At 40.1% G+C, this 495,340-nt stretch overlaps 6 protein-coding genes, 1 non-coding gene and 2 pseudogenes across 19 annotated transcripts; 4 read left to right on the top strand and 5 right to left on the bottom strand.

Annotated features, from left to right (window-relative positions):
• The first annotated feature begins 65,632 nt into the window (after nucleotides 1–65,632).
• On the top strand, nucleotides 65,633–82,071 carry OCIAD2 (OCIA domain containing 2). Of its 5 annotated transcripts, XM_042984569.1 has the most exons (9): nucleotides 65,710–65,788; nucleotides 66,379–66,574; nucleotides 68,145–68,272; nucleotides 72,193–72,279; nucleotides 72,572–72,668; nucleotides 74,325–74,378; nucleotides 77,645–77,692; nucleotides 78,860–78,977; nucleotides 80,775–82,069. In XM_042984569.1, exons 3-9 carry the CDS (start codon nucleotides 68,207–68,209, stop codon nucleotides 80,854–80,856), a joined length of 552 nt encoding a protein of 183 aa, XP_042840503.1. In that variant the 5' UTR covers nucleotides 65,710–65,788; nucleotides 66,379–66,574; nucleotides 68,145–68,206; the 3' UTR covers nucleotides 80,857–82,069. The 5 variants fall into 5 exon arrangements, with proteins under 5 accessions (XP_042840507.1, XP_042840504.1, XP_042840503.1 ...); XM_042984570.1 differs by lacking the exon at nucleotides 66,379–66,574 and having other exon boundaries at nucleotides 65,702–65,788; nucleotides 80,775–82,068; XM_042984571.1 differs by lacking the exon at nucleotides 72,193–72,279 and having other exon boundaries at nucleotides 80,775–82,063.
• Nucleotides 82,072–88,777: 6,706 nt separating this feature from the next.
• OCIAD1 (OCIA domain containing 1) lies at nucleotides 88,778–116,159 on the bottom strand. 5 transcript variants are annotated; one of them, XM_007075902.3, is made up of 9 exons: nucleotides 115,916–116,159; nucleotides 114,606–114,668; nucleotides 114,122–114,202; nucleotides 105,640–105,693; nucleotides 98,619–98,666; nucleotides 97,503–97,638; nucleotides 96,310–96,485; nucleotides 92,027–92,179; nucleotides 88,778–89,324 (listed from the first exon to the last, which is right to left on the bottom strand). In XM_007075902.3, the coding sequence occupies exons 2-9, from the start codon at nucleotides 114,661–114,663 to the stop codon at nucleotides 89,287–89,289; spliced, it is 744 nt and encodes a 247-aa protein (XP_007075964.1). In that variant the 5' UTR covers nucleotides 114,664–114,668; nucleotides 115,916–116,159; the 3' UTR covers nucleotides 88,778–89,286. The 5 variants fall into 5 exon arrangements, 4 of the variants coding, with proteins under 4 accessions (XP_007075964.1, XP_015390237.1, XP_042840501.1 ...); XM_015534751.2 differs by lacking the exon at nucleotides 115,916–116,159 and adding an exon at nucleotides 115,726–115,877; XM_042984567.1 differs by lacking the exon at nucleotides 115,916–116,159 and adding an exon at nucleotides 115,704–115,723.
• LOC102965556 (40S ribosomal protein S21) lies at nucleotides 115,791–124,897 on the top strand. Its single transcript, XM_015534767.2, has 2 exons — nucleotides 115,791–115,863; nucleotides 124,605–124,897. The coding sequence occupies exon 2, from the start codon at nucleotides 124,627–124,629 to the stop codon at nucleotides 124,876–124,878; it is 252 nt and encodes an 83-aa protein (XP_015390253.1). The 5' UTR covers nucleotides 115,791–115,863; nucleotides 124,605–124,626; the 3' UTR covers nucleotides 124,879–124,897.
• A 29,929-nt stretch (nucleotides 124,898–154,826) lies between these two features.
• On the top strand, nucleotides 154,827–420,245 carry FRYL (FRY like transcription coactivator). Of its 5 annotated transcripts, none has more exons than XM_042984565.1 (64): nucleotides 154,827–154,903; nucleotides 191,857–192,035; nucleotides 272,459–272,658; nucleotides 284,991–285,044; nucleotides 288,307–288,446; nucleotides 289,356–289,452; nucleotides 300,802–300,881; nucleotides 301,453–301,533; nucleotides 303,550–303,718; nucleotides 304,016–304,108; nucleotides 308,270–308,368; nucleotides 309,339–309,440; nucleotides 312,387–312,431; nucleotides 314,815–314,918; nucleotides 315,114–315,222; nucleotides 316,974–317,060; nucleotides 319,630–319,801; nucleotides 320,255–320,387; nucleotides 323,064–323,171; nucleotides 326,146–326,383; nucleotides 327,506–327,691; nucleotides 327,955–328,041; nucleotides 329,160–329,428; nucleotides 332,451–332,646; nucleotides 333,473–333,597; nucleotides 336,090–336,147; nucleotides 338,426–338,517; nucleotides 342,504–342,676; nucleotides 344,713–344,873; nucleotides 345,396–345,506; nucleotides 346,305–346,459; nucleotides 346,743–346,842; nucleotides 348,304–348,472; nucleotides 354,152–354,411; nucleotides 354,773–354,913; nucleotides 357,702–357,870; nucleotides 360,614–360,698; nucleotides 361,243–361,355; nucleotides 362,353–362,503; nucleotides 363,167–363,270; nucleotides 364,448–364,633; nucleotides 365,965–366,169; nucleotides 367,653–367,774; nucleotides 368,526–368,716; nucleotides 370,034–370,128; nucleotides 371,191–371,798; nucleotides 372,141–372,238; nucleotides 377,126–377,296; nucleotides 379,998–380,138; nucleotides 381,350–381,547; nucleotides 385,534–385,695; nucleotides 385,827–385,901; nucleotides 386,231–386,407; nucleotides 390,264–390,467; nucleotides 393,787–393,954; nucleotides 400,384–400,634; nucleotides 403,694–403,937; nucleotides 405,681–405,830; nucleotides 406,606–406,704; nucleotides 413,122–413,190; nucleotides 415,802–415,819; nucleotides 416,551–416,661; nucleotides 417,741–417,931; nucleotides 418,256–420,245. In XM_042984565.1, exons 3-64 carry the CDS (start codon nucleotides 272,539–272,541, stop codon nucleotides 418,512–418,514), a joined length of 9,129 nt encoding a protein of 3,042 aa, XP_042840499.1. In that variant the 5' UTR covers nucleotides 154,827–154,903; nucleotides 191,857–192,035; nucleotides 272,459–272,538; the 3' UTR covers nucleotides 418,515–420,245. The 5 variants fall into 5 exon arrangements, with proteins under 5 accessions (XP_042840499.1, XP_042840495.1, XP_042840496.1 ...); XM_042984561.1 differs by lacking the exons at nucleotides 154,827–154,903; nucleotides 415,802–415,819 and adding exons at nucleotides 191,661–191,696; nucleotides 221,946–222,077; XM_042984562.1 differs by lacking the exons at nucleotides 154,827–154,903; nucleotides 415,802–415,819 and adding exons at nucleotides 191,661–191,696; nucleotides 221,946–222,077 and having other exon boundaries at nucleotides 403,730–403,937.
• Nucleotides 203,553–206,080, bottom strand: LOC122238043 (annotated as a pseudogene).
• Nucleotides 384,288–384,401, bottom strand: LOC122238272. The gene has a single exon (XR_006217217.1). It is a non-coding gene; the product is annotated as a small nucleolar RNA SNORA67 (small nucleolar RNA).
• Nucleotides 407,323–407,435, top strand: LOC122238237 (annotated as a pseudogene).
• A 3,078-nt stretch (nucleotides 420,246–423,323) lies between the features above and the next one.
• Nucleotides 423,324–427,856, bottom strand: ZAR1 (zygote arrest 1). The gene is made up of 4 exons (XM_042982743.1): nucleotides 426,888–427,856; nucleotides 425,187–425,279; nucleotides 424,823–424,897; nucleotides 423,324–423,572 (listed from the first exon to the last, which is right to left on the bottom strand). The coding sequence occupies exons 1-4, from the start codon at nucleotides 427,854–427,856 to the stop codon at nucleotides 423,429–423,431; spliced, it is 1,281 nt and encodes a 426-aa protein (XP_042838677.1). The 3' UTR covers nucleotides 423,324–423,428.
• A 1,207-nt stretch (nucleotides 427,857–429,063) lies between these two features.
• On the bottom strand, nucleotides 429,064–434,780 carry SLC10A4 (solute carrier family 10 member 4). Its single transcript, XM_015534754.2, has 3 exons — nucleotides 434,184–434,780; nucleotides 433,208–433,418; nucleotides 429,064–429,757 (listed from the first exon to the last, which is right to left on the bottom strand). The coding sequence occupies exons 1-3, from the start codon at nucleotides 434,777–434,779 to the stop codon at nucleotides 429,245–429,247; spliced, it is 1,320 nt and encodes a 439-aa protein (XP_015390240.2). The 5' UTR covers nucleotide 434,780; the 3' UTR covers nucleotides 429,064–429,244.
• Between the last annotated feature and the right edge of the window lie 60,560 nt (nucleotides 434,781–495,340).

A 495,340-nucleotide genomic window follows, 5' to 3' on the forward strand; every position in this document is an offset into this window, starting at 1 on the left:
TAAGATCCAGCTGCATGTATGGCCTTCCCATAGTTTGCTTGTTCAATGCGTCCATGGAACCTGCTAGACAATAAATCCTCCCATTTGCCCAAGCCAGCATGATTCAGGTTTCTGTCACTTGAAAACACAATAATCTTGACTAGCTCATATTCAAACAAAATACCTTTTTGTAATTGCAACGGAGCTTTCTCATTGTGCACGCTAGTTTCCTGGGGAGAGGTTAGGGAGTGATGGATAGGGGATACAAAGTTTCTTTTCGGGGTGATGAAAATGTTCCAGAACTGGGGGTGGGGGGTGGGGGGGGTGATGGTTGCACAACTCTACGAATACACAGAAAGCCATGGAATCATATATTTTAAATAGGGGAATTTTAGGGTATGTGAACTGTATCTCAATAAAGTTGTTTTTAAAAACCAGTATAACTTGTAGAATTTCATTCTGTGCCTATCAAATAGTTAGCAATGGATTCTCGTTATATCTACCTGGAGCCAGTTTATACTCACTCACTCTTACACCTGTAAGATTACGATCATCCCCACAGGACACAAGGCAGGTTGTGTTCCTGCAACAGCAGAGCGGGAAGTGCCCCTTCTCAGAGACCAGCAGAAACAATTACTGTGGCCTGGGACACGGGGGTTTCTCGAAGAGTTGAAAGGAAATCAGTCATGTTGGCCAAAGTAAAGAAGATCTGCTTGAGTGAACATTTTCAATACAGTAAAAATACAATGAGAAAGTCGTGAGAAATAATGAGTTCACAATGCAATATAAGCATTAGGTTTTCTTTCAATGAAACTTATCATCAAGAGCACTATTTTAGCACAGGTCACAAAGAAGACTTACTTAGGAGACAGGCCTGGAAAGTCAAGAATACATTTTATACATTAAAAAAATGTTTTTTGATGTTTATTTATGTTTTGAGGGGGGGGGGGGGACAGGGTGCGAGCGGGGGAGGGGCAGAGAGAGAAGGAGACATAGAATCTGAAGCAGGCTCCAGGCTCTGCGCTGTCAGCACAGAGCCTGACGCGGGGCTTGAACTCATGGAACAAGAGATCATGACCTGAGCCGAAGTCGGACACTCAACCGACTGAGCCACCCAGGCGCCCCATTTTATACATTTTTACTTATTCATTCTAGCATTTCCTGGAAGCCCTCTGTGTGGGAGGGGATGTCGTCATCCCCGAGTGCACAGAGGGCATCGAGACATAGTCCCACAAGGGAGGAGCTCATGGTCCAGTGGTCGAGTGGAATTGCTCAAGTACTAACAGCCCAGGGTGGAAAGTGCTGCAAATCCTCACAGGACGGAGTAGGCCTGCAGGCCCTTGGAGGCATGGCTGTTAGAGTCTATTTACTTGTAGCATAATGTGATGCTCATTTCCATGCCTGAGCCTCCATTTGCCCACCTACAAAGGTGAGCTCCCTTGGAAGACTGTGACCCAAAATAATAAATTTCCAGAAAGAGTTACCTAGTATTAGTATTGTCCAATTTGGATATCATATATTCATCCAATAAATATTTGTTGAACATCTATTGAGCCGTGCTTCTCAAACTGGAATAAACAACAGGGCTGAGCAGCAGTGTATCAGAGAATATGGAGACTCGGCAATTCAATATCACATGTCTTTCATGACATGTAAGCATTTCATCACATTTTTATGTTAAAATAGATGTGGATGTACTACAGAGAAGGATGCAGAATGCTTATGAAGTTTCAGGATAGAGCACTTGAGGCTCATAGTAGATTTCTTTGTCGTGTGTCTTTGCTGGAGGAGAATTTGCTCCAGAATTTGCTGGAGGAGGAAGGAGGTTTGTCCATTCTTTTTCTGCCATTAACTGAACACCAGTTGTTAAATAAGCATCTCAGGAGATGCAAAATAACATCCCTGCAAGAGTATGCAACCTGAGCTGAAACAAAATACTTGAGCAAATGAATCAAATAGAAATCCATAGGTGTGTCTTTTGAGAAGTGTAAGAGATCGCTTCTGTGTCTATGAAATCACTTCCTAGTAGACTCCTACACGACAGAACTATGAAAAAAACAATTCAGGGGCCCCACTAGAGAAACTTCAAGGAGAAAATGAAGTTCAAACAGGTAGCTCATTAAGGAAACAGATTTAAGTAGAGAAAAGAAATCGTCCTCCTCAGAGCAAAATCTCACATTGCTAGGGTAATCAAGGCAGATGGGCTTGCAGGTAGGAAGGGGATTCCAAAAGGCAGGGATTGGGAGAAGCCCATTCCAGATCAGCAGAATGACATCTAGAAAAGGGACAAAGTCAGGAAAAGCAAACTTGTATATGGAATTCAGGGAGTGATCAGTAGATCTAAAACAGAAGTTTCACCAAGCATGCCAGCACAGTCTAACGAAGAAACCTTGAACCCAAAGACGAAGAATGTGAAATGTACCTGCCACTGAACACAGGCTCAAATGAAATTTGCTGACTTGCGTGAAAAGGACTAGACAGATGTGATAATGTACTCCACTGCTCCCTGGCAAGTTAAAACAAGTTCAGGACCAGAATCAACCTGAAATAGTTCCAGTTTGTTGTAGATTCTAGGTCTGGAGTTCTTTCTTGTCCAGCAAGAAAGTGGGACGCAGGGCTAAAAATGCGAGAGAGGCTAATGTCCGGGGGAAGACAAGAGCCCCGAGTAAGGGTTCTTGCTCCATTTTTATTAGGATCAGAAGGCTTACAAACATGGTGATGGCTGTGCACAAAGAGACAATGAAATCGGGAACATTAAGTCATGGGCGTCAGGGAAAGGGGGTTTTGAAGATATGTGGTGTTAGGGGTTTGGGTCAATACAAAACAAAATAGGGCAGAAGGTTGTTTAGAGCAGATGTGAGGCACCACCTCTGTTTACCTAAACTGGCCTAGGGGACAAGAAAGAGAGCATGCTACCTCAGGGTCAACAGGGCACCTATCTTTTGCTAATTAGCTCCACTCTGGGCAACTGTCTATAGCCCTATTTACCTGTTTACCTAATTTGGTCCTTCCTTCCTGGGAAAGCAGCTTTCTTCTATAGTACTAAGTTGGGGAGGGGGGGCATTTCCACCCTGAATACCTAATCTTGTTTACCTCATATACCTACTGGACATATACCTTGTCCTACTGGGGCCTTTACCCCACCTTACCTAATCTTATTTACCTAATCTTGTTTACCCAAACTTGGGTGTGAACATCCTATGGCTTTCTAATTCTTTATGCCTTAGTAACCCATTGGTGCAGGCTCAGGGAATTCCTAAACTTATTCCTCACACCAGTTAGCTCCCTCCTCCTTTTCTCTCATCTCCTGTCTATTTTCTCCCATTCTAACACACACAAAGAAAATATTTTGCAACACTGCCCACACCATTAGCTTCATCATACACAGTTATGTCCAGGAGTAGCCCCGATGGCTCATCCAGAGGAAGAATAGCTTGTGCTGGTGGATAAAGGGGGAAAGAGTTGGGCTTGCTCAGTTTGGGGTGAATGTTACCCATGTAAATTTGTCATTTTTACATCTTCATAGTTTCTAGATTGTCCACTCACCTTGGGAAGGAACTCTATCTTGATTAATGTAGTTCCCTGTGTCTTGGCACATGGTGTGGAGGTTTGAAGGAATCAATAAATAGCACCATTTTTCCCCACCCAATACCTAAACCAACTGAGAAATACAAAGGAAACAAGCAGATGGAGATTTTTTTTTAATTTTTTTTTAACGTTTATTTATTTTTGAGACAGAGAGAGACAGAGCATGAACAGGGGAGGAGCAGAGAGAGAGGGAGACACAGAATCTGAAACAGGCTCCAGGCTCTGAGCTGTCAGCACAGAGCCCGACGTGGGGCTCGAACTCACAGACTGTGAGATCATGACCTGAGCCGAAGTCGGATGCTTAACCGACTGAGCCACCCAGGCGCCCCCAAGCAGATGGAGATTTAAAAATTAACGGCTTAATTACAGGTAAAAAGCTGAATGGGAGCATGTGGTTTAGATTGGCAACAACCCTAGATGTCTTAATAACAATGAAAGAAGTAGGCAGACTCACCCACACAGCTACAAAGCACCCTAGGAAACCACAGGTCTCCACCCACCGGGCAAACCCTTCATTGGGTGGCCAGTTGCAGAACAGAGCACCTGCTTTCTGCAGATTGATTCCAGAGAGAAAGGGAGGAGGAAGGACTGAGCATTGTATGTTAGGAACTCCTTCCCAAATCAATAGCACCTTGGAGACATTTGAGCAGGATGCATGAGAAGCAAGATGTGTTGCCTATTAGGTGTCCTGAGGGGCCAAGAAGTCCCTCCCCCAATATGTGGCATTATGAACCATGTGTGCACTGGATTGCCTATGTGATGGGGAACTTACCAAGGTCAACTTGAAATAAGAGGTCCATTGAACAGAGGTGCTCAGTTATTCTAGCTGATCCTCTCTGGTGATGGAAGCTTCAGTGCACCTTCTTGTCCTCAGGAAAATAATCTGATCATATGATATACATTGTCCAGGTGGCGTTGGAGGAGGGCAAAGGGTGCATCAGAAGGAATGAACCCCAGCACTGCAACTCCCAGAGATCTCTAGAGTGCAAAGCAGGTTGCTGGAGAGAGATGAAATGAATTTGCACAATGAGCCCAGGACCTTCTGGGAGAGAATAAATCAAGGATCCAACATTTTGGATATTTCAGAATAAATTCTGAAATCCAACATTGCTTTCAGAAATCCAAAGCCTTTGTATCCAAAATCTATAAAGAACTTATCAAACTCAACACCCAAAAAACAAGCCAGTTAAGAAATGGGCAGAAGACATGAATAGACACTCCTCCGGAGAAGATATCCAGATGGCTAACAGACACATGAAAAGATGCTTAACATGACTCATCTTCAGGGAGATACAAACCAAAACCATGATGAGCTACCACCTCACACCTGTCAGTATGGCTTAAATTAACAACTCAAGAAAGAACAGGTGTTGGCAAGGATGCAGAGAAAGGGGAACGCTCTTGCACTGTTGGTGGAAATGCAAACTGGTGCAGCCACTCTGGAGAACAGTATGGAGATTCCTCAAAAAAACTGAAACCAGAACTACCCTACAATCCAATAATTGCACTATTAGGTATTTACCCAAAGGATACAAAGACATAGATTCAAAGGGTTGCACCCACCCCAATGTTTATAGCAGCACTGTCAACAATAGCCAAACTATGGAGCCCAAACGTCCATTGACTGATGAATGGATAAAGAAGATGCAGTATATATATAAAAGGAATATTACTCAGCCATCAAAAATAATGAAATATTGCCATTTGCAATGACACGGATGGAGCTAGAATGTACTACGCTAAACGAAATAAGTCAATCAGAGGAAGACAAATCCCATATGATTTTACTCATATGTGGAATTGAAGAAACGAAACAGATGATTATAATGGGAAGGTGAGGGGAGAAGAGAGGGAAACAAACCACATGAGATTCTTAACAATAGAGAACAAACGGAGCTGATGGAGGGAGGTGGGTGGGAGATGGACTAGATGGGTGATGGGGATTAAGGAGGACACATGTTGGGATGAGCACTGGGTGTTGTTTGTAAGTGATGAATCACTGAATTCTCATCCTCAAACCAATATTGCACTATATGTTAACTAACTAAAATTTAAATTTAAAAAAAAGAAAGAAGAAATCTGAAGATTTGCAAACTGGCTGGGTGAGGTGGAAATAGCATCAATCTTTCTAAGAGACAATACAATTTGGGAATGCAAAGCCGATTAAAGCAAAAGACTTTTATCTTTTATTTATTTTCAAAACAACATTTTCCCCTAGAAGTTTCATTATTTTTCAACAATACAAAAGAAAGTCTAATGAGACAATGATGTTTTGCTAGTACTGCTAATACTATATATGTATATATTTATTATTTATATATATATATAAAACATTCATTGGACAATATAAGTCACTAGTAATCACCATGGAACTGAGCTATAAGTAAATTGTGTACTATAACAGAAGAATCTAGAATATTAAGATTGTGACTAAAGCAAATGTTTAGACCACTTATTATAACCAAAATGTTCAAGCTTAGTAGCACACAAATAAGAAATGATCCCCCTAATTATAAATAATTACTGCAAGTTCATTTTTGAGAAAAAGGTCTGATTTGTTCTCTGCTTAGAAACAGCTCAGTGTATGTGTATTTATGTACATCAAGTTCACAGAGTTTTTGAGTTATAAAGGATCTTAGAAATCATCTAGTTATTTAGTTCAGCGGATACCCAAGTACTCTCACTTTACAGACGAGTAAAGTCACTTTACAGATGAATCAAGGTCAAGTTGTTTCAGGGACAAAACCAGACCAGTCTCTTATTTCCTAGCCTATACCTTAAAATGTGTATTTAAAAATATTTCCTATTTCTGAATTTTCTCTACTTTAGCATGACTTTCCATCTACCTGATCTAAATTAAAGCAGTTTTCTGCACAGACAGGAACCGCAGAACAGAATCAGGAAGTGACACAAAGCTGTCCACACACCGCGGCACTTCCTGGGAACAGAAGTAATTACAGTAAGGTGTGGAGATTTCCAGTGGACCCAGTGACCCCTGCAAAGGGCCCCAGCAATGTGCTCTCATGGGCATACGTTTACATACAATTTGCAAAGATAAACTTTTTTTTTAAATTTTTTTAACGTTTATTTATTTTTGAGACAGAGAGAGACAGAGCATGAACGGGGGAGGGGCAGAGAGAGAGGGAGACACAGAATCCGAAGCAGGCTCCAGGCTCTGAGCCATCAGCCCAGAGCCCGACGCGGGGCTCCAACTCACGGACCGCGAGATCATGACCTGAGCTGAAGTCGGACACTTAACCGACTGAGCCACCCAGGCGTCCCAAAGATAAACTATTTTAACCACAGTTGGTGCAGACAGCCCACTGTCCCTTTCCACTCCAACTTCCTGTCTGTCACATTTCCCTGCTGCAAGGGTATTAGAGCATCTGCAAGAAATTTTGGGATCCCGCTAAGGAGGAATTGAGTGGGGAATATGTCGTGTCACTTGCAATTTGGAAAGTGTTTTGGAAAGTTTCAGTAAAATGAGTAAGACACAACAGATATCATTGGACTTCTTATTTATTAAAGAACCAGAAGAAAAAAACTGTCTAGCTTTATTGAGGTGTAATTGACAGATAAAACTCCATAAATTTAAGGTATACAGTGTGATGGATTGATGTATGTAGATGTTGTGAAATGACTGCCCCAATAAATAAAGTTACTTAACATATCCCTCACCTCACATAGTTTTTCTTTTGAAAGAAAATTCAGATTAAAAACTTAGAAGAATATGAAACAAAAGTGGTTACTATGAAGAATGAAATCAATGGAAATTAGTCTGACATTGAGAAGCAAACTTGTGACAAAAAATTCTTTTCAGATCATACCAAAAGCAGTAATGCATCAAGAGGAAAAGGTAAATTTCAAATAGAAGTAATATATAGGTTTTCAGATCGTTTAACAATCCCACGAATGAAGAGGAAAAGAAGCATATGTAAATTGGAAAGATATTTAAATTTCTTGCTAACTTGTCATGAAAGAGTGGCATCTGAAAAGATCAGAAGTCACAGTATACTCCCAAAAGGAAAGGCAGAGGATCTGAGGTGGGCTCTATGCTGACAGCAAAGAATTGGACACCGGGCTCGAATTCACGAACTGTGAAATCACGACCCGAGCCGAAATCAGATGCTTAATTGACTGAGCCATACAGGCGCCCGCAACAGTATTTTAAATTAGACACTGCACTGGGGTGCCTGGGCGGCTCAGTCGATTGAGTATCCAAATTCGGCTCAGGTCATGAACTCGTGAATTCACGCCCCATGCCAGGCTCTGTGCTGACAGCTCGGAGCCTGGAGCCTGCTTCAGATTCTGTGTCTCCCTCTCTCTCTGCCCCTCCCTCGCTTGTGCTCTCTCTCTCTCTCAAAAATAAATAACCATTTTTAAATTTTTAGATTAGACACTGTACAAGAAAGCTAGAAAATTTCCTGAAATCATATAGCAGATATATGAATAACATACTTCCCCAGATTTGACCACAAACCTCAATGTATACATGACATTACAAATGAATTGTGAAGCTGAGGAAAATTCTTCTCAACTGTCAGTAGTAAACAAATGTCATTGAGCCATGATGGAAGAAAATGTGAACTATCTTTCTACTCTCACATAGAAAATATTACAAAATCATTTTTTATGAAGAGACAAATAATTGTTTACATGTCGGGGAAAAGTGTTAAGAGAGGTGTGTGAGACATAATTAATAAAAAAAAATACTTTCTTTTTCTGGATTGTGTGATGTTTGTAGTAGTTGTCCACTTTTTGAGACTTGTAACTTGTGATCATTTCTCATCTTGTGATCATTACTAACTTGTGATCATTACTCTCTTCCGTATCTGATTTTGTATTTGTAATTTTGGATTCTTTCATCTTGAAGAGGGTCCCTCAAATTGAATGAGCTACAGGTCTCACAAAACAAGGACCTGGACCTGGATTTAAATTTAAATGGCAATGGGGCACCTGGGTGGCTCAGTCAGTTAAGGGCCTTAGTTAGCTCAGGTCATGATCTCTTGGGTTCAAGCCCCGCATTCGGCTCTGTGCTGACAGCTCAGAGCCTGGAGCCTGCTTCAGATTCTGTGTCTCCCTCTCTCTCTGTGCCCCTTCCCCACTCATGCTCTGTCTCTCTCTCTCTCTGTCCCAAAAATAAAAACATTACAAAATTTTTTTAATAAAACAAATTTTAATGGCAATGTATTTTCTTAATAGGAAGAAATGAGGGCCTCTTTTTGCAACCTTTGGGGAGCCCTCAGAAGCCCAACCCCGCGGTCCAGGGACTGTAAGTTGGACTGGGCCTTGACCAGCAGGTGGCAGTGAGGGAGAGCAATTCCAAATAACCTCAGCTGCCATCAAAAATAGCTGAAAGGTAACAGGTTATTTTTTGCATACTGCCTGGTACCAGATGTTTCCACTTTGGTGCTTCGGAGTATTTTAGAGGAAGAATTTTTAAGAAAGATATGAAGCATAAATATAGCCTTCCTAACCAGTTAAAATATACCAAAACAATAATATATTTAATAGCATGTGGACCCCCCTCCCCCTGCTGTGTTATAATTATTTTGTTATACCACGATGAGCACTGTGCTTCAGAGTTTTACTATACCCCGACCAGTTTCTCCTAAAAGGTGTCTTCTTCCTCATTACCCTGCAGGAGAAGCCGCTGTTTTTCCACTTAAGAACGGCCTCTTCTAATCTGGAAAAGCAAATACTAATTTACAGCTTCTGTTACACGCAAAGCTAAGAGAACTTCATGTTGATGAAAAACAGCCAAAGCAACCATAGCAGCAGCATAGGCTGGCAGCAGGTGGAAAGACTGTGGTCAGTTGAACCCCAGGGTTCTTTCCAGCGCTGACACCCCAGATCCTTAGCATAACAATTAACAGTCGCAGGAAAATACTTCCATGGGGCTGGCTCCGTGCCAGGCATTGTTCCAGGTCACTCACAGTGTTTATTCAGTTTAAATAATGCTCCAACAATCCTATCAGGTGGTCCTGTTATTACTCTTGTTTTCAGATGAGGAAACGGGGCCACAGTGAGGTTAAATATGTTGCCTTCTGCCACACGCCACGCAGGAAGGGGTAGGGCTGTGCTCTGAGCCTAGACAGGCTGCTTCACGAATTGAGGCACTTCAGCCACCTGCTACTGTCTCTGCTATAAATCCGGTCCTATTCGTATCCCTTCCAAAGAGAATGTCATTGTAAAATAGTCAGCAGGACATCCCCCTAAAACAGTAATATTGCCATATTCCCGTCTCTTACCAATGCTACAGAGGACGCTGCTGCTCAGTCTCATCCCCCCCCCCCCCCCCATGCTCAGAAACCTGCATCGCCCAGAAGTGGGAGAGAGGGAACTCTACTTGCCTCCCGTCTCTTCTGCAGTGACTGTCCCCGCCAGCTGCCAGCTCTGGCTGCAACTCCACACGGCATCTCCCTGGGATTTCTCCCCATGCTGTGCTCCGCTCCGGTTATCCGGAGTCTCTGCTCTCCTAGCTGCGCACCGCTGATAGACTAGGCGGGTCCCACCTTGCCCGCCGCCTCATCACCCACTCACCCCCCGCTCCCGGACCCGGCTTCGGCCCATCCACTCCTGGGAAGCTGAAATTCCTGAGGTTCCCGAGAACCTTCAATCAGCCCAAACCGGGACCTGCCTCTTCCCTCGGCTCGTGTAACCTGTCTCCCTCCGGGCCTCCTCCCACCGCCCTGCCCTCCCCTCCTTAGCCCTGAGTGCTGATTCCTCCTCTGCCTTTTCTTCTCTTCACTTTTCTCTCCACCCCTCTCCCTGCCCCTCTCATCCTTCTAACCTCACTGCCACATGCAGACTGGAGGTGTCTAACCCTTCCTGGTTCCAGCGGCTCTCCTTTGCTCCCGTCTCTTATTTCCTGCGGCCCCTCCTACATGTCTCTTTAGATGTGTCCCCTGCAAGGGCCCCAATATTATCTTCTGCCCACCAACTGCATTCCTTCTCTCATACCCTGTTTCAGCTAATGGCCTCGTCCCTCACTCAAGCTGGAGATCCCAGCCCCATCTTGCCTCCCTTCCTTTCCCTCAAATCCTGCCCCATTCCACCGCCCGACCGGCCACCCTATCCCTTCCCACCCCCACCCCCACTCCCATCTCCCTGAAATAGACACTGCCAGCAGAGTCACTCTCCTACTCGAAGATCTTTGGTGGCTTCTCACTGAGGACCGTGTATGTTCCTCAGTATGTCATTTAGGGACGGCTGCAGGCTGGTTCCTGCTCTGGCTCCAGGGCCAGCTCTGTTCCCTCACTGGACACCCTCTGTGTCAGCCACACGTGGGCACTTAGCCACACAGCTGGCAAAGAATATAACTGTGGGTCGATATCTAACTGGGGTCAATATCGAACTCCATCGCTTCTAGTTACATGACTTTCAAACTATTATTTCATCTTTCTGTGCCTCAGTTTCTTCATCTACAAAATGGCCGTGATGATCCTTTTCTCACAAGGATGGCTACTCGCTGAACAAGTATTTCTAGAGTATCTCCTACATACCAAATGTTACATTCAGAACGCAATAAACATTAGTTCGTTCTCTCTATACCTACGTCCTCTTTACTTTTGTTAATGCAGCACTTTCTACATGAGCAGGAACCCCCCTCCACCATCCTCCAAGGCCAGTCCAATAGTTGTTTGTGACATTGGGACATTCACTGAGGGCTGAGCCTTGCCTTGAGGGCTGGGGGAATACGTGGAACCAGCGTTACACAGTGGGTCTTGTTGGTTTTCTGGTGGGTTCTTTCTCCCTATCGACTGGGAGCTTTTTTGAAAGCAGGAAGGATGCTCTATGTATCTGCATCTGATGCATCTAAATATGTACGTCAATATATTCAGGAGGAAAAAATTACAGTGTTACCTGGTGTTACCAAGACTTTATGACTCTTAGCATGATTCTCTGGAAATTAACTCTCAGTATACTCATGTTAAAGTGTCTCCAACATTTTCAGACTGCCTTTCATATTGTGCCAAATAACTTCCTGCCTTGATATAATAAAGCCTTCTTAATATGACATATGAAGGACTAGAGAAAATAGGCTTTGATTGAACTGGGTTTGGATTTTCTATTTTTTGTATTAGAAAACAGCTCTTGGTGAGTTAGAAAATAGGTCATTGTTAATGTGTATTATTTTCAATAAATAGTTTTGAATTAATGATGTTTAACTATACTTGTTTCTGCTAGTATTGGACACATTTCTGTTACTGAGGCTTTTTGGTTGTTGTTTTTTGTCTGTCTCTCCTACTGGAATGTACATGTTCAAAAATGTCTATCTTGTTCATTGCTGTATCCCCAGAATCTAAAGCAGTGCTTAATAATATCTGTTGACCAGACGATGAATAATGAATGCATATTCTATTTTAATTTTTAATAGAATATAAATTATTAAAATGTAAAATATGTGCGCCAACATATTTAAGAAATTCATTGAGTTATAACCAGAGTGATCCAATATTTGTAGATCTCTCCATTTGTATGACCTATTAACACCTGAAGATCTCATGTCTTAATGTCTAGTCGAGTTTCCAATCCATATCCTACAGCCAAACCTTTTCCACACTCCTTGGGAGTCAAATTCCAAGTCATTTCTTTCCTCCTTTGAATACACTCTTGTTTCTTTCCTTACTTGAAAGTTTAGGCCATCTCTGTTGTGATCTGCTCAACTTCCTTCTTTTCTACTCCAAAGTTAACTCATCATCAACTTGACTTATGATCTGCTTTCCATGCCTCCCACTGTTTCACCTCTGTACACTTCCTTGTTTCCTAGAATTCTCTTTCCCACTCCATGTGCCTGAATCCTGCTCATTCTTCACTACTTACCTCGGAAACCGTTGTCTCCATGAAGCCTTCTGGGACCTCTCCATCTAGAAGTAACCCACCCCTCATCTGACTTTCCACAGCACTTTATGTACCTTTTCTTTAGGGCATCCTAACAAAAGTAAGACCTACTTTGCGCAGAGCATTGCAGGTGTTGGGAAGGTTAACAGAACATGGCTCCAGGCTGTGAGGAGTTTACTATCTAGGAGTGCAATGCAGTCCAATGAACAACTACGAAGCATTATCATCAAGAATATTTTAGATAGCTTTGAAGAATACAAGCTACCTAAAGCAGGTCTTTGGTTTTCTCAACTTTATATTCCACAGAGCACCTCGTATGGTGTCGTGCACTGAGCAAATGCCTGTTTCTAGGTTATTTAAGAAAATTCTGGCTTTCTGCAAAAAAGGGCTTGCCTGCCCTTCATACAACATTGTCCAGACAGGAAGTTCCCCACCATCACTCCCAGAATAAGGTAAGATTTCCTATGATCAGTCAGCAGACCCAGATGAGAAAGCCATGTGCTAAAAAAAGGGATTGTTCCTTTTTTTTTTTTTTTTTTTTTTTTTAAATAAGCCTGGAAGGAATGGGGACTGGAGCAGAAAAGGGGAAAAAGGTGAAGGATGTGATCGTTAAGATGTGCTAAGAAGACCTGAAGACCTTCCAGCAGGCAGATGGTTATTTTCCATAAGAAAAAAGAGGGAAATAAGGAAGGGAGGAGACAGAGAGAGAGAGAGACAGAGACAGAGACAGAGACAGAGAGGGAGAGGGAGAGGGAAAGAGGAAGCAGGAGGGGGCATGGGAGGGAGAGGGTAGGAGAAGGAAGGGAAAGGAAAGGAAGAGAGGAAAAGAGCCACCTTTCTGGGAAGAATGTGTTGTTATGCCCGTCAGAAGCTAATGAGAAGGTTTTGGGTTTTTTAAATAATTTTTTAAGTTCATTTATTTATTGAGAGAGAGTGAGGGAGGAGTAGAGAGAGAGGGAGAGAGAGAGGATCCCAAACAGGCGCCACTGTCAGCACAGATCTCGCGACCCTGAGATCATGATCTGAGCAGAAACCAAGGGCCTTTTAACCTCTTAACCAAATGAGCCACCCAGGAACCCGGAGGTTTTTTTTTTTTTTTCTTTTTAATAAGAAAGATAAATGTTTTTCAAAAACGCTTTCTTAATGTATGCTATAGCATGATTGAAACTTGAAAACATTATACTAAGTGAAAGAAGCCAGTCACAATAGGCCACACATTATATGATTCTATGGGTATGAAATATCCAATATAGGCAAATCCAGAGAGACAGGAAGTAGATTAGCAGTTGGGGGGAAGGGGAGGAAGGGGGGAGTAACTGCTAAAGGGGTATGGGGGGGGGGTTGGGGGATGGTGAAAACGTTTTCGAATGAGTATTCTTGGTTGTGTTATTTTGTGACTATACCAAAAACAATAACAACAACAAAAAACACATCACTGAGCTGTACATTTTAAGAGGGTGGATTTTTTTGGTATGTAAAGTATATCTCAATACAACTGTGCTTTTTAAGTAACTATCTTTGACAGTAAAAACTTTAATATCCAGGCAAAGGGACTCTCTCCACCACCCCCCACACCCTCGAAGGCCTTCACCACCTTTCCCTTTATCAAACCCTAAACAGCAGGAATTATCTAGCCAGTTGTAATGCTAATACTTTAAAATTAGGGAGACATTTTTCTTTCCCCTTGAGAAACCATCCTTAAAGTCTGTAGAGACTCATTCACAAGTCTGTTCGTTTTTAACGGAGCTATTTATTGATCTGTTTTGTAAGAATACAAAAATTTGTGGGGCATCTGGGTGGCTCAGTCAGTTTAAGCATCTGACTGCGGCTCAGGTTATGATCTCGCGGTCCGTGAGTTGGAGCCCCTGCGTTGAGCTCTGTGCTGACGGCTCAGAGCCTGGAGCCTACTTCGGATTCTGTGTCTCCCTCTCTCTCTGCCCCTCCCCTGTTCACACTTTCTCTCTCTCTCTCAAAAATAAATAAACATTAAAAAAAAAAAAAGAGTTGGTGTGTGTGCACAGGAGGCATGACCTCCAGCCTTAGCTGGGCTGGGCTGGTCCCCTAGGTGAGCAATTACCCCTGGAGAAAAAAGACTTAGGACACTTCCTTCTAGCTACCTCCCCTCCCCACATTTCTCTGTAAAAGGATCTTAACATTTGCCTTCCCCCACAAAAAAAAGCCTAGCCTGATAATCTGGGATTCCTCCAGCCCCACAAGTTTTCCCCATGTTGCTCCCTGCTGCCTAAAATCCCTTTAACTGGAATCGTGCTCTTCACGCACAATTAAGATAAAAAGCTCAATACTGCAAACTTGTCATGCCACAGGTCACGGACCAGCCACCATCACTCAGACGGCACAGGAGGTAGCTCAGTGACCATGAACCATCATCTTCCTCTAACCTCTGGTCCTTATCCAGTGTTTCCCAAATCCCACGTGTCATCTTCAGGATGCTGGCTTATCCACCTGTTCTCTTATTTAAATTTTTTTTAAACGTTTTATTTATTTTTTGAGACAGGGAGAGACAGAGCATGAACAGGGGAGGGTCAGAGAGAGGGAGACACAGAATCCGAAACAGGCTCCAGGCTCTGAGATGTCAGCCCAGAGCCCGACGCAGGGCTCGAACTCACGGACCGTGAGATCATGACCTGAGCCCAAGTCGGCCGCTTAACCGACTGAGCCCCCCAGGCGCCCCTAATTTTTCTTCTTAAAACAACTCACGCTTCTTCTTAGTAAGTGTATTTTAAGAGAAGATTTTATATTAGACGCTAGTTTTAAATCACGGTTGAATGTAAATATTAACATTTTCCATGTCCGTGTACCTAGGGGGTCATGTAAGGACCATTTAATAATGCAGAGTGGCAGGGGGGCCACGAACGAGCAGCAGAGCTCCTTCGATTCTTACCACCTGAGTGTCCACCCTGCCCAGCCCACCTAAAATCATCCTGTGCACGGCCACACAGTGCACTCACTTAACCATATTTTGGAAACTCTGCGGCTGCCTGTGCTCATGCATTTGCTAATCTAATCTGACTAAAACACAAATTTGATGTTATTTTCCTGCTCAAAAATATTCAATGCCCACTGCCCCATATTGCCTATAACAGGAAAGCCAAACTGCTTAGCTCTTTGATTCTGGCATTCAGTGCCTCTCTGATGTGACCACAGCCTGCCTTTAATGTACTCATCTAATGGGTATTTATTTACTAAACACATAAGTGTGTCCTTCCAGCTTTATCTTCCACTCCTGTCTTTAGTGGATAAAAAGTGCTACTTTAACATATCTTAGACCCCAGCCATGCTTAAACCCCAGAACATGGCCTTCTCCTTCCCATCTTTGTTCCTTTGCTCATACTATTCCATCCCTCCCTAGTACAGTGCTGCTACCACCAGCCATCTCCATCTATCAAAATAATACACAGCTTCGGGACTCAACTCAAATGCTCTCTCATTCATGAGGCCACCCCATGTCCTTCGGGACCACAAATAGTCTCTCCCTCCTCTTCTTTCCCACAGCCTTTGACCATCCACAGGGTGTTAAAATACATCATAGTTACATTCAAGCTAGACGTCACTCCCTTACAAAATGCTTACGTTCCTGACAGCAATCTTGCCTGACTGATCCTCCCCTCCCCTCCCCTCCCCTCCCCAGTGTCTTGTCCAATCACTTGCATCATTAAATACTGTTTCTTGGAATCAATCTCACATGCAAACTGTCCCCTACCTATTCCATAGTGTCTCAAGTCTAAAAATACAAATTAGCCCTAGCACATATATAGACTGAGTTGTCATTTGTCCAGAGATATCTGTATTAAAATTTTTCCCACACTTTGGACCTGCTTTGCAAGCTATTCCATTGTGTTCCATTGGCTTGCACTTCGGGGTCTGGGTGGAATGTTTCAACAGGCAAGGAAAAGAAGCTGTGGGGAATTGAAAGATCCATAAATCTTACCTGTGCCAACAAGTTGCAACTAGCACTCCACATAATAGATGCCAAGAGGGAGAGTCCCTTGTGAGTCAGCCATGGTGCCCATGAAAACAAGGGAAAAAACATTTCCAGATGCTTGGCCATCAGGAAACAGCACCGTCATCCCCTCTTAATTTCTAATATAGCTGGAAAGGCCATAAAGTGCTTTGCAAATTTATTTCTTGGGCTTTCAGCCATGTTAAACTTTTACCCTTTGTATTTTCCCTTCTCAGTTAAAAACTATAAAATTCAGCTCTAATGAGGCCTCAGTAAAGTGGCATGACATTTATTCAGAACTTCTTAAATGTGCACCTGCCTCACAGTGGGGGGGGGGGGGGAGGGAATCCAAAAATTCATGGGAAAAACAATATAAGCAAAACCACCATCCCTTTTTAAGGTGATGAACTCTTGAAATTGAATAAACTCTTGAAATTGAATCTTTGAATCTCCAGGTGGGACACCAGGGAGTTTCATTTCCCCTTAGAATTCTTTTGCTTTGATTTCTACTGCCACCCCAGTCCCCATGGCTTCCAATGTCTGCTTGCTCCACCTTTAAGAACCTGTTTTGTGCATATCCAAGGAACATTTCCTTACCCCTTAGCACAGCCGAGACAGGACAGAATTTTGAGGAAGACCTTACAAAATGCCAAAGGTCAAACAAGGGAAGTAAGTACAAAAGCATAAGAAACAGTCTAGCTCAGTGGTTCTCAAACAGGCTTCCCCAGGGGACATTTGACAATGTCTGGAGACATTTTTTTTATGTCACACCCAGGGAGGTGTTATTGCTATCCAGTGGGTAGAGCATTCGATTTCTTCCTGCTTTCAGTACCTACAAGTATGATTCTGCTAACTCTCCTACAAAGCCCACAACAGCCCCCTGCAACAAAGAATTATCCAGTCCAAAAACCCAGTAGTGATGAAACTGGGAATCCCTGGTCACAGGTTAGGAACCAGGAGAAAGAAGAGGTCCCAGCCCTTTGGAATCAGAGGATAGCTATCTCAGATGGCAATGACAATAAGATAGGGTTGGGACTCAGACAGAAAGTGGCCACATGGACGGCGTCATGTAAAGACATCCTTCTCAAAGTCTCTCCGTAATCATCTTGACATCTCAGTGATCATGTTCAAGAGAAAGAAAGACCCTGGGACACCTGGATGGCTCAGTCAGTTAAGCATCTGACTTCGGCTCAGGTCATGATCTCAGGGTTCCTGTGTTCCAGGTTCGAGCCTCACATCGGGCTCTCTGCTGTCAGCACAGAGTCTGCTTCAGATCCTCTGCCCCCCTCTCTCTCTGCCCCTTCTCTCTCTCTCTCTCTCAAAAATAAATAAACATTAAAAACACAAAAGAAAGAAAGATCCCCATTCTGTTACCCCCTTACACTTCTCTCACCCAATTCTGGGATCAAGGTCTCTTGCCTAGTTGATGACACAATGAATTATCTTACCCTTTAGGCATGACCTCACTCCTTATCACATGACTGGATTTACCTATGTCCAACAGTATAAACATACATTATGCAAAACAATTATCATCACCTTGACATAACACCAATGCTCCATATATGGCCCTCAAGCATATCATTCAGGCACAAGTAACATCCAACATGAACAGTTCTAGGAACTAAGGAAGAGTACCCCAAATATTATCATGGGTTGGAAGTCATTCAAGTCTTGGTGCCAAGCCCTGGGCTAGGTCCTGGATAGAGCACACTGAGCAAGACAGATTTAGATGAGGGGGGAGCAGCCAAGATGGCGGAAGAGCACGGGAGTTTTTATGTGTCTTGCATCCATGAAATACAGCCAGATCAACACTAAACCATCCTGCACACCTAGAAAACTTACTTGAGGATTAACACAACAATCTGCACAACCTGAACCACAGAATTCAGCAGGTACGCAGTGCAGAGAGGTGAACTTGGGGAGCAAGAAGCCACAGAGGGCAGGGAGCTGTTTTTGCTTGCAGAGGACAGAGATCGGGAGGGAGTGGGGGGAGAAGCACCCCTTCCAAAAGCAGCTGGAGAGAAAGTGGAAAAGTGGAACAGCCACAGGGACTGAACTAAAAAGGAAGAAAGGAGAGGGTTTAAATTCCATTAAGACTCTATAAACAGGGGGAATGCAGAGTCTAAAACTCCTCAGCTCAATACCTGGCAGTGCTCTGGTGAGAAGAGCAAATCCCCAGGAGCAGAGTGAAGTCCGGGGATCTTCGGGCCACACAGGGAGAGATGGTTCCCCTGCTAGGAGGTCACCTGGTAGAGGCTGTGTGGCCCCCCACAGGCAAAACCCCCAGTGGACCCAGGTGAACAACCACATTCTGGAACAAGGTTGTTGTGGGTGAAGTGTGGTGCTGGATATGTGTTGTGATTTTCCATAATCCTTGAAATGCTTCTACTGCATGATTGCATGAACTTTCTCTGGGATGGGGTGGCACCCAACTGCAGTCTCTGGGCATTGGCAGCAGCACAGTCCTGTGAATGTTCCTGGGTGTGGCCGGCACCCAGCCATTGCTCAGTGAGACCCTCCTCCAGAGGATCTGAGCAGGTCAAAGCTGCAGTCCCTCAGAAATAAGGGGTCGAGAAAAATAGCTGCATCTGAGATAAAATGCAGGAGGGAGATGCTGCCTGGGACTTGGTCACAGACAGTGTAAAAGCAGGGAGTGGACAGAAGCCAAAGACAAAGGACAGGCACGCAATTGCTGATCGGGGAGAATAGAGTTCGGATACTAGAGACTGAGTAGCTGGGAGACGCCATTTTCACCGCTCCCAAGCATACACATACGCACCTAAAAGTGCCACAACAATCCACCCCCTAAGCTAAGCAGCCATCTAGTGGAGAATAGAGCCATTACACTAAGCCCTGCCCAACTGGGTCAACCTCACTCTTCAGGAACACAAATCTCTCTGCCTGCATAGTTTATGGACTATAAAGCACTTCATAGTTTGACTTTCAGGAGAAAATGAAGTAATTTCAATTGTATTTCAGTCTGTTCATTGGTCCATCTATTGAATTTTCTTTTTTTTCTCTTTTTCATTTCTTTTCTTTTTCTTCAATACAGAAAGAGAAACCTTTATTTTCAATTTTTATTAAAAATATTTTTCCTTAATTTTTTTCTACTATATTTTTTACTTTTGTGCAAATTTTTTCAAATTCTATTTTACTTCCATCATTTCATTTTATTCTTTTTCAGTGTATTCATTTTTTCAAATTTTCAAACATTTTTTTTTCTTTCCCCTTTTTTCTCTAATCTGTCAAGCCCCTTTCAATACCCGGACCAAAACACACCTAGGATCTAGCATCATTTATTTGATTTGTGTGTGTGTGTGTGTGTGTGTGTGTGTGTGTGTGTGTGTTGTTTTTAATTTTTTAATTTTAATTTTTTTAATTTTAATATTTTTTTACCTCATTAATTCCTTTTTTCCTTTCAACATGACAAAATTAAAGAATTCATCCCAAAAGAAAGAGCAGGAAAAAATGACAGCCAGGGACTTAACCAACACAGATACAAGCAAGATGCCTGAACCAGAATTTAGAATCACGATAACAAGAATACTAGCTGGAGTCAAAAATAGATTATAATCCTTTTCTGTAGAGATAAGAGAAGAAAAAGCTGGTCAGGATAAAATTAAAAAATGCCATAACTGAGCTGCAATCTCAAATGGATGCCACGGTGGCAAGGATGGATAAGGCAGAGCAGAGAATCATTGATATAGAGAACAAACTTATGGAAAATAATGAAGCAGAAAAAGAGGGGGAGATTAAGGCAAAAGAGCACAATTTAAGAATTAGAGAAATCAGTGACTCATTAAAAAAGAACAACATCAAAATCACAAGGGTCCCAGGAGAGGAAGAGGGAGAAATAGGGGTAGAAGTGTTATGTGAGCAAATCATAGCAGAAAACTTTCCTAACCTGGGGAGAGACACAGACATCAAAATCCTGGAAGCACAGAGGATTCCCATTGGATTCAACAAAAACTGACCACCAACAAGGCATATCATAGTCAAATCCACAAAATACTCAGGCAAGGAGTATTGCTTTCATGAAAGCAACAAGGGGGGAAAAAAAAGTCCTTAACCTACAAGGGAAGACAGATCAGGTTTGCAGCAGACTTATCCCAGAAACTTGGCAGGCCAGAAAGGAGTGGCAGGATATAGTCAAAGTACTGAATCAGAAAAATATGCAGCCAAGAATTCTTTATCTAGCAAGGTTGTCATTCAAAATAGAAGGAGAGATTAAAAGTTTCCCAGACAAGCAAAAATTAAAGGAGTTCATGACCACTAAACCAGTCCTGCAGGAAATTTTAGGGGAGAAAAGATGATAATAAATAAATAAACAAACAAGCAAACAAATACGAAAAGCATCAAAGACTAGAAAGGACCAGAGAACACTACCAGAAACTCCAACTCTACAAGCAACATAATGGCAATAAATTCATATCTTTCAGTACTCACTTTAAACGTCAATGGACTAAATGCCCCAATCAAAAGACATAGGGTAGGGCGCTTGGGTGGCTCAGTCGGTTAAGCGGCCGACTTCGGCTCAGGTCATGATCTCGTGGTCCGTGAGTTCAAGTCCCGCGTCAGGCTCTGTGCTCACAGCTCAGAGCCTGGAGCCTGTTTCGGATTCTGTGTCTCCCTCTCTCTGACCCTCCCCAGTTCATGCTCTGTCTCTCTTGTCTCAAAAATAAATAAACGTTTAAAAAAATAACATTTTTAAAAAAAGACGTAGGGTAACAGAATGGATAAGAAAACAAGATCCATTTATATGCTGTTTACAAGATACCCACTTTAGACCTAAAGACACCTTCAGATTGAAAGTAAGGGGATGGAAAACCATCTATCATGCTAATTGTCAACAAAAGACAGCCAGTGTAGCCATACTTATATCTGAAAATCTAGACTTTAAAATAAAGATAAAATAAAACAAGAGATGAAGATGGGAATTATATCATAATTAAGGGGTCTATCCACCAAGAAGACCTAACAATTGTAAACATTTATGCTCCAAATGTGGAAAGCACCCAAATATATAAATCAATTAATCACAAACATACAGAAACTCATTAATAATACCATAATAGTAGGGGACTTCAACACCCCACTTACAACAATGGACAGATCATATAATCAGAAAACCAACAAGGAAACAATGGCTTTGAATGACACACTGGAACAGATGGACTTAACAGATATATTCAGAACATTTCATCCTAAAGCAGCATAATATACATTCTTCTCCAGTGCACATGGAACATTCTCCAGAATAGACCACATACTGGGACACAAATCAGTCCTCAACAAGTACAAAAAGATCAAGATCATACCATCCATATTTTCAGACCACAACCCTATGAAACTCAAAATCAACCACAAGAAAAAATTTGGAAAGGTAACAGATACTTGGAGACTGAGGAACATCCTACTAAAGAATGAATGGGTTAACCAAGAAGTTAAAGAGGAAATTAAAAAGTACATGGAAGCCAATGAAAATGATAACACCGCAACCCAAAACCTCTGGGATGCAGCAAAGGCGGTCATAAGAGGAAAGTATATAGCAATCCAGGCCTTCCTAAAGAAGGAAGAAAGGTCTCAGATACACAACCTAACCTTACACCTTATGGAGCTGGAAAAAGAACAGCAAATAAAACCCAAAACCAGCAGAATACAGGAAATAATAAAGATTAGAGCAGAAATTAATGCTACTGAAACCAAAAAACAAAACAAACAAACAAACAAAAAACAAACCAAAACAGTAGAACAGATCAATGAAACCAGAAGCTGGTTCTTAGAAAGAATTCACAAAATTGATAAACCACTAACCAGTTTGATCAAAAAGAAAAAGGAAAGGACCCAAATAAATAAAACCAAGAATGAAAGAGGAGAGATCACAACCAACACAGCAGAAATACAAACAATAATAAGAGAATATTATGAGCAATTATATGCCAATAAAATGGGCAATCCGGAAGAAATGGACAAATTCCTAGAAACTACACACTACCAAAACTGAAACAGAAAGAAATAGAAAATTTGAACAGACCCAAAACCAGCAAAGAAATCGAATTAGTAATCAAAAAATCTCCCAAAAAACAAGAGACCATGGCCAGATGGCTTTCCAGGGGGAATTCTACCAAACATTTAAAGAGGAGTTAACACCTATTCTCTTGAAGCTGTCCCCAAAAATAGAAATGGAAGGAAAACTCCCAAACTCTTTCTATGAAGCCAGCATTACCTTGAATCCAAAACCAGACAAAGACCCCACTAAAAAGGAGAACTGCAGACCAATTTCCCTGAAGAACATGGATGCAAAAATCCTCAACAGATATTAGTCAACCAGATCCAACAATACATTAAAAAAATTATTCACCACGACCAAGTGGGATTTATACCTGGGATGCAGGGCTGGTTTAATATCTGCAAAACAATTAATGTGATTCATCACATCAATAAAAGAAAGGACAAGAACCATATGATCCTCTCAATAGATGCAGAGAAAGCATTTGACAAAATACAGCACCCTTTCTTGATAAAAAAAAAACTCTCAAGAAAGTAGGGACAGAAGGAGCATACCTCAAGATCATAAAAGCCATACATGAAAGACACAATGCTAATATCATCTTCAATGCAGAAAAACTGAGAGCTTTCCCCCTAAGGTCAGGAACAAGACAGGGATGTCCACCCTTGCCACTGTTATTCAACATAGTGTCGGAAGTTTTAGCCTCTGCAATCAGACAACACAAAGAAATAAAAGGCATCCAAATCGGCCAGGAGGAGGTCAAACTTTCACTCTTTGCAGATGACATGATACTCTATATAGAAAACCCAAAAGATTCCACCAAAAAACTGTTAGAACTGATTCATGAATTCAGCAAAGTTGCAGGATATAAAATCAATGCACAGAAGTCGGTTGCATTCCTATACACCAACAATGAAGCAACAGAAAGAGAAATCAAGGAATTGATCCCATTTACAGTTGCACCAAAAACCATAAAATATCGAGGAATAAATCTAACCAAAGAGGTGAAAAATCTATACACTGAAAACTATAGAAAGCTTATGAAAGAAATTGAAGAAGACACAATAAAATGGAAAAAGATTCCATGCTCCTGGATAGGAAGAACAAATATTGTTAAAATGTCAATATTACCCAAAGCAATCTACATATACAATGCAATCCCTATCAAAATAACACCAACATTCTTCACAGAGCTAGAACAAAAATTCTAAAATTTGTATAGAACCAGAAAAGACCCCGAATAGCCGAAGCAATCTTGAAAAAGAAAACCAAAGCAGAAGGCATCACAATCCCTGACTTCAGGCTGTATTACAAAGCTGTCATCATGAAGACAGTATGGTACTGGCACAAGAACAGACACTCATATCAGTGGAACAGAATAGAGAACCCAGAAATGGACCCACAAACGTATGGCCAACTAATCTTTGACAAAGCAGGAAAGAGTACCCAATGGAATAAAGACAGTCTCTTCAGCAAGTGGTGCCGGGAAGACTGGACAGTGACATGCAGAAGAATGAACCTGGACCACTTTCTTACAGCATACACAAAAATAAACTCAAAATGGTTGAAAGATCTAAATGTCAGTCAGGAAGACATCAAAATCCTCGAGGAGAAAGCAGGCAAAAACCTCTTTGATCTTGGCCGCACCAACTTCTTACTCAACATGTCTCCAGAGGCAAGGGAAACAAACGCAAAAATGAACTATTGGGACCTCATCAAAATAAAAAGCTTCTGCACAGAGAAGGAAACAATCAGCAAAACTAAAAGGCAACCGACAAAACGGGACAAGATATTTGCAAATGACATATCAGATAAAGGGTTAGTATCCAAAATCTGTAAAGAACTTACGAAACTCAACACCAAAAAAAAAAAAATAATAATAATAATAATCCAGTGAAGAAATGGGCAAAATAGACACTTCTCCAAAGAAGACATCAAGATGGCACACAGACACATGAAAAATGCTCAACATCACTCATCATCAGGAAAATAAAATCAAAATCACACCTGTCAGAATGGCTAACATTAACAACTCAGGCAACAAATGATAGATGTTGATGAGGATGCAGAGAAAGAGGATCTCTTTTGCATTGCTGGTGGGAATGCAAGCTGGTGCGGCCACTCTGGAAAACAGTATGGAGGGTCCTCAAAAAACTAAAAATAGAACTACCCTACAACCCAGCAATCGCACTACTAGGTATTTACCCAAGGAATACAGGTGTTTCGAAGGGACACATGCACCCCCGTGTTTATAGCAGCACTATCAACAATAGCCAAAGTATGGAAAGAGCCCTAATATCCACCGATGGATGAATGGATAAAGAAGATGTGATATATATATACACACACACACACACACACACACACACACACACACACACACACACACAATGGAGTATTACTCAGCAATCCAAAGAATGAAATCTTGCCATTTGCAACTACGTGGATGGAACTAGAGGGTATTACGCTAAGTGAAACTAGTCAGTCAGAGAAAGACAAATATCATAGGACTTCACTCATATGAGGACTTTAAGACACAGAACAGATGAACATAAGGGAAGCAAAAGTCATATAAAAACAGGGAGGGGGACAAAACATAAGAGACTCTTAAATATGGAGAACAGAGGGTTACTGGAGGGGTTGTGGCTAAATGGGTAAGGGGCATTAAGGAATCTACTCCTGAAATCATTGTTGCACTATATGCTAACTAACTTGGATGTAAATTTAAAAAATAAAAGTTAATTTACAAGAAGATAGACATGGATGATAAAAATAAAGCAGTTATTGGTGATTATAGTTAACTGCGTGCCAGGCACAACGCTGTCTGGTTTATGTACATACTTTCAACTAATTATAACAATAATCCCATGAATTGGGTGCTTTAAAGTTGAGAAAATAGGGGCACCTGGGTGGCTCAGTCGGTTGTGCGTCCGACTTCAGCTCAGGTCATGATCTCACGGTTCATGTGCCTCACAGCCAGGCACAACGCTGTCTGGTTTATGTACATACTTTCAACTAATTATAACAATAATCCCATGAATTGGGTGCTTTAAAGTTGAGAAAACAGGGGCACCTGGGTGGCTCAGTCGGTTGTGCGTCCGACTTCAGCTCAGGTCATGATCTCACGGTTCGCGGGTTCAAGTCCCGCGTCAGGCTCTCTGCTGACAGCTCAGAGCCTGCAGCCTGCTTCGGATTCTGTGTCTCCCTCCCTCTCTGCCCCTCCCCTGCTCATGCTCTATCTGTCTCTGTCTCTCAACAATAAATAAATGTTATTAAAAAAAATTAAGTTGAGAAAATTGGGGCACCAGGATGGCTCAGTCAGTTAAGCATACGACTCGATTTCGACTCAGCTCATGATCTCACAGTCCTGGGATCAAGCCCCGTGTCAAGCTTCATGCCTAGCATGGAGCCTGCTTGGGATTGTCTCTCTCTCTCTCTCCCCCTATGTCTCTCCCTCTCTCAAGAAAAATTTAAAAAAAAATAATAATGAATTAAATAAAATAGGATCTGAGGGTTGGATAACTTTCCCGATAGGCATGCTTTTTTTAAGTTGTGAAGGCAAGATTCAAGCCCAAATCTGTTTGAGGCCATACTCTAAGCTCAAAACCCCCTCATGGGAGGGGAGTGTCAAGAGGCACTTTTTAGAGCACAAGCCTCCTGTCCGGGAAGCACAAATTTTACACCCCTTCCATGGCAATGACGAGAGGGGAAATGAGAGGGGTGAGCGCCCCTGACTCATGCTTCTCCTCGCTCCTCCAGAACAAACACTGGGTCCTTTGCCCTAAGCATCTCTTTTCTGCACCTGAGGTTATATCCAGAGGAAGCAATTGAAGGCCTTCTCCCACATGTATCCATATCTGCCATCCTGTGACTAGCAAGAGTATAATGCTCTTCTGGAAAAGCCAGAAGATAAGAAATGAGGACGTCTTTAAATGACGATCAGACTCAGACAAGAGTAGAAATATAGTAGAAAAATATAGAAATGAATCAGCTAGAAAATAAATTAGTTAAATGTAACCCAAAAGGGGGCTACAAAACTCCATCTTCACCAATGTTATGGAAAGGATCCAAGATAATCATCTGTGACATGCAGCATGGAGCCTGCAGGTCTGTATGCTGTTTAAACTCCAATGCTGTGCTCAGGAATGGTTAATCCTGTAATCTGGACCTAGGCACGGTGGTACAATTGTTTCTGGTAATTGGGTAAACGCTTTTTCAACCCTAGAAAAGATTGGAATTGAACACAGATGAAGAAGCAAATCAAAGCTATACATAACAGCTTTATATTCACTTTAGGAATCGGTTTTATAATCACTAAGACTATCTGCAGGTGTTATTAGAAAGTTTCGTGGGGCGCCCGGGTGGCTCAGTCGGTTAAGCGTCCAACTTCAGCGCAGGTCATAATCTCACAGTTTGTGGGTTCAAGCCCCATGTCAGGCTCTGTGCTGACAGTTCAGAGCCTGGAGCCTGCGTCAGATTCTGTGTCTCCCTCTCTCTCTGCCCCACCCCCTACTCACGCTCTGTCTCTCTCTCTCTCTCTCTCTCAAAAATAAAAAAAAATAAACATTAAAAAAATTAAGAAAAGTTTCACAAATATGGCAGATTCAAAAATCTACTGGATTATGCTTGTGGCTTCAATTTGAAAGGTGTAATGGGTTTTTGACCTGTAATTTTAAGTTGAAAAGCAAAAGAAAACTTGAAGAGATATTTAACCAGTACTGAACTACTTAAGAGAATAAAAAGATAACTACGTTTACAAATTTAATTTATTGAATGTACAAGAGTTATCCAAATGCTTAGAAAGCTTTTGCTTCCTAGGTGATAAATTTGACTTGTCAGACACTTGAAGCACTTAAGAAAATTAAGTACATTACATATATAAATAGAGTTGAAAATGTTTAAGGGAATTTAATTAAATTTGTAAGTGGGACCAATGTTTGGGGGACAGTAATCTATTCAAATTGAGTTAATCGAACATTAACCTGATCTTATTTTATTAGGTTTATAAAAAGTCTAACGAGATTTCTAAATTTAACATAACGGCTTAAGAAAATGACGGTTTAATATTTATGACTTTTAAACAGTTGGAATTTCAAATACAAAAACAAAACAAAAACCTGTAAATAGTCCTCTCCAGACAAAAAGACCACTCCCTGAACATTCAAAAACTCAGGGAACAGGGGCACCTGAGTGGCTCAGTCCACTGAGTGTCTGACTTTGGCCCAGGTCATGATCTCACCGACGGTGAGTTCAAGCCTTACATGGGGCTCTCTGCTGTCAGCACAGAACTTGCCTCAGGTCTTCGGTCTCCCTGTCTCTCTGCCCCCCACCCCCACTCTCTCTCGCAAAAATAAACATTAAAAAAAAAAATTCAGGTAACAGATCATGATGAGGAGGAGTGCTCTAGAAGGATGGGTGGTAGTGGAAATGGCCAATTCCACTCTCTTTGGATTTTTTTTTTTTTAAATCTAAATAGATTTGGCATTCCATTCCATAATATTTTTTCCATATGAAAATTATTTTCCCTAAAAACGCTCTAGGAATATTGACATTCCAATAAGAGGCATCATGCTTATCCTGTAGCTTCATACACTTCCTGGCATTCTTCTGGATCCTTCCAGGGGACAAGCACGCTTGTTGGGGAAGCAAAAGCCTAGGCTATCCGCCCAGCTGTGCTGGGGAACCTCATTCACGTGAGCGCCCCCCTAACGGGTGCTCTCTAGCTCCACCCCCCACGCCTCTAGCTCATCCCGGGGTTCTATTGCAGGAGAAATCTGTCCTCTTCCGATGACCTTGGATCATGGATCTCTGCTTAGAGCAAAAGGGGAGTTGAAAATAAGCCTCTCACGTCCCCATCCCCAGCCACTGTCTTCCAGACCTTCAGATGAGCTTGGGCTTCCCCGGCTTGCAATGGAAAACCATCTGTGCTGGTTATTAAGGCGTTGCTTCTCGGTTCCAAACCTGCCGGTTCGGAAGCGGGAATGCGGAGGCTGGACTGTACAAACGAGATTTTTCTTTTGCCTGCTTGCTCCCCTGGTTCTGCCATTAGAGGGCACTAGAGAGACTGGAAAACAACCAGCGGCCTTCTGCCCCAGGCTGGAGTGGTTTAGACTCCAGCTTTTTCCAACCTGCCTGGAAACAGCCTCATTTTACCGCCCTCGGTGGTGCCAGCACCACGGGGACATGGCTTCTAACTCAGAGATCTACATCCCAGCTCCCAGAGGCCCGTCCTCTGAATTTCTGGGTTCTGGCAACCCCCACCGCTCCCTTTTGTTCCAGCCGCCCTTGGGGGTGGGGTACTACTTCCTGTAGTTGTTCTGTGTTTAAGGCCGGTGTGCCCTGTTTGCTCCTTTAGTCCTCCCACACGATTCTCTATATTAAAGTCTCTCTGTTGTAGCAGCCAACGTGGCTTCTGTTTTCCTGCATGAATCCGGCTGTTACGTGAACTCCACTCCCTGTTGCCCATCCCGGCTGCTTCCACGAAGAGGCTCTAGACCGAGCCCTATAAGGTGCAAGAAGAGGAATCCCAGGCTCAAGAGTGCGCATGAATCTAAACTCGCGAGGGTACCACGGCCTGTTGGCACTCGGCAGACAAGCCCCAGTGGGTAGCTTGGTGCTCTGTAATTTGTTTCGGTCTCAGGGGAAGTACTTTCTGTGTATCTTTCGGGAATGAAAGCAACTGTTTCACTCAAAAAGCGATATAGTCAATGTAGAAGAATCCTGGTGAGGAAGCTTGCTACAAGTCCCGGAGCTTATATTGTCTTAACATGTCAGTCTTCGTATCTGATTTTTATAACTGGTTTGGAGTCCCCAAAATCCCATGAGGGAGGCAGGGTGAGCCTATCATCTCCAGTTTACCGGGAGGAACCTAGGGGGAGGTTCTCTTTCTTGCCATGCGCTCCCCTAGAGCGACCAGTGGCAGAATCACGTCCCTTTTATTTCTTCTCTGTTCGCTCTCCATGATATGTTTAATGCAATGGTATGGGTTTCTTTTTCTTTCTTTCTTTTTTTTTTTAATTTTTAATGTTTATTTTTGAGAGAGAGAGAGTACAAGTGGGGAAGTGATAGAGAGAGGGAGACACAGAATCCAAAGCAGGCTCCAGGCTCTGAGCTGTCAGCACAGAGCCCTAAGCGGGGCTCCAACCCATGAAGAATGAGATCATGACCTGAGCCAGAGTCGGACACTCAACCGACTGAGCCACCCAGGAGCCCCTGGGTTTACTTTTCTATTGCTGCACAACAAATACCACAAGCTCAGTAGCTTAAAACAATACCCATCTATTAGCTCAGCATGCCTGATGTGAGGAAAATTTATTTCCAAGATCCTTTTTGTCTTTGGTGGAGTCAGGCTCTTGCCATTGTGGGACTGGGGTCCCTGTTTCAGTGCTGTCAGCTGGGGGCCCCTCTCACTGCCTAGAAGCTGTCCATACTCCCTGCTACTGCTTCCTCCTCAAAACAGCAACACCACCACAACCCTTCTTGTGCTTCTGAGCTCCGACTTCCTCTCCTGCCACCAGCCTGAGAAAACTCTCCACTTTCAAAGGGTTCATGTGATCAGGTCCGGCCCACCTGGATAATCAATTGTGCGGCATAATCTAACGTAATCACAGGAGTCAAATCCACCTCATTCACAATCCTGGGATCCTGCTGGATGCGTACCCCAAAGGCAGGACATCCGGGCAGCTTCTCAGGATTCTCCCATCACAGTGTTGTCTGCGGACTCCTGCATTAGAGTAACCTGGGATACTCATTAAAACTGGAGATTCTCTGGTGACACCACAGACCCCTGAACCACTCTCTGGGGGCACTGGGTCTAGGAGTCTGGATTCACTTCTCAGATGATGCTGATGCTCACTCCGATTTGAGAATCTAGGGGCACCTGGCTGGCTAGATCGGTGGAGCATGCGACTCTTGACCTCGGGGTTGTAAGTTCAAGCCCCACGTGGGGTATGGAGATGACTTAAAAATAAAATCTTGAAAAAAAAAATTTTGAGGCTTTAAAATCTGAGCTTAGCATTTCATCAGCCTGGGATAAAATACAGCACCATATCCACTTCGCTGCAAGTGAGGGCTACGTGGGCTCTAATGAATGGTGTGCTTGAGGGGTGCTGAGCATCCAAATGCTCAGTTATGACCTGGGCGCTCATCTCCCCAGCTGCGGAGAGTGCTGGCCCAGGACCACGCCCAGCTGAGACCCTCTGCGGCCATTGCCCTCCCGGGAAGTGAAAGGAGCAGCCGTGCCCAAGGTAATGTCCTCCCTCCAGCAGCAGCCCCCTTCCAATGACTGCTCCACTGGGAGAACAAAGACCTACACCTTCCTTGCTTCAATTGGGGACATGTCACAGGGACTATCTCAGCTTTGGTCTTCCTCTGCAATTGCCTGAGGCCATTGCTGTAAGTGTGGCTCCACTTCTCTGTCCGCCCTACCCTATGCTCCTCACTTTATTTTTGAGAGAGAGAGAGAGAGAGAGAGAGAGAGAGAGAGAGAGAGAGAGAGAATGAGCAGGGAAGGGGCAGAGAGAAAGGGAGACACAAAATCCAAAGCAGGCTCCAGGCTCTGAGCTGTCAGCACACATCCTGATGCAGGGCTCGAACCCACGGACTGAGATCATGACCTGAGCCGAAGTCAAATGCCCAACCAACTGAGTCACCCAGGCACCCCTTATCTATGTTCCTCAGTTTTTCATGGGCTTTCAAGAGCACCCCTCAGGCAAGTCCTGCCCCTGAACCTCCACCTCAGAATCTGTTTCCAGAGTCTAACCTAGGTAGCCTGACATCATTTGCTTGAGATCTGTAGCTCTGCTTCACACTCCATCCCAGATCTGCCCATTTCTCTCTGTCCCAATGCTACCACTCTTATCCAAGGCACCACCTCTCTGTCTCAGTCATCTCTGTCTGCAGTCACAGCCACTAGCCATCCCTCCTCCCTCCCGCATCACATTCCATACTCCACACAGCAGCCCCACCAAATTAGAACAGCCCTTGTTACTTTGCTTGTGGTCTGTTTCCTCCATTAGAATGCAAGCTTGTGGAGGGCAGGGATTGTTTTTGGCGGTTGAACTTCTTCACCACTGTATCCCTGGCATAGAGGAGATGCCAATAAGTGCTTGTTGAGTCGATTAGTAGATTAAAGCACCAACCTCCCACAGATAACCAAAAGACACCATAAGATACCCAAGTACAACAAATTAAGATTAGAAAATGGGCTTTGTGCTTTCTTGCCCGGAATTAATGATATGAAGTCCACAAAGTTGCTTTCATATCAGGATTTTCTTCTGGAAACTTCCCTTAAACACCTAGGATTTTAGGTTACTGCTGGAAAACGTCAGAGAAAGGAAGAAACTTGGGCCTCTGAGTCACTTTGGATCCTAGTATCCAATTGTCATACCTTTTCTTTTTTATAATAGTCATATTCCAGCAAAATATGTTATAGTAGTCATATCTGAATAGGAAATCTCATTCTCTCAATGCCTAGCAAAATTAGTGGCATATTTCTTGGGTGGGTTGGAGGAATCATTTATGGATAGATCCAATAGAACACTCTTCAGGAAGACATGTGAGCCCCCTCTTACATAATTCTAGAAATTTTAACTTAGCTATTGTGGGTTTATTTAAAATGGAGTGTATCTGAATAATGTAATTTGCCAAGAACTTGAGAAATTAAAAACACTTAACTCATCTTTACTGATGACTTCCTTTTTGGAAACATGTCTGTCTCCAGTGCAGTCATTAGTCAGGAATGGGGCACACACTCTCTAAACTAGTCATTCCTGGGGCGCCTGGGTGGCTCAGTCGGTTAAGCGTCCGACTTCAGCTCAGGTCACGATCTCGCGGTCCGTGAGTTCGAGCCCCGCGTCGGGCTCTGGGCTGATGGCTCAGAGCCTGGAGCCTGCTTCCGATTCTGTGTCTCCCTCTCTCTCTCTGCCCCTCCCCCGTTCATGCTCTGTCTCTCTCTGTCTCAAAAATAAATAAAAAACCTTAAAAAAAAATTTTAAACTAGTCATTCCTGAAACAGGATTTAGGACAGGACAGTTTTGTGATACAAGTGCAATTTTGGAATGCCTATTATTAAGGAAGAAGAAAATGCTCTCTGGGTAGTCAGGATGATTCAGACTCCAAAAGTATCACATGATTTATAAGTAGTCATTTGCCAGCATTCGCTTCCTCAGGAGGGAAAAATCCTTGAGGAGATATATATATATATATATATATATATATATATATATATATATATATATATATGCAACCTATATATGTAACATAATATACAATTATGTTATTATAATTATATATGTATACATATATATACACGTAATACCTAAAAAGTACGTGAAATCACCATCAATTTAAAAGCAAAAATTTGAGATCATGAAAAATAACTAAAACCCATTTATTGACCAGGGCAATCTTATGCAAGACATAGAGAACGAAATCCTAGTGTTTGGAGGCATCCAGTGCTCACAGAGCATCTTCCTCAAGTATTACAGCAAGTTACAAAGTAATAAATAACAGAAATATACATCCTGGTATCACATGGACCTAGTTTTTCCTGCCAAGGTGCCAACATCAGATTAAAAAACAACAACAACAAAAACAAACAAAAAAAAAAAAACATTGAAATTTATTAGACCCAACACCTACGGAAGAAATTGAAAACATTTTCAGAGAATTGGCTGTATCCATGGGCTTTAACACCAAACAGTCATACAGCCCACACTCTCACACTTTCAAAGGACAATTAATTCCAGTGCAATGTATGTTGCTCTGGCAGATAAAATAGAACTACCCAATTTATTCTATAACATAACTGATAGCAAACCCTGACGTGACTAACCCCCAAAATAAAAAAATATATGAAAACAGCATTCCTTCCGGAGAGCCTTTTGGTTTTATTAGCCAAATGAAGTATGTGTGTGCCCTCTGACTCAGAAATTCACTGCTGAGCATACCTCCTGGGGACATTCCCACCCAGGCCCATGAAAAGACTTTGTAGGTCACTGCAGCATAGTAGTGGCAGGGAGCTGGGGTCTTGGGCATGCATCACTGGGAGAATGAATGGGGAAACGTGTGAGCATAACGTGGATGATTTTGCAGGAAGCAGAAGCAATGAATTGGACATATTTACAGCAGCATGGGTTGATCTTAAAAACATAGTGCTCAGTGAGAAATTCAGGAAGCAGAATAATACAACATCACTTAAAGAAAAACTATATTACACAAGGCAATAATATACATTTTTCAAAAACACAAAATAGGAAGAGATATACACAGGGGCACCTAGGTGGCTCAGTTGGTTGGGCATCTGACTCTTGGTTTCAACTCAAGTCGCGATCTCATGGTTCGCAAGTTTGAGCCTCGCATCAAGCTCTGCGCATGAAGCGTGTAGTCTGCTTGGGATGCTCTCTCTCTCTCTCTCTCTCTCTCTCTCTCTCTCTCTCTCTCCTTCTCTCTCTGCCCCTCCTCTGCTTGCACGCCCTATCTCTCTCAAAATAAAAACAAATACACTTAAAAAAATAAATGTACACATCAAAAGGGTAACTTACTGGAGACAATAGGACTGAGACATACGATAAAGAGAATACATAAATGCAGGGCTACATTCTGATTTACACAGGCCCTGGGAAATCGGGGCCTTTGGCATTTGTGGCTCCTTCTGTCCATAAAAAAATTAAAAATCACATTTTTAGGGGTGCCTGGGTGGCTCATTTAGTTAGCATCTGACTTTGGCTCAGGTCATGATCTCGCGGTTCGTGGGTTCAAGCCCTGCCTTGGGCTCTGTGCTGACAACTCAGAGCCTGGAGCCTGCTTCAGATTCTGTGTCTCCCCCTCTCTCTGCTCCTCCCCTGCTTGCACTCTGTCTCTGTCTCTCAAAAATGAATAAACGCTAAAAAAATTTTTTTAAATAAATCATATTTTTAATGACCAGCCCTAAAGCACCAGGCTTACTGTGCCCGATGATAAATTGGCTCCAGATAATGAATGACTGAATTAGAGAGGGGCCTTGTATGAACCAGGAATAATCATGTGCTACAAACTGAGGAGTATGATTCATTCAGTCCTCTGCACCTGAGGTCCAAAAACTCTTCCTTAGTGTTGGGGGCCAGGCATTGGAATTAAACTACTGACTCACTATCATTTGATTGCTCTCTAAAGTCCTAGACCTCAAGGGATCTAGAGGGAAAATTCTGTAACCAATTCACCGCATAGTCATAAGAAAAACAGCAAATTTAGAACTGAATAGACTGTGGCTACGTGGGATTTTTCCACAGGCAGCACAACAGGCCTGAACTTCTGATGATAAAGTCTAAGGCTCAGTGGCACCTTCTCTGGAATAATGAGTGAACAACGTGTTCCAGGTCAGCTGAGGGAGGGACTGGAGAGAAAGGGGTCAGTAAAATCTGCAGTGCCTTTGAAGGCTAAGGAGCAGTATTACTTACACATTGGCCTAATGCAGGAAGAGGAAAAAATGGCTGAAGCCCAGGCTCAAAAGAAAAAGAAAAACAAACAAACAAAAAAACCTTCTCAAAAAAAGTAGTTCCTTAGGTGAGAGCCCTAATGCCCTAGGATATTACTAAGGCTTAAGAAAAAAAAAAGAAGGTTCCCCAAAAAAGGACTCCATCTAGGAAATGCTGAGTTAAACAATGTCAGGCAGATTTTCTCATCGTATGATCTATCATAACTTTTACTCTACACTATAATATGAATTGTGTATCTCCAAAAGGGGGGACACAGAGATTGGGATGTCGCATCCCCCAAAGCAATTGGACAATAGAATCCTTCTGCTCTGATGGTGGACACACTGACAGCTGAGAACTCCCCAGGAAGCGTGGTCCACGTCAGGGCCTGTCCCCAGTTCAGGCAGGTGAATTCACTCACAAGAGTCTGAGCCCACAGCCTGGGCTGCGGTGGCCTGTCTGTGCTGCCTACCTCAGGGGAGCTGAACTACCCCTTGAGGGCAGGGGGCGGGTATGTCTCCCTTAGCCTCTAGATTGCCAGGATAATCCCTGGGGAGTGCTGTGACCATGCTGGGCACAAGGGCTAGGCTGCAACAGAGCTTGATTTATACTTTTGGAACATTTAGAGATGTGGCATGCAGGCTTTCATTTATACTATTGAATGAGCCCCTCAAATATTAGGGGCAGTCCAGGCCTGATGGTTTTTCTAAGAAGGATGATCCTATTGTGCCACAACAAAACTTGCCTTGCATAATCAAAATCACCATCATTCAGTCCCCCAAGATCCTTCTCCCGGGTGCCGGTCAGCCCCCAAGATGCCTGGGCAGGTCAGCTTTGAGTATGCACTGCTTCATGGACTCAGAACCATCACAGCATGTGAGTTCTGGGCCCTCCACCTCAGAAGTTCCCCTCTTTTCTCTCCCAGCCCAAGACCCTGCTTTCAGGGAAACACACACACACACACACACACACACACACACAAACACACACACACACATCCAGGGACACTCACAATACATACAGAGACATACATCTACACCGACATAAACACAAAGGCATACATACACACACACACAGACATACCTACACACGGACACACAGAGGGACACAGACATACACACACAGACACACACACAGACACACACACACAGATACAGCCAGGTTACAGTTATGAAACCTATCTTTAAGAAAAATCCAAGGTAGGGGCGCCTGGGTGGCTCAGTCGGTTAAGCGTCCGACTTCAGCTCAGGTCACGATCTCGCTGTCCGTGAGTTCGAGCCCCGCGTCGGGCTCTGTGCTGACCACTCAGAGCCTGGAGCCTGTTTCAGATTCTGTGTCTCCCTCTCTCTCTGACCCTCCCCCATTCATGCTCTGTCTCTCTCTGTCTCAAAAAATAAATAAAACGTTAAAAAAAAAATTAAAAAAAAAAAAAAAGAAAAAAAGAAAAATCCAAGGTCTAGGTTGAGCGATAACATTCGATAATTCCCAGTGGGGATCAGAATTTCCCTAAATACTCTTACCTCAGGCACTGTGCTGATTATTCTCCACATGCCCCACCGAATTCATCTGCTCTTTCCTCTTTTTTTTTTTAAATTTACTTATTTATTTTGAGAGAGAGAGAAAGAGAGCATGAGTGGGGGAGGGGCAGGGAGAGGGAGAGAGAGAATCCCAAGCAGGCTCCCCACTGTCAGCGCAGAGCCCAACACGGGGCCCGAACTCACCAACCGCGAGATCATGACCTGAGCGGAAATCGAGAGCTGGACGCTTAACCGGCTGAGCATCCAGGTGCCCCCACTGCCCTTTACTGTCATGCTCTGTGTTCCAGGGGGCTGACCCCTAGGGACTTCCCCACTGGGCTTCCTTGTCCATTCAGGCCTTCAGCTTTCGAGAAGAGTGTGTGAGGAGGGATGAGGGAAGAGAGGACACTCAAATATCAGTGCGGTGGAGGAATCCCCAGAGTGCAGCTTTCACAGAGAAGGCATATTTATATCTACACTCTGGAAAGTGCTGCATTGAGAAATGTTTCTTTGTGTCACCAGACACTGCGGGAACCACTAGACCTCTCACCCTACCCATTTATGAACGCCTGATGAAAAGAGATGGAATTATCCGGATTGAGCTTGGAACAACTCAACCTGGATTGGGTTTTTGATATTTCCTACACGCTTTTATTTTAGATTGAATAGACCAGCTTTTGGGAAATGTACTAAACATGAGGCCATGATAGGATTATGTTATTGATGCCATAGGGCCAGACCATGTTCTCCCGTACAGTTTCCCCAGTAAGAAATGATCATTTCCAATTCTTAATCATTCGTGCATAGAATAATCATCTGCAGCAAGTAGGCCAAGGACAGAAGCGAGGAAGAAGCTCCCATTTCTCTCTAGGGATGGGAGACAGTTGGTACGAAACACGAAGTGTTTAGAACCTCCGGTAGAGAGCGAGGTGCCCCCGCCTAGTGCAGGGACATCTGGGATTAGGCAGGGACACTGAGTACTTTTAGGGAAACTGAGTCTTTCTGGTCTTTCTCTGCTATATTGCACATCCCTTTCGTTATTACCAAATCTCCAGGAAACTATCCTTAAAATAGAGGCATAGGGAATGAAGCGATAGGAGTGTAAGCTGCATTCCCTTCACCTGCTCAGAGTGCAGATGATATCCTCAGTGAGTAATAGAAGAGCACCTCCACCAACAGAAAAGACCCCCTTGAGGGTCAGCCACAGACAAGGTCACAGCAGGAGGAACAGGTGGCGAGGTGTGGGACGTACATCCTGAGGATGGCTCAGAAATCACTAAGGGACAGGCTGCGAGGGACTAATCTCCAGGAACAATAATGTGAGTTACAGGAAGGAAAGATCAATTCAGATCGCTGAGAAAGAGAGACACGTTGGTAATACCTAATCCTGAGCTACTCATTCAGTTTTGGGAATTAAACTTCAAAAACATCACTCTCAATCACACATGATGGTCTTTTATCCAGCGTTCACAGAATACAATTCTTAAATAGGTGGGTGGCTGTTTAAAAATTCTGTTCCTGTATTTGAAAAATGGGACAGCTTTATACTCCCCAAAGCCAACTTGCCTGGAAACTATAAAAAGAAACAATCTTTTCAAAATGTATCTACCTAAATCTCTCGGTGCTCCTGAGACATTAAAATAATCAAATGAGATTGTACAGCACCTGATCAATGGCCTTGCTCATAATACTCCTTCCAAAGTGCATTTGGGCTTGCAGCTAATAACAGCCATGAATCACATGAACCACACAGAAGACTGGGCAAGGGGTAATTATATCAGGTAATAAAAGTGAGAAATAGCCAGCCATAAGAACTGGGAAGCTATTTTTGTACAAAGTACAGCCTAAAAGTACAGGACAGCCTAAAAGTGACATATTCAGGATGGAGCCACCTATGTAGAAGCAGCAAAAGTAGGAAAATCTGATCCGAAGTGAATGTTTCTACCACATAAAGCCACGGAGGACTTAATGCTCAAAGCCAGCCCTGGTGTGGGATGGCATCCAGGAATAGCCATGCCATGCACAGCAACTGGCTGGGTGTCCCTAACAAGTCACTTAGCCTCTCTGGCATTCGGTCTCAGCTGCAAAAGAGGAAGTTGGAACAGATACTCTCTAAATTCCTTTCTAGCTCCAAATTTCTCTTTGTAATTGATACAGAACTCATTCAACACTTGGGAGACAAAATCAACCCAGAAATTGGTGTCAGCTCTGACTTAAACAAAGCTTATGATCAGCAGTTTTGGTACTTGGTGTCCATCAAGTACGTAGATATACTTGTGAGATATAGTCCCGAAAATTCTGATTCTGTGCTTTTGAAGTGGGTATCAGGTGGTGGTATATTTCACAAATTTCTGGGATGATTCTGATATGCTCTGAAATTTGAGAACTACTCGTCTGTTAAGTCAGCAGTTATGGGAAGGCATGACGACCCGTTATAGGAAGGGGCTGAAAAGAAAAGCAATGTTTACTGAAAACTTGCTTTATGCCAATATTGACTACATGCTATCTCATTTAATCTTCTTAGCGGTCTTTGGTTCAGGAAGAAAGGACATCTTTCCTTAGGAAGAGAAACCAACCCCAGTTGAAAGTAAGGCAATAATGGGGTGCCTGGGTGGCTCAGTTGGTTGAGCGTCTGACTTCAGCTCAGGTCATGATCTCACAGTTTGTGAGTTCGAGCCCTGCATCAGGCTTTGTACTAACAGCTCAGAACCTGGAGGCTGCTTCTGTGTCTCCCTCTCTCTCTGCCCCTCCCCTTCTCATGCTCTGTCACTCCTGTCTCAAAAATAAATAAACATTAAAAACAATTTTTTTTAAAGAAAGTAAGGCAATGAAGAATCCTAGATAATCCCGATAAATTAATCCCCCTTATTGACTCTTGCCCAGTTAAATAAATGATGACGCTAATGGTATGCATTCTTTGCACAATTTCTTTCTTTTTTTTTTTTTTTGAAGTAGGGTGATAAATAAAATGAGAAATAAAGTTCATAAATTCAACATAGTTGCATAAATATAACATACTCACTTTATAAGTAAACTAATTGAAACAGCAAAAAAAAACCCCAAAAACCATCAACGAGAATTGAGACCTTCCTCGGGTACATAAAACTTGTCAAGCCATAATTTAAGTGTATATTTCATCTTGTGTATGCCAACCAACACTCTAGACAAAGATATTCTCAGCTGCAGTAGAAAATGAAGGTCTCTTAGACCTCACACTTTACACATAAACTATTTAATGATGTTTGGGTTTCTCCTCTTAGATATGCCAAGTGCAGAGGAAGACTAATAAAAAGCTTTAAACCCCAGGTTGCTAGGATACATTATCCATTTATTTTAAAGTACAAATCTCCATTCTTGCTCAGGCTGAGATGAATTATCATTACTAAGAAATCTTTAGAAATACAGTCCGTTCTCAAAGTACTTTCCCCAGAATATTTATTCAAATAGCACTGTTCTAGAAAGGCTCTATGTTCTTTATTCTTAGTAACTTGGGATGGTGTGCAGAGCATCCTATGAGTTAGCATTTGTGAGACATTTACACCCTAGTGGTAGTTCACCCACCAGAGAAGGGAAATTTATAGCCATTTTGAAACTTCAGAGTGAAAATAGAATTCGGACCTTGGAAGGGTGGGGTGAAGTGAATGGAATTTTTTCCAATATTTATTTTTAGTATCCCTTCAGATCTAAAGTCATTTTGTCCGGGAACATAAAGATTGAATTATGATTAGCTTAGTTTACTTACCAAAGTATCATGTATGATGTCTTCTATTTTAAAGTATAATTTATTTAGATAGTTTCAAATATATTACTTGGGTGTTCTTTTCAACATTCCAAATTGCTCCTACAGGTGGAGCCGTCCATTACCAAACCGAAAGAAATCCAGCACCTTCCAAATTTGCTAAAAGCAGGCCAAAATCTACAGAAGAGGAGAGAGGAAGGAAGCATTTTAGGGCGCTTACTGTATGCAGGCAGGGTACATAGGTAATCTCATAGATCATGTCAGAATCCGGGGGAGGTGGGGATTGTTGGCCCATTGTACAGGTGAGGAAGGTGGGGCTTAGAGAAGTCACTCAGCTAGTAAGTGGTAGAACTGGGATGGAACTCAGTCTACCAGACCCCACAGACTGTGCTTTCTCTCTTACATCACTCAATGACTGGGGGAAGCCATTAGCCGCCAGGGGGCTGCAGACTGTGTGTTGCCCACTACCCTCACGCACCCTAGGAGGTACGGAAATACCATTAACCTTTTTCTGCCTCCACTGCCTCAATGGCACCCATCAAAAAACTTGTGGGGGGCAAATAAAGAGGCGGGTTCTGAAGTTCACCGCTGGCTGCATCCACCCTGTAGAAGATGGAATCATGGCTGCTGCCAACGTGGAACAATTTTTTGGGGAAAGAATCAAAGTGAATGGAAAAGCTGGGAATCTTGGCGAAGGGGCTGTATACCTTGAAAGAAGCAAGAGCAAGATCACCTTAACTGCTGAAGTGACTTTTTCTAAAAAGTATTTGAAGTATCTCACCAAAAAAAAAAAAATATATATATATATATATATATACACATACATGATATATATACATATATGATATATGATATATATACATATATATGTATATATACCATGTATGTATACATATGATATATATGATATATACATATATGTATGCATATGTATATGATATATACATATATCATATACATATATATACATATATCGTATATGTACATATATCATATATATATATATATATATATATATATATAATATATGTTTGAATAATCAGCATGCTTGGCTGCATGTAGTTGCTAATAGGAAACAGAGTTACCAAATACCTTAACCACACTAACCACAATGAAGAAGGGGAGGAAGATGGGATTAAAACTTGTTTACTTGAAACGTTTTGTGTGAGTTCTTGAATAAACGTGGAAACAAAAACAGAAACGAAAAAAAATGCCATTAACCCACCATCATGCATCATTGAGTTCCTACCATGTGATTCTGATTCTGTCATGCTTTTTTTAATGTTTATTTTATTTATTTTGAGAGAGAGAGAGTGCACACACAGGAGGGGCAGAGAGAGAGAGTTCACGCACAGGAGGGGCAGAGAAAGAGAGGTTGAGAATCCCAGTCAGGCTCTGCAGCGCAGAGCCTGATGCAGGGCTTGAATTCACGAACTGTGAGATCATGACCTGAGCCAAAATCAAAAATCTGGTGCTCAACCAACTGAGCCACCCAGGAACCCCTGATTCTGTAATTCTTTAATACAAAGGGCTCATTAGTGCAGGACAGTTGCCCTGCATGAAGACAGCCCAAGAGCTCAGGGCAGTGTCTCCAAGGTAGCCCCGCTCAGCCAGGGATGAAAGCTGTCACCAGTCCAGCTCCTGCCAGCAGCTGGTGCCTTCTTGTGTCAAGAGGCATCAGGACTAGAAAATGCATAGTAATGTGGTTCCAGGAAAGTGATTCTAGTTTCCGACTCTACTATCTGAAAGTGTAACCTCACTCCTGATGTCAGGAGTGGGCCCATGACACATACCTGGCCAATCATAACCGCATTTCCCCAGGCACAATGAGTAATCCAGGAGTGGGTGATGCCTCAAATAGAGCCAGAGACTTTCCTGAGTCTGATACGTGGATAACGGGAAAGAGAAGTTCCAAGTTGGGAGGCTGTGACATTTTGGCTGCCAGCAACCATCTTCCCTATTATGAGCCTGGGGAGAAAACGTGTCTGCAAAATGAAATCAGAGATGAGAAACAGTGAGAAAACAAGAGAGTTCTGGTGGTGCCCCATCCCGGGAACAGGCACTGCTGCGTACAAGCTTATAAACTAACCCAGAACTGTCTCAGGTGTGTGAACCAATATATTCTCTTCCGCTTTTAAACCAACTGGAGTGGATTTCTGTCCCCTGGACTCGACACAGCTTTGATTAATGCATTCGGTTACCTTTCCCAGGGACTGAAATTCTCTTGGTTTACAGCCATGTCCTTGGCCTGGTTTAGTTTACAACTTCCCCCAATGAACTCCTTGAACATGAACCATATTGCCACGTATATATCCATCTCTTGAATCATTCAGCATTATAAATCATCCTGAAGAAACAGTGGCACTGTATTCCGGTTAAAATATTCAGGGATACTGATTACACAGGATAGCGATGCCATGCAATGGTGATTGATTGCCTGCGGAGGTGGCTAAATCCCAGATATGGGATGACAAATGAGGGGCCTCTGTGGGGCCAGCTGCTTCTATTTCAGTGTGGAATCTGTCCTCATGGAATTGCAGCCTTCTTATCTGGTTTCACTTTTAGGATGGCACATTTTGTAGATGCCTTTACGGAATGTGTGCTGATTACTCCCTTTCCATATGCGTTTACGCCAGGGTTCCTCGGCAGTGGCACAATTGACCTTCTGGGCCAGGGGATTCTTTGGGGAGCTGTCCTGTACACGGTATGCACGCCCTAGCTGCCAGGTGCACCTTCCTCCATTTGTGATGATCGAAAATGTGTTTGGGCATGCCAAGTATTCCCTGAGGGACAAAACTCCCCCAGTTGAGAACCACTGGTTTAGATAGATCACCAAGTTTGGACATTTGGTCTTTAAAAGATACCTTTTTTTCCAATCATTGTCCTGAAAAAGCACATGCTAGGTCACTATCTATATTTCTTTAAACTCCCAAATAATTGAGAATGTTTCTCTAGCAATGGCTAGACTTAGGCCATTATTTCAGGTGAGTTCCTGTAATGCGTTTGTACATTTAACCATGCAAACACATATGCACGGACATTTTTCAGAGTTTTCATTCTACAGTCCTCTGATTGGACTACTCCGTGTTTCCTAATTGCCTCAGTCACAATGACTGTAGTTTATAACAAAGACTTCAGTCAAGGTCTGATTCCAGCACCCAACTTTTTTCCAACACTGAACCCTTGTACCCCCGTATTTATGCCTGGGCATCTGGCATTGAAGCCAGCTCACAACATGAGCTTATTCTCTATTAAGGTTGCCAGATTTAGCAAATAAAAATGCAGGATGCCCAGTTTAATTTGAATTTCATACAAGCGATGCATAATCTTTTTAAGTGAATTTATTTATTTTGAGAGAGGGACAGTGAGTACAAGTGGAGTAGGGGAAGAGAGAGAGGGAGAGAGAATTCCAAGCAGGCTTAATGCTTTCAGCGCAATGCCCAGCTCAGGGTGTGAACCCACGAACCATGAGACCATGGCCGGAGCCAAAATCAAGAGTCCTATGCTTAATGACTGAGCCACCCAGGCGCCCCTACAATGCATAATCTTTTAGCGCAAGTATCTTCCAAATGTTGCTAAACATCATACGATACATGGGACAGCCCTGACAACAAAAAATTATATCGTTTATAAATTGCATGAAACATACCTACATTTGATCTGGGCACCTTATATCTCTACCCACTCTGTCTTCAATCTGCTGATTTGTGCTGTTTTCACTACAGTCTCTTCCCACCTACTGCTTGGAACCAGAAGCCCGTTCCTTTGTCCAGAGTTGCCCTTGATGGTAGTGTGCTTGTCAGATTCTGGGTTACTCAGGGTCCAACCAGGAAACCAGAAATCAAATGGAATTTTAATATAGAGAAGTGGCTCTACAGATGATGTAAGAGGCTTGAGAAACAGAAAATAATGAAGTAACTCACAGATTAGTAAAAGGGTAACGTTTATTCCCATCCCTAGCCTGGAGGGACAAAAGAAGGGGATGGGGTTACTGAGGCCAAGGTCTGAGGTCATCTGGCAGACCTTACCTTGGAAGAAGCCTGATGCAGCAGAAGCAGGAGACAAAAAGAGATACAATACCTGTCTCCACCTAAGGAGAAAAGGAGAGAGAAATACGCTGGCTCCTCCCTCCAGCCTATTTCCTACCAGTGCCTCCCACTGGCCAAACCCAGGCAGTAACTATCTAAGACACCTGAGAACTGCAGCCAGTCTAAAACAGTCTGAGCTCACCGACCCTGATCCTCAGGGCCCCTTCTCTTCTCAGGGGTGGGCTGTCTCTTCTAGATCCACAGAGCCCAGGAGGGGTGGAATCGTCCTGTCTCTGGGATTCAGACGAAGTCTTGGCAGCCACCGCCTCATTCACCAGTGCCCACTCCAAATCTAGTAGTGAGAAATTTTGAACTGGTTTTTAGAAAATTCTGGGGCACCTGGGTGGCTCAGTTGGTTGTGTCCGACTTTGGCTCAGGTCATGATCTCACGGTTCAGGAGTTCGAGCCTCGCATCGGGCTCTGTGCTGACAGCTCAGAGCCTGGAGCCTGCTTCTGCTTCTGTGTCTTCCTCTCTCTCTCTGCCCCTCTCCTGCTCACACTGCCTCTATCTCAAAAATAAATAAACATTTAAAAAAAAATTTTTTTAAGAAAAGTCTGATGGTGTCCACTAAGTCACCTACTGAGTTTTCCTGTGATGAGTCACACTTTTGCTGTTCTAAGTGCCATTCTTTCCAGTTCTGCTCTTCCTGCACGTTAGTCCCTACAGCTATTCACAGACGCTCTGGCTCCCCACTGTGCCAGCACCGCACCCCACCCCCCCACCTCGGAAATCAAGTGCGACCACGTGACTTGCGCTGGCCAATGAAACGCAAGCAGACGCATACATGCTGCTGCTTCTGGTTGAAGCTTTAAGAGCAGACACATAATTCACCGCTTCTTGTTTTCAGCCTTGGGGCCCCTGAGAGAGTCTGTCAGGCCAGAACACAGGCCCCGCTCTTGGTTTCCTATTGCTTCTGTAATAAATTGCCAGAAACTAATTGCCTTAAGACAATACAAATTTGTCATCTTACAGTTTTGGAAGTCAGAGTCCAAAATCAGTATCACTGGGCTTAAGTCAGAGTGTTGACAGCTGGCTCCTTCTAGAGGCTTCAGGGGAAAATCCTCTCCGTGCCTTTCATAGGGTCTAGCAGCTGCCTACACTCCTTGACTTGTGGTTCTCCCTTGCATCACTCCAGCCTCCTCCTACAACGGCCGTATCTCCTGCTATGGCCTTTGATCTGCTTGCCTCCCTCTTTTGAGGATGCTTGTGATTACACTGGGCCCACCTGGCTTATCCAAGACAATCTCCCCATCTCAGGAGCCCTAACTTCATCACATCAGCAAAGAGCCTTTTGCCATATAAGGTAACATATTCACAGGTTCTGGGGACTAGGATGTGGAGATCTTTGGAGACCGTTATTCCCTCTACCAGCGTCCTTGAGAGATTTCAGTGAGCAGAACCCCACCTGCCAAGCAGCGCTAGACACATAGTATGAGTAAAAAATAAACGTTTATGGCATTGAGTCACTAAGATTTAGGGGCTTGTCTGTTACTGGTGCACAATTTAGCCCTCATTCACATCCTGTTTCCTTTCTGTCTCTGTCTATATTTTCGCAAAATTTAAAAATAACTTAGAGTATTAAATATGGCTATTCTCTGCACAAAGTACACTTTTAAATAGTATGCCATTGGGGGGCCTGGGGGGCTTAGTTGGTTCAGTGTCCAACTCTTGATCTTGGGGTCATGAGTTCAAGCCCCGCATTGGGCTGTGTGCTGGGCGTGAGGCCTATTTAAAATAAAATAAAATAAAATAAAATAAAATAAAATAAAATAAAATAAAATAAAATAAAATAAAATAAAATAAAATAAAATAAAAAGTATACCATAAATAATCTATGAGCAAACCAAGGAGTTTGTAGTTCCTATTGTTCCCAACTTTAGATCTGCAAAGTAGACTTAAAAATAAATATTGCACGTATTCAACACCCTAACAGAAGTCTTTTCTGCATGTGAAAAATCTTCACAGCTTCCCTTTGTTGCAAAAAACCAACAGGTTAGAAATGTTGATTTACTTAGATGTTGACCTGGGTGAAAGTGAGAAAGAAAACAACTCACTGAAAGATTGCTAAACATAGTGTTGTTTTTCATAGAAGTTGGGGGAGGGAGAGGTCTGACCATGCAAAGAAAACACTGAATTTCTAAAGTATAATCCTTCTCTTAATTTCCACAATTATGTCATAGGTCATAAAAAGTAGAGTGATAAATGTCTAACAATCCTGAAAGCTGAAATGCAGAGTCTGAGCTGGGCCAGGACCCACACCACTTCATCATATGTCAGATGGACATGTGGACATGTCAGTTTCAGTCCCAAGCAGTGGTCACCAGCATTTTGGTCCTGCCCTTCTATTCAGTAAGAAGCCTTCAGTACATGCCTCCAATATGCATACTTACCAAAGTGTTATGAGCGTTACAATGAATGCACACAAAAAAGAAAATTAAAAGATCATGTAAAAGTGAAATAAATAACATTTTGAAATGCCTTGCTAATCACAATGGCATCATACTACCCTAGTTAATATTTTAGGACATGGGGCACCTGGGTGGCTCAGTCGGTTGAGTGGCCGACTTCGGCTCAGGTCATGATCTCGCAGTCTGTGGGTTCGAGCCCCGCGTCGGGCTGTGTGCTGACAGCTCAGAGCCTGGAGCCTGTTTCAGATTCTGTGTCTCCCTCTCTCTGACCCTCCCCTGTTCATGCTCTGTCTCTCTCTGTCTGAAAAATAAATAAACGTTAAAAAAATTAAAAAAAAAATATTTTAGGACACAAGATGCCCTTAAGGAAAGATTCCTCGCTAGTGATAGTAGATGCAAATCCAGTTGTAAACTTCTTGATAATTTTGAGTATTTTTGCCTGACTTTTTTTTTTTAATGTTTTTTATTTATTTTTGAGACAGAGAGAGACAGAGCATGAGCAGGGGAGGGGCAGAGAGAGAGGGAGACACAGAATCCGAAGCAGGCTCCAGGCTCCAAGCTATCAGCACAGAGCCCGACGCGGGGCTCGAACTCACGAACCATGAGACCATGACCTGAGCTGAAGTCGGACGCTTAACCGACTGAGCCACCCAGGTGCCCCTGCCTGACTTTTTTCAGATCTAATTTGACCTGCATTATTTTTACCTTTTAAATTTTCTTATGTTTATTCATTTATTTTGAGAGCGAGAGAGAGCACAAGCAGGGGAGGGACAGGGGAGAGACAGAGAGAGACAGAGAGAGAGAGAGATACAGAGGGAGAATCCAAGCAAGCACCATGCTGTCAGCACAGAGCCCAATATGGAGCCCCATCCCATGACCCCGGGATCATGACCTGAGCCAAAATCAAGGGTCAGACACTTAACCAACTGAGCTACCCAGGCGCCCCTATTTTTTATTTTTTAATGTGGATAGCCAAGCATTTGTTTTAGGAGTAAGAGTGTCTGTTTTGTCACTTTTGTTGTTTGTCTGCTTGTACTTGTGTTATTGTTTTCACTTCAATCCATGGTTCCCTTGCAGGAAATGCCTTTTAAGTCATGTGTCTATTTTATGATAGTTAATGCAGTGAAAACAAAGGGCTTTTATGGCAAAATGGTGATGCATCATACTGTGCTAAAAACAAATGCAAGAGTGAGGAAACCACCTTCGACCTTCTAGAATTCCCAGTAGTCTCTCCTCAGAGAGGCTCATTGTGATACAACCAGGACACAAGACCATCTGACGTTTGGATCAAGTGAGGCTGCCCATGTCAATCCATGTGTTTAACATTATAATGCTTCTGGGATGCATGTGTCATACTCCATACAACTATAATACAACCCCCCCATCGGTGGGGATACTTTCTAAGGCCCCAGAGGGTGCCTGAAACCACAGGCAGTACCGAACCCTATATGTACTATATTTTTCCTATACATACATACAATAAAGCTTGACTTATGAATTCATCACAATAAGAGATTAACAAGAACTAATAACAAAATAGAACAATTATAACAATATACCATAATCAAGGTTACGTGACCATGTCCTCTCTTTCTCAAAGTATTTTACCATGCTATACTCACCTTTCTTCCTGATGTGCGATGATAAAATGCCCGTGTAAAGAGATGAAGCAAGGTGAATGGCGTAGGCATTGTGACCTAGCATTAGGCTACTACTGACCTTTTGACAACGTGTCAGAAGGAAGATCATCTGCTTCCAGTCTGTGGTTGACTGTGGGTAACTGAAACCACAAAAAGCGAAAACCGCAGATAAGGGGGGAATACTGTGTAAATAATTGAAATGCAAGTATCTAAAAAGATACAATGAATTCAGGTATGTGGCAGAAGATCTATAATCTATTCAATTACCATTTTGCTATCATAAAACAAATTACAAAGAAACTGAAGCCCAAAGAGGCTGGACGACTTTCCCCTAATCCCACAGATGGCTCTTGGCAATTAGGACCAGAGACCAGATCCCCTGTGCCTCAGGCCAACATGCTTCCCATTACACCGCAAGATTACGAATGAGGAAAGTTAGCAATTTTGTGACTCAGTTAAGTCCTGCTGGCCTCCATTCAGCATAGTGCTATATGATGAGGGGGAAATACTCAGGCCAAAACAACAAGCAGAAACCAGGAGGTGACACGTTCAGCCCTCGAGATGGAAGGAGATTTTTGGCTCTTTGCAAGATATGAGGGGAAATAGTTGGTCTTTCCACTGTGTCTCCAGCCCCCAGGTACTGTTTGTCTCCCTAACAAGGATCCTTTTTTTTAATATTTATTTATTTATTTATTTATTCATTCATTCATTTATTTATTTTTGAGTGAGAGAGAGAGAGAGAGAGTGCACAAGCACGTTCCATGCTGTCAGCGCAGAGCCCAACTCGGGACTCAAATTCACGAACCGTGAGATCATGACCCCAGCCGAAACCAAGAGTTGGACGCTCAAACCACTGAGCCATCCAGGAGTCCCTCACCGACAAGGATCTTTAGATTGACTCATTAAGGTTCTCCTGGAAAGAGTTCTTTTGTGCCTCCCCTACCAGATATTCAAGGACATTGTATTCAATGTCACACTGATCATACTGCTATATATTGATTATATTCAAGGACAACGATCCAGAAAGATGTCTTGTGTGGCAATATATAAAGAATGATAAAATGTCCCTGGAAATGTAATAAGATGAAGATAATTAGATTTCCCTCCAGTAAAGTTCAATCAGGGAAGCAAGACCACTATGTGTATTGTAGGATAGATTAGTTATTATAGTGTTAGACCTCACACAATTTGGGGAGGAGTTGAGGAAGAAAAGTTTCCAAAAGTATCACAGAAAAGTCCTCACCGGCCCTGTGGCTGGTGGACAAGTCAGAGCTTGTTGATGCTTGGTGAATCCATCCGCTGGAGAGGAGCCACGAAGGAGGCTGGTGTAGAAGCATCTGGAAGGCTGTTGGCTCTTTGTGGCTTCCACCTCTGTGAGCTCACAGCAAAGCATCTCATGGTGCATCTGGAGTCACTGCTGGTCAGTAGGGCCAACAGTCGGGAAGAAGAGCTGGAGTCAGAGCAGGAAAAGCATGAACAAAATGGAACCCGCTGGGGCCTCTGCAGCTGTCCCTACCGACTTCCACTGATTTCCAAAATGTAACGGCTGCTGCTTCACTTCTGGCTCTCAAATATCATACAAATGTCCCTTGTGGCAACTGGGTCGTGACTCTGAGCCATACAAGGTATTCCTGTATCTGGGTATCTGGAAATTGCAGTTTCAATTTAGCTAAGCCGACATTGTACAAAGCCAGCACAGCTCCTCTCAGCGACAAATACTGTGTGGCTGGAAGCAGTAAGTAGTCTGATAAGCTGCTCGGGGTAACATGTGAGACACCCAAAGCTCTAGCTCCAATTACAATCCAGGATAACTGTGCCGCCTTCTAAGGATGTGAAGCTGTCTCCCTGCAGGGCTATTGCTTGGTGGGTGGAATATTCCAGTTTGGAACCAGACCGGAATCATGGAGTGAGGCAGTGGGATGCCTCTTACGACACTTCTTAGCTGCCTTTGCCTACTGTGGGTTCCGCTTCCCTAGAAATAAACCTGGAATCATTTATAGAATATAGGTTTGGAGAGAAATCTACAACAGCTCTTAAAATTATGTGGAGTGCCTGGGTGGCTTAGTCAGTTGAGCATCCGACTCTTGATTTCAGCTCAGGTAATGATCACACGGTTCGTGGGTTTGAACTCTGAGTCGGGCTCTGTGCTGATGGTGCAGAGTCTGCTCAGGATTCTCTCTCCCCACCCCACCCCGCCCCTCCCCTGCACTGTCTCTCTCTCTCTCTCAAAAGAAATACACTTAAAAAATAATAAAATAAAATAAAATAAAATAAAGTAATAAATGCACTTACTCTTTGGGCCAACAATCCCACTGCTGAGAATTTTGCCCTCACCATTTACCAACTATGTGAACTTGTATATACCTACACATGTGCAAAATTCTGCTATTGATGTATTCATTGCAGCATACGCAAAAATTAGAAACAACCATAGCATTTATCTATGGGGGCCTGGGTAAATAAAATGTGGCACAGAATTCAATGACAGAACGGTGTTTACAGTGTGCTCACTTTTATATAAGACAAAGAGGAAAATAATTACACACACTTGGATTTGCTCGTACATTCAAAGCATTGAAAGGTTGCAAGAAACTAACAGAAGTAGTGACCTATGGGGTGGGGGTAGGGTGACAAGAATGTGGTGGACAAGGACAGTGATGGGAACCAGAGTTCTCAAGGTATACCTTTGCATATAGTATGAATTTTTGAGCCATATTCGTGTTTCAGTATTTTTAAAAAATTGAAAAATTAAATTCAGGTCGCCTTCAAAGAAAGAGAAGAAAAAGAAGAAGAATTTGGAGAAGCATCAAATTATTAGCCTGCCTGGAACAGCAGATGTCTAGGTCAGGCCCTGTCTCCACTCCACCCAACCATGGGATTTGGGGAAAGCCAGGTGAACAGAATTCCACACAGCAGGTGCAGGGAGTAGTTTGGAAGGCAGGATGCTGTCGAGGTGCACAACACAGATCACAGAGAGAGCCTGAATAGATTCTACTTTGGCCCCACAACTTACAAGCTGGGCAACCTCAAGTGAGTTACCTAACTTTTCAGTGCCTTAGTTTCCTTATCTGTAAAAGGAAGTGTAATAACAATACTTAGTGTGGACGTTAGGAGGATTAAATAAGTTACCACATCTGAAGTGGTGTGTTTAGAAAAGTGCTTAGCATACAGAAAGGAATCTACAAGCCTATTTATTTATTTGCCCATTATTATCTACAAGGGTCAACTCAGGGAGAGATCTTCAGCATGAGTCTCGTGCTCTGCTTTGAACCAGGGACCAGGTGGTCTTGAATCTTCCACTGAGACTCAGTAGACAGTGATTCTTTCGCAAGCCCATAACTTGTCTGTAGAAATCCTCCTAGAAGACCCCTCCAACACATAATTTAACCATCTGATTCACTTTTCTTCCAAAGACGGCTTCAAGGAGATTTTCTTGGGTCTGGGGTGTCCTCAGCTCACAGCTCTACCTATGAGAAGTCAGCAGCATTAGGATTCCCTCCAACAGAGGACTGAGATAGCTTACCTCCGATGAAGTTCTCTGCGTCTGCCTGGAAACAGGGTTCTGCTCCTCCCAGAAAAGCCCATGAAGCAGGGAGGGGTCTCAGGCTGACTCCTACATCCTCTCCCTGGCTTATCTGAAAAAGGAGAGGATCATTTCCAAGGCCTCCTGGAGTGCTGGTGTTTGCACTCGGCACCCCATCTGGAGAAAAGGCTCGTGCAAGTGAGAGCCTCCACCTGATGGGGAATCTCTCGTCCTCTCATTAGCCCATACTAGTCCTGAACCCACAGCCAGGGTGAACCAGGGAGTTACGGCATAATTTTCTAAAGCAGTATCAAGGGCCTATCAAAAGTCAGAACCAAAAATCTGTAGAAGCACCATGCTGCCTTCACTGTGCAGTTTTTCAGAAGCATAAGGATAGAAGTGAAAAGAGGGAAAAGAGGGGCACCTGGCTGGCTCAGTCAGAAGAACATTTGACTCTTCATCTCAGCGTGTGAGTTCGAGCCCCACGTTGGGGGTGGACATGACATAAATAAATAAACTTCTAAAGAAAATAGAAGTGAGAAGACTGTATGTAGCTTCACAATGCCTGGATTTGGTTCCTGGAGTGGAGACAGAGGGACTCCTACCGCATTCAGGTTCCAATCTTTGAGAACTGTGATACAAAAGACCTTCAAGTCCCCTAGAAAAAGTGATTTCATCTCCTATTACCCTCCTGTAGTGACATTTCTGAGTCCTGCCTAGATGCCCTTCCCTAGGCTGGTGCACCACCTTCCAGCTGCTTTGAATAGCTCATGGCAGCTCGTTGTCCTGGGAACTGCCCTTGGCCAATGGGAGCCACCTACTATGGTTTGAATGTTTATGCCCCTGCCAAATTCATATGTTGAAATCCTAACCTTCAGTGCAATGGCATTAGTAAGTGGGGCCCTTGGGAGGGAATTAGGTCATGAGGGTGGAGGCATCATGAATAGGATTAGCGCTTTAGAAGAGAACGCACAGACTTCCCTGCCCCCTTTCACCACGTGAAGATACAATGAGGAGGCTGCGTCCCAGAAGAGGGCCCTCACCTGACCACGCTGGCACCCTGATCTTGGACTTCCAGCCTCCAGAACTATGACAGGTTTCTATTGTTTACAAGCCACCCACTCGGTTTTGATAGAACAGCCCAAAGGGACGAAGCCACCACCTCACCTGGCAGCCCGCTGCCAATGACTCACTGACACAAGGACACCAAAGTCCAGCCCACTTGTCCCAAAGTGGGGGACACACTCTGTACGTGCAGTTCCCCCTCCGGAGTTCCCCATGGGCCAGGCTGTACCCACTGAGGCCATGCCATTGCGTGGTTCCCTCACCTGCTCTCTTCTGCTTTCCTGTCTTGCTTTTTTTCAAGTTTTATTAACCCATTTTGCTGATGAGGAAACTGAGGCACAGAGAGGTTAAGAACTTTCCCAGAGGTCATACAGTTTGTAAGTGATGGACCCTTGACCCCAGGCTGTTTGATTTCAGACACTGGGCCACTACATTGTACTATTATACTGATGTATTTATTTACATGATTTACTTATTTATTTTGGTTATGGTGTGCCTCCTCCCACTAAAATACAAACTCCTTGAGCATATGGATGTTTGTTCTGTTCAGTTCACAGCTGTGTCCCCTATGACTTACAGAAGTCTGGGTACTTTACTAGGCCCTCAAATATTTATTAAAATCCATAGCTCCTGTGACTTCAACTCTGTCTTTCTGGATTTATGGGGAAAACAAATTATAATAAGGGTAGACTGGTTATTCGAATTTCACCCAACATCCTCAATCATGTAATAAGAACCTCTTTCTTCCCATCTTGACTCTGCTCTGTAATAAGTTGGATGTAATATATTTAAGGCACATGGTGGTGGCTTCAATATTTGGCTTCCATTTTAGAACCACAAGGACCATGCAGCTGTGTAATTGTTAATGAAGATAATAATGTCTGGCATTCTGAACGCCAGAATTTGCAATGATGTTGTCGAGGCCTTACCAGAGACAATCGAGGCTGGGAGAAGACCTATATGAATCTGGATGGAAAGTTCATGGCCAACATCATTTGTTATTACAATCTAGTACTGCTCATTGTGACTTCAGGGAACCCCCAAAATAGTACCTCATCTAATTTCTGAACTACTTGAGAAACAGACCAAAAAAAAAAAAAAAAAAAAAGACACAAGAAAATCGAAATATCATGTTTACTGCTAAGAAAGCTGATATTGCAGAATGTGTGGCTTGGATTTAAGAGCCAAATGTTTTCCTAATACTAACCCCCGAAGTAGACAGACTGACCCATGGATGACCTCAGACCTCCCAGGGCAGGGCCCTGGCCCTTTAAACCTTTGGCATGAAGGAATAGAGCAGGATACACCTTTTCTGTAGGTCCACCAGCTCCCAAGAGGACTGCAGAGGGGAGGGCTGGCTACTCTACCCAGATCCTCCTTCTAAACCCACTAGCTAGACAAGTCACTGCATCTCCCCAAGGGAAGAGTGACTGATAGTGCAGAGAGATGCCAGGAGTGTCACATGATGGCTATCCCTTCCAATGAAAGGAAACATTAAGAGCGGGAAATAACACGGACTTCGAGCCGTATTACAAAGCTGTAATCATCAAGACAGTATGGTACTGGCACAAAAGCAGACCCTCAGATCAATGGAACAGAATAGAGAACCCAGAAATGGGCCCCTAAACGTATGGCCAACTAATCTTGACAAAGCAGGAAAGAATATCCAATGGAATAAAGACAGTGTCTTCAGCAAGTGGTGCTGGGAAAACTGGACAGTGACATGCAGAAAAATGAACCTGGACCACTTTCTTACAGCATACACAAAAATAAACTCAAAATAGATGAAAGACCTAAATGTACGACAGGAAGCCATCAGAATCCTTGAGAAGAAAGCAGGCACAAACCTCTTTGATGTTGGCCTCAGCAACTTCTTACTCAACACCTCTCCAGAGGCAAGGGAAACAAAAGCAAAAATGAACTGTTGGGACCTCATCAAGATAAAAGTTTCTGCACAGCTAAGGAAACAATCAGCAAAACTAAAAGGCAACCGACAGAATGGGAGAAGATATTTGCAAATGACATATCAGATAAAGGGTTAGTATCCAAAATCCATAAAGAACTTATCAAGTTCAACGCCCAAAAAACAAATAATCCAGTGAAGAAATGGACAAAAGACTTCTCCAAAGAAGACATCAAGACGGCCAACCGACATGCGAAAAAATGCTCAACATCACTCATTATCAGGGAAATACAAATCAAAACCACAATGAGATACCACCTCACACCTGTCAGAGTGTGACAGGTGGCCTTCACAACTCAAGCAACAACAGATGCTCATGAGGATGCACAGGGTGAGGAAACGTTTTGCACTGCTGGTGAAAATGCAAACTGGTGCAGCCACTCTAGAAAACAGTATGGAGGTGCCTCAAAAAATTAAAAATAGAACTACCCTAAGACCCAGTAATTGCACTACTAGGTATTTATCTAAGGGATACAAGTATGCTGTTTTGAAGGGACACATGCACCCCAATGTTTATAGCAGCACTATCAACAATAGCCAAAGTATGGAAAGAGCCCAAATGTCCACCGATGGATGAATGGTTAAAGAAGATGTGGTATATATATACAATGGAGCATTACGCAGCAATCAAAAAGAATGAAATCTTGCCATTTGCCATGGAACTAGAGGGTGTTATGCTAAGCGAAATTAGTCAGAGAAAGACAAATATCATAGGACTTCACTCATATGAGGAATTTAAGATACAAAACATATGAACATAGAGAAGGGAAGCAAAAATAATATAAAAACAGGAAGGAGGACGAAACATAAGAGACTCTTAAATATGGAGAATACTGGAGAGGTTGTGGGAGGGGGGATGGGCTAAGTGGGTAAGGGGCATTAAGGAATCTACCCCTGAAATCTCTGTTGCACTATATGCTAACTAACTTGGATGTGAATTTAAAAAAATTAAATTAGATTAAATTTTAAAAAATAAAAAATAGAAAAGAGTGGGAAATAACATTATACCTCCAACAGTACTGTCCCATGGGCTGCCTATTCTCGAAGGAACTTCAATCACATTTCCGCCTTATGAATTTGGTGTTACAGAATATGTAATAACCTCCTATAGCTACCATGTTGCTACTTAGTTATCATTGCTGAAACTAGATTAAAATCCTAGAGTTTTGCAGCCAAAAGTGAAACTTCAAAGTTAATCTAGTCTACCGCTCTCCTGTCTAAGATATGACACTGAGGCCCAGGAAGGTGGAATATTTTGCCCTGTAACAGAAATGTAGACAGGTTACCCAGAGCCAGCACTAGAACTCATTTTTTGTCTCAATCCACAGGCTTTATCTATGCAATGGCCTGTTTTTCAAATTGTCCCTGGTGACAAGAAAGAGAGGAAAGAGAAAACCTCCACCAATAATAAGAAACAAAAATATAATATACATGTCTGTTTCACAACCAAGACTATGCAAGTGGATGAGTGAAAATGAGGTGTTCAAGAAGACAGAAGTGATTTCTCTAAATGATGGAAAATGAGGGCCTCATCAACTCTCACTGTGCCTTTCGTGATTTGATATTCCCCCACTGACATTTTTCATCTATCCAAGTCCATGGTGCTATAGTTATCTATGTCTCTCTGTTCAGGGAGACTTTGCTTTTGACTTTCATAAAATTGAAGAGAACTAGATAGATTTTTATGTGAATATACGCTCAGTATCCCAATGATGTCTGTTTTAAATTATTTATGCACAGCTCAAACCTCCTTGGTATTGTTTTTAAAAAATCCTACATTACTATGAATCATATGAGCTCCTTCTCAATGAAGGGTAAAAGAAATGAGTGCTGTCTTCAGAAACCTGAAGGAGAGGGACATCTTATTTCCAGATTCAAGATTCTTTCACTTTCTATAATGCAGTATGTATGTATTAAGGCTGTACAATGGGGCCTGATATAAAGATCATAAATCATCATGTTTGAAAATAGAAACAAAGACTGTATTCAACACCATAAGTATATATGGTATAATACTAGCAATGATTTTTTTCATTCTATATATCCATAATTACTGCTGAGGGTATCCAATTTGTTTATCTCAATGCTTAATATTAAAAGTTAATGCTGTATTTTAAATTATAGAAAGCTCCGGTAGGTACAGAAACTAGCTATGGGGAAATACCAGCTGTTTTAATATTCCTGATTGAGAACTACTCGCCCAGGTAACATTATGAGCAGCGGCCTTGAGCCATGAATTGTGGGATGGATGCACATATGGTTATGATGTCTGGGGACCCACGTGCTTCTGTGTCCTTGTGCCCCAAGTAGGCCAGGCCACTACAGAGACTGTTATATACTGCAGCACGATGGTGATTTGGTTGCTAAGGGAGTTAAAGCCTTACCTGGTGAAGTACAGGCTCTCCCAGCAAATTCAGGTCACTGTATTGTGGAAATGCACTGTGATGTCCTTTTTTATTGGAATGTATGGAAATCGTCGCAGTCAGATATCTGTAACAGAGAGACAAAGTCTACTGGCCTGGCAGTCCTGAATTGGAAAAGGTATGGCTCATGATTTTAAAGTTCACCTAGAATGAGAAAAAATGCTATTAGGCCTCACCATGGTTCACCAACCTCAAAACATTTGTTGAGGCTTTTCTTGGTGTGGTGAAAGGAAGAACTCAAAAGATGGGTCCCCAGGAATCTGAGCTCCCGTGGCTACGAACAGTATACCAGAAAACCCTAGAAACTGTGCTGATTGTAGCAGTTTATGCCAACCCAGCATCTTCTAGGGTCATGCTCCTCAGGAGCAAAACCGATAATGGTAATAATAATAGCTAACACTTCTTTAGCAATTACTTTGTGCTAGTAACTGTTTTAATGGGCTTGTATGTATCTAACTCATTTAACCTCACAATTTACTCTATGCAGTAGGTTTACTAATATAGTATTATACCTATATTACAGTTGGGAAAACTGAGGCACAGGGCAATAACGTACCTTGGCCAACATCACACAGTTACTAAATGGCAAATCGTGCCCCAGCTGCCTTGTACTTTCCCTACCCAAGTATACGTGTACTGTCTCCCTACCCAGGTACTTGTAACAAAGCAGACTTTCAACTTACTGGGTCAAGTAATAAAGATCTAATGTGAGGGGCATCTGAGTGGCTCAGTTGGTTGAGCGACTGACTTCAACTCAGGACATGGTCACATAGTTCGTGGGTTCGAGCCCTGCTCCAGGCTCAGAGCCTGGAGCCTGCTTTGGATTCTGTCTCCCTCTCTCTGCCCCTCCCCTACTCACACTCCGTGTCTCTCTCTCTCTCTCTCTCTCTCTCTCTCTCTCTCTCAAAAATAAACATTTAAAAAAAAATTAAAAATCTAATGTGAGATCTTCCAGATCAGTTCAGTTCTTCCAGATTTTATACTTTTTTTTAAATGTTTTTTTATTTTTGAAAGAGAGAGAGAGGGTGCAAGGGGGGGAGGGGAAAAGAAACAGGGAGACAGAGGATCCAAAGCAGTCTCTGTGCTGTCAGCACAGAGCCCAACGCAGGACTCGCACCCACAAACCGTGAGATCATGACCTGAGCCGAAGTCAGACGCTCAATCAACTGAGACACTCAGGTGCCCCCAGATTTTATTCCGTTACACTCACATTACTTATGCTGAAGTATTTTACTTGAAAAAAACAGGTTTTTTCAAAAAGTAATTTACATTAAATTACAGATATCATGATGTTTCACCCCTAAATACTTCAGTATGCAACTCAAAAAAATGAGGACATCTGACATAACCCAAATAAATACTTAGCAGGCCTAACACATCACAATATTCATCATCTTAATGAGTTTTAATATCATTTATGACCCAAGCCATATTCCAATTTCCATAATCGTTCCCAAAATATATTTTGTAGGTGTTAAAAACTGTACACCCTAGGCTTTAATCCAGGACCACATTGCACACATGCTTGGGTCCCTTCCATTTCTTCTCCTCTATAGCAGCCTCTGTCTTTATGGTGATGATGTGCTGAGAATCCAGGACAGAGGACCCATGGAATATCTCACCTTTGAGATTTGCCTGAAGGCTCTGTCTTAGTGTTTAGCTTGCTCCTACTTTCTCCATTTGTTATCTGCATTTCAGATACTCTTACAATACTTAGAAGGGCAAAAAAATTCTACCAAGTCTGCAGACTCTTACAGCAGCCTGGAAAGAAGTCTCTGAAGACCGAAGAGGGGAATGAGCAGAAACAAATGATGAAAGAAACATTTTTGGATTCTTTCCAGATTTGATTCATTCGAGTAATCCCCGGATGAAGGACCAGAAGTGATTGAGAGTAGAAAAAAGAACAGCTTAGCACCTTTCGTTCTGAGCAAGGACCAGGCATTGTAGGCACAAGGCAACTTTGTGAAATGGATGCCAATATGCACAGTAGGATTTGGGGTTTTTGTTTAACAAGCTTTATCATATGAGGTGCAGTTTGCTGATACAAGTTCTGACTGGAGATGCCAATCTTTCCAGAGTCAACGTGCAAAGTAGACAGGCTTGGTTGCTTAGGCAACCAACAAGTCGAGACCGATTAAGTTATAAATTCAACTTGTTGCTAACTTTCAGTCACGAAAGTCTTTTGAATCTTTGTTCCAAGACAACTCATTTGAATGTGCTTTAAATGCTCAGGAAATAGCCCTGAAAAACCTTTATTCAAGGCAGGTAAACAAACACTGTTTCCATGGTATTATTAAAATACCATAGATACTGGGGCGCCTGGGTGGCTCGGTCGGTTAAGCGTTCAACTTCACCTCAGGTCATGATCTCACTGTCTGTGAGTTCGAGCCCCGCATTGGGCTCTGTGCTGACAGCTCGGAGCCTGGAGCCTGTTTCAGATTCTGTGTCTCCCTCTCTCTCTGCCCCTCCCCTGTTCATGCTCTGTCTCTCTGTGTCTCAAAAATAAATAAACATTAAAAAAATTTAAAATAAAATAAAATAAAATACCATAGATACTTTTTAAGATGCTTCCTGCATTCCTCTACTCACCAAATATTCCATGTGCCTACTTTTGCCAGGACCAAGGTCACGTTGTAGGTATTCACCAAGGTTCAAAAAAAAGCCTTGTGTCTCAAATAAAGTTAGGTTTGTTCCAAGCCCTCATCCACTCAGGATATTGAATTTCGTGAAATTGGTCAGTACAGGATGAGAAGGTAATTCTTCCCCTGGGGTCGGGAGAGGGGATCTGGGGATCTGGCACAGTCCAGAGCATTTTAGAAGGCTCTCCGATCCCCTCTGGCCACCGTCAAAACGTTCAGTGTCGAAATCCTCATGGTGCCTTGAAAGCAGTGGTCTGGGCCCCAGATTGGGAAGCTTAGTGAGCCTCCTGCCTTAGGACATCCAGCAGCTCTCTTGCCATGAGGTCCTTCCGCAGAGCAGAGCTGTAGGAGGAAGTGAAATGCTGTCTCCACGACTCCAGGACCTGCACACCTCTGCTCCTCTGCCAGTCTCTCAGAAAGCTCAAAAATCTTCCCTCTAGATCTATCCACTTCTTCCTCCCTCGGCTGGGGTTTTCTCTACAACAAAATTCTATATACTGGTAATATTCTGGATGTCTGTTTCATGCTTTATTTATGAACTCTCCTTTTATTTCTGTAACACAAAAGACATGAACAATCCTGAAGGTAAGCACCCCCCCCCCCTTGGTGACTTTCTTGGAACAAGGAAGGGAGAATACCTACTATTTGTTGAGGCTGCTGAATCAGTACAAAACATAAATTAATATCTCAAGATGTCTGTCCAGCCATAAACGTGAAGGTGAGAAAGACAGTCCCTGTCTTCAGGGATCTTACATCTTACAATAGAGGCAAATAAAGAGGTCTTTGAAATATAGCACATAGGAGGGATCCCTGCACCAGAGGCTTGCACTGGAGGGGGGGGGGGCGGTGCACACTATGCATGACTTGGGGCAAGGGGGATATGGAAAATCTCTGTACCTTCTACTCAATTTTACTATGAATCTACAACTACTCTAAAAAAATAAAGCCTATTTTTGTAAGTAAGTCTTACCCAACCTTTATCAATTAGATTTTCAAGCCTCTCTTCTAGAACAGAATCATGCCCCGCAAGGAGATAATCTGTGTTTGGATTAACACCCTGTTGTGAATACTTTTCACCATAAAATCAGATTGCTTTTCTCCCACCCTGACTCTAGTCAGGTGGGAGGATGCCCTAGGGAGAGGCTTGGGGAAGACACAGGACACAGAGATGACAACACACTCTTGGAATGAGATCAAAATATCTGCCACAAAGGGGGCACCCGGGTGGCTCAGTCGGTTGAGTGTCAGACTTCAGCCCAGGTCATGATCTCACCCTGTAGAGTTGGAGCCCTGCATCAGGCTCTGTGCTGACAGCTCAGAGCCTGGAGCTTGTTTCAGATTCTGTGACTCCCTCTCTCTCTGCCCCCCACCCCCACACACTCTGTCTCTCTCTCTCAAAAATAAACAAACTTGAAAAAAATTTTATATATATATATATATATGTATATACACACACACACACACACACACACACACACACACACACACACACATATATAACTGCCACAAAGTATTACTGGCTTCTGCTCGACCACATAGTCTCTCTGCTATACCAGGAGCATTCTGGCTTTTTGCACTCAAAGGGCTTTGCATGTCATAGGCTATGGAAAGCAGTTCTGGAACATTCAAACACTACATTTACTTGCAGGATGTCTGTTAGCAGCATTTGTGAGTGAAAGAAAGACTGGAGACACAACCAAATCAATGTGCACTCATCTTCACATTTCAGGTTTTCTCCGTTTGGGGAAAATCGTGATCTCCAGGGACGCTTTTGCTCTTGCTGAGTCTGGCAGTCTCAACATCAAATGCAGATGAACCTAACGCGGCCAGGACTCTGGGTTGATGGCCCAAAAGCTCAAGCCGAGACCTTGGTGACATGCCTCTCCTGACAGGAGTGTCAGCTCATAAAGGGAAGCAGAACCCGTGCTCAATCTTTGTGTGACACCTCATAGAAACCCGACCGTTCTGTGCTTTTGTGAGACTTGACGTTATTTATTCCTCAGAGAACGAATGAGTGACTCACAGAATCTTGTGATTCACAGAGCCTCTCACAGAACTAGGCAGATGGCAAGGGGAGGGCTGGGGCAGGAAAAAAGATGACAGGCAGATGAGGGCTGCTCTGGTGCCTCTGATGTCATCCAACATGCCCCTCCCCCAACCCCCCTACACACACACACACACACACACACACACACACACACACACACACACCAGGAAACTTCCCTACCAGGAAGCCAACCACAGCCCCTTTTACCCAGCAGGGAAGAAGAGGTGGTTGTGAATGAGCCCGGACCTCCCTGTGGGGCTGATCTAGAGTCCCGCCTGCATTAAAATCTATCCCCACCCCTCCCACCCTCAGGAGGGCCAGCCACATGGCATTGTGCTTTCTCCCACCTGCTGTCTGCTTGCTGGGTCCCTCCCCCGCCGCCCCCCCCCCCCAGCTCCTGCCCAAGCTTCTGTCTGTACCTGTCTCCTGTTCTGTATCAGTTTATGCATCTCTTCTGCCCAGTGAGGCTACTGGGGACATAGATAATTACAAAGGTTAAGAGCATGAGTCTGGAGCTAAGCCACTAAAGGTCTGAACCCTGGATGTACCAATTCCCAGCTATGACCCTGGCCATGTTAGTTACCTTCTCTGGGCCGGATTTTTCTTGCATGTAAAGTCAGAATGAGAATACCTATTTCTCAGGTTGTTTAAAAGGCCCTGCAGGAATCTCACATTTTATGTGAATCTGATTACACATGTCATCAAATTTTATTTCCTCCTATTAACTAACTAATTAATTAACTTAAAGGCCCTGCAGCCATTTTGTGAAGGAAGAAAGGAAAAAAGGAGAAAAAGAATTGTGGGCCCCTTGAAATAAAGGAGCAGGTATTACTCATTTTTTTCATTCTGTGCCCCAATGAAATCATTTATTTGTTCCCGAGTTCACACAATGTCCCAGTTACTGAACAAAATCAGTCCCTGCCCTCAAGTAGCCCATAGTCAAGAGGTGGTAATGAATGACATCAGTAGTTGTAACACAGTGTGATGACAGTTGAGGGACAGCGGGGTGGCATCGCTCTGAAAGCACATGGCTCTAGAGCCGGGGTTCAGATTCTGGTGCTCTCACTTCCTGGCTATGTGACTGAATATGTTCCTAGCACCTCTCTTGCCTAAGGACAGTGCAGGGCTATGGAAAGAGTTCAAGCTGGAACCTGCTGTGAACATTTTGGCACTTTCTAAATCAGCCCCATTTTTCACAGCATTAGCCAACAATAATCATCTTTGTGGTCATGATCCTGAAGCTCTGTAGGATGCTGAAGCAAAGCCTAAAAAAGGACTCTGTTCAATGTTATATTCTTCTAGGGCCAAAACGATTTTATTTTATTCTAATTTTTCGGGAAATGACAAATTCTTTGTGGGAAGGATCCACATCTTTTCTCTTTTGTCTCTGAAAGTGTCTAAAACAATACGTGGGCACACCAGATTTGTCCAACAAATACTAAGTGAGGAATTTCTATAATTCCTGCACATTGCATATAGGTAATTTCTAGTTATTTAAAGCAATTAACTGAATGTTCTGATGGAGAGTAGAAATGAAGATTGGGACATGGACATTATTTTAGCAAGATGCTAAAAGCCCCTAGGGTATTTGTTGGATGTTAGACTTTGGTGTAATGGGAGGCTGTTCGGGTTTTTTGTTGTTGTTTGTTTTTTTGTTTTTTGTTTTTTGTTTTTTGTTTTTTTAACAAAATCAGTTAGAAAGCTGTTCCTTTCAGATCAGAAAATGGCAGAGGGTTATTTCTGACTTCTGGTACTACAATGTAAAAGTAACAATAGAATGCTATGCCCTTGGGGTGCCTGACTCTTGATCCCAGGGTTGTGGGTTCAAACCCTGTGTTGGATGTAGAGATTACTTAATAAAGTCTTAAAAAAAAAAAAAAAGAATGATATCCCCTTCCATCTGGAAAGGAAAAAAGGAATGGAAAGAAACTGGTAAATTGCAAAGAGTAATGTGGTCTGGGGGGAATTCTACTAGGGAGCACTGATCCTTCAAAACAACAGCATCTTGACAGACAGCCTTTGAACCCAGGCTCCTTCATTCATTCACTCGACAGCCATTTTTGAGCCTCTTTGATATCTGAGGTGCTAAATATCCAACAATGAACAAAACAGATATCATCTTCTTCAGTAGCTCGTGAAGATTACACTGAGGCAGAGCAAACAGGTTTTTTTTTTTAAAAAAAAGAAGCTCACTGGTAAGTATATAACAGAGGTACCTGGGTAGCTTAGCTGGTTAAGTGACTGACTCAGCTCAAGTCGTGATGTCACAGTCATGAGATCAAGTCCCGTGGTAGGTTCTTTCTGGAAGTGAGGAGACTGCTTGAGATTCTCTCTCTGTCTCTCTCTGTCTCTCCCCCACTCTCTCTCTCTCAAAATAAATAAATAAACTTTTTAAAAAGTATATAATAACAATTCATGATAAGCCCTATGGAAGAAAACAACGGGGCATCCTGCTTTGAAAGAGAAGGGAGACCTACTTTTGTCTGATGGGGGGTCAAGTCAGGCTTTCTGAGGAAAAGTCAGAGAAGGATGAGTATGAACGAACCAGGACAGGATTGATGGAGTGGGGACTCCAGTTAGGGAGAGGCTCCATGCCAGGCCTCAGGTGGGCAGAGCTGCGTCAACTTGAAGAAAGAAGAATAGAAAGCAGGCAGGGGTGGCTGGTAGAGGGGCTAGAGAGGGGGTGAGGACTGTGGAAAGCCAGAGGCATTAGAGACCAATCAGGATGGTAGGAAACAGTGAGAAATGATGAGGGCCTTCTACTTGACTTACAACCTGACTTCTAAGTCAACACACTCTCTGAGCCCCAGTGCTGGGCATCCCAGGGGAAGATGCTCAGCTTATAAGGATGAGGAGGTTGGGGTGAGTGATAAAGATGACAAAGGCACCGGGCAGCTTTCCCTCAGTGTCAGTGTCAGCCACTGACACTGGGAGTGGCAGGCAGCCAGAGCACAGGGACAGAGAATAATAGAAAGAGAAGGCTTGGGAGCCAGGCTGACCTGGCTTTGACTCCAAAGTCCCAGGCCTTGCACAACACCCGCCTACTCTATAAAATGAAGATGACAGTACTCGCTCTAAAGGTGGTAAAAAGGATTCCACCTGGATGGGTGAAATGAGCGAAAGAGGTCAAAAAGTACAAACTTCAGTTATAAAATAAGTAAATCATGGGCGTGTAATGTACAGCATGGTGACTACAGTTAATAATACTGCATTGCCTATTTGAAAGTTGCCGAGAGAGTAGATCTTAAAAGTTTTCATCCCAGGGGGGAAAAATGAATTGGTTTTGGTTACTGTATAGTGAGCCACGTCAACTAGACTTAGTGTGATCATTTCACAATGTACGCAAATATCTAATCATGAGGTTTTACATCTGAAATATAATGGTATATGTCAATTATATCCCCCCACCCCCCCCCCCCCCACAAAAAAAAAAGGAAGGAAGGAAGGAAGGCTCGCCTGTAAGTGCATGTGAACACCTGGCCTAGGGAGAGTGTTCGGTAGATGGTAGTTGCAGTTCTTGTTGGGATGAAAGAAGTTCTCTGAACGTCGAGGAGGTAGAACCTACCAGGTGTCTAGACTCGGGAGGGGGTGGGAGCCTCCGAGAGCAGCGTTTCAGCCGGAGCACTGGCGAGCGGGCGCTGACGTCACCGCGGAGAGAGGCGGGGGTTGGGTGCACTCGCCGTGCGAGCCGAGGGGCGGAGCGAGAGGAGGAAGGAGCGGCGCGGGCAGCTCGGGGAAGAGGCGGGGGCCCGGCGGCGGGGAGGCGGCCGAGGCGTGGGGACGGCGCCGGGAGGCGGGAGCAGTCCCGCTGCAGCTGCGGCCGCGGAAGGAGGCGGTCTGGGCTCGGCCCCGCGGGCCCCCAGGCGCGACCAGCGACGGGTCCCTACCTACGCAGGTGAGCCCGCCCCGGGTGACCGCGGGCGACAGCGGGAGGGACTGCGAGGAGCGGGAAGGGGTGGGGTGGGGGGGCGCTCCTCTGCCGCTTTACCGCCGGGGTCCTCAGGGGTGGGACATCTAGAGTCGCCCCTTCCAGCCCTTCCTCTCCTGGCTCGGGCTCCGGCCGACATCGGGCAAACGTAGGACGCTTGGGGTTGTGCAGGTGGCCTCAGGGTGTAGATCGAGGCAGAGTCCTGCGGGCTGTTTCCGGCTTCCCTCCCCCGCCGCCAGAAAGTGCGGCGACCCCCTCCGCTGTCCGTCTGAGCTAGCACCCCTCCTCGTGCTGCTGCGGGCCTCCCTCCCACTGCCCAGCTGCCAGCACCCCTGCAACCCCAAGCACTGGGGAAGCAGAGGGACCCCAAACCAGCCCCGGGCACGGTGGCGGGAGCTGCACCTGGAAGGCAGCACGCTCCCGGGAGGTTTGCTCAGATGTGGACTGATGATTCACTGGGTTTGAGGGGACCCCCAAAGCTGAGATGTGGTGTCCTTGCTTCCGGATTTGAGGCAGCGGCCCAATGCCTAAGCAAAGACTATCTAATTTGGCCTTAGGTCAGCAAAGGCTTCCTGAAGATCCTCAAGAAATAGAGTGCCCAGGGCCACTCTGACAGCTTGCCCTTTACTGCTCATCCGCCCGCGGTGGGCAGGGTCCTGAGCTGGGGTTTATGGACTCATCCCTCGTCTTCCTTCCTCATCCTTGCAATAGCCCCTCAAGCCCCTTGCTGTATCCATCACCCCCAAGTAACAGGTGAGAATGCTGAGGCACAGACACATTCAATCACTTGCCTCAAAGCACAAGGCTAGTGAGGAGTAGAGTCGGGATCTGAACTCAGGTCTCTGATTTCAAGACTTTTCACTGTAGGGTATCATCATGCTGCCTCTATAATAACATTAGATATCTGAGGTGAAGCCTGGTACAACTAAGGGTCCCCTTGGCTCATATGCCTGGCATTTTAGTAGGAAACTGAAATGTGTATGATATTTACTTTGCAGGGAAATAGAATCCAGGGCTATTGAGTGTAGTGGCCATTGTTGGGGTGAGGAGTGGGGTGGGGTCCCCCTGGACTATGCCCAACATTGCCAAATCACTTTTCTGAGCCATGTGATACTGATAATTCATTCTCTCCTTTAGAAATTCCTACCCCTCTGTATCAACTATTCCTTCTCAGTCATTTCCTTGGCCTGTTTTGTTTTGTTTTTCTTCTCTTGTTGGTATTCCCTTAGCCTCAAAGCTCACATCTTCCAATACTCTTTGTAGATCATTTTATTCATGTTTCTTGCTTTACCTATCATCTTTACGATGGCACCTCCCAAATTCATCTTTTCAGCCTATGCCTAATCTGTAACTCCAGACCCAAATTATCAAATATTCTAATTCCTGCTGGCTAGTTCCAATGTATGCACCCACAGGCACCCATATCCAACATTTCCAAACTCAGATTTATCATCTCTGTCCTTCCATGTGGTCTTGGTTCAGGTCTTTTCAGTTCCTTGGCTGGACAATATATTACCTTCCAAACTGGTCTTCCTGCCTCTGGAGCCCATCCACCCCTTGAAAGCTCAAAAATCTTAGCCTTTGGTGTCTTCAGAACTGACTGGAGAGAATAGACCTTTCTTTCTCCTTCCTTAGTACCCTGTACGTACCTGTAACGGAGCCCTTTGCCTATTGTGTAACTGCTGACTTGTCTTTCTTCCCCTTTAGACCCAGAGCTCCTTCAGCACTGATTTGTCTTATCCATCTTTGTATTCCCTGGTCTGGCACATAGTAGGCACTCCATAAATATTTGTCATACCTAGTGACCTTGTAATGAATTGAAACTTTTTTTAGGACACAATTTCTAAATTTTTTTTTTTTTAACGTTTATTTATTTTTGAGACAGAGAGAGACAGAGCATGAACAGGGGAGGGTCAGAGAGAGGGAGACACAGAATCTGAAACAGGCTCCAGGCTCTGAGCTGTCAGCACAGAGCCCAATGCGGGGCTTGAACTCACGGACCGCGAGATCATGACCTGAGCCGAAGTCGGCCGCTTAACTGACTGAGCCACCCAGGCGCCCCTAGGACACAATTTCTAAGTAGTAGCACTGTGCATAGTGCCATTTCACTACATTCTAAATCTAATCTGTCACTAGGTGAGTTAATTTGTGTGCATTGGTGGGGAAGAAGCATTAGAATGTGAGTTTCGCAGGTGGCTGGAGATGAAGACTAATGATAAAATGAAAATAAGTTTTCCAAATTGGTGAGTTGATACTAAGGGTGTTTTTAAGGTTGATTTAAACATTCAGCCACGGCATAGTGACTCCCTTCTACTTTCCTTAGACTTCACGTCAACGAATAAGCTGAGTACGCTCACCTAGAAGAGAAGCAGAGACAAAGTCATCATGGCTTCAGTGTCTACTCATGGAAATCAAGATAAAGGCCCCCATTTGCCACCACCAAGCAAGCAGGTATATTTTTTAATTTGGACGTCTGCCAACTGAAGAGGAACATCATCCAGAACCTTCCTTAGACCTCATCCTTGGCCAGTCATCTTTTTGCAGTCTGGCACTTTGTTGGATGGGCGCAGAGACAATGGAGTGGGGCAGGAAACTATTTTTCTAGCTTCCTTGAAAAGGAGCCTTTTCAGTTTTTACTTATAAAATCCTTTCTTTATTCTTCCCTGTTTAGAATCTAGCCTGACTCTTACGTAGGCTGTCAAGGACTGAAGAGGTTTCCTTTAGCAGAGCAAAAGTCTTAACTGAATCTAACAGAATGATACATCATGCCTGCTTTTACATTTTTATTACCAGGGCTGATCATACTGATCTATGCTGCTGACAGGTGTTCCTTAACCACTAAATTAGTGATCAGATTGAGAACCCTAGTGTTAACACGGGCACAATATTTCAAATTGTTCAGAAGGAATAGTATACGTTTTGGGGACACGTAAATGAAGCAAAGAGAAAGTATTGTGATGGGAAAATGGAGTTCCTGTTCTCCAGCATCAACTTTCCCAGCTAAAATGAGTTTATGAAGAGGGGTGATGTTGAAGGAGCAAAGTTTAGGAGAGGTTAACAGACAAATGACACGCAGTCACAAGGAAAAGAATTTAGACACCCGAGTTGCCTCTGTGAAATAGAGAACCATGAAACATTTATGGCTCTACAGGAAAGGGTCACCAGAACTCCTCTGTGGAGACTGTGCGGGAGCACCGGTCTTGACTGCAGGACTCACAGCAAGTGTGGTAGTCAGGGTCCCTGAGTCTGGATGCATATATATGTGTGTGTTTGGGACAAAGGAGGGAGGGAGATGTGCCCCACCCCTGCTGCACCCATAGGCAGGACCAAGGGGAGATATTTACACTGCGATAAGGAGTGCTTGCTGAGGAACTAAGGTAAGTGGAGGGTGAGAAGAGCTCCCTCTCTCACCCCGTGACTCACTCACCCTGACCACCGTCAGCCAGGTGCTGTGCTGTGGGGAGTTGTAGAGAAAGAAGACAGAGGTCACCTGCTTGAGTTGTTTATAGAACTCTGAAGGCATAGGGGCCGTGAGGTCTTCCCACCTGTCATCATGCATGTAAAGTGCTTGGCACAGTGCCTGGCCCGTGGAAAAGTACTCAAGAAACGGTGACCATCATCCACATTGTTATCTACTACAAAGAGTCCAAAAATGAATATTGGCAAAATCAGCAAGGCAAAACTCAAAAGTGAAAGAATTGCACCTCAAGAAAAACATGAAAAATCCAAGAGGTAAACGGCAGAGGTCCTACATAAATAATTCACAAACAAGGAGATACAAGTGTGACTAATATAGTAAGGAGCAAATTAAATAAAATTTGTTTTTAAAAAATGAATGAAGGGCACCTGGGTGGCTCAGTTAGTTAAGCCTCCGACTTTGGCTCAGGTCATGATCTCACGGTCCGTGAGTTCAAGCCCCACGTCGGGCTCTGTGCTGACAGCTCAGAGCCTGGAGCCTGCTTCGGATTCTGTGTCTCCCTCTCTCTCTGCCTACCCTCCGCTCATGCTCTGTCTCTTTCTCTGTCTCTCAAAAATAAACATTAAAAAAAATTTTTTTAAAAACGAATGAACCACCCAGAGGATGGAAAAAATTATTTTCAAATGCATATTTGGCAAGGGTCTATTATCCACAATATACAAAGAGCTTTTACAGCTCAACATCAAAGAGAAAAACAGCCCAATTAGAAAAACGGGCGAAGGACTTAAATAGGTATTTCTCCAAGGAATATATGTGAATGGCCAACAAGCAAATGACTAGATGACCAATGTCATTGGTCATTAGGGAAATGCAAATCAAAACCACAATGAGGTACCGTTCACAATCACTAGCATGACCATAATTTAAAACAGAAACAGTTTAGCTTATTTAGCTTAAATTAATGAAATAATTCATATTGAGAATTTTAACGTGCTAATTTGAAAAGAACAAACAAAAGAGAAAATGAGAAGTGTTGGCAAGGATGTGGAAAGGTGGGGACTCTCATACTTTGTTGGTGGGAAAACAGTTTGGCAGCTTCTCAGTAAGTTAAACATAGAATTACTGTGTGGGTCAGAAGAATTGAAAACAGGTGTTCAAACAGTTAGTAGCAGCTCTATTCACAACAGCCGAAAGGTAGAAATGACCCAAATATCTATCAGTAGATGACTGGAGAAACAAAATGTGGTATATCCATACGATGGGATGTTATTGAGCCACAAAACGGAATGAATTATTGACACGTGCTAGAACATGGATGAACGATAAAAACATCATGCAGAGGGAGAAAAGAGAGCCACAAAAAGAAACATACTGTATGACACCGCTTACATAAAACTACCCCAAATGGGCAAATCCGTACAGCCAGAAAGCAGATTAGTGATCGCCAGGGAGCCAAGGGTTGGAGGGAGCAGGAAATGAGGAGAGGCTCCTTAATGAGTATGGAATTTCCTTTGGGGGTGATGAAAAAGTTCTGGAACTAGACAGTGGTTGTGGCTGCCCAACATTGTGGATGGACTCAGTGCCGTAGATTGTCTACTTTAAAATGGTTGAAATGGTAAGTATTATGTGTGTGTTACCACAATCAAAAAGCATTGAACTACCATATAACAAAAGAGCACAGCCCAGGTTCAGTTGAGGGATTGCCCCAACATTCGAGGAGAAGGGTGTTGTGGCTGAAGAATACATAGATTCTCAAACACATTAGTTATCAGAGAAGTGCAGATAAGAATAAAATATTAACATTTATACCTATTGGACTGTCAACATTTAGAAAACTGGATAATGCCAAATATTCCAAGCTTTTGTTCTTTAACCTGCTTACAGTCCAGCTTCACTGGCCCCTAGGTGGGGTCTGTAGGCATAGAGGAATGTTCAAGACTGCTGGTGTGGGTAAGTATGATGCGGCCATTGGGGAGAGAACTCTAGCAAGACTTTGTCAAATCGGGAATACACATGCCCTGTATTTTACTTCTAAGGGTATATCTGAGAAGTATTCTCACAGGGGACTGTAAGGAGACATGCCCTGGTGAGGAAACATCCTCCAGGAAGCATCCTGGAGAATTAGCCAGCAGTTGCAACAGTGAACTAGATATGTAAGCAACATGGATGGATCTTAAAAGCATAGAGCTGAGTTGAAAACATTTTAAGGGGCGCTTGGGTGGCTCAGTCGGTTAAGCTTCCAACTTTGGCTCAGGTCACGATCCACGGTTCATGGGTTCGAGCCCCGCATCGGGCTCTGTGCCGACAGCTCAGAGCCTGGAGCCTGCTTCAGATTCTGTGTCTCCCTCTCTCTCTCTGCCCCTCCCCTGCACACCCTCTGTCTCTCTCAAAAATAAATAATAAACATTAAAAATATTTTTTAACATTTAAAGTACAATTAAATATACAAAACTTCCATTTGTATAAAAAAAGATGCATGCACCCATAACAGTGAACATTTTGCAGCAATGCATGCCAACAAATGATCGGCATTAAGCCCCCAGAACGGCAGTGATAGAGGAGAATATGAGAATAGAGAATGGAAGTAAGAGTGAGTAATATATACCCACAAAAGGGGAAGGGTGGTATATGATGGGAGTTAGTCCAGATTATAGCATATCAACACAATAAAAAGAATAGATCTAGTAAAAGTGATCATTTCAACCATGTTGGTCATCCCATCAGAAATTACGTGCAGACCACTTATGAATGTGTAAAAAAGAAACCTGTTAAGATAGAGTATGATGACAAAAAGTCGTTTGTTGGCGAGTTCTTAGCCTAAAAATGCATACAGAAGTATAAACAGATGAATTGGAATGCAGATCTATAAATAGCTAACTTGTAGTACACTGCCCTGAATGGGATCCCAGAGATGGAAACATTGTGCTTTGGGGGAAATCTCTTCTTCACCCAGGAGGCAACTGGGTCTCAAGGACACCAGGCAGGCAAAGGGAGTGAGGAGCACTGCAGGCAGGATGAGCCGCATGGACGGAAGCTGGGGGTAAGAAAGAAAATGTGGCCTCGACAGTGATTCATTGTGACCAGATATCTGCTCCATACTCGCGAGTCCATGAGTCACTCTGCTTCTGCAGCTGGGATGCTTTCCTTGCCTAAACCCACCCAGCGTTCCCAGTTGGAAGGCACTGGCTGAGACTGGTCATTACTCTGCTGGCAGCCGCACAGGACACACGCTGTGTGACCTGAGTGAAGAGACCTCCCTGCCCTCCTCTAGAGAAAACAGCAGATGCTTTTCTAATGATTTCAGTCAACTCACCACATAACTTTCCTTGCAGAGTCTATTATTTTGTCCAAAATCAAAACTGCACATCCACAGAGGAGAGATTTCAAAGATTATCCGAGAGTGTCAAGAAGAAAGCTTCTGGAAGAGAGGTAATTGAACCCCTCTTAATCTTTGCTAACACCATATTTGCTGCAATAAACTGCCCAAATATCACAGTAGAATTATGGTAATGAGTCCCTTTTGAGCAGAGACTGCATAATTCCCTGAAGAACTTTAAATATCAGTGGCTGTTTCAATTCTAAATCCATATTGAAGCCCTTTTAAGTGCAGAGGTCATACCTGATGTAGGAACACCTTCCCTCACTTAGCAAGAAGTGATACACACTTTCCTCCGTGTGACCAAGGGCGTGTGCCAAGAGTGTTATTTAGAATTTCTGGAAAGATTTGACCCTCCTACATTTCGCTAGACTAACTTTCATTGAGTTCGGAAATAATGTCAGGTTCATTGCTTCATCCCAGAGCCAAGCACAGCACTACACATATAGAAATTGCCTAGTAAATATTTGTGAAATGAGAATAAATAAATAAATAAACATTAAAATTTTTGTGATACGAGTAAAAAGTGGCAACATTCCATTAATAATAATTCTCTTACAATGTCTCTGAAATAACCTTTTCTGCTGATTCACTTCCTCTTGCTGGGCCTGTCTTATATAAGGCGAGGGTGTGAATTCATGCTGTGCATTAAGGTCTCTTCCAATTTAAAAAATTCATGATTTGTCATTTGAAAATGTCATAATAGAGCCCATAGATTTAGTCCCAGTGTTTTGCAGCATTGGGATAATTTATACTTTGAAATACACATTTTTTAATTTCTTAAATCATTCAAGTTCAATATCAATTGTTTTGGAATTGGAAGCAACACTTTAGAACTTGATATTTATTATATTTTATGATTCTTGATCATGCTCCTAGAAATTCACGAGTTTGTTTTTTGGTTTTTTTTTTTTTTTTTTTTTTACAACCTATGAATAAGTAATTTAAGTAAGCACTAGTAGATTAACATTTCAATATGACCCATTTGTCTCCCATCAGGTAGATATGAGTGGAAACATTGGTTGCTATTTGATTTTTCTCTTGCTGGGAGGAGCTGGATGTTGTTAAGTGCTCTCTGCTCTTGGAAGAAGTGTTGCGTTTTGATAGAACTAGATACCGCCTTTGCCAAACTAACTTGCCTGTTTTAAAAATCATAGCTCAGCACCGCCCATGTTTAACATGAATGTGATAATCTCATAATCTTCAGAAAATAGACATATCCAAATTGTGACATATCCAAAATATCCTCTAAGACAAGCTGGGAACGGTCCTAGATCAGGTATGCCAGAGTTTAGTGTATTGTTTTTTAACTTTTCTGTAGGATTGAAATTTTCAAGAGACAGCTAAAGGCGACTCCCAGATTCAATGGCTAAGTGTGCACTCTCACTAAGATACCTTTGTCGTCTGTGGCGCTCAGCATCTGGTGCGTGGTGGGCGGTCCCTAAAGGCGGGTGTCAGAGCTGGAGTGGCACGGGGCTAGGTTTTGTCATGGTAATGCTGTGCCTCCCGGCTGAGTGACTGGGACAGATCTCAAGAAAATTCTTCATGCGGTGCTTAATAAATACTTGTTGAATAAGTAAAATAACAAATGACTAACACCTCGTTGCCAAGGTAGATAAGAGAAGAAAACACAGGCTAATTTCCCCTGACTTCTGGGTGAGGTGCCACGTTTTAAACTAGCGATATTGAACCGGATCTTTCTTTTGCAGCTCTGCCTTTTTCTCTTGTGAGCATGCTCGCCACCCAAGGACTAGTCCACCACGGTAAGATTCAGAATCAGTTATTGTTCGACTTGAGAGCCCAGGTTTCAGTGATGCTCCTGGCAGCTTTCTGGCACTTGGCATTTGTTTTTTGGTGGAAGATTTATGTATGCAGGTTTTTGCTTATTTTCAGCCTAAGCACCCCCTCTCCTGAAGATGTCCTAATCTCCAGGAGTGGCTATATTAAGTTGCGTGGCAAAGGGAAATTAAAGTTGCAGATGAATTAAAGCTGTTCATCAGCTGACCTTAAAATAGAGAGATTATTGGGGCGCCTGGGTGGCTCAGTGCGTTAAGCATCCGACTTCGGCTCAGGTCATGATTTCGTGGTTTGTTGGTTTGAGCCCCGCATCGGACTCTGTGCTGACAGCTCAGACCTGGAGCCTGCTTCATATTCTGTGTCTCCCTCTCTCTCTCTCAAAAATAAATAAACATTAAAAAAATTTTTTAAAATAGATTTTTCTGGATTATCTAGATGGGCCCAGTGTAATCAAAGGGTCATTAAAAATGCAAGGGTGGATGAGAAGACGGAACCAGGGGGATGGCAGCACCAGAAAGGCTCAGTTCCACACTGTCTTGGCTATGAAGACGGAGGAGGGGCCCAGGAGTCTGGGATGTGGCTGGCCTCTGGAAGCTGGAAACGAGAGAAACTCTAGAACTTCCAGAAAGGAATGCGGCCCTACTACTATCTTGATTTTAGCCCAGTGCTATGGTCTGAATATATGTGTCTCCCCAAATTCACTTGTTGAACTCCTAAGGCCCAGTGTGATGGTATTAGGAAGGGGGCCTTGGGCAGGGGTGGAGCCATCGTGAAGGGATTAGTGCCCTTGTAAAAGAGATCCCACAGAGCTCCCCAGCCCCTTTCATCACATAATGATGCAACAGGAAGTCTGCAACCCCGAAGAGGGCCCTCACCCAACCATGCTGGCACCTGATCTTGGACTTCAGCCTCCAGAACTGTGAGAAATAAATTTGTTTTGTTGCTAAGCCACCCAGCCTGCTGTATTTTGGTGTAGCTGCCCAAATGGTCTGTCACCCAGTGAACCCATTTTGAGCCTCTGAGCTCCAGAACTATAAGGTAACAAATTTGTGTTGCTTTAAACCACTGAGTTTGTGGTGAGTTGTTACAGCAGCCACAGGATACTGAGGCAGCGACTTTCTCTGTGCCAGAGTCCCTGTGTCTCCCAGGGGCTCCGGGTATGGTTAGACAGATCGTTTCCCACCCAGCTGTGCTCCAAGGAGGTAAGTCACACTGAAATCCACCCGAACTCTGTCCATCACGCCATTCCTCATGACAAGAGGCTGCATGCAAGAGGCTACATCTGCCTAAGGAAGGGACCCTGTCTAATCTGAGCAACAGATCAAGAGAACTAGCAGCCGCCCAGCACCTCCCCACATAACCTCTTCCTGTCTCTTAGAGGTTTCCACTTTTCCTGTCTGTTCTCCCTTTCTTGCTCTCTTCTTTCTTCTCTCTCCATCTCACCAGAGCCTCCATAGACATTACTTGGTCCCCAGATAACAAGAAGGTACCTGACCTTGTTGAAGACCACTATACTAAACACTGCTAATTACCAGGATTTTTTTTTTTTTTTTTAAAGTAGGCTCCATGCCCAGCACAGAGTGCAATGCGGGCTTGAACTCATAAGCCTGAGATCAAGACCTGAGCTGAGATCAAGTTGGACGCCTAATCGACTGAGCCGCTCAGGTGCCCCAATTACCAGGATTTTTAAAAGAATATTTGTACCCAGCAAACATGAGGGAAAATGTTCTAGTTCCTTTTGGGGTGTCAGAGACCACATATGTCACATATCCAGGAGAATCCCATTTCACTCAATATTATTCTTGTCTTTAAAGGTGATTTGTTAAATATAATTTCATTTTTATAACTTCAAGGTAGCCTTTTTATAGAAATATATTCATCAATCAGTAACAAGCCTTCATCAGACCACTTCTGACAACAAAAAAATATGGCCATGACATCTATAGGGGTTAATGTTTTATAAATATTAAACTGCTTAAAATCTACAGTTTTCTGCATGTGTACAGATATACCTTTCCAGGTTTGTATATTAGTTTTCCATGGCTGCTATAATAAATTACCACAAATATGGTGGCTTAAAACAATACAAATTGCTTATCTCAGGGTTTCAGAGGTCAAAAGTCTAAAATGGGTCTCACTGGGCTGAAATCAAAGTGTTGGCAATGCTGCATTCCTTGGGGGAGGGGTGAGGGGGGATATGGGGCTTCCTTTCCCTTTCCAGCTTCTAGAGACCACCTACATTCTCTGGCTCATGGCCCCTTCCTCTGTCTGTGAAGCCAGCAACACTGAGGCAAGATCTTCTCATACTGCCATGATATGTCTCTGAATCTCTCTTCCATATTCAAGATGATTACATCTTTTTTTTTTTTTAATGTTTTTAATGTTTATTTCATTTTTGAGAGACAGAGCATAAGCAGGGGAGGGGCAGGGAAAGAGGAAGACACAGAATCTGAAGCAGGCCCCAGGCTCTGAGCTGTCAGCACAGAACCCAATGTGGGGCTCGAACTCACAAACCACGAGATCATGACCTGAGCCAAAGTCACCACTTAACTGACTGAGCCACCCAGGTGGCCCTCAAGATGATTGCATCTTGATTACATTGGGTCCACCCAGATAATCCAGGATGATCTTCCTATTTTAAAATTACTTGGTTAGCAACCTTAATCCCATTTTCTTCATAGTTTCCAGGGATTGGGATGTGGACATCTTTAGGAGACCATTACTCTGCCTTCCACAGGTTTTATTGTTTTCATTTTAAAATTATGATATATATACTGTGAATCTCTAAACTGAGACTTCGTGTTGAGTTACTTAAAAAGGGGAGGGGACTATGCCTAATTGCTTGGAACTAGATTGTTAGCCCCCTCTTTGCGTTGATACCATTTTTTTTTTTAATTTTATTAAGTAATCTCTACACCCCATGTGGGGGTTGAATGTAGAACGCCAAGATCTAGAGTTACATTCTGTACGGATTGTGCCAGCCAGGTGCCCCCCCTTAATATATTTAAATTAGTCTTAAATGGTCTGTTTCATGTTCTTTTTCTGTACATTAAAGCTACTAATACTTTGCTACTTGCTAAAAATGGTTGAGAGTTAAGTTCAATTAAGAATTGACTTATAACTTTTAACAAATCATCTCTTTAAGAATCTGTGTATATCAAGATTTACTTTAATGGTAAATTTAAATAAGGTATAAAATGTAATAATAACGTATTTATATATTACTTCTTAGGTTATTTAGCATCTAATCCAAGATTTGGATCATTGCCCAAAGTTGCACGTAAGTTATAGAAGTTAAAAAAACAAACCCTAAAAAGATTCATTTTTTTTTTTTTAAACAAGATGTTTATAGCAACTGGAGATATGAATGTCAGGTTAACAAACTGCCTGCGTTGACTCTCTGAAAAATCAGTCTGTTTCTTGTCACTTTGAAGTTCTTAGTTCATTCAACACTTTCTGATATAAGACTGAACAGTAGGGACTCCACCTTAGGCCTCGTTAAAGCCTGGACTCAGAGGCATGGGCACAACATACAAGAGGAGACCAAGCAGAGCCTCTGGATGATAGAGCCATTAGGGCCTGTCATTCTCTTCTTTTGGCTAGTTAGCCGGGTTTTTTCTAAATATTTTCTTTTTTTTTTTTTTTTAATTTTTTAATGTTTATTTATTTTTGAGAGAGAGAAACAGAGCATGAGTGAGGGAGGCGCAGAGAGAGAGGGAGACACAAATCTGAAGCGGGCTCCAGGCTCTGGGCTGTCAAACTCGCAAACCGCGAGATCATGACTGAGCCACCCATGCACCCCCAAGATATTTTCTATAATGGACCTACCAAATGAATAATTTTTAAAAATCAGAGACTTTCTAGTAATACGTTTCCCACAAACTTGGGGTTTCATCTTCTTCCACTCATACACAGACCCGTTATGTACAAAGAGGACGTGTTGCAGTTCAGGGTCTGAAACCTCATTCCCAGCAAGAAGAGCAGGTTGGACATTTCTCCCATAGGAGATCCCCTCTGCCTCGTGAGCTCTCTTCCCTGCAGGCAAGATGGAGTGCCGCTGCCCCTACTGTAACCCATCAAGAGAATTAAGGGCCTTTCGTGCCCCATGATTTGGAATCCACCTATGGCCACCACCCAAAGCCCACCCCTCCCTGCCTTGGGGCCTCAGGCATTTGTTTGCCACCTGGGCCTCCCACTGGCTGCCTGCCTCCTTTGCTGGCTCTATCCTGGCCCTTCCACCACCAGCTCAAAACTGAGGAGCTCAGAAAGCCTCCATTTCCCAATCCTGCTCTTTAACAGGGAGACTCATTCTCAGAGGTTTTGTTCGTTGATTTACCACGGTACTTTTCATGTAAGAATTACTACTGTTAATGTAGAAAGTTCTAGAAGATAATTAATAGAGGTGATGCTGAGCTTTTAAATTATCTTTCCTCACCTGCTTTTACAGTTGCGGGTATCTTGGGATTTGCCCTTGGAAAGGCATCATACATACGAGTGTGCCAGAGTAAATTCCATTCCGTCGAAGATCAGCTCCGTGGGGCTGGTTTTGGTCCAGGGCATAACAGGTTTGTAACTGTTTAAAAATTTTTATTAAGTTCTTAAATTTTAATTCCAGAGTAATTAATGCACAGTGTTCTATTAGTTTCAGGGGTACAATACAGTGATTCAACAGCTCCATGTATTAGCCAGTGCTCATCATGTCAAGTGTACTCTTAATCCCCTTCACCTGCTTCCCCCAGCCCCCCCACCCAGCTGCCCCCTGGTAACCATCGGACTGTTCTCTATAGTTAAGAGTCTGTTTCTTAATTTGTCTCTCTCTTTCTCTTTCTCTTTCTCTTTCTCTTTCTCTTTCTCTTTCTCTTTCTCTTAATTTGTTCCCATTTGCTCACTTGTTTCTAAAATTCCACATATGAATGAAATCATATGGCATTTGTCTTTCTGACTTATTTCACTTAGCATAATACTCTCTAGATCCATCCATGTCATTGCAACAGGTTTGTAATCTTTTTGGCTGAGGGACTGTTTTTATTTATTCATTTATTTATTATTTTTATTGGAGAAAATAAAAGAGAGCAAGCACGCGTGCAGTCAAGCTGTGGAGAGGGGCAGAGAGAGAGAAAGAGAGAATCTCAAGCAGGCTCCATGCTTAGCATGGAACCCAACGCGGGGCTTGATCCCACGACTGTGGGGCTCAAACTCAACAACCAGGAGATCATGACCTGAGGCAAAATCAAGAGTCAGATGTTTAACCAACTGAGCCACCCAGACACCCCTTTGACTGAGGGATTGTAATGAAGATAATTATAAAAAGTTAAATAAGGCCTTTTCACCACTGACAATATTAGACAATTTTTAAAACATCTCTATGTTGAAAAAAACCTCTTTAACTCTCAATTTTTGAGCTGTTGCTATTCAATAATAATTACCTGTTTCATTTGCTCAACATTGAGCACTTACTGTGTTCGAGACATCGTGCAGGTCTCTAACGAATACCTTCATCAGCAGACATGGCTTCTACGATCACGGGGTCACACCGGATTTGAACAGGTTTCTTTACGGCGGGACTTCTCAGAACCCTTCTAGGTTGGCGTGTATTGCGATTCTCATTCAGAGGTGTCAGCCTCGGGACTCTGGAGTTAAGGACATTACCCCAGTGGTTAGAGTACCCAGGTGAAAACCAGTTCTACGGCTTACAAAGCTGTGTAACCTTGGACAAGTGTCTTACCCTCTCTGATTTTCAGTTTCCTCCTCTGTAGAAAATGGTGATCAGAATTGTTTTCGTGGCATGTTACAAGGAATAGGAGTGATTATTTATGACAGTGAGGGCCCAGTAAATAGTACTTATTTCTATGATAGTATTGATAGGTTTGGTGTTAGGAACACATTTCTTTCAAGACCTTCACTTGTCACAGTGGGTTCTATTTGAAAGGCAGCATGAAACCTGTGAAAACAACATCAGACGTGAAGATCATTATTGACCTTTGTGGGGGGATGACATTTGGGGGGGGGGGTCTCAAACCAAGAAACAACTCCTGTTTTTCCTTTAAATATTAGGACTTGTGAGGGGCACCTGGGTGGCTCAGTCAGTTAAGCATCCAACTCTTTTTTGGCTCAAGTCATGATCCCAGGGTCATAGGATCGAGCCCCATGTCAGGCTCCATGCTGAGCATGGAACCTGCTTAAGACTCTCCCTCTCTGCCCCACTTTTGCACGCACACACTCTCTCTCTCAAAATAAATTAAAAAAAAAAAAATTAGGCTAGTGAACTTCCACATAGAAGACGCCTCTCAGTCACGCTGTGTTAAGACTAGATAGACCAACCAGTGACAAAGCACAGACTTCTGTTTTTGCTTCCATTCTAGGCACTGCCTGCTTACCTGTGAGGAGTGCAAAATCAAGCACGGATTACACGAGAAGGGAAGCTCTCAGCCTTCAGCTTCTTAAACTTGTCTCTATGGCTTTGGAAGTTCCTTAAACCTCTCTCTGAATTTGTACACATTTAGAATTTCAAGTGTACTTTAAAATAACATATGTATAGTGGAACAGAAACATTGTGCTTCTCTCTTTTTGACATGCTTTCTGGGGAAGATCCTCAATTGAAGTGAGCAGTATATGTTTGTCTGCGATTTGAGAACTTGTCGGGGGCATTCACACACCAAAAAAGAAATTACATTGCATTCCTTAACTTGCTTACAGCTGAGTAAAAGCGCTTCAAGTCTTCGCTGATTTGGGCCATCCATTCTTTCACTCTGCTTTTGTCCAGGGTTTTAAGATCGCGGATACAGGATGGGAGTGAATATTCAGGAACTTGGGAAGCCATGCCCCAAAGAAAACCAATGTGTATAGAGGTAGAAACACGGGACAAGAAAGACTGTGTCTTATAGGTTTGAGAAGTGCTTTCTAAAATATAGGAACCAAGATGTTTAAGTTGATAAAAAATATTTCCCTTGAAAGAGTCAGAATTTGAACCCACTGCCCTTTCAGTGACATAGATGACTTTGTGCCTCATTGGTGTGGTGAAGTTTTGGAAGAACCCATCATCTTTAGGTTACTTGTTTAGCATGCTCATGGTCAGCACTAAAGAACTGGGTTCTTAAACTTGACTTTCCAAACTGCCCCTCCTTCTCCCAAGGAACAATTTGTTTATGGGAACGATCACTTGAAGAATTAATTCACGGAATGACAAACTTTTGGGGCTATAAGGAGCTCAGAAGCAGCCAATCCAACCCCAGGAGTTGGATTCCTATTCTCCTACCAGGTTTTCTGCATGAAAAAACCAACCAACCAACCAGCCAGCTAACCTCTTGCACTGGAGACCTTGCATTTTATGGCGAGTTGTCTGAGACCTTCATAAACATTTAATTTGCATCTTCGCATTTTCTCAGGAAAATGCTTTATGTATGTGTCGCCATTTATTTACTGGTTTGTGTGTGTGTGCGTGCACACTTGTGCATACGTGTACCTGTTTGTATTAATACATCTTGAAACCATGTATAAAAAGGAAAATCTCATCAGAAGTTAATAATTGATCTGAAATATCTCATTTTAAATATCAAAAATATTTGGGAAATTTTCTTTTTACATGAACCTTAAGTGTATGACATGGAGGGTTTTGTTTTTTTTTAAGTTCATTTATTTTTGAGAGAGAGACAGAGTACAAGTGTTGGGAGGGGCAGAGAGAGTGAGAGAGACAGAGAATCAGTTAGCACAGAGGCTGACGTGGGACTTGATCTCACGAAGCTTGAGATCATGACCTGAGCTGAAATCAACAATTGGACGCTTACCCGACTGAACCACCCAGGCGTACCTGAAATGGTGTGGTTTTGACTTCATCTCCTTCATAGTATGTATCCTGGTCTTTCAGTTGATAAAGTTCTATTTCTGTAAATCAGAAGCCAACAATCCTAGCTTAGTGGATGCAGTTGAACTCCTGACTCTGGCAACGAACTAGTGGTGACTCTGTTCTCTGGGTGATTGGCAACAATTCAGAATTAGGCACATTTATTTCCTACAAGCCAGAAAATGATTTCCCAGGGATCAGAACATCTTCAGATTGCCAAGCACAGCAAGTCAGTGTTGAAATCAGTCTTGGGGTACTGGGAAAAGTTGAATCTATTGTTGAAAAGGCCCATTGTTTTTATAGCTGACGTCTTCATATTTTCTCCTGAGTCAAATTGGATTTATTGTTTGGGCTCTCTGCTTTTCCTAAGCAGGTAAGTTATTCATTGAAACAGTTCATCACAGTGATCTTTCCTTTCACGGGGTGAAAGGAAATCAATAAAGAAAAAACTGGAAGGTCATCCAAGAAATCTCAAATATTTTGCTGCTTTCTCTATTGCGTATATTAGGAAGCATGGATCGTGGGGAGAATGTTTCTTGCAGGAAGATGTGTCAAAAGAGTAGCATTTGTCTTGCAGCATTTAGAGATTACCAACACTCGTCACCAAGCTGGTCATAAGCTTATGAAAGCATTGCCTTCATGATAAAAACAGACAAAAAAGATGTACTGTATATAATGCTTATATATTTTAAAAATTCTCACTTAAGGGGCTCAGTTAAGCATGTGACTTTGGCTCAGGTAATGACCTCACGGTTCATGAGTTTGAGCCCTGCATCTGCTCTCTGCTGTCAGTGCTGAGCCCACCTTGGATCTTCTCTCTCTCTCACTGTCACTCTCTGCCCCTCACCTGTTCATGTGAGCGTGTGCATGCACATGCACACTCTCTCTCTCTCAAAAATAAACATTAAAAAAATATGTCTCACTTAAGCAAAGATATTCTCTTCCCTTGCTGTCAGAATAAATGACTTATCTATTGTCTGTTAATGTCATGAAAGTAATAACAGTTATCTTGAATGACTTGATTAAGCAATGAAAAGGTCATACAGATCATTTTCTTGTTCAACTAATGCAATCTGGTAATCAACAAAACTTTTCCACATTAGAGCTCAACTATAGAATTTGATTTCACAGACATTTGAGGTTTGCACAGGGGCACCTGCGTGACTCAGTGGGTTGAGCGCCTGTTCGTCTCAGATCATGATCTCATGGTCATGAGATCGAGCCCTGCCTCAAGATTCTCTGTCCCTCTCCCTCAACCCCTTCCCTGCTCCCTCTCTCTCTCTCTCTCACTCTCTCAAAAGACAAAACAAAACAAAAGTTTGCAGAGATTTCAGTGATTAACCCAGAGGCAGCAAAGTCCAGGACCAGATAATCGAGTGAAGCTGAACTAGTGTAGTGGTATGTTAAACCCAGTCTTTTTCCACAACACACACAAATATGTGGGCCCACTGTTGCCACATCTTCCAGCTTTTCAAAACAAATAACACAGGTTTTTATGTGAGGATTCTGGTTTTTATATGTTCATTCTTTCATATATTCAATTACTGAGCAACCCAGTCTGTGCCTAGGCACAGTCCTAGATCCTGGAAATGCAACAGTGAACACAACTGACAGAATTCTGTCTTTCTGGAGCTTGTATTCTTTTTTTTTAAATTTTTTGGGGTGCCTAGGTGGCTCAGCCGGTTGAGCATCCGACTTCAGCTCAGGTCATGATCTCATGGTCTGTGAGTTCGAGCCCTGCATCGGGCTCTGTGCTGATGGCTCAGAGCCTGGAGCCTGCTTCGAATTCTGTGTCCCTCTCTTGCTCTGCTCCTCCCCGGCTCATGCTCTGTCTCTCTCTCTCTCAAGAATAAATAAAACATTGAAAAATTTTTTTAAAAATCTTTACTTATTCTTGAGAGAGAGACAGAGTGAGAGCAGGGGAGGGGCAGAGAGAGAGGGACCCAGAAAATCTGAAGCAGGTTCCAGGCTCCGGGCTGTCAGCACAGAGCCTGATGCACGCGGCTCGAACTCACAAAACGTGAGTTCATGACCTGAGTCGAAGTCAGATGCTTAAACCGACTGAGCCACCCAGGTGCCCCAGGAGTTTCTATTATTGCTAGTTTGCGGCGTGAAATCCAGTCCAACCACCCACCGCTGTGAGAATCCTCTCCACTCTCCGGGCAGGTGAGATTCCAGGACGCACATATGTACTTCTTGGGGAAGGACACCTGCTGATCTATGGTGCCATGCTTTATACCGCCCAGCTGTGCAAAAGTGTTCGGAAAGGTCTTATGGGAGCCCAGGTTCGCCTCCCTCTCCCCTAGACTGGAAGCTCTTCCAGGATGAGAAGTATGTCTTCTTTTACTGATGTCTGAGTCTCCAGCCCCAACCCGAGTTCTTGGTCAGATATAGGGACTTCGTTTATGTTTGTCAGCCTACACCCGTAATGTCTCTGTGGCTACAAAATAGGATTCTTATTCTTCTTTCCCAGAGCGGCCTTTAAACACTGGAACACATGTTCCTCTCAGTTTCTTCAACCATTGGAGTGGGTTTCCAGCCCTGTCACATCCTGGTCTTGGGACACCTTTGGTACGTGTTGTCCTTTCTTACACCAAGACCCCAGACATGGATTGACCGGTTCAGAAAAGACCGCAATCATGGAGCTTTTCATTTCAGGCACGTGCACGGACAAGAGTGACCCTACCCTGCATGACGCTCTGTGCTCATATCCAGGCTCCGCCGCTGACTGAGTCAGCTCTGTGCCTCCATTTCTCATCTGTAAAATGGAAACATTTTAGACTGTCCTGACAGGTTGTTCATGAGGATTAAACGAGCTACTACTTATTATTTTTTTCAAGTAATTCTATGCCCAATGTGGGGCTCGAACTCACGACCCCAAGATCAAGAGTGGCATCCTCTACCCACCGAGCCAGACACATACCCCTTAAATGAGTTAATACTTACAAAATGCTTCCAATAAATAGTGCATGACTCAGAGTAACCACCAAGGGATGTCAGCTATTACTACGACTACCACGACTTTTAATTGGAGTCCAAAAGTACGTGTCACACTTTTTTGGCCTGTGCTAAGCTTTTCACATGACCTACCTTTAAGTCAAGTCTCCCCATTTTACTCTTAGGCAGCTGGTCATTCTGAACTCCAGTGTAACGCATGATATCTTTAGTTCTTTTTGATTTCATGATGCTATTATCCGTCCTTTTGAGTTTCAAATTTGTAATTCAACAGGTGAGTGTTGTGTCAGCTGCCCTGGAAAATATTCAGTTAACCCCTTTGGTTTCTTAATGTATAGTGTTCATGGTAAGTGCTCAATCTTTGTTGGCTGAATGATCGTCTTGAAGAATGTATTACAACCTTGAAGAGTAGTTTGGTTTATTAGAGAGAAGAGACGTCTCTAGATATGGTGGGACAGGAATGAGGCTAGGAAGGGAAGGTGACAAAAGGGGAAGGGTGGGAGGGAGGAATTAATAACGGTGGGGAAACAAATATCAAAAAGGAACTTCCCTTAATACCTCCCTGGTTTTGAAAATCAGGGCTGTTACCACAGGCCTGATGATTTGGAAGCCCAGAAGTGGCTTCCTTCATTAATTCGACAATAATTTTTCAGTACCTACAATATGCAAGGCAATGTGCCAGAAGAAAGGGGGGTATTTTCATACACAAGAAGTAGAGAAAAGATATATAAATAAACAGCTGTAATACAATGTGGGGTAGTGTCTGTATGAGACAGATACGAATGAAAGGCCCACTGGAATTCGGGGCAGCAATAGTTACCTTTGCTGCCCTCATAGATTGTATTACCAGCCTAATTCTTCACCTCTCCTTACATCCTTGCCTTCGGACATGGAATTTTCCATTTCTTCCCACTGCGAGTGGGGCACAGTACCTAGCTCTTGACCTTAGGTTTTGTCCACATGACTTGCTTTAGGCAGAATGTGGGGCAGAAATGAAGGTGTGCCAGTTCCAGACTTAAGCCTTACAAGCCCTGTGTGTTTCTATTTGCGTCTCTTTTTTTTTCTTTTTAACTTTTTTTTAATGTTTATTTATTTTTGACAGAGAGACAGCGCATGAGCCGGGGAGTGGCAGAGAGAGAGGGAGACACAGAATCCGAAGCAGGCTCCAGGCTCCGAGCTGTCAGCAGAGCCTGATGCGGGGCTCGAACTCACGGACTGTGAGATCGTGACCTGAGCCGAAGTTGGACGCTCAACCGACTGAGCCACCCAGGTACCCCTCTACTTGCGTCTCTGTCTTAAGGACAGGCCCGACACTAGATAGAGAGGCACAAGGCTGCACACTGATCTCCAGCTCCACAATTGCCAAAGACCCAGTCGTTATAATAACCCCCTTACTCTGTATCAGAGCAATTCGGCTTTTCTATCAAACTCTAATACAGAAACTTGGTAGCTGTAAGTGGGGTGCTGCCATAACACAAACCTAAAACGCGACATTGGTCTGGGGGACAAGAGGCAGACCATGTACTGACAGGACTTTGGGGACATGGTTAGTGAAAACTAAAAAGCCTGGATGAGGGTCCTCACAGAAGCCTAAAGAGCTCTCAAGGTGACTGTCAAGGATCACAGGAGAGGGAAACATTATTGGAAGCTGGAAGAGATTTTGAGTATGAGTCACAGAGTTTAGCAAAACTCTTACCCGTGGCGACGCGAAAAATTGAAAATGTACCTAAAACGATCTGAGACTTCTGGGCAATGTTGAGGGTGACACTTGGCTTCTTCTAGCTGTCTAAAATGAGAGAAGAGATGTAATTAATATAAAGAACAATTTATTCCAGGGGCGCCTGGGTGGTTCAGTCAGTTAAGTGTCCAACTTGGGCTCAGGTCATGATCTCGCAGTTCGTGAGTTTGAGCCGTGCTTTGGGCTCCGTCCTGACAACTCGGAGCCTGGAGCCTGCTTTGGATTCTGTGTCTCCCCCTCTCTCGCCCTGTTTATAAACATTAAAAAATAATAATAATGAAGAATATATTCCACTTCCAAATGTGATTTGTAGAAAATATAAAGGTTCGTTAAGTCTCTTCAGCCTACAAGTTTCTCATACTGAGAAATGGCTTCCAGGCAAAGACCAAATCCAGAGTGGGACAAAAGGTTTTGTTCGACACCACGTGACCGTGCTTCATAGGACATTGCAGACACACAAATGGCCCTTTAGAAGTCTTACAGGCATAACCTGTAGACCCTGTCCAAGGTTTCTAATCGCAGGGAGCCGCCCAGCATAGAAAAAGGACAGTCTCCAACAGACTTATGGATGGCTTTTGTGTAATGGAATGCATCATAAACGGATACTTCAGAACTGCACAGATTTAAAAAACTGTTATCAGTTTGGACAGGGATATATAGAGGTCTCGGGATGCTGGATTTCTATGGGGAGGAAGGCTGAAAAAATTACTCTGCTGCCAACGTGAACTACATCGCAGGGGAAGGCAGGACTGAGAGCTACGCTGAACCCCTGGGTGGGAACACCTAAGCCCTAACAAAGAACTGGCATCGTGAGCCTGCTGGACTTGTGGGAATCGCCATGGACAAGTGACTGGCATTGAGCCTCTCACTTCCCCCTTCTGAGTAGGTGTGGTGACGTGATACCCAACGGCTATTTGAGATGAACAGGGCAGGTGGCTTCTCTTCAGTTCACAGGTCTGAAGACTGAGAAAGGGTACTTCAGACACTCACCTTAGTGCCTCTTCCGCAACTGGACCTGATGAGATGCGCTCCCAGACTCTGAGCTGTTATAATGGATGTGAACTGGAGGTCCTGGGAAAGTAGTTTATTTTGCATGAGAGGGATGTCAATTGCTGTGGCCAAAGGGTGAAGAGTTGCAACACCTTCCACCCCACTGTTCTTTTAAAAATGTGACTAAGTGGGAGTCTTATGTTCCTGCCCTTTGATAGGAAGGCTTGTGAAGAAATGATGCTACAGGCCGGAGGCCAAACCAGAAATAAAAGGCAAGGCAGCTGCTGACATTCTTGCTGCACCATTCACATCAGAGCTTTAAAAGGTCAGTCTGTCCCGAAAACACCATGTTGTGAGACGTCCACAAACCCACCCACGGGATGTGACCAGGTCCTGAACCCAGACGAAAGGAGAGATGCCACGCGGCATCTGAGACACAGCCAAATCACTCCGCCGAAACCTTCCTGAATTCTGGACTCACAGAGAAAATGGAGATAATAAATGACATTTTAAAGCCACTGAGTTTGGGGACTTACAACAGCTAATTGAACATTGTGTTTCTGGTAGAACTGCAATGAGAAAGCAGAATTTAGAGACCGTAATTTCATTTTCCATTCACCTAAACCAGAAACAAATATTAAGTCAATAACGAAGTATACCAATTTTTATTCCTGTGGAGTTTGCAAATATTTCAAACACAGCCACTACTCTAAGGTGTTCTGCTCTTTACCGTCATGAGTCACAGTCACTGTATCGTTATTATTCAGAAATAGATGACTCTATTTCCTATCCCCATGAAACACCACTTACTTTAAGAGATTACAAACAATAACACCATGAAATCAATGAAGATGCATGTTCCTTTATATTTTATTTACCATACACATTAATAAGTAAATACAGCAAACACCGGAGAAAGGCTTTTTAATAATTTTTTGGATGTAAAGCTTAACACTTAAAATTATGCTTGCTCCCCCCCGCCACCCACCCCAAATCAACATGCAGCTATCATTTATTTTCATATATGCTGATCCTAGAGAATTACAGACTCTTTACAGTTTTAGAAGAGTATCCTTATCCTGTCACTTAAAACAATTTCACAAACTGCATGTGACCACGGTATGACACCATCATTCATATAGTTCCTCAAGGTGAATACAGCCATACAACATTCACATTAAAATCTGTGTTTTAAACATCATTTTAATAAGCCAAACCACAAGAACCCAGGTTCTAGTTTTAAATGTGTTTATGAAGACTGCTGCTGAGCTCAAAGCATGCAGATACTCATGACCACCTAGATGAGGCTGGATATTGAAAACTCCTTCAGTAGGTCCAATGATGCAATTTTTCACTCATCCCAAGTATCTCCATATTTGTTTACTTTGACTAGGAAAAAAGCACAAATAATTGATGATTCCAAACAGTAATAAGTAAAAGATACTATTTAAGTTTGCTATTATACTAAAAAGTGTTTCTCATTTTGAATAAATGCACATGACAGAAAGGGGCTAGCCAGACTTTTGCAAATTGAAGTTCAGACACAAATAATGGTGCACTCTATCAACAACTTGACATAAATATTTGATTCTCATAACAACCTTATTGTAAACACAGCCCCCATTTTAAGGGCGAGAAAACAGATTAGTAACTTGCCCAAGGTACAAGCCTAGTAAAGCAAATAGAACAGAAGTCAGAACACAAGTCTGTTTAGGTCCAAAGCATGCGTGCCTTTACAAGTTTGCCATACTAAGTGTGGTGTATATTATAGCACACACCAAAAAGTTACCAGGAAATAAAATATAATAACAAACATTTGAATTTTGTTTTTCACAAAACATATAGTAACAGAAATGATCAAGTCTTCAGGTTGTGGTTAATTCATTCTTTCCTCCCATGAGCTGTAATACTATACAAGAAGGAAAAAGTTTCCCCAGTCCTACATCTTACGTGAAATTACATTTTGAAACAAGCTCCTCTGTCTTCTCTTACTTTTAGCCTCTCTTCTATGTAGGGTTCATCGATGGATTACAGCTCTTCTAGTATTCATAACAATGTAAAGGAGACGTTGTCAAAGTATGGACTAGGGACCATTTCCCCAAGATTCTTTTGGGGAGTCTGTTTAAAACTATTTCATTATTATAAGAAGATATGATAGGGTTTTCTCCCCTCATATTTTGACTTTTCCCCTAAGCTTCATATCCTCATTGAGTATAAGGTAGTCTTCTAGAAGCTATATGATAATGTGATGCTATCACTGCCCTGACAACTGATTGATAATAAGCTTCTGTTTCTGAAATTTCTCAGTCTTAATTTCTGATTTAGGTGAATGTCAACAAACATATTTTAGGTGACATTTTCTGACCAGTGATGTCTCGGTCAATGTCAAACTTTCTGTCTAGACTCTAAAACAGAACATTCTATAAAAATCACCCAAACTATTTCAAAACTGTTTTCTTTTAAATTCTGTATATAAAGCATACAAACACACACACACACAGCTTTCTTTTTACAAAGAAAAAAACTGTTTCATATTAGTGTCATGTGACAGAACTTCACGACCATTCAGTCAAAACCACAAATGTCAGAATCCAGCAAATGCCAAAGATCTATTTTGTTAACCTTTATTACTAAGCCCCAACCACAACACTCCATATCTGAAACATCAGGACATGGTACTACGTTGTGCAGAAAAAGATCACAGAAATGAGAGAAATGCTACTGCCTGCCCTCGTGGAGCTTACAGTCTAAATCCTCAAATTAAAGTACCAATAAGTCTTTACATATTACAGAGTAATGGCCACTTGAATGCATAATGTTTATGCTAAAGCTTCTTTAATGATAAACATCAACAAGTATTTCTTATTACAAATAATATTTGAAAGCTGGGTTTTTTTACACTAATAACATGACAGTAATATTATCCAACATTGTTAGGAAAACAGAATTCTAAATGAAGCGACTGCTACTAATTAGAAATAAAATTGGTTCTAAGGGGCGCCTGGGTGGCTCAGTCCGTTAAACATCCAACTTTGGCTCAGGTCATGATCTCACAGCTGGTGAGTTTGAGCCCCGCGTCGGGCTCTGTGCTGACAGCTCAGAGCCTGGAGCTTGCTTCGGATTCTGTGTCTCCCTCTCTCTCTGCCCCTTCCCCACTCATGCTCTCTCTCTCAAAAATAATAAACAATTTAAAAAATTTTTAAAAATTGGTTCTAAAAGATCATAATAAAAAATACAAAAGATTTTTATGTATTTTTGCGTTCTTTGTGGTGTATGACTCTCAAGAAGGTGCCAGGGACCTCCTTCCTTCCTTCCTTCCCTTTTTTACAGTAGTAAATAGAAAACCTTGAAACAACTGACATACCCTCTAAAATTCCTCAAGAAAGACATCATGAAACTCTAACATTGAAACAGGTACAAACCCCAATTCAAAATGCCTTCTTCCATTAGGGGTAAACTTCTGTGCCAGAAAATTTACTTTGGGTAATGTACAGCAGTTCCAAAAGGAATTAAAACAAACTGTGATCTTTAAATTTGTAATTATAAAGTAAAAGTACTATTGGAAACAAAAGGTCAAACTCCTCTTTTGGAAGTGCCCTAAAAGCTGGTTTGTAAGGCAAATAACTCTTATTCCAATTTCACAAAACATATAAGAAAATCAATTTCACTACTCAATCATGATTCTCCACTTCTGCTAAAAGTGGCATTACAGCCCATTATCAACTTCAAGTCACCAGATACGGTTTTATGCAACAGATGCATCATTTAAGAAACATTATCAAGCCCCAAGGTGACTTCTGATAAGAAAAAACATTCAAATGGATTTATAATTTCTACAATGTGTTAAAACTAGTCTCATTGTCTTAAGTCATACTACCATCTGGACTTCATTATTTTCTAACACAAATGGTCTCTGGAACACCTTAGAAAAGGAAAAATTGTTAACTGATAGCTATTCTTTTTTTTAAAAAAAAGGTTATTTTGTTAATTGCTTGAGGAGTTAAATCACATATTTGTATAATTAATATTTTAAACTAATGCTATAGTTTCCAATCCTAAAGAGTAAAGTGATTCATACTAAACTATCATACCTTCTTTTTTTGGCATTCTTTCCTGCATAGGCCTGACTGAGGGGTCAGTCTTATGTGTTAAAGTTACTTCATATGACTCTCTGTTCTTATTCCTTAATTCCTCATATGTAATATTTTTTCTTTTAGGACTTTCTTCAGGGTTGGGATCAGGTCCTAAAACAACAAAGAGTTAATAAATGGCGATAAAAGGATTTGAATAAATCCAAAGCAACTACACTTTAGAAATGCTTCTTACCTACAATAAAAACAGAATAAAGTAAAATAAAGGCTCAAATTATTACCACCATCCCAAATTTTTCCCAAGATCATTACAAAACTAAAATTGACTTTCTCGTACACTGTTAAGCTTTTATTTCTAAAATTTAAAATCCACATAAAAAAATTAAAAAGTAACCAGGGCCAGAAGAATGGATATCGTAATATATGCCAGCAAAATTCATATTCACGAAAATGCTAGTTTTTAAACTAGAAAATTATTCACTTTTTATAGAATTAAAAAGAAATATAGCATACCAGTGACAAATGAACAAAACCTATGACATAGTATACATTTTACTTGGTATAGTTAAATGTTCCTATAACCAGAGCCTATATGCAAATAACTATAACTATTAAAAAAAAAAAATTTACCATCTTTATACTTAAACAGAAACACTTGAAAATACATACTGAGAAGTATAAAATACAGACTTTAATGACAGCACGGATCATTTTTCTCAGATCTAACGGATGCAATACTATGGCAGAAAAAAGCAGCAGTGATAATTTTGGCCGGGGAACCAGCATTTATTCTTTCTCCCAAGGAGAGTCAAGGTAGGAATACATATCATTAAAGAGTCAAAAACTGACGCAAAAATCAGGAAGTGGTTACTCCTAATATTAGATGACAGGAACAAATATTAAACATAGTTTACAAAATGTATAACCGGCAAGGAAAGCCATATAAACACTTTAAAAGAAATTAACCAATGCCAACATGACATTCAGTCAACAACTACTTAACTTACAAAAGTCTTACACACCACCCCAAAAATAGTATCTTTCAAAATTTTACACACAAATCGGGTGTATCATTTTATTAACAATCATATTAATTAAAATAATTTTTTAAAAAGAAGTTTTTATCTAAGTGGAATTTTAGAACTCCAGAGGAAGATCCCAGTAAATAATCAGAATTTTCAAATCAACATAACTGTACATTAAATGTTTTCAACCATAACCTTTTATTTTGCTACAAAGTATACTGCATTGATACAAAGCAAAAAGGCTTTAAATTTCTAACTAGTCTTAATACTATATACCATTCTTGAAAACTAAATTTTTGCTAAAAAAGAATGCAAATAAAAATATTATAAACTTATATTGGATTTTAAAAGCACTTACATTTCATTGGTAATGAGTAGTTATTAATTTCCCTTCACCGTAAGTGGTATTTTTTAAATTGTGAAGGAAACTGTGTACTAGATTATTAGTTAGGAACCCACAATTCTCATTCCCACTTAGCTAACAAGCACTGAATGTCCTTGGGCAAATCACTAAGCTTCTCTGAATCTTAGTTTTTCTCATTGTGAAATATGCAAGTTTGACTAGATGATCTATCTATCTCTAAAGTTCCTTCCAGGTCTAATACTTTTTCTCACCAAAAAGAAAATATTTCTTTGTTCTGAAATTGTGGCAAATGATGGAACATAAATCAGAAGATTAGGGAGAATTTTTTCCACTTACAAAAGCCCAATGAAAATATTCTGCATTGTGTAGCGACCACGATTTACTACTTTGGGAAGGTTATAAAGAGCTGGAAGGAATAAAATATAAAACAGCACTGATTTAAATCTAACTGTAATAAACTACCTATGATAAGTCTCCTTACAGCTACGAAGGAGTGCTTTCTACTTTGAAAGATTAATAATTCTCAATTTCTGGTAAGAGAAAGCAGAACGAAATAGGGCAGGCAGGACTTAAACAAAAGGGGAGAGTGTCCTGGTAAGGGAGGACAGCACCTGGGGCAAAGCAGGAGGCCACGACTGGCCCCTGTGGAGAGAAGTCGAAGAGTGGCAATCCTGATTTAGAGAAGGGGCTGAGAAAGCAGAGCAGTGGATGGAGAGACGGCTGTTCTGGAGGACATAAAATATACTGAAATATGGGCTTTGCTGTAGTCCTTAGGCAGATACCAAAGGGCATTTTGTCTGTTTGCTTTTATTTGGAAAAGGAATTATGTAACATGGAATGGAATTTTCTAATGCAAATGGATGGAAAGATGAAAATCATTACAAAGGAAGAGGTGATGCACGGCTAGAATCCAAGTAGAATGGATTCGGACTTGAGAGTCTGGCAAAATGAGAGATGCAGTAAGAAATAGAACAGCTGCCTCTGAAGATAAAATAATAACTAACCACTCTCTCCTAATCTGCCAGCCTTCTTCCCTTTCTAATTGGGAGGTCTTTGTTTCCAACCATTCAGGAAAAAAAAAAAAAGAAAGTCAAGGCTCTCGACAACTTCCACCCACTTACGAATGTCTTTAATTACTGTAACTTCCATTCTCTCCTGTCTCTTCTTTTCCGAAAGGTTAATTAATACTCACCACCCCCACCCCATCCTGCTCTAAAGCAATGCTGGCCAATGTAATTCTCTGAAATGATCAGAATGTTCTGTATCTGCACATTCCAACAAAGCAGCCACTAGCACGTGTGGCTACTGAACTAAAATGCTTACAAAGCAACTGAGGAATTTGAATTTGCATTTTGATTTAATTTTATTTAATAGCTGCATGTATATAGTGGCTACTTTATATTCTGACCTACCTAGAACCCCTTCTACAACCTCTGGAACCTTGACTTATAATCAACTTCTCCCTTCCCACTGTTTCCCCTCTCTCCCTTTAACTTAAAACATGGACCCAAATCTGTCCCAGCTTAAACAACAAAAGCTCAAATGTTCCTTTAACCTTATTTGTTCCTTACAGTTACTGGCTTATGGTATTTGCATCAAAGGAAGCGTTTTCAAAGAACATTCTATCCACAATCCCTTATCCAAACCTTCATAGTCAGAAACTTTTCAAAATTCAATTTCTCAGATTTTAGAAAAATGTCATAGTATATGGCCCTTATATTGCTTACTATCCATCCATTCAGTGATTTGAAGCAGCAATGCATAAACAAACATTTATATTTCTACAACAAAATGCAGGAAAATCACATTTAAGATAAAGATTACAAATAGACTTATGTCAGTGTAGGTCAGTGTCTGAAACGAATTAAGTCAGATTTTATCATCAGTTTAATTACTAAAAAAGCTTTGTAGGGGCGCCTGACTGGCTCAGTTCATAGAACATGTTACTCTTGATCTCAAGGTCGAGAGTTCAAGCCCCGTGTTAGAAAAATAAATAAACAACAAAAATTTTTAAAAATAAAGCTTTGTGGTTGTTAGAATTTTTTGGATTTTAGGATTTTAGATAAGGAATTGCAAACCTGTACTTTCTAATTCTTTACTCTTCACCGCAAACTAGATTGAAAGAACGAAGGAAGGAAATGAATGTCTGCTGAGAGCCCATTACTTGCCAGGCATTACCTCTGATTATTTCATCTGATTCCAAAAGCTCTTTAAGAGAGGTATTATTATCTCCATTCGGGAGATCAAGAAACTGAAGGAATCACAAATTAGTTACTTGCCTAAAGTCACATAGCTAGCCAATGTCAATCATTCAAATCCAGGCCTTAATCCAAAGTTGATGGTGTTTCACTTACATTCTGTGATCTTCAAAGCTAGTATTTACACAAACTTCACAAAGCATTTTCACATGGATTTTCTCACTTGACAACAGTTCTGTAAGGCAGGTAATTATTATTTTTCTCACATTATAGACAAAAAAGCTGAAAGCCTTTAAGACCAGCCTAACAAGTATAACTTCTTTGAAGCCTCCCTGAGGTCCAATTTAGCACTTCTTCTTTGCTAGATCACTCAAGTTTGTTAGTATTTTCAATTAATGGGACACATTAGTAATTTTTCCTTATATTTCTGTATCTTCTAACAGTCTAAGAGAATTTCTCAGGGACAAGGACCACGTCTTATTCATCTATACTTCTTCCATACCTAGCTGAGCGCCTGACATCTACTGGACGTCACGAAACGTAGAATGAAGGAAGAAACAAATGCACAACAAACATGCTGAGTTTAGGGTGGTGGTGGAACATACAGGTGATATCCAGCAGAAAAGGTGATCAAATAAAGTTTATACATACGTTGGACCATAAAATGTTGAAATTCATTTCAAGAGAAGTTTCTACCTTGGGCAATATGATCAGTAATACCAGTGGGAGTAGATTCATTCATAGAAGCACTGAATGGAATTGGCTCATAATGAGGAAGCATGTCTTTTTCTATGTTGTCTGCTGCTGGAGATGTCACAAAAGATGAATGACCACTCACATTTGAGTCATATTTTGACTTCTGAGAATAGTGCCTGTAATTCATATTGTATAAGAAACACAAGTTACTATCTACACCCTAAGAAGTGTGTCAACATATAAAAACTAGTTATCTTATTTTCTAAAGGAATCGTCTAATTTTAACATGGTCATTTATGATAGCAAAATGAAGTCTTTCTCTCCACCACAAAAACCTTAAAAATATGTTCTGACCCATTTATACAACTTAAAAATGTCATTCTTAATATAGAAGAAAAGTGTATTAGCCAATTTTCTAATCCCTAAGCTTCAGAGATCATTTTTAATGTGTTTAAAGTTCTTAGAAAAAAAGTACTTCGAATCAGAAATATGTCCAGTATGTCCAGTTCCCACATTAATTGGGAAGTTACTTCCATAGCTAGCAGGCCATAAACACTATTTAGCTAAGGCAGATACGTAAGGATTACTAGCATTCATGGACTTTATCATTTATAACAATTTATCTATTAAATCTACTTAATTACATTATTGATCTACCTATCCAGATGGACAGGATTCATTTATTTATACTAACATAATTAAAACAAAAATTTGGAGAACGTACATACATAACAGAAGGATTAAGAGATGGAACTGATGAAATTTGGGAATTCAAAAGAAAAGTCCAAAATATAGTAATCAAAAGTGTTTGCCAAATTAAAATCCTTTATTCTGGGATTAGCATTCCCGATAGGATGCAACTCTCTATTTAAAACAAAGGTAGGGGTGCCTGGCTGGCTTAGTTGGTAAAGCCATGAGACTCTTGATCTTGGGGTCATAAGTTCAAGCCCCATGTTGAGTGTAGAGTTTACTCAAATAAATAAATAAAATTTAAAAAAACACAAATAAAAACAAAAGCAGACAAATTTTACTCCAAGTAAAACAGAAACAGTTTTAGCTTGCTGGAAAATGGCAAGTTTCCAATGGTCCTTCAGGTTAGGCAATGTTTCATGCCCTCAATTATGGCAATATCCAATTACAATTTTTTTTAGCTAAAATTAAAAACCTTTAATAAAAATCAGAGTTTGGCCTACCCAGATGGTGAAGATCGCCGTGCTTGTCCTGAGCGTAAAGCTTCTCCAAGAGGGGAATTCTCAAGATTCTTGAACTTCTCTTGGCAAGTTTTCACGTAAGAAAGCTTTCCAGCAAAATATCCCATGATACAAGCAACTTATTTGTAAAAACAAACAAAAAATGTGACTCAATGTGTCCATTTAGATAAAAATCTTTCCTAAAAGGAAACTTGTTAAGAAATGTGATCCTGAATAGAGGTCGTTGGTACGGGAAGACTGAGATTTCTTGAAATAATGGTACAAGTACCATTATATCAGCCTGAGAGCAAACAGAGTCTGTAAATATAATTCACTTTCACAAAATAATCCAAAATAAAGTTGCTTTAAGATATATAAATTCTACTTTACTAATTATTAATATAGACAGGAAAGACGTGGTAAAAGTATAACGGAAATGTGGAATTAAAGCAGAGTTCTAGCCTAATCAGAAGGATTTTAGGCCATTTCTTTTCCTGTAAAATGGGAATGCTACCATTTGACCTGCTAATTTCATAAGACTGTTTTTAAAATTAGGTGCAACAAACCCCTTAAAATAATGAATTATGAAGTGATACCTAAACATAGCTAGTGTTGCCATCATTATGTGTTTATTTCCACTATAAAAGAGAGGCTAACCTGGGAAGATTCATAGAAAAGCCACAGGTGCTCTTTTTTAAAGCAATTTATTAGCTTCTTTCCTATAAACCATACTATAGTATGTAAGTAAATTATGCTTGCTTACGCTTTAAAATGTAAAGAGATTTTTAAAAGTTGGACTTAATTTTAAGACACTTTACTTTGGTTCATCGCTACTTGACAACTTTCTTTCCTCATAAACCAAGAGAATTTATTTTAAAATACTGTCTCCTTACACATCACTTAAGAGGAATAGTTTTATTATATTATAAAGAAAAAAATTCCTCCTATTAGTAACTTGTGATTCTTAATGCCCAGGTAGTCAGTCTGTTTAATGAAAAGCTTAAACAAACTAGTCAAAACAAATACACCAAATAATGGCTAGAAGTTAGATGAGACAAAACATTTGGTAAAAACTACTTATTTTATTTAGAAAGGAAAACTAGGATTGTTCATACTTACATAGAAGTTTAGGGATGGACCCATATCTGGGGTGACTTGAAAGGATTCCTGAAGATAAAAGGGTAGATATTCCTGAGTAACACTATTGGAGATAGACACATTTACATAATTAGAATATTTCACTTTCTATTAAAATAAAAAGGTTTATGCCAATGTTTATGCTAAATGTAAGAAAATGACACAAATAAGCAAACTATTGCTGTGAATCATAATCTTCATCTCTTCTAATGTGAGACAAAATAATAAATTTGGAATTGCAGTATAAAGACAGATCTATTTCTCAGCAGCTTTGGGCAACCCACAAAGATAAAAGGAAAGATCAGTATGGACTACCTTCAAATACTACCTGACAACATTAGCTCTCTCCATAACCCCAGAGAGGTCTAAGACTATAACTACCAGGCGCCTGGGTGGCTCAGTCGGTTAAGTGGCCGACTTCGGCTCAGGTCATGATCTCACGGTCTGTGAGTTCGAGCCCCGCGTCGGGCTCTGTGTTGACAGCACAGAGCCTGGAGCCTGTTTCAGATTCTGTGTCTCCCTCTCTCTGACCCTCCCCCATTCATGCTCTGTCTCAAAAATAAATAAACGTTAAAAAAAAAAAAAAAAAACTGTAACTACTTAAAACAGAAAACCAAAGCGCCTCGGTGCTCAGTCCGTTAAGCGCTGGACTCATTCAGCCCAGATCAGGATCTCAGTTTTTGAGTTCAAGCCCTGCATCTGGCTCTGCATTGACAGTGCAGACAGAGCCTGCCTGGGATTCTGTCTCCTCACTCTGCCTCTCCCCCACTAGTTCTCGCTCTCAAAATTAAATAAACCTTTTTTTAAAAGAGAGAGAAAACCAAGTAAATCCAACATTAAGAGAAAAATGAAATCCAAATGACTCTATAATCTATTAGCACAGGTGAATTTATTAGCAAGATCACTTGAAACAAAGTCAATACACAAAAAAATATATGTATCATTTCTATATACTAAAGACAAACAAACGAACCACACTTTTTGAAAGATACAAAAACAATCAAAGATCCAGGAGTAATCTAATGAAAATTTCAAAGATTTGTATGCTGCAAACTACAAAACTTACGGACAGAAATGAAAGCTACAGGGAGGAACATACCATGTCCATGAAATGAAAGACTAAATATTGTAAATATGGCAATTCTCCATAAATTCAATGCAATCCCGATTAAAAATCAAAGACAGTGTTCCCAGAAGTTGAAAAACTTATTCTAAAAATCATGTGGAAATACAAGAACAAGGCAATATTGAAAAACAACAAAAAACTGGAAAACGGACTACCAACAAATGTCGAGATCTATGATAAAGCTAGAGCAATTAAGACTGTCCTAAGCGCAAGAACAGATAAACCGACCAAAACCAGAAGACAGTCCAGAAACAGGCCACACATAGTCACTTATGAAAAAGGCAACACTGCACGCAGTGAAAAAGACCGTTCTTTCAAAATATGGTGCTGAGTCACCTTCATATACATAAGGGGGTAAAATGTACCTTGATCCCACCTCATACAACATAGGCATACCTCAGAAATACTGAAGGTTCCGTTCAAGAGCACCATGATAAAGCGAGAAAAGCAAAAAAGCAAGTCAAATGATTTTTTTTTTTGTTTCCCAGTGCATATAAAAACATTTATGCTTTACTGTAATCTTTTTTTAATGTTTTATTTATTTTTGAGAGAGACAGCATGAATGGGGGAGGGGCAGAAAGAGGGGGAGACACAGACTCTGAAACAGGCTCTAGGCTCTCAGCTGTCAGCAGAGAGCCCAACGCGGAGCTCGAACTCAAAAACCGAGAGATCATGACCTGACCTGAAGTCAAACACTCAACCAACTGAGACACCCAGGCGCCCCTGTAATCGTAAGTGTACAACAGCATTATGTCTAAAAAATAAAATACTTTATTGCTAAGAAATGCTAACCATCGTCTGAGCTTTTAGAGTTGTGATCACTGATCACAGATCACTACAACAAATACAATAAGGAGAACATCTGAAATATTGTGAGAACTGCCAAAATGTCAGAGACACAAAGTGAGCAAATGCTGTTGAAAAAATGGTGCTAAGACTTGCTCAGAGCAGGGTCGCCACAAACCTTAGAGATTTGTAAAGAGTGTAAAATCTGTGAAGTGCCATAAAGCAAAGCACAATAAAACAAGATATGCCTGTATTCAAAAACAATTCCAGATACATGAAAATTTAAGTGGGAAAAAAATAAAGCTTATAGAAAAAAAGCATGAGATTCTTCATGTCCTTTTATTTATTTATTTTTTTTTTTTTTTAAACGTTTATTTATTTTTGAGACAGAGAGAGACAGAGCATGAACAAAGGGAGGAGCAGAGAGAGAGGGAGACACAGAATCTGAAACAGGCTCCAGGCTCTGTGCTGTCAGCACAGAGTCTGACGCGGGGCTCGAACTCACGGACCGTGAGATCATGACCTGAGCCGAAGTCACTTAACCGACCAAGCCACCCAGGCGGCCCTCTTCATGTCCTTTTAATAGACAAAGATCTCAGAGCACAAAAAACCCTCATCATAAAAAAATATGATAAATTAGACTCGATCATATTGAGAACTAGTTAATCAGTGGGAAAAAAATAGTATCACAATACATGTATCTGACAAAAGACTCACTTTCAGAACATACAGAGAACTCTCACAAAACCAACAGAAAAAGAGAACGCAATGGAAAAATGGACAATAGACTTGAACAGACACTTCACAAAAAAAGAATATATTCAAGTGAGCTATAAACAAAAGAAAAGGTCCTCAACTTCATTTGTCATCAGAGATGCAAATTAAAACCACAATGCAATCAGTATCACTATTCACTCACCACAATGGCCAGAATTCTGGAAATAGGAAGTGTTGGTGGTAATGTGACACAAATAAAACTCTACTAATAAACTGGCCTGAGAGTGTAAATAGGTCTAAACAATCTAGAAAGTTTGGCAGTTATCTACCAAAGCTAAATATATACATAATCTACGACCCAGCAAAATGTCTACCAAGAGATGCTGTCTGTATTCATAAGAGAACTATTTGTAATAGTCAAAACTGTGAACTACCCAACTGCCACTGTACAAGATGGATAAGCTGCTGTGGTGTATTTACACAGCAGAAAACTACATGGCAACAAGAATATATAATCTACAATTATATGCAACAATGTGGGTGAATCTAGCGATGTGCTGGAAAACCAGCTCTCCAAATAACCAGTCCTGATTTGTAATGATCAGCTGCCGTGGAATAAATAATTGCACCATGACCAATGTCAGCTATCAATAGTTTAAAAATTGGCTTGCCAAGTTCTTGAAAATTTAACAACCAGCTCTCTGGAGGTGGTATAAGCCAGTTCCGATATACCACTGAATGAATCTCATAACACTGAAAAAAAGTGTACAAAAGAGTACTTGTATAATTTCACATATACAAAGTATAAAAACAGAACTAAATTATGCTATCAGCCTCAGTTACACAAGTGAGATAAGGAGAAAAAGGAAGATGGTAACAATACCCACTTTCATACAAAAGAGTTGTTCCTTCATTCTGTCACCAGTTACATACCGCTTACAACAGACACTATGTACTAGGAAGTAGGAACAGAACAATGAACAAGATGCTCTCTTTGCCACCTCACAGAGTTTTTACAGTCTAGAGAGAGAATGAAGGCAATACAGCGTGGTCTTATTTACCCACTCAAATATCTGAGTATCTACTACGTGCACCGTGCCCAGTGGTCAATGCCAGAGACAGTCTGTTTCCTAAAGGGAAGTAGCAGGAATAGAGGCAAATAGACTTGTCGAAGGTTAATTCAACACTCTTGACAACAGACGGTGGCATTAATTATAGCGGCTGTGCAGATGGAGGTGAACAGTTCACAGAGATATTTAAGAGCTGGACTAGAATGGACATTTATTCCACAAGGCAAATAAGAAGTAGAAGTTAAGGATAATGTCTCAGTGTCCTGAAGAGTGATACCATTCAGACATGGAGAAAATAGAGAAACTGGTTTGGGGGGTGGGGGGGGAATGAACTCAGTTTGGGATGCAACATGTCAGCGTAAGGAACCTGTGAGGAGGGCCATCTGTGTAAAGATACGCAGAATATGGTTCTGGAGCAGGTGTCTAGGCTAGGGATAATCATGGGGATTTAGAGCAATACATGGTCTCTGAAGCCCAGTTATTACTGGGTTAACAGTGTATATACGGACTGAAGACTGAAAGTCAAAGCAGAATTCTGAAGAACACAGGTGGAGGATGAAAACCCACACTAGAATATTAAGTACCAACAGGTCATAGATTTTGGTCTTTTAGTGCTAGCTACTGAAAACAGTATATAGTATAGATCAGACACCCAAAAACCATGAAAAAATGGAGGAGGTGCCACAGGCAGGGGAAAAATCAGAATATGCTGTCATAGAAGCCTAGGGGAGAGAATGTTTCAAAGACTGGTTAAAGTCATATAACCAACAAGAAGAGAAACTGCCCATGGAATTTAAGTAACAAGGAGGTTGTATTGGTAACGGTTCAAAGTTTTGGTAAATGTCAGGGGCACCTGGGTGGCTCGGTCGGTTAAGTGTCCAACTCTTGATTTTGGCTCAGGTCATGATCTCTCGGCTCTTGGACTGGGCCCCACGCTGGGCTCTGTGCTGACAGCATGGAGGCAGCTTGGGATTCTCTCTCTCTTCCAAAATAAATAAACTTAAAAGTTTTGGTAAATGTTTGAACATATGCAGAATTTTTTGACACAAATGCAACGGGTTGAAAGAAGTTAAAAGTGAAGTGCTCCTTCATGAAGTCTGGCTTCAAATGCAAGACAGCTGGGAAGAGTTGGAAAGGGACAGGAGGAAAGGTTTTTCTTTTTCGTGTTCTCACGTTAAAACAGACCTGGACATGTTTAAATGTTTTCATAGAAAGAGAATGAGTAGTGATGGAGCAGCTAAGACCACGTAGAGTATGACACTGTGGATGAAAGCATATACAAAACGTTAGGCATTTTGTTTAAATGCAAAATGTCTTGATGGATTTTGGATTCTTTTCCTAAAGTCTTTTCCAATTTCCTTCTTTTCTTTTAAATAATTTATTTATTAATGTTTATTTTTGAGAGAGAGCGAGCGCAAGGAGGGGAGGTGCAGAGAGACAGGGAGATGAGGATCTGAGGCAAGCTCTGTGCTGACAGCAGAGAGCCCAACATGGGGCTCGAACTCATGAACTGTGAGATCATGACTGGAGTGGAAGTTGGGCACTCAATCGACTGAGCCACCCGGGCACCCTTCAATCTCTTTTTTTGAGACTGACTTTTTTATTAGAATACTGCACCCAAAACAAATCTTTAATACAACGATAATAAAACGTCTTAATCCTGCGAAAGTTACCTGAGTAATGTATCATTCAATGTTGTTTTTTATATTTTTTATTCCAAATTATCAAAACCCTAAGAGTAACAACAAACTAACAGTTATGACACATATTATATAATAAACATTATTCCATAAACTAAGTTAAATCATTTTCAGCAATTCAATCTTTCTAAAAAATGGATAATGGAATTCTACTGTAAGGCTCCAGGCTCAGACATTAAGGACAATTACAGAGGCAGATTCTGAAACAATATATTCTCTTGATTATGGTATGACTTTTGCAAATGAAACCACAGAGGCACAAACTGCCACTGATGACAAGTCAAATAATTAATCACCAAATGGTGACTAAGAATCCAGGAAGATTTTAGCTGTAAAAACAATGTGCCTCCTAAGTTAGAGGTTCTAACAGTTTCAGTGGGATTCACCGTACCCAGAAGCAGTTCTATCATGAAATATCTGCAACTAAAACAAGGGAATTGCTGCTTCAGTTAGCTGTATCATTAGTTATGTGTAGGAGCAAGGCATTTCTAAGTCAAGCAGGGTGCTGGCTTCAGCAGCACATATACCAAGCCAAGCAGGTGCAAACAAAAACAAACAAACGAAACAGCAGAGGTGAGATTTTATTGTTAAAGCTAGAAGGTCTGTCTAAATGAGGAGGTACAATCTGATTCTCCTAACCACTACCACTTCTGCCTTAACCTTCAAGCTCTCCAGTCTCCTACTGTACCGAGGCTCAAAAGCTCCAAGAGTTTCTACCCTGTTCCGGAACACCTCATTCCAAGGACATATAGTTCACAAAATAAATGTAATAACCATTTAATTTTAACATGTGGATACTGAAAGACTTAAAAATTACACTCAAAACCCACACATGAATGCACCATAATATTCACGCCAAGAGAATCTGGGACAAAAAGTGTCCCCCCACCTCTCCATACTCTAAGACAAAGCTCTGGTTCAAGGAGCCACTGATCTTTAAGAGAGTGTAGGAGAATCACCTGAAGTTTGTTAAAACACAGATACCTGGGCCCTACCTTGAGATTCTGATTAAGGAGGTCTGGGATAGGGCCCGTGAACTTGCATTTCTTTAAAAAAAAATTTTTTTTTATGTCTGTTTATTTTTTGAGAGAGAGAGATACAGAGCACAAGCAGGGCAGGGGTAGAGGCAGAGGGAGACAGAGAATCTGAAGCAGGCTCCGGGCTCTGAGCTGTCAGTACACAGCCCGATGTGGGGCTCAAACTCACAGACTGCAAGATCATGACCTGAGCTAAAGTTGAACACTCAACCGAATGAGCCACCCAGGCGCCCCTGAATTTGCATTTCTAACAAGATCCTAGGTGACAGTGATGTCGATGGCCTTTCCCAGACCAGGTTTGTCTCTCTAGCTGTTTGCAAACCTTCTTCAGGTTTTTAGTTACTTTTCGCTCTTGTAGATTGTTAATGTTGCTACAGCAAAGGAAGACATCAAATTTTCAAATCAAGACATCTGAGTCTGTGGGTCCACAGAGACATAACTCTCCTGAGAAGTGTATCAGTGATCATGTTTAATACATTACACTTTATCTAAAAATGAGGAAAATAACATTTTAAAAAACATAATGATCTCCAAAATGCTAAGTAAATTTGAAGTTTAAATATTTACCTTTACTAATTAATCCTTGAGTAATCAACATACTTGTTGCAGCCAAAGGCACAGCTAGAAGAGAAAAAAGAACTTGTCAACATCAACAAAACAGATTTTGTCTGAGTTCATTAGGAAAAATGTGTATCAGTAAAACCATCTAGGAAGTATGTTGCACAATTAAGATCTTTAAAAAAAGTTTCTCCATTTTTAAAAGTTGTATTATACATAGTCAATAAAAACATAAAAGAAACATTTTAAGTTTAAGAAAATATTACAAAACATCAAACAATATAATTCAAGAACCATCTAGATTTGGCTTTAAAAGAACCTAATTCAAGAACCATTTAGATCTGGCTTTAAAAGAACCATTCATTAGTATCAATTAAGACAACACAGTAAATAGTGACTAAAAACTCTGCATTCGGTAAGGAGGAATACATTAACGAGAGGCAAGAAGTATTATTACAAATAAGAGCCACTACTGAATAATTACTCAACTCCATGGACCGTGCGAAGTGCCTTACGTACATTTTCTCACTTACTTTTCACTATCTCTGTAAGGTACAGTACTTTTTATTATCACCTTTTAAAGATATGGAAACTGAAGCTTAGACATGTTAAGTAATTTGCTCAAGGCCATACAGCTACTTCAATGGCAGGTTCCAGATTCTAATAGTCTGTCTCTCATACCAGACCTCAATCTTTCAAGTTCTAAAGTACGCTGCATGAACCAAAACACAAAATGTTATTTGTCTACAATTGTACTGTGACTGGGGCAAGAACAAGCATAGATTTTTAAATACTAATATTTTTTCTTCTAAACCAGTGAATTCCTTGAAACTACATGAAATATTATATATTACAAAATATTAGTGTCAACCACATTAAAAGAAAGTATCTATATATGTATATATACACGTATAAATCCAGACTGAAAAATCCAAAGCTCTCCATTAGAATCTCAAAGGAGCTCATAATTTAAAAATCACTGTTTTCAACACCAGCACTACCCAACAGAATTTTCTGTGATGATGGGAATAGCCTGTATCCATGTTTTCCAGTTAGTGTGCGGAGAAGGTTTAAAATAGGAACCCTGAGACTATCCTTTTTCATTTATGTATTTATTAAAAAAATGTTTATGTTTTATTGATTTTTGAGAGAGAGACAGACAGTGTGAGCTGGGGAGGGGCAGCAAGGGAGACATAGAAACTGAAGCAGGCTCCAGGCTCCAAGTGGTCAGCACAGAGCCACATGTGGGGCTGGAACTCATGAACCTTGAGATCATGACGTGAGCAGTCGGACACTTAACCAACGGGAGCCACCCAGGCGCCCTGAGACTGATACTCTTAAGAAGACCTCCTTATAAGGTCCTTGGCTGCTGATACGTGGGAATCTAACTGGTAAACAGTTCCCTGTGAGTGATATAAAACTTTACCTGAATGGTAAGTGGCTCACTGCACCTAAACTGCTAATGCAAATATACTTGCTTTCCTTATGAGACTCTGGAATTTTGGTACCTTCTAGACTGAGGGGGTGTGTGTGTGACCAGCCCTCAGTAAAAACCCCTGGTCTCCTCTGGAGTTCACCCCATATTCCATTCCTTTTGTTGATTTTGCCTTGTATCCTTTCTGTTATTTTAAATTTAAATAGCTACATGTGGCTGCTACCTTGAACAGCACAGTTCCAGATCAGGGGCTGGGAAACATTCTGTAAAGAGCTAGAGGTAAATATTTTAGGTTTTGTGGGTCCCAGGTCTCTCTGTCCCATCTACTCAACTTTTAAAGCAAAAGCACCAAGACAATAGTAAACAAATGAACACAGATGTAGTCCACTAAAACATTATTTATGGATGCAAAAACATAAATTTCATGTAATTTTCACAGGTAACAAAATATCCTTTCCTTTTTTTTACAACTATTTAAAACTAAACACATAAAAACTATTCTCAGCCCAGAGCCATACAAAAACAGATTTGGCCCTTTTAGGCTATGGTTTGTTCAACTCTGATCTGGAATACATGAACAATTTAAGAACTAAGGTAATTAAGATGTTCAAATTATTAGAGATTGCATGATTAAAATCCATAAAGTTAGAAGAGGGCATTAGCTTTGCCATCAAAAACAATCTGCAGGAACCCTAAGGTTTGAATCCCTAGTCTACTACTTACAAATGGATTTCACCTTTGCTAGAAAAATGCTTTAAGATTCATTAAAATACCTTCAGGTATTTTCATTTAAAGTTTTTTGAAAGATAAGTCCGTTTTAATTATAGCATCATACAATTTGTAATCATTCTTTTCCTTCAGCTTGATTCAAGAATTGCAACATGAAGGATTCAAGAATCATACAAGAATAAAAAGTATTGAGTCAGTTGGCCGTCTCTACAAAGGACAATGCTATCCCCATTTCACTGTCCTTAGGCCAACATGGTATAATGCAAAGAGTAAGTTTGGTTAAGAAGATTCTAGTACTGGGGCGCCTAGGTGGCTTAGTCGGCTAAGCGTCCAACTTCGGTTCAGGTCATGTTCCCACACTTTGTGAGTTCAAGCCCCGCGATGGACTCTGTGCTAACAGCTCAGAGCCTGGAGCCTGCTTAGGATTGTGTCTCATTCTCTCTCTGCCCCTCCCCATCTTGTGCTCTCTCTCTCTCAAAACTAAATAAACGTTAAAAAAAAAAAACAAAAACAAAAGATTCTAGTACTAGTTTTGCCATTCACCACTATGTCTTTGCATAAATCTCTTAACTTCTTTTAATGTTATAAAGGATAATGGTTTAGAACTAAGGTCTCTCTGGAGCGCCTGTGTGGCTCAGTGGGTTAAGAGTCTGACTCGATTTCACATCATTGATGAGATCAAGCCCCATGTTGGGCTCTGCAATGGCAGCTTGGAAGCTGCTTGGGATTCTCTCTCCCTCTCTCTCTGTCCCTCCCCTGCTAGTGCAAACTCACACTCTCCCTCTCTCAAAATAAATAAACTTAAAAAAAAAAAAAAAAAAAAGAGGGGCACCTAGGGGGCTCAGTTGGTTTAGCATCCGACTTTGGCCCAGGTCATGATCTTGTGGTTCACAAATTTGAGCCCCACATTGGGCTCTGTGCTGACAGCTCGGAGCCTGGAGCCTGGAGCCTGCTTTGGACTCTATGTCTCACGCTCTCTGCCCCTCCCCCACTCACGCTCAGTGTCTCTCTCTCTCTCAAAAATAATTCAAAAAATTAAAAAAAAAAAGAATTAAGGTCTAATTCACGTATTCTGTCACAGTAAAAGGGAACGGTAAACTGAAACAGACTTCAGAGATTTCTAGTCTTTAACTGGAGTAAAGGGATACTCAGAAAGAGTAAGTCATGTGCCCAAAGCAACACAGATAGGTAGTTTGTGGTAGAGCTGAAACTAAAACCCAAGTCTCTTGGCTCCCTGGTCCATGGCCTTATTCCACTGCGGTACATGACTCCTATTTCAAGATCTGGCCCTCAGGCTATGGTTCCCTCAACTCCCGCAACTCTATTTGCTCTATTGTGTCAAGTGGCACCTGGGTGGCTCAGTCAGTTCAAAGTCTTGACTGGCTCAGGTCATGAACTCACAAGGTTTGTGAGCTGGAGCCTCCCATCAGGCTTACTGCTGTCAGCTGCCGTCAGCACAGAGCCAGCTTCGGATCCTCTGTCCCCCTTTCTCTCTGACCCTCCCTTGTACATATGCTTTCTCTCTCAAAATTAAACATTAAAAAATAATAATAATCTGTTTCTTTTGGCAAATGAAGAATACTGCTGACTGAAAGCTATTTTGCATTATGACCACAGTCCCAACCATATCCAATACAAGGACTCCTAAAATTCCTTAAACTATTCTCCTCTTACAATAGCAAAATGCCACACTAAATTCATAATAGTATCCAACTGAACCTTTTATTTCATTAATCACAGTAGCATTAACCATTTAATAAAGAAAACACCTACAAAATAAATTGAATTAATCCCCATAATAATCCCATGAAATGAGTTGTTATCCCCATTTCACAGATAAGGAAACTGATGCATACAGGCATCAGGTACTTGCCCAAAATCTCATAGCTAATAAATAAGTGATGGGGCTGGGATTTGGATCCAGACAAGGGACCAAAGTCTATACTCATCATTCACTATACTGTTTCATTAAAAAACCAGTAGAACACATGTATATGATCCACAAAATCCATAAATGATGCATAAAACCAGTATGAATTCATACATCTTTTCAATAATACCAGAGACTTAGAACTACTGTAACATGTAATACACACTAAACTGACCCTCTTATGTATATTCTTTCATTACCTGTATGTTTGGGCAGGGGTATAGCCATTTTTTTGTTAGTGCATAGGGCCACAATGTCAAGCAACTAGAAGTAAGATCCCTTCACAGCTATACTTTAAAATGACCCCTAGACCAAGTCTAATTTTAAACCAAGATGAATATATTTAATTGATCTAAAAATTATGTAAAAATTACCTTAGTAAGTACTTTTTCTACCCATTCCTATTTTCATCACACCTTTTTTTAAAAATCACTGGACATAAGAGGATACTCCCCAAAGTAACATGGGTTCCATGAATTCATTTATATGTTAACAACATCACATATTGCATATTTAACATATGTTAAACACACACGTCCTTATATGCAGATACAAATGTTAATGTACAAAACTCCCTGATGCATGACTGTTAGTCCTCCTGGTAATTGTACACTGAATTGCCTATCATCTGTGGCTATAGCCAAGGTTCTGTTTTCTATATTTGATGTTATTACAATATGCAACACCTAGCCTATCTCTGTTTTAAAAATAATCATTATTAATGTACTCATATAAATTATTCAGTAATTTCCCAGTAACTCATATATGGTATATAACTAACGAGCTGGGTTTTAGCCTCTCCTTATTACATGCTTTCTAACTTGTGATTACTGGGTTGTTTTTTTTTTAAGATTTTATTTTTCAGTAGTCTCTACACCCAACATGGGGCTCAAACTCAAAACCCTGAGATCAAGAGTCACATGTTCTATCTACCAACAGAGCTGGCCAGGCACCCTGTGATTAATCTGTTTTTATACACAGAATTAATTACTCAGGCTTCTATTATTCATACACTACATGCCCTACTTTTAACAGCCAGGCATATATGAGTACTCTGCCTATTGATCACTGGTCTTCAATACTTTCAGCATAATGCTGTCAGAGCTATTTAGAATGTTAAACTTGTACAGGAACATGAATTTATCATCCAGAAATCTATCCAGACACCGTAGTAGCCATGTGGCCATGAGCCTAACATTACAATGATCTCAAACCCCCATGTACCAGACTGGTCTTTTCCTTAATTCTGTGTCAACAACAGACTTGAAAACAGATCACTTTATCTACTCTATGCAATCTACAAAGATAAAATATATGTTGCCAGAGTACAATTATGTTCCCAGAGAAATTATTCCCAAACTATGAGCCGTGAAAACCTTTTACAAGTCTTTGATCCATGATGACAATGAATCTAAAACAATTCTTCTCATCTGCAGATGCACCATCATCTAACTCTTACTCAGGTTCTTTCTAGCTTGAAAGCTCTGTAAGTCTCTGAATATTAGACTGAAGATAAAAGGCACAAGATTATATGAGAGCTGCTATTATCTTCTTGGTCTTTGTTAATTCTTTTACCACCACTTGTTCCCTTACCCATGGGTACTACCCAAATTGATCATGTATTCTACCATTCCTACATATTAACTACATGACAGGTACTATTATCAGTTTTACTCTTTTATTTCTATACTTAATTCCTTGAATTCACTAATATAACACACCTCAAACCCTAATTTCTCACATACTCCTTTGTTTCTCTCTAGTTGCTTACAGATCTTCCACAATCAAATGTTACAGCAGGAAATCAAAGTGCAACTAAATTTGTTTCCTCCTTCCAACAGGAACTCTCTCAAACTACTTTTTAATCAGTAATGCCATCATTAGTTGGTCTCCTATTTGGACATCTGAGTTAATACACCCTATTGTCAGTTTGTTTAAAAACTATGTTATGTATCCTTTAAAAAAAATCTTCCAGGGGGCACCTGGGTGGCTTGGTCATCAACTACTGATTTCGACTTGTCATGATCTCACAGTTTGGGAGTTCGAGCCCCACATCAGGCTCCAAGCTGACAGTGCAGACTGCTTGGGATTCTCCCTCTCTCTCTCTCAAAATAAATAAATAAACTTTAAAAATCTTCCAATGCCATCCCACCTGCCCTAGTCCAAATGACACCACAATCAATGACATCTCCTCACTGACCGTACGTCTGATACAATTTCAAAAGCTCGTAACAGATTTCACAAAGTACAACTTATCCTTCTAACCTGTCCTGCAACCCTGGTACCTAATCTTCCTTTTAAAAATTTACAAACCAGATGAACATAAGGGAAGAGAAGCAAAAATAATATAAAAACAGGGAGGGGAACAAAACATAAGATGACTCTTAAATATGGAGAACAAACAGAGGGTTACTGGAGGGTTACTGGTTGTGGGAGGGGGATGGGCTAAATGGGTAAGGGGCATTAAGGAACCTGCTCCTGAAATCATTGTTGCACTGTATGCTAACTAACTTGGATGTAAACTAAAAACATAAATTAAATAAAAAAATAATTTAAAAAAACTTACAAACCAACCCCTTGGCCCTAAAACCAAAAGAATATAATGAACCAAATCTTTAACTTCTTGGTATTATGTTCATTTTCTATCCCCAGCAAAAGATCTCTATTCCAATCAGTTCAACCTCAAGTCTCCAATAGAGATCAAGTTATTGTAGACTCTGCCTTTGTTCACTATTCCTTTCATCTAAATGTTCCTCCAACATTCTTCTTCATTTACCTCAAGTCCTATTAGTTGTTAAGACTCATTTGTTTACTAAGGCCTTTTTTAGTTAAATCAACTCCAATTAATTCATCCCTTTTTAAAATTCCTACAGTCATTTTTTAAAATTCCTACAGTCATCATGTACTTAATCTTTCCCTAAGTGTTTCATGTGCTATCATTGTCTCAATTACAACAAAAAAAACTACTTTAGGACAAAGACTAGGTCTCATAAAATTTAAATGCCAGGCCAACTGGTGAAAATATACATCTTCTTTAATTATTTAAGTTACCTCCCTTTCTAAAATTCCCTTCTACTTTTTTGGTAGAATTACTTTATCTGAAAGGACTTCAGTGACCAGATGAAGCAACTCTAGGATTCTGTTCCAAAGTAAGATTCTGTTTTGTCGCTTTCAACATAATCCCTGTATTTATTTATTTATTATTTTTTTAAATGTTTGTATTTGAGAAAGAGACAGAGAGAGAGAGTACTTAAGTAGGGGAGGGGCAGAGAGGGAGGGAGACAGAACCAGAAGCAGGCTCCAGGCTCTGAGCTGTCAGCACAGAGCCCGACACGGGGCTCGAACCCACAAACCATGACATCATGACCTGAGCCAAAGTCGCCACCCAACGGACTAAGCCACCCAGGCGCCCCGTATAATCCCTGTATTTAAAAAACAAAATCCTCACGTAAAAGGTCTCTAGTCAAAAATCCGCTAGTAGTGTGACAGCATTTCAGAATGATAAAGTGGAAACTGACTAGGTTTTATCATGTAAGTTAGGAATCTTAAGAGTTAAAATCCCAAGCTTCTGTCTCAGACAGACCTGGCTTCAAGTCCAGACATAACAACTGATCAGCTGTGTAACGCTGGGTAATTCATTTAACATCTCTAAATCTTAATTTCTTCATCTGGAAGGTGAGGGTAATAGTTATCAATCTTACTGGGTTGTTTTTATATAATCCGTGTACACTCAGTAAATGCTAGCTATTATTGTCACCAACAGAATTAACTCATAGTTTTGAATAAACTTTCTAAACATTATTACTTTAAACATACACAATTCATTTTCCTTAATCAACCTCTTTTAGCAATAATCATACGATACCAAAAGCATGCCAATTTTTTCCATATGAAGTCAAAATAATTTCAGGTACTAAAAGTCAAATTTTGGGGTCGCCCAGGTGGCTCAGTTGGTTAAGTGTCCAACTCTTGATTTCGGTTCCAGGTTCATGAGATTGAGCCTGGCGCCTGGCTCTACACTGGCAGCACAGAAGGGCTTGGAATTCTCTCTCTGCCCCCTACACTCGTGTGTGCACACGCATTCTCTCTCAAAATAAATAAACATTAATAAAAAGGTCATGGGGCGCCTGGGTGGCTCAGTCAGTTAAGCATCCAACTTCAGCTCAGGTCATGATCTGACGGTTTGTGAGTTTGAGCCCATGTCGGGCTCTGTGCTGACCTCTTGGAGCCTGGAGCCTGCTTTGGATTCTGTGTCTCCCTCTCTCTCTGTTCTTCCCCCACTTGATCGTGCGCTCTCTCTCTCTCTCTCTCTCTCTCTCAAAAAAAATAAAGATTACAAAAAAGGTTTTTTTTTTTTTAAAAAGGTCACATTTTATTGATTAGAAAATTTAACTTACATCTGAACCAGAAGCTTTCATCATTGCACTCTGCGAAGACTCTTCTTTCTTCCTCGGTTGGAATGTAATCAGCCCCTATGTCTTTGTACCAAGGAAAATTGGCAAACGTTAAAGTGCTCATGGAAAAGCTAAGCCTAAAAATTTAATTTAGTCTGGACATTAACAAAACACTCTTTTTTTTAAACGAAGTAATGAAACAACTGGCTTGTAAACTTTTAACAAACTGTGCCTTCAAACAGGAGTTAGTGCTATTATCTACTAATCAGGACTAGCTACATAATGTGGTGGTCCAGTGCAAAATGAAAATATGGAACCACTGTTCAAATTATTAAGAACTTCAAATGGCAACACATCATTCAACCAAGTGTGTGTGACTGCACTGGTCACACACTCAAGCAGCCAGTCCAGTTGCTATTATTCAAGGCAGGGAGCTTTTCTACATGGAAAGTGCTTCTAAATACAAACATTTAATATTGATAATTACGGGGAATTGGTCTTGGAACTTCTGCATTCGGCTCTCGAAAATCAGCCCTCCCATTCATCTTTCCTGCATCAAAAACAGTTAAGTATTAGAAATGATGAGATATATCAAAATAAATTAAGATAGTAAAATCACTAGTCTCCATGGCAATCAAGAAACAAATATTTACTAAACACTACTACATCTGAAGTACTTGATGTAATAAAAATAGTCACCTAAATAAAAAAGTCACAGACCCATTACCTAATTTGGAACTGATTATTCATCTTAGGTCCCTTAATTGAAAACAAGAACAATAGGGCCTTTATAAATATTTATCAACAGATTACCTCAAATTAAGATATAAAAGGATATCGATAAAAGACACATTTTTCCTCCTGAATCTGGTTATTTCACATTATCCTATGTTTTAAACCTTCCAGACATAGAAGAGGAAAAAATCTCAAAAGTCATTTCTGGGATTCCATTTTTAAAAAATGAAATAGTCATCGGGGAAGATACCACCTCTCCCACAAGGCACTACTCCACAAAAACTGAATAACAAAGACGTCACACCCTTCTCCGTAGGGTTAAAAGCTAACAGAAAATTCTGTATTCTCCAAACTTTTCTCGCTCCCTGGGCAAACATTTCAAGAACATATATATTTTTATTTACTGTTTTTTTTTTTTTAACCCATGCCTCAAGACTTAAAAGACAAACAGATTCGATAACTGCGTATTTGATAAAGTGCTCACACAGGATGAATATTCCATCTTAAAACCCATTTACATAAAAATGGGAAATGGCATTTTGATTAGGATAGCAACTGAGGCCCTTGCATATTTCACTCACTCGGTAAACCTACATGTCAATCGCTTGGCTAGGAAAAAAAGGATACATGAAGTCTGCTAAACAGACTACTTCCATCCTGCAACAACAATTAAGTTAAAAGTGAAACCTGATTTCCTGTAACTGCATACTACCTAGAAACCCTAGAGACACGGCTGACAACACAATTTTAACCTCTTAATCCCCCAAAAGACCCCTGAACTGAACCCTCGTCGGCCTAACGTCGGTTCCCGCACTCCATCCCCCACCACCACCATATCGACGTCTGGCACCTGCCAACACCCCAGTACACACGTTCGTCACCACGAATCACTCCCTCGCCTCCCCGGGGCACCCGCACTCCGAAGCCCGAGAGCCAACGCGCGATCCGCCAACCCTCGTAGGCGGGAAAATGGCGGAAGGTGCAGGATAGCGGCTGGCCGCGCGGAGGTGGTGAGTGGGCAGGTTGGGGCGGCATGGGGGCTCTTTGCGTCACCTCACCCACCTCCTGACGACAGCGGCGAGCGACGGCGCGGCGAGTCCGGGCGATCGGGGGCAGAAGGCCTGGAAAGGCCAAGAGACGGGAAGGCGCGCGGGGCCGCACAGCAGCAGAGTTGGGGGGTGGGGAGCAGACAGCAACTTGGCCTCCAAGAAGTCACCCAAATACGGGATCAAAATGACCGCGACCCGGAAGCACTGGCGACCTGCAGAAGGAAATGACGTCAAGACCCCCCCCCCTGCGGCATCCAAAGGCTAGCTGCCTCGGAGTGGACGCCGGCGCGGGCGCCTGTCGGCACCGCCCCCTCTGCCAGTCCCTCCTCCCTTCACCCCCAGGCCGCGGCGCTCGCGAGCTACAGTGCGGCTGCGCGCGCCACCACTGCGGGTCAGGAGTCCCGCCCCGCCCCCTTCCTGACTGCCGCGGGACGTTGGGCCTCAGGCTCCTGTGACGCACCTGTCATCTTCCGGTGACCGGCTGACGGGAAAGTTCAGGAACACCTTCTTATCCCCTAGTTGCGATAACCGATTTTTCTTGGACTTCTCTGGTTTGGGGCTTTACACAATTTATTTCATTCTTTGAAAGTGGTGGAAAGTAATTACTAAGCATGCGTACTTGGCTATGTGTCTTGGTGTTTTGAGCTCAGCTGCCGACTAGTTCTAGAACCTGGGGCGTGGTACAGTACCTCTTTGAGCCTCAGATTTTTCTCATCTGAAAAGTGGAAATTACACCCATCTCATAGGGTTGTTAGGATTAAAGCAACACGTCTGAAAGCAGACAAGCACCCAACGGTTCTCTATTAATGGAAGAGTCTCTGTTTGGGGGGCTCGTGACTTCTGTTCATCGGACAGGCGACATTCATTCATGTATTCATTTTAACAAATATTTACTGGGTGCCTACTGTGAGCCAGATGCTGAAAGTTCCCGGTGACTCGACAGAGAACAATTAACTCTACTTGTTCTTGTTTTATCAACTCCGAACAACCTCTGGTTTCTCACCTCTTTCTGAAACCCTCTGCCACTGTCCTCATTTCACCCTTTCCACTGCCTGTAGAGCTGCCCTATATTTATTCTCCCACAGGAATATTTAAGAGAGACAGCCTACTGTGATCCGTCTAAAACACAAACCTGTGGTTCCTTCTTTAGAACCTTTTGATGGCTCCCGTCATGCACAGAGTATAAGGCCCTTCACGACTGGGCCTCTGTCCTCTTGAGCCTCACTTTCTTCTGTTGCAGTGTTCAATAAGAAACAGCCTGGGGCGCCTGGTTGGCTCAGTCCATTAAGCCCGACTTTGGCTCAGGTCATGATCTAAGGGTTCCAGCCCCGCGTGGGGCTCTGTGCTTCCAGTTCAGAGCCAGGAGCCTGCTTTGGATTCTGTGCCCTCCTCTCTCTCTGCCCTTCTCCCACTCATGCTCTATCTCCCTCTTTCTCAAATAAATAAATGCACATAAAAAAAAGAAAGAAAGAAAGAAAGGGCGAGCCTGTGGCCTTTTGCACTCACAGTCCCTGTATGCTGTTCCCCCTAACTTAACCCTCTTCCCTGCCTGGTCCACCCTGTTGGTATTTCAAAATCCTGTAATTTACAGTAATTTACATTACTTTCTTTATAAAGCTTTCCCTGAAGCACACCACAGAGAATTAATCACTCCTCCTCCTTAGCACCTCTTTTCTTTGTACATACTTCCATCATTCCAACGTAAATCTGCTTTGTATGGTGATTTTTTGCTTGTCTGTCTCTGTTAACAGAACTCTTTTGGGACAGAGACCTTTACTGATGAATCTATACACTTCCAAGTATATTCCTAAGATATTCAATATTAACAATTAATACTCATTTTGTTTCTGGGACAATGCTAAGCGGAGAGTAGGCCCAGGGGGTTTGTACTTGCTGTTCTCTCTTCTAGAACACCGTTGTTCCAGGTGTTCACATGGCTTCTTAGATCGAAGCTGATGTCACCACATCAAAGACGCTTTCTTTGGTTATTAAAATAGAACCCCAGTCACTCCCTGCTACCATATTTATTTTCATAGCACTCATGATCTAAAACAATTATCTGTTTTTTTATTGCTTTTCTCTCTCCACTTACTAAAATAAAAGATCTATAAAGTAGGAGCCTGACTGACATCAAAATGATTGGCACATAGTATGAAATCAATAAATATTTCTTTAATGAATTTGTTGAGTACATTTAAAAAAATTTTTTTAATGTTTATTTATTTTTGAGAGACAGAGAGAGAGACAGGGTGTGGGCAGAGAAGGGGCAGAGAGAGAGGGAGACACAGAATCTGAAACAGGCTCCAGGCTCTGAACTGTCAGCACAGAGCCTAATGCGGGGCTTGAACCCACGAATCATGTGAGATCATGACCTGAGCTGAAGTCGGATGCTCAACCGACTGAGCCACCCAGGCGCCCCTGTTGAGTACATTTTTATAAGAAAATAAACAAAAAAAATTAGAAGACATACTGAATGAGCTTTATGCTAAAGCAAAATCTGATCTTTGCTTTCTGACTAGATTGTAAGATCCCAGAATCCAGTTATATCATTTTCTTTATATTTACTGAGGCAAGCCTAGCACATGGCACATGGTATTTTGGTAAGTATATGTCCTATTGCCCACATATTTCTCAGCAATCAAATCAACTGATAAATTGGATTTCTGCTGATGAAAGGTATGGTGCTCTTTCTGTGGTAGCAAATTAAGATTTTAAGTATTCAAGCTAAACTGTCATTTTCCATGCTGGCATTTAGAAGTTATTAGGTCTATTTGTAACGGGTGATGCAACAACCAAAGAATTCAAACATAAATTGGGTAAAATCCAAAGTCGTACTAGAAGTTGACTCACAATTGATAGAGGCTACAGGATTTATTAGCAAATTCAGAACTTGGGTGCTTTAATTTTGAACTGTGAGATCACCAGAAATAAGTTTGTTTGGATTAAATTAAGTCAAGTCACTTCAAAACACCTGCACTGAGGTAAGATCTAATGAAATGTCATCGTAAGAATGTTTGCTTGTTAGACATAACTTAAAAAAATTAAGGGGGGCCTGGGTGGCTCAGTCGGTTAAGCGTCCAACTTTGGCTTAGGTCATGATCTCACAGTTTGTGAGTTTGAGCCCTGCATCTGGCTCTGTGCTGACAGCTCAGAGACTGAAGCCTGCTTTGTTTCCCTCTCTCTCTGCCCCTGCCCCACTCACCCTCTGTCTCTCTCTCTCAAAAATAAATAAACATTAAAAAAATAAAAAAAATAATTATAAAAGAATTGTTGAGGGTGGTCATTAGTTCATAAAAATGAAATCCACGGGGGCCCCTGGTGGCTCAGTCAGTTAAGCATCCAACTCTTGATTTTGGCTCAAGTTATGATCCCAGTGTCATGGGATCAAGCCCCACATGAGACTCTGGACTCAGCATGGAAATGTTTATTCCCTCTCTCTCTCTCTCTCTCTCTCTCTCTCTCTGTCCTCTGCCCCTCCCCCCCCCCACTTGTGTGTGTGCTCTCTCTCTCTCTCTAAAATAAAAATGAAAAGGGGCACCTGGGTGGCTCAGTCGGTTGAGAATCCACCTTCAGCTCAGGTCATGATCTCACGGTCCGTGAGTTCGAGCCCGCGTTGGGCTCTGTGCTGAGCGTTCAGAGCCTGGACCCTGCTTCAGATTCTGTGTCTCCCTCTTCTCTGCCCCTTCCCCGCTCATGCTCTGTCTCTCAAAAATGAATAAACGTAAAAAAAAATAATTAAAATAAAATAAAAATGAAAAAATACATGAAACCCATGTAATAAATTCCTCCTTAATTTCAGTGTCAAGAAAAAGTTTGTCTTCTCAGATGAACTCTTGAAATTCCATAATCACAATTATTGTTCAGCATATTTCCATTTTTGCTCCATGAGGGTAGAGATCATGTCTTATTTGTTCACCATAGACTCTCCAGCATTCAACACCTATTTATTGCTCAAAATGCAATGTAATAGAAGCCAAAGGAAGAGAACGTTCCAAGAAGGAAGGAATAGTCACTCATGTCAAATGCTGATAAAGACTGAGAACTATCCATTAAGTGCAGCAACAAGGTTATTTATAACTTTTGCAAAAAGCAGTTTCATACCTAGATAGCAGTGGGTTTAGAAAAGAGTGGGAATATGGGGCGCCTGGGTGGCGCAGTCGGTTAAGCGTCCGACTTCAGCCAGGTCACGATCTCGCGGTCCGTGAGTTCGAGCCCCGCGTCAGGCTCTGGGCTGATGGCTCGGAGCCTGGAGCCTGTTTCCGATTCTGTGTCTCCCTCTCTCTCTGCCCCTCCCCCGTTCATGCTCTGTCTCTCTCTGTCCCAAAAATAAATAAAAAACGTTGAAAAAAAATTTAAAAAAAAAAAGAAAAGAGTGGGAATAATATGGAAAAAAGTGTGACTGTGCTTTCCCAAACCTTAGTTGTTGAGTGAAAGGAAGTCCTAGAGTGGTAGCTAAAGGGAAAATACAGAGTGGATGAAGGTTAGTTTATGTTTTTTCTTTGAATTCCATAGAGACTTAACTATAATTGTTAAAGGGGAAGAGCCAATAAAGAAGAGTTGAAAGAAAATACGGGAGTGAAAAGGGATAATTCATAGCCTAAGGCAGATTTCCCAACTGGTGTTCTGTGAATGTGCTATAGGTATGCCTACAGCTATGATCCATTCAGCCTTCAGGATGAGCTGTGGGCAGAGCCCACAGGCCAGTTGCCTGCAGCCGAGCAACCTTCTTTGAGGTCCTCTGAGGGTAACTGGTACGGACTAAAGCCTAATGGGATGCACAGCTGATGAGCGTGGTGGGCATCTTTCAGCTCTTCTTCACCCTAAATGGCAGAAAATTTAGTCAAAGGGCACATTGCTGCACACTGTGGGCAGGGGCCCTAGATGCTGCCGGAGATATTTATGTTCTTTCGATGCCCAGGGAGCATGGCAGGCATCCTAAGGTGCAACTAGCAGGGGAGAGACCCAAGGAGATAGGACAGGGGCTCCTGGTGGGTGTAGCTCCAAGGAATAGCCCCAGACAGCAGCCCCAAATCTCAGTCTTCAAATTAATTCCACATGTCTGGTGAGTTCTTGACGTCCAGGTGGGCTGCAGGTGGACTGCTCAAATCATGCAAATTAGAGCTCATCGATATTTTGGTATACTTAACGTCTCAAAGTTCATTTGGACTCAAAGTTCACTGGGATTATCACAGGACACTTCCATGCTATGTTTGTTAATGAAAGATAAGAAAACTGTTAAAGAGTCATTAGATAAAATTTCAGTAAACACTGAAAGGTTATTACCTTCTAAATTTCTCATTGATGAGAGCTACTAAGAATTCATTACTTACCAATAACCTTTACAAAAAAAGGGGGTATCTGGCTGGCTCAGGTGAAAGAGCATGCAACCCTTGATCTTGGGGCCATGAGTTTGAGCCCCATGTTGGGTGTAGAGAGTACTTAAAAATGAATAAATAAACAAACTCCAAAAAAAAAAAAAATTCAAAGAAATAATCGCTAAAAAGTCAGGAAATTTGTATGGCCATTTCAAATTTAAACCTAATATTTACATTTAGAGCTGTCTGGGTGGCTCAGTCAGTTAAGCATCTGACTTTTTTTTTTTTAATTTTTTTAATGTTTACTTTCTTTTTTCTTAAATTTTTTTTTAATGTTTATTTATTTTTGAGACAGAGAGAGACAGAGCATGAACGGGGGAGGGTCAGAGAGAGGAAGACACAGAATCTGAAACAGGCTCCAGGCTCTGAGCTGTCAGCACAGAGCCCGACGCGGGGCTCGAACTCATGGACGGCGAGATCATGACCTGAGCCAAAGTTGGCTACCCAACCCACTGAGCCACCCAGGCACCCCAATGTTTGTTTATTTTTGAGAGACAGAGTGTGAGTGGGGGAGGAGCAGAGAGAGAGACACAGAATCCGAAGCAGGCTCCAGGCTCCGAGCTGTCAGCACAGAGCCCGATGTGGGGCTCAAACCCACGAGCGGTGAGATCATGACCTGAGCTGAAGGCGGACGCTTACCGACTGAGCCACCCAGGCGCCCCTTCTGACTCTTGGTTGTGGCTCAGGTCATGATCTCACGGTTCGTGGGTTTGAGCCCCGCGTCGGGCTCTGTGCTGCCAGCACGGGGCCTGCTTGGGATTCTCTCTCTTCACCTTTCTCTGCCCATCTCCCACTTGTGCTGTCTCTCAAATGAACTTAAAAAAATAAAAAATAAAATTTACATTTAGAGAAGCAAGTTCAAGTTTAAAAGATATTATTTGGGGATTTTATACAATTTAATATTTATTCAAATAGAGTCAATATTTTGTTTTGTTCTCTCCCCTTGTATTTTGTATTTTATCGTAATTATGCCATAATAAATATACACCCAAACACATAAATAGATGTATGTGTATATATTTACCATATATACATATATCTCTCCTGCATAGATGCCTCAATCCCCTCCAGTTTATTCTAGTGAATAGCACAAATATTGTCATTTTTCTATGTTTTCCATGATGTAAAAAAAGTTGGGACATGTATAGAATTTGTGAGGAGAAAGGGGATAGTGAATAGGTTGATGAATAAGTATAAACGGGAGAAGGAGTGACCCACCCTTTGAAACAAGGAGGAAGAAAGTAATAAAAGGCACAAAATACCTGTTTATATATTTGTGACAGGAAGACAAGGAAGTTGGGGATATTGGCAAGAGAATGTCTGAAATGATAGGCAACGGAATTGTAGTAGGAAAAGAGCGAAGATGGTCAGTAGGCATAAAGTTAGGGTTCTCAAAGAACCCTGGCAGTTGCCACGTTGTGAAAGCACAGTTGTAACATAAAGTTATCTATGTGGGAGAGCAGGAAGAATGTAACATTGACCAGACAGTGCAGTGTAAATATTTCATACTTGGTGGCTTTACATCACCACCACCAAAGACTCTGTCGTCATGAAAATGGAGGTTATGGGAAATGGAAGGAAAGATAACAGAGTTTGGGGTTGCTTCGGGTTCGGAGCTACAGGCTAGTTCCACAGTTTGATTCCTCCTAGCCATTGGAGTAGGAATCTAAGGGATTTACAAAGAGCAGAAGAAACAACATGTAAGAGTGAAAGGAGGTAACCAGATTGTTCCTTACATTGTCAGAACCCAGTTTAGTTCACAAGCCTCAGGAGTAAAGTCTAGATTTACTCACATATAAAGTCCACTATAGTTTTCAGATTTTTATCACCATAAGGCACTTCTTGAAGGCCCTCCAAAAGGCATGCTTCCCAGCCGATGTGAATTCACGGGCAGATTTGGCAGGTGACCCCAAATAAGCATAGTTTTTGGCAGAAGTTTCGAGACAATTTACCCCCCAGCTCTTCCTTGCAAACACATTACCATTCCTGAGTCTCTTCTGCAGAGAAATCTTGTATCTGTGACCAGGCGAATTTCTTCTAGAGCTGGTCTGAAGGAACTTCAGGAAACTTGGGATTCTAGAATGCATCTGAAATTATGCTTGGACATATTTTCCTGACGCACATTTTGTACTTGGTTTCCCTTTTAGCAGAAGAGATGAAGAGAAACATCAATAATTAGGGGTTTATGTTTCTATACTTACATGAATGTAAGAAAAGACAGTATCTCTGAGCTCCTAAGTCATACAAAGTTATAAGAAGCACCTAGCACAGGGTCCAGCATTTAGTTTACATGCAATCAGTGTGAGTTGTTTTTTACTTTTTTAAGGATTTGAGGTACTAGAAAGGAATTTGAAAAAAGAGAGAGGAGTAAGCATACAGATGATGTGACCTAGACTATTAATTCCTGGTTAACAGCCTCACTTTGTCCAGCTCTCTAATTAAAATTTAAAACAAGCACTTTATTTTTAAGGGCACTATAGGGCGTCCAGGGATGAAATACTCCAGTTCTCATCAATGCTGTTTTGGGGCTGATAAAATCCCAATTATACTATTTCTTTGTTCTTTCATTAATCTCAGCTCTATCTCCAGTATCCTGAGTTCTGCGTTCAAACCTGAATTTGTCTACTTTCTTATAACCATGCCAAGAGTCAACTCTTTGTCAAAAGTTAGAGAAGGAGAATTTTTTCCACATCTAAGTAACTCTGTTGCTGAGAATCTTTTCACTACAATGTATATTTGAAGAGAAAGACTTTCTTCCTGGCCATCCCCTGCTTTTCTTTCTTGTATGAAAGTTTCATTTGTAGGCAGAAGCAGGAAGGAGGAGGGGAAAACCCTCCACAAGAGATGACCCTTGCTGTTGTCGCTACTCAGGCTGTCAATCAATCAGAGAACCATCTGCCCCCCGCTTTAGATGGCATCAGCTGTGCCTTTTCTAACGTCACTTACAGAACCCACTAAAAGCTGTTAGACAAATGAGGGGAACCAGAATGCAGCTGCATGTAGCTGATTTTGAATTTTTGCAGCTGAGTCCTACATGCCACTCTGAGTTTTGAAAGTTTTTGTTTGTTTGTTTTGTTTTGTTTTTTATGAGATTGGATAAACAAAGAGAACAATTCCCTTTATAATAATGACTCCTAGGGTCTTAAAGTTTTGTTCTCTGCAAGTTTAAAATAATGTATCTCTTTTAAAACTCCCACCGAATGTTTAAAATTTAAGCCAACTGTAAATATGTAATCATTCATGAGTTCCTCTTAAGAAAAAGTGTCACATGGAAAAAAAATGTTTTTAAAACTGATTCAAGCGTTTCTGTGCTCGTGCTGGTCGCAGCAGCAGCAGATGCGCCCTGGACATGCAGAATGAGGCCAACCAGTTGGTGGACCTGTACGTGCCATGGAAATGCTCCCTCAGCAACAGGATCATGGGCGCCGAGGACCACGCATCCATCCAGACGAACATGGCGGACTTCGAGAAGGTAATAGGCAGGTTCAACGGCCAGTTTAAAACCTGTGCTATCTGTGGGGCCATTTGCAGGATGGGTGAGTCAGATGACTCCATCCTCCGACTGGCCAAGGCCAACGGCATCATTTCAAAGAACTTCTGACTGGAGAGGATGACGGAGGTGGGATATTTGCCATAAAAAAAATAGCAAAAGCCCAGAGAGAGAGAAGTGGGGGGAGAGAGAGAGAGAAAGGAAGGAAGGAAGGAAGGAAGGAAGGAAGGAAGGAAGGAAGGGAAGGAGGGAGAGAGAGGGAGGAAGGAAGGTTGATTCAGGAGCCAAGTACTTTGTGAGATGGAAGCAAGTTTGGTATCTAGATGCCAGAAGTGTGCAGGCTAGAAATCTAAAGTATTATCACCTTCAGGCCAGTTCCCTGTATCAACTTAAAAATGACCAAAAGACACAGCACTTACTTATTTGTCTATGTAGGAAATAAGAATTTTCACGTTCTTACAATGTTATATCATAGAATTTAAAAAGCTTGCTGACCCAGAATATGAAACCATAGGAAATCAGTCCTGGCTGCATGCTTATATACTCTGAAAATTCTGTTTACTGTTTTTCTCAGTATTCGTTCCCGCAGCATCTTCATATGCCTTTTTTGATAACACTTACCACACCACGATTATTTACCTGTTTCACCCACAATACTATTCCTTGCAAGAAAAGCCCCCCCGCCATGTTTACATCAACAGTGTCATGTATACTAGGCTTTTTAAAAAAATGTTTAGTTATGTAACTAAAGCAATTTGTGTATGTAATAGAAAAGTGTTCTAATATTCCTTAAAAGTTCCTTTAATAGATGGAATTAGAAACTGCAGGCTCATGGAAACATCCGCCTGCTTACCTGCATCGGTGCCCACATATTCTGTCTTTCCTCCTGTTACTACAGATCTTCTGTCTGGATTCCCATACAGGACCAGCCCTACGCTTGTGAAGTAGATCCTATCCTGTCTCATTTACTCAAGGACATCCCCTCAGCAGTTCTACCCGCTCTCTCCCACATCCTGGGTTTGCCTTCACTGTTGAAAAACTTCCCATCAGTTTATAAATGACCTATAATTCTCATACCTTTAACAATAGACTCTACAAATTTCTCTTCACCCCCTCATCCCCATTTATTGGCTCACTTATGGCAAAACTCCTTAGAAGAATTGTCTAAACTTCTGTCTCCAATTCCTGTTCTCCTAAGCTCTTTCAGACCTACTTCAAACACGCTTTTACCCTTACCTTTCCATGGTGAATGGTTTTGTAAACCCCCCACGACCTCCATATTACTAAACTGATTTTTCATTTCTCACTCCTTGTGTTAGTTGACCTAAAATATTTGGCACAGTTGATCACTTCTTATTTAAACTTTCTTCACTTGGTTCCAAAATAGCTCACTTTTACATTTTTTTCTCTTACTGGCCTCCCTTTCTCAGTCTCTTTTATTGGTTCCTCCTCATCTCTGTGGCTTCTAGATTTTGGGGTGCCTTTGGATTCAGATCTTGGACATCTCAATGGTCACTTCCTTGGTAATCTCATCCGGTTTCTAGGATTTAAATACAATCTCTACTCTGGTAATGTCCAACTTTAAATTTCTAGTACAGTCCTCTTCTTCTGGCACCCTCGACTCCTATGTCTGTGTACGTATGTCTAATTGGTATCTCAGACTTTACATTCACCAGACCAAACCCTGGTCTCCAACTCTACAGCAGGAAAAAAGAACCTCTTATTTTCAATCTTCTCCATCTCACTTGAAGGCAGTCTCTCTTTCCAGTTTATTAGGCTAAAATCTTTGGAGGCATTTTGGCTCTTTTTCATCTAACAATCTATGCACAATCTCTAGGTAAATCCTATCGGTTCTGTCTTCAAAGCAGATCTGTAATCTGATCCCTTCTCCCCAGACCCACCACTACCACCCTTGTCCACACCACCCATCATCTCTTTCCTAAATTCTTGCATGAGTCTTCTAACTGATCTCCCTACCTTGCTTCATTTTAGTCTTAACTAGCAGCCACAGTGATCTTGTTAAAACCCATTTCAGGTATTTACTCCTCAGAACCCTCCAATGGCTTCTCATTGCTCTCCAACAAAGGACAAAGTCCTTACGATGGCATACAAGACCCTGTGATCTTTCTCAACCTCCCTTCCAGATGTCATATTCTCCTACTGTTTCCCTTACTAACTACATGCCAGCAACACTGCTCCTGCATTGTCTCAAATATGCCAGGAGGAGCCCATCTTCGGGTCTGTGTCATTGTTCCCTCCTCTGGGTGAGAGAGCTGAGTGCCCTTGCATATCTGCCTAATTCAATCTCTCATCTACTTCAGATCTGTGCTGAAATGTCATCTTCTCCATGAGCCTTTTTAAAAATTAAAATCCTATTTAAAAATTGCAACTCCTCTCTGCCTTTTCTCTTATCCTCAACCTCTATCACTAGTATTTCCTATCCCTCCTCCAATCCCCTGCCTGTTTTTCACTTTCCATATTACTTACTGCTTACCTGTTGTTTTACTTATTCCTTTTTTGTCTCTGGGTAAGGACTATGAGGATAGAATTTTATATTTTTCACTGATGTATCCCTAACGCCTAGCAAAGTGCCGGACAGGTACTCAACTAAAATTTGTTAAAAGACTTAATGAGTAAAAGAATTATGGTCCTCCATGAGTACCATATGCCAGAGACTGGATTAAAAAAGCACAGAGGTTAGACAACAAAACACAAACACAGCCTCCACTGCTAAAAAGCTAAGTTCATCAGCAGAGATAATAACCATATCTAATGTCTGTCAAGCACTTAACTTTGTGCCAGACACTGTTCTAGAATTTTACCTGTCATAGCATTTAATTCTCAAAATAAGAGGTGAATCTTACAAAAATAGTCTTTTTATGAAAGGGGAGACACAAGCAAAGAACTTACGTAGCACACTCTATGTCATGGAGCCAGAAACCATTGATACTAGGATTCAGATCTGTACAGTCTGACTCTAAAACCCCTATGCTTAACTAAGTGTGCAATTTATAATGCAAGAAAATTACTACTTTATAGTGAAATACAGTGAAATCTAGGGCATTATAGGAAAACATAGTGAGGCAGGGTTTCTAGAAAAGATGATTCTGAGAGATAATGAGTTAGTGGAAGGAAAACTGCTTAAGTCAGAAAGTGCAATATATTGCACCATAAGGTGAGAGAGTGGGGTGCTTTCTCAACCCCCTCATCCAAAACATGTTATTAATTATAGCTAAGGAAGAAAGTGGTGGACAGAAAGGCATAAGGGTGGTATACAGGGGCCACACCACGAAGGGCCTTGTATGTCATGGGAAGAATTTTACATTTTTATCTTGAAGGCAATAGGAAAGGCATAGATGGATTTTAAACAAGGGAAATAAGATCAGATTTGAATTTCAGAGAAACCACTATCAGCTGTGTAGGTAACAGATTAAATGATAGGCAAGGAGCGCAGCTACATTCATTGAAGCTGTTTTGATAGTTTAATGTTTATTTATTTTTGACAGAAAGAGAGAGAGAGAGAGAGAGAGGAAGGGGCAGAGAGAGAGGGAGACACAGAATCTGAAACAGGCTCCAGGCTCTGAGCTGGCAGCACAGAGCCCGACGCGGGGCTCGAACTCACAGACCGCGAGATCATGACCTGAACTGAAGTCAGACGCTTAACCGACTGAGCCACCCAGGCGCCCCTGTTTTGATAGTTTAAAGAAGAAAAGATGAAGGCCTGAACTAGGATGGTTGAAGTGGTGACAAAGACAGGAGACAGGATTTCAGAAATAATAAAAAAGTATTCTTAGGGGCACCTGGATGTCTTAGTCGATGAAGCAAGCGTCTGACTCTTGATTTCGGCTCAGGTCATGATCTCAGGGTTGGTGAGACAGAGCCCCACATCAGGCTCTGCGCTGACAGCATGGAGCCTGCTTGGGATTTCTCTCACTCCATCTCTCTCTACCCCTTCCCTGCTCACACTCTTCCTCTCAAAATAAATAAATAAGCAAACAGACATTTTTACAATGTATTTATATTACATTAATTATTTCACTAGACATTCTTTTTTTCTTTTCTTTTTTTTTTTTTTTTTTTTTAGTAATTTCTAAATCCAATGTGAGGCTTGAACTCACAATCCTGAGATCGAGAGTCATATGATTTACCAACTAAGCCAGCTAGCTAGGCACCCCCTAGTTAGGCATTATGAACTAAGTAGGAAAGTTAAAGAGGAAGAGGACAAGCATGACCCCCAGGTTTCTGGGCTTGGTAACAGTATCAAATGGTGGAACCATTGACTAACAAGAGAAAATGGAAGAGGGGGAAAAACGGGATGGAGGGCTGAGTTGTGGACATGGGGATTCGACACTGTCTATAGGATACCCAAGTTGGGGGTGGCTGGATACGCCGGTGTGAAGCTTGGCAATCTGGGCTAGAGTCATCAGCCCGTTGATGGCATTTATGTCATAGCAATGAATTAGTAGGATGTCCACATTTAAATGCACCAATATTTAAAGCAGTGATTTCCAACCCAAAGATTTGGAACATTGGATCACCTCAGGAGGCTTTAAAAATATAGATTCTGTGGAGCCCCTCGCTAAACCTACTGCATCAGGATCTTCAGAAACGAGACTGAGGGAGCCATAACATTTTTTAAATCTTCCAGTTGATTCTGCTGGGACTAACCTGCAGCATGCCAGAGAGGCAACTGAGAACCATTGATTAAAATGATAGATAGAGGAGATCAAGAAGTATTACTTAAAAAGAAAAGATGATTAATAATACCTAACGTTCGTTGTGCACTTACTATGAGGCACTGTTCTAAACAGTTTAATGCAGTATCGTAGGAAATCCTCACAACTCTATAGGTGGTAGGTACTATTATTATCCTCACTTTACTATTATTCTTCTGCATTTATTATTCCAAATGAGAAATTTGAGGCACAAAGAAATTGAGTAATTTATTCAAGGTCACATAACTAATACATGATAGAGCTAGGATTTGAATCTAACCCATGTTTTAATGCCTCTCAAGCTTTAATGTGCATAAGAATCACCTGGGGATTTGTTTTTAAAAGTAGATTCTGACTGGGGCACCTGGGTGGCTCAGTCAAGCGTCTGACTCTTAATTTCAGCTCTGGTCATGATCTCACGGTTCATGAGATCGAGCCCTGCAGCGGGCTCTATGCTGACAGCGCGGGTGTGGGGTGAGGGGCATGCTCTCTCAAAATAAAAAAAAGTAACTTAAGGAAGGATGAAAAATAGCCAAGTGTAAAGTTCAAAGTTGACAATGTTCTAATCAAAGCAATAAAAATTGATTACTTTCAAATATTTTTTCCAAATTTAAATGACAAATGCCAAAGCTAAACATTAAACTGTGAATGAATAAAATGTGAGTGGTTCCAATTTTATTTTTTTTTATTTAAAAAAAAAATTTTTTTTTAACGTTTATTTATTTTTGAGACAGAGAGAGACACAGCATGAACGGGGGAGGGGCAGAGAGAGAGGGAGACACAGACTCGGAAGCAGGCTCCAGGCTCTGAGCCATCAGCCCAGAGCCCGACGCGGGGCTCGAACTCACGGACCGTGAGATCGTGACCTGAGCTGAAGTCGGACGCTTAACCGACTGAGCCACCCAGGCGCCCCAGAGTGGTTCCAATTTTAGAAGACAAGGATATTGTCTTTCCCAGAGATCATTAGTCTATAAAACCAGCATAATCCACATACCCATGTAAAAAAAAAAAACTAAAATTTCTCACCACTTCAGTTTAAATGACGTAATTTTCTTCTACATAACTGCAAACTAAACAGACATGGATATACAGACAAACTTGGATAAAAGAAACAAGGAAGATTTCTGATAAATCTTATAGCTGTTGCTTTTCAAATCTATCCAAAATAAGTCCTACTGTGAGCCATACAAGGATTCCAATTGTTTACCTTGCCTATCTGTTGCTAATCATGCTGAAAAGATACGTTTCCTGGTATTCTGTGGTGGAGTCCGTGTACAGTGAGTTCTCAACCCTGGCTACACATACGTGTTTGTATTTCACATTGACATAAATTTGGGTTGTTGTTGTTTTCAAAATTCAGTACTGTGTTTCCAAAATCCATCCATGTTGCTTGTGTATCTATAACCTGTTGTTTCTAATTTTTGTCAATCTTTTAGATATGAAGGAACAATCTCTTTGTTGTTTCTATTTGCATTTCACTGACATTTTGAAGTAGAGTCCTCCAAGAGAGGTAAGCATGATGTGTTCATTTCCTAAGGATGCCATAAAAGAGTACCAAAAATTGGGTGGCTTAAAACCAGTAATTTATTGTTTCACAGTTCTGGAGGCTAGAAGTGTGAGATCAAGGTGTCAGCAGGGTCCCTGCCGACTTCTGGTGTTTGGAGCAATCCAAGGTGTTTTTTGGCTTCTAGATGCATCGCTCCAGTCACATGGCTGTCTTGTCTCGGTGTCTCCACATGACCTCCCTCTGTGCGTCTGTCTCTGTGTCCAAATTTCCCCTTTCTCCGAGGACACCAGTCAGACTGGACTAAGGTCCACCCTAATGACCTCATTTTATCTTGATTATCACTGTAAAGCCCCTATTTCCAAATAAAGGCACTATCTGGGGTACTGGGGGTTGAGACTTGCACATATTTTGGGGGGTAGGCAAATCAGGCCATAACACATATTACATTCATTTCCATGTATGTAAGGAAAGTAAGGAGAGGGCAGTGATACATTATGTACCAAATATGAAATCAGTTGAGTACTAAAGGTACTTAAAATTTAAAAATCAGACAATGTAAGTATTAAATGGACTATTTGATAAGAATAGAACTGCTCGGGTGCACCTAGGTGGCTCAGTCAGTTAAGCGTCTGACTTCGGCTAAGGTCACGATCTCACAGCTTGTGAGTTCAAGCCCCACGCCGGGCTCTGTGCTGACAGCTTGGAGCCTGGAGCCTGCTTTAGATTCTGTGTCTCCCTCTTGCTCTGCCCCTCCCTCGCTCATGCTCTGTCTCTGTCTCTTTCAAAAATAAATAAACATTTAAAAAAAAATTTTTTTAATGAAATAAAATAAGAAAAACAATCAGAAAGAAAGAAAGAAAGAGAAAAAGAAAACAATCCTGGAAGAATATATACAAAACTGTTAGAAGTGATTATCTCAAAAAAACAAAACAAACATAAAAGAAGGAGGGGTGGAGTTTCTCTTTGGAGAATGGCACACAGGTATCTTTACCTTCTACATGATATATCTCTTTATGTAACAGAATTTTGGATACTAAGCATACATTTATCACTTAAAATTAATATGAGATAGTGAAAAATTGGAAATAACATAAGTATCCCACAATGGGGGAGATAAATAAATAATGACTTATCCAAATAACAAAAGTTTATTAAAAATCGTGCTTTTAACAAATATGTAATAACATAGGATGATGGTCACTATTTTACAGTGAATTAAAAAAGTGTCACACAAATGACACAGTAGAATCATAGTGTTGCAGAGAGAATAATGGAGTGCTTCACCATAAGTTATATGGCATCCAGCCAGATTATCTCCCTGAACTGATTTTTCATCTGTGAAATGTAGAAGTTTCTCATAAGGTGGTTATGAAGAATAAATTAGACAATTCAAGTAAAACATCTGCCACATAGCAAATATTCCCATAAAGGTTATAGGTATGCAGGAGCGCCTGGGTGGCTCAGTTGGTTAAGTGTCTGACTTCAGCTCAGGTCATGATCTCACAGTTTGTGAGTTCAAGCGTCGCACTGGGCTCTCTGCTGTCAGCCCAGAGTCTGCTTTGGATCCTGTCTCCCTCTGTTTCTGCCCTTCCCCCACTAGTGCTCTCTCTCTCTCTCTCTCTCTCTCCTTCAAAACTAAATAAATAAATAAACAAACATTTAAAAAGTTCAAAAAAAAAAGGTTATATGTATGCATTAGAAAAACTTTTGAGAAAAGTACACCAAAATTTTATTTATTTTAATTTATTTAATTTATTTTTATTTTTTTAAAAATGTTTATTCATTTTGAGGGGCGCCTGGGTGGCTCAGTCGGTTAAGCGGCCGACTTCGGCTCAGGTCATGATCTCACGGTCCGTGAGTTCGAGCCCCGCGTCGGGCTCTGTGCTGACAGCTCAGAGCCTGGAGCCTGTTTCAGATTCTGTGTCTCCCTCTCTCTGACCCTCCCCCATTCATGCTCTGTCTCTCTCTGTCTCAAAAAATAAATAAATGTTAAAAAAATTAAAAAAAATAAAAATAAATTAAAAAATGTTTATTCATTTTGAGAGGGAGACAGGGCCTGAGCAGCGGAGGGGCAGAGAGAGAAAGGAGACACAGAATCTGAAGCAGGCTCCAGGCTCTGAGCTGTCAGCAGGGAGCCCCACACCAGGCTCCAACCCACAAATCGCGAGATCATGACCTGAGCTGAAGTCAGAGGCTTAACCAACTGAGCCACCCAGGCGCCCTATATTTAATTGTTTTAAGTTTATTTGTTTATTTTGACAGAGAGGGAGGGCGGGAGGGGCAGAGAGAGAGAGAGGGAGAGAGAGAGAATCCCAAGCAAGCTCCGCTCTGTCAGCACAGAGCCTGATGCAGGGCTTGAACTCGTGAACCGTGAGATGATGACTTGAGCTGAAACAACTGAGCCACCCAGGTGCCCCACCGAACAGGTGTTGCTGTTTTTGGATATGAGCTTACTGATAAATTGTATTTTCCTGTATATACTTTCTATGTTTTAAAAACTATAATGATGAAAATAAATGTATCTAGTTTCCTATAAAATATAATAATGATGGAAGAAATTATCAGCAACAACATCCTGTATCTCTGGAAGATTTAGTGCAGTTTCCCATTTAGAAGGTAGGTATGTATCTACACTCCCAGATTTGTCTCCAGATAAAAATATGTGGGAAAGGGGAAATCCTGGGTAGGTTCTCAGCCAAAAGGGAAAATTTGAAGGAAGTCATAATAATATCTCTATTTGTGTAGCACTTTTTACTTTACAAAGCCTATTTACAAATGCCATTGAATTGTCAGAAAAGATCATATGGATACTGTTGTTCCCATTTTACAAACAAGAAGGTGACACTCAAAAAGATTAGATGACAAAAATAATGGAATTTGCAAATAACCAGCCTGGGACTTGAATTTAGGTCTTCTAGGTTAAAAAAAAAAAAATTGTAAGAAAGAAGAAAAAAGAACATAGCGTTGGTGTTGTTTCAGAAACTTTTCCTAGAAGTTGCCCATGAAAATAATATTAGATATTTTTTCCTGTGACTCATTCTGAAAAATCTGTTTATTCCCTAGGGAAATTCCACACTATTATTTTCAAGTTTTAGGAGTATTTTGGTTTTTATGTTGTTTGGTTTTTGTTGGACAAAAATGTTCGGCGCTGATGACTATTTGTGTAGTTCTTACAAAAACAATCAAATTTCAAGAGAACTTTGAACAAGGCAAATAGCGCTAGAGAGTTTTAGTGGGTATGTATTTGTGTTCGGGTGGAAACTAAGATAAAATGAGGAACTCTCATTAACCAAAACTGAATTGAATGTTTACAATCTAAACATTAATAAACATTAAGAGGTTGAGAAGCTGAAAGATACTCAATCTACATAGAGAGGAAAATGGCATGTGGATTTGTTAAAAAAAAAAAAAAAAAGTAAGAGCCTCAAATAAATCTGGGCAGGAATAATGTGTTTGTCCTAAAGTCAGGGCAAGAAGTCTGCTGTCCGCACAAAGACCAGCAAAGGCCATTAAAGGGAATTTTAGGACGGGAGTGACATTGTCAGAAGGGCAACAGAGGAAGTTGATTTTGGCAGCAGCTTTGGGAAAGGACTTAACGAGGAAAAAAAGGCTGAAGAGGCTTCTCTCAAAGGGAGTAATGACTATACAATGTACATAGGTGGAGTTGTATAAACGGAAAAGCTTGCACATACAAGAGTCATCTGTTTTAAACTTTTAGGGAAACTTTCTACTTCAAGTCCTTTTAATCAAATCTTATTTTTCACCTGTCTGTCCACTATACTTTTGCATTTAGCTTTCATTAACTTCCTCACAATCATTATAACCACTGTTGTGTTTTAAAATTGTCTGCTTTGACCACCTGCATTAACCTTAAGTTGTGTCCCAACAAGGCTCAGACATGTTTAATCAGTTGTTGAGCCCAACCATCTGGGCATTCCAAACTCCGGTAGTAAGAATTAACACCTTGGTCTTGAAATTTTAGAACAAAACACCCATTGTTTCAAACATCATTCTATGTCATGAATTTGTGTTAAGGGGTGTTGGAGTAGGGGCGAAAAGCTATTACTCAGGCTCTTTTAATAGCTTTTAGCTTGTTGGGACGTGAGTTTCAATTCTTTGAACTCTTGTCCTCCTATTTATCCAGAACAGTTCATTGTTGGATAAACACCTAGCAGCCTCTAGGGTTTCTCTTGTTTGTTTTTTCTTTTTTTCCATACTGTTGCTAATTTATTGTGCACCAAGCTGCTTTGTATTTTTAAGCTATATCCAGACTAATGGCAACTGTTAATACATGTTTGAAGTATGCAAAGTAAGATAGCAACTGTCAGAAAGAAAAAAAATATACTTTAAACAGTTACCATTTTCGTATATACTATTTTCTTAAGTTTATTTATTTTGAGAGAGAGAGAGAGTGCGTGTGTGCAGGAGGGGCAGAGAGAGAGAGAGAGAGAGAGAGATAGGATCCCAAACTCGGATCTCATGAACTGCAAGATTATGACCCGAGCCAAAATCTTGAGTCAGACGCTTAACCCACTTGGCTCATATATACTATTGTTTATCATGAAATTTAAGAGATTTATGAGTCTTTTTTTTAGTGATTTAGGTTGTTCAGAACAGAGACAGTACATCATACCAGTCTTCATTGGTGTGATGCAGGAAAGGCCAATGCCATTTCTAGATCGTGCTTTTTCATCTCAATACTACTAGAGGATTCATCAGGTAAGCAGACTACAGTAGAACTGATTAGGCTATTGATAGATGTGCCTAGGAGCCACAGCACATGCCTTTGGACACTGAAGGAAGGACTTTTTCCAAGAGAATGTGTTCTTGATTGCTTAATGGAATTTATGTGTAGAAAGGCTCCAAGGATCTAAGTGTGGCCATGAGAACTCATTGGCCTTGGTAAAATCGGCCCTCTCCCTACTGTCACACCACCTTTGGCAGGATCGAAGGAAGGGCCATAAACTGCGGCTTCTTAGCGATCCCACCTGCCCCTCTCCTACAAAGTGTTAGCAATCAGGCACAGTGAAGAATGATACCCACCATCTCTTAAGTGACCATCAGAATTAATCTCATTATGCCACATGCCTTATCCTTTTCAGCAGTACAGACAGAAATCCAAGCCCCTGGACCAGGCATTTTCATTCATAGAGTTTAGCACACCCACTGATCTGAATTCATCTCCCACTCCTCCCCAACCAGCCAAACCCTTCCACTGCGTGCTTTGGAATGTATGGTTGCTCTTTCCTTCACTAGAATTTGGCTAGCCTTTGAAGATACTTCATCCTCCGTGGTGGTAGCTGTGTTTTCTCCCCTACCCCACTTACAGAGGACCTAAGGGTGATGTCTGTGTTTCTTATTACTGCTTTTAGGTATTTTAATCATTCTTCCTCCCAGAACAACAATAACAACTACCACTACCCCCACCACCAGCTCAGCTTCTTTGAAGCACATGCTGTTAGACCACTAACTCGCCTTGTTGACTCATCCATTACCCTTTTGCTAACTTCCTCAGTCAAAGAAGATTCTAGATTCTGGTCTTCTTTCTCTCCCTCTTTCTCTCTCCACCACTTTGGACTATACTCCTATGCTGGGTAACCTCAGCACGCACAAAAATTATCCATGTATCCACGTATGTCCATGTATATGCATTCCCTAGCTTTTAAGTTCCTTAATCTTCCTACTTTCAAGATTATTTTCCTCCACTACATTTCAGCAAAATGCTGTTGTGATCATATGCCTTAGAGGACTCCTTTCTACCACATCATGTTATCACCTTCAAAAATTCCTGACTTCTGGTACTCCATACTCTTATAATCAACCATCTCTTATATTTCTAGCTGTACCATGACCACCACCCCCCAACCAACCCCTTTGGAGCAGCCAATCTTTGGTCTATCACTTTTTCACTGTCCGTTTTTCTACTTGTGTTACTGTATTTTCTCCTTCTGTGGCTTATTGTAACTAGGTCTATTGCATATACCCACAGCTGTCTTGTCCCTCCCACTTTCCATCTTACTCACTAGAAGAACCCAACCCTGCCTTAAACATAACCCTTTACTTCACATCAACACTGATCAGTTGACTATGGCTCGAGAACAATATACAACCGTGTTGAATGCTCTTCAAAACTTTTTTCACCATAAGATTCCAGTCAGTCTTGCCCTGTTCAACCGTCTTCTGACACTTCCCTGGGCTTTCCTACTTCCCTAGATAGTTATTTCACAGCTTCTCCTCCATCTTTAAACCTCAGACATCCCCACTCCACTTCTCACTTTCAGATAATGACCATTCTTCTTCTTCTTTTTTTAAAAAAAATTATTTATATTGAGAGAGAGAGAAAGATCATGCATGCTAGCGGGGCAGGGCAGGGGGGGGGGGTAGATAATCCCAAGCAGGCTCCTCACTGTGGGTACAGAGCCCAAAGCCGGGCTCGAACCCATGAACCATGAGATCATAACCTGAGCAGAAATCGAGAGTCGGACGTTCAACCAACTGAGCCACCCAAGTGCCCGATAATGACCACTCTTCTAATTTCAGAAAGTAGAAGCAATTGGAAGAAAATTGCCTGATTTTTCTTCATTAAATCTATCAATCTACCAACATTTGTATCTATGCACTTTGCCTTTCCTTCTGTTAGCTTACATAACCCTCAGGGCTCCCATCTGAAGACAGCATTTTCATATGTGTATCAGATCCTGTACTTTGGGCCCACCAATGATTCTTTTTTCTTTTTTTAAGTGTATTTATTTTGAGAAAGAGAAAGAGAGAGGCACACAGATAGAGAGAGAGAGAGAGAGCCAGGGAGGGGCAGAGAGACAGAGAGGGAGAGAGAATCCCAAGCAGGCTCCGAGCTATCAGCGAGGAGTTCAGTGCAGGGCTCAAACTCAGGAATTGTGAGATTATGACCTGACCTGAAATCAAGAGTTGGATGCTTAACCGACTGAGCCACCCAGGCACCCCTGCCCACCGATGATTTCAATCAAGTAATATCCTCTCTCCCCTCTGCATCCATAATTTTTCCTTCTCTTCTTAATTATTCCCATCAGCACATAAGCAGGATATGAATTCTCTCTAGTATCCTTATTCCCTTCAACTAATGTCACATTTTCCTACTCTTTTTTATTGCAATAGTCCATCAAAAGTTGTCTATTATTACTGTCTCCTCTTGTCGCCTTGCATTTTCAATTCAATTCATTCCATTTCCAGCATTTGCACTATTCCTCCAAGAACACTCTTGTCAAGATCAAATAATGGCCTCTATCTTGCCAAACCCAGCGGTCATATCTCAGTTCTCACCTTGCATGGCCTCTTAATAGAATTTCACTTGATGATCTTTACTTCCTTAAAGATTTCTTCACTTAGCTTCCAGATCACATCTCTTTTTGGCTTCTCCTACTTTGCTGGCCAGGCCACATCAGGGCTCAGTCGTTTGCTTTAAAAAAAAAAAAAAGTCATCTTGGGCTCCTGGGTGGCTCAGCTGATTGGGTGTCTGACTCTTGATTTCGACTCAGATCATGATGTCACGTTTCCTGAGATTGAAACCCCTGTTGGGCTCTGCTCTGACAGTGTGGAGCCTGCTTGGGATTGTTTCTCTCCCTCTCTTCTCTCTGTCCCTCCCCCACTTGTAAATGTGCTCTCAGTCTCAAAATAAATAAATAAATAATAAATAAATAAATAAACAAACTTAAAAAAAAATCATCTATGCTCTTTGTGCTCGTTTCTTAGATCCTCTCATTTAGTCCCATGGCCTTAAACACCATCTATACCCTGAAGCCTCCTAATTTATGTCTCTGGCTCTAACTACTCCTCTGAGCTCCAGACTTCTATTCCAGTCCCAACTTGATATCTCCCCTTACATATCTATTTGGTGTGTCTTTTTTTTTTTTTTTTAATTTTTTAGGTGTTTATTTATTTTTTAGAGAGAGAAAGAGGTGGGGGAAGGGGCAGAGAGCGAGGGAGACACAGAATCCGAAGCAGGCTCCAGGCTCTGGGCTGTAATCACAGAGCCCAATGAGGGGTTCGAACTCCCGAACTGGGAGATCATGACCTGAGCCAAAGTCGGACGCTTAACCGACTGAGCCACCCAGGCACCCATGTGCCTTTTTTTTTTTTTTAATCCAACACAAATTATTGATTTCTTTCCCCAGAACCGCTCCTTTCCATGTGTTCCCTTTCTCAATAATTGGCACTTATCTTTCACTCCACTGACCTGCCATTCATCCTGGACTCTGTTCTTTTCCTCGTCGTCGTCGATCCATCAGCAAGTCCTGTCAGCTGTCTCACCACCAGATATCCAGGATCTGATGAAGTCTCACCACCTCCATTGTTACCACTCAAGTCCAGGACCGCATAATCTCTCCTCCAGTCTTTTGCAGTAATCTTCTAACAGGTCTCTGCTTTGATTCTTGCCCTTACACAATTCATTCCTTGCACAGAATCAAGAATAATCTTCTTTAATTGGTAAATCAGGTTATGTCATTCATCAGCGTCAAGGCCTACAATGGTTTTGCCTTGCACTTAAGAATACAAACTCAGTCTTTAACCATGTTTACAAGGCCCTAATGACCCGGCCCACTTCTCTGACCTCATCCGTATACCTCTCCCTCTCCTTCACTCTGATTTAGCAGCTTGGACTTCCTACTCTTCTTTGAACATGCCAAACTTGTTCCTGACACAGGGGAAAAGTACAGCTCGTAGAGAATCTGAATTTGCTTTTAGGATAGACAAAAACTTGGCAGTGTTCAGGTTGGTAAAGCGTGTTGGGTCTCATGTGGATCTATCAATTGAATCAAATTCCATTTGCAATTTTATATGTTTGTTGACTGACCTTTGATGAGGTAGTGAGCTCCATCGACATGTCGGAAAGCTCATAATCATATCATCTAGTTCATCAGCTGCTGTTGGTGGTAATTGGTCTTTAGCCAAGACTGCCTTGATTTGGGTTATTTATGTCACAGTGTACTTCTTTTTTCCAGCGGAATATGAGATGGAAGATGTTGCTCTCGTGATTAGTATATTAATAAGCACTCATGAAATCTATCTCTAGGTTATTTTTGAATCAGCCCAGCATTTCTCTTCTTCTCTACTCCCTTTTCTTCACCTCTCCTGTGGGAAAAGTCCCACATATCTCTTTTCCATTGACTACTTTTTCCCTTCATTCTCATTCTCATCCCAAAATCCATTAGGAGAAATTTTACTTGCCTCAAATTCAAAGCTAGTCTACACCACAGGCAACCTGAGGGCAAAGGCCATGCCTGTGTCCTTCGCTGCACTCACAGTACCTAGCACATTGCTTGGCACATAATTGGCATTGCTAGTAATTGTAGAATGCACAGATGAACGGAAAATAGACACTTCCTAGTTTGTAAACAGAAACATAGCATCTTATTGTTGTTAGGACCTAGTAGATAAAGAGATTCAATCTTTGGAGAAATCAAAATGTTTCATTTGGTAAGAAGAGAATTGTCATGATAGAAAGGCCAGCAACTCTCCTTCAAGAAACTTCCAAGGAATGTGCATTACTCAAATGGTGGAATTTACAACCATCACAGCCATCATTATCAAGGGACTCAATCCTAGCCTTTTTTTTTTTTTTAATTTATTTTTGAGAGACAGTGAGAGAGCATGGGCGGGGGAGGGGCAGAGACAGAGGGAGACACAGAATCTGAAGCAGGCTCCAGGCTTTGAGCTGTCAGCACAGAGCCCAACGTGGGGTTTGAACCCACAAACTGGGTGTTCATGACCTGAGCTGAAGTCAGACGCTCAGCCAGCTGAGCCACCCAGGCGCGTCCCCCTTTTTTAAAAATTTTTTATTTATTTTTGAGAGGCAGAGAGAGACAGAGCAAATCCTAGTCTTAATAGGTTCTGAAATCCAATTTTATCAACAGACTAAGAATAGATCCATTTATTATGACTGGATCGACATTACCCAAACTCATAATAATGACATACGAATGCCAACTTATTAGTTTATCATGAGAGCCATAATCATCACAAGAACTTAAAAATATGGAGTCTGTATAATCACTACATGTCTGTAGGTAGTCCTTTATAAGAAGGTGCATCAAATAAGATGTTTGCTTGATGAATAGCGTTTAGAGATGCATTAGAACATAGTGATTAAGACTCAGACCAGGCTTGACCTCAAATCCTGAGACTGCCACTGACTAGCTCTGTGACCTTGGGCAAATTACTTAAGCTCGAATGCCTTAATCTTCTCATCTGTAAAATGGGGATAATAATGGTCTATATCTGTGAAAGCTACTTTTTGGGATGCCTTCACAGGTCACTTCCCCTTAGAATAAGTATTTTCCCTTTTCCCCTCCCTCCCATCTTCCATAAATCTGGGCCTCTACTATTGGTATTTTTGTTATGACCCGGTATCACTGTGCACAGAAAAATGGGTGACGGATGGACTCCTTATTTAGGTGGGGCTAATCGGATTCTCTCACCCAGGAATTTGCAACTGAGACTCAGAGATTCCATTCAGTCTGGTCTGTCAGCTTGAATGGAGTGATGGAAACTTTGGACTCGAGGCTGCCACTGTAGAGTAATGATGCCTGTCCATGTGCTATCAGAACCAGTCGCAGTCGAGGCTGCTCTGCAGACAGAGAGGGAGAGGGGGAATGAAGCAGATTTGCCCAGAGAAGCAGAAGCCAGGAGCATAGGCACCAGAGAGAATCTGGAGCAGTGCCTGCTGGTTCCCTCTTTTAGGTCCTTCAGAGGCTCAGCAGCTTTACTCTTTCTGAAAACATCCCCGTTCTCTCATAAACCTCCTCTTTCTTGCTTAAGCTAGTTAGGGTTAGTGTTTGCCATTTGCAACAAAAGAACCTTAAACAAAACAGCACTACGTGATCATTTTGAGAAGTCGGGAAGTTAGCACGTGTAGAGCATATGTAGCAACGGTATTCCTGACAACTGGGATGGCCAAGTTGTCTCATTCAGTCAAGGTGTTCTCTCTCCATAAAGGCTTGGATGAAGGCTGCTGACAGTTTTCTGTGACTCTTTCACTTCCCCGCCTCCGTGGCTAACCATCCCCATTCTGTTGGACTCTTGTCTTATTATATATGATGGCACATCTTATCCTTTTCACACAAGTCTTGCAGCGTGAGGAGCCATTCTCTTCATGGTGACTTTGGATTTCTCCTCTGTGATTTATTATGTGCTGGTTGTACAATGAACTCCAAGATGACCCTTAGACACCTCTCATTTCCAGATTCCTTAAAGATACTTCAATGCATTCTCCAAACACTGAACATAATTTACGTTTCACTCGGCTTGTTGGTTCGTGGGCATAAAATAAGGTGAGCAGTCTTAACGGTTCTGGTGTCTTAGTCTCACCCTCCTCGGATTCACTTACAGATTTCTTAGGGCCGTTTATAGGGGCTTCAGCCAGGCTTCTCTATCTCAGCTGCTCTAATGCCACGATGATTAAGTACTACTCTCTTGACTTCTCTGTTAACCTTGAGCCCTACTCTTCTGAGAACTTTTTCAGTACTATAGGCAAAGGCAATAAAGGAATCTGGGGGACAGCATGTAGACCGATCTGATCCAAGCATTCCGGGATAGTGGAAGTTGGTGCTAGAAAAATAGGAAGAGGTCTGTAATGGCGTTACCGTTAGAAACAACGACTCAGATTCCCTGAGGTTGGCAGAATCTCCATGTCAGGGCAGAGATTAACTTGAAGCTTAGATGCTTTCTCCTTCACCATCACTCAACAGTGACCGCTGGCTCCATCACACGGGCCTGGAAGAGCCACTGCCCCTCCCCCCGTTAGCTCTGCCACCTCAGACGTGCTCTTGCCACTATTTTTACTGCTTTTGCTAGAAGTTCTTCAGGCACAACTTCTCCAGTGTGAAGGACACTTTTGATGTCAGTACCATTTTGGAGGCTAGAACAAATTGTTATCTTACTTGCATGAAAATTACCAGGCTGACATCGTACAGGCTAAAAATGTTCACATAGCAGGACTTCCATAAATAGACCTAAAATACTAAATTGTGTTGAGTGGGATTTCACAACAGTGATCGGATAGCTACATATGGTTTGTAAAACTTTTCTTATGGAGAAAGTGACCTGCTAAAATTCCAGGATCTAGAAGGTGGAGGGTTTTCTTTATCACAAAGATACCGCCTAAGTGAAAGAGCCTAATTCTCTAAAAGTAAGATGTCTCTTTGAAGGATAATTTAAAATAGTTGTTGTGACTTTTTTCTATGTTAAGGGTTTAGTTTAATGAAAGAGGATTTAATTTTTTCAGTGGGTTTGTAAAAATATTTACTATGTTGGTACTTTTATTATATGTGGGAGTTAATATCTGATGTGTGACTTCCTGAAGAAATGACACATCAATTGCCTATTGTTCTGTTACTTGAACTTGAGCCCGTGCTTCTCTGTGATCATATGACCAGGGTAGCTGCTATACTACTAATCTGCTTGTCATTTACATAGTTAATATATGTGATATATACATATATACCCGTCTCTATTTCAGTTTATCAATACACTGGAATTCAGGCCAAATTTACACTTGAAGAAAGGTAGTAAAACATTAAGGCTTTTACTTGGAGAGTTCAAACAAACCCCCCTCCCCACCACTGATCCATAAATGGCTAAATATCAAGATAATTGTAGCAAAGTCATTTTTGAATGTACCTGTACAATTGACTAAGTTCTTTATTTCATTTTGCTGTAGACGAACGCACAGGAACATGTATTCGTAAATCTTCATATTATTATTCGAATTGACTGGCGGGATCACTACACATACTGCATGTCTGTACGTGGCTTTTGTAGTATCTCAGGACAATCTGGAAAATAGGCAGACAAGGCTAAAGTTAGAAGATAATCCTTGGAAAAGATAATGGGATAGGATGTGAGCCAAGGCTATGGTTCCACAGAGCCCACTTTTTCTGTATCTTTCCGTCTTTTCTTTTCTTCCTGAGTTTATATAATAGCTTCTTCGTTTCTTCCTTCCTTTCTTTCTCTCTCTCTTTCTTTCTCTCTCTCTTTCTTTCTTTTCTTTCTTTCTTTTTCTTTCTTTTTTCCCGTAAAAGAGCAGGCGGTGCTTCCAACAATAGCAAACGGTGATGTGTTCACCCAAACCTTCTTTCTTTACCTTGAGAAAAGTAACTGACTTTAATTTGAATTAGATTTCAAGGCAGAGAAAACGCCCAGGTTTATCTGTAATCCATAATGGGATCCAAAAGGCTACCTGTTCGGTTTTCCTGAACTTTGTCACAAGGCAAAAAGCAGTGAAACTTCTCCCAAGAAAATGATGATGTAACTAGTAAGGATGGGCCCCTTTGGCTATAACCAAAAGAGATATCGTTCTTTGTCCTGCATGCTGGCAGAAAATTATGGCAACAACTTAAGAAAAAGTGATTATTGTCTCATCTGCGGGCATCAGAATTCTTCTTAGTGAGAATCTCAGACTGTCTTTGTTTTGAAAGAAAGCCTCAATAAGTGATTGAGATCCTGAGGTCTTGGGAAATCAGCTGGCGATAAAGCGTTAGAAAAGGAGTCAGACCTGCTTAGTTTGGGAATTTGCTCTACAGGAGGAGAGACATTCTTGGCTACTGAGAGAAGGTCAAGAAAAAGACACAAGAGGGGAAGAGGCGTGTCAAGAGGGCGAGCAGGACCCAGGGATGATGGCAGAGGGTCATGAGAGAGCATTGGTGGTAGGTGGCTGAAAGGACTCTAAGGAACAGAGTATAATAAAATTCCGCTCTGAGCTGTTTGTGAGGCTCTGCCTGATGGGGCTGCTCCATTCAACTCTCCACTCTCCTGTGAACTCTACCATCCTCATGATGTTTCCATAGGTTTGCTGGGTTTCTTGATATTAAAAGAGTTCAGAAGGGAGTCTTCAGTGAGAAAGAATGAGCCTGGAAGCAAAGGTGAAAACAGAACCACCCAAATCCCACACCCTTGCCCCGGTAATTCACAAAAATCCTTGGGAAGGCCTTTGGATTTTATAACATGCACAGGATCATTTTCTAAATCTTAAGGGTCCAGGAATCTCCAGCTGACATTGAGGTTTTACAGGAGCAACTGTGTTTCCATAGTGTAGGCTTGCCAGATAAAATACAGGACACCCTGTTAGGTTTGAATTTTAGATAAACAGGGGGGGACTTTTTTAGTGTAAGTATGTCCCAAACATTATGTCATTATGTTGAGTATTTTTTTGTAGCAATGAGTATTTTCACATGGGCTTCCCACAGATACCCAAGATAGCTACCTTGTTGAATTTGGGCTTCATTCCCAATAAACAATATAATCTCTTGAAAAAGAGACTTGGGTCTGAGTCAAGGCTATGGTCCCACAGAACACAACTTCCTCATTTATTTCTGCCTCTCTCTCTCTCTCTCTCTTTTTTAAAAGTCTATTTATTTATTTTGAGAGAGAGAGAGAGAGAGAGCACACACTTGAGCAGGGGAGAGGTGGAGAAACAGGAAGAGAGAGGATCACAAGCAGGTTCCAGGCTGCCAGTGCAGAGCCCAGTGCAGGGCTTGATCCCATGAACCTCAAGATCATGGCCTGAGCCAAAATCAAGAGTCAGATGCTTAACCAACGGAGCCACCCAGGCGCCCCTCTTCCTCTCTTTTCCTCCTCACTCTTAAACTTTCTCCTGCAATTACTTCCCATAATTCCATAGAGACAACTGAGGGGGCCCTAAGGGAAGGAATTGAGATATAGTCAGTCTCCTCTTCCCAAAAGGGAGGGTGGCAGTGCCTATATATGGAGTTGTTGTGAAATTTCAATGAATTAATACATGTTAAGTATTAAGAACAAGTGCCTGGCATGAGTGAAATAGTGGTATTTGGCTCTAGTGCCTCGAGTCCAGGGTCAAGAAGCCTCTGACTGCTGTAGTCACCACTGTTGCCCTCCTCTAGTCTTTTCTCCATACTACAGCTAAGGATCTTTTAAAAATGCAAATCCGACCGTGTTGTGGTTTTTTATGGCTTTGAATAAACACTAGGCCCTGATTGCTTTTGCTCTTACTTATTTCTCCAATTTAACTGCATGTCTCTTTTCCCTTCATTTTGTATTTTGTGGGCACAGGGCCTTTCTCAGTGCCATCAAGGTGGTGCACCTGCTGTGCCTTCTGCCTGAAAGATTTTTCTCCTCTCCACCCCCCACTTCCTCATGTCAGTGCATACTCATTTTTCAGTCCTTGTCAAAGAATACGTCCTTAGGGAAACCTTCCATGACCTCCTAGTCTAGATTATAACTCACGATTTAGACCATTCCGTACTCTTCCCTCATAGCCATTGATTACAGTTTCTAATTATATATATTTGTGCGATTATTATACCATAAGCTCTATGAGGACAGAGACCACATCCATCTTGTCAGCCCCTAGAGTCCTCAGACCTAGCATAGTGTGAGAAATAAGCCCACTGACCCAATCAAGGGAGGGACGCAGAGATTCGGAGCACAGTGAATGGAGGCAAGAGCAGGTGTCTGATGGACAGGCACACTCGGGCAGTTACAGCAGACAATTTATCTCCTAGCCTGCAATTGCTTCACCTGATTCCTCATTGGCTGAGGACTACAGAGACTACAGACTTACCCGGAAGTAGCCTATGCCCATATAAGGCAAAAAGTACTCTGATTGGAATAAATGTATATTTCTTTAGGTAAGGCAGAGACCTTCAGTCCCTCCTTTGTTCTTTGATGCATGCTCATTGCAAAGCCCATGAAAATAAGTCGGCGCAAAAATAAGCCCGCAAATCGGAGAGGGGAAGAAGAACCAGGAAGTGAAGTGTCCAAGGGTTTGGGACTCCATTATGGGGGAGGGGGGTTTCATATATATTTCCAATAGGTTGTAAACCTACTGTTAACTAGACAGCACAGCTTTTATTTGATATTTCTCAAAATGAATCATCTTTACTTCTCACACATAGTACGTGACACATACTAGGTACTCAACCAAAAACAAAAACAAAAAAAATTTTTTTTTGATGAGTTAGAGTTATGTTAGACCAGGAGTCAGTACTACAGCCATAGGCAAATCTGACCCACTACCTCTGAGACCTACAAGCTAAGAATGGTTTTTATATTTTAAATGATTGAAAAAAATCAAAAGAAGAATGATATAGCTTGACGCACGAAAATTAAATAAAATTCTACTTCCGTGTCCATGAGTAAACTTTTATTGGAACATGGCCCTGCATGTTCATTCACGTATTCTCCATGGCCACTTTTGTGCTACAGCGACAGAGTAGTTGTGAAAGAGACCAGATGGCCCACAAAACCAAAAATATTTAACTATCTGGCCCTTCACAGAAAAAATTTGCTGACCCTTGTGTTAAACAATAGTAATTTTGGACTCTGGGGCAGCTTGTGTTCAAAAGCACCTGCAGGTGGCTTTTCTCAATTGTTAACAGTTTGCTTCTGTTGCTGAAACAAATGATCTATTTATTTTGCTTAGTTGGTAGGATTAATTAAAGAGACTTTCCTTTGTCCTTTGTTTTTCTGTTTCTCGATCAACAGACAGAAGCCCCCAAAAGAGATCAGTCATCTGGCATACTCCTTTGCCGGTAGTATGATCATGTAACTGTCCTCTGTCATCAAATTTCCCAGTTCTTTGGATAATTCATGAGTTCCTTTCCCAAATGAGATAATGAGTTGATAAGTGGTAGCAATGAATTTAAATAGAGTGTCTACATTTTCCCATCACCTTCCCTTCAACTCACAAACTGGAAATGGACTAAAAACTGTTTCCTGTCTTTTTTAAAAGGGACTATTTCCCTTACCAGTTACAAATTCATACTTACCAGAGCAACACTTTAAAATATGCATTACAGGTTTAAGACAATTTCAAAGTGATTTCACAAGAGTACTAACTAGATAACCATTTTAACGGGGACAGATGATGTGTTCATTCCTTTAAATTATTTAATTTAAAAATCTAATCTGTGGGACACCTGGGTGGCTCAGTTACGTGTCCGACATTGGTTCAGGTCGTAATCTCACAGTTTGTGAGTTCAAACCCCGCGTGGGGCTCTGTGCTGACAGTTCAGAGCCTGCAGGCTGCTTCAGATTCTGTGTCTCCCTCTCTCTCTGCCCCTCCCCTGCTTACACTCTGTCTCTCGCTCTCTCCTTCAAAAATAAATAAACATTAAAACTATATAATCTGTAAAGTAACCACTATATAGTCTCTTGGCTGTGGAATTCAGACATTTTTACTGAGAAATGGACAAAGGGGATCGTACTGAATATAGGTGTTTTTCTTTATGTCATGCTTTTCACTTCTGAAAAGCTGTTTGTGAGTGGAAATACCAAGTTGAAAAATATTCTCAAAATTCCTTCAGAGTAATCCACTTATAAAGTCAGTATTTAATCCTTGATTTATCTCTTCTTTAAGTTCACATTTTCACACAATGGGTCTGTTTAGAGTGGAAGTCCCTTTGTAATGATGAAAAAAAAAAGAAAAATGGTAAAATACTAACACATTACCAGTAAAATATTGTTGACAAAGTTAAGATCTTATTGATAAAGGCATCTCAATTAATAAAATAATATTAAAATATAAAGCTCCTAAACTATCTAAAATAGGTACAGAATATGAAGAAAAAATAAATATAATATCTTATTAATAAAAGATGAGTCCATACACATTAACCATGTATTCCACTGAATAAGCAATTATCTGAAAAAAAAAAAATCAATTACTTGACCCAGTTTTAGAAGGTGATATTTCTAGACCTTTATCATACATAGCATTAGAAGATTTCTTCTATACGATGCTTAGCCATTATGAACTATCCCATCATAAAAAATTTGTATCTGATTGGGTTGCACTATTTAAAAAAGCACCTTTATATATAATTATGTATACTTGAGTATATATACATATATAAATACATTTGCATTAATATAACACAAACATTTCTCCATGTGCTTTAATATGGCTCATATTATCATTATCTAACTGTGACAGGATAGGCATTATGATATTATTGATGGTTATCAGGTACTTAACCTAAATTTTTGTAAGCTCAGAAACTATATGGGTAAACATTTTTTTAAAAAAACACTTAAATTTCTATTGTTTGATTCATTGACAAACAAGGGGGGAACTTTCTAAGGATTAAACAATGATTTTTAAAAAGTGGTAAGGTTCCCAAAAGAATAGTAAGGGAACTCTATAAGACATGGTAGATGAAGAAATGAATTCAAGTAGCATTTTGCAAGGGCTTTCATAAATAATAATTTCTCTTGGGGCGCCTGGGTGGCTCGGTCGTTTGAGCGCCCTACATTGGCTCAGGTCATGATCTCGCGGTCTGTGGGTTCGAGCCCCGCGTCGGGCTCTGTGCTGACAGCTCAGAGCCTGGAGCCTGTTTCAGATTCTGTGTCTCCCTCTTTCTCTGACCCTCCCCTGTTCATGCTCTCTCTCTGTCTCAACAATAAATAAATGTTAAAATTAATTAAATTTTAAAATGTTAAAAAAAATTAAAAAAAAATAATAGTTTCTCTAAAATATTCTGGCAGGAAGCTAGCAAGTCAGTCAGTGTGACCCTATGACATTTACTCACAGGTAGAGTGAAAATTAACAGAAAATCAAATAGTTTTTCCTCCTATGGACATCATGGGGGAAAAAAACCTTAAGAATATTTTAATTACTAAACCATTCTTTAAAAATAGATGAAAAGAGGCATCAGACTGAGTAACTTAAAGTGCAATGAGTGTGCTAGTCTCAATTGGAGGTTTGTGCAAGTTCTTTATAATGTCTAATTTATTCAAAGAACGTTTATTTTGACCTTATGACCTTCCCAATTTTGGTTTTTAAAATATTTTTATTTTATTTTATTTTTTTCATTTTTTTTTAACACTTACTTATTTTTGAGACAGAGAGAGAGCATGAACAGGGGAGGGGCAGAGAAAGAGGGAGTCACAGAATCTGAAACCGGCTCCAGGCTCTGAGCTGTCAGCACAGAGCCCGACGCGGGGCTCAAACCCACGGACCGAGAGATCATGACCTGAGCGGAAGTCGGACACTTAACCGACTGAGCCACCCAGGCGCCCCTAAAATATTTTTATTTTATGAAATAATGGGAAGAACAGATAGATGGTTTATTTATATTTATTTTTAAGCCTTTACTTTGCAGAATACAAAACTTGTTAAGGCCATGTTAGTTACCAAAAATTCCTTGCAATTTTTACCAGTCCATGAAATAATGTCTGGGAACCAGTGATCTAGACTGATAAGACAGATTTACAATAAAATATTAAGTAATTAAAATATTCCTAGGGGTTCCTGGGTGGCTTAGCTGGTTGAGTGTCTGACTCTTGGTTTCAGCTCAGGTCATGATCTTGCAGTTCCTGAGTTCAAGCCCCAAGTCAGGCTCCGTGTTGCCAGTGCAGAGCATGCCTTAGATTCTATCTCCCTCTCTCTCTGCTCCTCTCCTGCTTGTACTTTCTCTCTCTCTCAAAATAAATAAATAAAACAAAAAAAAATTATAAAAAATATTCCTAGAATAGTATTCTGGTTAATTAGATTTTCACATTGTAAGTTAACCTTTTTGTTTTGGCCTTACTCTTTCAACTCAATTTGACATAGATTTATTAAAAGCCTTAGTTAGGCCAGGCATCAACCCAAGTGATGCTGATAAAAAGATGTATAAGCATGGCCTTTGATCTTGGAGAACAGATCAGATTAGTGCAAGAGACAAAAAAAGAAATATTTAAAAAATATATTTACATATTTTGAGAGAGAGATTGTACATGCTCCTATGCCCTCAAGTCTGGGGTGGGGGGCGGGTGGGAGACAGGTTGAAAGAGAATCCCAAGCAAGCTCCAAGCTGTGAATGTGAAAACCGACCTGGGCCTCCAACCTACCATGAGATCATGACCTGAGCTGAAATCAAGAGTCGGTCGCTTAACCAGCTGACAGAAACATTTAAGTCCTGTTTTCAACTTGACACTTGGGATTGAGATGTACGTATGTGGTGGAGAAATAATCATGTCAGGAAAGGGGGTAAAATCCGAAAAGTCTTCACCAAGAAGGCAATGCTTCTGTTAGGTTTTGGTGGATATCTGAGACTCCTCCAGGAGAGCGTGGAAGGGAAGGCTATTCTACACAAAGGGAACCACGCGCCCAAAGGCATTGAGGCTTGAAAGAACAGGATCATTGATATTGATAGAGGAGTCATTTCAAGTGTCAAAGGAAGGAGTGGCCGGAGAAGAAATCTGAGAGGTAGCCTGGAGTCGGATTATAAAGGGAGATGTCTGTTTTGCTGAGATGCTCGGACTATATTCCGTATGAGCCCAGAGAATCTTGGAAGGATTTTAAGCAGGAAAGAATTAGAAATCTAAAAATGTATTAGTATCTCCTTTCCGCCTCAATAGATAGAATATACTGAACAAGATTAAATCTTTCACTGATGATTGAAGGTTGTTCAGTGAAATTCTCAATGAATATCAGTTCTCATTTTACAAAGAAACATGTTGAAATTATGAAAGATGGAGGACATGGGCCTCCTCTATAGGGTCTCTATAGAGACCCACGAAATATTTCTTGAAGTTTCTTTATAAAATCAAATTACCATGAATTTATTTTCTCTTAATTTGCTTCATTCTTGTTAATATTTATAAAGGGCTGGGGGAAGAGATTTTTGTTGACAGCTTCTAGGAATTGGATTTTTCTTCATTTTACTGAAGAAAATCACTGGTTAATAGATGGTATCCACAAAAGTGCTAAGTGAAGGGTAAAGTTGTGCCACTTTTGGGTAGATTTTGGAGATTGTGTCTCTGCACAGTGGAGATATATTCATTTTTTTAAATGTTTATTTATTTTGAGGGAGAGAGAGACAGAGTGCAAGCAGGGGAGGGGCAGAGAGAGAGGGAGACACCGAATCCAAAGCAGCCAGGCTCTGAGCTGTCAGCACAGAGCCCCTTGTGGGGCTTGACTCAAGAACTGCGAGATCATGACCTGAGCCGAAGTTGGAAGCTTAACCGACTGAGCCACCCAAGTGCCGGGAGAGATATTCATTTTTCCCTCTATTCTTTACTTAACACCTAATAGCTATTATATAAGTGTACAGTGAACTGAAAAGAATTTACAATATAAATGATAACAATTTTCCTAAGGAAAACTAATTATTGGCACTTCACTAGTAGTTCTTTGACGTGGTTTACTTTTGTGTATAAGCAGGGAGAATAAATCATCATAATGTATTTCACCCTTTAAAAGAGTTTTAAAAAGATCTCTATACAAGGATGTTAAAAAGCCTTAGTCATATTGGCACATTGGTAGAATATTTTATTTTTTATTTTTAAAAGTAATCTCTACACCCAGTGTGGGGCTCAAACTCACAACCCCCAAGATAAAGAGTTGCATGCTCTACTGACTGAGTGAGCCAGCCAGGCACCTCTGGGAATCTTTCTCTTTAAAGAATGGGGATCTAGCTTAAGGATGAGAAATAAAGGCATGGGATAAAGTCCCTCTGAAGGGGAAAGTGCACATTGTAAATTTCTCCAGGAGATAAAGTCTGTCTGAAGGGGAAAGTACAAATAGTAAATTACTTCAGGGACTGGTTTAGTAACACTGAACAAATGACCTGCATATTGGAAACTCTCGGTTTGCAGATTTTCTAAATTTTTCCTTGATGTGAAATACTAATGGTGCTATTAGGAGTAGGAGTTTCGATGTATGAGCTAAAAAGTGATAAACAATCTTATTGTGGGCAAGTGTGAAATAATAACAATAATAATATAAAATAGAAAAAATAATATAAATTATGTTTGTCAGGTGATGATCTCAGCACGGTTGGTTAAGTGTAGGGAATCGAATTTAGAGGTTACTACAGATGGGCTTCTGGAATTATGAGCTCAAATGCCAGTGTAATAGAACAATCTGGACATCATAAAACAGATGTTTTACAAAGAACTTGAAAATATCACCTAGATCTTGAACAAAACCTACTACTGTGTACACATCTGATATACTAGATGTTTTTATTTCCAGAAGATCATACTAGATACTAGAGTATAGAATATTCTTAGTCTACTTATATTCTAATAGAATATCAGAACCCAGAAGCAATCTCAAAACTTGACAGTAGTAAATCAAGAGAAAACTGGTATTACTTTACCTTGACTACGGTAAAACAAACAAACAAACAAACAAACAAACAACAAAAAAACCCTAACCACCAAAAACCAAAATGGAATAGGCTGGAAACAGGGATTTAGTTATAGGCACTTAAGAAGAGATTTATAGAAGCATCCATGAAGGCCATATATCTCTTGCCCCTACTAGAAACACCTAAATTACCTAAGGCGTTTTCCGTTTTCTGACTCTCCGATATTTATGGGTATTAAGATTTTTGAGCTGAAGTCACATTAAAGTCCTTTGGATCACCAATGTTTATTTCCCCCTTTCTGGCACTAAACTCCCTTTCCAGGGTACTGCTGAGTGCTGCCATTTTCTAGGCACCACTGGGCTACCACTGCAAATGCACTAAATAAATATCCTGAGGTCCAAAGGCTCTCAAAGTTCATTGGCAAAGAGGCCAGGACCCTTAACCGTTTCCCCCTCACATTCTTAGATGGGTACCAAAGCACTAACTGTACCCAGTTTTAGTAGTTACAACTCGTTCGGTTCTTAACAGCTCTGGTGGGAAACTGGGGACATCATAACCCCTTAGGCTGTCGTAGAATTTCTCCTCTCCTGGGTGAGGTCTTGCTGCAGGGTCTACCTTCCGGTGCCAGACTCCTTATCCCTCAAGGAATAGCCTTCTGGTGCCCGCTTCGGTCAACCTGGGCTCTCCCTGTGTTAGTTCCAGCAAGGGCGGGGGCGGGGGGAAGGGGGGCGCGGACGCCTTCAACTTTTGAAGCTGGCGGGAGAGGAACCATCTATGGTGTAGTCTTTTCAGAAGAGCACCTTCGCTTCCGTGGCAAACGCCGAGACAACACGGAGGACGTGAATGAAGCGGAACTTTTAATGCAAGTGATTTAGTTTGTTTAAATGAACGATTGTGAGATAACGACACCTCCAGGTTTGCAGAGATCTTTACGAAAGCTCTTCGGGGTAGCGAAATGCCAGTAGAATCGACGGTGAAAGTAGAGTGGGCAGTGAATGAAAACTTGAGTGAAGCTCCGGAGGAGTTAGTACCAGAAGTTCAGGTATTCTAACTCATTCTCACCACTCCATTCACTAGACCACAGGACTCTGAGGATCAGCAGGATCCCAGCTCAGGATAGATTACTCGAAAAGATTTTGAATGTTTCTCGTCTCCCTTTCTCGCTTTCCCCAATACAGGCTGTGAGTCTGTCCACGACCCCTACCACCATTTAAAGGGAAAGGCGCTTAGAAGGCAAAGTAGGGAGGACTTTGCGGCTGTATTTCTCAAACCCGTAAAGAGAGAGCGAGAATGGGCAAGGGGCGTGCAGACTAACTCCTTCCTTGCCCAATCAGGTGCACAGGAAGATGTCCTTTTACCAATAAAAATAAAGTTCGCTTTCCGGAGGCGGGAGGGTGAGCCTTGACTGCCAGTTCTCCAAAGCAACGATCGAGTAGAAGACAGAGAGTGATTAGACGTAGGACCAACCCGGGAAAAGGGGCGGGGTGGGGGCGGGAGCCACTCTGAGCGGCGGCTGGGCTGGCCAGTGGAGTGCGAGGATTGCTGTTCCTGTTGTAGTGTTTCTCGCCAATCAGGGAGGCGAGGGAGTAGGCGGGGCGGGGAAGGGGTGGGAAGAGCTCGCAGCACCGCCGGGCGTCCGTCGGGCTCAGGGGGAGAGAGAGAGAAATCCGGTTAAAATCAGAGTCGGAGGTTTAACCACAGATCGGTTCCGATCGGATTATTCCTTAAAGGGGACGCGCCATTGTCAAGAGAACGGAGCCCGGGGCCCGAGGGCGGGGACCGGCGGCGCCCGAGGAGCGAGGCAGCTGCACTTGGACTGGGGACGGGTAGGTGTCGCCTGGGGAAAGACGCTTCATTTCACTTTCTCTTCCAGCCCCAGGGGCAGGCGCCGGGATGCCCACCGCCCGGCGGCCGTAGCCCTGGCAGGAGACGAGGTCGCCGGCCCTCGCCCGGCTGCCCTTCCTGATGAGAGCCGAGGGGGAGGCGGGCCAGGATGGCTGGCAGGCTGCGGCGCCCCGGCAAAGACTCATAACGGACGGTAAACGGCGGCGCAGCCCCCGCCTCAACCGAAAACCCGCCGGAGCGGCAGCGGGTCCTCGGGGAGCGCCGCGCGCCTGGCTCCCCCGCGCGCCCGGCTCCCGTCGCGCGCGCCTCTTCCTCGCGCGCCCCCTGCCCCTGGCGCGCCCGCCTCCCCTCGCGCGCCCCCTGCCCCTCGCGCGCCCGCCTTCCCTCTCGCGCCCCGTTTCCCTCGCGCGCCCGGCTCCCCTTCGCGCGCGCGGCTCTCCTCGCGCGCGCCGCCGGCTCGCCGACTCGCGGGAGCCGCCCCGCGGGGAGGAAGGCGGCGGCGGCCAGGCGTAGGGAGGCCGGCAGCCACGGCTTCGCCGCCCCGGCCGTGAAGGGAGGGCTGAGGAGCAAACTTGGCGCGGCAGCTGGCGGCCCCGGGCGGGAAGAGGCGCTGCGGACCCTTGGAGCGCGCGGAGTCGCCCGCCCGGCCCAGCATTGTCCCTCTTTTCCTCTGCTCTCGTTTCTCCGCCCACTGCTCGCGGTCGCACCCCCCAGACCCGCAGCCTGCCGGAGCCGGAGTCGGCCCCACGGACGCCGCAGCCCCGGCTCGCGCGCCGCCCGGGCCTGATGAGCTTCTCTGCTGCTCTCGGTGTCCGCACCCGCGCGGGCTGCCTGGGCGCTGAGCTCTTCCTTGCAACTTTTCTTTGGCGGGGGATGGAAGTTGTGCCTTCCGGGCAGCAGGTTCTTTGGTCAGCGACTCTATTCTCCTTTCTGGAGAGGATGATTTCTAGGGCGAGATGGTTCTTGATTGCCGTCGTTTTTTCCTCCTATCCCAGTTTCGTTCCCCGGCACCGAAAATCACTTCTCTCTTGGACTGGCAGTTATACGGGAGCATTAACTTCTCTCAGGCCAAGATAATAGGGGAAAAAAAGGGAGCTATGTTGATGAGGGGTAACAGGTCTACGTAGAACTGAATTTGCCTTAACCTTTGAACTGAGGAAAGTTACCTCGATTTACTGGCGGAGGTTCTTCTGGAAGGGGGGAAGAACAACCCACATAACAAAACCAACCATTAGGTTGCTAGGGTCTATAAGATTAGGAAAAAAAAAAAACTTTTTGTAAAGAAATGAAGTTGGTTTTGTAGTGTTCTGACTAGCAGGTATCAACCATACAGTTAATTTCTTCTACAGAACTCCTATGCCGTATAATTAGTAAGAGCAACTTTTACTATTGATAAAACAAGTATAAGATTTTTTTTCCATCCTGAGCATTATTGCTGTGCTATACTTGTCAATACTTGCTAAAGAAATCATTTAGAAACAGCACATCCCTTGTTAGAGACCTTATTTAGAAAAGAAATGTTTTCATAAGCATTCATTTTTGACAGTTTCTTCTTGAGCAATACTTTTGTAGAGAACTTGCATGTGCAAGTTACAAGCCTATAAACAAAGTAGCAGTGGGTGTGTTATTCTGTAGTCTTTTTTTTTTTTTTTTGTTACTCTATCAAAAATAGCATTCCATCCCGTCTTTTCTTCCATTCTGAGTTATTTTGTAAAAATTGCTTCTCTGGAAGAGTGAATTTTGTTGGAACGCCTGGCCCAGTGATTTTTTTTTTTTTTTTTTTTTTTTTTTAATGCAGTACTGACAATTTCCCAAAGTGTTCCTTGATGAACTCACTGTCTAGTAACTTTCTGACTGGTGTGGAGCATTATTTCACAGTCTTGGCAATAACAAGAAAGGAGAAATTATACTCGGGAAACTGAAAGCCAATTTCAGATAATAATGTTTGAGAAGTACTTTATTCTTCCCACAGAATTTAGGAAGTGCAGACACACAAAAAAACATGTTCTTTTGTAGTAATCTTGATAGTATCTAGCATTGTTACACCTATATTCCTCTCCTCCTTCCCCTTTGATCCTCTTCTGTGATAATGATGTCAAGCTTGCAGCCATAATCTTCCTTTCCATCTCATAATGTAGTAAGTAGAAGATTAAAACAAGTTTCCAAATTTCTTAGTTTACTTCCAGCTTAAACAATAGAGGAGAGAATCTGAACTTTCAGAAAGAATTATCTTTGAAATACCTAGGCTATGCTTCTTGGAAAACATTTTTCCTGTGTGCTTTTCATATTGTTTTAGACACATTGTCTTCCATATACACAGTGCCAAGATATTTCTTGAGTTTGTGAACTGTCCCTTGAGATCCTTGGGAACTAGGACTGTCCTTCATTTCTGTGCAAATTCACTGTGTCACAATAAATGTGTTGTCTTAGGACTTTGTGACAAAGAGATAATGTTCTGTAAAGGCTGCTTCAGAGACTTAATTTTTTTTTTTTTTAATAAGCACCTTTGTGAACAAGTTATACCAAAGCACAGCAATTAGTTCAGTGTCTAGGGGAAGCATCTAGGATGCTTTTAGTTCTTTGTACAAAAAATGTGATTTAATTGTTTACAATACCTGTTCCACGGACGTCTTTTGTGATAGTGATAGCTAATTGTCACAATTATTAGAACTAGGTTTAACTTGTCAGTGATATCTGTTGAGTATCCATTTATTTAAGGAATATTATGGAAAGATAAAGTAGAAATGGATGACAGTCATTGCTCTCAAAGGTATACAGGTTAATGGGAAGATGCAAAATTATTATCCATAGGAAAACGACAGTGTATATCTCAGCACAGTAACAGGTGCAAAGTGACCGCGACATAGGACTCGTGCCCAAATGGTAAAGGAATAGTGGTATAGGAGAAATCTAGGTGAGATGGGAAAATTTTCATTGCTTTATACAGCAGGTTTTATAGTTTTAAAGAAATTTTAAAAGATAAAATATGTTTGGGGGTTGGCTGGGTGTATGTTCTCTACTTGAACTATTTTTATCTGTAAAATATTTTTTTGGGGCAGAGCATGTGCTCTGAATTTCAACTGTTGTTACCTCGCTAGAGGGATCATCCATCTAACCCAGCTCAAATGTCACCTTGTCTGCACGCTCTTCTTCTTTTCTCCTAATCGTAAGCGATTGCTCTTTCCTCTTGCTCTTATAAAACCTTTTACAGCACAAGCCATGCTCTGACTTAGGTGTGGTTATGTTTGTATTTTCTTCATTAGATTGTAGACTTTGGTAAAAAACCATTAACAAACGTTGGAGGTCCTCCCTCTTTTTTCTTTTTTCTTTTTTCTTTTTTCTTTTTTCTTTTTAGTGGTTGCTTAAAATACTGGAGCATTTTTTTGTTATCCCACCAGTATTCTGAAAAAACCATAAGCTTTAAAGAAGTTCAAATTGTTTTTATTTGGAGAAAGTGTGTATGTGTGTTTAGAGGTAGAACCATATTCCCCTTATCACCAATACGGTGATACATATGCTATTGTAAAACATTGATACAAAAGAAATGTAGAGTTTGGGAATTAAAAATGCCCCCCATACACTTCCATGATCACATTATAACTACTGGTAATGGTTTGGTGTTTATTCTTCGAGTTCTTCCCCCTTCTTTTATTACCTTCTGGTAGGACTTGCCTTAAACCATCATATTTGAAAGTTTTAATTAGTAAGTTGTGTTTATTGGGAATGGAGAAAGATAATCAGTTCTTACACACTTACTTATTACCCAGTTCTCTGGGCTCAGTTATGTTTTTTCTACTTTTTCTTGAGATACAGGGCTACCACTAGTGTGTGTTCAAAACATTTCAAAAACTGGTCAAAACCTGTGTTGCTGAACAGTTTACCTGCCTTTACCCAAAAATACTTTTTGGAGTACAGGGGCGCCTGGGTGGCTCAGTTGTTTAAGCGGCCAACTTTGGCTCAGGTCATGACAACTTTGGCCCAGGCCATTATCTCGAGGTTGGTGGGTTCGAGCCCCGTGTCGGGCTCTGTGCTGACAGCTCGGAGCCTGGAGCTTGCTTCAGATTCTGTGTCTCCCTTGCTCTCTGCCCCTCCCCCGCTCATGTTCTGTTTCTGTCTCTCAAAAAATGAATAAATACGTTAAATAAAATAAAATATGTTTGGAGTACATACTTCTAAACTTAATCTCTTCTCATTTCTTGATTCTTTTAATCTCTAGAGAGCATTAAAAATTGCTTTGAGATTGCCAACAGGCACTCCTCATAGTAGCCCAAGGAGGAATGTGGGAAGACATTTCTTCATTATCAAATCACATACACAGGTTGTATTCAAACCTTATGTTGCTCCTTATAAAAAGGGAGCTACAGGGGCACCTGGGTGGCTCAGTGGGTTAAGGGTCTGACTCTTTATTTCGGATCAGGTCGTGATCTCATGGTTTGTGGGTTCGGGTCCCACATCCGGCTCTGTGCTGACAGAGCAGAGCCTGCTTGGGATTCTCTCCCTCTCTGTCTCTCTGCCCTCCCCCCACAATAAATAAATAACTTAAAAAAAAAAAAAAGGAGCTACAATTTGGGCTGATGAATTGGGTGATAAGATTCTGTTGTCTTAGGTGATTCTTTAAGCTAGCCTACGGGGAAAATGGTTTTCCAAAGGTTCCTTAATAGAAAACCCAGCTGTAAGCAGTCAGTTGGCCTAATCAACTGAGAAATTGCCATTCATTCAGCAGATTTTTATTGAGACTTGCACCTACTCTGTGTACTTGCCTAGCACTGAAGATAAAATTAAGTCTATTTCTACCAAAATTGTGAGCTTCTCTGTGTAGGATCCTTAAATAGGCAGAGTGGTACCTGAGGATTAAAACTAGTGTAAACAAAGGGCACACCCAGGTGAATTTATTATTCACTCTTGTTTATTTTTCTGCATAGCTTCTGCCAAAGTATGCTAGCAAACAAATCTGGTCTTCCGCAGGGTGCTGGGGGCCATGGAGACTGTTAAAATAAATAAATCTATGAGCTCTAGAATTTTTTTTATTAAAAACATTTTTTTTAATGTTTATGTTTGAGAGACAGAGGGAGAGCACGCGAGCGAGAGAGCAGGGGAGGGGCAGAGAGAGAGAGGGAGACGAAGAATCCGAAGCAGACTCCAGGTTCTGAGCTGTCAGCATAGAGTCCCACGCAGGGCTTGAACTCACAAACTGAGATCGTGATCTGAGCTAAAGTCGGACCTTAACCGGCTGAGCCACCCATGAGCCCCTATCTTTTAAAGATTATTTTGAGTGGCCATTTTTGATCAGACCTAAGACACTTTGATGCTGCTGCTTTCTTGATGTTTCTAGGAGATAAAATTTTCACCAACTACATCCTGTTGTTGGGTGACAGCAATTGTAAGATACACCTCTATTTCAGAGCATCCATACTTGAGAGAGGTTGAAGTGTTGTGTTTTGATCGTTTTATTTATTAAAGGGTGTCGGAGTTGATGAGAAAGGGATATTAGTTTGTTCACTCACTGTAATGCAGCCTCACTTTTTAGGTCATAAAGTATTCACACGTATGATCTGTTGCCTGAATGAATTTTAACATATTTCAACTCAGGATTCCTTGTTTTGTTCTGTTTTGAGTTTTGTTATATCTCTATTTCATGGTAAAATTCAGATGTGATGTAATTTAGTTCCAATATTAAAGAATGCTAGAATATGGATAATTTAAATACAATTTTCAGTTTTGTTTCTTCATTTAAAAATTTAAGATGGATTATGCTGTCTATAATACTGGTTAAAAAAACACCACTTTATTTTTATTTTTTTTAATGTTTTTATTTATTTTTGAGACAGAGAGAAACAGAGCACGAGCAGGGGAGGGACAGAGAGAGAGGGAGACACAGAATCTGAAGCGGGCTCCAGGCTCCGAGCTGTCTGCGCAGAGCCCGACGCGGGGCTCAAACTCACAAACTGTGAGATCATGACCTGAGCCGAAGTCGGACACCCAACCAACTGAGCCACCCAGGCGCCCCCAAAAAACACCACTTTAGTGGTTCCGTGTTTCACGTGTCTTGGGCGCCCATGAGCACATAATGATTTATTTGCAGAAGAACCTCCAGCCATTAGTTTCCTCAGGCAGCAGCATGCAGACCACTGTATTTCATTCATTTGTTGGTGAAACTGTTCCTTTCTAAATCATGTCTGGTTGGGGATTGATTTGCTTATTGCTTTACTGTTAGCTGTATCTCTTTACTCTCATTATACCTGCTTCTCGTACTTTCCTTGCCTTTCTAATTTGATATTTTTAGTGTGCTGTAAGAGTAGAATCTGCAACTACACTCGTTGAATGGTGGATAAAAATGATAGAAGGTTCTGAATAAGGAGCCAGAGGAGCCGGTCCTTTAGTGCTAGGACCTTGTTCTGTTGGCTTTTACTGCTTAGATGACTCTCACTTCTTCCCTGGTTTTGGACTCTGTTTCAGGTAGATGATGTTTCTGGATAGCGGGTTGTGTAACAGGATGGGATTATTACCTTGTGGAGGTTTAGCTTCCCCTGAATAATAGACCTCTTAAAATTCTGTCTTACTAAGTCAAGTGGATGGTGAGTAATTAGTTAAGTGGATGGAAAAGAGGAAAAGAATTCTTTCTTAGATGTCTTGATATTCTACTTGCTCCGCATCATGATCCCCAAGCTTGTACATCAGGATGCTTGAATGCATGGTATATCGTTTGTTGCAATTCAGAACCTAATGTAATTCCAAGAGCAGAAATTAGAGGCCTTCAAGAACCATGAGGCTGCATGCAAAATAGCCACCTTTGCCTGTTACCTGGATATTTACATGTCACCTGGATCTTTTGGTAATCTATTTTCTTTTAGGTAAAATTGTCTTTGGAGGTGCCCTTTTTGATGTTTGTGTTAATGATAACTTAGACTATGTCTTGTATTTAATATTCCTGGCAATATTGAAACTTTAGTATACTTTCAGCAAATATTGGTTAGAGTTTTAGTCATATATTTCTTTATGGTTGCTTCATTTTTTCCTGTTGTAGAATTCGTGGAGTTAGTGTTTTCAGAACTGGAATGTCTTTGGGAATGATCTGATACAACCCTTACATTTTGTAGATGACAGTGAGATTGTGACTTGTTTAAACTGCAAGTTTAGATAGAAGAGAGTTCTTTTCAATTCTCAGTCCATTGTTTTTCCTGTTCTTGTATGTGCTTCCCTAAGTAAAATCTTCAAGGGACAGATAGAATCTTAGACTTTTGTAGCCTCTATTAGTAGAGATCTGCCAGTTTTCCTGTCACACCCCAGCAGTATAAATAATTGTGTCTGCATTCTCAGTATGTCCGTTTGCTGTAAACTACATACCACATATATTGTACATTGTAAGACCCTAACAAGAATGAGATAACGTTGAAAAACATTGTAGAACAATTTAAAATGTATTATTTTTATGTTTTCGATACATTTAAAATATTAGTAATCTTAAAAATCAGTATGATTGAAGACCGTCACTTAAAAAAAACCCTTTATTTTGAAATAATTATAGACTCATGGGAAGTAGTGAAGATAGGCAGGGAGTCCTGTGTAACCTTCATTCAGCTCTCCTGGTTATAATATCTTACGTAAGGTGACGTTACTAACATTAAATCAGGAAACTGACATTGGTACGGTACTGTTAAGTAGCCATATTCAGTTTTCATGGTTTTTTAAATTTTTTTATTAAAAAAAATTTTTTTAATGTTTATTTATTTTTGAGAGAGGGAGACAGAGTGCGAGCAGGGGAGGGGCAGAGAGAGAGAAGGATACACAGATCTGAAACAGGCTCCAGGCTCTGAGCTGTCAGCCCAGAGCCCAACGTGGGGCTCGAACCCACAAACAGCGAGATCATGCTCTGAGCCAAAGTCGGATGCTTAACCAACTGAGCCACCCAGGCGCCCCAGTTTTCGTGTTTTTTTAATGCACTCATTCAGGTGTACGTGTGTGTGTATAGTTTTGTGCAATAGATAACGTTTCATGTCTAGATTCATTTAATGACCACTAAAATCAAGATTCAGTACTGGTCCATTACTGGCAAGAAACTCCCTCATGCATCTCAAAGTCCCCCCCCCCCCCCCAACTTCCCTGGTTACTGGCAACAGCTAATTTGTTCTGTCTCTCTATAACTGTGTCATTTGAGAATGTTACATAAATGGAATCATACTGTATGTATCTTTGTGAGGTTGACTTTTGCACTCAGCACAATGCCTTAGAGAACCATCCAAGTTGTCCAACGTATCAGTAGTTCATTTCTTTTTATTACTGAGTACTTAGTATTCATTGTATGGATGTGCCATAGTCCCAGTTTGTTCACCTGTTGAAGAACATATGATTTGTTTTCTAGTTTTTGGCTATTACGAATAAAGCTGCTCTAAACATTCATGTATAGGTTTTTGTGTGAACATAGGCTTTCATTTCTCTGAGATAAATGCCCGAGAGTGCAATTGCTGGTTCATATTGTAAGTGTATGGTGAATTTTATAAGATTATTTTCCAGAGTGGCTATTCCCACCAGCAACGTATGAAAGATCTGGTTTCTCCACACACTTGTCAGAATTTGGTATTTTCTCTATTTTTAAAATGTTACTCATTCTAAAAAGTTGTGATATCTCATTGTGGTTAAAACAATTTTTTTAAAGTTTTTATTCATATTTTTTGGAGGGGGGGGGAGAGACAGAGAGAGAGAGAGGGAGAGATAATCCCAAGCAGACTCTGCCTCATCAGTGTGGAGCCTGACATGGAGCTTGAACCCACAAACCGAGAGATTATGACCTGAGCCGAAATCAAGAATTGGGTGCTTAACCAACTGAGCCACCCAGGTGCCCCCTCATTGTGGTTTTAATTGTCTTTCCCAGTGGGCAAATTGTTTCCCTAATGAACAATTTGGATTGTTTTTTATTATTGAGCTTTGAGAATAAGCTCTTTGTCAGATACGTGAGTGGCAAAAATTGTTTTTTTTTTTCATCCTCTTAACAGGGTCTCTTACAGTGAAGAAGTTAGAAATTTCATGTAGTGCATTCAATCATTTTTTTTTCTTTTATGAATTGTGCTTTTGGTGTCACATCTGTGGACTCTGTCCAGTGGTAGGTCTCAAAGATGTTTTTCCTTTGTTTTCTTCTGAAAGCTGTATAGTTTTACAGTTTACAAGATAATCACTTTTACCTTACAGTTTTGATAAAGTACTGGTATTGTTAACACACAGTTGTCAGTTCTGGCATTTTCTTGTTGCTTGCTTGTATTTTGCTTTATTATATTTAATCCACCTTTCTTTGCAAAACTCTCATTTTTTATTTTTAAATTAAAAAAAATTTTTTTAAGTAGGTTCCCCAACTCTGAGATCAAGACTTGAGCTGATATGGGGCTCCTGGGTGGCTCAGTCAGTTGAGCGTCTGACTTTGGCTCAGGTCATGATCTCATGGTGCGTGAGTTCGAGCCCCATGTCAGGCTTGCTGCTGTCAGTGTGCAGAGCCTGCTTCGGATCCTCTGTCTCTCCTTCTGTCTGCCCCTCCCCTGCTCACACTCTCTCTCTCAAAAGTGAATAACCATTAAAAAAAAAAAAAAAAGACTTGAGCTGAAGTCAAGAGTCATCTGTGCCCCTCAGGAGCCCTTGCAAAAATCTGTTCTTATTTGTTACTGATACTTTAATTAAGTATCCAATTCTGGCAGTCTTTATTTTTTTTTTTAGTTAAAAAAAATTTTAATTCTAGTATAGTTAACATACAGTATTCTATTCATTTCAGGTGTACATATAGTGATTCAACAGTTGCATACATCACTCAGGGCTCATCACTGCAAGGGCACGTTTAATCCCCATCAGCTGTTTCCCCCATGCTAGTTCCTGCCCCCCTCAGTTCTCTATAGTTGAGAGTCTGTGTTTTCGTTTGTCTCGCTGTCTCTTTTTCACTTTGTTCGTTTGCAAAACTGTTTGAAAACCCATTAGTGAGTGAGATCATAATTGTAATGAGATCTGCAGATGTACTTAATTGGGCCCAAGGAAGCTGCAGGATGTGGCAGTTTGCTGAAAGTGAACAAACCAGTGAGGGCGTCACAAACAGCCCCTCCAGGGTGTGGAGCCTGCCTTCTTTCCTTGACCTACTTGGACCTCCTGGAACACTGTGTGTGCAGTCAGTGCCACAGACAAAACTCTTCTGAGTATTTGAAACAAGACGAGATTTACTGAAAGGGTATAAGATGCTTACAGAACTGTTAGAAGAGCCTAACAGCTCCTCTAGGGCGACAATCCAGAGGTGACCCCTCAGGGGAACTCAGAAGGCACCGCCGTCCCTGTCCCTGTACTGGGAGCCAGAGCTTGTGCCACCTCTGTGGCCGCTCTGGAAACTGCGGGACAGACGGAGCGCATCGGCTCAGGACTGGGAAGTCAGATCAAAAAGCTTCCGCTCTGTGGCTCCTGCCACTCTGCTTCTTGCCACCCAGGAAGCTGGAGACTGGACGCTGGAGTGATGCTGTAGACAGAACTCTTACTTCCACAACCGTGCTTACCCCCAGACTCCTAGGAAAGGTGCCTTTCAGGGTGCCTAGAGGTACACTGGAGGTCGAGTGAGGCAATCCGTGGTAACTGGCGTTCTTCACGTAAAGGCCACAAGGCTGCGGCAGCCTGAGGCAGGAAGGGAAGAACGTGCTGGTGTCGATTTCACGTACTGAGCATTCGTAAAGCTCAATTTCAAATTTAAGATAACACATACGTTTAGTCTTAGAGGATTTTCTTTTCACCCCAGCGGCATGCTCATCACCCTGTCTCTGACAGGTGTGGGTACTCCACTTTGAGCTTAATACATTTTGAACTAGTAGGTCTGCTATGCTTTTTTCCTCAAATATTTACATGTGTATTAATGTTTCCCAATTTTAAAACCCTGTCTTTCCTAGGGGAACCTGGCTGGCTCAGTCAGTAGAGCATGTGACTTTTGATCTTGGGGTCGTGAGTTCAAGCCCTACATTGGGTGTGGAGCGTACTTCAAAGCACATCTTTCCTTTTTATAAGTATACAAAGTATAAAATGTTATTATTTTGGGAAACACTCATTAAATTCAGTTAACATCATTTTCCTTACTGTCGGGACCTGAGCCTTGTAACACCCGTGTTTTCCCAGGCCTCCCTGGGGAATAATGTAAAAGAGGTGGGTTTTCCCTGAGAACCGTGTTTTGGTGCCAGAGGCTCTACAGCCAGCAGTCATCACTACTTTGGTATCTATTTGTCAAAAATAATTAAAGTTTGGTTCGTTTTATTGCATACTTTAGGTTTTTATTTCTGGGTGTAGCAAATTTTGGCACACAACCGAAAGTGAGACATACAGATATCCTTGTAAAGACTAGTTTTATATGGTCTGTGATGGCAGTAGATTTAAAATGCAATAAAATAGGTTGTATGAAAAATTTTGAGTGTGAGTGCATATGCATTTTTCTAGTGAGAAGAGGTCCATAGGTTTATCAGCTTTCAAAGCAGAGTCCATGATCCTGAAAAGATTAAAAATGGCTGCTCAGGACACCTGAGTGGCTCAGTAGGTTGAGCATCTGACTTTGGCTCAGGTCATGATCTCACGGCCCCCCATCGAGTTTGCTGCTGTCAGCGCAGAGCCTGCTTCGGATCTTCTGTCCCCCTCTGTTTCTGCCCCTTCCCCGCTTGTGCTTTTTCTCCCAAAAATAAATAAATCTTTTTAAAACATGGCTGCTCGGGGCACCTGGGTGGCTCAGTTGGTTAAGCATCCGACTTTGGCTCAGGTCATGATCTCATAGTTCATGAGTTCGAGCCCCATGTCAGGCTCTGTGCTGACAGCTCAGAGCCTGGAGCCTGCTTTGGATTGTATGTCTCCCTCTCTGTCTGCCACTGCCCTGCTCGAAGTCTGTTTGTCTCTCTCAAAAATAAATAAACATTAAAAACAATGGCTGCTCTAGAGACGAAAGTTCAATCAAGTCATTTGCCAACCATGTAACATCAAGGCTTTTGCTGTCAATCACAGACCATTTCCCTGATCTCCATCCTATGCCTGGAGCCTTTTTTTTAGGACACGGAAAGAAAATTATTGTTACCCAAGTGTTTAGGGAGAGCGATGGAACAACATAAGAGTTCATTACTAAATGAGGAGAGATACCTGGAAGTCAATTATATTGCAATCATTTTTTTTTTCAAAAAGGAACCTTTCCTATATGTATGGTTGATGGGATCCTGAAAAATAATGGGTTATGTGTGTCGAGACATATTAAAATGTTGATAATCTCTAATCCAATATATTATACCTTGGGGGATATATTTGAATACTGGAAATAGTTATAAAAATAATTTATATGTTCAAATCTGGAACCTAAAATTATACCATTTAGGAAGGAATCTACAAATGAAATAATTTTAGCCTTACTTCTTTTTTTAAATCAAAATCTATTTTTTTCAGGAATAGAATTTAGTGATTCATCGCTTTCCTATAACACCCAGTGTTGCCTTATTTCTTAACATACTACCATATGACCTCATCGCATACACCAAAGCCTAAGTGGAATGCAGCATGGTGTGGAGAGATTTACAAAATCATGCACAGAGATTTCACACGATGAAAGAGGATATGGTTTTGGTTGATGGGAGAAGGAGAAGCCTTTTTCCCTTCACCCTGACACACACACACACACACACACACACACACACACACACACACACGTAGAGAGAGGGTAGTGAGGGCTTTGGGACAGACCAGTGGAGGCTGTGTTATCTGGATCCTGATTCTACTGGTTCAGTTACACCAGTAGTGAATATTATTATAGTAGTATCTCTTATGAGTCATTGTCAAGTCTGAAAGTGGGGTGGCCTCAGATTCCTCACGTGTAAAATAGAGTTGTTGTGGGGATTAAATTAAAAGATATAAACAAAGCACACAGCATAGTGCTTGTGGCAGGCAGTATAAAGGCCTCCCTCCACATCTTAATCTCCGGAACTGAGGACGTTGTATCACACAGCTGAAGGGGATTTAGGCTTCAGGTGGAATTAAGGTTGCTAATCAGCTAATTTTGAAAGGGAGTACTCTGGGTTATCTGGTGAGCCTAATGTAATCGCAAGGGTCTTTAAGAGAAGCAGGATGCAGAAGAGTCAGGACCAGAGAGATAGCATCATGAGAAGGAACCAAACGTCCACCGAGGCTTTGAAGATAAAAGGGGCCTGGGAGCTGAGGAATGTGGGCAGCGTCTATAAACTGGTAAAGGCAAGAAAATGGATTATCCTTAGCGTTTCCAGAAAGGAACCCAGCTCTGCCGACACTTTGGCTCTAGTCCAGTGAGACCTGTTTTGGACTTCTGACTTCCAGAACTGTAAGATAATGTATTGTAAGCCACTGAGTTTCTGATAATTTGTCACTGCAGCAATTGATTGCACTACAGGAAACTGACATCGTGCTTGCTTGATAAATATTAGCTAAATAAACATGGTCTTCCTCTCTTAAAAATCACCTATTGAAGTTAACCCTTGTCTGGTTCAATGTATCTGTGTAGCTAGCTTTCCTTTTTCAGAAGGAAAAATGTCCTTTATCTTCTTTTTACTGAGCCCCACAATCTCATCTCTTCCATATTTTCCGTCACCTCCTGTGTCTTCATTTTTTCCTGCCTCCTTGCCTGCTACCTGGAAATATGCACGGAGCTCTCTCATCTCGGAGAACCTTCTGTTTGACGCTGCTTTCCCTTAGTTACCACACTGCAGTCACCCCAAAGGACCACAATACTCTGAAATGTCTTCACATTTATCAGATAATTTCCTCTTTGATTTCAATTCTGGATAGGTTTCTAACTATTATATGCGATATAAGTTAATATAAGAACTTGAGTGCTTACCTTTTCATAAGCATTATACTATGTTGTGGTGATGAGGTTAGAAATGAATGAGCATCTCTTCTCTGCAGGAGCCTGTTGCGGACAATAGGTAAATTAGCCAACTGTTAACAAGCAGTAAATACCAAACATCAGATGTTAAAGTGAGTGGTAAGGATAGTAAGTAGGTATGAGAGGGCAGAGTAGGGGAGGCTGTTTTAGACCTGAACAACCTAAGAAGGCTTCATAAAAGAGATTTTTGAGTGAGGAATATGCTCTTAAAGGAATTAGGAAAACTGGTTTCAATAAAATAATCTGTATTACTAGAAACACAAGAGTTCTTAAAATCTCATTTTGCTTTGGATTGGTGGAAAATGTTTTTTTTCCTATTGAATTTTTCTGGTTGAGGAGAGACTCTTGTAGAATTTAAAAGATGTATAAACCTAAATTACAATAAATTGACGACACATTTGTCTTGATAATCTCAAGTATAACACGAGATACATACTGCTTTTTCTTTGTATTAAGTTTGATGTTGCTATATAAAACTCCAAATAAGATTTGAAATGTAGTATGACTTAATCTGAGTTCATTGTGTTTTATGTACTAAAAACATTGACTGTGATTATATTTTTAAAGGAAAGTATTACATGGGCTCACTAGAGACAATTATGTTAGACAAACCTTAGTTGTTTTTTTTAATTTTTTTTTAATGTTTATTTATTTTTGAGACAGAGAGAGACAAAGCATGAATGGGGGAGGGGCAGAAAGAGAGGGAGACACAGGATGGGAAGCAGGCTCCGGGCTCTGAGCCATCAGCCCAGAGCCCGACGCGGGGCTGGAACTCACGAACCGTGAGATCATGACCTGAGCTGAAGTCGGACGCTCAACCGACTGAGCCACCCAGGCGCCCCTGTTTTTTTTTTTTTTTTTTTTTTTAGTGTTTGTTTATTTTTGAGAGAGAGAGTGCACACGTGGAAGGGGAGGAGAGAGAGGGAGACAGAGGATCCAAAGCGGGCTCTGTGCTGACAGCAGAGAGCCCGATGCGGGGCTCCAGCTCAGAACAAACCGTGAGCTCATGACCTGAGCCAAAACCAAGATTGGGACCCGTAAGTGACTGAGCCACCCAGGTGCCCCAAACCATACTTCTTTTTAGGTAGGATTATTAGGCCGAGGGTCAGGAGAATGCAGAGAATGCAGTATCAGTGAATTTCAGACAGGCATTCTGCAACCTTTCTCTGTTGACAAGTGGAGGAGTGTGGGCTGGGTGACCATAAAATCAGGTGGAAATATGAGTGGTTGAGTAGCAACTCTAAAAATTAGTAATAGTGGGGGCACCTGGGTGGCTTAGTCGGTTGAGTGTCCGACTTCAGCTCAGGTCATGATCTCGCGGTTGGTGGGTTCGAACCCCGCGTCGGGCTCCGTGCTGACAGCTCGGAACCTGGAGCCTGCTTCGGATTCTGTGTCTCCCTCTGTCTCTGTTCCTCCCCCGCTCGCACTCTCGCTCTCTCGCTGTCTCTCAAAAATAAAGATAAAAAAATAAATAAAAATTAGTAATAGGGAATTTGTGACAACTGGAGAAAAATTCCTATTGCTGAAGGCTGCTGTCCATATTTTTGTAATGTGAATAAAAACATTGATACTACGCTTATCACATTTTTGGATGAAATGTATTTTTTAGGGGTAACTTTAAAAAATATTTCTGACTGAAATGGTGGGCCAAGGCTACCATGATAACTTAAAGGAGTTTGATATGAAGTCCTGTATATGAGTTGAGAAAACATCTGCATAATTATAGGAGTGAGGGAGATGTGGTTGAATACAAACAACTTAGGTATTTTAATTACTGTAATAAACTCCATCTGGATATAAAATGTAATGGGACTACGAGAAAGCCTGCATAGATTCCTAGTCGGGACTTAGCAGGAGGAGGTTCAGAAGAGGAAAGGTGTTAGTCTTACTTTATTCTGTACCGTCCAGACAACACCTGGAGTATTGTGTTGAGTGACGGATGTCACATGCGAATGAATCAGAAAACAGAAAATCACATATGTTGGTGAAGATAGGGAGACATTGGAACCCTTGTACGTTGCTGGTAGCAGAATGGCACAGCTGCTGTGGAAAACAGTTTGGTGGTTTTTCAAACAGTTAAATCTAGAATTATGACACGAACCAGATAGTCTACTCCTACATATGTACCCAAAAGAATTGAAAACAGGTACTCAAACGAATACTTGAACATGAATATTTATAGTAGTTCTGTACTTACATAGCCATTTACATTAGTTAAAACGTAGAAACAACCCAGATGTACATCAACTAATGAGTGGATAACCAAAGTGTGGCTTATCCACACAATGGAATATTATTCAGCCATAACCATGAACTACTGATAAACGCTACAGAGCGCATGAACCGCAAAAACCTGCTGAGTGAAAGAAGCTGGACACAGAAGATCACATGTGATTTCACTGATATGAAATATCCAGGACCGTTATGTCCATACGGATGTGAATTAGATGAGTGGTTGCCAAGGTCATGGGGAATAAGGATGGACTATCTGATGGATGTGGGATGATGAAAAGGTTTTGGAAATAGGGGTGTTGGTTGTAAAACATTGTGAATGTACTGTGTGGTATTGAGCCATACGCTTTATTTACTTATTTTTTAATGTTTATTTTTGAGACAGAGACAGCATGAACGGGGGAGGGTCAGAGAGAGAGGGAGACACAGAATCGGAAACAGGCTCCAGGCTCTGAGCTGTCAGCAGAGAGCCCGACACGGGCCTCGAACTCACAAACCGCCAGATCATGACCTGAGCCGAAGTCGGACGCTTAACCGACTGAGCCACCCAGGTGCCCCGAGCCATACGCTTTAAAATGCTTACTTACATTACCTGGATTTCACCTTAAAGTGTCAGTACGTATAAATCAACCGAATAGTATTGAGAATCCAGAAATAAAACTCTATGATCGATGTTTTTTTTTTTTTTTTTTTTTTTACACAAATGTGCCAAGAAAATTCAATAGGGGAAGAATAGTCTTTTCAGCAAATTGTGCTGAGAAACCTGGAGATTTACATGCAAAAGAACGAATTTGAACTTCCTCCTCACATCATACACCCAGATTAACTAAAAGTGCATCATAGGCCTAAATGTAACAGCAGAAATGATAAAACTCGTAGAAGAAAATATGAATAAATCTTACTGACCTTGGCTAGGCAAAGCCTTCTTAGGTAGGACACTGACCACACAAGCAACAAAGAATAAAATAGATAAATTGGACTTTATCACAATTAAAAACTTTTGTGCCTCAAAGACACCATCAAGAAAGTGAAAAGGCAACCCACAAAATGGGAGAAAGTATTTGCAATTTCTATCTAATAAGGGACTTCTATCGAAGTTCTCTAAAGAACTGTAATAACTCAGTAATAAAAAGACTAAAAGTAAACTGGTATATTTTATGGTATGTGAATTATATTTCAATAAAAACTGTTAAAAAATGGGTCAAGTGGAATATGCTTAGAGATTTCTAGTCTTCAGGGATTCAAAATTAAAATCCTACTCTTTCCCACTGCTTGTCCTTTCTGTTTTTGCTCTCTCTCACTCCAGCTTCTAACCTCTGTCAGCTGTGCCTTTTACACTGACAAGGTGGAGAACATTTATGTTCTGTTCTGTAACCTTAATGAAGGCTTTGGTGCTTGGTTTTTATATTGGTCTGATGTCTTAATTATTATGCAGATATTCATTGCAGAGTGATGAAGTAATTATGGTGACATTTCCTTCTCTCTATGCCAGTATCATGACCCAGGCCAATAGAAGGATGATGCTTCTAGTGTCAAAGACAAATGGATTCTCTTCCTGTAATCCATTAGTTGCTCGAAATCCTGTCCTTTTTTTCCACATTTGAACCATGACTTTCTCTTTTTTTCTTTTTAATTTTGATTTTTCTTAAGCAGTCTCTATACCCAACATAGGACTTGAACTCACGATCCTGAGATCGGGAGTCACCTACTCTACCAACTGAGCCAGCCAGGCACCCCAGAGCTATGACTTTCCTGACTAGCTTTTTGTTTATCCTGGTGTTTCACTTTGGTTCTTTTGGCAGCATTTTGCAGAATATCCGACCACAGGTGACCCAGCTGATGGTCTTGACCTTTCTTTTACTGGCGGTGGTTACCGCTGCACCAAGTATCCTTTTCTCACTTCCTAAAAGGAGAGAAGGGCATAGAATGAGTGCTGCTTCTTTTGGATCTTCCCCACTTTTAAAACCTATTTTAGAAAAATTTAAAAACTCATAAAATTGTGAGAAGAGTCATGTGGACTCTTGTCTAACTTTTACCTCGATTCACTTGTTATAAACATTTTGCTATATTTGCTTTTTCCTTTATCTTGGTCTATGGGTCTATAGTTGTTTTGGGGGAATCTTTTGAGAGAAAATTGTAGAGATCATGACTCTTTATTCTTAAATGCTTTACTGCATATCATCTAAGGAAAGGACTTCCTCATGTGATCGTGGAACAGTGATTAAATTCAGGAAATTTAACATTTGTATTTGCTCAGAAGCAGATGCTGAGGCCAGGATTAGGATTGCACAAATGTAAAAAGAAGGAAGCAGTAGTGGGCAAGTGGAGCCGTCAGATTGTGGTGGCTTGTCTGCCGGCAGAAGGAGCAGACCTGGAGGCAGGATTGTCCATTAGAACCGTTCTGTGTTGGGTAGAAATGGCTTGGCCTGTACCTTTCTCAGTTATGAGCTTGAGCTGTCCAGAGAACACCGAGATCTCCTCTTGACAGCCGAAGCCAACCGTGATGAAGCTAACAGCATAACCATACTTCTCCGCCTGGTGGTGAGTTGTTTTTATGTGGGTGGTACCTCTCCATGTCCGCCATGATGCAATACTATCATCTAAGACAGTCTATATTCAAATTCGCCAGTTGCCCAATAACATCCATTATCACAGATTTCCTCCCTGTCCTATCTCTTTTCATCTTGGAAAATCTTTCAAGAAGCTCCCCAGATGATTTTCCTGTATGTCTCGTAGGCCGGAAACGAACAGCTTCTCTACAGTGGGACAGGAGCAGTTGCTCAGGCCAATTACTGGCAGAGGAGACTGGGATTTCCAGGCTTAGTTTAGATCTACAGGGACTTTGTCCCATGGGTCTGGGAGAGAGGCTCCCTTCTCTAATCCTGTGATTTTACCTGATAACCTTAAAAAGAAAGAGAAAAAACAATTAGGTTTCTTTAGCAAGCAGTAAGGGAGGAAAACTGGGTAAACAATCAGCATTTTGTGGGAATTTTCTGTTGCATAATTTTCTTTTTTTTATTGAGAAAAGAAACATATGCATTCCTGTCATTAAACCAGCTTCTTAGTGATTGTATCTTTTGAATGGAGTCCACTCCTTTCTTCCTTTCATGGAGTTCACTAATTTTGTTTTAATAGGATGAATTATTGTCTATTTCTGCTGCACAGCTGCCATCCTGGGACGTCTTTTTCATTTCACTCTTGGATCATTTCCACTGTGTTCTCGCATCTACTTTATTGGGTTTCATCCTTGTTGCTAGAGAATACCCTCAAGTAATGCCCTTACATGTCTGAAAGTGTCTTTTTTCTGCTTTCGTACTTGATGGATCATTTGAATATAAAAATCTAGGTCACAATTATTTCACTTTAGAAATTTCTGAGACCTTGCTCTCCTGCAGTTGAGAGTTTCTGATTTTAGTCAGAGTCTTCATTTTTGTTTTTTCCTCAAATCATTTAGAATCTTTTCTTGGTTGTTGTATAATGTCACAGGATTTGTCTACATGTTTTTTCATGGAACAGAAGGTAGGTCACTTCCTCTCACTTACCGAAGCCTGGCTCCCTGTCTTATTTTGTACCTGTTCTTTATTACTAATCTTTTATTCCGCGTGACTAATCTTTTATTCCACGTTGATGTGGATGGTTCATCTAATACCTTTGACACACACTGTACCTATTCGTGTCTTTCCTTTGCTAATAGAGGCCCAATTTTGTCCAGATATTTAGTGCCCATGAGTTTCATGGACTTCCCTCGCCTCCATTCCGAAGGTGGTAGTTTGTGAATATGGCTCAGCCTAAAGCCCATTATGTTCCATTCTCCTTGCTTACGATTGGTTTCAGGATAGTGACACAGAAGTCTGCTGGAGTCTAGTTTCCTTCGGTATATGAAGGTACAGCCCTTCTCTTGGATGTTGTTATATGAGCTCATGATACTTGGAGCTGCCATCTTGGGTCACAGAAGGGAAAAGTGAGTTGAGAATGACCCTCAACTCAAAATTGTCTAAAATTGAACTCCGGATCTCCAGTTCTTCCCCTATCCCAATTTTCCACTCCATCTTTCCAGTTGCTAAGGCCAAAATTTTTGGTGTCATCCCTGACTTTCCTCTTTCACATCCCATGTCTTATTCATTAGAAGATCCTATGAGCTCCTCCTTCAAATTATATTTACATTTTACTATTCGTTCCTACTTATACCACTGCCATCCTGGTCCATGCTACTGCTATTTCTTGCGTATTCTACTGCATTAGAACAGTGCCCACCCAGGGAATTTTAGTAGGGTTCAACCAGACCTGTGGCCTGTGGCAATACGTATGTGACATCACATTCACTTATGAGGATATGGGACAGGAAACACAACTTGTCAGCAGAGAAGCACCAGTGTTCTTTTTGGGAGGTCCTGGTGGCAGTTCTGAAAGAACAGCCAGGGGTGGCTCAGTTGGTAGAGCACCCGACTCTTGGTCTGGGGGTTGTGAGTTCAAGTCTACAGTGGGCCTAGAGTTTACTTTTAATGTTATTTTTTTAAAGAAGAAAGAAGAATAGCCAGAACTACTCTCTGTGCCCCCTCCTTCAGGTGGAGCTTAGGTGTGAATAATGAGGCTCCCACGAAGGGGGTATGTAGCCAACCTAAGAAGCTGCATGTTCCACAAAAGCCATTACCTTGTATGACCACCCATGAGCAAGGTTTCTAGGATCCCCACGGGGTACAGGCTCGATTACAGGAGTCACCACACTAGGAGAAGTCCAAAGTTACAGCCACTCTCCAGGTATTTTTAGTCCCTCTCAGACCCAAGCAATTTACCAATGGGTCATTTTTACCATAAGCCATGTTGCCTAGTAACACAGCTGACATTCTGTGGTTTCTGACATTCATGGTTTCCTGGGGAACAGAGCTAGACAGTTAACCGAATCCAAGAGCAATTTCTCATGCTGAAAGACCAGGGTTTTTCTAACACTTCAGTCACACATAGCCTGCCACCGAGAGGTGCTCCCCTTCTGTGCTTCTCCCCTGTGCTCTTTGTCAGCACAATAGCCAGGGCGCTCCTTTAGCACGCACGACCGTCCTGTTACTCTTGTGCAGATCCTGCAGTGGCTCCTGCCTCCACTTCAGGCGCATTTGTCTGTAGGCCATGCTTGAGTCAGTCTCTTCCTACCTTTCTGATCCTTTTTTCCTACTACTCCTGCCCTTGCTCATCTGCTGTAATCTCCTTTTGTTCTCACTCTGAAGTGCCAGGCATGTTTCTGCCTTAGGGCTTGGCTCTTCCCGAATACTCCTGATATTCACCTGGCTGCCTCTTGAATTCTTTGCTCAGATGTCACCTTTTCAATAAGCTGCATTCCATTGAAAAATTGCAACTCCTACCACGCCCAGTGCTTGAAGTTCCATGTTTTTTTTTTTTTTATAGCTCTTTTCACCTTTTCATACTCCACAATTTACTTTTTTTTTTTTTTTTTTTAAGAAAGCGATAGAGTGTGAGTGGGGGAGGAGCAGAGAGAGGGAGGGAGATCCAGAATCCGAAGCAGGCTCCAGGCTGTGAGCTGTCAGCACAGAGCCTGACACGGGGCTCGAACTCTCAAACATGAGATCGTAACCTGAGCCGACATCGAACGCTCAACCGACTGAGCCATCTAGGTGCCCCATCATTTACTTATTATATGTAGTTTATCATCTGCCACTGTTAGCAAGTAAATTACAAGAGGGCAACATCTTCATTGACATATTCCCAGCCACCTAGCACAGTGCCTAACACCTAGTTGATGCTTAGTATTTTTAAGTAAGTGAGGACACCTTTACAGAGGGCTTACTGTGTGCTGAGTATTTTTTTAAAACAGAGTGAATAAAGTTTTAATATATGTGGAGGAGCACATAAATACAACATTCTTGTGAATACAAAAAAATTAGACACAGGGAATTTAAATTAAAAGCACTAAATAGTATAGGGGTGCCTGGGTGGCTCGGTTAAGTGACGGACTCCTGGTTTCAGCTAAGGTCATGATTTCGAGGTTCGTGATCTCGAGCCCCTCCTTAGGCCCCGTGCCTACAGAGAAAGACCTGCCCGGGATTCTCTCTCTCTGCCCCTCCCCTGCTCATTATCGCTCCCTCTCTCTCAAAATACTCCCCTCCCTCCCCCCCCAAACACTAAAGAGCGTAAAGAATAACATTATGTTGTGACAAGAAGTGTAGGTTTTAAGGAAATTAGAATACAGATAATACTGTATATGCCAAATAACATAGACAGTAAACGTATCAAAATTTTTAGGAATGCAAGAAGATTTTAGTAAACATTTCTGAGGATTTAAGAGACCTGGTATGCAAAAAAGAAGGGAAACAAGAATTTGATAGTAAACAGTTGTTCTTTTTTGATTGCTTTAGAGTCATTACTGAAATTTGGTTCTTTGAAAATTCATGGAAGATTCACAATAAGTCAATCAGACTTTTAGCTGCACTCCCCAAGTCAATAAATATATATAAAAAAAGAGCCACCCAAGCTCTCCATCCCCCCCCCCTTTTTTTTTTTTTTTTAATAAGCATGGAAACAGGTTAAGAAACTTACCTCGTGTCGCATAACTTCTAAGTGAATCCCCACAGGTAGTCTTTGGAGCCCGGGTTTTGACTGATCTATTACAGTTAAGCATCTTTCTGGATACACAATTTTTAACCTACTTTTGGATTATTTGGTAAATTCCCCTTTGGATTAGAGGTTATGGGCCTTTCATAACCTATATGGCCCAATTTTCCAGGGTCTTGTCAACCAGATGTGAATGTATCCTTAAAAACAAACAAAAAAAATGGTGGTGGGGGTTTGTGTGCCTGGGCACCCAGTTGGTTAAGCACCAGACTCTTGATTTCGGGTCGGGTCATGATCTCATAGTTGTGAGATTGAGCCCTGTGGGCCCCCATGCTTGGGGTGAAGCCTGTGTGATTCTCTTTCTCTCTCTCTCTAGGGGTGCCTGGGTGGCTCAGTTGGTTAAGTGTCTGTCTCTTGATTTCATCTCACAGTCTGTGAGATGGAGCCCCTTGTGGGGCTCTGCGCTGACAGCAGGGAGTCTGCTTGGGATTCTCTCCACCCCTCCTCCTGCTTCACACGCATGCACTCACACTCGCTCACTCTTTCAAATAAACTTAAAAAAAAAAAAGATTCTCTCTCTCCCTTGGTGTCTCCCCAACACTTGTGCTCGCACGCTGTCTCTCTCTCTCTCTCTCAGAAACAAAACCAAAAAAGTTTTGGGGTGATTTAATTGACTTCCGGTTGTTCTCTTGTATCTAATAATGAACACTTCTGATGTTCCCTAGCACTTTTTAAGAAAATTTTTTTTAATCTTTATTTATTTTTGAGAGAGAGACAGAGTGTGAGCAGGGGAGGAGCAGAGAGAGAGGGAGACACAGAATCTGAAGCAGGCTCCAGGCTCTGAGCTGTCAGCACAGAGCCCAATGTGGGGCTCGAACCCACAAACCACTAGTTCATGACCTTAGCCGAAGTCAGAGGCTTAACCGACTGAGCCACCCAGGCGCCCCTCCCTAGCCCTTTTCTAAATACTTGGGTGGTAATAAAATCCTTTTTTTTATGTCTGTGGAAAGGAGCTATGTACACAGGATGGAAGTCAGAGAAGGTTTCATAAACGAAGGTAGTAGAACCCTTAGTATTAAATAGTGGGTGAATGTCTTGATTTCACTTACACCTAAGACATTGCCATTCTCAGTCTTATCTGGGTCATGCATGGCTCTCTTTGAGAATTTGACAGCTGTGGACCTCTCGCTAGAAAAATGCTTATAAACACATACTTTGCATTTTTTTATGCCACTTAGTGTATTGTAAATTGATTTCCTTCACAGGCCGTAGAAAACCAGTCTTTGCAGTGATTTCTGTCTCATTTTTGTATAACATTATTTGCGTGTTTGTGCAGGAAAAAAAAATCAAATTTTTTGATGAAACAAACTTTATTTTCAATTTTTTTTTTTTTAACGTTTATTTATTTTTGAGGCAGAGAGAGACAGAGCATGAAGGGGGGAGGGTCAGAGAGAGGGAGACACGGAATTCGAAACAGGCTCCAGGCTCCGAGCTGTCAGCACAGAGCCCGCGAGAACTCACGGACCGCGAGATTGTGACCTGAGCCGAAGTCGGCCGCTCAACCGACTGAGCCACCCAGGCACCCCCAAACTTTATTTTCAACAGTTAATTTTTTTTTTTTTTTTTTTTTTTTTTTTTTTTTTGAGCCAGCTTGAGTGTGAACAGGGGAGGGGTGAAGGGAGAGTGAGAGAGAATCTTAAGCAAGCTCCATACTCAGCATGAAGCCTGATGCGGGGTTTGATCCCATGACCCTGGGATCATGACCTGAGCTGAAATCAAGAGTTGGACGCTCAACTGACTGAGTCATCCAGGCACCCCTTAAAAGTTAATTTTAATGGAAAGAGCAGTTTATGATAAGTTGAAATTCTGCCATTGTCTTTGATACAGCTACATGTATGTCATTTAAAAAAATTTCTAAACAATTTTACTTTTTTGTTTCAATGGCAACCAAAACTGAAAACCTGTTTTGTAAGATGTGTGGGAACGACTGGAATCAGAGCCTGATCAGATAAGGCAAGAGTTTCCCCCCGCCCCCCACTAACATTTTTTTTTAATCTTTATTTTTTATAGACATTCTTTATAAAGCCTTTTGTTTTGTTTTGAGCAGTTTCAGATTCACAGCAAAATTGACAGTATAGAGATTTCCCGTACACCCACTGCTCCTACTCATGTACACTGTCCCCCATCATCAGGACCCCCCCCCCCCCCCCCCCCCCCGACACCAGACTGGTACGGTTGTTACAGTTGTTGAACCCACATTGTCACATCATAATTACCCGGTTTACATTAGGATTCACTTTTGGTGTCGTATATTCTATCGTTTGGATGAATGTATAATGATATGTATCCATTGTTATAATTACAGAGTATTTTCATTGCCCTGAAACCCTTTCTGCTCTGCCTGTTCATTCCCCTTCCTTAACCCCTGGCAACCTGTCGTCTTTTTACTTCCTCCATAGTTTTGCCTTTTCCAGAGTAACCAGTAATCGAAATCATTTACTGTGTAGCCTTTCAGATTTGCTTCTGTCCCTTAGCATTGTGTATTTAAGGCTCCTATATATCCTGGCTCGATGGCTCATTTCTTTTTAGCACTAAATGATGTTCCAGTTGTCTGGATAGACCACAGTTTATCCGTTCATCTACTGAAGAACATCTTCGTGGCTTCCAAGTTTTGGCAATTATAAACATGGCTGTGTTCAACATCTGTGTGCAGGTTTTTGTGTGGGCATGTTTTCAACGCCTGTAAATACCAGGGAGCACAACTGCAGGGTCATATGGTTAGAGTACGTTTAGTTTTCTAAGAAACCTCCAGACTGTCTTCCAAAGTGGTGGTTCCATTTTGTGTTCCCACCTGCAATGAGTAAGAGTTCTTGTTCCTTCATGTCCCTCCCAGCATTTGTGGTTGTCAGTCATTCTGGATTTTGGCCTTTCTAATAGATGTGGGGCAGCATCTCATTTTAAATTTGCATTTCCCTGATGACATATGATGTGGGCGGCTTTTCATATGCTTATTTGCGGTATGCATATCTTCTTTGGTTGGGTGTCTGTTAAGGTCTTTGGCCCATTTTTTTAATCGAATTATTTTCCTATTTACTTTTAAGATTTCTTTGTGTATTTTGGATAACAATCTTTTATTAGGTGTTTTTGTTGTTTGTTTGTTTTTTCAAGTATTTTTTTTTCCCAGTCTGTGGCTTGGCTTCTCATTCTCTTCACACTGTCTTTTGCATAGTAGGTTTTTCATTTTAATGAAGTCAGTTATCAAGTATTTCTTCCATGGATTGTGCCTTTGGTATTTGAAAAGTCATTGCCATACCCCAGGTCATCTTGGTTTTTGCTTTTTGTTATTTTCTAGTTTTATAGCTTTGCATTTCACATTCAGGTCCATGATCTTTTTTTTTTTTTTTTTTTTAATATTTTTTACTGTTTTATTTATTCTTGAGAGAGAGAGACACAGCACAAGCGAGGGAGGGGCAGAGTGAGAAAGGGACACAGAATCTGAAGCAGACTCCAGGCTCCGAGCCGTCAGCACAGAGCCCTATGCAGGGCTCGAGCCCATGAGCTGCAAGATCATAACCTGAGCCTAAGTCGTACACTCAAGTGACTGAGCCACCCAGGCGCCCCTCCATGATCTTTTTTGAGTTAATTTTTGTGAAAGGTGCAAGATCTGTGTCTGGATTCTTTTTTTTTTTTTTGCATGTGGATGTCCATTTGTTTCAGTCCCATTTGTGTAAAAGGCCATAGTTGTACCACTGTATTGCTTTTGTTCTTTTGTCAAAGATCAGTTTGGCTGTGTTTATGTGGGTCTGTTTCTAGGTTCTCTGTTCTGTTCCATTGATCTGTTTGTCTGTTTTTTTCCCCAATATGATACTGTCTTGATTATTATAAGTTTATTTTAAGTCTTGAAGTCAGATAGTGTCAGTCTTCCAACTTTGTTCTCCTTCAATATAATGTTGGCTATTCTGAGTCTTTTGCCTCTCTGTATAAACTTTAGAGTCCATTTGTTGATATCTACAAAGTAACATACTGGGATTTTGATTGGGATTTCATTGGATACGTAGATTAAATTGGGAAGAACTGACATCGTGACAATATTGAGTCTTCCTGTCCATGAACATGGACTGTCTCTCCATTTATTTTGTTCTGTGATTTTGTTCACCAGAATTTTGTAGTTTACCTCATATAGATCTTGTACATATTATGTTAAATTTATACCCAAGTATTTCATTTTGGGGGAGTGCTAGTGTAAATGGCATTGTTTTTAATTTCAAATTCTGCTTGTTCACTGCTGGTATATAGGAACACAATTGTCTTTTATATATTAACCTTGTATCCTTGAACCTTGTTATAATTGCTTATTAGTTATGGATGTGTGTGCGCGCGTGTGTTCTTTTGGGTTTTCACCTTAGGTGATTGTGTTATCTGCAAACAAAGACAGTTTTGTTTTTTTCCTTCCCAATCTGTATATCATTTCTTTTCTTTTCTTGTCTTATTGTATAGCTAGGACTTCAGTACAATGTTGAAAAGGAATGGTGAGAGTGGACATCTTGCCTTGTTCCTGATCTTATTGGGGAAACTTTTAGTTTTTCATCACACCATTAAGTATGATGTTAGCTGTAGTTTTTTTGTGGATGATCTTTATCAAGTTGAGGAAGTTGCCCTCTATTCCTATTTTATTGAGAGTTTTTATTAGGACTTGGTACTGGATTTTGTCAAATGCTTTTCCTGCAACTGTTGATGTGGTCATGTGATTTTTCTTTTTTAGCCTGTTAACATGATGGATTACATTAATTGATACTCAAATGTTGGACCGTATTTGCATGTCCGGGATAAATCCCACTTTGTCATAGTGTGTAATTCCTTTTATACATTACTGCTAATATTTTGTTGAGGATTTTTGCACTTATATTAATGAGTGATATTAGTCTGTATAGTTTTCTTCCCTTGTAATGTCTTTGGTTTTGGTAATGCTGGCCTCATGGGATAAGTTAGGAAGTATTCCCTCTGCTTCTAATCTCTGAAAGTGATTGTAGAGAATTGTTATAGTTTTTCCATAAATGCTTGGTAGAATTCACCAGTGAACACATTTGGGCCTGATGCTTTCAGTTTGGGAATACAAATTAAATTAATTATTGATTGAATTTGAAAAATAGATATAAGGCCATTCAGGTTATCTATTCAAAGAATTAGTCCATTTCATCTAGGTTATTAAATTTGTGGGCATATAGTTGTTCATAGTACTTTTTTATCTTTTAATGTTCATGGTATTTGTAATGATGTCCCTCTTTCATTTTTCATTAGTAATTTATGTCCTCTCTCCTGTTTTTCTTAGTCAGCTTTTGGTTTCATTGATTTTTCTCTAATGATTTCATGTTTTCAGTTTCATTGATTTCTGCTTTAATTCTTATTATTTCTTTCCTTCTGCTTCCTTTGAATTCAATTTGCTCTTCTTTTTCTAGTTTCCTAAGGTGGAAACTTAGATTGTTGATTTTATTTTATTTTATTTTATTTTATTTTATTTTATTTCATTTCATTTCATTTCATTTCATTTCATTTTTTATTATTTATTTTTTTAATGTTTATTTTTGGAGGAGAGAGAGACAGAGCATGAGCCGGGCAGTGGCAGAGAGAGAGGGAGACACAGAATCCGAAGCAGGCTCCATCCAGCCTCTGAGCTGTCAGCACAGAGTCCGCCGCGGGGCTCGAACTCACAAACTGAAATCGTGACCTGAGCCGAAGTTGGACGCTTAACCGACTGAGCCACTGGGCGCCCCTAGATTGTTGATTTTAGATCTTCTTTTCTAATATATGTATTTACTACTACAAATTTCCATTTAAGCACTGCTTTTGCTGCATCCCACAAATTTTAAGCATTTTCATTCAGCTCAAAATATTTTAAAATTTCTTCTGAGATTTCTTTTTTGATCACGTATTATTTAAAAATGTGTTCTTAAATCTCCAAGTATTTTGTGATTTGCCAGTTATCCTTCTGTCATTGACTTTTAGTTTAATTTCACTGTGAACTGAGAGTAGGCATTGTAGGATTTCTGTTCTTCTAAGTTTCTTAAGTTGTATTCTGTGGGCCAGAATGTCGTCCATTTTGGTGAATGTTCCATGTGAGCTTGAGAAGAGTGTTATTCTGCTCTTGCTGAATGAAGTGGTCTAGGGATGTCAATTATACCCAGCTGATTGATGGTGTTGTAGAGTTCAACTATGTCCTTATTGATTTTCTGCCTGTTAAATCTGTTCATTTCTGAAAGGAGTGTTGATATCTTCAACTATAATAGTAGATTCATTTATTTCCCCTTGCAGTTTTATCAGTTTTTGCCTCATGTATTTTGATGTTCGTTAGACACATACACATTGAAGATCGTTAGGTTTTGGAGCATTGACCCTTTTGTCATTACGTAGTCGTCCTCTTTATCCTTGATAACTTTCCTTGCTTTTAAATCTGCTCTGTATGAAAGTTATATAGCTATTCCATTTTTCTTTTTATTAGTGTTTAGCATGGCACATCTTTCTGCATGCAGTTACTTTAATCCATTTGTGTCTTTATATTTAAAGTGAGTTTCTTGTAGGCAGTCTGCCTTGTTTGCTCTTTTGAGCCAGTCTCTTTCTTTTAATTGGTGCATTTAGACAATTGATGTTCAAATTGATTATTTCTGTTGTTGTTACTGTTTCTGATTGTGACCTTGTTCTGTGTTCTCTGTTTTGTATTCTAATCTTTTTCTGCCTTTTATGGTTTTAAGTTGAGCATTTTATATAATTATGTTTTCTCTCCTTTCTTAGCATTTTTTTAATGTTTATTTTTGAGAGAGGGAGACAGACCATGAGCAGGGGAGGGGAGGAGAGCGAGAGGGAGACACAGAATCCAAAGCAGTCTCCAGTCTCTGAGCCGTGAGCACAGAGCCTGACGTGGGGCTCGAACCCATGAACCATGAGATCATGACCTGCGCTAAAGTTGGATGCTTAACCGACTAAGCCACCCAGGCGCCCCTCCTTTCTTATCATATTAATTGTATTTTAAAAAATTGTTTTTAGTAATTGCCCTAGAGTTTGCAATGTACATTTACAACTAATCTAAATCCGCTTTCAAATAATACTATACTGTTTCCTCTCACCCTTCCCTTTACTTGTATCATTGCTATTTTTCATTTCATTTACATAAGCATACGTAATTGAACACATTGTTGCTAGTGCTTTGAACAAACTGTTGTTAGCTCAATTAAGAATAAGGAGAAGTTTTAATTTTACCTTCGTTACCCCTTCCCTGATGCTTCTCCTTTCTTTATGTACATGAACAGGTCTGCTAGCAACAAATTACCTTGGTTTTTGTTTGAGAAAGTCTTTATTTCTCCATCATTTCTGAAGGATGATTTTGCAGGGTACAGAATTCCAGGTGGTTTTTTCCTGTCAACATTTTGAATATTTCACTTCACTCTCTTTTTGCACGCATGGTTTCTGAGAAATTGGATGTAATCCTTATCTTTGCTCCTTCGTTAGGTGGGGTGTTTACTTTGTCTGGCTTCTTTCAGGACTTTTTATTTTGGATTTTCTGTAGTTTGAGTGTGATATGCTTGGTTGTAGTTCTTTAGTATGTATCCTGCTTGGTGGTCCCTGAGCTTCCTTGATCTGTAGTTTGGTATCTGACGTGAATTTGAAAAAATTCTCAGGCATTATTGTTTCAAATATTTCTTCTGTTCCTTTCTTTCTTCTTCTATTATTCCTGTTATGTATATGTGCCATCTTTTGTAGTCGTCCTGCAGTTCTAGGATATTCTATTTTTTTCCCCAGCCTTTTTTCTTTCTTTTTTAAATTGATTCAACTAATCCTTTTTTTTTTTTAACTTAAAAAATATTTTATTCACTTTTGAGCGGGGGAGAGGCAGAGAGAGAGGGGGACAGAGGATCTGAAGTGGGCTCACGCTGATAGCAGTGAGCTCAATGTGGGGCTGGAACTCACAAACTGTGAGATCATGACCTGAGCTGAAGTTGGATGCTTAACTGACTGAGCCACTCAGGTGCCCCCAGTCTTTTTTCTTTTTTCTTTTTAGTTTTCTAATCTATTTTTTTTTTGGGGGGGGGGGGAGTTTCTATTGAGCTGTCTTCAAGTTCAGAGATTCTTTCCTCAGCCAAGTTCAGGCTACTAATAAACCAATTAAAGGCATTCTTCATTTCTGTTAGTGTTTTTGATCTCTAGTTGTTTCTTTTGGTTCTTAGAATTTCCATCTCTCTGCTTCCATTGACCCTTTCTTTTTGCATGCTGTCTAATTTATCCATTAGAGCCCTGAAAATATATAAATCATAATTGTTTTGAATTGCCGGCCTGATAATTCCAACATTCCTGCCATATCCCAGTCTGATTCTGGCGTTTACTCTGTCTCTTCGAACCGTGTGTGTGTGTGTGTGTGTGTGTGTGTGTGTGTGTGTGTGTGTGTTTTCTTTCAGTATGCATTGTAATTTTTTTCTTCAGAGCTGGACATGATGTACTGATTTTGAGTAAATGGCTGTAAATAGACCTCTAGTAATGTGGTAAGGTGGGGGGAGAGAAGTGTTCTGTGGTTCTGTGATGAGGTGTCAGTGTGTTAGTGAGCCTGTGCCTCTGGACTGTGAATTTCACAAGTGCTTCTCAGTTCTCCCTTTACCCCCTTAGGTAGGAAAGGATGGCTAGAGTGGGCTGGCCGTTGGGTATTTCCTTTCCCCCAGGTCAGTTAGGCTTTGGTTAAATAGTTTCTCCTAAAGACTGACCTTGTTAAGAAGAATAGAATGCTTTGGAATATTCTTACCCCCACCCCCTCCCACTGAGAAGCATGAAGGGATTTTTCTCTGATATTCATTATGAGAACCAGGTCTAGCTCTTGGAGATAAAACTCATAAATAAAAGTGTAGAATTTCTCCTATGACTGGGTATTCCTGGAGTTTTTAACCTCTCAAAGTTGTCCACACTGAACCTCCAGCAAATTGCCAATTAAAGTTCAGGTTTTCTTACCCTGGCACTGATTTCCATGGAAGTTTCTATTCTATAAGTTGTGACTCTGTATTTGTCTGTTTCTTCAATTCTGGGAATTCTGATTTGCCCTATGACCTCACTGTTCTCCTGCATCTAAGAAGAGTTGTTGTTTTTTCAGTTCATCTTTTTACTTTCTGTTAGGATGAAGTAGTGACTTCTAGAAGAATGATGGTATTATTACTGAGGTGCAATGTTGGGGGCAGGTGAAGATTTAAGGAGATGTATAAAGAGTTGAGTTTGAGATCCTATTTGATGTCCAAATGGACATCCAAATGGATGGTTGGATTTTTGAGCTTAGTGCTCAGGAGAGAGAGTGGGGTTAGAGACACCATCTATATGCTGACAAATCCCAAATTTGAATTTAAGGCCTTGAGACTGGATAAGGTCACTTAGAGGTAAATGCCAGTGGACAAGAAGGCCAACAACTGACCTTGGGCTCTTCAGTGTTCTGAGCTGGGAAAGAGGTGGAGGAAGACCATCTCATAGGAGGAGGAAGAAAACCAGGAGTGTGGCATTTTGGTTGGTGTTGGGTTGGAAGTTTTCTCCACCCTGCCCTCTTTGTAATTTTCTTTTCTTTTTCTCTTTTTGGCTTGCTTAATTTCATTGTGTATCTTGATAGATTTTTATCTTTCACATTTCTGGTAAATGGTGATTATTAGGAAGTTGAACCAATTGTGTATAAAAAAAAAATGTAAAAGACATTTAGCGGGAATGTGTTTCCTAAGACCCATTGTTTACCACAAAAAGGAAACCACTGACTTCTTATTATATCAGCGAAGATAAAATTATTTTATGAACACAGTACTTCTCTTATGAGTAAGAGTGCTCATGTTGTGCTCAAAAGAAATTATTTTCTGCAAACAATAAATTAGTGGGAATTGTAGACTTTGTTATAAGTGGGGATTTATTTAGTCAGAGTCCTTAAAAATCAGATTTTGCTTCATAACATTTTATATTCTAATTGTGGATGTACTTGCTGTAATTTAAATTATGAAAAAATAGTTTAAGCAAGTTAAATGTTAGGTATTTAATTCATAATGTCTTGAAATGTAATAAAAGTCGTAACTAATTTGAGGGAGAAAATATAGCAATACAGGATGGTGGGAATATTTACTTTCATTCTGAAGTAGAAGGAAATCAAATTACTGTAAATATAGCTAATATTATAGGGAGAATATATTTAAGGTGTAAGTAGACTATCACAACCTTGTGATATCGCCCTTTCTATTGTAAACTCATGCTTAGTAGAAAAGTCCTCAGGTGAAGTTTGATGGAAACAATAAAACTTATAGAACATAAGAATGTTCTAACAGATTTGGGCTCACTGGAAAACAAGCCTGCTTGGACTTTTCATTTGGAATTTTATCCTCTACCCTGGCCTTCCAATGCCTTCCACCTCCCCTCCCTGCTGGGGGTAAAAATCTCTAAATATATCTTTGGCAGTAATAAAGTCTCCTAATTTCTGAGTATCTAAAGAAATGTACCTATGGGGGCGCCCGGGTGGCTCAGCCGGTTGCACATTTGACTTTGGCTTAGGTCATGATCTCATTGTTTGTGGGTTCGAGCCCTGCATCGGGCTCTGTGCTGACAGCTTAGAGCCTGGAGCCTGCTTCGGATTCTGTGTCTCCCCCACTCTCTCTGCCCCTCCCATGCGCATGCTCTCTCTCTCTGTCAATAATAAATAAATGTTAAGTAAGTAAATAAATAACCCCTTAATGTATTTGCTTCATTACCATATTCTCCACCAGAGTATAAACTCAGTCGGTGGCTCAGTCAGTTAAGCATCCAACTTCAGCTCAGGTCATGATCTCGGAATTTGTGGGTTTGAGCCCCGAGTTGGGTTCTGTGCTGACAGCTCAGAGCCTGGAGCCTGGTTCGGAATCTGTGTCTCCCTTTCTCTCTGCCCCTCTCCTGCTCGTGCTCTATCACTTGGGCTCTCAAAAATAAACATTAAAAAAAAAAAGTGTACCTATGGACAAACATCTCAGAAAAGCCAGAGATTGTAAGATGCTTAAACTATGTTGTATAATAGACACAACTTTGTTATATAAATGTGACCCTTCGACTAAAGTAGTGATTTTCGGTGTTTTTGGTCTACACATAATTGGCCCATAAGGAGATAAATAAATGGATATATGGATATATGTCAGGTAAGAACAAAATGGAAATAGGAAAGTAGCATAGGAGGCCTACCTAATACCGCATGGTCCCCTGGGCCCCCTTTTGTCATTTACCAATCGGGAATAATAATAACACTACCTCCTCAGAGTTGTATGGAGCAGGATGCCTGGTATCAGACTGGATTATCTGGTACCTGTTATTCTTCTTTTTCCTTTCTTTCTGTAATTTGAGTCCTCTAAATCTCTAGGGTATAGAGTATGTTTAAACCATGAGTTTAAACTAGAATCTGTTTAAACCATGTCCTTTCTGTGGTTTTGAAGTTCTTAATGAAAAATGATAACACTCATGAACCTTGAGCACATCATGCTTAGTAAAATAAGCACTAAAAACACTAAGTCACTAAGAACAAATCCTGTGTGATTCCGCTTGCGTGAGGTTCCCAGAGCAGTCAGACTCCTTGATAGAGAAAGGAGAAAGGAGAATGCTTGTTACCAGGGGCTGGGCTGGGGGGTGGGGGTAGGCGGGAGAATGGGGAGTTAGTGTTTAATGGGCACAAAGTTTCAGTTTTGCAAGATAGAAGGCGTTCTGGAGATGGGTGGTGGTGATGTTTGCAAATAGTGTGAATGTATTTAATGCTGCTGACTGCACACTTAATGATTAAGATGGTACATTATATGTTATGTGTATTTTGCCACAATTTATTTATTTTTAAAAAATTTTTTTTAACGTTTATTTATTTTTGAGACAGAGAGAGACAGAGCATGAACGGGGGAGGGGCAGAGAGAGAGAGGGAGACACAGAATCCGAAGCAGGCTCCAGGCTCTGAGCCATCAGCCCAGAGCCCGACTCGGGGCTTGAACTCACAGACCGCGAGATCGTGACCTGAGCTGAAGTCGGACGCTTAACCAACAGAGCCACCCAGGCGCCCCATATTTTTTTGCCACAATTTAAAAAAGATAATGAAACTATTGTCTTTTGGTAAGGCTTGCCCTCTTTCCCTGTTTTTGGTGGATATTACTGAATAAAGTGAATCAAATTGTCCCCCCCCTTTTTATTGAGGTATAACTGACATGTACCCCTGTATACATTTAAGGTATACATCATAATGACTTATGACGTATATTGTGAAATGGTTACGAATCAAGTTGGCTCTTGATTAAATAAAGAAATAATGGGTTGTTGCTCTTACATCATGAATCTATATGAGATTCCCCGTAATGAAACCTATTGATGATCAGAAATTCTCATCATCATGACTTTCAAAGGTGTCAAACCTTAAACTGTTGCTTCTAGAGCCAAGAGTGTAGTATGGCTGGAAAACACAATTTTTTAATTTTGTATGTCAATTTAAAAAATATTTATCGATTACTTTGTTGAGTGAATAGCAGTAACATTTGTTGAGTGATATATGTTGGCTCTTCTTAGTTTATACTTCATACTTACAATACTTGTAGTACCCTTTATAGTCTTTGTAAACTAGTCCTTGAAGGTGTGAGAGTTGAGAAATCCAATGCTCTGGTCGGATAAGTGATTTTTTTTGCTTTAAAAATGATTTTAGAGGAATTTCAGTGCATGGAAACAAAGGGTGGGCATTCCAGATGGAAAAAAGATGTGGGTGTAGGAATGGGATATGTTTACACGGAGCAGGGTTCAGCTTGTCTCTAGTCTAGAGAATATTAGGGAGATGTGCTCGTAGTTTATTCTCTGCCATTAGGATCTTGACTTTGAGGCTAATTAATTTCTGAACTTTATTCTGTAGGAATTAGGAGTACCACTGTACTACCAAACCAGAGAATTTTGTGACCCTAGTTGTGCACTTGGCAGCAATTTGAGGTTCATTGGAGTAGTGAGAGAGGGGAGGTCAGATACAAGTTAGAATGGGCACTTAGAATTCTTTCAAAGTCATTAGGAAGAGTATTTTAGTATTTAGTATTGGGTCAGAGTGCAAGTGACTGGAAACTGAGAGAAACAGTGTACCCATTAGTCATTCCCCATCTTCCTCTCCCCCGCAGCCCTTCAACCACTAATCTGTTTTTTCTGTATGTAGATTTGTCTATTCTAGGCATTTCATATAAATAGAATCATGTAATATGTGGCCTTTTGTGACTAGCTTCTTTGACTTTGCATAGTTTTTAGGATTCATCTATTCTGTAGCATGTATCATTACTTCATTCCTTTTTGTGGCAGAAATATTCCATTGGATGGGATCTATCACATTTTATTTATCCGTTCATCGGTTGATGACCATTGTCTTTTTTTTTCTTTAAATATGATACATAAAATACAAGCCCACCCTTTTTATCGTTATATTCAAGGAACATAAATTTACTCTGTCAAATTGCTATAAAAGTGGATGACCATTGTCTTGTTTCTGCCTTTTGGTTATTACAAATAACACTACTGTGAACACTTACATTTTTATTTTTGCATGGATGTATTTTATCACTTGTTATATACCCAGGAGTCGAATTGCTGGATCATGTGTAACTTGGGTTGTTTTCAGTGTTTCACTTTTACAAACAATCTCACAACAATCTTGCTGTATGCTTTATGAGTGTACAAGTACGTGTGTAGGAGAATGTCCCAGAAAGAGGATTGTTGGGTCAAAGGATAAATTCATTCCTAACTTTGTAGATATTGACACCACCACCAGGAACAGAGGGTGCTTATTTGTTGGGGTACTTTGGGGGTACCTTTTGAGATACAGGCCGTTCTGGGGTCATTACCCCAAGTCCTATAAGGTATATATCCTCAAGTACTGTGGAAGCACTCCTTTGATGATCCCCCTTGTTTCATTAAGAAACAGGTAATTGTGTTTAGATGGTAGGGAAATTTATAATGTATTTGACAAAGAAGTTATGGGTGGCAAAGAAATCTTTAATTTAGAACCTTTGGAAGACTAATTCTCATTTTCTTGTTTTCTCTCTCCAGATAGATTCTTTCCCTACGTAGTTAAGATACTTATATAAGTAAGTTCTTCTTGTGCAAGTTCTCAGTTATAAAAACTTAGCTTCAGTAATGATATTTGTTCTATAAAAACCACTAAAATGGGACACCTTTTGTTTTAAACATGGGTGCTACTAATAACCAGCCCGAGTATTTTTCTTTTCTCTATTTTTTATCTTCCAGCCTTGAACATTCCATATTCTGCTTCGTACATGGTGAATCACTACGGCTTTGCACTACTGTGCCCACTTGCGTGCCTATAAAGTACAACAAGCTCCAGGTCGAAAAAGCTTCTAGATGGATCCTTTCCAAAATTGGTGTCTTTTCTACAAACTCTGTGCCTCAACAACCCTTTCTAAGTGGTAAGGATATGTACTTTTTTTAAAAAGAATAATAGAAGTTTGTAAAAATAATTTTTGTGTGAATTGCCTTCCCCTCTATGATGCCTTCTCTTCTTATAATACCTGCCTTTTTTTTTTTTTTTTTTTTTTTTTTTTTTTTTTTTTTTTTGCTAACTTAAAAAAATCACGTCTAAAGATAGCAGTAACATCAGGTTTTTGGAGGCTCAGAACATTCCTTCCATGAGGTTCTAGGTCCAGGATTATATGTAACATTTATAGAGACTACATTAAAAATACGTAAACGTGTGTGAAGTCTGTACTCTGTGCATTCTCCATAATCCCTTATTGTAAGACTGAAGTAGTTTATCCTGTTAACGGTCTTTTCCTGTCAGTTTAGGTGCTTTGAGTCCATCCGGTCAAGAACATCGTCTTACTTCCCATTGATGTGTACATTATGTAGTGACACATTTTTGGAGATGATAAGAGGAGAGTGATGTCAACTCTTTTTTTTTTTTTTCCCCCGGGCACTATGTGTGCCTTTTCGTGTTCTAACATTTTTTGGAAGCATGGATGCTAGTTAGCCGACATGTTTTTTGAACACCTCTGAGATTTCCTCAGTACCTTTTTGTTGGGGGACAGAGGAGTAAAAGTGAGCAGAACCAGTTGCTGATATGGGGGACCTTTGAGAGAAAATCATTGAAGTAGGCTCATTTTGAGTGTCAGGCGACAAATATTTATCAAATGCCTGCTATCGAAGCATGAAAATATATAATGGCGTTTAGTGTTGTAGAGAAGTCAGTCACCAAATGGAAACCATGGCATTAAATGAGGATGCAAGGTCAAGAGGGTGAGTGAAGAATGGGGTACGTTTTAGCCCTAGTTCTGATCATTAATTGTATGGTGTTCTTGAGTGCAGGTTAATTAGCCTTAGTAGACCTCAGTTTTCTCATCCATGAGATGAGTGAAATAAACTAAATGTTTTTTCAGGTTTTTTGGTATTTTCATACATCTAACACTTTATGATCATAATGAACAAATTGGTAGATTTTTTGGTTTTTTGAGGATACCTTTCTTCTGTAACCTATTTGATAGATTTTTAGACTACGTTCTTGGAAGTGTGGGGTTACAATAATGCCTTCACTAACACAACATTTTTCAGTTAATCATTTTGTTTGGAAGTTGAGGTCTTTCATTCTTTCTCTCCACATTTTTTATCCTTCTCTTCTATTGACCTCTAGAATTTTCCTTTATTTGACTCTGATGTTGTCTATCATGTTGGTGGCTCTCATCCTGCTTCCTTGATATGTCTAGCATCCATCATTTTCATTTTACTGATTTTCCAATATCACTACGTCTTAGACCAGAGCTCCCAATCCTGGGACCTTTACACATACAGTTACCTGTTGAAATAAGCTTGGGAGAAGGGTGTGATTCTTTGGCAGGGAGCTGAAACCGATTAGTTACCCAGCATTCGTTCATCAGGACTGGAACCCAAAAGTTCTGCCTACTGCGCACACCCCATTACTTCCTACCTTAGACCTCACCATCGCCTGGAAGACTTCTAATTTCTGAGGCTTTGGCAAGCTTCCTGTCATGATCATAACCCTCTGTCACATCCCACTTCTTAAATCTGTTTTTAGTATTAATTTTGACTTGTAGTTTCTTGGCATTTGTTTTTGTTTTTGTTTCGTTTTCTTTAACCAGGCAGGCCGTTTCCTAGCCTCATTAGCTTTCCACTTACCCAAACTCCACGATCATTCTTACATCTTATGGTCTCTTGCCTTTTTAAAACTCTGAGGAACACGTCTTAATCAGATCTCAAACCTAAGTTCGTTGGCCATATATATCCTTTTTCTAGGTGCTTGAAATAGTTGGAAAAGGGCACATAACTCAGTTTGTAAAACTCATTTGCTTGATCTCTGAACTGGTTCTTTTCAAAGTTGGCTTCTTACCCTTCTTTTGAAAGATCCCACACCTTGTCACGGTCCAGTTGCCTTTTTGGGGTGATCTAGCATACTTCCTGAACTTTTTCCATCAGATTTTTTTCTGTGTCTGAATAAGAAAGATTTTGCCTTATTTTTAATTTTTATTGAAAAAAATTTTTAACTTGTACAAAGTAAACAGGCTAGTGTAATGAACCCCTTTGTATTCATCACTCAGGTTTAATAATTATCAAATCATGGCCAAATTGTTTGTTTCTCTTCCATGGACTTCTCTTCCACTCTGTATTATTTTAAAGCAAATCCTAGACATCATATAATTTGTTTATATTCCAGTATGTATTCTTAAAGTAGATCTTCTTTTAAAAAATACAACCACATGGGGCGCCTGTGTGGCTCAGTCGGTTAAGCGTCGGACTTTGGCTCAGGTCATGATCTCACGGTTTGTGAGTTCGAGCCCCGTGTCTGGCTCTGTGCTGACAGCTCAGAGCCTGGATCCTGCTTCGGATTCTGTGTCTCCTCCTCTCTCTCTGTGCCTCCCATGCTCATGCTCTGTCTCTGTCTCTCAATAATAAATAAACATTTAAAAAAAAAAATACAACCACAATACCATTATCATCTTTAAAAAAAAAAAAAAACAGCAACAATCCCAACGTAATAAAATGTGCAGTTCGTGGTAATTTTGATTCTTTCATACATTTCCAAAGCAGTTGAGCTGTTTGAATCAGGATCTAGATAAGCCCTCCCTCATTGCAATTAGTTGATTTTTCTCCTAAGTTCCCCCTGCCTTGTGTCCTTAAAATTTTTGTTGAGCAAATTGGGTCTTTGGGCCGTAGATGTGGATGTTCCTGATTACATTCCTGTGAAGTGATTAAATGTACTCATCTGTCGGTATGCGTGGCTGGCTTAGTCTGTGGAGCGTGCAACTCTTGATCTTGGGGTTGTGAGTTCAAGCCCCGCGTTAGGTGTAGAGGTTACTTAAAAATGCAGTCTTAAAAAAAATAAGCATATTCCTCTGTCCTTTGTTTTTCTTGTTAATTGGCAGTTGGATCTGGAGATTTGCTCAGATTCAGGTTCAATTTCTTTTGGCAAGTGTCTGTCTGGTACACAAGTGTTTAGTCGTCTCTCTTAATGCTTATTAGTTGCCGTTTATGCTCAATGCTTTAGATGAGAGAATGCCAAACGTTCTCTGTAAGGGGCCAGATAGTGTATTTTTAGGCTTTGTGGGCCATCTGGTCTCCTCTGATACAGTTACTATACTCTGCCCTTGTAGTGGGAAAGTAGCCATAGACAAAATGTGAATGAATGGCCATAGCTGTGTTCTAATAATACTTTATTTACAAAAACAGGCAGTGGGCTCCCTGCTTTAGGTCTATTAAATAATTAGGGGTTGCAAGACATAACACTGTAACTTCACTTATTATGTGAAATCTTCTATAAAGGGAAACTGTTCCTCATGTACTATTTGTTACCTAGTAGTACAGTACGTATAGGAAAGCTTGGAGAAAAGCTTGATAGTTTCTTCTGACTTACCAATTTCAAAACAATGAGTTGGTTATATTAGCCTTCTCCAATAGTGATCAGTTAGGGTCGCCACTTCTTCCCTAGACTCATTATGGACTCTTAGATTTAAACATACTGAATTTTGAAAAATTCATTGTCTTTTTTTTTTTTTTTTTTTTTTTTTTTTTGCTGCTTAAATTATTTAATCTTGGACCAGTGGGAGCCTTTTAAAGTTGCTGAGTTATTTTGACATGACTCTAGTAGTTTGTGATAGCTGCTTTGATTATCTGGTATGACAAGGATTTCTAGGCACATCATGTACATTTCCTCTCTACACCTGATATCGCTGGACCCAAAAGGACCCCTGATTCCTTTACTGAGAAGTAGGATTTCAAGACTACAATCTGGCCTCTAGAGGTTCTTATTTCTAATGGATTGACCATTGTCACTAGATCTTTTCAGTTGTGAAAATTAGGAAAAAAAATTTTTTAAGATTAAGAACCTCATGAGTTTATGCTGATATTTCCAATTGTTTCAGCTCTATAAGATTTTTGCTCAGTCTTTTATTTCACATCTGTATCTTTTTTTCTTAGCTAAGAATTCTGGTTCTCAATGACACCAGGGATAATACTATCAGAACTGGGTGCCTCATGTGTCTCTGTGTTCCCATTGGTAATGTGTGAAAGTGCCTATTTGTCTATGCATAACCTCAGCAACAGAATATGTTGTCAAACTTTTGCTTTTTTACTGAATGGAATATCAGTCTGTTATGTTAATTTCACTCATCTCATGCGTGAAATTGAATATCTTTAACTTTAAAAATTTCCTTATAGACATTTTATTTTATTTACTTTTTAAATGTTTATTTATTTTTGAGAGAGACAGAATTTGAGTGGGGGAGGGGCAGAGAGAGAGGGAGACACAGAATCTGAAGCAGGCTCCAGGCTCTGAGCTGTCAGCACAGAGCCCAATGCGGGCATTGAACTCACAAACTGGGAGATCATGACCTGAGCTGAAGTCGAACGCTTAACCCACTGAGCCACCCAGGAGCCCTATACACGTTTTAGAATCATTTAAATTAACAACATTTTTTTTTAAAGATAGTCTTATACCAAGTTTACCTTGAGGTACACATTGGGCTGAATATATTTTTATATGGTTAGGAGGCATTTGCATTTTTCTTTACTGTTAACTGTCCATTTTTTTAAGCCTTGTGTTCTTCAGGTTTGTTGATATTTGCTATTTTATAAGCCCTTTACATATTAGAAATATAAACCTTTTGTCTCCTTTCTTCTTCCTCCCACTTAAATAGAGGTTTGTCTTATCTGCTCATAGCTTGCTTTATTTTGCTTCTCCTTTTCCAGTAATGTTACATTTATTCTTTTGGCTGAGTGATCATTCACTGGTGATTCTACAGCTCAGACCTAATTCACTATTTCTTCAACTCAATATTCCCCAGGTAGAATTCCACTTTATCCACAGATTTGATGTTCCTGTGTTCCCTTTATTGGGTAATGGCATTATTATTTTCCCAGTCAAGAACTCAAAGTGGTCTCTTGTGGTATATTTATTATTCAGCACGTGCTTGGTTTTTTGTTTTTTTTTTAAAGAAATTTATTTATTTTTTTTTTACATTTATTTTTGAGAGACAGAGAGAGACAGAGCACAAACAGGAGAGGGGCAGGAGAGAAGGAGACACAGAATCCAAAGCAGGCTTCAGGCTCCCAGCCGTCAGCACAGAGCCCAACGTGGGGCTTGAACCCATGAACTTTGAGATCATGACCTGAGCTGAAGTTGGACGCTCAATCGACTGAGCCACCCAAGCACCCCCAGCAGGTGTTTGTTAAGTACCTGCCAGGTGCCAGGTACTGGGCTAGGTATAGGTAACAAATAGTTATAATCCTACGTCTTAGGAATAGTCTAATGGGGAATAGATATTAATCCAATATATACATAAACCCATGTCTACATGTGTGTAAGTATTCCAAGAGAGAATCTAAAGGTTGGGACATGGTACTAGACTAGAGAGTTTAGGTGGGTAGGTCTTTGAGGGAGGGACATTCAAATTGACATTTGAAGACCAGTTAGGGTTCCGCCTGGTGAAAAACACCAGGGTGCCAGTTAGTGGATAAAGGAAAACAGTGAGTGAAGGATCCTGAGGCAGGAAAGAAGTTGAATGTGTAGGAAGTGAAAAGTCCAGTTTGGTATGTAGGGAGGTGGGGTGGAGGGCCTTGAGATGCAACTTGATTTAGTTTGTAAAACAATCACTCCCAGCTGTAGTGGGGCAATGTATGGGAGGGAGAACTTGAGGAGGCTGTGGTCTTATTTGTGAAAAGTGATGGTCCCCCATTCTTTCAGTTGTGAAATTCTTTCGGTTCTACTTCAGTGCTTTGTTGGTGTCTCCCACAGCCTTAGTTCAGAAAATTATCTCTTGGCTACTCCAAACTGGTCCTGCTCATTCAGCCTTCTTTCCCATATGCTTCTAAAGGTAACTTTTAGAAATCACAGGTCCATTCATATTACTTACTTCGTCAAAAACTCATGGTGGCTCCCTGTGTTGGTTACTTTTGCGTGTCAGCTGGACTAGGCTAACAGATGCCTAGAGAGCTGGTAAAACATTATTTCTGGGTATGTCCGTGAGGGTGTTTCCGGAAGAGATTAGCATTTAAATGAATAGACTGAGTAAAGAAGGTCCACCCTCACTGCTGTGGGTGGGCATCACCAATCCACTGAGGATCCAAATAGAACAAAAAGGCAGAGGAAGAGTGAATTTGCTCACTCTCCTTGAGCTGGGACTTCCATCTTCTGCTGTCCTCAGACATTTTAGCTTCAGGTTCTTGGGCCTTTGGAGTCTGGAACTTATACATATTTATTTATTTTTAAATTTATTTATTGTTTAATTTACATCCACGTTAGTTAGCATATAGTGCAACAATGATTTCAGGAATAGATTCTTTAATGCCCCTTACCCGTTTAGAACATCCCTCCTCTCACAACCCCTCCAACAACTCTGTTTGTTCTCTATATATGAGTCTTTTATGTTTTTGTCCCCCTTCCTGTTTTTATATTTTTGCTTCCCTTCCGTTATGTTCATCTGTTTTGTATCTTAAATTCCTCATATGAGTGAAGTCATATATTTGTCTTTCTCTGACTAATTTTGCTTAACATAGTACCCTCCAGTTCCATCTATGTAGTTGCAAATGGCAAGATGTCATTCTTTTTGACTGCTGAGTAATACTCTGCAATGCACACACACACACACACACACACACACACACACACACATCTTCTTTATCCATTCATCCATCGATGGACATTTTGGGCTTTTTCCATACTTTGGCTATTGTCGATAGCACTGCTATAAACGTTGGGGTGCACGTGCCCCTTCGAAACAGCACACCTGTGTCCTTTGGATAAATACCTAGTAGTGCAATTGCTGGGTCGTAGGGTAGTTCTAGTTTTAGTTTTTTGAGGAACCTCCATAATACTGTTTTCCAGAGCGGCTGCATCAGTTTGCATTCCCAACAGCAGGGCAAAAGAGATCCTCTTTCTCCGCATCCTCGCCAACATCTGTTGTCTGAGTTGTTAATTAATGTTAGCCATTCTGACAGGTGTGAGGTGGTATCTCATTGTGGTTTTGATTTGTAATTCCCTGATGATGGGTGATGTTGCGTATTTTTTCATGTGTCGGTTGGCCATCTGGATGTCTTCTCTGGAGAAGTGTCTATTCATGTTTTTTGCCCATTTCTTCACTGGATGATTTGTTTTTTGGGTGTTGAGTTTGATAAGTTGTTTATAGATTTTGGATACTAACCCTTTATCTGATATGTCATCTCCCATTCCGTCAGTTGCCTTTTAATTTTGCTGATTGTTTCCTTTGCTGTACAGAGGAAGCACAGCAAAGGATGTGCTTTATCTTGATGAGGTCCCAATAGTTCATTTTTGCTTTTGTTTCCCTTGCCTCCGGAGACATGTTGAGTCAAGAAGTTGCTGCGGCTGAGGTCAAAGAGGTTTTTTGACTGCTTTCTCCTTGAGGATTTTGATGGCTTCCTGACACATTTAGAGCATTCAATATTTGATTTCTATGGTGGTGGAGAATGGCCAATAAAATCATGACCATGTAGCATATCTAAATCTCTTCTTTTACCTGAGATGTCTTGTAGACGAACTTATACTTGGCTAACTTGTTATTGGGATCTTGCTAGCTTGAAAGTACTAGTCTGCATGTTGACAATATTAGTGTACTTGATTCTCATATGTGATTTTGTTTGTATATCAGAGCCAGCCAGCATGTTTCTTTTGTGAAGAGAAGAGTCCTATCATTTACTGCCTGCAAACTTGGAAAAAATGATCTTATGTGCTCCATCTTTTTTTTTTTTTTTTTTTTTAAGTTTATTTATTTTGAGAGAGAGTGCCCATGAGCAGGGGAAGGGCAGAGTGACAGGGAGACACAGAGATTCCCAAGCAGGCTCTGCGCTGGCAGCACAGAGCCCGATGCAGGGCTCACGCGAGTCATGAGGTCATGACCTGAACCGAAATCAAGAGTCAGATGCTTAAGCAACTTAGCCACCCAGGTACCCCTCCATCTTTTTTTATTTTTACAAGTTTTCCTCTTTTTCTCATGTTTCTTTCTCCTTCCCTCTCTTTTCCTCCTATAAATGAGACTAAGTCACTTTGTCTGTTAATATAGCTTAGTATTGTGTATCTGTACCACATACCTTGTGCTGCCTTCTCATATGAGGTCCTTTCTCATTATAATGGACATGGGGTTTATATAGATTTGTTTTACATGTGACTTTTCACAGATTAATGTAACTTTTAGTCTCTTTGGATCACTTCTTGAATTAAATGGCTATTTTTGTCCTCTAATACGTATTGATGCAATAAAACGGGAGATTATAATAATTTTAATAATTCCATCCTTAATGGGATTTCTTTTTGTCATTGGAAATGCAGTACGGTCTAAACCTCCTAAATCTGTTTTAAAAGTAAATTTCCTAAAGTCACATTACAAATTTTTGGTGTTTCAGCGATATTAAAGTAATGGGAAGTGTTTTGGTTATATTATTTTAAGGGAAAAATATCTTAATGGAAATTTTTAGTGAGCTTGCTTACATTAGGACAATTAAGTCTTAGTTTCTGCAATATAATTTTGTTAAAAAAATTACTTTGAAACATTAACTAGGGCAGGTGCTTATCGGTAAGAATCAAATTCTCTCTTGGTACTGTGATCTTCAGTCATACTGCATTTAGTTTGGAGTGATGAAAGTTTTTATTTTGCAAACTGAGAACCTATAAGACAAAAAATGTTTCACGTAGCTCATGGTGTGACAGGTTTATGAAAGGCTTAAGAGATAAAATTGTCCTAAGTGAAAGATTACATTCCACATAGGATTTATGTAACCAGTAGTGAGGGTGAAAAACCTGATGAGGTGGGAGAAGTGACTCAGTTCCTAGCTTTGCACTCTCCACTTCTATTTCCTCTCCCTTCTAATCCTACATGAGTATTCCGGTTTCAAATACAATCACAACCTTAATACAGAAGTCCGATATATTAAAAGATACATGCTTATTGTTTTGCAATGCGTCCCATTTGCACCATATTGAAACTTTCTATAACACTCTCCTTCTAGGACAGTTGAGGAGAGATGGTCCTAGAACTGGATGAGTCTCAGATTCCATAAAGGCATAGATCTGTCTTATTCATTGTGTCCTTCACTACCTAGCTGGATAAACCACTGGGCTCGGCAAAGGTAGCAGAAGTAGGTCTATTTTTATTTATTATACTCTAGCTGGTGTTAGGTTTCTAGAAAGCTTAAAATTTTTTTCTTTCCTTTTTTGCTTGACTCTAATAAATCTTCCAGTTAGTATTTATATCTGGCCTTGTTATGATTTGGACATTATGATTTGGATATATTAAAATTCTTAAGAACAGGAGCATAACCTATATTAGGAAGTTGGTTCAGAGACAACATTCCAAGGGCATTATTCTGATGACCCTGAACTCCTCTAAATGGAGCCAGGGACCAAATATTGTCTTAACATAAAGCAAGATTAAAGGAAATGAAGCAAACCAGGGACCTAGGAGAAAAAGGATGATTTAAGTGCTGTGGAAGGAAGTTTCATTTGAAACCACAGATATGGCAATTGATACTCGTATACTGTGTCAGGTTTTCCCTATAAATGTAGAGACTGCTAACACCGAATTTTGCAGCCAATTGAATTATCACTGGCATTTGAACTGCGAGCATCCATCTTTGGGAAACATTTTAAGTTAAAGATTATTTTAAGAATTCTGGCTGAAACAGAAGAATGTCACTTTCCTTTATAAAGTTGTTCTTGGACTTTTAAGTTAGTAGGAAGACATTAACAGAAGAGGATTGAACTTAGTCTTAAAATAACCTTCTCTGTGATTTGTTGGCCATAATATGATTTCTCCTTCCCCCACCTTTTGTTTTTATTTAAAAAAAAATTGATTTCTGGTTTCTTTCCTTCTTTCTTTCTTTTTTGTTTTTGATTTCTAGTTTCATATCACTGTGGTTAGAAAAGATGCTTGATAGGATTTCAGTCCTCTTAAATTTATTCAGACTTGTTTTGTGTCCTACCTGATCTATCCTGGAGGATGTTGCATACATACTTGAGGATGTATATTCTGTTGCTTTTGGATGAAATGTTCTGTATATATCTGTTAGGTCTGTTGGGTCTAACATGTCATTTAAGGTGATGTTTTCTTATTTTCTGTCTGATCTATCCATTGATGTAAGTGGGGTATTAAAGTCCCCTGCTGGGACGCCTGGGTGGCTCAGTCAGTTAAGCAGCCGGCTTCGGCTCAGGTCATGATCTCCTGGTCCACAGGTTCGAGCTCCCTGTCGGGCTCTGTGCTGTCTTGACAGCTCAGAGTCTGGAACCTGCTTCAAATTCTGTGTCTCCCTCGTTCTCTGCCCCTCCCCCGCTCTCTGCCCCTCCCCTGCTCATGCTCTGCCTGTTTCTCTCTGTCTCTTTCAAAAAATAAACATAAAATTGTTAATGTTCTCTGTTGGTATTATATGGCTGTTTCTCCCTTCATGTTTGTTAATGTTTGCTTTATATATTCAGTTACTTCTATATTGGGTTCATAAATATTTATAAACGTTCTAGTCTTTTGTTGGATTGACCCCTTTATCATTATATAATGCCCTTTGTCTCTTACAATCTTTGTTTTAAAGTCAATTTTTTCCTTTTAAAAATTTATTAAAAATTTTTTTAAATGTTTTATTTTATATTTGAGAGCAAGAGAGACAGAGCAAGAGCAGGGGAGGGCAGAGAGATGGAGACAGAATCTGAAGCAGGCTCCAGGCTCTGAGCTGTCAGCACAGAGCCTTGATGCAGGGCTCGAACCCATGAACAGTGAGATCATGACCTGAGCCGAAGTCAGACACCCAACTGACTGTGCCACCCAGGCGCCCCTTAAAAATTTATTTTAGAAAGAGAGAGAGAGAGAGAGACCATGGGAGTGAGGGAGAGAGAAAGAGGGAAAGAGAGAGAATCTCAAGCAGGCTCTGCACTGTCAGAGCCCAATTCAGGGCTCAAACTCATGAACTGTGAGATCATGATCTGAGCTAAAATCTAGAGTCAGATGCTTAACTGAGCCAGACTGAGCCACTGAGGTGCCCCCGAGTTTTTTCTTATATCCATAAGTATAGCTACCCTGGCTTTCTTTTCGTTTCCATATGGAATATCTTTTTCTATCCCATCACTTTCAGTCTGTGTATGTTCTTAAGTCTAAAGGAGTCTCTTGTGGGCAGCATATAGATTTTGTTTTTTAGTCCATTTAGCCACTCTGTCTTTTGATTGTAGTATTTAGTCCATTTACAGTTAAAGTATAATTATTGATAGGTATGTACTCATTGCCATGTTGTTAGTTGTTTTCTGGCTGGTTTTTGTTCCTCTTTGTTCCTTTCTTCTCTTGCTCTCTCCCTTTGTGGTTTGCTGACATTCTTTAGTGGTATGCTTATGCTCCTTTATCTTTTGTGTATTTACTACCGGTTTTGTTTTGTAGTTAAGTTTAACTGTAACTATAACAAGTTATATGCATAACGGTCTATTTTAGGTTGATAAAATACTTGTCAACTTAAGTTTGATTGCATTCTAAAGCTCAACATTGTTACTCCTCCCTTGCGTGTTTTTGATGTCACATTTTTCATCTTTTTTTCTTTTTCCCCTTTCTCTTTTAATCTTCTCCCTGCTTCAACTCTCAAAAAAAGTACCCAGAGATTAAGTGCAAGGAAACTCAAAGAACCAAGGTAAGCCAGCCCAAGATTAGCAGGCTCCCTCGCACAGGGGCCAAAGTCTGGGCCAGAGCCTGGAAGTAAAAGCTGGTGCAGAATAAAGTGGTTCTAGAGGCTAGGAGTAAATGGGGTACCCCCAGCAGGGCCAGGCTGTGTAAGAAGTGGTGTTTGTTGGCTTTGTCTAAGAGCTCCTTCCCAGAGGCATCCGGAAACTGGGCACTGGGCACCCCATAGAAGGCCAAGACTAAGGCCCTGGCTCTAGAGAAGGCATCCAAACAGGGGAAAGCAGCCCATGGCAGTAAACGGTCTTGCACTGGACAGACCTACGTCTTTTTATCTTGTGTGTGCCTTATCTAAGTTATCCCTTAACTAGTTACTATAATCATAGTTATTTTTACTGCTTTTGTCCTTTTAACCTTAATAAGTGCTGAATCCATTATTTTCATTATTATTATATTTATCCTTCCAGTGAGATTTACTCTTTGATATGTGTTCCTGTTACTGACTAGCACTTTCTTTTCAGCTTGAAGAGGTCATTTTAACATTTCTTGTAAGTTTGATTTAGTGGCGATAAACTCCTTTGGCTTTTGCTCATCTGGAAAAGTCTCTGCAATCCTGAGTAACTTTGCTTGGTTGGAAGTTTTCTTCTTTCAGCATTTTAAATACATGTGTCACTCCCTTCTGGCCTGCAAATGGTCTGCTGAAAAATGTATTTATAGTCTTTTGGGGGGGTTCCCTTTTAGATAACAAGTTATTTTTCTCTTGCTGCTTTTAGGGTCTCTTTGAGTTAATCTCATAGGAATCTCCCTGGGCCTCCTGGATCTGGATGTCTGTTTTCTTCTCCAGGTTAGGGATGTTTTAAGCCATTCTTTTTTCAAATAAGATTTCTGTGCCTTTCTTTCTCTTCTGGGAGCCCTGTGATAAGAATGTTAGTCCATTTGATGTAGTCCCATAAGTCCCTTAAGCTATGTTTTCTTTCTTTTTTTTTTCTTCATTATTTTTCTAGTATTTCATTTCTTTTTCTTGCTGCTCTGATTGGGAGAGTTCCACTGCCTTGTCTTTGAGTTCACTTATCCTTTCTTCTGTGTCATGTAGTCTGCTGGTGAACACTTCTAGTGTATTTTTCAGTTCAGTCATTGTGTTCATCAGCTCTGTAACTTGTGTTTAGTACTTCTGCATATTTTCCATCTCTTTGTTGGAGTTCTGTGTTTATTCATTCTTTTCCCCATTTTCTCCCCAGTGTGGTGAGCATCTTTATGACCATTACTTTAGAACTCTTTATCAGGTAGATTACTTACCTCTCTTATCATTAAGGTTTTTTCCTGAGGTTTTTTTCTAAGAGCTAGATCGAGGCTCTGTTCCATCTGGTGAAAGTTCTCCAGGATCCCCATGAGGTCTGCAAAGCTGCTGGCCGTGGACAGAGAGACACAGTCATCCTCTTCAGACGAGCTGTGGGTTGCTTTGTGTTGTGGTTTACAGCCTTCGGGGCTGGCAGAACAGAGCAGGGGGGGCTAATGGTAGCTCAGGGGCCTCTACCTTGGTCTGCTTGGTGATGCCACTAATGGCAAAGGAAGTTGTACAGTGGAGTGAGGATCCAAAACCAGGTAAGGGAGGAGAGACATTTGAACTTCCTGGAGATAAGAAATCTGTTGTTAATGAAACCGAAGGTGTATCAGATGCCGCTATCTTGGCAATCTGGCCGTGCAGGTAGTTCAGCTCATCCTGCAGCACTACGGTGCGACTTCGGGCTGGCAGTGCTGGAATGGTCAGAAAGATGGTCACCTTGGACCCACGCAGGTTGGGCACTGAGGCATTGCGCTGTGTGACAGTTAGAGGGCTAGGCTTCCAGGTGTGCCTCAGGAGCCATGCGTCACTCCTGACCCGGACACATATCTCCTCTTCATCACAGCATTCCAGGCAGTGTCGGCCAGAGCAGGGATGGGGGGCTCATCCTTTAGACACAGGTCAGACATGTTGGGTATGGGGTTTCAAAGGATGCCCAGGGACATGGCTTCAGGGGGCAGGTTGGTCCCAGTTTTTCTCACTACACTTTGAGTAGCCCCATGTGGCTTGTTTTGCCAGATTGGGATGGTCACATTGGCTTCCATTCCTGATATTTCAACTGGCTCCTGCACTTGAAGAGCGAGGTAGCTACTGGGCAGCTCTAGGGACTAGGGGAGGCTGGAGGCATGACTCCTTCATATCAGGTACTCTTCCTAACGCCCCTTCCTATCACAGTGGGCTGCCCCCCCCCCATGTTTTTTTTGGTTTTGTTTTTACTTTTGGTAAGGCAAATTTATTCTTTATGGAATTAACACACAGTTTACCTTAACTGTGTTTAAATCTTGTTTTGAGAGGTCTCTAGCTTTTGTTCTGAAAAAATATATTGAAATCATAATTGCATTTTAATTTGAGAAGTTTGTTTCATAGAATTCCACATAACAGCTTATTTTAAAATAGAAGAAAACCCAGGTGAACAGTGTTTCGCCATTCATTTAGTAGCTTCGTCAGTTTCCATAGCTGCAAAGTTGAACGTTTATAGAAATGGGTTTCTTTGGGTTAAAATGGTGATGCGTGTAAAGCACCTAACCTACTTCCTTGTGCATAGTAGGCCCTCAGTAATTAGTGGTTGTTATTGTTATTATTGGCTAATTAATTAATTTGGATTTCTAGGGCACATTTCTTTGGGCACAGCAAACCAGAACTGAATTTTTCCCTTTTGTATTTGTAATTTATTTAGACTGACTTCACCGCTGTAAAGAATAAAGCCTATTGGTGGAGTGGGGTGGGGCTTTTTGACTTTTGTGTGCAAGTCCTTGTAGAGTTACTGGATGTACTGGAATGTGAAGGATTAAGCTTTGTGGCATGTTCTATATGGTCATCCTTAGTGACCAAACTCATTTGGAATGTTGTTTTGTTACTAACTTTGAAATGTGTTATTTTCCATACAGAGGATTTTGATCTGAATACATTGCTTATTATCTTTTATAAATTTCTAGAGCGAGAGGAACTGTCAATCAGTGTAAACCTTACCCTACACAGTGCTTCCTTTCATAAACATGGGGAGGAGGCATTCCCGAGATAACCATTTCTGGGATAAAGCCAGGCACCATTGTGTAACTAGGACGATACGGGATAGCACCCAACTTTGGGGCCTGTCACACTGGGAAGTTACAGCTCACAGGCCTGCAGTGAAATAGTCATGTTTATTGAGCCTTAATTTTTTTATTTTTTTAAATCAGTGGTTAGCCAGGTCCTCAAATAGAGGCACAAAACCATTCATATCTTTGTAGATTGTCGATTCAGTGAATCTTCTGGCAACAGAGGTTGTGAGCCCCACTTACCTGGTGAGGTCGCCCCTGTCTCCTCTTCCACTTAAACTTGATGACTGTTTCTACCTGATTGTAGCTTGAACACATTTAGGTGGCTTTCTTTCTTTCTTTCAAAAAAATTTTTTTTAAAACATTTATTCATTTTTGAGAGGGAGAGAGAAAGGATGCTAGCAGGGGAGGGGCAGAGAGAGAGGGAGACACAGAATCTGAAGCAGGCTCCAGGCTCTGAGCTGTTAGCACAGAGCCCGACGTGGACTCGAACTCTAGAACTGTGAGATCATGACCTGAGCTGAAGGTGGCGCTTAACCGACTGAACCACCCAGGCGCCCCTAGGTAGCTTTTCTTAAAGCACTGAAACTTGTCATCACATGTATCTCTCTTCTGGCTGGTCTGTAAGCTCCTGGACGGTGGTGGTTGTGTCGGTATCACTTAGTGCAGATTCTGGAAGCTCAGAGTTGACCATTAGTCACTGTTAAGTTCATGTCTCCCTCTGGCTAATGGAAACTCCTCAACATTAACTGGTCCAATAAATATCATTCGATATTGCCTCTAACAATTCTTTAATGAAAACCTGTAGAGAAGCTAATCCCCATCCTGTATCCTGTACTACTCCCATTATACCTATTTTTCTTTTTTTCTCCTCTGCAAATACACATTCTCTATTTCATTTAGGAAATTCAAATCCTTTGTCCTTTAGGACATTGCAAATCCTTCTCCATGAAGGTTTTTCAACATATGTTTAATTTTAGTTGTAATTAAAATTTAGAAATCTGGGAAAAGGTGAGAAATGCGAACCAGAACTGGAAATTTGGAATTGCTCCTTAAAATACATTATTCTTTTAGTAATGAAAATATATTTGTAAACATTTTCCTCATTTAAGAATCGGAAATTGTGGGGCACCTGGGTGTCTCAGTCAGTTAAGCATCCGACTTTGGCTCAAGTCACGATCTCGCAGTTTGTGGTTCTGAGCCCTTCGTCGGACTCTGTGCTGACAGCTCAGAGCCTGGAGCCTCCTTCAGATTCTGTGTCTCCTTCTCTCTCTGCCCCTGCCCTGCTTGTGCATGCATTCTTTATTTCTCTCTCAAAAATAAATAAAACGTTAAGAAAAAAAGAATCAGAAATTGTGTTAATTTTGGCTAAATTCTCTTATTTTAGGTAAATCATATGGAAAGAAAGTGAGTTGTGTTACAATTTTAAGGTTATCATGAGAAAGGGTCCTTTATTGCATCACATGGCATTTTATAATATATAAAAGGTATAAAGATTGGCTTTATTGCCTTTATTTATAAAAGGTTTTACTGGGATTTAGAATTGGAAGTCTTTTATGTAGACTCTTTTTTTTTTTACCCCCCCCACTTCAATTAAACTGTAATAATTTATTGAAAGTTAGTATATATAGGAAGAAACTTTGATATCATTGAAATTTATTTTGGAGAAAATATTCCTTCTAAGACAAAGGCAGAGGAGACCATTTGAGCCAACAACTGGTGAACCTTGGAGTACTATAAATCATGGTTGAATTATGAAAGTTGTATATTGTCCAGTCCTCTGCTGTTCTTTTTTGTATGTACTAGGACTATGTTTTGCTCATTTCCTTGCTAATTAATAATGTGTCATGAAGCAGGTAGAGAAACAAAGGTAAGATTGAAACTAAAAGTTAGTGTTTAATTTGATTCTGCGTTTTAGAATAGTTTTACAGTGAATTGTTTTTATACATTTATGGACAACATGACAAGATTAGTATTTGCTTTGTGACATAGATATTCTGTATACATATACATAATAAATACACAGTGTATATTTTAACATTTTTATGCTTCTGAGTTTCCAAATAATATACATTAGCACTGAGTTTTACATTTAATAGTGTGCAGAAAACCTATATTTAATGGCAGAAACCTTTGCATTTATGCTTAGTTTGCATATTATTAGTTGAATTTAATCTTTATTTAATGCTTCAGTATTTTTTGGAAGCCAGTTTGCTAGGTGCTGTTGGAGATGTAATGATGATTCTTACCCTTTAGGGACTCCTACTCTCAGAGCCAACTCTTAGAACCACAGAATTTTAGAACAGGAAGAACTTTAAGAGATTCTCTTCTCTTGGATGTTGTGTGTGCATGTGCATATTCAGCCCTCTTCAGTGTCTTCTGCCCCCTTCCTCCCCATCTTCCCAGACATGGAATAATGTCCGTTTCTGTGCAGGGGAGAGAGGAGTTGAAGCAGGCAAGTGATTGGCTGGCATGGAATGTGTAGCTTTTCGAGTACTCTCTCCCACCACCTTTGCTGGTAAGCAGTAGGAGATGCAGGCCATTTTTTTTTTTTTTAAGTCCAGGGATTTAAAACTATGAATTCCAGAAATTGTTTTAGTGGGTAGTGACTAGAATATAGCACTTTTTAAAAATAGCTTGGAAATTTACCAAAGTGTATTGCGGATTATTATTTCAAGTATATCATGTGGGTGTGTGTATACACACACACACACACACACACACACACACACACACACACATACTGGGTTGTTATATAAAATGTATTATAAGTACATTTATATACAATGTATTTTTTTTATTGCAACAAAGAGTTTGGAAACACTCTCTAATCTGTCCATTTCACCCTTGTTTTAAACCTGGGGAGCAGCCATTGATATGCTTATCCCTAGATAGGTGACTTACTCCTTATACAGTGCTCTCCTATTATCATGACCTCCTTCAAGGTAAACTGTTTGCTACACAGGTAGAAATATACACAGGTGGGATTTTGCCACAGTTCATCTGAATAAAAGATATGCAGTGAGGTAGTTTTTTTTAAATTACACTGCCTCTGGGTACAAAAAAACCCCACTTTGGTGGATCTGTTAATCTGTAAATTTTGTTTTATGATGGGCCCAACTTAGTACCAAGATGTGATTTAAGCACCAAGAGAATTTGGATTATTTAATACTAGTACATAATAAAACTACTTATCAAATATTCATGTGGGCACATACAGAGGCATAATTGTATTCTTGTAATGCACAATATAAATACTAATATTGTTTTGGAGAATCAGCATGGTATGCTGAAGCCATGGTTTGGAAAAAGGCATTGTAGTATGTTTTTATCTGTGGGAATTACTGGCAAGTATAATTGAGAGATTCTAAATACTGTATTTGTTTACTTCCCTTTTGAATTCGGCTTCAATAATTTTCGTCTTGCTTTTTTTAAAATAACCATTGGATTATTCTGTAAGACCCAGGGTACAAGCTAAACTACGATTGTTTTATTGATTTTATATCTTTTAAAGATTTAAAGTTTCCTCCCACCAAAAATAGTTTAAAAAAATATTTAAACAGAGAATAGTGGAATGAATGTTCATGTGCCCATTCCTCAGCCTCAACATTTATCAACTCTTTGTTATCTCTACCCACTCCCTTTCTCCATCCAGTTCCCAGTTATTTTGATGCAATCCCTTGGTCATGAAACATCATCTGTAAATATTTCAGGATGTATTTCTGAAAGACAGACTTTCATTTCTAGACTTATACAGTAGAATCCTCACCTGTTGGGGAATTTACTAAAGTTCTAAACACTCAAATTGTGTTTGGGATATTAGAGTGATATAAAGGAAAAGTGAGATCCTATAAATGGGCTAAATGGAAAAAGCGAAATACCTGATGAGCAGATGTACCAAAAAACAATAGAGGGGTGACAATGAAAAAACCCTTCAATAGCTTTTAAATGCCCATGTGGAAAAAAGACGGATGAGCATTTTAAAAACAAGTTTCTTTATTTTGAGAGAGAGAGTGAGTGAGCATAAGCAGGGGAGGGACAGAGAGAGAATCCCAAACTGGCTCCACGCTGTCAGTGCAGAGCCCAATGCAGGGCTTGATCTCATGAACTGTGAGATCATGATGTGAGCTGAAATCAAGAATCAGATGTGTAACCAACTGAGCCTGCCAGGCGCTCCAGCTTTTTTGAACACCTAGTGTGTGTCTACATTCTGTACAGGTCAGTGGGGGAATGAAGCCAAGTGTATTTCATACTATCTGAGATAGAAATTCTGCCAATACCATACTGTCTTGATGCTTACAGCTTTGTAGTAGAGGTATTGGCACAAAAACAGACACATAGACCAATGGAATAGAATAGAGATCCCAGAATTAGACCCACAAAAGTATGGCCAACTAATCTTTGACAAAGCAGGAAAGAGTATCCAATGGAAAAAAAGACAGTCTCTTTAGCAAGTGGTGTTGGGAGAACTGGAGAGCAACATGCAGAAGAATGAAACTAGACCACTTTCTTATACCATTGACAAAAATAAACTCAAAATGGATAAAGGACCTGAATGTGAGACAGGAAACCATCAAAACCCTAGAGGAGAAAGCAGGAAAAAAACCTCTCTGACCTCAGCCACAGCAATTTCTTACTTGACACATCTCCAAAGCAAGGGAATTAAAAGCAAAAATGAACTACTGGGACCTCTTCAAGATAAAAAGCTTCTGCACTGCCAAGGAAACAATCAACAAAACTAAAAGGCAACCAACGGAATGGGAAAAGATATCTGCAAATGCCATATTGGACAAAGGGCTAGTATCCAAAATCTATAAAGAACTCACCAAACTCCACATCTGAAAAACAAATAATCCAGTGAAGAAATGGGCAGAAGAATAGACACTTCATGAATTGGCACTTTTCCAAAGAAGATATCCAGATGCCCAACAGACACTTCTCAACGTCACTCCTCATCAGGGAAATACAAATCAAAACCACACTGAGATACCACCTCAGTCTGGTCAGAGTGGCTAAAATGAACAAATCAGGGACTATAGATGCTGGCGAGGATGTGGAGAAACGGGAACCCTCTTGCACTGTTGGTGGGAATGCAAACTGGTGCAGCCACTCTGGAAAACAGTGTGGAGGTTCCTCAAAAAGTTAAAAATAGATCTACCCTATGATCAAGCAGTAGCACTTCTAGGAATTTACCCAAGGGATACAGGAGTACTGATGCATAGGGGCACCTGTACCCCAATGTTTATAGCAGCACTTTCAACAATAGCCAAATTATGCAAAGAGCCTAAATGCCCATCAACTGATGAATGGATAAAGAAATTGTGGTTTATATACACAATGGAATACTACATGGCAATGAGAAAGAATGAAATATGGCCTTTTGTAGCAACGTGGATGGAACTGGAGAGTGTTATGCTAAGTGAAATAAGTCATACAGGGAAAGACAGATACCATATGGTTTCACTCTTATGTGGATCCTGAGAAACTTAACAGAAGACCATGGGGGAGGGGATGGGGGAAAAAGTTACAGAGAGGGAGGGAGGCAAACCGTAAGAGACTGTTAAATACTGAGAACAAACTGAGGGTCGATGGGGGGTGGAGGAGGGGAAAGTGGGTGATGGGCATTGAGGAGGGCACCTGTTGGGATGAGCACTGTGTGTTGAATGGAAACCAATTTGACAATAAATTACATTTAATATAAAAAAAGAGAAATTGTTTCTAGATTCTTTCTTGAGGGAAATTAAAAGATGTGTACAATGACTGCCAATTAAGATATTTACTGCAATATTATTTATAGCAGTGAAGAACCTCACTCAATAATAGTGAAATGATTAAATGCACATAATATATTTACAAAATAGTATAATATTTTGTAATCACTAGAAATGATACAGTGTGACACCGATTTTATAAAACATCTAGGGCATATTGAAAGACCTGAAGGAAATTAACCCACATACTAACATGAATTAGTAGTGGCTATTTCTTAGGTGTTAGAATTATCAGTGATTTTTATTTCTTCATTACTTTTTTTTGAAGTTTTGCACATCTGTCAGTGTATACAAGTTAATAAATAATAAACATTTATTGAATACTTTGTGTCAATCACTCAACATTTTTCAACTTTTTTTAAAGGTTTATTTTTTTTAAATGTTTTTTTTTTGTTTGTTTTTTTGAGGGAGAGAGAAAGAGTGTGCTAGTGGGCGAGAGGGGCAGAGAAAGAGCGAGTGAGAATCTTAAGCAGGCTTCAGGCTCAGCACAGAGCCCGATGTGGGGCTCAATCCTTACAACTGTGAGATTATGATCTGAGCTGAAATCAAGAGTCAGATGCTTAACCAACTGAGCCACTCAGGTACCCCAAACATTTTTCATCTTTTATATTTAATTCTCCTAATAACCATAAGAGGTTTTATTATCCTTATTTTGTAGATGAGGCAATGAAAGCATGGAGAGATTGAGTACCTTGACAATTTGATTCTATCCTTCTACATTTACTCTTTGCTCTTTTTTTAAATTTATTTTTTATAGTAATTTCTACACCCACCATGGGGCTTGACTCACAACCCCGATGATTGTTTTCGACTTGTGCTTTGTTTTGTCCCTGTCTCCAGCATTCTGCTCATAGAAATAATGGTACAGTGAACATCTTTGCAAATAAATCTGTGTGTGCATTTCTGATTATCTTCCTAGAAAAACAGGGTCATAAAATTACTGGATCAAAGAATATAAAACATTTTAAAGGCTTCTGATGCAAATTGTGAGATTGCATATGACAAATGATCATTTCTCCTTAAACTTAAGATGTTTTGGGGCTATCAATTTGGGAGAAATAGGTCATCTAATCATCAAGGGGGATTTTTGCTTTCATCATTGTTCTTCTAAAAGACCTCTTTAAGCCTGCTGGAGAGACCGTAAGCAGAAAAAAATAGGAGAGACAAACGGGAGTTTAAATTGTGGCCATATACTTTTATGACCTTGTGGCCATTTACTTTTTCATTTTTCTGAATAACTTAAAACTTGGATTAGCCCAGCAACCTTTTTATTGCAAATTGTTTTATCAAAATGTACAAAATATTTGTACTAAATTTGCATGTAATTTCTTTGATATTTTACCTGATAGGGCCTCAGGATCATAATTAGTTGAAATTTCCGTTGTGTAATTTCAAAAATAATAGATATAAAAGGTACAACACATTGATTAGAGGCTGTAATGGCCCTAGAAACTGTTATTTTTAAATAAAAAAGACTTTCTCCTCTGTTTTCTGTCCCTCCCCCCCATTTTTTTTTCCCTAAGGAATCACTCTCTTTTTGTGACAAGCAAAATCCAAAATTTTTGGTTAATTAGCTGACGGTTTCTGTTAAGTGATTAAGGTTTTATTGTCATTCTCTTGAGCATATCTTCTTCCAAAGATGCTGTAGGTGACTTTGATTCAAAGACTAACAGAAGATCTGTGCAGGAGGAGGGAGATTTTAACTTAAGGGGATCTAGAGAATAATTAATGAAATCAGAAAATTTCTCTGGTGAAGTTACTGAAGACATTAGGGTTGAGTTTTCTAGAAAGATAAAGGGTAATCTGGCAGCCTGAAAATTTGTGAGAGGTATAATTGGAATAAATAAAAAACATTACATTGAAATTTGAAGGCCGTAAATATTTTCAAGGAGAAAAAGTACTATTTTTTACTCTGAATAGTAAAATTATGAAACTACCATAAACGGCAGGTAGAAAATAAACACGAGGAGGATTTTTATCAGGGCTTCTTAACCCATGAGAAACAATTGGATGAGAAAGGTTCATATGTTGCAAAATCAGATATATATGAGCATTTAGAAGGAGAGGCCTCCCTCCAGTAGTTCTTCCAGATTCTCAAAGGAACGATTCCAAAAAAACTCAAGCTCCTATCAGAGTGTAAACGTGACAGGAGGTCAGGAATTTTTGTCTGTTTTATTCACTCCTTTGTCCCTGGTTCCTGGCATGTAGGTCTGCCCAATCGATATTTGTTCAATGTACAATTTCTGTACATTCCTGCATGGCATAGTTACAACAAGAGATTTGTAGAAGTTAGAGATTGGAATATATTCCGGATTTAGTGAGATTGATTTTACTGGTCTGCTTCTACATTTATTTAAAGTTTTTGTTTTGGTGTTTAAATCTAGATGAGTAGGGAGAACATTCGTGTGATAATTTGGCGATTGTATTCCTTCTTTTTTTCTATGCCAACATGGAAATGTAATAGGAAAGTTATTCTAAACCATACATATTCATTCATCAGTATATTAGAAAATGTGCTCTGATGCTATTTTCATTCATTCATGAATGAGACCTTTGTACAAAACTTCCCCTTAAATTTTTGAATGGAAGATTTTGCTAATTGTTTTCATTAGATCAACTAGTATGATACTGGCTAAAAATGTAAAATCAACAAGATGTTGACAAATTTACCTGCAGAGAACGTTGCTTCATCAGCAAGAAATGTATGCAGTGAAGCTTTATTTTACCTCACTATCATTATACAGCATTTTTTTTTAGCAGGTGATATAGTGTAATCTGTGATTACATTAGTCAGCGTAATAAGTTTCTGTACTCTTTAAAATTGAAATTTGGGAGAAGGTTAAAAAGAATGACAGAAGGGTAAAATGCAAACCTGTTTTAAAAATTGTAAAAATGAGAACATTTCTAAGATAAGAGAAAAAGTGAATTTCTAAAAATTGAACTGTGACGGGAACTGTAGATTTTATGAACCATCAGTTTTCTTTGTTAAAGGGATGATTGTAAGTTCTTTATATTAGTGATTTTTACCAGTCAGACATGAAAGATATCTGAGTAACTGTTGCCTGTATTTGATTATATGTGAGTAGATTTTTCGTACTTCATAAGATCTCTGCCAGATTTAAAAAATTACTGGATTTTTATATTTTCCATAATTATTTTTGCTACTGTGAATAGGAGCTGTGATTATTCTAAATTTATTTGAAAATGATCGCATCCTTATTCTAAAAGGCTGTCAGAACATTTGGATCATTTTGGTCTTTTGCAGCATTTAAAGAGGCCTTGTGAGATTCCCAGAATAATTTTAATAGAAGGGCAGGAATGTGCCCTCATAGATTCCATATCTTGCAGTCTGGTTCCTTTCTTTAGTTGAAATCTGATGAGTTTCTAGTCACTACACATTCTAGTATTCAAGTCCAGTTGGGCCTTGAACAGCACAGGTTTCAACTGTGCTGGTCTACTTGTATGTGGATTTTTGTGGATAAAGGCAGTCCAGTACAGTTAATGTATTTTCTCTTATGACTTTCTTAACATTTTTCCCCTTATTGTAAGAATACAGTATATAATACATGCAACATACAAAATAATGTGTTAATCAACTGTGTTATCAGTTAGGCTTCCAGTTAACAGCAGGCTATTAGTATTTAAATTTTGGGGGAATCCAATTATACGGTTTTTGACTGTGCAGGGATCAGCACCCTTAACCCTTATATTGTTCAAGAGTCAACTGTGTAAAATACATCCTGAAGTCAAATTTAGTGTTGAGTTGGCATCTTGGAAATAACTTAGGCTGATCTTTTTACCCAGTGGGATAACCCTTTTTATAGCATTTTCTAACAACCTTTGCCTTAAAAACAGTGAGCCGGGACTTCATTTCTTTATGAAGCAGCCTTGTCACCAATTATGTAATAATTATTCTGCGTGTGGAGTTCAAATCTACTTTGTGCTAGCCACCATAACTGTCTTACTCTCCTTTTCAGATTAGGAGGTATACAGACAAATACTGAGAATATCATCATGAACATCACTGAGATTCATTTACTCTTAGTTTTTTTGCTCTGTTTGCTTGAGATTATTATTTTCTCTATCAAAGAAAGACCTATACTTCAAGGGTCTTGAATTAAGATATAATTAAGATACACTCAACTTGTAGATTTCTGTTCTTTATAATTCTAGTAATTCTGTTCAGAAAGGAAGTGAGGTTAATGTGCCATCTGAACCCCGATTCAACTTTCTCTTTTACTTTTGGACTGAAGGGAAATAAGGCTGTCCTTGGAGGACCTCATTTGACCTGAGATCCTCCCAAGCACCCGAGCTGGGCCATTGTTCTCTTTATTTATTGCACATGGAAGCTTCTAGATAATTTTTCTTGCTGCAGGTTTAAAGCCTTGCCCCTTCAAAGCTTGTGCTATTTGGCTATTTATAGTCTCTTCAGTGTTGTTAAATACCAACTGACCTCCCCAAGTCACTCTTGTTTATATGACTTTTTTCTTTTAGAATAAGAAACTATAGCATTGATTACGTGTATACCCTGACCACAGTTACCTAACCTGTTTGACCTGAACCATGTGAAAAGTAGTAATATCAAAGTAGTAATAGAAAGTACTCTTTTTGTAGAGGAAATACTCCTTACATTAATCAAGTGAAATGAAAATTAAAACGAGTCCCATGTTAAGTAATATATATGGAAACAAAATGGAAAAAACAATTGACATGCAGAAAGAAACCCCAAACCAAAACAAAAACAATAAAAACCACCCCTGCTAAAAATGATTATAACCCATAAAGAAGGTCAAGGAGGTATAAACCAACTATTTCCGAGGGTAACCAAAGTGAAAGTTGGAAATAGGAAGGTTATGTATCTATTAAGGAGGTATTGGAAATCCTAGATGGACATCGGGAAGTCTTAAAATGACACAGTGCCCTGACAGCGTGGTTACAAGAGAAAACATATTTTTATAAAAAGCTTGGCTTAAGCTCTTGCTATGTCTGAACAAGAGGCTCATTCAAAAGTGAAGCAAAACGAAAGACCTGGGCATGCTGGTACAAATCAGACCTCTTTGAAGTAGTTGTAGTATTCCTGAAACTGATTTGTACTCCAGTGGTAACTGGTTTAGTGATTTGTCCTAGAAGATGAAGTGAAAGTTTAAATTTCATTAAACATGGACTATTGCATGACTGTACTTCCCACTATGGACAGAAAAGATCTGTTGCAAATAATGTTGCAAATAAAAGCTTTATTTGCTTTGAGGGAGAAATGATTCCATGAACCTAAGATGATGATACTTTAGTATCAAGAATTTTGGCAGAGTTGTAGATATCATTTTGTTAACAGGTTAGGAAATATTGGGTGGGGCAGTCAAAAATTCGAGTTAAGTTCACGGGTGCCTGGGTGGCTCAGTCGGTTGGGTGTCCAACTCTTGATCTCAGCTCAGGTCATGATCTCACGGTTCTGTGGGCTCGAGCCCCACCATTGGGCTCTGAGCTGATGGCACAGAGCATGCTTGGGATTCTGTCTCTCACCCTCTATCTCTCGTTCTCAAAACCAAACCCGCTCACTCTCTCTCGCGCTCAAAAACAAACATTAAAAAAATCTTTAAAAATATTTCTAGTGTGTCTGAATGATATTGGTTATGAATAGGTGCAGATAAATTAGTGTTTTATTCATATTTACCAGTTTTTTTGGCTTCACAGATTTGGTTTTAGTCATGATTTAGTTGATTATGCCTGTGAACAAATGGAATATCGTATTTCTAACTTGGCTAAAGGAATTTTAAATTAAGGTTAAGTACAAAAATAATATTTTAGAGAGTAGTTAGTCTCTTCTCTTGGGTTGAGGATTAAATTCACTAAATAGAGAATAGTAAGAAACCAGTTATAATTTAAAATGAAGGTGAGTTTGAGTTTTCAATGCCAGAGTTAAAAATGTAGCCTATTTACTGAAAAATGCCACTACTGAATGTGTACAATTACATGAGTTCTTATGTATAGTAAAATGACCACTCCCTGCTTAGTAACCATCACATTATTAGAGGTGTGGTATAATAATTCACAATCCATGTCTCCCTCAGTTAATATAATTGGACTTTGAAGAATATGTATCTCAAACCTTCTCTGTAGATGAGGTAAATATTAGGCCTTGTAGATATATGAACTATTTTGCCAACTATTTATTTTAGCAAATAAAATAAAAATATATTAAATGTATTATTGCTTAATGAAGGTATTGACATGTTAGTTCAGTCATTGACATTAGTAAAAGCATTACGTGTCACTGCAAAGAGAACAAAGGGAGTGGGAAACTGTAGATTAAAAGGGATTTAATTGACCCAGTAACAGTTGCCTGTATGGATTTTGTTTAGATCTGGATTAGAACAGACTTTAAAAAAAAGAAAACACTTATGAGACAGTTGAGGAAATTTGAGCATTGATTTGGCATTTGATGTTATGAAGAAATTATTATTAATTTACTGTAGATATTATAATGATATTGGCTTATGCTTCAAAAGCAAATCTTTATCTTTTTTTATATTTATTTATTTATTTTTATAATTTTTAAATTTTAAAAATTTACTTCCAAGTTAGTTAGCAGATAATATAATAATGATTTTGGGAGTAGAATCCAGTGATTCATCCCCTACATACCCAGTGCCCATCCCAAGTGTCTTCCGTAATGCCCTTTGCCGATTTGGCCCATCCCCTCACCCATAACCCCTCCAGCAACCCTCAGTTCTGTATATTTAAGAGTCACTTATGTTTTGTTCCCCATCTCTGTTTTTATATTATTTTTGCTTCCCTTCCCTTCTGTTCATTTATTTTGTATCTTAGATTCTACATATGAGTGAAATCCTATGATACCTGCCTTTCTCTGACTAATTTTGCTTAGCATAATACACTCTGGCTTCATCCATGTGGTTGCAAATGGCAAGATTTCATTCTTTTTGATTGCCAAGTAATACTCCATTGTATATATATATGCCACATCTTCTTTATCCATCCATCCATCCATGGACATTTGGGCTCTTTCCTTCCTTTGGCTATTGTCGATAGTGCTGCTATAAATATTTGGGTGCATGTGCCCCTTCGAAACAGCACACCTGTATCCTTGGGTAAATACCTAATAGTGCAATTGCTGGATCGTAGGGTAGTTCTATTTTTAATTTTGTGAGGAAACTCCATACTGGTTTGCAGAGTGGCTGTACCAGTTTGCACTTTTATCAACAGTGCAAAAAGGGTCCTCTCTCTCTCTGCATCCTCACCAGCATCTGTTGTTGCCTGAGTTGTTAATGTTAGCCATACTGACAGGTGTCAGGTGGTATCTCATTGTGGTTTTGATTTGCATTTCCCTGGTGATGAGTGGTGTTGAGCATTTTTTCATGTGTCTGTTAGCCATCTGGATGTCTTCTTTGGAGAAGTGTCTATTCATGTCTTTTGCCCATTTCTTCACGGGATTATTTGTTTTTTGGGTGTTGAGTTTGATAAGTTGTTTATAGATTTTGGATACTAGCCCTTTATCTGGTATGTCATTTGTAAATATCTTCTCCCATTCCATTGGTTGCCTTTAGTTTTGCTGATTGTTTCCTTCGCCGTGCAGAAGCTTTTTATCTTAAAACAATTTTTTTTTAATGTTTATTTATTTTTGAGAGAGAGGGAGAGACAGCAGCAGAGTGTGAGCAAGGTTGGAGTAGAGAGGGAGACATAGAATCTGAAGCAGGCTTCAGGCTCTGAGCTGTCAGCACAGAGCCCGATGCAGGGCTTGAGCTCAAGAACCTCGAGATCATGACCTGAGCTGAAGTCGAACACTTAACTGACTGAGCCATCCGGGTGCCCCCAGAAGCTTTTTATCTTGATGAGGTCCCAATAGTTCATTTTTACTTTTGTTTCCCTTGCCTCTGGAGACATGTTGAGTAAGAAGTTGCTGCAGGTAAGGTCAAAGAGGTGTTTGCCTGCTTTCTCCTCTAGGATTTTGATAGCTTCCTGTCTTATGTTTAGGTCTTTCATCCATCTTGAGTTCATTTTTGTGTGTGGTGTAAGATAGTGGTCCAGGTTCATTTTTCTGCATGTCGATGTCCAGTTTTACCAGAACCATTTGCTGAAGACACTGTCTTTATTCCATTGGATATTCTTTCCTGCTTTGTCAAAGATTAGTTGGCCATACATTTGTGGGTCCATTTCTGGGTTTTCTATTATGTTCCATTGATCTGAGTGCCTGTTTTTGTGCCAGTACCATACTGTCTTGATGATTACAGCTTTTTTTAAAAAAATGTTTTTTAATGTTTATTTATTTTTGAGACAGAGAGAGACAGAGCATGAACGGGGGAGGGGCAGAGAGAGAGGGAGACACCGAATCTGAAGCAGGCTCCAGGCTCTGAGCTGTCAGCACAGAGCCCGACGTGGGGCTCGAACTCTTGAACTGTGAGATCATGACCTGAGCTGAAGTTGGACGCTCAACCTACTGAGCCACCCAGGCACCCCAATTACAGCTTTGGTAGTACATCTTGAAGTCTGGAATTGTGATGCCTTCAGCTTTGGTTTTCTTTTTCAGGATTGCTTTGGATATTTGGGGTCTTTTGGGGTTCCATGCAAATTTTAGGATTGTTTGTTCTAGCTCTGTGAAGAATGCTGGTGTTATTTTGATAGGGATTGCATTGAATATGTAGATTGCTTTGGGTAGTATCAACATTTTAACAATATTTGTTCTTCCAATCCATGAACATGGAATAGTTTTCCATTTTTTTGTGTCTTCAATTTTTTTCATAAGCTTTCTGTAGTTTCCAGTGTATAGGTTTTTCACCTTTTTGGTTAGTTTTATTGCTAGGTATTTTATGATTTTTGGTGCAATTGTAAGTGGAATTAATTCTTTGATTTCCCTTTCTGCTGCTTCGTTATTGGTGTATAGAGATGCAACCAATTTCTGTGCATTGATTTTATATCCTGTGACTTTGCTGAAATCATGAATCAGTTCTAGCAGTTTTTTGGAAAAAGCAAATCTTTACCTAGAGATACATACAGAATATCTACAGATGAAGTGGTATAATGTCAGGAATTTGTTTGAGGATAATCCAGAGTGGTGGTAGAGGGGTTGAGGGGTGGGTGGGAGATATCAATGAAACATGATTTGCTGGGAGTTTATAATGGCGGAGTCATTATACTATTCTGAATAATTTTGCATTAGTTTGAATTTTTTTGTAATAAAGATTTAGAAAAAATCTAATGCGACATTGTTGAAAGGATACTGGGAGCTCTAGGTGACACTGCTATATAATGTATTCAGAAATAAAGATGGATATGAGCAACAAATGTACTTATAAACATGTCTTATGTATAAATCTTGTATTTTGTTTTTCTTTAGAGCTGAAGCCATTTATTTGAATCTTGGATGATTAGCACCTAAATGCTTAACTCTCAAAACTACTCAAGAGTCCCACAGTCAGGATTAGATGATTCAAGTTACCACCAAGAAATTACTGTCTTAAGTTCTCCGGTAAGATTATACCAATATTCTAAAGGCTAAATAGTGACTATGAAGGCTAAAAAGATTTTTAAATGCTATATTTGAGCCACTAGCTTCTATTATAATTCTTTTAATGTTTGTTTACTTTTGAGAGAGAGAGCGTGTGTGTGAGCCGGGGAGGGACAGAGGGAGAGGGAGACAGAGGATCCCAAGTGGGCTCTGCGCTGACAGTATAGAGCCCGATGCAAGGCTCGAACTCACCACCATGAGATCATGATCTGAGCCAAAGTCAGACACTTAACTGACTGAGCTACCCAGGAGCTTCTATAATTTTTTAATCCCGACTACTGTGGCAGGAGTTGGAAGTTGTGATAACCAACCAAAGATCTTAGAAATATCAACATGCAACAAGGCTTTATGGCATTTCCTGCTCACAGATTCAGCTAGTAATGGGTACAGTCTTGCCTCTGGAATGCCTTGTTTTCCCCTTGCTATATGTCTCAGGATGGATCTTCCCGAAGCTGATGCTGAAAAGGAGTTTGGCTTCCAGGATATTCATTGGGGATCAACACCTGTAAAGAGAGGAGGTTAGGAAGCAGATTAGGCAGAGGAAATTGAATTGCAGTTCAGACTTAACAAAGCTTTGGCCACCCTACAGGAAGTTCTGCAGTTGTGAGGGTTTCTTTCCCTCCATAAGTAAATAGTAAGCTCTTTGGGGACAGAGACCTATTTTCAATGCCCTTGCACAGGCCATTGTAAAGCTGCTCAGCAAATATTTGTGGAATGAAAGAAATCTGAGTAATATCTTGTGGGTTTTTTTAGGTTTTTTTTTTTTTTTTTTCTGTAACACCCAAGCCTTGCCTGTCCTTTCCCCAGATGAAAGTACAGCTTAGAGCAATGGGGTTAATGGAGACACAGGTGGTTGTCCTCTATATCATGAGCAAACATGGAGGTAACTTGCCCTCTATAATCAGCCTGCTATAAACCACTGTTTCTGGGCTCCATAAGATAAGGAGGACCTGCATCGGGGCCCAAGGAGAACCACTAACAGGAGTTGTAAAGAATATGAAATCCTATGGGGGAGGCGGGGAGAAGATCCTGGAAGACACAGTGACAGCTTCTCGGTACTGAGGCATATGGATTATGGTTCTAACCTGTTGTGTTTTTTTCTGTGTGTGGGGAATAGGCTGTTCGGATATGAATTTTTATCCTTTTATGCTCAAGGGTTAAGAGAGCATCTTAGAAGTCTTTTTTTTAAAAGTCAGCTTGTTTTCTAGTAAGTATGGTCCTGCTTTAGTCTTTCATTTGATTTCCTTGTTTTTCCCTCATTTTTACTGTAGGATTCCCTGAGACAGGATATGTGTTAATAAATCCTCTAAAATTTCCCTGAACTTTACTAATGTATTATTTACTGCCTTGCATGTAGAGACCTTCAATTATTACCTTTTAAATGGATGAAATAAAAAATAATTGATTCTACACCATAATTAGTGTGTTGTAGAATAAGTGTTTAATAAGGATTACACTCAGCAATTCAGGACCAGAAATTTGCTTGTTTTTACATTACAGTTTTTTTTATAAGACTTTTTTAATTTTTAAGTAATCTCTACACCCAACATGGGTCTCGAACATAACAACCCCAAGATCGAGAGTCACATGCTCTTCTGACTGAGCAAGATGGGTGTTCCTATACATTTCAATTTTTTCTGAGGCCTATTTAGACTCTTTTATGCTTCATCTTTTAAAATATGTAAATTGTTTTCTTCATGTTGACTATTAGAAGAAGGAGATTGTACTTGTGTTTCACTGAGTGAATTACATTTATTTATTTTTCATGATTAACATGTATATCCTTCAAAGTTTTAAATTTGATTATTTAGGGAGTTTACGCCTTATCTGATCCTTCTGTATTTTTATGTCCTTCTTGCTTACTTAGTACCCCACCAGAGGGCAGGCAAAGGAAAGGAGAAAAGAAGATACTGATTTCAGTTCCCAAATTCTTACATAGGCACCTTTCACTTGCATATTTTGTTGTGCTTCTGGATGATGTGAAGACAATAGGATCATCTGCCTTTTGCTATTTTAAAATATTTAGTAGAATGCTCAGTTATTTGGAATTAAATTATGTAAGGTTGATTTCCGGAATTATAGAACTAAATAAGTATACTTTAAATTCTTCAACTTTATATTCTTAGATCCATGTATTTTTAAGTTATCCATCTTTTCTTGGTAATTCATGCCACCGTTTTCATTGCTACTATTGATCATTACGATTGACTGTAAGGAGAAGATTTTGTGTTTAAAAGTACACTAGAATGTTCACAATACAGTGTAAAGTTTTAAAATACTCCTTTCAATGTCCCGTAACACTTGACGTTTCTGAGGTGATCAGGGAATTTTCAGAATGATAAGAATTATCTTTTGAAATTCAAGTTACTGTTTTGCTCTTTTGTTGGAAGTTTCTTTAAAAGAAAGACACGCCTCAAACGAAAGTAAATTTGCCTGAACATTATCACAGCATAGGTTTTAAAGTCTAGATGAGGACGCTAAATATTTTATGGTCTCAGTATGGCCGTTAACACCCATTGTACACGGACATAGATGTGTATATGAAGTGCAGTTTCATGGTCTCTTGCTGTTTGGCCTGTTATCAGTACGAACAGCAAATGGTATCCAAATCAGCTTCAAAACAGCTGGCAGTTGACTTGCTGGCATTTAGCACCACCTAAGTACACATGACAGTTTTTTGCTCTTTGACACAAAGAATGTACCTTCCCTTCTCACCGGGAAGCTGGTGCAACCATCTTTCTGTGTGCTTTTGGATCTAGTAATGCAGAAGAACCTTAAAATGGATTTTTTAAAGAGAGTTGTTCCTCCCATTCTTTCGGGAGATGTGGTTTTGGACACTAGAGATAGTTTTCGGGAAAGCTCCCCAAGATTACTTAAGATGAAACGTCTTAGTTTACTTTCATCAGAGAAGATTGTAGATGAGAAAGATGGACTCCATTTCTGTCACACTAATTATGACAAACACCAACATCACCAACTAGGTAAAGTAAAAATGTACTATTTTCAATTCTTTAAAATACCTTAGGAAAGGAAAATTATTTTTGTAAGTACAGTTCTAACGAGCATACGTTTTTGTTTTGAAGATCAAGTATATTAAAAATGTTTAATATAGTAAATGTCTATTTGATCTAATTTTTTTTATAGTATCCAAGTTTTTGTTTTGAGTTTAGATGGAGAAATATTGATGGTATGGATCAAGATAAAGCCATTAATACAGTAAAAAGTTTGGTGATCTTTGGAAAATATTTTGATGAACAAAGTATTATATTTATTGAAACAATGTTACTGGTACAACCTATGGGATATGTAAATGAAAATTAAGATACAGATTTTATCTATCACTATAGAAGCCACTTATTTTGTTTAAAAAATATATCCCATTCTTACTATATATATATATATATATATATATATATATATATATATATCCCACTCTTTGTTCTAAAGATAGTGACTATTTGGAGTAAAATATCAAAAAAGTCACATCTTTGAATATAATGATTATTTTGTGTCATAGTATCTTTGTTTTTTTTAATCCAGCAATATTGAATTTGGTGTGTTTTAAAGTCTGAGAGAATAGTATTTCTTATAAATTAAGAGAAAAATTAGCTGTGTGTATAGCAGCTGGCAAATATCAAGACAGGAAAATCCTTTAGGAAGAAGATGGAAAAATGCTCTAAGTTTTTACATTTTTGATTAAAACACTTTAAAATGTTAAAATGTTTTGTATGATTATGACCTTTTTTAAATTTTATTTTAAATTTTTTAAAATTTACATCCCAATTAGTTAGCATATAGTGAAACAATGACTTGAGGAGTAGATTCCTTAGTGCCCCTTACCCATTTAGCCCATCTGCCCTCCCACACCCCCTCCAGTAACCCTCAGTTTGTTCTTCATATTTATGAGTCTCTTCTGTTTTGTCCCCCTCCCTGTTTTTATATGATTTTTGTTTCCCTTCCCTTATGTTCATCTGTTTTGTCTCTTTAAGTCCTCATATGAGTGAAGTCATATGATATTTGTCTTTCTCTGACTGACTAATTTCACTTAGCATAATACCCTCCAGTTCCATTCACGTAGTTGCAAATGGCAAGATTTCATTCTTTTTGATTGCTGAGTAATACTCCATTGTGTATATATATATATGTATGTATATATATATATATATATGTATGTATATATATATATATATATGTATGTATATATATATATATATACCACATCTTCTTTATCCATTCATCCATCAATGGGCATTTGGGCTCTTTCCATACTTTAGCTATTGTTGGCTATTGTTGATAGTGCTGCTATAAACATGGGGGTGCATGTGTCCCTTTGAAACAGCACACCTGTATCCCGTGGATAAATGCCTAGTAGTGCAATTGCTGGGTCATAGGGTAGTTCTAGTTTTAGTTTTAGGAACCTCCATATTGTTTTCCAGAGTGGCTGCACCAGCTTGCATTCCCATGATTATGAACTTTTTAATCTTAGGGAATAAATAACTGCTCATATAAATTAATGTAATATTTAGTAGAAAGAAGAGTTTCTGTAAGATCTCTTAAGTTTTTTATAGCTGTTTTCTATGCATATTTTCATATGCACATGCACATTTTTATTTCTAGAATTTAAAAATGAGATTTACTATCCAAACTCCTCTTGCCTTTTCTTTTAATACATCATAAACATCTCTCTGTCTCACTTAAAGTGCTCTCCGTTGTTGTATATAATAGTTTATTCAATCAGTGTCTTAAACTGATGAACATTTAGAATGATTTTAATTTTTAGTTATTAAAAATAATTATGTAACAAATATTCATTTATATCACTTTTTACCTCTGTATGATTACTTCTCAGTATAAATTTCTTTGTACATTTTAAATTTGAATACACAATGCCAAGTTACCATTCACAAATTTCTCAATTTAAGCTCCCCAGGGCAGGGCTTGTCCCTGTTTTTTTGTATTCTCCCTATTTCTTGTCAGTTTAAAAAATAGGGTCATATTTATGAGAAACCGTATATTTTGTTTTAAAAATATCAATTGTGTAAAAGAAAGGAGAAGGAAATTTAAGTTTTCAGAAGAAATTTATGTTGGCATTTACAATGTAATGGTCAGAAGTCATTTTTATGCTCTTCACATATTTGGGTGGATGAAGTAGAGGTGAGGCCACTGATGGATTAGTGTGTCTTAATTTAAATTAAAATCTGTAGGGGAACCTGTGTGGCTCAGTTGGTTCAGCATTCAACTCTTGATTTTGGCTTAGGTCAGGATCTCCTGGTTCGTGAGACCAAGCCCCGGGACGGGCTCTACGTTGACAGTGTGGAGCCTACTTGGGATTCTCTTCCTCTCTCTCTCTCTCTCTCATTCTCTCTCTCTCTGTACCCCCAACTCCACTGGTGCACACTCTTTCTCTCACTCTCTTTCTCTCTCTCAATAAATAAATAAACATTTAAATTAAAATCTGTAAGTCATTCAGCCCTTAGTTTTGTGTTCAACAGTGCATGCATATGTGAAACCTATGAATATATGTATATGTGCAGTGATTTAAGCTATTAAAAATTTACTTTAGCGTTCAGTCTTGAATCATCTTAGTTTCCTTACCGTACCAAGGACTGCATGGTTGGACTTGGTGCTTAAATGTTCTCTGCTATGTCCATTTGTTTAATATGGTTCCTTTTTTTTTTAAGACTATTTTACACATTTTTGAATACAGCACACACGTTACAAAGTGTAATAATAGGATTTGTAATTTATATTAATTTGCAAATAAGCACTCAATGGTTAAGAATTTTCCCTAGTATTTATCCTTATACCAATCGCGGTCAAAAGCAAAGCAGAATCATGGAGTGCTGAAGAATCTGTTTGAAATTTCAGAGGCTACAGGTTCTTTGTGGAATAACTATTGCCCAGTTTTTCTCTTCAAGAACAGAATTCAGTTTGGGGCGCCTGGGTGGCTCAGTCGTTTAAGCGTCCGACTTCAGCTCAGGTCATGATCTTGCAATTTGTGAGTTCAAGCCCCGCATCAGGCTCTGTGCTGAAAGCTCAGAGCCTGGAGCCTGCTTTGGATCCTGTGTCTCCCTTTCTCTGCCCCTCCCCTGCTTGTACTCTGTCCCTCTGTGTCTCTTAAATAAACAAACAAACAAACAAATAAGTTTTAAAAAATTAGAAAAAAATTCAGCTTTATAGAGTGATTTAAAATTAACTTACAGGACTTCTTTGGCAATTTCTGTAGAGAGATTTGGTTTTAAAATGTCTGGTTCTTCAATTTCAAGTTACTGATCAAATTCCTTTTCTTGAATCTCAAGATGTGATACTAAATTTATATTGTAGATAAGAATAAGACACACATGATTCCCAGCCGTCTGCAAATAGGTTGCTTGCAACTCAGCTTGAGTGAATTTTACTTCCTGTTTTCTGGTGGTTCTGGGATAGAGATAATGCAGTAATTTAGCCAGAAGTCACGCAGATATGACTGGGTGCAGTTCTAAGGGGTGTTACAGTTTTGTTCATGTAATAAAAGGAGAATATCAAGGCTATCGAGAGATTTCATATCACTAATACAGAGAAGGAACTATTCTTTGGAGAGAAACTGGTGTGGAATCTCTCTTTATACTTGTATCAGGTGCCGAGTTATTTACTTGTTAACTCAAAATGGAAAATGTCATTTTAAGGAATGTTAGACAAGATTGTAATATGGACTGATAACTGTACTTTTGTGAGAGAATCAATTGAGAATAAGCCCGTCTGCAATATACAGAAAATTTCCTGGTACTTTTTGACCCTAGAAGCGTTCATAGATGCTTGGGGTTTCCTTCACAAAAATATGCATAGAATTTAAAGGTGTTTTCAGGGTTGATATTTTGAACATTTCTCTTTGCTTTTGGTAATTTTTTTCACTTTTTAACTGTCTCTGGATATTAAGTCAACATGACATTTTAAGAATTTTGTAGACATTCTCAAACAGCTGACTGGATTTGCCAGAAATCCTCTGTTTCTCTGTAAAACCTATTTACAGATGCCTGTGGCTGACACTGCACACTGTCCAAAGCCTTTCCCACCATTTTTGCACCCAACAGGTTGGGTTGTGTGGGCTTACCAAGAGTTGGCTGTGTTTTAAGCCAAACCTGTTTATGCCAATTACGCTTGTAATGGTGATCGTGCAATTTAGTTAGGTATTACCTAATTCAGTGAAGTATGAGACTGAAAAGAAGGGGTTGTTTTTGTGTAACCAAGTTTGACTGCTGTGGTCAGACTCCATAAAATGAATTCCTAAATAACTAAAAAATTAAAAGTGTTCTTGAGCTACATGGAAGTCAGAGAAGGGTATAAGACTGGAAGGATCTTTCCATCAGATACCTTCAACTTCCCTCTCCACTTTGAGGAAATTGAAATTGGAAATCATAGACGATGTACATGGGTTGGATTTTGGGCAAGGCAAACAGTGCTGTGATCAGCAAATTCACCTTAAGGACTTGGCACTATATCAAAATGCCAGGAATAAACCATGGACTTTATATTTTAAGTTAAAATAAAACCTTCAGTGAACCTATTGATCTTTGTTTCCCCTGATTCCAACTTTAATGGCGATTTTTGATTATATGATTAGTTAATAGTTACAATTTATAGTAGAGGAACTCTACTGTATATAGTTGTGTAATATTGCAATTTTGTTAAAGAAGTAAATTGCTTATTTTCTGCCCCAAATTCTTTATTACAAAAAAAAAAAAAAAGGACCCAAGGTGTTCATGGGATGTAATCTTATTCATAACTGTGCTTAAATATCCATATATTTTTGGTGTAGAGTTCTAATGTGATCAAAGACTGATTTCACTGATGAGATATTAGTAGAATTGCGTACATAATATCTGTCTTCAGGCATAAAAGTTGGTGGGGAGAAAATGCCCTTCACTGATCGAGAATATACTACAATGTTGTCTGACCACTAAAGAACAATGACTGTTAGGCTTGGTCATGAGTCAGATCCTAAGAATCAGGCAGTGTGTTTTCACAGGCTTCTGTTGTGACAGCTGCAAAGTCCTTGCATCTCCAAGATTGGGTTATTTTTATTCTGATGGAATCAACTTTAATTTTGTTGTTGTTCATTCTGTTTTGAGTCAAGAATAAGTGAGTGTAAATATAGTATAAGATTGATTTTTATAATTCACCAAGAACAGAGGTAATGACACGTTGAACAGGACTGAGTATATATCAACATTACGGATGGAAGAAGCTTTTGAGCACCTTCTGTATTCTGGGCATTGTTTCCTTGTTTCGTTTCACCCATAACTTAAGTGGTCTGTTTTGTCTACCTGTTTAGTGCATACCTGTTCTCTTTCTCCCTCGAGTAGAATGTAAGTTGAGCATAGAGTTTCCCCTGCCTACTGATGTGTTCCAGGGCTTGGAACGTAATAGTTTCTCAATAAATACTGGTTGAATGAGCAAGTATTCTCCAAGTCTTTCTGAAAACCTTGTGAGAAAGGTTGTTTCTAAAAAAAATTTTTTTTAACGTTTACTTATTTTTTGAGACAGAGAGAGACAGAACATGAGCGGGGGAGGGTCAGAGAGAGGGAGACACAGAATCTGACACAGGCTCCAGGCTCTGAGCTGTCAGCACAGAGCCCGATGTGGGGCTCGAACTCATGGACCGCGAAATCATGACCTGAGCCGAAGTCGGCCGCTTAACCGACTGAACCACCCAGGTGCCCCAAGAAAGGTTGTTTTTTAAATTTTTTTAAAATGCTTATTTATTTATTTATTTATTTATTTATTTATTTATTTATTTTTGAGAGAGAGAGAGAGAGAGAGCACGAGAGAGAGCAGGGGAGGGGCAGAGAGAGAGAGAGAGAGAGAGAGAGACATAATCTGAAGCAGGCTCCAGGCTCCGAGCTGTCAGCACAGAGCCCAATGCGGTGCTCAAACTCACAAGTTGTGAGATCATGACTTGAGCTGCAGTCAGATGCTTAACTGACTGAGCCACCCAGGCGCCCCGAGAAAGGTTGTCATACAGAGTTTTAAAACTTCAGAGTGGCTTAAGCAAATAATTTTAGGTTTTCTAGCTACTAAATGGTGGTCGTTGGTGTAGAGTCAGGCATTTGTTCCCTGCCCTCCATCTCATTGCAGTGATTGATGTGGAATTGTTATGTATGAAATCTATTTTTTAAAAGAGTGGTGCATCTATCAAATTTAATTGTGCTATTAAGGAACATATCCTTTTGGTGGTTTCATTTTAATTAAGAGCTGTATTTCAATAGGAAAAAAACTTTAATTCCAATAGAAAGCCTTACTCTTTGAGACCCTGTGTTTCACTTTAATGACTAGTTGATAATTATTTTTATACCACTCTGGTTACATAAGCTGATTAAGTGAATAGCCGTTTCACGTGACTTTTACAAAAACAATTAAGAGACACACATTGGGATACCATTCCATTTCATTACAAAGTGTTAATGACTCCATGGGATAATAAACATTTAAATAGTATACTAGTATGCCTCTCTTGAGGTATTCGGCATAGTTCCCTAGCAGGGACAAAGTAGAATGTAGCACTTGCTGTAAAATTCCAAATGCCTCGTGGTTGAGTTTTAAAGGCTGCCCTCTATATTTGACTAGTAAAGAAAAGGGGATACTGTTACTAACTAGATTTCCTATTTAATAAGTGATCCGTTTTCAGTTTTGTTTTTGCAGATCCATAGCTCTCAGTCATTAGATTTTGTATCTCCAGAATAGCTCATTTTTGTTTGATATGCCCTGTATTGGGCAGAGGAATACCATGGCAGGCCAGTTTCTTTTTAGAAGGGAACGGGATGGGTAAAGAGTGATTTATAGCTTCATGTGAGACTGGACTATTAATAGGGAGTTTAGAGAAAGTCCTGGGAGAAAATTGAGGTGAAGTTTTCTTCTGGTACTTCTCATGCTTGTAGTGAGAACAGACCTAAGGAGATTGGAGAAACGTATGGAATTCAAATGTGATAAAAAGGATGTTGGGCAAGGCAATGTCCTCAAAGAACCTGAGCTTGAAATAATAATCAGTCTGCTCTGGAATTTCTGGTCTGACCCAAATGATAATTTGTGGAAATGTGTGAAGGAGTTCAGGAATTTTTCTTGCTTATACAAGTGGGATTTGGAAGCACTGGGCTAGCATAGTGTCATGAAATCAAGCAGGGTCCCTTATTTATGAAAGCCTTTGGAGTACTTTTCAAGCCGTAATCATTGAAGGATGTAGAAGCCTTACCGGGTGTTACATTTACACCTTGTCTGGATCTGTGAGCATTCTCATAATAGAGGAGAGCTATTGGGAAGACCTACTACAGGCATGATAGGAGAGGGGCAGTGAAGTACTCTGGAAGGAGTTGGAGTGGGGCTTTGACCCAGACTGAGCTGAGCTCCCGTGGTCGCTGGCTGCGTGTCCTTGACTGGTCTGCTTTCTCTCTCTAGGCCAGTTAACCTCACTTATCCATTTGAGTGATGGCTTCTTTTGTAGCATTGCTTTCAAGATTGTAAAAGATGACAGCAGAATTGACACATAGCTTAATAATGCACGGTGGCTTTTATTATTTATAAAAACGTTTGGATTTTTGACTTGGAGGTAGATGAATCACATTTAACTGGAACTTGTCCTTGGATCATTGCATCATAGAAAATACTCTAGGAATTTGGATCTAGGTCTTTTATTGTGCATAATTCCAGAAACTTGAGCTTGTGATTTATAGCTAGCTACGTGACAGTTCACAGGAGCTTGTGCTGCAACACTTTTTCCTGTGCTTCCTTCTTTGTCCACAGCGTGTGCTCGTCCAGATAACCATGGCCAAGTGAGTGTGTGATTCACATACAAAGGTTTTTAGAAGTTAGTACGGCAACATGACCTTGTAATTTCTCTTGGTCGTTTTTAAAGTTAGTTTAACACTTCATAAGAAGGGTCACTTTAGACTGTCTCCTTGTTACATGGGTGTGTGTGTATATATACACATATATTTTTTCTTTAAGTTCTAGTTAGTTAACATACAGTGTAATATTGGTTTCAGGAGTAGAATTTAGTGATTCATCACTTACAGACAACACCCAGTGCTTATCACAAGTGCACTCCTTAATGCCCATCTATCACCTCCCTCCCTCCATCAACCTTCAGTTTGTTCTCTGTTATTACCAGTCTCTTGTGGTTTGCCTCTCTCTCTCTCTCTCTCTCTCTCTCTCTCTCTCTCTCTCTCTCTCTTTTATTGGCACTGTTAAGCATGGCTTCAGTTAGGGTCAGGGTTTTACTACTTTGGCCTTTAGAAAGGACTTGCAAGAAACTTAATTGAAATAAAGATGCACCTGTCTCCCTTTTTAAGGGGTCGGGAATAGCTTTCTCTCTGTCCCCGTGTTCTCTGCCGTTTTCTAATCACAGAACTGCTATTTATTCCAGAGTACTGGTGTGGTGATACTCGTTTTTAAAATATTACAATTCCTCCTGTCAATTGAAGGTATTATGTGTGGGATAAGATAGTTGAAACAAAGGAGATAAGAAAAATATACAACTAAATAAATGTTAGGCAAAACATACTGAAATCATAAAGGCATAAAAAGGCGAAAAAGGTGATAAATAATGTCTGTCAGAAGGCACTGAAGAAAATAAAGATGAAGTTTAAAAAGAGCTCAGTAAAAGAGGTGAAGATGACTGAAGCTGAGTGTAAGTTTAAAATGTAACGAAAGGAATATACTAGAAAAGTTCAACAAAAAATAAAGCGTGCTATAAAGGGAGTTCGGGAAGCAGCATACAGGCCAAGGGTTAACTCCACCCATATACAGGCGGTCGCCTTGGGTTGAGGCACCTGTGGATCTAAGCCTCTCTCCCTGGCCCTGTCCTGGAACTGGAGCTGAAGGTCTCTGCATGACCAACATTGGGGTTGAATCATTTCCCTTGCCCCCAGCTCAGTTAATTATTCTTTGTGTCAGGACTCTAACTCATTGTCCACTAGCTTCTGCTATTCCATTTAATACAAACGTGTTGTTTCTTTTACCAGATGGTGAATTCTTTGTGAATAGACTTGATCTTATGTGAGTAGCTCCAGAGCCTAGCCCAATGCCAAGTACTTAGTAGGCAGCTAGTAAATGTTTGTTGGATTTTAGAGTCCTCTCTCCTTTGATTCTTGTCTTCTATGGACCAGAGCAAGTTTTTACTTGTTGCTGAGAGCTGCTGTCAGTTGCCGTATTTAGCACCTGGCTTTTCCTTTGAAACCATCTAGCACGTTGCTCGGTGGGCAGTGGTTCCTGAGGCAAAACTAACCTTCCAGTAGCTTCAAACAAAATCCCCAAGTCGTACAAGTAATGATCTAGAACATGGGTTGGCTAACCTCTTCCGGAAAGGTCCAGATAGTAACTGCTGTAGGCTTTGCAGGCCACACGTCTATGTCACAAATACTTCGCAATGACTTTGTGGGGCAAAAGGGGCCTAGATGATCTGCAAATGAATGTGCTGTGTTTCAGTGAAACTCTGTTTACAAAAACAGGTGATGAACCCAATTTAGCCTGTGGACCCAAGTGTTCAAACCCCTAACTAGAATATAGGAAAGAATATTGGTAACATCAGAGGGTTCTGTGCAGGTAACTTAACCTGGGAAGCAGAGATTGGAAGGGGATCCATTTGAAGGGATCTAATGCTACACTTACTTACTTGTATTTTCTGTAGCCTTTGGAATAGTGCTTTTTTAAAATTTTTTATTTAAAAACCTTTTTTTAATGTTTATTTATGTTTGAGACAGAGGGAGACAGAGTGCAAGTGGGGGAGGGGCAGAGAGAGAGAGGGAGACACAGAATCCGAAAACAGGCTCCAGGCTCGGAGCTGTCAGCACAGAGCCTGATGCGGGAGTTTGAACCCACGAACCGTGAGATCATGACCTGAGCCGGAGTCGGACGCTTAACCGACTGCGCCACCCAGGTGCCCCGGAATAGTGTTTTATCCGTAGTAGGTGTTCAGTAAATATTTGTTAATTTGATTTGGGATCCACATGTATCATTTGTCCTCCCTGGGCTTCCATTGTGTCTCTCATCTAAGGTATAACAGATTAGGTTATGTGATCTTCAAAGTCTCTCCAGTTTAAACAACAAAAAAATTCTGTGATTCAGTGACTCTTTGTGGAAGGCCGGATAGTTTATTCTTTAAAGGTAACAGTTGTTGGCTTACACAATTTCCTGTATGCCCTTTGTGTTCTGATGTGGAGCTCTGAAATGGTTGCTTTTAACAATCATTTTGTTTAAGACCTTTCCACATTGGAATCCCCTGTCCGTTAGGCCATAAGTATGTATACCTTCCTCCCATCTCTCACTCCCTCCTGCCACATATGTGGACAGAAAACACACTTTGTCTTAATCATCAAATGTATTAAACCTAGTCTTTTTGTTATTTTAAAAGAATAAGTTAGCTGTAAAGGTAATTACCTAATCTCAGGTGATTCTTTGTGGAAAGATGGCCATTAAAATGAGGATTAGTCTGTTGTTTAGCTTTATATTTTTCTGAAATCTGTATCGGCAAAGTGAACCTTCCATCATTTGATCCCTTCATTTAAATTGTTAAAGAATCCAAAATAACCTCATTATCACAGATGTAAATTATAGTCACCTTACCTAAATTCTAAATTCTTCTCTTTCTCAGGTTTTTTGATAGCTTTTTTTCCCTAAAGAATGATTTAAGAATAGGTAAGCTGTGTGATGCTCTCTTACACTATTCTAAAGAAGTATAAGCTGCTATATATTTCTAGTCTAGTTGATGAAGAAATTATTAAAAAAAAAAAAACAAACCCTCTGGGGTGCCTGGGTGGCTCAGTTGGTTAAGTGACCTTGGCCCAGGTCATGATCCCGCGGTTTGTGAGTTCGAGCCCCATGTCGGGCTGTGTGCTGACAGCTCAGAGCCTGGAGCCTGCTTCACGTTCTGTGTCTCCCTCTCTCTCTCTCTGCCCCTTCCCCACTTGTATTCTCTCTCTTTCAAAAATAAATTCATAAAAAACATTAAAAAAGCGAAACAAAAAATCTCTGAAAAGTTCTTTGTAGGGAATACAGCAAATTTATTTCTTAGGCTTCTGAATTTTCCTAATCTCTATTTTTAAGCGAGTATAAGTGTATACTAAAAATGGCATAAATAAGAGAATGATATTTTTATATCAGTGTATTTTAAAATAGCTCTTCTTAAACTTTGATGTGCTTGAGAATGACCTATGGATCTTATAAAAACGTAGGTTTTGATTTACTAGGTTTAGAGTGGGTCTTTGAAGAATATTAAGATTATGAAGGTAGAGTTTTCCAGACTCTTCTTAACCGACTGAGCCACCCAGGCGCCCCATCCAGATTCTTCTTAGTACAGTATACGTTAAGTTTACCTGTACTTTTTTTCCTGTATTTGGGGCTTGCCCATTTAATTCTGCTGGACAATCTCTTCATCTTTGCTTCCTACCCCTACTGATACTCCGTTTGCTAAGTGTGGTTTTTTGTCTGTACATTTGGTTCCCTGTGCAATGTATTGACATCTCCTTTCCTTTCCTGGTTTCGACTCCTCTACTCCTCTAGCCTTGCTGACTCATCCCTTTGTTGTAAAACTAAGAATGATATCAAAGGTGGCTTTAATGATAAAAACTTCTAGTTGATGGTAAGTTACATGTCACTGGCAATGCAGGAAAAATCCAGAAAGGTGAGCATTGGCAGGAAATGGTGAGCCTTTACTTTTTGGATAAGGTGACCATAGGTCTCCATAGACCCCGGTCAGTTGTGGTTTGTATCTCTGTTCTGGCATGTCATCAAGGGTGCCTGTTTTTGTGATCAAAAAAGTCCTGCTTTGGTCATTTTGTGTTCACCCTATTCATAGCTTATAGAATTTTATCTATCTTTTGCCAGTCGGATTGACTAATTATAATGCATATAATACCTCTTTCTTCCCAGTATATCTCTATAATATGTAGTGGCAGTGAAAGTATCTTAGTATTGACAATTCTGGTTTCTTTTGGGGCAGTGAATATACATTACGTGCATTGTGATAAAAATACAAATCTAATAGTAGCCTTTTGAATAGAGAATTTAAATCTGGGTTTTTATTTTTATTTTTTAATTTATTTTTAATATTTTCATTTTTTAGAGAGAGAGCGTGAATGGGGGAGGGGGCAGAAAAGGGGAGACAGAGGATCTGAAGTGGGCTCTGTGCTGACAGCAGTGAGCCAGATAGGGGACTGGAACTCACGAACTGTGAGATCATGATCCAAGCAGAAGTCAGACGCTCAACTGACTGAGCCACCCAGGTGCCTCTAACTCTGGGCTTTTATTAACAGTATCGTCAAAAATTATTTCAGGTAATTGAAAATAATTTCTGATTTCCAGATACGACCTCAAGAATTAATTTTAAATATATTCATAAACAGGTTTTCTTCTCATTCAAGAAATAATAATATCTTAGCACTGGACCAAATGATAGCAAATTGGTATGGTTTGTGAAGGCAAGGAAGAAAATATGATTACAGGGTCTGGACTGCTTCATTTTAAGCAGAGGAAGCAATTTTTTTTTTAATGTGTGAAATGTATAAAAATAACTTAAACCAAAAGCTAGGAACAAGTTGGACTATTAATAAATACCCTGTGTCAAGAAGGTAGCAGTAATTGTACCTTACAGCACACACAATTGTAATATAATTGCTGCATAGGTAACCACACCTCAAATTATAGAGCTTAGTTAAAATGCTCCTTTACAGATTTTATGTTGCTAATATGTGAACGTATTGATGGCATTGGTCCAGTCTGTGACGTTTGTATAAAACGTATCTTTATTAGAAATCCTCTTACAGCTATGGCTGTTAATTCAGAAACTAGATTTGCCTTTCCAAAATGAGCAATTAATTTGGATGTCACCTGAAAAGCTTACTACCAGAAATCAAGGTGGAATTCTGATGCATTTCAGGGGCAGATTCCCTTCATTACTGACTTGTTTATTTTGTTGGCTCTCTCTCATAGTGCTGTATTTGAATTCCCTCTCTCTCTCTCTGAATTCTCTCTCTCTCTGCATTTGAATTCTCTCTCTCTGTTATTTGTTTGTTTGTTTATTATTTATTTTTGGTTTGAATTTTCTTCAGTTCTGCTGTATCCATTGCTTTGTGGTTATTGCTGGCTAGCAGGTACTTGAAAATAATGAATTCATTTTTTCCCCCCTCATCAATGGAAAAGACAGCTAGAGAGCTTGTGGGGTAGATTGTCTGTCTGCTTTTCTTCTGTCCCTGTATCCTCCTCTTATCTGTAGTCCTGACATCGTTTTTGTACTTTAGGTGTATGTAGCCCAAACTCTTCTTGATGTGACCTACACTTGGCTCTCCCATGGTTAGTGCCGTGACCCACGTGGTTACCTAAACCTAGGGCTCACTTTTGAGATTTCAGCTTTACTTTTTTTCCCTTTATCCTGTCAGTCATCAAATACATCAAGAAGTATCTAGTAGGAAAAATTGGAATCTCTCTTCTTATTCCTATGTTTATTGCTTTTTTCCTGATTCCTGTAGGTATACTATTTAGTTTCTTAGTGTCTCTCACCTCAGCAACTTCTTCAGGAGACTTCAGGAGAACACAGTCTCCTAACCAGTCTGCTGGTCTGTCTGGCCTCGTTCCTGCTCAAAACTCTTCTATCCTATCCGATTAACAATTTCAATGTTTCGTGGGGGCCCTCTGGATATCTCAGGGGTTCTTGGCAAATGTCCTCAGGTAAGTGAAAGAACCAAGTGGGTATGACTTTAGCACCTTAATCCTTGGCCAGCCAGAGTTACTTTGATTTTAGCCTATTTTCTTTTTTGGGTTTAAGCATAAAGATTCGTCCTTCGGGAGATACACTGCCGAACAGATTGGACATTTGGTATTGTCCCCTCAGAGTGTTCATCCCTGACCACCCTAGCTCGGTAGGGCCTCGACTGTTTTCCTCTGTCAGTAGATCCACTTTATTGCCTTAGTCACAGTCTTAGTCACAATTTGTCATGTATATTTGCATGGTTATATGTGGGGACACCCCCCATCTCTCTCTCTCTCTCTCTCTCTCTCTCTCTCTCTCTCTCTCTCTCTCTGCCCCCTTGTATCCTAACCTTCCTTAGGGCACAGAGATCTGTTTTATTCACTAAATCATCATTTAGCATTTGACAGGCCGCTTGCACCCAGTGTTTGGACGATTTCTATTTAGCGTAATTAATGGCATGGTTTGTATTTTTCTCCCTCTTTTGTTACCTTCTTTTGTTACTAATTGTATACTTTTTAGTATTGTAACTTACTCTCTTATTAGCTTTTTTAAAAAACTCTTTTTTCAACTTATCACAGTCTGCTTTCAAATAATAACATAATATTTAATGTATCATGTAAGAACCTAAAATCTTTTTTAAAGATTTTTATTAAATTTTTTAAAAATGTTTATTTACTTTTGAGAGAGAGAGAGACAGAGTGCAAGCAGGAGAGGGGCAGGGAGACAGGGAGACACAGAATCCAAAGTAGGCTCCAGGCTCCGAGCTGTCAGCACAGATCCTGACACGGGACTCGAACCCACGAAATGTGAGATCATGACCTGAGTGGAAGTCGGACACATAACCGATGGAGCCACCCTGGGCGTCCCAGAACCTAAAATCTTATACTTCTGTTTCTCCCCTCCATCCTTTGTACCATTGTAGTCAGAACTTTTGTTTTTGCATATGTTATTAAACCTGACAGTATGTTAACCACTTTTGCTTTAAGCAGCCAATTAACTTAAAGAAATTTAAAATGAGAAAATGCAGGTGTACCATTCCCGGCATTCTTCATCAATGGTGTGAATTCAAGTTTCATTTTGGATAATCCTCTTTTCTTCCTGAAGAACTTTGACATTTTTTTTGTATGCAGATCTGTTGGTGACAGATTCTTTTAGGTTTTGTCTGTCTCAGAAAACTTTTGCGTATATCTTTGCAAGATATTTTCACTGGATATAGAATTACAGGTCATCAGTTTCATGCTTTAAGCTTTTCAGCAATATCATTACTGGTGAAATGTTACCAACCAGAGAAACTCCTTAGGGATTCAGTGCCCATGATAGTGCCTTGTATAGTTCCAGATGAAACATCTGTGTTGATCTGTATCTTTTTTCCTTTGTATGTAACTTACTTTTTCTTTGACTGCTTTTTAAGATTTTCTCTTTGTCATTGGGTTATCTGCAGTTTGCTTATGATGTGCCTTGGCATGGTTTGTGTGTGTGTGTGTGTGTGTGTGTGTGTGTGTATGTGTGTTTATTCTTTTTGAGGTTTGATGACAGTTTTGGATTTGTGGGTTGATAGTTTTCCTCGATTTTAGAAAATTATTGTTTCCGTAGGGAACATTTTCTGTTCATTCCTTTCAGATTCCAATTACAAATAGGTTGGGCTGTTTGGTGTTGTTCCAAAGGTCACTGGAGCTTTGAGAATTCTCTTTTTATTGTTTTGTTATCTGCACTTCGCTTTGGAGCTACTATTTCCATTTCTCCAAGTTGACCGTTCCTTTCTTTCCTAGAATCTAATTTTTCTTGGTGTGTCTAGTGAATTTATTGTTACGGATATAGTATATTTTATTTTTCAAAGTTCTGTTTGAGTCTGCTTTTTATATCTTCTATTTTCTCTTCATTGTGTTTATTTTTTTCCTTTAAGTCTTTCAGCCTATTTATAAATAGCTTTTTAAAGACTTTATAATAGCTTTTTAAAGAACACATGTGCTATTTCCCTCATTTCTGTCATTTCTGGATCTATCATATTGATTTTATGGGTCACATTTTCCTACATCTTGACAGATAATTTAATAGTACTTTTTAATAATTTTTAAATATTTTTTTGTTGGATGCTGGAGATTAGAAATGTGACATTGTCAAGAGCTGGATTTTGTTACATTCTCTTAAAGAGTGTTATTCTTTGCTCTAAAAGGCAGTACTTACAGATCATTTAATCCTTTGAGGCTTGTTGTGGATCCTTTGAAGCTTTGTTAAGGAGCGTTCATGGTAGTCTTTACCCCTGTTACCTTTTAGAGTATCTACAGAATGCCCTGAGTATTATATTTTATATATAATTTTATATTATAGTTTCCCACACTTTCCTTGTTTTTAATGACCTTGATAACGCTGAGGAATATTGGTTTGGTAATTTGCAGACTCTTCAATTTAGGTTTATCAAAAATTTTTTTTTCCCATGGTTAGTCTCAGGTTATGGCTTCTTGGCAGGAAGAACGCAGAGATAAAGTGCCATTTTCATCATATTGTATTATATATCAAGAGTGTGTACTCTTATCAGTGATGATGTTAACCTTGATCTCCTGGCTTGAGGTAGTGTATGTCAGGTTTCTCCAGAATAAAGTTACTCTTTTCTCCCTGCTTTCTATATTGTATGCCTTGGAAGAAAGTCACTTAGTGTAGCTCATGCTTTTAAGGGTTGGGAGTAATGTTTTTCTTGAGGGTAAATTACCTACATAAATTATTTGGAATTCTCCTGAATATGTCACAGAGGTCCCTGAGACCACTCTCAGGTTTAAATGTTTATTTGTTTTTGAGAGAGAGAGAGAGGTTGAGAGAGAGAGATTGAGAGAGGCAGGTGGGGAGGGGCAGAGGATCTGAAGTGGGCTCTGTGCTGACAGCAGACAGCCCAATGCAGGGCTCAAATTCACGAACCCTGAGATTACGACCTAAGCCAAAGGCGGACACCTCACTGACTAAGTCACCCAGGTGCCCCTCTCGGGTTTTATGATCTACTAGAAGGACTCGCGGACACAGCATATAGTTGTACTCACAGCTGTGATTTATTATAGCATAAGAGTAATAAGCAGAATAAGCAAGTGAAAAGGCATGTGGGGCAAAATCCAGGGGAAACCAGGTGCCAGCTTCCAGAATTTTCCAGTAGCATTATAGGGGAAGCACGTGATTCCCCAGCAGTGAGCTATGACATTACGGGTGAAATGTTACCAATCAGAGAAACTCATTAGAGACTCAGTGCCCAGGATTTTTATTGGGGCTGGTCACATAGGTACCCTCTGCCTGACACATACCCAAGTTTTAGACTCCCTGAAGGAAAACAAATGTTTAATCTAAACTATACTGTTTGTACCGACAGTTTAGGCATAGTGAACCACTCTTTTTAGTTCCTGGAATGGTGGGGCCCTCTTAAAATCAAAATTCTCAGATGCTAGCTAAGAACCAATCTTGTAAGCAGATATTTCAAAGGGTAACAGACCTGCTAGGTTAACTGTTTTCTGTACACTGTGAGATTTGTCTCTTCTCTGTTACTTATTTGGTCATTTATTTATATCAGTATAGATTCATAGATGTTTATTTTATACTTGGGGTTATATTTCAAAACTATATTATTTATTTTATTGTTTAGTGCATGGGTGGCTCAGTTGGTTAAGCACCCAATGGCTGATTTCAGCTCAGGTCATGATCTCATGGTGGTTGGATAGAGCCTTATGGCCGACTCTGTGCTGGGCATGGAGATTGCTTGAGATTCTCTTCCTCTGCGTTTCCCCCACTTGCCTGCATGCATTCTCTCTCTCTCTCTCTCTCTCTCTCTCTCTCTCTGCCTGTGTCTCTGTCTCTGTCTCTCTCTCAAAAAAATTATTATAGGGGTGCTTGGTTGGCTTTTTTGGTTAAGTGTCCGACTTCAGCTCAGGTCAGATCTCAAGGTTTGTGAGCTCAAGCCCTGCGTCAGGCTCTGTGCTGACCACTTGGAGCCAGGAGCCTCCTTCAGATTCTGTGTCTTCCTCTCTCTCTGTGCCTCCCCTGCTCATGCTCTGTCTGTCTCAAAAATAAGTCAAACATTTTTTTAAAAATAAAATTTATTACAGCTTTGGCTATTGGCAGTTCTTTCAGTTGGCTCCTATATCCTTTTGATATACCCACATTGTTTTGTATTTTGAGCCCCTTTCTACTTTCTGGCTTGCAGAAAGATGCTCTAGGCTTATCATGTGTGTTTGTGCTCTAGCTCTAGAATCTGCCATTTCCCCAGGGAGTCCTGCTCCCTTTTTGTAGTGAAGTTTTAAAATGTTAAATCCACTGTAGAAAGTTTGGAATATCTATAAGAAGTAGAAAAGTAAGTGCACTAAGAAGTAAATGTTAGTTACTGATATAATTATAGATAATTACTGTTTATCTGTTTATTTAAAATCCAGTATAGTTAACAGTGTTATATTAGTTTCACGTGTACAGTATAGTGATTCAGTAATTTCATATATCAACTGATTGCTCAACCTAAGTGCACTTAAAAAAATTTTTTTTTTTAAATGTTTATTTATTTTTGAGAGACAGAGACAGAATGCGAGTGGGAAAGGGGCAGAGAGAGGGAGGGAGACACAGAATCCAAAGCAGCAAGTGTACTTCTTAATCCTCATTACCTATTATACCCACCCCATACCCTGTTTTCTTCTTTGTATGTCATGTGTGGTATTAATTACCTAGTGAACCTGAGAGCATCTTTCCTTCCATACCTAAAGTCTTTCAATCTTTTTTTTTAAACTCCAGAAAAGATAAGGGTTTTTTGAAGAGGCTGAAATTTGTTGGGACTATCGAAGGCTCTAGGAGTGATAGGATAGTTGACACTTTATATAGAAAAAGTTGCCAAGTTTCTGGTTTTTATCATATTGTAATTGTTTTGGATACCAGTTTCATAAGTTCTGAGATATTTATAAAACGTGTTAATATGACGGGTAATGCTTATATTTGCCCCCTTTCTAAGAATGTTAATAATTGAAGACTTTAATTTCCTTGCGGATAAATTTTAGTGAATTGTATGATATTCTGTTAAATCCAAACTTCGTTATATATTGAGGAACATTTTGTTCAGAACCTATACCTAAATGGAATATTTTTGAAAGATATATTATTTTTCCTGGTACACATTCCTTTGGTGTGTTAGAATGTACCTCTGTCTTCCTTCTACTTAGAAATGTAAAGCAAGTAACTAATTCCGTGAATCCTTAAAGTGCCAGTGAAAAGAGTGTAGAATTAAATGGAAATTGATTAAAAGGAAGAGGGAAACTTACTTTCTAACTCCTTGAGGGCAAGAGAACTGCCTTAGCCATCTTCTGTATGCAGTGCTTTATATTATCTGCCCTAGACCAAGAAGATCCCAGCAAAAGGCTGGTAATATTGAAAGTATGAAATTCTTAAAAATATTCTAAATCTTGGGACGTCTGGGTGGCTTAGTCAGTTAAGTGTGTGACTTGTAATTTTGGCTCAGGTCATGGTCTCATGATTCGTGAGACTGAGCGCCATGTCCATCTCTGCTCTGACAGCATGGAGCTTGCTTGGAATTCTCTCTCTCTCTTTCCCCCCTCTTTCTCTGCCCATCCCCTGCTGGAGAACTCTTTCTCTCCCAAAATAAGTAAACATTAAAGGGGCACCTGGGTGGTTCAGTCAGTTAAGTGTCTGACTTTGGTTCAGGTCATGATCTCGCAGTTGTGGGTTTGAGCCCGTGTCAGACTCTGTGCTGACAGCTCAGAGCCTGGAGCCTGCTTCGGATTCTGTGTCTCCCTCACCCTCTACCCCTCCCTGCTTTCTCTCTCTCTCTCTCCCTCTCTCTCTTTCTGTCTGTCAAAAATAAGTAAACATTAAAGAATTTTAAAAATTCTAAATCTTAGCATTTTAAAAATTAATAGATTTATTTATATTTTTAAAACCTTACCCCCCTTTTTAAAAAAATTATTTATTTTTAGAGGGCATGAACAGGCGAGGGGCAGAGAGAGAAAGAGAATCCCAAGCAGGCTCCAAGCTGTCAGTGTGGAGCCCAACATGGGGCTCGATCCCACAAACCATGAGATCATGACCTTAGCTGAAATCAAGAGTCTGACACTTAACCAGTGGAGCCACCCAGGCACCCCTGAGATCTTATCATTTTAAAATCATTCTTTAATATATTATAATCTAAAAGGTGGAGAGGAGTATTGTTAAAGAAAATTATCCAAAATGGATTTTTCTATTCTGCCAAGGATATGCCCTCAAGAAATGATTTCTCTGGCTATCTTTCTATGGTGAGGATACCAAAAAATACATATGTATGATACAACCTGGAGAATTCCGAATCTATAGACAGAATAAAATAGAGGGCCGATATGTATTTTTAAGATGTTTATTTATTTTGGAGAGAGGGTGCGTGCACATCAGCGGGGTAGGGGCAGAGAGAGAGGAGGACAGAGGATCTGAGGCAGGCTCTGTGCTGACAGCGGAGAGCCCGGCTCGGAGCTCAAATTCAAGAACCGTGAGACTGTGACCAGAGCTGAAGTCTGACGCTTAACCAGTTGAGTCACCCAGGTGCCCCGAGGACTGGTATTTTGACTGGTCTTTGGCAAACTCACAATAAGCTCTAGGCTACGTATGTATTTCTGTGATTCATTGATAGGTTAAAATAGAGAACTCACTTGAAGAATGATAGGAGTGCTACTTGTGTAGTGTAAAAATATGACTAGTAATTGAGAGATTGAGAAAGCGTTCAGAATACAGTAGGTCTCTGCTACCCTGGGGTCTTCCAAAAGTATTGTTGGGTACATATATCGTTATGGGTGAATATGTAGTTCTTCTGATTAATACTTGAGTGATTTGGGTGATACAAGTTTGAGAAGCATTAGAAAAGAAATACTTATTCCATTAAACTTTGTTAAATTTATGATTACTATTTGGAGTAGTAATGCTACTTATTGTGTTATTTGCATTTCAGAATAAAGTTCAGAGCCCAGGCTCTGCCCATATAGTCAGGCCTGTTGAATTATTTCCCATATATATAGAAAGTGCCATTTTCACTCACCCTTTGTCTCTAAGGAAATCCTGGTATAAAGCGGAACTTCCAAGATAAACCCTGAAATTAATTTTATCCATCTATGCCCCAGAGAAACTATTGACTTGCTTTGGCTGTATATATAGGGTAACAGGCTGATTAGATAGATATAACAGAAACTTTAGGTTCTTCTATATTCTTTCATATCCGTGTAGGCAAAATTTAAGCAGAAGAAAATACATTTTTTAACATTATAAGAAAATTACCTTTTAACCTCTACCCCCACTCTCAAAAAAGTTCTCATACTCTGATGTTCTATATGACAGTTTTTCTTGTTACAGTCTTTAAAGGTTCACTAGGAATGAACCTTGACTACTTTGGTGAGACATTATAGCCAAATATTATTAGCTTTTAAGATTTGTGTGAGGCTAGTAGGCTTACCTCAATAGGGGTAGAAAAATAAGGCAGAATATCTTGGCATATGCCTCCTGAGTTGCCTGCGTGCTGATATGGTTCAGTTCTTTCTTTCTTTCTTTTTTTTAAATGTTTATTTATTTGTTTTGAGTGAGAGAGAGAGAGAGAGAGAGTGAGCAGGGGAGGGGCAGAGAGAGGGAGACAGAGCATTCCAAGCAGGCTCCACAGCCGTCAGCATAGAGCCTAACTCGGGGCTTGAACACACGAAACTGTGAGATCATGACCTGATGCTTAACTGACTGAGACACCCAGGCGCCTCTGACATGGTTCACTTCTGAGTCTGGGCATTTAATGGTATACTTTGCTTAGGTCTAGATCAGCTTATTCCCTCAATCTGTTAACAGCTGTTTGATGACAAGACGACTGTATTGTCAAATCACTTTGGGGACTGCTTTAATGAAAAAGAAATATCAAACTGGTCTGTGTACAACTCAGAACCTTTTGGTTGTTGATACACATTGTTAATGTACAAGAATGGATTATAGGAGGTAGTGTTTTTGGACCGGGGAATGCTGTTTATTCATGCAACACTGTGAGTCTTTTATATTTCATTTGACCAGGGGAAACCCTGCTCTTAACTGATCCTGAGATGTCTCTGATCAAGAAGATGTGTTCAAGCAATGTATTTTGGTATTGGCGGGGGGGGGGGGGGGGGTGGTTCTGTGTGATTAGCTTTTTTGCAGCCCTGCTTTGAATTAGGTTTGGGGCCTGTTCAGGACTAGGAGTGGCCCAGACTTATTCCATGTTTCTTGAACTACTCTGAAGAAGTACAAGCTTCCAATGAAACTCCCAGCAATACTGTTACCACTGAGTATGTCTTAAAGGGTAGGATTATCTTTTTCCCTTAGGGTATGGAAGTGCATATGTTCTTTTAGCTTTTAACACAGTGCCGAGCCATTTGGTTATGAATAAATCTATTCAGTTACGACTTTGATCACTGAATTTACTCCTTCCTTGTAGTATTTTCAAGGATGTAATAGCAAAAGTGGGTCAATTCAAATGTATTGCACATATGGAAAAACACGTGTTCCATTGACCTTCAGAGTCGCAGTAAACTAATTATGAGGTCAAGACACTTCTGACAGTCACATATTATTTGTTTTGATTATGAAACTTTCCCACTATTTTGAAGAGCCGTTAGGCTTGTAAGAGTGTCCGTTTCCAGTTTCAGAAGTTTCTATGGAATAAAGTTTTTAAAATGTGCATTTTATTTGACCAGAAGATTTCTCGCTGTTCATGGATATTCTGACTGTAAGATTTTCTAGGGGAATTATGTGCTACATTAAGAATAGAAGGCCCTATGTTTTGAAATAATCCCGTTATTATAATAGAGTTCCCTCTTTTGAATAAGTTGCATGCCGCAGAGGAAACTTTGTCCTGAGCTGAGCAGTTTTAGAGGGCTGGTGGGGGCTCAGCCACAGTGTTCATTACATCATCTTTTCATCCCTTTAGCCAGCGTTCTCTCTGGTGGGTTAAGTGAGGCAGGGGACTCTCTCATCATAAGCATGCTGAGAAAGGCACTGCTTACTGCCTGGATGTGTAGAAGGGTGGAGAGAATTTACTACTAAAATCGCCTAGAGAAAACTGCTACTGGGATGCAATAAATACCACTGATTTTTTTTTTTTTTTTGGTCAGCTATTACAGGAAAAGATTTAAAGATCTTATGCTAAACCTGAATTTGTTTTTATTTCTAAGACCCTTAGTGAGAAAAGTTAGCACCCAAGGGCAGAGCTCTACCCTTGTCTGTTTACTAGCAGTGACTATACTAAAGGCGGCCAGAGACACAGCTCATCAAAACTGGTAACAGGAACATAAGCAGAGAAGATAATTGTGGCCACGTGTATGCCTACCTAAGGAAAGGTGATGATGTCCTTCAGGGCACTTGTAATAAACTTGTAAGCTTTTATTCAACTGGATAGTTCATCTGCATTCAGCAGCGTTTCCACTATAGTTGTGCGTCACTGCGAGACTGCATGGTAATGAAGCCAAGGCACTGTGGGCCAAAACTCGCCGCCTGCGAGAGGGGAAGGGACAGCGGCTTGGAGAGATAGATCAACAAATCCGTTGCTGCTGCTGCTGCTGCTGCTGCTGTTGCTGCTGTTGCTGCTGTTGCTGCTGCTGCTGCTGCTGCTGTAGCCAGTTGAGACACAATGTTGAGCCTACAGGATTCTGTGTTTTTTGAAATTAGCATAAAGTCCTTGTTAAAGTCCTGGAGCAGCAGCTGTAAGTATATACGTTCCCAAATGGGAGAAATGCTGATGTATGATCATTGCCATTCCTTGCATGCTAATTCTTTAGACCAGTCCAAATAGAAGAAAAGCTGTTGAAAATAACACGAGGAGTATTTTCTTGGATGGTAATCAGTGAGACAGATCTAGCTGTGTACACACTGGGCAGTTGTTAAATAGTCGTTGACTGAAATTTACCAGCGTTGGTTTTCTTGCGAATTTGTGTCATTCTGACAAAGTTTCTCTCAGTTGGTCAAATAAAAGGGGGAGAAATGAAAAATAGACTCTGATCTTTGCAGGGTTATCAGATACCAGTATTATTCCACAGTTCTGTTGGTACAAAATGTTTGTTTGAAGCAACATCAGCTATCTGAAGGCGTCAGACCATTTAATATAATGAGCATAACTTTCCCCTATTACTATAATTGAAGTTACAATGAGTGATTTTCTCTTATACAGTGAATTTTCTGATAAAGAACATTCAAAGTTCAGGGAGGTCAGTAAAACTAATGTCACCGAGTGACTATTTTGTCCATAACTCTCCAATCTGTGGTTTTGGCAGAAATACTGATTTTGTTCAGTATTTCCAGTGTTTTCCAGTGGTACTTTACTCTGAAGATCTGAAAGTACTTATAGAAGTGATTTATTACCATAGTCTGTTTTTTTTTTTTTTTGCAAAATTATCGCAATAATATGATATCAATCTAATGAATTAATCAAGCAATGATTCTGTTATAATGTCTGTTTTGCCCAGAGAAAAAAGAAATCTAGAAAAAATGTGACTTTTCCAAGGTCATACAGTGGCAAAGAACTAGAATTAGAACCTAGTTGTTCTTACTCCCAACTGTGCTGCCAGTGTCTGAGCAAACTAATGAATAAAATATGAAAGACTAAATTTAATTTTTTCCAGTTAACTCCTTACCAAAATATTTATTTAGTGTAGTTTTATTTTGTAAGTAAATAATACAAAGGACCAAATGTTGATATAGAAGAGAGAAAACCTCTTAAGGTAAAGCCTTCTAGAATATAATTTGAGGAGATTTGTATTTGTATTGCCAAATATACTGCATTTACAATCTCCGTATTTCTTTTATTTCTGATCTGTAAGTAATTCTTCCATATGGAGATATTGTTGTGCCAGATGGCAGAAAGTTATCCTAGTTCTAGGAAAGTTTCTAAGTGAATTAAAATATTGAGAATTATAATTGAAAGATAATTGCTAATTTAAATTAAATACTTTTACTACTTGAAAGGGTAATACAGAATGCATTTTTACTAAAATAGACTACGGTTTCTATTCTTTCTTTCCCCCTCATTTCTCCTTCCCCCATCCTTGCCATGTACTTTTTAAAAATAGTGAGTTTTATAGTGAGAATGAAGCTATACGTAATAGGTTCTTCTATAGAAACAGTGCATTTAATATTACAGCAGCTTTTGTAAAAATTTAGTTTGCTTAGATACTTGTGAATTATGTGGTTGTTTTGTTTTGTGACCATTTAAACATTTCTACATGTCTTTGCCTGAACCCTGTAACCAGCCACAGCCAAATCTCATGTAATCACATTCCCTTAATCCAAAAGTGAACCAAAAACAGATGTTTGTAAAACCTTTGCTGTTGGCCCTTTGTAATATGATGATTCAGTTTGTGGGCATCCCGTTGCCCTTGGATGTTCATGGCACATATCTCTTGGAGGTGTTTTTACAGTTGTAAAGCAATAGGTTAATATTGAGAAGACAAATCTCACTGTTCAATAAGGCCCTAACTAGGTCTGTCCTAGCCCTGGAAAGTGGGAGAATTTTTTCTTTTGCCAGTATCTGTGGATGACTTTTTAAAATCTTCCCTTCCCCTGTTATAGTTAAAAAGGAGAGAGAGAAGATTAAAGTATTTTTAAAACCCTAGAAAAGGACGGTGGTTATCTGTTTCTTCCTAGGGTTGTTTCCATAATCCGGCTCTTGAATCAGCCAGCCTTGATGGAGCACATACTGTACTGTCACAAGTAGATGAGGTCTTTGTGCATAAGGAGCTTCTAGTCAGAGAGTAAACGTGCATGTAAGGCTAACAGTAAGGAAGTTAAATGAGCACTGCTGTGTATGCATTATGACTTACCACGTGACTGTTCCATGTGAAAAGAATGGGGAGTACAGAGACCAGAGGAATCCTATTGAACCACAGGAGACACAGAGAAGATGTAGAGGGAAGGAGACTGAGTTTCATTTTGAATGACAAGATGTTCCCTATCGTGGTAGACAGTACTGCCATCCACAGTCTCCCTGAGCCAGGAAGCAGGTGTCGGTCAACAGCCCCCTGTCACCCCTACACCACCTACTCCCCACTGATTATCAAGACGCGTCATCCTACCTTGTACAGTTTCCTTAGTCTCTCCTGCCTTCTGATGCCGTAGCCACTTAACTTAGTTCAGGCCTCTCTTCATTATCATCCGGATTATTGCCATAGCTTCCTGTTAGCCTCTTACACGTTGCTGCCAAAGGCTCCTTCTAGAAGCCCACTCTTAAAATCTCTCCCCTCCATCATAGTCTTTCTCTCCCCTATGGAATGAAACCTTTTGTCATCCAGCCCCTGCTCGTTTTGTGTCTCCTCTCTTGCTGTGCTTGCCCAGCTCCTGAAGTGTGTTGGGCTTTCGTATTTGCCGCTTCCTTTGCCTGGGATGCACATCCTCTTAGCCCCCCTCAGCCCTTATGTCTGCTTCACAACTAACTCTTCTTCACCTTGGAAGACCCATCTTTTCTTGAGTTCACCAGACACTTAATGCTTCATCTGTTCTGTTCTTCACCTTAAACATCATGGTATCATTACATATATCACCTCATTCGTGTCTTTCTTTTTTACTTACAGTAAAAAAGCTTATAGTATAAGCCCCTGGAGGACATAGTTTGTTTTTTTTGTTCTTTACATACTCAATACTTCTTTGTATACTTAATGTTTAGTTAAGTTCTGGTAACTGTGCAGGCAGGTAAGAAAAAGCTTGGGGATGCAATCATTTTTGTTGGAATGGATTCCTAATAGGAAAAAGGGTAGAAGGATAAATATATGGTCCCTCTTACACTGGTGTTCATTATTATACTAGTAATGTCTCTAAGGGGAGTAGTTCCTGAAGCAGCAATTTATAAAATGAAACCTTAGCGATTTCAAAAAATTTTAGCATTTCACTAAACTCTATTTAGTGAATTTCTCAGGAAGGACAGAAAAATCTGATTTATTAATAGCCTTTGTATATAAAAAAAAAAGGCAAATAATTTTTCCATTAAATAAATTATATATTTCACATGTTGCCCTTACTCTTCTTGAAGAAAAAAGAAAAATTAAATGTTTGTCGTTGAACATAACTTAATAGCAGTGCACGTTATAATTGTTTATCATTAAATAATAATGTTTCATGTTTATAAGATGCATTTCCCACGATTCGTATTATTGTTCAATGCTGCGTTTTATATTAATCGCCAGAGGCCCTCTGTTTTCAAGGCCTGCTTAGCTGGCAGAATGTTGATGCAGTGCTGCTGAAGTTTGATTATAGTTGAGCTTATTTCTTTCAGTAACAACAATGAAGTGACATTCATATGGCCTAAATTCAGGGTTTTGTCTTTGTGCCAACAGTTTTAGGCCTTACTTCTTTTAAAAACTGAATCAGGAACATTCTGTTAAACCAGCTGTGTGGTGAGGATGTTATCATTAAAAGATTGGCTTAGTTCCCTAAAATTGATAAGACAATGCAGGATTCAGTACTAAGATGTATCCAGTTATGTATTGGCATTGTTAAGGGCACAGATGCATTTATTATCAATAGAATACCTCTTGTAAACATATTTATAGAATTTATTTTGCATACATAATTTTAAGACAGCTAGTGTTTCAAAAAAGTCATTTGTCATCCCAGGCATAGAAGAGATAAATTGACTTATTTTAACCATGGTTTTTGTTAATTAAAATATGAATAAGATATGGAATGTTAAGAAACTAAATTTGCATAAATTACTTGAGTTTTTGCACAATGAGCAAAGTTCGTAGAGTTTTTAATGCTCAATGATGTTTTTCCTGGATTGCAAAAATAGTAAATGTCAACCCCAAAAGGCTAATTATGCATTTGTCTAAATTTCAGTTAAAATTTGTATGTCACTTGATTAAAATAATTCTACTTACCATGCATTGAGGTAATTATAGTCCTGTTATTGTGGTAAGTACATATTTGTGTGTGTGTGTGTGTGTGTGTGTACAGTCCAAATTATGTGGACATATGTTTGTTAAATCTCACATAATCATCTTAAAAATTTGGGGCAAACTATCATTGTTGTTTTAAAAATAATAGGTTTATGATACAATGTAACGTATATACAATTCACATACCATAAAGTCATCCTTTTAAAAATGTGTATAGCTTACACATTATATAGTTTTTTATTCACCAACCTGTACAATGATCACCACTCTCTAATTGTAGAACATTTTCATTACCCCAAAAAGGAACCTCGTACTCACTAATTTACTGTCTGTCTCTAGGGATTTGCCTATTCCGGGACACATCATGTAACTGGAATCCTAATAGGGTTCTTTTGTGACTATCTTCTTTCACTTAGCATATTTCGAAGATTCATCTATTTATCTATCGGTATTTCATTACTTTTTATGACTGAATATTCTGTTGTATGGATATACCACATTTTGTTTATCTACTCATCTGTCGATAAGTTGCTGTTTTTTTATTAGATGAGTAAATTGGGGTTCAGATAAGTTAAAGAGCAGTAAGAACCCACCCCCAATATACACCCAAACTCCCCCCACCCCAGTTTTATTGAGATATAATTGATGTATCACATTGTATAAGTTTAAGGTATACAACATGATTTTATGTGTGTGTGTGTGTGTGTGTGTGTGTGTGTGTATAGCAAAACAATTACCATAATAAGATTAATTAACATCCATCACCTCACATAGAATTTTTTTCCTTGCAATGAAAACTTTTAAGACTTAACTCTCTTAGTAACTTTCAGAAATACAGCACAATAGGGTGCCTGGGTGGCTCAGTTGGTTGTGTCCAATTCGAGATTTCAGCGTAGGTCATGATCTCATAGTTCATGAGTTTGAGCCCTGCATCAGGCTCTGCACTGGCAATGTGGAGCCTGTTTGGGATTCTCCCTCTCTCTCTCTCCCTCTCTCCCTCTCTTTTCCCCTCTCCAGCACTCATTCTCTCTCTCTCAAAGTAAATTAACTTAAAAACATACAACAAAATATTGTTAATCCAGTATTTCCAACAGAGTATAGTTATTATTGTACATTACACACCAAATTCTTTAACATCCTTTAATCCTTCATATATCAATTTAAAGTCTTCCCTGATCTCTAGTGATACTTCAGCAAAATCTGAAGGAAGACAGGATTAGCAGTTTGGAGGAAGGGTGGGTGGACAGAAGGGATATCCCGTGCTGGGCAGTGGAGGAAATATGGCCAATTTGGCTGGAGCAGAGAAGCATGGGAATGAGTTGGAAAGGTAGGGGTCAGAGCTCATGTAATTGTGAAGACTTTGTTATTAATTTTGGTCTTAACCCTAAAACAAATGGAGAACCACTGATGGATTTTGTGACCGTAGTTAGGGTGATTTTTATCAGACTTATGTTTTTCGTGGAATAGGGGTGGTGGGGGTGAGAGAGGGAGGGACCATATATGTAGGTGGATGGCTACTGCAGTAGACCAGACGTGAGATGAAGGTTGAACAAATGAAGAAAACTCATTTCTTTTTTTTTCCTTTTTTTTTTCTTTCTTTTAGCAAACATACCTATAATGTTTACCATATTAGGTACTCTTCTGAGTGTTTCACAAAATCTTTACTCATTGAATCATGGATATGAGAAATATTTAAGAGGTGGGAACAATAGATATGGGAGGTGAAGGAGATTTTTAACTTGGATTCTATAAATGAATATGGCAAGGTAATTAATGTTCTCAATTGACATTAATTTCAGAGACATATCCATCGAGAATTCATATTGATCACAGTAGAAAAGAATCATCTATTGCTTATTGCCAAAATATTCTCTCATCCCTCAGAGAAATCTGTCTACTTTAGGAAATGAAGCCTAGACAAGGAGGCCAACTCATTGTGCTAAATGAACAGTGTGAACTCTGTGATGGTCCCTGAATTTAGAGTTCCTAGCTGTAGGCATCTTTGAATTTAGGAATCATGGGCCTGCTTTATCCATTAAAAAAGAGATATATATATTCTAACTCCTTAAGCCAGGTCTACCTCATTTGACAGAGAAACTTTATTTTCAAGACTGAACATTTTGTTTTGTGAGAAGTACAGCTGATTCTCCAACTCATTAAGTATTTGGTTTCACGGTTTGTTTGGAAGTTTTATGTTGGTAAGTATTAGAATGAAGACACATAGTTTAATAATGAGATAGAAATTTCAAAATTGGGAAAATCTAAACAGATGGTCCTGGTATTCATAGGCATCTAAGATTATTCAAAAGGACAGTGTTAATATCTGTGGTAAGTTTCAGACCTGCTGTTTCATAAACCTGGATGTCATAACCTTCCCCTGTGCGTACCTTCTGTTCTAGTTGTGTCTAAACTCCCATCTTGTTATCAGGCCCTGGTTCCTATCCTGTGCTAAGATGGTGAGTTTTGGAGAGCCCGAGCTCACTAGTCCACCCAACTCGCATCAGCCCCCCTCACCATGAGCTTTGGCCTGACTCTACTCTTCAGTTCTAGTGTCCAGGCTGCGGTTCCTTCTTGTGCAAAGAATGGAAGTCAGAGCTCCACCTCTACTAATGGGTGTTTCTTCCTTCCTGAGCCTTGCTTTGTCAAACTCTCTGGCAACTCTATTTCTTTCAAATACAGGACTCTGCTTTTGCTCCTCAAGGGAATGAAGTTTTCATACAAAAACAAAAAATAAGGACTCGAAGAGAATCAATTGCTGCTGATGTACCTTTTTAATGATGAGATCTACCTCCCTTAGTGCATGTCCTTGTATTTCCTGTTCTTAGACTATGCATAATATGTTTGCTAACATAACACCTGTTGTTCTTCCATTGTTTTTGTTGTTGTTTTTTTTCTATTGATCTCTGTGGTGCTTTTTACCTGTTATACTCTGCCTCCATTCCTAGATTTCTTATTACCTCCAACATTGTTGATATTCAGCCATTATACATCCTTATGGCTGTAGTGGTATTTATAGTCAGAGTCCGTTCTAATTGCCCCTCTGTACTAATTGCTAAATATTTTAAATATGACACCTGATAGGTATCTGGCCTACTGTCATGGCTAAGCCCCAAATCATTGGGTTCTGGCTTGTTGCAATACTGTCCATACTCTTTTAGACTTCATTTCTGGAAGTAACCATGTGTACGATCTCATTATCACATTGATAAGACACAGTTTGCTAGCCTTTTGCAGGATGGACTGGGTTATGTTCTCTTTCAAAAAAAATTTTTTTTAATGTTTATTTTTGAGAGGGAGGGACAGAGTATGAATGGGGGGAGAGGCAGAGAGGACGCAGAATCCAAAGCAAGCTCCAGGCTCTGAGCTGTCAGCACAGAGCCCGAGGCAGGGCTTGAACTCACAAACTGCAAGATCATGACCTGAGCCGAAGCTGGATTCTTAACCGACTGAGATACTCAGGCGCCCTGAATATGTTCTCTTGATTATTCCTCCTCCTAATCTGTTAATGCATGATGTCAGAGGACATTGCCTAAGAGGAATTTATTCCAATTTTATTTTGAGTCTACTAGTTGGTTTAAGCATGCTGTTTCCCAATTTAAAACATTTGCTAAAATGAGTAAAGTTTTAAGGGTTTTTAGAACAAGAAAATTAAGAAGTCTGTTTGGGGAAGACTATAGAAGACAAATTCCTAACCATCAGACCTATTTCTACTAGAAGATAATGAATTGGAAATGTGATGGTGGTTCATAGTAGAAAATCATATGAATGGTTTTAGAAACAATACATATATTTATTGGCACGTGATACAGAAAGTAGCGAAAATATAAAAATGAAGGATGAACTAATATCCATTAACATAACACTATAAATAATGGCAAATACAAATTTACATTAGATGCATTAAATGGATATTTGTTTTGTTTAAAATAATCTTCACTGATGTTTAGAGCAGTTTTATTCATACTTGCCAAAACTTGGAAGCAACAGAGATGTCCTTCAGTAGGGGAGTGGATAAACTGTGGTGCATCCAGACAATGGAATAGTATTAAGTGCTAAAATGAAACAAGCTTTCAAGGCATGAAGAGATTTGTAGGAAACTTCAATGTATTATTACTAAATGAAAGAAGCCAGTCTGAAAAGGCTACATACAGTAGGATTCCAACTATAGGACATTCTGGAAAAGGTAAAACTATGGACACAATAAGAAAAGTGGTAGCCAGGGGTTGGGAGGAGGGACAGATGAATGGGTAGGGCTCAGAGGATTTGGGGGGGGGGGCAGTGAAGCTACTCTCAGTGTTCTTTGTTGGTGGATGCATTTGTTCAAACCCATAGAGTATAAAACACCAAGAATGGACTGTAAGGTAAATGATGGACTTTGGATGATAATGACGTGTCAGGATACGTTTGTCAACTGTAACAAATATACCATGCCGGTAGGGGCTGTTGATCATGGGAGAGGCTGTGCATGTGGGGAGCGGAAGGTGCATGGGAAATCTCCGTTCCTTCTCTCAGTTTTGCTGTGAACCTAAAACTGCTCTTAAAAAAAAAAAAAAAATGAAGTCTGAAAAAAATGGAAAAACTTAAAAGCTTCACATAAAATTTTGTAGCAATATGTGAATGAGTCATTCTTATTGTAGGGAGACTGTGGAAGAAAAGAAAATGATGATTCCAATAAAGTGGCCTTAGTGACATTCTTGAAGGTAAGGTTAGTGGTGCATTTTTATGCAGAGTACAGAGGCACGCATTTCTACAGTCTACATAGGGTATCATAGAGATGAAGCTTAATCATGCGGGAAAAAGACGGCGGGGGGAGATTCCCTTCACTAAGATGGGGTTTGGTGACCAGATACAGGATATAAGGCACGGGGAGGAATTGATGGTTCTCAAGTTCTCATCAATGAAGCCTCACCCTTTGAAATCACAGATAATGAAAGGCAGAGGATTGATGGGGCTCCAGGGTGTGTGGTGTGGGGCACGAGTCAGTGAGTAAAGTGGCTGAAAGCACAAGAGAAAAATCAGTTCAAGAGTTCTAGTATGAGCGGGGAGAACCACATATGACTTTTTAAGATTAGGTTTTTGAATTGTTTTATTGATCCTCTGCTTTGCTTCCTAGAGCTTTGCCCCTGATGTGCATTTATTTAACAAGCTCCAAATTGCTTGATGGATGTTATTTGTGGTTATTATATAAACAGGTTTCCTTATTTATGGTGCTTTTGAAACTTTTTATTGATCAAAATTAGTTTTAAGTAAAATTATTGTACAGAACCAACTGTTCCACTTTAAAAGAATAGTTTAAGGTAATGATTCTCAACCTTGGCGGCACATGAGAGTCATGTTGGGGAGTCTTCAAAAACATACAGATGCCTGGGCCTCACTCCAAAGATTTTGATTGTGATTTAAGGAATTGCCAGAGAAGGCCAGCAAAGACTGGGATCAGGTCACAAAACTTGACTTTGCCTTAATGCTGAGAGTGGATATGAAATCTTTTTCAGGAGGTAGAATTGTAATAAACAGTCTGACAGAGACAAGTTTTTATGTTTGCCAATCTACTAATTTACAATGAGAAATGTGCCAAGTGGGTGTTAATGCTTGAGCTGGCGGGCCATTCTTTCCTCTCCTTGTGGGGTAGGTCATACAGAACTAAATTCTAATCAGAGAGTTGCATGGAAAGCTTGTAGATCAAAGAAATTAATATCTGTAGTGCTGTGCTATAGGAGCCAGAATACTCGTCTTTTTGTTCAGCATTCCAGACTGTACTTAGGTGGATGTTACATTTCCATCAGCAGTCGGTTAAGTGGTCAGTTTCCCTATATCTTGCCAATGATAGATTACTTGTTCTAATATTTGCCAGTCTGGTGTGTGTACAATGAAAGCTTATTGCTACCTTAATTTGCATTTTCTGGATACTACAAAGTTTGAATGTTTTTTCATATGTTGTCTTCTTAGATTTATTCTTACATGAATTGACTAATTATATATAGTTTTGCCAGTTTTTCTCTATTGTGTTGTCTTTTTCTTGTTAATTGCTAAGTGCCCTTTTGAATACTTTATGTTAGCTGTCATCTGCATTATATTTTTTTCCGACTTGGTCCTGTCTTGTTTATGGTATTGTTTGCCTAATAAATATCAAAAAATTTTTACTTGGTTGAATGTATTCATCCTTTTAGAATAATTTTAGGTTTTCTATCTTAGCCAACAGTTTCCTCTGCCCTGGATTCTGTATGTGGACTCCTATGAATTTTTTTCTTAAAAATTTTTTTAAAAACTTAAAATTAATTTTCAACATCCTGTTCATCTGGTTTTTGAGTATAGTGTATTTGTTTTTTTTCAGTTGAATGGTCAGGTGATATTCAAACATTATTACTAAATAAATCATCCCCTTTCTTCTGTTTTTGCCCATGTTGAATGCTTATACTGGGATTTTGGGGAGGCTGTCTAATCTTTTACATTAATCCAATTTATTTTTACTTATGTTTACTGACTATTATATTATGGTCTAATATAGTCATTTTATATTTCGATGTAATGTTTCAGATATAGTTATAATGTGTTCTAATTATAGTTATGTTGTCTTCTGATTTAGAAAATATTCTTTGTATTTTTTAAAAATGATTTTTTTTTAACTTTTGGGAGCTATTTATTCTTCCTTATGTATACTTGAAGATGGTTTTATCCAGTAAAACTTTTAAAAAAATTGTATTGAAATCTTAATTGGAATTGTCATAATTAATAATTTTGTGAGAATTAACCCTTATAATAACAAGTGCTCTTACCCACAAATATGTCTTTCCATTTGCTCAGATCTTTTATGTTCTTTATGAGATTCTCGTAGGGGTAACTGGCTGGCTCAGTCAGTAGAGCATGAGCCTCTTGATCTCAAGGTTGTGAGTTCAAGCCCCACGTTGGGTGTAGAGATTGCTTAAAAAAAAGAGAGAGAGAGAGAGAGAGAGAGAGAGAGAGAGAGAGAGAGAAAGTTTTGGTAGTTTCTGCTATATAAATCCTATGTTTTCCTTATTAAATTTATCACAACTTATTTTATACTTGTGAATAGAAGATTTTTTATCCATTTTCCTTTCTAGGTGATTATTGTTTTAATATAGAAAGCTGTGTTTCTTTCTCAGTATTTATAACAATTATAATTTTTTTGTATCTTATATTTTTCCTTAACCACCTAGTGTTGAATAGTAAGGCAAGAGGTTGCATCTTTGTTTAGTTTCTGGTTTTAATTGAAATAGATTGGGTGTGCTGAAACCTATAATGATGTTTACTGCTCATGTTTGGTAAATATTTTTATTTGTTTTCTTTATCTCTGGCTGCTGGGTATCTGTAGTGTGCAGTTAGATCTCTTTGTCTGCTAACTAAGGGTGGGCCATACAGCTATGGTGTTTTAAAATTTTTTTTTTTTAACGTTTATTTATTTTTGAGACAGAGAGAGACACAGCATGAACGGGGGAGGGGCAGAGAGAGAGAGGGAGACACAGAATCGGAAGCAGGCTCCAGGCTCTGAGCCATCAGCCCAGAGCCCGACGCGGCGCTCGAACTCACGAACTCGCGGATCGTGACCTGAGCCGAAGTCGGACGCTCAACTGACTGAGCCACCCAGGCGCCCCAGCTATGGTGTTTTAAAGAGTTATCTCAAGGAAGGGAAAGCATTCTCAGCGTCTCTGAGCCTCTGTTAGCTCCAGTTAAAATATTAGGAGGAAGCCTCTTTGGTCCTTGTCTTCCCCCACCACGTCAGCTTCAAGGGTATGGAGGGTTCGGCCCACCTATTAGATTCTGCTCAGCTTCTTAGAAGGCAAAGAAGATAGTTATGCATCGATACGCTGCTGTTTACCTCCCAGAGGCCCTAGATCTACATGTGTGTGCCAGATGAGGTCCTGCAGGATTCTGGCCTTCCGGTTTTCACCTCGGGGCTCTCCGATTCTGATCCCCAGATTCATGTCTGGCCAGGGGAGAAAAGTCTGTCATGATAGCTTTTTCCCTGGCAGTGAGTATTTTTACGGGAGGAGAAGAGGAGAACAAAAATGAAAACAACTTTCTTGTAGCTTCTAATACATACCCATGGTTGAGATTTAATTCAGCCTTTTCTTTTCTAGAGGGAAGGCAAAAGCTTAGAAAGGTGAAATAATATGACCAAGATTATAATGATACTAAGTAGCCAAGTCAAGTCTGGGGCCCTGGTCTTCTGACTCCTGGGTTCATGCACATTTTAAAAATACCACATAATTTCTAGATTTTTGGAATAGTTTCTGAGCTGAGTTTCTGAAGGTTCAAAGAGTACAAGAAAATAATAACCTCAGGGAGATTCTAGCTGAGTGAATAATGGATTATTTAGAGATAGGTCATTTTTCTTAAGCTTTATAATAAGCGATATTTCTGTAGTAGACTTCAAGTAAAAAGCATTGGATATGTGCCAAGGATGTCATAGGACTTCTATGTTTAGAAACTGTTTTCAATAGGAATAGTTTAGACTAGGATAAATAAACATTTTAGGAACAGATGTCCAAAGAACAAGTAAAAGTCTTAATTTTTCTATCCATTGAAATTCTACCAGAGGCAGAAATGTGGGGCTGAATAGTAAGAAAAATGATTGCATTCACACAGAACAGAGACTTAAAGTATTTACGAATAGAATTAGTAAGAATTACATACTATGATTTTAAAATTTAGTAACTTAAAGAGCGAATAAAAATTCAAATCCAAAAAAGAAAAAAAGAATTATACAGATCTCATTTCTCTTTGGACGCACAAAAGAAGATCAATTAATGAGGGTATGCCCAGGTTCTAGACAAGAAGTCTTAATTAAGATGCCAGTTTTTTCCCATTAATTTATGAAGATACATACAAGTCTGGAAGTGTAAGTGAAAAACAATAGCTGAGAAATTACTGAGGGTGATGAGTAAACAGGAGTATTTGTGCCAACAGGTAATAAAGCTTATTATAAAGCTACAGTAATTAAAAGGAGATACTGATACAAAAACAGATTTTTTATGTGAGTATGCTTATGTCCATAATCTTTCTTATGAGACTGTAGTTTCACTGTATCATTAATTTGTTAAATTTGTTATCAAGAAAGGGATAGCCGTATATCACTCCTCAAAAAGACAGGTACCCAGGCTACAAGATTTAAATGAATAGTCCAATAGAAATAGGCCTAGGAGGTTTTTTCAGCCTATGTTCCAGGCCTAATCCACCTCCATTCCTTTTCCTTTTTAAAAGAATTTCTTCTCTCAGCTTCCCTTCTGTATATTCTTTTCTTTTTTTTTTTTTCCCTCCAAAACCAGATTCTTAATGAGCAGGATACAAAGCACAATTTGAGTTTGGATGTAGTTTATAAACTACAGTGAATAAAATCAGTGAATAAAATCAGTGATTGACTTTCAGTAAAGGAACCTAGAAGAATTGATGAAATATTGGAGAAAAAAAATGTCTTTATTGAATATCACTCCAAATAAACTCCAGCTGGATGATAGATTTATTTCTCAAATGCTTATTTATTTGACAGAGAGAGGGAGAGCGAGAATGAGCACGGGAGGGGCAGAGAGAGGGGGAGGGAGAGAATCCCAAGTAGGCTTCATGCTATCAGCACAGAGTCTGTTGCAAGGCTCCATCTCACAAACTGTGAGATCATGACCTGAGCCGAAATCAAGAGCTCGATGTGCAACTGAGCAACCCAGGTGCCCCAAGATGACAGATTTTAATGTAAAAAATAAAACTAAGTAAAAAAAGGAGTTAAAATATGGGTGAGAACTACCTTATAAGCCAGCAATTGCACTATTAAGTATTTAACCAAAGGATTAAAAGTACAGATTCGAAGGGGTACGTATGCCCCAATGTTTATAGCAGCACCATCACCAATAACCAAACTATGGAGAGAGCCCAAATGTCCATCGACTGATGAATGGATAAAGAACATGTTGTATATACACATACATACACACAATGGGGTATTACTCGGCCATCAAAAAGAATGAAATCTGGCCATTTTCAATAATGTGGATGGAGCTAGAATGTATTATGCTAAGTGAAATAAGTCAATCAGAGAAAGACAAATACCATATGATTTCACTCATATATGGAATTTAAGAAGCAAAACAGAGGAGCACATGGGAATTGAGGGGAAAAAAAAACAGAGGGAAACAAACCACAAGAGACTCTTAACAGTAGAGAACAAACTGAGGGTTGATGGGGGGAGGTGGGTGGGAAATGGACTAGATGGGCCATAGGTATTGAAAAGGGCACTTGTTGTGATGAGCACTGGGTGTCGAATGTAAGTGATGAATCACTGAATTCTACTCCTGAAACCAATATTGCACTGTATGTTAACTACCGAAAATTAAAAATAAAAGCTTCAATAAAAAAGAAAGAAAATATAGGTAAATATATCTCTAATCAAAGTGGAAAAGCTGTTTCTTTTTAGTTCATTTTATGTAAAGGAATTTGAAGATGCAACCAAAATATTTGATTTGGGAAATAGTCATTCTAAGCCAATAGTATGTAATCTAAATCCTTAAAAGAGAAAAAAAGAGATGTATGAAAATCTGGTGATTGTGGAGAAAATTAAGCCACTGATCTGAAAGTTGTTAGAAACTCAGGACCTGAATTCATATTTCACTCCCAAGTGACAAATGACTTTAATTAGGAGTCAGTTTCCTCATCACAAATTGAGTGTAACTTGTAGTATATTCTGGATCTAGTTACTGCCAGGAATTTTAACTAGTTGGTTGTTAAACTGTTGGTGGCTTGAAATCAATCATGATGACGGTATTTACACAATGGAAATTGGCAAATGCTATCAATCAGAAGACTTTCTTTCTTTCTTTCTTTTTTTTTTAAAGAGGCATTTACCAGCATGTCACTTGAAATAAGACTAGGTTTGTTAGAACTGTAGAGAACAAAACTGGTACTTACCAGAGGGGAGCTGGGGGCAGGGGGTGAAAGAGGTGAAGGGGATTAAAAGTACTCTTAACCATGATGAGCACTGAGTAATCGATAGAATTCCATTAAATCAATATATTGTACACCTAAACTAACACTGTATGTTAACTATACTGGGATTAAAATTTAAAAAATTAATAAAATAAAAGGAACAAATATGAAAAATACCTTAATAAAGTATTAAATACTGTTTCATTTCCATCAGAAATAAACAGTGTCTGGTATGAGTGTCCTTCATTTATGAAGAAATTTTGAGGTCATCTCACCTTAATAACAAACCATGTGTGTTCACTGAAGTCATCAAATGATGTCTTCATGTTATACCTTTCAGTACTCACAGCATGCATATCATTTGTATTTCCTTATTTCCTTTTCAGATACAGTTGCTTCCAAATGTGCAGTTTTTCGCTGGATAGTTTGTTGAGAGGTTATACCAACCTGACTGGCCTCACCAAAAGTTGAAATTTGCTATTATTCCCTAATATTGATTTTGCTAGCTTTGTTTCTACTTTCAGTCTACCGTGTAACCTGATTTGTGTTTTTGACATTTTATTTTTAATTGACTTATAATCTGTTTCCTTTCTCTGAGCTTGATCCAAGTACATTATTGTTTTAAACTTTAGCTCGAGCTGTTGTTTATTTTGACTCTTCCCAGGCATCTTTGGTTCTGGCTGACAGGGATAGAATGGGCTTTTCTTTCTTTCTTTTTGAATTGTTAAGAATTCACAGACTTTATTTTTTAGAGCAGTGTCAAATTACAGAAAATTTGAGGAGAAAGTACAAACAGTTCCCATGCACCCCCTTATCCTGCCCCGAGTTTCCCTTATTAACATTTTATATTAATGTGATACAGTTGTTATAAGTGACGAACCTATTTTGACACATGGTAATCTCCCCAAATCCATAGTTTCCATTAGGGTTCACTCCTTGTGTTGTATATTCTTTGGGTTTTGACAAATATAAGGACATGTTCCCATCATTACAATTTCATACAGAATAGTTTCAGGGCCCTCAAAATCACCTGTGCTCCCCTATTCCCTGCGCTCCCCTGTCCGCCTCTGCCTCTGACCCCTGGCAATCATGCGTCTTTTTCCTGCTTCCATACTTTTGCCTTCTCCTTAATGTCATATAGTTGGAATCATATACCATGTACTTTTCAGACTTCAGGCTTCTCTCAATAATATGCATTTAGGTTTCCTCTAAAGTCTTTTCTTGGCTTGATCATTCATTCTGTTTCAGCACTGAATACTGTTCCCTTGTCCGGATGCACCACAGTTTATTTTTGAAACCTTCACCTACTGAAGGTCATCTTGGTTGCTTCCAAGTTTTGGCATTTAGGAATAAAGCTGCTATGAACTTCCCTATACGGGTTTTTGTGTGGATTTGTAACTCCTTTAGGTAAATACCAACAAGCATGGTTGCTGGGTCATCTGGTAAGAGTATGTTTATTTTTGTAAGAAACCTCTAAACCGTCTTCCAGAGTGCCTGTACCGTTTTGTATTTCCACCAATGATGAATGAGAGTTCTTGTGGCCCCGCACTCTCACCAGCATTCGGTGTGTCAGCGTTCTGGGTTTTTTGGCCATCCTAGTACGCGTACAGTGGTGGGTCAGTGTTGTTTTAATTTGCATTTCCCTGAAGACCTGTCATACGGAGCATCTTTTAATATGCTTGTTTGTCATCTGTACGTCTTCTTTGTGGAGGGGTCTGTGCAGACATTTGTCCTATTTTTTAATTGGGTTCTTTTTCTTCTTTTTCTTTTTTAAATCTTTATTTATTTTTGAGAGAGAGACAGCGTGTGAGCAGGGGAGGAGCAGAGAGAGAGGGGGACACAGAATCGGAAGCAGGCTCCAGGCTCCGAGCTGTCAGCACAGAGCCTGACACGGGGATCGAACTCCTGAACTGTGAGATCATGACCTGAGCCGCAGTCAGATGCTTACTTAACCAACTGAGCCACCCAGGCACTCCTAATTGGGTTATTTTCTTTTTGACTTTTACGAATTCTTTTTTTAAGAGGACTTTTTATTTTTTTATTTTATTATTTTTAAAAATATTTTATTTATTTATTAATTAATGTTTGTTTATATTTTGAGAGAAAGAGACAGCAGGGTAGGGGCAGAGAGAGAGGGAGACACAGGATCTGAATGAGGCTTCAGGCTCTGAGCTGTCAGCACAGAGCCCGATGCTGGGCTTGAACTCACAGATCACGAGAGCATGACCTGAGTCGAAGTCAAACGCTCAACTGACTGAGCCACCCAGGCGCCCTTGAAATATTTTATTTATTTTTGAGAGAGAATATGAGTGGAGTGGGGCAGAGAGTGAGGGAGACACAGCATCCAAAGCAGGCTCCAGGCTCTGAGCTGTCAGCCCATAGTCCAATGCGGGGCTCGAACTCATGAACCATGAGATCATGACCTGACCTGAAGTTGGACGCTTAACTGACTGAGCCACTCAGGTGCCCGTAAGAGAATTTTTTTTAATGTTTAATTATTTTTGAGAGAGAGAGAGTGAGCAGGGGAGGGGCAGAGAGAGGGGGACAGAAGATCTGAAGTGGGCTGTCTGTGGTGACAGCCGAGAGCCCAACACGGGCCTCGAACTCATGAACTGTGAGATGGTGTTTTGAGCCAAAGTCGGTTGCCCAACTGACTGAGCCACACAGGCACCCCAAGAATTCTTTTTTTTTTTTTTTTTAATTTTTTTTCAACGTTTTTTATTTATTTTTGGGACAGAGAGAGCATGAACGGGGGAGGGGCAGAGAGAGAGGGAGACACAGAATCCGAAGTAGGCTGCAGGCTCCGAGCCATCAGCCCAGAGCCTGACGCGGGGCTCGAACTCACGGACTGCGAGATCGTGACCTGGCTGAAGTCGGACGCTTAACCGACTGCGCCACCCAGGCGCCCCAAGAATTCTTTATATATTTTGGATGGCAGTCCTTTATCAGATGTGTTTTATAAAGATTTTCTCCCAATCTGTGCCTTGTCTTTTCATTCTCTTTATAGTGTCATTTGTAGAGCTGAAGTTATTAATTTTATAAAGCTCAATTTATCAAATTTTCTTTCGTGGCTTCTATTTTGGTGTTATATCTAAAAAGTCATTGCCAAACCCAAGAATACCTGGCTTTTCTCCTATATTATATTCTGGGAATTTTATAGTTTTCCATTTCATTTTTAAATCTATAATCCATTTTGAGTTAATTTCTGTGAATGTCAGTTCTGTGTTTAGAAGATTCTTCTTCCTTTTCTTTTTCTTTTTCTTCTGCCTGTGGATTTCCAGTTATTCCAGCACCATTTGTGGAAAAACCTCCTTTTCCCATTGATTGCCTTTGCTTCTTTGTCAAAGATCATTTGTGGGTCTATTCCTGGGTTCTCTGTCCTATTCCTCTGATCTTTTTTTTTTTTTTTTTTTTCCCCACCAGTACCACATTGTCTCTATTACCGTAGCTTTAAAGTGAGTCTTGAAGTCAGGCAGTGTAAGTTCTCCAGTTTTGTTCTCTTTCAGTATTGTGTTGGCTATGCTGGGTCATTTGCCTCTCCATATAAACTTTAGAATCAGCTTGTTGATATCCACAAAAGAACTTGTTGGGATAGACTTGCTTCTTTTTTAAACTAGAATTTTGGTCTTGCTTTTTAAATTCAGAGCTATTTTTTATATTTGTTCTTGTTCCAATGCCATTTGCGTGATACTTTTTTTTTTTTTTTTTCCGGGGGTGGTGGGTGATCATCAAAATTTTTATTGTTGGCCAGTGTAAGTAATAATAGTAAGCAGTTGTACAAAACTTTGTTATATTTCTGCATTTCTATACATGAATGTATGCACATGCATATAAAAGATTGTGACTAAAGTGGGAATTTTTACCCCTAAAGACCTGTTCTTGGGATAAGGGTGCTATAGGTATTTTTTCATAGACTCCACTGGGATCTTTTTAAACTACATCTACCCGCCCCTACTTATCCCTGTTGGAACCATCCCAGTTGTTGAGAATCACTCTGTATTTTGAATCGTGTTACTGTTTAGAGTGCTGTGCATAAGAGCACAGTGGAGGCAGGTAAAAAAAAAAAAAAAAAAGGCTGAGAATTGCTGCTATCAAGTAACAAAACCAAACATGTCTCCCATTAAGGCTTGTCTGCTCTCTTTGACTGAATTTAAATTTATTTTACAAGGGTATAGGAGTCTTAACATGAAAAAAAGAATTGTTTTAGTAAATATGCTAGTGCAGTGCTATATAGAATAAGCTGTCCAAAAATGCCATATTTATTTTTTTATTTGCGCTTTATCTAAAAGAAAGAATAGGCATGCTAGCTTCTATTGCTATATTTTAATTATTCAGGTTGTGGCTTTATTCTTGTTATTAGCAGTTAGAGTTTAGTAGATTTATATTCCAAGGATGTTTGATATGACATTGGGTTTCTACAATTTGTAATTCAGTGCCTACATTGTGTTAAGAATTATGCTCTAACGGTTATGTCTTCATTCTCTCATAAGCTCACATAAATTTTTCAAAATTTTATGGTAACATGTAGGGAAATATTATTGTTTTACATTATGAAATATTTAACTCAAGCAGTCAGGGGGTATCAAGTTAATCTAGTTATGTGGAAACTGGTCTTTTCACCTTGCCTGGAGCAATCACCTCTGTTTCTTCTCCGTTAGCAAAATATGAGAGAAATTCACACATCTTTACCAAAGGTGAAACATTAGTGAAACACAAACTGGTGGGCTGGGAAACCACTTTGATAAGTGTCATCTAATTTTTACTTGTTTAAAAAGTATTAGTGAGATTAAATATTGTAACTTGTTTGTTCATATCTTTTGCCTATAGTTTTTGGTTTGGGGGTGAGGGTCTTTTTCCAGCTGACGCCATTAGAGCTTTGTAGATGGAGATAAAAGTGATGAACTCTGTGTTCTATGCTGCAAATATTCTTTCTGCCTTTTTATTTTATTTTGCTTTTATATACTGTGTTATGACCTTTTTTGCACTCAACTCTGTATGTTGAGTGTTTTCCTGTGCCGTTCAGGTTTTTGTTGTTTTGTTGTTGGTTTTTTTGTTGTTGTTGAGAGAGAAGGAGAACAAGTGGGGAAGGGGAAGAGAGGGGCAGAGAGAGAATCTTAAGCAGGCTCTACCTTCAGTGCAGAGCCCGATGTGGGGCTCAATCCCACGACTCTGGGATCGTGACCTGAGCTGAAATCAAGAGTTGGGTGCTTGGGGCGCCTGGGTGGCGCAGTCGGTTAAGCGTCCGACTTCAGCCAGGTCACGATCTCGCGGTCCGTGAGTTCGAGCCCCGCGTCAGACTCTGGGCTGATGGCTCGGAGCCTGGAGCCTGTTTCCGATTCTGTGTCTCCCTCTCTCTCTGCCCCTCCCCCGTTCATGCTCTGTCTCTCTCTGTCCCAAAAATAAATTAAAAACGTTGAAAAAAAAAATTAAAAAAAAAAAAAGAGTTGGGTGCTCAACCGAGTCACCCAGGCACACCCCCATTCAGTACTTTTGATGATGTCATTTCAGTGGTCTATAGAACGTTCTGTTTATTAGATTATAATTTATTTTGCCGGTCCCCTCATATCAACATTAGAATGTTTTGCGGCCTGGACTTTCAATCAGTAGATCTGTTAAGTGTTACTTTTGGGTATTAATTAATTCAACAAACATTCATGAATACTTATTAAGAAATATAATTGAAATTAATTTGATTTAAAAACATTTTTCATAAAAATTGGATTTTTTTCAAACTTGAAATATTTTTATTTTGGAAGCTAGTGCAGATATTTGGAACACAATAGAAGATAAGTACAGATATTCCTAAAATTTTTAGCTTTATTGGCAAATTTCTTAAAACATGCAGTTTTGATATGTAGTGATCATTTATGCTTAATTTATGTTTATGCTTTTTAGGAAGTATAACAAAGTAAAATGTGAGAAGTTATTTTAATTAAAGTTTTTTTTTTCTTTTTTAAAGAAACTATTCAAATAATGTCATTTAAGAAGTTTATACCTCATCAAAGTCTAGAAATTAAGTACCAGGCCTATTACAAGGCTGATTCTTTGGTTACACTTATTGTAAAGTTAAAGACAAAAAAACTTTGTAACTCTTTTATGATCTTATGAATCTTATTTCGAGACTTACAAATCTTAAAAAAAGATATATCCTGTAACAACTACTTTAAGTCAAAATCTTGAAAATGTTTTTGTTTTTATGTCTAAAATGTAAGTTAAACTTCAGGAAACTCTCTGAGTAGTTTTTTATTGTTGTTGTTGGTTTTTGTTTGATTTTTACTATTTTATGATTACCTAAAGTTTTCCAACATAACATGGATATAAAATATAGAGTACTCTTAATGATCCAAAATGATTTCTTTTAAGATCACCATTTTTCACAATAACGTTTGTTAACAGAGCCTCTCCTTTATAATACACAATGTTGGATCATGAAACAGAGTAAACAAACAGGTCATTGTTTAAAATAAATAGTGTGTACTGTGTTCAAAGGACTGTGAATTTTTGTTTTGAATTGTTCTTATTATATAATTTTAGTTCTAGATTACAATACATATTATATTTTAATTTGATGTGACACAAAGATAATTTAGTTTTAAGTGCAGTATTAAAAATGTGTAATATTCTTTACTTTTTAATATATAAGCATCACATGGGACTGATTTTTAATCTTGGAGGAAAAAAGTCTGTTTTGTGGGGAAAATAAGTAAATAAATAAAGATAATAACTAGGGCATGAACAGAAGCCAAGTGGAAATTCTGTCTTTCAAAAATATTTTTTTCTTAATTTGCAGTTATTTTTTCTGAAGTAACTGCTGTAACCTGACTCTATATTGCTTTCTAGAACATTCTTTTGGAGTTATCACAGGTCACTTTTATATATCTTGACACACTATGTTTGGTAGAGTAGGTTTGTTTTTTTTTTTTTTTTTTTTTAACAACAATTTGTGAGTTTGGAGAGTATATATTTATAATAAGTTTTTTAATCTTTATTTTTGAGAGAGAGAGACAGAGAGTGAGCAGGGGAGTAGGGGCAGAGAAAGAGGGAGATACAGAATCTGAAGCAGGCCCCAGGCTCTGAGCTGTCAGCACAGAGCCTGACATGGGGCTCGAACTCACGAACCATGAGATCATGACCTGAGCTGAAGTCAGATGCTAAAGTGACCAAACCACCCAGAGAATAAACTTACTGTCCCATAGTTATGCACACACACCTAGGAATTCAGCATTTGAATAATTGTGTTCTTCCCTTTGCAAGGTAGGGTTTGCTTTTGCGACACCACACGAAAGAGTATTACCTAGAGGTCAGGTCGAGGTAGAGAAGTACCAGCTTGCAGGTTTTTCAGTGAATACTCTAGGCCACAGAGGATGACATAAGCTGAAGTTCGAGGCTGGAAGGGTCTGTATTATGCAGGTGGCTGGAAGAGCAAGGTGACCGGATAAACTGTTGATACGAAGCCGGGTAGATCGCCCAGGCAGTCAAGAGAACAAAACCTGTGTAGATAAAAGCATGTAGCAGTCAGTAGTGCTCTTTGTGTGCCACAGCTGGTGCAGCGGACTGTTTGCCAGGCACTGGGACAGCCCTATCTGAGCAAACGGCACCACCACCCTCTGAATGATTCTAATAAAAACCCTACAAGTCACTGTTAATGCCATTCTTTCACCTTGATGCCAAATTCACTAACATATGATAGATGGGAAGGCCTTTCCTTCTCTCCTGTGCTCTTTCATCCTCTTAGTCCGAGCCGGGATCATCTCGGCTGGATCTGTGTGGTGGCTTCCCTGGTTCTGCCTCTGCCCTCTTCCAGTCCATTCTCCAGAGGAGCCAGAGAGATCTTTTAAGAGAAGCCGGGTCCTATCCCTCCCAAGTTAATACTTTCCATTGAATTTTAATTTCATTTAGAATAAAATCTGACTTTCCTACAAAGTTCTAAGTCCCTGACTAATGATTTTGACCTCATCTCAGATTGCCCTTCACCTCTGCTTCCAAGCATCCTTTGAGTTCCCGCCACACTGGTCTTCTTTTTGTTTATCAAACATACACACTCAAGTTAGCACTTTTCCTGGTGCTTTGCCTTGCTGCCTCTTTTTCATCATCTAGATCTGAGTTCAAATGTTGCTTCTACAATGAGGGCTTTCCTTTTTTTTTTTTTTTTTAAGTTTATTATTTTTTTGAGAGCGAGAGGAGAGTGAGCATGCCTAAGTGGGGGAGAGGTGGGGGGCGGGGGTGGAGAATCCCAAGCAGGCTGTACACGGTCAGCGTGAAGCCTGATGCAGGGCTTGAACTCATGAACCAGGAGATCATGACCTGAGCCAAAGGCCGTCACTTAACTGACTGAGCCACCCAGGCACGCCGGTGAGGCCTTTCCTGGGCGTGCTTTCCATGATAGTATCTATCAGTGCCCCAACCGATCCCTGTTTCATTTAATCACATCTGTTTTATTTCCTTCATTGCTCACAACGGTGTTTAGAATTCATTCATTCATTCAGTGCATATTTATTGTACCCCGTGTATGCTAGGCATTGTTCTGAGTACTTGGGATTCATCAATGAACAAAAAAGACAAAGGAAAAACCCTGTTCTTATGAAATTCACATTAGTAGGGTCAAGAGAAAAACAGTACATAATAAATAACACATAACTAAATTATAGTTGGGCCATTTGTTAGAATGTAGCAAGTGTAATAGACAAAAATAGAGCATGATAATCCAGATGGGGAGATCTGGATGGGTTTTAGGGGCAGAGTGTCTATTAAATGGGGTGGTTGTGGTAGGTCTCATTGTGTTGATAATTAAAGTAGAGTTCTTTTGTTTCTTTTGTTTTTAGCTTCAGCACCAGTCAGCAAAGTGAATAAGTACTGTGCTTCTTCCAACTTTCATTCCACTTTGGGAAAAAAGAATATCATCATGTCAAGCATTACGATTGACCCAGATGTCAAGCCTGGTGAATATGTCATCAAGAGCCTCTTTGCAGAATTTGCTGTTCAAGCTGAAAAGAAAATTGAAGTTGTAATGGCTGAACCCTTGGTGAGTAGAGCTGACCTATAAATCTGAAATATTTTCTTGACTTTTGTATTAACCATTCTAATAACAAAATTTCCAAAGGAAATAATGTACTTGAAAAAAAAAAAATTAAACGAAGCCAATCTGAAAAGGCTACATACTGTATAGTTCCAACTATATGACATCCTTCAAAAGGCAAAATTTAGGGAGACAGTAAAAAGACCAGGGGGGCCAGGGATTGTGCGTGGAGGAGCAAAAAGGCACAACACAGAGGATTTTTAGGGCAGTGAAAGTATGCTGTGTGATACTACAGTGCTGGATACGTGTCATCGTACATTGTCCATAGCCACAGAATGCACAACACCCAAGAGTGGACTGTCATGTAGGTTATGGAATTTGGATGATTAGGAAGTGTCACCCTGGGTACATCACTAGTAACAAATGTAATACTCTGGTGGGGAGACTGTGCAAGTGTGGAATGGGGTGTATGGGAAATCTGTCCCTTCCACTCAGTTTTGGCTGTGAACCTGAAACTGCTCTAAAAAAATAGTCTTTAAAAGGTAATTAAGGGATAGGCTGGTCAAGTGGTGATCTAGAAAGCCGTAATGACTTTAGAATCCACCTTAATATGTTACTGCGGGTTACCAAAGAACAAAAATGGATTTCACCAAGTGGGAATTGTTGAGACAGATAAAACATAAGAGCAAATAAAGGAGAACCTAGACTATTCTGCAAGTTGATGACATGGCAGTCACCAAACTTACAATAAACCAGTAAACTTATTTTTAGACATATAGTGCATGAAGCATACTTAAACGGTGTGGGAAGCTCCATGTGATTAGAGCTTATGGTAAGGAGGAAGGAAGAGAGAGACTGAAAGCAAATGTTTGAGTCAGATTCTAGAGAGTGGTGAAGGTTGTCGTGATAGATAATTCAGTCGTTGGACCCTAGGAGAGAGAAGAGATTGAAGGCAGAGAGTTAAGGGGGGCCTGGCTGGCTCAGTCGGTAGAGCATGCAACTCTTGATCTTGGGGTTGTGAGTTTGAGCCCCTCGTTGGGTGGAGAGATTACTTTAAAATCTTTAAAGGCAGAGACTACTATTTAGCTGTTGTATATAATTCAGGCTGGAATGAAAAGAGTCTTGAACTAGAGCATTAACAATGGCAGTGGTGGCAGAGGAAAGTAAGGTAAATGATGAAATCAGTAGGAGTTGGCAGTTAAATAGGAGTAGATGTTTTTGAGTGAAAGTAAAGGTTAAAAGTTCTTTGAAGTGTTAGAAGGATGATGTTAGGTAAAGAACATGAGAATATTATGGGGGTAGAAAAGGGGAATGAGATAATTTTTCTTTTGTGTATGGTAAGGTCACAATCCTGGCATTCTAAACAATGTGGAATTATTTGATTGGTACCTGGGAATTCTTTGTTGGTGACCAGAGATATGGGGACAAGAAATAGAGATTTTTGGCATCATCTACGTTAGGGTGATAAAGCCAAAAGAGCAGATTACAATATCAAGGAAAAGAGTATGTGCAATGGCATTATTATTGCCAAATGATATAGAGAGACAGAGTACAAGGAACACTGAGAGAAGTTATTGGACCTAGGAATTAAGCAGCCTGAGAACAATTTTAGTAGGGTGATACAACTTTAGGAAATAACTTCCGGAGTTTGAAGGGGCTGAATGTGTAATGTATCAAGATCCCAATGTAGGTTAGAAGCGAGATGATCACAATGAAGATAAAGGTAGAGGATGTAACAGCTGAAATGTATTTATTCCTTATACAGCTGGGTTAGGGCTCAGTATTCACCAGTGATTTGAGACCCCAGAGCGTTTGTTACTTGTCCGAAGCTCAAAGCCAGAATGAGGAGTTAGGCACACTAATGGCTTGTAAGCTTACTCATTCTGCTGTACTTCCTGGGAAGGAAGGAAGGGAGGAAAGGAACAGAAGAGAGAATAGGTGGTGACCTAAGAAAGGTGGGAAATTGGAAGTATTGTTATGTGTTCATTTTCTTAGTGAAGTGTTGGACCTCGCGTTGCTAAGATTGCGAAGGTATGTGGGTAGGTACGTGCATGCCTGTGAGCAGTTTCTTGCTGTCACTAAGTAGGAAAAAAACTGTGAAGAAAGCATCCATGCACAAATGTATATGAGGTCTAATAAATAATAATATGTAAAAGATCATTAGCCAAAATGTATGTTTTAAAACATACATTAAATCCTTCCATAGTTGCTTCCTATGTAACAAAATAATGATTTTGTTTTTATCAGTGCATACATATTTTAGAGCATGTGTGTGAAGTTCTGCCTTAAAAATAAGATTACAAGGACTTGTAGATATGAGTTAATGGTTATGAGGTTGGATTATAAATGTGCTTAATCTATAAAGTGTTATTTTCTTCATCAGTGGTCTGTTCATTACGTGATCATGTGCTATACTAGCCTGCTTAGCCAGCATACAGTAAGAAAGGGAGCCACTTTTTAAAAAATACACATTACAAAAAGTTTATGGATCATGGTGACTAGTTGATACTACTGTTTTATAAAACTGAAGTTTCCTAAGGGTAGAACTTATGTGGTCTCACCAAAAAAGGAGGGGGTGGAGATCGGGTAGATATATAAAGTGATGGACATGTTAATCAAGTCAGTGGTGGGAATCCTTCCACAGTGTGTACATACATCAGATCATCACAATGTACACTTTTTTAAGTTGATTTATTTATTTTGAGAGAGAGAGAGAGAGGCAGCACAAGTGGGGAGGGGCAGAGAGAGACAGAGGGAGACAGAGACTCCCAAGCAGACTTCACACTGACTATGTGGAGCCTGATGCGGGTCTTGAACCCATGAAACCGTGAGATCATGACCTGAGCCAAAACCAAGAGTCAGACACTTAGTCCACTGAGCCACACAGGTGCCCCACATTGTACACTTTAAATACGTTACACTTGCATTTGTCAGTTCTATCTGAATAAACCTGAAAAGAGAAAAATGTTTATGAAGAATTTCAAGTTTGTATAAAAGTAGGGATTATAGTGTAGCGAACCCTTGGAACCCATTGCCTGCCTTCAGCAACTTTATTTTTTCTTTCTTTTCTTCTTTTTCTTTCAAGATTTTAATTTTTAAGTAATCTCTACTCCTGACGTGGAGCTGGAACTCATAACCCTGATATCAAGAGTCGTACCTTCCACCAACTGAGCCAGCCAGATACCCCTGGCTTCAGCAACTTTAAATTCATATGGTTTTTTTTTTTTTTAACACTTTACCTATTTTATAAAATATTTCATAAGTAACAACATGTGGTGTGGTCCTGCTGGATCTCAAATTTTATTCTTAAAGGAATTTTAATTTTGAAATACAAAGTTCTTGAGAGTAAAAGCCTTGAAACTGAAGTTGCCTAATTTGACTGAGTTTATAAAGTGGTAGCTTTTATATCTTCCTCCTTCCTTTTTCTTCCAATGCCATTGTCCCTTTTCTAGCTCAGGGTCAGGTTCATGCATTCTAGATCATTGCAGTAACCAGTAGATAAGTGGTTTATCACCTTGCCATTTTTTTCTTCTCACCAGACTTTGCTTCATCTAAAACATAAATATTATCACCTTTTCCCTTTAAAAACCTTGCTCACTTTTCATTGCTATGGAATGAATTCAAGTTCTTGGTGGATCATTCCAACCTCTTCATAGTCTTGTTATGGTTTGTATAATGTCTCATGATTCTCCTATCCTGACATATGCTATGACACTTCATGTATCCTCTGTGTGTTCTTTTGTCCTGGTGTGTTTTTTTTCTCTCAATCGAAAATACTATTAACCCTTCTGTATTTTAAGCCTCTACTCGTCCTTCTAAACTTCCCACGTTGTTCCCCTCTTACATAGTGATCGTCTTCAAGCTGTACGAATCTCTGCTTTATCATAATAATTTTTCATGCTCCTAGATTCTGATATTGTAATCTTTTAATTGCTTACATGTTTATCTCCTCTGATGTGACCCACTTGATACCATGAGCCGGGTCTCACTGGCCTTTCCATCTCCAGCTCCTCCTGTGATGGTAAATGCTTAGTAAAGATTTGTATTTTAAGTTGCCCTTAGCCTTAAAAGACATTGTTGTGGGGTGCCCTTTGTTCTTCTAACAAAACATAATGTCATTGTTCCAGCCAGAGCTTTTAATAGTTCTTTCAGAATAGTCTGATACTGACTATATTTTATTCTGTAATTTAGTAGCTAATTTCAGAGACATCTGCTATATAATCTGAGATTATAAAATTTGGGGAAGAGTGGTGAGGATTCCTCAGAATAGATGTTTCTACCCCACCATTGTACTTAGAAGACGTATTCCCGGGGCGCCTGGGTGGCTCAGTCGGTTAGGCGTCCGACTTCAGCTCAGGTCACGATCTCACGGTCCGTGAGTTCGAGCCCTGCGTTGGGCTCTGGGCTGAAGGCTCAGAGCCTGGAGCCTGCTTCCGATTCTGTGTGTCTCTCTCTCTCTCTGTCCCTCCCCCATTCATGCTCTGTCTCTCTCTGTCTCAAAGATAAATAAATGTTAAAAATTAAAAAAAAAAAAAAAAAAAAAAAAAAAAGAAGACGTATTCCCTGCTACTTACTCTTCCTGACATACCAGGAAAACCCCCAGTGTTGTGGGCTGTAGTAGCTAAGGACGAATGCTACCTAGCATCAAGATGAGACAGTGATACATTTAATCCAATACTGTGACAGTGTTTGTGTTACAGCTTCAGATTTGTTTATTGTGATTTTGTTTCTTTTGAAATTTGTCCAGTGTGTTTTTTGGCAATAAACAACCATCCAAGATGACTCTCTTGAGTTCTTGAATGAAACTCTTGCAGGGTCACTCACTTTAAAGAAACTAGTAATCCATGGATTGTTACATAAAAGGAGACTAGCATGTCTCATGGTCAGTCCGATAGTAAGTTACATAAAAACTTAGATGCATGTATGTGAATGGATTTTGCCAAAATTAATCTACCACTAAAATGAGAATGCTGGCCTTTTCATTCTCATATTAGAAGCCATAATAAAATAAAGAGACTAAAGATTCGAAGATTAGCAGAGCTTGATTTTTAGCCACAACTTTATTTTCATTTTAGGGGGAAGATTGGGGAAGGAAGGGCAATCACTAATTGAAATTGCAGCTTGCAAATTACAATTCAATACCTTAGGTCTCTTTCTGCCTGAAAGGAAGTGGATCAATCCTGGGTAATGATCCAGGTACATTCCACCTTCTCTGTTAATCGTTTAGATGGCCGGCGACTAGATAAAAAGATAAGAAAAAAAGGCTTTCACCAACCACTTTATGTATCTGGTTTAGGTCCAGCATTTTTACAATGCTGCAATTTTTGCTGTTTTTTGAGAACATTAAATACATATATGTAATCTATGTGTGTATATTTTGAAGTTTTTTCTCCCTGTGTGATCTGTTTCCTCCAAAAGTTTTGCCTTCTCCTAACATGTATGTCTGTTGTAACATGTTGTGCTTTACAACTGAGGCACTAAACAGACTGGAAGCCCTGTGTACTGGGAGGGGCCTTTCGGACTGTGGTCTTCGGTGTGTAATCATCTGAATGCATCGTCAATGTCAGATCTTTTTCTGGAGTTTGTCAGAGTCCAGTACCCCAAATGGCAGGGTTTAGGCATAGTCGCTAATGTTCTGGGGACCTAGAGGCAGAAGATAGTGTTTCTGATATTTGGTATATAAATTTTTACTGGAGCTGCTTGTCTTCGGTGTGATACCTTGTCTTCAACTATAGCATCCACCAGTCAGCATTTCTGTTTTGCTCTCTCCCAAAAAGGACAGCCGCTCTGTGGAAAGGTGGAGGGAGGATGGTCATCCTGCTGGGCAGAGCCGGTGAAGGGAATGAAGAGGGGGGAGGGTGCTCAGTCTTTCTTAATCCTCCAACCAGCCCTCTTGTTTTTAACTTCACCTTTACTCCCACTTTCAGAGTCCTGAAGTTCTCCAAAACCTTTGGGAGTTGCAAAGTATCGACTGGATTATCTTCCCTTTGCTCTGTGTGGCAAGCTCACTCACTCACTTTCCTCCTGCTGTGACTGAAATGTCATCTCCTCAGTCGTCCTTCTATCTAAAATCTCAACGCCCATCGCAGCCTCCTATCTCGAAATCTGTCTAAGATAATAGATATTTTAGTTGCTCTCTCGTTAGACTTTTGGCTTTGTGAGGACGGGGATTGTTTTCCCGTTTGCTCATGGTTGTGTCTCCAGAGCTTGGCGTACTGCACACTCAGTAAATAATTTCAGTGAATGAGTGATGGCTGCATGGATGCATAGCCATCTGACTTCCCCTTGCCTACCGAGGACTCGCTCTTACTGGGGTGGGATGTGTTAGTTGGGCATTTCCGTCTGCTCTTTACCTCCTCTCCCATTCTCGCTGCCCTTTTGGTTTTTAAGTCTTGTAAAATTCTTTTACTGCTATCTTGATCAGTTTTCGGAGAGAATGGAGGCTGTGTGTGTGTGTGTGTTCACCGTGCTCTGTTTAGTTGCAGATTAGTGAGCTATTTCAGTATCCTTGTTATGCTACCAGAGTCTTTTCAGTAAACACCCTTGATTTTCCTAGAAGCTACATGTTGCTCTTGGTACTCTATACATACCCTAGTTGAAGAATCAAATTAGAACATAAAGGAAGATGAGCCTTAGGATCATTATTAGTTTTTATGTTATTATGAAATAATGACATAAGTGGAAATAGTTCTAAATTTTGCATAATGAAAGTAATGATTCTTCTACTCTGGATCAAGATAAACACTGTCTCCAGGTTTTAGTCCATCATTTTCCATGTCTGTAGCACCTGCCGCTTTTTTTGTTAAGCACACATGGGAGATTTTATATATATATATATATATATATATATATATATATATATATATATATCTCAACATATATCAACAAGCAGAATCATGTTGCTTGTATATATGTGTGTGTGTGTGTGTGTTTGTATTTTTTTTTTAGTTCTTAGATATTTTTAACAGTATAAATTAGAGATTGTTCTATATTAGCTCATATAAATTTGTCTCATTCTTTTTGGTAGTTGAATATTAGTATAATAAAAGAATGTACCATAATTTTTTTTTTACTAGTCTCTATTGATAGGTAGTTTGGGAGTTACCCAGATTTGGGGCTACTGTGGAAAAAAAAAGAAGCCATGGTAAATGTTCTTGTGCAAAAGTTTTGCATGCATGTATATGGGAATATAGAAAGTAATTTCTGTTCTTTTTAGTTGTTATAATGGGTGATATACTATAAACATTGTTAAATGGTTCATTGTTTCAAAATCTCATATTGAAAGACACTACAACTGCTTGAGCGATGATGAGGGCATCCTCAATCACACTGTAATTACATTGAGAGGTTGGTACAGAGTTCTTGATTAGTAATTTGTATTTAGTGCAGCACACTTATATTTTTGTACTTATGGTAACATGAGTATCCTTTTACATTCAAAAATCGTTTCTGGGTTCTTATTATGGAAAAATAGTCCACCTCCATTTCCTTTTAGGGAAAGCTCAGTGAGGATGTCAAATCTGTAGAAATCTTTGAGGGAGCGTGAGTTTATTGAGAAATAAATTATGTTACATATAAAACAACACTGTAAGTGTTTCTGAAAAGCTTACTTTTCTCTTTTATTCGGCTTGGCCATTACTCTATTGCATAAACATGCTCTGTGAGTAATAAACAACTTTGACCAGCAGTCCTCAAAATACTACCGAAGACCTTTAGACTTATATAACAGGGGATCAAATGAGTGAAAAGAAGCTGCTTATTGTCACCCCCAACCCCTCATCTTTTTTTTTTTTAATTTTTTTTTTTTTTCAACGTTTTTTTATTTTATTTTTGGCACAGAGAGAGACAGAGCATGAACGGGGGAGGGGCAGAGAGAGAGGGAGACACAGAATCGGAAACAGGCTCCAGGCTCTGAGCCATCAGCCCAGAGCCTGACGCGGGGCTCGAACTCACGGACCGCGAGATCGTGACCTGGCTGAAGTCGGACGCTTAGCCGACTGCGCCACCCAGGCGCCCCCCAACCCCTCATCTTAAATAAACAGTTCACGTTAGGAGAGTAAAGTCCCTTTGGCTCACTATTTTTTCAAACTTGTAGATCCTTTCAGAAACAGTGTTCTATGGAACTTGCTATGGGACTTAGTGTTTTCCTTCAATTTTAGAGCCAATTGGGAATATATATTGCTGTGCCGAATCATACTGCTTGTAAATGATAGGTAGCTTGGTTTAAGAAATACAAAACTTGTTCTGCAAGATAACTACCCGAGTGTGCTTATCCTTCGAGGGCCCAAGTGCCAAGGACATGTAAAAAAAAATCTATCCCTTTGAGAAACTAAATTGCCATGGAATTCAGGTGCTCAGTTTTTAAGAGTCTCTTATGCTTTGGCTCTCTCCCACTGTAACCTCTTTTTTTTTTTTTTTCCTTCCCCTCCCCCATGGGTTTCTGTTAAGTTTCTCAGGATCCACATAAGAGTGAAAACATATGGTATCTGTCTTTCTCTGTATGGCTTATTTCACTTAGCATCATGAATGGATAAAGAAATTATGGTTTATATACACAATGTTATTCTTATTACTGCTGTATGGTATATATATTTCTAGAGCTTTAAATGTATTTATATATATATATATATATACCACCATGTATACATTTTATCCTTTTATAAGTGTATTGTATCTGTTATTCTCTAATTTATATTAATACACTGAGACTATTTTCCCAGTCTACAAGTTTATTTCTACCTGTGTGATACTCTAATGTGTAGCTACACCATGATTTTTTTTTTACTCGAATTCATTGTACTTTGATGTTGCTTCTTATTTTTTTAAATTTTTTTTAAACATTTATTTATTATTGAGAGACAGAGTGTGAGCAGGGGAGGGGCAGAGAGAGAGGGAGACACAGAATCTGAAACAGGCTCCAGGCTCTGAGCTGTCAGCACAGAGCTGGACGTGGGGCTCGAACTCACAAACGGTGAGATCATGACCTGAGCCGAAGTCAGACGCTTAACCGACGGAGCCACCCAGGCACCCCGTGTTGCTTCTTATTTTTAACTGCTTAGTTAATGTCCTTCTATATATCTTTTGTAAATGTGGACACCTTTTTCTTCCCTGGGACATACTCTTTCCTTGGATCAAAGAGGAAATCAAACCTGAAAAGATGTTTTTATGAGTTTCTCCAGAGAAACAGAAGCAATAGGGTGTGTATGTGTCTAAAAAGAAATTTATTACAAGGAATTGGCTCACGTGGTTCTGGAGGCTGAGAAGTCCCAAGATCTGGAGTGGGTAAGCTGAGGACCGAGGGGAGCTGCTGATATAAGTTCCAGTCTGAAAGCTGCTCCGAGACGAACCCATGTTTCAGTTTGAGATGTCCCAGCTCAGGGCAGGCAGGCAGGAGGAGTTTCTTCTTACTCCAGAAGAGTCCACCTATTCATGCTCCTCAGGCCTTCAACTGATTGGATGAGGCCCACTCACATTGGGGAGTCTCAGTCTACCTGCTTTCAGGTCACTCTACCAGTTGTTCACTCTGCCAATTCAAATATTAATCTCTTCCCAAAAACATCCTCACAGACACACCCAGAAAATGTTTAACCAAATATCTGGGCACCCTGTGACATAAAATTAATCATCACCGTGTCCAGTACCTATCAAAATTTTTATCTGTCTAGGATTTTCTTTGCTCCCCCCTCCTCTCAACTCATTGCAAGGTCGCATCATAACCCATTCCTTCACTCCTTTGTTTTCTACTGGATGGAGTCCACTTTATGTACCAATGACAGTCTTTCTATACTAACTCTAGACAGTGATCTGGAGGGATCCCTTTTGGGCCATCTCTTCATATAAGCAAGAAAGAGTAGGCATTCAGGTGAGAGAGGGTTGGAGGCCTTTACTATAAGTTTTGTTCCCCAGACCCAGTGGCTGAAGGGTAAAGGTTCTAAGCTTTCCACAGTGAGTCCTCTGAGCCCTCTTTGGTTCACAGATGCTGCTTGCTCATAATAGGAACTCAGTATTTGTTTTTTTAGTAAACAAGTTAATAGAACAAATGGAAAAAAAAAAAAGATTCCAACACTGTTGTGCGCTGAAGGAAGACACAACACTAAATCAGAAGCTTTTCCTGGTACCATTTAAATTAAGAGGAAGCAACCATACTGAAAGGTCACCTCATGAAACTATTATGTTTCACTGTCAATACACTATGTCTTTCTTTATGTAGTCTTTTCCCTTGGCTACTGTGGTAGGCAAGTTACATGGTACAAAAATCTGTAGTAGCAATTTTCTACTCCCAGCCCAAACCCTCCCCTTATCCAAACTGTCCCAGTTTCTTTTCCCACTTGCAAACACATATTTCTTTATTTTTTTAAAGAGGTATTCTATATTATTTAGTAGCACGCGCGCGTGTGTGTGTGTGTGTATGTGTGAGTGGTATGCACCCATTATACCTAGGTTATTCCGTTAATACATACTGAGCTTTGCCATTCTTTTAAAAGTCTTCTTGGACTTAACAGAAGACCATGGGGGAGGGGAAGGGGGGAAAAAGTTAGGGAGGGAGCCAAACCATAAGAGACTCTTAAAAACTGAGAACAATCTGAGGGTTGATGGGGGGTGGGAGATGGGTATTGAGGAGGGCACCTGTTGGGATGAGCCCTGGGTGTTGTATGGAAACCAATTTGACAATAAATTTCATGTTAAAAAAAAAAAGTCTTCTTGTTATTCTATAGATGTATATTAATATAGGTAGGCTTTTATTTTTTTCTAATCTTGGCTTTTGCAAATGAAGCTATAGCAAATATTCTTTTATGAACATCATTTTGCAGATATGTGACTATATAAGACAAATACTTATAAGTGAAATTTTTCCTGGGTCAAAGGATGTGTACATTTCAAAACTTTGCCAAATATTGCCAGATAGTTTTCTAAGGAGATTGTTACTCATTTACACATTGGCATTATTTGAGAGTTCTGTTCCGTAGTAGGTAACTTCAACACATTGTGCTCAGACTTTTGGAGGTCTTTGGAAGTCTAATAGGTTGGCTTTCTTTGTGTTTTTAACTTGTCTTGCTCTTGTGAGTGAGGTTAAGTATATGAACAGATATGTATGAGCTGTAAACATTTCCTTTTTGTCAGCTATCTGTTGATTCTTTGTACGTTTTTCTATTGGATTATGGGATTTTTTTCCCCCTACTGATCTATAGGAACTTTTTGTATGTTAAGGAAATTATACCTTAGTCTAAATATCTGTTGTAGATATTTTTCCTATCTTGTCACTTTTTTTTTACCACCCATATACTTTTTCATTTTTTATTTATATGTGGTTGAATTTGCTATTTTTCTTTTTTGCTTCTGCATTTTGTTCATATTTAGAAAGAACTAAGCTTGTTTAAAAAAAAACACAAAACTACCATCATCTAGGACTTCTTTTTCTTCTAGGATTTTAGTGATTTTATTTCTTATATTTAAACTTTTAAAACATTTAGGATTCACTAGGGTAATGAGCCTGTTTAATTTTTCCTTCTGACAACCTGACTGTCCCAACACCATATATTAAATTTTCCATCTTTGCCCCAGTGTTTGAATTTCTACCCTTATTATGTTCCCGTATGTATTCGTTTGTGTTTTCTTTACTGATACAGCGATCTATTGTGTTTGAAGTTTTTCTTATTCCTGATTATTTCTCCACATGAACATTGTAAGAAAGGTTTCTGTTTTTAGAAATGGGTCATTTTAAATTGAAGGAATTTAGGGAGCCACTGATAATCTCATGTGGTTGAGTACATTAACGTTAACTGTCTGCATTTCTCAAAATTCAAATCTAGGCCCTCTTCTTTTCCTTTTTTAGGTAAATGATTTTGTTTTATGAACTTGGTTCCTTTCTATACACAGGCCAATCTGTTCTGTGTTCTTCAAGCCCTTATTAGTCAACATCTTCTCTTTTATGGCTTATAGGGACTTCAAAACTCAACATGACCGAAATCTATCCTTCCACCCAAACTTTGTCTTCTCATTGTGTTCCCACTTTCAGAGGATGGTACCACCATTCCTCCATCTATGCACAGACTGGAATCCTAGGAATCATCTCCCAGTATTTCTTTTCTGTCTACTGTGGGTACCTCCCCCCTTCCCAATCATGTGACTTATGGGCACTCTCTTTGGAGGGTATCTGGCTCTGGAGCCATACTACTGGGACTTGAATGCTAATTATGTGACCCTGGGCAAGAGGGAGTCTTACCTTTGTTTAATCAAATCTAATTACAAATGAAAACAAAAACAAAACCAACCGACGAATCTGCTTATCATATATAAGATTGCTAATATTTTGTGCGTATACTTCTTTTTAACTGTAGGAGAAGCCATTGTCTAGATCTCTTCAAAGAGGTGAAGATCTTCAGTTTGACCAGGTATGCCAATTTGGGGGGAATATTTTTTCCTTCAAGGAAAATATTCATCCTAACAGTCTGGTTCAAATATATCCAATATTAAGAAGTTATTTTATCTTGTTTAGTGACCCTTTATATCATTACATATTAAATTCAGTCTGAAATTGGTAGTACTTTTTAATGTTTATTTATTTATTTTTGAGAGAGAAAGCACAATCAGGGGAGGGGCAGAGAGAGGGAGGAGACCCAGAATCCGAAACAGGCTACAGGCTCTGAGCTGTCAGCACAGAGCCTGATTTGGGGCTCAAGCTCAGGAATTGTGAAATCATGACCTGAGCCAAAGTCGGACGCTTAACTGATTAAGTCACCCAGGTACCCCTGGTAGTTTGTTTTTTGACAAAGCAAATGGAATGAACTATGAGCTGTGAACCTTATAGTTCATGGAATGATCTGTGAACTTGATTCATTTCTGTTTATTTAGCATCTTAGTACTTTTCATTGGTAATCTCTTTACTGTACCTTTGAAATTTTCTTAAAATGTTTCCAATTACATACCTCAATCTTTCCTTGTGTATCAGTTCATACAAGTTTTACATAATAATGTTTTACCTTTTAACATTTTTATTTTTTCTTGTTGGGGTTATTAGAAACTTTAAATAGAATATTGATATCTAAAAATGAGTGTGATATTCCTTTAATGTTAATTCTTTCCTCTTGCTGAGATGAAATGTTTGATCAAATGCTATTTTTGTCATAATTATGTTTGTTCAAGAATTATTTTATTATATATTGATTGTTTGCAAAAACCAATAACCCAGATTAGTTTTCTATTGGAATCTAGTATTCCTGTGCTACTTTTCTCATGATTCTGTATCTAGGAAACAGATGTTAATGTTCATGATATTAGTCTAATTGACTAGATAATGATGACTGGTTAGAATTACTTGGTGGAGACTTAACAAAATATTGTTTCTGGATTCCAGCCCAATTCTGAATGAGAATAATCAAGAGCAGGGCTCTGGCACCTGTATTTTATAATAGCTCCCTAGGTGATTCTGATGCATATATTTAGTAAACAGCCAGTGGCCTAAGAAGAAACCGTAGGTAGGAAGACTAGTTCTCTGTTAAAGTAAATATTAAGATCACCTTATATAATGCTTTTCAAATCTTAAAGTAACTGCAAAAGGTATTAATTATTATTTTTTATTTATCTATTAATCTGTTATTTTAAAGACATTTAAATTATTCAGGTCTTAAATTCACTAATGATGAATAAATGTATAATCAGAATTAGAAATCCTATTAAACAGTGTTTTAAGGAATATTTCCATTTGCTTTTTTATGTAAATGATTAAGAAAACTTTTAATGGTCATGCCTCATAGTTCGACCTTTTTTTTTTTTTTTTTTTTTTAAGGTACAAAGCCAGGTGTGGTATAAACTAATATATATTTATAATAGCAGATGGTATTTTATTGTTCCTTCTTAGATACTAAAAGGATTTCCTTTGAGTGATACTGTTCATTGTTAATAAAATAAAATTCGAAAAATTAGTTAAATAAAATTGAATCTTGTTTTTTTTTTAATTTTTAAATTTTTTTTAACGTTTATTTATTTTTGAGACAGAGAGACAGAGCATGAATGGGGGAGGGCCAGGGAGAGGGAGACACAGGATCTGAAGCAGGCTCCAGGTTCTGAGCTGGCAGCACAGAGCCGGACGCGGGGCTGGAACTCACAGAGCGGGAGATCATGACCTGAGCGGAAGTCGGTCGCTTAACCGACTGAGCCACCCAGGCACCCCGAATCTTGTTTTTACTTTAATGAGCTATATTAGAAACTGTTTGCCTGTCAAATTATGCTAATTATATATAAAAGCATGATTAAAGGAAGGCAGATAATGAAAAAGAGCCTATACAATCAAATAGACTGTTTTGGTTTTTTTTTACTATTTTCCTAGATGAAGTACATTTTGAAGTTATATGAAGAATATAAAATATTAAATGTTTAATTTGTAGAGGTATCAATTTATCTTCATTAGCTGACATTTTCTATAGTCCTGGACCCGAACAAGACCTTGAGTAGCCCTGAAACACACCATTTTTGGTTAAGAAAAACAAAGTGAAGCATGTTTGACGGTATACTTTAAAATATTATTATTACGAGCAATGAGTTGCATCAGATACAGAAAGAATAAAAAGAGATTTTTTTTTCTTTTTCTTTTTCTTTTTTTTTTTCTTTTGCTCAAGATCCCCCAGAGGAAGAGTGACCTTAGGGGCTGCTTGCCAATGGCAGCTGGTGTGCCTCTTACTATCTACCCACTACAGGAAAGCTGAGTTCATTCGTGCAATGAATCTGATATTCACCTAGAATTCAAATAGTTTCAGGGATGCTTCAAACCGAATAGCAGTTGCTCATCCCATTACATGTATCCTTATGCTCTCCCCTTATATATTCTAAGCTTTGAAAGCTTGTTTGCAACACATTTATGTTTCTTTTCTAATACGTTTCTTTGTGGGTATCACAAATTAATAATGTAATTATAATCGTTCTGCATCATAGCGGTACAAAGTAGACTGGTCCTTTCACACAGTTCTAACAGAATGTAGTCTTCTTTGTTCCTACCTCTCTTCATTCATTCTGGTGGCAGTATTTACAGCCTTCTGTTCACATGAGCACGGAAGAATGGGCCAGGGGGAAGGAAGCAGGTGTGGTTTTCTCATGTTATGTGTTCTCCCAGAGGTATCCCTTTGTATAATCAGTGATGTTCCTGAGGGTCATGTTTTTATACATGTGAGTAGCATATGGAGGCAGGAAAAAGGTAGAAAGCTGCTAAGCTAAACCAAATGGATGTGGGTAAAGTTAAATAGTGGGTGAGACTCAGCCCACTTTATTTCATTACTTGGATAAACCCTAATTTTTTTTTTTAAGTTTGTTTATTGAGAGAGAGAGAGAGAGAGAGAGAGAAGGGGAGGGGCAGGGAGAGAGGGACAGAGAGAATCCCAAGCAGGCTCCACGCCAGCACTGAGCTGACAGCGGGGCTGAAATTCACGGACCATGAGATCATGACCTGAGGCAAAATCAAGAGTCGGACGCTTAACCAACTGAGCCACCCAGGCGCCTCGCTAATCTTTACTTTTATTTTAAAACACATTTATTGCGTTTGAGTTACTGTGTTTATCCTAGAAATGTTATCCTAGTAATCATTAACAAATGATGGCTAATGGAGTCAGGAGTGTGTTACTTCAATGATGTATTTTATCTTCTGGTGACATCTTGTGTTTTCAGCTGATAAGCTCTATGAGCTCCGTAGCAGAGCACTGTCTCCCTTCCTTACTTCGCACCTTGTTTGACTGGTACAGACGCCAGAATGGAACTGAAGACGAATCTTATGAGTACAGGCCTCGATCTAGCACAAAGTCTAAGGGGTAAGTGGCTCCTTTCCCACTCTTCGACCTAGAATTGAAACACTTTCTGTGAAGGGGGTGATAGTGTTTTCAACTGAAGAGAGTTATTGTTTGATTTCTGAGCAAAAATATTGATTCCTGCTGTTAGGAGACTGATAGTAAAGGGAGAGGATAGTCCATACCTAACTGTAAATCAAGGGAAGGTACCAGTTAAAGTAGGTGCTTCTCCACAGTCCTCACCACTGGGATAGTCATGCAAAAATGAATTTCAGGAGTGCCCTTTCAGTAGTTCAGCGAGGATCTTTAATAGTTGTAGACGAAGTTAAGAAAATATTCAGACAAGGTCCCGATTCAGACAAGGTCCTTCCTGTTGTGAAGGGAAGCAACTGTTGTGATCCAGGAGGACTGCCACACCCTGTATCACGATACCGTGAGACTGTCCTCGGTGCTCCAATCCCAGAACTTGTCTTCCCCCACTTCAGATTTTCCAGACAGGTATTGGCTTTGCATGTTCAGAAGATGGTCCATAGTTTAGAATGGGGCTTGAGTCGATGCCATTTGTGATTTTTCAACTTAGATACGCAAACAGTTACCTGGCACTGTATTTTCACCAGAAGAGTTATTACTTTTGTTTCAGCTCTTAATTAAAAGAAATACTAATCAAATATGGAGCAGTGCTAGATTTTCTAAGTAGAATTTAAAATATTTTTCTTGCTGATTCCTTTAGAATGGGTTTAATTTCTGACAGATAGAGTAGTGACATGTGTTTATAAATACTGTACAAAATATGCAATAAGAGAAAGAAAATGAGAATATGTAATTACATACATTGGATAGCTTAAAAACAACTTGTACTAATAATAGCTAACCAATAGCTCTTTTAAAATTTATGGTCTTAAGTGCACTCCTAATTTGGGGTTCTTGTTTCAGGGATGAACAGCAACGTGAAAGAGATTATCTTCTTGAGAGGAGAGACTTAGCCGTAGATTTCATTTTTTGTTTAGTTTTAGTTGAAGTTCTAAAGCAGGTAAGAAGCCCTTTTGTTTCTGCAGAGTCTGTGTTTCTTATTCTTATTTTGCCTTCATGTTTCATTTACCGTATTTAGGATGTTATGTCTACAATTCTGGCCCACATTAACTAGATTTCTATCATTTAATTACACCTCTTTCAGTCGCCTACGGCTTTCATGGCCTGTACCTATCGTTTCCCATTCTTTTTACCTTTGTATGCCATCGCAGTTAGGGGATCTTGTTTGCAAAATTGAGCTGAGTAGTAATTGTGTTAAATGTGGGCTTCCAGCCGTGAATATAGTTTCCCTGTCTGTCATTCATGTACCTTAGTCCACTGTCAAAGGGTTTCTCTTCCGAAGGCATCAAGCCTGCCCTCCAACGTGTAATCGTCGTACGGTTGGAGTTGAGGAATAGGGGTGGTTTGACATGGGTGGGACCAAACTGTCAGGTGCGCAGGGTCTTTGGACAAGTGATAATAAGTTTTTTATGTTTGATCAATGACTCTAGAATGCCATCATTGTTCTCACACTGTGCTCATGAGTTTCACGTCTGAATGGCATGGTCAGTAAAGCTATAAGCATGTAATGTCTGGTATCATGTATGTTTTTACTATTCAGAATCAGTGCAGGTATTTAAATGTATACCCCCCAAAAAAGTATTTTTTTGGTCTATTTTTGTTTTTTTGTTTAATAAAGCCAACTATTTTGTTCAAATGCATGAAAGTATTTTTTGCTAGTTTGTAGTCTTTAAAAAGTTATAGATCATTCAAAGATGAACCACATATTTCCAGCCATGCACACTGTAATGTTTTGAAAAGAGTTAGGTAATCTAAAAGAAATAAAACACATTTTGCACATGGCAGGTTTGGACAAGGAGTTTTGTTTTTGTTATGTAAGGTGGAATGGAATTTATAACATGAAAACAAACAGCAAATGTGAGATATCAAAGTTAATTGACAGACTGTTTTTTGACATAGGCAATATAAAATTATTTGAATTATGTATTTCTTTGTACTTTGTTTTTATGACATAAGTGGAAAATTATTGAAATCTGAATATCTGAAATCTACAAATAAAAGTTTTAAATAGAAAAAACAGAAAACTGAGTTAATCAAAGGTGAAAATCACTTTAATTACTTTGTACGTTTCATAAAGTTTTTTACTAGATGTAGGAAAGAAATTCCCTCTGGGAGTTGTGCAAACAAGGCCAATTTGCTTTCTGTGATCTCAGTTCAGCCAGGATCCCAAGACCTGAGGCCAAATTAATTAGGGATAGAAGAGAGCTGAGGACCAGAACCGCCACTGACCATGAATGGACTTTGCCTGGGACTCATGCTGGTTGACCTCTTGTCACAAGCATCTCTTGTGTGCTGATGTAGGTCATGTGAGTGGTATGGTAACCACCATTTGCACTTCTTTGCTTAATTAAATAGTATAGGGTTTCTTCTTTAAGCAGGTGAATTGTAAACTTCCCAAGACATACAGGACCCTCTCTGATCTGGCTCCATTATGCCTTTTGTCCTTTGTTTCCCAAGACATTCTTTGACTTGCCGATCAGTCTCTCAGCTGAAAGTTGCCCCTAATTGTACTTTCAAAACTTCAGTGCACAGACAACCCTGTTTAGGTTTTTCTCTCTCCTTCTCTTCCTCCCCCACCTCCTCCCCTGTTCTTTCCCCTTCTCCATTGTCTTTGTCTTCATCCTCCTTCCTTCCCCCTTCTCTTAAAAAATAATCCAGATAGGTCTTCTAGTGGAGAAAGCCATAAGGATCTATAAACTTGAGGCCATTTTTTCATTGGACTTGTTTTTTCAAGTCCATTGCACAAAATCCCTTCAGAACTGTGGTTCACGTGGACTCGGAGTGTGAAAAAAGGAAATAGAGCAGCTTTAATAGCTAATCTTTGTTTTTGGTTCTGTTTCCGTATTGTTCCAACCCATAGTAGCCTTTCCACTAGCTCTTTTCTCTCTTTTACCATTATCCTCATACTTTTCATTCAGTTGAACCCATGAAAGAATAAAATACATCACAAAGAACACGGCCATATTTTATTTATTAAAAATCTTACGTAGGTCTTTTTTCCCTAGTAAAAGGCAAGTCTTTTTAGCTTCTTCAAAACTAATAAAACCCGAGAAAATGAAGTAAAAATCAATAGGACTTTCTGAAATATCATGACAAACTAACCCAATTTTCTACCATGTCAAAGTGATGTAGGGTTTAATAGATCTGGAGACTAATCAATGTAATATATCTTGAATTTAATAGGACTTTTACTTTTGCCCCACATAATAGACACATATTAAAACATGACTCCGTTTTATTTGATGAGATGGATGGCCCCAGGAGTACTGAAGTATTGATACATGGTTGGGCCAGTCTTAAGGAGGAGTAAATATTACTTACGAGTTAGTCCTTGACCTCATCTATTATAAATTTTTGTTTCTTAAATAATTGGTCATGTCTTCCTGTGTGTTTAGAACTCTTTATGATGCATAAAGGCTCTATATCCTTTGTATCAGCTGGTCATTATAATAAACTGGGAGACCTCCAGGGCAAGTGTTTTCATCAGCTTTGTCATTTCCTTGCTGTGTAACTTGGGCAAGCTATTAGCCACTAACTCTTTCTTCCTCTGTAAAAGAGGGAGGATAACAGAATCCTTTTTGAGAATCATGAGTGTTTTATACAGTAATGCTGGGACATGGAACGTGCCCAATAAATATTAAATGTTATTTTCATTTTGCAGATGAAGAAATATTGTTAATTTTGTGACTCACTGATGATTATAAAGCTAGTCCACTTTCTCCTCCCAAGCTTTTTCTCCTGTTAATAATAAAAATATTGGTAAAATCAGTGATACAGAATTAGGTGAAATGGCCAGCATCTTGGAAAATTAAATTAAAGTTTTAATCATAACACGTTAGACAAAGAATTGAGTTCGTATAAATGAGATGAAATTAGTATGATTCATTGTGGGAACAGAATTAATTCAGGATGGTAGAGGACTGATTTTATTTTTTCAAGAAAGTCAAACATAATTTGGGGGTCATGGCCAACTGCAAATTTTAGCAGGTTACTACCAAAGGCTTTCAAATCCATGATAAAAGCATGTTTAAGCAGCAACATAAACATTTAGAAAGTTTGAAGCAGTTTTCTTTTCATTTAAATTTGAGTCAGACATTTACTCATTGAAACAAATAAGATTGGAAAACTTGGTTTGTGACCACTGCCAACTCTGGGCTTAGTTTTATTAGTGCTGTTATGAAGTATCAGAAGGTGGAGTACCTCCTTAGTATTTTCAGATTTAACATTAGCATCTTAGACGTGGATGAGTATCCCTGAAGGGTATGCAGTGATTTGTGGTTTTTCTGAGGCTGAATGTGTTCATTCCCCTTTGCACTGAGGACTGGCCGTTGAGGTAATGAATGAGCTTTGCTGACTCCCCAGTATCCAAATCTCAACCTGATTTTATTGTTTTTCACTTTCAAGATGTGATAAAAGCATTAAAGCTTGAGAGGTGGTAGTGGGAATAGCCTTGGAATAAAACGTGGGTATTTCTTTTTTTTGTTTGTTTTTCTAATTTTTTATTTGTTTAAGTAATCTCTATAGGCAATAGGGGCTTGAACTCATGATCCCGAGGTCAAGAGTTGCATGCTCCTCTGACCAAGCCAGCCAGGCACCCCTGGGTGCTCTTCAGAGTCTACTAGATATATCCTTCTTGAATGTTGAAGTCGAGTTAGAGTGGCTTCTAAAATCACACAAGTGACAAGATCTGAAAAGCCTGGATACTGTGAGTGGGAATATTACTCCATGAAAGGAGAACTTTTTCTCTATAAATCCAAGTGGGATTCTTCCCCACCCCTGCCACCTTGTGTTTGAGATTCAGTTTGGGAGTATTTTTATTATTATTACTGTTATTATTGAAAATAAGGGGTGAAGTGTAGGGATTGTAAGAATGTCTGTGCATCCTGATAATGTTCATTCTTAAAATGTTTAGAGGTTGTGCTTGTTTTCTTCCAAAAATTAGAGAAGAGATCTATTTCTCCTTTCATTTCCTGTTTCTGTGGGTTTTGTTTTTGGGTTTTTTTGGGCTATAATATGATAAAATTGGAAGGTTTTCTTTCCTTACATGTTTCCTTTATTAAATGCATTTTGATAGCGCACAGTGTACTCTAGAGAGGTACACACCCAACTTTTGAACTTCGGTTCCCTCGTCTGTCAAATAGGAGACAAATACCTACCTTGTAAGACTAAGCGTTACAAACGCTATTTATAAAAATCCTTAACTAATACCTGCCATGCAGACACATAAAAAGTGTTGATGGTGGCGATCGTTGGGTAGTAAGTAATAAAGAGTACAGAGCGTGGCTAAGTAGTGTCCCTAGCTGTCATTGTCAGACTTGAGGCATAGCTAGACCAAATGAGACCGTTCAGGAGAAATTATAGGTTTACGTTAACTTGTATTTCATATCTCTGGCCTGGAGCACATTAAACATCCCTCTGAGGAAAGCAATATGGTAAAACCACAACACAGCACACAGTAAGTGGAATATAAAAAATTAGATCACAGAAATGCAGTGTTGCATTATTGCAAGGTCAGTGAAGTGTCTGGGGCCAGCCCATATGACTAGCACCATGAATTCTGGAATAAGTTCCGGAAGTCAGGCTGACTGATCCAAGACTAGCCTATTCCTGACTAAAGTTTGGCATCACGTGGTGGTGGATATCTGCTCCGTTTTAACTCTCAGTGGGTAGCCACAGGCTGACTGGGATGTATGGGACAGCAGCTTCGATTGTAGTAATGTTGTCATTACCTTAGGGCCTATTTTATGGGCCCAACCGAGGGAAGATCAGGCTGGGAGAATACAGTGCCTCCCTGCTTCTTGAATGGGCCCTGGTTTCCTGCCATTTTTCCCTCCCAGGCTTTGCCTCAGTATCTCCACCCTTATATTCTAGTCCCTTCGTCTGCCCTACATTCTCAGAAGGTAAGAATTCTGGCCTAGTCCCTTTGAGAGATAGAAGGAAAAGGTGGGAGGACAAGAATCAATCTCCAATTGTAATATTCTCGATTTTTCTCTCCGGGCTAGTGATGATAGGGTTCCAATCTTTTGCGTGCATTTACAGATGGGGAAGTGGAAACTTCCTCATGGTTACATAACCAGTAAAAAGAGAAGCATTGGTTTCATTAAACCAAACCAAAATCCATGGTCTTTCTAGACTTTTATCATTTATCTTTCTGTATTTTTAATGAAAAAAAGATTATTGAATAAAGGTTTGATTATATATAGTTTACTTACAATAAGTTCGTCAGCTTGGTGTGGATGTAAGGAGCACTTGGGGAATACTGTTTTCAGTTTCTTCTTAATATGAGATAATAGTGTTTTCCTAAAAAGAGGTATTCAGACTACCAAGTAAAAGATTGTCGTGCCTCTACTTAATTGATGAGCCAGTATTCTGAAATTCCTTTATCAATGATTCATGATTGCTACACTTTTGGTGATGTGTTTGCCTATAAAAGATTTAAAAGCTTCTTATAATTATACAGTCATAAAATTCCTAGTTAAGTATCTCTGCTTAAAGAAATTATGGGTTTAAAATTTAGTTTTCCATTGTGGGACAAAGGTTAAGATTGTTCTTGTAGAGTCTGAATTCTTTTTTTTTTTTTTAATTTTGTTTTTATGTTTTATTTATTTTTGAGAGCAAGAGAGACAGAGCCTGAGTGGCGGAGGGGCAGAGAGAGGGAGACACAGAATCCAAAACAGGCCCCAAACTCCGAGCTGTCAAAACAGAGCACAACGCAGGGCTCAAACTCATGGATTATGAGATCATGACCTGAGCCAAAGTTGGATGTTTAACTGACTGAACCACCCAGGAGCCCCTAGAGTCTGAATTCTTGAACCTTACTATGTAGAATAAATTCAGTTTCTGCGCAGTATTAACGTGGGATGTTCAAATCTCAACTTCCACCAACAGACAAGTAAACTTCTTTCCTGTATCATAAGGCTACTATTTTTAAAAGGTTCATTGAGAACTAAGAAAGGTTGAGTTTGGATTACAGCTGCTTCTTCACTTAATCCCTATTTGGTTTTGTGATGGAGTGCATTTTCTTCAAATTCGATATCAGGCTCAGTCCTTCAGGACAGTCCCAATTTCTAGGAAATCTGAGATGAATGCTCTGATTCTCCTCTGGTCAACAACAAACTCCAATTCACTTAGCCAAGACAGAGCTATAGCCTCCCATCCTGGAGTAAAAGTTCACTGTGAACCTTCCAAAGCTGTGTCAGCTCCCTGTATCCCTCTGCTGGCACAGTATTTTAAGAGTGATGCTAGGGGCACCCGGGTGGCTCAGTGGGTTGAGCATCCAACTCTTGATGTCAGCTCAGGTCATGATCCAAGGGTCATGAGATTGAGCCCTGCATTGGGCTCCACGCCCTGCTTAAGATTCTCTCTCTCTCCCTCTGCCCCTCTCCCCTGCTCGTGTGCATGCGCGTGCACGTTCTCTCAAATAAATAAATGAATGAATGAGTGAATGAATGAATGAATGAATGAATAAATAAATAAATAAATAAAAGTGTGCTAGTATTCTCTGTGCTGTGCGAGTTTAGTCATCGTTCTCATTGAGCTGAATTCAGGTCAATGAATACTTACTGGATTTCTTGTGTTTCTTGTCTCTCATTACAGTGTAATTGTGGTTACTGTTTCTAATGTTTCTCACCTATTTACTAGTTTTGAACTAGCTCCTGATCATTATTCTGGGCTAAATTCAGCTCCTTCCTCATAGACTCTTGGTTTGCCTTTGTAAAAAATAAATTATCTTTATTTTAAATAAAAATCTCTCCTTTGTCAAACCCTCAAGGAACATTCTCACCATCTCTGAATAATTAGAATTCTCAGCTTTTCTTTGCCCTAGTCTAGTTTGTGGCTGTCTTGGTAATATTAAAATCTCTATTACAATTGTATCCTATTGGTGAAGTGTTCTATAATGTATGTTGTTAAACCTTTCAAGGAAATGTGTAATTCCCGTGCATTTTTTGTTTTAATTGGACTTCCAGCGAAAGAATGTGATAAATCATGATCCTGGCTCAAGATGCACTGTCATCATTGACCTCTGTGTGTTTGTTTACACTATACTGATTACCTGTGAGCTCCACCAATACCTATAATTTAAGTCTCATTATGTGAATCTCTCCTGGTTTATTGCCTGGCTACCCTCTTACCATTTTTCTGATTTTTATGTTAATTATTCTCTTAAAAAAAATGCTTTCCTATATGTTTGAATATTAAGTTTCTCTTGTCTTTGAGCTTCATAAAAAAATGTATCATACGTATATTGTCCTCTGGGACTTAACATTTTTCACTCAACAGTATGTTGTTAGAATTAATCCATGACGTGTGTGGCTATACATTATTTTTTTCTTAGGCGTGTAACTGCTAGTGCGTTGGAGCTCCACCTTCTTAGGTTCATTCCTGGAGCCCTGCAGATTAAATTGACAGATGTCAGATTATCAGGAGAAAAGGTTTATGACATATGCATATGGAGGCCTTCATAGGGAAAAAGTTGAATACACAAAGAATGGTTAAGCCCCAAAACTTAACAAAGCGCAGTACATTGTGAAGTGACAAGACAAAGGAAAAATGTTTGGGCTTCTAGGGGTGGTAAATTGGGAAAAGGAAAATACATGGGGGAAACTAATGGAAGATAAGGGCTCTTTAGTAAGTTTGTGCAGACCTGTCTCCTTACCAAGTCTTCTTCTTTTTGTGGTACAGGAAAGAGGAGGGGAGACTGCTTTTAGGCAGAAAGGGGGAGGGTGGAGAGCTCTTCCTGCACCTGCTGTTTCTCAGTTGCCTTCAGCTCAAAATAATTCTCAAGCCGAAGTGCCACATTTTGTGGTGGCATACTTTGATCTGCTTCACTAGATGGTAGGCTGTGTAAAAAATTGATTTAAACTTACACCAGCAATGTCTGTGAAATCTGATTCATTTACATTATCTGTGCTGTTTGGTGTTGTCAGACTTTTCCCCACTGAATAGGTGTAAAATGATACTTTGTGTACTTTCATCATCCTTATTACTAATTAAGCATCTTTTCATATGTTTATCATCTTAGGAATAAGTACAACAAAGGGCAACAACAGAAAATTATAAAACCTTGCCAAAAACTTAAAGAAGTGAAAAGATACTCCATGTAAATGAAGAATACAGTTAACCCCAAATTGATCTATAGATTCATTGCAACTCCAATAAAAATCCTAACAGTTTTTATGTAACTTGGGTGACTCTAGATTGAATATGGAAGAACAGTGGGCCAAAAGTGGCTAAGTGCTCTCTGAAGAAGAATAAAGGGGACTTTCAGTATCAGACAGCAAACTTATTTATAAAGTCTGATAATGGAGACCATATGATTTTGGTACTGACATATAAAAATTAATAGAATAGTGAGCTCAGAAGCAGCCACAAATATTTAGAACTTGAATATATATCAGTGGTGACTTGTGTAATCTTTAAAAAAAATTTTTTTTTCTAATCTTTATTTTTGAGAGAGGGAGAGACAGAGTGCAAATAGGGGAGGAACAGAGAGAGAGGGAGACACAGAATCAGAAGCAGGCTACAGGCTCTGAGCTGTCAGCACAGAGCCTGACGCAGGGCTTGAACCCATGAACCGTGAGTTCATGATCTGAGCCAAAGTTGGATGCTTAACCCACTGAGCCACCCAGGTGCCCCTAAAATCTTTGATCCATCAGTTCCTCCTTTTGGGCTCTTTCCCGTGGAACTATACAAGTATATAAAGTTAGATGTCGAAGATTTTTTTTTTTTTTTTTTTTTTACAGCACCAAAGGATCATTTATTTCACAATCAGTGAACATTTTAAATAAGAAAATATTCTAAAAAGAATATGAAAACATTTTCCAATTGTTAAAACATTTTTTTAAATGCTTGCTATGTAATTATATGTAACATAGAGCCAGTTCTCACCTGGCAATAAAGTGCTCCTAAAGTTAATGCATACACAAATTGTTTGAGACTCATAATGCATTTTTTCCTGTAGGAGTCATGTGATATACCATGGGTTTTTCAGATATTAATCCATAACAATCATTCGAATGTTAAGTATATGAAGACTGTAAATTTCTTGAAACTGGGAATCGTCCTATACACATTTAAATTTCACTTTCTAGCAGACAGCTTTGCATATGATGGGTCCTCCAATAAACACTCCTTAAACAGTTCATTTTTTTAAGTACCTAATGTGTTATGGCAGCTGTTTTGGAGTCCAGTTTTAAGTCTCGAAATCCTGGCTCTGCTACCTACAGGATGTAAGTCATCGAGCAAATTATATAATCTCGCTGCAACACAATTTATTTGTCTATTAAAACTGTGATAATCATAATGCCTACCTCATAGTGTTGTGGGGAGTAAATGAATTATTACATATAAAATACTTATAAAATAACAGTACTTGCATACCAGGATTCAATGCACATTAAATATTATTAGCTTTTAAGCACATCTCCCCAGCTAAGTTATAAACTCTTTGAGACAGAGGCAATGTCCTATACTTTTTATAATACCAGAGCCTGTATAATTTCTTACATAGTATATGCATTAAATGAGTATTTATAAAAGTATGTAATAAAAGGAAAGAATGAATGATTATATGCTTACAATACTTTCTCCATAAAAAAATCAAATATATACAGGATTGGTAACATTCTAACATTTGTTACAGTAAAAAAAAATGTGATCAGAAATTAAATAAAATTTAAGACTTGTCAGAGAACTACAAGTATAAGTAAGAGGAGAAAAGAAACAGAAATCACAACCAATGGGAAATTCTTCCTTATATTTTAGCCCCTGGAAGACAGGGACTTTTATCCTATGTTTCTTTCTTTTTTTTTTAATTTAATTTTTTATTTTTTTAGATTTACATCCAAATTAGTTAGCATATAGTGCAACAATGATTTCAGAAGTAGATTCCTTAGTGCCCTTTACCCATTTAGCCCATCCTCCCTCCCACAACCCTTCCAGTAGCCCTCAGTTTGTTCTCCATATTTATGAGTCTCTTCTGTTCTTCCCCCCACCCTGTTTTTATATTATTTTTGTTTCCCTTCCCTTATGTTCATCTGTTTTGTCTCTTAAAGTCCTCATATGAGTGAAGTCATATGATATTTGTCTTTCTCTGACTGATGTCACTTAGCATAATACCCTCCAGTCCCATCCACGTAGTTGCAAATGGCAAGATTTCATTCTTTTTGATTGCCAAGTAATACTCCATTGCGTGTATATGTGTGTGTGTGTGTGTGTGTATATATATATATATATATATATATATATATATATACACACACACCACATCTTCTTTATCCACTCATCCATCGATGGACATTTGGGCTCTTTCCATACTTTGGCTATTGTTGATAGTGCTGCTATAAATATGGGGGTGCATGTGTCCCTTCGAAACGGCACACCTGTATCCCGTGGATAAATGCCTGGTACTGCAATTGCTGGGTCGTAGGATAGTTCTATTTTTGATTTTTTGAGGAACCTCCATACTGTTTTCCAGAGTGGCTGCACCAGCTTGCATTCCCAAAATGTCTAAGATGTTTATAACATCATATTGATTATTGAAAATCTAGAATGACATGGCAGGCGATAGGAAGCTCATTAAATACATCATATACTGAGTATTATGTGGCCATTGAAAAGAAAGGAGGAGCTCTAGCTACTGCCATGGAAAGAGGAGGCATCATTTTCTTAAGAAAAATCAGGTGTGTGGGTGTGGATAGGAAAAATCTGGAAGGATATGTATCAAGCTATTAATAGTGATTGTATATGGGAGAAGGGACAGGGATTTTACTTTCTGGTTTTAAATATTTTCATTTGTTTTACATATTTGGAAGTAGCATATAGTTTTTAAAGAACTAAACAAAACAAAGATTTAAATTGTTGGAAAAGTTGGTGTCATTTTGGCTACTGTTTATGATAGAAAAATCAGACTATATATGGAATGTGTGGCTGGCTCAGCCAGAGGTTGCTTTCCCATAGGTGTTGCAGAGAGGTACGTGTGAGTGTCTTAATTTCCTGACAATTACAGTAAATCAGCAATAACGACTACTTTTTCCCCTTTATGGGCCTAGTTCAAGGATTTGTGATTATACAGCTAATATTCTTAAATTTAGAGGTTATTAAATTAGATGAGTAACTAAATTCTCTGAGAAAATAATAGAATCCTTAGAAAAAGGGAAGATTGAAAAATTAGTAATTGATCATACCATGGAAATGAAAACTATTGATTTAATTAGTTGAAATGTGGAGAACACTCATAAGACTTATAATCTACTTAGCTCTTGCTGATTTTATGATTTTTTTATTCTAGATTCCTGTTCATCCTGTGCCCGATCCCTTAGTTCATGAAGTTCTAAACTTAGCTTTTAAGCACTTTAAACATAAGGAAGGGTAAGTAAAATACTAACTTGGGATTATTGCTTTTCTCCTAGTCCAGGGTTAGACTGTTTAAGTATAATTTGAACTCTCTCTGATCATTTGTTTTGTTTTTAGAGTTCAAAGCACTTATCTTCCTTTTTCTTTTTTCTTTCTTTCTTTCTTTCTTTCTTTCTTTCTTTCTTTCTTTCTTTCTTTCTTTCTTTCTTTCGAATCCACACAAAATGCTTCTAGGAAAGTTTGTTTGTTTGTTTTAGTAGGCTTCATGCCCAATGAGGGGCTTGAATTCATGACCCTGAGATCAAGAGTTTCTTGTTTTACCAACTGAGCCAGTCAGGCACCCCCATTGGAAAGATTTTATTAAAATAATTCTTAAAACTGTTGATTGGATTTCTAAGAATTAGAAGGCTAAATTTCACGACAAAGTAAAACTCAGAGCTAGACGAAAATTTGTGTGGTTTTTATTATTCTATAGATGACTCTTCAGAAAAAAACTTTGTAACCCTCTGATGAGAAACTTTCAGATTTATGTAAAAGAGAGTTTATAGAAAAATTTAACAGCACATTTGTTCTCTTGTTGTTTCAGATATTCAGGAACCAACACTGGGAATGTGCATATTATTGCAGATTTATATGCAGAGGTGATAGGGGTTCTTGCCCAATCAAAGTAAGTATTTAAATCACTGATTTCAGTTATATTTTAGAATGCTTCATTGTAATTGACAATGACAGCATTAGATCTAATTGTTTTCGTAGTTATTTTGCAGTCTCCTCCACTTTTTATTACTTAGCTGCTCTATTTCTTAGAGGATTTTAAAGTAATATCCGTACATTAAGTATACAACTTGTTTTCATTTCTTTGGGGTTTTCCATAAATGTCTGAATTGAGGAAGTCAGAAAAGTGCCAGGAATAGTCAGGACATTACCTTATTTATTTCTAACTAATCTATGAGAAGTGTTTTTTCACATCCTTTTTTGTTTGTTTGTTTTTTAAGAACTCAATAACGACTTTTAATACTTTCTAGTTGAATGGTCTTATTTCTGAGATGGCATCTCAGTGTTTTCCTCCTAATCATTTTATTTAACACCAAATAGAATTTTGGATAGGTAGAAGAGATTCCAAAAAAGAAAGAGAAGATACTAGATGATTCCATAAAGGTGTTATTCATTAGGAGTAAACCCATTGACTTGTCTTGAACCATCATTATAGTAAAGAGTAGAAAAGTTTATCTGTAGTATCTTGTGGTTGATCATAAGACTATGGAAGAGTTTGAATTTCCTTTGTTGCCACTGGGAAATTTGTAAGGTAAAAAATTATCAATTCAGATTTTCTTAGATGTCATTTAAGAAGTGTTTGGTCCTGAAATCATCAGATAAAACCCTTTCTAAATTCTAAAAAGCCAAGTACAATTCTTGTTAATGTTTGGTTCCTGTGAGTGTAGTGGCTAATCATTATTATGAGAAATTTAATAGAAGAGAAAAACCCTTGGATTCTAGTGTTATTGCGATGGGAAGGTTTTTATCCATTGTATATTTTCTTTTTAAAATACAAAAGAGGGGCGCCTGGGTGGCTCAGTCGGTTGAGCGTCCGACTTCGGCTCAGGTCATGATCTCACGGTCCGTGAGTTCAAGCCCCGCATCAGGCTCTGTTCTGACAGCTCAGAGCCTGGAGCCTGTTTCAGATTCTGTATCTCCCTCTCTCTCTGACCCTCCCCCGTTCATGCTCTGTCTCTCTCTGTCTCAAAAATAAATAAAACGTAAAAAAAAAAATTTTTTTTTAAATGCAAAAGAATATATTCGTGGGAAATGGTATTATATTCTCCAAGACTCAAATGGAAATGGCTAAGTAATATTTCCTATCATGTATCCATATTTCATTAATACGCAATTTTCTTTTTCCCCTCTGTAGTCAATAACGATTAGAAAATATGCTTCATTTCCCATTTTAACTTTTCAAAAACTGGTTTCCCCCAGTAACACTAACAGTAAAATCTTTAGCTGTTTCATAATAAATAAAGGGGGGAAATTAAGTATTTTTGATTATTAAACTGTAAGTATCTTTTTGCAATGTAAGCAGAGAAAAAACTTAGTAGACTTACCAGTTGTGGTCATTTGAATCCACGATGGTGCTTAAATTTGAAAGCATTTTGATTCTTGAGCTTAGTCACATTGTGTGAGACCGTGTGCCCCACTCGTCTCCTTCAGTTTTTCTCCAGTATAAGGAGAAACTAATTTTAAGTGATAGTAGTCTAAAATTGATTGCTTCATGTCTTTGAACACATTTATAGTCTCCAATCCGTTCTCCGTATAACTCAAATTACAGGTTTTATAAAAAGGAGTACAAACTGGAGACACTATCAGATTTATGGGGTAGATTATTTGATTTGATTTGACTATGATTATTAACGATTAAATGGTAATGGAGCTGTATTGACGATGTTGTAGGAATAAAGACATCTTATTATATCTTCTTAAGGAACTTCTAACTTTAAAATAAAGGAACAGCAGATTTCGAATAATATCAAATAACTTTATTTCCCTCTGTGCTTTTCTAGTAAGTTTGATGAGGGTAGAGAAGGGACATAATGTTTACGTAAAGTCTCTTTTGATTTCAACCTTGAGTATCATGTGGGACATTAGTGTTTTGAATTCCTATCCACTTATGTATTCATGTATATTAAAGATTTCAGGCTGTGAGGAAGAAGTTTGTGACAGAATTGAAAGAACTGCGGCAAAAGGAACAAAGTCCCCATGTGGTACAAAGCATCATCAGCTTAATAATGGGAATGAAGTTTTTTCGAGTAAAAATGTATCCTGTAGAAGATTTTGAAGCATCATTTCAGTTCATGCAGGTGATATACCTTCTCCATTGCGGTGATTGGAATTAGCCTAACAGTGGTTATGCTTGCTCTTCGTGACTTACTAAAGGAAACATATATATATTACTAAAGGAATATATATATATATATATTCATGGCATCGTTAGTAATTCTTTAGTTCCAGTGTTAAATTGCCAGTGGTGTGAATTTACTTTCTTTTTAAATTTGAGTGTGTTTTGACTTTAGCTTTTTGGTAAAATCGCAGTATTTACAAACTTCTCATGATGTTAAAACTTCTTAAACCTAATATATACCTCTTTGCCCCTCCAGGAATGTGCTCAGTATTTCTTAGAAGTAAAAGATAAAGATATAAAGCATGCACTTGCTGGTTTATTTGTGGAGATTCTTATCCCTGTAGCTGCTGTAAGTATATTTTAATTTCTATATTGTATGTTAAAAGTACCTTTTTACTGAAGAAGTTGCCACGTGAAATAGTCTTACTTTCCGGTAATTTCATAGACTGTTATGTGGGAAATTTGAATGTCATATGGATATGGGGAAAATGGTTATTAGCCAAATGTCAGTAGAGCATTGATTAGCCTTTTAATTAAAAGAACAGGCCCAGGTCCTTAAGATTCAGAGACTGCAAGGAGGGCAGAGTATTTGCAACCCAGCCTCTAGGTAACGGCTGCCTGAAGCAGCTCAGTGCAAAATACTGCATTTACTCGCGGCTTCTGCTTCTTACAATATGGTGGCCATTTTAACAGCCTGTACTGTAACATATATCTTGGAATTTACAGGACTGTCTCGATTTTAAGTGTTCTGTAGTTGCTATTGATATTCATCCCATCTGTCAAAATTTGTATTCCAAATTATTTAGAAAATATGATTATTATAAATATATTATTTATATAACAATTTCTAGGGAAGCAGATTTATAGAAGCCTTTCTTGACATAAAAGCAGTGTGTTATTTGAAAATACTTTTGCAGTTACTAGCAACAGCATGCTATAAATAGGATTAAGGGATTTTATAGTACTTAGATGCTAGGTTTGTTTCCTGGGGTTTTTGTTTGTTTTTACCCAATTCAGTTGTTCTGTATGATATGTGATATGCAACTCACTTTCAGTATACTACATATTGCTGCATAAATGATATTCTTTTCATGTATATATATATTATATATCATCATTGCATTTTAAACTTGAAGTAAAATGGACATACAGTATGCATATTTAAAGTATATAATTTGACATGTGTATGCACATGGGAAACCATCACCATAATCAGGATAATGTACATGTCTGTCACACCCTGGAAGTTTCCTTATTTTCCTTTTTAATCCACTCCCCCACCCCCCCACCCCCCACCACCACTCACCTCACCTTTGGGTAGTGCAACTATTCATCTTCCTTCTGTCACTCTACATTAGTTTTGGTTTTCCTAGAATTTTATATTAATGGAGTTTTACAGTACAAAGCCATTTTTTGGCTTCTTTCACTCTGCATAATTATTTTGAGTTCCAACTATGTTGTGGAACGTATCAGTAGGTTTTTCCTTTCTCATCGTTGCACAGTATTTCATTGCATAGACATACCACAGTATAGATAACACCACAGTTTGGTTGTGGTCATCTGTTTTGGATCCATTTGTTCCAGTTTTGGGCTGTTACATATAAAGCCGCTGTGAACATTTATGTCCAAGTCTATGTACGGGACATATGCTTTTATTTACTTTGGGTAAATATCTAGGGATGGAATTGGTGGACCAAATGGTAGCTATATGTTTGATTGTTAAAGAAATTGTCATACAACGTTCCAAAGTTGTTGCATCATTTTGTATTCCAAGGAGCCGGATGTGAGAGTTCTGGTTCCTCCACATCCTCACCAACACTTCTTTGGCCAGATATTTTAGTTTTAGCCATTCTGCTAGCTGTGTTGTGGTGTCTCACTGGGGTTTTAAAATTTGCATTTCCCTAATGACCAATGATTTTGAGCGTCCTGTGTTTGCTGTCCGTATGTTTTCTTTGGCAAAATGTGTGTTGAAATCTTTTCTTATTTTTTAACATGGAGTTATTTGTATTCTGATTGAGTTTTAGAGATATATTTTTATGTATCTTAAAAATATATTTTGGGGACACCTGGGTGGCTCATTTGGTTGAGGGTCTGACTCTTGGTTTTTGGCTCAGGTTACGATCTCCCAGTTTCGTGAGTTTGAGTCCCACAGCGGGCTCTGCACAGCTGGTGGCTCGGAGCCTGCTTAGGATTCGTTCTCTCGACCCCTCTGTCTGCCCCTCCCCCACTCACCCTATCTCTGTCTCTCTCAAATAAATAAATAAACTTAAAGAAAAAAAAAAAGGTGGACAGGGAGGGGTGCCTGGTTGGCTCGGTTGAGCGTCAGACTCTTGATATCGGCTCGGGTTATGATCTCACGTTTCATGTGTTGGAGCCCTGCATGGGGCCTCGCTCTGACAGCACAGAGATTCTCTGTGCTTGGGATTCTCTGTCTTCCTCTCTCTCTGCCTCTCCCCCGTGCTCACTCGCACGCTCTCTCTCAAAAATAAATAAATAAACATTTTAAAAAATAAAATAAAATGAAGTTTTAAAGTCTTAGAAAAAAAAAAAAAAAGGTAGACAGGGAACTGGAAGAAAAGTGAAAGTTTTAAAATATTAGTGACCGTGATTGGCATGACTTTTTTTTTTTACCTGTCTTGAATATTTACTTACAGTTAAATGTTTGAGGATTAAAAAAAAAAAAATTGATTCTTTTTTAATGGGTACAAACAAAAGTCATGAATAGAGCTCAGTAGGTAGTTTGAGTCAGATAGCCCCCCACCCCAGGTTTCAGCCAAGTCTGGGGTTTTTATTTTGTTATTATTATTTTTTTGATAAAATAAACCTATCATTTATCAAACCGTCAGGTTTTAGTCTATTTTCATTAGTGCATGTATTTCAATTTCTTTTTCTAGAAGTGGTTTGGGTTGCTGCCTCTCTATCCCACGTTGTCATTTGTGCTTCCCCCTTGTCTGAAAATCTGTTTTTGCCAGATACCTAACTGGGATTAGGTTGTATTTTTAAGGTAATTAATCAAAAGGAGCAGGTTGTAGGAGGAAAGACCCTTGACGGTCCTTGCGGTCCATGAGTATTGTGTTACCTGATTCTTCTTTTATGCCGTGTTTGGTTTGTAGTTTGTTTGCTAAGGCAGCCCTCATAAAGTGCCTCAAACTAGGTGGCTCAAATAACAAAAATTATTGTCTCACAGTTATGGTGAGACCAAGGTGTTGGTGGGTTGATTCCTTCTGAGGGCTGTGAGGAAGCATCTGTTCTGTGCCTCTCACCTAGTTTCTGATATCTTTGGCATTCCTTGGCTTATAGAATCAGCACCTGAGCTCTGCCTTCATTTTTGCGTGGTGTTCTCCTTGTGTACGTCTTTGTCCAAATTGCCTGTTTTTTTTAAAGGATACCCATCATGTTGGAGTAGGGTCCCCTCACCCCAATATGACTTTATCCTAACTTAACCAATTACATCTGCAATGACCAAATGCCACCTGCCTTTTCCAAATAAGGCCACATGATGAGGTACGCTGGGTTAGGATTTCAGTATCTGAATTTGGGGTGTGGGGGAGGTGACATTTCAATCCATAACACCCACTGCTGCATATAGCACTCATTCTGTCTGGAACATTCTTGCCTCTTTAATAACCTCCCTCCCCACTTTGCCTGGTTGGACTCTACTTATTCATTCATCACATGTATTGAATGCTTTCTTTGTATCAGAGCCTCTTCTGTGCATAGGGAATGCAAGAATGGTCAAGGTAGGAAAGACACCTTGCTCTTGTAGAGCTATTTCTGGTGCAGAAAACAGCTAGTAAACTAGTATGTAAAATATCTAGTAGGTGGATGGTGATAAGTACTCTGGAGAGATGTACAGTAAGATAGGGGGGTAGGATTGCTGAAGGGATAAGGGAGTTGAAATTTTGAATACTGTGATTAGCTGAGACCACCCCCTCGAAGGAGATGGAGATGACTGAGCAGAAGCTAAAGGAACGAGGGAAAAGGCGTGCTGTATCTGAGGGAAGACTTCTTGGGCACAAGGAACCACTGTAGACTCCCTAAAGCACAAACATGCATGATCTGTTCTAGAAACAGCAAGAAAGCTAGCTGGTGCTGCTGGATCCCAGTGCAGGAAGGCAGAGCGTGGAGGACAAGGCCGGAGAGGTTACCTGGGATTTACTGCTCTGTATCACAGAAGGGATGCTGGATTCAGCTTTGGTGTTACTTTCTCGTGGAGTTTTTCTGTCGGGGCCCCTTGTGAACGTGCCCAGAGCACAGAGAATTTCCTCTTGCAGCATCTGTTGGTTGTATCACATACTCATTGCCTGTTCACTTCCTTGTGTTTTCTCAGAACAGGGACCACCTTTATCTCAGCGACTTGACAGTTGGTCATTTGGCAGTTTCTAGTACTTTAGTGAGATACTCGGTGAAGGAGTCACTAATTTCACACCTTAGAGAAAGTTCTCGTAATTTCTGTACAGTTTAATATTTGTGACCATTTTCTTTGTTTTTGTATTATCTTGTTACCTAGGCTGTTAAAAATGAAGTGAATGTTCCCTGTTTGAAAAATTTTGTGGAGATGCTTTATCAGACTACTTTTGAACTGAGCTCCAGAAAGAAGCATTCATTGGTATTGAAAAACATTTCAAACCTTTACATATTTAATTAGGAGTTGTAGTAATTGATTGCTGAATTGAGGGGGGATTGAAAAGAATTGTAGGAATTGAAATTGTAAAATTTCCAAAACGCAACATAAGGGCAAATTTTATACATTTTTCCCGCTCTTTTTAAAACATTCTGTTCTTAATTTTTCTGGCTCTACATTTGATAGGTTAGTCAGACTTCATTCTAGGTATTTACCTATCTTGACAGGTGCTTTAAGTTATGCATTATACTATGTGGAAGCTTGCATATACTCCTATTAAACCATAAATTTCTTTATTTTACATTATTATTGCACTCAGAAGTATTAGATTACTTAGGAACCATTGTCTATCTAATGACATCATTTCTATTCAGAGATTTAACCACCCACTCCATGTAACTTTGAAGGAGTTTGCTGTAAATTTTTATGCAGCTTGGAGAAAGTGTGGAGAATTAGACAAATACTTGACCACTTAAGATACAGATCTAATAATGAATAAACACTTATTGTGCCAGGCATTGAACTAATTACATTTGCATTGTTTTACTTTAAACCTCCCAGCCCCGTCTATCATTCTCCACTCCGTGTGTTAGCAAAGGGAGCCTTGGAGCCCTTAATTATATCCACCCTGAAGTCATGCGCCTGGCAAATAAAAAGCTGAAACTTTGATGCCAGTCTGTGCTTGATCCCAGGGCTTGTGTTCCTAACCACTGTACTCGTTGAGGGAGTGGTGGCTCTAGGGAAAAATAAAAGCATGCTCCAACTCAGGGCAATGAGACAGATCGAGGAGTTGTTCTTACAGAAAACTTGCCCTTTATCATTTTTTGTGACGTTACTTTAGGAGACCGTACTTCTTAAGACAAATGGGAAAACTGCCTTTGTTTCTGAGGATATGATTTACAAATCTGTGCTTTCTCATGAAAAATGTTAATTCTCTTTTCCCTATCTCCTATAGGCTCTTTATCCACTAATTACCTGCCTTTTATGTGTCAGTCAGAAACAGTTTTTTTTAAATAACTGGCATATTTTCCTACAGAACTGTTTGTCACATTTAAAGGTAAGACATAATCACATTTCTGACCTGTAGATACTGACTGTAGTGTATTCATTTGTGCATATATATTGAACAGTATGTAATAAAACCCTCATTATTATTGGTGCATTAGAAGAGTAATACTTTACCACGTTGCTTTTCTTAAATGTACTTTATTCTTTCTGTGGGGAATCACATATTGACATGAATCAACTTTTGATTGAAAATTTAGTTTGTCTTAATGCAAAATTGTACATTTTTAGCAGCTGTTTGTTTATATTATCTTAGATCTAACAATATTTGTGCTAAAAACATGCCTTTAGAGTTACAGAGTGTTAATCTTATAGAATCCTCCGGATATTATTTTGTGTTTCATTTTGAGAAAATTCAGTCATGTTGGCTCAAGTCTGAAAATGAAAAAAGCCTTGATAATGAAATGTCACGAAAAGCACATTTGATGAAAGTGTGCCAGCCAAACCTAAGAGTGTGATATTGGATCCACAGGGACACAGAATCTCCTGAAATGATTCTGACTTGAATCAAGGGATAGTTGTTACTAACACTACTTGGCACGCCCACGTCCGGTCTCTCTTTAGTGTTGTAAACAAGGCTGTGAGATAGAAGGATCTTTATCTTCCCAGGATACTCTGCTAGCAGGATCTAACAGGATCCGCTTTTCTTCTGTGGATAGGAGCTCAGTTAATGTCTGACACGGGACATGGGAATATTCCTCACCTGCATGTCATGGAAATGCTTGATTTGAACACTGTTTTAATGCCTCGATGAGTACATTTGAATATTTGCTTACAAGTTCTAGAAGCATGACAGACATGGCCTCTTATTTCCTGTCATTCCTCTAAGTTAGGATAATATTGAAAACCTTATACTTTGAAGACAATGAAAGCGAGGCACAGATAGATTAAATGACTTTTCTCTGACTCTGTAGCTCACTGTGGTATTTGAGAAATAGGACTGACTTTTCATTCCCACTTTGAGAATGATCCACTGGAAACATTATCCTATATATCTTTTCCGTGACTTTATACATCATTTTCAAAAGTGCCTTGATTACTTAAAAAGGTATACAGAAAATAAAAGTCTTTGAGAAACATTTTTGGCTCTTTTTCTCCTAGATACTCATTGATATTATTCATATTTGGATGAGACTTGATATACTCTCTTTCTTATGTATGAAAATTCCCAGGACCAAATCAAGCTTATTAAACTCTTTATGTCATGCAACCAGAAAATAAGCTTTATTTAATTAATTACATTATACTGTTTTCTGTCCTCATTTTGATGATTCATACCGATACAGGTACTAAAAGGGGGAATTGATAATTTTCTGGGTAGTATGATTTTCCACACTTTCAATAAAATATTTTCAGACTCGCATTTAAGTGTTTTCTGAAAGGTTGCTTTGTTTCATGACAATCCATACTTTTCTGTTGCTTGTTGGAATTGTTGTATATATATATGTTTCCACCTAACATATTTGCAATTCTTTCGCAGCACCTTAACTTTTATTTTTTGTCTTAAGGCTTTCATTTGAAATGCTGTTTTCTTTGAACCCTTACCTCCTGTTAAATATTTCTGGCATATTGTCCATTTTAATTAATGGCAATGTCGCTCTGCCAGGCTAAAGGAGATAAGAGCCACCTTAGCATGAATATTTGGAATATAGTTGTCTTGGCCATTAACCCTTAACTTACATTAAGGCTCTATTCAGCAGAAATTTTATGAATTGGCTCCTGTTTATTAAGTTTTAGATACTGTGGCTACACTGCAGAGTTGAGGTAAGGCATGGAGTATTCAGTAAAAAACCTGATGCTAGTTATCTGTTGCAACAGATATAATTGATTTGCTATATATATATATACGTGTATATATATATACACGTATATATATATATACATACACACATACAGGAAAAACTGGTTCAAGGTAAAGGCCTAAACTGATTCTGTTTTGAGATGCAAGAAACCTCATGATTTCAAAAAAATCCGTAACAAGTTTTCACTTACTAGACCTATTACTTCTTAAAGCTGATTCTTATTAATACTTCTATATACTAGATGCTTAAATACAATCTCTCATTTAATTCTTACTGTAAGTGAGGGTGAAAGAAGATAAATAAGTAACCCACGGTCAGGGGGCCAAAAAGTGATAGAGATAGGTTTGCATCTAGATCTCTTCAGCTCCATAATGTTTGCCCTTTGAGATCCACCCGCTATCTGTTAATGGACTATAAGGAGTTTTGCTGTACTAGATATTTTCAGACAATATCTGGCTGTCATTCTGGGATATTAAAAAAGGCATTATTCTCCAGAGTCATAAGAATAAATACAATCTTTAATATTGTACACTTTTTAAAAAGTTACCATATCAGTATTTGAAGGTGGTGACCACGGAACATGGGCTTTCGCCCCATCGGCCCATAAATAGCATGAGAAAACATCCATTTGAATTCACAGAAGATGTCACATCTGTCATTTTTGTCCTGAAACAGAATTTGGTAGTTTTCCTACTTCCCTATCTTTTTATCAGTCGAGGTTATTATGTGAACAGTGATTGTAAGGTTTCTGAAGAATAATTAGAGGGGGTGCGGGGGGGAAATAATAAGAGTAGTGGAGTTCAGATAAAAATAATCTGAAGGTTGTTTTCTATAGCGCATGCTTATTTTCTTCTAAAAATTTAAACTTGCTAGAACTTGAGTGCAGTGCTTTGAGAGAAAAATTTAGGTACTTAATAATTTAAATATTTTCTCTTAGTTTAAGGATTATATGGATGTATCCCAAGTTATAGGATTTTTTTTTTCCTTTAGTGTTTCTGGCCACTGTCTTGGAAATTTCAAATTTCTTCTAAATAGAGGCCTTGGTGAAGAGCTGTCTTGTTTTGTGCTTATTTTCATCTAACATGCATGTGCTGTGTCTCATGTTTATGTTTGCTGTCTCACATTGCTTTATTTAGATGCCATCTAACAACAGTATCAGAAAGCAAATAGAAACACTCCAGGTGAGTTGTGTTGTTACAAAGTAAAATATTGCTTTATCTCCTTTAAGTGTGGCTTTTTTTTTTTTTTTTCTTTACCCATTGTTGCATTGCATGTCTAATGTATTTATTCCAGCCCGCTTCTCCTCTTGTAAAAGAAGACTAGCACACAGCAGGGACACTGTACATGTTTAATATTAATGTCATCCCAAGAAGATGAATTTACGAGCTACAAGTGATCATGAATGTTGATTCTTAACCAAAATCCTCCATTTTAAAATATCCTGTTTAATTTGTTGTTTAAATAACGTTACATTAGTGACACTTATAGACGAAATTTAAAAAAAAACATTTTCCGATGCAATTAAGGAGACAGCTTAGATTTTAAGTATGATTTTTGATGCATGACTTTTTAAAACTTGTCTCCTATTGGTTTGGATTTTAAGCAAAATATTTTGGGTTTGGTTCATGGTAGAAAAAAGGGAAAGATACATTAAAATGATTGCAGCCAAAGAACATACTGGACATATCAAATGTTTATTGGATTTTAATGTATGTAACAATCTGCTTATTCGTATTGTACCAAAATGGTAACTGGGGAATTATCTACTCTTCGGTTAAGGCTCAGATCATTTTAGGATGTTTTTATTATTCAGACATGTTTGACAGCATTTCAGTGGCTGAATACACAATAATTGATGTATCATTTTTCATCTTAGTTTTGGCTTTGTTCAGTGTAGAATAAGTCTGCTTTGTAAACATAGTAGTCCGTCTTGGAAAGTTTGAAAATCAAGTTTTTTTCATTCTAGATATCTCAGCCCTTCACGTAAAATAATCCAAAATACTTTATTAACCATTTATATGAAGACATTTTTATGTGGAATTGGACTTAAATATTTTTAATATATAACATGTATTAATTTGTATCAGTTGCATTTTGAAAATATAATTTAATGTGAAAATACTATTTGGAATGTACACCAAACTAATTGAACATTTTTTGATACCTGATATCTTGCATTTAAATGACAGAAAAAAAAGTTACGTGATAGAAAAGAAAGTACTATAAAAAGCTTGGTTGTTACGAGTAACCTGCAGACATTACTTACTACCTTATATGTTACCTTAGTTACATTAGTAATTAATAACTACTTGGGGAGTGTATTTGAAATTTGGAATCATTATGATTTGGCAATAGAAGTAGGGACTGATGTTGAGACACTGACCAGCAGAATAATTGGTATTCCATTCTTAATTATATCAATTCTTCACATAGATGTGCAAAATTCTATTTTCTGATCGCTCTGTTTCGTTTACTTGTCATTTGTTATCTTTTTGTATTGCTTTTAATCATACATAGTTGCCCATTTTTCTATTTCTCAAGAAAAAGTAAAATAGAATGGCTAAATTACTTAGAATTTTAAAACTCTGTTTTGTTTGTTGCTGTATATAAAATAATTACTCAACAAAAAGAAATCCCCCAAACTAAATTAAATGAGTGCTGATTTATGACAGTCAGTGCGTCCTACAGCCAATCAACATACACAAAGAATTTCTCCTAATAAAGTTGACCATGAGCTACATTTTCAAAATTCAGCATTAAATCTCATTACATGACCGGTCATCTGAGAACTTTACTTTTTATAATAAGTGGTATGAAGAAAAAGTTTGCTGATCAAGTTGTGATTGAAATGAAATGATTTTCTTATTCTAAATGATAATAATTTAAGTAATGTCTAAGTAAAATTTAAAGGTATAACAACTAACATTTATGGAGCATTTAACATGTGCCGGCAGTGTTCCGAGTGTTTTTCACACAAAAACTTCCTTAATGTGTGAGGTAGGTACCATTTTATCTCCATTTTTAAAGGTGAGGAAATTGTGGTACCAAGAGGTATAAAAGTGCCCCCAAAGATGAGGTGTGGCCAGTCATTCCTGACTTCAGAGTCCTTGCTCTTCCGTAGTCCCTCTTGTAAGGATAATCACTCAGCAATAGTTTGCGTTATTTCATAAATGCAAGTACCCATAATAACCTTTGATGGCCTAAGTTTTAACTAAGTTTGGACTGCAGTGAATTGCTCCAAAGATAAGGAATCCTTCTATCATGATGTCAATATTGTGTGAACTGTTTATTGCCAAGTAGGTTGATGTGTGTATAAGATAGGAGTTCTTTCAAGTATGAATATCCTTCTGATATTTTTACTAAAGGAATGGCTCGGAATTACCTCTCAGCTTTCTGTACTTACTCTATACCGAACGTATATTTACGTATTTAAACCTGCTTTAGATTGAATACAGAGAGGAGTGGGATAAGGGCTTTTAGTTGTTGGCAGAGACTGTATTTAATCTTAAATGATTGCAAGTAGTTTAATAAGTTTATTTTTTATTCTCTCTTGTTTTTGAACAGAATAAAGATCCTAAAATGTCTCGAGTTGCACTGGAATCTTTGTATAGATTGTTGTGGGTTTATGTAATTAGAATAAAATGTGAAAGCAACACTGTAACTCAGAGGTGAGTGCCTTTGCATTAAAATGGACTTTATAAAGATCTTCGTAAAAAAATCACACTGATGACATTATAGTTAACATTTTATAAAGACCTTGAGAAGGAGAATGCATTTTCTTGACCTCTTATGAAGAATAGGAAGAATGTTTGTTGTTGATGTCATTATCTCTTTATGACTCAGTCTTTTTTTTCTTTCCATAGTCGTCTTATGAGCATAGTGTCAGCACTTTTTCCGAAAGGTTCACGTAGTGTGGTTCCTCGTGATACACCTCTCAATATATTTGTGAAGATTATCCAGTTCATTGCTCAGGTAAGTGCTTTACCTCACAATAACTGAAGTAATTTGGAGTTTTACAATTTGTTACACATCGAAAAGCGTGATAACAGAACTCAAGGGGACCCATAGGTGGAGCACTTAATTTAGGAAGGGTCAAGGAAGTATTGCTCAGTCCTACTGTTGCTCCATTGACTAATTACTTCCTGAGTATCTCCAAAGGTTTTTGGCAAACTGTTTTCTCATGCATCCATCTAGTTTCTTAGGTACAGATACTAGAATCCACAGTAGCTAGTTGAACCCAAAGGGAGCTTTGAAGGAATATAGATGGTTCACAGAATCGAATCACTGGTAGGACTACGGATGACTAAGAGGAAATTGCAGAATTGGGCTATCGAGGTAGCTGTGGCCTCTGCCAGAGACAAAAAGCTGCCAAATTAGGAAGTCATCACAGTTCTTTCAGAATCCTGCTGCTGCCACGGTCCCCACCAGTAGAGGATTCCTTCCTTCCTGTCCTCCTCCTCTTCCTCCTATACGTCAGTTCCCAAAGACTCACATGAGTGTACCAGTTGGTAGGGTCTAAATCACATCCTGAAGCCCACTGCTCTGAGGCATTCTGAGAAATACGATTTTAGCTTGCTGGTCTCTGCTAGTAAAGGAAGGTTTATTCAAAGGGGATTAAACAGGTGCTGAGCAATCAGATCCAGGGTTTTGGTCACATTCCCTTTGGGGACATCAGCCCTGGAAGAAGTATAGTAGGTAAGGTTACTTCATCAGCCAAGGAAAATGCTTGGATTCCAGAATAGTCATTGTGGTCTCTTTGAACTAAAACTGTGACAATTTAGATGATCTTTAATGTTATTTTTAACAGTAAAGAGATAAGGAATATTTAAACAAAACGAATACATTTCTATTTACGGCAGCCCAGAACTAATGATAATTGGATGGATATAAATGTGTCGGTAAGGTGAACGAAAGCAAACTGTGCTTCAGATCTAGTGTTTAGTGGGGTGCCTGGGTGGCTTAGTCGGCTGATCACGTGACTCTTGATTTCAGCTCAGGTCATGATCTCACAGTTTGTGAGTTCGAGCCCCATGTTGGGGGCTGAGCTGACAGCGTGCTTGGGATTCTCTCCCTCCATCTCTCTCTTTGTCCTTCCTCCTCTCTCTTTCTCTCTCTCTCTCTCTCTCTCTCTCTCTCTCTCTCTCAAAATCTCAAAATAAATAAATAAACATTAAAAAAGAAAAAGATCTAGTATTTACAAAACTTTTGCCATTGGCTCACATCTCTTTCCTTTCTCTTGCCCCCGGATCTTGTCCGCCCCCTTGGATTAATCACCTTATACCAACACTCCATGAAAACTATGTAACTCCTCTCAGACATCAGCTAATCTTACTGATCTTCTTTTTCCTTGGAGATTTCCTTCCTGGAGACCTATTCTTACCGTCCCTGTGTGAACTCACCGCTCGCTAGGCCTGCCGCATGCCTGTTGTTTCAGGACTCCCTTTTGCCATCATTCTGGGAATTTCTTCACTTAGATTTTTGAATATGATTTTGGTAAATGAATGTTTAAAATGTTTATCCTGTTTGTTGGGGCATTAAATCATTTGATAAATAATACATTTATAGTCATTTTTTAAAAATCTTAATTCATACGTATTTTTCTTTTGTCCACCTAGATCTTATGGATACAAACCTGGTGCCATTATATGTATGATTCTTAACATGATACCCAACATATAGTAGTAGAAAGTTATAACGATGTCTTGATTGCTATTTTTTTCTAGGAACGTTTGGATTTTGCAATGAAAGAAATAATATTTGATCTTCTCAGTGTTGGAAAATCTACTAAAACTTTCACCATTAATCCAGAGGTAAAAAAATTATTATCCTATCTCATAATCTTTTTATTTAAACTTTTTTTTAGAGCAGTTTCTGGAATCAGAACTCTCAAGCTCAAATCTCTAGTTAGAAGCTTTACTTACAATGACTAGTGTGATGATCTAGGACCAATTATTTTACCTTTCTGATAGCCAACTCAATTTTAGTAGTAGTTTCAAGTAGGGTGAAAAATTATCAAGGGAGGATGTTTTCCAGATGAGTCAGCTTAGCTGACTTCTAAGGTTGTGACATGAGCTCAGGTTTCATTTATTAATATCAGTATCAGATTTTTAAAAATAAATATCATTTACTTTACATTTATTGAGCACCAAAAATGTGTCAGGCACTGTTGCGGGTGTTAGAGACAAAATGGGCAAAAATCCTTTTCCCCAGAGGGAGATTGATAAAAATAAAAAGGCAAAAGAATTAAATATTAAATATTTCCTACTTCTGTGGCCCTGTTATTCACTTAGTAAACCCTAACTCACTCGTTAGACATTACATTTTTAGATTGTTCAAAAGATTTTGCAAGTAACATTGGAGAATATAAAAAGGTTATCTCTTATTTCTTTAAAACTCCTGTGCTGGTCCTTCTCATAATCAAATCCTAAAACATACATTTATGTAGTTAACACAGAAGTTGGAAAGTTGTTGAAGCTTTTCGTTTGTAGGATTTTTAAGATACATGAATAATTATTTCTAGGTATATACAGTGAGCAGAAATGAGACATGAGTGTTTTTATAGATGATATACTGAATGTGGTTTCCAGCGTCAAAATCATGTAATGAGATTTTCTTGAACATCCATTTTCAAAAACATCTTCTCCCAATGAATAAATGTATTTCTGAATATAATTTTTTTCCTCACTGAAGCTCTTACGCTAGGAATAAAAGAGTGTGAGTTCTGTGTTTTGTTGTTCTTTTCCATGGGCTTACTCTGTTAGTATTATCGTCAGTCTCCATTTTCTCTTCAGAATCTTTTTAAGCTTGCGAGAGCTAGTTTAGTTAAAGCCAGAAGAAAAATTATCCATTAATCCATTTAATCAAACACAAGCAAATTGCAGCACACCAAAAGAATGAGTACGTGCGGGTCCTTCTGTGAAACCCAGTACATGATGGAGCTTTCCCACTTCTTCAAGATGTTTTCTGTGACTATGTGACATGACCATGTGATGTTTAGACGGAGGGAGGGCACCGGTACTATGTTGTATATAAAGATGAGGAAAGCTTAAAGTCTTAATCTTATTTAGATTAAAAAAAAAAAAAACCATAAATAAAAGTTTTATTGTCTTCCTGTATTCCAGCGAGCTATCTTGCACATCCATGGGGATGCACACACCTACCTTAGAGACCACTGGCGTAGGTCAGAAAAAATGGCAGCTTGGGCGGAGACAGTGGTGGTGCAGATGGAGAGGAGTGCCAACTGAGAAAAGAAACATTGAGAAGGGACCTTGTTTGAGGGGAAAGTACATTTGGCTTGAATGAGTCAAACCTGAGACATCTTTTTGACATCCAGGTAGAGATGTCAAGTGGGTCTCAGGGTCCGAGTTCAGAGAAATGAGGCTTAAAATTGACAGGTGATGTGGTGTGGGTGCTAACTGAAGCCATGTTAGATACATGAAGTTGCTTTGGGAGAGAAAACATGAGGAGAGGAGACGGTAGCCAAAGACCTCGTCTTGAAGCAGTCTAACATTGGCCCTGCGGCTAAAGGAGGCCAAACCTGAAGTGCCAGCAGAGATGACTCAGCCAGCCATGGCACAGATGAATCAGAGGAAGGAAGTGTTTCAGGAAGAGAAGGAATAGTTGACAGTCCTGTGCTGCTGAAAAGTCAAACAGGCCGCAGGCAAACCCACCACTCTTTTGAGCAGAATGGTCACTGATAAATGAGAGTTGCCTCAGGAAAACATTATGGGGGGGGGGGGGGGGAGGGGACTTGCTTCATTAAGATGAGCATAGCTAACAGCAGTTAACACAATGTCCCCGGTGGAAAGGAAATGTTGAGGACACAAGCAAGAGAAGGGGTCATTGGTGGTGTGCCATTCCCATTCCCGGGAAAGCAAGAGCAAATGGAATTCTAACAACCAGGAAGCCCAGTGCCCCCTAAGACTGTCATAAGATCAAAGGAGAGGGAGAAGAGGTGTTAGTTACCATAGTGAGAGACTGAGGACAGTTGATGGTTTTTTCTTTCTGTGAAGTAGGAGATCTGTCATCCGCCTAGAGAGGGGAGGGCATGGTAGGAGGGTAGGACTGCTGAGGAAGGAAGGAAGGAAGGAAGGAAGGAAGGAAGGAAGGAAGGAAGGAAGAGGTTTGAAATAAGCTTTATAGAGAATAGGAGAGCCAGTTGACCTCAAGTGAAGGGACGGCATTTGGGAATTTGATAGTAAAACAAATTGTGATGCCTCAACTAGTTAAACAATGTTGGGCAGAAAGGTTGGTTGTCCTCCCGGGCCTTCCTGCCGCCCCCCCCCCCCCCCCCGCCGTTAATTGATGAGGTGTTTTTAACAAGAAAAAAGGATATTTTCTGACCTTCTGATTTCATTCTGAAACTTTTTTTTCCTGAAGAGAATGAACATAGGCCTGAGAGTCTTCCTTGTAATAGCAGACAGTTTGCAGCAGAAGGACGGAGAGCCACCGATGCCAACAACAGGGGTCATCCTTCCCTCAGGAAACACTCTCCGTGTAAAGAAAATTTTTCTCAATAAAACGTTGACGGACGAGGAAGCAAAAGTCATAGGTTGGTGTTAACTCAGCCAGACAATTTGCTTTGTGATGCAATTTAATATTCCTTTGGAAACATTTATGATCAAATCTGAAATGAATATATTTGTCTAGTGTGGTTATTCCAGTAGAGAGTGATAGAAAAATGAATACAGGTTTGATAATACCTCTGAGTTTTCATATGAAGAGTCTTCCAGTTTGGTCTTTATTTTCTTACATGATACTGTTCACTGCCTTTTGTACTTCCTTCAAAGTAATTTTAGTTCCGTGCTTAAGTTTTATATATTCTGTCCAGTACACTAACGATGATCGTTCGGGAGAAGAGTGTAGCACAGTTGAAATTCCTTTCCTTGGTGACACCAATAAGCTGATGCCATTTAAAGATAGGCTTTTATTTTTTATGGGAAGTAAGTATGACTGTTCTTTATCTAATTTCTGACATTTTGTAACCGTGATGTTTTTTCTCTAGGAATGTCAGTGTACTATCCTCAAGTGAGAAAAGCATTAGATAGCATTCTCAGACATTTGGACAAAGAAGTTGGGAGACCAATGTGTATGACTAGCGTGCAGATGTCCAATAAGGAACCTGAAGATATGATTACGTACGTAGGAAGCTCTTTCCCTTCGTTGCCATTTCAGTTTTCATAAAAAGGCACACGTGATTGATTCTTGCTTGCTCCCTTACTCTCTCCTTTGCAGCTGTCCCATATTGCTCCCTGCTGTGGGTGTTGATATAGCAAATCCTTCCGCCTGCTCAGTTGTATTCTTCAAAGTGCTATCGAACTAGCATAAGTAGCAGAAGTCATCCTGGATCTGTTTAGCTGTCAGTGACAAGGCCCTATACTCATTCCATGACCGATAGATAAGTCCGAGTTACCCTTGATATGTGTGGATGTAGTTGTCTTATTAAGTCAAACACCTACTCTTATTTCCAGAACCCCAATAAACAAAAAAGAAAACGTGAAAATCTCCTGGTAACAGAAGGTACAGAGGGGAATAACGGAAGTAGTGTTTTCAAGACAGTGCCTCAGGCCCCTGGGTCACCAGGCTTGTCACTGCTTGCCGTCCGGCATCCTTTTTCCTTGATGTTAGGGACTTTCTCCTCGGAAGGATGTATTGATTATATGGCAGTAACTTGTTTTATTTGCTAGTCAGTATCCACATATCCTGTAATAAGGCAGGACATTTTTTTTTTCGATATTAAGGCCCGCATCACAGGTTTTAGAACACCAAACTGGATATTTGATCTCTCAGTTTAACTAATATACAGTTATTGTATACTAGCGTCTACTAATGTTTCCGAGAACTTCTCCAGTGTTGACATTTTTTTTTTCCCCTCTGCATCACTTGCTCTGGAAAATCTACGTCACAACCACTTCCTTACTGTGTGAATGAGTCTGCCCTCCCTGGGCTCCTCTGGCTGTGTGCATGGAGTCTGCTAACATTCCCTGCCGGCTCTTTCCTCTGTACCTCCTGTAAAGTTTCATTCGAATTTCACTCACAGGGGTATCACTTTTCCTTTCTCTGCTGCGCTTTAGTCTTTATTGGCCAGTTTCTTCCCTTGATTATCCATGTTTGCAAAGTATCACCTGAGTTTTATCGCTGGAGACCAGGAGGCAACATAGTTACACTTTGCTGTCTGTGTGAACAAGTAACAAATGTGCAATGACCAATCACAACAGACTTGGGAAAAGTGACATGATTGGGGTGCCTGGCTGGCTCAGGTGGAAGAGCGTACGATTCTTGGTCTCGGGGTCTTCAGTTCGAGGCCCATGCTGGGTGTAGAGATTACTTTAATAAATAAAACTTAAAAAAAAAAAGTGACACAATTAGTCAGGGATTATGATGCACATCTGTTTATTTACATAGTGATTTGCGGGGAAACTGGTATTATGTAATCAACTCGTTGGAACTGAAATTCATGCATATTGGAACCATCTGAAGAGAACACTGACTATATAAAATCTCTAAGAGTAGGTAGCAAGTCTTTTGCCACTATAACGAATACTGACCCCAGTACGTTAAACGTCCAAATTCTTTTCTACATGAGAATTTTTTAGCCCACCTTAAGAACAATTTGGATAAAATAAACTAAGATCCTCATCTTGAAATATAGACCAAAATAAAAACAAAAACCAGGGTGTTAAGAGGCTAGATATTTAAAGTAAAAATTAAAAAATCATTGAATAACTAGAAGAAAATATAGTAGAAATAAATTGTATCAAGCCTCTGGAGGAGCCAAGATTTTCAAAATTGACATTAATTCTGTAAACATTTAAATATGTATATTTGTGTGTGTGTGTATGTGTGTGTGTATTCTGAAAATAAAATGAAAAGAACAGACAATACCAACAATAGAATATGAGAATGTCTTTTTTAAGACCCTCATTAATGTATAATAATAAATGAAAAAAATTATTTTTGTTGGGGCACCTGGGTGGCTCAGTTGGTTAAATGTCTGACTCGATTTCGGCTCAGATCATGATCTCCTGGTTGTGAAGCAGAGTCCCACCCTGGGCTCCACACTGAGTGCAGAACCTGCCAAGATTCTCTCTCCCTCTTCCTCTGCCCCTTCCCTGCTTGCTCTCTCTCTCTCTCAAAAAAAATTTTTTAGTTAATTTTATAGGTTCCTAAAATAACCAATACTTGGTTATTTAATAATCTCATTGTTACTTATTATGATTTAGTAATTAGTCTTTATTCGGGCGCCTGGGTGGCTTAGTTGGTTGAGCATCTGACTTCGGCTCGGGTCATGATCTCGTGTCTGTGGGTTCAAGCCCTGTGTCGGGCTCTGTGCTGACAGCTCAGAGCCTGGAGCCTGCTTCAGATTCTGTGTCTCCTGTCTCTCTGCCCCTCCCCTGCTCATGCTCTGTCTCTCTCTCTCTCTCTCTGTCAAAAATAAATAAAACATTAAAAAAATTTTAAATATTCTTTATTCAGGTTAGATATTAATTTAATTTAATTTAAAATAATTGTATTCCACATAATTTACTTAAATACAATTTATTATCTAAACATAATCATTTCTGTAGTTTTCTAATTATTGAAAATCTTTTTGCTTGCTAGCTATATTTTCTTTCCTGTTATCTCTTTATTCTTTTGTCTTTTTATAAACTGATAATTATTTGCTGGGTTTGTATGAATTCTTTTTTATAGTAAATACATTAAACTTTTTTAGGGGGGAGGGGACTCCTACTTTCTGTAATTATTTTTCTAAGTTTGCTTTCATTGCCTAACATATGTAATAAGCGTATTAAATCCTGTTGTATATTTTTCAGAGGGGAAAGAAAACCCAAAATTGATTTGTTTAGGACTTGTGTTGCTGCTATTCCAAGGCTGATTCCTGATGGTATGAGCAGAACTGACCTCATTGAATTGTTAGCAAGGTAACTGAGAATCACTCTTTGCTATGTTAATTTTTACCTCTTTCAATCCCTTTAAACTTCGAATACACTCCTGTTACTGTTGTCACTAACAGAGTAATAAGGACACGTTCAGTACTTTACTTGATCCACTTTCTAAACTTGCATTGTGTCTTTTGTGTTTTGTGAACACATTCTCCCCACTCATTTTTAACTTATAAAGTTCTTTTGGATTCCTCTCTACAAATCCTACTTTTCGATTTCCTATCTTTCCTTCTAGTGTGTTTCTTAGGATTTCGATGACATGTTATTCCTGAATAGATGTGTGGTGATGCCCATTAGGCAGTTAACTGCCGTGTTAACTCTTGAAGCCATTTCTATAGCTAGTTTTCACTTATTCTTCCTATTGTGGAGCCCGCAGGGTTCAAGTTTTTGCTTCTGTTTCCTCTGTTGGGTTTGTCATAGCTTTATAGAGTAAGAAATAACATGACAACCAAATGTAAATACTTGCTTCCAAAGCTAATTCTAAGTTGAGGGGAAGGCTTGTTGGAAGCTGCTTTGTCGATGTACGTAGGGATTCCGTAGGTAAGGGGTCAGCAAGCTGCTTCTGTAAGGATGACATCGTGAGTATTTTAGGATTTGCAGGTCATATGGTCAGCATCACAGCTGCTCCTCTCTGCAGTGCAGGGCAAAAACAGCCACGGACCTCATGGAAAGGAGGGGGTGTGACTGTGTTCCCATGGTGCCTCATACATTCTGGCCCTTGAGCCATGGTCTGCTTGCCCCCACTCTAAATGAAAAGCCAGGTGTAATGACTGTCACAGAGCAGTGATACTTGACTGTACTGAAAGATGTTTACTCCCTGCCAAGCACTTACCACGGACTTAAGTTAAATTCGCCGTGAACAGTTAATAGACTTCTCTAGCAACCCCTTTGACCTCCTCTGCGAAAACACCTAGCACCGCACACAGCCATCACTGTCCTGTCCTCAACCTTTGCAGGTTGCCATCTAGATACAGAATGGCATTTGTCTCTATTCAGGATGACGAGGAGAGAAAAGGAGTTACTTGGAGACTTTGCACCATGAGATAAATTCATCCCTTTGCACTCTCTTAATTTTTTGCTGTGAATTGAAGAGTTGCAAAGTTCATGTCAGCATTAGGGAAGGAAAAGAGGTGTAATGATTTGTAATGTTATTCTTGGGAAAACAGTAAACAGCTCTCACTCAGTTGCACTCTTTCCACTCGCCCTAATTTAACTCGCCTGCACATTTGTGGCTTAATGGTCCCGTATCCCCCTCCAAAATGAAACTCCCTCTACAAGGGTCAGGGATGGAGGAGCCTGGTGAAGGGAGCAAACATCTGAACAGTAAATGACAGCTTTGCGACTTGATTTACTTTGCATCCTTTTCCTGTGATATTAACTAATTAGCTTACTTCAGCAGAAAGGAAGATTCTGCGTTCTGCTCTATTTTGTCCCCCATTCTGATCATTTGGAATTGCAACGTCTAAATCCTGTTTGTTTGTTTTTAAAGCAAGTAAGCAAAACAAAGATGCATTTGTAGACCTGTATGCTATGTCTAAGGAAAGTTAATTCTTCTGCCTTAAATTAGCCAGGCCACCCTGTTGTTCTCTACACAGTGGTGAACTCATGCGTATATAGCCTGAGTTATACAGATAGGTGTAAGATGGGCATGAAGATTTAAGGGATGTTGAAATAACCTTTAAAGTCAGCATCGTGGAGACAGTCACTGTGCCTCCACAGTACCTCCCTTGGTGCCTCTATCAGAGACAGAATGCTGGGCTAGAGATCCTTAATCTGATCCCCTGTGATGGCTCTGACGGGCTGCTCTCACTGCTGCCGCTTCGTGGGGCTAACCGCAAGTCTGTCTAGCTATAGTAAGTTTTCTCTTCGGTCTCATTGCCGGTTGAAGGTTGGCTTAGTGAAGACCAGAATTGAGTTCAGCAGGGTGAAGACTGTGACATCTCCTTCCACCTAAAGCCCACGGCTTTCCTCCTCTGTCCGTGAGGATGACTCCACCCTCGCAGCTTCCTAAGCATGTAGTTGTGGCACATGCTTAATATCACCTATTAACCTTACTCGTTCAAGCTGTTTCCAACACTGATGCATGTGTTTTGATGGTCAGTCGCTAAAGTAATCCTGTTCAGCCCCAAATCAGAAACTCCTGCTCACAGAGTATTACATATTGGTAGCTTCACTACTGGGGCCATCTTTTATGGTTTTCTTGTTGATCGTTCTCTTTATGTTCTGGTAAAATCTGTTAGCTCATATTATGTTCATGTCCTCCGATTGTTTTGGTATCTCTAAAAGGTAATTTTCTACAGCCTCTTCTCCAATTTGCTTAGATTTAAACTCCCTTTAGGGACTTCCGTGTTAGATCAACCTTTTTCCCCTCAGGTACACTCCATTTATATTACTGCAAATTTACTCTCATGCTCACCTTCGAGAATTATCTCTGTTAACTTGATTTCATCTGGGTTTATTCTATTTTCTTGTTCACAATCGGCCATCTTATAGTTTAACTGTAACCTCAGCAGCATGAAAAGGACAGAGACAAATCATGTTCTTTCCAGTCATAGTAAAGGACTACATAAATGTGAAATAATGCTTAGATATTATATGAGCGGATATAATTTTTGATTACAAGAAAACATACAGCATTTTAAGGATTAAAGAATTTTTAAAATGTAATTCTGATATGCTGATCTGTATTTTTTCAAGTGCATTTTCATTATGATCAAACTTTCCTGAAGTTTTTTAAAAACACCAACTAACATTAATGGACTCATGTGTGAATTTAAACACGAGAATAACCTAAGGGTGAATATACACAAAAAGGGAACATTGGTTCCCATCCTCATACTTCTTACAAACCAGGGAGAAGGACATCTTTTTTTAAGTTCTTAGTTTTAGGTTTTAGATGATGAAACTACGTGGAAGGTTCTGAGGTTTGCTAATGGAATTTTGTTCTTGGTAGGCTCACAATTCATATGGATGAAGAACTACGTGCTCTGGCTTTCAATACCCTGCAGGCACTAATGCTTGATTTTCCAGATTGGCGGGAGGATGTTCTTTCAGGATTTGTTTATTTTATTGTTCGTGAAGTGACTGATGTCCATCCCACGCTTCTTGATAATGCTGTAAAGATGTTGGTACAATTAATAAATCAGTGGAAACAGGCAACCCAAATGCACAACAAAAACCAGGACTCCCAGGTACCAGAGTCTTTTGTTTTGTCCCTTTGTATGTGGTCAGTGGTAACTGACCAACAGTCATGTTAATATCTATTGATTTCTTGAAAACTAAACATTTGATCGGTTTTGTTTGCTTTCGAAGTCTTATAATCCGTAAACTAAACCTCCCTGCAGTTCAGATGTTAAATATAGTGTTCGTGTGTCCAACCTTTCCAACCCTCTTCCTTTCGTAACAGTTGGTTCTGAATGAACACAGAGAGTAGAGGCAATTCTAGCTTACATTTAGGCTGTTTCCAGTATATTTAAAGCTGATGTAACAATTTTGGGGAGTATTCCATTTGAGTTATTTGATTGTTTTACCCATGGCACTAGTCCCTGCTTCACATATGTGGTTTGTCTGCTCCTTTATCATGAAAAGTACTCAGCTTCTTGATTTATATAACATATTGCCCTAGAACCTTGGAATTTTAGAGCAGGATCATCTAAATCAATCTAGCTCGCAGCCTTCAGTGAGCATGGAGAGAAGCCCAAGAACCCCTATTTCCAACAAGCTCCTAGGTGATGCCATGCTGCTAGTCTACACTTTGAGTTCAAATTGTCCCAATTCAGTCCCTTCATTTTCCACATAGAAGTGTTAGGCCAAGAGTGATTAACAGTGCCAGCTCCAAGTTTACAAAGTAACCAGAGAATGCCAGAAGCTCCACACACAATTCGTATTTAGACTGCCAGTTAAAAAGCTTTTTATCTCTGTGTACACTGTTACGTTTTTTTTTAATGTTTATTTTTGAGAGAGAGAGAGAGAGAGAGAGAGAGAGAATGAGCAGGAGAGGGTCAGAGAGAGGGTAACAGAGGATCCAAAGCGGGCTCTGCACTGACAGCAGCAAGCCCAATGTGGGGCCCAAGCTCATGAACCAAACCATGGGATCATCACCTGAGCTGAAGTTGAAAGCTCAACCGACTGAGCCACCCAGGAGCCCCTGCGGTGTTACATTTTTGTGAATTAAATATTATTTAAGTTACTTGAGCTGAGGCAGACCTATAGCTATAAGGTATATAATTTGGTTTATTCTTTAATTAATGGTTATACTGGAATGTCTACACATATTCTTTTGTTTGATTTTTAACTTCTTTTTATTTTTCAAGCATGGTTTGGCTAATGGAGCTTCTCATCCCCCTCCTCTGGAAAGGAGCCCGTATTCCAATGTATTCCATGTGGTCGAAGGGTTTGCACTTGTCATTCTCTGTAGCAGTCGACCTGCCACTAGGAGATTAGCTGTCAGTGTCCTTAGAGAAATACGGGCTTTGTTTGCACTTTTGGAAATACCTAAGGTAAGATTTAGGTATATCATTTAATTATCTAATGAAAGTACATAAAAACTATTCTTTTGTTCATTCTGTTGCTACCATGCAAGCATAACTTAACTTATAACAAAGTAACAAAGGCTTTTTGACCTGGTCTAAACTAACCCAGCTGCCTTCAATTCCATTTGTAACAAATAGTGCTGATGTGCAGTCTTTTTTTATGTTTTCTTAGGTTTGGCTTTTCTTAATCATTCCTAAATATTTTTAGACATGTGCTCACTTTTTTATAGGGTGATGATGAATTAGCCATAGATGTGATGGACAGGCTGAGCCCATCCATTCTTGAGAGCTTCATACATCTCACTGGAGCTGATCAGGTAACTGTCATGATTTCATGCTATTCAGTCTTGCCTTGGAACTTTAGCCATACATACATGCATACGTGAATTTCCTTTACAAATATAATGCATTGAAGAGTATTTTATGCCCCAGTTATAATTAATTTGACTCATTAAGATGGAGAAAAACACTTTGTTAGCAAATGCAACTAAACTTTCTTAGCTGGGCTTGATTTTTTTTTTTACAAAGGTCTTACATTAAGATTTCAAGATGGACATAAAAATAACCATCAAACTTTACTACTTGAAGTTTCTTTTTTGTTCCTGTTTGGAACACATGGACAAGGTTTCTGGGCTTTGAGTGTAACACTTAGCTCTTATAATTCGCAACTTAATGTATAACCAAGGGAGATAGTAATACAATTTTGTAAACCTAAGAGATCGATTATAAATCTTTTCAGCTTAAAGAATTCTGCTTTAGATTATTAACTACGATTTATGCCAACAAAAAGAATAATGAATGACCCTTCTCATGCCTAAAGCCATGCCTGGCTTATAATGGGTATTTTTGTAAATATCTGTTGAATGATAGAGTGAATTGGACCTCTGTTCAGTTTAAGACTTTGTTGTGTCTTTGTTGTTGTTTGAATGACACATAAGTTGCTCTGAAGGTAAATCTTTATCTCTTCAGTATAATAGCTTGGAATTATCATTGAACAAATATTTAAGAATATGTACCTCTGGAGAGGAGTCTGTTTTTCTGTCTCTTCTGCCTGTGCATATATAGGGCATGTCAGCATAAAGTTAATGGTCCATTTTTCAGTTCCCTCTTAGTTTTAGTATGCCCATGAAAGTTGATTATTCATATATGAATTATGTAAGTGGTGGTTCTTCACCTTTTTGGTTCATAGATCCTTTTGAGACTAATAAAACCTCTGGAATCTTTCTCCAGAAAAACCCATGTACACACGTACACACAAAAAAACTTTATATGCAATTTCAGGAATTCACTACTCCCTTAAACCTTTCTTGGACCTCATTATTACCTCTGTTCTAGAAACTACCAAGAGGCCACTTAGAGTTTAATGCAATCCATATGGCAAAACTCTGAAACTTACGGAAATGTGCGATAATTCTTTGCTGTTTTCTCTACGCAGACTACTTTGCTGTATTGCCCTAGCTCGATAGATTTACAGACATTAGCAGAATGGAACTCTTCTCCTATTAGCCACCAGTTTGATGTGATCAGCCCATCACACATATGGGTATTTGCACATGTGACCCAAGGCCAAGACCCATGGATTATAAGTCTGTCCAGTTTTTTAAAGCAAGAAAACCTTCCCAAACACTGCTGTACAGCTGTGAGCTATGCTTGGATGTTTGCATACACAAGACTTCAGTTATTGTCCCCACAGGTTGATATAAAGTAAGTTGTTTTCCTAGTGTAAATTTTAGAATGTGTAGACTGTCAGTTTTTATAAGTACGTATTTGAAAAGTTGTACAAGTTGGAAATTCCACAAGTAAATAACCTGCCATAACAGACTGATGTATAAGGGGGGGAGACGAAAGATGTAAGGGATGTAGTCTCATAATCCCTTCATCCTTTTCATGTAATTCAGTCTCACCAAATTGTTGGTTCACTTAATAGCACAGCGCTTGGTACGTAGTATGTGTCTGATGAATCTGTACTGAAGAATTAAGGAGCAGAGGATCTGGAGAGGAGTGTGGATCTGGATATAGATGAGCATATAGAGGAAGGGTGCAAAGTGAAGAGACATCAAGCACAGTGACCTTACTTTTCCTGATGACATTATAAGGAAGTCATCTGGTGACAGGGATTAGTGATGATGGCATTGGGGATAATGGCAAAGATTTGGAATAACTGATGATGTGATAGGGTGTTAAACAAGGTCATCATAAACTGCAGTTAATTTCTTCTTGCTCTTAAGTATAGTATTTTTGAACCTGAATTTGAGTTCCCGATTTCACTTTATCCGGTACGTTTTATCAGATCACATGGAATGAGGCCTCTCATCATATAAGTTGCCTGTATAAACCCAACCCCTGGACGAACCTAACACCTTAGGGTCATTAAAGGCTCTCCAAACCTGGCTCTAGCCTATACTTTTCCCTTACTCTCTGTCATTGCTGTCCATGTGTTCTTAGGTTAGAACCACACAAACTTCTCTAAGTTCACCGCATGTGACTACAGTTTCCACTATCTTGAGTTTTAGTTCACATGAACCTAGAATGCCTTTTGTCTTCTCTGTCTTCTGTATGTCGACATTTGCTGTATCTCAAATTCCACCTTATTTTTAAAGCCTTCTCTTACATCTCCCAACCCAGAGTAATCATTCCTTCTTTCGGATTTGAATATAGATATTTTTGGTTTTTCGATATGTGTGTCCATGCTTATTATATATCTATGTAGATTCTCAGGTATTATGTAGCAAGTATTATTTATTTAGTGGAAATTGACACTTGCCACCTTGCATAACATTAATGACCTTATCTTAGTCTCCCCTAATTACTATGTTTTAAATTAGAAGCTCCTCTCCTACTACCATTCTCTATCTCCTCTATCATTCTTCATCATAGTTGGCACTATCTGATGTTGTTTTATTCATTTCTGTATTGTATATCTTCCGCAGTACTCATGATGGTAGTGGTTTTTTTTTAAGTTTATTTTTATTTATTTTTGAGACAGAGAGAGAGAGAGAGAGAGAGAGCCAGGGAGGGGCAGAAAGAAAGGGAGCGAGAGAGAGTCCCAAGCAGGCTCCGTGCTGTCAGCACAGAACCTGATGCAAGGCTCGAACTCATGAATGGTGAGATCCTGAGCCAAGATAAAGACTTGGTCACTCAACCAACTGAGCCACCCAAGTGACCTGCTGGTAGTGATTTTTAACAGGGTTGTTTTATTTTGTTTTTACTGCTGCCACAATATTTTCTAAAACAGTAAAACACTGTTGATGAATTAATGAAGTGATATGTTTGCTTTGTTTATCTTAATATATAAATTAAGTATATATTATTATATATTAATATATATATATTATATATTAATATATATATAATAAGTATATATTAATATAAATATATTAAGTATAATATATATACTGAAGCTAAGGACTATGTGTTAGTATTTTTGTTTTGTTTTCCTCTCATTCCTTAATCCCAACAGAATTTGGTGTTTGGAAACATTTATGGAATTGTTCCAACATATTTTATTGGTCTAATGTTTCAAGACAGAAATTTGAGGGGCGCCTGGGTGGCGCAGTCGGTTAAGCGTCCGACTTCAGCCAGGTCATGATCTCGCGGTCCGTGAGTTCGAGCCCCGCATCAGGCTCTGGGCTGATGGCTCGGAGCCTGGAGCCTGTTTCCGATTCTGTGTCTCCCTCTCTCTCTGCCCCTCCCCCATTCATGCTCTGTCTCTCTCTGTCCCAAAAATAAATAAAAAAAATAAAAAAAAAAAGAAATTTGACAGAATCCTTAAAAATGTGGATACTCTTTTGACACTGCAGTTCCATTTTTAGGAATTTACCCAAGAAAATAATTAAAATTTTATTTTAATTAAGCATATATTCAAATGTATAGTGTTGTGTATTATAGGGAAAATTTTCTATTAGTTAAAATGCCCAATAATGAAAATTTAGACAATAAAACCTGATCTCTATAGTAATATAGCATACAGTCATCAAAAATGATGTCGCACTGGGGCACCTGGGTGGCTCAATCGGTTGAGCGTTCGACTTCGGCTCAGGTCATGATCTCGCGGTTTGTGAGTTCGAGCCCCGCGTTGGGCTCTGTGCTGACAGCTCAGAGCCTGGAGCCTGCTTTGGATTCTGTGTCTCCTTCTCTCTCTGCCTCTCCCCCACTTGTGCTCTGTCTGTATCAAAACTAAATAGATGTAAAATAAAAAAAAAAATTTTTTTAAAATGTCGCAGAAGTATAGTCTTTTAGTGGAAGATGTTTAAAACACGTTAAGTACATACAAGTACAAAACAAAAAAAAACCAGTATTGTTCAGTTTTTGTGAGTTAAAGAAGATATATTCAACATGTTTGTATATGAATTTAAGATTTGTAAAAGAATATACTGTGCTTACTTGGATGTGGGATAAAGGGGATTTTCATTTTGTTTTCATGTGGTTTTTTTTTTTTTTTCCACATCGAGCATGTATAAGAAGTTATAAAATGTGGCCTGTTGAAATATTAACTTTGGTCACAAGAATAATAGATGATGTTAAAATGATGCTATGTTTTAATTTTCAGTCAAATATGTTATTCATATATGTCTTACCGCCATTCCACAGGGCTTTAGCAGCGGTGGTAATAAAACCGTATGTTAACCATCTCTCCTAAATTGATAGCATTTAGCTTTAGTTAAAGAAAACTTCAAAAAATGTATTGTTTGCATTCACCTGTTTCTCTTGCTGTTTTCCCCCTTAGCAGCCCCATCAATGCTAAGAAAGTGAACACTACCACAAGCAGTGACTCCTACATCGGCCTGTGGAGAAACTATCTGCTCCTTTGCTGCAGTGCGGCGACATCCACGACCTCTTCAACATCTGCAGGTTCCGTGAGGTGTTCTCCTCCCGAGACGCTGGCGTCTACGCCTGATAGTGGCTATAGCATTGATTCCAAAGTAAGGCTTCCCAACCTGCCCCTGAATTTGAATGGCACCATCAAATAATGGTTTTCACGTGTCTTTTCCAGGACCATAAAGGCATTTGGTTGAAAAGTGTGTTGCTTGTACTAACGATGAAAATAGTGCAAGAAATCGCATGACTGTCGATTCCTTACTGGGATCAATTTCATATGTATACACACGAACACTGTTGTACTGATGGAGGGTCATGCTCGCTGAATTCATCGTAGTGAATTTTTTAAAGGAATTTTCATCCCCACTTTTCCTTATTGATTTTCTATAGTTTTCACACTTCTCAGTATCCAAAATAAATCGTTTAAATAAATACCTTCGTCGAATTTCCCTAAATTATGTAGTGGTACCAATGATACTTGGTAATAACAGTTGTATAGCCTTCATGCTGTGACACAAAATGTTGCGAGGTGGTTGGAGAAAATTTAGAAAACCTAAGACCTGAGAGTCTTTCTTTAACACCAGTGACTCTTGTAGAAGGAATTTTTTTTTCATTGGTTTTTATGGCTCAAAAGACATAGACTATCAGATGGAGGGAATCAGCCTATTATCTGATGGTAAGTGTCTGTAAGAAATTAGGAGACCCACAGAGCCCGAATTCTTTTAATGAACTTGCAGCGAAACATTGGACAAGTCATTTAATGTTTTTAGATTATGTGCACCACAGGTGAATTTTGAAGCCCCGTTCACAGAAAAATTCCATCTTTCCATGGCCCTTGATGAAATGTTGATGAAATGTGGATGAAGTGCCAAATTATTTAATTGGATGTACTGTCATTAACGGCTGCTATAAATACCTATTTTTTTCCAGATTATCGGCATCCCATCCCCTTCATCCTTGTTTAAGCACATAGTTCCAATGATGCGCTCTGAGAGCATAGAGATCACAGAATCCCTTGTTCTAGGTCTTGGCAGGACCAACCCAGGAGCTTTTAGGTAATTATCTTCGTATCTGTTCTCTATGCACTAAACCAGCTAATGTAGTGTTGGAGAGAAGGCGTGATAGAGTACTTACTATCCGGACAGTTCATGTCAGTCCTGACATTTACCAGGTAACTAGCCATGTAACATTTAATGAGTCCTGTAATTTCTCTGATCCTTTATTTCTTCATTTTGACTGAACAGATAAGAATTACCTGATATTCTTCACAGAATGACTGTGAAAATCACATATCTATTCTGTATAAATAGGTTCTAAAAATGATAAAATGCCATGTAAATTTTTAATACTTTTCTACCTATTTACACAGTGATGTGATTGTTTTACAGTTTTGGTCTATTGGCTAAAACTATCATTTTTCCCGTTCTTATTCAAGAGAATTAGGTTATTTTTTATTTATTTATTTATTTTAATGTTTATTTATTTTTCAGAGAGAGAAAGAGAGAGAGTGAGAGGGAGGGAGGAAGGGGCAGAGAGCGAGGGAGACAGAATCCGAAGCAGGCTCCAGGCTCCGAACTGTCAGCACAGAGCCCGATGTGGGGCTCGAACCCACGAACCACGAGATTATGACCTGAGCCAAAGTCATACGCTCAACCAACTGAGCCACCCAGGCGCCCCGAGAATTAGGTTATTTGTAAAAGAAATATTTACGTACATATTTATGTCATCCTTGATATTTTTTATACTAATGAAAAAAATCCTTCATTTTTGCCTGAGATTCTGCTTGGTCCTTGCCTTGCCTGCTGGGCCTTGTAGTCATTCTTTTGAGATTGTCCTCCATTGATCTCAGGTGATGTTTGATGTTTCATCTCTGAGATAACACATACAGCAGAGACTAGGTTAGCTAATTATTATGTGTCTGTATTTGTGGGGTGGCGTTCATCATAAATGAAGTCTTGGAAAATTATTTTGTGATAAGTAAATACATTATTGTGCTAATGGAAAAAATAGGATCCAAAGATGATCTCAGATTCTTAAAAAACAAATTCTCATAAAGAGAAACAATCCTCAGGCAAAAACTGTAAATATCTGCAGTAGTTTCCATAGATGATGAAATTGTGGATGCATTGTGTTTTCTTATTATCCTTTTTTATTTTTCCAATTATCCACAATGATCACATTTACAATTCAAAGCCATAATATAAGCAAAGATAAAGTTATCATTTTCATGAAGTTCATACCCTTTAACTCATTAATGCTATTTATAAGAATTAATCCTAAGGAGATAATCAGAAATGAAGGCAAAGATATTCACTGAGGTAGTATTTATAACAACAAAAATTAGATAAAATTGGGGCACCTGGCCAGCTCAGTCAGTAGAGCATGCGACTCTTAATCTTATGGTTGTAAGTTCAAGCTCCACGTTAGATGTAGAGATTACTTAAAATCTTCAGGAGTGCCTAGGTGGCTTAGTCAGTTAAATGTCTGACGTGGGCTCAAGTCATGGTGTCACAGTTGGTGAGTTCAAGCCCCTCATCAGGCTCTGCATTAACACCAAAGAGCCTGCTTGGGATTCTCTGTCTCTGTCTCAAAAAAAAAAAAAAAAAAAAAAAAAAAAAAAAAAATTTTTAGGGACACCTGGGTGGCTCAGTCGGTTAAGCATCCAACTTCAGCTGAGGTCACAATCTCAGAGTTCATGGGTGTGAGCCCCACATTGGGCTCTGTGCTGACAGCTCAGAGCATGGAGCCTGTTTCAGATTCTGTGTCTGTCTGCCTGTCTGTCTGTCTCTCTGCCTTTCCCCTGCTCAAGCTCTGTCTCTCTCAAAAGTAAATAAATATTTAAAAATAATAGTAATAAATAATTTAAAAAGCTTTAAAAATTACATAAAATTTAATGAATCAGTGAGAAATGAAAGTGGTTAGGAAAATTGTGGTATCCTACTCTATAAAAGAATATTATGAATAAATTAATGGCATTTAAAAGTCATTATGCTATTAATGGGAAAAAGGATACCATCCCATGTATGATAGGGTTTCAACTATATAAAATGTGTGTGGGCTCAAAATGATGGAACAACAGTCTTAATGGTACTTACCTCTGTGAATTAGAATAAGTGGCCTATCCCATTTTTTTCTGCTTTCCAAATATTCTACAGTGTGCATATGTTCTTTTGTAACCACAACAAAACAATAAGGATTGTGTTGGAAACAGTAGAATTAGGGGGCACCTGGTGGCTCAGTTGGTTAAGTGTCCGACTTTGGCTCAGGTCATGATCTCGTGGTTCACGAGTTCGAGCCCCACGTCGGGCTCTGTGCTGACAGCCTGGAGCCTGTTTCAGATTTTGTCTCCGTCTCTCTCTGCCCCTCCCCTGCTTGCGCTCTGTGTGTGTCTCTCTCTCACTCTCAAAAATAAACATTAAAAAAAGATTAAAACAGTAGAATTAGGGTTAACACTTGCATTTCACATCATTATATTAGTGTTTACATATTTGCACAACAGATTACACCCATTCAGCTATTAATTAAAAACATATCACTTCCCTTCTAGGGAACTAATAGAGGAATTGCATCCCATAATTAAAGAAGCACTCGAAAGAAGGCCAGAGGTAAGTGTGTACTTTTCTACCATTAAATATTTGTCAAGTACTTGTCTTCTATATTCTATGCCAAAATTAGACATAGAATTTTGTCAAAAGTTAGAAATTGAGAAGTAATTACATAAAAGATCGTCTAAAGTAGTTCTAAACACTTTTTTAATATACAAAACTCTTCCCCCCCACCCCAACAGGAGATCTTTATGCAGAAACTCATTACATAAAAGATATTAAATTGCTATAACTAGAGTGAGGGCAGTCAGGATCTAGATGGGTCAACAAACTTCCTGTAAATGGCCAGATAGTAAATATTTTCACCTTTGCAGGTCCTACTGTCTCTGTTGCAACTGCTCAGTTTTGCTGCATAGACTACTAAACAAAGGGACGCAACTAGATTGCAATAAAATTTTATTTAGGCAGAAGTGGGCCAGATTTGGCCTGTGAGGTCCATATTTTGCCAACCCCAGGTTTACGTTCCCAAATCTATAGGTTTGTGTTCTGTCCTGAGCAACTTTTAGAAACCGCAGGTCCGGTGGGACAGGCAGATATGCAAACCATAACTATAACAATGTGTTATTCACTCAAACGAAGTCATAGGTAAGAGGTTGTACAGACTGTAGAGAGGAAAAGCCTCTGGCTCTGCCTGTGAAGGAAAAATAGGCAGGAAGCACCAATATTTGAGCTGAAGTTTGAAGCACATTCCTTGGTGGATAAGCAAGGGGAAGACATTCTAGGCAGAGAAATAGCATTTGCAAACTTTATGAAAGAATTTGAACACTGCAGATTCTTTTGCGTGATTATATTATGGAGAAAGTGATTGGTTATGCTGCAAAGCAAGGTAGGAATTATCTCATGACAGACTCCTGGTCTCTGCTTTATTTAGTAGTCCAGTGGTTACCGTATGGCATAGGCATCCGAGAATTGCCTGGAGAGCTTCCTAAAAATTATAGATTCCTGGGCCTGTTGAATGAGAATCCCTGGAATGGAGCCCAGAAATCTTCTAAAAACCACTGTAGATGAGCCTGGTGTAGATGACTGAGAATCACTGCTCTTTATGTCACCAAGGAATTAAAACAGGAGAGGGAGATGGGGATAATAGCTACTCTTTAGAAACTGTAAGACAGCATCTGTACTTCTTTATTTCCTTTCTTTAATTTAGCCTGGTGGAGTAGTGATAGTATCCCCATTTAGTAATTGATTAGACTTTTGTTTCAGAATGATCATGTTGATTACAGTATAGCATGAAAGTTAAAGGATTACCAGAGGAAAATGGAAATGGAAGCAAAATTAAGTAGCAATATTTATACTTCAGAATTTCAGGGGAGAGAAGTCATCATAGCAAGTGAATAGATAAGTACAATGATGTTCCTTGAATGTAAGATTTATTTTGAGTGCTGTAGACTCAGTCTTTCTACAGGGATGAGATGAAAACAAGTCAGTTAAAACGTTGCAGAAATCCTCAAAAGCTGTTTAGAAACCATCCTGTTCAGTATGAATTGCTGTAAACTTTATAAAGAGCTAAACGAACTAGTAGTTGTAATGAGCTGGTTATCAGCAAATTGGCCTGCTTATGCAAGGCAGGAATCTGGGGTTTGTAGGTTTCTAGTTGCTCTGTACTGTGAAAATTACATCATGGTGACATAATGAGCAATAGAAGAAAATGATGCAGCAAATCTGTCTCTTCCTACTACATGAGTTCCCACTGGAAGCAGAATCCAGTGGAGATGTTATAGCAATTATAAGCTAGCCATTTGTCCTTTGGCTCTAATAAGACAAATTTGTTCATACCATAATGATCAGATAAATTTTTTCTTTTGTGTTTCGTTTTTGTGTCAAAATTAATCCGTGAGTGGAAAACTTTGACACAAGCAAAATCTGTGGGGTTTCTTCATTCTCCTTTGTGTTATTTTTTTATTTTCCCCGCCCTTCTGTTCTATTCGGGGGGACATCTTAGGGATTCTTTTGCTTTCAGTGAGAACCGTTGACTAACCGCTTCAGTTCTTCTGAAGTTGTCAGATTAGCAAATAACCTAAAAGTAACTGTAACTGTGAGGTAACTATAGGATTTTATTTTCTCCCCACACAAGGGGTATGGCCGCACAAACTGTCATGTGATTTTATTTGGCTCATTAATCAAACTATCTGCACATGTCTCTCTGATTCAGTGGCCACCAGACTGCTCAAAGTCCACATTACACAAACAAAATAATCGCAATGAGCCCTAAAATCCTAAGTTCGCTATCGACTTCCCGGAAGGAATTTTACTTAGTATCTTTCTATCTCTGGAACAGAATATGAAGCGTCGCAGGCGTCGAGATATTTTGCGAGTACAACTGGTACGAATATTTGAACTGCTGGCAGACGCGGGTGTCATTAGTCACAGGTCAGTGTTGGATTTTGATTTGTAAAACTTTGATTAGGGAACATAATATTGTCTCTTACGAAATACATAAAAACAAAGCACGCTTGCAACAATAATAAAAACCTTCAACGCTGTGAGCATTATTTGCCAGTCCATCTAGTATTAGCCAGTGGCTAAAAAACATGTTGAAAAAAAATCTACCACTAGTACTAGATTGCTTCGGGAAAAAATTGGGTATGACGTTCCTAGGATTTTGATATTTGTAGGAATCTAGTAACTCAGGCAAGAGGACAGTAGCCTTGTTTTGTGACTAAGTTAACTTTATCTTACCTCATTTTAAAGATGTATTTCTTGGGTGCCTGGGTGGCTCAGTCGGTTGGGCAGCCGACTTCGGCTCAGGTCACGATCTCGCGGTCCGTGAGTTCGAGCCCCGCGTCGGGCTCTGTGCTGACAGCTCAGAGCCTGGAGCCTGCTTCAGATTCTTTGTCTCCCTCTCTCTGACCCTCCCCTGTTCGTGCTCTGTCTCTCCCTGCCTCAAAAATAAATAAACGTTAAAAATAAATAAATAAAAATAAAGATGTATTTCTTGTAGACTGTAAAATCATATATATATACATCTATCTATACATCTAAGATAGATAGATAGATAGATAGATAGATAGATAGATAGATAGATATAGGCTAAACACTATAAAGTTTACAAATTTATCCCAGTCATCTATTAGTCTTTCCTATTGGGGAAAATCACAAAATCCATGAATATAAATCATAATTCATAACTTTCCACCCTTCCGCATTGAAGACATTGTTAGAATAAAGGCATTTTGGCACTAAGACCAGCCCCTCGAGGAAAATTCCATCAGCTTTGGGTTGAGAACTACCTATTTCCTTAGGAAAGATAATGGTGTTACCTGACTGTTTATTGAAGGAGGGAAAAAAAGAGAGATCTGATCGTCTTCAAAAAAAGGTAACTGAAAAGAGATCCTGAGGAAAAAAGAATGTTAATAATAGTGCAGTGTTGTTACTCTGGCATTGTCCTCCCTTTCATAGTTTGCATCAAGTGCTTTTTTGACAAGTGCTTTCAAAAATAGAGCTTTAATTAAAGAGAATTTAAACCACTGATTACCTTTTCTTTTATAGTAAATGAAAAGCAAATGAGAAGAAAGAAAAAGAAACATCATTCCTTTTTTTTGTCTTACACAAAAATAAAACAGTGGAAGTCAGGAAAAGAAAATTTGAAACATGCTGGGCTTCATGCAAAAAATCAACAACCTAATACATACCTGGATCTTTTTTTGGTTGTTGCTTTTAATGTAACGTTAGTGAATGGAGAATCTTTGAATGGTACTATTTTGGGAAACTGCAGGATGTTGGTGTATTTAAAATTTAATTGCAAAAGCTGTACTCACCATTGGGCAGTAATGGTTTTGAACACAGTTATGGTTTTGGTTTTGTTTGATTTTTTTTTTAAGAGAAAGTAATCCTATAAGGCTGTTGCTATTATGGACTTTTTATTTCCTTGATTAAGGCAAAAAAGATGAATTCCGAATGCCAAGAAGGCAGGGATCTTTGTTTTGTTCCTCAAGCTGATCCTGTGTGCCTCATGCATAGGAAGTACTCAATGAATATTTGTTAAATGAATGAATGTTTTATTCTGGGTCAGGTTGCAGTCTATTAAATTGGTTTCCCATCCAATAATAAATCATGACTCAGAAATTAAAAACACTCATTTAAGGAATAAAGGGAAACATTTCAAAAAAAAAGGAAAAGAAAAGAAAGGTGCCTGGGTGGCTCAGTCATTAAGCATCTGACTTCAACTCAGGTCATGATCTCATGGTTCTTGAGTTCGAGCTCCGCGTCGGGTGAGCTCGAGCTCCATTTGGGGTGAACATGAGCCCTGCTTGGGTGAGCCCTGCTTCTCTCTCTCTCTCTCTCTCTCTCTCTCTCTCTCTCTCTCTCTCCCACACACACACCCTCTCTCAGCCCCTCTCTCACTTGCACCTTTTCTCTCTCAAAAAAAGGGAGGGGACACATTTCATTATGAATTCATTGAACATATTTTTATTGTAGACTGGTATTTTTAAGATGCTGTAATACCATGGTGATTCCTTACTCTTGTTTTCATGGCTTTAGGATGTTTATTCTTTTGAGAGAGCACATGCAAGTGGGCAAGGGGCAGGGAGAGAGAGGAGACAAAATCTGAAGCATGCTCCAGGCTCTGAGCTGTCAGCACCTGAACTCACGAATTGTGAGATCATGACCTGAGCCGAAGTCGGATGCTTAACCAACTGAGCCAACCAGGCCACTCCTACGATGTTTACAAGAAGCTCTTCACAACTATTAAAAATTAGTTTTACTTTTAAAATCTTGTATTTTAGAAGTACTTTTCAAATATAGCAAGGAAAACTGATCAAAATGAATGTAATGTAACATCATCATTTATATAGCACTTATGGTTTACTAATAAGATTATGATTCATTTTCTCTTATGATTTCATTTTCTCTTTCTTACATAGTAACTCATTTATAGTCTTACTAAAATGCTCTGAGGTAGCTACTGGTCAAATCCTTTATAAACAATGGAACAAGACTGGAACCCAAGACTTCTGACTAACCAAAGGAGCCTTTCTGGTCTTTGGTTTCCAGGCAGAGAGCCCTTGCCTCAGGGAGAAAATTACTGCAGATTTTTGAGACAATTCCACGGGTATAAGAAGACTTGAAAACCACCACTCGTACTTGAATTCTCTTAAAGTTTCGTGTCCCTAGTACTACCTGTTTTAGAATCTTGCAGAGAATAAATACCTAATGGATATTTGATTGATTATGCCAAAGGCATGATATGAATATGCGTGGCAACTAGGAGAATATATACAGCTAGTCTTTCTTCTTTCTACCCTTCTGAACTGATCCTTCCTATCCCGTATGCCTCCTTATTTCCTTATTTTGAAAAACTATATATTTTGCCAGAGAAGGAATAACATTCAGCACTCAGAATAGTCGATTAAAAGCAGATATGGAATTGAATAATATAAATTGCAGTAGTTTCTTGATTAAGAAGCACCATCTAGGGGCACTTGGGTGGCTCAGTAGGTTGAGCATCTGACTTTAGCTTGGGTCATGATCTCACGGCTCATGGGGTTGAGTCCCGCATCAGGCTCTGTACTGACATCTCAGAGCCTGGAGCCTGCTTTGGATTCTGTGTCTCCCTCTGTCTCTGCCCCTCCCCCACTCACGCGCTGTCTCTCTCTCTCTCTCTCTCTCTCTCAAAAATAAACATTAAAAAAAAAGAGGAAGAAGCATCATCTAGGAGCATCTGGGTGGCTCAGTCAGTCAAGTGTCCAACTCTTGATTTCAACTGAGGTCATGATTTCAGAGTCATAGGATCGAGCCCTGCATTGGGCTCTGTGCTAACAGTGCAGACCCTGCTTGGGATTCTCTCTATCCCTCTGTCTCTGCCCCTCCCCTACTCACATGCTCTGTCTCCTAAAATAAACTTTAAAAAAGCACAATCTATCTCATATTTGTAAGCCAAAATCATGTTCATTTAATTTTTGTATATTAAGTTGCACACCATCATGACCATGCCAAGTTTAATACACAGTTAGTTGATCCTTGAACATAGATTCGAGCTGCACAGGCCCACTTGTATGTGAATTTTAACAGTACAGTAATATAAATGTGTTTTCTCTTAGGATTTCATTTTCTCTGTCTTTATTGCAAGAATATAGTACATAATATGTATGACATGCAATATATATGTTCATCAACAGTTTATGTTATCGGCAAGGTTTCCAGCCAACAATAGGCTATTAATTGCTAAGTTTTGTGGAGTTAAAAGTTATATACAGATTTTTGACTGGAGTGGTGTGAGTGGGTACCCGAAGCCCCCCCATCGTTTAAGGGTCTACTGTGTATTATTCTGGTTTGATTACTAGGAATTTATTTTGATTGAAATTATAATTTAAAATCACATTTTCTTTTTTTTTTTTTTTTTCCAATATTTTCAGTGCAAGTGGTGGCCTTGATAATGAAACACATTTCCTCAACAACACTTTATTGGAATATGTAGATTTAACGCGACAACTCCTGGAAGCAGAAAATGAGAAAGACTCTGACACACTGAAGGATATACGATGCCATTTTAGTGCCTTAGTGGCGAATATCATTCAGAATGTTCCAGGTAATTATTTTCAGTTTCTTTTTTTTTTAATGTTTTTATTTATTTTTGAAGGCGAGAGAGACAGAGCATGAGTGGGGGAGGAGCAGAGAGAGAGGGACACACAGAATTTGAAGCAGGCTCCAGGCTCTAAGCTGGCAGCACAGAGCCCGATAAGGGGCTCGAACTCACGAACTGTGAGATCATGACCTGAGCCGAAGTCGGATGCTTAACTGACTGAGCCACCCAGGCACCCCTATTTTCAGTTTCTTAAAACATTATTGAATTATTAAGCGACCGTCATATATTTTCTTCCCATGAGGGTTTGCAGTCTCAGGTGCTAAAGCAGCTAAAACATAGTGGAAAATATGTCAGCATAACATGGATGGCAAGCGTTTGTTTTAGCTTTCAATTAGTGGTGTGAGTAGAAATAAAAAAACAACCCCACCTAGATTTTTAATGATAATCAAGACACTAACTAAATTTAAGAAGTCAATAGAATATTCTTCTATTATTTTTATTTTTAAAAATTCTATTCTTTTATTTAAAAAAAATTTTTTTAATGTTTATTTATTTTTGAAGGAGAGAGAGACAGAGTGCAAGCCAGGGGGGGGGGCAGAGACAGAAGGAGACACAGAATCCGAAGTAGGCTCCAGGCTCTGAGCTGTCAGCATAGAGCCTGAAGTAGGCCTCGAACTCATGAGCCATGAAATCATGACCGGGGCCAAAGTCGGACGCTTAACTGACTGAGCCACTCAGGTGCCCCTCGGATAATCTTCTTAGGCAGAGCTTGTTCTAGGTGTAGTAAGCAAAAAGAAATAGTAATGAGAATAGAATTAACAAGATACTTTTGAGTAATGGAAGAAGGGTGTAGTCTGCAGTTACAAAATATACCAAAGATACAGTGTTATTGATTGGTTCCTTTCAGGTCAGAGTACCTATTGTTGAGTACCTACCAAATGGCAGATAGTGGTTTAGGCACTAGAAATATTAATTTATGCAATTACGTTTTAAAAAGCCATAAATTCTGTACAAGTATAAGACATAAAAATGTGACTGTAGCCTTTGGTATAAATGTAAACACAATTTTTTTCCCTTTTCTTTCTGAAAAAGAATAATTTTGTTAGCTTTAAAAATACATGCAAACAGTTGGCTTTTAAAGTAAGAGCATGGGCTGTGTTTTATAAGAGAGTCCAGTAAACATTTCTTAGGTATCTTAATTTCAAGTGCAGGAGCCCTATTTGGAACTTTAGAGGAAATGATGCCAGTTAGAGGGAAAGAACATTCTTTCCCTCTAACTTTTCTGATCTGAAGCCCATTAACATAAAGATAGAATTTAGTCCATTGCTAAACATTTTCCTACAACTTCCAGATTGGTTCATTAAGATACTGTTGGGTTTCTTCAACAAGGATTGACACCGAGAATTTGTAGATGCAATTTTAACGTGGAGAGAATCCGCGGAGATCATCTCAACCAGTCGTTTTCAAACTGTGTCGTTTTTCCTCTGCTGCCAGCAGCAAGAGGCAGCAGAATGGGTTTAGACTCTAGGCCTTACCCCTGAGTTCAAGTAGATCAGCCCCTCCTTTGTCTGTTTTGTGTATCAAGATTCCATGTAAGGATTCTTGATTCTTTGACAAAGACAGCTGTGCTGCTAAAAACATACAGCTTAAAAACAACTTATCTCGTCCAAAGATTTCACTTGACATTGAACCGAGATCCAGAGTTGTGTTCGTGTTGATGTCTCGGCCCCGCTTACCGTGTGAGCAGCAACAGCCAGGGAGAGAGGCAGGGTCCTCGTACCTCCCTTGAAATCGTGCTTGCAGGTCCTGAATCTCTCACAACGCTATGCTGCGTGGTGTCATAGTCTGATCAGCCCTGTTCCTGTGACTTGCGTATGTGGAAATGATTTCTGCCACGGAGGAGGTTTTTGGCAGTTTAAGATAAAAACTTCTGCTTTCTTTTTTATAATATTGCATATTCAATGCCAAATAAGTTGGCGTGCACATTAAAATAAAGGGAAATGGGAATCATTGTTTTCCCATCTATTTTTTATTTACAGTGCACCAGAGAAGAAGTATCTTCCCTCAACAGAGCCTTCGTCACAGTCTGTTTATGCTGTTCAGTCACTGGGCAGGCCCTTTCAGCATCATGTTTACACCCTTGGACAGATACAGTGACAGAAATATGCAAATTAACAGACATCAGTACTGTGCCCTAAAGGTATTTACTTAGAAATCTGCTTTCTTTTTTCTTACGTGAAGAGTGTAAATTTTTTTGTCTCTCATTGCCTAGTATTGTAAAGAGGATAGATTTCTTCTTAGTACCTTGAGAACATTAGAATAAATATTTGCCTGCTGTATGAAAACATTTATACTGTATGCTTATTTAAATGCATAAAATACAACGCAAAGAAGTTATAGAATCCACCCAAAATTTAAACACTATTTTCTTAAAGAACTGAGAATTGCTTCTTTTTCCTTAAGTACTTTTTCTTCGTCTTTTTCCCCCCTCTTCTCTTCCAGTACTGTTCAAACTCCATGCCTAATTTGATATCATCCATTCACTTACTACTCATAATAAATTACTTAGTTTCAAAAATTACTATTACGCTTTTCTTTGTAAAGAATTAAAGGTATTGTGGCCACATAAGCATGAATAAAAATATCCTGCCTCTTCACATTAAACAGCCAACATATAACCTCTTAAATGTTTTAAATGTAATTCTAATATTATTGTTTGAAGGCTATGTCTGCTGTACTATGTTGTGGCCCTGTTGCAGATAATGTAGGACTTTCATCAGATGGCTATTTGTACAAATGGTTGGATAACATTTTGGACTCTCTGGACAAAAAGGTAATTATGACAGTTCCTTTAAGATTTCATAATAAATGGCACTGCATTATTTGGAGTTACACTATGACCCACTGAAAACCAATCTTTTTTTTTTTTAATAGGAGACAGATTAGAATATAAACAAAAAGCATATTATATAAAATTAAATAGGATGCAGCAATTTAACAATTTTCTAATTCTTATTTATTACTTAAATAATGTTAATTATTATAGGGTTAATATAGTAGTGTATACATATATCTCACAATAGGGTTCTAAATCTAAAGTATATTAATATAGAATACATTGAGCTCCATGGAAGAAATACGTGTTATTTGTTATGCTTAATTTCCTTTTTTTTACCACTCCCCAATTAATCTTTCTTGTCTTCCCTATTCTTTATTCTCCTGCTGTACATGCACAGACTTCACAATTTAAAATAGAACTTACATTTTTTTCCCCTCAGAATAATTTTTCTATTAGGTTATCCCAGACAAGAATAAAGCTTGATAAAAATAACTGGAGAGGTTAATAACTCACTTTTCTGAAAGCACTGAATCACTGTGCATATTCATCAGCCGCCTTTAGGGCTCTGCTGGAGGAGAGAATTGTACTACGCAGAGTCTTGTGGAAAAAGTATAGTTTATCCATGTCATTTGTTTCCTTTTGGCTAAATAAAATGAGAAGAGGTTGAACAAAAGGAGACTGAGATTTGTGCTTAAATACAATAAATATATATACTGTGTGATTTGAATAAAAATATGGGGAAGTAGTTATATAAATTTCTTTCTCCCGGGCAATCTTGTGGCCTTTCCTTAGGTTCATCAGTTGGGCTGTGAAGCAGTTACATTACTGCTGGAGCTGAACCCGGATCAGAGCAACCTGATGTACTGGGCTGTGGACCGATGTTACACTGGTTCCAAGAGAGTGGCAGCTGGCTGCTTTAAAGCCATAGCTAATGTATTCCAGAACAGGTACTCTAGATACTGGCTTCCATATTTTATTTAGCTTTTTTTTTTTTCTTAAAGAAAAATACTAAGAAACCAGTGTTTTGCTTCCCTGAGCTCTAATGAAATGTAACCAAAATAAGAATAACGATCACCATGCATCTGTTGTACCTTTTGCCTTAAAAACAAACCCCTAGTCACTTCATTGCTTTAAAAGCTGCATGTCTGCAGCTCCACCCTTTGTGTATCATATTTATTAACGGTGTGAAAGCCTCTTAACATTTACCTAACATGTAAAATTTGTCCCTAGGGATTATCAGTGTGATACAGTGATGCTCCTGAATCTGATCCTGTTTAAAGCAGCTGATTCTTCTCGAAGCATCTATGAGGTTGCTATGCAACTTTTACAGGTATGTAAGCAAATATTAGTTAAAATAATTTTTAAGTTTATTTATTTATTTTTGAGAGAGAAAGAGTGCAAGCAGGGGACGGGCAGAGAGAGAAGGAGAGAGAGAATCTCAAGCAAGCTCCACACTGTACACGCAGAGCCCAACACAGGGCTGGAGTGGAGATCAAGAGTCCGAGGCTTAACCAGCTGAGCCACCCAGGCGCCCATAGTTAAAATATTTCTTATTGAGGATTTCATGAAGCATTGCTATCTATTCTTGCCTTGAAAGTCTATAAATATTCAGCTTTATTTTCAGTGGGGAGACATGGTATCAATTCCTGATTATCATTACAAATAGAAGACAAAGATAATATGGGTCACTTAAGTCTACAAATAATACAGACTGTTCAGAAGTGTATTACAAAGGGGTCACATATATACTCCCACACATGCACCTGTATGTGCCCATATGTGTGCAAGTACTTACACAAATTGAGTGGTCAGGACCTGCCAGATAAGAATAATGTGAGCCAAATGATTTTTTGAGAACGAAGTAAAAAGTAATTAGCTCTTCTTTGATGACCTTGTATAATTTTTCTTTATTAGACCAAGAAAAATAACATAGAAAGTTTACTTCCCAAGCATGGATATTCCATCATCATACAATATCTAATTGTTAATAGGGTGAGATTTTTCTCTTTTAACCAAGAATGAGATTCAATTAGATGCTGATTTTTCCAGAGGGCTCAAAGTGGTATTGATGGTGGTTGTGACCATCTCAGGAATTACACCCTAATGTCTTAATTAATTAGGAAGAAAGGTCAGTGGTATCACTCTCTATATAGTGTAATGTTAAAGAATTTTTAAATCATATTCCTTATTTGATCTGTATGTAACCAAGATCTATTTGAAGATTTTTTTTCACTTATACATGTTTCGTATAATCCTGTTTTTGAACTGGGAAGTGGTAAATTTTCTTCAAGTAATGGTATAGTAAGTTGCTTAAGTCATTTTCAGACTGCTACTGCCTCAAACCGTTGGCATTAAGCTCAAGGAATATAAAGCCTTGTAAACAATTACAGAGCATTTGCAGACATTTCTAGGAATTAGAAATTAACATCTTGGGGCGCCTAGGTGGCTCAGTCGGTTAAGCATCTGACTTTGGCTCAGGTCATGATCTTACGGCTTGTGGGTTCAAGCCTCGTGTCAGGCTGTGTGCTGACAGCTCAGAGCCTGGAGCCTGCTTCAGATTCTGTGTCTCCCCCTCTTTCTGTCCCTCCCCCACTCACGCTCTGTCTCTCTCTCTCTCAAAAATAAATAAATGCTAAAAAAAGAAAAAAGAAAAAAAAAAGTAACATCTGGAATACTTTCAATATACATACCTATATTATTTTTAAGCTGGAATAATTCTTGTGAGATTTTGTTTTTCAATTATAGCTGAAATTTAGAGGACTCATGAAATCTTTACTCTACATTCCTGCAGATCCTGGAACCGAAGATGTTTCGCTATGCTCACAAGTTGGAAGTTCAGAGAACAGATGGAGTACTTAGCCAGCTGTCTCCTCTGCCGCACCTGTATTCTGTTTCGTATTATCAGTTATCCGAGGAGTTAGCAAGGGCTTATCCTGAGCTAACTCTCGCCATGTTCTCAGGTATGATCATTGAACTGGTTAGTGGGTTTTCATTAGGAATCGTTTCTAAATAGCTACTTTTAGGACATTTTACATATATGAAATTTGAGGTTGAATCAAAACAAAACATGTCTTTAAAGTTTTCTTTATTTATCTGTACACCACATGTGGGACTCAAACTCGTGACCCCGAGATTAAGAGTCGCACACTCCTCTGAGCCAGCCAGACACCCCTAAAATAAAACATGCCTTTATGTGAGAGAGTGTTTTCTTTAATAAGAACTCTTAATACTAATCCCCTCATGATATGTAAATTTCTTATTAATGAAGTCTTTCCAGGCTTCTCACTTTGCCTTCCTTTCTTCTTTGCCTTGCAAAAAGTGGAAAAAAAAAAAAGAGAGGCTTCACATGCAATTTAAAAACATGTTTGGGGGGTGCCTGGGTGGCTCAGTTGGTGGAGCATCAGACTTCTTCTTTTTATGTTTATTTTGGAGACAGAGAGAGAGAGAGAGAGAGAGAGAGAAAATGTGAGTGGAGGGAGGGTCAGAGAGAGAGGGAGACACAGAATCCAAAGCAGGATGCTGTCAGCACAGAGCTTGACGTGGAGCTTGAATTCACAAACCACGAGATCATGACCTGAGCTGAAGTCGGATGCTTAGCTGACTGAGCCACCCAGGTGCCCCAAGCATCAGACTGTTGATTTCATCTCAGATCATAACCTTGCAATTCCCGGGATTAAGCCCCACAGCGGGCTGCCCGCTGATGGTGCAGAGCCTGCTTGGGATTCTGTCCCTCTTTCTCTGCCCCTCCTCTGCTTGTGTGCATGTGCACCCTTTCTCTCTCTCAAAAACATGAGCTTTAAAGAAAATAATTAAATTAAAATATTTCTTGTGGCACCTGTGTGTGGCTCAGTCAGTTAAGCTTCTGACTCTTGATTTTGGCTCATCTTATGATCTCACAGTTTGTGAGATTGAGCCTTGTGTTGGGCTCTGCACTGATAGCACAGAGTGTGGTTAGAATTCTCTGTATCTGCCCCTCCCCACCTTGCATACACGCACGTTCTTTCTCTCTCCCTCTTTCTCTCTCTCAAAATAAATAAATAAACATTAAAAAAAAAATAAAAATAGGGGTACCTGGGTGGCTCTGTCAGTTAAGTGACTGACACTTGATTTCGGCTCAGATCGTGATCTCATGGTATGTGAGATTGAGCCCCACATCGGGTTCTGCACTGGCAATATGGAACCTGCTTGGTATTCTCTCTGTCTCCCTCTGTGTCTGCCCCTCCTGTGTTCTGTCCCACTCGCTTTCAAAATAAAGAAATAGCTGGGCCTGGGTGGCTCAGTTGGTTAAGCGTCTGACTCTTGGTTTTGGCTCAGGTCATGATCTTATGGTTTCATGAGTTCAAGCCCTGTGTCAGGCTCTGTGCTGGCAGCATGGAGCCTGCTTGGGATTCCCTCTCCGTCTCCCTTTTCCTTTCCCTCTCCCTCTTTCTCTCTCCCTCTCTCTGCCCCTCCCTCACTTGCATTGTCTCTGTTTCTCTCAAAATAAATACTACATTTTAAAAATTAAATAAAGAAATATGATTTAAAAATAGAAATAAATAAAAACATTTCTTTGGTAGACACAGAACTTCCTGAGTCTTCTAGTATATAACTTGTGCATTGGTCTGTCATTAATAATAAAAATGGGCAGAGATCCAGGTTTCTTTCTTTAAGGAAAACCTGTAATCATAGGGAAAGGGCCTGCAGTGCCTTAAGCAAAACTATCTCTTAGGATCCCACATTGCTTTCTGGTTCAGTTTCCTTTCCTTGGGGCCAACAACTGTTCCTGCCGTGGGCGTCTAAAACAGAGGGACTATGTGTCAGGCAAGATGTGCTCTCTATCTGGATCTGCCAAGACTCAGCTTTAGGACAATTTTTGTTTAAAATCTAGTTTAACCTTCTGCCCAGTGGACACTATTGCAAGTTCTCCTGTAGTTCTTGAATTTTCACCAAAGAGTTAATTTTAACACCGAACACTTACCTGGTTTTTCTACTTTTCACTTGTAACAAGATCTTATTTTAGTCTGAGAATTGGACAGGCACCAAAACGGACATCCAGGGGATTAGAAAGTTCTCCTGTGGACCCTTTCTTTCATTTAGTCAAGACATGGTGACCTTCACCTTCTTTGGGCATCTTTCCACAGCCTCCATTTCAGTAGTGGAAATATTCCCCATCCCTCACTGACCTGACTGGGGGGAGGGGGGAAAACGATTTAAATTCCCGTAACATTCAATCTTAAAGTGGTTTGCCTGTTTGGTTTGTACCGGTAGATGGCAGTGACCGAGCCCTTCCTTTTCCGTAACCCTCGCAGTCCTGACAGCCCTTTCAGGATCAGTGTGCATGGTCATCGGTGCAAAGCAGTGACCGCCATGGCCACTGATGCTGCTGCTGGCCTTCTTCTCAGGGCTCCTACACAGAGAGCAGAACAGTCCAGCGGAGTCTCAGAGCTTCAGAAATGGGTCGGGATGGCAGCTGATATGAGTGTAGACCATGCCCACAGCTCAGTCACCTTGTCCCTTTTCCTTCAGTTCTATCATCAGGCGCCCTTGTCAGTAGGATTGGTTAATTATAACTGCTTTGCTTAAAATGGTTTATTCTAAACCAAAATATAGCCTGTAAACCTACTCAGTGCAGTTTTCACTCTGATTGTTTCCAAGGCAAGATGAGCACAGTGCTTCTTAGGGGTTGTAGAGTACAGCTGTCAATGTAAACTTTGCCCACTTTGAAATTTGAGGGTCCCGCCCCTTCCTCTCTCTGGACCACTTGCGGAAATCTTTAAATGTTGTCCCCTCCCTGGCCCTTCCCACCCTTGCTCTTCCCATCGTTTTCCTCCTATACACCCACTTCTTCTTAATTAATTTTTTTTAATGTTTATTTATTTTTGAGAGAGACAGAGACAGAAAGCGAGTGGGTTAGGGGCAGAGAGAGAGAGAGAGAGAGAGAGAGAGGGAGACACAGAGGCAGAAGCAGGCTCCAGGCTCTGAGCTGCCAGCACAGAGCCCGACACGGGGCTCGAACTCATGAGCCGCGAGATCATGACCTGAGCCGAAGTCAGACGCTCAACCGACTGAGCCACCCGGGCGCCCCTGTACAGCCACCTCTAACCCATCTCCTGCCCCTTTACCTTGCCTTGAGTGTCTGCATCCACTTTTATCATGCCCTCCACCCTCATGCATCTTCATAAATAGCCTTAAGACTCCGTTGGCTTGAGTTTCCTCTTTGTAAACTTATTGAAGGCTTTCCCACTGCTGAATCTAATCACTAGCTTCTGGTCTTCAATCTGTTTGCTACTTTGCCCAGCAATTAATGTTAGTCACCTTCCATTTTTTAGCATTCTGACCTCTCTTGATTTCTAGAAATTTAATATTTCCTAGTTTTCCTTCTACTGTGAGGTATTCCTTTTCTGTCACTTTTGCTGGATTCTTTTCTTCTATCTGAAGTCATCGCGTTCCCAGAGTTCCATCCCAGGCCTCCTTCTCAAGAGACCCTGTCTCCCTGAGGGAGGCCATTGCTGTTGCTGTGGCCCCAGCTCCCACACACACCACCTCTCCCCCGAGTCCGACCTCTTCCTTCAACTACTTTGAGAGCTCCAGGGCTTTCATTTCATACCGGAGGCACTAACATTAATGTATTAATAGGAAGGATTATTGTAATTTCTGAATAGTTCTGGTTATAACCAGAAAGCATGGGACTGAGCACTTGATTGGCACTATTTTGAATGTGCACAGTAATCCCATGAGGCATCTGCTTTTGTCACCCTCTTCTTACACAGTAATAAATCGAGGATCAGAGGTTGACAGGTTGGCCCTAGGCCAAGCAGCTTGTTTGTGGTAGAACTGGGATTCAGACCCATGTGTGTGCAGTTCCAGAGCCAGGTTCCAAATCACTACACTTCTGTATTTACTGCTTTTGTAAAAAATATTTATTTTTGAGAGAGAGAGAGAAAGAGAGAGAATCCAAAGCAGGCTCTGCACTGACAGCAGAGAGCCCAATATGGAGCTCGAACTCCATAACTTTGATACAATGACCTGAGCTGAAGTCAGACACCCAACCTACTGAGCTACCCAGGTGCCCCTATATTTACTCCTTTTAATGAGTAAATAACTACCAAGGCCTGGTGGGCAAAAGGGGGGGCCAAGGAGAAAGAAGATGTTTATTTAAAGTGACTTTTGGAAATTTAGCTGTGTATAAAGGCATATGGGCTTTGGAATCAACCTTGTGTTTGAATCTTTTGGCACGCGATACATTTCTGACTTAGGCAGATTACTTAGACTCTGTCTACCTCACAGATTTATTACCATCATTAAATGAGATGAATGTGAAAGTAACAAGTACATCATAGGAGTCTCCCCTATATAGAACCAAAATATGGAGATTTTTCATGGGTCAGTTTAAAGTAATCTATGTAAAAAGACTGTCTTTTATCTTCTAATTACATGTATATATTTACTGAGGTAAAAAGACATCATAAAATTTACCGTAGGAATCATTTTAGATGTATATAGTTCAGTAGTGTTCGGTATGTTTACATTGTTGTGAAATTGATCTCTAGAAATTTTTCACCCTGTCGAGCTGAAACTCTATAGCCACTAAAGAACTTCCCTTTTGCCCCTACTCCCTACCTCCTGCTAACCACCATTGTACTTTCTATTTCTATGAAATTGATTATTTTAGATCTCTCCCATAAAAAGAATTATTTAGCGTTTGTGTTTTTGTTTCACTTAGCATAATTACCCCAAGGTTCATTCATGTTGTGGCACAACAGAATTCCCTTCTTCTTTAAGGAAGGAATTCTTCCATTGTAAGAATGAATATATGTGTGTGTGTGTGTGTGTATGTATATGTGTATGTACACACATATGTGTGTAACACACATATGTATATATACATATATGTGTGTGCACACACATATATGTATATATACATATATGTGTGTATACATATATGTATACATATATGTGTATGTGTGTATACATATATGTATATACAATGTATATACAATGTGTGTATACAATGTGTTATGTATATATACATATATGTATACACACATATATGTATATATGTGTATATATACATATATGTGTGTATATACACATATATGTATATATACATAACACATTTTGTTTATCCATCTACTTGTCAGTGGACATTTGGATTGCTTTCACCTCTTGACTGTTGTGAATAGTGCTGCTATGAACGTGGGTATGCAAATATCTCTTTGAGACCCTGCTTTCAGTTCTTCTGGATATATATATATATATATATATATATATATATATATATATATACATACAGAAGTGGGGTTGCTGGATAATATGGTAGTTCTAGTTTTAACTTTTCAAGGAGCTGCCATACTGTTTACCCTAGTGGTCGCACCGTTTTACAGTCCCACCAATAATGCATAAGCATTTATATGTCAGAGCCACCAAAAGTATTTTATATAAAAGTAGGATCTGATTTTTGTTAGTTGTTAATTTTCTTTATGATGTCATTGAGGTGAAATTTATTAACAGGAGAAACAGCACTCATAATTGTCAAAAGTAAAAAATAAAATCTTGGCTTCTTCTTCTCGAAGAATGAGTCGTGGACATTAATGACAAATCAGAGGAAACTGAAATGATACCGGTGTTTCCCTCTTTTGGCTTGTTTTTAATTACAGAGATAAGCCAGAGAATTCAGACGGCTCACCCTGCTGGGAGGCAAGTAATGCTACACTACCTGTTACCGTGGATGAACAACATCGAGTTGGTAGATTTAAAACCTTTGCCCACAGCGAGGCGACACAATGAAGAGGAAGACGACTCCTTAAAAGACCGAGAACTTATGGTGACGAGCAGGCGCTGGTTGCGAGGAGAAGGCTGGGGGTCCCCACAAGCCACTGCGATGGTTTTGAACAACCTAATGTACATGACAGCAAAGGTAAAATGGGGCTTGTGTTAGCGGTTGCTGCACAGGATTATTGAGTTAAGAGGAGTAAAAAAGGTTAGAAATAGATGGAAAGATTAGGCAATCCTGTGATAACCAGATACGCTTTATAAACTCCTTTATTCAGAGCACTTCTCATTAGATATAAAATAGGTTTTCGGGGGAGGAGACAAAATCATATATGGTTAATGATGTTTATGTTTGTATTTGTTGGAAGAAATGATTGTTCCTCTGGAGTATGGAAAAGATTCAAGCTGTGTATGAAATCATCATTTTCTAATGTTTCGTGCTCTGACAAGTTTGGTGTTTAACAAGCAGTCATCACTGAAGTGTGTGTTGTGTATCCTGCATCTAGTATGGTGATGAGCTGGCCTGGTCGGAGGTGGAGAACGTGTGGACCACACTTGCAGATGGCTGGCCAAAAAACCTGAAAATAATTTTGCACTTTCTGATCAGCATTTGCGGAGTGAATAGTGAACCAAGCCTCTTGCCTTACGTATGTATTCAGGTTCATTAAAAAAAAATTGTGCTTAATAATATTTACCTGGTTTCTTATTGTAGCAGAGGGTGGGCAGTAGTAGACCAGCAGAGGCAAAGCAGGGGGCCACAGTGAGGACCCCGCCAGGAAATAGCGCATGCATTTTATTCATTGCTTCATTCAGCCGATATCATCTAGCCTTTATGACAGGCGATTCAATAATGCATATTGCCAGGTTCTCTTCTAGGTTCCAGGCATTTCAATCCAGTGGGTGGTGGAGATTTTATTCTTTGAACTTTCACCTAATTTATTTAATGAATGGACCAGTAAGTTGATAAAGTACGGTCTTGATAAGGGCTACAAAGGAAAATTGCAGAATAAACGTGAATAACCGGGGAACCGCAGCTCTCTGAGAGGACTGGAGATGATCCTCGAGAGGAAGTGATATTGAAGGGAGACCACAGAATGGGGGATGTTTGCACTTTCTGCTAGGCAGGAGCTGGATACGAGAGCAGAACGGTGAGTGAGAGCTCAGGGCCTATAGAAGGGTGCCGACGGCTTCCAGGAGCAAGGGAAAGCGTAATGCGAGAGAGGTGATGAAGAATGTCACAGTGTTTACCTTCTAGAGGGGAAAGCTCTGCAGAACAGCTCGCAGAATGTTGCTGTAAAAGTTCTTCCAGGTCCTACTTTACACAAACCATTTCCTAGCTTTGCTCCGCCTGACATCTCCCAAGTTAACTCGGTTACTGAAAGCGTTCTTAAGGCATGCCACAGGATTGATGTTCATCGAGAAGCACTCAGAGAAGGGTGGGTGTGCGGTAGAAGGTTACAGGGTCTCACGTATCTCTCTGAGCTCATCTCCTCATGTTCTCCCCCAGACCCCCTGCCCCAGGCCCTGCTGACATCCTTGCTGCCCTGCTCTCTGGCACTCCCACCTTGGGGCCTCTGCACTTTCCCTACGTAGCCACATTGCTCACTCCCTCACCTCCTTCAGGTCTTTCCTTAGATGTCCATTCTCATTGAGGCCCTTGCTGGTCATCCTGTCCAAGACTGCAGATGCCCTGTCCCGACCCCTACTCTCTTTTTCCTTTCCCTGCTTGCTTGATTTTCCCAGCACTTCTCATCATCAAACATATATTTTACCTATTTGCCTCATTGCTTTTGCCTCCATCAGTCCAGTAGATTCTCCTCAAGAGCAGGAATTTTGTCTGTGTGGTTCATTGCTGTCTTCCCAGAGCCTGGAACAGTGCCTGGCACATAGACGCCACCCATAAATTGGATGGATGAATGAGTGAATTGGGCTGGAAGAAGAAACAGGCATGAAGTTATAACTCCCAAGAAGCCAAGATGAAATTCAGGGGATAACCATTTGCCAGAAACTTAAAAGGAACTTTTTGATGACAATGATAATTTCTTAATTATCTCTTCTTAATCACTTATTATAGACCAGGCAGGGTACAGGTACCTCATCGACACTGTTTCATTTAATTCTCAGAATGGATCTGAGTTTGCTAAGATTACTGCAGTTTTACATGTGAATAAAACAGGGCAGAGAGAAGAGTCGCTTCCCCAATGCCACACAGCCATTTAGCTCTGTCACTTAGTAGAGTGGATTCCAACCCAGATCTGTTTGTGAAAGGTTGGGAAAGCTTTGTGGAGAAGGCAGTGGAGTCGGGGCGGGGCTGGGGCTTGAAGACTTGACTGGATTGAGGGAGTTCCTTACAGTCAGACAGGTTAAAGGCACAGGGGCAGGAGGGCACCTGGCAGGGTCTGAGGTGACTGAACCCGGGAACAGAGAATTAGCAAATAGAGCAGGTTGGAGAGATACAGAGCTGTGTGTAAGTCAATGGGTAATCATTATAAGATTCTGGTATAATATAATAAAACACGTTTTAAGATTTGCCCCCGGGCTCCTGTGAATCAGTTTCTCAGTTGTCTGTGTGCAGATGAATCACCGGGGCGTCTAGTTCTGACTTGGAGGGTGGAGCCTGAGACTCTGTATTTCTAGCAGCTCCCAAGGATGATGCCCGTGCCGGCGGACCACATGTTTTGAGTTGCAAGGGTTGAAGTACAAAGGGAAAAAGAGACAGGCCAATCAGTTAGTAAGCGATTCAGTAATGCATATTGCCAACACGCAGAACTTATGTGACTCATACTCTGTGCTTTCACTTATGTAACTCATACTCTGTGCTAGGCATATTTAAAATGCTTCATTAAATCTTACGTAATCCTAACGAGCTATATGAAGTGGGTGCTCCTGCCCCCGTCTTGCAGAAGAGAAAATTGAGAGTAGCTGTCCGATCGCATAGCTAGTATGTGTCTACACTGCAGTCCAGGCTGTGCGGTCTGGAGTCCAGTTCTAGTGGATCACTACTCTGTACTGCAGGGTTAGATAGGGAGCATAGGAAAAGCAGAATAAAAACTCCATTCTGGGTCTGAAGTCTGACTGACTGAAAATAACGGGAAATTTGGGATGATATTATTAATTGCAGTCTTTCCATTAAAAAGAAACTGATTTACAGAAAAGCAATTAGCTTTTTCTTTTCTTAAAAAAAAAAAATAGTGAAGTCGTAGATACGGTGGGAACCATTAAACAATGTCCAGTCGTAAGTATAACACTGGGCCGGGAGGGGGGACTGTGTTTGGAAAGCTGACTAATGCCCTATTGCTGATGGATGTTCAGATTTAAGTTGTGCTTATTCACCTGCTATTTAAAGTCGAACTTATCTGTTAAAATGTGTTTCAAGACCAATTTGGGAAATAAAACTTTCGCTTTTTCTTCTCCAAACGATTTCTTTGGTGACAGGTGAAGAAAGTTATTGTCTATTTAGGTAGAGACAAAACAATGCAGTTGCTGGAGGAGCTGGTGCGGGAACTGCAGCTGACCGACCCCGTCAGCTCGGGGGTCACTCACATGGATAACCCCCCGTATTACCGCATCACTTCCAGCTGCAAACTCCCTTCTGTCACCTCAGGTGAGAAGCCATTTGAAACTGGTAACTTGGTCTCAAAAGGGAAGCGTGACATAATTGTTCACCCTAGCAAGCATTTGCCTTAAACGTCGTCGAGAAAATAACAGCGCCCCCGTCGGGCTGCACGCTGGGCATGAAGCCTGCTTAGGATTTCCTCTCTCTCCCTCCCTCTCTCTGTCTCTCTCTGTCTCTCTCTCTCTTTTTCTCCCTCTGCCCACCCCCCCCCCAACTTGCTGTCTCTAAAATTAAGAAAAAAAAAACAAATAAAAGCAAACATGAGTCATGTATGGTAATTAACTTGACAAGACTTTGTAAATCTTCATATGAGTGATGAAGTTTGACAGTGTGAGAATTCTTAATATTACAGAGGGAAACGTATTTACATATGTATTTGGAACTGGAATATAGATACAACGAGCATTTTTTTTAAGTTTGTTTATTTATTTTGAGACAGAGAGAGAGAGAGAGACTAAACAAAGCAGGGGAGGGGCAGAAAGAGAGGGAGAGGGAGAGGGAGAATCCCAAACAGGCTCCACGTTGTCAGCACAGAGCCCAGTGCAGGGCTCGATCTCATGAACCACGAAATCATGACCTGAGACAAAACCGTGAGTCGGATGCTTAACCAACTGAGCCACCCAGGCACACCCTCCCCTTCTACAACAAGCATTTTTTAATGAATATAATTCGTGTGTTAAATATAGAAAATGCTTACTTGTTGAGTTACTCTGTAATTTCATATTATAATTATTTGGGCATATATAATACAGTCATGTAAGTGATATATATATACACACACATATATATATACACACACATATATATATATATACACACACACATATATATATACACACACACATATATATATATACACACACACACATATATATATATATATATATATATATATACACATACACACACACACACAGGTATAGTTATTATAATATTTTAAGTTGAAGAAACTGTGTCCCTGAGGGAATAACTTCCATTAAAATCAATATAATACTGAGACTATTTTAAATTACATTTCCATGAAATTATTTGTCACTCGGTTTATATTGAATGTTTCTGTCATGTTAATAACATCTGTATAATTAGAAATCTTTTATAGTTTATTTTCTGGCATCTATTTTCATCTCTTAGCTCTTTTAGCTCTTTTTGTTCTACTTTCTAAGGGATTTCTAACAACACTTCCATTGAAAGCTTTTCATATTTTTAATTCTGAAGAGTTTATTCTTTAGTTTTTGTTTTTTTTTTTTTTTTTAGGAATGCCTTATTCATGTTTCATGGTTGGACTGTCTTCCTTATCTGATGAAGTTTTCTTCTCCCAGCAAAAGTTCCTATTATATAGTTCTGTTTTGATTTGTCTTAGTAAAAGCTTTTCTCAAAAGTCAACCAATTCTAGATCTGTCTTTTGATAAAGAGTGGAATATTAAAAAGTTGATTGGGGGGCACCTGGGTGGCTCAGTCCATTGAAGATTTGACTTCGGCTCAGGTCATGATCTCACAGTTCACGGGTTCAAGCCCCATGTTGGGCTCTGTGCTGAGCCTTCTTCTGATTCTGTGTCTCCTTCTCTCTCTGCCCCTCCTTTGCTCATGCTCTCTCTCTCTCAAAAATAATAAACATTAAAAAAATTTTTTTTAAGTTGATTGGATGTTTTGTAGGTATATATGGAACTTACTGACTTTGTCATTTGTTGTATGATGATTTCATTGATATAAGTGTCTATAGGTCTCTTCTCTTGGATGACTAATCAGATTCCCCAGACAAAACTCTACTAGTCATCTACCTAAAGGAGAGGGTGTAGAGCTGTGTGTGTATGTGTGTACAAATACATTGATCCATAGATAACACACACACATACACAGAGCATAGTCTTTAAGCCTTCTGGTAGCCCCATGGGGTGAGAAGGTTTCAAGGGGATACAATCTCAAATTTTAAGATGTATATTTTCACTCAATTCCCCTATTCTCAATAAAGTTCTTATTCTTTCAGCTGTAATTATGTGCCCTAGTCCAGAAATCTTTGATTTACTCTTATCAGAAAAGATTTCTGGAAGTGTAGGCAGGGAGCCACCCTGTTACAAGAGGAAGGGGTATAGATTTTGGGGACCAATTACCTCTGAAATAGATTTTCCACCAAGCCTGTCATTTTAGCAACACCTTCAGAGTACTCCCAGAGATACTCAAAGCTATGAATTCCTGAACCTTTTGGAGGTTCAACAGCATAGATATGGAAGCTTCTTGGTTTACCCCACGACCAGCTTAAGATTCAGCCTTCTTAAAGCTTAATTACTTCTTGTCCATTTGTTTTCAACCATCCAAAATTTTGTTGCTGCTCTCTCCTTTCCCTCTTGGTTGTTATGAGTACGTTCCTTTTTATTTAAAAAAATTTTTTTTAATGTTTATTTTTGAGAGAGAGGGAGAGACACAGAGTGAGAGTGGGGGAGGGGCAGAGAGAGGTGGGGGGTAGACGCAGAATCCAAAGCAGGCTCCAGGCTTTGTGCTGTCAGCACACAGCCCAGTGCGGGGCTCACACCCATGGACTGGGAGATCATGACCTGAGCCGAAGTCAGATGCTCAACTGACTGAGCCACCCAACTGCCCCAAGTACATTCCTTTATAAAAATCACGTTGCTTTCGTTTTAGTGGAGTTTTAACATCTGTAATTTTGCAATCTTTTGTTCTTACTGAGTTATCCCAGGCTTTAAGTTCACAGATACTGTCTTATTTCTGATTGCAGGAACTACTTCCAGTAGCAATACAATGGTAGCTCCCATAGACGGCAATCCCGATAATAAGCCCATAAAAGAGAATATTGAAGAGAGGTAAGTACCCCTTTGTTCTTCATTAGCCTTTCGGTTTGACAGAGCCTGATTATCAGAATAAATGATAACTTCTGCATTGGCATGTATATTTCATAGAATGTATATTTCAAAATTCTAGTGAAGAAATACATTTCCATTTTGGAAATTTTCCACATTGCCTATTTCATCATTAAAATGCTGACTTCCTAGATTCTTTTACGTGCTCTAACGGATGAATAGGTAGAGTATGTTCTGTCTCTTTTTGTGTTGTTTACAGTTTTAGACTTTCCTAAATGGCTACTCACTCTGCCTATCTTTTTTATAAAATAGGCTTTATCCGAACATTACTACCCCATTTAAGAAAAATCTTCAGGTAGAAATAATTGACTTTAAATCTTAAACTTTTGAACTATAAGATGGAAATTAACGTGTGTGTGTGTGTGTCATAGTAAACTTTTGTTAATAGTTGATGTACTGTGTTCTTTTTTAAACATAGAAAGTGAAACCGAAAGTACAAATACCATTTTTCCATGAACTGTGACTAACTCCATGATCATTCCCATAGCTATGTGCACCTAGACATCTACAGTGGACTAAACAGTCACTTAAATCGTCAACATCACAGACTAGAATCTCGATACAGTAGCAGCTCTGGAGGATCTTATGAAGAAGAAAAAAGTAATAAGTTCCAAATGTTTTTTATAACTACAATGGCGAGGTGTATTCTTAATATATTAATGTTAGTAAATATATATTTTTCTGGTAAATTGTTTTTAAGAAGTGTTTAACTGCCACTAGTGGTGTTCCAGCATAACCTGAAATGTCCTGATTTTGAGGAGAAGCACGAATGGGGGAAATTTGTTTTAAAAGCACAGGGTCCCTCTAGACGAGTCAACAGGAACATAAGAATTGGTTCTCAAGAAGCATCATAGACACTGACTACAGCCTGCTTTTTTTTTTTTTTTTTTTTTGCTTTTTTTTTTTTTTTTTTTTTAAATGGGTTGGCTCTTTTTCTGTGGATTTATGTTTTACTGAAAAGTTCTCCCTTGCAATTAATGGTAAAGTGAATATCTACCCAAGTCTCACTAGAACACTGAGGTAGAGTGGAGTAGAAGGGCAAAAGCCTTCAGACTGGGAAGTTAACCCTGAAGGTGATCTGGTCCAATCTCCTCGTTTTGCACATGATGGAACTGAGGTCCAGAGAGGTTAAGTGACTTACCCACGTCACACAGAATTCACATCTCCCGATGCCATTTTTCACTGCACCCTGCAGCCCCAACTGCGGTAGAGCAGATTTCCTTTTAAGATGGGTTTGTGTTGGCCCTGTCTCAGAAAATTTAGAGTTGAGTAACTTACCAGAAGGCCCTGGTGACAAGGCAGCTTGACCTATAATGTGGTTTCATGGCTTGGACGTGAACTCTGAAATTTCATGAAGCGCTAGTATAGTTTTGCTTTGATACAAAGGATAGAGCCCGAATGGATACCTCTTTCCGTCTCTGATTTGCTTAGTGTGATAGTGTTTGTGCGCAGGTCTTCCTAGCAAACCTATGTCCGAAGAGTGGGAAGTTATTTTGTATCACTTTCCAATGCTGTAAATCGTTGGTGTCTTACTAGCGTTTGCGTATGTTGGCAGAAAAGAGATGGTGTAGAAAATGAGATCATTTTATTTTGATAGGTGATTCAATGCCACTTTATTCTAATTGGCGACTGAAAGTGATGGAGCATAATCAAGGAGAGCCACTACCCTTCCCACCAGCTGGAGGCTGCTGGTCACCACTGGTGGATTACTTGCCTGAAACGTCATCACCTGGATTACCTCTTCACAGGTGGACTACAGCATCATTCCTATTTCATACGAGCCAAATCGCTGCTTAATACTTTCAGCTTTCTTTATGCTATCTGACAACACAGAATAAAAGCCACTTCTTTCTTGACATGCTACGACAAATCAGATCCATGTGTTTAGATTTCGAGAAGTCTCAACACTCAGACCTCTGTTTACCATTAATACTGTTAAATCTACGTCTGCTGCTGCTTTTCTGGGTGTCTGGCATAGTTACTTGACCTTTCTGGGACCCAGTTACTTCCTCTGAAAAATATCTCGCGGTACTAGAGGCACTGTTGTTTGGAGTTGCGTTAAAGTGAATTTTACTTAGCAGAATCCCAGTAGAATAGTTACGGCATTCTTTCAAAATGTATTAATGTAACCAACACGTACTGAACACCTACTATGTGGCAAGCGGTGTGCTAGGTGTCAGGGTTGAAGATGAAGAAAATGTGACCCTTGCCTTTGAGGAGCCCTTAGCAGGTAATGTTTTTTTCTAGAACCATCACTTAACGGTTTCTTCAGCTATATTTCTTTTCCTCTTTTTTTCTTGAGAAGTTGTATTTTTCCATAAAATACAATATTAAAGGCTGCAAGTAACTGGCATGAGATTCGCTCCAGGTTTACTCTGCTGCGACATTAATAGGCGTCTCGTTTGTCACAGGTGTAACATAGCTGTGATCCTTTTGACGGATCTGATCATTGACCACAGTGTGAAGGTGGAATGGGGAAGCTACCTCCATCTTCTTCTTCATGCAATTTTTATAGGTAATTAACACTGGTTCTGACTCAACATGACATTATATTCCTGTGACAATTTAAAGGCAGTCTGGTTTTTTGGTATTTCTATTAACCGTTGTTTGGTACGTAACTCCCATGACACTTTTTACGGGGATTCTCATGGTCTAGTAGGGAGTCCGTCCTCGCCTCTCTTGTAACCACAAAAAGGTCTTCTCTTTGCGTTCCCGTTCTTGTCCTGTCATCCCTCCACTGCTCACAAACACAGTTACCGTCTAGCAGGAAAAATTCGGTACCCACAGCAAGAGTAAAGTTAACTTACCTCTCAGACTGGAAATTTGCAGAGTAAAAGGAAAATTAAAATGGGGTCCAAGTATTTCTCAAAAGAATGGGATTGTGGACTGTCTGATTATTACAGCTGAGAGTCCACTGTGCCCTCAATAACAGGGGAATTTCAGCTGTAATAGTCAGACGGTCCACAATAGGGACCATCTGTGGGATCCATCACAATACTTTTCATGCTTGTAGGATTGGCTTCCTGAAGAAAGTCAAGGTAGTCATCTTACCTGAAGTTTTCCTGATGTGCACATTTATTACTTTGATGTTTCAGTAATCAAACATCTACTGACTTTTCATTGTGCGCTAGGCACAAAAAATGCTTGCCTTTAAAAAAAGTCATTTACATTGAGTATTCTGTCACAGAGTAATAATTTCTAATAGGTTCTAAGTTTTAGACACAAGATGCATTGAAAACTTGTCTTGATTCCCCCTGCTAACTGTAAGACAATAGGCTATTGTTACAAACTCCAGGCCAATAAGAATTACCGTGTGGTACATCATCTTGTACAAAATATTTTCTGTATTTTCTGCTTTTCTTTAAAATATGCATTTGGGAGGTGCCTGGGTGGCTCAGTCAATTGAGCTTCCGACTTCAGCTCAGGTCGTGATCTCCAGCCCGTGAGTTTGAGCCTCACATTGGGCTGTATGCTGACCGCTCCGAGCCTGGAGCCTGCTTCGGATTCTGTGTCTCCCTCTCTCTCTGCCCCAACCCCCTGCTGGCGCTCTGTCTCTCTTTCTCTCTCTCCCTCTCTCTCTGTCTCTCAAAAATAAATAAAACATTTTAAAAAATAAAATAAAATATGCATTTGAAGGTAAGGGTACTTGTGATTTCTCTTCATTGACGATGATTTCCAACTGTCGTTCTCAGGGTCTGACCACTGCCACCCCGAGGTGTACGAGCACTGTAAGCGCCTGCTCCTGCACCTGCTAATAGTCACGGGACCCAGCAGTAACATCCGCGCTGTTGCCTCTGTCCTGCTCAGGAACAGGGAGTTTAACGAGCCCAGGGCGCTCACGGTCAAGCAGACCGCGCACTTAGATTACACTTGCACAGGTATTTGCTTTAAACGTCCAGTTTGACAATGGAATCATGCTTCGTTCGTTTGGAAACTGTAACAGAGAAAGTCAACTAAATAAAAGTTGAAAGGCTTTAAGTGTAGTTTTATGATTTTAAGTACCATTTACATCATTAACTGGTAAAAGAATTAACCTTGGAGTATTTGAGTCTGTATCACCTGTAAGGGTCTTTCTTTGTCATAAGAATTTTAAGTTCTCAACATGCAGGTTGAGGATCAGTGAAACAGTGCTTCGCTTACGGAGCACAGTTACCGAGAAGATGTTGACCCTGTATTACATTCCTCGTGCTCTCAAGATCTGAAAAATGAACAAAGCAAGACATTAACATTTTATTGTTCATTTGATTATATTTACTGTCTTTAAAATGTTAGGCATTTTTAAGTCTAGTAAATTCCAAATTATACATTTGGAAGTAATGCGGCCCAAATTAATGAGACTTTGATATAAAAGTTATTTCACTATTGGTGTGATTTTCTTTTTTAATTTACTTTGCAAGTTCTATTTTCTTCTTTCCTAATAGCCCTAACTTTCTTATCCATTTGTCTGTATCATCAGGTTAATAATAGATGACTTAGAAAATAATTGTTTTTAAAAAATGAAATAAAATTACATTTCTTACTAATCATGTAATGTCAGATACAGGGTTAAAGTTCTTTAGTGAAAACCCTGTGGTTAGTAAGAAAACAATTATTAGGAAACATTGCACCTTTTAAAATGTGGCTAAAATATGAATAAAGTTTACTGTCTCTTTTATGTTAAAACATCTTTTTAAAAATTCCATAGTTGGTTTTTGTTGTTTGTTCTTAAGTCTTCTTTTGCCATTTTGTGACTATAGGCATTCGTAATAAAAAGAATTTAATAATTGACATAATATAAATATTACAGAGACTTTAAAATTGTCCTTCTTCAGGTAAAATGAAGTGGAAAGTATAGAATCCTTTCCATAAGAAAAATCAGTTCACATTGTGGAAAAGACTGACTTAATACACATTGAGGCAATGTGCCGAAATATTAGGAAAGTGCCACTTTCAACTTTCTTCAGCAGATGGCAGCAAAAGACTTCACAGCAAACCCAAATAGCTAAGTTTTAATAATAGGCTGTGGGAGACAATGTTTGCCCCCCAAACTCACTTGATGGAATTTGGTGCTTATGAGGTTCCCGCAGAAGGAGTGCTGATTTGTAGCAGCTGACAGCAACAGATCCCCTCATGTGTCCCACATAACCTGTGAGGAAGGATAGTTTGACGCTTTCAATAGTGTATGAGATCCTTTCATGTCTGGGTATTGACGGCCATCTTTCTCTTACAGCGGGCGTTAGTGATTTTATACCTGATTACCAGCCCTCCCCTATGACTGACTCAGGGCTTAGCTCAAGTTCTACCTCTTCTAGTATCAGCTTAGGAAATAACAGCGCTGCCATTTCCCATCTACACACCACTCTCCTCAACGAGGTCGACATCTCCGTAGAGCAGGATGGAAAAGTCAAAACCCTCATGGAATTCATTACCTCAAGGTAACGTTACAGCTCTCACCATTCTGGCAACATACCTGTGTTAAGTCATTCTTTTTTGTCAGCTACAGCGAACCCTGTTTTTGATTTCTCGTGTGCCACTGATTGGGAATACACAGGTTTGTATTGGGTGATACTTAGAAACTTGGATGCCTCCAAAGACTTTCTCCTGTTGTGCTCACACAGTTATACTGGAGGATACCTCCAGTATGTCTGGATACCTCAAGTGTGTCTGGATACCAAGTAGCCAAAGAGAATACAGTCTTACCTGAATACATATTCCACTTTCATTAGCTACATTATCAGTCAGTCGTCAAATATTTATTTATGACAGCCTACTCTTTGCAAGGCACCATAAGCATAGAAGAAATGGATGGGGAGAAAGAAGGGGGGCTGGTGTCCCACAGCAAGAGAGCAAAACCATCAGGGGCTTGAGAAATAAAGTATTGGAAATGGTGAGTAACCCAGTCTGACTGTAATGCTGAGGGAAAAGTTTCTGGACGAGAAAACTTTGTAGTCCAGGGAGAAGTCAAACTGGAGGGCTCTGAGGCCTCAGCCATAGGCTACAGATCTTTCAAGAAAGCAGACGTTATTGAAAATCCTGGAGCTGGATGGGAAGGGTGAGAAGCACAATTAAAGAAATAGGTTGAGAAAATCAGTCTCGGAGCAATGAACGGGATGAATTAGACCTGTCAGATACTGGTGGCTGCGTGACCACAAAGGAGGTTTTCAGGGCACTTTGGGCCTGAGGTGATACGGGGTTGAACCCTTACTAACCAAGGCGGCAGCCTTGAGAATGCAAAGATGTTTTTTGGGTTTTTTTTGGGTTTTTTTTTTTAACGTTTATTTATTTTTGAGACAGAGAGAGACAGAGCATGAATGGGGGAGGGTCAGAGAGAGGGAGACACAGAATCTGAAACAGGCTCCAGGCTCTGAGCAGTTAGCACAGAGCCCGACGCGGGGCTCGAACTCACACACCGCGAGATCGTGACCCGAGCCGAAGTCGGAGGCTCAACCAACTGAGCCACCCAGGCGCCTGCAAAGATGTTTTAAAGAAAGAGTCAACAGGAAACTGTTCTCTCTTAAACTTATGCTGGATCTTCAGCTAGTAAATTATTTCCTTCGCATTACAATCTAAATACATTCTAGCCTCTCCAAATTATACTGCTGTGACCTATGACACATAAGCAGTTCCCAGTGCTCTTCTCACTTCGTAAAAGTCTGTCATCCTTTCCTCCCACCTCTGAGAGAGTCCAACTGTAATGATGGAAGACTCAAATCCCATGTAACCTGGATCTTCCTCTCCTTGCCGTAGACCATCACATGCTCAAGTACGTAAATAGTAGTCGACTGTGCGACGTGCTATTTGGCTTAGCCCACTAAGTGAAGTCCTTTCTCATGGCAAAGGCACATCTAATGTAACTGTGAGTAAAACCGTTAATGTGAGTTGAAAACCACGGGCATTATGTCTGTTCTCTGTTTTCAGAAAAAGAGGGCCCCTTTGGAACCATGAGGATGTTTCTGCCAAGAATCCTAACATCAAGAGTGCTGAGCAGTTAACTACATTTTTGAAACATGTGGTTTCTGTTTTTAAGCAGTCAAGCTCAGGTATCTTTCATTAAATATTTCAGATAATACTTTCAATGAGACTTTTTCATGTGATGCGAAAACTTCTGGTAATGTGTAGCAATGAGTTGACAGTTGAGAAGTCTAAAGTGAAAAGTTTTAGACAGGTCTTCTTTTTGAAGTTATTAGTGATGGTGGATAACTTTTGATTAAAGGAAAATTAAGTTAGTCCTTGAAAAATTAAGTGACTCCTTAAAAAATAAGAAAGCCACTTGTGACATTCCGGGGTGCTTCATTTTGTGTGTGGTGGCATAATAAAGTTACAGTGCAGTTGTGTATTATGAAACGATTACATTAAAGGAACATAGATGGAGAGGACAAACTTGAATTCTTTTCTATACAGTAGGCGGCTCCTGTGATCTGAAATCCACACATTCTGAAAGTTACTGTAAAAAAAAAAAACGTATCTGTCTAAAGGAGTGGTTCTCAACGAGAGGTGATTTTGCCCCTCGCTTCATGTTTTCTCTCTCCTTCTGCTCCTCTCCCCCACTCGTGCCCTCCTCTCTCAAATAAAATAAATAAATAAATTTTTTTTTTTTTTAAAGATTACAAAATAAGTAAGCAAAATGCAAATGGAGTTTAATGGAAAGAAAAAACATTGCCATAAAGCCTGAGTGCCTGCCCGGTTTGCCAGGCACTGTGCTGGGCACCGGGTTTAAAATGGTTAGCGGCTGATGATAACCCTGCATTCCAAGCAACAAGAAGCACTCACTTGTTTCCTTTGTCTTCACAGAAGGAATGCATTTGGAACATCATCTTAGTGAAGTTGCTCTACAAACAGCACTTTCTTGTTCTTCTCGACACTATGCTGGGAGATCCTTCCAGATTTTCAGGGCCCTAAAGCAGCCTCTTTCTGCAACTACACTCTCTGATGTTCTCTCCAGACTTGTAGAAACTGTAGGGGATCCGGGAGAAGATGCACAGGTATTGCATTAAATTCGTTCAGCAGCCGTTGAGCAGCTACTCATTGTCAAGGACTCATTTGCCAAGTACAGAGCACCACAGGGCAAGCAAGATAATGGTTACTCGGCATTGGTATCAAATGCTAACAAGCAGGCAAAGAATTAAGAAACAAAATTTTGTACGTGATACTTAATAACATACTAATCGAATCACATACTTCAGTGCGAATCAGAGAAAGCTTTACATTTACACACACACATACGGCCCACACTTGCATATTATCCTGGGATTTAAATTTAAATGTAGAGTGTTGAGTTGTTAAGGTAAATTAAGTGAAATAATGCAATAGAGAACTTAAGTCTATGCAGACTAATGATTTTATTAACACTGTTCTAGACACTGGGGATCTGGTAGCGACCAAGTTCCTGGCATTCTGGAGCTCACATTCTGTTGGAGAAATAAGCCTCTAATCCAGCACTGATATGTAACACACTTTTATTTAGAGATTATTGCTATGAACATAATAAGGTAGAGTAATGGGTTAAGGAGCGGTATGGGAGAGGAAGTTGTTTTATATGTGACCATCTGAGACGGTGAGTTTTAAACACGTACGTAAATGAAGTGAGTCCTGTGATAATACAGAAGAATATTTCAGGCAGAGAAATAAGAGTAGTGAGTGCAAAGGCCCTGAGACAGAAGCAACAAGCCTTTTTTTGAGGAACAGGAAGCAAACCAGTATGGCTAGTTTATTGGATGGTGGTGTCTAGCATCTGAAGATCGATGGGGACAGGTCCAGATTATGGGGGGTCTAGGGAGAGGTGAGATTTTACTTGTAAGTGATGGCGAACAGTACTCATAGGCCTTGAGAGGAGGGTGATGGATATAATTTGCTATTTAAAAAATTCGCTCTGGAGGCTAGGTAGAGTCCTCAGGAGGGCAATAGGAGTCATTTAAGAGGCCGTTGTAAAAGTCCACGCTGAAATGGTGGTAGTTTAGCTGACGGGAAGCTATGGAAGTGTGGAGGGGAGTCATCAGATTTCAGATATATTTTAAAGTAGTATTTTTAAGACTTGCCAATGGACTTAACTTAGACGTGAGAGAAAGAAACAAAAATGACTCGTAGATTTTTGGCCTAAGCAATTTTGGGTGAATCGTGGTGCCATTATAACCATTAGTTTGAGGAGTTTTCATCAATCAGCAAGATCATGTTGCTCAAGAGTTTAATCATTTTGCAATGTTAATGTTGAGTTTGTTCTAATTTTAAATCTCCTCGGGAAGTCCATTCTGAGTTCCTTTTTTTCCAAAGCATAATGAGTTAAGACCTGCCTCTTCTCCTAGGGGTTTGTGATTGAACTCCTGCTCACGTTGGAGTCTGCGATTGACACGTTGGCCGAAACCATGAAGCATTACGATCTTCTTTCTGCCCTTTCTCAGTAAGAATTGCATCCAGGCGAACTGTAGATTCGTATACAGAACTGCCATAGCTGAAGACGCATAACTATAACGTTAAGTTATCCTGATATTGCTGGTGGGAATGATACCAAAACATTCAGATGGACCAGCAGTGGGGAAAGGAGCCTCGGACAGGGAGCCCATGCAAAAAATCCCAGCACTCTGTGTGGCGGTGGTGTTCTTGTAATGGCCCGGTCAGGGGTCCTTCTGCTGCCGCGTGACTCGGCTTCAGCCTCACTGCCCGGCTCCGTTCCCGCTGCGCTCGACATCCCCTTGCCCCACAGCAGGCCGCCCCCCTCCTGGCTCACACCTTCCACAAATTGCTCCTCTCCTCCAGCTTTCTCTTCCTTGCACCTCCTGAATCGATTTATCCTTCAAGACCCATCTCGGATATTTCTAACTCCTCGAGGGCAGTGCTACTTACTCCATTTTGGGGGTTCCCACGGTGTTTTCTTCATATTTGAATAAAGCAAGTAACAAGCAGTAAAGTTTTACATATCCATCTCCCCCAGCAGACTTCAGTATTCCTAGCTTTTCCATACTCCTGGCACATACAGGAAGCATTCTGTCACTATTTTTAAATCTGTGATAATTGGATGTGAGGGAGAAGTAGAAATCAACCATACATTTTTGAGCTTGATTTGGGGGCGGGGCGGGGGGGGGGGGTGGTGGGTAAAGAGTGTGCATTAACAGAAATAAGGATATGGGGACCATCAAGTTTGGGGATAAGACAAATGAGGTCTGCTTTGGATGTAATGCTGAAGGTGGTCAGTGATAACGGTAGCAGAATTTTCACTTCAAATCAAACGCCATCCAACTCACAGGAAACAGTTGGCCACAGTAGGAAAGAGACTGTTGTACATTTTGCTTTAGTATGGAGGAAAGAGCTGAAATTTGATGAAGCGAAGTCAGATACTGAAACATAATTTGTCCTGGTAACAGTTACTGTTTTTTTTCAGTGTCTTTGAGAGTAAATAATGTAGCCAAGGAAGCGATTGTACATGCATTTATTTTCCTTTCTTTCTTTTTTTTTTTTTGTAAAGAACCTCATACCATGATCCTCTAATGGGAAACAAGTATGCAGCTAACAGGAAAAGCACTGGACAACTCAATCTAAGCACAAGTCCCATTAACAGCAGCAGTTATTTGGGATATAACAGTAATGCAAGAAGTAACTCTTTGAGACTAAGTTTAATTGGTGACCGAAGAGGTGACCGGCGGAGGAGTAACACACTGGACATAATGGATGGACGGATAAACCATAGCAATAGTTTAGCAAGGACTAGAAGCCTTTCCTCTCTGCGAGAGAAAGGCATGTATGACGTGCAGTCCCCTACTGAGCCTGCCAACTTGATGGCCACCATTTTTTGGATAGCAGCATCGCTATTAGAATCGGATTACGAATATGAATACCTCCTGGCTCTCAGGCTTCTCAACAAACTGCTTATCCATTTGCCTTTGGATAAATCAGAGAGTCGAGAGAAGATTGAAAATGTACAAAGCAAATTGAAATGGAGTAACTTCCCAGGCCTTCAGCAGCTCTTCCTTAAGGGTTTTACCTCAGTATCTACACAAGAGATGACCGTGCACCTCCTCAGTAAACTCATCGCCGTCTCCAAGCACACGTTGGTGGATCCTTCCCAGTTGTCAGGTGATGTTAACAGAATTGCACCAGCTCTCTGCTTTCTAGTGTAGTGAAATGTAAACTAATCATTTGTTTTGAACTCTAATTTCTGCTTTTCCACAAACAATCATGGGTTGCTGCTGCTGCCGCTGCTGTTGTTGTTGTTGTTGTTGTTGTTGTTTTTAATATGTGAGATAGCTTAAATTCTTTGGTAAAAGCAAAAAAAAAAAAAAAAGAAAGAATTTAAGAAGATCAGGCACGCCAGGAAATAAAAATAAAATGGTTTCCGTGAACCATTAAAGAAAATACCTTGAATTTTTTAAATAATGTGCAATAAAAATTGGTTATTGTTTGCTTTTTTTTTGATAGGCTTTCCTCTTAACATCCTTTGCTTATTGCCTCACTTAATCCAGCATTTTGACAGCCCAACTCAGTTTTGCAAAGAAACAGCTAGTCGAATAGCAAAGGTAAGCAAATGTTACGCTGAAAGATAAACGCTAGTGGGAAATTTCTCTGGAGTTTACCTTAAAGGGGGGAATCTCTTAAAAATCTTTTACCATCACTTCCGCTGTGAATTTCACATCTTTTTATTCTTTTCCTCCATATAAAGGAGTTTTGCAGTCATGATGTAAGCTACCACTGTTCAAATCACAGTGAATAAAATTATTTGTTTAGAGTAAAGCTCCACTGAGTCTGAGTCTTTTTCGGTTCCCTTTCCCTACTTTTGTCTTCTGCTTCTCTATCAGTTTCCAATTCATTCCTTTGTTCACCACCAGATACTTGCTGAGCACTGGGTTAGGTGCCAGAAATGCAGTGATAATCAAAGTAGACAGAATACTTGCCCCTGTGGGCCTTACAGTAGGGGTATAATAGTAGACAGTGGCCATAGAGTCTGTCTGATAAGTGCAGTGAAAGGACAGTACTCTCGGGGCACAGAAAGCAACAGTCCGCCTAGAGGAAATCCTCTCAAAGCCGACACTGCAGGCTGAATAGGAATAACCAAACTAAGATCCCTAGATGAGAAACAAGGAACGACAGGGCCGAGGGTAGAAGTTTTCCAGGCATGAGAAATTGCACGTGCAAAGGCCCTGAGAAGAAGAGGGCAAAACACGTTTTGTGGCTCCGAAAGTTCTCTCTTCTTTTATTTTTGCCTTTTTTTTCTTTAAACATTCTCTTCGTCTCTCTTTGCTGGCTTCATCCTTTCCCCTTCCTTATTTGGCTCTTTCCCTCTCATTGTTTCTGAAACAGGAATGTAGCTATTTTTAAGTCATCTGTTAACATTTGCTCGAAAGTGTTAGAGCTCTTGATCATACTTTTAAAAAAGATGATTTTTAAAAATAATTTCCTCTCAAGAAAAATAACCCAAATAACTTGCCTTCTGCTTAAACTTATTTCTTAATTTTCTTTCTTTTCTTTCTTCTTTCTTTCTTTCTTTCTTTCTTTCTTTCTTTCTTTCTTTCTTTCTTCTTTTTTTGTCAGTTAATGAGTCTTAGGAAAAAAGGCTTTAACAACTGAAAATATAGACAGTTATAAGAAGGAGTTCTATAAATTTACAAGTCCTGTACATACAGCAGGAAATTAAGTGAACTGGGGGAGAGGAGTATAAGATAGCAGTATAAGATAACCTAGCTAAAGCAGGGGGAGGAAAAGCAGAGAAATCTTCAACAGAAGGGAATAAGCAAGTAAAATTCTCTGCAAGAGCTTTTTCTATAAGCAGCCCTTGAAAAGCTGAGGGTTATTTAACAAAACTAACACAACAGTAAGGGGAAAGAGCAAGCATGCAGAAAGCCAAGTAAAACACCCACTTCTCCAGTGCCCAAATCCCATGACTGGTAAGTGCAGATTTCTCCCCGGGTTATCCCAGCCCAATTAATCACATTAAGAGTCACAAAACTAGAAACCTTTTGTTATCTTGATAGATAATATTTAATAAGTGGCAAGATCATATGTAATAAAATATGCTGTTGAATCCATCCCTAAGTAAATTTCTAAATTAGATAGGGAGAGATTTTTAACATAATCGTTTTAAAAGCATGTATTTTTTAAAAAAAGAGCCATTATTATCATTAGTGGAAACATCTTAATTTTGAAAAGGATTGCCCTAAACACCCAACAACATATATTTGCATTAATGAGGTCTGAAAGTGGTACAAAATAATTTATTAAAATACCTTTCCTTTTAGTATTCTAATGATACGTCATTAGAAAAATGTTGTAAAGATGTATTTTTTTTTCACGAGAGATAAGAAAGAACATATAAAGGGAAAAAAAGTATATTGGCTTACTTTGGGATTTCAAAAAATAAAAAGCATGAATCCTATCATCAGGGAAGTAGAGTAGGAGCATTTAGAATGGCAGGTGACTCTTCCCGCCTGAGAACTTCCTGCTGAATGCTGGCATAAGAGAAGAACTCAGCCCAGCCCAGCCCCAAGGATGTGGGCACCCCTCAGAGGGTCAGGCCTCTGCCGTCTTGACCAGGGCAAAGCACAGGAAAGTCCCAGATACCTTTTTGTTTCTAAGAAATCAAACATGGCTTTGTGTGCGTCATAAATTGTCGTTAAGTCTGTTTTCTTCCTGTTGAGCAGCACACAAAGGTTCCTTCCCTCGGCTTTCAGCAACCTGCAGGATGTGAATTAAATGGATTCCTTAATTATTCTCTCACTTAAACTGTTGAGAGCAATTTTCTGCCATTATGTGCTTCCTCATTATGCAAATATCCCTAGTTCTGTTTGTGCCCTTGGAGAGCACAGGATTTCAAAGCGAGGCAACACTTAGGACAAATATTGTCCTTTTAAGCTATTCATTATGGCAAAAAATAGTATGCTAAAAATGTTTGCTTATAAGACAGTCTTCTGAAGTCATATTTTAACCTGGTAATTCAAAATTTCCAAAATTAAGTCCACATTTAGCCATTTTCTTTAAAATTACACAGCATACATTCCTAGGAATTTTCTTCCTTTTCAATTAAAGGTTTTTAAAAATCATGCTTTAATGCAACTCTTTGTCTTGGGGTCTTGAGTTCAGGCCCCACATTGCATGTAGAGATTAAACAAATAAAAAGATCATGCTTTAAAAACCTATTTTTTTAAGAACATAAGAATCCTAGAAGAATTTTTCAGGAAGATACACACTTTAAAATTTTACTTTACAGAAATTACTTTAATGGGGCACCTGGGTGGCTGAGTCGGTTCAGCGTCCAGCTCCTGATTTTGGCTCAGGTCACGCATGATCCCTGGGTCGTGGGATGGAGCCCTGCTTATGATTCTCTGTCTCTCCCTCTGCCCCTCTCCCCTGCTCACATTCTCTTTTTCTAAAAAAAATCAAAAAGAACTTATTTTAAAATATAAAAATTATTCCTAAAAAATAACAAATTGTGAAATGATAAAATTATGTGATTTAAAAAAATAGCGTGATTAATTATATTTTGAAATACAAATGAGAAACATAAATTTATTTTCTTCCTAGTGTATGTTTTATAGGTAAAGGGTAATACATTAACTACTTTAAATAATTTTATTAAGCAGCTTTTAAGTTACTTTTAATGGTCTTCACAGCCTTACATATCTTCATATTTCAGGTCTATCCAATGATAATGTCCTCATGATGAATCAAAGTAATAGTTATATTCATCTGAAAGTTGAAAAATATATGTATTTTAAAAGGTAATTTTCTACAGTTGACCTTGAACAACACAGGGGTTATGGGCACCAACCCCCCCCCCCCCCGCACAGTTGAAAATCACATATGACTTTTTACTCCCCTAAAACATAATTACTAGTACCCTACTGTTGACTGTAAGCCCTACCAATAACACAAACAGCTCAATTAACACATATTTTGTATACTATATGTATACTGTATTCTTACAATAAAGTAAGCTAGAGCAAAGAAAATGTTACTAAGAAAATCATAAGGAAGAGAAAATAGGCTTACAGTACTGTACTATACTTATCGAAAAGAATCCACATATAAGTGGACCCACACAGTTAAATCCCGTGTTGTTGAAGGGTCAACCATAGTTTCTTTAATAAATGCTCTAGGTTTGGGGTGCCTGGGTGGCTCAGTCAGTTGAGCCTCCAATTTCAGCTCAGGTCATGATCTCTCAGTTCATGGGTTCGATCCCTGTGTCAGGTTCTGTGCTGACAGCTCAGAGCCTGGAGCCTGCTTCGGATTCTGTGTCTCCCTCTCTCTGCTCGTCCCCTGCTCGCACTCTGTCTCTCTCAAAAATAAATAAACATTAAAAAAATTTTTAAATAAATAAATAAATGTTCTAGGTTTGTGAAAATACATAACAAAACCTCAATTAGATGGTAGAATAAATGAGGAAAATGAAAAACAGAAAAGTAGACGATATTTCAGGGACAGCTCTGTGATAGGTGGGAATGAAAGAGTAGTGTGGCCCTTTCCCAGTTCTGCATTATTCAGGTGCCCCCCCAGAGCAGACTAAGGAACATCCTCACCAGTAACTCAGGGAACAAGCAAACAAGGTACATGTGATCAGTAAGATCCTCCCAAACATTTTTGTTTTTTAATGTTTATTTTTGAGAGAGAGACAGAGCAAGCATGAGCAGGGGAGGGGCAGAGAGAGGGAGTGACAGAAAATCCCAAACAGGCTCCACGTTGTCAACGCAAAGTCTGATATTGGGCTCGATCCCATGAACGTCCTGAGCCGAAGTTGGACATTCAACCGACTAAGCCACCCAGGCATCCCCCACAAACATTTATTGATTCAGTTTCCATAATATTGTATCAAACAAATTCTAGGAGGTCAATACATTTCGAAGTGACATTAAATTACTGGCCAAGGACCTTAGGAGCTTATTTCCTGAAGAGCAGTTTGGGGTCTATCCTACAGGTTGTCTGTCATTCATTGCAGGTGCAGGACTTAGCTCTATCAGAGCTCCGGTAGAGTCTTTTGACTATGTCACACATGTGAGCGGCTCTGCAGTTGACTGCTCCCCTGAAGGGGTGGGGAAGGGAGCACAGGGAAGGGAAGGTCTGGGGCTGGTCCCAACCTGGCTGCAAACTCCTCAGTGGAGACTGCCTGTTCCGTTATTGTGCACTGAACCATGCAGGGATTTTACAAAACAGTTATAAAATGATATGTAGCATTTACAAAACTATGTAGGGGTTTTATCAAAGGCAGTTTTACAGAGCCTCAGGAATACCTTGTGCTTTTTTTCCTCTTTTCTTGTCCTCTCTTATTTAACTTTTCTACTGGATTAAAATAAAATGCATTAAAGCTTCAACACCTACCTCTAAATTTTTCAATAAATACATTTAGTATAAAATCAAGTTTAAACCTTAAATTGCCTTTATTTGGGGTGAATGACACTATTTTCTTTGTTTTTTAGGTGTGTGCAGAAGAGAAATGCCCAGCGCTGGTCAATCTGGCTCACATGATGAGTTTGTATAGTACACACACATATTCCAGAGACTGTTCTAACTGGATCAACGTAGTATGTAGATATCTGCATGATTCCTTCTCAGATACTACATTTAATCTTGTGACTTATCTTGCAGAGGTAAATTTACCAAAAAAAAAAAAAAAAAAAAAAGTAATTTTTTTTAACTGTTCTGTGGCAAAATTTTCACGTAGATTTATTTCTAGAAGCAGTACTGATACTAATTAATCTTTAAATTGTGTTTGAGGGGCGCCTGGGTGGCGCAGTCGGTTAAGCGTCCGACTTCAGCCAGGTCACGATCTCACGGTCCGTGAGTTCGAGCCCCGCGTTGGGCTCTGGGCTGATGGCTCGGAGCCTGGAGCCTGTTTCCGATTCTGTGTCTCCCTCTCTCTCTGTCCCTCCCCCGTTCATGCTCTGTCTCTCTCTGTCCCAAAAATAAAATAAACGTTGAAAAAAAAAAAATAAATAAATAAATAAATTGTGTTTGAAAGTGAATACAGATAACATTTTTTAAAAGTAAAATATGGGTAATTCCTTTCCAGTATAAAGAAAGTATAAAGCATACTTTCAAGTATAAAGGGTTTTTTTTTTTAATTTTCATTTTCAGTGTTTATTTTCTCATTCACTGTCCTCAAGTGATATCAACTCAAAATAAGATAAACTTTACCTTTTATTTAAAATATTAAATAAATATATTAACATTTAAATATATTTTCATATTCACTGTCCTTAAGTGACATAAAACTCAAATAATGTAAACTACACCTTTATTTCAACTAAGAAATGGGTTTTCAGTGGTCTTGATCCTAGAGAATGGTTATAATTTTTTGTTTGTGAAAAATTAGTTCTTGGCTGTGAAATCCTTTCTAGAATAAAATGGCGTGCAAAGGCATTTTTGCTGGGTAAGTTCTTATTTTGATAATATGTTTGCTCCCTGATCTAAGATATGATTTGAGTGGCTAAAGATGGAATTACAAAAACACTAGCCCTACAATATCATAAAAAGTTAATATCAGGGTGCCTGGGTGGCTCAGTTGGTTGAGCAGCCAACTCTTGATATCGGCTCAGGTCGTGATCTCCCAGTCATGAGATCAAGGCCTACATTTGACTCCAGGCTAAGCATGGAGCCTCCTTGGGATTCTCTCTCTCCCTCACTTTCTATACCCCTGCTCGCATGCACTCTCTCTCTCAAAAGAAATGAACATTTTTTTGAAAAAGTTAATATTTGGTTGTTGAGAAAGTAACTTCATGCCTGAAAAATAAATTATTGAGTAGATAATCCACAAAGAATCTCAAAAGGAAGAAATTCCTACTCACTAAAAATTTTTGTCAGCTTATAATAAAGTGATACCTTCCTTTTTAAAAACTGGCCTCTAGGGGCGCCTGGGTGGCTCAGTCGTTTAGGCATCCGACTTCGGCTCAGGTCACAATCTCGCGGTCCGCGGGTTCGAGCCCCGCGTCGGGCTCTGGGCTGATGGCTCAGAGCCTGGAGCCTGCTTCTGATTCTGTGTTTCCCTCTCTCTCTGCCCCTCCCCCGTTCATGCTGTGTCTCTCTGTCTGAAAAATAAATAAATGTTAAAAAAAAAAAAAAATTAAAAAAAAAAAACTGGCCTCTAAAAATTAAACCCAAAACACTGTATAAACTTAAAAAATTATTCATAACTCAATAGGTATTTTAAATATGGCTGAAAACACTATTTAACAGCTATATCCCTGAGGTTGATATAGAACACAGAATGCTTTAGGATTATAAAAACCAGTTTAGGACTGGTGTGCATTTTTAAGGTGTTGGTTTTGATAGGTTTGCTCCCATCAACCTTACATTTAAGAGAGCTGATGATGGCAGGGAGCGGTGCCTGGCTGGCTCAATAAGTGGAGCACGCAACTCTTGATCTCGGGTTTGTGAGTTCGAGGCCCACGTTGGGTATAGAGATTACTTTAAAAAACTAAAAAATCTTAAAAAAAAAAAAGTGAACTGACGATGTGAACTGTGTGACAGCTTTCTAACCTGAATAAATACAGGTCTCTAGGTTTATCTTACATCCTTAGGACAATAGCCAACATAAAACCAAGGGTAACTTCCTAAGCCTGTTCTTATCGGCTTTGAGTTTATGCTCCTTAGACCAGCTTCACGTTGGTGCCACCATCAAGCTCACCACTAAGGTAGCACTGTTTCTCCAATCATGGGGTCATGAAGTCTGGAACTGGCACAGGACAGCCTGTGTATACCTCGTATGGTGACATTTTTTTCACTCTATAGAGAGAATGCTTTGCCCCAAATGTTACTCTCCTTGTTTTATTCTTATTGTTAATTCTGAAATTATTCCTAACAACAGTACTGAAACTAGTTGTGTATATTTAGAACCACATATATTTAATCGTCCTGCAAACAATATAAAGTAGATAGTGTGATTATTATTTAAAAAAAAAATCATGGCTCAGAGGTTAAGAAACTTGTCTAAGATCACATAGTTAACAAGTGGCTGTTATGAATGGTTTGGGGATAGTTATTCTCTGGTGATGGTGGTATGATGGTTTTTTTCTTAACCTAGAATAAGTGGTGTTTAACTCAAATTAGCTCAGGAAATGAAAGAAAACACTAAGATTAAGATAAAAATAATTATCTATTGATCCTTTCTGAACTGAGGACAAGTAATGGTAATAGACATTGTCTTTTACCTTTGTTATTTATTAGTCTCTGGATTTCTGATCATCTAACCATAAAATCATGGATTAAATCTGTTCTGTTTTTCAGCATCATAAATATAAATACTGAATTTTCCTTAACCTCATGAAATTATACTCTTTATATTACTTTTAGCTATTAGAGAAAGGATTGTCCAGCATGCAGCAGTCATTACTACAGATCATCTATAGTCTTTTGAGCCATATTGACCTCTCTGCTGCCCCGGTCAAGCAGTTTAATCTGGAGATCATAAAGATTATTGGTAAATATGTACAGGTGAGTGACCACAAAATTTATGTATAGAATTCCTTGTAAAACAATCCTATGATCATTAAAACAAACAAACAAACAAAAAAAAAACCACTTGAAAGGTCCAAGAATAGGGAAGTAGTTAGTCCCTAAGTCATGTTTCCAGGAATATTTATGACATGGAAAAAATGCTCTTCATGTAAGGGACAAAAAGCAAACTCTGAATGGCAGCATTGGTGTGATTTCCAATTTTGATTAATCGTTACATCTCTGAATACACATGTCCGTAGTGGCTGGAAAGAATGTACGTGAGTGGCAGCTGTCATCACCTCCGGACAGTATACTTGTGACTCTTCTGTACCTGCTACTAACCAGATTCTAATAATGAACAGATACTACTTTTATTTTTTTTTTTTAATTATTTTTTTTTCCAACGTTTTTAATTTATTTTTGGGACAGAGAGAGACAGAGCATGAACGGGGGAGGGGCAGAGAGAGAGGGAGACACAGAATTGGAAACAGGCTCCAGGCTCCGAGCCATCAGCCCAGAGCCTGACGCGGGCTCGAACTCACGGACCGCGAGATCGTGACCTGGCTGAAGTCGGACGCTTAACTGACTGCGCCACCCAGGCGCCCCCAGATACTACTTTTAGAAACAGAAGAACTCTTTGTAGAGTCTGTATTTTAGAGGTATTTTCTGTGTCTGATAGAAGGAGCCCAGATATTTAGAAAGTAGGAAATCAGACTTGGTTTAAACCACGCAAATGATGGTAAGTCAGTCTGGTCTGTACTGAATTTCACCTTTGAACTATCTCTTAAGAAAGGTCTTGCTGGGGCGCCTGGGTGGCTCAGTCGGTTAAGCGTCCGACTTCAGCTCAGGTCATGATCTCGCGGTCCGTGAGTTCAAGCCCCGCGTCGGGCTCTGTGCTGACCGCTCAGAGGCTGAAGCCTGTTTCAGATTCTGTGTCTCCCTCTCTCTGACCCTCCCCCATTCATGCTCTGTCTCTCTCTGTCTCAGAAATAAATAAACGTTAAAAAAAAATTAAAAAAAAAAAAAGAAACGATAATTTTCTTAACTTTCGTAACTCAGATCCTCTGTTAAGGACCTGAAAGTAAAAGCGAATGATTTATAGAAGTTTTTGCAGAAACAATATTTTCATTGTCTACAGTGTACACTAAATTTTGGTTCTTAAATATATATTTATAATTTTTATATGTGCATTATTCTTTTGAAAACAGAGTCCTTACTGGAAGGAAGCCCTTAACATATTAAAACTGGTGGTGTCTCGCTCTGCAAGTCTCGTTGTGCCCAACGATATCCCCAAGACCTATGGAGGAGATCTAGGTTCTCCTGAAATATCCTTCACCAAGATTTTTAATAATGTCTCCAAGGAGTTGCCTGGGAAGACCTTAGATTTTCATTTTGATATATCTGAGGTAAGGTGCTCTATTTGAAACTTTCATTTGTTCATTTACTCACTCATCCGACAAGCATTGATTAAGCGCATAGTCAGTAGGAGACGTTGTGATAGGTGCTTTGAAATTGGGGTGGGGGTGGTAAAAAGGCCTGTCCTTGGGAAGCATACAATCTCTTGGGTCAGTGGGTAAATAAACATTGTGATAAGTGCTTTAGCTGGAAGTAAGTTAAAAGTACTGTAGGAAGATACAGCGTGTACCTCTAACCTGATGTGGTGTTGAAAGATAAAGTAACCCTAGGCAAGCATATATGGAAGCTTGGGAACAGGAGATTAATGCAGGAAAAAGCAGCATGTGTGAATGAAGCCTCGTAGTGTGAGAAAGCATGGTATTCTGGAAATTTCCAATTTGTACCATATCCTGAGCACAGATTATAGAGAATGCAAGTGTAGAGTATGAAGCCGAAGGCAGAGGAAGAGGCAAGATCATTAGGGATCTTGCATGCATCATAACAAGATGGTTTTATCTTGAAGCAGTGGGAACTCTTAAAGGATTTTTAACTGGAGTGGAAATTGCAGGATTTGCATTTTGGGAAGTTTACTCTGGCAACAGGATGGAAAAAATAGACCAGGATGGAAAAATAGACCAGGTGGAGAGGAGGGAAGTCAATAAGGAATCTGTTAGAATAATTAAAAGGTCATGTTGGCATGTCTCTAGGCAGTTGCAGAGAAAATGAAAAGGGAAGGGACGGTTTTCAGAATGACTAAGGAAGTCATAAACATCTCCTTGATGGGAAGGAGAGGAAGTACTGAGTGAGGAAGAGGCATCAAGGATATTGCTTCGACAACTGGCTGAATGTTGGTACCTTTGAGAGAAGGAGAAGGCAAGGAGAACAGATCTTTGCAAGAAGGGAAGAGTGAGGAGATCAGCCTTGGATATATCACCAATTCTGAACTAAGAACCTACCAGAGGAGATGCCTAGGAGGCAATCAGAGTTTATGTTTTAGAAGAAAACTGGGGTGGAAGTAACAATGTAAGGTCTTCAATGTTTTATAAGTGGGCAGTTAAAATTGTGAAAGGAAAAATAAGGCTAAAATAAGCTAAGACCTGAAAAGCCCAGTATTTTAAAGGGAGAGAGAGGCAGGGTCCACCAGTGCAGAAGGGAACCTGGGCCCTTGACTATGCCACATATTAACACAAATCTCACATAAAAATGTTTGGCTCTTGGTGGAAACCCCCAGTTTTGTTTCTTTTCCAGCACCTGAGCCCATTCTTACTGGCCTTGGAGCCATTAAAGTGGTCTTTTAGAAGCCAAAGAAGGAATTTTTCAAGAAGGGAGTTACTGAACAACGATTGCAGGGAAGTTGAGACAGATAAAAATGGAAGACCTAATTTCTTTAATATTATTGATTAGAATCATATAGTTTTAAAAAATGTTTTGCTGTTCAGTCTTGGTATTAGAATTTATCCAGATCTTTATGGGTTGTGTTTTTTAGATAGAAACTATGTTTGTTGCTGACTTTTTAGTTAATATCAGAATTTCTGTCCTGAAGCACATATGATAAGAATTCTCAAAAACACTTGATATACTTAATTTCAATTTGTTGCTTCAAAGATTACTAAGTACCTGCTGTGTATAGGCATTGGAGTAGAGGAGCAGAGATGTATCGCACAAGGTCTAGGGGACTCACGTGCACTAGGGAAGACAGCCATGTAAACAAATCACCAACACATGGCAAATGTCCAAGTATAATTACCCAGATGTGTGGCGTCAGAGAAGGCCTCCTTGGAGGTCTGGAGTCCCCATTAAAAGATGACCATGGGTTTGGTTGGTGAATATTCCATTCAAAGGCAGTGGGGGTGGGGGGGGCAGCATGTGCCAAAACACAGGTCCCTAAAGGCAAGGTGTGTTTGGAACACAATAGCAAGTTCAGGTTTGCTGGGGTGTAAAGTGAGGGTGGGTGTGATAGACGTTGAGGTTAGGGAGAGCAGCAGGAACCACATCATAAAGGAACCGTGTGACATGCAAATGAGCTTGACTACGATTTTCAGATGTAAATTCAAGATGCTTCACAAAGCCAGAATAAATACAGATGGATTGTGGATGAGCATAGAATTTTTACCGAAACAAACTTGGAAATGTTACACATCAGATTTGTAGGGAGAAGCTACATAGATCCCTTCCGCTTTGGAGTTGTTACCCAGCTTGAATATTTGCAAAAGCACATTACTGAAGCGCATAGAACAGTATGCATTGAAAAAACACCAAAATGGTAATAGATTAAATCTGAGTGGTAAGATGACAGGTGGTTTTTTGTTTTTTGTTTTTTGCCTCAAAAAGTGACAGTCAAAGGGGGAAAAAAATGAGAAGTCCATCCTTAGGCTCCCTTCCCTCCCCGCTCCTGCTGCTCTTCAGCCCCCTAAGGACTGAACCTTGGGTAGGGTTAGGTCGCAGGACAGCCCCTCAGATAAGGTCAGCAACACTGAGGGGCATCTCCTCAATGGAGGTGTTGTAGAAGGTCTCAGTGTCTCGAAGAGTCCTCTTGTCTTTTTTCACCATGTTGACAGCCACACTCTTATGGCCAAATCATTCACCACGACTGAGTCCGTGGATGTAGTTTTCCCTGCTGGTGGGAAGGTCACAGTTGATGACTAAAGAAACCTATCGCACATCAGTGCCTCTGGCCTAGGTCAGGGGAGAGGACAACTTCAGCATGGCAATGAGAAGAGCACACAGTCTATTGAGAAGAGACTGAAGTGTATGTGCTAGGCAGCCACAGGAAGGCAAAGGAAACAAACATCCCCTCTTACCCAGCAACCTAAGGTGTGCCAGATTTTATTCCAAGTTGCTACTTTCCTGAAGAGGGGCATGAAGATGGTGTTTTTTAAAGAAAGCAGATCTCTATTTAAAATACGAGTAAGTAGGGGCGCCTGGGCGGTTCAGTTGGTTAAATATCTGACTCTTGATCTTGGCTCAGGCCATGATCTCACAGTTCATGAGTTCAAGCCCCGCATCAGTCTCTGTGCTGACAGCATGCGGCCTGCTTGGAATTCTCCTTCCCTCTCTCTCTGCCCCTACCCCACTCATGCTCTCTCTCTAAAGAGATAAACTTAAGAAACACCTGGGTGGCGCAGTCAGTTAAGCATCCGACTCTTGATCTCAGCTCAGGTCATGATTTCTCAGTTCGTGAGTTCAAGTCCCACGTTGGGTTCTGTGCTGTTGGTGCTGAGCCTGCTTAGGATTCTGTCTCCCCTCTCTGCTCCTCCCTGCCTGTGCTTTCTTTCTCTAAATAGATAAGTAAAACTTAAAAAATAAATAAATAAATAAATAAATAAATAAATAAATAAACAAACAAACTTACGAAGATGATAATAAAATAGGAATGAGCTGTCTGATTGTCTCATCTTCTCAGGGAGTCATTTTCAGTGAAGTGAAGTCTCCTGATTTAAAAAAAAAAAAAAAAAAAAAGACATCACGTGGTGCCTGACTGGCTCAGTGGAAGTATGCAACTCTTTAATTTTTTTTTATGTTTATTTATTTTTGAGAGAGACAGTGTGGGGGCAGCGAGAGAGGGAGACACAGAATCTGAAGCAGGCTCCAAGCTCTGAGCGGTCAGCACAGAGCCTAATGCAAGGCTCAAACTCACAAACTGTGACATCATGACCTGAGCCGAAGTCGGATGCATAACCACCTGAGCCACCCAGGCGCCCAAAGCAGGCAATTCTTGATTTTGGGGCCGTGAGTTCAAGCCCCACACTGGGTATAGAGATTACTTAAATAAACAAACAAACAAACAAACAAACTTTAAAAAAATAAATTAATTTTTTAAAAGACATCATTACATTTGATTTTTGTAACATCTACTTTATGCTGTTATCTTCCTTTGCTTTTTTTTTTTTTTTTTGGTTGTTTGTAAAAAAAAAAAAAAAAGTCCTTACAGATCCACTCCTAATCCCTTTATGGTGAAATATCCCAGTCGAACACTGTCCTTTTTGTTTCTCTGCAGACACCAATCATTGGAAATAAGTATGGCGATCAGCATAGTGCAGCTGGAAGAAATGGGAAACCCAAAGTTATTGCAGTTACTAGGAGTACTTCTTCCACTTCTTCTGGTTCTAATTCTAACGCCTTGGTTCCTGTTAGCTGGAAAAGGCCACAGTTATCACAGGTACATTAAAAAAAAAAAAAAAATCAGAACCGAACATCTACAGAAGAATCAATTTTGTTGTATGTATGACAGCTTGAGCATTTGTCTTACTTATCAGTAATCCTAACATTTGCATTTTTTTCCCCCCTTAGCGAAGAACAAGAGAAAAGCTAATGAATGTGCTTTCTCTCTGTGGTCCAGAATCTGGCCTTCCAAAGAATCCATCCGTGAGTAATCATGATCGCATGCATAAAGGCTGTAAAAATCCTGTTACTACTCCATTAAAAAAAATGGAAAGTATTCTGTCTCCTTGCTTGCCTTTTCTAACTTCCCTTATTTCATGGCATTAACTAAGAATGAAAAAGATATGGTCTCCATGGTACTTGGCAGTTACATTAATTAAGTATTCAACCAGTTAGACTTTAGCATGAAAACCAGATTGAAGCTCTGAATTCTTTGACAGATGAAGCCTGCGGTGGCTCTTCGGGCACCAGTGTCTCATGGGCAGAGTGACGATGCTGATGGGTGGCCTTTTTGTTTTTTGGCTGGGCCTTAGGTTGTATTTTCTTCTAATGAGGATTTGGAAGTTGGTGACCAACAGACCAGCCTAATTTCTGCAACAGAAGACATGATTCAAGAGGAAGAAGTGGCCGTGGAAGACAACAGCAGTGAACAACAATTTGGCGTTTTTAAGGATTTTGACTTTTTAGATGTTGAATTGGAAGATGCAGAGGTAAGGATGTGGGCAGTCCGTATATTTATAGCTTACAGTTGCAAGTATATGAGAATTAAGTGTTTGACCACAGCATCTTTCCTTATTAAGGTCAGTGTGAGGTCAAGAAGGTAAAATCGGGCTAGATGGGTGACGGGCATTAAGGAGGGCACTTGTGATAAGCACTGGCTGTTACACATAGGTGACTAATCACTAAATTCTACTCCTGAAGCTAATACTACACTATATGTTAACTAACTAGAAATTAAATAAAAACTTGAAACAACAAACGAATTAAACAAAAATGTTTTTAAAGGTAAAAATCTAAATTGGGAAGTAAACGTGACTAGTACGGTTGGTCAGTTAGCAGAAGCAGTCTGAAACAGAAGAGGAACATCTAATTCTTACTCTTTGCCCCAAGAAATAAAAAGTGAAAAATGGGTTTCTTCCAAAGTTATGTCTTTAATTTAGGATATGCTTATGTTTCAAATGAAACAATATGCAGCAAAATGGTAAAAAATTATATTAAAATTTATCTAACACTATTTTAAAGTATAAGTACAAACACTTAACACTAAGTTAAATTAAATGAACTCACATGATTTCGAGGGCTTTGGCTCTCCAGAACTCTCTACTGTGTCAAATGACCGAGATTCTACCTGTGACATCCTCACTGTTTTCTTCTTCGTACTGTAGCCAGCCCCCTCAAATGACTCATTTCATGTAGCACCAAGGGGCTCTCTCCTCTAAGTTGATTCAGTCTAGATTAAATTTATAGGTATGTGTCAGTTTAGATGATTTCGAAATGAAAAATCGGACTCAAAAGGCGGATTTACGAGCTTACAAAACTGAGGTAGTCCAGAGGGTTATAGCTTATTTAGATGTGGCTCAGGGAGGTCTCTGATCATTTCTCTGCAGTTGGCTAGGCTCTGCCCTTCTCTGCAAGTCTCTGTCACATGGTTATGTCCACATCCAGCAGTGTTCAAAGCAAATGAAGGTCACTTTTGTAACAGTGAAGAAGTTGCTCTCCTAAACGTCCTTAGCACACTTCCTGTTACATTAGTGGGTCAAGCTGGATCATTTGCCAATTTCTGAAACAGTCATTGTGGCAAAGAGAACAGGATTGCCCTGACAGGCTCTTCGGGACCTATTCCTATAGCTCATCCCCCTAAACTTGCAACTCCTAAATCTAAAACGTTTGTCACATAAGTTTCAAAAGTGTTCATTCTAAAATGTTTACAAATACCTATATTTGAGAAGCCCAAAATGCCTTGTCATCCGGTATCCATCCCATGTCATTGACACATCTTTCTCCAAAGAATTTAAAGTCGCTCACGTAACTCAAATGCATTGATTAACCCTCTTGAAGGGATGTTTCCTTTGGCTCTAATAGGTGAGGAGGGATGAAATGTAATGGCCTGCACCATGTCACATCATTAGTTGTGGACAGGAGACCAGTTTAAGGAGGTCCTCCTACATGCTTCATCCTCCTTTGCATATAGAAGGGTACAACCATGGTGGCTCAGGGTCAAACCAATTGCCTTTGTACTTGGCATGAACATGTTCCCAAAGACACATGGATAGGTTCACAGGAGCCCCCAAGCAAGTATTATTCAGCCCCATAGGGCAGTGGCTTTTAAACTTTTTTTGTTTTTACTGTGATCCATACTTAATACATTTTATATCACATCCAAGTAGATACACATACCTTTAAAATGAAAGTTTCAAGAATACGCAGCCTTGTGGCACCTTGCTGGCTCAGTCAGTGGAGCGTGTGACTCATGATCTTGGGGTTGTGAGTTCAGGCCCCACATTGGGTATAGAGGTTACTTGAAAAAAAATAAAAAGAATATGCAGCCTCACCCTATGCTGTTATGCACGCTGATATTTCCTATTCTCTTTCATTTTTTTTTCCAAAGTGGCAGATCACCATCCTCTAAACTTGATTTCACATCCCCAATTTCAAAAACACGTTGTAAGAAGTAGGACTGACTTGAATAATCAGACAAGAAAGTCTGATGGATTGAAGAGCCTTGCTGCCCGACCACAAGGGCATGAGCAGCTCCTAAACTCTAATGCAGTTATTTGTTTTCAATTGAGAGTTTAAAATTTGTGAAGGCAGGCAGGCAGGCTCTTGACATGTTCGTAATGGTAACGTTATTTATTTTGTTTGCTTTTTTATCTTCTTTTTTTTTTTTGAGAACTCTGTAAATGCTTCCAAGTTTATCCCATACCCTAATACATAGCTACTAATTAACATGGCTTTTGAACAGAACTTTGGCAAATTGAATTAAAGACGCTTAATGTAGTTTTGTCTTTAATTCAAGTCATAGTGATTTGGGTGGGTGGTGTTCATGTATGCCTCATCATTAGACAATTCAAATAGTAGAGATTCTTTAAAACCTAAATATAGTCTTGCTTAAAACATGGTGGTAGGAAATAATTTGGTACAAAACAAATGAAACTGTTAATTAAACTTCTAAAATACCCCCCAAATACCCGCCAACCTTGGAAGCTCCCCATTCATTCACCAAACAAATATTTAGGGCTGTTGCCATTATTATGTACTGTGCTACATAATAATAATTGAAATATCTGGTAGGAAGGTGGCTTTTCGAACTTTGACCTGCAGGGTTTCTAAGACTTGAAGGATGTACCCAGAGTGCAGGCAAAGAGCTCCTTGTTACCTTTTGCAGCCAAAGCGGCTTGGGTTTAGTTCATCAGCTTTGCACAGTTGACTTCCATTTTAAATTTCATTCGAAATAAGTATTGCTTTGCTTTATTTAAAAAAAAAAAAAAAAAAAAGGATTTGAAAACCTGTATCCTAGCCAGTGCCTCTTGAGTAAAGGAACACAAATAAATCCTATATTGCTGGCCAGCTCATTGTCATTTGTCATATCAGGGCTTAAGAGCGAGTGTAAGAATTATATCCTTGCAAAAGGAAGATCAGCTTAGAATAACAGAAACATAACTTCTGTAAATCCATAAGTGGGGTGAAATTGAAATCTGCCCTATTTCCTCTTGACCTTTTGAACTTGTCACAAGTTATGTTTTGATGGCTTTGATCTTGATTTCAGACTATTTTGTAGTAAAAAATGGCCACTGGGTTTAGCCAGAACCATTCTCTAGACGAAAATAGTTGTGACCCTGTATGTTGTCAACTGAATGTGGGTACTTTAAGTCAGTTTTGCATTGTATCAAGTATTAAATCTATGTAAATCTTGAAGATTTTCTTAAAGTTCGTGTTTGCAAAGTGTATCACAGAAATGTTGTTTTCAGTGTCTGTCTCTGACTTCTTCATAATATATTTTGCATAAAAAAAGTAATTTGAATCACATGTTGGCTTTCTACTCAGAGCTTAATCCAGAGCTTGAATCAGTCTTTGGGTTTGAGAAATCACAAAGAGTTTTCCCCCAAAAGTGTAGCGTATATTTAAATGTTTGTCTTCGTTCTTTCTAATTCTGTGTGTTTTCCTTTTTGCTAACCAGGAACTGCAGGTAAGTTGCAGCCTGGTGTTGTGGATTGTTTATGTATCGTTGTCTGTGATGTATTCGTCTTCTTCGTGGTCTCATTTGTGTTTGGGCATTAGGATAGAAATGGCCTAGACAGTAGGTTTAGTCGGTCCCCAGTCATACAATATAGGAAGTCAAGAAAATTATTTAGTTAAAACAGGCTCAACCAAATATTGTGATCTCTTTAAATATGAATATTTAACGATGTTTTAAAAGTTTCGAGAAATTGAAGGGCTGATTGAAACTCTGCTTATGATGATGCATTGAGTATTTTTCATCTCAGTACATGTTTTCCTGGTGTGTTGTGTTTACTGTATTTATACACATGTATCTGAGGCCTTAGAGATCATGTCTTTCTTTTGCAGGGTGAAAGTATGGACAATTTCAACTGGGGAGTCCGCAGGCGCTCACTGGACAGTATTGACAAAGGGGACACTCCCTCCCTCCAAGAGTACCAGTGCTCCAGCAGCACCCCCAGCCTGAACCTGACCAACCAGGAAGACACGGACGAGTCCTCGGAAGAGGAAGCAGCTCTCACAGCAAGCCAGATACTGTCCCGCACGCAGATGGTACACACTCACCTTCTCATACAGCGACAGTTGGTTTCACTCTCCTCTTAACTTCCACCTTAGTAATTACTGTCTCTGGATTTTCCGATTTTCATTTCACTTTGGGTAAAATGGCACACACTGAAATGAAAATACAGAGTTGCATTGCTAATGGAGCGTGCTGTTCATGACATTACTCAACATTTACGTTTATGCCGCACCCCCTTTAGCAGCTGAGACAGTGTTACCTTCTCTCCTAGTGATGGCGAGTCGCTCTGGACACTTCTAGAAGTCCTCATCTTGAGTGACACGTAGTTTTGGTATCCGTGTGGACACCAACACTGCTTTATCCTCCACCCACTTTTCTTTGCTAGTTGGCATGAAAAGATCGAGCACAGCTTTGTGCCGTTCGAGATCAGGTCAGTTATATGTGGGGGTTCCGACTTGTGGCCCAGAGGCTACATGGCAGAGATTAAAGAGTGAGTGAAACATGAGAAAAGGAAGCCCACAAGACTAGTCTGCCTGCTCAGAAATGTGGGAGCGAAAGGGGTGGCAGGAGGAAAGGAGGTGTGGAAGGGCCCCCGTGGGGCACATAGATAGGAATCAGTGGTGCCAGCAGGCTGCACTGACCTAGCTCTCAAGGGATACCCTTTTCACACTGAGCCCAGCCATGCCCTCTCTTTTGCCCCTGTTTGCTCCACGTTCAGTCGGCTAGTGGAGCGCTGGCCGCAGTGTTGAGTGGCCGGGGCTGCTCTGGCTGTAAACAAAATGGGAAGTTGCCAGTTTGCACGTGGCTTCCGGTCACCTCTCCAATTTGGGCATCTCATTGTTGTCCCACGATGTCTTTCAGTCAACCCTCATTTAAGTGTTAAATGATGAACAGCAACTGATGATAATAACAGCAACTGTCACCACTCACTGGATGTTTGTCATGCCCCAGCCTCTGTGAAGGGTGTTCGGCATCTATTAGTCTGCAGAACGCCCCGCCCCCCAACCACATGAAGTAAATACGGTTATCGCAATTCTGCAGGACGAGCGACTTGTCCCAGGACACATAGCCACTAGTTAAGTAGGCTGGAACCAAGCCGTCTGCCTCCAAATCCATGCCACCTAACGCTTCGTCCTCCTTGGGACTATTTTCATTTAATCGAGTTACTGGCAACAGTGACTGAAGGAGGCACCAGCCCTCCGTGGAGCCAGACCGTGGCATTGTGCCACCACCCTTCTGTGTAACTATGGTCAACCTACCTAACTTCCCCTTTAAAACTGGACTCTGGATAGTGTCTGCCTCATGGGAATTTTATGAGGAGGAAGGCCACCCAGCCTACATTAAATGCTTAACAGAGGTTTGTTCCCATGAGAGCCATGGGATAGAACTGCCTGTCTCCTCAAAATCCTAGAGGAGAACACAGGCACCAACCCCTCCGAACTCGGCCAGAACAACTTCTTACTCAGCATGTCTCCAGAGCAAGGGAGACAAAAGCAAAACTGGACTACTGGGACCTCATCAAAATAAAAAGCTTCTTTACAGTGAAGGCAACAGTCAACAAAACTAAAAGGCAACCGACAGAATGGGAGAAGATACTTGTAAATATCTGATAAGGGATTAGTATCCAAAATCTATAAAGAACTTACCAAACTCAACACCCAAAAAATAAATAATTCAGTTAAGAAATGGGAGAAGACAGGAATAGACATTTTTCCAAAGAAGACCTCCAGATGGCTAACAGACACATGAAAAGATGCTCAACATCACTCATCACCAGGGAAATACAAATCGAAACCACAATGAGATAGCCCCTCACACCTGTCAGAATGGCTAAAATTAACAACACAGTAAACCACAGATGTTGGTGAGGATGCAGAGAAAGGGGAAACCCTCTTAACACCGTTGGTGGGAATGCAAACTGGTGCAGCCGCTCTGGAGAACAGTATGGAGGCTCCTCAAAAAGTTAAAAACAGAACCACCCTATGACCCAGCAACTGCACTACTAGGTATTTACCCACAGGATACAAAAAGACAGATTCGAAGGGGCACATGCACCCCAATGTTTATAGCAGCACTATCAACAATAGCCACATTATGGAAAGAGTCCAGATGTCCATCGACTGATGAATGGATAAAGAAGATGTGGTATATATATACAATGAAATATTACTCAGCCACCAAAAAGAATGAAATCTTGCCATTTATATAGTTTATTAATGCTAAGTGAAATAAGTCAGAGAAAGACAGATACCATATGATTTCCCTAATGTGTAAAATTTAAGAAATAAAACAGATGAACAGAGGGGAAGGGAAAAGAGAGAAGAGAGGGAAACAAATCACAAGAGACTCTTAAGGACAGAAAACAAACTGAAGGTTGCTGGAGGGGAGGTGGTAGACGTATTGGGGCTAGATGGGTGATGGGCATTAAGGAGGACACTTGTTGGGATGAGCACTGGATATTGTATGGAAGTGATGAATCACTAGATTCTGCTCCTGAAACCAATATGGCACTACATATTAACTACGTAGAATTTAAATAAAAATGAAAACTAAAAAAAAAAAAAGAAGAAGAGAGGGGAAAAAAAAGAACTATCTCCTTATAAGGCCAACCCTAGTCCTAGTGGTAACAAAATAAAAAAACGAATTCAAAGTTGCTTCCTCTTCACAGGGGGCATAAGGGTTTTTGCCTTTACCTACTCTGAATCAGAAACTTGATATTTATGTTACTGACGGTGAAGAATTTATAACCCTGCTTAGAAAAGGAAAAACTCTAGTATTCCCTTCTTTTCTGATTCTTTTCCAAGAATATAAACCCACTAATGACAGACTGCCATTACAACAACTTTATTGTCCTAATTCTTCTTGGCTGACTGAAGTTTTGTCATATTTTGGCTTAGAGAAGTGAACAGCCTGTTCAGACTTATGTGCCTGCCCCCCCCGGTTAACGCTGCTTCTTGCGAAAGCACTGCCTGCCGGGCCCTGGAGCCACAGGGAGGGAGAGAGCCCCCGTCCTCACAAGTGCTCACACCAGCTGAAAACACAACATATTACCATAAAAAGTGAATTTGGGTTCACGATGAACGTAGTTATGCGGAGGTCTTCCACTTTGGTAGTTTTTGTTTAGCGAAGCTTAACCTGCATGAATGGATGCAGCTCATGCTGCTGGGTTAGCTGCTCGTGTTAGCAGCATCGATTCTGTCACAGAGTAACAGAGTGGGGGGGGGGGAGGTAATTTTAGGAAGTCAGGCTGTTTCTAACTAAGCCCCCAAAATATGATACAGAGGCGGTGTGGCTTTTGTGACCATCACTGGCTCACGGATGACTTCCTTATTTTCCTGTTTCTCCTCGCAGTTAAACAGTGATTCTGCTGCAGACGAAACACTGCCAGACCATCCCGATCTACTTGTTCAGTCTCAAGATTCCACTGGCAGCGTCTCAACAGAAGAAGTGCTTCAAATCAGAGATGAGACCCCAAGTTTGGAGGCTTCTCTAGATAATGCTAACAGCCAGCTGCCTGAGGTGGGGAGAAATGGGGGCTGGTGCCTGGCCAATCTGGGCTCCTTTTAGCACTCTGTTACATCCCTTGCTTTTCTTTCAAAAGAGTTTTCATCTGATACACTAATTATTTGATTTGTTTCCAGTATTTCTAACCTGTTGGGTTGTTTTAAATGAAATAGTCAAATCTGATGATTAAAAAAAAAGAAAAAGAAAAAAAGTTGGCCAATTAAGGAAATGACCCACAGGTTATAAATAATCTTGAGTGTTTTTAATGAGCATTTTGTGCTGCAGAGTGTGATTGAGGTCAATGTCAATGGACAGATGCTTCTCTGGGGTGGTGAGCATCTTCTTTGGTGCTGTATCTTCTTGGAAGGATGGCTTTTTTTTTTTCTTCTCTTTTTGCTTTGTGTTTGGGTTTATGTGATTGGTGCTATGATTGGGATTCAAACCTCAGGCCAGCTGTGTTAGCAGTGGGTTAAATGAAACCTTTTTAAAAAAGACGTTGGAACTACTAGTATTACGATTTTTGGAAAGGCCTGTGAGAAGTAAGCCAGATCCCAAGATAATGACTGACCAAAAATAAGTAAGTATTTGTCTTCTTAGTGGTTTTTTTCCCTTAAGATTATTATACTCTTTTTTCTTTTTCTTTTTTTTTTTTTTTTTAACTATAACTGCTATAGTTCTGTCATATGTGCTTTTATGCTTCGGTAAGTATTAGGGAAATACTACATTTTTCTCAGTAGTAACCAAATTAATGTAATTACTAGATCTCATTATTTTAGTTAGTTGAATTCTCATGTTCTTATTAAGCTTATAGTGTATTTTATGTTTTTAACAGTAAGCATAGTTTGAAATGAAGGCATTTTGGCATTTAAAATATATTTTTTTTAATGTTTGTGTATTTTTGAGAGAGAGAGAGAAAGAGAGAGACAGAGTGTGAGCAGGGGAGGGACAGAGAGAGAGGGAGACACAGAATCCAAAGCAGGCTCCAGGCTCTGAGCTTGGGTCAACACCGAGCTGGATGTGGGGCTTGAACCCACAAACCATGAGATCACGACCTGAGCTGAAGTCGGATGCTTAACCAACTGAGCCACCCAGGTGCCTCTTTTTGGCATTTTAAGTGTATTCCTAGTATGGCTTAAGTTTAGATAATTCAACAAATATTGAGATTCTCTTAGATGCCGCGCATTGAATTAGATGCCAGAAAGATGAATAAGGCATGGTGACCCTCACTCTCAGAGACGGAATTGTCAATTGAGAGAGATAGAGAAGGTGTAAAAAAGAAAAGAAAAAAAAAGCATTCCATTCCAGTACAAGAAACTTAATAACAGCATGTTCGGGGCTTTGTGAAAACTCAGGAGAGACTGATCATCTGTACACCAGGGAGATGGTGGTAAAGGGCAGTCCCGGCAATGGGGACATGGCAGGCAGAGGGACACCATGTGGAAGGACAGGGCAGCGTGAAATAACATGGCATGTTCAGGTAACCGCAGGACATTGAGTACTTCTGGAGAATAAAATGGGAGGAGGAGAAGAGATGGGTAGGGTCTAAGACGAGAAGGGTCCTACATGCCATATTGAAGACATAGACTTTATCTCAAAATGATCACGAGTCATGAATTGTCATTGAAGAGATACCTTTTACATGACAAGCACTGTACCAGATGCCTAAATGAGAATACAGGTCATGCAAGCATTCGGTGATTTCACCGATACCCATGGAGCCCCTACTGCATGCTGGTCACTATTCTAGGCCCTGGGCATGTGGTGCCATGTGGAAAAGCCTCCTGGCTTTATGGAGCTTACTTGTAGTAAAAGATATGATAAGCAGGTAAGACAGAATAAGTACATCAGAGACTGATCACCCTCTTAGCCGTACTGAGAAAATCTAACAGAAATGTGGAATCGGTGAGGGAGAAAAGGCCACACTTGAAGTGAAGCCTCAGTGACAAGGAGATGTGGAGGGAGGAAGTCCCAGGCTGAGGGAGCAGCAGCACGGCGTGTGTGAAGAGCAAGCTGGCCTGTGGGGCTGGATCACAGTGAACAGGAGCCGGGAGGACAGACGAGGAGAGGGGTGGGCAGATCCTGCAGCCACAGAGCAGGTAGCCGTCGGAGCATTTGAGCAGAAGAGGGACATGATCTGATTGAGTCTGCGTTTTAAAATCTCTTCTTTGGTGTGGAATACAGAAAGTAGATTCTGGTACCTGCCACGTGAAGCTTGCAGTCTAGGCACCTGTCATCAGGAGAAGGTCCAGTCTGGTTTGTGTTCTAGTGAGGTCTCTGTGAGAAGTGTGGAGGGTGGGTGGGAGGAGGCCGAGAGGAGATAAACCAGAAGAACCTTAGATAAGATAAGGGGGGCCTGAAAGAGTGCATGAAACTTACAAATGTTTCCGGGAGAGACTGGACCGATTTAGAGATGCACCTTAAGTAGCCTGTATTCCTTTTCGGTTGCTGGGAGGCTTGTTAAGTGAGCCTTAATTCCTTGTTAATAACCTATCGACTGTGTCTGGTTTGGATCATAGCATGTGAAAAGGTCTCATTAGAAACCATGGAAAACAGCCCAGTACTAGAAATACCTTCCTAACAAAAGCAGTGAGGTTAAGGGTTGTGTGTCGTAATTCTGTTTACTTGACAAATGGGAAGTCTTTTATTTTTGGTTATTAAAATAGCTATAATCATAGTAAACTACTGATAGAAGTTCATATCATATTTATATTTATTGGAGATAAACTGAAAATTCACATGTATTTCCATATATACTGGAAACTGTTATTTCAGGTGGGACGGTCACTCATCCAACAGGACTACATTTGATGCCTTGTTTCCAAGACACTGTAAAGTTCCTGATGATACTTTTTTTTTTTTTTTTTCCTAAAGGAAAAACACTTCACTGTACTAGGTTTATTTCCTTTTCCAGTCATGGGTTTCATTTTCACTGTAAGCTTTGACACAAGTGAATAAGGATGAAGTAGATATTCATAAGCCATAGGATTTCATTTGGAAACAGCTCTGTTAACTTTACAATTATCACCAAAGAATGGCTGTCCGAGGAGAATAGTACGAGTTTGTTTCTGTTAGGTATGCTAGCCTAGTCTGTTTTTCCCTCGTATGCCAGGGAGTGTCAAATGACCTCAAATTGCCCTTTTTAAAAAGGCATGAAAACACCAAGATAATGAAGTAAAACCATAATTCTGTTAACTTCTCCAGATGAGGAGTTAATTTGAATAGGTGAAATACTTTCTGAATTAAAGGGAGAATCCAATCCTAGAGTTGTTTGAGGGTTTTTTCCCCTTCAATGGTGTTAATATCAGGAAGATAAAAGAGAACAGGCTGATGTGTTTCATGTCATGACAAACTTTCAGAGCTCAGTTTGCTCCTTTCTTCTCTGGAATGTGTACAAATTACACTCTGAGCTGTTAAGGGATTACTTTCTTCACTTGTATTTATCAGCAAAACCTTCACAGAGGAATTTCTTCTAGTATTTGTAATAGTTTACATACCAGTTCATGGATGACAGAGATTATGCCTTACAGGAAATGAATCTTTGATATTTTTATTTTAATGTTTTATTTATTTTTGAGACAGAGAGAGACAGAGCATGAACGGGGGGAGGGTCAGAGAGAGGGAGACACAGAATCTGAAACAGGCTCCAGGCTCTGAGCTGTCAGTACAGAGCCCGACGCGGGGCTCGAACTCACAGACCATGAGATCGTGATCTGAGCCGAAGTCGGACGCTTGACTGACTGAGCCACCCAGGCGCCCCAGGAAATGAATCTTTGAATGTAATTGTGTGTGTGGTGTGTGTACACACACACATCATTGTGTAATAAGATAAAGGTCAAGAAAATTTGAGTCTCATAATGTACATATAACAGTGGAATCCATTCCATTAGCCCAAAAGCACTCTCTTCATGAAATCTAAGTGCTGTTAGAAAATTTCAGCATGTAGTGTATGTTAATAATTACAGGTAAAACGTCTATTTTGTAATTGTTATTCAATAACAAATGACAACCAAATATAGGTATAAAGTAATGAGAAGTGAGGGCATTAAACTAAGAAGTGTGGTGGGTTATCTCAACATGGTATATTCCAGTTGATGTAGAAGGAAAAGTAAATAATAAAATTCTAGGTATAGAAATGCCTCTAACACTGTCACATAAATTATCTTTCCAAATAACTAATGCTTGCCATTTGAATGGCCAATCTTTTTTTGTCTTTTATTATTATTTTTTTAATGTTTATTTATTTTTGAGAGAGAGAGAGACTGAGCACGTGTGGGGGAAGAGCAGAGAGAAAGGGAGACACAGAATCTGAAGCAGGTTCCAGACTCTGAGCTGTCAGCACAGAGCCCGCCGCAGGGCTCGAACTCAGAAACTGAGACGATGACCTGAGCTGAAGTCGGAGGCTTAACTGACTGAGCCACCCAGGCCAAATCTTTTTTAAGAACTTCAGATGCAGACAGAGTGTATTGAATATAAGCTTTTGGAATGATTAAGGAATGATTGTATTGTATTATTTAAAAAGTGCTATTCTGTGCAGACTCAGAGTTTGCTGCCTTCTCTGCTTAATAACTCCAGGCCAATTTTCCCTTTAATACGTTTTGTGTTTTCCTGCCGCATTTCTGTGCCACATTTCTTTCCTATCATCTGTGTCCTTTTCCCTGAAATGCTGTCTTGGTCAGCTTAGGCTCCTATAACAAAATGTCAGAAGCTGGGCGGCTTCTCAACAATAGAACTCTGCTTCTCACTTCCAGAGGCCAGGGAGTCCCAATATCAAGGTGCCAGCTGGTTCATTGTGTGGTGAGGCCTGTCTTCCTGGTAGCTCTTCCTGCTGTGTCCTCACATGGTTAAAAAAAAGAACTAGCTAGATCCCTGGCCTCCTCTTGTAAAGGCACTCATCCCATTCATGAGGCCCCTCCACTACCCAAAGGCCTCATCTCCTAATACCATCACATTGGGGGTTGGTGTTTCAACATAAGAATTTTGAGGGGATAAAAACATTCAGTCCATGACACTATTGCTAACCCATCTTTGTCAAAGCCCATCATATGTTGTTTTCTCCAAAGAGACTAGTCTCCATTACCTCAAGCAGATGTGACCTTTCCCTTCTTTGAGTAACAGCAATCCTTTGTATAATGCACATAATATTTACCTTACACTTAATATACGCTATATTACCATTATTCGCATATTAGCCTAACCCCGTTAGGTTGTAAATTAATTGTAGATAGCTATTAATTTATCCCAGGGCACCCAGCCCAGAATCTGGTCAAACTCCTTCATTTGTTTTACGTTACAGATGAATTTTACAGATGTATAGACTGAGGCCCATACCAGCCTAAGGTCAGGGGCTCTTTCACTTGCTTTTCATATTTTGGAGGAAAAATTCTACTCTGACCCATGAAGGAGAGTGACTCTGCTGCACAACTAAGTAGTAACTTAGGACCAAGCACGGCAAGGAACTGATCTTTATTCCTACGACAGAGACCATCAGTGCTTATTTTCGCACGGATTGAACTAACATCTGTGCACCTTAAAATTTGTGTCGATACACCATCATGGTATACATACGCTTTGGAAGTATCTTTCTTTTTCAGGAGTGGTGGTTCATTTATTTAGCCAGTGTGTGTTGGGCTTCCAGTGGGTGCAGGGCATGTGGCAACATGTTTCAGTCATGTTGCAGCGAGTAGGAAGGGAAAACCACTGGTGCCTAACATAGCAGTGTATCATCATTTGCCTAGAGTTAGGCGAGTGCAGGCATTCTTTTTGGTGAATGAGCTTGTAATTCATTCAACTTGCAAAGTACGGCAGTCTAAAATTTCCCAGGGTTGGCTGAAATCTAACTCTGTGATGAAGTGTCGTCCTACTACCTGAAAGTAACTCTTCCATCACAAATACTCAGCTCGTTTAGAAACCAGTAAGGATGCATTTGTTTCAGTTCAGCATCCTCCTGACTGATCAGTACCTCTTCCTGCTTCATGGACAGCCCCACGGGACCAGTGGGTAAACCATTCTGAATTATCTCCCTGCTCCCCCCACCTTCTGTCCAGAATTCACTGGGTGAAAGAAATTACATTTCAAATAAGTGAGAATGTATAGTAACCATATGTAGAATGAGAATCTGTATGAGAAGTTATTTTACCAAAGAATATATTTCTAAGTAAACACCTAAATCCTATTACGAGAAAAGTGATCTCCTTGATGTTTCTATGTGGCAATAGGTGATATTTAATTTCAACATTTTTTTAAGCCTGGGACTATTTTTTTTTAAACTGTTTTATGTAATCTGAGCCCAGAAACTCCAAAAATTAACCTGTGCAAACAGAATACTACTTCATTAAAAAAAAAAAAAAAAGTGTATATTGATGGCAATAGTCATTTATTCTGTGTTGATAAAAACTTTTTAAAAATGTTTTTAAACTTGATTAAAAAATGCGATTGTTTTTACAGGATACAGGTTCAGTGTTAAAGGAGGAACAAGTTCTGACAAGCTTTGAAGATGAAGGGTCATATATAATTCAAGAACAGCAGGATTCTCTCGTGTGTCGAGGGATTCTCAACTTGGAAGACACAGACATGCCAGAGCCCCTGGCTCCTGAGAGCTACCCTGAGTCCATCTGTGAAGAAGATGTCACCTTGGCTTTGAAAGAACTAGACGAAAGATGTGAAGAAGAAGAAGCAGATTTCTCTGGACTGTCTAGGTGAGAATACGGTAACTCAGTCACTAAAATGAGGCGGTATTTCCTCTCTCAGCCCCTCCCTAACAGGACCCTCTACTCCAGCTTACATACCTTCATTTCTGTGGTTAGCCTATAATGCTGCTGCCTTCCTTTTAAAAGATAAAATGACTGTGATGGGTTTATTTTTTTGTTATTGACCTTCAGTTCACTGAAAGAAAAACAAGTAGGTAATTCTTAAAGCACAGAGAGCAACACTGTGCATTTAGAAGCGTACCCAACACCTATTTTGGCAAAATGGCTAATGGTCGGTTGTTAAGTTAATATTGGGCCCTGGCCAGAGCCAAGTATCAATATCATAGGATGAATTTCTGTAACGCTATACAAAATCTGAAGTATATGCAAAACATTGTTCTACATTTTCCTTATCAGCGGTCAGAGTTGTAAAGTCGGATTTACATAATGAGCAGAAGTGACAACTTCTTACTACCATCAGATGTTAGATTATTCCTTTTACATGTTCATGTTCCGTGTATTCAAAATACATTATCACAAAGTCTCAAGATTCCCAAAGGGCATTTTCTTCACTCATGGGCTCACAAAATGGAATAATCAATTATTACATATATTTCTTAAAAGAAATCTTGGTGGCTGTTATGAAACCTGTAAACCAAATAGTTCTATAATGATTAGAATTATAATATAATCTGTTGTTTTATTTTTTTATTTTTTATTTTTTTTTAATATGAAATTTATTGTCAAATTGGTTTCCATGCAACACCCAGTGCTCATCCCAACAGGTGCCTTCCTCAATACCCATCACCCACCCACCCTTCCCTCCCTCCTACCCTCCATCAACCCTCAATTTGTTCTCAGTTTTTAAGAGTCTCTTATGTTTTGGCTCCTCCCCCCCCAACCTTTTTTTTTTCCCTTTCCCTCCCCCATGGTCTTCTGTTAAGTTTCTCAGGATCCACGTAAGAGTGAAAACATATGGTATCTGTCTTTCTCTGCCTGACTTATTTCACTTAGCATCACACTCCCCAGTTCCATCCACGTTGCTACAAGAGCCATATTTCATTCTTTCTCATTACCAAGTAGTATTCCATTGTATATATAAGCCACATCTTCTTTATCCATTCATCAGTTGATGGGCATTTAGGCTCTTTCCATAATTTGGCTATTGTTGAAAGTGCTGCTACAAACATTGGGGTACAAGTGCCCCTACGCATCAGCACTCCTGTATCCCTTGGGTAAATTCCTAGCAGTGCTATTGCTGGGTCATAGGGTAGATCTATTTTTAATTTTTATTATTTAAATTTTATAAATATTTGTTGCGTAAAATATTGTTCTTTATAAAGGTATCTAGTTTAATACCCTATCAGTGCATCTATTTCCCCATTCAATTATTTCAAGCTCCTTGATAATTATTTTTATACAAAAATTAATATTTAGTAATCACCAAATATTTCAGAGTTTCACTCTTACAATAAAAAGCATTCATTTGTATTTCAAGTGATAATAGAGGTTTTGTTTTTTTCTTAAGTAAGGCTCCACGCCCCATGTGGGGCTTGAACTCCTCACCCCAGCATCAAGAGTTGTATGCTCCTCTGCCTGAGCCAGTCAGGCGCCCCCTCAAGTGATAATAGAGTTTCAACATCTACCACACAGAAGGAGACCTTCACTCCCAGTACATCAAGAATGTTTTCCCATATTTGAAAGTGTACATTTGGATATTAACAATGTTGGTGACACGGCTTGTTCGCATTACCGATTTGGATGGCAGTAGCTATGCAGTCACTCGTTCATTCGTCATACACAAGTTCGGCGATGCCAGATACTCAACTATTGGGCTTCCTAAAAGGTTGGAGCCAAAATCATTGGCCTTGGCCCTGTATTGAAGCTGAAACAGAGCAGTGCATCCCTACTGGATATAGAGGGATGATTACCTAAGCTCACGAGACACATTTTGTTAAAGTCAATCACCACAGCAACCTTGTAAAAATATACTGTTTTGAGGTATAGCTTAAGTTGCCACTTCAAATGCCTGCTTTATTTTGATCTTTGGCCCATCTTTACCCAGATGCCTCTCTTCCACATGAATTGCTCTGCAATTTCTGCAAAGCCTTCAGAGCTCCTTTGCAATGTGAAACATGCAATTCTGAGACCCTGAGTGACACTCTACTGAGTGTCTTGACTCAAATATCTCTTCACAGTCCATATAAAGGACCTAAGCGAGCCTTTGACCAACCAAATAGCCAAAACCCCTTTACATGTTATCGCCATCAGTTTGGACCTGTTCAATCAAAAAGCCTCCAAAATTGACCATTTAAAATGAAAGTATTCTGAGGTGCCTGGGTGGCTCAGTTGGTTAAACATCTGGCTTCGGCTCAGGTCATGATGTCATAGTCCATGTGCTCGAGCCCCATGTCGGGTTCTGTGCTGACGGCTCAGAGACTGGAACCGGCTTCAGATTCTCTGTCCCCCCCTCTCTCTGCCTTTCCCCCACTTGTGCTCTCTCTCTCTCTCTCTCAAAAATAAATAAACATTAAAAATAATAAAAATAAAATGGAAGCATTCTTTTTTAAGTTTATTTGTTTGAGAGAGAGAGAGAGAAAGAGAGTGCATGTGCATGGGGGAGGGGCGGAGAGGGAGAGAGAGAGAGAGAGAGAGAGAGAGAGAGAGAGAGAGAGAGAATCCCAAGCAGGCTCCACACTCACAATGAGTGTGAGCCCCATTGCAGGGCCCAAACCTCCGTGAACCGCGAGATCATGACCTGAGCCACGATCAAGAGTCAGATGCTTAACTGAGCCGCCGAGGTGCCCATAATATGAAAACATTCTCATCTGAATTATTCACAGAAGCTACTGAAATTAATCCATTCCCCTGGCATATTCTAGGACTTGGTTTGCTTTGAGGTGGTTACATGAAATTAAGTTTCTAATTCCAGAGATGCCACGTAGAAAGAACACAGAGATCTGCTTATTTGGACTCTCTTAGGAAGTTTAGGCGATTGTACGTTTTCTAAGTCAATGCATGTGTTTGAATACACACGGTCTGTGTTGGATGCCTTTGACTATTTTCAGATGGTGTCGTGATTACTGTGATATTTGTATTAACAGTCAAGATGAAAAAGAGCAAGATGGCTTTCCAGAAGTCCAGACCTCCCCTCTGCCATCACCATTTCTTTCTGCCATAATAGCTGCCTTTCAGCCGGTTGCATATGACGACGACGAAGAAGCCTGGCACCGCCACGTCAGCCAGATGCTGTCCGACACCGACGGGTCCTGTGCAGTGTTTACTTTTCACGTGTTTTCCAGGCTGTTTCAGGTCCGTGAGGCTCACGGTTTTCTGAATTTATATCAACAGTTACTTGATAAGGTTCTGGTGTTTTGATCTAAAGTCTGTATCTTACCTTCTGTTTTCTATTTTTACGTTATTTTATTTGTTTTAGTGTCTCAGGTTTTCATATGCCCACTGATTTTCTTTAAAAAAAAAAAACAGTTCTCCCCAAAGATGGTGATATTATTTAAATTTATATTGTGACACTGTAGTAACTGCTGGTAATTTATGCAGTGACGAGTACAGATCCCTCCCTTCAGGCAACTAAAGCACAACTTGGAAGCAGCATCTGATAAATTCTCTGCAGTAGGGGGGACGCCAGAAACATAGTCCCTGCCTTCCAAGAGCTTACAGTCAATATCACACAAGTTTATACTTAAATACTAAATTAATTAACAATTTTGTGTCTCGACACACCTTAAAAATTTTAGCTAAGGTTGCTTCCAACTGTGAAAACAATGACATGAGCTAACATTGCAGTGCGTGATAGGCATTGTGCTAGATCCCTTAAATCATTTACTTCTTGTAACAGACCTGTGAAATGTACATGTATTTGGAGCATTCTGTAGCTGGGGAAACTAAGGTACCAAGAAATGCCATTTAAGTCCTCATCCGCTGAACTGTGTACCGCTCTTCCTCTTGACCTAAGCAAATGCTGCCCATCTGGGAAGACCTAGCTAAGGACGTATTCTCGCTGCAGCTTTCCCACCTATGGCAACCGCCAGCCTCTCCCTTCCGGAAGCTCTTTACGCTCATTAGCTGGAGCATTTGTTTTATTCTGTACTTTTGCCCTGCTCCTTGGTTTCCTATTTAGTAGTTTTTTTCTTTCCAATGATATTGTTTCCTGATGCCTGAGACTGTAGCTGATGCTTTTATTGTGATTAAATCATAACGACACCCAACAGTGCAACACATGCCCATGTAGGCACATGTTAACTATTCCTATAACTATGCCATTGACAATATAGTCTCATTCACTGAGTGCTCATTGTGGGTAAGGCACAATTGGATTATTTTATGTTAATGAGTATTCTTGAGTTTTGAGAAGGTATTACCCCTAATGCATATGTATGACTTTAATTAAATCCGATGGCAGCTCAGAGCCCAGGACAGTAAACCACATTTACTGAAAGTTTCTTTCAGGTAGAGCATTAGAAGAGCTGCTTCTCCAGACATGTAAGGACTTTATTCCCCGTGATGTGCAGCATGTATTCCTTCTGTCTCTCCCAATGAAAGAAATCTCAGGAATGGGGAGATGAATGGCATGTATCATTAGTTTCTTTTTCTAAGTAGTGCTGTTTTGTAAATCTTTGATCATTTTGTGAAATTAACGTTTCCAAAGAAAAGCCTAAAAACATGGATTTACAGACCAGTTATTAGAATGCTGTATATCACTACGACAGTGATTTTATTTATTTATTTAAGTTTATTTATTTTGAGAGAGAGAGAGAGAGAGAGAGAGAGAAAGACAAAGCATGAGCCGAGGAGGGACAGAGAGAGACAGAGAATCCCAAGCAGGCTCCACAATGTCAGCACAGAGCCTGACACAGGGCTCAGACTCCCGAACCGCAAGACCAAGAGGCAGACACTTAACCAACTGAGCCACCCAGGCACCCCACTACAATAATGATTTTAAAAGAAAAGTTTGCCCTGATTACAAATGATGCTTGTTAAAGATGAAAAGGGCCTTCTTACGAAATACTAAATATTTTTTTACGCTTTTTTCCATAGACAATTCAGAGAAAGTTTGGAGACATAACTAATGAGGCAGTCAGCTTTCTTGGTGAGAGTCTGCAACGCATTGGTACCAAATTTAAAAGTTCACTGGAAGTGATGATGATGTGTTCAGAATGCCCAACAGTCTTTGTGGATGCTGAAACAGTAAGTATTTTTTTAAGTTTGCTTATTTATTTTGAGAGAGAGTACGCATGTGTGAGCAGGGGGAGGGGCAGAGAGAGAATCTCAAGCAGCCTCCGTGCTGTCAGCACAGAGCCCAATGGAGGGCTCGATCCCACAAACCGTGAGATACCTGAGCCAAAATCAAGAATGAGGTGTACAGGTTTATATTTTCAATTTGACTGTAAATATCCAGCAAAATATAATTCCGGTGTATTACATGCAGTGACTTGTGACTCTGATTCTGACTCCTCCCTCTCATCACTCTTCAGAGTCATAGATGGGAAGCTAGAAACTCATGCTCTAGAGATAGGTACTTTCCCTCTGATTCTTGAATAACCGTGGTAGGAGAGGGCTAGACCTACTCCCATGAAGAAACCAGGGCCCCTCGGTCTTCCCATTTTGTTTTAAAACACACTCAGAGATTATGTATTAAGATATTCAGAGAATTAAGGTTTAACAAGCTTCAAAAGTTTACCTTTAAAGGTATATACCGGTCTGACATGCCATTTCACACCGAAGGCAGTTTTTGAAAGCATTTGAAGGTATGGTCATCCTTGGTGGCACCCCAGAAATCCCCCTGTATTCCTGCTCTGTTTCAGTGAAAGGTCAGCCCTCGGTATGGGACAGAGTGAAGTAAGGGACACTGGCACGAAGTCAGGCCAAAACCCAGCTATCCGAAATTCCATGATCCAAAAGTTGTCGGTCTCATGACTGTGATCAGAAATGATAACCTGGACCAATGTTTCTGATTTGACAGCTGACGTCATGCGGTTTGCTGCAAACACTCAAGTTCAGTGTTTTGGAGTTGCAAGAGCATCTGGATACCTACAATGCCAAAAGAGAAGCAGCTGAGCAGGTCAGTCTCTTCACCACGTGAAAACGAGTTTGCTTTTGACCCCGGAAACGTGCACTTGGCAGCTGAGTAGCCCAGATAGAAGAGGTCCTCTCGGCACTTGCCTCAGGGTTCTACTGAGAATTATGGGGCCTCTGGAACTGTCTGTTCAGTGGGTTCCTACCTGTAGCTTTTAGAAACCAGCCCTCTAAGAACCTGAGAACACGGTGGAAAACTGCAGCGTTTTAAAAAGCTCAATGTGGAGACCGCATAGCTGCTGTCAACATTGCAAGTGGGGAAAGAAAGCTGTACTTCTCGGAGAATGCATTATGGTACCGTGATGTAAGAAATCTGTAACCAGTGACAAAGCTGGGACCTTTTTTCCAGCGCTGTGGACGTGGGCAGGCAAAGGGAAGAATAAGCATGTAGTCGATTCTAGATACTACTTGCAGGGAAGTGTTTCTTCAGCTCCAATCTGGCCCTGCAGAATGGCAGTAGTTCTGTTCCCTCAGAGTAAATGTTTTCAATTAGCAGGGGCAGAAAAACTTGAAAAGTTTTTTTCACATAAACGGTATACAGTAGGCATTTTTTTCCTAGGATAGATGGATCTTCCATGAATTAGTATTAAACATTACATGTAGCACTCGCTTCAGCAGCTTGTATACTGAATTGGAACCATCCGGAGAAGATTCGCAGGATTAGCATGGCCCCTGTGCCAGGAGGACATGCAAATTCATGAAGCGTTCCATCGTTTTTGGAATATTATTCACTCATAAAAACAGGATGAAATCTTGCCACCTGCAGTGACGTGAGCTAGAGAGTATTATGCTAAGTGAAATAAGTCAGTCAGAGAAAGACAAGTACTGTATGATTTCATTCATCTGTGGAATTTAAGAAACCAAAGAAATGAACAGGGGGTCAAAACAGGCAAACCAACAAAAGATTCTAATGGCAGAGAACACGCTGATGGCTGCTGGAAGGGAGGTGGGTGGGGGATGGGCTAAATGGGTGATGGTATTGAGAGCCCTTCCTGTGATGAGCACCAGTTGCTGTATGTAAGTGATGAATCACCAAATTCTAGGTCTGAAACTAATTTAAAAAAAGTTTTTTGATTAAAAAAAATATCCCACGTAAAGGCCTAGGAAAAGTATAAAACCTGTCTCTTATTCCCTTAGTATACGAGGTAAGAATATAAGGCACAGATACTGTATATGAATAATTAGCAACAGAAGTAAAGTGTCAGTTTATAGCTATAGATAAAAGTATTGGCAATGACAGAGACTCTGCAGAATTGTGCACATCTAACAGACCAGACGCCATTTACTGTGACTTCCAAAGAGAGGTCACTTTGGGCTATTAGGAAAACTTCATGGAATAGAGATCTGACCTTAGGCCTTGACGAGATGGTAATTTTAGATTGGGGGATTCTTTCAGGGCAAGAACATGCTATAGGAAAATACTTCTATTAAGAGCTTTCTCCCCTTATAAGGGAGGAAGGAATCTTACATTTGGACTGAAAGAATTGCAGATTGGTAAAGAGGAAAGACTTTTCAACATCAGGGCAGTATCGGGCAAGATCTGGTCATCTTACAAATATAGTAGTCTGCCCCTTATCCACAGGGGATACATTCTAAGACCCCCACTGAATGCCTGGAACCATAGATAGTACTGGAACCCTATGTATACTATGTTTTCTCCCATACATGATGAAATTTAATTTATAAAGTAGGCACAGTAAAAGATTATAAAATAGAACGATTATAATAATTATATATTATATATATAATATGTATTACATTTATAGAAAGTTATATATTTGTATAAATATATAATATGAATTATTAAATTAAATATATTTATATTAATATAATTTATATATTTATATGGTTTATATATAATATATATTTATATAATTTATAATTAATATATATTATAATTAAATATATAATTATATATAATAATTATAAAATAGAACGATTATAACAATAGACTGTAATAGAAGCTGTGTGAATGTGGTCCCTTTTTCTCTCAAAATATCTTCTTGTACTATACTCACCCTCACTGTTGTGATGTGAAATGATAAAATGCCTTCCTGATGAGACGGAGAGATGAAAGACGCAGGCATTATGACGTAGCGGTAGGCTACTGTTGACCTTCTGACAACAGTTCAGAGGAGGATAGTCTGCTTCTGGACAGCCCTTGACTTTGGATAACTGAAGCCACAGAGAAGGGTGGGGTACTGTAACACTGCCATGTGTGTTCTTGTACCTGTCTTTTGTGTACTTAGGTCCACTGTCTGTTGAGTATCTAGGAGTAGAATTGCTGGGTCATGGGGCATACACACGTTCAACTTTAGCAACTTCTACCCATCCAGTTTTCTACAAGATAGTGTTTCAGTTTGTAATCCATGAAGAAGTGTGTACAAGAGTTACTGTTGCTTCCTATCTTTGCCACCACTTGTTACTTCCAACTTTTAAATTTTTGGTCATTCCGTCTAAATCATTTTGTGTCTTCAGAAACCTTTTCTGAAGATTTCTAAGTCATTTGTGTCTTCCAAAACCTTTGCCTTCCCTAGACGCTGCAGAAAATCATGCCTTTCTGCATCCGTGCCCCTTTCCAACATGGCTTTGCTGTTCCTTCCATCAAGAGATGAGGTCTGTTTCCCCACTTCTGAAGTCTGAGATGTCCTTCTCTTTTTCTGACCAATCAAATTCAGCAACGAAGCTGTGCAGTTTCTGAGACTAGCATTCAGGCCTCTTGCAGCTTCTGCATTTGCCATCATGTACATTTGGATAAACTCTGGAAAACTAATTTGACCCTTAGCCTCCTGGAGGATGAGAGGCCATGTGGAAGAGAATGGAAGCATCCCAGCTGACAGCTAGCAGGCCGGGTATTTAAGTGAGGCCAGCTTAGAACTTCCAGGCTCTGTCAAGCCATCAGATGACTGTGGACTGATGAGGGACCCAAGGCAAGACCAGAAGGAACTCCCAGCCAACACAGATGTGTCTTGTTGTTTTAAGCCATTAAGCTTTAGAGAGGTTGGCAATATAGCGACATTTACCATCTACAATAGGAAAACACCAAACGCCTACAAGTGAATCTAGTCAAAGATACGCTATATCTCCACCCAGAAGACTTCAAATGTTCCTGAAAGAAATTAAAGGCCACCTCAATAAATGAACGACTATACCATGTTCATGAATCAGAAGACTCAAATGGGTAAAGATGTCATTTTCCCCCAAAATCTGTAGATTTAATGCAACCCTCATTCAAAATCTCAAACTGTCTACCAATGGAAATTGACAGGCTAACTCTACAATTTATATGAAAGTACAAACAGCTAATTATAAGGCAAACCACCTTCTTGAACACAGATCTGCAAACTATATAGGTCATAACTAGCCCACTGTTTTTATAAGTTTTTTGGGGACATAGGCATCGTATTTGTTTACATATTGTCTATGGCTATTTTTGCACTACAACATAGTTAAAATAGTTGCAACAGAGAATAAATGATTTGCAGCACCTAAAATCTTTACTCTCTGGCCTGCACAGAAATAGTCTTAAAAACCTTGTCCATGAAGAACAACAACAACAAAGCCTAAATAGAGTTAAACTTCCAGCCAGTAAGACTTATTAAAAATTTCAAAAGAGTGTATCATTGGCATAAGAATAAACAAATATGCCAATGGAATATAGAGAATCCGATAACAGATATATATATATAAAATATTATTATAATTATATATTAATATATAATTTACAGCAAAGGTGCTATTGCATTGTAGCGGGCAAAGAATCTTCTTTTCAATGAATTTGCTGAATCAAGTATTTGTATACAGGAGAAATGTGATGCCTTCAGAGAAACCATCTCACCATTTCTTGTCCCGTCTATTCTTTGTTACCTTTTTTTTCTTGTCGTCCTTCTTGTCTTCTATCAAGCAAGTATTTTTTGTTACTCAGTTTTCCCCCCCTAAAAGTTTTTACTATTATAATATATATATTATATAATATATAATATATATATTATATAATATATATATTAACACATATATATAACATGTATATATATTATATTAACACATATATATAACAATATATTATATTAACACACATATATATAACACATATATATATTAACACACACACACACACACACACACACATATATATATATATATATATATATACACATACACATATATATATATAAACACATTCTTCCCATTATTCCTGGAGTCTCTTGATCGTCACTGGTGAAAGTCAAGGGTATTCATCAGGACCATCTTGGCAGGAAATGAACAGTCTTTTTCAACGCCAGAAGACCAGAAATCTGCTTACATCTTTAGCCTCCCAGACGGCTTGGTGGTTTGCTAGCCTCTCCTCCTGCTGCATGTGCTAAACGTGGTACCAAGGGAAGCTGCACACAGACCGTCAGCTCTCTTCTCTGCTGCCCCCTTTCCTCCAGCATCCTGGACCTTGATACCTCCCTACCTTTGTTAACCCTCTTTGCCCAGCTCGGTGACACTGTGGGCCAGACACCCTGGGGCACCACTTTCTGTTCAGCCTCTCTGCCTTAGGAACAAGCAAAGCTTTGAATAAGCAAGTCCTCTGGATTAAACACAGGCATCTTTGCAGGCTCCCTTTCCGTGCTTTGTCTAACGCCCTCACCCCTGGTGGAGGGTATTCTGCTTCTGTAGTTGTCCATGGAGGACTGACCTTATACAGGCTCCCCCATCATGCCCAGGAGCAGAACCTCTCCAGTTCAATTTTAACCTTCATTTGAGCCCTGAGTAAAGAAACAGTTACGACCGGAAGACTGATTGGATGTAAACTGGAGGACATTTTATACACAAACTCCTGTGTCTTGTCTACACTGGCTGGAAACATGTGGATCTCTATTGTTCAGGCCAGTGTGCAGCCACAAAACTATCGGCTTGGGGCTTGTCTTTTAACAGAGTAAAAAAAAAAAAAAAAAAAAAACATGTTGAATAAGGCTCCTAAAATGCTGTACCATTAGGCATAGAATAGAAAAATGTATGTCTAATAAGAATAAGCCAGTAAACATTCAATTGAAACTATTTTTTCTAATTTATTTATTTCTAATTTTTTCTAATTTATTTCTATTTATTAGGATACTTGGACAAATTGGACTGGGTTAGCGAGCATGATTAGGTGTATAAACATTTTAATATTTTGTATGAAGACTAATGTACACATTCTACAAGAGACTGCAGCTGAATTTTGCTGATAGAAAGAAATCTGCTGGATACCTTTTGACAATGGATGCCAGCAGCTGTATCTCACTAGGACAGCTTCACATGTTTTCTTCAGAGATGCTGTGAAGCAAAAAGCCTAAGGGCCTGTGCAGTCTGAGGGACTGGGATAAAAGCAACATAAGGTCACAGAGTTGTTTTGAAATCACTGAGATGTCTAATTTTCATTCTTTGCATGTAGAATGTTAAGCTACAGTTGAACGTTTTAAATGCCTAGTACTGAGATATTTTCAAAGAGAATACTTAATGTAGCTAGTAGTTTTTCTCAAAGTCCTAGTGATTTCTTATATATATTAGTTTTATGCTCAATCTGTCACACACATAAAGAACAAGGAAGTGAAAATAATGGGTATTGACAATATCAAACTGTCAAAACCTAGTAGCTTAACTTGAAGGCTCTTAGCTTTCACTTGAGCTTGGACATTCCATGACTCCAACATTTTTTTCCCACTAAACTATAATGCTATTATTTTATTTTTATTTGACCAAAGAAAAGATCCCTTAAGTAAATACCCAATTTTAGGAAATAGCCCCTGGATAAGGAAAAACCACATTTGGCTTCTGTAGTCAATATTCTTGGGAGATAACATGTTTGTCATTCATTACGGTCCAAAAGGAAGGAAAAGGAAAAGGAAAAACAAGATTGAAAACGGGTTTCGGTTTCTGTTTCACTAATTAAAACTGACACTAGTCTTCTGAGAATTACACTTCTGATAAGCAAACAGACCTGGTTAATTCTGAGTTGGCTTTATTAAATTGTGCTTCCAAAGGCGAAGCACATCTTTCAATTTCCCCATCTTCCATTAGACAAAGGTCAGGTATAGGTTGTGAAGATTTCCAATAAAATCTGCAAAATGAAGAATACTCTGTACTGAAATGGAGCACCGGAGGTCCCTAGAAGAGCAGACTGTTTATTGTGTTTCTGTGAATAAACCATCACAGTGTGTGCATCTAGCCGTATTTACACTATCAGCCTGCTTCCGGTTTGTTGCATATAAATAATTAGGCTCAGTGGAGGTTGAAGGCTATGTCTATAACCAATCCCAGAATTCCAAGTTAACTTTTAAAGTTATTTTATATGCACAGGCTGTTGTATTACCAGTGTCATCGTGCCTTGTACAGTACATTGTGCCTTGTTAAAATTTACGGTTACTTATTTCTTTAGTGGTTAGACAACTGTAAGAGGACATTTGGTGCCAGAGAAGACGTGTATAGGATAAACACAGATGCACAGGTAAGACTCTTCTTCTCGGTTTTGCTGTATTTCTATGTCAGGTGAAATAATGCGTATGTTCGAAGGTCCCTATTTGATAATCCTAGAAATAAAATTGATAACACTCTTCATTTTTGTTATCAGAACGATCTTTGTCAAAGGTAGGTTTCACCGAAATATTGGCTTAGTAATGAAAAATTCACTTTAATAAAAATGAACGACCAGCTTGTGACTGAAGCTTAATAACATTCAGCAGATAAGCTTGATGGGTATCTGGACAGTCCAAGTTAGATTGTACTTACATCTGCCTCTTGAAAAAAATGTTTCTTTTGCATTAGTATTCTGCAGATCAATTGTCTGGTCAGCAAAGCAAACCTAAGGAGTCATGTTGTATACATTTCTATTAGCCTTTCTAAAGGTGAAATTCTGATTGGGTAAATTATAACTTTTTTTTTACAGTGTAAAAGTCAGTGAAAATAAAAGTAACATTTTCTTAGAGGAAAGTGCATACATATATGTAACAGTACATTAAATGAGGATAAATTAAGCCTACAAATTATTCTAAGTGGGGAATATGGGTTGCATTCATCAATTTAATTTAACGACCTCAAAAATAAGTTAATGACCTCTACATTGATGTCAGAGCTCCAGTCTTTTTCAACACTGGTTATGCTGTTAGAGATTTCTAGTCACTGTAAAAGTTACTGTACTATTATAAAAATTGGAAGTTTTTAAAAAACTGAAACATTGAGAAGATAATCGTATACTCTCAATAAATGAGTTTCACATTCATTATCTCTGTCCTTCCAAGTGTCTTGTACATGCTCTCATTATCCCCATTTTGCAGAAGAGGAAACCGAGGCTCAAAGAAGAAAATTTATCTAAAATCAGTAAGAAAAGAGTTAGAATTAAGATTCCAGTCTAGGCAGGCTGACTCCGAATCCTGCACTGTGTTCACAAGGAGACTGTCTAATCAATCACCCATGTAAGGAAAGAAACAAGGGAAAATAAGGAATTAACCCCTAAACTAGAATTGGAGCCTTTGGTTCTGTCTTTGCCACTGTTTAACGACATGGCTTGAGCAAGAAAGATAAACTCCTTTTTTCCTATATGAATTAGGTGATTAGACTAAATGATTTCTTACATCCCTCTGCCTTGAAGAAAAGAAGTTCCATCTCCAAGAGTTTGAGTTCTAGCTCAAGGCTTTCTACTAAGTAAAAACTGTACATTTAAGACTTTCACTTATATCTTATTTCTCCTTTTATATTTAGCTCCTTGAGACTGGGGACACTTTTTACACATTACTAGTATCTGTTCCTGTGTACCAGAATAGTCTTTTGCATAATAAATATTTATTTTAAAATAAATGAAAAAAGAATGCACCTGCAAATTTCAATATACTTAAAAATCAGTAATTCTCAATCTGGAAAGCTGGCATATTTAGAGTAATTTCTGGTAATTGAGAACTATAGAATTAATTACATTTGTGTTATCTCCTACAACTGTGGGGATCATAAACTTTATCATGATTTCTTTTCCATTACATCCCCAAGTAGATGCTATGGGTGTATGCATAGAGAGCCAGTTCCGTTTTTTATGCTGATAGAAATGAGAAAAAGTATTTGCCACTCAAATAGTTGTTACTTTCCATATAAAACTGTGTAAAGGAGAACCTCAAACTCAGATATGCTAATGTGTTTGACATTGGATTATGTTCCACTGGTGTTCACTGAATGACTATCCACGTGATTTATGATAAGCAGTAGGAAGCTAAAGTTCACCTTTGCTTAGCAAATCCCTTCTAAATTGATAGGAATAAATGTTATATAAACAGTCCTTCAGAGGACACTATTTAGAAAAGCACGCTTCAAAAGGGACTCTTAGAAGCAATATTTATGTTATGGCAATTGCTATTTTAGAAATCATCCTTCTCTATTAACGAGGCTAGGTCCAAATTGCTATAGATATTTGATTGTAGTAATTTTTAAATAGTCCATAAACTTGATGTTTCACTATGTATTTTATATACATCATCTGACTCAAACCCAGCTGGGTCAAACTTCTGAAGCTCGCTAAATTGCATTTGGGAATACAATTTAAAACCCACATCCGCTGTTGATAGCTTACATTCTGACTCAGCACCAATCATGGCAACATAGGACCTAATTAGTAAGGGTAGGAAGCCTAGAATGACCCACACCAAAGATGATATTCTCATAGGTATTTATAAGAATATAGGCCGATTCTTTTCTGAAAACAGTAATGCATTTATTTTCTAGTCAGAAATTTTCCACTTTACTAATGGAAATTTTATGACGTTTGGTTTCTTTCACAAGTTTTCCCAAGATCACATCAGTTCAATTTTCTCCTGTAGTTTTCACACGAGAAATAAATTATAGCCTAAATGTAATTTAGTTATTTGGCAAAGAGTTAAAAACACCCTGTAACACTTGTTACCGTAAGCGTATAAAAAGTTTTGTTCTGGAAATAGCAAATTTTTCTTTTGGGTGCAATTAAATGTTCTTCAGTTTGCCTGGGACATCTGTGACCCTAGTTAAAATGATTTCTTACACTAATTCTTGGTCTTTTTCTTCCTTTGTATTTTTTGTGACCCGATCTCCTTCTTGCTTAGCAAATGGAAATTCTAGCAGTAAGTGATTTGTCTTAATTTATAGACTTATCCGTGTCAGACAAACTGATTTTCATTTGCCATTTGTGACCTAGCAGTGTTTTGTCCTGGATTACTCTAAGAGTAGTGTGTGTGCTTCAGTTCTGCCGTAGCCCTAATCCATGCAGCGTCGGTCCTATGAAGATGAAGGTTCCATCATTAATATGTACAACTCGCAGTCGCCTGTTTGTACATCTATAAACTAACATCTTTTCATTTTGAACATCAAAGTGCGTATGTTAATTTCATGGTCTCATTTCAATGAGATTACAAGGTTTGGGGTTTTGTTTTTAGAAAAATGGATTCATTTTTAGGTAAGAGGAAATCCACTGTTACTTTGCTTTATCAAGCATTTGTTGATAAATGCTGTGAGATGAACATCTCAATGGGGCAAAAGTATATGCATTTGTACATTTTTTTCATTATGAATTTTATTTAAAGCATTTTATAGATTGCCTGCTGAAAAATTTTTTGTCTAATGTGAAAATGTGCTTCATGCTAAGTGAATTATGTAACCAACAATTTATATTTTAATCCCAGTCTTCAAAGCATCTTTCATCACCTTCACACTGTATTAACTTGCTTACTGCAGAGAAATAAACGCCAAGATAATTTTAACATAATTACTTATATATTTTTATTGGAAATACACTGTCTAATCAAACCTCATGGAAAACGGTATCTGAATTTAACACAGTGTTATTTACTCCTAGGGCCTGGAGCTCTGTCGAAGGCTGTACAAACTACATTTTCAGTTGCTGCTTCTGTTCCAAGCCTACTGTAAATTGATCAACCAAGTAAACACGATAAAAAATGAAGCAGAGGTAAATATTCGATTGTAGTAGGAATAACTGATTCTAGAATATGAAAACATAATACATATATTCTTTGTAAAAGAGCTTATGTCAACAGTCACTTACAGTGAAACCTTTTTTCCACAATTGTCTTTTTAAAAGCAAATGATGTGCTGTTTCGGAACCTATCAGTAAATAAGACAGCAGGTAGCCAGTGGCCTTGCAAGGTTCAAGACCTTAAAGGTCACAGCAGCCACAACAGATCATCTGTAACCAAAAGTCAAATAAAGCACTTCAACTCAATGAAGTCATAAGTTAAATTATGAAACCCCTCCCTGCCCCAAACATCTTGTACATATATTTTTGTAGTTCTGGTGGCACACATAAGAATGAACATGTCAAAAACACTTTGAATGTTGGGAGTCACGTAATGAATAGGCTCAAAGGTGGTGACTTTAGTCTTTTTCCCCCCTTGTCCACACTGGTACTGAAACAGAAATGCTTTAACTTTTGTTAAATGGTTAAATTAAAAAATATATGCTGCTTTATATAAAATACATATATAATATATTTCAAAGGTAAATAACCTTTTAAAATATAAAGACTTTGCTGTCAAGAGAATTCATGACCCCCTCCCGTCCCTCCCCCGGCAGTGAATTTTTACTCTCCAAGATATAAATCCCATGTTAAAACCAATACAAACACTAGAAGAAAACAAAAAACAAACAAACAAAAAAATTGGTTACAGCCTGTTTTATTACAACTATCATAAACATTTATTATAACCTGTTTGTTTCTTTAAGTCATCTCTGTGCCCAGAGTGGGGCTCAAACTCAGGACCCTGAGATCAAGAGTCACATGCTCCACTGGCTAAGCCAGCCACGCGCCCCTATAACCTGTTACTTATCAAGAATATTTAAAGACTACAATTTGGTGGCTGAAAATAGAGAACTTGAAACATTAAGTGCCTTTAACCACTAAGTTTACCATTTGCAGATCTTTAAGAGAAGCTGCTGCTACCATCAGATGTATCTTCAGAGCCAAGTAAATGCTCTTCTTGTTACTGAATACACAAATAGATCGTTTTAAGGCATATTCATTTGTTCTAGGTCATCAACATGTCTGAGGAACTTGCCCAACTGGAAAATATCCTCAAAGAAGCAGAGTCTGCTTCAGAAAATGAAGAAATTGACATTTCCAAAGCTGCACAAACTACCATAGAAACTGCCATTCATTCTTTAATTGAAACTCTGAGAAATAAGGAGTTTATTTCAGCTGTGGCACAAGTCAAAGCCTTCAGGTAAAGCGTGAAGGGATTTCAAGGTGTGGTGCCTCTAAACCCGCACTGGCATCTTACAGCGATTGGGTCGGGTTTTCAATTTGCTGCGTCCGTAGCGCGTCTTTGTAAAAGCACGACAGCTTTGTCCACAGTTCTCACTGAAATGACGCCACTTTTAGACTTTGTTCACTCTCTAGAGGTTTTCGGTAATACGTTTGCCCAAACCTGCAAACAGATCCTCAGTGATTCACAAGGAGATTCTGTTCTAGGTATTAATTTAAAACGTGGTTAATATTAACCATTGCTTGATGGAGTCTCAGGACTTAAAAATATTGTGTATTTCAGATCTCTCTGGCCGAACGATATCTTTGGCAGTTGTGAGGATGACCCTGTGCAGACGCTGTTGCACATCTACTTCCATCACCAGACGCTGGGCCAGACGGGGAGCTTCGCGGTCATAGGCTCTGACCTGGACATGTCAGAGGCCAACCACAAACTGATGGAGCTGAATCTAGAAATAAGGGAGTCCCTACGCATGGTGCAATCATACCAGCTCTTAGCACAGGCCAACCCAGTCGGAACTTTGGTGAGCACTGGATTCTGAGAAGCTTCCAGGCGTTTAGGGAAGACACTAAACTGAAGATGATGCAGAATATTAATGAGCACCTTTTACGAACCCTTGCAGTTCACGGACAACCCTTCCTGGCGGCATCCACGACCACGGCGTAGCTGATGTCAAACCGGTATCAGAGTCAAAGATCTAAGGAAGAAAAAAAAAAAAAGAAATCTAATGGCTGCCAATACCTCCTACAATAACCGTATGAAGAAGGAGTTTTTAATTACTTAACCTAGGTGAAAAGAAAAGGGCTAAGAGTGATGCATACAAATACATGACTTTCTGGAGAAAGAAGAGAATTCTAGGACTGTTTGCAATAATGGCCTCTAATACTGAGACGTTGGAAAGCAGGTGACGTGAGGCTAAAACCCAGGCTCGTTCATTTTAGCTGAAAACCTGCAGGGCTGTGTGGATGCTCCACAGTCGATGCTTCATTATCTACGTGAAGAACCTTTAGTCGGATAGACAGACACGGAGAGACTTCTTTGCAAAAACCATTGACTTTTTTTCAACACGTGGGATGAGGGTGTGGGTGTTTTGTTTTTTAGTCTGTACAAGGGATTGTGTGTGCGTGAGCTGGGATGTGTGAATATGTGACAGTCCTATTTTCAAGGTATGGATGTTTGGTGATAACGTGTCAGCATGCCTAAAAGAGCACTGCAAGATTATTTTTGAAGAAATTTTATTTTATTAGATCTAACTCTTCATAGTGTGTAAATGTTAGAACATTTTAATAATATTTTAAAACTGGGCTTTCCCGGTATTTCGAAAAGAAATAATATATCTGTTAATGTTATTGGAATGCTGCTCAGCTCTCTGACCAGTGCTTACATTACGATTGTTGATAACTAACCAAAGTAGATGCCTGCAGAGACTTTAAAATGTAAAATAAAGATGTATGCTGCCCGTCAGCTATTCTCATTAGGAAAGTTAACTTATTTTACTCCATAATTATTATAGAAACTGTATAGATTAAAACCAGTATTGTACGTTTGTGCAATGCACTGTTATACAAGAATAGGTGTACAAAGCTAAAGAAAAGAGCGTGGTCACTGATGGTAGAATACAAGACTTGCGGGCTCTGAAGTCTGCAGAATTCAAGAAGAGAGATGCAAACCCAGTTTTATATGTTCATTCAGGACTCGCGTGTCTCACCCAAAAGGAACCTGGGGCTATGGGGGAAAATGAAAGGAAGCCTGAAGACTGACTACCAAAACATGCAATATACTTACTCACTGTCTAAGTCTGTAGCATAACACGAACTGGATTCTCTGTCCTTTTTTAAATAGCATTTTGTAAAAGAAATGAATGTAGTCCCACAACTCCTCTGATTTGAAAGGAACACCTTGTATTTTTTATAGGCATCTCTTATCCACTGTGACTTTCTTTTAAACTGGGCTCTGTGACTGCAGAGTTTAGAATGTAGAAATGAAATGCTTAGCTTTGCCTTTTCTTGGGGGTGTGGACCCTGCCAGAAATGTAATTATGCTCAAGTGCATTAATTGAAGGCACTGTGCACGCCGTTGGACTGCTGACTATAGTTATGTTACCTGTAAAATTCCATAACTGGTCACGGCACATTCGTAATCACTGTATTTTTTGACCCTGATAAAAAAAAAAAAAAAACAATTATTTTGATGGTGTTCTGGTACTGTAAATGGTGTCCTTTAAATTATTTAATAACTTTTGGGTGTGGGGCAGGAAGAGAGGGATGGCATCCAGAGACCCCCCCCCCCCACTTTACATCCTATCTTACCATCACCCTCTTATATCCTTTTTGTTAAAATAAAAAGCATTGTAGCTGTTGGTTTGTGTTGTATTTTAAAGGTCAGTGATTACAGTGTGCATCATTTAGGGACTTTGCAAATATGATCCTTGTTCTTAAGATAACTTTCCCTAAAAGGGGGAGAACGAAGTTGAGAACAAATGAGGTTGACTATTACCCAAACCAAACCCTGAACAGTTGGAATTTCCTTTTCATGCGTATGTAGCTAAATCTATTAATAAAGTAATATGATGAATATACCTACAGAAAGCAAGATGTAAATATAAAGTCATCAGGATGGTCCCTTTGCATTTAACAAAAATGTATCAAGTGCTTAATTTATTAATTACCTTATGCAGTTCTGATCAAGCCCTTTGTGCTTGTACAACCTTTTTCTTTTGCCCCTTAAGCTGATCTGGCAGTTTCTTCATTCGGCTTCTAGAACAGAAAGCAAACGCCTTTTTTTTTTTTTTTTTTTAAACAATTTAGAAAATATTTTCTACTTTTAGTGATCTAGAGGGTACTGTACAAACCACAGTCTACCATAAATTTAGGAAATAAACATTCATTCTCTTGGAACAGACTCACCAAAGCCACAGTGAGCCTTCCTCGTTTGGATCCAGGAGAAGTGCTCATCCACCGTGCCGTTAGAACCCACGTGAAAAGAAACAGGATATTAGAATCAACATAATTATCATTGTACTTGATGGCATTTATACAGATTTTTTTTCAAAAGAACCCACTGTCCCCTTAGCAAATGTATGAAATACGGGGAAAATGAGAAACACTGACACCCAGAGAAAACAGTATTCTGGGCTATTTCCTTCTAGTCTCTCAATCTCTTACTAAAAAAAAAAAAAAAGTGTGTGTGTGTATATACATATATACACACATTTTATAAATTTCCTTTGTACACAGTTTGATAGCACTTTCTAGTTGCTAGAACATCATCACCACAACTTTTATAAAAAAGATGTCTGTGCAGCATTGTTCAATGCCAGCTAAATCTAAGTAAAACCTACTATGATCCTTGCTGTCCTCTCAACTGTAAAATACGTTAGTTGCTCTGTTCGGAAAAATAACGATAAGCTACTTGACGTAACTACCCATATTAATAGCCTTAGGACTCACTTGCAGGTGTATTTCTATTGTCCCCTCACTCATTCCACAAGTGTTTACTGAGTGCACTTGCACGAATAAGTTTCCCTGTCCCTACCCTCAACCAAACCAGTAGGAACGGGTGTTAGAACATCGCCCTCCCCCACACCTAGAGCTGTCATTCATCCACTGTACAGCTAGAGTGATTATTTCTTTTTAACAGACCTGTTAAAAAGCTTTAATGGCTTTAAAACCTTCTAGTGAATTCTGAGGACAAAGACCAGTCCTCCTGAGCAAGGCCTAAAAAATCCCCCCAGTCTGGGCATACTGTCACTTGCCATCATGCTCATCCTTGTCCTCCACAGCATTCTACCACTTCGGCTTCCTTCTGGTTTTCACTGCCACTGGGCCTTTGCACATGCTACCTTGGTCTGGAAAGTTTCTCCTTCCCCTCTTCAACTAATTCAACTCACCCAAACTTAGGTCAGCCCAAGAGTCATTTTTCAGGCAAGTCTTCCCCTGACCTCCCTAAATATGATCCTCTATCACAGGCCTCTATCAATTGACCAAGTAGCTCTTTCCTATTAGGTGGCAGGAACTCCATGTTCCTTTTTTTCAATGCAGAAAATAATGGCCATCTATCCACTACACTGGAAGCTCCATAAGGGCAGAGGCCACATCCGTGTTTTTGCAAAGTACAAGCCTGACCCAGGTGGTAGTTCCATACTTCAATTCCATAAGCAATCCCCAGGGTGCTTGTTAAAATACGTCAGTCCCAGATAGTGATTCAGTAGGGATAGGGGCCTTGGACTCTGTTTTCACAAGCACCTTCCTAAGTCCATATGAATTCTGAGGGGACTTCCCATTGCTCTAAGGGTTCAAGAGACCCCAAACTCCATTTAGGTTCCTTATTCCTCACATTTGTCTACACCCAAGCATCCAAGATCTTAACAGACATAGCTAAGGTCATAAGGGTTAACTTAAACGGGACGATAAGAAAATTGGAAGGAAGGGGCATCTGGGTGGCACAGTTGGTTAAGCATGTGCTTTCGGCTCAGGTCATGAGCTTACAGTTTGTGAGTTCAAGCCCCACATCGGGCTTGCTGCTGTCAGCACAGAGCCCGCTTCAGATCCTCTGTCCCCCTCTCTCTCAACTTCAAGGAAAAAAAAAAAGTCGAAGAGAGGCATAATTAGTAACTGGTTCCAGTTATGTGGTTCCCATAACTATTAAACCAACAACCCTCAGCTGATTTCATTACAAGTCCCTGAGGGCTCTAGACAAACTGCCATCCCCAAGCAGGAGAGCTCTGGGAGCAGGGCCTTAGTATTTTCTTGGGGGTCCTGTAGAAAGCTGGCAGGTGCAGCTAGGATACGAATTCCTATGTTAGTTTGCAGTTATACAAACTACAGGACAAGGACCTAGCCTAAGTAGTCGGTTAACTTGAAATCTTCAAGTACACTTAATAGGCTTATTTTTAAGTTACCACCTGAAGTCTTAAAGAAGCTGCCCATGGCCACCCCGTTCCGGTCCCCACCTGTACCCTATGTGAAATTGTGATCCACCAGTCCATGTGGTTCACAGCCTCCCTCCCCACTAGATGCCACCCACAGCTAGCCAGCCGCTCGGGGGGCAACCCAGAGTCAGAACCCTAACTCTCCTCATACATTAAGGCCTCACTCTAACTCCACCTCACCCAGAAAAATGACTTTAATGGTGACATGGCTGTTCATTCAATCAGCATCTTGCTTATAAGCTTCAGCCCCACAGACACACATAAGCAGGAAACCTGACAGCTGTGAAGCCCTCTAACAAAGTGACAGACCCAGACTGTTAGCATGAGCAGCTTTCAACTTAAAAAAAAAGATCTTCTGCGATTTATCAATTGTTTTGCAATACTTTTATTTGAAGGCTCTGTCAAAAATACAGCCTTTCATGAAGTATTTTGAGAAGGAGAGGCATAAGGAAGGAGCACGGAAAAAAAGCTAACGTGTCTGCTTCACTAGCTCACGTTCAAGTTGGCCCATTCGTTTACATTCATCTAAATGATGTATTTGAAGCTGAAAGTGCTGTCACAGGATAGGCGTTTGCCCTTGCATCTCCCACACAAATCTTGACGGTGGGGCCTTTTAGGGTCAACGTGGCGGAGTTTTACAGGGCAGGAGCATCTAGTCTGTTTACAACTCTGAAAAACCAAAGTGAGAAGCACATACAGAAGATAAACCCATGGTCACTTCCTCAAACTTCAAAGTTATTTTTCTAGTCCAAACACTTACTGAACACGCTCTAAGCAAGGCCCTGTGCTAATCTTGTTCTGTCTGCACCCCTTCCAGCAAGGGGAGGATAAAGAATAGAGGGTGTTTAACCAGGTGGTCGTGGTCTCATGTTGCATAGGATTCAGGTTGGACATGTGAACTTTTTGAAATACAGTTATCTAAAAGGAAAGCTCTTCCTGCACTTGAAGGGTGGAGAAGAAGCAAGCATGGGAGAGGAGTCGGACAAGGAAAGCTAAGGTGTGAGGCCAGGGATCAGGAGCAAGCTGTGGGTCAAGCCTGGCACCGGGGGAGGGAGGGGGCGGCTAGGGGCGGGGGCGGACCTTGCTCTCACCTCCACCTGCTGCAACTGACCCGAAGCGTCTGACCCCAACACTGAAAGCAGTGCAGCAACCACGGAGGCGAGAGCGAGCGGTTAAGGGATCCATCCCACTTTAGAACCTGACCCTACTCTGCCCCGATCGAAGGGGGTTGACACCATTTTCCCACACTTGGGCTCTCTCCCCCCACCGTGGCGTGTGAGGCTTCCAACATCCAACCTGATTGGAGTGCACAGATTAGGCTGTGTACAGACACATCAGGCTCCACTAGCTGTGTGCTAACAGGCAAGTTCAGCCACCTCTTAGATTATCTAAGCCCCTTAGCACAGTGCAGCTTACAGTTAATAGTAAACCAATGTTACTAGTTAGCCCCAGAAAGCTGGGCAGCTTAGATTTACTTGAACAGAAGTCATCCTCCCTTTGCCAGCACTCAGGCAAGACAAACTTTGAAACCCATGCTTCTACTAAATACCCTAACTTGGGTATGTGCTTCATAAAAAGCATTTGGGCTAAACAGACAACTTTCACCACCTCACGTCAGTAGAGACGTATTCGATTTTTGATCTGCTTTCTCATGTTAGACTGAGTACCAGGTAAGGCAGACCTTCTTCCATGTTGCAGGTGAGGCAATAGGCTCTAAGGAGATTAACATGACCGGAAGGAAACAAGACCCCAAGACCCCATTTCCCAGTTGAGTATTATTTCCATAATCTCCACCGAAAAGCAGTCAAAACCTAGGTCACTGGGAACCTAGCCTCTTCAAAGAAATACCTTCAAGAAACTACACCCAAACCCTCTACCAACTACCCGGTTCAGACACAAAATGTGAACATTCAATTTACTTGACACGTGATATCCTCCACTCGGTAAGGGTTATAAGACTTCTGACAAGTTCTGCAGAACTGCTTGAAGTAAACCTGTGTTGAGAGAGGAAAACACTTAAAGCAAAACCCTCTCGACACTCAATGTCAAAAAGCTGCCAGTTCAGGGGCACCTGGGTGCCTCCATCGGTTAAGCGTCTGACTCGCTTTCGGCTCGGGTCATGACCTCCCTGTTTTGTGGGTTCAGGCCCTGTGTTGGGCTCTGTGCTGACAGCACGGAGCCTGCCTGGGATTCGTGGTCTCCCTCTCTCTCTGCCCCACCCCTGCTCATGCTCTGTCTCAAACTTAAAAAAAAAAAAGCTGCCAATTCCTTGGTGTTTCTTACCTTGTTGGTGCCCTGCACACACCACACATAGGCACTTTCCCATCGGATGTTGCAATCCTTGCAGTGATAGTAGCCATACTTCTGCTCTAAGAACTGAGCAAAAAGACAGCAGAGTTTAACCCACAGGATATCCAAATTAGCCTTCATTTCAGAAGCTGCGAAGGATCGGTTTGCTATTCAAAATTGGCAACCGCATTCCAGATCACGGAGGAAAGCAGGCTCAAGGTTTGAATTGGTCTCTCCGATGTAGTAATTGGGGGAGCTAATAGCTTAATCAAGCACAGAAGCAAGCATGAGCCTAAAAATGTATTCCAGATTAGCTTGGTTCATAAAGCAAACCGACTGGCAAGTTGCTAAGTAGGTATTTTCCCTCTGACAAGCAAGGGAAAAGCCAAACATCTAGGCTTCTCTAAACCTGGAGATTCTTTAAATCTTTAAATTCTTTAAATTTAAATTCTTTAAAATCTTTAAATTCTTTAAATCTCTAAACCTACAGATGCTCTGTAGGATAGTCTAATTTTAGAACACACACATGTGAAAGTGGTAAAGCTGAAGAAAAGGAAGAAGATTCTGTGTCCTAAGATACTTTAAAGATGTTCACTCAGAAGTCCATTCTCTGTGCTGCCAGTTCAATTTCCAAACAGTGCTAGGAATCTATTGTGGATAAGCCAGAATTCATATTTAACATGAACTAAAGTAGTACTGCCTTATTCTTAAGCTTCTCCTCTTCCCTCCGGGTGAGAAACAAATTATGAACAAGTGCTTGGAGTCAGACCTTGAAGTGCGCTCTGAAATTCCTGCCAATTCTACCACAATTTCATAGGTGAGCAAACGCAGGCCCAGGACAGGTACGACTGAAGATCACACGTGGTTTACATTACACATGGCTTCTGTAGAGCTCGACTCACTCCTCCTCTCTTCCCCTGCCCCCAACAGCCCTGGGCCGACCCCAGGCCTCTTCCTACCCCTGCCTTTCCACTTCGCAGGGTTACCACTGCCCTCAGCACACGCCAGCTCTTTAGGGTTCAGCTGGCCCTCCAAACCTGCTGCACTCAGGCTGCAATACACAACGGCCGAAGGCCCAAACGCTTTAGCAGTGTTGAGTTTCTGAATAAGGGTGCTTTCTAGGAGCAAGAAAAAAATCCCAAGGGAGACCATTCATAGCTCTAGCCCCCGGTGGAAGCTTGGAAGATTCAGGCAAGAATCAGGGGAGCGCTGACCAGGCAGGACCCCAGGAAATGACCGTTACGGCTTTTGCCATATTGCATTGAGATAGAGTAGGATTCTTGGGAATCGGTTCTCCCTGCCAGCAAGTTCTCCTTCTGATCTGCTGAGTACCCCTCCTAGATCGTCCAAACGCGAAATCCACACTGGACCACGTGCCCACAGTCAGGGTTTTATACAGTAAATACGCTCAGAATAAGAGTGTTATCAGGGCGCCTCCCTCGCCAACCTGCGGAGCCCACGTTCCACAATCGCCAGCCACAACAATCAGGCCGCACTCCCTGAATTCTGCTGTTGGAGGGGCACCTGCTGCTGGGAGCGGCTGCGAAGAGCCACACGGGCTTGGCGTGCGCCTGAGAAAGCTGGCGCCTCCACGTGCGCGAGCAGCCACCGGGCGAGGGCAGCGACAGGATCCAGGAGGAGACCACACCCCCGGGGCCCTCCCGAGTCAGTTCCCTCCAGCCGCCTGAGCCTCACCTGGAAGCGCGGCCTCTCCTTGGCCTGCTCTGGGCTCCGCGGCGACGACCTCTGGCCCGCGGCGTCCCGGGCCTGCCCCACCGGCGGGGACTGCTCCGGACCCCTGGGCGCGCGCCGCGGGGCCGCCTCGTCTCCCCGAGCCTCCCGCAGCTGCAGCCCGGCGTCCGGCGGCTCCCAGCTCTTCCGCACCGCGGCCTGGGCCGCGTCGTCGTCCCCCTCCTCCTCCTCCTCCTCCTCCTCTTCGGACTGCGACCTTTGGGGCGCCTTCCTCGCCGACCCCTCTCCCTCCTCGGGGCCTCGGGGCCTCGGAGGCGGGGTCCTTCGCTCTCCCTCGGGCGCCCCGGGCCGCTGCTCCCCCGCCGCGCCGTCGGCCCCTTCCAGGAAGGTGGTGAGGCGGCGGGAGGCCACGGGCGAGTACACGGCGACGGTGCGCGGGAAGCGCACGGTCCGAGGGGCGCCGCTCGGGGGGCTGCCCTGCTCGAGGCCCCGGCGCGCCGACTGCGGGGACCCCGAGCCGCCCGCGCCCGCCGCGCCCTCGGTGCCGGGCCCGGCCGGGGGGCCGGAGTCGCGGACCCTGCGCAGCAGCGTGCGCCGCCCCAGCGAGCACTGCACCGAGGCGTCGCGGCGCGGGTTCACCTGCACCGCCACGTCCCGGCTGCTGGCCCTGCGGGGCCGCGGGCCGAGGTCCGGGCTCACCTGAGACAGGAGGGCCATGAGCTGCGCCCGCTGGTAGCTGTCGAAATACTCGGCGGCCGTCAGCTGCCCGCAGCCCGGGAAAGCCGGCAAGGCCGCCCCGGCAGAGGAGGACGACGAGGAGGAGGACGCGGGAGCGTAGCCCCCGCCCCGGTGCCGCCAGCCGCCCGCCTCACCCTTGCCCTTGGCGGTGGGCGGGTAGGGGTACGGGTACGAGTAGGGAACGCACGCCGGGTACATGTAGCCGTCCAGCACCTCGTCCCCCGGGGCAGCCATAAGCGCAGCCCCGGCCGCTCCCGCAGACGCCCTGCCCTAAATAGGCTGCCGGCCGCCGGCCCCACCGCCTGTCTCCGCGCTGCGCGGCCATCCGCACCTTTCCCGCCGCCCGCTCGGGTCCCCGGGTCCGCGCCGAGGTGGCCTGTCCCTGACCTTCGCTGTGTGGAAATTTACCACGCCTGGAGGCCGGCACAAACACCCTGAGATGATCTGGAAAGGTTGCTTTCTTTGCGATGCAAGAACTGATTGGTAAGTGAGCTTGCCCGAGGTGAGGAGGAGGCCAAGAGAGCGCAATCACCCCGATTAGCTGCGCCAGGTGGTCCCCATACCTTGATTGTTCCAGGTGTCCGTGTCTGGCTAGTGAGCAAAAACGCAAAGGTTTGGGGAACTGCTTTGGGTCTGTTACCTAGGATCTCAGATTCTAGTTTAATGATCTCAGAACTGCTCTGAGAAGTCTTCCCACTGAACGCTTTGGGCAGGTGCACAGGGACAGCACTCAAGGCAACCACATCTGAGCTCATTGTTTTCTCTTCTCGACCCTGAAGCACGTCCTCTCCTCCCCTCCACTTCAAGCGGAGAGTCTATTGTTCTTCTCTGGGGTGGATAGTACTACAGTTTTTCCTAAGCAAACCATCCCTCCAAAAGATTGATTTGGGGTGTGTTACATAAGTGCAGAGACAAAATCAGTCCCCAGCTGAGAAGACAATACCTTGTTCCCTGGGGAAAAAAAAAAAAATGATAGCTGTTCATTACTAATAGATATCAGATCAAGTAATCAAATGCATTAATGTATTTTTTTTCTCTGATTTGATACAGGTTTGACAATAAAATACTGTATTTCATTGTTTAGTTGACCTGTTTGGGGATTTTTTGAATACAGATCAAAATCCAACATTGTCAGGTATTTCTACATGGAGCAAGCACTTTTTTTTTCTAACAACAATTACATTCAACTCAGTTATGGTTTACAAATTGTTTTACAAGTTATGTTTTACCAAAAAAAAAAAAAACAAACCTCGTTTTTACTACCATAAGAGTGCACCCAAATTCTGCATTTCCAAGACCCTGTTTTCTAAGAGTGTATCTATTTGAAACAGTCCTAGAAATTGGTAATGATAAAAACCAAAGAGCACATGAACATGTTCAGGCTTTACTTCAGCAGTCCCGGGTGCAAGTTGTATTATGACATTGATGTGTGATTTGTGAAAGTGCTTGGTTAATATACCAATACAACCTTACAACGGGAAGAAGGTCATAACTGTTACATGTACGATAATGTGAACCATGTGTTACCCTTTATGTAAAGCACATTCACTATCACAGACGAAAAACATCATAAATATGAAGTAACATTTCCGCAAGATAGAAACTCCTCTGTATCTCCGTGTTCAGAGAGAAGTCTGAGTGGTTTCCATCATAATTAAATTGTCAGCTTTCACTGTGCCATAGGAAGGGTCTGCCATTTCCTCTTCTTTTAGTTTCTTGTAAGAAATGTCTGTATCTTCATCCTCATCTAGAGGATCTCGCTTGTGTAATATCTCACTTCCATACACCTTATATATTAAAACAAAAATCCCTGCTTCTGCAGACTGGAAAAGGGCATACAGCAAAGGAAACATGTACATGCTTCCTATCAACTGCGGCCGAAAGGCCAGTTTTAGAATGGCGGTACAGAGCTGCACATTCTGACTCCCTGTTTCCAGGCACACGGTCCTCTTGCAGTTGGGTGGAAGACGGAAGAGGGTAGCTAAGCCGTAGCCTGAGGCATAGCCTGCCAAAGGCATGAAAATTGCTACCACGTAAACACTTGCGGGAATGCTCGCCAACAGTTCAGGTCCTAACATAGTGCCAGTCATTATGAAAAGGACCACCAGTGTCACTAGCAGAGACCACAGGGAAACCTAGTAACAGAAAATGACAAGCCATCAGAAACAAGATAGTCGGAAAGGAATTCAGGCAAGAGAATCCTCGGCTCTTGGGAGAAGAGACCCATCTAGCCTCACCTCACACGCAAAATGGAGATCTTTGCCGTAAGCAGTCTTTGACAAAGCACTTCTGAGGATGGATAGGTCACCTCATCAGGAGGAGTCCAGATCCTAGTTGGACAGTTCTGATTGTTTGGAGGCCTGTCCTTATGTCTAGTGACAATCTGCTTTCTTTAACAACTAGCCATCGTCTTGGATAGACCCTCAGGAGCAGCACAGACCAGACTTCTGTTTTAAAAAACAGGAAGAAAAGGCTACTCGTCTCCAGCAGATTGTCTCTAGACTTTCACATAACTCTGTGGTGGGAGTCCTGACTGTTCAGAACATGTATTTAATTTGTGAATGTGCCTCTTCTAAACAGCAGTTAGAATAAAGCCTGATATACCAAGTATGGTCTGATGAACAGAGAGAGGAAAAGAAAAATTACCTTCCCTGAACAGGACCCCATGTTTTCCATAAGAGATATATCTCTGGTTGATCTCTGGTTTAACCCATGAGGTAAAAAGCCACTAAAATGTATGAAACTTATAAAATAAATTTTTAAAAAGTTTATAAAGGAGCACCTGGGCGGCTCAGTCTGTTGAGAGTCCAACTCTTGATTTTGGCTCAGGTCATGATCCCAGGGTTGTGGGATCAAGTCCCACTTGAGTGTGGAGCCTGCTTGAGATTCTCTCTTTCCCTCTGCCCCTCTCCCCCACTATTGCGCTCGCTTGCTCTCTTTCTCTCTCAAATAAATTAAAGTTTTTTTAAGTATGAAACTTAGTATGTGATATTTTCAAACTTGAAAATATATCTCAGAGAATTGATAGCAACACTGAAACAATCACCAACTCTTAGATTATGTAAGCGAAAAAAAAACCCAAACAAACAGAAGATGTGAGGAATTCTTTGCAATTCTGCAACACCCCTTTTTCATCTATTTACGAGAAACATCCCACCTATATATCTCTAATGATGTTTAGGAATTCTTACATATAATGGAGTTTAGATACAGTACAATTGACTGTATAGAACACTCTGTCATCTTGATGTCTGATATAGTTCACTCATTCAAGTAAAACAAGCTGTGTAAATAGTAAGGTGGAAACCTAAAAATTCCTCTCTTCATTCTTTAGATTAGTAGTTAGCTAGTGGTTTTTTTTTGTTTGTTTGTTTGTTTTTGTTTTTTTTTTAATGGGGTAGGAGGTGTTTGTGAGGGAAACTAGAGATCCAAAAGAACAGTTTAAGTGCTGACTCTGGTTCACTGGATATTTGAGGCGAAACCCCTTTGCAGTCTGTGGGACTGGCATATACTTTATAATCTTTAAAAAATTACTTAAAATGTATCTGGGCTGGTAAAAAGTCTACCATAGAGAGTGCTAAAATACTTATTATATAAGGTGCTCATGCTACAAAGGTACAATGGGCAGAAACCAAACAAACTATTATAAATCAAAACTTTTTTAAAAAGTAATCTCTGCACCCAATGTGGGGCTCGAACTCACGACTCCAAGATCAAGAGTCTCATGTTCTACCAACTGAGCCAGCCAGGAACCCCTAAAACTTTTCTGATATTAAGTTTCAAAGTGTGTCCACATCAAAAGCTTTGATAGGAAATCTGATTCTTCATTGTGAAAATACTGGCACCAAAGTTTCTTTTGAACTATTTTTTTTTTTTAATTTTTTTTAACGTTTTTTATTTATTTTTGAGACAGAGAGAGAGCATGAACGGGGGAGGAGCAGAGAGAGAGGGAGACACAGAATCGGAAGCAGGCTCCAGGCTCTGAGCCATCAGCCCAGAGCCTGACGCGGGGCTCGAACTCACGGACCGCGAGATCATGACCTGAGCTGAAGTCGGACGCTCAACCGACTGAGCCACCCAGGCGCCCCAAACTATTTTAAATCATTTGGGTGAGCACTGACATTGAATGCTCATTTTAAAGTGTTTGCAAAAGTGTAAAAGTGTTATAAAACATACCTTATGAATGTTCTGATTAAGGAGTAAGAATAGGTTCACCTTAAACTCAAAGTTACCCAATCTTACTGAATTGTCTATTATTTAAATATATTTATCTGTTTTTAGCATGGGAATAACTTATTTGATTGATTTTCCCTTAGAATTCCTAAGATCTTGTAGTATTAGCTTAATGATTAAGCTTAATAAGTTCTTAATGCATCTTAAGATTATCTATGGGTATGTTATGTATAACATATAAAATATATGCATATTTACATGTACATATAAATTTATTACATTCACAATATATATGTTTATTACAGAGCACAATTTTACTCATGGCTGGCTATATTTGCATAAAAGAACCCATTATTTTTCATGTTAATAAAAGTTAGCTCCTTTGAATAATCAAATTTTGGATTAATTATTTAAAATTAATTTATTTAATATAAGTAAAACACAAAAGATTATGTCTTTAAATCTACATAACTGAAACATTGGGGAAACTCTTTCTCTTCACTTGGCTAAATGAATTTGTGCATTTACAGTAATTAGTTAGGTGTTTTATTTGAGTAACTTCCTAAACTGAGAGTCCTACTCGTGGTTTACTCTTATTTACTATTTTTGAGTTTTCAAAGAAAGCTTAGTTAACAAATATTTAAATTTTTTCTCCAGTCAACAATGAACAAAATCTCTACTGCTACAAAAGGTATCATTTTTTTAAAACAAAGCAACATTGGAAATATTGCACAAAATAATAGGAATCCTCATTCTTTCACTAGCCTTAGAAACCACATGCGTTACCACAATGGGGAAGGGAAAAGAAACACACAGATTTAATAACAGTAATATATTCTGCATTCTTTATCCAGGACCCAGTTTTATTTTGTGCCTTTTTAAAGTCAATATTTTGTGCATTGTATGATATTCCCTCAATGTGATTTTTAAGTTACTTTTGGTCCTATTAGGGTCAACTTAGTTTTAGAAAATTAATAAAACATTTTAAAGAAACCTTCTACACAATTTCTCAGAATTAGAGTTCCACTTTTTTAAAACATAGGAATGCATTTCTAAAACACTGCTCAAGTTCAATTCACATAATTTCACTTCACCTGCTTTGATTTTTAGTAACACCACGATTCTTTAGTGGACAATATGTTGCCATTTAATGGCACTCTCATCTCTCTCCCACCCCCCCCCCGTGATGTTTCCTCCTGTGAATACTAATTGCTCACTTATGCTCTTTTTAATTAAGTTATGTTTTAATTAAAGCTATGAGTTTTTTGAAACTGCAAAAGGTAGAAGTTTTCTTTGTGGCACAAACTTTTTTTTTTTTTAAGTTTATCCATGCAAGTTTATCCCTCTTTCCCAAACTTCTTAGCATTTCAGCCAGGGGTCAGAGACCAAGGACTCTCTAAGAGTGACCTTACCTTCACAATGTAGTCCGCCACCCGGTTGTATTTGTATCGAATGAAGACCCCCAAGCCGATAGGGAGGAGAGTGCCGCAGAGGGTCAGGGTCACTGCCCCCAGAGGTAGTAATTGCACCACAGGGGTGTCGATCCAAGCCCGGCTGTAGATCCACAGGCACAGGGGCATCAAGACTAGGGCCAGAAGCGTGGAGGAGATGGTCATGATGATGCTGCAGAAAGGGGAATGAACAGAATTCAGAATGGGCTCTGTGCCAACAGTCTCTCTTGCACATTGGATACAGGAGAAAGAAAGAGACTGCAAATCTGGAGTCTGAAGTCAGGGGTGAGAACCTGTTTCATCCGTGCCAAGAGAACAACACCCCTAAGCCCAACTGAAACAAGAACCCCAGGATGGGGAGGTGGGGGTCGGGGGCGGATCTCAGGACTGCTGCCCCTGGCTTTATAAAGCCTATTGAGCTGGCTACAGTCTGGTTGATTCTGAGGGCAAGAACCTCTTTCTTTTTTTTTCATCCTCCAAAGCACCCTGTTAGACGTGGTAAGGCTGCTGAACACGACTTGTTGGATGGAACTCAATTATATTGTCCTCTGTATGAGATCACTTTCTTTATCGGGGCCAATAGCCCTATTTTGCTTTTGCATTTCCGGAGAGTCCTAGCTTCAGGCTTCCCAGTTCCCTTTGTCTTCTAGAGGCCGAGGACCTGCGCTGACAGCCCAAACTGGAGAAGGATGGTCCGAGAGCTGTGCAGGAAACCCCAAGGTAGTCGGCAGCCCTGTCCCCGTCTAGGTTTCTCCCCCGACAGCACTACCTCTTCACGTCCGCCTTGGCTTCTAAAGCCCGGGGGTCAACCCCTCGCTGCACTGTCGTCTTCCCTCTCCCACGCCTCTCTCCAACCACCTCTCCTTCCTCTCCGTCTGAAACCCGCGGCTAAGCGCGGCTGCTTGGCAGGAGAAGACGCCTAAGGACCAGCACGTACCTGAGGTTCATGTCGCCGTCAACCAGCAGGGACATGAGGTTGGACAGATTCCCGCCGGGACAGCAGCCACACAGGAGCACCGCCACGGCAGCCACCTCGTTCAGCGAGAAGGCCAGGGCCAGCAGGAAGGCCAGCAGCGGCAGCAAGCCGAACTGGCAGAGCGCGGCCAGCAGCGCGCCCACGGGCCGGCGGACGTGCTCCCCGAAGTGGTTCACGTCCACCGTGCAGCCCAGGCCCAGCATGGTGATGCACAGGGCGGCTCCCACGAACACGTTCAGCCCGTGGTTCAGCGGCGTGTCCCAGAACGGGGTCTGGGGGTGCGCCCAGGAGTGGGGGAACAGGGACGGGCCCAGGCTGGCCGAGCCGCCCGCCGAGCTGCCTGCCGTCGGCTCTGGGGTGGGCGTGGGGCCGGGGCTGAAACCGACGCCGGGACTGGGCGCGAGGCTGAGCCCGGGGCTGGGGCCGGCGCTGGAGGCAGGGGAGACGGGCAGGTCGGGGCCGGCGCTCAGGCTGCTGGCATTGGGCGACAGCGTGTAGTTGTCCGGCTGCAGCGAGGACGGGGCGAAGAGCAGCGTCGCGTTGTCGGGGCCGTCCATCGCGCCGAGGCGGGCGGCCGCGGCTCCGCTGTTCCCCGGCCCCGCGCGCCTCTGCCCGCGTCCTGCGGTGCCACCTGCCCGCGTCCGCCTGTCCGTCGGTCCGCAGCCGCAGGCGAAGCTAGGTGCGGAGCTCGGGCTGCGCGCCGCTGACGTCTCCTCGGCGTCGGATGCGGCGGGAGGTGGTGGGGGGGGGGGGTCCTCCGCTGGCAGCACTTAAAGCGCAGCCCCCCAGGGTGAACCCAATCGCCCGGCCCCCGCGCCTGGCAGGCCCCGCCCCGCCGCCGGGTCCCTCCTTTTAATCACCAGTAAGTGGTTCTGTTAGAGTGCAGCCAGGGGCGGAACAAAGAGCTGACAAAGGACAAGAAATAAAACCGTGCCTGGCTGCCGATCAAGTTCTGTGATGGGCTCTGCCCATTTCATAATGAAATCTGGAGACACGCACACGCGCGCGCGCACACACACACACACACACACACAGGAAGCTTATCAATGCATGCACATGAACTGTATACACTGTTCGAAGAGCCTGCAACCCTGAGCATCGAGAAGGGTCCCGGACTTAATGTGAGCGGTTCTCTGGTAGCAAGACACGATATCTGGCTTTCATTTACTGACAGGTTTTTTTTTTCTTTTTTAATTCTTTAAAAAAAATTTTTTTTAAGTAATCTTTACGTAATTTGCTAACAGTTTTTAAATAAAATGCGTTCAGACTCAAAGTAGAAAGTAATAACAATACTGGGGGGTTGGCAAGTGCGTGTGCATTATTTCCCTGGATTGTCCCAGCAGAGCCTTGAGAGATGCTGTTAACTCGTTCTTACACATGAGGAATCTGAGGTGCAGGGAAGTCTCAGCCTCAGCAGCCAAACCCACAGGTAGTGTCTGGATGAATGTGCATCTGATATATCCTTAAGGAGAGCCCTGGAGAGCTCTGCTAAGAAAAGGCTCTGTGGAAAAATGTGTTTGGGAGTTACTGGCAGTTGGGGAGAGGATATCTCCGTGGCCATAAATTTATGAAGTGTTATGAGCACAGCCCGGCATTGGGATTAAAGGACTAGAAAGAAATAAAGTGGTGGGATTCCCTGCCTCGGACAGGTTTATCCCCCAAACAAATCAGATTTAGAGTTCACAGGACTGTTGGCTCAGCAACTTTCAGTCACCAGAGGCATCTACAAAGAGAGGGAGCTCGCAGCATACCAGGGAGGTGGAGCCATTTGAGAAGGCATCTATACCTGTCTGGAGACACCATAAAGCCAAAGCCAGGTGAGTTGCAAAAGCCAACAGGAGGATTTTCTAGACAGAAGTCTTAGCTCAGGGTTAGACTGCATGGGGCCAGGACCCCAGAGTGGATTCTTCCCCCTGGGAACTTGTCCCTCCCCACTTTTCTGACACCAGAGGAGACTGGGTGACTTCCATTTCCCAGTGGTGGACTGAGCCCACGTGTTTATCTTTTCTCCTCTCCAAATCTCATGAAAATGACAGAGAATATGAAAAATAAGATTACATTCACAGCATATTGCATTCTTAGTCACAAATAAACTATTTTTTTTCCATTAGACCATAAATTCCATGAGGGCAGAGCTGCGCAAGTATTTAGGAAAGTAATGTACTGTCATACTTTCCTAAAACAGTAGAGCCAAGAAAACCATGCAGTGACATCTATTGAGCTCTGAAGGAAGTGGAACATGACCAAAAATATTCTAGGTGTTCATTCAGGCTTATGTAAGCAAAACAAAGATACTCAGATATACAATGAAACACGTCACCCGAATACTTTCTTTAAGTAAGTATATCCAGGGGAAACCCGCGGAGAAACAGACAAAATAAGGAGGGGTCCCTGCTGAGCCTTCACATTCTTTAAACCACAGGATGAGATTAGCCAAGAACACAAATGGCAGAGGGCCAGCTGAAGCCTAACTGTAGACACCGCCCCTGTTTTTGCCCCCTCCTTGTGTTAATGATATTAAAATCCACAATCAAATTCAATAAGCGGTAATTAGAGGCAGCCCAACTCATCCAACTAGCTCCCGTCTTGGTTTGGGGAGGGATATGGGAGGTGATTTATGCCATGGACAAAGAGCAAAAAGCAGAAAGGGATGGACCTGGCTTGTAAATCAGCAGGCTCACAGTAAACCTGCAGTTCTGGGGGCTTCTTGGGGCCTACGGAGTGGTCATCTCTCCTCCTGATGTAGTTATTGTCAATGTAAAGAAAGCCTCCCTCTTTCTTTCTGATCTCCTTCACTGGAAGAAAACCCCAGGAGTAGAAAACAGAGCTCACAATCAGGTATGTTACTGGCGAGGGTCACTTAGCCTCTTCAGTTACCTTTCTTTTACTCTTGCTGCCACCAAGGAGGGTCCGGCCCATCCAGAGGAGAGAGAATATACAGAAGGGCAAGACAACAACATAGCACCCGGAAAATATACAATGGGGGGTTGGGGAGGTGAGAAATAAATTTAGAACTATGTTGCACACCGAACACCAAAAATAATTCCAAATAGATTAAAGAGTTAATAATGATAATGATAATAATAATGATGATACAACCAAATACTGGAGAAAAATGTTGGCTCATATTTATATCATCTTTGGATAAGGGAAGTCTTCCTAAGCAAAAAAGCAACAGAAGAAATCCTCATGGGAAGCTCACTAGATATGGCTACATAAACATTTTAAGCACAGCAGTAAAGACAGAAGGGAAAAAAGTTAAATGCAAATTACAAAATGAAAACAATATTTGAAACATATAAAATCCAGAGCTAATTTTTAAAAAGTTTTAATGTTTATTTATTTTTGAGAGAGAGAGAGAGAGAGAGAGAGAGAGCAAGTGGGGGGGGGGGAGGAGAGAGAGAAGGAGACACAGAATCCAAAGCAGGCTCCAGGCTCTGAGTTGTCAGCATAGAGCCAGACAGGATTGGGGGGCGGGGGCCCTCAAAACCACAAACCACAAAATCATGACCTGAGCCGAAGTAGGTCGCTCAACCGAGTCACCCCGGCGCCCCATGAGCTAATATTGTTAATTTACAAAATAGTTTCACAAATTAATGAAAACAAACAACACAATAGGAAAAAGGCAAATGATACGAATAGACACACAAGATCACAGAAAGGAATGCTAATCACCATATACTTCTAAAAATATTCACACTCACTAGTAACCAAAGAAATTAAAGCAATTAAATGCCATTTTTATTGGAAAATACTGAAATAAATACGATAGTGTTGTGGCAAAGATACTGTTAACTGGACAGTCTCTCATCCTGCCAGGGTTATATCTTTTCGAGAAGGAAACTTGGTGAATAACAATTGCCCTAAGAATGTGTATTTCCTTTGATCCAGCAATTCTTTTTCTAGGTGTTCATTATTAGGAAACAGTAAGAAAAAATAATTAAAAAAAATTTTTTTTAACGTTTATTTATTTTTGAGACAGAGAGAGACAGAGCATGAATGGGGGAGGGTCAGAGAGAGGGGGACACAGAACCTGAAACAGGCTCCAGGCTCTGAGCTGTCAGCACAGAGCCCGACGCGGGGCTCGAACCCACGGGCCGCGAGATCATGACCTGAGCCGAAGTCGGACGCCTAACCGACTGAGCCACCCAGGCGCCCCGAAAAAATAATTTTTTAATGAAAGCTGCATTGAGTGTGTATTATATACAGACACTCTTCTAAGCCTTTGCATGGACCATCTCCTTTAACCCTTACGATAGGCTTAATGGGGTTAGAAATTTGGCAAGTTGTCTCCTACTAGGGAGAGAGCCAGGAGTGGAACCCAAGCTTTTGGATCCCAAAGTCTGTCTCCTAAGCCTGTTGCAGTGTGGTTAAATCAATGAGTACACTAATACAGGAGACTGCTGTGCAGATACAAAGTACCATGCTTATAATCAGAGTTCTTAATCTGGAGTCCGTACATGAATCTAAGAACCTCTTGAAATGATGAACTTTTCTGTGTATGTACTTTTTTTTTCCTGAAAAACGAGTCCATGAATTTTCCCAGGTTTCTTTTTTTTTATTTAAAAAAAATTTTTTTTAACGTTTATTTAATTTTGAGACAGAGAGAGACAGAGCATGAACGGGGGAGGGTCAGAGAGAGGGAGACACAGAATCTGAAACAGGCTCCAGGCTCTGAGCTGTCAGCACAGAGCCTGACGCGGGGCTCGAACTCACGGACCGCGAGATCATGACCTGAGCCGAAGTCGGCCGCTTAACCAACTGAGCCACCCAGGCGCCCCTAATTTTCCCAGGTTTCTAAAAGAGTCCAAGATCTATTTAGAGAAATAATAAGAATAAGGGAGAAGTTCCTGTGATAAAATCTTAAGTGATAAAACAAGCTATAAACACACACACATACACTTATATTCTAGTAAATATATTGAATATATATAAATTTAGAGGGAATTTCTCCAATGTATAGTATATCTGAGTGATAGGATTAAAAGTGATTTTTAGGGGTGCCTGGGTGGCTCAGTCAGTTAAGCATCAGACCAGCTCAGATCATGATCTCACAGGTCGTGAGTTGAAGCCCCATGTTAGGCTCTGTGTTGACAGCTCAGAACCTGAAGCCTGCTTCTCCCTCTCTCTCTGCCCCTCCCCTGAGTGCACTCTGTCTGTCTGTCTGTCTCTCTCTTTCAAAAATAAAGATTTTTAAAATTTTTAAAAAAACAAAAGTGATTTTTAGGGATGCCTGGGTGGTTCAGTCAGTTAAGCATCCTACTCTTGATCTCGGCTCAGGTCATGGTCTCAAGGTTCATGGGAGGGAGCCCTACGTGGGGCTCTGCAGTGACAGCACAGAGCCTGCGTGGGATTCTCTCTATCCCTCTCTCTCTGCCCTTTACCCTCTCCCCCCCCACGCTCTCTCTCAAAGTAAATAAACATTTAAAAGTGATTTTTAGTTTTTCTTCTATATTTTATGGTGTTTCTGAATTTCTGCCATAATAGTATTTGATAATGAGAAAAGTAGCAATGTTATTTTTAAAATATAAAACCCAGAGGAAAAATAAATTCCACAAGTGTCGAGGGCTCAGTCACTTTAATCAATCCACAGGGAAAATAAAGGTTGATAGAGAAAAATAGGCAAAAGACAGACAATATACAATAAAAAAGTGTATGCTCTTTAGTAAATGGAAAAAGTTGTACTTCTCTCGTCATTAACTAAACACAAAATATGAAACTTAAAATCAAACCGACAAAAATTCTCAAAGTCAACAACATCTAATACTGGAAATGCAATGGAAAAAGCACTCAAACACCGTTGACGGTGGTGAGGTATTTGATACAGCTTCTGGGCAAAGCAATTTGATAATACAACCCTGCTTCTGGAAATTTTTTAAAATTAGAATTATTTCAGGTGATGTGCCAGAAACCCTAACTCACATTGGTTTAAGGCCAGAAAGGGCATTTATTGACTCATGAAAATGAAAAATCTCCAGCTGTGGCTGGCTCCCAAGTTAAAATGAGGACTCCGTCCCTCTCCATTTCTCGGCTCTCCTTTCCTCTACTGGTATCTTCATTTTCATGTATACTTTCTCCGTAGGGAGGTCTAACAACTTCCCATACAGTTTTCGGCAAATAGAGCGTTCCTATGAAATCTTTCGTAAGCTGGAATGGTATAAAGGGAAGAAGCCATTACCATTCATCTATGCAGGAAAGTTTCTGAGCATTCCTAGACCCCCCAAATCGACTCTCTTATGTTTTCCTGATAACTTAAAACACATCTTGCTGACGGATGAACGTAATAAATGGAGATAAAACAGAGATGCTCACAGACACAGTTCAAAGCTGTGGAGGCTTGCTGCTGGGATGCTAAGTGTAGTTCTTGGGGGAAAGAGCTTGGTGAGGCTGCTCTCACTGCTGGGGGAGAGCTGCCTCCGTCACAGCTCATTGCAAAACAAACTCTGAATGCTATTTTCCCCTTTCTCCTTTTATCGTTTTAGCATAAAAGGGAAAATTCTCTTCAGATTTCTTTTCAAACAGGTGCTAACATAGGTCTTTCATAAAAGTGAAGTGGCCATGTGCGAACTTCTGAAAAGCCAGGGATACCTGTATATCTTACCAATTTAAACCCCCCATGGAAAGAGAAAGCCTGCTTCCCAATAATTCCCAGAACAGTCTTGGGACGAATTTGGTCCGTGACTTTCCCCCAGCCCATCCTGCTTGTTCTGATAACGCATCAGATCTCAGTCATCTTGTAAGAGTATCATCTTGTGCTGTTCGATCATGTGAGTCAATTGTACACTTCCTAGTCACTACCAAAAAGCCATCAGGAGAGATTTGATTTAATCCGATTCTCCTTCTCATGTTATCTCAGAGACTGCTCCAGAGAAGCCCTCGGCTTTCCACATATCCCTTCAGTGCTTTGCTTTACACAGAAAGATTGTTCTCTTTTTTTTTTTTTTTCTGCTGATCGTCTGTTCTTCAACCAGTTTGCATCCTTGTTTTTATCTCTCCTTTAACTTTCCCGTCACTGCCAACTAACCTGAAAAGTGAGAGGTCTGTTGCTTTCTTGAAGTGCTAACATTTCAACATGTTTTCGATGCATGGAAGACTGTAGTGAGGGCATCACGTAGCCATCACTGAATGGCATAAAGCTTGTATCAGGAGACATTTGTCATCTGATAAACTGAGAAGGAGAAAACAGTATCTACAAAGCTCTAGCAGGATATTAAACTGAGAATTTATTTGATCCGAACATGAAAAAAAAAAATCTCCAGTGATGTTTTTCAAGATTCCCAACTGAAAAATTACCTCTTGTTAAGTTACCAGACCATACACTAAATAGGAAAAATGAGATTTTTTTTAAAAAAGAAGTTTTATTAAAATTAGTCTCCACTAATTGGTTTGGATTTGGGTTTTTTTTTTTTTATAATTTTCATCATCCCATACAAGTAGATAAATCATTAACATTTTTTAATTTAAGAAATGTTATTTCGAACCACTCATTTTTATTTTATTTTTTTAAATGTTAACTTATTTTTGATAGAGGGAGAGAGAGAGACAGAGACAGAGCACAAGCAGGGGAGGGGCAGAGAGAGAGGGAGACACAGAATCCAAAGCTGGCTCCAGGCTCTGAGCCGTCAGCACAGAGCCTGATGCGGGGCTTGAACCCCTTAGGTGAAATCAAGACCTAAGCCAAAGTTGGATGCTCAACTGACTGAGCCACCCAGATGTCCCTAAACACTCTTTAAAGATGAGTTTCTCTTGGAATAATTTAAAACCTCTTGTCCATTACAGAAGAAGCTTGCTCACCCATTTAACCTTAGTCAGTAATGATATGTGTTGGAGAATAGTAATGAGTTCCGGGTTCATGTGATCCTAAGACAAGACTGTGGTTTGTTAATAATTTTATATTTCATATTTTTTTCTTACTTTCGATATTGAATTAGTCTTGCCATTCAATGGATATGAGCATGATTTCCCATGGCTGCTGCTTACCAGTATCTGTCATTGCTATCCATTGCCCTACTTCGTCTAGAATATTGACTGGGAGGTAGTAAAGTCGCTGCTTTTCCCCCATCATTTCTGTAAAATTGTGCTGAAAGGACTTTATGGGGGCTTGAAAAATGGGGATTGAGAGTTGGTACTAATGATTTTCATCATACTTGCTTAGACTCTCTCTCTCTCTCTCTCTCTCTCTCTCTTTTTAAGTAGGCTGATGCCTGGCACAGAGCCCAAGGCGGGGCTTGAACTCACCACCCTGAGATCAAGACCTGAACTGAGATCAAGAGTCAGTAACTTAACCAACTGAGCCATTCAGGTGCCCCAGACTCTCTCTTAACTAATCAAATATTAGTTTTAACTAATCTTAACTAATCTAGTTTTAACTAATTTAACTAATTTCCCTAGATTTTAACTGATTTAACTAAATTTTAACTAATCTAATTTTAACTAGTCTTAACTAATCAATTAATGACTTTCCTCCAAAATCTGGTATTTTAGAATACATATGATACATATAGGTATGTATACAAAGTGCGCATATATATATAGTTTCTTCTATTTCTCTAGACCTTTCAGAGTTGGCTGTGATTAATAGACATGGATCCCTAAAATTTCAGAGTTCTTTTCATAATATTGTGTTATAGCAACTCGATTCAAACACTGTATTAATCTCCCAGTGTTTTGCTAGACAGGAGAATGATAGAGGTTGACATAAGGTACGTTTCATATTCTCAAGGACTTTGCAGCTCCTTGAGAACAAAAGCATACAGCTAAGGGTACAAATGCAAGGCACATTGTGATGAACTTTATATATTCAGGTTCACATGAGATGAGAAAGATCAATTCTGGCTGTGGAGTCTAAGTCTAACTAACCAATGAGTACTGGACTTTCAACATGTAAAGCAAGGCCAAGGACATTCTAGGGAAGGAGACCAGCTTGCACAAAGTCTTAGGAGCACATTACTTCCCCTGGGATCACGGGGAATGGAGCAGGCATACACAGTGGCAAGGTCAAGAAACAAGATGGGGCAAGGTGGGTAGTGAAGGCAAATCCTTTAGGGTCATTGTTGCCATGTAAAGAGCTTGAACTTTATTCTGGGACCGCAGAAAGTGAGCTAAGTTTTCTGTACAGGGAAGTGATCTATCCAGATTCAAGACGCAGAAAGACAATTCTCCAAGCTCTGGGTAGATGGATAGAAACAGCACAAAGAACAGGGAGAGAGTCAAGCAGGAGGCTGACTATGGCAACAGAAAATAATGGCAGCTCATAGCACAGAGTGAGCATGGAAATTGAGAGGAAAAGGTACATTTGCAGTGAAGGAGAGAAATGATTCAAAGCAAAATTAAGCTCTAATTTGAAAGATGAGGTGGAGGGTAATGATATGAACTGAGATATAGAATACAGGCAAAATAGCAAGTTTGAGACTCAAGTAGCAAAGTGTTAGATGTGTTGAGTATAGGATGTTTGGAATGTCCAGTTGGAGTCTAATATGCAAGTGAACGTCAATTTGAAGCCTATGGCAGAGACCTGGGGAGCAGACATAAACAGCTCAGGTCATGATCTCGTTGGTCATGGGAATGAGCCCCACGCTGAGCTCCACACTGACAGCACTGAACCTGCTTTGGAATCTCTCTCTTCCTCTTTCTCTCTGCCCCTACCCTACCCTCTTTATGAATAAGTACACTTTAAAAAATGTTGCTGTTCTAGATTTACTTATGGGCTCTTTTTTTCTTCTCCCTCTGCACTTTCGTAGGTAGATTTCATTAACTCATCTGGCTTTCGCTATGAACTGTAGAGACTTACTCCCAGATCTCCATGTCTAGCCCCAAATCTCATCTGAGCCCTAAATCTACTACCCATAACTGCAAATATTCCTAAAGCAGAATTCCTTCTATCCAGCCCAAACCTGTATCTCCTCTTCTTCACTTTTGTTAATGGCACGGCTATCAGCAGTCGCTTGCCTTTCTATACATGTTTCTCTAGGAATACATCCATCCTTTTCCTTCTTTGGGAAATACCAATCCATCCCTTAACGTTTACTTCAAATCTCACTTTCCCTGTAAGCCCCTTTAACTCATCTTTCGTTTCCCTCTTAGAGTCAGGCGCTATCTTCTTTGGTTTCCCGGATCACCATTTTGGACCTCACCCACACCTGTCAATATTTTTTGGAAGTCTACCTTCTCCAGGAGACTCCAGGTATGTTTGTAGCAAGAGCTGTGCTAGGGCTGTTGTGCGTCCTAAGCATTGCCTTTGCATACTTCCTATCCTGAAACAGGCCTGCTTTGTGTATAGTTGAATGAATGGCAGATGGATTGATGAACGGGTGTGGTCTTATCCAACCAACACAGAGGGAATCGAGAGTGTGGCTTTGGTGTCGAATTGTCACCTGGTGACAACATTCACTTCTGTTAACTCGGCTCTGATTTGTAGTCTGGTAACGAAAGTGGAATTATTGCCCTTAGCATACCAGCTGGTTTTCTGCAGTCTGTGTTGCGGCAGCCGGGTGTTGCCAATCATTGTCACAAAGCAGTCTCAACAGTCCTGCTCCAAATGACCTGATGTGCAGCTGTCTGGGCTGCGGGTTGGAATGTTAAATGACATCGTGTTTCTGCAGCTAGCTGAGCCGCTTGAGTCACAGCCACAGTAAAAACATTTTAACGAAATTAAAATCTCTGTGGAGGAGGGAAAGCAGAGGATAAACAAGGTTGGACAACACACTGAGACGAGAGCAAAGGCAAGAAACAGAGGCATTGGAATTGCCTAAATCGTACATTCAGCTATAGTAGGAAAGTAGAGATTAAGACAGAGAGGTCTACACATGTGATTTAAAATAGTCTAAAATTTGCTCCTCGTTGAATTTGAAAAAAAATAAATAAAATGAAACTTTTCTAGAAAATACATACAGTAAATTGAAAGGGGCCACGGGGCAAATAAATAAAAGCTATCTCCCGTGAGAGCAAATGGAAATAGATCAATTACCGCTTGTCACTTCCTATTTCCAAATGAATGAATGACTTTCTAAAAAGCCTGTGCACTGCTGGGTTTGGCACAAAGAAGGAAATTCCTGTTGTGCATCTCACGCAAATGGAAAATGATTGGGGTGATAAAGTACCTCTGCTTCTTTAGGGAATTGACATAAATAATTCTTGCTAATATAGGAAAACTAGAACTTCAAAAATCTTTATGGTAAGTTAGAGCCCTGAGGAGCACATTGTATTTTACTGTGACTTAAAGGAGTATTGCCAGTGTCACCTTGAGCAAGGGAAAGAAAAAGGGATCTAAAAACCCTAAAATATAAGATAGCTTTCTTACACTGGTTGGCCCCACTTGGAAAGGAAGAGTGAGTTGTCTCACTGCCTTCCAGACCCTGCAGGTACAGAGTTGAGTTAGAGGAGATCTCCGCATCTCACAGACAAATGTAGGACCAGACAGAGCCTGACATCAGGGTATCAAAGAGCCCAAAGGCAGGACCCCAGGACCCCAGGAGGGATTGGAGGCAGGCACTGAAGGTCGGGAATTTGCTTTTCTCTCTGTTTCTTTTCCTACTTCCACGGACAGCAGAGGAACAGGACCTGTGTAGACACAGAATCATGGGGGGTCTGCTATGTTTAGCATGAGGGGACTGGAGTCCTGGAGGGGTTGAGGGAGGAATGACAAGAGATGAGAGAGACAGGCAGGGGTTAGCAGATTGAGCTTAATTCTGTAGGCTGTAGAGGGATGAGTTGATAAGCAAAGAGGATGATACTTTTAAGGAAAATCTCCGGCAGCAACATGGAGGCCAGCCGAAATCCATGACTCTCAGTCATTTTCTACTCTGACATCTGTGTTCATGTCTTCCTATCCCCCCCGTGTGTAACTACTACAGGGGTTTCCATCCTGAAGAAAGAAGAATGAAATGTAAGTTAAGGTCGTGACTTGAATCCACTCCAACTTTTTTTTAATGTTTATTTTATTTTTGAGAGAAAGACAGAGCATGAACGGGGGAGGGTCAGAGAGAGGGGGACACAGAATCGGAAGCAGACTCCAGGCTGTGAGCTGTCAGCACAGAGCCCAACATGGAGCTCAAGCCCATGAACCGTGAGATTATGACCTGAGCAGAAGTCGGATGTGTCACCGACTGAGCCACCCAGACTCCCCCACTCCGAGTTATTTTCAAGTAAATTGTTCACAAACTTTGGTACCTCAGTTATTACTAAATTATGTGCAGTGCACCTCATAATTGATCATGAAAGAGTCATGATGCCATGGCTGAGAACCACTAGAGCAAAGATGGTCATCTGTGCTCCAAAGACAGCTGGGCGTTCACGGGAGGGATCTTGGGGACTAGGGGGAAGCTAAGAGGACAGAGCTCTGACACCCACCCCCCCTAAAAAAAAATCCCACACTTCAGCTGGAGAAGCTGTACTTTTATCTCATCATTGTAGGCCTTTTGCCAAAATTTTGTTTCAATAAGGTATTCCACTACTTGAAAAAAAATTATCTTGCAGTGGACAGAAGATAGGAAAGATTGGAGGCAGATAAATCAAATAGGAGATCGTTGTAATAGTCTGGGTGAGAAATAATAAAATTAGTTCAGCTAAATCTAGTTGAATGTATAAATTAAAGCTCATAACTCAACGTGAATCACAATACTCAAGATATAAAGTATTTCTGGGGCACCTGGGTGGTTCAGTCAGTTAAGCGTCTGACTCTTGATCTCAGCTCAGGTCTTGATCTCAGAGTTATGAGTTCAAGCCCCACATTGGGCTCAAGATTAGAAGGCATTTCCATAATATATCCAATAGGAAACCATATTGCTAATTTATTTTGACATGTGATGGGGTACAAATAAATAAATAAAATATTTTATAACAGCACTTCTCAGACGTTGATGGATACAGACAGCACTTGGCAATCTTGTTAAGATGTAGATACTGATTCACAGGATCTGGGGGCCTGAGATTCTTTCTAACAACTTCCCAGGAGATGTGTACTCCAAGGACCACACTTTGAGTAGCAAGGTATCAGAGAATCCTACCAAGAATTGTAAGATTTCAAAAATATTCCTAGCCCAATGAAACGGTCTCTGAGTTCAGAGACCCTTAGATTTAAGTTCAGGGTTTACCACTTACACATCACAGCTGACCTCTCAGTCTGTCTCCACGTCTAATGATAGTACCTGACTAACCGGTGAGGATTAGGAACTAATACAACATAGGAGCGCCTGGGTGGCTCCGTTGGTTAAGCATCTAACTCTTGATTTGGCTCAGGTCATGATCTCACGGCTGTTGAGATCGAGCCCTGAGTCAGGCTCTGAGCTGAGCATAGAGCGTCCCTGAGATTCTCTCTCTCCCTCTCTCTCTCTGCCCCTCCCCCGCTCACGCACACACTCCTGCATGCAAGCTCTCTCTGTCTCAAAAAAAGAAGGGAAATAATACAACATAAATTATTAGTACCATGCCTAGCTCCTAGCAAAAACTTAGTCAATATTAGATTCTTATTTTCTAAAAGCAGATTTTGTAAGAGTGATCCACAGACTGCCTTTAGCAGAACCACTGTGGCACCGGCTGACAAGGCAGACACAATGATGACAATGTCATCACTGGGACCCTGTGTCAAACCTGCCGACCCAGAAATTCTGAGGAGGATGGGCATTTTTCACCAACCCCTTTGTCCACTCCAGCTGGGGGACCACCGCTGGAAGCTACGTGCATGTGTGGGTAGCACGGCCAAACCACTTCCAAAGAGCATCTGTTTAGCACGCAGAGCCAAACCTTGGCTCACACCGCGACCTGGCTTCCTGTAGCAGGTGGAAGGTGAAAGAAAGGCAGTGTGGTCACTGGGCTACAGCGATTATAACCTCTTTAGAATCGAAGCAGATACCTACGTCCTGCTTCGCTGTACTCTTTATCCGCAAGAAGCTCGGGTCCCAGGACAAAAAAAAAATGCCAGCTTGAGCCTTCTTCCTTCCCCAACGGTCACGCAGGTTTCTTGCCAAGGTAAGAGGAGCTGCATCTTTTCAGACCAATTCTGGGCAAAGCTGACCCTGGCCTGAATATCAAAGTTGGTCCAAGTTATTTCTGAGGGCTTTCTACTTGGATTTCCCCCCGGCACACCATCTTAGCCTATTTTTTAGGACTCTCTTCTCTGCTAACCCCCGGTACCCTGTGCCACCTAGCTCTCCCAAACCTCTACTGAGGTGTCTTCTCCCTCATCTATAATCCCATACTTCCTTCCTACCTAGCGAACTACTTTGGCAGAGGTGGGCATCCTTTACAAGAAAATGGTCGGCTGAACCAAAGTCCCATCTGGAAGAATTTGACCTAACTCCATGACAAGGGGGACCAAAACTAGCACTACCTACAGACAAAGCCAGGACTTTAGTTAGGAAGCAAGGTTAAATATGCTCTAACACATGATTACATGATCTTTGGGGTCCCCAGAATTACAGAGTATAACTTAAATTTAGCCCTAGAAAAAGACAGATATGACTAGTTGTCTGCCATAGACAGATCTCAAAAACGGTCCACAGGAGGGGTGCCTGGGTGGCTCAGTTGGTTGAGTGCCTGATTTTGGCTCAGGTCATGAGACTTTGGCTCATGTCATGATCTTGTGGTTCCTGGGTTCGAACCCCGTGTCAGGCTCTGTGCTGATAGTTCAGAGCCTGGAGCCTGCTTCGAATTCTGTGTCTCCCTCTCTCTCTGTCCCTCCCCTGCTTGTGCTCTGTCTCTCAAAGGTAAATAAACATAAAAAAAAATGGTCCAGGGGCGCCTGGGTGGCTTAGTCGGTTGAGCGCCGACTTCGGCTCAGGTCACGATCTCGCGGTCTGTGAGTTCGAGCCCCGCATCGGGCCCCTGTGCTGACAGCTCAGAGCCCAGAGCCTGTTTCAATTCTGTGTCTCCCTCTCTCTGACCCTCCCCCATTCATGCTCTGTCTCTCTCTGTCTCAAAAATAAATAAACGTTAAAAAAAATTAAAAAAAAAAATGGTCCACAGGAATATCTATTTTTGATCAAATAGATTTGATTTGATTTAAATGAACCCAGGAGGGCCCATTTGATTTAAATGAACCCATGAGGGCCAATTATTCATTTCTTTTTTAAAAATAAATGTTTATTTATCTTCGAGAGAGAGAAAGCACGAGTGGGGTAGGGGCAGAGAGAGGGGGACAGAGGATCTGAAGTGGGGTCTGCACTGACCATGGGGAACCCAAGGCGGGGCTCAAACTCACAACCCCGTAAGATCATGACCTGAGACAAAGCCGAACGCTTAACCAACTGAGCCACGTAGCTGCCTCCCAATTAATTCATTTCTAAAATCTCTTGCACCTGTACATATTAGGCAGTCAATCAACAAATTACTTATTGGATATCTATCATGTGGCAGGCTTAATTTAGGTTCTGGGGATACTACTGCATAGATCGCATTTATACGTTTAGCTTTTAAACACATAAATAAGTTAATTTTAGGTGATTATACAATCATATGCTGTAATACAGGCCATGAAGAAGAGAAAATAGAATAATGTGGCACGCGGGTGGGTGATTAGGGGAGTCTTCTCCCTGAACGTAGCATTCGCGTTGAGGTCTACATAAGGGAAATACGGTAGCACGCAAGCGTCCAGGGGAGCAGCATTCCAAGAAGAAGGACAGTAATGCCAAGATCTTGGGCTAGGAAAAACTTGGCATGTTTTCAGGGACAGAATGAAGGCACCAACACATGTTTACATTAAATATGTGGACATCAAATATCTCCTAACAGATATGATTGGGAGCCTCAAGCAGAATCTGAACTATGGCATGAACACATTAACAATTACTTTTCTCTTAATCCAATAAGCATTAAGCACCCCCACGCCCAGCCGGCAGGCCTTCTGCTGCATGCAGAAGATAAGAGACGCATCCAGAAGTGTCTGCCCTGAGTAGCTCAGAGCTGGTGATGGCAGCCGATATGTAAGACACAGTTAAAGCCACCTTCCAAGTCAGTTACAGCAGTGGAGGAGGAGTGTCATGAGGGGGGCTGTGGAGGCTTAGAGGAAGAAGATCTCACTCCTCCAGAAGTATGGAGAGCTTTCACATGAGGGGTGGCCTTGGAGTTGAGCCCTTAAAGATGAATAGGATTTAATAAGGTGAATCGTTCCCAGCAATCTCGTGGGCTAGATATTCTGAAAAATCCTCCAGTTACCAAACGTGGAAACCACTGAATTAAATACAGTAAATATCCTTTGAAAACCAGGAATATATAATAGTGAACTAGTGTCAAAACCCCATGTGGTCTTGAGGGCATTTGCCAGGACTAGGAACCCAGAGTTCTCCAGGTGGAGGGGGATGGCATGGGGGGGGGGACAGGACACAAGAGACAGAGCCTCAGGCACCAAGAGCTGGGATGTTGGAAGTGAGACACCCCACATAAAGGAATCCTGAAGAGCAGGAGAGAAAGCTATCTGCACCTTAGCAAAGACGAAGCATGTAAAGATTAATGAACTTGTTCATTTCAGTCTAGGTGCTGGGGACAGAGAAGAAAGAAAAGATAGGTCTCCTGAGAGAATCAATTACCACAGTTGGCCCTTCTCTCACTCATACTGATTACACCACTAACTCCGTTTACACCATAGGATTCCCCAAGGCTCAAGAATGGGCAGGTCCATGTACTGCAAGAAGGTAGTGTGAAGGATGGGCTAAAATTAGGATTCTTAAAAATGTTTATTTATTTATTTATTTATTTATTTATTTATTTATTTATTTATTGAGAGAAAGAGATAGAATGTGAGTGGGGGAAGGGCAGAGAGAGAGAGAGAGAGAGAGAGAGAGAGGGAGACACAGAATTCGAAGCAGGCTCCAGCCTCTGAGCTGTCACCACAGAGCCTGACTCAGGGCTCGAACTCACAAACTGAGATCATGACCTGAGCTGAAATTAGATGCTTAACTGACTGAGCCACCCAGGCTCCCCTAAAATTAGGGTTTTTCAGGGGCAGTTGGGTCCACCCTGAAAGTCTGTACATTTCTTGGTGTGTCAATTACATTTCAATAAAGGTTTTTTGTTTTTTTTCACAGAAGAAGAGAAGAAGGAGGAGGAGGAGGTGGAATTAAATGTCCAGATCTACTACCTAGTTTATGTCTCTAGACAACTTCCCCTAGACTGCAGATTTCCTCTCTGGAGAGGGTAAAAGATTTTGTGGGGTTGCCTCAGATGTAGTTGAGGGGACAAATACAGTAAGAAAAAGTAATAGGTGAATGTGCACACACAAGATCCCACGACTGACTACCCTAGGCTTCTTCCCCCGACTTGGCTCCAGAACTTGGCATATAGAGTCAAAAGAGGACCATTGGAGTCTCCCTAATAAAATTGCCCACCCCAGATCATCGTGAAGGTGTTCAGATCTTCCAGTCAGCATTTTAGCCTCCTTCTCTTAAGAATGAACACACAACCAAAGATTACTAGACACCAATGGAAAACTTCCACTGTGGAAGATAAAGACCCCATACACACACAAAAAAACCAAACAAGCAGGCAACCTATTGAAATAGAGACCAAGCAAAGGAAGTAAGACTTTTTAAAGTTACAAAAAGCACCTTTCAGACATGGGTATTGCAATCGCAAAATAAGAACTGGCTGCCACAAAAAGGATCATTTAGAAAACAACAGAAAGAAGAGGCGTTAACGTTTTTGAATATGAAAACAGGACTGAAACACTCAATCACAGAGTTGGGCCATAAAGTTAACATTTTCTATTTTTTTTTTTTAACGTTTATTTATTTTTGAGACAGAGAGAGACAGAGCATGAACGGGGGAGGGGCAGAGAGAGAGGGAGACACAGAATCGGAAGCAGGCTCCAGGCTCTGAGCCATCAGCCCAGAGCCCGACGCGGGGCTCGAACTCACGGACCGTGAGATCGTGACCTGAGCTGAAGTCGGACGCTTACCCGACTGAGCCACCCAGGCGCTCCAACATTTTCTATTAAATAAAGCAAAATGCTGGAGGCAGAACATAGGAGAGAACGATTACAAAAATTAAAGGGCGTCTTAGTTCGGGAACTATACAAAAGTGCCATAGACAGATAGCTGTTCAACAACAGAAATGTGCCTCTCACAGTTCTGGAGGCCGGAAGTCCGAGATTGTGGTACCAGCATGGTCAGCTTTGAAGAGCTCTCTTTAGGGCTGCAGACTTCTAGTTACATCATCACATGGCAGGTGCAGAGGGAACAAGCTAGCTCCCTGCTCTCATCTTCTAGGGACGCTAATACCATTCACGAAGGCCCCACCCTCATGACCTACTTACCTTCCAAGGACTCCAACCTCCTAATACCATTTCATTGGATTAGATTAGATGTTAGCCTATGAATTGTGGGGGGACACAAACAGTCTGTAACAGAGGGCCAGTCCCCAAGATACAACATCGAATACACATTCCTGGAAAGATGGAGAAAACTGAGCAAAGTAAATCTTCAGTGCAGGTTTTTGAGGACATTTCTCAGAGTCTAAGGATGGGATTTCAGACTGAAGGGACACACTGATAGAGCCCCGTAAGACGGATAAAACAGTCTCACCCTGAAGCACGTGTTTCTCAGCATGGTCTTCCATCATGGCACAACTTCCTTTTGGTTTGGGTTTTGCTTTTATAACCACCTGAATGCTACCTTGTCCTGCCCGCTGCGTCCTTTTCTGTTCCCTGATGTGCACTGCACTTTTGAGACTTTGTGAAATTTTACAAAACTAGCACCCAGGTTTATTAGCTTTCAGAGAGAGAGAAAGCAGAAACAACAAAACCCTGATCGTATATAAAGGATCAGGCATCCAAATGGCTTTGGACTTAACGATAACACTGGAAGCAAGCAAGAAATCAACAAAGCACTTCAGTTTCCAGTAAAGGCAGGCTAGAAAACTGAATAATCCTCCTGCTGAAAACAGTGAAAAACACTGGATAAGAGATATTTTTGAAGATAAAAATACCTCAAAGTATTAACGACATAGACAGTTGGGAACTTCAGGACTAGAGCTTGTGACCAGAGAGGCAAGGGGAACATGGACGCAATAATGGCAAACCTGAGCTAGATTGGCCCTCCTTCCCCTGCACTGCAGGGAACTGTGGAGAGGACCACCTTGGTGGTGCCGCGGGGAACAGGAAGGGAAAAGAGGAAAAGAGGCTGACGTAGGCACATTGTGCCCACGGATGGTCCTCACACGAAACTGCATTCACAGCACACATAACCCGGGTGGGCCAAGAACTCTCAAACCTTGATGTGGTCCTTAGGCATCTGGAAGAAACAAATGGAAAGTTTTGCAGGAAGGCACATCCAACCAGGACCTCAGGGAACCACCACGATCATTTTTCTTTTTTTTTTTTTAAATTTTTTTAAACGTTTTATTTATTTTTGAGACAGAGACAGACAGAGCATGAACAGGGGAGGGGCAGAGAGAGAGGGAGACACAGAATCGGAAGCAGGCTCCAGGCTCTGAGCCATCAGCCCAGAGCCCGACGCGGGGCTCGAACTCACGAACCGCGAGATCGTGACCTGAGCCGAAGTCGGACGCCCAACTGACTGAGCCACCCAGGCGTCCCCATTTTTCTAAGGTCGTATCTAGCAGATGGCAGGAGCGCACAGGGAAATAAAACCTGAATCTGAATGACAACGGATATTGGAATGATCAGACATGAACTTTAAACAACTAGGCCTACCAAGTTCAAAGAATGAAAGAATTAAACTTAAAAATACCTTCAGGAAAAAAGTAATTGTGTGAATGACATAGCAGGGTTTTTTTTTGTTTTGTTTTTTTTTTAAGTTGAGAGAGAGCAGGGGAGAGGGGCAGGCTGAGGGCAAAGAGAGAGAGAGAGAGAGAGAGAGAGAGAGAGAGAGAGAGAATCTTAAACGGGCTCCGCACTCAGCATGGAGCCCAACACGGGGCTCAATCCCAAACCCTGAGATCATGACCTGAGCCAAGATCAAGAGAGGAATGCTCAGTAGACTGAGCCACCCAGGCGCCCCTGACATGGCAGTTTTGAAAAAGAACCAAAGATCATTTCCAGAAATGAAAAATACATGAAATTAAAAATCAAAACATTACAGTAATGCTTTCACAATCTGGAAGGAAAATGATTGCTGGTCTGAAATTCCATACCCCGTTAAACTATTAATAAATTACCAGGTTTGGATAAGAGAGTTTTGACTGACAGTCTTGCAAAGACCTTACCTCTCATGTGCCCTTTCTGGTGAAGCTACTGTAGGATGTGTCCATCAACATCAAACAGTAAGCCAAGAAGGCATGGAAAACAGGAAATCCAACATAGGAGAGAGGCGAAGGGAATTTCAAGGAGGAAGTTGAAAAGAGGTACCAGAATGATAGCTGTGCACAAATACAGGGGACACCGGTCTATAGTGAAGCAGTATGATTCAAGGACACACTGAGAGCTGCCATCACCAAGATCCCTGCCATCATTCTCTCTCTCTCTCTCTCTTTTTTTACCTGAAGACAGAATGCCTGCTCATATTCTTATACGTACTTGACTTTTCTTTGCCGTTGCTGCAAAAATCCCCATTTTCCCCTCTATATCCTGTTGCTTGGATCAACCTTAAGAAGCTCATTTATTCCAAGATATTTTGACATACTCCTGAGAGCTGAAGTCAGGTCATATGATCATAGAAACAAGAGATACAGGCCTTTCAACTCCCTATGATGCTATTTTCTAGGACATTCTCCAGGTCCCACCCAAGCAGTCCTGCTAGCTGCTCTGCCTGTGGTCAGTCAGCCATCTGTTTTCCAGAACTCATTCTTTGCCTACGAGAGTCCCGAAAATCAGTTTCCTAACATCAAACTTACTAAATCGCCTACACACTTACACATAAGTAACAAAATCCCATATTAGGATGTATAATGCTTAAAATACCACTTACTGGGTACCTTTTAGTTAACAAGACTGTTACAAATAGTTGACTTGGGCGATCCAGCAACACCGAAGTCTGCACGCGTGGTGCCCCTTTAAAACCACCCTCTCGTCATTCTGACATCCCCTACTTACTTTGGGAAGTAATTTGAGACTTTACCCATGTATCTCTTTGTTTAAAATGTTGAAAAAAATGAATAAATAAAGTTACAGAGGGGGAGAGAGGCAAACTATAAGAGACTCTTAAATACTGAGAACAAACTGAGGGTTGATGGGGGTTGGGGGAGAGGGGAAAGTGGGTGATGGGCATTGAGGAGGACACCTGTTGGGATGAGCACTGGGTGTTGTATGGAAACCAATTTGACAATAAATTAAATTATATTTAATAAAAAAAATATCATCACCAAAAAAATGTTGGATTTAAGGACATACATTTAAAAAATTTCTCTATAAGCTTCAGCTGCACTGTGTGAAGATGGGGGGCTAAAAGGCACCCGGGGTGCCTGGGTGTCTCAGTCAGGTAAGTGGCCAACTCTTGATTTCAGCTCAGGTCATGATCTCAGTTCGTGAGTTCCAGCCCTGCGTTAGGCTTTGCGCTGACAGCATGGAGCCTGTTTGGGATTCTCACTCTCCCTCTCTCTCTGTCCCTCCCCCCCACTCACACACATGCTCTCTTTCTCAAAATAAGTAAATAAACATTAAAAAAAAAAAAGTCAGGGGCCCCTGGGTGGCTCTGTCCGTTAGGCGTCTGCTTCAGCTCAGGTCATGATCTCAAGGTTTGTGGGTTCAAGCCCGGCATCCAGCTCTGTGCTGACAGCTCAGAGCCTGGAGCCTGCTTCCAATTCTGTGTCTCCCTCTCTCTCTCTCTCTGCTCTCCCCTGCTCTTGCTCTGTCTCTATCTCCCTCTTGCTCAAAAATAAGTAAACATTAAAAAAAATGTTTTAAAGGTCAAGGGATCTTCTAACAAGGAGATATCACTAGAGACATGTTCTGCTAGTCTCCCCGAAGCCTGGAAATCTTTCTCTCAGCGATGCCACCCCCGAGCTCAATGCCAAGTGAGCTATGGGAGGCCCACTGTCCACTCTGTTCATGGGGATTTTCACCATTCAAACTAGGGGCTGCTTCTGTGAGGGAGCGGGGATGCTTAGTAAGAAATGCAGGATGTCCATCCGTTGTTGAAAATCCTACGTTAAAAGATGGTTTCCCCCTCTTGTCTGATTGGTCACTTAGAATTTGATGATTCAAGTAGTTCCAGGAAATAAGATTCATGACGTCAGTCTGTGCTAACATTTGTCTCAACCATTCCATTCTTTCCTGATAACGGACTGCACTTAGCAGTGTTACAAAGCCATGTGGAGTCAATTACGGCATAAATTTCACTAGATACTTCTTTACAGCCCATAACATTAGAAGAAATCCTGCTGAGAAATTTTACTGCAGTCTTAAATGAATTAATATGACCCTGACACACGCCATTTACACACCATTATTATGCTTCAGGCTGGGAGTTTGCCAAGAAAATGGTCCAAGGCATATCTGTTTATAGCTATATGCTCAAGGGTTAAACTGAATTGAATCATTATTTGTTAAATTGATACCAAGCTATTAAAAGGACTGAAATGATTGGGCTATTTCCGACTTTTTCATTTGAAACTAAATAAAATGTGCCTTATTGATGTTTTCCTTAAAGTCATTTATTAAAGTTATGAAACATCCACTTTGCTATTTAATAAAAACCGATGATAATGGCTATTTGAATGTGAGAACTTCTTTATGTATTTTTAATTTTTATTTTATTTGAGAGAGAGAGAGAGAGAGAGAGAGGAAGAACGGCAAAGGGGGAGAAAGAAAGAGAATTCCAAGCAGGCTCCAGGATCAGCACAGAGCCCCACAAGAGGCCTGACATGGGGCTCAGTCCCACAAGCCTGGGATCATGACCTGAGCTGAAATCCGGAGTCAGATGCTCAACCGACTGAACCACCCAGGTGCCCCAAGACTTCTTTTCTTAAAGCAAGGTCAACAGCTGTAGGGTAATGATACTGATCACCAATTCCGAGGTGGTGGGGAGTCCCTACACCTCCAGGCAATTCTCCAACACCAGTTGACTGATCTACAATTCCACTCAATTCTGGCACTGTCTACCTGCAAATAGTCTCAAATTCCACAGATTAAGGGCTCAGTCCTGTGAGACTGCACCCTCACCTTCCCCCACCTCAGGTGCCAGGCTTAAGTCCCAGTAGTCACCTGGGCTTCCGACCGTCCATGGATCGGAGGTTCCAACAACCACTTCCTCAGGTTTGATGACTTTGTTAGATCAGTTCACAGAACTAAAAAAAAAAGAAAACACTACTTACTAACTAGATGATCGGCTTATTATAAATGGATATAACTCAGGAACAGCCAGATGGAAGAGGTGCATGAAATGAGGTGTGGGGTAAGGGGGCAGAGTTTCCCCACCTTCTCCGCGTGTGCCATTCTCCAGAATCTCCATGTGTTCCAACCAGGAAGCTCTCCTAACCCCATCCCATTGTGTTCTGATGGAGGCTTCATTACATAGGCATGGTTGATTGAATCATTGGCTGCTGGTGATGGAATTCAACCTCAAGCCTCTCTCGCCTCCCTCCTCAGAGGTCAGGTGTTGGGACTTTTGTCTAATCACACGGTTGGTTCTCCCGGCATCCAACCCCCAACCTTAGGTGACTAAGGTGCAAAAAAGTAGTTCCAGGAAATAGAGAACTAGAGCAGGTGCAAAAAATCACCTCATTAACATAACAACAGACACTTTTAACTCTCAATTAGGGAATTCCAACAATTTTAAGAGCTCCTTGCCAAGAATAGGACAAAGACCAAATATATATTTCTCATTATAAAGCACAATGTCATATAAGGTATATAACTTACATGGTTGTATCCTTGGTTAGAGTTTGAGTTGAAGGAAGACATACAATTGATAAAATGAGATATTACAGAGTGTAGTTGCAGTTTCTCTAAAGGCAGTATGTTAGGAGAGGCTAATTGCTTTAACAGTCCGCAAATCTCAGCGTTTTGATGTAGTAGATGTTCACTGCTCACTTGGGTAAAGTCCGGGGCAGATGTTCCTAAGCACTGAAGGAACTCGAGAATTTATCCTCCTCCCATCCTGCATCGTTATCATCTTCCTCAGGAGGCCACCAAGTTGTGAGAGAGCGAGAGAGTTGGAGTGGAAACAGCCACAGGCACATAATTCCTTGCCTGCTATGTGACCTGTCCCTTCTCGCATTCCGTTGGTAAGAACTCACCATCTCAGGGGTGTGCTATAACCATCTGGTCTCAACTGAGAGTTCTGTGCATTTTTTCCCAACTCCACACTGAATGGCATCCCGTTGGTGGCTTGAAACAGGGCTTCGTGGGAATACGGACACTGTGGAAAAAGGCAGATACTACAGATGAGGTGTTAAACTTGTACCAACCCACCACAGAGCCACGTGGTTCTACAAAATGGATGCAAGAAGGCTGGGGAAGGGGCTTGGGCGGTGTGTCCAAGATGAATGAATGGGTTCAGGGGGCATCTAGCTTCTTTTGTCACATGGAACAAATTGAGAAAAGGATAAATAATTTCATTTGACTTTGGAAATGATCTCCTTATGACTATTCTTGAAAAGGAAACATTACTCTGGTTTGGTATTTCTGTTATCATGTCTCCATGTTAGTTACATACTCTAAACTCAGGGAAGTTGTTTATGAATTGTCTAACTAAAAATATACTGCTATTAGGTAAGTAAGATGCCATTTTGCATGTGGGATTTTTCTCCACGGGAAACTCCCCTCCCTTCCAAGTGACTCTTATCTTTCCTCCTCAAAATACTAGTACCTAGGACCATCCCTTAGAAATATTTATGGACAGAGCCGCCTGGCTGGCTCAGTTGGTGGAGAGTGTGACGCTTGATCTCGGGGTTGTGGGTTTGAGTCCCATGTTGGGTGCAGAGATTACTTAGAAATAAAAAAATCTTTTAAAAAACTATGAACATTCCTTTCTGCTTTTGTAGTAAGTTGAACTATATGTCACTACTCTTTTTTTGCAGGTAATCGTCAAATATCAGCAATTTCATGGGGCTCGACCTATACTAGGCACGGTTGTTTTTTTCGGGTCCCATTAGGGACTCACTGTCATCTTTTGTTTTATTTGATAAAGTTAACTGGATCACCTTATGGACCACTGCCTACTTACTAGCAACATAAATGACCAGGGATTAAAGATTTATTAATTCTCTTTCCTCCACAGTTCAAACTTCCATAGCTCTTGGGCACTTCCGAGGGGATTGGCTTTGTGGTCTCTTTTACAATCCCTGCAATGATGCAATTTCTCTATTTGGAGAGAGTTGGGGTTTTTTTGTTTTTTGGGTTTTTTTTTTGCTGGGAAGTCTCTTCTGGCCACACATAATACTGTTTCCTCCTTGAGTTCATGAGCCTGCTTTTTGGGGCCCTCTCTACTTCTGCCACAGGGACAAAGAGAAAGTGTAGAATTCTTGAGAAGTGTCCTGGGACTCTCTGCAAGACAATAAGTGGTGTATAAAAGTTTTATTCATGGTCATGGTTGGTTGCAAGGAGTGGCTTATGTACCCCTGAACCTAAAAGGTACAGAACCCTGCAGGGAAGTCAGAAGAATTTATGATGCTTGTCTCTCTCTGCCATGCTGGTTTCAGGCCATGTTCCCTAGGCTTCTGCGGGACACAGTTTATCCTCTCCTCCAAGACGTCAGGGAATATTCTCCATATCCTACCCTTTCCCAAAGAGATAGCAAGAGAAGATGGCAAAGTGGTCTCTCCCCTGTTGCCATCATACGGGGCTTCTCATTCACCTTCTTCCAACTCTTCAGCCTGACATTCTGGAATCCATGAACTCTCAGGTACGAAATGGGAGTAGAGGGTAAGTAGAAGGATATGCACACACGGAATGCAAACCTTTCCCCGGGGCACTATTTTGTCTGTTTCCGGGGAACTTTCAAATCTACCTTATATATATCCTTGTGTTTCAAAATACCATTGAGAATAACCTCCGATGTTTTGTTTTCTGCATCCATTTGTTATTTGGACTTGAGACATGTTTGTGGTCCATTGTGTTACTTATACAGAGTCATTGCCATGTCAATGATTTCATTTGACATCACAATAAATTTGTGAGTAGATAGAGCACGCAGTATCCTTACAAAGTGCGTTGAAATGGGCTGTCAGAAAACTTCAGCCTTTCCCAAGGTCCCACGTCTAATTAAAGCTAATAAGTAGGGTTGGGGGGTAAGAAGCCGAAGACTTGAACCCAAGTCCCGGGGCTCCTAATTTTAAGTGTAGGGTGCATTTGCTCCCAGGACTTTGTCCAGCATAAAGTCCATTGTTAGCCAGATCATCGCCGCTAGTTTCCGCTTGCCACTGTTGGATACTATGCGTCCTTCCTCATCTTTCTTCAAAACGCATCCAGGCAAAACACATTCGAGAGGCTCGTAAGGTCACCGTATTTCTGTATTCTTGGTGCTTTGTTATCTTTTGTGGCTGTTTTCATTTCTAATAATGCAGGGCACATTCTCTGTGTGAGAAGCTCTAAAGTTTTCTTTTTTAAATCATCATTTATTTTGCTCATAACTTATTTCTCTCATGAATTATAATCTTTATTCCTCACTTAAACACTGTTACTAAGAGGGCTTCATCATTTCTCAGTCATAAAAACATAAGTGCCCATTGGCCTCTTTGAAACTTCACGCAAACTTTGAACGTGCGATCAAAATTTCGCCACCGTGATAGACTATTTGTCTATTTCTCCTCGTAATATATCCAAGTTTGCTTTATGTATTTTGCGGCCATGTTTTCAGGTGCATAAAAATTAAAATTTTCATATTTGTCTGACGACTTGAGTTTCTCTGTCATCATGAAGTGACCAGTATTGCTTTTGTCTGATATTAATAGAGCTGCTCCAGCATTCTTCTGATTAATACAGGTTTTTTATCTTTTTACCCTCAATCTTTAAAATTTTTTTTCAATGTTTATTTACTTCTTGAGAGAGAGGGAGTGTGTGTGTGTGAGCGGGTGGAAGGGCAGAGAGAGAGACACACACACAAAATCTGAAGCAGGCTCCAGACTCCGCACTGTCAGCACAGGGCCCAACAAGGGGCTCGAACCCATGAACCGTGAGATCATGACCTGAGCCGAAGTCGGACGTTTAACCGACTGAGCTGCCCCTTACTCTCAATCTTTAAATATCTTTATGTTTTATGTTCTATCTTTATGTTTTAATATCTTTATGTTTCCAAGATGTGTCTCTTGGAAAAGCCACACTTATTTTTTTGTCAGTCAAAAATTTACTTTTGCCTTTTTATTAGAGTATTTTGTCTTTTCCTATCTCCATGTAATATGATTATTAACATATTTGGGTTTAAATCTGTCATCTTATTTTGTGCCTGATTTTCTCTGGCTCTGTGCCCATCTATTCTGTTTTTTTTTTTTTCTTTTCCATTTTCCCACTTTCCTTTGAATGAACTTTTCTAAATCATTCAATTCTCATAGTTTAGAAGTAGATACTTTGTATCTTTTGTTACTATGTTTAGTTATTTTGCTTTTCAGATTCCTTCCTGTAACTCACAACTTCCATCTGGGATGCTTTTCCTTTTGCCTGAAATAGATCCTTTAGAAATTCTGTTAGTGATGAAATGCTAGTGATAAACTCCGTTTCTGTTCATCTAAAAGTATCTTTGGGAAGCCTGGCCGGCTCAGTTGGGGGAGTGTGTGGTTCTTGATCTCTGGGTCATGAGTTAGAGCCCCACATTAGGTGTAAAGATTACTTAAATAAATATATATTTATAGATAAATAAGTAAAGAAATAAATAATTGCAACACAAATAAATAATCTTCGGCACTCATTCTTTTTTTTTTTTTTTTTTTTTTTTTTTTTTTTAAGTAAACTGTACCTGCAACATGGGGCTGGAACCCTCGACCTTGAGATCAAGACTTGCATGCTCTACGGACTGAACCAGCCAGGTGCCCCTGTTTGGCTCTCGTTCTTTTTTTTTTTTTTTTTTTTTTTTTTTTTTTAATTTAAGTCCAAGTTAGTTGACATATAGTATAATCGTGATTTCAGGAATAGAATTTTAGTGATTCGTCACCTCCATGTAACATCCAGTGCTCATCCCAACAAGTGTCCTCAATGCCCATTGCCCAGGTAGCCCATCCCCTCACCCAACACCCTGCCAGCAACCCTGTCTGTTCTCTGTATTTAAGAGTCTCTTACGGTTTGCCTCCCTCTCTGTTTTTATATTATTTTTGCTTCCCTTCCCCTATGTTCGTCTGTTTTGTTGCTTAAATTCCACATATGAGTAAAATCCTCTGCTATTTATCTTTCTCTGACTTATTTCGCTTAGTGTAATACACTCTAGTTCCATCCACGTTGTTGCAAATGGCAAGATCTCATTCTTTTTGATCTCTGAGTAACACTCCATTGTATATGTGTGTGTATCTATATCTATATCTATCTATATCTATATCTATGTATCACATCTTCTTTACCCATCCCAGTTGATGGATGTTTGGGCTCTTTCCATACTTTGGCTATTGTCGATAGTGCTGCTATAAACACTGGCATGCGTGGATGTACCCCTTCAAATCAGCACTCCTGTGTCCTTTGGATAAATACCTAGCAGTGCAATTGCTGGGTCATAGGGTAGTTCTATTTTGAATTTTTTGAAGAATCTAGCTCTCATTCTTAAAAGATATTTTCACTGAGCATAAAGTTACAGGTTGGCAGTTGTGATATTCTTTGGATATGTCAGCCTGTCTAGTTCACGGTTATTGAATGAAACACTAATCTAGGGGTTGCTGTGAAGGTGTTTTGTGGAGGTGCTTAGCCTCCCTAACCAGTGGACTTTCAGTAAGGGAGAGGATCCTATGACCTGAGTGGTGTAATCCAACAACGGAAAGGCCTTGAAGAGCAGAGCTGAGACTTCACAGAATGAAATAGAAATCCTGCCTGTGGACTGCGGTGCCGGCCTGTCCCATTTGACTTCCAGTCTGCCCTCCTGGCTTTGGACTTGCTTTGTCAGCTTCCCAAATGTCATAGCTGATATTTTGCAACAAATCTCTTCCTATGTATCTCTTCCTGGTTCTGCTTCTCCACTTGAACTCTGACTGATGCACGTTTTCTTTCCGTTCGCCTAAGACATCACAGCAGTGTCTTCTGGCTTCTCTAATTTCTGCCGAGAACTCAGTTGTGTGTCCAGCTGCTCCCACGATGAAGATATACTCTTCCTCTCCCCCTCTGGCTGCTTTTAACACTCTGCCTTTGTCTTTGTTTTTCCGAGGTTTCACTACGATGTGTTTAGGTGTGAAAAAGCTAAGCAACATAAATTCCTCTGGAATCTGTGAATCAATGTCTTTCATATTTTCCTCAAAAGTGCTCTGCCATTGTCTCTGCAGACGTTGGGTCCACTCCATTCTCTCTCTCCTCTCCTTCTGGGATTCCAATTCCAAGAGTTTCTCGGCTTGTCTTTCTGCCTGTCTCCTATCTGTCTCCTGTGTGTCCCATCCTCTTCTGTGTTACACGTTCTGAGTAATTTTTTTTGTTCTGTCTTTCAGCTCACTGATTCTTCTTTCAAGGTTTCATTTTGGTTGCTATAGTGTTCATTTCTAGAATTTCTATTTTGTTCTTTCCAAAATCTGCTTTGTTACTTTTAATGGCTCTACAGATATTATCAAGCTTGTCATTTATATACTTCGTTATTGATAATTCTAATATCTGAAATTTAGGTAGATCTGTTTTAGCTTTTTCTTTTTTTCTACCGGTTTTATTCTTGTCGTCTTACTTCTTGTGTATTTTTGTTTACTGATTATTGCCCCTCGGAAAAGCTTGGTGGTTCCCTGGAGCCCAGGATAAATGAGTCCTGTTTCAGAGAGGTGTTGCATTCGTTTCTGCCAAGTGCAAAGACATACCAGTTGTCAACGCTCTCACTTTGAGGTTTTCTGGTTCACGCAGGCTATACTTCTCTAGTGGACAAATACTTTTTTTTCTTTCTTAAAAAATTTTTTACTTATTTTGAGAGAGGGAGCGTGCATGTGGTGGTGGGGGGGGGGATGTGTGGGGCATAGAGAGAGAGAGAGAGAGAGGGAGGGGAGAGAGGGAGAGAGAGAGAATCCCATGCAGGCTCTGCGCTGTCAGTATGAGCCTGACGGGGGGCTCAATCCCATGAACCATGAGATCATGACCTGAGCCAAAACCAAGAGTCTGTTGCTTAACTGACTGAGCCACCTAGGCGCCCTGGGTACAAATACTTTTAAAAACAAATCTGTGGCCATAACTTCTTAGAGACGTTTCCCTTCTTAGCTTTCTGTTTTTGCTTGCTTGTTTTCTCCTGTTCTCTTACTACAGGGAGGTAGGGGGAGTCTAGTACCTGTTTACCATTTCTTTTATTGTGTAGCTAATATTCTGCCTCCAGTTATAATGTGTGGGTTCCCTCTACCCCCTTGCACCAAGCAATCGTACACAAGCTGGGCATTCTTACCATTCAACTCAGTTGTGACACTCTCCACTCAGAGATAGCATCAGATCCACAGGTTAAGTACTCAGTTCCACAAAACTGATCCCACTTTAGATGCCAATCCCCGTCCAGGTTGTTACCTGTGCTTCTTCTGATTGGCTGAAATTAGAGGTTCCCACGACTTCCTCTTTGGGTTTGATTAATTTGCTAAGCAGATACAGGACTCAGGAAACCAGCTTGCTTACTAGATTACCGGTTTATTAAAAAGGATATGAGAGGTCCCTGGGTGGCTCAGTCAGTGGAGCGTCTGACTCTTGGTTTCAGCTCAGGTCATGATCTCATGGTTCGTGAGTTCGAGCCCTGAGTTGGGCTCTGGGCTGATGGTGTGGAGCCTACTTGGGATTCTCTGTCTCCCTCTCCCTCTGTCTCTCAAAAATAAATAAATAAACATTTTTTAAAAGAGGATATGAATAGGGGCGCCTGGGTGACTCAGTCGGTTAAGCGTCCGACTTCAGCTCAGGTCATGATCTCGCTGCTCGTGTGTTCGAGCCCCGTATCAGGCTGTGTGCTAACAGCTCAGAGCCTGGAGCCCGCTTCGGATTCTGTGTCTCCCTCTCTCTCTGTTCCCCCCCTGCCCCGCCACCGCCCCACTCATGCTCTGTCTCTCTCCTTCAAAAATAAATAAAAACATTTAAAAATTTTTTTAAAAAGGGGATATGAATCAACAGCCAGATGAAAAGATGCACAGGGCCAGACACAGGGAAAGGGTGAGAAGCCTCCCTCCCCTAATCTTGTGTTCACAAACCCAGAAACCCTCCAAATCCCATCCTTTTGCTTCTTTCTTTCTTTCCTTCTTTCTTTCCTTCTTTCTTTCTTTTTCTTTCTTTCTTTTTTCTTTCTTTTGTTTTCTGTCTTTCTGTTTTCTTTCTTTTTCTTTCTTCTTCTTTCTTTCTTTCTTTCTTTCTCTTTCTTTGTTTCTTTTTTGTTCTTTCTCTTTGTTTCTTTTTCTTTCTTTCTCTTTCTCTTTCTTTCTCTTCCTTCTTTCTTTCTTTCCTTCTTTCTTTTTCTTTCTTTTTTTCTTTCCTTTTTCTTTTTTCTTTCTTCTCTCTTTTTTCTTTTTTTTCTTCTTTCTTTTTTTTTCTTTCTTTTTTCTTTCTTTTTCTTTCTTCTTTCTTTCTTTCTTCCTTTTTCTTTCTTTCTCTTCCTTTCTCTTCCTTCTTTCTTTCTTTCCTTCTTTCCTTCCTTCTTTCCTTCTTTCTTTTTCTTTCTTTCTTTTTTCTTTTTTCTCTCTTTTTTCTTTTTTTCTTCTTTCTTTTTTTCTTTCTTCTCTTTCTTTCTTTCTTTCTTTCTTTCTTTCGAAGGCTTTCATAGGTGTGGTTGATTAAATCCCTGGCCACTAGTGATTGCTTCACCCTCCAGCTCCTCTCCCCAACCCAGATCACACTCTTTACCTGCTCTGTTCTCTTGGCAACATATCACAACCTCATAGCAGCCTTTGGGGGTCCCTATGATGTAGGGAATGTTATTCCCTAAGTTTCCTCTTCTTGGCTGGGCTCTTGGCTTTGGGGCTGTCTGTTTAGCGAGGAGGCTGGAGAACTCAAGACTAAGTGTTCAGCATCAGCAAACATTTTCAGCACGAGGTGGTTTTGGTGCTCAGATACTTTCCCCTAACTTCTAGGTTCAAGCCTTCACCCCAAATTGAAATTTCTTTTTAATGTTTATTTATTTTTGAGAGAGAGAGAGACAGAGAGTGTGAGCAGGGGAAGGGCAGGGAGGGAGGGAGACACAGAATCCGAAGCAGGCTCCAGGCTCCGAGCTGTCAGCACAGAGCCCGATGCGGGGCTCGAATTCACAAACCGTGACATCATGACCTGAGCCGAAGTCAGACTCTTAACCGACCGAGCCACTCGGGTGCCCCAAGCCTTCCCCCAAATTTAGATGGCAGGTCCCACTACCTTTTCCTTATTGTTTTTACCAAACTTCTTTGGGGTGGGAGAGGCGGAGAGGCAGAGAGACAGGGAGTGGAGAGAGAATCCCAAGCAGGCTCCACACACAGCATAGAGCCCAATGCAGGGCTCGACCCTGGGATCATGACCTGAGATGAAATCAAGAGTAGGACGCTTAACTGACTGAGCCACCCAGTGCCCCATCAGTCCTTTATTGTTTTTAATGTGACTTTAAATATATTTAATTCAACGTTTTTCATTTTAGAGGAAAGGTTGGTCCTTATTATCTAGCTCATCACTAACAGAAGCTGAATCTCTGTATAGAATGTTCCAACACACACACACCATCTTTCTACCTCCTCTTAACACTCCAGTCAGCTAGTCTGGTGGTGGAGATTCTCAGACCTGCATGCTGGATGTGGACTTCATCATCATCTTATCCGACAGGCAATACATCTTCTAAAATTAAAATAAACAAATTCAGTTATGAGCTAATCTGCAAGGATGTTCTGTCAGAAAGATACCACACAGGGCGGGTGGTCCCTGAGAGCTGCACTCTGAGGTGGCGTGGGGCTTGCAGAGAAATTCAAAGGAGGAAAAGCAGAGATAGGACCTTGGACTCAAGGTCAAGGCAGGTGGTTTAGTTGGCCAAACAGGCAGATGAAGGGGCCTAGGTATCCAGTGTTTGGAGAAGTTAGCTAACTTCAGTTAGAATTAAGGATATTGGTTTCAGGGTCACCTGGGTGGCTCAGTGGGTTAAGCATCTGACTTTGGCTCAGGTTATGACCTCATACTTGGTGGGTTCGAGCCCCGCATCGGGCTCTGCACTAACAGTGCACAGCCTGCTTGGGATTCTCTCTCTTCTCCCCTCCCCCACTTGTACTTTCTCTCTTTCTAAATAAATAAATTTTTTAAAAATGTAAAAAAAAAAAAAAAAAAGGATATTGGTTTCAGGAGTTCCTGGGTGGCTCATTTGGTTACATGACCAACTCTCGATCTCGGCTCACATCCGATTTCACTGTTTGTGAGATTGAGCCCACAGCACAGAGCCTGCTTGGGATTCTCTCTCTGCCCCTCCCCCTACTCCCCCACCCCCCCCCCCATGTGTGCACTCTCTCTCACAAAACAAACAAACAAATATTTAAAGAAAAAAAGGATATCGGTTTCCATTCAAGCTAGGTTTAACAGCAGGAGAAATTGAGCCTTCTTAGACAAGAAATTAGACTCGGTGGAAAGTGGGGACGAGGGTGTGGGTAAGGCCCAGAAGCTAGGCCTGCAAGAAATATTTGCTTCCCGCAGGGGTGGAGCACTGGGGGCTACATGGAGGGAGTGTGAGGCAGTGTGTAACGTTTTCAGGAGCAGAGGGCCCAAGAACAAGAGTCTGAATAGCTGAGGAGAGACTGAGGGCTTGACGGGTCAGAAGAGTCCACCTGCCTTTCTCTTCTGGTAACTTTTCTTACCGGTCAACAGCTTTCTTCTCTCCCACTTCTGTTTCCTGCCCATGTGTGTCTCCTTCTGTCTGCTTATTCGATACACAAAGAGGTGAGTCTTGATGGCCGACCCCATAATTAGTATGCCCAGGTACCATGCTTCTCAAAGAATCTGCAGAATTCTGATAGGAGGTACAGAAAGCCATAGGATAAGGGAATATCTTTCTCAAGTTTTACTTGTACTTGGAAGATTTAGGAAACACGGGGTTTTTTTTTTTCTTATTCAGAGGAATCATTTCCTTTACAGGCGTCTACTGCCCACTTTCTTTCTCTGTACACCTTTCCAGGGGCTCATTTCATGACCAGGGAGGGCTTCACTTACCAAGTATATGCACTTAACTCCCTGGTCTATACTTATAGCCCTGATGTCTTTCTTGAATTCCAGGCTCCCTCGTACAACTTACACCTCAAGATTTACATGTTTGAAACTCACTTCTGTATTCATTCATTTGCTCAAACACCTGTGTGATTCTAAGTACTATACTACACTAGGCACCATAAATGAATAATGAACAAGATACTTATATGGTCCTGCCTTTACAAAGCTTCTGGTCCAATGAAGTATATTCATAGGTAAAGAAGAAATTTTCCCAGAATTGAAGAACATGAATCTCCGTGTTGAAAAGTCCCACACTGGGGTCTAGAACAACACATTTTTAAGGCCCAACCCCCACCCCCCCCCAAAAAAAAAGAAGCATAAAAGATTAAAATACTTGGGACCAAAAAAATGCCTTTTTTAAAAAAAAGAGAAGTGAAAAAGTCCACATTCAAAGGAATAGGAATAGGATGAATATAAGACTTTCGGTACCAACTCTATTTGAAAAATATCTTCAATATTCTAAGGATCTATTGTTTTCAATATTATCTTTCAACTAGCTTTCACTCTATCAGTTATATATGAATGTTTCAGTCAGCTTCTCCAGAGAAACAGAACGAATAGCATGTGTATCTATAAAGAAAGATATTTATGTCAGGGAATTGGCTCATCTGATTATGGATTCTGGCGAGTCCAAAATCTGCAGGATGGGCTGGCAGGCTGGAGACCCTGGGAAGAGCCACTGCTGAAGTTCAAATCCGAAAGCCATACGCTGGCCGAATTCCCTCTTGCTCTGGGGAGGTGAGTCTTCGGTTCTATGTAAGCCTTTGGATGATTGGAACTTGGGAGTAATAAATTTGTTCTTCAAAGTTCTCCAATGGCTTCTCACTTATGTGCATCTTCTGATCGTCACCACAAGAGCCCGTCTGGCCATAGCAGTGGTACCAGCCAGGGGAATGTCTGTGGGGGTTTGTCACAGCAGTGCAGGCCCAGGCTAGTGCCTGGGGCATTCCCAGCCAAGAGCATCAGCATCTGCTGAGACCAACAGAACATCCACCTATGTAAATGCTAATCTCATGCAAAGACACTCTCATAGGAACATCCAGAATAATGTTTGACGCGTATCTGGGCGCTGTGATCCAACCAAGCTGACATAAAAATTAATCATTCCAGGCTTACCTGGGTGGCCCCATCAGTTAAGCGTCTGACTCTTGGTTTCAGCTCAGGTCATGATCTCCTGGTTTGTGAGTTTGAGCCCCGTATCGGGCTCCACGCTGACAGCGCGGCAGCCGCCTGGGATTCTCTCTCTCCCTCTCCCTCTCTGCCCCTTCTCTGTTCTGTCTCTCAAAATAAATAAACTTAAAAAATATTTAAACAATTAACCATCCCAATGAGGGAAGCATAAAGTATTTTCAAAAATTCAAGCCCTCCAGTGTTAACCTCCTGTGGACCCTTTTCTGTGAGCCTCTTAGAAAGCTTCAGCAGGACAAGAGAAAGAAAATCCGCAGATCTAGGAAAAGGTTCTAACACAGGCCAGTCTAAGGACAACAGCTATGCAGCAGGTGGAGAACCCCCCCCCCCCCCAGCCCCGCCGGCCCCCCTGGGCCTGATGGAGCAGTAGCTGATACCCTTTAGGGGAAAGAAAAGGAAGATAGATGTTTCCTTGTATCCCTGGGCATCTCTAAGGGTGGTTATAAGGCCACAGACACTGGAGCCATACTTCCTGTTTTGTTGTTGTTGTTGTTTTTTTAACCCTTATTTATTTTTGAGAGAGCGTGAGTCGGGGAGGTGCAGAGGGCACGCAGAGGATCCGAAGTGGGCTCCATGCTGACAGCAGACAGCCGGATGTGGGGCTCAAACTCACAAATGGTGAGATCATGAACTGAGCCGAAGGCAGTCAACCGACCGAGCCACCCAGGTGCCCAACTTCCTGGGGTTTAATCCCAGGTTACTCCTTTGTAGCCAGGTGATACTAATCTGCCAGTGCCCCAGCTCCTTCTCATGTAAAATGGGGAAGATTATAGTTCGTTTTTGCTTGGAGGGATGGTGGCTGGTCAGGGCAAGCTACACTATGTTGCTCAAAAACCCTAACATCTCAGCGGCTTAAAACCACAGAGATACTTTTCTTTCTTATGGTGTATGACCCCAAGTTTTGGCTGGGGGCTCCGCATCGTCCTCACTTAAGTGTGCAAGCCGAGGGAGCCTCTGTTGCCTGGAACGATGGTGTTTTCCGGTAGGAGGGAGAAGAAGGGGGGAGTGACAGCTCTTACAGGCTGGTATATTTCCTTGGCTGAAGCAAGGGCACAGGCGGGGACATGCAATTCTACCTCATGCCCAGGTGGAGGAGAACCCGAATGTTGATGGACACCCTCAGGCCTACCACCGCAGAGCCCCGGGCCTTCCCACTACAGGGAAAGAATCCACGGCTCTAGGCAAGGAGTGGAGCCACATGAAGGGAGGGGCAAATGAGTCCTCGAGGAGCCAATAGGGAGAAGTTCAGGGAAGGGAAGGGGGCCATCAGCCCAGGGACCGTGGGTTTGAACTGTGAGGGAGAGAAGAGAAAAGAGGGGGTCACATGAGAGGCAAAATCCTGGAGAGCATGAGAGAGGTCTCAGGAAATCTCGTGGAGGGGTGTGCCACATAGAAACACGTACCTTCTCTGAGAGCGCCTCAGGGAATTTTCGGGGACTTCTGTTATGTTTCTTTGAGGTGGAACACCGGGCTGGGGAGGATAGACCTCAAGGGCGCCCACGTATGGGAGTTAGCAAGAGAACACAAGGATCTTCTCGGACACTTGACACTTGGGAGACTCTCCTCCTTCATCTCTGCTGGTAGGGGTGCTTTGCTGGGAATTTGAGAAGCTCATGTAACCAAAAGTTTTTTCATGTTTCAGTATTTTGAATGTGTCTAATCCTATTTAGTTATATCTTCACGTACTTAAAGCTCATTTAGCAAAGTTCTTCTTTCTAATATTCAAATTGGCCTGCAAATCTATTGTTTTAAAACTATTTTCCATGGTTCCAAAAAGGAAAAGAATGGAAATTATGTTCTGGACTCGCTTTTTTTTTTTTTTTTTAAACTTATTTATTTTGAGAGAGAGTGAGCTGGGGAGGGGCAGAGAGGAGGTGGGGGAGAGAGGATCCCAAGCAGCCTCCACACTGTCAGCGCAGAGCCAACGGGAGACTTGAACTCACAAACTGTGAGATCATGACCTGAGCTGAAATCAAGAGTTGGATGCTTCACCGGCTGAGCCACCCAGGCACCCCTGGACTCACTTTTTTAATGAATTTTTTTTTTTAAATAATTTTATCTATTTTTATTTATTTTTTTTCAATATATGAAGTTTATTGTCAAATTGGTTTCCATACAACACCCAGTGCTCATCCCAAAATAATTTTATTTTTATACTGGCAGTTTAGACTTACAGAAAACTTTCAGAGGTAGTAAGTACAGAGTTCCCACATACCTTCTGCTCAGTTTCCCTATTGTCAATATCTTACCTTAATACTATGGTGTATTTGTCACAATTGACAAACCAATATTGATACATTATTATTAACTAACATCTGTGCTTTATTCAGATCTCCTTAGTTTTGGCCTAATGTCCTTTTTCTGCCCCAGGATCCCACCCACGTTACATTTAGTCATCATGTCCACTCATTTTATTTTGATAAATATGAAAAATCTCACACTGATTCACTTAACACTGAAAACAAAGTAAATGAATTCAGAACTAGCTGAGGGCGAGTTGGGATTTAAAAACACTCGAAGAGAAAACAAGATTTCCCTCTAGTGTTCAGAACAGAAAATAGCATCTTGACTTTCCAAGGAGGTATTAACGTAGGAACTCTCCTCTTCCTAAAAAAAAAAACTTCATTGTGGAAAGGATAATAAATATCATAGTTTAAATATCATCAAAAGAAAGGGAAGTCACTGTCAATAACTAACAAAAATGGCAAGCAACCTCAACAACAAAATGTCCTTGAAGACAGAGAGGGCCTCGGCTATGGCAGGTGTTACTATCCAAAGCCTGTGGAGTTGCCACGTGCTATGGTATGAATCTAAAAGGTAAGGCATTCAATGCATATGTCCGTTATTATCCTAACTGGCTGTCTGTCTACGGCACTAGTCTTGATGAGCACTGTATTTGGCGGCACTTTTTCCCTCTCCCTCCTGCCCCCCCCCCATAATTACTGGATATTCTGACATTTGAACATAGTGAAAAAATCAAGAGCCATGCCAAAAGAGTCCTGTGAAATAACTCTCCCAAAGACAGATAAACAGAAAGTAGGCATCCATATAGAAACAGATGATACAGTTAAGAACTTAGAACTTCCTGACTATTCTCATACGTAATTCTAGTAATTTGGATTATTTGATTTGGGTTAGCAGAAAAAGAGGCACCACATTTGTTTTTTTTTTAACTTTTTTTTTTTTTTTAATTTTTTTGAGACAGGGAGAGACAGAGCACGAACAGGGGAGGGTCAGAGAGAGGGAGACACAGAATCTGAAACAGGCTCCAGGCTCTGAGCTGTCAGCACAGAGCCCGACACGGGGCTCGAACTCACGGACCGCGAGATCATGACCTGAGCCGAAGTTGGCTGCCCAACCGACTGAGCCATCCAGGCGCCCCAAGGCACCACATTCGTAAGCATGGTTTCATAGTTGGCTTTCTGGCAGTAAGACTGACAACTGGTAGTGAGAGAAGAAACAAATCCACTGAACACAGAATATGGCATTGACTTTATCGATGAGCTTAAATCATTAAGCAACATGCACATCATAATCAGCAACTTCTGTTTATGAAAGCATCAGAAAAATATTTTCATTAAAAATGACTAAGATTTTAAAAAGTTTTTGGAACTTAGCAAAGTTTCTAATGTTTACAAAATTCATTTATTTGTGGCAAACCCTGTTAGTTACTAATCCAACATCCACTTTCTTTCTTTTTCCAGTAACAGAATTCGTTTATTTGGGAAAGCAGTGTACTCAACTAAATACTCACTTTCCAAGCTTCCTTTAGCTAGGAGTTGCTTTGTGACACAGTTTTGGCCAATAAGACACAAGCAGAAGTTGGTGGGCTTTGGGAAATCTATTGCTTTCTTGGTGAAAAAGGGAGGATGACCTTCGCACTTCCCCTTTCCCCCATATTCCTGCCTTGAGTAAAAATGTGATGGCTGGATCTGCAGCAATCATATAGAGCCATGAGGCAGTAAGAATGAAGACAAAATTCAACTCTAAGGATGGCGGGGCATAAAGTTAGAAAGAACCAGGATCCCTGAAATTGTTGTTGAATATGGAACCAACACTACAATAACCTAATTTGGACTTCTTGCATACTTATATATGTTCCTGAAAATTAAGTTTGCTGTTACATGAAGCCAAATTTATTACATACTGACCAAGTAATATCTCCTAACTATTGTTTTTAGTATTAATAACTATAATAGGTAATGTTCTCTGAAGCCCAGGAAATATGTGAAACTCTTTATATGTTTTGTCTCTTTTAACCTGCACAGTGAGTTCAGAGTATAAATTTTATGATCAAGCCCCTTTGTTGAGGGGTGGAGGGAGATTCTGAAATTTAATGAAGTGACCCACTAAGGGTCACACAGCTACTAAGTGGTGGAACAAGCACTCAGCTCAGGCCTGATCCCAGATGCTCCTATCCACTCTGCCATGCACTTAGTATCATTTTCCACAACAGTGCTGAAGACCATCATTTATAATTTCTGTACATGTATTTTATCTTTGGGATCCAGTTTTCTATATCTTTTGTCTTGTAGCTTCCCAAACGTTAGCTAACAAAGGAAAATTACGGTATCAGATTTGAACAGACCAGGCTAATCTGACAGCTCTTGTTTTTTTCCCTGTGATTCCCTACATGGGTAAAAAAAATTTTTTTTCATCACTCTATTTACCATTTTCTTGTCTTAGTTCATTAGATTTCACCCTGAGGCTCTTGCTGTCATACAATATTTATGCTCAAGGTAGTGAATTTGTGTATCAGTAATTAATATCTCAATGATAGTAGACTTACAATTGCTACCATTAAATGTTATAAATGAATTATAACAGTGTTTTCACCCCCCAAATCCTGGGTGTTTCAGTAACATATTTAGGTCTCACAAATGCGTCAATGACTGCCTTATCAACTCTGTTGGAATATCAATGACTTAAGCATAATGGTTTGTTTGTTTGTTTGTTTGTTTGTTTCCAATTCTACCTTAGCATCTACCCACTGTCCCAAAGCCAACTGCCACCTTATTTCATCAATTCTCTGCTTGGAACTTGCAACTATAAAAGAAAGTAGCTTGACTTACATAAGCTAAAGTTTTCTTGTAGTGAAAGTGGGAAAAATAATAGTATCTACCTCATAAGGTTTTGAGATTAAATGGATGACGCAAGTACATGCCCAGCATACACATGGTAAGCGCTTAAAACATGGTGGCCATTGATAGTATGATCATCCCAGCTACCCACATCCTGCCCTCTTTAAGGACTTTGCTTTGCTTTCTTTTGGACCATGAGGCCAAAATAGCTGAATTATATAAGACCAAAATGCTTCAACAAATGAAAACAACTATTAAAACCCGGCATTCTGTCTATCCCTACCACTTCTGATGATTTGCTCTTGTCTACTCTATTACCAGGTGGTTTTCCAGTCCCGTAATATAATAACAATTGCTGCTTTATAAGGGTTCGAATGTTCTAAACATTTAAAATAGATTTGTGAACACGCTATGTTATTAACTTTACTGAGACTTCACACTCGCCTTATTGATTTCTGGTTAAACTATTTATTCTTACATTTAAAATTAGGGAGTCGATCAAATTGACAATGAGATAACTTATTCAAAGGATATTGGCACTTAACATTTCTATGAACAAGGATGCCGTGTCAGTCAATTTTCAGAGAAGATATATTGTAAAGGCTTGAGGATATGGTTTGAGTGTTGATGATGTTACCCTAAGAAGTGATTCCCTTATATAAAACATGTCTGAATAGTGGCTTATTTCTCTCACTTTAGGTAGAGTGTCATTGGCAGTCACTGCTAGATACCATGGTAGGCTTAGTCGCAATTAATTCCTTAGTGACATAGTAGAATTTTCGACTGTTTGGAAAAAGTTGAAATAACTTGTGTTGTGAACTTAATAATTGTAAGAGCTCCTTATTGTATGAATGTTGCATATGGCACAGGTCCTGGCACATAGAAGATGCTGAATGATTTGTTGAATGAAGACATATTTCTCTTATAATTCTTTCCTGACTCTGAGATTTAGAAATTTCAAAATTGTATTCTTTCTGGCTCACAGATGTTAGTGACTTTTACCTTCCCATAGATACTCACAGATCTTTTTCTGAAGTTTTATGGGAAGGAAACCTACAGTTCAATGAAAATGCGTTGTGCTTCAGATTGTGGTGGAAACATCTTGGATTTAGAAGAGAAACTTTGACCAGCCATTAAAAACTCTCAACAAAGTGTGCATAGAGGGAACGTACCTCAACACAATAAAGGCCATATATGACAAGCCCTTAGGTAGCAGCATATTCTATGGAGAAAAGCTAAAAGCTTTCCCTCTAAGGTCACAAACAAGAGAGGGAGGCCCACTCACCACTTTTTCTCAATATAGATTGGAAGTCCTAGCTGCCATAATTAGGCAAGGATAAGAAATAAAGTCATCCAAATTGGAAAGGAAAAATTGCAAATGACATGATATCATATAGAGAAACCCTAACAACTCCACCACAAAGCTGTTAGAAGTAATAAATGGATTCAGTAAAGATGAGGGATGCAAAATTAACATAAGAAAATCAGTAGCATATCTATACACTAATAATGACAAATAATCAATCCCACTTACAATAGCATCAAAAATGATAAAATAATTAGGAATAAGTTTAAGGGGGTGAAAGATCTCTACTATGCAAACTATAAGCCATTGATAAAAGAAGGAAAGGAAGACACAAATATAGAGAGTTATCCCATGATCATGGATTGGAAGAATTACTATTGTTAAAACATTAATACTACCAAAGGCCATCAACAGATTCAATACAATCCCTATCAAAATTCCAATGGCTTCCCCACCCCCAGAAGTAGGAAAAATACTTTTAAAACTTATGTGGAACCACAAAAGACCCCCCAAAAGCCAAAGAAATCCTGAGAAAGAAGAACAAACTTGGAGGCACCATACCACCTGATTTTAAACTATATTACAAAACTACAGTCATCAAAACAGTATGGTAATGGCATAAAACAGGCGAATAGACCAATAGAACAGAATCAAGAATGCATAAATAAACCCAAGCATATATGGTTAAATAATATTTGACAAGGAAGCCAAGAATACTTAATGGAGAAAAGACAGGCTCTTCAATAAATGGTATTGGGAAAACTTGACAGCCACACGCAAAAGAATAAAACTGGACGACTGTCTTACACCTTAAATTACACAAAAATTAACTCAAAACGGGTCAAAGATTTGAACATGGTGTGAAACCATAAAACTTCTAGAAGAAAACATAGGAATCAACCTCCTTGACATTGGTCTTGGCAATGACCTTTTGGGTTTGATGCCAAAAGCAAAGGCAACAAAAGCAAAAATAAACAAGAGAGACTACATCAAACTAAAAAGTTCCACACAGAGAACCAAAAAAATAAAATGAAATAAAAACCAAAAAGGCCAAAAGCAACTACAGAATGAAAGAAAATGTTTTCAAATCATATATCTGATAAGGGATTAATATCCAAAATATATAAAGAACTCATACAACTCAATAGCAAACAAACAAACAAAGAGGCAAACAAGAAATCCAATTTACAAATGGGCAGAGGACCTGAATAGACGTTTTCCCAAAGAAGACATATGAAAGCCATCAGGTACATGAAATGTGTTCAACATCACTAATCACCAGAGAAATGGAAATGAAAACCATGGTGAGATATCAGCTCACACCTGTTAGAATAGCCATCACCAAAAAGGCAAAAAGTATTAAGTGTTGACAAGGATGTGAAAAAAAGGAAACACGTGTGCACTGTTGGTGGGAATGTAAATTGGTGTAGCCACTGTGGAAAACAGTGTAGACCGTCAAAAAATCAAAAATAGAACTACCATGGACCCAGCAAATTCCACTTCGGAGTATTTATCTGAAGAAAAGGAAAACACTAACTTGAAAAGATATGTGCACCCCCACGTTCATGGCAACATTATTTACAACAGCCAACACATGGAAACATCCTAAGTGTCCACCCGCAGATGAAAGGATACAAAAAAGTTGTGGTAAAAGAGAATGAAAACCTGATGGGGTTGCCAGAGGGGAGGGTGTGGGGGGGGGAGGATGAAGGGGAGTGGGAGATACAGGCTTCCAGTTATGGAATAGATAACTTACAAGAAGAAAAGACGGCATAAGGAACATAGTCAATGATATTATAATAGTGTTGTATGGGGACAGATGGCAGCTGCACTCATGGTGAACATAGCATAACGTATAAACTTGTCAAATCACTATGTTGTACACCTGAAACTAATGGAATACTGTGTGTCAACTATACTCAAAATAAAAAAGGTTATAATTTTATATGTACACACACACACACACACACACACACACACACTGTGGAATATTTCTCAGCCATAAAATACGAGGGAATCCTACCTTTCATGACAACACGGATGGACCTTGAAGGCATCATGCTAAGTGAAGTAGGGTAGACAGAGAAACACAAACACTGTCGGATCTCACGTATATGTGAAATCTAACAAACAGACAAACAAAAACAAAACTTATAGAAAAGGAGGTTGGGCTCATGGTTACCAGAGGTGGAGGGTTGGGAGAGGGGAAACTGGAGGAAGATGGCCAGAAGGTAGAAACTTCCAGTTATAAATAAGCACTAGAAATGTCAAGCACAACATGATGACTATAGCTAACACTGCTGTGTAATATATAGGACAGTTGTTAAGAGAGTAAATCCCGTTCTCACCACAAGGAGAATTGTTTTCCCCTTTATTTCTTTTTTCCTTTCTTTTCATTGTATCTACATGAAGAGATTGATGTTGGTTGAACCTCTCATGGTCATCATTTCACAATATATGTAAATCAAACCATCATGCTCTATACCTTAAACTTATATGGTGATGTAGGTCAATTATTTCTCAGTAAAACTGGAAAAAACCCCAATACTTATAACTTGATTATAAAACTATATTATCAGAACTGATTTTTTTTGTCTCAGTCCACAACTTGGGGCTGTGCAAAGTGAGTTAAATCTGCAGAAGATTTTCTTGCTTGCTGAAGAATGAAAATAGGTAAAAAACTTAATACTGAGATGCAAAATGCAAATATGGATTCTTCACTTATGTTCACTTTACTTCTTTTTAAGAGAATATTTATATTATAGAATAAAAATGTAATCTGGGCTCTGGAAAGGAAGGGGAAGGAAACATGCCACATGAGTGTTCTTGTATTCTCTTCAGCTTCACAATGTTTTCCTGTCTAATTAAAAACGTCTTGTATTTGTGTAGACCACCTTAATTATTTTTTTAGATCAAGGCAGGCTATAAAGAAATAAATTCAGTTTTCGCGATTGAGCAGCATGTACAGGTCCAAATTTTCTGGCAGCGGGGACAAGAATGGAAATGTGACAAAGCACATCGGTCTTGTATCTAAGACATGGAGCCCCAGTTCAAGAGAGACAATGATTTTCCAGGTAGTGCATTCTAGAATAAAGTGCTCACATAGGCCCTTTCATGGGGGTCGTTGAACAACGTAATGAGCAGTGCTCTTGATAATTTTATACCAGAGACAGAAGCAGCATTAAAAAAAAAAAAACATAATGAAGCATAACATTAAAGTAAGATTTATGACAATGCTTTTTGTGGCCCAAATACATAAACTGAAGACGACATACATGAGAAGACTAAAAAAAAAATAAAAAAGAAGAACATATCCCACAGACCAGATTCTGCTTGCTTCAAACTAAGTCACAGAGGTTTGGGGGGAATAGTTAGGAGAAGAGTTAAATTTGTCTTTCACTTTAAAAAAAAAAACCGGTGGGTGTATCATGTGCACATGATAAAGAATTCAAACAGTACAACAAAAATTGTCAGGTAGAGGAAGTCTTCTTCCCACTGTTAACCCTGCCTGTCCCCAGTTCTCCTCTCGACAAGCAGCTAGTTACCCGTTTCTTTTGTATTCCTCTAGAAGTGGTCGCTGCTAATCAAACAAATACCACACACACAAACTTTTTTATCCCACAAATGATATTGTCTGGCACCGTGGTTTTACTTTTAACAGCGTGTCAAGTGTCATTCTACATCATTACTTATGAAACTACTGTATCTTGATCTTCTCTGTGGCTACGTAGGTTAGCGGATAGCGTATCACAATTTAACCAGTTTCCTACTGGTGGCCATGTAAGTTCAGCCTTTGCCGCAAGTCATACTGTAATATATGTCCTTGGAGGGCACGGTTTAGAGGATGGCAGGGCGGGAGGATCCTACGCTTGCCTCATCACACGGATGCACCTAGATAATAGCCACGTCCGTGCCACCAACCCAGGAAACAAAAGCAACACTGGCAGAACAGACTTCCCACAGTCATAAAGAGAAGGCCACACTGAAAACAGTAGGAGGGGCAGAGATGTGGTCGGGAACCAAACTGGCAGGGGGACCACGAGCGTGGAGAAGGGAGAGAAGCCAGCCCCCATGAGGTACCCCAGACATGGGGGGATTGCACCGGAAGATGAGTCCTTATAACATTTGGCTTTGAAAACCAGTGGGGCTTAATTATGAGAGTTTTTAAAAAAATAATCAATGGGGCTTAACTCCAGGTAATTTTTTTTTTTTTAGTGTTTATTCATTTATTTTAGGAGAGAGAGTGAGTGAGAGACAGAGAGAGAGAGAGAGAGAGAGCAAGAGCACAAGCGGGGAGGGGCAGAGAGAGAGGGAGAGAGAGAATCCCAAGCAGGCTCCACATTCAGCATGGAGCCTGATGTGGGGCTTGATCTCATGACCATGAGTTCATGACCTGAGCTGAAATCAAGAGTCAAATGCTTAACCGACAGAGCCACCAGGTGCCCCTTACCTTCAGGTACTTTAAAAGTCAGCAGGCTTGGCTCTGGGAGAGCCGGAGGGCAATAGGAAACCGAGCCCCGGTCCTTAAGTCAAGAGCGTAACAAACAACTCCACTGGGCTTTGAAAAGCGCTTGGGGTCTACGTGAAAAAGATTTACTAATTTCAGAATGCATGCTGGAGGGGCAGGGATCTTTCGGAGACTTCTCTAAGAACAAAAGAGCTGGTAGGTACCATTTCTCTGCCCCTGTCTCTGCCCTGGATAGCTGGACACGTGTAGGAACCACTCCACTCCACCTACCCCATTACCAGCATGCATCCCACCGCTGCATTTTCCTATGGATCCACCCCAACCAACCCCTCCTACTCAGCAGGAGTCCCTTCAAAGTGGCTCCTGCTGCATTTTACCCTGTAAGCAGCCCTGGCAGGGACCAGGAAACCCCGAAGTGACTCTTTCCCTGGGGAGAGGGGAGGATAACCCCACACACCAGTTTGACTGGGGTCTCAGCAGCTGCACCTTATAACGGGCAGTGCAGGGGCAGTGCCCCTGCCAGTCAGTGCGCCTGCAGCCCCGGCAGGTGGACTGGAGCAGACAACTCAGCTGACTGCTGTCTCTGCCCGCCAACAAAAACCTCCCAGGGGCAGCACAAGGAGAAAGCCCTGTAGTTCAGGGTCACTGCATCCCGGACAAATGGGTTGGGGGGAGGCATCTGATCTGACTGCTGACACTACCCAACTGCAAACCCACAACAGCCCCAGACTGGCTCCTTAATCTGATGGGGTTCAAACCCTCCCCACGGCAGGCAGAGTGGCCCATTGCAGCCGACCGGACTGAAGACAGATGAGGCTCAGCCACAGCCGTAGGGCAAACACAACCCAGGAGACAACCCTGGAGTGCTTGGGTGTGTTGAATGGGGAACAGTGCGCTACAGGGCACCGCAGGGCCTCTTCCTCATCAGGCTACGACTTTCAAGATTGGGATATGAAGCGGAATTCCCTAATGTATAGAATCACACACAGAGAATTAGACAAAATGAGGAGACAGAGGATTATGTCCCAACTGAAAGCCCGAGACAAAATCACAGCAAAAGAGCTAAATGAAATGAGAATAAGCAGTATTACTGATAGGAAATTTAAAGTCACCCTCATAAAGGGGCACCTGGGTGGCTCAGATGGTGGAGCATCCATCCGACTCTCGGTTTCAGCTCAGGTCACGATCTCACGGTTCGTGGGTTCGAGCCCTGCATCTGGCCCTGCACTGCCAGGGCAGAGCCTGCTTGGGATTTTCTCTCTCTCCCTATCTTGCTGCACCTCCCCTGCTTGTGCTCTCTCTGTCTCTCTCAAAATAAATGAGTAAAACTTAAAAAAATTTTCTTTAAAGGGGCACCTGGGTGGCTCAGTCGGTTGAGCAACCGACTTTGGCTCCGGTCATGATCTCACGGTTTGAGAGTTCGAGGCCTGCGTCGGGCTCTGTGCTGACAGCTCAGAGCCTGGAGCCTGCTTCAGATTCTGTGTCTCCCTCTCTCTCTCTGCCCCTGCCCCACTTATGTGCATTCTCTCTCGAAAATAAATAAATATCATGGGGCGCCTGGGTGGCTCGGTCGGTTGAGCGTCCGACTTCAGCTCAGGTCACGATCTCGCGGTCTGTGAGTTCGAGGCCCGCGTCGGGCTCTGGGCTGATGGCTCAGAGCCTGGAGCCTGCTTCAGATTCTGTGTCTCCCTCTCTCTCTGCCCCTCCCCCGTTCATGCTCTGTCTCTCTCTGTCTCAAAAATAAATAAATGTTAAAAAAAAAATTAAAAAAAAAAAAAAGAAAATAAACATCAAAAAAAAAAAAAAAAATACACCAGACGGAATCAGTAGTAGTCTAGAGGAGGCAGAAGAATGGATCAGCAACCTGGAAGATAGAGTAATGGAAAACGGCCAAGCTGAAGAGCAAAAAGAAAAAAGAATAATAAAAAAAAATCATAATAGATTAAGGGAACTCAGCAACCTCACCGAAAGCAATAGCATTCACATCATAGGGACCTCAGAAGGAGAAGAGGAAGAAAAGGGTGCAGAGATAAGATATGATAAGACAAGATATGTTTCCCAAACAAAAGTTTAAAAAGTTCATCACCACCTACTTCCAAGAAACATTAAAGGGAATTCTCTGAGTGGAAAGAAAAGGCCATAATTAGGAGTAAGAAAACGATGAAGAAATTTTTTGCAGGTAAATACAAACATAATAAAAGTAGTCAATTAATCACTTAGAAAATCAATATGGAGGGGCGCCTGGGTGGCTCAGTCAGTTAAGCGTCTGACTTCGGCTCAGGTCACGATCTCACTGTCTGTGGGTTCGAGCCCCGCGTCGGGTTCTGTGTTGACTGCTTAGAGCCTGGAGCCTGTTTCAGATTCTGTGTCTCCCTCTCTCTCTGACCCTCCCCCATTCATGCTCTATCTCTCTCTGTCTCAAAAATAAATAAATGTTAAAAAAAAATAAATTTTAAAAAGAAAATCAATATGGAGGTAAAAGCACAAAAGAAGTAAAATCAATTATATCTATAAAAATTAGTCCAGGATTCACAAAATAAAAGAATTTTAAATATGACACCATATTCTTATGATGTGAGATGGGGGGGGGGTAAAAATATAGTGCTTTTAGAATGGGTTCAAACTTAAGGGACCATTAACTTAATATAGACTGCTATATGCATCAGATTTTATATATGAGCCTAATGGTAACCACAAATCAAAAACTTATAATAGATGTGCAAAAAAATAAAGAGAAAGGAATCTAAGCATATCACGAAAGAAAGCAGTAAAACCACAAGGGAAGAGAGCAAAAAAAGAAAGGAACAGAAAAGAATTACAAAATCAACTGGAAAATAAGTAACAAAATGCCAATAAGTACATACCTATAAATAATTACTTAGAAATGTAAATGGACTAGGGCCCCTGGGTGGCTCAGTCAGTTGAGTGTCTGACTTGGCTCAGGTCATGATCTCACGGTTCGTGGGTTCGAGCCCCTCATGGGGCTCTGTGCTGACAGCTCAGAGCCTGGAGTCTGCTTTGGATTCTGTGTCTCCCTCTCTCTCTGCCCCTCCCCTGCTTATGCTCTGTCTCTCTCTTTCTCTCAAAAATAAATAAATGTTAAAAAAAATTTGAAAAAAACCCCAAATCTTTGGCATATAGGGCCGCCTGAGTGGCTGAGTCAGTTAAGCATCTGACTTTGGCTCAGGTCATGATCTCACAGTTTGTGAGTTCAAGTCTCATGTTTGGCTCTGTGCTGAGAGTTCGGAGCCTGGAGCCTTCTTCAGATTCTGTGCTTCCCTCTCTTTCTGCCTCTCCCCCACTTGTACTCTGCCTCTCAAAAATAAATAAACAATAAAAAAATTTTCAAAATCTTTGGCATACAACAGAAGCTGTTCTAAGATGGAATATTAAGAAGGAAATAATAAGGATTAGAGCAGAAATAAATGAAATGGAGACTAAAAAACAATAGAACAGATCATGTAACCAGGAGCTGGTTCTTTGAAAAGATAAACAAAATTGATAAACTTTTAACCACACTTAAAAAAAAAAAAAAAGAAGAGAAAGGACTCAAATACATAAAATCAGAAATGAAGGAGTAGAAATAACAACGGATACCACAGAAATACAAAGGATTACAAGATAATATTAAAAATTATATGCCAACAACTTGGACAACCTAGAAGAAATGGATAAATTCCTAGCAACACATAACTTTGCAAAAACGAATCAAGAAGAAATAGAAAATTTGAACAGACTTATTACTAGCAATGAAATCAAATCAGTAATAAAAAAAAACTCCCAAACAGAAGTCCAGGACCAGATGGCTTCACAAGTGAATTCTACCAAAAATTTAAAGAAGAGTTAATACCCATTCTCCTCAAACTAATCAAAAAAATAGAAGAGGAAGGAAATTTCCAAATTCATTCTGAGGCCAGTATTACCCTGATACCAAAACCAGATTAAGACACTACCAAAAAAGAAAACTATCTCTGATGACTATAGATGTAAAAATCCTCAATGAAATATTAGCAGACAGAATCTAGTACATTAAAAAAAAAAAAAAAAGCATTCACCATGGTCAAGTGGGATTTATTCCAGGGATGCAAGTGTGGTTCAATACCCACAAATCAATGTGCTACATCACATGAATAAGAAAAAGGATAAAAACCATATGATAATCTCAATAGATACAGAAAAAGCAATTAACAGAGTTTAATATCAATTCATGATAAGAACTCTCAACAGAATATGTTTAGAGGGAACATAGCTCAACATAATAAAGGCCATATATGAAAAATCACAGCTAAAATCATGCTCAATGGAAAAAAAAAAATGGAGAGCTTTTTCTCTAAGACCAGAAACAAGACAAGGATGTCCACTCTCACTACTTTTAATCAACATAGTACTAGAAGTCCTAGCCACAGCAATCAGATACGAAAAAGAAATGAAAAGCATCCACATTGGTAAGGAAGAAGTAAAATTTTCACCATTTACAGATGACATGATACTATATATAGAAAACCCTAAAGACTCCACCAAAGAACTACTAAAACTGGTAAATGAATTCAATAATGTCACATGATCCAAAATTAATATATAGAAATCCATTGCATTTCTATACACTAATAATGAAAGAGCAGAAAGAGAAATTAAGAAAACAATCCCATTTACAAATGCACTTAAAATAATAAAATATGTAGGAATAAACTTAACCAAGGAGATGGAATATCTGTGCTCTAAAAACTATAAAACATTGATGAAAGAAATTGAAGATGACCAAACAAATGGAAAAATATTCCATGTTCATGGAATGGAAGAATTAATATTGCTAAAATGTTCATACATTTAATGCAATCCCTATCAAAATACTAAGCATTTTTCACAGAACTAGAATAATCTTAAAATTTGTATAGAACCATAAAAGACCATGAATAGCCAAAACAATCTTGAAAAAGAACAAAGCTGGAAGTATCACAACCCCAGATTTCAAGATATACTACAACGCTATATTAATCAAAACTGTATGGTACCCACACAAAAACAGACACATGGATCGGTAGGACAGAACAGAGTCCAGAAACAAAACCCATATTAATCTATGAAAATAGAGGAAGAACATACAATAGTAAAAAGACAGTCTCTTCAACAATTGGTGTTGGGAAAACTGGACAGCTACATGCAAAATAATAGAGCTGGATCACTTTCTTACACAAGACATAAAAATAAACTCAAAATGCATTAACTAAATGTGAGACCTGAAACCATAACATTTTTAGAAGAGAACATAGGCAGTAATTTATTTGACATCAGCCATAGAAATATTTTTCTAGATATGTCTCTTCTGGCAAGAGAAACAAAAGCAAAATTAAACTATTGGGATTACACCAAAATAAAAAGGTTCTGCACAGTGAAGGAAAACATTAACAAAACCAAAAGTCAACCTACTGAATGGGAGAAGATATTTGCAAATGATATATCTGATAAGTTGTTAATATCCCAAAATATATAAAGAACTCATACAACTCAACACCAAAAAACCCCCAAATAATCCAATTAAAATTTGGGCAGGGGACCTGAACAGATTTTTTTCCAAAGAGAAGATACAGATGGCCAACAGATACTCAATATCACCAATCATCAGGGAAATGCAAATTCAAACCACAAGGAGATATCACTTTATACCTGCCAGACTGGCTAAAATAAAAAACACGAAATAACAAGTGTTGTCAAGGATGTGGAGAAAAAGGAGCCCTCCTGCACTGTTGGTGGAATGCAAACTGGTATAGCCACTGTGGAAAACAGTGTGGAGTCTCCTCAAAAAATTAAAAATAGAATTACTATATGGTCCAGTAATTCCATGCTGGTATTTACCCAAAGAAAATGAAAATACTAATTTGAAAGATATATGCACCCCTATATTTATTGCAGCATTATTTATAATAACCAGGATATGGAAACAACCGGAGCCAACCGATGAATGGATAAAGAAGATGTGCTGTATATAAACTATGGAATATTACTTGGCCATAAACAAGAATAAAAGCTTGCCAGGTGCAATAATGTGGATGGTTCTAAAGGGGATAATGCTAAGTGAGTAAGTCAGTCAGAGAAAGACAAATATCATATGATTTCACTCATGTGGAATTAAGAAACACAAGAAGGAAGGAAGGAAGGAAGGAAGGAAGGAAGGAAAGAAAGAATGAAAGAAAGAGAGAGAGACAAAAAAAGACTTAATCAATGTGCTACATCACATGAATAAGAAAAAGAGAACAGAGAACGAACTGGTGGTTGCCAGAAGGGATGTGGGTGGGGGGATGGGTGAAATAGAGGATTAAAAGTATGCTTATCATGATGGACACTGAGAAATGTAGAGAATTGTTGAATCGTTATATTGTACACCTGAAACTAATATAACACTGTATGTTAATTATACGTGAATAAAAAAATAAAATAAACAAAGATTTGAGGGACTTGAAAAAACCCACTAATAAATATCCTTATAGTCACATTTACACAAGCAAATGTGCAGGTATATCTGTAAGATAATTCTTAGAAGTGGGGTTAATGAATCTAAAGTCCATTAACTTTTGTTAAGTGTTAAAAATTGCTCTCTAAAGACTCTCATCGGTAATGCTTTCATTCAATATTTGAGTACCTGCAATGTGTCAGGTACTATTCTAGGCACTTGCGACATAATGACAAATCAAAGATCTCTGTTCCTGTGAAAATTATGTGTGTGTGTGTGTGTGTGTGTGTGTGAGAGAGAGAGAGAGAGAGAGAGAGAGAGAGAGAGAGAGGCAGAAACAGTGATGGAGGGAGGGAAGGAGAGATAGGAGAGAGAGAGTCATCAAGAGTGACTCCAAAGTTTTCGGCCTGTTGCCATCAGCCGAGAAAGATGGAACAGGTTTGCAAATTTGGAAGTTGGGTTTTGCACACATATACCCTGGGAGGTCCATGGATGTCCAAGTAAAGATGCTGATTCAGCAGTTGCATATGGGAAAATGGGTCTGAATTCCAGACGTGTAATAGATGAATTCTAAACCATGAATCACTGAGTGAGTGTAGACAAGCAGGCCAAGGACTGGGCCCTGGGACACATTGAATTAATAGCTGCAAGGATAGAGTTGAGAAACTCCTGGTGAAACTGATTAAAACTCATTAACAAGATAAGAATCATGAGAAACTACTGAAAACTGTATATGCTTATTTATCCAGGATACACATAGAACTACACATCATTAGGAGGAGGAGACAACTCAACAGAAAATCAGGCAAGCTATTTGAACAGACTTCAACAAGAGAATATCCAAATTGCTAAAAAGATATGAAAATGTACTCAACCATTATAAGTTATCAAGGAGGGGTACCTGGGTGGCTCAGTCGGCCGAACGTCCGACTCAGGTCACGATCCTAGGGTCGTGGGATTGAGCTCTGAGTTGGGCTCCACACCGAGCGCAGAGCCTGCCTAAGATTCTTTCTCTCTCTCTCTCTCTCTCCCCCGTCCCTGTCCCCAGCTTACGTGCTCTCTCTCTCTCTAAAAATAAATAAATAAATAAATAAATAAATAAATAGTTATCTAGGAAATGAAAATTAAACTCACAAAGGCACCACAACTTAGAAGGTCTAAAATAAACAGAACTGTCAATAGCAAACATTGGCAAGGATGTGAAGCAATATTCATACACTGCAGCAGGAATGTGGACTGGTACAACGACTTTGGAAAACAGGTCAGTGCACACATCACTTTCCCCAGAAGTTTCACTTTTATGTGTATACCTAGCAGAAATGCATGCATGTATACCAGAAAGTTCATAGCAGCATTATTTTGGCCTCACTGATTTTCTCCATTATTTTTGCTTTCAGTTTCACTGATTTCTGCTCTCTGCTCTTTCCTTCTGCTTCTTTTTCTAGTTTCTTAAGGCAGAAGCTTAGATCGCTGATTTAGATCACTTTCTGTTACGAGTTTCCTACTGCTTCTGTAACCAGCTGCCACAAATTTAGTGGCTTTAAATACCATGAATGTATTGTTTCACAGTTCTGGAGGCCAAGAGTCTGAAATTTTCTCACCGGGTTAAAACCAAGGCATTGGCAGGGCTTTATTCCTTCTGGAGCCTCAAGGGAGAATCCATTTCCTTGCCTTTTCTAGCTTCTGGAGACGGCCTGCCTCCCACAGCTCATGGCCACCTTCCTCCAGCAATGCTAGGATGAGTCCTTCTCAGGCTGCGATCTCTCTGCTCCTCCCTCTTTTGCTTTTCCTCCTCCACGTGTAAGGACCTTGTGACATCATTGGACACACCTGGATAATCTCAGATGATTAGCAAACCGAATTCCTTCTGCAACTTTAATTCTCTTTTGCCACGTAAACATATTCACGGGTTCCAGGGATTAGGATGTGGACATCTTGGAGGGCCTTTATTCTGCCAAACACATTTTCCGCCCTAATTTATAAGCACTTAATACTATAAACCTCCTTCTAGAAGTTACTTTAGCTGTTTCCCTCAAATTTCAACGTTCTTCGTTGAAGAACATTGAAGAACGATGTACGTTCAACGTACATCTTCATTCAACTACAAATATTTTCTAATCTCTAATAAATGTTTTAGAATGTCCAAATTGTTGTATTTTCCAGATATCTATCTTGCCATAATTGATTTCTGCTGTAATTTTCATTCAGCGAATAAAATTTGTTTTGTTTTATGACCTGGCATATAATGTTTTGGTGAATATTACATATGTACTTAAAACGAATTTTATACTGTTATTGGACTGAGTTTTCTTTAAGTGTCAGTTCAGTCAAGTTGATTGATAGTGTCCAAGTCTTCCATATCCTAATTTTGTCTACTTGTTCTATCAATTGTGATTGCGGATTTATCTTTCTCCTTTCAGCTCTACCAGTTTTTGTTCCATGAATTTGCAGATCTGTTACTAGGAGCACACATCTTTTTAAATTTTTTTTTTTACATTTATTTATTTATGAAAGACAGAGACAGAGAGCAAGTGGGAGAGGGGCAGACAGAGAGGGAGACATAGAATCAGAAGCAGGCTCCAGGCTCTGGCTGTCAGCACAGAGCCTGATGCGGGGCTCGAACTCACTGACCGTGAGATCATGACCTGAGCTGAAGTTGGACACCCTGCCAACTGAGCCACGCAGGCGCCCCGGATACTGTCTTTTTAAATGCAACCTGTCTCTTTTAATTTGGTGTGTTTAGGCCATTTACATTTCATGAAATTATTGGTACGGCTGGATTTAGATCTACTATTTTAATATTTGTGTTCTGTTTGTCCTCTGTTTTTGTTCTTCTATTCTGCCTTCTTTTGGATTATTTGAATATATTTACTATTACAACTTATCTATTCTTTCTTTCAATTGCAGTTGCAATATACACATGCTAGGAATTACAATCTACATACCTAAACTTTTTGCCTATTTAGAGTTAATATTTTACTATTGCAAGTAAAATATAGAAGCCTCACAACTACATATATATATCCCCTTATTCTTCTTATAATTGTCATATGTATTGTTCCTAAATGCACTGAAAATTTCTCTTGACAATGTTATAGTTTTTGCTTTTAAGTCATAATATTTTAAAGAACTTAGAAAAATTGTCTTTTCTATGTACCCATATCCATATATTTAACATTTATGTTGTTTTTCCTTCATTCTCTCTGTTCTAAGTTTCACTCTGGCATCATTTATTTACTTAGTTATTATTTTACTTTTTATTTAAATTCTAGGTAGTTAACATACAGTGCAATTTTGGTTTCAGGAGTAGAATTCAGTGACTCATCACTTACAACACCCAGTGCTCATCACAAGTGCCCGCCTTAATGCCCAAGACTCATTTAACCCACCCCCACCCACCTCTATCAACCCTCTGTTCTCTATCATTAAGAGTCTCTTGTGGTTTGTTTCCCTCCCTTCTCTTTTTCCTCCCTCCCATATGTTCATCTGTTTTGTTTCTAAATTCCACATATTACTGAAATCATATGATGTTTGTCTTTCTCTGATTGACTTATTTTGCTTAACATAATACATTCTAGCTCCATCTGTGTTGTTGCAAATGGCAAGATTTTATTCTTTTTGTTGGCAGAGTAACATCCCATTACACAGACACACACACACACACACACACAGACACACACACACACACCACATCTTCTTTATCCATTCATCAGTCAATGGACGTTTGGTCTCTCTCCATAGTTTGGCTATTGTTGATAGTGCTGCTATAAACATTGGGGTGCATGTGCCCCTTAGAATCTGTATTTTTGTATTCTTTGGATAAATACCTAATAGCGCAATTGCTGGATCATAGGGTAGTTCTATTTTTAACTTTTTGAGGAACCTTCACACTGTTTTCCAGAGTGGCTGCACCAGTTTGCATTCTCACCAGCAGTGCAAGAGGGTTCCCCTTTCTCTGCATCCTCACCAACACCTGTTCTTTCTTGTGTTGTTAATTTGAGCCATTTGACAGGTGCGAGGTGGTATCTCATTGGGGTTTTGATTTGTATTTCCCTGATGATGAGTGATGTTGATCATCTTTTCATGGCATCATTTCCTTTAAGCCTGTACACAAAAAATTCTTCGTTTTCCATTATCTGAAAATGTCTTTATTTTACCTTGATTCGTTAAGGAAATTTTCAGTAGATGGAAAATTGAGTTGATAATTCTTTTTTTTTCCCAGCCCTTTACAGATACTGTTCACTACCTTCTTGCCTCCAGGGTTTCTGATCAGAAATCTGATCAATTGAATTCTGGTTTCACTACATATATTGTGTTTTATCTCGATGCTTTCAATATTTATTTTAATCGCTGGTTTTCAGCAGTTTAATTATGATGTGACTGGGTATGTGTTTGAGTTTATCCTGTTTTCCTTGAGTTAAACAGTTTATTTTTAAAAAGATTTTAGAATTACTGGGACCTTATGAAGATAAAAAGCTTCTGCACAGCAAAGGAAACAACCAACAAAACGAAAAGGCAACCAACGGAATGGGAAAAGATATTTGCAAATGACATATTGGACAAAGGGCTAGTATCCAAAATCTATAAAGAGCTCACCAAACCCCACACCCGAAAAACAAATAACCCAGTGAAGAAATGGGCAGAAAACATGAATAGACACTTCTCTAAAGAAGACATCCGGATGGCCAACAGGCACATGAAAAGATGTTCAACATTGCTCCTTATCAGGGAAATACAAATCAAAACCACACTCAGATATCACCTCACGCCAGTCAGAGTGGCCAAAATGAACAAATCAGGAGACTATAGATGCTGGAGAGGATGTGGAGAAACGGGAACCCTCTTGCACTGTTGGTGGGAATGCAAATTGGTGCAGCCGCTCTGGAAAGCAGTGTGGAGGTTCCTCAGAAAATTAAAAATAGACCTACCCTATGACCCAGCAATAGCACTGCTAGGAATTTATCCAAGGGATACAGGAGTACTGATGCATAGGGGCACTTGTACCCCAATGTTTATAGCAGCACTCTCAACAATAGCCAAATTATGGAAAGAGCCTAAATGTCCATCAACTGATGAATGGAGAAAGAAATTGTGGTTTATATACACAATGGAATACTACGTGGCAATGAGAAAGAATGAAATATGGCCTTTTGTAGCAACGTGGATGGAACTGGAGAGTGTGATGCTAAGTGAAATAAGCCATACAGAGAAAGACAGATACCATATGGTTTCACTCTTATGTGGATCCTGAGAAACTTAACAGAAACCCATGGGGGAGGGGAAGAAAAAAAAAAAAAGAGGTTAGAGTGGGAGAGAGCCAAAGCATAAGAGACTCTTAAAAACTGAGAACAAACTGAGGGTTGATGGGGGGTGGGAGGGAGGGGAGGGTGGGTGAGGGGTATTGAGGAGGGCACCTTTTGGGATGAGCACTGGGTGTTGTATGGAAACCAATTTGACAATAAAATTCATATATTAAAAAAAAATTAAAAAAAAAAAATAAAAAGATTTTATTTTTAGGTAATCTCTATACTCAGCGTGGGGCTTGAACGTACAACCCTGAGATCAAGAGTGGCACACTCCACTGACCAAGCCAGCCAGGCACCCCCCAGTCGAAGTTTAATTGTGATGTGTCTGGGTGTGGTTTTCTTTGAGTTTATCCAGTTATCAACACAGATCGGTATGGCTCACTGAGATTCTTGAATCTGTAAATTTATGCCTATCAAATTGGGGGATTTTAACCATTATGTCTTCAAATAAGTTTTCTGTGTCTATTTCTTTCTCCGTTTTTTTCTGGGAGCAACATTGGTGTGCTGGAACCAGCTTGTTGATTCTGCACATCTCTTCCCAACTCCATGTTCAGTGACACCATGTTGACAGCTTGAAAATGGCCATGATGGGGATATTTACACCTGGACGTTGGAGACTTATTTCTTTTTTTCGAGAACCAGTTTACTACTGGACTCCAGTGACGCAAATGTTAGACCTTTTGATGTTGGTTTTCAGGTTTCTGGGGCTCAGGTCTTTTTTTTTTTTTTTTCGGTTCTTTGTTACTGTTCTCAATTAGATAAATTCTACTGATTTCTCTTCAAGATCACTGACCCTTCTGTCATCCTCAGCCAGTTATTGAACCCATCTAACAGATTTTAAAAGTTTCGGATATTTTTTCAGTTCTAAACTTTCCATTTGGTTCTTTAAAAAAAAATACTGCTCTCTTGAGAACTTCCTCAGTTCCATTCATCGCGAGTTTTTTCCTTTATCTCATGTTATAACAGCGGCTTAGAGTCTGAGTTCTAATATCTGGATCATTTTGTGTTGACATTTGTTGTCCTTCCTGAGAATTGATCACACTTTTCTGGTGCTTTATATGTTGAGTAACTTTAGAGTATAAGCCGGGCATTTTTAATATTATAGATGCTAGGTCCTGCTAAAGTATTTGGAGCAATGTTGATTTTTAACAATCAACCCAAATAGCAAATTCTGATACAACTTCTGGAAGCTGTGATTCCAATGTCAGTTCAAGTTACAAAGGCTGTTATGCTATCTGTATTGGATGGATCTCACACGTGAACTATGAGTCGTTAGTCTGTGTCATATTCTGTGCTTCAAAATTGTAGTTCAGTTCTCAAAAGACTTTGCTGTGCTGCTTGGGGTCTGAGTACGTGTAGCTCAAGGCTAAGCATGGAGCTCGTGCCAATCACAACAGCGTAAGAGGAGTCCCTTCCCTAGCTCTCTTCTCTATGGTTTCCCCCTTGCCCACAGGGCCCCTCTGCTCTGTCCTTTGACCAGATATACAGAGCTTCTCTTGGAATTTCAGTGCCATCACTCTTACGGCACAGTTTCCACAGCTCAGGCCACATTCTGGACAAAGAGAGTAAATGAAGAAAAATGAGGATTATCCTCATTCTTCAGACTGTGAGTGTTCTTTTCCCATTTCCTCTGTCCAGAAAGATGAGTTTCCATCAATTTTAACCGTTGGCACTGCTTGTTACTGGGGCTTCTCCAGGGGGACTTACCAGTGACATGCCATGAGCGGAAAGAGAAAAGAAAAACCTTCTCTACATGCTCTAGCTTCCAGGAGCTCATTTTTTTCTTTTGGAATTTTTCTTTCACAGGTTTTTCCTCAGTTTCCTCTGGTTTATGACCTGTCAGAGGAGCCGCCATGACAGCTCTACTGAGTACCCCCTTCCTGGCCTGGGGCCAAGAGAGAAAAAAGGGGAGAATGGGAAACGCACCCTTGTATGGGCCTCTTCTCAAGGTTTGACTCCCCTCCCAATCTATCTGCTTTTGTATATTTTTGAGTGTCCTCATGGAGTTGCCTTTTGCATTTTGTCCAAAATTTTGTTTTAAGTGGGAGAGAGGCTTTTGAGGGCTTACTTCATCTTGACGATGCCTAAAGTCCAAAGCTGCATTATTTTTAAGAGACTCAAACTAGAAACAATCCAACTGTCCTTCAACATTAGAGCGGACAAATTATGATACATTTATACAATGACATATAATATGGCAATGAGAATGAAGAAACTACAGCGACGCCAGCAATATGGGTGAATCTCACATTACTTTCGTTGTATGGTACCTGAGTCTGAAAGAAACCCCATTTCTTTACCTTTAATCAAAATTAGGCAGAAAAAAGAAGAAAATTACAAAGGGTATGGTTCCATTCTTATAAAGTTCAAAAACAGGTAAAACTAAATTATCATGTTAGAAGTCGGGATAGCTGTTATCCTGAAGAGAAGAAAGTAGCGATTGGCAGGTAGCATTGGGAGAGCTTTTTTGGTGCTACCAGTCTATTTCTTGCCTATGTGGTGGTTACTCATGTAGTCACTTAGTAATTCATTGAGCTGAACATTCGCTTTTTATACTTTTTTGTATTTTATCAACTTTTTTTGTTAAAAAAAATTTTTTTTAATGTTTATTTTTGAGAGAGACAGAGTGTGAGCGAGTGAAGGGCAGAGAGAGAGGGAGACACAGAACCTGAAGCAGGCTCCAGGCTCCAAGCTGTCGGCACAGAGTCCAACACGGGACTCAAACTCACAAACCGCTAGGTCACGACCTGAGCTGAAGTCGGAAGCTTAACTGACTGAGCCACCCGGGCGCCCCTGTATTTTATCAGCTTAAAAAAAAAAAAACATTTGAAAAAGTAACCCTTCCTTCTAGGGGCAACTGACAGAATCTTAGCTTAAATTGACCTGTGTACCAAGGGGAATTTACGCTAAGGACTGAGGTGCTGCACAGAATTCGAGTACAGGAACGACACTGGGTCTCAAGAACAACTGTGCCAAGGGCTCAAATACTGTCAGAACCCTCTCTCTCACTACAGATGTTCCCTCCAGGAAAATATGACCACTGACTGAAACAATCATTTTGTAGGATAGGCACTGAGACATTTGTGGTGCATCTATTGTTTTGTTTGCCCAAGACCAGGCCCACTCAATGGAGATAGCACCACTTTCAGGAAAAGTGGTCTTCCCTCATCC

Source organism: Panthera tigris, chromosome B1 (assembly GCF_018350195.1).
Source record: "Panthera tigris isolate Pti1 chromosome B1, P.tigris_Pti1_mat1.1, whole genome shotgun sequence".
In the NCBI taxonomy this organism is placed as follows: domain Eukaryota; kingdom Metazoa; phylum Chordata; class Mammalia; order Carnivora; family Felidae; genus Panthera; species Panthera tigris.

What these genes read in the sequence shown, in the direction of transcription:
- OCIAD2 (XM_042984570.1), top strand. Translation starts at nt 68,207, where the DNA reads ATGGCTTCAGTGTCTACTCATGGAAATCAAGATAAAGGCCCCCATTTG. An exon ending in CGCATGGACGGAAGCTGGGG is followed by an intron (nt 72,280 to 72,571) that starts GTAAGAAAGAAA and finishes CTTTCCTTGCAG; the next exon opens with AGTCTATTATTTTGTCCAAA. An exon ending in CCAAGGACTAGTCCACCACG is followed by an intron (nt 74,379 to 77,644) that starts GTAAGATTCAGA and finishes ATTACTTCTTAG; the next exon opens with GTTATTTAGCATCTAATCCA.
- OCIAD1 (XM_007075902.3), bottom strand. Translation starts at nt 114,663, where the DNA reads ATGAATGGGAGGGCTGATTTTCGAGAGCCGAATGCAGAAGTTCCAAGA. An exon ending in AGTTCCAAGACCAATTCCCC is followed by an intron (nt 114,203 to 114,605) that starts GTAATTATCAAT and finishes CTTGGTACAAAG; the next exon opens with ACATAGGGGCTGATTACATT. An exon ending in CGGCGATCTTCACCATCTGG is followed by an intron (nt 96,486 to 97,502) that starts GTAGGCCAAACT and finishes TATGAATTACAG; the next exon opens with GCACTATTCTCAGAAGTCAA.
- LOC102965556 (XM_015534767.2), top strand. Translation starts at nt 124,627, where the DNA reads ATGCAGAATGAGGCCAACCAGTTGGTGGACCTGTACGTGCCATGGAAA.
- FRYL (XM_042984565.1), top strand. Translation starts at nt 272,539, where the DNA reads ATGTCAAGCATTACGATTGACCCAGATGTCAAGCCTGGTGAATATGTC. An exon ending in TTGCTATGCAACTTTTACAG is followed by an intron (nt 346,843 to 348,303) that starts GTATGTAAGCAA and finishes ACATTCCTGCAG; the next exon opens with ATCCTGGAACCGAAGATGTT. An exon ending in CTTAGATTACACTTGCACAG is followed by an intron (nt 364,634 to 365,964) that starts GTATTTGCTTTA and finishes TTTCTCTTACAG; the next exon opens with CGGGCGTTAGTGATTTTATA.
- ZAR1 (XM_042982743.1), bottom strand. Translation starts at nt 427,856, where the DNA reads ATGGCTGCCCCGGGGGACGAGGTGCTGGACGGCTACATGTACCCGGCG. An exon ending in AGGAGAGGCCGCGCTTCCAG is followed by an intron (nt 425,280 to 426,887) that starts GTGAGGCTCAGG and finishes CTTTTTGCTCAG; the next exon opens with TTCTTAGAGCAGAAGTATGG. An exon ending in GTGTGCAGGGCACCAACAAG is followed by an intron (nt 424,898 to 425,186) that starts GTAAGAAACACC and finishes CTCTCAACACAG; the next exon opens with GTTTACTTCAAGCAGTTCTG.
- SLC10A4 (XM_015534754.2), bottom strand. Translation starts at nt 434,779, where the DNA reads ATGGACGGCCCCGACAACGCGACGCTGCTCTTCGCCCCGTCCTCGCTG. An exon ending in GACGGCGACATGAACCTCAG is followed by an intron (nt 433,419 to 434,183) that starts GTACGTGCTGGT and finishes CCCTTTCTGCAG; the next exon opens with CATCATCATGACCATCTCCT. An exon ending in TGGCGGACTACATTGTGAAG is followed by an intron (nt 429,758 to 433,207) that starts GTAAGGTCACTC and finishes TTCTGTTACTAG; the next exon opens with GTTTCCCTGTGGTCTCTGCT.